Source organism: Denticeps clupeoides, chromosome 8 (assembly GCF_900700375.1).
Source record: "Denticeps clupeoides chromosome 8, fDenClu1.1, whole genome shotgun sequence".
Classification (NCBI taxonomy): domain Eukaryota; kingdom Metazoa; phylum Chordata; class Actinopteri; order Clupeiformes; family Denticipitidae; genus Denticeps; species Denticeps clupeoides.
Genome location: NC_041714.1, coordinates 3,806,397 through 4,381,539, shown reverse-complemented (window position 1 = coordinate 4,381,539; position 575,143 = coordinate 3,806,397). Strand labels below are relative to the sequence as shown.

Sequence of the window (575,143 nt, the reverse complement as noted above, 5' to 3'; positions counted from 1 at the left end):
CCAAGTCAAGTGGTGGTCTAGTGGGTAAGGAAACAAACCCGTAATTGGAAGGTTGCCGGTTTGAATCCTGAACTGCCAAGGTGCCACTGAGCAAAGCACCGTCCCCACACACTGCTCCCCGGGCGCCTGTCATGGCTGTCAAGTCTCAAGTCTAAGATGACTGAAATGAGTGTTCTGCATATAATAGCGGTGTATGAAAAGCATGTATTGTACTATATCATCTATTATTTATTATACACAGTATCCAAATTTATCAGAACTTGTACTTCAGAGGGCTATGAACATGTAAATTCATTTATGTGCTTGGATGAAAAAGCAAATAAAATGTCATTTTTATAAAATTATTACATGTTGGGGAAAAAGCTGCTGTTATTTTATGTTAACTGCATTATTGCATTTTTGCGGTAGACTATGCTATTTTGTACGGAGCCCGGGAGGATCATTCACATATAAGTGAGTATTTTTATTTAATTCCTTGTAATAACTTTTTTTTTCTTTAACCATTATATTTGACTACATCAATCAAGAAACACTATAAAGTTTTATAGAAAGCCATAAATTCCACAAATCCTAATCGGCGCAGACTCAGAGGGCACAGGTGAACTTGCCCTCGCCATCAGTGTTGATTTGACATGTGTAGCTGCACGTGTGCGTGATGTTGCACGTATGATCATGGAGGGAAAATCAGTCTGCCTGAACAAAAGGAAATGAACGAAATTAAGAAAATAAATGTGACAGTGTTTTAAGTCATTTGAATGAGGTGCTGTAGGAATGTACTTTTATCCCCTTGCCGTAGCCAGCAATGTGCTCTCATAAGAGTTGGGGTTGGTAGCAGGGTGCTAGTAGTCTAGTGGGTAACATACTCGCCTATGAACCAGAAGACTCAGGTTCAAATCCCACTTACTACCATTGTGTCTCCGAGCAAAACACTTAACCCTGAGTTTCTCCAGGGGGGGAGATGGGCTGGTGGTCTGAATATTCTTGATTTTTTTTGCATCTGCTCACATGCTAAAGTAACTACAGCATAAGTACTTTATACATTTTGTGGACAAGAAACTGTGGCAAATTTAAACATTCAGACATATAAGTAATATTTTATACATTTAATAAATGAAAAAAAAATGTATGTAGGAACTGTATGTTTAATATTTTGTAGCTTTTCTTAAATGTATTTTCTTTTCTGAGTTCTGAATGGGACAGAGGAGGACATGGTGATGAAGTAGGATGTATTTGCACAGGGTTTGTATTCCATCAAGCACAAAACCCAACCCAACAGAGAACAGACACAAACAGGGCAGCTTTAAACGTGCATACACCAGTGAGAATAATCAAGTATCAAGGGAGCACAGGACGAACAAGAAACTCCGGACCCGGAGTATCCGCATCCGGACTGGATCCTGACAGCACCGTGTGCTGTTGGGCTTCACAATGACAATCACTTCACTTTCACAAGTTGAATTGTTAAGCATTATTTAACCACTCATTTTCACTCTACAGTAAACTTCAGTATTGCATAGCGGCGTAACAGAGCTGACGCACCAGAACGTGGAAGGCTGTGATGGTCAATATCTGTGGCATTGGCTGCGTCAGCGTGGAGCCTGGGGTCAGCCTCGCCGTATCACAGCACCACCACAGTCGATACTCACCAAACTGAGCCCTCTTCCTGCACACCGCCAACGGGAACAGAAATCAATAATCTCAAAAAGGTTACAAATCAAACCATTAAATAAGGTATCGATCAACCTCTGATATCAGTAGCGTGCCGCAGATATCTGTGATTATTTTGTCGTGGGGCAGAGTTCACATCTAACAGATAACAGGGGCTAGAAAAAAATCCCCTTTGATGTGAACTGGTTGTGAAATCATCTCGCTGTATGAATGAACCTTCTTCAAATCATCCAAAAAACGAATGAAATATTTGTGAGATACATTTCACACCGTCTCACATATAGACCTATTTCTGGAGCTTCTTGGAAAAAATGGTTATTTTTTTTGGTGGGGGGGGGGGTCAGACCAATTTATCTTAGTTCTTCTGGCTGTCACTACTGAATGGAACCAGGAGCCTGGAGAGCTCACCCATAACCCAGAGTTACACAGGCAAGATGGCAGTCGTTGCGCATCAGGTCTCATCACCTCGCCGCATCCCCTCCTCCTGCCAGTCAGGCGATGTCACCTCGTCGTCAACCGCCAGGCGACACGCACACAAAAGCGGCGAAAGTTAACGCGCTGTCGCGGGGGAGACAAAAATATGAATGTGTGCGGCACTTAAAAAAGGTGAAGGGGGAGGGGTGAGAAGAAGTGAAGGAAGGAAGTGATAGGGACGAGTGAAGATGGAGTGTGGGAGAGGGCGAGCGTGAGAGAAAGAAAGAATGCCAAAGCATTCACGAGAGACAGGAGAGAAAGGGCGGACGGTAAAGAAAAAGATGACAAAAGCCGAGGCGGGTGACAGGTATGGATGCGCACAAGCACGTTGCTATTACAGAGATGGGAGGGAGGGAGGGAGGGAGATAGTGGAAGAACAAGACTGAGGGAGGGAAGGAGAGTAAAGATTAACTACAGTCTCAATCAAACGTGTTAGAAATGTGAAGAGGGGGATGCAAAGAAGTGAAGAGGGAGAAGTGACAAATTACAAAAGGGCGGGAGGGTGTGGTGAGGAGGTGAGTGAGCAGAGGGGAAATGATCAGCGTTTCGGGAAAGTTGTTTTTCTCGGACGTATTTTCTGTGAACAACTGAACACTGGGTGGGTCCCCCCTGCCCCGCGCCCGCCCCTGATGGATTCTGCCGAGTGCTGAGCGACAGATCGTTTTACAAAGGATGACCATGAGTGCCAGTGGTGTTGCTCATGTTTTATGAGTTTCATGGCATTGCTGCATGACGACGACCACACACATGGCCCCGTCCGGCCTGATCTGTTTCGCATTCAGAAGGGTTTCACAGCTGAGGATGAAATGAATGAAAATGTGTTTTACAAATGGAACCATTTTCATTCATGCGACAGTTTATAAAAATATCTGAATTTCAAACTCAAAAAGTAACTATGATCGTGAATTGTTTATTTTCATTCGGACGATCTGAACTTTGAACCAATTCTTTAGTATGAACTGGAAATAACATTCCCCTGGCAGGAACAGATGTATGGTCAATGGAGGGGGTAAAGCAGGAGGGATGAGATCGAAGGAGGGAATGGGAGAAAAAGCGAGGGGTAATGAGGAATGCTGGCAGTTATGGATGTCCGGGGTGAGATCGGTTATTACCGGTCTCTGGAGACAAACAGCTTCTTTTACGAAGGAATAAAGATGCTCATCCATTTAAATCGTCAGGGGTCCCGGAAGATCTGGACCCACCCCGGGTGGGCGGATGTCTTCTCCTGCGCCACCCTTCTGTCGGCCATTCATCACGGAGGCGAGCGGAAGCCCGGTCCTCCTTCACTCCAGGTGGAAGTGTGTAGATGGCGGTGGAAGCCTTCGTTATTTACTGCTCACTTACCCGTCTCCACACCCCGACACACAAACAATTGATGAGGACAATCCCCGACCTGACCCGCTCCGACGGAGCGGTCCCAGATGGATGGGGCGTGAGAGAGGGACACTCCCACCTGTCTTCATCTAAAGTTGCATGTCCATTACCAGAGGCTCACGTTAACTGTCCCATTAAAGGCTGAAGCCCAACGAGCATGATGTGCTGGTGTGTGTGTTTTTGTGTGTTTTGCAAGGGCAGGAAGGGGTACTCTAAACTCATACGAACCACAATCCTCCCTCATCTGTCTTGTAAAATGCCAGCAGACCCCCAAATGTCACTAGAATGTCACTCACTCCATCGTCAGTAGTCTCCACTTTGAATCCTGGAGATGCATCCGCATCTTTTGAAATTTTATTTTCCATTTCTTATATTGCACTTGGGGAGGTAAAACAAGGGACTTCCAGGTCATGTCTTTTGTGGGGTGGGGTAGAGTTAGATCAGGCCCTGTTTACAGCAGAATCACCCTCAGGCAGGTCACCTCCCATTAATATAATCACTTTAAATAAATCTTTTTTTCATAAAATCAGGAGCAAATGGGCAGGATTATGATATTTTAATGAGATTAACCCAATTTGTGGAGTTGTTGGCGTGTAAACGGATAATCCAGCAATTATATTATTCACTTCCATATAATTCAAGCCACCGCTCGCCCCTCCTGCCGCCTCCCCTTCCACACTTTGTTTTCTGTTGCACCTCCACATACTTGTTTTTGTGCTGTCAGACGGAGCTTCTGTTGGGACCACTCAGAGGCGAACACGACCAATCGCTGCAGTCTGGTGTGAAGAAAGAAGAAACAAATACAAAGGGGGAAAAAAGGAGAGTGGAGAGAAGGGGGTGGGTAGTACAGGCGAAAGGAACCGAGGCTCCTGCAGAGGAGGCGGCGGCAGCTTGGGGAGGAGCAGATACTTCCTAATGAAGCGTGGCCCATAGGTGCTCAGCTGCTGACGGAGCTCCCAGCAGAGGGACCCGCGGAGCGCGCGGGGTTAATTTGAAATGTGTTGAGCGCGTCAGAGCGCAAAAAGCTTTTGCTAACCCCAGCTGGCTGCTCCCCTCTTACCCTATGGTGGGCAGACGCTGAGTGCTGGCCTCTGGGGGGGGCGGGTGGAGAGGAGGATGAATCAGGGGGTTTTGGGGGCTGGTGACAACACCTTCAGGCCATAGTGGCTATTACACAGTTGCTTACAGTTCATAATTACCAGGACTAATCTGCAACGACAACGATTCTAATTGATACTATAATCGGAATTCATAAATGCACTGTAATTAACATGTGATTTGCATGCTCAGACATAATAACAACGTGCCCCATATGTCTGAATGATAAATGCCCGTAAGGGTTGGAACGTAAGTGCACCATCTTGTATAGGCCAAGGGGAGGGGCCAGATTCAGTTGCACGCCGCCATGAGACGCTTGGACTCAGCGGGCTGCAGGAATCGGTACAGATGAGTAGCGATCATCCAGGACAGGAGCAAGGGGGAGTGGAGATTTCAGTGTGCATGTTGGTCGGTGTATGTGTGTGTGTGTGTGTGTGTGTGTGTGTGTGAGAGAGAGAGAGAGAGAGAGAGAGAGACAGACAGTGGTGGGAGGATGCCCCCATTCATCAGTCGGCATAGGGAGCTAATTACACATGCAGTGTGTGTGATTAAGACACAGACACATTCAGCGCAGGCCGCAGCTTTTAATGCATTAATCACCACGCTGCATGAGTCTGCAGAGTCTGTGTGTGCGTGCGTGCGTGTGTATGCGTGTTGAGTCAACACATCCGTGCTGTCCGTACACGACCACTTTATTAATACACTTAAATGAGGCTACGCTTACTCTGTATTCAATTAAAATGGCCAAAAGTAGGGCGCGGAAACAGAGTCCGGCCCTAATTGAGGTAAAGGGGTTCTACTGCAGTGGAAGAGTCTCTCCATCTGTGCCACCTCACATAAATAAAACTCACTTTACTGCACCCCGCAGCTTCCTCTGCTCACCTAATTGATTAATCAAACTGCGTTGATAACGACTCAGCAGTGGAAAAACTGGTGCCTGAAAGCAGGTTGGCCTGGAAAAACAGCAGAAATGCTGCTGCCTCCGCAGGTCCTGTCCATTTATTTAGTCACTTATTTATTTATTTTTGCTAACCCATGCTTTTGGAGCGTGATTACTCACACATTCTGACCTTGTCTAATGTAACAAAAGCCATACGGTTTTCACACTGAGAAACGGCCATAGTGGTACTTCTACGGTGAGATGTTCCACAGGGGACTTCCCCAGCCTTCTGTCAAAACCTGGACTCCATGGGAGCTTTGCATCATCATTCCCATCACGTAACAACGATACGATGGCAAACAGACACGAACAGGTCAGGAAACATAACACAGGAGGAACATGAAACTCCTGACAGTTAGCGAGTAAAGATCTTTGTTTTGAACTCATTTCATCAATAGTGTATGATATTTAGCGAACCCTGGATTGTGAGTTAATGTCTGTCCACCTGTCATGGCCAAGCATAAGAAAGAGGCGAAAGGTTCAATTGCACAACAAATATTTTACGAATGGTGAGCCAAGAAGGTCTGTCATGAGAGCCAAAAAAGAACCAAAAGTAGAAGCACTGACTCAAGAGGCATTTGTCATCAACAACAATTTTGTTTCCTTATACAGCCAAAAAGAACAGAGCCTTTCGGATAACACCTCCAAATGTAGGCCCACAAGACCAAAAAAAGGAAGGAAAAAGGACAGATCTCGGTAAGGAATGGATCAGAGAGGGACCTCCTTCCAGGGCAGAGAGAGTGTGGTTGGTGACCACCCATGATGCAGAATTCTACTGGTATTCAACGCAGTGAAGACAGAACAAGAGTAGGCGAGGTGCCGGTACAGCCCCAGCGTCAGAGGTTCGCTCAGTGCATGTCCTCACAATGTTGCTCTTCATCATTAAAACCATGCTCTGCTTTTCCATCATCACAGCGGTTGTCTTTCCTTGTGTCAATGTCAGACCTTTTTTCTAAATGGAGTTTCATTTCCATGTTTGATGGACTGGAAAAAGGGATCCAAATGTTTCTTTATAGTTCTTTATAGCAGTGGTAGTTACCATAAAAAGTCCTGCTTCCCCCATGATGCCCTTGAGCAACAAACTGGCCGTAGTGTTTCTCCAGGGGTGACTGAACCTGTAGCTCGGGATGCATGAATAGAAGGATACATGTAAACATTACGACCTTCGTATCCCCACGGTTGTAGAGCAGGGCTGGAAAAAAGCCTTCTGTTTTAACCTGCACCCTGCTGAAGGATAACCTTCGGAGGGAAGGTTTAATGAGTGAAACCGCATACTGTTTATGACGGAGCCAAGATGAAGTTTTACAACTGAGTTTTATTGCTTTACAAATGAACACCACCTGAAGGTGATTATTCATATCTATTAATTAAGTTAATGAACATGGGAGGATTTGGTTTCCAAAGCCTTTGTTGTGAATGATGACTAGTGTGCAGAGAAGGTTGCTGCAAATTCAGGTGTCAAATCCCCAAAGCCACCACTCTAGCTCTGCAAATGTGTGAAAGAAGAAAAATAGAGGCATAAAATCATAATTAATTATCTCATTAAAGAGTCACCTGTCAGTGGTCGGCATAGATTTGGCATCTAATATCCTAACAGTACTATGCTAACAGTGTGGATCTGAAATGCACATGGACTTAGTAGTAATAGCAACTATGAGAATTATGGGCGAGTCTCACTGATTCAGGTGGGGATTGAAAGTATCTGTGCCCTGATTGGCTGAGAGAGATACCGTAGAGCTAGGAGGGCTACTGCAGCACACATTCCTGAACCCCTTTAATACCAACCCTGCTGTGACATCTACTGTGCCCACGCCCTACCCTTCTGGCTCACCCCTACTCAAGGCTTCATCCACTGTTTTTCTCTCCATGGGAGTATCTCTTTCTGAAGGTTTGGGTTGTCAACTTTGTGACACATTGCATGTGATTTTAGGCTTAATAAGAAATACATGTTGGTGTTGTAGTTGTTGTGGTCTGATGAGTGGGACAGAACAGTTTTGGGTCCCCAAATGGGACCTACACAAATAATGGCATGAGTATGACCTAAAAGATGTACATGTATTCCTCAGCACACATGTTTAAATTCACAGCAGGAGTGAGATTTCTGTACCACGAACCTAATCATCTGAATGCATGAACAGGGAAAGCCTCGTACAGGCCAAAGACAGGAACAGGCAAGCACCTTCAGTGGAATACATCTCAAAAGAGGGCTACTGGCTGAACTTGCACCCCCCACCCAATTTGCTTCGGCGGCTGCAAATGGGACAGCGACCAAGGGGTCCGCAATACAAGCTGAAGATTAAAGGATTACCATTAATTAGATGTCAGGGACAGAAAGGGGCTTTGCCTGCCTTGGCCACGATACAATATCTCCTAATCTGCTGTGCTCTTGGATAAAAAGAAATCAGTCCATTGACAGAAAAAAAGAGGGAAAGCGAATGAATAGGAAAGAGTGTGCGTGGAAGGGGAAGGTATAAGTGAGGAAAATAAGCTGGTGGAGAAAAGAAATGGTGGAGCAATGATGGAAAAAGGGGATGAAAGCATTGAGAGGACTATGAAAAAAAAAGACAAGAAGCTGAAGACACTGTGATGATATTAATGTTTTCAGCAACTCTGCCCAACAGTATTTGAAACCTGTTCTATGGAAATGGAAAGAGATATACAGGATAACAATAGGGATGAAGTGATGTTGTGGAAGGGCAAAGACAGGAAGTTGCACAGAGGGAGTAATGGAGGGATAATAAGATAGAAAAAGAAAGGAACTACAGATGGGTTAAGTGGTTGGAACAATAGAAGGTCAAGAGGAGGGATCAGACTCGGGGTAAAGGACTGATTGAGATGTACTGGCACGGCTTTCCGAGGATATTCCCAACCACTGGCCTTACACACTACTCACCATCACCTCCACCCCTCTCCCTCCACCTATTAGCACTTTTACAGCCTGTCCTGTCTGTCACCACTGAGCCCCCCCTCAGTGCTCCCTTGCCAAACAACAGCAATGTGTGACATGTGGTAATGACTGTTTTTTTTTTTTTTTTTTTTGGGGGGGTGGTTGGGGGCTGTGCTTTCTGATAGCAAAATCCATTAGAAATACTTGTCATTTCTGACAGGGTATACATTTTAACAGCAGATGTGTCAGTGTGATTGACAGGTGACAGGGGCAAAGTTTGATAATCACTAGTGTCTAATGGGAGTGCTGACCTTGCCTCTGGCCACTGTTTAGTACAGCTTCTTGTCCGGATGACTCTTTATGTTCTCTTATCTGTGATGGAGGCTGCTGGACCTGGAGAGGCCAGAACAGACAAGCAAGGCCTGTGTGGCTTCTAAAAATGTCACAGTCAAAAATTACACCAGGCACTGGTATTGTGCAGGTTCATTAAACAAACCAAGTACTTCAGTTGAATCAAGACAGGCAACTTAAAACCTTACTCCAGTAGCATTTTTTGTCCAAAATGGTTAAAATACTTGGCACAAGGCTGTGCAAATTAGATATATAGATGAATGAGCTAGAGTAAGTAAGATAGGTAGATTAACTCTATTAATGTCTATAGTAAAGAACAGAGTGTCATATTGTTGAGAATTATGGCGCATGGTAGATGGTCAGTACGTAGAAAGAATATGGAATGTGCTGGAAAGATCAGTTAACTTGAGAATGGACCTCCCGTCACTGCAGTATTTATAAATAAAAAGCCAATTTATATTATTATTATAATTATTTACATGACCTACTGCTATCAAAAATAGTGAAATTAAATGAACACTTTTTTCATTTAACTGTCACCTTCAAAGTTTTACAAATGTCATTACTGCAGAAAAACGAAACCCTTTTAATCAACAAATATATGCATCTCGTTTTCAGTGAGCAGGTTCATGGCAGCGGATAAAACCGGAATGATCCCTGAGTAGGGGGTCTTTTTAATAGACAATTGGGGTGGGGTGGGGTGTGTGGGGGGGTGGATGGAGGTAAACTAGATGTGTGTAGATCAGCAACAGTAAGTGTTCAATAGATGGGGCACTAATTTGTAGTTTGGGAAGGGAAGGGATTGTGGTGGGACTGTCCCTGCAGGAGATGAGGACGGGTGAGGGGTCCCCATCTCATCTGGGACTCTAATTACTTCGGGGACCTGAAGAATTCCGGGGATTTAGAGTTAAAAAAAAAATACATATTTATATATAGTTTCCAATTTTCTCCTCCACTTGATGTTTGCCTCTGCCTGGGCTGCGATGTGGCGTTTAGAGAAGCAAACACACACCGAGCCGGCATTGGTGTTCACAGATAAACGCACAATGTTATTAGAGCGCTGTCTGCCGCAGGTTTATCCTCAGGGAGTGTGTATGGGTAATAATCTCCTGGACAAACACAGCGTCACCCGGCCTCCTATTCTCATCGTGATCTCCAAGCGCACACACCCCTTCCGTCCCCCCATTCTTCAACCGGCCGCCGCGGCTCCTCGCCTCACTGCGAATTTGTCATTGCCCGGACGATATCTAAAAGGGATGAACAGATTACTTATGAAAGTTTAAAGATGGGCCCAGAGGCTTCATTTGTTGATGAAGCCATATCTCATCCAGGCTTTAACGGGATTTAAGAGGGACGTTTACAGAGAGCAGTGAAAAAAGAAGAAGATTTGTTTATGCATTGAACAAGGGATGTGAAGGAGGGGGGTGGATATCTCTTTCGTGCCAAATATGTCTGCTGTTCCTACCATTATCTTTCATACACAGACACACACACACACATTCCGGCATTAAATGGATTCAGAATGTGACAGCTCAATATTGCCATGCTCACATTTCCACTACTTGTTCATCAGTAATCACAAAATCAGTGAGAGAAGGAAAAACTGTGATCTTTTCAGTCAGCAGCTACTGCGTCAAGATGAGAGCAGAACTGCAATATGTATCCTGCAGGAGTACTGCTCAGCATGAAGAGCACTGCTCTATATCTCACCACAAAGACCATAAAGTAAAAACAGGACACAGTGAATGTATCAAGGGACTTGTTATCATCACACCTGCTGGGATGTGCAATATTGCGTCGTCTATAAAGAAGAATACTGCAAATGTGGCTTTAGCTGGGCTAACAAATTTACAGTATGTGTGTATCAGAACTGTGGCCAGGCATCTGAATTGAAATGGGACTGGCAGGGACTCGGAGTTATGTGGACACGTGGAATGTCTTACATTATCTGTGATGTTTAACGTGTCAATACCAGTCATGGCTCATAAAATGATGAAATTGTCATGTTGCTTTACACCTTTCTATAGTGTCTTGGGTAATGGAATACAAATAATGTTAATGAGTGAAATTGCTGATGATATTTATCACATCTGTGTCATCACATTGGAAAAATTAATGTCAAGTTTAATTTACACTGTGACATTAAACACATGCACAGATGCCATACAGAAAGATGTTTCTCGATTTGATGGTCAGATGGTGGAGGAGATGAAAAAAAGAATATCCATGTTCCACCTCATTTTCATACTCACTTTCAGTTTTTTCTTGCATACAAATGCATCACAACCGCAGTGACTTTCCCACACATTTAAATACAGATTGGTCACATGGCTCTTTTTCTTAACAATGATACTGATTCTGCTCATTTATTGCTCATTACAAACCACATAAAATACAACATGAAATCTGAGATTTGATTTATAAAAATGTTGCTGCTGTGCTGGTCTTATAATGAGGTTGCTGGATTACATTTTTTTGTTTTCAAGGAGAGGATCCTATGGCATGCTATGCTAGGTGCATATTCCATGTTAAACTTTGTTTGCACCTTCTAATTCAATGTGTTTTCTTTATTTGACCATTAAGTTGGTAGATTCTCACTGAAGGCATCAAAACTATGAATGAACACATGTGGAGTTATGTACTTAACAAAAAGTGGAGGCCTGGCCTCCACAGTCACCGGACCTGAACCCGATCCAGAAGGTTTGGGGTGAGCTGGACCGCAGAGTGAAGGCAAAGGGGCCAACAAGTGCTAAACACCTCTGGGAACTCCTTCAAGACTGTTGGAAAAGCATTTCAGGTGACGACCTCTTGAAGCTCATCGAGAGAATGCCAAGAGTGTGCAAAGCAGTAATCAGAGCAAAGAAACTAGAATATAAAACATGTTTTCAGTTATTTCACCTTTGTTAAGTACAAAACTCCACATGTGTTCATTCATAGTTTTGATGCCTTCAGTGAGAATCTACTAATGTAAAATGTCATGAAAATAAAGAAAACACATTGAATGACAAGGTGTGTCCAAACTTTTGGCCTGTACTGTACGTGTATGTATGTGCATCCTTCAGCATCCTCATAACCCTGATTTGGAAGTGGGTGGGTGTAAGTTAAAACTTCAAATTGTCTGTATAGCTGAACACAGACATGTCTGAATTTCCTGGACTATTTTATTTTAGTAATTTTGAAATGCATAATTATTTTTAATGTAAGAGGCCACAATGTCAGCCAGTGCAAAGCTAAATATGGTGTAAATTATAATTCCTCTGGCATTAACAACAGTTAAAGCAGAAATGCCCAAAAAGTGTCGGGCTCACTCAGCTATTCCTCAATTTTCATCCCCTGCTTTGCTTATTTTAAAGGTTGGGATATGTTAATTTACCCTGAATGAGAAATTCCCATAAATCTACAATGTTTTACAGCCATCTATTGATGGAGATTAAGATGTGGGATTTGCAGAAGCATCTAGATCAGGTGGGGGGAGGGTCTCATTGTCACAGAGGACATGAAAAAAAAAAGTTGGAGAAAGAGAGAGAGTGGGAGACAGGGAAGGTGCACCACAGTTGATGACTGTATCTATAACTGTATGGCCTGTGTGAGTGGGAGAGCCATCATTCAATGCCAAAAAGCCCAAGCCGGAGATGCATTAATGGCATATTCTGTGTTTAATTGACCACATGGTGGGCGGAATGTCAGCAGTGCCTCACCAGAGGGTCACAGATGCAGTTTAAATGTGTGTCCTGTGAATGCACTATTTGTGGAGCAGTGACAGATAGAGCAAGACCATTCACTTCCAGCAGATGCTGGAGACAATCAATACCTTTCAGGATGGGCATGTGAGTCCCCCGTGTAATTACCATGAGACCACGAGAGGAAGGGAGGAGGCATGGTATTTGTGAAAATAAAATTGTGCGTGAGTGTTCGCTCTATCCCGTGCAACAACCACACAAATTCATTCCATACATCTGTGCCTACCACCTGAGTGTTAAACTAGTTCCACCTTTCAGAGGGACCTTTGAAATTCTCTTAAAACCTGACATTCTCCCTGTGTCCCCAAAGGCATCTTCCTTTATCATGGTGGATCCCACCCCTTACTTTTCTTTGATGTCCCCAAGAGCCCCAAAGCACAATGAGGAAATGCATATGGATCCACTGAAAGTTAAGCTCTCCTATCGTCGTCAGCCTAAAGTGACTCCAATATGAAAAGCAATCAATTTATGACCTTTACACACGCTTAGAATAGCCTGTTCTTTTTTCTTAGAAGTGTCTCTCCTTTCTCAGGGGCTATAGGAACACTACGTTATGTGTCAGTCTAACCAGAATTTACTGCCGTGGGAACTGGATGGAAGAAACCCTTTCCCCACATTCATCTAATGCGCATTATCTTAAACTAATTAGTTTAACTCATTTGTTAAGTGTTTAACACTTAACAATGAAAAATCCATGATGGAGTCCATGATGGAGTATTGGGGGTGCAGCAGGGACCATGACACTAATGTACGTGCTTTCAGTGTGCTGTTCGTGGAATGCTGCCTGGAATAGTATGGAATCTCCTGGTATACTACAGTACCTTGATGTCTCCACAACTCGTTTGCATGTTCACCGTCAGACACCTTCATCAAATGATGCTTCCTTCACAACTTTAAGTGCTCGTCACTTAAAAAGCAGAGGAACTCCTGGTCATGTCAACACAATAGTCTGTGAAATCCTGAAACTGTAGAAAAAAAAAACCATCATTGTTAAAATTCGTGGCAAGAATTGTAGGAATGTTGACACCCTGCCATCACACTGTTATTACACAGGTCCCTGCAGGCTGAAGGTCAGCCCTGTCTCAAAAATGTCTCTCAATTACAGCATAATGCAGCAGAATATGTTTTCAACTCAAAATGCTAAAGAAAACAAATGAAAAATGAATGATGTGCCAGAGAACACAGATCACATATAAAAAAAAAGAAGCAAAAGCAAATTAAAGGTCAGTGAAAGTAAGAGGAAATTCATGCCGATGTATAAAAACATCCCCTATGTTCTTCTCCCTGAATAATGTTTCTCTTTGCTTTTGGGGTTGTCCTTGGCATGTTTCAATTGGTAGTCATGAGGAGAATATAACAGGGCAGCCATAACCCAGGCAACAGCACTGCTGACTGAGGTGCTATTCGCTGCACTATGACCACTACTAAGACAGATGGACCAGGCAAGTCCCTCTGGTGTTTTGGATTAAAATAACGGGTGTATTTTTAATTTCACGACGCAACCTGATCCCCTTTTTGGGAACTTTCCGGCAGGACCTTTGCAGTGGCCGAGCTCTATCCGGTGGAAAGGAAAGTCATTCATTTAAAACCTGACCAGGGGACTCCTACTGCTCATTTAAAGACCAGGAACTCAAAAGCCATGCCCACATAAAGCAATGACAGCGTTGGAGAAGTAGAGGTCAACCCAGGCACTTTAGAGACGAGAGCACCAAGCAAATGAGATGAGTATGTCAGTGTCAAGACCGCAGAGGACCTATAGGAACTTAATCAATAAATCAGAAGGAATATGAGCTCTCCCCAGAGCCATGGAAAGTATCATGTATTAATGGGTAGAAAACAGCTTTTGGGTTTTGAAGTGCTGACATGTGAAAGAATTACGAGGAAAAAATTCCCAAAAGAGCTTTATCAACCAACCAGCCAGAATATTACGACAGGAAAAAATCTTGTGGACATCATCTTGTTACCATTCCACCTGGCAGTGGGATATATTAGGGACCAAGTGAACATTCCGATGTGTTAGAAGCAGAAAACATAAAGTGTATGCATTTTGGTGACTTTGACAAGTGACAAATCATGTGACAAATCATCTCCAGAACCACAGTTTTTGGGGGATGAACCTACCAAAAGTGACCCAAGGACGTTAAACTGGTGACAGAATTCTAGTGGAATTCTAGACCCACTAGGTTATGCTGTAAGCAATGTTCTACTGGGAAATTCTGCATCCATGTGGGTGTCAGTTTTATGCATAGCAACTAGCTAACCAGTGTTGCGGACCAAGTTAAATTGAATTTCCCTCTTTCAGCAGGACATTGCACACTGACACACTGCAATAAAGTTTCAAGAATGATTTGAGCAACACAAAAAAAAGTTCAAGTTCAAATTCTATAGACCTCGATCCAATCAAGCATCTGTGGAATGTGCAGGAAAAACAAGTCCGATCCATAGAGGCACCATCTCAGAACATACAGGTCTGCTACTGAGGGCTTGGTGCCAGATACCACAGCATAACTTCAGAAGTGTAGTGGAGTCTATGCCTTGACGGGCCAGTGCTGCTTTGGCAGCCAGACGTCCAGACCAACAAAGGCAACTGTGTCCTGAGATCTCCCTAAAGCCCAAATTTTCTCCAGCCTCCAGTCTGAGGCCTGGGGCGAGATCATGAGGCTGGTCCACCTGCCAAAAGTGATATGGGTCATGTTCCATGTCCCCAGGAAAACACCCCCTTTCTCGGACATATCAGCCCATCATAAACACCAATCCACACACAGAGAGCCACACATGCTTAAACATGCAACCCATAGATAGACTCATACACACACACACACACAAACCCACTTTGAAGTGTTCTCCCCCGCTGCAGAATTGGGAGCCGCAGCAGGTGTGGTCAGGGCCTATCGGTGCCAGACAGGGTTTAAGGATTACACACACGTTAGATTAAACCTGCACCGTTGCCTGCTGGGAATTCAACCAATTATCAGTTCCCGTCTCCAGGGATGTGCTGCTGGGGCCGATGAGGTTTGCGGTGCTGTGGTGTGTCCCCTCCATCTCGTATCCTCGCTTTCTGCCGTCTCAAGATAAATACCGTCCGCTGAGAGCGAGGGCGCGCAGATATAGATACCGGACGCTGCAAATGAGCCCATGAACTGGCTGACTTGAGAAATGTGTGCTTTGTTGTATTGTTGTGGGTTTAAGTGGCCACAGGCAGTTATCTCCTTTGTTTCATTCCAGCCTCCTGATGAGTGTTACTGCAGCGTTGTTTCCTTTTTCAAGAGCAAGTGCTCCGCTTAGCCGGCCACACAATGGGAGAGCCTCTTTGTTACTTGGGAGGGATTATAGTAAATTGAAGGGCCCTTCAGTGGCGGACGGAGAGGGGTGACAGAAAAAGGTGGTGTAATGAGAGCACTCAAACACCATATGCCGCTCTCTCCGCTCCTTCACTCTCAAGGTTGCCTACTATTTCACTCTGTCTCCCATGTCCCTGTTTTTTTTTCTTTTTTACTTTTGGTACAGAAAGACTATGGCAAAGGCAGACCAAAGTGACCCCGCCCCCCCATCCCCAGCCGCTGATCTCACCCGGGTCTACCCGTCCACTGTGACCAATGGCCATCTGACCACCTGGACCATGCCACCGTCAGCCGCCCGAGGGTGGGCATACAGCTGCTCATGCCCCGTACACCCCGCCTCCCCTTCATGCTTCGCCGTCCGCCGGCTCCGACTTGTCGGCACCAGTGGTCGGGGTCATCGGTTCCTGCCAACAAGCACGTGGTCTCTTACGTGAATCCCGCTGCACTGGAGGTGAGAAGTCCCTGACAATGAAAATGGTGTTACTAGAGGTGCAAAAGAGACTCGTTCCCAGAACTCGGAATAGAGGCTTCAGGTCAGGAGCTGCGACAACAAGTGAATCTGGACTCTCTGGTGTGATGCACTGATATGTGATACAGGATCGAAGTAGAACCCGATTGAAGGGATCGGCCTAGTGGCCGCCCTGCCATGTCTGAGGGGCGCGGCAGCAAGCGTAAATCTTTAAAGACGAGTCTTTCTTCATGCTTGGTGGCTCCTGCTCAGACAGGGTCCAGCGTTTGAAAGTTATTGACGACCATGTTCAATCAATGCAACAACAAAGTGCTGAGAAAGGTGAGAGTGAAGTGTGTGTGTGTGTGTGTGTGTGTGTGTGTGAGTAAGAGAAGCACAGAAATGAACTTATTGTCCTCTCACTGGACATCCAAAACCAGTCGTCAATGTCATGTCTGCTTTTTGAACATATGCCACACCCAATTCCTGTCCATATCAATGGCAGCTGTTTAACGCTGCTTATTGGTTTATGCTGCCAAATGATTCCAGATGGTATTTATTAAGCGACATTTTCATTTCCACCATGGCTGGAATTTTTATTCTAGTCATGCTGGATATGAAGACCCATCCGGGAAGCTTCTGGATATTTTATGCCAAGAAGAAGATTTCAGGCAGCAAGATGTGTGATCACAGCCAATCTCCTTTCATCTGCATACGAACATAGATGACGTGGCAATGCAACACGATAGTTACAATAATTCTGGACCAGTATGGGGATTATGAGAATGACTCTGTCCTTTTCATTTGATAACATTGTGATTTCATAATTTGTTCAGAAAAAGGCTTGTTATCAGACTATTAATTTTTTAGGGATACATATTGCCCCAGCTCAGGGACTAAATGCAATTGATTCTATTACAATCATCACCCTGTTCAATCTATATAGCTGACGATTCATGTGAATATTTGGGAAAGGAAAGTAACTATATGTCTCATAAATGCATTGCATCAAAATGCGTTGCTAAATTAGTTTTCAAGTTGGATACGTAAGTTTTAGAATTTGACAAAGTAAGTAAGCAATCCAGAGGGAGACCTTCAGAAACAAACAAACAAAAAAAGAATTCATTCAAATGCCTCCTGAGCCCATTAGTAATTTGATAATGCAGATTTGGCTGTGCTTATGATTTGAATTTATGTTGATGTGGCAATAAGTTCCCAGAAGGTCCCGCTGAAAGCCAGCCTCGCCGGGTCATTTGCTTGTTGTTTTTGCTTGAGGGCTCATGTTTTTTTTCGCTTTGTGTAATGTCAGCGGGTTCCTCTGCAGTGACCCACCCAGCCTGAGTGCACCTGGTGGTAGAGTCGGATACCATAAGGCTGCGGAATGGGCCGCCCAGCACATGCCCGAGCAAAATGTAAATCTCTCTCCCTTCTGCACTACACAAATGCAATCATGTCCACCATCTTATAAACAAATGCAGCGGCACAGGTGAAAAGGCCCATGCAAAAGAATGTCTCATGAAATCATACCGAATGCTTGTTAATTTATTCATGTATTTGTGTCAGTGTGAGTGTTTTTTTGTTGCCCAGGCTGCTTGTATTGGCCCAGCACAATAGTTACAATAAAAATTCATTATATACAGCAGAGAAAATGTATTTATCCCTCATATTTACATACACTCAAAAAAATGATTTGTTGGGTTAACTTAATTGAATTACGACACCTATTTCCAGAGATTTGAATTATGCTATTTGAAACTACATAGACCAAATAGAACGGTTCTATTTGCCTGCCTTACTTAGAAATAGCATAATTCAAATGTGTGGAAATAGTTGTCCTAATTCAATTAAGTTAACCAAACAAATCCTTTTTTTGAGTGAAATGTGCAAACAAAAGCAAATATTATCTGCATTTCTGTATGAACAAATATTGGTGACTTGAAGCCCGACTTCTTCCTGCCTGAGGGGTGTCCCTGGAAACCCACTCTTTTATAACTCCTCATAGGTCCCTCAGCCTGGCCTGGCCCGGCATTCAGCCATTGTCCTCATCAGTCTAATTAAACACGCTCTCCTGACAGTACAGGCCGCCCAGCCAGCTCAGGTACCAGCCCACCCATATCACAAGTGTTGCAGACAAACCCAGTCCCATTCTGAGCCAATCAGAGGTCTAGAGTTGTGTTATCATGATAGGTGAGTAATGACTTTGTGTCGGCTGATTGTCTTTAGGGGAGTGACTGATGAATCCCCTCAGGGCGGGCTGGTGCAGAGGGTTAGGCAATCAACTGGCTGTCTGTCTAGAGCTTTGGAGGAACAGAAGTTCAGCTAATGGTTCCAGAGCTGCCATCAGCCCATTTCCCAAGTCATAGGTAAAGACGGAGATTAATACAATCTACCCCAAAGCCCCATCCAATGCTGCTTGAGGGACAGGGGCAACTCCTTCTCCCAATCGTGCTGTACCAGCAGCATTTAGACAACAGCTGCAATGCGTAGTTTAGAGAGCTTCCATGCTTACCTGATGGAAATAATGCTTTCAACCATTTGAACAAAAATAAATATTTTTTGCCAATTTTGTTAAACTAAGTTCAGTTTGTACCATTATTCAAAACATTTAAAAAGACAGATTGTCACTTAATGTTTCTTTGTTTTAAAAAGCATAGTGAATTCATAAAAATCAGTTAAGTGTTAAGACATTTGCATGAAAGCCCTCCAAAAAAATCCTCAAGCAGACATTTCTTAAAAATAAATATTCACACACGCCAAGCTGAGCACACAGACGAGAACGCGTATGACAGTAGGACTTTTCACAGGTTGTAGTATATTGATTGTATGAAAGGAAGACAGTCTGGGCCCTTTCATTTGCTGCAGATCTTCTCTTCTCATCATTTCCTGGCATGGTTAAGTAGCGCATGCAGGGCGGAACAGGCCTGCCCGTTGTCTCGGTGCGGTCGACTCTGAGTGCCGACAGCAGATCACTCTTCAGGGGCCAGACAGAGGAGCATAATTAAAACACAATCCATCTGACTGGACTGCATTTGCTGCGAGTCCCAGGGGACCCTGACCCTCTGTAGATGCGAAGGCAGAAGAAAGAAAAGAGAACAATACAGAAAGAGGCAAAAAGCATGTATCTCCACATACAACAGCCATATTTAATGCAGTACATACTTTATACATTAATAATAATAACCAAACTGCCATAACACATATTTACTCAGAAAAACGATTTTTAATGATGTTTGCCATGTGATATATTAATGGATGTGGTTTGGGCTCCTCCCATTTATAAAAAACATCATTAAAGATCATGTTCTGGGTGAAAAACAGAAATGGTAGCCAGTTTCTCTACTTCAAGACAACAGAAATAGTGCCCTGTTAAATCAATGAACGTATTGCAATTTATCACCCGATCAGTCACAAAACTAACAATGAAAAGACAGAGGGATGTAAGAATATAGGATAATGGGGAAAATATTCATGATTGAGTTAAAAAAAAAAAAAGTCATTCATTCCTCAAACCGTTCTTTGTGCTCCCTTTATAGATGTCGTGAGCCATTATCTCCTTCCATTCCAGATGGGAAAATGCTGCACAGATTCATCTCGACTTTCTTGCCCTGTCAGGACTCCTGGTAACGTAACGTACAGTAGTGGGAGGCTCGGATGGATGGCGTTTGGGGGGGGGCAAATGAATCATATGCGAGGGGATGTCACTCCGCCGCTGGTGGATTAGAATGTGCAAGTTCGGCGGAAGACGTCGGGAGCCGATGACGCTTGATGGGCATGTTGTTGGGGGTGGAGAACTTTGTATGATGTACCAGAGAGTGAGTCGAGGACAAATTTGAGCTGTCAAAGGTCCATTTTCGCTGAGCTAAACACTTGGCTTTGTCAGCTAAACGGTTAGCTCAGCGTGATTATTTACCGCATGACACGGCCGGAAGCAGCTATGCGCGGCAGAAATTCCCTCGTTAGGCTGGAATTGGGTTTTTGTTTGTACATTTCCACTGCCGTGACACCGGTGACTCATGACCCGCCGTGAAAGTCCCTCTACTGTCCCTCGGAAATGATGGAGGATGATGCTTTTTCCCCTCTCCACAAAATTAAATAAGTCTCTGCAGATGGGGAGACCTTATTCAAGGAGTCGGTCTGAATCCAGTTCATCCATCCATCCCTCCTATCTCACTCTCGTTCTGTCTCATTTCTCTCTGGCTCCCTCGCTCCCCCTTTTCCTTCAGTGTATTCATTATTCATCCCTTCTTCTACACACGGATCCCAAAGGACGGGGCGGTAAAGATCACTCCTCGTAAACGCTTCCCACATTTTTCCCCAGGTGGTTCTGTCTCTCAGTCTCCCCCACTGTCGCTAAGAGAAAAAGAAGAGAAGATCACGGGGCGAGACAGAGGAAAAAGGCATTAAAAAAACAGCAAAAGACTGACGGAGGGAGAGAAGGAGAGGATAGGGGAGCGATAGGTTACCCGTCAGTATTCCAGCCCCCTTTCTCCCGGCCCACGGGTGGCTGCTTTAACGCAGTTCGCTCATCCCTTCCCTTTTGCCCAGCGATTCATCAAACAGGCCGGGGGGATTCACGCTCATCACAGCGCCTCATTAAAACCGGCCAAGGAGACTCTGATTCTTTCATTCCTTCCCTACCTCATCTCCTCTTCTTTCCGTCCCCCGCCACATCCCCATCCCCTCACCCCTCTCCAGTCCTCCTGTGCTGTGGCATTGATGGATTCAGAGACAGAATTGGTGAAAGGGGCAGAGACATGTTAAAACGGCCTTCTGGTTCAGTCTGCGATACTGCAGTGGTTTAGAGGTGTGGGAGAGCATGTGCTTGCAGGGTTTTTCTTCTAGGCCAGAGGAGTCGACCCGAGGGGGTCAGAACTTGCTGAGGCAGCTCAATTATTTGTGCCCCAAAGAAAGCATAACACAGAGAGACATAAAGAGCAGCACAAATAGCCCATCGACTTAAATCCTCGGTGTAGTCTGCGGTGTATGTGAGTTTGTGTGTGTGTATCTTCACGTATTTCACATGTTTCACAGCAGTAGAGGATGTGTGTCTGGCAATTAATTATACTGACTTTGTGGGGGCAAGATCCTGGTTCCACAAAGGGTAATAAACTGTGTAAGATGAAAGTGAAAGTGAAGTGACTTGTCACTGTGAATCACAGCACAGCACCGCACAACGAAATGTGTCCTCTGCATTTAACCCATCACCCTTAGTGAGCAGTGGGCAGCCATGACAGGGAGCAGTGTGTGAGGGTGGTGCTTTGTTCAGTGGCACCTCAGTGGCTCCTTGGCGGCTTGGGATTCGAACCGGCAGCCAAAAGAGATCATATAGCGATGAGCAGAGAAATTTGAAAGACTGGCATTTGGTTATTGAATTTAGGTCTAGGAGTAGGTTTTTAAAAAAAAGACTGTTCTATTTCCCTGGCAGCCATTCCATGCTAATTATTTAATGAATCAAAAAAAAAATCACACCTTCCTTAACATGATGAGTTGCTGATTAGATCAACGAAATCTTACCAAAAAAAGTTAAGCTAATGCATGTTTCAAACCTGAATTCTTATGTTAATAGTAGCTTATGAAATAAAGTACTTTATTGAAGTATTTTCTTGTGTTCCCCAAAGTTGTAGATATTCATATTGTAGATACACATATTATATGGTATTATAACATGGAATTAATGAACTATGTATCACTTTATGCCCTTTAAGGCAATCGCACGTGTATTCAGCAGCAGTCCTGGCCCCCATTGTGGAGTGTGTCCTGTCCTGCTGGCCCATGTCGTGTCTCCAGTCCCCTGAGATTTGAGAGATCAGTCATTAACCCGGGCGGCGTGGATACTGAGCAGCGTGTCCGGGCCCGATCAATAGGCCAGGGTAATTAAAGCACACTGTGTGTGTGTAAAGAGGGGTGGGCGGGCTCTCAGTGCCAGTAAATCCAGCACAGTCAGGAGCCCGACAAAAATAGGACAATATACACACATATACGTACACACATACGTATATCAGCACCACTAAATGCTGAATTTTCTAATTAAATTAAGCTCCAGAATCCTTTCGGTAAGGTCTTGTGTTCTTGGACACCACATACCATCCTGACATCGATGGGGCTGTGACAACATTATTTGAGTCAACCATGGATTAGAGAACATTTTATTCTGCATTCATTTGGTTAACACTGCAAGGACATTGTCTCATAAAAAACTAAACATTTTATTACGTTAAAAAAATAAAACTATGCAAAGTTCTTTATCCTCCATCTTGTGAACTAATGTAAATATACAGTTGTCCATGACGGGGACTCAAACCCTGAATTGTGTATTATGACGTTTAAAACGTATAATATAACTCGAATAATATAACTAATATACATTCAGCAACTGCAGGGTGAACACTGGAGCAAAAAAAAGGGCAATTACCATAAAGTGTGATAAAAATAGGATCTAGAGCCCACCCAAACACCACATTTACATACAGCCATATGTGGACCCACACAACTACTCACAGCCCATAAGCTGAGACTCACACTTTGCACACGTACGGACTCCGAGACTCTTCCCACCCATCCCCTTCTCTTAGCCTCAAACAGGCAGCCGTTTAATGGGCTAAACATGAGCCTGTCCACCCAAACTAAACGAGTGCATGTTCTACTGCAGCTTTCGGGCGTGTGTCACCTCACAGTTCAAAGGAGCCCTTTAAACACGAGACATTTATCCTCGTAATCCCTCGGCATCTCTGATTCTTCAGCGTCTGAGTCTGACTCAGGCAACACTGTCCCATTACACAAGTATGCACTCGTCACCAGGGTGACTTGAAGAGTGCACCGAGGACAGGGCATGTCTTCCAGCATACGGAGACGCAAGCACCAATCTGTCGCATACAGAAGGGCTGACCCAGATGTGAAAGCTTGCGGGACACACATTAGGCCATCCACACTTAGCCTTCTGGCGCCCTCACGTCACCCACTGTCTGACTGCAAAAAAAAAATAAAATCAAAATGTCAGACGAGGATAGCGTGGATATGAAACTGTGGCTAATCCTGAGCCATATGCACAACGTTTCTCCAATCCTATCGCAATCCTCAGCCCTTTAACACAATGGAATAATCCACAGCATCACTAAAACACAATTCCCACCAGCTCCCACCATTGTAATCCAGTCTTGCACAATCCAAGGCGTGTCGCGGAAAACAGCGACCCTGACACTCTCACATGAATCATAAGATGTTTTCAGCACAGAGACTGTCCCTCAGTGACTCCTCCTGTCACAGCCTGGTGATTAACATGCATCTTGCTCCACACACAATTTTCTGTTCACAGCCCATTAGCTTGAACAGAGACCCGCTGACAAAGGTGGGCCAATTCATCAAGAGGACACGGCAAACACACCTAAGACCTTCTACAGATATCTCTGTAGTCACAGAAGTGTAGCATTATTGTGAAATCTCATGTGAAATAAAATGATTGCAATGTTTGTATTGTTTTGCACAATGTTATAGTCTCAGTTCACCGTGAATGCTCACACGTCTATAAATCTGCCGCTTACACTTGCACTTGCTCCTTCGCGGGCACTTCATTCACTGGCTGTGGTTTGTGGGATAGTCAGGCCAATGATGTGAAGTGGAAAGAAGGATGAGAAGAACGCACACTTCCCACTGTGTCACTTTTTGTATGTTATTTTTTAATTCTGGCCTTTTTTGTATACAACGAAGATAATGCTGATTCATGATTCTGATTTAAGATGCTGTGGCTGTTTATTATTAGTATTGTTAATGTGTACATTTAATAAAGTATTAATGCATTAATGTGTACATTTTGGGTCATATACGCTTAATAATTATTAAATATAAATATTTCCTTAAAAAATATTTCCTCTTAAACAGCGGAAAAGTACTTACTATCTATAACCACCTAATCCTGATCAGGGTTGTGGCTGGAGGCTCAGCCAGAGCTGGGGGAGCCAGCACACCACAGTTCAACACAGGCATTTCATTCAGTTTACACAAAACATAAATCCTTAGTCTGAAACCCCAAGAAGCAAATTAGTGCAAGGAATTAGGCAACAGTCTGGACTAGGGCAGACCAGAGGTGTATAATATGAGGACTTATTCATTTCCTTTAAACTCAGGACAGACATGACCTCATGCAAGATGCTGCTGACATGTCCATTGTATAAATACATGTTTGATGCTGTTTAATCATTTGTGTGACATGAACAGCAAGCAGTCCAATCAGGGCATCTGGCACCATTTTTGTCACGCCATTGGATGGGATTCCTGGTTTCTCACAAAATGTGGTAAACTAAAAGCTGATGGATGGGACAAAAGTCCATGTGACACTTGTGACCTGGTCAATTAGACAACAATATTAAAACGCTATCATCCCAGCGCAATAACATCCACTCTGCGGCCAGCAGAGCAGTTGTATTCAGCATGGGCCCAGAGGGACGCCACTTTGGCTCATCTCCTGTCATCGAAAATGTGTTCCGTCTGCTTAAACCCCCCTCCCCAAAGGGCCGGAAAGAAGTACAGCAAAAAAAATCAATTAATCTGAATTTAATGAGATAAGGAACCAAGTATTTTTTTTTTCCGGACCTGAGCTATTTGTGGGATCGGGCACTTTGCAGAATAACTGTCAATATAGCATATGTGCGAAATTATGCTATTTGGTGCCATGTTTTTGCGGAAGAACTCTGCCCATAAAGCTATAACATTTGCATGTCATTTCAGCCCCAATGTGTTTAATAGGCTGCCAAAATCCTGCTTAAGAGAGAGGGAAAAATTGCCAGTTCTGTGGGGTTGCATCAAAGGGTCCCAATTTTTTTGGACCTGGTTACTTCTCAAGTCAGCTGAAAATGCAGAGCCATTTTAATTTTGCTGTTATCTGAGTGTTTCCGCGTTCCCCGCGAGGCATTCGCTAGCTTGGTTATTTCGGAAAGATAGATCTTAATTACAGGAAAAATTATTCCAACTGTTAACCGCACCGTATCTCTGCAAATGTTTCCTATGCGTTGGCCGGCATCTCGCGCCCCGCTTTCCAACTTATGAATCCAGTCGTTTATGGATTCTTTAGCATTGAATTATTGAGTTTACTCATTGATTGTGTGGCTCAGGGTTTTAACCTGGTGATAACACGGTAAAAATCCTGGAGGGAGAAGAGTGCGAGAGGGGAAGAAGGAGGGATAAGCAGCTGATTAATCATGTCCGATGAGTGTGAACAGGCGTTGATGAAGTGCATACCAAAGCAGGAGGTGAATCGTCAGAACCGAGAAAGGGAGAGAGAGAGAGAGAGAGAGAGAGAGAGAGAGACGGAACGTGCTCATGTTTGTACGGATACCCTTCAGCAGGAAGAAGTCAGGAGAGAAGGAGAAAGAGAGATGGAGGGGGAGAGAGAAAGCGTATTTGATACGTCCTGGCATGTGGGCAGAATATAATTGTGAGGGGCCGAGAACACTGCAGAACAGACAGCTTGGGTAAACATTGCTTCTTTCTCATTTTGCCTCACACACTGTGCGCAGCTTATCTCTATTGAGACGTGTTGTCACACTGACAGGGGGAGACGGTGCGGGATTGATCCGATCCGCTCTCATTAAAAGCAGAGCCGGAGATTTCCTCCCGGGCTTTGGTCCCTGGAGTACAGTCCTGGTCAGTCATTACTGCCTGATCTCCAAATAAGGAGAAATATATTAAAAGCTTATGGCTGGCTTTAATGCAGCCAACTTGGTCTTGTCTAAGGTTGTTGGAGGTCACGTTGAGAGATGGAAGACAAACACTAATAATGCAGAAAGTTATGTGGTGTACAGAAACATATCACAGAACATCAGCACAATGTGTAAACACACGTTTGTCTGAAAAGTCTTAGAACACACACACTCTACACATAAACACTCTTTACATGATTCTTTACATGAGCCCGTCACAGGCACTCACACACTCACACCTACGGCCAATTTAGAGTCGATAATTCATCTAGTGTTTATGCCTTTGATCAAAATCTTTGTATTAGTTTCAAAGCTGCAAAGGATCAAACACTTAAAGCCCAAAACCAATAGTCAGATGTCTATGTGAAAGAATTTTTTTTATAAAGGACAAACAGAAAAGGTTTGAGGGTAAAGACATAGAAGAAGTATTACTTACATGACAATAAATTCACAAAAGGGTATATGACTAGAGCTCAACATTTTTTACATATGACAAAACAGGCTGCTAGATGAGGTTCATTTATAACCATTACCCATTACGAAATAATATATTTTCTCCTATGTCAGACAATGTAGAAGATTATTAATTCATTTGTTTGAGATTCATCTTCCATTTAAAAAATTGTAGCTTTTTGCTGCAAAACAAACGTTTCTTTTTTAAAGAGAGCGTTTTTATTGGATTGTATCAAAGATTTTTCTCATGGGGAACCATTACGGTATGAGAAGACCAGGAAAGCTGGAGGAAACACACAACAGCATTTGGAATGTATAGCTGTTTTTTCCAGCCTGTCTTTATTTTAGTTTTAGTCTAATCTATACTCATTTTAATCTAGTTAATTCTAAGCCGACTAAAAGTGTTCAAATCAGATAGTCTAGTCTAGTTTTTGTTTATGATAATGATAACTGTGTGTGTTCTAAGACTTTATAGACAAACGTGGGTTTACTCATTGTACTGATGTTCTGTGATATGTTTCTGTACACCACATAACTTTCTGCATTATAAGTGTTTGTCTTCCATCCCTCCAACAACCTCAGTTTAGCTCTTTAGTTTTAGTCAACAAAATTTTTCTAAAGAAAGTGCATCCAAACTTCTGACTCAAGAAAAAATGATGTCATCTCTGCGACGAGATGGGGGACACAGGAGAGAGAAATACTGCTAAATAATAATAGCATGATTAAATGAGAGAAAATGATGTCTAGAGATATTTTTAGAATAGTTTTGATTTTGTAAACCACATTAATCCCATTTTTATTAATCAACAATACTGCATGATATATTTAATTACAGTTATTGTCACATGACCAGCATTTAAATTGCGTCTCATTTCAGTCACATCGTAAAGGTTTGTTGACAAAGATATTTTGTCATAAATTTGGTTGACGAAATCAACCCTAATGAAATGCATGCAAATCACACACAAAAGAGATCATTCCTTGCAGGTCATCATTATCAATTATGTGATTGTCTATGTAGTCCATGCCACCCACTTGCCATTCCCTTCTCTCAGCCCAACAGCTACCAGCATGACCATCTTAAAATGGTAAATCTGGTTAAGATGGTAGATCTGCTGTCAGGGGAAAGGCCTGGGAGCCTATGAGCACCCGTGATAAGAATGGTTCGAGAAGCAGGAGCACTGGAGACTGAAGAGCATGGGCACTTGGGTGGACTTGCATGGGCACTTGGTGGTAGTAGCCTAGTGGGTAACACACTCGCCTATGAAGCAGAAGACCCAGGTTCAAATCCCACTTACTACCATTGTGTCCCTGAGCAAGACACTTATCCTTAAGTTGCTCCGGGGAGACTGTCCCTGTAACTACTGATTGTAAGTCGCTCTGGAAAAGCGCGTCTGATAAATGCTGCAAATGTAAATGTAAATGACTTCAGCAAGAAGGAAGTGCTGGGGTGTGGAGACACAACAGCAGGCATTGACCCCCATTGGACCGCACAGCAGCGGTGAATGCACACGGTGGAATTAACAGAGCAGTCTTTACCATGGCTTGTGAATGAGAGCAGGGCGTGGTGAAAGAGTAATCTTCATTCAGGGTTTGGCAACAGCGAGAGCAGAAAAGGACAAAGTGATGAAGTAGTTGTAGTGAGAGCGATAAACAGCGATATCCAAATGGCAGGCAGAAGTGAAAGTGAAGTGATTGTCATTGTGAAACACAGCACAGCACATGGTGACATAATGAGGACACAATGTGTCCTCTGCTTTTAACCCATCACCCTTGGTGAGCAGTGGGCAGCCATGACATGCGCCCGGGGAGCAGTGTGGGGGGACGGTGCTTTGCTCAGTGGCACCTCAGTGGTACCTTGGCGGATCGAGATTCAAACATGCAACCTTCTGATTACAGGACCGCTTCCTTAACCGCTAGGCCACCACTGGCCCACAGAAAAGGGTCAGCATGAGCCTTTCAACTGTCCCAAATTCTCCCATACCACCCCTCTGCTACATTCCCTCCACTGGCTCCCAGTAGCTGCACGCATCAGATTCAAAATACTGATGCTGGCCTAAAAAGGCAAACATGGAGTAGCACCATCCTACCTCACAGCCCTTATTACACCTCACACTGCACCTCGTATACTCCGAGCCTCCAGTACTGCTCACCTGGTCCCCCATCGCTAAAGGTAAAAGGAAGACATTCATCTAGACTCTTCTCAGTCTTGGCCCCTTGGTGGTGGAATGAACTTCCCCTTGAGGTTCAAACTGCAGCTCAAGACCTTCCTCTTTAGAGAATATTTAGATTAACGTGTAACCTTCTTATTGTCTTACTTATGTATAGAAACTACAACAGAGTGAATAAAAAGATTGTATTCATAGTTGGGGATCCTAGTGAACCAGAACTGATCACTTCATCGATGGTAACTTGAAAGCACGTTGTAAGTCGCTCTGGATGAGGGCGTCTGCCAAATGCCTTAAATGTAAATGCATAGTCAAAAAAGTAGAGGAAAAGGGTATGGAGCAACAAAGGACAAATCATAATGATGAGTGGGCAAGGATCCAAGATAGCCCATAGGTATATACACACCGAGGAGGCCCATAGGTATATACACTAGATGTCATGTTGAATAGGGCCGTCAATGGGAGCGAATGCATTATTAGAGCCGCCATCTTAAAGGATCATCATTTGGGGCTGAAGTTGCATACCATAAACCAGCAAATTTGTGAAGCGATTTTTTTTGTTTCAAGTTGTTTCAAATGTCAGACACCTATTTACATTTCAGCTGAAAATAAATGGATAGAGAAGTGTTTTTTGAAAATATAGCAGAATTTTATGTTCAAAATGTAATCCGATGTAGATATTGTTTCATTTGAAATAAGTTTAAACTACATTCTTGCTAGATGCAGAATAATGCAAATACAAAAACAACAAAAAAGACCAGCAATATTAGCTGAAAGATTGGTGTCACTGCTCCTGGAAAGGCAGAGGCTTTTTGTCTGTAACATGATTAACATTATTTGTCAAAATCAAAATTCATAATACACAAGATGCTAAAAAAAATATTACTAATAAACTCATGCCCTAATCCTTTGTCCTTCTAAAGAATCTTTCTTTATTCACTAATTATTACAGTCGTACATGTCAGGATTGACTGCACCTGTGCTCATCACCGGTGGCCAATCCTGAGAGCGCTTAAAAAGCGCAGATGTCCAGCATTTTCGTGAACTCAGGCATGAACTTGACTTCTGAGCGTGAATGTAATTATGTATTTGAGTTCGTTTATGTACTTTATTTAAGTTAAACTGTTTTTGGCCATCGCGCCATTCTTTATTTGTGTTTATTGTTTGTTTTATAATAAAACCCCCTTCCCAGTATGTCAGACCTCTGCGCTTCCTTCCCCCGTAAGTCCGTAGACGTGACAGTACACTGCACAAAATTTGGACATCTTCGCTGGTACTGATGCATGCTGAGGAGGTGAATGCAGCATCTAGTTTTTAAATCTATAGAAAAATACAACGTGTGGCGGAAATGCGTGACAAAAGACTTTAAAGCTGTGGAGGATGGAATAAAAAACTCTCTCTCTACACACAAAAGCACTGTATTAAAAACCATTCCTACCTGATGTTACCTGGCAGAGAGAGGCATGGCACAATAGAGGTTAAAAGAATGAACAGTTTCTAATTTATTAACACTAGTAAATTATTATTGCAGTTACATGTAAATATTGTGTGTAAAAAAGGTACCAATGTTACAGAGAAAACCAAAATGAAAGACAGGAGGAAAAGATAGAGAAAAGACAGAAAAGCCTGAATCGAGCTTCAGTGACATCACCTGATCCAGGAGAAAAATAGGTAGAGAGAAGAGACTCTGGAGCTGGAAGGCCCAGTTCCCGATGGGAAAGAAGATGAAAAAGTCCAGAGACCACAAGTAAACATTCTTTTATACATTTGACTGCCAGGACGTTGTCACAGACCAATCAGAATTTGTTGTTTCTGTCATGGTATTTCACACCTCTTACTCTGGGAAGGCCATTTGACAAAGATATGGAAAATGGAGGTGATGAACCTCCACGTATAACAAAGGTGCAGAAACGTCATGGCCCTGCGACGTCCCATCTTACAAGACGAAAAAGAGTCACGCACTTGAGAACCCTGCAGTGACTGTCAGAGAAATGGATTTCCTTTGCATTTCGAGTCACCTGTTACTTGGGAATTCAAAGTCTCTTCTTGTTCTTGGCGTTCCTCAACCTCCTCCATCACCTCTACCTCTTGCTCAGTGCCAGCCATCATCCAACAAAATAGTTGGAATGCCGCACATGAACACCTACTCAATTTCTTTTCAGTTCAAATGGATTTTTTTCTCCTGGATTTTATTTTTACTCAGTAATGTTTTTTTTTTTTTCCAATGTAGCGAAGTAAAATAGTCAAATGCACTTGAGTAAAAGTAAAATGAGTCATATCAAAAACGGGAGCAAATGTAATTTGTTACTTCCAACCTCTGTCCTTAATTGACCTAATTAGAAACCAGTTAGAAACTGAGAGTATTGTGTTATTGTGAAGTTAACTACATCATGAAACATAATCTTATTTCTTGACTAATTATTAATTGACTAGCTTGCTAAGTGTTCACACTTCATGGGTTGAATTCGCTTGAAAATGCTGTAAACCAGAGTTCTAAATCCCAAGAAAACCAACCCAGACAGATTGTGGAGTGTGCTGATGAGGTTGGTAGCAGCACCAGCCAGCAAGTGTTTGTGAGATCCTATCAAATCCAAACAGAGGATAATACGTGATATTAGCATAACAGCACAATTAACCCAACCACTGGTCCCAAGGCCAGGTTAATGGGGAGGGTTGCATCATAAAACTTGCCAAGTCAATTGTGCGAACAACTAGATAGACTGATCCGCTGTGGTGACCCCCTAATGGGAGCAGCCGAAGGAAGACTACATGATAATAGCTTGCAAGGAACACGATTAAAATGTCATCAGGAATGAATTTGTAGGATTCTATTTGGTCCTAGAAGACAAGTAATGGACAGCTTGGCCTCTGATGTTTAATTACTTTAATGGACATTATGTCTATGCAGAGGTCCTCGCCTTAAACACAGTTGATTTCAACTGGTTTACTGTGATGCTGTCTGTGCAAGTCTAACCCAGAGTAACATGATGCTGATGCGGATTTCACCATCAAGACCTCAGACCTCGAGGTGAAGAGAATCAGCTAGCAAACATAAATTTAGAAGAAAGGAGAGATGACAGGGTATTTTGAGACAAAAGTTTTTTTGGTCGCAGTTGCTGGTGTCGCGCTTCGGCCTCAAGTCCCTGAGGTTTCTGGGATATTTTTACTCTTGTGCACAGTGGACTCTTTGATGGTAGTGATCTGTCTGAGGATTTTTAAAATCCCATCCCAGCCACTCATTCACCATGCTGTAACTAAAGCCCACTCCCATTTCAACTCCAGATGGAAGCTTGTTGCCCACCGAAGTGTGTAGAGAAATATATAAAGACACAGCCAGGCATGCACACTCGCTGAACGTAGTTATTAAAGCCAGGGAGAATGAAGGAGGGAATAAGAAAAGATATCACACACACTTACAGGGGCGGTCATATACAGTGTTCTCAGTTCACTCAGATCAATGTGGGTTTTAAGTCAGATGAGAGGGGATTTTTTTTTCACCCTAATTTAAAAGGAGAGCACGCACACTATTACTAGATATTAATGCCCTCCGTGTTTCTTTTTCTATTTTTAATTAAAGTGGCATTCTGCCCACAGGCTGGAGACTGCATCCCGGGCTGTGTTCCACGGAAGAAGACACTGGTGAGTAAGAGCCTACTGCATACCAGGTGTCTGATTTCTCCCGTTCACACGTGAGGCGATGACTGAGACACCTAGCCTGTAAAAAAAAAAAAAAAGATTGCATTTATAACCATGGGAGAACCTTTAATTTAGCCTGAAGGTTAATGAAGAACTGAGCCTGCTGAGGAAATGCTGCTGCTTTGTGTCAGTGAGAGAACGCGAGAACACAGTGCACGTGCTGCCTGAAAGGCTTGAAAGGGCGTGTCTGTTTCAATCACAGGCGGATGGAAAATCTGAAATTTGTCTCTAATCAGATGCTAAAACTTAAGTGACTGACACATAAAGCAAAGATAACAAAGAAAGAAATCCCATCTTAGTGGGAGGGATAAACACAATGTGCCCACATTCGCTCTGTAAAAAAAAAAGAAGAGAGGAAGCAATACAAAGGGAGATGTAGTTGGATAAGAGGGGAAAAAAGGACATGTGGACGTGAGACATGGCAGATGGGGACGGAGAGGTGGCAGGGACATCTTCTGCCCATGATGCTCATTGAGGACAGCCTTGAGCGCTTCAATTTACATTAATGTCGACTCCCGCCCATGTCCACTCGCCTGTCCTGCAGTCAGCTGACCTGATGAAAGCCAATCAGTCTTGCTTGTCAGGGCAAGGAGAGCCTTGTGTGCTTGTGCTATATGTGCTTGCAAAAATGTGTGCATATCTAGTCACAAACCCAAAAGGTGAGATCACAATATATTAGACAGATCATTTTTGGGGCATGTCAAAAATGATCAAGTACGTCTGAAAGATTTACCCATAAAAATACAGAAAAAAAACTCCACAGATACTGAAAAGAAAGTACAGCAAGATAATTAATTACCTGTATCTTGGAGAGAAGGATCTAACTACCCATCATTTTTGTTGCTGTGTATTTATTGTTAAGGCCCAGAAGGATGTTTATAGTTTTAAAAATATATGAAGAGGTGATGATTGACAGCCCTCATGAAGTAAAAGTAGAGCAACAGTTGTTGCCAGATTTGCCGCTGTTTTATGCATGCATCAGAACACGCTTAAAATAATTGGGTTCCTTATTACCTGTTCAAGATTTTTTCCCAAATTATCAACACTGAGTACAAGCTTAACATGTCCTGTATTGCCCTTGGCGATCTATTGAAAAGATCGGCCATATTGTCACTCATTCACACTCTGAATAAGTTACGCATGTTTAAGTGCCCCCCTACACTAGAAGATCCCTGGTAGGAGGCTGTCTCACTGGGGTATACATTCATGCAGCATATGTCTATGTGAAGGTGTGCATGAGGATGAGAAACATTTAATTTGCTGCAGTGCGCATGCATACTTAACGCCCGCACAAGCTTTGTTGAGTTTTACAAAACAGATGTTTGATTTTGTACAAATGGGAACAGAGATTAAGTAGCGACATATGTGCAATTTTGTTTCCATGGAGATCTATGCACGTAAAGTTACCTGTCACACATGATAATTTAGCTGGAACGCCATATCAATTCCAAAGCATGTCACATAGAGACTCTTTCATAGCAGAACCTAATAGATGGACTGAGTAAATGAAGGACGGACACCTGCTAACACTTTCGAAATGGTACACACACTTTCATCATACACACACACAATTAATGGCCGGTACTGTTTCATTTGATATCGCGGGCAGATCATTGCGTTTTCCTTGCCCGTCTTTTACTTTTTTTATTATTTATTTAATGATGGATTAATAAAGAACTTGTGAATGATGTTCTCACCGTTGAAAGCTCACATTTAGTGAAATGTATAGAAGATGTAGCGGCCGTTTGACGCACGACCAATCTGGAAGTTTGACAGGAAAGGTGATTGAAATTCATTGCTTTTGTATGTGTGTAATTTGTTACCAGATCACACCCTGCATGCCAATTCGGACGAGGACGGGGCTTTCCCAAACTGCCAATTAAACCCGGGTGCCGGCTGAATTCATTTCACTTCAGAAGACGCAGAGAATGTCTGGGTTGTTTGAGGAGCAGTGGGCGTGGCCCTTCCAATCAGAGGTGCCTGCAGGAAGTTCAATTCAGCAATTATTATACAGCAGATAAGGGAAGAACGGAAGATGAAGGAAAGATGACAAAGATGGCAGAAAAACACAGAAAATTCATCAAGAGGGTTTTTTTTTCCTGTTACCGACCCAGTTTCAGTATTGCATAGATGTGGCTCCCACTCTCTCGTACTTGTGAAAGCATTTTTTTTCGCACTGCAGTGTTTTCACATGTCAAACTGTCAAACCTTGTGTCAGACAGGAAGCCGACATTTTCCTATAGGCAGTCATATAACCTTCATTGCAGTCAAGTCTTGTGGCAATGCTAGATACTTAACCCTATGTTGCTTCATGGTGACTATCTCTACATGTCAGTCATGTTCAAATTGCCAGCCTCAAGTCACTCAGATCCATTTTTTTCTTCAGTGTCCCACAGATCAGCAACACAAATCAGATTAGAGTCAGTTGTATGCATGCATGTGTAGGGTGCAGTCATCATGTACCAGCGGCAAGGAGTCCGAAAGCATGTCATCATGTGCAATGCATGTGTCCTGAGGGCACAGGCATGCATATTACAGTTTGATGGAGGTCACTTTTAATTAAGAATGTGAATTGTCAAAAAAAGTTTTTAATGTGAATGCAGCTTCAGTGACCAGCAGCTGTCCTGGATAAATGATGAAATGTAATGCAACTCTTCCTACAAACACGGCGAGCTTCACATCTCATGCGATGTCTATGTGACCACATCACTGGCCATGCATTCTATTGTACCTCAACCACCCTCCGCCCCAGTCAACATAGCCCACCAGTGTTCTGGGGCAGGACAAGAAAATCCCTCTGGAGTTTGTGGTTATTACAGCACTCATTTAAACCAACCCACCGTAAGATGCTAATAAAGGCAGATGAGATGATTTCCACATGAAGGTAATCCAAAATTGCTGACAGGTCACCAGTTTTCCCCCGAAGCGTGAGAAGGGGGCCGTGAACAATCCTTTATCCTTTATCTTGCCAACGCATGCAGAGAAAGGCTCTGGTGAGGTCCATTTATATGCAAGGAGTCAATTATTGTATCCATCTGGAAGTGGTGCGATTGTGAAATTTTATGTGGAAAATGGCGGCATGGTGACATGTCAGCGATGCAGCGGGGGGCAGCGGTTATCAAAGAGAAGGCATGCAAACATCCCGTTGTTGGCCCTGTCCATTGGGAAATGCTTTACCACACCTCACTGCTAACCAGGCTTCTTTCTGGTTAGAGCCATCCATAATTTTTTTATTCAAATTCAAGGGAGTCCCAGAGAGTTGCGTTAATCACCATCTGATCAGAACAAGTCAGAACCAACACTTTAAAATAGCAATTCAGTACCTGAAATTGGCAAATAAACTGTCTTTGCCAGCAAAAGTATTTGCTCCACACTGTCTGTCATGGTCATAACACATATGAAGCCATAATGGGAATTAGAATTAGGGGATGTAGATAAATTAACAGTTCATTAATAGGTTTAGGAAAGTTGGGCCAAATGGAGAAATTGCTGAGCTGACCAATTAAAAAAAATTGTATAATGGGTAATGACCTACCAGAGTCTTTGCTCTATTCTTAACATGAAATTCTTATAGACTTCATTTTTGCATAGTTTAAATCAGCAATATGATTTAGTCATACAGAGGTACAACGTATAGTAAAGTACATGTGCTCTGAATGCACCCAAATGGTATAAAACCATTAGGAGGATTATGAGACGAAGCACCCATGACCATCCAACCAACAGTTTGTATGAAAAGACCATGAGAGTCCACTTGTGATGTTATATTGTGGCGTCCAGGGGAGGCTGAACTTAAAAAGTGAAGTGATTGTCACACGTGATACACAGCAGCACAGCACACGGTGCACACAGTGAAATTTGTCCTCTGCATTTAACCCATCACCCTGAGTGAGCAGTGGGCAGCCATGACAGGTGCCCGGGGAGCAGTGCGTGGGGACGGTGCTTTGCTCAGTGGTACCTCATTGGCACCTTGGCAGATCGGGATTCGTACCAGCAACCTTCTGATTACAGGGCCACTTCCTTAACTTCACTCTGCCTTTGAAAACCTGGAGGAAACCCATGCCATCATGGCTGGAATACAAGGTCTGAGCAGGAACTCACAGTCATTACAATAGATCCACATGTGACATTTCATATAATTATTTATCAATGCAATAATCTGCAGTTTATTCATAACTCCTTGTTTATTATGTGCTTGTCTTGTTGAGTTATTTACTGTTTTTTGCAACTGAGATGAATACTGTAATTGCTTTTAGAGTAAACAGTGAGAGAAAATAAGATCTTAGCAAATGTAATAACACTCTTGCCCCTTACATTCTGTTACAAAAAAACTTGCACAATTGCCAATTGTATAATTAATCAAACAACTATTGGCTGAGATCCTGAAAAAATCTTCTCTGACCTTAAAAAAATAAATAAATCGTGTGGGTGTCTGTGTACACTTTTACAGTAATTAATGACACAGAAATAGCTCTTTGTTTGTACTGACAGTGTAATTTTGCTCATGACCGTTGCTCACACATTTAAGCACAACACCCAGCAAACTCATCTAATATTTCTTCTTCCATATGTTACTTTAAATAGGAAAAAAACCTCCTATGTCCTATCTACAATGACAGGAGAGGAAAGGGCCTGCGGCTACACACCGCCACTCTGACAAGTGGCCTTTCAAAGTCATTATATGGATGTTTAGCTTTTTTTTGTGCCTTTCTTTCTCCCGCATTTGTGCACGATTCCAGGGAAGGCAGCAGAATGACGTGCAGGCTTTTTAAGGTCACCCGCATATCTGTGCTCTCTCATTAGAGAAATGATGTCCTTTGCTCTTAGTTGTCGGTTCTTTTGAGAGGAAAGGTCGCATTCTCTCTCCTTCATGCAAAGGCACCGACGAGAGAGGTTGGGAAGGAGTGACCTGGTTTATCTGGAGCACAACAATGAGAGCACAACACCACCAGTCCAGGTCTTCCAGTAATAGTCATCAGATGCAGGCAGGGGATCCTGCTATTGTGCTGCGTGTGTCTCAACATGGCTTATCATTGTTCCACAAGCGGTGATAATCAAATGTTCCCTTTAAATGAAGCCAAGGAAAGCTGCCCGGCCATATTTCTAAATATCTTTTGTAAATACAGTACAGGCCAAAGGTTTGGACACACCTTCTCATTTAATGTGCTTTCTTTATTTTCATGACCATTTGCGTTGGTAGAGTCTCACTGAAGGCATCAAAACTATGAATGAACAGATGTGAGTTATGTACTTAACAAAAAAAAGGTGAAATAACTGAAAACATGTTTTATATTCTAGTTTCTTCAAGGTCTCCACTTTTTGTTAAGTACATAACTCCACATGTGTTCATTCATAGTTTTGATGCCTTCAGTGAGAATCTGCCATTAACGCCACAAAAGATACTTGTATATTATTTTGTGTAAGAAGAAAAGTTACCACAGGTCCTTCATCCCATCTGCTAAAGGACTCTACAACATGAAGGTATATTCACCACAGCATATATACAAGGCAGGCCATATTTCCGCGATTCACTTCAATATTATTACTTCTATTTTTTTCTCAGTTTTTTTCCCTTCCCACCTCATCCTGAATCACTTTTTAAAATGCTGCTTAAGTAAGCCGTGGCTGTATGGTACTCAACACGCCTAATTGCACCCAGCAGGATTTATTTACTGTCCCTGAAAATGGTAGAAACACCTGGTGTTTAATGGTAAAGTTTTTTTTCCACAACTTTGTCACCTTCTCTCTGGAGAGTCTGAAAAACTGAAAACTTTTTCATTTCCTCAGGTCTTAGATATTTTCTTAGCAGTGTGCTTGTAATGCTCGTGAACATTGTTTCATGTGTTACTTGCTTCAGCGTTTAGGTCACTTACGTTAAGCTGTGACATAAGTTCGTTTTCACTGTGTTGCACCACCCGCAACTTCATGTAGCGGCAGCATCGTAGTGAAACAGCCGCGTTAATTAACACCACTATATTAAAACTAAATCTCTAGCAGATCTGCTCAGATCACACTTTAGTTAATTCACTTTCAATTACATTTCATCCCTCTAACAAATTGATTTGTTTTTTGTACAGATAAAAATAGTCCCACAAAACATGCATACAGCCAGCATCCCTGCATTAAACTTTCACTGTCCAGGGGGATAAGTAGACATATGTACCCGTCTTTGTTATTTACCGCCATCACAGATGCTAATGGAAGTTTGAAGCACACAAACTCACAGAGGGACACGTCCTGCCGGCTTAAGTCTTGCTTTACATGAGAATGGCTGAGCAGGCTTCAGTCCTCATCCTGCTGCCACCTCTTATTCTCCACCAGATGTGGAGCACACATGTGTGTGCTGTCAAGGGATGGACTTATTGACTGTGGGACACTTTGATGAAATTTTAATTAACCGACTTAGGCAACTAATTGATTTTAAATCATTTAGTTTTTAGAGGCGTGCTGAAAGGGAAATGTCCAAGGCAGAGGATCTGAGCACATGCCAGGCCTAATTTAAAAGTCGAGATGGAGCCCCTGCTCTAAGGAATCATTGGTGATCATTCACATGGGGTAATGGCTCAGCTGAGGAATCCTACCCTGTGCTCATCATGAAGGCTTTTTAATTTATTAAAAACAATACTAACATCTATATCTGTATGTCAATCTATTTGGAACACTGTCCCCCGAGATTTATACGTGCACGTATGTGTGCAAGAGTGTGTGTTGAGAGTACAAGAGTCACTGAGTAAAAGTGCCTTAGCTCATCATATTGAGTGGCTTTTCACACCCACACACACTTGTGAGACACACACAGTTTTGCTCTCACACATTCTGTCCATCCTACGCCCTGAGTCTCCAGCGATCAATATGATCTGTCACTCATCTGTCTCACCCAGCTTAGCCTATGCAGCATCACTGCAGCAGTCTAATGACCGCTGGCATTTCAAAGAGCAGCTTCAGATGGCCCAGATGCATCTAATATCTTGGATTAATTGAGAAAAATTAAATAAACGCATTGATTTAAAAAATATTAAATAAAAAGGTTTTTTAATTTACCGTGTTGGGAGAGACCAGATTGTGCTGGATTAGCAAACCAAATAAAGAGGTATTAAGGGTAATATTAAAATCAACAGGCACATTTCCCTTATGCAGGGCTTCTCCGGCTAAAGCAATGTCATGTCACCATAGCAACATACACAATGAAGAAGTGAAGTTATTTTTCAGCTCTGAAGGCTGTGGCTCTTTGTTTTTCAGGCTAGCGAGAGAAAAGGAAACAATACGGCAGAAGCAAGTGTGAAGTATCATGAAAAAACGGTATCTGAATGAGGTGTGGAGTTAAGAAAAAAAAATATATATATATATATATAACCATCCAGCAGGACCCACTGAATTTCTGTCTCAGATTTCTGGGGTAATTTGTCATGGCAACAGGGGCCAGTGGCAGTTTCACTCTGCCATGAATTCATAGACTGAACAAGACTGGAAAAGGTTTTTTCCCCCTCATATCCTCCTTTGTGACACAGTGGCAGCTGACGCAATTCCTCCACCCATCAGAAAACAGATTTTCACACACAGATCTGCACACACTCAGTAACTCACACACTCGCAGGCTGTTAAAGCTACACATGTTGCTTGAGGGCAAAGAAAAGGAGAATCATAGAGAGGAGGACATGATGGCAAAGGGAAATAAAGATGAAACTGACTGTGAATTGTGTGTGTGTGTGTGTGTACAGATATGATAAGGGTGGAAAAAAGGGTGCAAAGGGTGTCATATCAGAAGAAGGAAGAGAGAGAAAATGAGGAAGATTGAGACAGATAGTTATTACTACGAGAGGTATTATGTTCAAAGTGCTTCTGTTCCTTCTGGTGGGCTAAAATATCTGGCTCTTAAGCATTTAACAAAGCTTCATTTTCACTAAGAGGCATCAAACTGAACATTTGGCCTTTATCTTAGTCGAATGTGTATGCTTATCTTAACTTGGTTATTTCATAAATGTAATATTGGAGCATAACTAAACATTTCAAATAATGCTTTGAAAAGAAAAATAAATAACAAGGCTAAATGCAGGGCAGGCCCATGGCATAGGCAATATTGGCTAAGGATGAAACAAAGGATGAAAAAAACTAGTAGGTATTAATGTTTCTTAATATGAAAAGACCACATGAATATACCTGCATAGCAAAGCCTAGTAGTAGTAGTAATAGTAATTACAATACGTACATTTTCTGTGAGACAAATTGCAGCAGCAGAAAACAAAGCATGAAAAAGATACTGGGTTACATTTCCAAGTCTGTGAAGTTTAAGTGAATGGAGGGAAATGTTATACAGTTCCATGGTTATACCTCATCTTATTTAATGTGTTCATGTTTGGTCACCTTACTTCAGAAGCACATTGAGCTTTAAAAAAGAACAACAGTGACACAGAATAATTTGATATTTTATAGGGATTTCGCCTTGGGCGAAGGACACATATCCTATCCCGTGGGAGGAATATAGTTTATAACATTTCGGCTCTACATTCTGTTCTTTCAAACTGCTATTTTAGCTGTTTAAGAACATATTGCAGAGTTCTTGAAGACTCTTAACTACATGCAAAATAGTATTCCTTCCCACAGATTAAAAATATTCTTATACATTTTTCAACAACAACAAGCTCAGTGGTAATGCCTCACCTTACCTTTATCCATTTTATGTGCTTATATTATATTTATTCAATGTATTATACAAGCAGCATTTTCTTTAGTGGGTTGTAGTAGAAGCAGTAGTTGTAGTTCCCACATTAAAATATAGATAGATAGATAGACAGACAGACAGACAGAAAATCTAGGGATATTGATCTATTGGATTGTCAGAAGACCCTACATTAATCAGCAATGCTTGTACTGATGAACTACAAAGTATTGATATTCTTTACATGACAGGGTGTCCTTCAGAGTGCAAAAAGTGCTTTGCACAAAACTCTTTCTAGGACTTCAAGCTTGCTTTCCAAGCTAATGATTGCAAAAGGACTCAATTATAAAGCCCCAGATTACATGAGCTGGTGCCATTTGTCACACTGAAGAAAAATTACACTTCTCGGGTGAAATGTTTCAAAGGTACTTTCAAACATGTGTAATGATTGATTCAGCTAGGGTGTAATTTTACATGTTGGCCTTATGAACAATAGACTACAATAGTGCACACCTTGCCTCACCAAGCTAAACTTGCACCATCCACACCCAATCAAGACCAGAATCTAAATCACTTGTGGACACAATGTGAGAAACAGCTGTGAAATGCTTAATTAATGAGTCACTCTGGGTATAAAAACTGACTTAATATATCATAAACTAATTGTAATACATATGTTGCTTAGAGATATCAATTAATAAAAAAATCAAATTAATAATTAATTTGCACTGAATTAATAGCAACTAATCACAAATAGTCAATAAGATACAAAAATGTTCACAGCCGATATAAATATATCTATAATGAAAAAGTAATATAACATTAACACAATGACTATGGGCTTGGAAGGTAATGAGTGTTAGGGGTCTCCTCTCTCCTTTTGTTAATTGCTCATTTAAATTGTTTATTTAAATGAAATGACCTCAAATGCTATTATTAAGTGAATGTGAAAGTGAAGTGATTGTCATTGTGAAACACAGTACAAAATGTGTCCTCTGCTCCTTGGTGAGCAGTGGGCAGCCATGACAGGCGCCCGGCGAGCAGTGTGTGGGGACGGAACATCATGGATTTGTAGCTGACAACTCTGGACCAACAACATGATGCTATCATGTCAGTGTGGACCAAAACCTAAGCAGTTCTGTAAGCAAAAGGTGCTCCAACCCACTACTAGCAAAGGGGACCTAATACGACTGGCCATTGGGTATAGGCCTTTTGCGGATACATTGGGTAATTTTTGAACATCTGTTTACAAATTGACACAAATTTGCAATTACTATTAATCTGTTAAAAAACCCAGATGAGAATCTCTTACTCTCTCAATCTGCCTCAATCTTGAAAATACCGGAGAGTAATGAAAAGTAAAGTAAATTGTCAATTACTATTCTGGACCACTGTTGCAATTCTACACGTATCTAATGACTAATGATTTATTTCGTACCTCATTTTTATCACAAGAAGAAGGCTTGGTGTACGATCTGTGTGGACCAGAATATTGTCAACACATATTTGCATGGATGCATTAATAAGCACAAAAATAGGCAGAAGTGAACACACACCAAGGGGTGGCTGCTGCTGTCAGCTGCACCAGACCACCTTCAGCGACAGACCGCGTCGCGCCGCTAAAGTGCAGAGTTTGTGACAGCAGAGATTAAGTCAGAGGGAGGAATGTACAAACAGGCACTGATAATGAAACACAACAGAGACATCTGCCGCTGTGACCCGCCCTCTAACCTCCCGTCCCAATCTCTCCCCGCCAGGAGCCTCAATTTCCGCCATGCTGCGGGCGCCCGAGGCCCGGACCGGGCCCGAGAGGCCGGGCCTGCGACTGTCCGTATTAACAGCGGACAGAACCGGCTTTGCCGCGGAGAGGGAGGGGAGGGGACACTGTTTGTGTGAGGTAGTGTTGCAATATTTGTTCACTTTTTTTTTTTTTTTTTCTTCCCTAAAAACCAATCCTCTGCAAATAGCCTGGAGCAGCACGGCACAAAGCAAGCTCGGGAGATAACAGCAACCAGACAGGAAGAGAGAGAACGGGACGAGAGATAGAGACAGCAAGAAAGAAAGAGTGAAGAAAGGAGCGAGTAAGAAAGGAGGAGGGGTTGGCGGTGGCAGCGATGCTGAGCGACCGTACGACCGGGAGGTACAGCAAGTCTCAAGCAATAACAGGCAATTTTTCAGCAAGCTCATTAAAGTGGCAGCCCACAAGGAGGACGGGTGGGTCTGCAGAAAAGAAAGAATCTGGCCCGTCCTCAAGGTCAGGGCGGCCATATTCATCACACGTCCCACACGGTGACCTCCATAACAAGACACTCCACGGCCACCGCCATCACTGTCAGGATACGTTAGGCCTTTCTTCAAAAAAAGTCTCAGCTTGTAGAAAGACGTCGTGGGATGTGAGCGTCATTAAATGTGTGTGTGGCACACGGCCACCAGCAAGGAAGGTTTTCCCTGCATGGAGCTTGCCTGCTCTACCAGTGTTCATGTGGATGTCCTTCTGGTGACCTCGCAACTCTGCAGTAGTCCATGGATCGTCCCTGTTCTGCATGTAGTTGTGGATGGTTGGATGGAGGAATTAGACAGGGCCAGTACGTTCATGAACGTAGATTTGTCTCCTCGCATATTAGGAAAATGTTTGGAGAAAAGTAGAAAGTAAAAGTTTTTACGGTCACAATTCGTGGACGGACCTCTCTGTCATTACCACAGATCTTTTTTATGCTAACAAAAAAATATCAGAAGCAGGTGAAAGAAAGACAGACAACACGAGGACCTGAGAAAGGAGTCACAAAAAAGAAGGCGATGCTCCATCCGCTCTCTGGACGGAGCTCCAGTTCATCCAGTTACGTGAACGTGAAAAGCGGAGGACACGTAATCATTTAGAGTCACCAGTCCAGTGGTGGCCTAGCGGGGGCAGTGGTGGCCTAGCGGTTAAGGAAGCGGCCTCGTAATCAGAAGGTTGCCGGTTCGAATCCCGATCCGCCAAGGTGCCACTGAGGTGCCACTGAGCAAAGCAACGTCCCCACACACTGCTCCCCGGGCGCCTGTCATGGCTGCCCACTGCTCACTCAGGGTGATGGGTTAAATGCAGAGGACAAATTTCACTGTGTGCACCATGTGCTGTGCTGCCGTGTATCACATGTGACAATCACTTCACTTTACCCCTCCTGCGTGGCTTTATAAACACAGCCTGTTAAAGCCAGTCGGACTCACCATGACAGGTATTAATATGGCGTATGGACATCATACAGCCGTGTGCCTGATTCCCAGGAGTTTAAGAGCTGAGCCAATTTAACAGTTAGATGAGCTGTGAAGCGGCGCAGGAGGATGAGTGGAGCAGAGCACTTTGATTTCCTCTCCTTGCTCGCTTTTACGCGGAAGCATTTCTTTTTTTTTTTTTTATAGAAATTTGCCGTTTCAGCTGACCTTCTTTATTTTTGCAGCAAAGCCCCAAAAATAGCTGGACCCTTTGTAAAGAACCGGGCTTCTCTTATTTCCAGCGTTATTATTATTACCTGCACATTTTCATATAGCAGATCTCTTTATTTAGGGCTTATGGGGCTCTGAGCGATCATCCATAATCCCAGTGATCATGCCCAGTAATGATGGGCCTCAGCTGCCCAGGTGTTCCCAGAGGGTGATAAATGTTTGCCGCGAGGTCACACAGACAGACGGCGTGCGCCGCAACACCTTTTTTTAAATTTCTCTCCTCCCCCCCAAACCCCCTGCCGCCGCCGCTGTTATTTTTTTTCCTGGAAAATCTCCTCTTGTCTTCGGCGAGCTGCTGCTTCCCGGCATCTACCTCAGCACAGCAGGCTGGGCCCTTGTCAGGTTTCCCGCTGAAACCCAATGTGGCCTCCTCACCTTCCTGTGGGCACTTTTATGGCTTTTTCTGTCATGACAGAGAGACGACCACCAACACCACAAGCTAAGCAATGGAGTCAACAAGGCAAGGAGGAAATAAAACATGGATCCACGCAGCCGCAAGCACGTATTCACGGTACAGTGCACGCAAGGCTGAGTCCCGCGGCCCCACCAGCATTGCGCATCGTACGAATACATACAAAAAAACGCATCGTGAACACGTCATGCACACACGTGTACGACGAGATACACATGACCACATTCTGCCGTGGCCTCTGCAGCATTTATTATTTATACGGAAAGTCGGGTCTCCTCCGGCCTCGCCGTGGCCCCCGTGTTGACTGGAAAGGATGTCATTTTCACCACCTCCACCGCCCTCCTCTCCCCTCCCTGATTATCACGCCGCGCTCCCAGGCTGCCGGATGCTAATTTGGTTGCAGCAGTCGGGGGATCGCCACCATTAGCAGCAGGTACCTCTGCGCCGCGGCGAGATATGCTAATGAAGGAGCGGCTCTTCCCCGCTGTCAATCACCCGGAGAAGGAAGTCAGAAGTTCAGCTGGGCTAATGATACGCCATCGGAGAGATGAAGGCAAAAAATAAAAGCGGACGCGCGGGAGAGTTGGCAGAGGGGAAAAAAGAAGAATTGAAAGCTGCGTCCAGCGTATGTGCGCGTGCGGGTGTAGGCTACAGAACAACAGCTGGCTACAGTGTCACCTTTGTCATTGTCAGGGCGGATTCGCTGCCCCTCTGGTCCCCTGCTGTCATGTCTGTCCCTGGGGTCCCTGGACCCCGCTGACAGGCGCCACCCAGCCTGCCGACGGAACACAACTACACTAAAACCAGCTTTTAGGCCCTGAGGTCCAGGCGTCGGGGTTTAAAAATGTAAACTTTCATCGTGTGCTCTATCATATGTGGTGGTAGTAGCCTAGTGGGTAACACACTCGCCTGTGAACCAGAAGACCCAGGTTCAAATCCCACTTACTACCATTGTGTCCCTGAGCAAGACACTTAACCCTGAGTTGCTCCAGGGGGGGACTGTCCCTGTAACTACTGATTGTAAGTCGCTCTGGATAAGGGCGTCTGATAAATGCTGTAAATGTAAATGTAAATATATTAGAATTAATTGAACCTGAATTTAACTAAACTAAATGTATGGACATTTTACCTTCTATAGCAATAAGTACCTGTTTCATATTGTCATATTGTTTCTACAGGCACAATTTGAAGTGTGGGACCTATTACATAAAGAGGTCAAACTAGCAGGAACTGCTGTAACTGGTAGTAACTGCTGTCTGTATCTTGAAGAAGAGAAAATAACCACCATCTTGGATGGTGTGTAATCGTTTGATTAGTTTAAAAGCTCCTGTGCACGCTACTCCTTTATTCTGCATTTAAAAACCGTTTTTTAAAAATCCTGACATGTTCAGCGTGCAGCTCTGTACCTAGCGGCAGTTTGAGAACAGTGCCCCATTTCTTTAACTTTTTTTTCCTTCATCATATTGTTCAAACATGTTGGCAATCCATACTTGTATTTGACTAAAACATTTTTGTTATTCATAGACCTGATATTGTCTATATTGTGGTTGAGTATTTATATTATTCATTTTTCTCAATATGTCAAAGAACCATAGTCTTGCTTGTGAATTGCAAAATAAATGAAATATTGGAAATAAAGAAAGCTGAATTGGGAAGAAGCAGAATGTGTGTCGCCATGCTGCATCACATCAAAGCGCAGATCGCGCCACCTTGCAGGAGTCGGTCATTACCCAGGCATCCCAGCTATTTATCTCCTCGGACAGGGCCAGCCTGCAGCAGCCTCCCACACGGCCAGCTCACCAAACACTGACCAACAAAAGAGCCCAGACGGGCGCCCTGCACTCACCACTCTTCACCTGTCAGCGTCCCCTCAGTCCAACAAGCACCGGTACGCCGGCGCCGCGGGCTGCTCTAAACTCAAATTAAAGGCCGACTGGGAAACTGGCCTGCTTTTTCATTTTTTTTTTTGCTTCTTCTTCCTTTCTTTTTTTTTTTTTTTTTGGAGACAAAGTCTGCTTCATTCTGCACGGCTTCATCTGTCTTAATTTCTCCCAGTGGTGATGCTATTTAAATGATCCCCCATTGGATTTGTTCTACCAAAATTAGGTTTCCTGAAACCCACTTCAGCCTCGTGGCGGCCGCCACGGTCTGGTGCAATGTTTAAACAGCGCTCTTACTCAACCGTAGTGTGTCGGTCTGTCCTCAAAAAAAGGTGTAGGGTGCGATGGCACCATTCTTGATAGACAGGCAGTATTGATCCCTGATGCCCTGCATGTAACAAAATCAAACCTGGCGGTACGTGCTGTCCTCCCCTGCAGGACCTCCGCAGGAGCCGCCCGGGGCTTTACCTCATTTGCACTCGTCCGGGATGACAGTTTCATTTCATCCCCCCATCCTGCCTGGCGGTGCTGGTGGTGTTCATGCTTCCAGATTGCCTGTGAGTGGGTTCTTAATTATCCTGTCGCTCCGCAGCACCGTTCAGGGAGTAAAGGTTGTGGCAGGAGTGGGTCTTGGCGCTCTATCTGTTTAATACGTGTTAGGATGTGCTGTGCTGTGTGGCTGCTGCGTGTGCGTTGGGGACGCGGCAGGGTGGATGCGGTGTGAGTGGATGGGGGCGGGAGAGCGGCCACTGATGGGGCTGCTGGCGTCTCACAGCTCTGTGGGTGAGAATTGCGCCCGCAGCCGGCTGCTGATTGCTTTGATGTGAAATGATTGCGCCGTCGCCGCCGGGGCCGACCTCAAACCACGCGCCCGTCTCTCAACCTGCGCCTGCCCCCCTCCCCACATTGCCGGACTTCACTCTATTCGCAGAAACACACAGCCCTCAGCCAGCCCTGGACAGGCAGCTGGCGGTCGGGGCGCAGCCTCAGCACCCACCAGGTGGTCTCCCCGGGGGGGCGGGCCTGGTCGGCGGGCGGGCAGGTGAAAATGAAACAGGGTGAAGCAGGGTTTACGGTGAGTGCTGAAGCCATCCCGACACTCACACTTGCCTAATAAATATCTGTGAGAGTGTGTGTGTGCGTCTGGGTGTCCAGCTGTGTCTGAACAAGCAGGCTGTCATCCTGCATGAGGTGACATGTACAGACCAAGCAGGTTGGTACAGCTCATCACATTCGTTATTTAGCCAGTGCTGTGTGGGTGAATGGATGGATAGGTGAATATGGTGACCACTTGGACATAACCAACAGTGAGCAAGTTACTTTTTAGCCTTTTAAGTAATAATATTGCACCAGGTGTAATAGATGCTTTTGTACAATTGAGGTATTTTTTTCAGTTGAAATTACTTTGTATCTTTGATAGAGACATACATACCTTTGTCATTTTTTAATTGTTAAGACATTGTACGAATGAATAAAAAACCCTTTACAAAAAAATGTAGTGCTGTGCAGACATGTTACAGTGATATAGAAGTTAGAGGAGAACAACAGTACATAAAACAGTACAGATTGTGGTGCCCTGCAGCAACCTGCTGCTGCACACCACACACACACACACACACACACACACACACACACGCACCTGATTACTGTGTTGTGTGGTGGAGTGTAGGTGGGTAGCAAAGCCGGTAAAGACTTCCAATATGTCCGAACTAATTCCCTATACCTGCACATACACGTCCGGTAGAGCACCATTAAACCCAACACACCGGTACTCAAGGACTCATCGGCTGACACACCCAGTTCACGCACCACACCTGAGCACCTCCTGATCGTCGCTGTTTAAAACTGTCCGACCTTCATTATGTCGTTTTGTATGCACGTGCGCATGAATTACTTTTCAGGTGACTCTGCCTTGGTTTCCTCCCTGGGGTTTCCATCCCACAACTAGAAACTCCCCTCAGCATTACACAGGCAGATCAAAAATGTTTTGTAATAGATGATATAAATGAAGGGTTCATCCACACATCATAAAAAAATTGCACCCTGCCCCTCCCCATGACCTCTACACCAAGAGAAAAATGATCATCAAGGATCCCTCACATCCTTTCGACTCCATCGTCCAGGCACTGCCTTCGGTATTAAGAATCTGGGCTATTAAAGCGAAAAAAATATCATGACGGTGAGAATTCTGTGTCCCCCAAGGCCAGAACTCAGTGTTAAATGATAATACATGCATGAACAATAGACAATAATACATCTCAGCATGTAGGATACTGCTCTATTCGGCTCATTTATTTTTCTGTACACAAAACACAAGACATGCACAAATTACATTTATTTTTTTAATGATCTGATTTAAAATGTAACTAAGCAATTGGACATTATGCAATGAATGAATCATGAATAATATGTAATTAAAAGTATGTAAGAGGCAAGTCGGGGGAAGCGGCAAGTCCAGACAAATAGAGGCAGGGTCAGTTTTTGTTGAAACTACCTGCATACTCTGACTGTAATTTAAAGAGAAAAATCTGGGTAAATTACTTTATTTTAGTAGATTAGCCTGGATTTTTTTCTCCAATTTTTAGGGCTTCAAAAATATGTGAGCTGTGTGTCACATAGTACTGCATGAATTCATCCAGTTGTTCCAGTGTGTTGTTCCTGTGTATGAGTGTCTTAACCAGTAACCAGTCCCGGGGTCCCACTCCTGACTCCAGACACCTGTTCCATTTCCTTGAATACTCTGCCTGCACCAGTGTTCCAGGTCTGGTCTCAGTGTTACCACGGCCCTTCTCTGCTCTGCCTTTTTAAATCTTGTCATTGTCTATATTCATTGGATCCTAACCCTTCTGTCATTTGTTCTGTGTATTTATTCTTGTGTGCATTCGTATTGTGACAGTCCGTTTCCATCTTTGTGTAGGGATTCTCTCTGGTCATATCCAAAATGGACACATTAATGTGTTATTTCATTCAAATTTTGAAAGTGTTTTAAAATATACTGTAGATATAATGTCACCAAAAGTACTACGTTAGACGGCCAATTAAACTGATCTAGACTCAAATTCCGGCTGAACAGCTCGCAGCCAGAGTAGACAGTAAAAATGTCTTGGTAGGCTTTTGTTCTCCACATGGAATGTCAGTGTTACAAACATTAAATTATCATTATCCTTTACGTTGAAATAGAGTAGACTTTAAATTCCCTCAAAATTGTCAAAAAATATACAGAACCGTTCTTTCCAAATAAAATAACTTCTGTCCTGTGCCACTTCAGATCACAGGAGTCAAATCTGGGTGGGCAGCATATGCCACAGCACATGTGATTTGTGTGCAGCGGAGCTCATGGTCTGCAGGGCACTTTCGGGTCTCGCGCCCGCCCCTGCAGCATCTGTCGCAGCTCAGGCCTGAAAAACAGCGGCCGGAGGAACGTAGGCGGGAGCCTGAGCCATCAATTAGGTTTTAACAAATGACTTTCTGAGTGCATTACCCGGCAGCTGTTAAATCGGTCAACCTGGACAGCCTCTTTGGGGATGCAGAAAAATCAAGAGAGAGAGAGAGAGAGAGAGAAAAAAAACGAGAAAGAGAAAGGAGAGAGAGAGAGACGCAGCCATCCTTTTGTTCCACATCACGGCCAGCTGCTTGTAAAGTCAGCTGTAGCCAGGAGGCACCGGAGCAGTGGATGGATGGATGGGGAGGGGAGGGACCTCCGAACATCTCTGGAGCCTCCACAGCGGCGACGCAGAGCTACGGAGAAACACACAGCGACCATGTCCCCCTCAGGCAAAGGCCAGCGAGGCCACACTCTCCCACATCACTCCCCGCACTCTCGCCATGTCCCCACAGACCAACCAAGCCCACTTCTTTCCTGCGTTCCAGTCTTCGGCTTTGCTCAGCTGTCCCGGAGCCGATCATCTCTCTATGCTCACTGCTTAAACACGTCTACTTCTCTCATCTTCATCCATTTAAAGTACAAAATTGGTTTAAATCCACCGTTATCGCATCCTCTGTGCCTTAGTCAATCCTTTTCTTTCTTGCTCCATTTACTATTCATGTATGGACCAGGTTACCATGTCATAAATGCCATTATGATGTCCACATCTCAATCTTTTTAGGACTTTCAAACGACTTGCTAAAACGGTTTAGTGCCAGTAATGGCCTGTTAAAAGCACTCAAACGCTGGCCTGAATAGGTGACATTCAGAAAAAAAGAGCTTTGAACAAGGAACGCTCCTGCCTTTTCTAGGTGTGTGTGCATGAGTGTGTCTTGCTAAGCAATCACACAAGCAGGACCTGCACATTCAGACAGGCCTCCAATCAGTGCTGAATTTATGTAATGGCAGGTCTTGAACCACAAATTCAGCAAAGGAACAGTATATTTATATTAGGAAGCATTTTTCTCCATGGCTGAGGAAGGGCACTGGAACAAATATTGTAAGAAAAAGTATGAGCACATGTACCTTAACTGCGAATGGAGGCCTTGTTATAAAGTAAAAATCAATTACCAATTACTGTAGTGTTTTTCAGATTAATGAACTGGCATGAAGTACATGAAGTTCAGGAAGTCGAGGCTTATGGCTATTCTATTTCATATAAGGAAGCACCCCTAGAAATAACTGACTGTAATCATGTTTTCAGATGAGCAACATACTTTGGTATTCGTACGTTCTACAAAGCTATTATTCTACACTATAATAACTTGAATGAATTTGTCAGCTCATATAAGCAATTCAATACATAAATCTCTTATATGTTGTTGTCACGGCTGCCGTAACAACACCTACCCCCCAGGGGGCAGGTGACAACGACAGACAACGACGATTTGGAAACGAAGGAGGATGGGGTCAGCATCTTGGGGATCACTGAGTTTATTTAATTGAAAATAGCCCTATTTCATTGATACCAAGCCATTGAATTCTTACCTTACAACTCTTTACCTGAATTATCAACCACGAGACCTGCCTGCTCCTTTTGTCTTGCTTCCACTTAGTTGTCCTTTAGCCCGTCACCCTGCCACCCCGACCCTGCCACTTCTCGTGGACCCCAGATCATTCTCCATCCAGCCACGCTCCTATTCTACCCCGTCCACGGCCACCCCGAGCTCCACATACACACCATGTCTAGTAACTCGCCCTGTCCAGTCAAGTTAAGAGTCACAATAATCTGTGTTTTTACACCCTTCTATCCAAACCAGCATGCATGTCACACATGCCTTAATGGGGCAGTGGTGGTCTAGCGGTGAAGGCAGCAGACAGCAACTGCAAGGTTGCAGGTTTAAATCCTGAATCATTGCAGTGCCACTGCCCCTTGAGCGATGTACAGCCATGCTTGTTCATGGCTGCCCACTGCTCACACAAGGATTGTGGCTTAAATGCAGAGGACACATTCTGTTGTTTGCTATTATGTGTTTAACAATGACTAAAGAAACACACTCACTTTCATGAGCCTTGGTCCCCAAAGACCCTGTCAACAGTTGTCCTTTGTTGGACAACTTTTGGTTGCTGCAGATTTAGACATGCTATGTTTTAGGGGTCACCAGCTGGCTTTTAGGGGGCATTTACCAAATACATTCACATGTCACCTATTTAATCTATCTATCAATCAGTAATTTTTTTTATTGTACAGCACTGTTTACAATGTACATTGACAAAAAGCAAATTACATTAGAACAACACACGGCCCCTAGTGAGCGAGCCAAAGGCAATGGACGCAAGGAAAAAGTCCCTGAACAGACAAGTAGGAAGAAACCTAGATAGGAACCAAGGCTCAGAAGGGGGAAAACTTTACCTGTATGATCTGGATGTTTAATGTAAGAATATTTACATTTTGATGACAGAAATCAAAAGTAGTGATTCATTTTGTGCACCAAACTGACATAAGTGCCTTCCATTTTGTGGACAGAATCTGTATTGTGTGAAGGACAGAAATTCATTATGTCGATTCAAAATGTTATTTGATCAACGGAAAGGCATTTTTTCAAAAAATCTCATTCACAGAATGTTGGCAGAGACAAATTTCATTCACAAAATGACTTTTGCCAATGGCAGAAGGTTATTGTTTGCACAACGGGATTTTCTGTAGTTGACAAAATGATTTTGTTAAATGAAAAGGGTTTCTGTCCATACAGATCTGACCAGACCACCACAAAGTCACAGGAGCAAGACATGTAACCCTGTAACTAGTGACTGTAAGTCATAAATGGATCCTGCTAAATGCTGGAAATGTAAATGGAATCAACCTGACATGGTTATACTGTTATTATTTGTACAATTATCACTGAAAAAGAAGAAAGCTGGGCAGAGAAGGACTGGTGGACAGGATAACAAGGTGTCTAAGGAGGTGCCATATTGTGACAGCTGGCTAGAAGTGATCCATGTTTAATGCCAAGTGACATTTTTTAGTGAGCTGGTTCTGTAGGTAAACAGCAGGAGCAGATGGGGGTAGGATTTGTGAAATCTGAATAAAATTTCCCCTTGCACCCCTTAAATGTGTACAGAGTGTGATGAAGCCTACAGTGTTTTTTGCCATGGTCTTCAAATCTGTCACAGTCAGGGGTGACAGTAATAACATTGCGGGATTCTGGTAAATGGTTTGTCTGAGTATGACTATGCTATGATGAGACTGCATAATTAGTTCCCAGCATTATTTTGTATTTTCAGCAGACATCAAATGCCCTTCAGTCTTTTCAAGAGCATCTGACTAAATGGTGGATATTCTGGAAATGAGAAATAATGCATTAAGTTGTATTACTCCGCATGTATTTCACTTAAAAATCAGCTGCTGCTCAGACTGCTATAATTAAATCAATTAAGTAAATGCAATTATTAACAATAATAGTTTAGTTTTTAAGGTCTGTAAAATTGAATTTCATAACATAGAGTAATTTAATATCTGCCATTTGTTTGGTTGTGACTACCAGACCAATTCCTTTCATTCTCCATCCCCAGCAATATTGTTGTGTGTTTGAGGATGGGGGTTTGACCCAATCCCCTTATCAGCACCCTGACAGGGGTCTCACACACACTGATGAAAGAAAATTAGGAAATTCCCATGCACTTTCTAACTTTACTAGTACAACAAATCAGTCGTCATGGATTCTGTTATAAACAATTTTAGGACAAATTCTGGTCTCTATAAATCCGTTGTATTGTCCTGCTCCTAAAAAAGGAGATTAAGAGGTGCTTTATTTTGCTGAGTGTTTTTATAGATGTGCCGGAGTGAATGCAGGCTCTATCGCAGCACTATTGTCAGCTTTAATCTAAACTTATCGAAATCATAAGCTGTCTGACTTTGCCGTGTCACCTTGGATATGCACATCAACTTTGGCAACTGACTAAAGAGAGCGAGGATTAAAATAGAGCAGATTAAAGGAAAAAAATCATAAAACAACATCATAAAAACAGTAGATCCTAAAAGAGAGCAGAGGGATCAGAAATTCCCAGACTTGTTATAACGTTTAATTGGAGATGGGTTGATAAACTGTTAGTAAAATGAGATGATGGATAGAACTGACGAGAACTCTGATGAAGAACATCAGAACTGGAGCCTTGGAGAGAGTGTGGGGTCAGTGCTGAGTGAATAATCCACCACTGCTCCTGGTGGACAGGACAGGTACTCACGGTGGCAGGGCCAAGTTGTTCTTCCACCCTTCATCCTCCTTTCATCCTCCCATCATACCCACAAACCCATCCACCCTGCAGCCTAAACCCCTCCCTTCTTGCTGGGCTTCAAGCAGCACCTCGCCCCCTACTGAGAGCAGCTTAGGTCATTACAGCATGCTGTCAAAACCTGTGACTGTGCCACATCAGAACCACCAGGATTAAGGACTGAGCAAACAAGAAGGCTAAAAGAAAAGACAAATGAAATTGGAAGTGGGGCCTTAAAAATATACACACACACACACACACACACACACACATATATATATATACAAACCGCATTTTATATATATGTGTATATATATATATATATATATACACACACATTTATATATATGTAAGTGTGTGTGTGTTTGTGTGTGTGTGTATATATATATATATATATATATAACACATAAAAAATATAATATATTCTTCTCTCCAAACAATTTTTTGCTTGCTGGGACTTACCGCTACTGTTGCTACTCTGCGGGTTGGGGGAGTTTGTGGGAAAACCGGATGGCCGTATGGTTTGGATTGGGTCTCATATCACGGAGCTTTCCTGTCAACACACACAATTATTTTGCATAACTTCTGTATTTCTCTGATGCTGTAAAAATGGAAATTGGCTGCAGTATAAATAAAGTAATAAAAGTCAGCGTGGTATAAACTGGTGAGGTTGGTCTCCAACTCAAGACCAGCACACTTGTTCATGTGCCTACATGAACTGAGTGGGTCAAAACCACAGTAAAACTAACAACAGGAGCAACATACACTGAAGGTACTTCTACATGTATGGTATTTTAATTAAGATTGAATTGGTGTTGAATGGCACGTTACAGCACAGAGAACCAGAACTATGCTCAGGTTTATACGTGAGCGACAGAATATCTCTGAATTCAAATGAGAGAAACAGAGTACAGCGGAGGTGTCAGAAAGTTTGATGGGAACGTCTCCTTTATCTCTGAGCTTTACGTCCCTCTGACACACTCAGACGGGAATTTTCCACCGAAGCACATCACCCACAGGTCTCAGCACAGCACGTGCTTCGTAACTCCTTCTCTTCGCTCTCGTTCTCCCTTTACATGGCCTTGCATAACCAGATAAATGTTTCAGGGTTTAATTCCTGCCGTCCATATTAAGCACGGCTCCGTGTATCCAAAAAGTAATAAGCTGAACCGCGGCTCCATTAGCAGGCGCCATTAATGTGAAATGAGTGTGAAGCAGCTCAAGCAGCAAGGTTCTCTCTGCGCCTCTTTCTGACGTGTAGCTGCTGCTGATGCTGACATGTCTGCAGTTTGTCTCGGCGCTGTCCACAGCAGATTTTGCTTGAGGAGTATCACTCTCTCCGTCTCACACTCCATATGCTGTGCATTTGTGCCTCCCGCTGTGGTGATTTTTCTTCATTATTATTTTCTAGCGTGCAGACTGTGTATGTGGGGTGGGGTATTACCAGTGTTACCAGTGCACACAGTTCAGTTCATATATATTAAATATCATTAATTAAAGTCAAATGGACAAATAATAAATGGAAATGGATTCTTTTCATCTGAGTCACTTGTTTGCTCATGAAACTGATTCAAAGGCTCAAACAAACTGGCTTCTGAAGATGCGTCTGTGTCCCCAGCCAAGCTGGATGTTGACGCGCGTTCTGTCTCATTCTGCCTCAATGACCAATCCAGTTCTGGAGTGTGCAGATCTGACCGGACAAAACTGCAGATTTTGCATGGGGTCAAGTTAATAAATAAATCATTTCATGTACTGACTGCAGCAGATGTGACAGGGGTGACACAGACACAATTATCACATACCATCTCAGTACAGTGTAGGACCACTGTTTTTTTAGCCAAGATACAGTATATCATCATAATTGTTTCTCAAGTGTTGTCTTCCTTAACATTGCATTCATGGCATTTATCAGACGCCCTTATCCAGAGCACCTTACAATCACTAGTTACAGGGACAAGTCCTCCCCTGGAGACACTCAGGGTTAAGTGTCTTGCTCAGGGACTCGATGGTAGTTAGTGGGGTTTGGATTTGTGAATTAGTTTTCTTCTGGTTCATAGGTGAGTTTGTTCCCCACTATTCTTCTGTGATGTTTGCTGGGATGCCTGGGATGGTCCAATGTGGTACAATATATATTGTTAATAAAACAGTGCAAATGTGTCCCATCTTGTACACCCTCCCCCTTCCACTGATCACTAGCCACACTTTCAGTAAAACACCCGTTTTGTGCTAATCTTTATATTGCTAATCCTACAGGTTTTAAAGGGCTTGGTCTATGTGGGGCTTCAGCCTTTTTTCTGAGGTGTGTTTCTAAAGACTTTTAAGCACCTTGGACTCTGGTCCTTTGGTTCAGCTGTCATAAAATGAGGCTGTGAAATGTGACTGCTTTGCATGACTGGAGAAAGTAGACGAGGTCGATCATCTGAAGAACACTGCTGATCTTTTTCCAAAGTAGTTCATATCCGTGGAAAAGGGTTAGCTAGTGTGATTGCAGTGCGCTGGCAGGAGCAGTCGGTGGCCTTTTCTCTTGAACCCGAAATTTAGGATTTCTGCTTATGGTTTTGACCTGACCATGGACACACTTCCGATGCCTTCACACCTGCCTCTTTTATCCACTGCTCTGCTTAGTTACAATTACATTTACAGCATTTTTTATCAGACACCCTTATCCAGAGCGACAGTCCCCCCCCTGGAAACACTTAGGTAGTAAGTGGGATTTGAACCTGGGTCTTCTGGTTCATAGGCAAGTGTCTTACCCACTAGGCTACGAGCACCCTGCTTAGTTGCTTCCCTGTTCGACCAGCCCTAATTCGCGGCAAACCGGGGAGGTAATTAGCAGAGAATCAGCTGTGTTAAATGGTGGGAAACTCAGAAATGTGTGGGGTGTGTTGGACAATAGACAAGAGATGTGTATGGCACGAATAGGAAACAAGGGACATCATTTCTGTGACTAAATGACACCAGTCTTATGTGGCATTCACGTGTTGTGGCAAATATTGTAATTCCGAGTTTCGATGATGCATGAGCTGCTGAGTAGAAACAGGGTGCAGGGAAGATGGTAAAGCAGTCGTTTTTAAAATACTGTGTTCCAATCAAGTCCACTTCAGAAAACATTAGGTTAGATAAATGAATGCAATTGCTGAACCTCCATATTTTCTTAAAATAAATTAATGTCATTTGCAGCAGCAATCTTCTTCATTCAAACAAATTTCCTAGTTAAGCACTTGAATTTGTGATGCGTCATGATTACAGATTCTGAACTGTTCCGACATTCGCATGATTAAAACAGACAAACGTTAACGTCAATATGCGAGTACCAGATTACGAAACTTCTTGGGTCGAACTGACGTGTATATATTTCAAAAGATTAAAATAATTTAACTCAATGGTCATGTTTTAATTACATTCTCCTATAAAGAATATTTTTCTGAAAGCTAGAAAGAAAATGTATTGCTATGTAAGTGTTGAACGTAATTGTAAATGACATGAATATTAATCTATTTATGCAGTGATCATTAAAAGAATTGGCTCTGATCTTGCACTGGTTGCCATATAGTCTCAGTCTGCGTTTTCAGGCCCAACACATGGGTAGTGAGCCAGGCCCTTGGCCCCTCCTCTTTTTATTATCTCATGGTATTCCTGCTTTAAAAGGACTGCATTACTTCCAGCTCCCCAAACTTGTCAAAACCAATTTGCTCCCCTATTATCCCCCCAAATCATTTCACAGTGACCTCCTCCCTGCAACCCAACCGCCCGAAATCCTCAACCCTCTGCGTCCCTCTATTGAAACCCCCAACACAACCTGTGCTGGCCCTCGGCGGAGCCCCCCCCCCCCACCTCTCAGTCCACAACTATTTCTGGCCTGAGTTTTCCTGCTTTTCATCTCCTTTTCTCCTGCTTCACCCGAATCCCTCAGTGCTCCCTCCTTTCATCCTCTGTACAACTTCGAGGCTCGAGAGCAAAAACAAAGCAACGCAACGCACACATGAGCAGGCGCACACACAGGCACACAAGCTCGAACGCAGGAAACCGCGCTAACAACAAAGCCAGAAATAAACTTCACACCGGAAAGAAGAAAAAAAAACTCGATAAGTTCTGAAATGGGTGGTGGTCGAAAAAACAACTGCAGCACTTCCACCAGCACCAGCACCACCTGCCCCTCCCTTTCCCCATGCACACCCCCCCCCAAACATCCCTCTCCCTTCAATTAGCGCCTCGCCAGTGACAACATGGAGGATCTTCATTAGAGAAGAATGCTCAATTATATCAGTGGATATTCGTTTCCAAAACTAATTATCCCAGTTGCACAGCACGGCTGACTGAGCCTGCCCCTGCCCCAGGGCGCAGTGGTTACTGATGTGATTTGGTTTTGGCTCGGTGCTGCTCTCCTCTTGTCCGGCCCCCGCCTGGCTCTCTGTTGCCTGGCCCAGCTTTTACTCCACCGCGTCTAGATCCGATCGTCTGTGTGTGGGGCAATATGGCCCCCTTTCAGTACTCAGTTCTAAAACGTCATGGACGCTTATCATAAAGACCTGAGTACAAGCGGAGGAACTGACTTTTTTTTTGTGTCCGTTCCACAAAATGATTTATATGATGGAACTCATAAAAATAATTTATATATACCCCTGTCACATTTAGTCCACAAAAGGAAAAAGATAAAGCAATGATAAAGTTTTGCAATGACATCAGCACCCACCATTTTGTGTAGAGGTGGTTGTGCTGTCTGGTAGACAGAAATACATCCACGAAATACATTTCATCAATGACAAAGTCGGGTCATCCACAAAATGCATTTTTTGTCATTGACAGAATGTCATTCCAGCCATGAATACAAAAAGGTCAGTGAGTGATGTGCTTAAAAAAAAAAAACCCATGGAGCGATCTTTGGAGCAAATGGGACATAGTTTCTACAACAACATTTGCTCCAGTCTTAGTGCCAATCATCACTAAACAAATGACTGATGGGTGAGAGATGGGCCAGATGAAAATAAGTGACATTTTGTGTGTTACCTACTGCTCTAAGGTTTCACTCAGACCAGCATTAAAATTCCGCCCAAAGGCGGACAGGTTCTGCTGTAGCTGTAAATCACTAGATTTTCTGTTCAACTCATCATTTACCAAACTGACAGCGGTGAGAGAGGAACACACATTGCACACTCATTTAAGCACTTTTTAATAGCTAAACAGCCCCCCAAAAAACGAAATAAAATAAAATAAATGTTCAGTCAATCACTTAATTCGTCCTGAGCTTCCTCACATCCTTTAATCAAAGCAGCGATGTAAGAAATGGCACGGAATTAGATGTTTGTGACTGAAGCATTCCCCCTTCATTTTTTAAGAGGAGGGAATGATAAATGATTTTCTTTAAGATGTTTGAGATTCATCATTTCTGAACGTAGCGATAAATGACACTCATGGCAAGTCGAACGTTGTGATGGAATAATTAAATCATTAAATGGTGATTAAGTCTTGGTGTAGAGAAGACTTCAAAATGATGTTGGAAAGGCATCACAATTCACTTGATGTCTCAGCTTTTTCGGGGCCGTTTCATCGCCCCTACAAAGTGCATCAATGTTTTTTTCCCATTTTTTTTTTGTGTGTGTGTGAAAAATCTTATCTAATTAAGAGGACTTGTGAAGTCCTAAATTAACTCTGAATTCTTGATCCGAGCACTGGCCTCGGGAAAGTCACAGTGTGTGCCTACTCTTAACGGCACTGCACTGGAATCTGCACTGACAGAAGAGCGCCGGGAAATATGATTTAATGCTGACAGATTCTTTTTGTGTGTGTGTGTGTGTGTGTGTTCAAAGACGTGGCCTCTTATGGAAAAGAGGCGCAGATTGCAGGATGCGTTTCTGTGTTGCTCTCCAGTGATGTGCTGATTAATTGCCCGTCCAAAACCCGATTGATAGACGCCGTTTCTACCATACGACTCAGCCTGTAAGGGACTGTAGACTCTTTGTGCAAACTTCATTATCCACACTCAGCCATTTACTAAAGATGGCATCAATACACAAAATGTTCGAAAGAAGATAAAAGCCTTTCTTATTATATGCTGATGTACAATTTCTGAAGGATTCTGGATGCATGTGCCCTTGTCTAAGCAGAGCTGCAGATCAAGGCCATTAGTTACATTTCAAAGCGGCTGGTCATGATCTCACTGCACTCCATATCCCCCGTCCCAAATCACTTCTTCTGTGCTCTCTCTCTCTCTCTCTCTCTCTCTCTCTCTCTCTCTCTCTGAACCCATGGTTCTCGGCCCACCGTCCAGAGGAAGATCACTTTAATTCTGCTTCATGTATCTTTTTCAAAAAGACCCAGAGAACCGGAGACCCCAGAGCCAGTGACCATGGGCTGAACCCGGGCTGGGCCCGGTCTCGGGCAAGCACAGCAATCGTCTCACACGCTCTGCTTTCCCGCTTTTGTCCCGTATCCTTGGAATGGGGGAGCATTTGATTAGCGCATGTCTCTTGGCCGTACTATTCTAGTTTTTTGTTCTTTATTTGGGCAGGTGTGCGTTTGTGTGTTTTTTGGCTTCATGGTATGCATGGACTTGAGAGAAGGTGTCCACAAGCCCTGTTGGATCTGTCCACCTCTTCCGTTGTCCCCCAATTTCACACATGTTGTGCTCCGTGTAAGATTTGGTCTGCCAAGACAACCATGAAACCTCCCTATTGTGAAGAATAATCAGTGCTTCCTTATTTACAGCAGGCCAGGCGAGCTTCAGATTAAACCACTGGGTGGACGCACGATCGGGTGATAAGCAGCCACTCAGGTCACAGGGTCACATCCTGTAGGGGTTTAAAAATATGTCCAAAAGGAAGCATAGTTCCTGTAGTCCCGATTTCATTTTACAATAAGCAAAAAAGCAACGAAGAACGGCGCAAACTTCTTTCAAATCTGCAATGGTGCAAAACCACAGGCGGACAACGTAATCTGGCTTCTAATGAGGCGCCGCACCTTTTCTTCCCTTTGAAGTTAAAGAGCATCTCCTTTCATTAACACACACATACACACACACCCTGCCAGTCGGGCCCCCGCTCGGCGGATTTTAATGAAGGTGTGAGAAAAACTCTAGGATAAAGCTGATAAGGGCTGACACCGGTCCATTCTGTGTCCAGGGCCATCGAGCGGAGAGCGCGGTGGAAAGGCTCCGGAGCCTCACAGTTTGGGGTCAGTGTCTATCCCACTGCAGGGCAGTCTGTTCACACTATCACACCTGCCTGTCAAAGGAGAGACCCTGGAGGGCTCACCAGGGGACAGAGACAAGAGACGAGAGAGGAGGGGGAAATTGGGGGAAATAAATCATTTTTTTTAACATGCTAAAAAAGCATCATTTAAAAATAAATACAAACACACACACACACACACACACACACACACACAAACACACAAACAGTACAAGCCAAAAGTTTGGACCTTCTCATTCAATGTGTTTTCTTCATTTTCATGACCATTTACGTTGGTAGATTCTCACTGAAGGCATCAAAACTATGAATGAACACATGTGGAGTTATGTACTTAACAAAAAGTGGAGACCTGGCCTCCACAGTCACCAGACCTGAACCCAATCCAGATGGTTTGGGGTGACCTGGACCAACAAGTGCTAAACACCTCTGGGAACTCCTTCAAGACTGTTGGAAAACCATTTCAGGTGAGAACCTCCTGAAGCTCATCGAGAGAATGCCAAGAGTGTGCAAAGCAGTAATCAGAGCAAAGAAACTAGAATATAAAACATATTTTCAGTTATTTCACCTTTAATGCTGTTAAGTACATAACTCCACATGTGTTCATTCATAGTTTTGATGCCTTCAGTGAGAATCTACCAACGTAAATGGTCATGAAAATGTAGTGTGGTGTGTAGTTTTTTGTGTGATTATTAGAGTTAGAATGTTTTTAACGTTTTTCAACTTCATCCCCAACTCAATTTCCGAATGCAGTAACTTCCAGTTGATGTGTGTCATGTGATTGTTGTAAGGAAAACCATACTCGGACATCTGCAGTAAATAAGAGTGCGCAGGTTTAGTGAACAAACACAGCGAATGAATAGGCTGTGCCATGCCAAGAAATTGATGGCGCTACACATCCGCGGATGATTTATTTGTCAGCATTAGTGGCTGGCACTTGGTGTTGCTACAGGAAACACACAGACGATCAGTCTTGAGGGCATGCGTTGTGCAGGTCCTGCATGCAGCTAAGTGGTATCAAGGTCAGCGTGTTCATACTGGCCCCTTGTGAGTTGTGAGTGGAACAGCAGTCTGTGGAGAAGTGCTTTTAAAAAACCATTTAGGTTCCCAGTTCCACCACCACTGGTTTCAAGGGAAAACTTGCAGGGTTAGAACTGAAATGGAGAGACGATGATTCACTAGCGGCTTTAAATAAGATAAGTGGACCAATTTGAGCTTTCTACCTCTATACTGTCTGTGGCACAGCAATAGAATAAATGAAGTAGTAAATGGAAAAAGTAGAATCTAATAAAATGTTAAAATTCACCGCACAAGAGATTTATGGGCAACGAACTTCTCAGAACCTCAGTCTCACTCCAGGAGAAATAATTGCTCATTTGGGTGGATGCCTCCTGCCCCCCAGTGGCCAAATGGACAGTACCTTTTTTTCTTGCCACTCATTCTTGTGCAATGCAAAGTAACTATATATTAAACACATTTAAAGCAATTTGCATTCAAAAAGCTTTCCTCTCGAAAGAAAAATGGAACAAATCTTATTTATTCACTGCATTGATATCTCTAGGGGTCTGGCACACACCCAGATGTAATTCCATGTAATTACTGCAGTAGTAGAATGTAATTGCTGAATAATAAAGAGGAACTGTCTGTGTTTTCTGGAGTGTTTTGAGTATAACGCAGCCATCTTACATCATTCTAGTGTACGTGTATATGACAGTAATGTACCTCGTCTTTTTCTTTTGGAGCTCAGAATTCCATCTGTCCCCATTCACAACTGTGTAATATTGCGTCAGCCATCCAGAAGTGAGACCTGTGAATTTATAGCTTTATGTTTTTACAGTCCTGAAAGGGGAAATGACTGAGGTGCTGCTGAATTTACAGTGTAGTAAATAAATAGGAAAAACACATTATCATTTTCTCAATTTTCCTTTTCTTGTTATGCAATTCAGTTTTAGTCATTTCATTTTACATTTACATTTACAGCATTTACAGTAGTAAGTGGGATTTGAACCTGGGTCTTCTGGTTCATAGGCGAGTGTGTTACCCGCTAGGCTACTACCACCCTACCAGTCATGTCCTTTTAGTCATGTCCTTTCGTTACAGATTTATATTAATGTTTTTATTCTTTTTATTCTAATGTTTTATTTTTACTGTCATTGTCTACTGAAGAAGCATGTCACGTGAGGTATGAAACACTTTTAACTTTATTTTGCTGTGTATGAAGTTGTACATGAAAAAAATAAAAACATAATGTTTCCGTTAACAAATGATAAAAGAAATGACTGTTAGCTGTATAGCTACAATGTACATGCGGTTGTCAAACCCAAAGTCAACTTTATTTACAGACGATTTTAACAGCAGATAGCAGGTAAATGAAGTGGTATTGTCTACTGTGGGAGCTGCAATACAATACATTTCATTTCTGTTCATGTCTGTTCGATTAATAACTGTGAGAATAAAAACTATTTTGTGATGCGTGTGAAGAGTTCCTTAAATCTCTCCCCCTCATTTCCTTCTCCTTCTGTCATTCGATTCTCCTGCTTTTCATATTTCCTTCTCTTCGTCTCTCTGTGCTCCAGTAATTATTAAATGGAGTGGATTAATGTGGCTTCAAGCACACCTGGCCACGAAGCCTAAAAAAGACCACAAAGTGAGTTCCCTCTGAAGCCTCAGAGTCTTAAGCACATCAAATGATGATACCCAGAATTCCATGAATAATTAAGATATAAAAGGCTAACAGATTTTTGTTTAGTTGTAAGGGGGGGGGTCGGTTTTATAAAGGTATCTCCCGCTAATGCTTAAAATACATCTTTTATTACTTGCGCCCCTGTGCACCCACACACTCAGTACAGCGAGTAAAATCAGTGTTGAGACAAGTCGGGTGCGCTGTTATAACAGCATTTTGCCTCACAGTCCAAAGCTTTGTCCTGATGGGGTGCTTGTGGGGTCTTTAGTAGAAGATCTGCAGACACAGGGGGAGGAGCACCAGGAGGACCACAACGCCCCCGCTTATCTGCGACGCGTGGCCCGCAGCATTGCAGTCGTCGGAGAAGCAGCAGTGAACTTTGACCCCCGGTGCCCTGTAGCCCTGGCTGTTGGCCTGGCTGCAGAAGGACTTGTAGGAGCAGGACTTCATCACACCACCTGACAGGAGATTAAGGGGGAAGGAGAGACGGGGACAATGAACACAAAAAGAGAGATTAATGTTAGCATGACAGCATTGTGCTAGTTAGATCCTGCTGGACTGGCAGGAGACCCCCTGCTGCTGCTGAGCCGAGCCCAGACAGACCAGTCTGTCCTCCAACTGTCAAGCCACCCCCGCAGCCGAGTCTGTCCCTTTATTAAATGTGCAGGCATTTAAGGTTGTCCCAGTAATTAAAAAAAGGTCTCCATAGCCAGACCCATGGTGCTATATGCAAAGTTTACTGTAGAAGTAAAACTCACTGCTGTGACCACGGACTATGGCACACGCGTCTGAGTAGCTGGGGCAGGTTTTGGACCCCTGGCGGTTGCAGTCTTCATCAGTGGAGCCCATGCAGGTGTAGCACTGCAGAGCCTCACCTGCACAAGGAGAGATCAGATACAGACGCAGTCTCAGCACAGTACACTTACACCAGAATGACTTACAATCACTAGTTACAGGGACAGTCCCCCTAAAAGGCACTCAGGGACACCATGGTAGTAAGTGGAGTTTAATTCTGTAGCTACTACCACCCTACTGTGTGCGGTTCAAGCTGGAGTGTTTACAGTGTGCTTCTCTATTGGATTATTTTATGAGACGCATTCATTCTTCTTTACACTTCCAGTCAAAAGTTTGGACGTGTCAACTTTTTGGAGGCTAGTTTGACGAAGATATATTTAGTTTGACAGACAAAAACAAAGCGTTCCGCAAATTCTTTAATGATTCTTCATTTGCATCATTTTGTACACAACTATCACCACCATCATAAGCGGCTTCATGAGACACAGCAACAAGTGCTCAGCCAAGGAGCACTTCCAGGACTGTTGGAAAACCATTACCATTTGATGACTTTAGCTGGTTGAGTGTGAAGTGCTGCAGAAGATTCTTCAAAAAAATAAAATAAGAAACATTTTGCTTTGCAGACTATTTTTGTGTCAACACTATGGTTCTGCAGTGTAAAATAGTGAGGAAAGACCTGCTTTTGTCATTAAGCTTCCTTTGTGTCTGCCTCATTGGACATTTTGGGGTTTGTCTCGAGCCTTTCAGAATGTTCTAAAAAGGTAAAATCATGAAGATGAAGAAGGGCATCATTATTTTAAAGCCATAACACTACACAGTCAGAAGCATCAATTGAAGAGCTCCTTCCAGTCTGATCTGTAGTTGACCCCCTCCATGCAAAACTGACCCCAATCCCCCTGGCTACAACCAAGCCCTCTACACGTGCCATTATCATTAGCCTAAAGACTTCTCAAGGGATTAACTGTATGCTGGTTAAGTGATGATAATATACTATACGGCGCAGAGGGGAACAAAAGCATGAAACACAGGTTGTCCTTGGATAATGGAAAAGGGCTTTTATATTCTGTATATTATTCTTAACTAGTTTCACACATAGGAAATATGGAGGAAAATAATAAATGTACATTTTTATGTAAGCAGAAAATGTGAGCAGATTGGTTCTCCTGTCTTGGAGACGTCCATTAATAATTCATAAAGAACATAAGTCACTTGATTCAAATCAATAGGGCAAGAGAAAACATTACATGGGGTGCAGAGTGCATTTAAGAAAAGTCTGGAAACGTGATTTATTGCCAGACATAAAACAGTCCAGTAAAGTACAGAAAAGGCTGAGATTAAAACCCCTACAGGGAGGAAGAAGATAAAATAAGAATGCAGATGAGTGAGAGGCATGAGTCAGAAGGAATCCTTACTGTGAGCCATTAGCAGGATGAGGAGGACGCCCAACAGCAGGCAGCAGCGGATGGCTCTCATGGTGCTGGTGGTCTTTGGCCAGTGTGATCGCACTGTGCATAGGCAGTTGTTTGCTTCCTAAACCCCAGTCTTAATCCACGCTATCAGGGAGCTAATATCCCGCAAGCGCGGAAGGGAAGGATTACTGGCCCGGCCACTTGGACCCGTCGCGGACTTGAACAGCATCGTCTCGGCTGGACTAATCAGAGCCCAGGGCCGTGCCACCAGGGCTACAAGCCCCGCCTTAGTGCCATCAGCTCCACGGCCATGTTTTATGTGTTAGTGTTCATGATAGACTGTACTTGTGGTTCCGAGGAATACGAGTGCAAATGAATGCAGGATTCAGGTAAATTCTCCCTTTTCTTAGGGTTTTATACTTGACTCATGAATTTCGTCTGTCATGAAATGAAGGTAAAGTACTGAGGTGCACATTTTCAACATTTACTGTATACTGCACAGTGCAGATAAAGGCATTATTTAAAAACAAAGAGTTTTGGGGTTTCCCATGCAGGAAAAAAGGGCCGTATAACGTATCTAGATGACTGCTAGGAACAGCCAGTCTTGCCAACAATAAGAATTAGCAACACTCTGTTCAGATCAGACAGAGCGATCAGACAGTCTGATGCCATTCGTTGGAAATAATGACTGTTTTGCTGACTGGTCAGAATCATTCTGGTGGAGAACCCATACTGGTGAAGCAGAGAGACATTTGGCTGTAGAGAGAGAGTGGTCCCACAAAACACCGCATAGCACATATTTCACAAGCATAACTCCCATTCAACCAGCAATCAAATTTCGGTGGTGTGCAGTAACAAAGTAAAAATAGTTGATTGTTGGGGCTGGCATGTGTCTTTTGTTCTGAATTTAGTTCCCACAAGTTCCCAGTGTGGTAAATCTGCTCTGGCCACGGTTGTGTTCATGCACAGAAGCGTGCATGATAGTATAGCCCATTATAGACCATATTTAAATTTACATTTTACATTTACAGCATTTATCAGACACCCTTATCCAGAACGACTTACAATCAGTAGTTACAGGGACAGTCCCCCCCTGGAGATTAAGCAAGAGTCATATAGCAAAAATGGTAACAAGACCTAAGAGACATAATACATCTCTAGAAGGGAATTTGAGTGTTATTGGAGCAACACTGTTGTTTTATCTGCATTGTAAAATGTTCAAGGGGCTTCTTGAATGGCACACAGGATGTAATTCTCAATGATTCCATTCATCATGGTGTTTGGTTGGTTATTTTTGTCGCACAATATGACATGAAGTGTTCCCTGGTGTCATTAATGTTTGTTATGTCTCTAGTCCTAGGGCCACAATGGTTTGAGTTGTATTTTGGGTGTGTGTGAGTTTGTTTCCCTTGTTTAGATGATTAAGGGGATGGACTTGGTGATGGATGACTCCGCCCACACTACCACGTGTCATTCACAGGATGTATATAAGGAAACATCCTACACAGATGGAGTCTAGTGTTCACGGAGAGAAAAGAGGAGATTATTGTTTTGTTGTGGTTGTGGAGAGTTTTTGGAGAGATTTAGAGTTGTAGTCATTATTGTTGCCTATTCCTTGTGAGTTCACTCGCTGAGAGTTCACTCGAGTTCCTTTTATTTATTTGTTGTTTAGCATTAGTCTTTGTTTGCTGATTGCTTCACTTGTCTGCAGTGTAAATAAATGCACTATTATCGCACTTGTGTTTGTATGTTTTCCAGCCACCTATTCCCCTGCCTTTGTTAAGGTTAAGGAAGTGGCCCCTCAGAAGGTTCCAGGTTTGAATCCCAATCCGCCAAGGTGTCACTGAGGTGCCACCTAGCAAAGCACTGTCCCCACACACTGCTCCAAGGGCGCCTGTCATGGCTGCCAACTGCTCACTAATGTGTGCACCGTGTGCTGTGCAGCTGTGTATCACAATGACGATCACTTCACTTCCCTATTTGGGAACGTGGCACATGGGGGCTCGTCTGGGATTTAGTTTGGAGATACCTGTACTTCAAGTTGGTGGGTGTCTTCAGCAGGTGACTGGGTGCTCTGAGAACCTGGGGTTGTGCCTTGGCCGTCCCATTCTTTGGAACACTGTGATTATTGTTTTTCTTTCTATTTGCCTATTTTGCCAGCTTGGGAGCAAGTCTCAATAGGTAGCATGGGACTATAGAACACCAGTGATTCTGACCTTACGCTTTTAAAGCCACCCTCAATTGGTACTCTTCAAACTATAGCTAGGCTAGGTAGAGCGGTCCAGACTTCCCAGGGGTTACCTGGCTGCGTGTATTTTTTCCTACTCATTAGGACCATGTGTTGGAAAGATTGGCTGTGAAGTGCATTGGCTGGAAGAGTGAGTTATTTCTTGCTCTGGTAAGGGGATAAAAATTTCTGTGGTGGAGGACTTCATCAGTTATTCTTCCGTTTCACCTCTGGAACGCTGCACCAAGGAGCAGCTGTTAACTATTGCTGACCTATAAATGGTGGCTTTTACCAGCGAGGATAAAAATCTATCTGGTGGTAACGGGGTTGGTCGAAATGTTTTCTCCTCTGTGACTGTGTTTCCGGTTTCCCTGTGTTCTTCCGCTACTGCAGTTAGTTACTCCGAGATGGAGCTAAACTACCTTTGTGTACCTGAGCAAGACACGTAACCCTGAGTTGCTGTGGGGCGACTGTCCCTGTAAGTACTCGTTGAAAGTCACTCTGGTTGAGAGTGTCTGCTGAATGATGTAAATGTAAATGTACCTGATTACCAGATTTCTTCTAACTCTGGCATTGGCATAATCTTCTAAAAATGCCAGCACAGCCATTATGTTAAATTATGCCAGAGTGTGATCGTAGTATTTATCTGTTTTTTAGGAAATACTATACTACTGTTTATTTATTTTAGAAAACGGTCAGGTACTGAATTATTATGCTATTTGTGTTTACAGATCAGTTCCAGTTAACCCAATGAGGAATTTCGAATGATGGACATTTTAAAATGCTTGTGATACAAGTGTCTGCTAAATGTGAGTTGAGCCTTTGCATCTTTGACCTGGTATCTAAATATCAGTAACAATATTATGTTAGGTGGTTTACAGCTTATTTCTGGATATCAAGTTTAATGAATTATTTTTTTAATAGCTTTTTCCATAAATGGTGCTGGGATTAAAACATAATTAACTCTGTTGACACATTCATGATGCACAGATAAAGCTCATGGAGATAATGTTGTGTTTCTATTTATTTATTAAGCCTTCTTTCAATGTGGACAGTTTATTGTGTGCGGAGACTCCCTCATTTCATTCATTCCTGGTTTCTCTGCGCAGCATTCCAGTGTAACATGACAGGTGGGTTTTTGCAGGGGTGAAGGAACCACAGTGACGCCACTCGTTTATTGCCATTTTTTTATTGCACTTTGTAAGCCGGTGCTGTATAGCTGATCGGGGGGTGGGACACTGATGTGTTGCACTTTCAACTTGTGACACATCAACTCTAGCCAAGCAGAAACAGATTGATCCAAACAAAACAACAGCGACTGTTCAGGTTCATTTGTATTAAAATAAAAATACCCAAAATAAAAACCACATTGGTTTTGCTATGAAGCAATGATGAACATAAAACACACCGTATCTACAAAGATACACATGGGAAGCAGTTTAACATACAGAACATTGTATCAAAATGTGCAGATGTGTTCCTTTTTCCCTCTTAATTCAATTTAATATGTACAAAAGGACATGGACATTTGTTCTATTACATGCAATAGTTTATTTTTTAAATAATGAATCTCTGTTCATATTCACTGAACAATTCAATGGTTATTAATGAAATGTTTTTTGCCTTCCTGTTTCTGCTCTTTCCTCAGTTTACCTCCTTGTAAGAGGTTGCTACAGGGCTTAGAGTTAACAGTCGCTTTCAACAGTGGTTGTCATGGCAACATGGTTGCAATGGACATCATCATCTTATGTTCTCACTTTTTCCATACACGCTCTCGCTGTCCTTTCACACATACACTTCATCGCACATTTCTACCGACCGGGTGGGGGGTAAAAATGTTCACAAAACCCCTGATACAGGTGCACATGAAACATCAAAATGTACAGATATCATTACAGTAAAACGGACTTGGTGGTGAGGCGCCTCCCTTACTCCAGGGAGCGCTGCTGGCCCGTCACAGCAGCACTGTCAGGTGTGTTTGAGGAGAAGAAATTTCTTCCTCCTGCTGTCCACCAGTCTGTCTATTTTCAACTCGAAAGAGGGATGAAGATAAATATCAGCTCCTTCCATCTTCTCAGCTCCATTGCTTTCCATTGATGTTCACTGATCTTCCAGATAGACAAACAGGCGGGTGGCGAGACTTTTCTTGGAGACGTACGGCTAGCTCTTCCCCATCTTTGCGATCAGCTCATCGCAGATCTTTGTTAGTTCCTCAATCTCTTTGTTCTGTGGGTGAGAACAGCACAGTGCAACCAATGACCTCATGTCTTCTTAGAGACAGCTGCATATGTGTGACTTGTAGCAATCTATCCTGCTCTAGTCTACTAAACTAGTTTACAGTGTCAAGAAGCAAGAACGCAAGAAATTACCTGAGAGAAGATCGAAGCATTAAACACAACAACAAGCCTGCTTTGATGTCAGTGTTTCTGACATTACTTTCTCCACTTACACTGAGCTAGAGCATCATGTTAGTGGGAAAATTCTGTGTTCAATAGTACCAGTGGTCATGTGGATGAGGTCTAAAACATATAACTGGCCACTGATTGATGTTATTGGTCCTGCCTATGCCAGATGCTCAATTGGGGCTGAAGACAGACCTTCTGCTCCAGTGTGCGCTCCAGAGAGTCCACTTTCATCTGCTCTTTCCTCAGACTGGCCTGGTAGGCTGCTTGCTCCTGCTTGGCCTTCGCTCGCACCTGAGCAATGTCTGCACTAGCTCTGCAGAGAACCAGACAGAGGTATGAATGTGCTGTCGTGACAGAGACATTTTCATGCCGCTATATAAGACATAAATAGAATTGTATGTTTTGGTTTAGTATAGGGGATATTATGTTTGTAATATCAGCTTAATGCACAATGTTATCAAGAGCAAAGAAAAGAAAGGGGAATGCCGGAGCATGGGAAAAGACAAGATACGCGCAAGATATGGTGTGTGGATAAGAATTGGATTTTCTGCATGTTGAAATGATCCAGACTGAAGAAATAGGGTTCTCCAAAAAAAAGTCTCATCATAAATAATCATCTTCTGGGTGACAGAAAATCATGTGCCACTGCATAGCTTAATCGTAACTTTCCAATCACAATTGTTCAAATCAAGTCCAATTATCCCAGTGGAAGGTGAAGAAACACCTCAGAATGTAATGAATTTCACAACCAGTCGCATCTTAATGTTACCGCAAGGTATAAAGAGCAGAACGTCCTCGTGTGGGTTGGAAATTCTCATTTTGTAACAAGTAGTGCATACACACCCATTTATATTCATGAGATTTATTCATGCGATATGTGAAGTTGCACACACTTCCTCTTTCATCCGAGCTCTGCTCATTTCTTATCAAAAGATCCATTAATGCATTCAAAATGAACGCCACTATCACAAGGCTTCAAACTTCTAGATCGAAGATTTCTGTCAATGTTTTTTTATGGGCAGTGTTTTCAAAGTTTTGAGGGAAAGAAAAACAGACGTTGCTGATGAGTGAAAATACATTTTGAGACAGTTATAAAAATTAATGCAATTAATTACACTCATGCAAAAAACGATTCTAGCTTCTAGATTATTCAAAAGCAATCCAAGGCCATAGGTAATACAAATTGTAAGGTTTATGCCTTACAATGCAGGCTGAATAAAGGGATTTACTTACTTTGGGAAATTTACTATTTAACTATTATCACAAGTGGTTCAATTCACCCCAAGAATCCTTTCTACTCACTTGTCAAGTTTTTCTTCTGCGTGGATTTTCAGTGCCTGGTATCTCTGTTCTTCCTTACGCACTCGAGACAGATATTCCTGTGCACATTTTTTAAGCACCTCCTCGTTCTGGAAGAAGATCATATTATCCGGTCATCTCTACATTCTCCAGGCTACAGAGGTGTCACTCTTAAGTCCAATCCAAGGTTTTATAATGCACCTCAGCAATATACAGAGGGAATGTGTGTTTCATGAAGTATCCCACCTTCCGGAAGCCCTCCAGGACATCCTTCATCTTCTCGTAGCGACGGAAAAGGTCTGCCAGTGACTTTTCCACAGAGTTAAGGTCAGCCAGAGCCTGGTCCTTCTCCATGATGAGCTGCTGGATGGTGTGATGGGACAAAGACTTCTCCCTCTTCTCATCCTCTGAGGAGCACACAGACATGTATGTGAATGAGACACATTTCTTTCCCAGAAAGGACACACAATGTCAAACACAAGCATGCCTGCACACACACACATTTACACAGATGCCGTAATGCACAAATGCACCCTCTCAATTTTTTTACACCTAAAACATTCAGATTCATATTTAACAACATGGTTGTCAATTAAAGTATTTTATTAGTATCTGTTCACTATTCATTCTTTTAAAAAATGGTTTCCTGAATGAAGCATGCACACAAGACAAACACTCAACAATGAGCAAATCAAAAACAAGTCATTTCTGGGTCATTTTCTAAGAGGGTATGATGTATAGGGCCGTTGTGTTCATGCTCATGACTTTTCCCAATTCTATTTAAGGACCCAGCAGTCTGACCCGATTACCTCTCCCTTAAGACTGCCTGAGAGACTTAAACACCAGTTGGGTTCATCCAGAGAGTGTGAATATCTGGGAGATGTTTAACCTGTTAATCGTCCAGCACTCGGGTCTGAGTGGAGATGATTTGATGATTACTGGCACTCTGAAGTGCGGCGGGAGGGAAATCTTCCACGCCATGTGAGTGTATTTAAAAGGGGCTATTCAACCGAAGGAATCATATGGACTTGAGGGACGGAAAATGAGAGACATTTGACAGCTGGGAACACACTGCCTGTTCCCCTGCTGGCCGTGTGATACTCAACACGAAGAAGGAGAAAAAAACGAAGGTTCCTCATTACTTACCAGGCATGCCTGAATGGTATATCAAATATTTACACGCAAAGAGGGGAGCAAAACAGAAAGAAGGGATTGTGTTAAGTCAAGCCACGAGGAGGAAATTGTGAAAAAATAAAATGTGATATGAAAAAATGTCTCCCAGTGGGTAAACAGAATTAATATTTGACGAAAAAAAGATAAAGTGAATAATATGACAGAAAAATATGAGGAAGAGATCTGTTTAAAGGAATGCAATGAAATATATAAGAAATCACAGAAAATTGTCCAGATGGGAAATATGAAAAAGGTTGAACCCAAATAAAAAATGGGCGAAAGAACATTGCAAGAAACAACATGTTCACATTCCCAAAGCAGAGCAAGAATGGCAGTTCACAAATCAACCCCCCTGTTAGAAAAGCATCAGAGACTGTTTATTGTCATACAGTGAGAAAGCAAATAATTTTGTCCAGAAGTGTGTTAAAGCGCAACACACAAGCGAGGGGGAATATGTGCAATGAAGGCAAGGAAAAATAAGGACGAATCGCTGAGAGGTAACAAGGAGAAGAATGATCCTTCCACGCTAATGTGGTCCAATCAGGATGATCTGAACCCTCACCCCACTGCAGGATGACATCACACACACACTCACCAATCATCTGTGCAATCGTCTTCTCGTACTCTGCCACTATTCTCCTGTGGGGAAATGACACATGTGGGTCTGTTATTAAAACAATAGTCATAATCTGTGATTATCTATATTCTATATCAATCTATATAGTCCCATAATTAATTATATTTAATAAGGGACAAAAGAAGAAGGGAGCCATTCGAAGATTATTTCCTCAGCAGCTGCCGGGGGACGTTACTTACTGACAGGGCAGGTTGCTGTAAAGTCAGGCTGCCGGAAAGGTAAGAGGATGGATAAGCAGTGCTTCCCTTAGCCTCTTATGCGTTTCTGATCCTGAGCTCAATTAGTCTAATGAAGTAAGTCACCAACTTATCCACACCAACAAGGCACAGCCCAGCTGGCCGGTCCCACAACTCCAACCCCTCCACCCACAGCCCTGTATCGCTCTAAGTCAGCTTGGAATCTCCATTGGCGTAAAAATTCCATATTCTGAAAAATAATCATATAGGTGCATTGAAAAAAAATGAACACTGGCTAAACCTAATAGCATAGCTGTAATGTAAACAAACCAATCAAACCTGCTGTAACCTGGTTTATTTACGTCAGTGCGAAAATATTAGGTGTGACAGATTATTAATTTTTTTTTTCATTTAGCCTGTGATCACTTTTTACAGCGTGGCTTGCAAACTTGTAAATACTTCAAGCAATATGAATTTCCGCATAGATACATCAGGACCTAAATGTAGCAAGAGTAGCACTATAGTCCATTAATGATACAGTGAAGTTACATATTACAGTTATACACTACAATGAAAAAAGTGAGCTCTGGCTAAATTTTAAAAAATATTTTAATTTTTTTAGCATTGACATAATGTAAATGAACATTGTAAATGAACAGATTTGATTGGTTTATTTACATTACATTGAAGCTAAAATATTTGGTGTGACAGATTAATTATATTTTTTAAGTTAAGCCAGTGTTCACTTCTTACAGGGTATGGATGCACTAAAAAAACAAACTGTACTTGTTTTCTTGTGTTTTTTATCATTACAGTAGCTAAAAATATTACTTTGTTCTTTTAAACTAAGCTGTCTAATTTATGCTTATAAGTAAATTGTTAATTTTTTTAATTTATGATAATACTACCGACAGCAGGTTTGTTTGATTTATTCACATTATGGTAATGCTAAAATATTAAGTGTAACAGATTACTTCAATTTTTTTAAGCTTAGCCAGTATTCATCTTTTTCAGGTGGTGTAGGTGGTAGTAAGCTAGTGTGTAAGACCCTCACCTATGAACCAGAAGACCTCAAAGTCACACTTTTAAGTGTGGTTTGAGTGTCCAGGGGGACTCAAATTTAAATTTTATTTGTCACATACACAGTCATACACGGTATGATGTGCAGTGAAATGCTTTCTGCAACTGCTACAGACCACAGTATTGCAAATGTTGCAAGTAAACAATGAACCAATATGCAAATATTGCAAACATAACCAAGTATTACACTTTTACGTCTTTAACATAAAATATGTGTAACTGGTAGGGTGAAGGTGTGCAAATGAGTTACAGTTTTTACAATGTTTAAAGAAAGAGAGAAAGAGCCATAAAAGAAAGAGCAGTAAGAAAGAGCGAAAGAGCCATAAAAGAAAGAGCAGTGAACTGGGGACTGTCAGGGACTGTCCCTGTAACTACTGATTGTAAGTTGCTCTGGATAAGTGCATCTGATAAATGCAACTACTGTATGCTAACTTTAAAGTATGCAGTTAGATATTCATCTTTTAACAAATGAAAACAAAGTATGTTTGGTGAAACCAGTTTTTCAGAATCACCTCTCTTTACCTTCATAATTGCTTTGCAGACTACTATCATCATCATTATCAGCTTTATGAGGTACTTATTAACATGAGCAAAAGAAAAGCATCCACCAGGGGTAGGAACTGATATCACAGCAAAAATTAAGAGCCTAAATTTGGTTATTTTCTTCAATGTAAAATGGACAGAAATAGAAAACAAAATGATGTACACTTCATAATGAGTCACATGTGGAAAAGATGGAAACCCAGGCTTCATAATGAGTCACATGTTAGCACCTCACCTCATTTCCACTACTTCCTGTCGACTCTCCTCATACTTCCTCTTCCACTCTAATACCTCCTTTTCCTTGGTTACAATCTGATGGAAAATGAATGAATATGAAAGAATGGAAGGAAAACACAGTCCAGGTTCTTCCCCCTGTTTACAAGCAAATTTCCACACTTTTCCATGACTTCTCAATTACTCATGATTTTACAATTACAAATTTTCATGATCATATGTTATCTGACATTTCTGTGCAAATGTGAAAAAAAAAATCACAAAAAGTCAAATTTACAGAAAAGGTAAAAAACGTGCAGTCTTATGGGTACTATGTACTTCATTATTCATTCATGTGTCAATCAGATTTCAATGACTTTTCCATGACTTTTTATGTTTATTTGGTCTTCCAAAACATCTCAAGGACTGGAAAATCCTCTTGTCAAATTCCACGATTTTTAATGACCACAGGAATCTAAATCTGTTTAGGAGCGTGTTGAAAGCAGATGGTGGGAGGTGGTTACCTCCTCTCTGGCTATGCCCAGGGAGTGGTCTAGGTCTTGGGGCAGATAAGGACTTTCGCTCTCACTGTATGCAGTCTTGGAGTACAGTGCAGACTTGGAAACTGTAGTTTCTGCTGGAGATGAAGCTTCTCTCTGTATGGTGGTGTGGAGAGAGGGACATGCAGAACAGTATTGGGCACCGTTAGTGAATGTTATATGGTGTTAATGACGGGAGAGGTCAAAAACCTGTAAAAAAAAAAATAAAAAAACAAAATACATACAGACCAACGGATGAGGGCAACCCAAGACACCACATCATCTAATTGTGCAAGTCTACTGAGCAAATGCACAAAGCCAAAGGGAGCAGCTTACAGCTACACATAAAAGCCTGTGGCCAGCTGGAGTGAATTGGTCAGTCCTTCAATGTAGATGGATTCTTTGATTGGCTCACAATGAACAAAGCAAAGTCAAATGTAGATCTATGATTGATTCGAGGGCAGGGAGGGAGTCTCTGGGTCACTGAGTTGCAGCACATTCTCAGAAACATCAGCAAACTCGAGCAATGATGGCATAGAGCACAACAAAAAACTTTCATATATCAAAATCTTTAAACAAAAATTGGACGTGGCAGCTAAATTATAAAGAAATATTTTCTATTCTATTTATGAATAGAAAACGTCCAGTTTATGTAAGCATAGCATATTTAGATGAAACTCAAAGCAATTCAAACATATCTTCTGAAAAGCAAGAACAAACCAATAGAGACACTACATTCTACTTTCTTCTAAAAACTCAAATATTTTGGGCTTAATCTCACCAAAGAATTAAAAGCATTAAAAGCAAATTAAAGCATTCACTGAAGAGAGGATTTGATGTGATTTGATAAAATTATTGTGTGTTGATGGGGGTTCCTGGGTGGAATTGGACTCTACTAAACACACCAAACACAAGCTGATCACCTTCAACCCACGGAACTCAACAGGACCCAAAACGCTCAGCAGAGCTGCAGCAGTAAGTATATCAGCAGTACATTAACTCAAAGAGATCCAATCAAAATTCACACACAAATTGTACATTTATTAAAAAGAAATAAGGAATGCCCTGTATGAATAGGAAGAAAAACGGAAACTCCTAATTTGCAACTGCAAATCATCCCTGCAGGCAATGCCCATTTATTTCTCTATAACTACATGTTATTTAGGTTGTAACTACATGTTATTTAGGCAGGACCTACATGTTATTAAAGATATAACTACATGTTACTAAGGCAGTAACTACATGTTGTTAAGGCAGTGACTACATGTTATTGGTGACCCACTGGTGGGTCCGAGGGGTGTTAAGGGACTAAAAACTTCAAATGTTACATATAAGGAAAAATAATGACCATCTGCAATAACAACCCTTCAGTGACTATCACTGTGTAAAACACAGTATATTATAATATCCATCATGGACTAGAATTCTGGAGAGCAGAGTCAATAATGATGATGTAAAAATGTAATTATATTTAAAATAATACAGAGAAAATATTCTGATATGCTCTTCCGTATTTACAGTTTATACAAGCCACATTCCACTTTTGACTGGTTTGAAACAGATATCACAGGTCCTAATGTCACCATGCAGTGCGCAATCAAGGGCTCTGTCATCTAAGGTGGGAACATGTAAAGGACATACCAGTGCCAAGTGCATTTTGGGGTGTGTTTGCACAAAAAGAAAGAGGCCACAACTTTTTTGTGTAAAGTTTTACTTTACACAAAACCCCTTAATCTACCCATCACTGTAACAGAATCTGCATGGAATCCAAAAATGTCCATAATATCCATACAGTAATAAACTGGAAAATGTTAACTTGCATTGATTTAAGGACAATCCTACTCTTTTTTATATTTATTTTATAGTTACATTATTTATACATCCTGTGGTGGCCTGGCACCCCACTGGGTGAGTCCCCACTCAGCATCCAGTGTTCGGAGATGGGCTGAGAGAGGTTCCGTGACACCCTAAGTAAGACTAAGTGAATTTATGGAAAGTGAGTAACCAGAAGTATTTATAAATCTATTTATAGTAAATGTATGCAGGTTTTTATTTTAAGACATACCTGAAAGATTAAAAAATGCTATTTTCTTTAATTAGTAAACAACTAAACATATCATGCTCCACTGATCAATGTCCATAGGAGGACATTTCACTTATTAGCATAATTATTTAAACAACGTATTATTTTAAATATGAGTGATATGATTATCTTAACTTTGATAAGTGCAGCTGTAGTGCACTTGTCTTTCATTTTTCTATTTATTGATAATGTGTATTTCTGATAAGAGTTTATGGATTTTTTTTTTATTTGCTTTACTAGGAAAAAGAAGTAAGTAAAAGGGAACATTTTGCTACACTCAGCCCTGCTGTTTTGTGTGAATCATCATAGGTGCAAGCATATCCAAGAAAAAACACCAGTGCTTTGCGCTGGTATGTCCATTACATTTGGACAACAACTACCAGTCTAAAACAACAGGGAGCACAAAACGGGGGTTTCAGAAACAGAAGATACGAGGGGGTGACTTCTTGTGGGTAGATGGGACTGAGGGGCGTATATCTGGGATGCGATCGGTTACAGGTTTTTAGTCTGTCCTCTTACTTTAGCCATGGGTGAACCGTTGAGATTCCACCTCCGTGAGCGCGGCTTCCTGAGGCGAGACTGTGGATCGTGCAAGACAAGAGCATGAGACAGGAGTGGGGTGAGTTAGGGCCGGGCAGAGCAAGGCGGATAGGGAAAGGGCACAGGCGGGGTGGGATCAAGGCCAGTCAGGCACGGTCCGCCACCATGTCAGTTACATACTGTAGCTTTCCCACATCTCCAAAGTTCAGGTTCATATACCTAACGTCCAGCACAAACACATGGCACTGTACCAGTGTTAGTTCAGATTAGTTATAATCCAGTCAGAAAACAAGAGTGTGACGTGGGATTGGATTACAACCATTAAACTGAACAATAAACAAAACAAACACATGAAGAACAAAAAAAAATCCATGGGAAGAGGCATCCCAAGTCACTTTGATGTTTCTTGGTGTTTACATCTACAAGCAGCATGCAGTTTCATCTACAGAAGCCTGGCTGGGGCCACACCTCTCTCTTTCAAGAGGGTGTCGGTTCAGGGGAGAAACAAGCACCAATCGGGGAAGAGAAAGCCGTGTTAGAGATGTCACATGGACGAGTCAGGATGTGCTTGTGGTGACCACACCCGTCATGGCTGAGGTTGTTCATGGGCTCACAGTCACACCAGTGGGTCATGGTGGAGTTTAGTAAGGGAAAAAGGCTAGCTGATACACACTCAAAATCACACTCGCACACACTCTCGCACACACACGCACACACAGCAGCTGCAGGCTAGATCAGTGCAGTACCTCTTGGGGGGATACAGTGGATAGGGAAGGGCTCTGAGAGATGTTTTTGGCTACCTGTAGAGCCTCTATCCTCAGGGCTGCCAGAACCAGCTCCTCCTGTGACGTTAGGAGGGTGGAGGGGCAAGGGGCAGGGGAAAGAGGGGTTAGAGAGCAGACTCTCTCTCTCTTTCTCTCTCTCTCTCACACACACACACACAAACACACACAAGTTGCTTCACCAGGAAGGCACACGTTACAAAGATAAAATGTCTATTTCCACAGCCCACATCTAGTCTCGAACGAAGAGTATTTGTCTGATAAACCAAAATACTAAAATACTGTTTTAACTAAATGAGGGCGGTGAAAATTCAGTACAGCATAGTTAAATAAATAAATAAGCAGCAGACTTTATGAAAGAAAAAAACTTGCCATGAAATAAAGACAAGATCCACACTGCTGCAGAAAGGAAATGGTACAAGAGAGGGGGAGGAGGTCATGGGGAACTTGGTCGGTCAGGTCTCTCTCTCTTTCTCAACACACCTGAAGTTTGTGGGCGAAGGCGGTGGGGTTGGTCTCTGCCAGGTCGGGCTCCATGTAGTTGAGTGGCCCCCCAGATTCTGCCAGCCTGTCTAACAGTGGGAGGTCTGAGGGGTCTGCTGGGCCATGGGAGAGGGGCTGGGCGAGATCAGGAGATGGACAGGAGGAGGTGTGCATGTCAGCAAAGCAAGGATAAGTGGCTCAGTGTAATCACGGTGCAGTGATAGAGCAGTTATAATGCAATCGTGAGTTGTTTTAGAAAGGACTACTTGAGGGGTGCCCTGCTGAAATTATTCATTAGAAATGTGTGGTGCTCTGTCTCCCCCTTGAGGCCGTAGTTAGAATGGACATTAGTAACATTGGGGCAAAGCAATTTACCAAACATAAGAGGACAGTATGATTGGTTGTTTTTAATATAGACCTGTAATGTCTGCTGTACGAGTGGAACTCACCCCTCCATCGCGCTCAGTGCTGTGTGTGCGGCTCAGAGACTCGCTCTCTCTCTTTCTGCTCTTCTCCAAGGCTGAGCCCTCTGGAGCTATGCAGGATGAGGGTAGAACTGGAGACTTGGATTCAGCCCTGATCTGGGCTTCCATCTCCTCAAAACTCCTGTTCAAATGACACAGAAATAATATTTCTGTTGCTGAATAATTAAGCAAAAGTGATTATTTGTCATTCTGACACGTGGCAGATGATGAAATGCATTTAACCCATTCACCCTTCATGAGCAGTGAGTGAGTGGCCCTGTATAGTTAAATCCACAAATTCATGGAACACTGAAACTCCCACGTATTTCTTGTAAAGAGATCCAATATTGCATAGCATCACAAAAAGGAATCATATTAGAAAATTTGGGCTGACTATAACTGTAATAAATGACACAAATTGTGCGTGGTCTCTACTTGTGTGTTTCCATACCCGGTGCATGGGGAGTTGGGATCTGAGCCATTGATGCCAGAAAGAGTCTTATTTGAACTGTCAGTCACAGAGTCCAGCTTCAGGTAGAGAGACGGTTTCTTCGAGGAGAGGGGCTGGAGAAAGACAAAGGCCACAGGGGTCAGGGACAAGGACAAGATGTCAAGCATCCCACACTGGACTAAGAACAGCCATGGGAATGCAAACAGCTGATGAGTCAGCACACAATATGTCGACAGAACACAGTCATCAGTTTAGCTCTCCTTCATATCTATCTTATATCTGCAAATAACAAAACTTACAGACATAATTACAGTTGATATACAATTTGTTTAGCTAGTTGACGTTCTGCTCTGGCATATTTGTGGGACAGTGATACTCACAGGAGTGGAGGAGCCAATCTTCTCCATGTACTCGATCTCATAGTCTGTCACTGTGGAGGGAAATGTAAAGGAGTCACAAAATGAAAAAAGAAAAGCTGCTCAGATCAGACCCTTGTGCTGTCTTCTCCTGCGTGTGGACTTGAAATAAACTTAGTTTGTCAGCCTTTGTGCTGATAGTAAGGACGTTACTGCTGATCTGGCAGCAGGAGTTCACTCTATTTCCCGCTTTCACTGTGACCCAGTTCACCTAGCATGAGCCACTTACAAACCCTCTTTTGGGGTCATGGGAAAAATGGGCCAATCACATGGTGATCAATGTCGTAATTACAACATTAAACAGCCTACAGCCGCTCTCAGTTCTGCTAACACTTTGCTCTTTGGCCCATTCTAACAGATCTAGCTGTGTATGGTGCGCATGGAAAAAACGTCTGAATAACAACGGAGAGAATTCGAATACCCACACAAGCCAAAGGTTAAAGATTCTGTAATATCTCTCACGCATTCTCCACACTTTGAACAATGCAGGGTCACCATGAACAAGCGGTGCTTTCTGTTCATTGTTTCATTTTAGTGGGAATATACAAGGTAAGCATTCATTTAGATTTTATTCATAATATTCTCTTTACATTAAAAAAAATCACATCCTACTAACTTCTCACACATTTAGTATAACTGTTGTCTGTAATGTGTTGTGTACGTCCAATATACAGTACATTTACTTCGTTATACACACTCACCATTCATCTGGGAGGGCAGGTTGTTCTCATTGACAAATGATGACAGATCAGAGGGTTTTGAAAAGTCCAGCTCCACCTCCACATCGTGACGAGCTGCCCTCTTCTGACTGGTGGAGGAGGCAAGCTTCTCCTCGTCAGTGGCATGATCCTGTGGGGGGCCTGCCGGGGCATCGGGTGGGTCGAGGGGAGTGGGGTCCTGCATGTGATGGTGCGAGTGGGGGACGGGGAAGGCAAGTGAAGAGCACACAGGACAACACTGTTATGATATGAGGTGACCGTGGAGAGGAGACACAAATTCACAAAAGCAGGACAGTGTGTCAGCAGTGAGTGTGTGAGTGTGTGAGTGTGTGTGGACAGGCATGTGCGCTTGTGTGTAATGTTACCTGGGATGACGTCTCAGACATGGGTGACCTCTTTGGAGATTTCTTCACTCTGAACGTGTTACTGCAAAATGTGACGAGGAAACAACGATGAACACACAAAACATGGACTTCAGCACCAACAAAATTATTTCACACACACATTTGACCACAATTATTCAAATGAAAGGTTCTTTAAAAGGATAACGGAGGAAGCTCAGTGCTAGCCTCTTTGTGGTTTCAATTTGAACTACCCAGTCGAGTTTGAGATCATGTCACTGGGTAAATATTTATGATGGCATGTTTTTTACATTTATCACATACATACCTGCACAACTGTATGTTCATTCACAATTTTAATAGTGAAGAAATATTAGTAGATTTTAGACTGTTTCTTATTATTGAAATCCTGCAGATAATATGATTAATTCATATAATGATTGACATTGTACAAAAAAGAAATTAATGGGGGGTTCAAATGTTAGTGTGTTAGTGAGAGTGTAACTGGGTAGGACTGCCGTCAAATGCCAAACACCCAAAGCTGGACTTAATAATAACAGATCAACATTGTCACACCATTTAGTAAATCAATGCTAATTTTTATCTAGTCATCTCAACTATCATTACTTTTGTTATTGGACTAAAAACATTATCATTTTCTTTACGTGATCCTTAGGTAAAACAAGACTGTAGACTGCTAATAAACTGTAAATTTTACTTTAAAAGCAAATACTTTTCCTTTCCTTACCTTATAGATAAAAAATCCGTAATTGGTGGACATGTACCAATTAATCCGAACCAAAATGAATCAAAATCAATCTCGATTCAACTGCATTATCATGACTTAACTGATCCAAAATGAATCCCAGTTTACAGTCAACACTGCCCTGTTTACAACACTTGATCAGACTTCAGGACATTCCCTCTCATTGGTAAAAAGTCAGTCAGGAGGTGGGGCAAAGGTGGAGGAAGGTGTTTCATTGGGGGATGATGGAATTAAAGGGCTGGTTGGTGGGCATCATGGTAAGTGTAACCGTGGAGTGGTTTTAAATGACCAGGGGTAGGAGGAAATGGTTGAACTGCTGAATTATTCTGTGTCTTTTTTACTTACAACAGACAACACAGAGAGGTAATACCGCTGTGCTTCCTGTGACACAGGGGAATACAGACAGAGAGGTGACAGAGACACCAGTAGGGGACAGCAACATGCAAGGAACACTCACAGACATCTGTATACAACATCCAGCTACATTAAGAAGAACATTTTGGCAGCTGGTGTGTCAAAGCTTGGCATCCCATCTGCAAACGTGGACTTACGATTTTACTGGCGTCTTCTTCTTTTTAGCAGGTTTGTTCTGGTTGTGATCCTGCAGTTCGCCAATGTTTTCATTGTCATTGTCATTGTTATTGGTGGGCATATCAAAAGAGGAAGATTTTGGTGGAGACTTGCTCATCTTGATTGACGATTTGAATGGGTCAATTTCTTCAAAAGATTCTGGGTTGAAGCTGTATCCACCTTTGGAAAGACGGGGTGAGTTCGGAATGCCGCTTCCTGATGAAAAGGGGTTGAAGTTGGGGTCGTCCCATTGACTTGGGTCAAAGTTGTAGGAAGCCTTGGGGATTGGGATGTCATCATCATTGGTGGATGGAGGAGCATTATCCAGCATCTCTGTTTGATGTTGTGGGGCTTTTTTAATCCCAGTCTTTGGCTTGCGAAGGGGCATCTTGGCTCCGGGCTTCTTACCCACTCTCTTGGGTGGGGGTGGGGTGTCTTTCGGTGTCTCTCCACCTTCCTCTGAGTAGTCAAACTCCAGCCTGATGGACTGGCGTTTCTTCAGTAGTTGCTCCTCTACACTTGTGGTGGTATGCAGTGGAGGAGCAGGAGGCTCCGAAGCAGGAGGTTCTTCCAATGGATCTGGCTCTGAGGCAAATTCTATTCCTTTCCTCTGGAGTACTGGTGAGTTTGCAATCTTGCTTCCTCCAGTACAAAATGGGTCAATCCCTTCAAAGTTGTCTGGATCCCATTTGTAGGAGGCTGAAGGCGGAACTGGAGACTCTTTGTCTGGAATGGACGGTGAAGTGGCTGCTGAAAGAGGCACGTCTTCCTGACAGGGCTTGGTTGGTGGTTCAGAAGTTGGTGTGGTCTCTTCTGCCAGTGGGGGGGGACTGTCCACCCGGGGTTTGACTCTGTTCCTCCTAAGAGTACCGCTAGGGGTAGCAGATAGAGATCCCTGCTCCTCTGAAACCTGCAAGGGGCTCTCTGCTCTTGGTTTGGCCTTCTTCTTTACCTCTGGAGTGCTGCTGGATGAGGATGGCTTGGTGGATGTGCTCTCTGGATTGGAGTTCTGCCTTGAGATGGGTTTCTTCTTCAGGGAGCCTGGCCGAGGTTTCTTGGGCCTGCGAAGTGTTCCTGGGGCACTTTCTGTACCAACACTGAAAGACTCAGCACGCTGGTGAAAGGGTCTGTCAAATTCACCTGTTGTAGTTGTGTTGGTTCCACCAGAACTGTCTAGCTCGCCTGCCTGAAGGCTGAGGGATCGAGTCAGTTGGCTCCTGCTCTGGCGATCCAAAGAGTCAAAAGAAGAATCAGATGTCCCCAAAAGGTCAAGGTTGTAGGCACCACTGCTAGCAATGGGCTTGTCTTCATCAAATACAATAGAGAGGGAGCGACTAGGAGGACGTGGGTCCAAAGGAGGCTCAGTTAAAGTGATATCTGCTGCAGAAGTAGTGTCAGAACAAAAACCTGAAATCAGAAAGTATGTGCTTAACAGACATTTAAAGAAATACTAAATCATATGTATTAATACATACATTCAAACCATCTACTGTGATTGATCAAGTTCACTTTGGCTTTTGATTTCAGTCATTATCAGTCAAGATGCATTCAGGCAGTACATTTTTTAAATGACATTTGTAACATATTTTGTTGATTGAGCTTATCATTTCTGAATTAAGACTGTGTGAGCATGTGTGTGTGTGTGTGTGTGTGCCAGATTTATGTGAGAGTCTGTCTCCTTTAGATAAATGCTGCCCAGCCGGTTTTGACATGTCTGATTATAGTGATTAATGAGACCTCCCTTCTTAATGAAATCTTGCCTGCCAGGTTTCAGTAGTATAAATCATAATCTAGCTTCATGAGGAGAACTTCTGTAGCTCTACATAACTGGATTTCTGAACAGCTAGTACAGGAAATATGAAATCAAACAAACAGGACTCATTTTAGGTATGGAATTGAGGGTGTGACACCATTACTGCCCGAAAGGGGGCATTAATGCACACACACTTGCAAGTATGAGAGCTTTAATTTGGCAAAAGCTAACACAGCAGAAAATGTGGCTGAAATTTTTACATGAACTCATGCTGGCTTTTCATGCCTGTTTCAATTTCAGTTACAATTTTAACATAATGAATTTCATAGATTACTGGCTGAAACTGTGCTGTTTTTGTTTGTGGTCTATCCAGTCATGTGGCTGGGCATCTTCGTTCCTGGGAAAGTCGGGTATCTTACCAGTGTCATCAGACAGCAGTGGGTGAGTAGAGGACGGCCCTGCAGGAGCTGTGGGGGATGCAGCCTTCACTGGGGTTGTGGATTCAGGGGTCTCAAATGCACCATCCGAATCGGAGCTCCTGGATGGTGAGGGAGAAAGAGACATTACTCCATTATTGTCTACCATCCACACATAAATAGCCATATGGAGAATTCCACAAAGACATAGACCTCAGCAGGACACAAAGAATAGTGATATTAAAGCTCATATATCTCAAACGTGACAGCAGAGCACAATGTTATAATGTTTAACACACTCTTTTATTGGACCCAGGAGAAAGAAATTCTGGCAGCCAGAGAGAAGAGCACCATTAAAACATATACAATATATGCACTGATTATGACATGCCGTGGATAACATGGACTCATTTGCTCATGAAGCACCTGCTGGGTTGCACAAAGCCTCCAGTCAGCATGTGACTCTGTGCTTCTGTCCCTGGTGGGCTTTTTTTAACACTCTGTATCTGCAGCAGGCAGACGGACAACACTGCAGCTTTCTCACCGACACACAGACCTGTCTAGCCATCCATTCACACGGTCGCCATGGTAACATGATTTTACTTTCCTTTAGAATGTACCAGCAATCATGTCCATATACACACATCCCTGTCCCACTGGTTGAACCATTTTTTTCCCATCATCTTTGGTTCCCCAACCCAATCCCCCCGCGTCCTCTCTCCCCATCTCACCTCTGCCTGGTGGCTGATTTGGCACCTTGGATCATGTATTCATGCCGAGAGCCCCAGTTGAGCCGGTTCATGAGTCCCAGTGTGGGGTCGTCTCCATCGCCTCCACCCAGCAGCGTATCCCAGCCCCAGCGTGCCCACTGCAGAGGCGACAGCGCCTGCCACGCACTCACCGCCATGTCGGACGGCCACCGTAGGCGTATAACGCACAATCAAACCGATCTCCTGCCTTTCCTCCTCCCCTTTATCCAATTTTCACTCCTCGGCTCCTCTCCTTTATCACCGCCACCAGCCTTTCTCTAGAAATCTGTTGTATGGCCTCCAGACGTCTGCCACACCTTCCACAACATCAATCTAATTCCCAGACACCGCGCTCTCCAAACCGATTCCATACAAAGGCTCTCCACCTGCAGGACTGCCGCTGGTCTCCCTCTCTCCTTCTCCTTTCCCCCTCTCTTTCTGCTGTCAGACACACTTCCTCCCACCCTCTCTCGATCCCTCCCCCTCTTTCTCTCTGTGCCTGCACTAGTGTGAGCATCACACACTCCCCTATAGGTCCCTGGTGAGCTGAATTAGCTCAGTATTTGTGATTTGAGATTAAGCCCCAGTTAGTCCATCTCTCCCTCCATTTTCACACTCCCTTCTTGTTCTTTCAGCCTCTGCGCCAATAGAGCGAATCAACATCATGGTCACGGTGCAGAGAACACACCCAAAAGAGTGCTCCCGAAACCAATACACACACAAACACACAACACAAGCTGCACAGCTACACAACTAGTGCCTTCTCCGTGTCCCTGTCTGGTGACTGGTAAAGTGTCTTTAGCTGCCTATATAGCAATTATGTACAGTACAGTGCACACAAAGTCTCTGGAGGACAAATTTGGAAAATTGTGTCTATTAATTTGGAACAACCACAGGGGTGTCAGATCCAGTGGGGTCTCCCTTGCAGCTGATTGGTACAGTACCCCACTCCCCACCCCCACCATGAGCTCCGAGCTGCTGGGGATAATCAGCATTATCCCCAGAATGACACTGGTCAGTCTGCAGTGTGACACGGCACACAAGTTGGGCCGAGTTCACCTGAGTTTGCAATGGTGCGAGAGAGAGAATTAAGAAAAATTTGATTCTGTTCATTATTATAACCAAATGATGAATATTGTTTAATCTCTCCATGAATTATAATATAGTGTATGTAAAAAAACGTTAATTAATTAAAATGAAAACTATAAACTCTTCAGTCCCAAGTATTGACTGTATGAATTGAGATTATTTTCAGAGGTTGGATATTCTTGTATTGTGAATCCTTGATTGTGTTGTGAATCCTTGATTGTGCTATTTCATTTTGAGAGGTTGGATTTTAATCAGCTGTAATCATAAGTTATATTTTTCACTATAAAAGATGTACTAAAAACAACGGGAAAAAAAACACTTCCTGATAATTCTCAAGAAAATATGCAGGCATCTTGAGTGAGATGCTCAACCATGTTCTCCTCGCTGCTGTTATGTGAAAATAAATAAGGTTATTAGCAGGAGAACCAACCCCCCCCAACAGTGGATGGTGTCCATGGAAACAAAAGGCTGCTCACATTCTGCCATCTGTATTTGTGGCAGAAACCACTCTGACATCTTATTCCACCTCTCAGTCTCTCTTTCATATGAACATACACATATGAATAATATTGCAGAGACCATTAATAAATGGACTTCAATTACTGCAGACAAATATGATGGTTTATAGGTATAAGTAGATATAATTACATTGCATCTAACAACACAACAAAAACATATAATAAGAACAAATAATTTATTTCCCAAATGTGTCATATTCTGCACCACTCTATCATCCCCAGGGCCTGTGGTTTCTTTGCAGTAGAACACTTCTCCATCTGTAAAGTAGGCCCTGGGGGTGGCTAACATGTTTTATTTCAAACGTGAGCTTGATAAATATCATTATTCTTCCTGGCAAATGTCTTCAGTGTCGTATTTTGGCGCTGGTGACAGCGTAACACTCAGCAGGGGAGACAGAAAAGGGTGCAAATAGGAGAAATGTGAGAAGCTGTATGAAACACTGAAAACAGAGATCAGCACAGGCAGGCTGCCCTTTTCATGCCCGGTTCTGGCTTGCGGGCACGCAGCCGACACACACCGGCACGTTTTACCCTTCTCAAGTGAACTCTGCACAGACCCATCCAAATGGGGGTGATGGCTATCCCCGGGGGAAAGCAGAGAACTGGGCTACACCTGCCGGCAAAACCAAGCGCCACCTGTCATCCCTGCAACTCAAGATAGCGCCAGCGCACCGGATTTTTCACGTAGACAGAGCAGGACGATGCGGCCTAAAAATATGAATCATGCCAATCATCACCATAAACGCAAGGCTGTCAAACGAATCTGCAGATATCTGTTACGAGAGGTAGCAGCTGGTGCACCGTGGCTTAATATTATTTATGATGCTTAAAGTATAATGCTCACTTATGGCGTGTTGTCAAGTACAATTTCTAAGGCTTTGCAAAGCACACCTTTTACTAAAGAGTAAGTAACAGTAAGCTTCAAGTTAATTAGATGCTAAGTTGGATGCTTCATGCCAATGGGGTAAAAATATTAGACTTTTTTAGGCCACGTCGAAAAAAACTCTTATGTATGCCAATAATGATACTGTAACAATATATTTTGCTGCCCTCCTGATAAAGTATGTACAGGGCCATCAGAATATTACTGAGATAATTAATTAATATATGAATGATCTAAAAAGGGGTTGAAATGTAGGGAACAGAGGTGAAGCGATGGCTGTCAACAGGGACCTGGGGGCGGAGAAGGGCGGACGCACAGCAGCTGTGTGCAAAGTGCCCCGCTGGATCAGAGCCGATCTCTCAGCTGCTCAGGGTGACGGAACATTCTACTCTCACTTCTCTCAGGCCAGAAACGGCCCATGGGTCCTCGAACAGCACGGATGCGCTGTTTTCCTCCACCACTACGTTTGAACGTATGTAATCTTATGCGCCTTAAATTTTGACCTCACCCATCATGGTGATTTTCATAGCCAATTTACATGTATAAAAAATCAGTTCTCTATCAAATGATAGAACCTTTTAAAAAGTAATGTAGGTTTATTTAAATAGTTTTGCTTATTCCTAACATGAATATTATTCAATATTGACTGCTGTCCCCCATCAATACTGCGGTCAAATAAGTGTGTGTGAGCAGTAGCACCACTGAGCCGTAAAGCATGCTTTATTACATGCATATCAATGAATATCCTGCAGATTATAGCAAAATATTCCTCCGACTGCTGAATGACCACAAAAAATTACAGGTTAGGATTTTAATATTGATTACGTTATTCAACATTCTTCCACTGGATATTTCCTTTATCCCTACTTCAAGGTTCAGTGGTGGCCTAGCGGGTAAGATGCCGAGGTGCCACTGAGCAATACACCGTCCCCACACACTGCTCTATCAATATTGTGGTATTTTCTGAACATTCATCACCAGATATGATAAAGATTTGTCATGTGCATGTGCTACAAAAGCCACAAGTAAGAGTGGGACCTGTGGAAAATTTCACATAAAAAAATATACATTTGAAACTTATTTGGACAACCACTATTATTCAAATGCATATAAATGTATTTCACTCTTAACATATACATATTATTTTATAGCAGAATATATTTGACATATAAAATCTAACGATGAACGATAAGCCAGTGTAAATATTCTACACAGATCTCTGATATAGAGGTTCTTGCCAGTCTTTTCATTTTAATCAGCAGGGTGAGACACAGTCATCTACCTGCAATTCTGTAGATGCGGTCACATGAAATGTCTGTGTGACCCTTAAAAGCAGATAACAGCGAAAGTCTTCTGAAATGCGACAACAAGGAAGAAGAAGAAGGGGGAGAGTTTTTTTGTCCTTAGAGATGGAGGATGTACAAGCTCCCCTTGCAAAAAGACCAAATAATTCAGCAGATTCTTCAATATTTCATGAATTTCACATGGGCATGCACCTCAGAAAAAATCCCAGTTGGTGCAGCTACACAGTATCCTTCGGAGGCTCTGACAGGAGGTCACCTGCAGAGATCTACAGCTCAGGGTTCTGTGCACTTTATATCTGTAGACTGCCAGTACAGTTGGTAGTATGTTGGATAATTAAAAAAAGTTATTACAGCACCTATGGAGATGGAGGAGATGGGACCTTGCTGTCCTCTTTTTTGTGACAAATTTAATTCATCCAGACTGAGGAAGTAGAGTGTGTGAGAACAGTCAATAACCGATGCACACTCCACTCATTTAAAACCCAGAAAGTTCATATTCTGGGTGTAAGAAATAAGTAAAAGGGGTTCCTCTCCGAGAAACTATCAAGCAGTCCTTTCTGGATACGTATCTATTTATTTCTGTAAACCCTGAAGACAAGACTTGATGTGACAGCACTCCCCTTGTGCTATGTTGGTTGTGGTACCACAAAGACCGGTTCCTCTGTGTCTTGTTAAGATGTCTGACTCATTAGCACCATAACATGGCAGATGGGCTCCTTTACAGAAACTGGCCATATGTAATAAAAACACGAGCAAATATGAATAAGATTAATCACTAATAGAAACCCTGACACCCACAATGCATTGCGCCACCCCCAGCAACAACAGTGGCAATAACCCCAGGAGTCTTATTCCTCTGAGATAAAAAAGCATTCAGGTGTGTGCACTGTAGTGTACTTATGTAAGGACTGTCCAAAGCATTACATAACCAGGAAGGCGCTAAAAGCAATGTTGCTCACGGATGACTTACCTAAAAAATCACTTTCCACCTTTGACATTTATGGAGGCCCATGTGAGTGCTCACCACAGCACAGTGTTACCATTTTAGCAGTGTGTTATGTAAAAAAAAAAATACTCATATCAACCAGAGGAATACATTTCTGTGTTTATATCGTCTATTGCATACAGACACCAAATCGTTTGAGGGAGAAATGGGTGGGATGAACAGACCAGATTATACAATCATACATACATTTTATATTTCATATAGATTCATATATGATGACCTTACACCATCATTTTTGTTACTCCTTATTGACTAGAAGGTACAGGATCCTATGGATTATAGATGACATTTTTTAGCGTTATAGTAGACTTTCGTGATGGGAACCAGCTATATGAATCCAAGCCCACACACACACACACACATTCCCCACCTCCCGTCAGTCGGCCCAGGCCACTTTCGCCCCATCTGAGACATAAATAAAGCGAGAGGAAGAGGACTCTTCGTCCCTTTTCTCCCTCCTCCTCCTCCCCTGCTCCTCTGTGGTCTATTTCAGCACCGGCCCTGACTCGGCTGCTGCGCACGGCTCTCTGCCTCAAACAAAACACAGCACACACAGATCTGTGCAGACCTACAGAATATCGACGGCACATACAGTCACACGCACTCACGCACAGAGTAAACAACAGCCACGTGCTGCCATCGCGCCATGTCACCAACAAAAGGTAAACAACAGCAGAGACAATTCCAACCCCTTTCCAGGAAAAAGGCAGACGGAAACACAACCTGCACGTACAACGCTACACAGAAACAGCAACATGGAGCCCGTCCACAGTAACACCACCCTCAGCCCCACGTCGCCCACTCACATGGCCTCTGTATGCTCTTTTTTGGGACAGAAGTCCTGTCCTGGCTCCACCGACTCCACAGCACCCATTCTCTGTTAGGTTGTCCCCCCCGGTCCTGGTCCCTTCCCCCCCTCCAGCCCCCCTTTCTCCTCCGTCTCCTCCGCCTCCTCCGTGCCGGGGTGCAGGTGGTCTGCTCTGGAGCTCGATCGGCGAGCCCCTGTGCCGCGGTGCAGAGGAGGAGCGACTGTGATGGCATCAGGGGCAGCCGCCGTCTCCCCTCATTCCACCAGCATCCCTGTCGCCTCCCTCTCTCTCCTCTCTCTCTCCTCTCTCGCTCTTCTCTCTCTCCTCTCTCTCTCTCCTCTCTCGCTCTCCCTGTGTCTGTAGCAACAGCCGCGAAGGCAGAACGGCGCCGAGGTAGAGAGATGCGGAACGTCATCGAGGGCGATGAAGGGAGAATAAGATGATGCTCTAGCCCCACCCCCTTCTGCCTCCCTCTGCCATTCACATGAGAGATTCTTTCTCTCCTCCCCCTACCTCCTTCCTTCACACACACACACACACACACACACTTTAGGAACCAGTCTGTTTTTAAAAGACAAGCAGATTTTATCCTGCCTGTGTGCGCTGAACAATAGGCGACCCCACGCTAGGCAGATTGTCAAGTTCAACCTCGCTGACACGACCCCCCTCTAACAACCCACCCGGTCGCTCTCACAGACTCTCTTTCACACAATTCTGAGCATAAACAAATGTCGTGTCTCTTTTTTACCTCAAATACTAAAACATTCTATCTAAAGCCTTTCTTCTCTTTCACGCACTTTGTCTTTATTGATCTCTGAACTAATTCTCTACACACAGTGGGAGCCCCCAGCAGCATGTGTGTGTGTGTGTGTGTGTGTGTGTGTGTGTGCAGTGGGAGGTTGTAACAATGCAGCATAGAACCAGAGATGTTTCTCCATGGCTGATGTGACTGTGCATTTTGAGTGTGTGTGTGTGACTGTGTGTGTTTCATTGTTGTCCTTTTCTCCTATTACCTCTACTTGACCCCTTTTTTAAATGCCTTTACCCACAATCCTGTCCTTGGCAGAGTAAATGTCAATCAATACGTCTGACACTGTGTACAGTAAAAAAAAAAGACTGAATAATTTGGAATGCATAGTGACCAGATTTATGTAGAATACAATACGTTCAGCAGAAATGTGGACTCACAGTGTGCTGCTAAAAGCCATAACTAAATTAATTCACTGAATCCAGGGTCCCTGTGGAAAGCAATGCCTTCCGAGATCTAATTTACCCGCACTTACAGCAGATTATTTTATAGTTTCAAGACGTGTCTTTTAAATTAAAGCAAAACTGTCTCCATGTCCTTGAAAGGCATTTAGAATATTAAGAACCGGTCAGGATCTCAGATAAAAAAAAAGACACATCCACCCATTGATTTGCAGCGTTAACCCGCATCTATGGGAAACTGGGGCGACGGTAACATGAGGATTATAAATCTATTGTTCGCTCTTGGGAAAGCAGAACAAAGAGCTTTTCTCCATCCTGATTCCACCTATTCCGTTACAGAGCCACCAGTGCCTTTGGCTACAGTGGGCTACTCTGGGCGTCTGGGCTGTTATTTCTCCAGTAACACAGGGGATGAGTCAGTCCCAAAGAGCAGGGAACTGGGTCCGAATGAAAAGGAATTTGCCGCGGCAAATGCCTGAGGGTGCCAGCAATAACGAAGGCTCAGGTGGCTTCATTTGTAGCTTTTCCCAAGGTCACACAACCGTCCCGACCTGCCGTCTCATAGACGTCTGAGAGTCTGCGAGCCAACTCACCCATCGTTGCACAATAACCAACAATAATTTTAATAAAAAAATACTTAAAGAAGAGCAGACACAAACGAAACAAGCAAAGGATGAAGAGGGTTTTTTATTTCACAATAATGGGTAAAAAAAATTTTTTTTTACTTTTTTACAGATCGTAGTGACAGACGTGCTCCTAGAATTAAGGCTGAGTTCCCAGCAACAGTCCCTATGGGAGCAGGATGAGGTAACGTTCCTGTTCACCTCTGCAGGAGAGAGGGAGGCATAGCGAGACAGGAGGGGGACGCACCATGGCAACGGGGTGCTCACTGCTCAGACTGTTATATTCAGTGCAAAACAGATACACTAAAATCCATCATTTATACCCAACAAGGGTCTGATCTGGATTAGACATTTTACGCAATTAATCACAGTGAACGCGGTGAAGACACTGCTTTATCAGATTCAATAAAGTCTTCTGCTTCCAGCTTCAGCTAACTAGCAGATCTGTCACTTTTGCAGTACCACACAGCTAGTGTTTCTCTCCAGCCCCACTGGCCTCACAGTGCAGCTTGCTCTGACAGAGAAAATGGATAAATTAATCTTTAACAAGAGAGCAGCCATCATAAGATATTCCAGAGGCAGGTTTTCTGAAAGATTCATAAGTTTGGCTCGCACAATCTGGGTCACTTGAGATTGTACTGAGTACAACTGCAGAGCTGCTGATCATGGACCTAAAACATAATAATAGCAAAATATGATAAAAGTAATTCTTTGTAATTTGAATTTAAATTTGCATGAAGCAACACCAGTGGAGTGTGACTAAGAGTAAAAACCCCACTTAAGGAATAGTTTGTGAAAGTGATCCAATGAGATACACAAGGAAGTCGAGGATACCCAGAGAGACCATTGAACGAAATTTGACCAATAATTGCAATTGTAATGTGAGTGTAGTGAAAATCAAGCTTTAACTAAAGGCTCACTTGTTAAGCAGCACAATTCACAGTTACTCAGGGTTCTGTACTTCCCCACAAACTGCACATTATCTCGAATGCTCAGCACAGATAACACAGATTCTGTGTCATCTGCAAATGTAAGAGTGGATAGCTGCAAAACTTAAATGAAAAGCCACGCAGTGTGTGCAAACTGGTCGAGCTTCCCTAGTAACTCATATAACACAAAACAGGTTATCCTTAGGACCTGTAATAACTCATATGGTATAATCTCTAGCTTTCATCTGCTTAGTGCTCCTTCACCAGACCAGACTTGTGTTGCTGAGCTTTGATAGGAGATTTGTAATTTAATCTTGCAAAATACGGGCTTTGTGATGGGGAGAGGAGAGACGATGACACAGCTGAGGGGCTCTTGAGAAGCCTTTCATTATCCAGTTACTTTAACACCAGGAACTGGCACAACAAGAGGACACAGCAGAGCAATGGGGGAGACTTTCACCTAAGAGCATAATACGCCCCCTGTCTGCTGTAGTTATCTCCAATTACCTGGCAACAGCCCAATAACTCACCCTAATGGTGGGTAGAACTTCGCCTCACTACCCCCAGAGGCGGCCACATGCAAATTAGCCCAGCCCTATTGGCTGCAAACACTGCAATACTAATAGTTGTCTTTAATTGTTCTGGAGATATGAAATTTAATATTTAATACAGCCGTAATGACATATGAAGAGAAAATCATCCAGATTACATTGGTTTTGACTGAAGCTTGTTGGGAACAGGGGAAATTAATTTTTTTTTTTTTACCATCAAGACCCTCTGTTAATTAAAAATAAAAAGCTTTTATCTATTCACAGACCTGATCTCAACTGCAACAAAGAGACATGAGCAGAGATGACCAGGCGGTTAGACCAGGCACATGCAACCTGCTGTCTGGGTAAAGAACTATAGTGGCACGTCACCGGGCTGAGTCACTCTTGTGTGAACAGAAAGGAGCAGCTGAGCAGCAGCAAAGGATGAGATCATAGGCTGCTAATCCTGCCACCTGCTGGACAAATGAGCCACTGCGTCATGGGCATAAAAAGGACAACATGGAAACCCATGGCAAAACAGAATGCCATTCAGTGAATTGTTATTCTATTTTTTTTTCAAACTACTTTGAAATGAACTAAGGATTAAATCAGCACTTTGCATATTGAATTGCCAATTGCAAAATGTAATATCAAATTACATGCTCAGACTGAATATTGAATTGACAATTGCCAAATAAATTGCCATATGAATATACATGCTTAAAATCTTCCATTCTAATCATCAATCCTCACATTATTAGAAACACTCCGCAATAATCATTTCACAAATAATACTGGTATAGAATGTAGTATGAAGAATGAAGAATGTAGTTCATGCAAAGCATTTTGCAACAAAAAAAAAATTCATACAAAATTAATATGGTGAATACCTCTCCAATGTTGTTTTGGATTCTTATCGGGTGTAACCACCCTCTGGTTGTTTGAACAAGATAAAACCAAGGCCAGATATCAACAATATTGCAGTCTACAAATTTCCTGTAAGTAAAGTGCGAGGTAAAAGTCCTGCACCCAACTAGTTAGTCTGAATGAATGAAAGTTTCCATTTGTCCATTGTAACACATGAGAAAATAAGCACCTAATGCTGTAAACAGCAATGGAAGAGGCATGCATGGTTCCTATCATACAGAACAGAGTGACTCAGCATTAAGATAATGTGGGTGTAACAGGCCCGTCTAACAGCTATGTCAACTCAAGAAGATATGGCAGCATGATTGATTTCTCACATTAAATATCAGACAATGGCACAATGAGATTAAATGGCACCTAGAATGCATACCTGTGGATGATTCTGAATAAAGATCATGGGGCGTTTTTTGTATGCATCATCCAAACAAAGCACCAGAGTATCAAAATCAAACAGCTCTGCATGTCCAAAACAGCACCACCAAGTACACCACCCTCCAACGATTAGATCCAAAAAGAGCGAGTTACCTGACTAGAAGATTGCACGATTTCCTCTCTTCAACATGTACAGCAGAGGGACCGGGAGGGGTTCCAGTTTCTTCAGGGTCAGCAGGGAGTTCAGACTCAGGAGGGGGAGTGGGAGACTCTGGGACAGGAACGTTCCTGTCCGGGGGCGTGGGAGGAGGGGTGGGGAACTCTGCAGCGTCCTGGAACAGGTGTGCAGGGAGAGCAGACGGGAGGGCGTTGTCCTCAGGCCAGGTAGGGGAGGAGGGGATGGGGTCACAGCGCTCAGCTTGAGGGGTTGGGGAGGACCTGAGTGAAATTGACAACCGGGTTATGATTTAGCATCATATTATAATAATGAGACCATTTGACACCTAAATTGTTTGCAGCTCCTGGTCTTATGCATGGTTTAGTGCATGGTTTTCATAAGTCATGTGTGTGTGTGGTAATAAACATGCCTCCCACATCTGGGCCCTGTGATCTCACGCTCATATGCAGAACCACCAGCCGAGCTCACCCTGCCAAGTGTACCTGAGAGACAGCAGGCTGGCACAGACCAGATGAGTGTTATATCAGCAGCCGCCCTTAATCTGACAACCATAGCCTGGTCCAATCCTGCAGCTGCTCCCAGCTGGGGGTTAGACTCCCATTTGGCTCTAAAAATACCCTCAGCGGCCTGCTACTAGATTCCCTCAGCAACTGCACATAGCAGAGTCATATCAGCCACTGGCAGGTCCAAAAAGAATGTTAAAATGAATTTATGTCACAGGAAGCATGTGAAACGTTTATATTATCTCATGGCTGCAAGTTGGTGCATTGAACTTATTTAAAAAGCAAATGGGTGTGGAGGTCAGTTCAGTTTAGAATTTAAAAGTAAGACAGCGCTTTGGCTACTGCAACAAGAAAGAAACAAAAGGCTAAAACCGTTTTTTGGTTTCAGAGGTCTTTGTAGGCAATTTATAGCTTGAAATGTGACACACTGGATACACAGTCTGGAAATAAAGATATAACCTCCAGACCACGAAGTCTGGGTATACACCCACAAAAGCTCTACACAAAGTGAAAGGGAGAGCAGAAAGAGAAATAAATGGTGAGAATTAACTGGAGATTAATAGGAACACATTACAGGTTACTGTACAATGACATCTTGGTCTTCAAATGAAATGGTATTATGTTGATGCTTGATGCACAAGGCCTGAAGCATTCTGCTGAAAATCAGCTAAACAAATCTTTATCCACTCCAACAGTATACTGCCCCAGACAGACTGAGGTCTGAAGATATTGGCATTGAAAAAATGGGCAATGTTGAGAATCATAGATGCAGTCCTTGGCCAAGGAAATGTAGTGTAGCAGATGAAAAACACATCAAGTTTCTTTCCCAAAAATGGAGGATGTCCATCAGTGCAATCAACTTAGAAACCAGTGGGACCCAGGTACACCCTTCTACTGTCCAGAGAAGTCTGGCCAGAAATGGTCTTCATGGAAGAGCTGCAGCTGTAAAGCCATGCCTCCAACGTGAAAACAAGGCAAAACCACTAAACTTTGCATTTCTGCAAATGGAGTTGGATTAATGGTGTATTCAATGCTTAGAAATATAGATAATTATCGACCATGCAATACCATCAGGAAGGTGTTTGATTGGCCACAAATTTATTCAAAAGCGCTGATCGCAACTTCATCAAGTCTGTCTGGGATTACATGAAGAAACAAGGATTTGAAGAACAACCTGGCAGAGTTCCTTCCAAAAGGAACCTGCAAGACTTCAAGACTACAGAAAAGGCTAGCAGCGGCAAATAAATCTCATCATAAAAACAAGAAGCACAAGCTTTACACATGCTTGGCACCACATACACCAACACACTCAAGGAGTTCCAGTTATTGCCGAATGGCATTGAGGCTAATGAGCTGCAGTGAGCGCCATTCAGGTCTTTTTGTGCAAACTGGTTCCTGACATTTAGGAGTCAGACAAGGTCTCACATATATATTTGGCAAAACAAAAGTGGTGCATAATAGCAGAAGCTTGTTAATAAACAGGCTCATTATTTTTCTGCATGATAACAGCAACCATGATTAATAACCATCGTAACGACAGTTGCCCTGCCAACGTGGTGATCTTCTAGATTTAAAAAATTGCTGAATCGCTGTGGCTCATTTGAATTTTTTTTTTGGTATAAGCTAATGTTGATCCCAGTAACGTGCAAGCAGATGGCAGGACATTGTGGGCAGATACAGATACATTTAGATTTTACTGCTAATTTTTAAAAAATCATTCAAGTTTACTTCTTTACTTTGAGTTTAAAAAGTAAAAAAGTGCATTAAACTTTACCTCAATCATTCATTTTCATCACTCAGGTCGATGTTCTCTGCTTCCTCCCTCCCTCTCTCTCTCTCTAATGACTACACAACTAATGATTACACATGCACGCCCATGTATGCCCCCCCCATATACGCACACACCCACATGCATGCACTCACACACACAAAGCCAACTTAAATTCCTCTGCCTTCCTGGTGCATAGACACTGGAGCCAGAAAGAATGTGACGGAAAAGACAGCCTCCAGGGACAGGTGAACACCACACTACACACACACAGGAGTCAGGCCAGCATACACACACTTTTGGAGAGCACTCTCTGTCTCATATCCCCTCGCCGTCTCCACATGCAGACTGTTAAGGCGGGTGCCATGACTGACAAGCACCAAGTGCCGGCCTGGCATGCAGAGTAACTGCAGTGTCTAGAAACACCGAGACAAGAGGAAAGGGATATGGAGGGTGGGTGAGAGGAAATCTAATCATGGATTTCTAAGTGTGTACTGCTAGAAGAGGAGAAACAGACGTCAGTGAACAATGCCCTACTTTGACAAGCGGAAGTCTTTGGATTTCCAGAATCACTTACCACAATAAAACAGATTCATACTGTGCATGGTAGAAAAATAAATTTGTCATATTTCATAAAGTCTATATTAACTCCTGGAAAGTTCCATATAGTTCAAGTGTATTTTGTCTGTCTAAATAGGGAAAAATGAAAGAAACAGTAAGATCCCAGGCAGGGTTGGGAAATATTCCAAAACCGAATATAGATTATTTTAAAGAAAATCCAATTATTTCATAATTAATCTCGATACTATTTATCCAATTATCTTGCCATCTTTTTTTATATGATTATTATTATAAGCAGTCAGTCACATTTGGGCCCCAGATGTGGCATTACCAAGTGTTATGAAGTCCACCTGCTAATGAAAATGAACCCATCAGGAGCACACTGCTTGTAATGTTGAGAACTAAAGAGAATATCTAGGCCTTTTGCCTTTGAAATCCTATATTTGGCAGATACGGCAGATTATAGGGCATCTTTACTCTGCAGCTCTGCACTGACCTGTATTCAAGTTGTTCGTCTTCGTGTTGTTCTACAGGGGATGCTGCCTCTTCTGTGGGGGTCCTGAACTCAAGATCTGCATCAGGAGACTCGAGGGGCTGAAGTGCTCTGTGGGGTGGAGAGGACAGAGAGTACAGCGAGGGTTGGGTGACAAATAATACCAGACATCCTCACAGCAAGAAACACATCTTTACAGTTTAACTGGAAATTAGGTTCTTTTTCAATAACTTGTGTTTTTCACATCTGGAGGCCAACATATGTTGGTGAGAGAAGAGCATCGAGCTCCGCCATCCCCAATATGAATAGCCCACTGTGGAGCTGCTTGTAGATGAACAGTTCCATTCTTGACCCAATGGGCATGGGTTGAGGTCAGAGTTGATGTCACCCTCAACAATATAAAGAGCTGTAGTGCTTTCATTCAATTCATAGAATCAAAATCAAATTCCACTTCGGCTCCACTTGTTGAGCTCCCTCACAACAATAACTGCATTTTAAACGTTCCCTCCATACACAGACACCAATCAGCCATAGCGTTGAGACCATTGCCGGAGCAGTCATCTGGCAGTGGGTGGAATATATTAGGCAGAATGTGAACATTTTGTTCTTGATCTTAATTAACTTTAAGCAGAATAAATAGCAATGTCCAAACAAAATGGACCAAGGAAGTTTCACACTGGATTCCAAGCAGTATTAAAGAGCACTTTTCTTATATATTTACTAAAAGTCACATCAGATCAAGCTGGGTGAAATGAGCAATATTCACAGAACATTTGTAGCTCATACATGACTAAGTAATTTGACATTTACAAAAGAAAAACTCATAAATTACAAGTGAACTGAAAAATATTTTATGCACTTTAAAAGTCCCCAGTGTTAGACACCCCTGACCATCAGTAAAACAAGTACACCACACACGCAGTGCAAAGGGGAGCAGTACCTGATTCCTGCTGTGGCCTGTGTGGCTGGAAGCCCTGCTGTGAGGTCTTGCTCAGCCTGACAGTGGTAACCACACACCTCGTCAGACTGGGACACCGGGGGAATGACAGCAAGCTCTACCCTGGCATCTGAACAGCACTGTCTAGTTGCAGGCTCTCGCTCAAACACGCCCCTGTCATCTATTTTCACTGCTTCTGCCAACTGGATTGTGACCAGATCCTCAACTGGGCTTTGTGTGATGTCAGAGATGGAGCCAGCGCCTGTAGATACTGCAGTCATTGCGGTCCTGTCACGTAGCATCTGGATGAAAGGTTTTGTAGGCCTATACAACTCGAATTGTGAGTCTGCACTGTCTGTGGTTTGTGGGCTTGTAGCATCTGTGGATTGTATAACAAAATCTGCTCCCAGCTCAGCGTGTTTCTTGTCGAGAAGTGTTGTTGATGGCTGATCAAGTTCACTACACTCTTGAATACATGGAGGAAGCACATCTACCCTAAGGTCAAATTCAGAGTGGTTCCTCTCAGTCTCCTCAGTCTCGAATTCTTCATTGGCAGACATTTTTTCATTATTACCTGTCCTATCTTCTTGCTCTTTGTCAGTCTGCATCAACTCTTCCTTCCTGCTGTCAGTGTTTTGAATGCCATCACTGGATTCTTTAACCTCAGATTCAGTCTGTTCTTCAGAGTCTGGGGTTTGCTTTGCATTCTCTGAATCAGTGTGTTCTGCTCTTGAAGTAGTCAAAGTGCCGTGACCTTCTCCAGTCCAGGCCTTAATGTCAGAGGTTTGGTCAGATGTTTGTTCTTTTTCTTCACTTTGGAGAGTCTGACAGTGTGAAATTGCCACAGCCTCAGAACAGGTTCTGACCTTTTCCTTTAAAGCTCTGTCTTCATCCCCTAAGACACAACTGTCAGCCATTTCCTCCATGGGTGAGACAGTGGCACAGTCAGAGGTTGAATGAGGAAGACTTGGTTCTTGGTGTTTGGGTTCAGGGATTTGGGGAAGAGGAGTCTCCAGTCCTACAGCAGTTGGAAGATCACTTGATTGAGTGAAACCGGCGTTACAACAATAAATTCCAAAAAATTGCTCCTCTGTTTCAAGTTCTGGGTCACTTTGAAGATCCTTGGCATCATCAGGAGGGAGGCTGGTGTCTTTCAAAAGTGGCGCAGATGCCATATAAGGCAAAGGTATGTGCAGCTCCTTGCAACTGGCCTGCATTGAAATGGCACCAAGTGTGGACTTACTTTCACTTTCTTGTATATCCAAATCTGAAGTTATTTCAGGTTTGCTTTGATTATGCTCACCATCATTTGTGTTCTGCTCATGCTTTGTCTCTTCTCCTGCCATTATATCAGTACTGTCCTTACTTTTATCATGTTTCCCCAAATCGGGACCAGGGAGGATGACATTAATATCATTACCCTCTGGCAAAGCTCTGAACCCAGAACTATCTTCTTCCATTTTATGACATGTTTCTTCTTCCATGGTATTGTTCTTGCACTCTACCAGGATGCTTTCATCCAAAACATTCTCCCTGACAAATGACTTTTGTACATTGGTTTCACAATGGCATTGAGGAACATCATCTTTACTGTCTGTGGTATGAGCACTTCCACACCCCTCCACCCCAACACCTGATCCCAGCTCTAGACTGCAGCTGCAGGCCAGCCACTGCTTTTTTGGCAGCTCAGGCAGTGCATCTTGGGGAAGGACTGTGTTGCGAGGGATGGACACCAAACAAGGCTGGTCTTCGTCAAGCCAAAATTCTGCTGCAGCAGGTGGCTCAGAAGAGAGGTTTTGACGTGGAGATGGAAAAGACACTTCACCTAACTCAGACAGATTCGAGAGCTCCATAGATGGGCTTGCGTGTGATAGCTGGAGCCCAGACACTTGTTTGCTTTCCTCGCAATTTTCTGACGTCTCTGACCCCCACTGAGCCTTCTCTCCAGCATCTTTGACAATCTCATGCTCTGTTTCTTCACACACGTGCTCCTTGAGTTGGTCTGTTGTTTCTCTGCTTGTAAATCCTTCTGCCTGGTTTATATCAAGCCCACGCTGTTCTTCTGCTGTGTTTGCTTTTGCTTGGTTTTCTCTCGGGTCTTCCAGCAAATCACTCTGCTTTCTCTCAGTTTCACTCAGGCTGATCTGCTGCTCTTCTCCTTCAGAAGGCAAATCAAGCACCTTTTCCACTCCGTGATCCACCTTTGTTGTTTTGTTACCCTCAGGTTTTTCACATTCAACCTCCTCTTCAACTTTTACCTCAGTGGCAATAATGTTCGAGGTTCTTGCAGGTTGACTAATAATGCCATGGCAGTCACTCATGATGACCTCATCACTTACTGACTGAGCAGCAGCAGAAAGGTCAGGTTTCAAAGCCAACAGGTCTTCTACAGGCTTGTAGACGTTGCTGAATGATGGGACAGAGAAGGGAGGAGTATTTGAATCTTCAGAGATATCAGTAGGTGATGAGGAGTCATGTTCCTCTTTCATTGCTATATTACCAGCGTGTGAGTCTGTCTCTGGGGATGTGGCATGGATGGGTGGAGTTACTAAGGATCCTATCGCACTGCTGTTATGATCTAATTTCTTCTCACTGACATCTTCTAATTGCTTTGCTTCTACATCACTGACAGACTTGAACTCTTCATCCTGATCAATGCTTATGCAATTCTCAACTTTTGATACAGTAGGTGAAATCATTTTTTCTTCTTCTGGTTCACTGGGCTTGTATACGGCCCTCACTGAAGAGAGACAAGGCTGCTTCTCCACCATACAGTCCACAGAAGTTACATCACCCTTTACATCGGTCAGAGATTCTTCCTGTCTTCCCTCACCGGCTGGTGAGCTACTGTGACCATCAGTGGGTTCTGTTTTCCCTGTGGTCACAATGTCACACTCATTTATGAACTCCCAGTGACTCAGCATCGGTCCCAGAGGCTTCAGCACAATGACTGGATCAACATCGCTGTTAGCGCTAGAGATGGAGATTTTCATCTGCTCTGGCTTTTCAGAGGTCTGAGGATCCACAGCCGTCTTCACTTCAGCTTCAGTATTCTCAGCGGTTCCAGCAATCAGCTCAGAAGATCGCAGCAGAAGACAGGGTCTCTGAAGGATGTCAGTGATTCTGTCAGAAGTTTCATTTTGTAGGTCTGCATTGACAGAAGATGTCAGTGGCAGGGACAAAAGCATCTCAGAGGCTGAATTATTTATTCCACTTTCAGCAGCAAAATCGAGACTTGGTGATAAAACTGAGCTTGATCCATAGTGCTGGCTGCTATTCTCTGAACAACCAAACATAAGTTCCTGAGCATCTGAATCAGCCTCAAATTTGTTGTAACCTATGAAGTTCTCATGCAAAATCAGTTCTTCGAGACAGATACTTCCTCCATGCAAGTCATCCACCTCTTTACACTCGGATTCCAATTGGCTTATTGGATTAGCTAACAGGCTCTCATTATCTTTGCTGATTTCCATCTTGTCCTCTGGCCTTTGACCTCCATCAGCACTGATGTCCAAGGGGTCTTTGCTATCACACGCAGCTTGTGAATTATTTACCGTGACACTGCTGTGACTTCCTTTCTCCTGGAGAGTGCTGAGAGCTGCATCCGGAGGCTTTTCATTCTTTTCATCGGAGGAAGCCGGCTGTGCTGCCAGCACGTCCCCTTGACTGGGCTTCATGCGAACAATGCTGGCTGACTCACTTTCAGACACCTCCTCTTTCTCTCTACCCCCCAGCTCTTCTGTATTCCCCTCCTGTTTACGTTCCTTCTGCTCTGGCGAAGTGTCCGCTGCTGGGGCCATCTCGGGCTTCTCTGCGCTGAACTCACGGAAGCTGAAGACGGCCTCTGTCACAGGGTGATGCAGGCTCTCGTGTACAGTCAGTGGAGGTAAGGAGGCCGAAGGCATCTGTGTGAAGGAGCCGCCTTCTTTGGCCTTCACTATCGTTTCTGTATTGCTACAGCTTCCTGTGTTTTCCCACATGGTCGGACAAGGTTTGTAGGGTTGAGAAGCTGCCGTGTGCTCCCTCTTCAGAAGCTGATTGCACCCTGTGATGCCGGGCTCTGGTTGCGCTTCGGCTGTAGAAGTTCTCCCAGGGGCTGTGGTTTCTGTGGGTGGTACCTTCTCTCTCTCAGCCTCCCTCCCTGCATCTGCTGAGTTTATCTGAGGAGGTGGGAGGAGGTCAGTCGAATCCCTGGCAACAAGCTCACCTCCATGCTGCGGTTCGAGTGACGTCTCTGTGGCGCCCTTTAGTGAACGCGTCTCTGTCCTCGTCAATGGCACGCCGCTGCTAGGACCCGCCGGTTGTCTGAGCGAGGTCTGCTCTCCGCCTCCTGCGCTCGCTCTCTCCTCCTCTTCCTCATTGCTCGTCCCTCTCTCTTCGTCCCTCCCTACCTCTTTCTTCAGTCTTCCAGGGCTCTTTTCCTGGCGGCCACGTCCCCCCTGAAGCGCAGCTGAGGCAGCCCTGGTCTGGACCTGTCCCTCCGACCGTAGTGATTTTGGCTCACTGTCCTCGGCTGGTGAGAGAGAGTCCGTCCCAGGGGAGCGGTTTGCTGGCGGTCCCCCTCCCTTCCTTTCCTTCTCCTCTGAGTTATATGGCATTGTGCTGCTGCTGCTGCAGCCCTCCTCAGACGCAGTGTCGCTCGCCGGCACTTCAGGAGCAGGTGAGCAATGAATCTCCGAGCAGATCGGCGACGACTGGAGCGTCCTGGCAGCGAAGGTCTCACGCTGTCCTGCAGGGCTCGGAGAATCTGTGGCTCGCTCTGCGGCTGCACCCGCTGCTTTTAATGTTCTCGCGTTCAATTCGCCTCTCCCGTTCTCTCTCTCTCCCTCACTTTCTATCATTTCTGGCATCGTGGGTGTTGTCAGTGGCAACGAGGCGGCAGCGGCTGTAGATGAAGCCCCTTCAAGGGCGCTTTCCTTCACTTTTTCTTGCAAATCGGAACAGCGCTGTCTTTTTTCTTGAAAAAGTGTTGCCGTGTTCTCTTCACGCTTAAATATATTTTCTTCCTGGTCCAAGCTGCTGGGGGTCTCCGGGTTAAACGAGACGACGTCCTCTCCATGCAGAGACTGTCTTGTTACCTCACTAAGAGAGTCTGACTCATGTTGGCCCTGCACAGGAAGCACAGTCACTTGATTCCTTGCACACGTCTCTGGTCCCAATTGCTCTGAGGCATCACGGTCAGGGCCACGTCCAGAACAGTCCAACTCAATCACAGCATCCCTGACAGATGTCCCCATCACAAATTTGTCATTTACCACTCCTGCGACAGACAAGTCGTCAGGGTGTACGGTTTCAGGTCCATCTGTCCGATGGTGTTCAGCTGTGTGCTCGGATCCCCGAGGAGCGTCTGCAGAGGGGGCTGTCTGAGCTGAACCGGACTCAGGGTATAGACGCTTGGGACAGATGTCCCCCTCTCTCTGGGGACTCAGCTGTTCCTGTATATCTGATGGGGGTTCGGTAAGTGATAGCGCTGCTGTGTTTTCATTTGTCATTTCAATTGGCGGTGTCACCACAAGCTGCGTGTGTGTTCCTGTCTGCTCATCGCCATGTGTCTCTTTATCTATATTTGAGCCTGTGAGGGCGCCCAGCTGTACGTCTGCTTGTGAATTCTGTTCTGTGTCATTGTCAGACTCCCGTAACCCTGTCATCTGCGTATTTTCTAAAATACATACGTGTAACTCTGTCTGATTTTCTTTCAGCAGACTTGGTCGAGTTGATAAATTATCCTGCACTGATGTAGAATTCTCTATTTCTCGAGGAGGAGGGCCTGCCTGTTCTTGTAACTTTACACAAGAGTCAGCTTTTGTTGAAACGTGGCAGAGTTTCTCTGTTTCTGTTTCTGTGCTGGGTACCAGCATGGTTGAATCTTTACCACCGCTTCCTTCTGCTGCACCCTCTTCATTACCCAAGATGTAGTTCTTGAAGCTAAAAATCTCCTCACCAGTTGCTGTGGCTTCTTTGCTGTAAATTTCACGGTCACCATGGTGACCTACATCACATACTGGCAGGCCGACTGTTAAACTATAAGCTATTGGCAGTTCTTTTTCTACTTCATTAATAGGCTGTGACAACACAACAGCTTGAACCTCCAAGTCTTCAGAGGAGGAGAGTGGGATTTGGGCTTTCTCGGATTCAGGAAGTGACCGTGATTGGAGTGGAGCACTTGAGAGAACTGGGTCATCATCTGGACTAATGAAGGGGGAGGAGACCAGTTAAATGTCAGACCGTGCTCACTGTTAAAATGTGTCTTAAACTACTCTGTAGTCAAAACCTGCATTGAGCCCTACAGACAGGGCAGGAGCTCATGCACCAACACACCACTGCAAGCTGCTCACTGCACATGATCAGAAGGCACACTGTTAGAGGCACAAAGGCTATCAACATACACACTCTAAAGCCCATAAAATGCACATGCCCTCTGTGAGGCACACACACGCACACACCAAGATCAGGGTCAATACCTTCACCATCCATCACTGGCCATAATGGGAATACGCTTGAACAGATTGGCCATTTAGAACAAAGAGAACACACCCTCCTCTGAATCACAGTGAGCCTGATGTTTCAGGTGCAAAATGGCCATGCTGAGTCATGCTGTGAACCAAAAAAACTGTCTCTGCAAGGAACACAACTGATTGGTTACTCAGGAAAGGGGTGGTCTGATGTGCCACCACTGCAGCTCTTTTTAATGTGGAGCCTGTAGAATCTTTAGGATACCTTCAATTCTCCATCTCTCAAACTGCAGGAGATGGGGACTCGATTCTGAGACTCGGACTCCAGTTGCACTTAAGTTGCACAAACAATGACTTAGATTCTGTGACTTGTGAGTCATAACTCATAAACAATATTCATTTCACGGAAATATTTATGTAACAGAATGGACGGCACGTGCAAAAAAAAAAAACCAAGAATATTCAGAGCGCCAACCCCCACTCTCACAAGAGCACATTGCCGCTACAGCAAGCCCCAGGAGATACAACGCTGTTACGTTTATTTCATTCATTTCCTTCCCTGATAACTTGAGCGTTCACCTGTGCATTCCTGTGTGAGTCAAATAGAGTCCGAGCCTTTATAGTGTATCCTGATGGATATGGTCAGATATTTATAGAATAATAATAATAATGGTTAAAGAATAAAAAAGGTCTACTGCAATAGTCTACAGCAAAAATGCAATATGGTCCAAAAAATATTGCATTAATGCAGTTAACATAAAATAACAGTGGCATTTTTCCCAATATGTGGTAATGACAATATTATTAGCTTTGTCATCCAAGCATGTGAATGTTCTGATCAATTTTGATACTGTGTACGGTAGTAGATGATACAGTACAGGACATGCTTTTCATTCACTGAACGTTCATGTCAGTCACTTGAGACTTGACGTGGACTTGGGACTAAAGACTTGTGAACATCTCTGCAAACTGCTAAGATAAGATTTTGCCAATATGTGGTGCTAAGATTTGGAAAGTTGGTAAAACTAGAAATAATAAAAAAAAGTTTGGTAAATGACTAAATGTTTTCCATCTGAGAGACATATTTACTTTTCAAATGTTTGATCTAATGGATTAAGCATTAGAAACCTTAGTCACTCAATAAAAATTATGATATGGGCCAACAAGAAATAAGGTCAACCACATCATGCTTTATTAGATAAGATAAGATTGTACCAAGCTAACAGCAGGGAAGACATGAGTTCTCTAAATAAGTTGATGGGTACTGGCAGCAAAGATCCTTTTTTTTGTATTTGTCTGTTGAATTCTTGCCTGTCAGTCAATCATTGCACAAAAGGCAGCAAACAGAGAAAACAATCATTAAGCAACCACTTTCTGATTGGACAGCAAAGGAGCCCATGTGACATAAACTCTACCATGACAACAAGCCCCAACCCCGTCTATACACACTTGTCTCATGGTTTTATGGTCTCTGCATGCTTGGAACACTGACACGCCCAGTTTTGTATTCTTTTCCATTGCAGAGGGCAAGAAAAGAAACGGTTTAATGGCACGGCACTGCAGACATGGGGAGCAGCAGTCAACAAGCTGCAGCCTGTGCGTCATGTTGGAGGTAACCCCTGCCCTCTGGCACACGGCTGCCTGCATGGCTGACTGCAATCTCTGCACACTGCATTGGCAATGCGGGCTGCTCCACACACGGCTTTCATTTCACTCTCTGTTTTATTTCATGCTCCGTCCAAACTGCTTCACCATGCGCAGCTATTTTTCCACTGTAAAAACAGACATATACAGTAGCCATATGTGTCTTTCACTGTATTAACCATTTTAAAGCAACGCTATGAGCCCACATGCAAGTAGGGTAAACTGCACAGTCAACACAACCGTGTCATGCTCTTGAAGCTGGAGGTTGTTATTAATACTTCAACCCCTTGATCTTTAGCCGTCGTTCCTGTCGGTAGCCATGGTGCCCAGTGACTGTTTCCTGCAACACATGCCTTCACTCTGTCTGGCTGACTGAAGCCCCATGCACAACCGCCAGATCTCCACGCCACACGCCTCTCAGGAAGCCAGTGTTAGAGAGGGGGGGAAACGACTCAACGTCACAGCAAATTATCAGCACAACCAACGCACGCCAACAAATTATCAGCACGGCCACACGCTGCTAAGTCAAGCCAAGCCAGTGCGCTTTTTATCCAGACCACAGCACAGCGGCATCCACACCCAGAATGCACGGAGAAAGAGAGACATACGGCCCAATCGATTACAGCTACATTGGACATCCTGGCATCACCCAAAAGAATTGTGAGCTGCTGAGCTGTATACGCAAGCTGCTATCAGACAGCCTTATGAGAAACGGCTCAGAATTGGCTGCTCCCGCTTGTTACTGCGTTCCTCAGGACATATTTCTCTCTCACTCTCTCTCTTCCTGGCCATCATGCTGCCAATACCTCTTCACAACGCCCGCTACAGGTGGGCTCAGGTTGTCCATGTTGTGCGGAAGGCCCGCCAGCAGGGGGCGTACAGGCCCGACAGGTGCCTCTGGCACATCCTTCACCCCACCGAACGGGTCACTGCTACACACATACGTTCACAGACACAGTAAAATACGAACAGAGAGGAATGCCGTGTAAAAAAATCACAAAACATTACTCTTTACATTCCAATTTAGTACTTTATGATTACATATTTGTTATATCACCTTTCTTCTAACGTTGTAAAGCACCTTGAATTACCACTGTGTGTGTAATGTACTACATTAAATGCATTAACTTGCATTACAGCCACCGTCTCGATCAAGTTGCTCGGATAATGATATTTTTGACACCTCAAAAACCATGGACACAGTGGCTTTTTTAGTCACATTTCCATCCAGTGATTTTGTTTTCAGATGTTTTTTGCAGGGTACGGTAAGCTGCAATATCAAATGGTAAGAAGGCGTGGCACCACTACAGCATGAAGTGTTAAGCAGCCCTGGCCACTGCGCCTGCGTCATGGGGGAAGTGTGTAAAACTGAGTAAGTCTGCCTGACTCTGACTCTTAGCTGACAATAACCTTGCAAAAACCAACAATTTTCTGAAACAGCCGTAGGCGCACACTCTGCTGTTAAGTCAGAGTTTCCGTACTTCTGAGTGGGGTGGAGGTGGTCCCTGGAGCTCAAGGTACAAACTGTTTATGTCAGTGTCTCCAAGGTTTTCATGAGGGAAAGATGCAGTGTGTAAATATCACCATGAGTACACTTGCCGACGTGACTGAAGAAGCTGCTTTAGACATGAATGCAACTGTTAATGAAGTGACAGACTCATCCCTCTTTCAAAAGGCTATTTTGAAAGGTGATGCACAAGAAATTTGATTATCCAGGATATGCATAGGACACGCAAACAGGATTTGTTGGCATGAGTGTTACTAGCCTGAGGAGCCTGCAAGTCCCAGCTTGCTTTTCTATCTGCTTGCAGAAAATGACCCACCCTAGTGAGGATCCCCAGAGGTTGAGCTCGCTGCTAAGGTCTATGCTAGGCAGGAGGTCGTGAGGAAACTCCAACTCCTTGTCTTCTTCCTCACACAACCACTGCTTCTCTCCCTCCGCAGGCTCCTCTTCCTCCGCAGCCCGGCTGGGCTGCTGGTGGGACGTTGGAACCACTCTGTTCTCCGCCCTGCTGTTCCTCTTTCCCCCTGCACCTTCAGTGTGAACCTCAACCTGAGAAATAAATCAGAAAATATCTTCACTGATACTGCTGCAAATGAGCGATTTAATGAACTTTATACACTTTAAACTTTGAGAACATGGTTTTAGATGTTCACATGCTGTCTTTAGACTGTAGAATGGCTGAAAAACATTACATTTCATTTACATTACATTCTGAGACTTTGTTTACCAGGGTTACATGTACAACAGATATGGATCGGCATGCACATGCCTCAGTAAACACACTGTCTGCTTCAGATGGAAGCGTTCAGGTTACACCTCCTCACAAACTGTAGTTCTTTGTAATAGCAAGACCAGCTGGGCCAGTTTAGACACCATTGCTCTAAAAACCATTACCTTCACGCTTCAATACAAAATACAGCAGAATCCTTTACAAATTCACTTGTGTTTTATGACAAGCTTCTTCAGATTTATCTGATGCAACTAATCACACAGTATATCAAAGTTCCAAACTAAAAAGTAAATCATTTTTAACGATTATAAATAATTGTCATCATCATTGTAATAGTAAGGCAGTTACTAGTACATTTAAGAATATAAAATACTCGTAGCTTTTAAAAAAAATTAAATATTAAATTTTGCATGAGGAAAATAAATCAGTGCTTTAAAAGACTAATGGCTAAAAAGGCATCAGCTGTGTCCCCTTCATTGATTCCCAGATTGAGGGTGTTACATTACAGGCCCACCACCACATGGGGCAATCTCACATTACTCAACCCTTACTCAGAGCACAATCACATTATGCCACCTTACAGCAAAGCACTCAAGAATTCTTTTCACCGCAACCAACTAAGACTGGGTCTTGTGATCTCCAAATATTCACACGCGTGTGAAATATTCATACACGCAGACACGTATGAACAAGGTCAAAAGAAAGGAGTGTGCACTCGTGCACATACAGAGGAGCATTCAGGAGCAAACCACACACATTATGAACACACAGTAGTGGAAGAGAAACAAGGTCATGCTGGACCAGGTTTATGGACGAGGTCACTAAACCACAGTCACAAGTCAAAAACTGTAGTGTTCTGTATCATCAAAAGATTTCCAAAAACATTGAGCGCGAGCGATCCACAAAAACAAAATGTGATCCACGGTGGTTCTTAGCTGACATTAACACCAGAGCATACTTATGATGATGATGATGATGATGTAATTTCCTCCATTAACAATAAAAAATACCTTTAATGGAGTATCATTTTTAGATAGTAATTTGATCATATTGTGGGTGTGAAAATATCATTTTGTTGTGGCAAAGCCATAAGCAGCAGATGCTTCTCAAGGACAGAGAAACCTCCTGTTTCCACCTGAAAATGCTCCCACAATGCCGCTGGCTCGGGCGGACCCCCTCTCTCAGCACCTGTGCACCCCTGCATAACAATGCCGAGGCCGGCTGACCTCTTTCGGCTCAAAGACCCACTACATTTACACTCACGTGTGAAAGAGCATTTGTGGCAACTGGCCTGAAAATCCCAGACTCCTTCAAAAACACACATTCCACAGAGCCCTAAACTGCAATAAAAAGTAGAAACAAATGAGAAAAAAGACCCCAGACTCAAGACATCGCCGCCATTCACGTCTGTTCTCTATATATCGTTTCCTTTTCGCTCTGCTTTTGTCTTTTTGTGTTGTCAGGGGTGGCGTTTGAATTCATTGTCACTGCTGACTTTGATGACTTTTTACCTCATTCAACACATAAAGCTCCGAAGGAGAATAAAAGGTCATTAAAAGCCTCCGCCACAGCAAACACAGCTGAGCTCCGGCCCAGCAGCACACTTCTGAGACTCATCCGACTCGACTTTTCATGCTTTATCGTTCTCGTAATTCGGGCTCTTTTTCTTTTAAATACAGCAGCGCCGTACATACCTGTGCCTCAGTTCTCGCACGGTTTCCTGTTTCCTGTCACGACCTGCAGATTAGTCTCGTGGGTCACCCCAAGTAGCGTGGCTCTCTCTGAGACCCTCGGAGGCCACCCAGTCATGTGCTGGCTCTAACGCTGCGGCACCGTCACACGTGAACACGCCGTGTCCCCAAACACAGCTGCGTAGCAACCGCAGCCCAGAGTTGACATGGTACGCCCTGTACTTATGCACCTCGGTGATATGTTTATCCAGCCGAGGAGAGGAGGGAAGGAGAAAAAGGCACACTCACACGGACACATTCTCCGGGCCTGCAACCCACACACTGCTCAAACACTCACCTCAGGAACACACACGCCTCGGCGTCACCGCAGCGACGTGACGCTCAGAGAGAGGAAGCCAGCGCACGGCTCGGTGTTGTGATCCACCTCAGTGGCCTGAACATGCTGAAACACATGCTGCTGCTGCTGCTGCTGCTGCTGCTCCTCCCCAGGATCCTGACTCAGCGGGCTCCCTCCCTCCCTCCCTCCCTCCTGGCGCTGGTGTTGCCCTCCTGCTACACTTCCATGCCCTTGCCGGGGCAGCGGTGGCGTCTGGCAGATCCAGAGATTCTGCGCGCGTCTGTCTCGCTGTGGGACGCTCTGGTACTGGAGCTCCCTCCTCCTTGCAAGATCTTTCCACACAACGCTCAGCGTCAGTCCCCTCCCCCTTGCCCGGTCTTTCCCTCCCCTCTTTCCCTCCCGATCCGTCTCACGGCCACTATGTCTCCCTCCTGTCGTGGGACCGAAGGCTGCGCTCTAACAGTCTCACTGCAGGTGAATGCTGGGAATCGGGCCAAAGGTCGCCCACAGAGCGTCCTCCTAAGAGGGTATCTGGTTTCACACACTTTGGCTGCTGCTGTGACCCAGTAACACAAAGACAAACTCACCCAATATGAGCAGAAAAGCAAAAACCATGATCCAAATCATAATCCCCTCCCCCGTTTTAAAAATTTAAACCCTCATTGAGGAGCCTGTATTGTTGAAACAGCCACATGTTCCCCTCAGACAACTCTAGCCATGATGAAACCCCGACATCCGTCCTCACAAAAGTGTGTGTGTTTCCACCTATAATACTTATTAGTATTTTACCTGCACAAACATGCCATCGTACACCTCAAAACGGTACCTGATGACGAGGTTGAGACTGGGGTGCTTGAGGGGGGAAGAGCCCCACACTGTCAGAGATGCCCCCCTGTGGCTGAGAGAGGAAGATGCGCATCACCACCAAGAGCCGTGGGCAGAAATGCAGGCGGGTAGAAGAGCAGGGCTGCAGGGCAGCTTGTGGTCCAACAAAAGTGAACTTGAATCCATTTAAATGTTTTAATTAATCTAAAACTCAGAATTCCATCCTTTTGGGCTGCACACAGCACAGTTCCTTCAATGGCAGGGGAAAATAGTGTGATTCATAAGATAATGGACATTTTCCTAGCTGAATAAAACTACACATACACTACTGTTCAGAAGTGCTGGACATATATGGTTTTTTTCATTAATGACATCATGAAACGACATTAAATAGGAAATAAATAAATAAGAAACTGTCTTTGAGTTAGAATCCACATTTACTGATGATTCCCATCCATTTAGTGAGTTTTATTGCTTCTTTAAGTAATTAAATTGTTTTCTAATAATTAATCAACTTTTTTAAATCAACAGAATTGCATTAGTGAACACAGAATTCTATTGCAACACAAGACAAACTTTTTGATAATAATGGTCATCTCAACATTTATGCAGATATTCCATTCATTTACCACAACTTCCACCATCACTTACAAATGTCGGAATGGAATTTTTGCTCAATTTTATGTTTTAAGAGGAAAAAAAACTTAACTTTTGAATGGCAATATGCGTCTCTAATGAAGTCTATTTTGCAGTGTTCCCATGCAGTAAGTCAGTGCTAACAGCTAATAAAAATGACAAACCCCATACACAGCTCACAATCAATAATACAACCACCAATACAACCAGAACCGGTTTAGTCCGCAAACTCCTTCAACATGCTACTAGAGCCTCAAACACAGCTTGGCACAGAAAAATGAGAACATATCAGTTTAAGAAAATTCTCATCATGACTAGCAAGAGCAGGTAATAAGGCAAAAACAAGAATTAGGGTTTAGTTTTGGCCAGCCGGCGATGGTTTGAGCCAGTTCCAGTGCATTGTGTGAAAAGTGGTGCGAAAGTTGGGAAAGAGGTCAGAAGCAAACTGTCTTAGCACTGCTCCCCCAACCTTACCGCCATCTCTGGAGAGCTGTTCTCATTGCCCATGCAGTAGCGAGGGCTCGGGAGGTCGCAGCCACTGAGCTGACCTCACGTCAGCCTGCTGTAGACCCCCACCCACCATAACAGCACGGATAAAAAGAAGAGAGAAAGAGAGAGACTGGTGAGACCTCAGGGTTTAACAATCCCAGCCACTACCCTCAAGCCTAGAAAGGCTGAGCTTCTTTGAACTTCAGGTTACAGGTTTTTGTGAGTATGTGTGTTGTGCAAAAGTTCTCTTACTTAGAGCTTGCAAGGCAGCTCTCTTCTTGAAACAAACCGAGGATCTGGAGGAAAGAGGGAAAGACGTCATTTTGAGCAAAGTTGAACAGTGGAGGTCAGAGCCGCATCAAGCACCACCCACGCACACAACATGCCTGAGGAACAGTACACTGAATGGGGCACCAAAAGCATGGATTCTAAAGGTCACTTCGGGGACTTTTATTCTGGCATCATTTCTGCATGAAGGAACGCACGCAGTTAATGGAAGAAGGCTAACTGTGGCCTTCTTGTATCCCATTATCCAACACTGTGAGAAAGATATCAACATCCAGCATCCATGACTATCAGTAGGCTTTAAAATCTGAAGCATGCAGCAAAAGCAACAAATTGGACAGTTAAAAATAGCAGGCAAATGGCAGCTGGTCCAGTGGAACCGGGTGGAGACGTGAAGGAACGTAAAACACCATCTGGACTCCATCCAGTTCTCTGAAGCCAGAATCCCAACTTTAAATGATTGGCCTGGCTGTATAGTCAGTAGGTTCTAAACTCCGATTGAATATCTGCTACAACATGGGCAGAGTAGTCAACTTTTACTCCAAGTGTACACAGATATCTCAAACTTGAATGGCTCATGTAGCTTCAAACCGGAGTTCTCAGGGTCTCTTTCTCACACATGGAAATCCGCTTTTGGTAGCTGAGCAGACCTCAAATCAAAAGCCGCTAGTGGAAACTTCTATGTCGGCTAACAGGCGAAAACCACACATGAGAAAGAGTAGGAAACTAAGGGGAGGAAGAAAAAGAGCGAGAGTGAGAGGGACGTGTGTGAGTGTTTGTACATGAAAGATTGTATGCTAAATCATTAGCAAGGCAAACTGCACATCTGGAAGGCGTCTCATGGCCTGTGTGTGTATGTGTATGCGTTTGTGTGTGTGTGTGAAACACATTTATTAGGTCCCAAATGTATACTGTAACTCCCTTTAAAAAGTCCATGAAGCAAGTGGTGGATGGGAAGAAACATCCATTTTTAAACAAACTTGGTCACTCTGTCTCTCTCACACTCTACATGCACACACACACACACACACACACACACACACACACACACAGGCCACTGCCAGATCTCTCCACACCGTTAACATAAACCCCATTCATCATCCGGCCTGCTCTCAGATCCTGTGCCACAGCAACAGGCCAAGAGCTAAAGTGTTTCCCCAACACCACATTCTGGATTGACTCCAGACTCCAAAACCCACACACCGCCCGCGTAACCAGGGGTCAGCTGACGTGACATGACATCAACGCAAATGACCCATCTGGATCAGCCTGAACACTTTTGAGGAGTCCCAAAATCCATGAGACAATGCAGGAATATTTATGATTGGGCAACTGATCTAGTGCCTGAGGCAAAAGGGTAATCCCAGTGGGCTAATCCTATCAGCACCCATCAGGTGCCAGATTGTGCTGTCAGTATTCAGGAGTGCAGCTCCGTCTGTGAGTGGAGATGGCGGCGCGGAAGAGATTACGGCAAAGTAAATCTTCAAGGTCAGTCTGTCTGCAGCATTAAAAACAACAACTAATTATTTGCCACCTAAACCTACTGTCTACTGTATTCATCCCCTCTTTTTTAATTGTCAAGGACGGCACAGATAACACTATGGCATGTTAACATGCCTAAAAATGGCATGTTAACAAAAGTCTTGCATTTTAAGTAATATTAAAAGTTACATAAATACATGCATTGCCTTTATGGTACAAGTGTACCGTAAAGGCAATATATATCACAAAGAGAGTTCAAGCAATTCGAATAGTTTTCGAGTCAAAAATTGGTATTGCATGGTGGCATACATCCCGGCAATGGTTTTAACCAAAAATCGTTCTATTTGGCCATTTGCCTCAGGTTTATTCAGAACTTGACTTCCTTAAACATTTTTTGCATATTTTCATAAATAAAAACATTTATATATGATGTGTTCAGATTTTAACATACATAAACAGGAAATTATAAAGCACATTGTGCATTTTGTGCAAAATTGTGCATCTTGTGACTGTTTCATCTGAATTGCTTTGTTTAGAATATTTGTAAAATTGTACATAGATATTTATTAATTGACCTTTAAAGTATATAATGGTAACCAACTCTTGCTATCACTTTCCATAACTGCTTTCTCCCAATAAGGTGCAGGGCGGAGACTCACCCAGGGCAGGACACCAGCCCACCACAAAGCAAATAAATACACTCTCACACACACACACACACACACACACCATTCACTCACACACTCACACCTATTGTACATGCCTTTGATAGGTGAGAGGAAACCCACTCCAACACTGGGAGAACCTGCAAACTCCACATACACAAAGGTAGAGGCTAGATTTGAACTCTGGGTAACCACTGGGTGGCCCTAACCCAGCAACTGACAAATGCAAATGTAATGCATGTACTAACTTAATTACTTAACTGGGTGGTTAAAATACATTTCTTAAAATGAACTTATTGTTAAGTTGCATATAAAGGTTAAACAGTGACAAGTCTTTGAGGCAAAGGCGTATCATTTTCAGAGAATCAATATTACAAAACCGCCATTTCCACAACATGAAATTAATACAGATGGAAAGAAAGGTAAAACCTTTCAGCATTTTTCATGTTTTGATTTACATGGCTGCCTAACCCCGGCTGAAAGCCCCATGCCCGTCTCGGACAGCGTGTTCATGCTCTCATATGACTAGACATTCTGGTGGGCTGCAAGTTTTGCCAAGAAGCAGTGACCTGAAAATGAAACTCTTTATAAATAGATCTGTACTCCCACCTTCCCGGCGTGACAAATCATCAAAATGTATTTCTGTCTTTCCTCCTGCAACACACAGTCATGTGCTTGTGTTTGTCAAAATAGAAAATCACTCAAATAATAAAGGTTGCGGCAGCCACCACCAGACTGGACTGGAGGACAGCAGAGAGAATCTGCCCGTGTTTGTTATGGGGTGAAAACCTCGCTGTAACAGTTAAAGCAGCAGCATCATCATCATTGGTTGTGTTTCTCTGCTCCGTGTTTGTCTGACTGAACAATACTCAGCACAGTTGCTGATCTTCTGCCAGGGTTTGTTTATTCTAGTCAGCAAAGCCAGAGCTGGAACCGAAGATATGATGACCAGATAAGAGGGCCAAAAGCCTTGTCCACGCCATGTATTCCACAAAGCCTGTGCTCAGACGATGGATGCTTTTTCACACAGTCGCATAAATTATGGATCTCATTGATCAGCTCATCTACAGCAACCGGGCGGGGCCGTTGGAGAACTGCAGACACTACCATAGGACTCATCTGCATGGTCAACATGACGAAAAGGCAGAAGAAAAGCACTCACCCGCTCCTACAGGTAAGCCGTCAGCTGCTAAAAGCCCAATCTTGGATTCTTAAAAAGCGCTTAAAGACACGACTGTGCTAGATCCACCAGTGCCACTCGTCTGAGGAAGACAGAACAGAACGCTGCTATATTTGTTCCCATCTCTGAGCGGAACAGGGAGGGTGAGCAAGGCAGAGAAGGGGGGGCAACCAGTGTCATCCTAGGTATGGACAGCTAGCGGGGGGTGGGGGTCAACTGAGGAAGCACATGTGCTGATGCCACGAGAAAGACTGCAGTCATGGTGGGACCCTGGGTAACACTGTGAACAAACACTCAGGCCAGGCCCAGGGTGACAAGCGCTCAGAGGCTGACACCGCAACATCGTGGCCGGTGGGTTTGGACCTGTCACTACACCCTCGTGGCATTAACTGTCGCTTTCTCTCACACATCTGGTGTCTACATTTTACATGTCCCCAAGGACAGAACAAGAGATCCTTCTGAAGTGCACTATTTTTGCAAAAATATGAGCTACGCATGTATATTTATTCATTAAATTAAGTCAGTGAAATTAAGTATGTACACTGTCATCTGTCACACCTAATATTTTAGCATTGGCATAAAGTCAATAAACCAAGAGAGTGTTTTCCTTTTACAGTGTGGGAAAAAGGTCAAATGCTGAAAATTTTAGTTTGTGCATATAAGCATATACATTTTATTAATCTGTATTTAATCTTCATTATGTATTATTTTATATATTTTATGTATCATGTGTGTCCTTTATGCATTTAAAAAAATTCTAAGTTGTTTGTCTGTAAATATATTGATTTATTTGCTTAATCTAATTAATATTTCAGACCTTGTCGTACTACCTCCACATAACACATTCTTAAGAAATGCCTACAAGGCTAAACTCGCACAAACAAATGACATTATAATAGGTCAGGGGGGACTTCCCACTTAACCCCCATGCTCCATTTCGTGTAGGCATCACCGTGCAATCCTCCCACCCAACAGAATCGCACTAACCAAGCTCCACTGTTACTGCAATGCTGCAAGACACCGAAAACCATCAAGCCTGACCTTTACATGGCATGAAACGAATGCAACACGCCCAGTAACTAATGGTTGTCGACTCAAAGACAAGTGGTTGATTGACTGCTAATGGCTGGAAAGTATATGACACCTCCCCCAGCTAAAATCTTCCTGGCATGCATCACTGTGGAGTGTGGAGCTTGTTCTGGCAACGTGATGATCAGCCATCTCATAGCAACAAGGTGTAACCAATCATTGCGAGAAGCTGCCCATGCATATTAATATATTTCAAAACACCTTGTCACACATGCATAAATACAGTCAGCTGAGGCTGCCATAGACAAGTCTCCCCTCCACCATTCTAAAGCAACTCCCTCCCCCACTCCATCTCCCTCTCTGATCCTGCTAGTGGCCTGCTGCTGGAGCCGACAGCGCGAAACGCTCTCATTCCTGACGTCAGCCCCATCCCTCCATCACGCTCCCATTCTCCTCTCCTTCCCTCTGCACAGGCACCGCTCCTCAGCCCTGCGTCTCCCCACCGCTTTCTGTTCTCTCCAGCCTCATCTCCTCAGAAGAGCTTGCCGCCGCGCCGCCTCTCCTCGCCTCTCCTCACTGGCTCCGTGGTTACCTGGCTGCGTGCGACTCCGATGCAGCTCCCCATCCCATATTCCATGTCCTCCTCTGGCGATGTGACTGCGGTGCTACAGGGCTGGCAGAAGTACTCCCTGCAGAACTGCATCGCCACTACAGAGGCATGACATCTCAGAGCCGCTTTCGGTGGAGTGTGAGAGCAAACGAGCGTGAGTGTGCATGTGTGTGTGTGTGTGTGAGAGAGATAGAGCGAGAGAAAGAGTGAGTATAAAGACTCTCCTACTTCAACTGCCCAAGGAAGGAATATGACATACATTGTGGACTTATATAATGCTGGAATTCTATAAAAAGCCTAAATGCAGATATGAAATAAATGCACAATGACGGCTCAGGCAGATTCAGTCGTGCACACAACGGGAGCAGAAAAGGAGGAGAAAATAAATGAGCCGCAGAAAGACAAAAAAAATACCAGTCAAGACTTCCAATTCTTATAATTCTATTTACAGAATGTTCTACATTATAAATTAGATATATATTATTAGAGATTTGGAAGTACTGAGGTGCAATAAAAACATCAGTACGAAATAAATTGTGCGGACATGCAACTGCAATTGCCATCCGCATATCATAATGGAGATGCTGTAATACTTCAAAAAACTACAACAACATGTAATTTGTTTTCAAAAATCCACACTCTTTAGTAAAACTACACTATATGGTTATTGGTTTATAAAAACCTGGTATTCATTTTGAATTTCTGACTTAATTAGAGGATTCATAAAATAAATATGTCACGTCTTGGGGTGTGGGAGTGATGAATGCGCAGAAACCGGACATTGTAGAACAAAAAGTGATTTATTATAAATCAAAAAGGAACAGAAAAAGGAATGAACAAAAAACAAACCCTAAGTCACACAAAACACACGGTTTAGGTAGGTGTCTGTCACAACCATGGTGGCAGGTGAACGGAGATGATGACAAGGAAGACGAGGAAGAAGGATGCATTTGCACGACGTTACGAAACCGGGGTTTAATGTTTGAGGAACAGGACAGGGTAGATATCCGGTAACATGGTGAACGTGTAACACTTAACAAAGACGGCGAACAGAAACGAACAGGGCAGCTTTATACATTAGACACAGGAGAAAACGATGAGGGAACCTAACACATGACTAACGTGAAACTCCGGTCCAGATCCTGTAACCCCTTCCGGACCGGGTCATGACAGTGTCCACATTAATGCAGCAACATCATTCTGCTGCCATCTCTTTTCTTTTAATAGGACCCTAATCACGAACGGCCAATCAGCGGCAGTTGTTCATGATTAGAGTCATATTTCACCACTCTAACCATATAATAGTGGCTGGTAGGAATGTATCAATATATGACATCAGCATTAGTTTATGATTCGTGCCATAACTTCATAGTGAGGAAGAAATATTGAATATTGAAGTATTGTTTATTGTGATGGGAATAATGGCGTTAACTGATAATAACATGCAGTGTGTTACTCTAATTAAGCAGCTCTCAGCAAGAGCCATGACGAAGCTTTTCTCTATCATTTGGTGAGGGTCGAGACACTGATGATGGGGCTAAAGTTGAGTTAAAATACATGGTAAGCTCACCAGAGGTGGGTGGGTCTTTACACAAACACGCATGAGAGACACAGCAATGAAGAGTTCAAAATTGCATTTTAAAGTGGAAATAATGACATTACTTTTCCCTTGTTGAAATGAAGGTAAGAATGTATGTTAAATATACATTGTGTTCAAAACTAGAGGCCAAGAATATGGAAGTTCACAGCAGCTCAAACCCAGATGCGGCTAGTAAAGGAGAAGGAGGAGAAGGAGCCACGCCATTCACATTTTTTTGTATACTTGAACATTTTAAGTTACTTTTCTTTTATAATGCTGTAACTCAATTACTAACTAGTTAGTAACTAACCACAACTAATTACTTTTTTAAGTAACATGCCCAAAACTGATTAACACCAATCAGAAACTACTTATACGTTTTCAAAAAGAATGAAAGAATGCAAGCATGTATGTATGCATGCAATTTATTTTACAGAAAGGAAAAAAAGAAACAAATTAAAATGAGAAACAGAAAAAGCCTAATGCAATACAAGAGGTCGCACTTACCTACGTGCGCCCAACTTTCTTTTCTGACTATTTGTTGTGCACTCTGCAGGGATATATGAATGTTTTGTGTAGCTGAGGACTTGAGGACTCAGGTCTCATTCAGATCAAAGTAGAACCCGGTTAATCCCGGATCCTGCAGCCTGTCGACATATGGGCACTCATACACCCTCTTCGGGGCTTGGCCAGTAGTGAATGGCTACAACAGAAAACGGCCAATAGGATTTGTGGTTTTTGCTTGAGTGGTGTCCCAGAGCGTAAGGGTCACTTTCTTATGAACTGTGTGCTACAACATTGAAAACTTAAATTTTGGGGTTTTGCAATTAATTGCAAATACTTTAAATGTATTATTAGTTTTGTATCAGTTGTAAAATAACCACATTACATTTAACATTTACATTTAAGGCATTTGGCAGACGCCCTTATCCAGAGCGACTTACAACGTGCTTTCATGTTACCATCAATGGACTGATCACTTCTACATATTACTAATAATTAGTATTTGGTTACTATAATCAATTATTACAATCATTTATTCAAATGTTTGTCAAAGTTTGTCTGGCCTGCCACCTTCACCACCTTCTTCTTGGTGGTCTCCAGCTCCCTCTGGAAGAATACTTCAAAGGGCATTTTAGGGCTGGAGAGGCCTTCAGCAGCATAGGTTTGGTGCACCTTCTGTTAGTAATAGAAATAGCGCACAGTTGCCTGTGTTCTGGCTGGTGCTAGTGGTGATGCTGCCTCTCCAAGATGGCCCCTGTCTGGTCTAAGGTGTCCCCTCCTCTCTGACAGACCACAGCCAGAGCATTCTGCTGGACAAGGGTCTCCCTCATGGGTGCAGACCTGCCCTGCAGATTTTATCAGTCTGGCATCCTCAGATGGCTCCTGGAGTACAGTCCCAGACAAAAGTCTTGTCGCTTATTTAGAAATACCTGGTAACATACTGACTTTTAATTAATCATTTGGTGTTAGAAATAGATCATATGAAAAATCCTACCAAATGATGCATAATGCATTGAAATGAATTAGTTTCACTGAGTTTAGGTGGCCGGACAGTTCTAGGAAGAGTCCTGGTGGTTTTGAACTTCTTTCACTTACAGACGATGGAGGCCACTGTGCTAATTGGGACCTTCAAAGCAGAACTTTTCTGGCATTCTTCCCCAGATTTGTGCCTCAAGACTATCCTGTCTCAGAGAGGCAATTCCTTTGAACTGATGCTTGGTTTGTGCTCTGACATGAACACTGAACTGTGGGACCTTATATAGACCGGTGTGGGCCTTTCTAAATCAGGTCCAATCAACTGTTTTTTGGTGAACTCCAAATAAGCTGCAGAAACATCTCAAGGATGATCAGAGGAAATTAATAAATTCACCAAAGCCTCAAGTCAACATTTTTTGTTGGTATTATGGAGTTTTGTGTGTAGACATCTGAGGAAAGAATGAATGTAATCAATTTTGGAATAAAGCTGTAACATAAGAAAATGTGGTGAAAGTGATGAGCTGTGAATACTTCATGTACACTTACATATAGTCTATTTATACAGACATAAACAAACAAAAAAAGGGGGCAGTGGTGGCCTAGCGATTAAGGAAGTGGCCACGTAATCAGAAGGTTGGTGGTTCGAATCCCGATCCGCCAAGGTGCCACTGAGCAAAGCACCGTCCCCACACACTGCTCCCTGGGTGCCTGTCATGGATGCCCACTGCTCACCATTTACATTTCTACATTTACAACATTTATCAGACGCCTTTATCCAGAGCGACTTACAATCAGTAGTTACAGGGACAGTCCCCCCCTGGAGCAACTTAGGATTAAGTGTGGTAGTAAGTGGGATTTGAACCTGGGTCTTCTGGTTCATAGACGAGTGTGTTATCCACTAGGCTACCACCACCCAAGGGTGATGGTTAAAAGCAGAGGACATATTTCACTGTGTGCACCGTGTGCTGTATGTATATACAGATATGTTACTTTTTCTAGACTAATTATTTGTACAGTGAACTTTTTATATTATACATTCGGCATATTCTCTATGCTATTTGTTTTTTGCTTCTCTTATCTTGTACTGTCCACTTCCTGCCGTGACAACGTAAATTTCCCACTTGTGGGACTAATAAAGGATCATCTTATCTTATTTTGGTTTACAGATATTTTGCTAATTTTACATATTTTATTGCCATTATTAGTACTTAAATGAATATTATAATACAAATAATAATGAATATAATATGATCATATTTTTGGAAAATTCTGTTTTCACCTGTGTTTATGGATTCATAACACTGACATCAAACCAGAATCCACAAATGTAGTTTGTGGTCACAGTTGCACCGAGCTCCGCTTACAAATATGCAACATCTGCTTCATGCACAAAAAAATATTTAGGATGCACACAGAAATATGTTTAATGTCATACATGATTAGATGTTTTTAAATGATGCATTGGGGTAAACTGATCCACTGTCGTGAGTAGAAGCGAATAGGCGTGTAGGCAGTGGCGGTATTTGATATGGGTGACATGGGCAGTTGGCCAGGGGGCAGGCATCACTGGCCAATGCTGCCCTGACATCATGATTGCATGGCCACCGGTCGCTTTTCTATTTGCCATTTGCAGGGAGTAAGGGTGCCCTCGTTTTGTGAGGGAGGGGGGCGGCAAGAGATTCTCTGACTAGCTGGACCAGCATCTAATAACTGGCTCACGAAACCAAACACGACGAAGTAGCTCCTTATTGGAATGATCTGTTCCACCTTAAATACCGCTCAGCAGGCTGCAATACCCTCAGTTCAGCGAGGTTTACAGCCAGGAAATCTGGTTCGTGTTTTAAATCTGTATATGATGATCATCTCTGTGCCCACTCAAAATTCTGAACTATTTGTAATGGTATTAAGTGTTACCTGTCTGGACTACTGGGAACTGTGCATTGGTTCGATGAATGGCATTCTTTTACAAATGAAAAAACAATGACAGTTTAAAAGCTCTGGACCACTGAAAACTCACTCATTTAAGGTAAAATAGGAAGTGTAGAAATAACAACTAATACCTGTCTGGTCCAAAACATGTTTCACTGTAAAACTGACCTGGGAACTTTGCTCATGTGCACATAGATTTATGATGAATATGGACAATACCATGCTAAATAAATAGTATTGCAGCCTTCTGAGCAGTATTTAAGGTGGAACAGATCATCGAATAAGGAGCTGTAAATAGTGTCATTAGAGCCATTGTGTGCTCTAAATTCTATTATACTCATATATTTGGGACGTGAGTGTGAGGTATGAGGGGTGTTTCCAAATTAAGTATATTACATAATAGTCAATCCAAGGTCGTGTCACAATTGTGCGAAAAAATACAACCCGAATATGTGCTCTTAAGTGTCTATTCATTTCCATTGGGGTGATCCTCAGGTTGGAAGATGGGCATTAATGCTGGAGTGACAAGAAAAGGTCAAAGCTCTAAATATGTTTATCTTGTTAAATTCAGTATGGTTCCAACAAGAGGTTTTTAATTAAATCATTCTTAATATGTTTTAAGGTTCTGTCTGTGTGGTTGGATTGCGTCTGTGTGTGGGATGCCAATCACATGACAAATGCAGCAAAAAAACAAATACAATTATAAAATCCCTGTCTCTGTAGAGTTCTGTATATCGGGAGTATGACGTACATTGTCAGTGTCAGCCTGCGAAACTGCTTCTGGTATATTACTGGCATCTGGTGGTAAAAGGAAAGAGTGTGAACAACTCACAATGAAGCTATTCAGAAAGCTATAGAAAGTTATTCGGACTAAAAACAAACAAACAAAAAAAAACCACACACATATATAAAAGTAATTTTATGAATTATATAAAACTGTTATAAAAAGTAATTGTTATCAACACAACATGTATGCTTTAAATGTATTGTTTTGACTGCAGGATTAATCTTTGGAAACTGCTGGAACCAAAGATAAAATAATACAGCACACAAATATAAAAAAAAACACTAAAATACGAGGCAATAATTTTAAGTAACAATTTAACATAAAACACAAAAAAAATGTGTAAAAAAAGTTTAAGAACACCAGATATTTTGCAAAAAAAAAAACCTTGATGATGGCTGGGTGATGAACAAGCAAATTCCATAGTCCAAACAATCAGTCCTAATACATCCCTCCACCATGAATTGCTTTATTAAAAGTCTCTTGAAAGACAAAGCTCTGAAAATGACCTAAACATCCTTGCTTAATAAAAGCCTAGTTTCTTCCATTTGGGTCTCCTGCTGTAAGACGTTCTGCGCCGGAATCAATGCTCCTGTTATTTGAAAGGCATCAATGATTTCCTGTAATAAAAGGGGCAAAAAAACTGTGAGAAGTTATATGTGGACAAAATAATTTTCCACGTAAGAAACGGGGCTTTACCCGCCAGCTTTTAGGGCTTATTGATATCACACACTGCTGACGACTGGCAGACATGGCAGCATCCCCTTCTCCGTCGACAGGAGCTGTCTCGCACAAGCACAGAGTTGCAAAATTATTTTAATAAATTAGCCTACACAGCTCCAATCAAGACTTCTTGACACTTCTTACCAATGCATGGAATCTTCTCTTCATTCAAGTAAATCCGTGCAAGACCATCCTTCATATCAGACATATACAGATTTAACATGACCAGGATTTACAAAAACAAACAACCAAAAAAAATGTAATGCTGTTTGATGAAGGGAAAGCTAACCCTGATTAGAAATGATGTGTGGAAGATGTTCTCAACGGTCCGTGAGAAGGAAGTGGCATCAATGACAAATTCATAGTATGAGATTGGTAACGTTGCTTTGAACAAGAAAAAAAAATTTTTTTTTAAATGACAAAAACAATCACCACTTTAGATCCAAATTAGTTGATCTTCAAGCAGCAGCATCTCTAAATATTGCTAGTATGTCATGTGGTCACTATTTTCCAGTCACTGAACACAACTCACGGTCTTTTTCGAAATAGCCCTGCAAGTATCCCAAAATCCGCTCCACTTCTTTCTCAGTTGCTTCCTGGTGGGATTCTTCCATTTTCTTTAGCTGTATTTAAGAGCTAATCTATAAATATTTGCATGTACATCAATCGTTTATGCTATACAGTTATATAATTTATAGCTATATACAGTACAGGCCAAAGGTTTTCTTTATTTTTATGACCATTTTACATTGGTAGATTCTGAACACATGTGGAGTTATGTACTTAACAAAAAGTGGAGATCTGGCCTCCACAGTCACCGGACCTGAACCCAGTCCAGATAGTTTGGGGTGAGCTGTACCAACAAGTGCTAAACACCTCTGGGAACTCTTTCAAGACTGTTGGAAAAGCATTTCAGGTGACGACCTCTTGAAGCTCATCGAGATAATGTCAAGAGTGTGTAAAGCAGTAATCAGAGCAGAGAAACTAGAATATAAAACATGTTTTCAGTTATTTCACCTTTTTTTGTTAAGTACATAACTCCACATGTTCATTCATAGTTTTGATGCCTTCAGTGAGAATCTACGAATGTAAATGGTCGTGAAAATAAAGAAAACACATTGAATGAAAAGGTGTGCCCAAACTTTTGGCCTGTACTGTATGTATAAGTTCTAATATACTACATAGTTATGTAACTATAGAGATGCTCGAGGGGTTGGACGAGGGCGGACCTGAAGGGGCATAATCCGATTGGCCTCGTTGCTCGGTGCTTTCCTCTGCCTCTCAACACGCTGCTTGGGCTGAGGTGGCTCAGAGAGAAATGAACCCAGCCTGGAAAAAAAATGATAGAGAACGCTCTAGGCTCACTAAATAAATGCTGTTGGTCTTAAAAAAGATGATTGTCAAGAGACGTGGCACTGACATGTAATGGAAGGATGGGGCTGTTCTGAAGCAACCTGATGCCCTCTTGGCCAGTCTCTGCCATGAATCACTGGGGAGAAATCCTGTTAACTCCTCATCATTATCATCTTCGTCTTCTAGCCGGTTAAACCCCATGAATGACAGCTGTTTTCCAGGAATAAAACCAAACGTTACATTTAAATAGAAAATCCATCACACTGGCTGTAACACTCTGGAGGTTATGGGTGCCGGTGTTAAATCAGATTAAAAAAATGCCTACTGTAGGCAAAAACTGACCAGGTGCTCAGCATAAGCAGCAGGGTCAAACAAGGAGCCCTCTGCTTGCAGCTGATTGGCCTTCTCTTTTCCCAGGTCCGTGGCCAGCACCAGAAGCTGAGAATCCAGAACTGCCTCTCGAGCCTGGCTAACTGTGGCACAGACGCAGCATCCAAAGGATCTTGCAATAACAGTTTACATGAAACACTGTAATCTTGCACTGCAAAAAGTATATGCGCATATAAATGGGAGGAGTTACCATCGACAAAAAGTTTGTTGGCCTCCTCTAACACATCAGTGAGTTTACTGTTGGCAGGATTCAACATGTCCTCTCGATTCTCTGTGAAATGGAGAGCAAGTGGGCATGTTCTTCATTTCATGTAGGTTTAATGCTTATGGTTATGCTTATTATTCATGCTAATTATTTCATATCAAACCGATCACATTATTATTCTACTTTCTCATGCTACTTTTGGAAGATGTGAGGAGACTCCACGCTTCTGAATAACTTACGCTGTACAGAGTTGATGAGGTCGCGGTATTTGCTCCGGATTTCCCTCCTGTGGGACGGGTTGTCGTCTTCGTCCTCCCGGACCCCAGAGGGGCCGGCCCCAGCGTCATCGTCCTCAGCCATCTCTGGCCCACGTTCCACCCGGCTGCGGCCAGCCATTCCATTCTGCTGATCCCCGACATCTGCCTGCAGCTCTCTGTTCACCCGGCGCCTGGACTCTGACATCTCAACCTCGCTTTTACGTGCAAATGGAATTTTAGCTCCTCTGTATTGGTTCCACTTGTCTTCATTTAAAACTTACAGGTGTTGCACTGACGCCATTCTGCAAATAGAGAGATGTTATTGCACACAGGGCAGTGGTTGGCCTAAAGGGGTAAGGAAGTGGACCCATAACCAGAAGGTTGACGATTCAAATCGTGATCTGCCAAGGTGCCACTGAGATGCCAACCAAGGGTGATCACCATGTGCTGTACTGCAGTGTTTTACAATGACAATCACTTCACTTTCACTTTACACAACAAACAAGCAGAGTAAAATTATCACACATACTAATCTTCCATTTACACCTAAAATTTTTAAAAGTTATGAAAAGATTTTTCATACGTTTTCATAAACTGTCTGTTTCCATGCTGCAGTATACAACATGGCAACGCTGTCGTACATTAACAAAGGACACAGAATTCATGTTTGTACACTGACCAGGCGGGTATAGGTTGTATAAAAATATTTAGTTAGTGTAGCCTAACGTGTGTGTGTGTGTGTGTGTGTGTGTGTGTGTGTGTGTGTGTGTATAAAACCCTAGAAACAGTCACTTGTGTTTGTTTATAATTATAAGGTGAAAACATCCACTTTCCTGGTAGCCTCGATGGTCACAACAAACTCACACACATCATCGCTCCTGAATATTGTTAATTCACAGGAATAACACGACTGCAAAAAAAGAAACAGAAACACGTGGAAAAAGAAACTCACAAAGTGACAAGACGTTCGCTGTATTATTCGCGGCAGGAAGCAGGAACGGCGGATTCTCCGCTTCCGCTGCCGCTTCCTTCCTCGCCTCCTCGCAGTCAAAGCGCTGCGACGCGCGTTGGGGGGCTTACCGCCACCTAGCGGCACCCAGCAGAGCGGCCCCGGCCCCACTGTCGCAGGCGGCGTCCTCCTCACACGTGGTTTTATTCCCTCTGGTTCACTCTCCGCGTGACGGGTGAATGTTTGGCAGGAGGGTTGGACGGCTGCTCGTTACCCTGAGAAACGTGACTCTGCGACAAATACATAGTTAGTGAAGAAGGTCACTTGGTTGGGATTTACTGACGTAAGAGCCAGATAATAAGACGACAGGACAAACGTTTATCCTGAAGCCATAAAAGTAAATAAATGCATACCCGTGTAACCCAAGACTAGTTAATGTGATATTCTGACATGATATATATACCCTTTTAGCATAGCATTCTGTGAATTGTACTCAATTATAGCTTGTTCTCTTATTTATTATATTTTTGCGTTACTCGTTAACACATTTTACAATATTTTATCATTTATAAATTATTATTATAATAAATAATAATAACGTGTGATAATAAATAATAATAACTGAACCCCCATTGATTTGTTATACACTCACGGTTAGGTCCAAATGAACTAGTTGAACTACTACGTGGACGCGGTAGTTTGGTGGTTTATTCATCAAATATGTTTTCAGGAGTACATTTGTAGAAACGAGTAATATCTGAAATAATATTGATTAAAAAAAAAAAGAATGAACGGGAGTCGCCGCTCTCGTTCCGTGCGGAGTTGAGCGTCTCTGCGCCGATAGAGAGTCTTTGTCGGAAGCGGAGCGCCTCGTGACGCCGGGAGGGCGTCGGTGAGGAGGAGGAGGAGGAGGAGGAGGAAGAAGACTCTCCGCCGCCGCAGATCGCGGACTCGCCGGCCGAAGATGGCTTTATCCCCGCGCGGCGGCTGAAGCCCCACGTCCCGCGGCGGCCAACATGACCCGGCTGGCCCTCGACCGGGTCACCGACTTCGGCGACTTCGGCCGCGGCGCGGAGCTGCGCGGGCTGCTGAAGCAGGCCTTCTCCAGGAGCCGCTCGTCCGACGTCCGCGTCAGTCCCGACGGCCGCCACGTCCACGTCATCCTCCGCACGCCCGCCAGCAGCCTCCAGACGTTCGACAGGAACCCGAGGGCCCACCCCGGCCCGGGTCAGAAGGGCCTGGACCTGGCGCACCCCAGGAGCGCGCCCATCGTCGACCTGCTGTACCTGGACCACGCCGCGCCGCTGCTGGCCGTCGTCTGCGAAGACGGGAGGTCCGAGATCTGGAGGTTCCGGGAGCCCCAGTCGGGCTGGCAGCTGCTGCAGACCCTGGACCTGTGCAACAGCCCCCGGGCGCGGGTGGTGTCGGCCTGCGTGTGCCTGAACCTGGTGGTGTGGTGCGAGGAGCGGCCGCCCTCCTCGGAGAGCCCCTCGGCCTCCGGACCCCCGCTGCGGTTCTGCATCTGCAGCAGGAGCTTCGAGCTGGACCGGGGCGGGCTCGGATTCGGCGGCGTGAGGATCGCCCTGCACAACAGCCCGCGTTACAGGGTGGTCGGCTCCGGGGAGAACGTCTACCTGCTCCCAGAAGGCCGCTGTCCCGGGACCGTGTCCAGGTTCTTCCTCTCCTGGTCCCCGCGCCGCGACTCCTTCGCGGTCAACAGCGCCTGCCGGGGGCTTCTGCATCGCAAGAGCTCCCCCGCCAGCAGGGAGTCGGACTTCAGAGGGCTGATCGCGGAGTGTGTCGGGGTCCTGTCCGCCGCCGAGCCTCCCGGGATCCGCGCCTGGGCCCCCACCGGATGCGGGGGGCTCCTGCTGCTCCTCACCACCGGCTGGGTGTGTGCGATGCAGAAGGACGGGGTCCTGAGGCGGGTTTACAAGCTGCCTGACAACTGCGTGGCCGGGCCCGGGGCCCCCACCGGCCTGAACGTCTACCGGGACGTGGTGGCCCTGGTGGTGGGACAGACGCTCTTCCTGATCGACACCAAGTGCGGCGTGGAGTTGGAGAAGATAGCCCTGAAGAAGGAGGGCCTCCTCTTCGTCAACTGCCTGGAGAGCCACACCCCGCACCTGCTGTCTGACTCGGGGCTGTTCGTGGTCACGCCCGGCGGCGGCGGCGAGCGTGTCAGCCCGGCCAGCGTCCTGGCGGAGGCCGTGTTCGAGGAGGCGTGTAAGTACTACCAGCAGAGGAGCCTCAGCAGCACGCCGCTGACGGTTGAGAAGCTGAAGAAGGGGGGCATGTTCCAGGCCCCCATCGCCCTGGCAGCCATCCTCGGGGACTACCTCAGCGCCGACCCTTCAAAGCACGCCGGCGGCCATGACAAGCTGCTGCGCTCCCTGGACGGTGAGCTGAAGACATTAGTGGCGATGGAGAGCCTCAGAACGTCCATGGTGAAGGCCTCTGAGAAGGACTTGGAGAGCCTCTGCCAAACGTTGGTGCAGCAGGAGGTCGGCCGGCTGCTTTGTGCAGATGTGGAGCGAGACAACCTGCTCTACCTGAACAGCATCTTCCAGATGTTCCCGGCCCAGGCCTGGCAGGCGCTGCGGGCGGTCCTCCAGCTCCGGTGCAATGGGGACGGCTCGCTGTCCACCCACGCCCCCGCTGAAGTGTGGAAGAGCGTCCTCGCCCCCGTCCAGGTTGCGGCCAACTTCAGCCACGCCCCCGTCACCGCGCCGCTGCCCGTCTTCGAGCTCCTCTGCAGCTCCGTCTTCCAGTTCCAGCCCGGCTGGCTGCCCCGGTTCCTGGAAGCGGCGCAGCGGCAGGCCGGCTCCGTCTCCGCCACGTCCTCGTGGAGCTACGGGGTGAAGGACACCGCCGAGAGCCTCCCTCTCTACAAGCGGGCCCTGGCCGTGCTGCCGGACGACGGCCAGCACCAGGACCTGGAGGTGGAGCTGCTGCTGTGCAGCCAGAGGCCCAACGCGGTGATGCAGGCGCTGCGCATCCTGATGGGCCTGCGGCAGTGGGCCAGGGTCACCGAGACGGCGCAGCGGTTCTGCCGGCAGAGCCCCCTGCTCAACAAGGAGATCTTCGCCGCCCTGCTGTGCGAGGTGTCCCAGCACCGGGACCTGGACCCTTACCTGGACCTGCTGTGGGCCCTCTGTCCGGAGGACCTCACCGTCACCAGCATCCTGAACATGGTGCTGAAGAACCTGCCGCCCTCCTCGGCCGCGCTGGACGCCGGTCCCTTCCGGCCCGGGAGCCGGCAGCCCACCGTCGGGCTCCTGAAGCCGCTGCTGAGCCGAGTCCTGCAGCGGGAGAGCCGGCCGAGCCGGAGGTACGCGGACATCCTGCAGTCGCCCACCTTCCCGCCCCCCGCGCCGCCACGGCAACCCGCTCCCGGCGGGACCCGCGCGGCCGACTGACCTCCAGACAATTTTACACTTCTTCACTCGTAATATCATCATCAAACCGCAAAGTGCCGGATGTGGCGTCTTTTATTGTTGGAAAGATGGTGCATGATGGGAGATAACGAACGTACGCAGATTTCAGTCTTTTTTATTTCATAGCGCATGAAGCCGGCAGATGACGGCGATCGCGTGCTGGCGTGTGATTGTGCACGTGTCCCTTACAGAAGATGCAGTGAGAGCGGACGTGTCCCCCCCCCCCCCACCAACTCTGCATTCCTTCCCCACCCACAGCAAAATTGGATTTCTCCTAATTCTATTATGCAGCCAATGCAGTAAAGGTCAAAAACGGGATTGAGAGGTTTGAAATAAATAAGTTAAACTTTAATGTTTTATCACCGTGATTTATTTCTGATGTTGAATGTGGACAACGTTCCGTTTTGATGAAAATGATGTGACCATTTCTTAATGTTAAAAAGTTTGCCATCGAGACTTTTTTTAATCGAAACGGATCTGCTGCTGAAATGAGGTCCTGCTTTATTAGGGCGCGCATGCGCAGGGTGGCCACATCATTTGGGCGCCTGGTAAACATCTGAACGTCTGCATCTGCGCTCCACCCCGCAGTGACCCGCATTAGGGGAACACTGAGCTCTTTTCTTTGTCACTTAGGCGATGGGATTCGGCCTGGTCTGTGGAGGGTTAGCACAATGTCCGCCTGTGTGAGCCAGGCCAGTCATATTGCATTTGAAAGTTGTGCCGTGAAACGCAGAATTAAAGGTCAAGCCTTCTCTGTCCCTTTTAAATGGGACTCGAGATATGAAGTTTGGAAGAAAATGCACGTTTCCGGGGTGGCAGCTCCTGTGCTCGGGGGGCTTTGGGAGTTATGACTGGAATGCTGGTTTTCATGTCACCAGCGTGTCACAGGACATGAGCTTGGGGGAGGCCACCAGAGAGGGGTTTACACCCAGCCGGCAGCTTCACCACTGTGGTGAGACAGGTTGGGACTTCGGTACCATAAAATCAGATTTGTGCCCTTTCAGCGAAATTCCATCTCCCAGGGAGCTGAGCTGTGGCGTTTATTCCAGCAACTGCACCTTCACGAGAGCATCGCTTTACTGCTGATTTACTACTGTACAGTAGCGCATCGATCCCGTTTCTATCATTAGAACGTAACCTGAGAGTCAGTGCTGGTACTTATGCGCTAATCCGGCGGGTACAGAGAGTTCCGTCATCAGCAGCAGGGCATTTCTCTCCAAAAGGGCCACAAAAGGATTTTTTTTAAAAAAGGTTCATTTACCGGTAAGAAAACATGAAATAAAGCTGTACAAATGCTCCATTACAAAAACAGACCCGCATAAACTGACATAAATACAGTTCACACACATTCACCGTAAAAATGACCCTTTAGTAAAATAAAAATGTCAAAAATGAAATGCAATTAAAAGACAATAAAGTGACATAAAAACAGTGCAGCCCTTCACTGCCAGGGCAATAAATAAATCAGGACAGGAAAAGCCACCAGCATGAGGGTCACACCCATATTCAATCTCCTGGCTAAATTGTAATGCATACATTTGCAAATGCGCTCACTATTGTGTGATTAAAATGAAGACAGTGTTGTCACTATACTAATAAGCTAAGCCTTATTAACAATTTCTCATCATGTATAGAAATACGGTTTTGGTCATGTCAACATTTTAATCAACATTTTTAATGGAAGATCCGTATTCAGCCTTCACCCATTTATCCCTCGTTTTGATTCAACATATTCAGCAAACGTCCCGTAAAAAAGTGGCTATAGATCCCTGATCCAGTGGCTTTAAATCCATGCACTTCCCGCTTCAGCTGGGCTTGACAGTGGGCCGTGGTAACTGGAACATGGGAATGGAGCTCCTATTGGATCGGGGAACACACAGGCAGTGTAAAAACGCATCAGTAAGTTACGCGGCTCTTCAAGCAGGACCCACCACTCACTCGTAGAAGTCGGAGTACTTCATCCTGCGGTAGAACTTTGCCAGTTTAACAGACAGAATGATGCTGGGAATGAGGAAGATGGTGCACCAGCCAAGGCTGAACCAGAAGCCATTCTACCCAGAAACACAAAGCAGGTAAACAGTTCAAACCAAATATTGCTTGGTGGACTTGGCTTTCAGAATGTATAAGAGCAACACAGCATCTAAATAGGATTAAGAAGGCAATGAGGCCGGGGAGGCCAGGTTCACTCCAAATTCAAAGTTGTATGGGGCAGTGGTGGCCTAGCGGGTATGGACACGGACCCGTAATCAGAAGGTTGCTGGTTCGAATCCCAGTCCGCTGAGGTGCCACTGAGCAAAAGCTTCCATGGCTGCCCACTGCTCACCAAGGGTGATGGTTAAAAGCAGAGGACACATTTTGTTGTGTCACCGTGTGCTGTGCTGCAGTGTTTCACAATCACTTCACTTTCACTTACGAGGGACCCAATGAATTTCGAGCACACAATGACTTCTACTGAGTTCAGTGCCTCAGCTACTGGTCCACAGCGGCCAATCTGTTGTGTGATCTGAAATTGGCAATTACACACAATCAGCTTCACCATCCAGTGGAAGCTCGGAGGCATGTTTTATATCAGAGATGTTATATGAAGAAAAAAATCAGACCGTCATATTGGCCCAGTCAGCAAATATTTTGAAGATTTCTATTTGACAGCCCACATAAATCCTACTGTCCTAGTGGGGAAATAAGTCAAATTAGCTGCTTGAATGAATTTGACAATATTAACAACATGATTTACTCAAGTCAAGCCATTTTACTGGGATACTCACTCTTTTCACAAGATCAGTTAAATTGTGGTTTAAGAAAATCTGAGCAGCTGCTACTTTTGTCAGAACATCCTCAACTGTTACCTAAAAACATCATGACAGTTTGTTCATTATATTAAATTGATAATGACACTTTATATTGCAATTTGGTGAACACAATTACATTTGTGTTGAAAAGAGATGATCCTTGATTATTACATGTTATACTTACATTCATATTTGAAACAATGGCTTTGATATGTTTCAGTATTATCTGCAAAAAAAAAAGTTTTGAATTCAAATGACTAAATTAAGATCTGGTTTTTAATATAACCCATCTGATAACCTACCAGATTAGAGGTGATGTTGTTAGCCATAGAAATGATGTTTCTCAGGTCTTGAGCCTCCTGGGCCAGCTCATATTTAATGGATGAATCAGGCTTAAATAAGGGGAAAGGAGGATGTAATACGTAAAACAGATCTTCTCTTCAATAGTAATCACATTATACTAGGGTATTCTGACTTACTTGAACATTTGATAAATTTTGCAACTGATCTGCCATATTTGTCAAGTTTGCACTGAGATTTGAGAAGTAATCAGTCTGAAATAAAAAAAAGTGTTAAAAAGATCCAACAGTTGCACAGAAATACAATACTACCAGCTTTAAATTAGAGTCAAGAAATGATCATATTTCTCTTTCATAGTAATAAGACCTTCGGCACAGCATTTAACAATGTCCAACCTGCTGTAAGTCCAGTTGTCCTATAATGTTAGTGATGTTTTTCAACTGGACGGCAGTTTCAGAGGTCATAAGGGTAATGGTGGGTATGGTGATGTTAGTCTTGTCAAAGGAACTCCAGATCTCATCTGCATACTGTCACAAAAAGAGCACAGGACAGTCATGCAGTCATAAGCTATATGATTTTATTACTGTAATGAAGCCTTATTAGGACAAAAACCCTCTTATACATCCCGAAACGAATAATGAATTTAATCAAGTAATGAGCAAAAGTACAACTACAAACGTCTCAGAACAAACTCTAATTCTGAGAAATATAAAGCTAATGTCCTCCTCAAAAACATCATAAAAAGCCACTATTAGCAGTTGTGACTGTGTCTGTTCTTGAATTTTAAAAAATCTGTACAAAATTGTTTCATTCTGGTGCAGAAATTCATACTTTGGAGATATTGAGATATGCATTGAGGTCAACCGCATCCTCGAGGTGAAGAGTGGGCCACAAAGGCTGGTTCTGCTGGCAGTCCCTGCAATTAAACCACAAATTAACTCCAGCCTGTTCAAAACGGTGAACATGTTGCTCAACATGAAGAGTGTGTCGCTCACCGGTATATTTGCTGAAGTGATAACTGACCCTTGAATCCCAGCAGTGTTGAGAAATTTAAATCGGATTGGTCAATTATCTGTTTTTGATGGGGAAACACGAGAAAGCAGCTATATTAGACAACATTTCTAACAGTTCCTAACAGTAACTGTTGGACTAATTGCTTGGTTCACGATTAAATCACACTTTTAAACATACAGGCATATTTCTGAAAATGTGAAAACCCCCAATAATACATCGACCAATAATAAAACACCTACAACACATGACCACCAGAATCAAGCTTCTGTCACAGATGTTATATTGGCAAAGTGACTTTGCATTAAATGCAGGGGGGCACATGTTTCTATTAATACCTATTTCTATATGATGGATTTGTTTGAATTAATTCTCAGTGTAATTTGAATAACAACATCAAACGTGATTTTTTTTTTTACTCATTTTACTGGGGGTTGGCTCTATATAATAGAATAATCATTTACATCTGTCAGTCAGTGTTACTATTGGGCATCCAAAAACTCTCCCAAGGCAACAGCTGAGTGTACATCAACTGAAGTGTCCATTGGATGAAGGTGCTTATACCTGTATTTTACCAATCTGGACAAATTATGGGTAACTTACCTCATAAATCTCTTGGCTCTTCCACGGCTTACAGATCATAGTGTACGAATTGCCACCAACCAGGAAGAGAATGAGGACCAGCAACATGAAGATCCATGAGAAGATGAAGCTGAAACCCACGCCCCTGCAGAACAAGAGTATTGTGTGTTTATTGCAGCATTTATCACACTTATCCAGAGCGTCTTACAATCAGTAGTTACAGGGACAGTCCCCCCCTGGAGCAACTTAGGGTTAAGTATCTTGCTCAGGGACACAATGGTAGTATGTGGGATTTGAACCCGGGTCTTCTGGTTCACAGTGTGTTACCCACTAGGCTACCACCATGTCTGTTTGCCTGTATGTTTGATACACGAATCATCATGACTGGAGCCAATTCAGATACAGACCTGAATGCTCTGTGTAAATATGGGTGAGTGTACAAAAAATGAATGGTATCAAGCTTACTATAAAGGACAAATACTTTTCATATGATCGTTATTTGCTTTTACGTGACTGGATGGGAAATATTATTTCCTCTCTGAAACCTGCAGATGGCTGTCACACACTGAATACAATGATTAGTAAATCACACGAAGGATGTAGAGGAAACACAGTGAGATATCTATGACAGAACCAGTGGCACATGCAGACAGCAGCCCACAGGTCAGGTGCTGGGGGTCACACTTACGCCATCAGGAAGTTTCCCCCACAGTTGGCGGCGCAGGAGCGCTCGGTGGGTTTGGCGTTGGGCATCAGCCCCCATGGGCCCAGGAGCAGACCCATAATATTACAAATCACCACCAAAAGGACCAAGCAGCAGAGAATTACACCCACAATCCAGCTGTAAAAGCGGGAACATTGCCAAAAATTATTCTTAACAGGTTTGAAAAAAATATAAAGAGATTTTAAATAAATTTTCCTAATGTAAGGAACAGACCTGTACATTTCTGCAGATTTCACAACAGGAGTGGTTTTATTTACGAAATCTTTTGCATTATTGAATCCCTGGAATACATTATCCAGCATACTAAATGAGACGTTCATTTTATTTATTTGTTTCCGGACATCCTGCAACTTGGTTTGAGCACCTTTAAAAAAACAATATAGAGAATTAAATGGAGGTTTGTTAAAACTGCATAACATAGGTGAACATCTGTGCAAACTCCTGGGTTTGAAACAAATGATGCAGTGAATAAAAAGTGTAGAATTAAAAGAGGCCTTAAGAAGCCCACTCACTCTGAACGGTGCTCTCGGTTTTATTTTCCACCACTTGTGGTATGTTATTAATGAAGTCCTCTCCCTTTATATCATGAAATCAAAATGCATAATTACATGTCCACGTTGAGATTTCTTTGAAATTCACACACTACCTATTACATCTATAATGGTGTTGGGCAGGAGATGATGCTTCCCCCGGTTCCATCCAAAAGCCCTACTGGAATCCATTGGCCAGTATTGTTGCATTGATTAGGGAAAACTACACCAGCCAACCAGTCCACCCCAAGAAGAGGCCAGAGACATTGAAGAGGAACAAGGCCACTGCCCAGCACCCATCAGTATACATCAGAGCCAAACTGAACGAGGCATCTTTACTCTGGTGCTGTTCGCTCTTATGTTCTGAATATATGATATGATATTATAATATGATATGCGTAAATGTCAGCATTGTTACAGTATTGTTCTCCCTTTACCATTGTTTCCAGCAGTCTACTCAGTAAAGGCCAAATAAGATAAAAGACTCACCATTTTCACTTTAGAGTCCAAGTCGGCCTTCTGTGCAATGTCTACCGCCGACTGGATGTCATATATGTTGGGCACCTTTAAATACAAATACACATTAACTCACAAAGCCACAACTGACACCAGGGGGCGACATCGCACTCCTCTGTCTGTCTATGAACGCATTTTGCTTCACTTTAAAAGGCTGTGCATCCATAAATCATTACAAAAGAAAAAAACAGTGAAAAACCAGGCCTATTAGTAACATAATAAGACTAAACATTTATTTCTATGTTGGCTCCACCTATCTCCCTGCCACTAGTGTGAATTATACAGCCTTTCCGTGCTGCACCTGAGCCTGAAAAGCAGATTAACCCCTCTGTGTATTTGTCTAGCCGCAGTTTCTGTGTAATCTAATACTCCCATTTTAAAAACAGCGCTTGTCTTCCTGTCATTATGTTTGAAAAAAAAAAATTGCCATTCCCACTCAGATCCAATGACGAGTAAAAGCGCTGCTAACTCATGCAATTTGCATCAACTACAGACAAAAGAATGGGTGGGCTGTTTCCTCAGTCAGATCAAATTTTCCCTATGTCTTTTCTTTACATTTCTGATTCGTGACAAATGGCCCATTACAGAGCAGCTTTCTCGTTTTTCTGCTCCATCACGGTCAGATGTGCGTCAGCTGAGACAAAGCGAACAGTTCTGGACTTTTTGTCCCCACCTTCTCTTTGATCACTCACATTAAAACCCATGTTCTGGGGCATGGTATCCAAAGCAGCCAGGTAACGGTTACAGTAGAGGCACTTGGGATTACTCAGGGTCCCGTTGATCCGGATCCTCACGGAAGTCAGGTTATACTGCAGGATGGTCAGCTGCGACTGGAGAGTTACGAGGGAAACGTTCAGGCTGCTCAGCTCGTCACTGGTGTTCTTCACCACTTCAGATGGACACAGACAGAGCATTTACATTTACATTTACAGCATTTATCAGACGCCCTTATCCAGAGCGACTTACAATCAGTAGTTACAGGGACAGTCCCCCTGGAGCAACTTAGGGTTAAGTGTCTTGCTCAGGCACACAATGGTAGTAAGGTGGGTTTGAACCTGGGTCTTCTGGTTCATAGGTGAGTGTGTTACCCACTAGGCTACTACCACCCTATTTACATGAGGTTCTTTTATGCGTGGCAATCAAAAGCATAAACATTTTATGGTACGACCAGAGGGCACTGTGTGGCACTGTGTGACATTTTCCCCAATTGAAGAGACATTCTCAGTCCCACAAGCATTCAGCTTTTCTTAAAAAAGGTCCTTTCACTCAATCACACACACACACACACAAACAAGGCGGGAAAATTTGTGGCCTCCATAGGCAGGCTACCCTAGAGCACAAGACACGTCTCCTTCAGGCCGAGACCATTCACGCATGTCTGATTCCGAACACCACGGATCAGGGGAGGTGGGAGGGAACAGCGACCAACCTTTGTGCCGTCTGGCCGCAGGATAATCCCTCCACACCAGTTAACCCCAACATGGCCACCAAAAATCAGCAAAAGTGCAACCAGAGCTGTTTAAGCCATGGCTGGGGGGTCGAGAGGGTCGAGAGGCAGCGATACCTTGAGACATGTTCCTTACAGAATCCAGCGCTGGCATTAAAGGGCCTTTCACATCTCTCTGGATCATGCTGCCAAGCAAGAAGCTAATGTCTAGAAGCACAAGAAAATCAAATCATTTTTTACAAAGCAGCAGATGTGTTCTAATATATATACATACATACAGTTGAAACCAAAACTATACATACACTGTATAAACTATACAAAACTATACCAACCCTTTCAGTTTCAGGCCTGTTCGAATTCCCAAAATATTTTCAAAGTCAAAAGTTTACATAAACTAAGGTTACTATGCCTTTAAACTATTTGGGAAAGTCCAGATGATGATGTCATGGCTTTGAAAGCGTCTGATAGGTTAACTGAAACCACTTGAGCTAATTGGAGGCACATCTGTGGACGTATTTAAAGTCACACCTCAACACCCTGCTTCCTTTAGTAACACCTGGGAAAGTCTAAAGAAATCAGCCAAGACATCAGGAAGAGAATTGTGGAGCTCCACAAGACTGGTTCATCCTTGGGAGCAATTTCCAGATGCCTGAAAGTGCCACGTTCATCTGTTCAAACAATTATACGCAAGTCCAAGAAAATGAAGGTGTTCTGGTGCAGAATGTGCGTATCAATCCCAGAACAAAAGCAAAAGACCTTGTGAAGATGCTGGCTGAAGCTGGTAAGAGTGTAGCACTATCCACAGTGAAACGAGTCCTGTACCGACATGCGCTGAAAGGCTACTCAGCGAGGAAAAAGCCAGATTACACTTTGCAAATACACACAGGGACAAAGACCCTAATTTCTGGAGACTTTCTGCAGGAGGGACTGGTGCACGTGACTGGCATCATGAAGAAAGAGCAGTATTTTGAAATATTGAAGCAGCATCTCAAGACATCAGCCAGGAAGTTAAAGCTTGGGCGCAAATGGGTCTTCCAAATGGACAATGACCCTAAGCATACTGCAAAATTGGTTACAAAGTGCTTTAAGGACAACAAAGTCAATGTTTCAGAGTGGGCATCACAAAGCCCTGATCTCAATCCCATAGAAAATTTGTGGTCAGAGCTGAAAAGACGTGTGAGAGCAAGAGCCTACAAACCTGACTCGATTACACCAGTTCTGCCTGGAGGAATGGGCCAAAAGTCCATTAAACTGTTGTGAGAAGCTTGTGGAAGGATACCCAGCGTTTGTGTCAAGTCATTCAGTTTAAAGGCAATTCTACCAAATACGAAGCAAATGTATCTAAACTTTTGACTGTGAAGAAAGTAATAAAAAAAATCTCTTAAAAATTAGCTCACACATTATTTTGACAAATTATTTTGGGAATCCGAATGGGTTTAAAACTAAAAGTGTTTTGTATGATTTAATATCAGACAGTAATAAAAAAAAGTTGTCTTTTTATACAGTATATAGATATACTGTATTTTTAAATGTTTCAAACCAGTCGTAAAAACCATATGAAGACCGATATGGTACATTTGGCTTTGCACAACCAAATGTGCAGATAGATGACAACCAATAATAAAAAGTATATTATAAAATATATTTTATTTATGTTGATTTCTGTTTCTTGTATGTATTCCAAAGGTTTTCTGAAAACATGACATTTTTATGTAATGTTGGGGAACACATTTAAGGCAAGGCAGCATGTTCAATCATCATTTTTTTTGCCAACCGTGCTTATAATTCATCATTATCCAGCAGATGAGCAAATTTACTGTACTATAAAAGGTGACCATTGCGCTTAGTGTCTTTATAATAATAATAGCAAATGTCTCAGTATTGGTCCTCATTACTACATTTACGGCATTTACTGGACGCCCTTATCCAGAGCGACACACAATCAGTAGGTACAGGGACAGTCCCCCTGGAGACACTCAGGGTTAAGTGTCTTGCTCAGGGACGCAATGGTTGTAAGTGAGGTTTGAACCTGTGGCTTTGTGGTCTTGTGTTTCATAAGCGAGTGCCTTACCCGCTGGTTCCTACCACCCCACTCACTGTTACTCACTGCCCAAGTTGCTTTTAACCATGTCGATGGTGAAGAAGCTCTCGTTTTCCACAGACTGCACTTGCTGTGGAGAGAAACAGACAAATGGATCATGTCAAAAGAATCAAACATGCTCATGTTTACTGTAGCCTGCATTAAACCTCAGCAAACATCCCTGTGACTAAGAACAAACACAAGCCAGTAAAATCATCTAATGCTGTTGACTTTTCCCTGAGACAAGCCATTAGCCGTGCATGTAAAGTTCAAAAAGAACTAAAACTTTCCCTCACCTTCACTCTGGATTTTCTACATCAGTTAAAGATGTTTGCATATTTTCTCTTGGCATTTACCTCTGGCAAAGACTTCAGATATTTCTGAACATTGTTCATAATGGTAAAGGTGTTGTCTGGGGCCTGCTGCAGAGTTGTGGTTGTGGATTGGCTACTCAAGAACATGCATACGTTCCCAGCCCTGCACATAAAAACACACACAGTCCTTAACACACAGCACATGAAGCATGGCAAGAGTTAAATAGAATTACAGGAATCTCTTATCACTGTTTCCTTATACGTAAAAAGCATAGCGGTCAAGACCATATTGAGTTAAGGTCACAGAAAAACAGGATCTCTTATCAGCGACCTGTTTTTACCACTTCTATGGACTCTCTATTACAGCAAGAAAGAGCGATCTCTCTTTTACAGCCTGTCTCTGGACCTTACAGCATAATGAAAGTGATGAGGAACATGAAGCAGTACAGGAGCCTTCGCTGGCAGTCCATTCGCTTTGTCTGTTCTTGATACATGTGCCCACCGCAGTTCCCACAGCAGCGACAGCAGGCGAAGCAGATGCCCACCAGGGGCATGAGAAGAAGGTAAAGGATCCCGATGGCCACGCAAACGAGAAAACCAGCCTCGTATTGCAGCACCTTGATGGCACAAGAGGAGAAGGGAGAATAGGGCATAAATGAAATATTGTGAGCGTGAGTGAATTATCGTGTGTGAGATCAGCTGATCTTTTTCTCTTGTTACAATTTAATACCTCATTTATGTCTTTTCTGGAGAACGTGTGGTTCTTGACAATTGACATAATCAAATCTGGGGATAACAAAAATGCAATTAACATACCAAGATTTTATAGCCCAAGTCATAGCAGCAGCACAGAACCTACTGCAGTTCAAGGCAGTATTAAGGGACATCATCTTAAAATGTTCAATAATTCCACATCCGGTAAGTATTCGGAATTCAGAACAATCAACTTACTGGAGAGGAACTAACTATCCACCCTGACCTTCTTGGTCATTTCTGATACCCAGAAGACCATTTTTTTAATAAACAAAGTGGGAAACATGGTTATGGTTATGGCTGACAGTTCTCATAAACCCTACTTTGTTGTACTGGACGGTATTAACTGTCAATACATCACTCACTCCTCCTTCCTCCTCCGTTTCTTTGCTCGGAACACACCTTTGTATGCCAACGGACATCACAAACATAATTTCTCCTGTAAACATCTCAGCAACATTGTTGCTACCAAACCAAACACGCAGATAGAATATCAGGTCGTTAATTCAAGCATTATGAAAACTATTAAATATGATCTCACCTAACTCTTCACATACAAGCCTTATATAGCAGCCATAAATAATTTAGTAAAGTATTGGGCTTCACTGCTCCTGGCATAGATTCTCCGGTGTCTATTACTGTACTGGATGGATGGATGGATGGATGGATGGATGGATGGACACCATTCCACAAAAAGAAATTCCCTCATTTGGTGGAAATGCTGTCTAATACGTCACCCGCAAATCTTCCACAGGTGTTCAGTTGTCATGGAGATCTGATGGTTGAAGGCCAATTATTTTCATACTCATCAACCGTTCAGTAACTCCTTGAGGAGGACTCCACGCACATCGATCGCTGTGATTTTCAGTCATTCGCCGCAATATGAGGGGGACTATTCTCTCCCCATTCATTTATTTGCCACTATTTCACATTTCAACTCAAAAAGCCAGTCACATAATCAGAGGCTTTTCATGAACTGAATGCGGATGTTCCATCATGGCTCTTCTCTACCATCCAAGTTAGGAGCCCAGAGCTTTTTCACACCACCGATATAATTCTTCCCATTGTGATCTAACTGTGCCTAGCAGTGTGGTGAGGCCACGGGCAGCTGTCCCATTGTCTCTGTTGGTGTGGGTGATTTGTTTTCAGGAACCAAGAGCCGCTGTTTTATTGTTCAGTCAGACTGAGGAGAAGTGGAAATTGTGGCTTCTGTCAAATCTATTAAACGATGGCAACAGAAGCACTTACTGCCTTCAGAGACTGCTCGGCAAATCCTACAAAACAAGTGTGTGTGTGCTTGTGTGTGTGCTTTTCCAGTGATACCACAGCACTGTCTCATTTCCATGTCATCAAACAAGAACCAGGAACAGGAGAATGTCAGACCGCTCACTGCCTGTCGAAGGCCTTGCTTTCCGTGAAAAAAACACCTCCACGAAACGAATGTGAATAGAAAAAATTTCAAAGTGTATAAGAAAGTGGCGCGGACAACCCCCACTTCCTGATGTACCAGATACGTAATTAGTCTGAATTTGGAACGTTTTAATGCTTCTTCTGACATGCATGCATTAGTGAACACAGGAGCGGCAGACTAATTGCTGCTGTTAATGGTCCTCTCTACATTAAAAAATATTCCATTCATTAACCATTCAATTCATTAATACAACTTTAACAATGTGGGGACACCAGTTAAAACAGAAGAATTGTTTTGTCTGTGAAGATTCTCAGTCATCCAGGTGAATTTGCCTGAAAGTTCTGTGGATGCAGAATGAAACGTCTCTACATTAAAAAAAGAAAGACCAGTTGCCATGACTCAACTTTCAGACAAAAGAATTGTTCTCTATCACAGACAAGGACATTTCTAAATGACCATAAACTTTGGAATGGTAGTGTATAAAGAATGTGACAAATGGTCCCACTTTCACTATGGGCTTAATGCAAAGCTGCAGTTTTTTAATGTAAATTTATCAAGCCTGAAGGCCATTACCGCTGACATGCAAAAGGTTTATCTACACTAAATAAACCCGTCTATTCATGTGGATCATTTTCAACAAGATAAAATGTTACATTAATCATGCAGCCAAAACTTTCAATATACTACAGTGAACTATTCACTATTTGGGATTCAGGAGAAAAAAAGTCAGAATTTTTTTTTTACCGAACGAAACTGAGTGAATCCATTCACTCAGCAGACAGACTTTTTGTTTGTCTCACTTCTTTTATTTTTGTACCACCCACAGTCTTCATTTATGAATAATCGAACTGAAAGCATGCTCTGATGCTGGCTTGTTTCTCTGGGTGACTCAGCGCAGTGTTTTTGCTACTCGGCTTTTTAAATTCTTCATAAATGAAATAAGCATTCTACTGATGCAAACAAAACTCCACCCCACAAGTCATTTCTCATTTCCACTTCTAAGCCAAGGTTTGACATGTGATTCAAACTGAATACTGGGAACTTTGAAAACCTACCTTTGGGAAAAGGATTGGGCTGAACCAGACCCAGGAAAGACTGCACAATTCCCGACATGAAGCTCAAGCCTGATTCCAGGCCGGGAATGTGCTCATACTGGGGCTCCGTAACATTGCCCATGGACCATCTGGGGCAGGACGCCCGGCACGGTCCCAGGAGGAGAAGGAAGCACCCTAACAAAGGTCCCAATGGCACCCTGCACCTCAGCCTGTCCATAATGATGACCTGGGAAGAGACCCTGAGCACGTCCTTTTACCACAAGGTCCAGGCTCCGTCGCCCTGCATCTGGAACAAGAAGGAAAACCAATAACAACAGAGCTGAGCGGAGGCAGTAAAAACACGAAACCATGATGTTAAACTTTAACCAACACACCCAAAGGTAAAGGAGACCACGCAGCAACGTCTCTCAGCAGCACGTAACTTTATATAAACCAGGCGTGCGTTTTACTAACGTCCCAGCGAGCCCATTAAAATTGACCGTACCGTCCTCACTTCTTCACTGCGTCGGGGTGGGCAGACCCTCTATCTCTCTGGAGCGCCAAAGTTGGCTGCCTCTCTGACAAACTGGCAGCCGCGTGAGAGGAGGGAGGGAGGGGAGAGGGAGTGCGAGAGGGTGAGAGAGGGGTGGAATCTGAGAGCGAGAGACAGTGCTGCTTTCGGAAGAGGAGGTGGGCTTTAACCCAAAAGTAAAGTTTGAGGTTTTTAACTGTTTTTTACTCCACTAACATGTGTTCCATACAACTGGTACATTGTTGCCACGATGTTAACTGTAATAATAAAATGTGGACATTTTAAATCTAAATGAAGTGTGAAGCTCAAAAAATGAGTATATTTTTGGATCGAAGCTTAAATTTGGATGAATTATATTGAAGCCTTTGTGCAGGGGAACATGAATTCTGTTTGGAAGTTAGAGGCACAGCATGTAACAGCACGGCTCAAAAATTCAGGACGTGCCCTGGGAGGCTCGGGTTCTGTGTCAAAACCAAATGAATGTCAAAGGGGGATTGTGAAATACCAAACATGACGGGGTTAGAGTTAAGATATAAACACACATAAAAATGGTACCACATCGACCATGCCGGTAATTGAAAGAATTTTTTTTGAAAGATCATAAGAATGACTTATGAGAAGAATGCATGTGCGTGTGTGTGTATATATATATATATATATAGAGAGAGAGAGAGAGAGAGAGAGAGGGAGACACACACACACACACATACATTTACAGCATTTATCAGACGCCCTTATCCAGAGCGACTTACAATCAGTAGTTATTACAGGGGACAGTCCCCCCCTGGAGCAACTCAGGGTTAAGTGTCTTGCTCAGGGACACAATGGTAGTAAGCAGGACTTGAACCCAGGTCTTCTGGTTCATAGGAGAGTGTGTTACCCACTAGGCTACTACCACACTGGTAAATAAAAAATAAAAAAAAATAACACAGATCTTATTTCATCCATGGTGTTTTGGGGAAAAAAATTTTTTATTGAACTTGTGCATGACGTAGATTCTTCATCTTCGTGCTTAAGCAGGTGAGTCATCTGTAGCATGAAACACCATTTAAAAAGCCCTGATCTTTCTCTTTTACTGGACTAGGCAGAAAATAACCTGCATTAAGCGAGCAAGGGTTAGTAATTTGTTGAATCTAAGAATATTCTTTCTAGGTGTGCTGTTCAGTTCACTTCACACTGCTAACTTTGCATTGTAAATTTATGTTTGCATAATTCAAACGCACTTAAAAGGTTCTTGGTTGAGATCACCCTAGTTTGCCTGAGCAGGATGTGGAAAAAAACTTTTCTCCATCTTGACAGATAATTTAAGCATTTTAATACTACAGTGAATGACTAATGTGACGCAGGAAAGCAGCTTAACCAAATTTGGGCTGATTGGACTAGGCTTCAGTTCATCTGCTTTCCAACTACAGCACACCCACTCTGTCCTCAGAGGACTGAATCACACTCGTCTTTGGAGACACACACTCACCTTCTGGTCCCACACAGAGCACTGCATCAGCAGTAGGTGGGCATCTCCCACAATGCACCTGTTCAAAGGGCTTGTGGAAAGAATAAGAAAAATAATAATCTACAAAAACTGTTAAAATGAATGTGAGACATGCGTTTAAAGAGAAAATCTTTTTTATTGATAACATACATGAATTATCAATGGGCAAAAATATATCAAAGCATCCCATCCACAAGAGGCTCTACAGGGACAGCAGGGGTGCATCACCATTCAAGGGTCCGTTGTGTGAGTTTTTCGAGCATTTACCAGTCAAGAGATATAGGGCTGCCGTACATCCTCCACAGCATTTTAACAAATGCAAGAGGCTAAAAGAGGGCGTGTCAAAAATGAAATCCCCACCCAACCCAGAACACAAAACAAGACCACTGGCAAAGTACAGATAAGATAAGATGAGATCATTTATGGCTAATTGAGGTGTTTTAAATATACAATCGCCAATGCTGCCCGGTAGCTTCCACCAAATGTGGGGTTTCAGGCTTTCGAAAGCCCTGTTTTTTTCCAGCTGGAATCCTAGCTATAATCTCTTCTACTGACTGTTGATCTAATGTCAAGAGCTCACTGGAAATGAAATGGACAGACCGCAGATGGCTGAATCAAGAATAGTAACATCAAATTTGTCCGCAGAGAATGTTGACGTAATATTGATACCAAAACCAGAAAGGATACAAGAACATGATTATAAAAAAATAAATACATTGTACACTGCATAATAAACTATGTTCTACTTCCAAAGTGTGAAGAATGGTGTCTGTACCCTTTAATCTTCATACATGTTGAAAAATGTCTTTACAGTGAAGAAAGACTACACAGAATTACAATTATACAGCAACTGTAGGCTATTTTGTCTGAAATATACCAGCACAATACACGAAAATCAAAATGACAAAACAAATGATTCTTCATGAAAAGCAAATATTATATCAGAGTGGGTATTAAAGGACCTTGCAATTGGCTCCTTGGTCTGTAGCTTTAAAAAATTGTTTCAAAAAACCTCCAGGGAGGTAACCTTCACACTCAACTCAAATTTGGGGGGGAGAAATAAATGATGCACCAGGCACAATAATAACATTCTTTAAACAAAATAAGAATGACCTTTTTTTTTCTTTTAAAACCTCAATACCCAGTGCTTTGTGACTAATGAACCAAGCTTATAGTGCCCCGTACACAAAAGGAAACTCGGCGCACCACTAATGGCCTAGCAGAACATGCATGTCATGATGTTACACTTTCCTTACATATTAAAACAAAATTTTACAGATTTTTAAAAGGAAAATTCATAAGGGGCATTTCTCAATTTGTCTGAGATCACACTGTGACAAACAACAATGATATAATAATAGTAATAATAACAATAATAACAACAACAATAATATAAAATTGTTGACAGTAATAATTGTACACTTCGCAGATTTCACTCTCCTGTTACAGTTTTCAGATTTTTAAAAATGTTTTAAGAGGAATAAAAAGAACAAGTACACCATAAGAAAAATAGATTGAGGATAGAGTGAAAACAGTGCAAAGAATTTTCAGGGTGTTTGCTTAAATCACTAAGTATTTATTTTTTAAAAAAACTGTTTATAAAAATAAAAAACAAAGCAATTTTAAAATATATAAAATAAAAAAAAACTATGAAAAATAATAAACACTTTTGCCAAGTCTGGTAACACGCTTTGCTTTAAAATTCAGTACCTCAATGTTTTAAACTCTTTTGTATTTTCTCTCTCTCTCTCTTTTTTTTTTTTTTTAAGATTTAACGTAGTGGTTCTCAACTCCGGTCCTCAAGCTCCGGCACTGTACAGGTTTTTGTTCCAACCAGGTCCTACAAAACAAATAATTTATTTAAAAAAAAAAAAACTGAGTTTTTTTTTTGTCTGAAGTGCACACAATACTTAATTTTTTTAACTAAACGGTTAAATAAAATATAACCCTTTGCTGTGAAATAAGCAGAAAAGAAACCACAGTGCACCGTCAGGCAGGCGGCACACAGAGACCCGAGGTTGGAACAAGAACCCACAGATGCGGCAGTCATTGCTAACACTGGTTATCTGAGACTCGGGGGTACAACTGACCAAACACTACCCTATACACCAACTGTGTAAGCAGCAATAGAAAGTGAATTAACACACACACACCCACACACACACACATTCCTTATCGCTCATAACCAAACAAAACACACGCATACACTATGCATGAGAGCTGTAAATCAAAAACATTCATCTGCACCAGCGGGCAATGACTAGAGGACCGGATTTGAGGACTCGCGTGCGACCGTGACTCGGCACATATACACTGCATGAACAAGCCAAACTCCACCAACTGACAACCCTACCACCTCTATGTACCCCCCCCCCCCCCCACCTTCACATCCACCCTATGAACACGACCAATCGATAACCCTGCCCCCCACCCATCTACTGGGACGACTGAGACGTGGGGTTGTCGCTTTTGCTCTCCTGGCTGGAGGGAGCTTTGCTGTTCCAGGGGCTGTTGGTCCCCAGCGCAGGAGAGTTGTTGAAACTGTCCTCATCGTCGATGCCATTGGCTGCATCAAACTGTGTGTTCTCCAGTCGCGTGATCAGCCGCTCGTCCTCGTCCCCGAACTCCCCTCCCATCAGAGTGGGCTCGCCTACCACCATCACATCCTGCAGAGGACAGGAAGGGGCGCAAACATTATCCCCGCTACCCCTGGGAGGGGGCGGACGGGGTGGACGCCTTTAACCTACTGTTCCCCAACAGCACACACTGCAGACGGCCCTGAGCTAAGAAGCATTTCACTTCCAGAGGACCAAACCAGCGCCCACAGCAAGCACCTCAACCAGCAGAACTGGTCCCTGAAGTGTGTGGGACTGCAACAAGTCGCTGGACACAAATGACGGTCCCAGGACATTTTAAAAACCGCCCTCCTGGCACACAAGACCTCTGCTGACCTGGCCTGCGCTACCCTACATTACAAGGCTGGCGGCGGGCATCCCTGATCCTTGAGTGCAGCACGGATTCATTCCACCTCGGGTCTCAGTTGTGGCGCAAAATCCCCTGCCATGACAGGCAATCAATCAATCAAAAGCATGTGTAACCCACAGACGCGCGGTCCTGAAGGACCAGGGACTGCCCATTATTGGATCATGTCCAGGTGTCGCTTAAGATTGGGTTTAACCTCTAACGTTGCCCACAATGCTTCTGGCATGCAGAGATAGACCCACCTCCCTCCCACCTTGCCCCAGTGGTCTACATCGGTAAAGATGGGAATGGGATGCTTACAGGTACCTGGCTGGAGAGGGCAAAGCTGCTGGCTGGACTCTTCTTCTTACTGTTGCTGTTGTTGTTGTTGCCCCCACCCGCGCTCATGGTACTGCCCCCGGACATCTTCCTTTTTCGCCTCTTGTTGGGTGCTTGTCTCGCTGGTTCAGCTAAATCCAGGGATTTTAAAATCAACGGTATCACAAGCTTGTCGTGAAATGGGTACATACTGGTTCATACTGTAACTAATACAAATCTAGCAAGGCCGCCACACAAAACAAGGAAGTAGAAGGACAAAGAAAACTTTGTGACTTTGCCACTAGCACACTTGGTTCCATGTGTACTATTTAGGTTTTGTTTAGCTGACCATCCTCTCTAAACATTTATTTTAAAATATTTAGTTTTGACAATGGACCAAAAAGTGTCCATTCTTGACTGCTACAGCATTCACAGAACATGCATTTACATACTGTGAGAACTGAAAAATACTTCTTAGCCCAGCTCACAAAAAACATACAAAGAGAACATACACAGTCTAAACATAAAAAGTGTGCATATTCATAATTTGCTTAAGATAAAGAAGAAAAAAAGAAGGTTGTAAAAATACAGCAGTGTACCTGGTGGGGCAACCATCCTCTGCCACTTCTGGAACAGGCAGGTCTTCAGGCAGTCCCGTGGGCTGAGACTGTACGTCTTGTGCCTGGACATGAGCTCCTGCATTGGCTCCAGGATCACACAGAGCTGAGCAGAGAGAGAGAGAGAGAGAGAGAGAGACATCAAACAGCTTTATCACATGTGAGCGAGACATGCAACCCAAAGTTTATGGAAAGTTCTTGAGACTTAATAAATTTAAATGGTGTTTAAGCAAATGGCATGAAATTTCAGAAGTACTGATACATTTTAAAGGGTTATTGATTACAATTTTTCATTGCTAGTTAAATATACCAGCCACTGCAAAAAACACTACTTACTCTGAGGTAGTTTAACGTAGAGTTGGAGAGGCCGCATCTCGTGATGTTTTTCGATAACTGGTCCAACATCTGAGGGTCCTGTGCCTGTGATGACAATGACGAGCGCATACTTATCGGTACAACACAGTCTAATCCATGTGTTTGTTAACCTCAGGTAGGACTGAACGATATGGAAAAAATTACATTTTGCTACGCTCGCCATGAGGTTTGCGCTTCCTCTCAAATCAACTGTAGCGCTTACTGCGGGGTTCAACACAAAAAAATATGCGTTGTAGATCTCTGGACACTCAGAGACTGCTAGGACTCCATCATTCCAACTTTGTGTGTGTGTTTCGAAGAGGAAGACCAAACACTGCCCTATTGATTCTATTAGTTGTGTGAAAATGCGGTCAGAAGTCAAAGTTAAACAACCCTAACATTACATATGTATATGCAGAACCGATTGGGTAAGTGGTTCTGATTCGGCACTGACAGCTGCTCTGGTGCCATGAAGGACACAGAGAATAATGTGTTTCAGAGCAAAGCGCAGCGCATGTCATGTTGAGTCTGAAAAAGACTGCAGCCCGGCAGGTGTGAGGGCGCATGGGCCAGACCTCTGAATGACGTTATGCTGATGTTCCTGTGTGAAAGACAGTCATGCTCAGCAATCAGATGTGTCCCATGTTAAAGCTACACCCATTTAAATGCAAGCAGGGACGCTCGTTCTCAGCTCATGGTATGCTAGTTACATTGCAGTTCTTATGCTACAGTTTTTAATAAACATAATATAGTGAATCATCACAAATTATATCACAGTACTTCTCAAATAAATCATTCAGCCCTAACCTCAGGTCGAATCAAAATTCCCCATTGGACAGGAAGAAGTAAGCGCACTCACGTGCATGGCCAAGATGCTGCGTGGGACCACCTCTCGGTGCTGTCGTATGCTGAAGTGCCACGTTTTAATTCTCATCATGTCATCAAACATGAACTCCAGATACAGACGGCCCTCTACGCAAACCTGAGCAGCATGAACAGAGAATAGGGAGAGGAAGTGGATTCTTAAATGTTAAAAAAAGCCACAAAAACATTTAGACAACAGAAAGAAACTGACAAAAGTAAAAAACTGAACCTGATTAAAGTAGTTAGTCTTAAATGTGTATATTTAACACATTTGGTTCTTAGGCATACCTGTGTGAACATGGGTTTGCCATTTTGCGTGACCATAGTGCACTGATCACAGTCTAACGACACAAAATTATTGTGAAAAGACTCCTTGGGATGCTTCAGAACATAAAACAGCTCAGTCGCCCCTCCTTCAAAGATACTCCGGAAGTACCGTGGAATCAGCGTCCGGCCAATGGCTGTTCAAAAGAGAATCTTACATTCAGCTGCTACGTTTATTAGACTTATTTAAAACAGAAATTGTTGTAACTGAATAAAAAATAATCTTACTGTATCGCTTAGGCCCATCTTCGAGACAGAAAGTGATTGTGAGCATAGCATCATCTTCAAAAAACTCTGTTGTGAAAGCATCCCACCACAAGTTGTCACAGTCCTAGAGTGTCAGAAAAAGATATAAAAATACAACGTGAACATGCACCTGCTACATCTAGAGTACTAGCAAGGAAACATCCACCACTCTCAAAACAAAAAAGCAGCATAATTATTACTTGTAAACCTGTCTTTATGGCCAGGATGTTAAATTACTGAAATTGAAAAGTGTACAACTATATTTATAGGGATAAATATGTTAGTCTGAATTCTTTTGACAGAAATAACCGTTCTCCATTTGAATGTCTGAATGTTTTCAGGTTATTATATGGTAACGGTCACCATTTTAGTGGATACCCTAACATGTTGTGAATAATGTAAAATTGATTATGTTAGTAAGGAGACCCTCTAACATATTAAACATTAAACAATACTCCTGTGTATTTAACATCAATTGGCCGCTTTAAGCCGGCATACGCTGTGCAATTTCTGGACTGTTTTTAAATTGTGCATGGAGTTGGACACCTGAAGTTCGACCGAATCTCAGCTTGATCGAGCATCGTATAGTGTACATGATGAAAAGAACACCGACTCACCGCTCCAAACCAAGTCTAGAACAGCAATCAGATGATTGTCAGAAAATCCAACCTGTTTGAGATCACTATGCACGTGCAAACGTGAAGTACAAGTCTGGCAGCACAGCGTGTGGTGTGGACACAGCACATGGAAGCTCGGCTCATTGAGCTGTGGCAGACACACACACATGCCTTTTTCCCTAGCCCACTTATCATGCCTGGAACGACAGGAACTATATACACTGCTCAATTTAAGGAAACACAAACAACACAATGTAACTCCAAGTCAATCACACTTCTGTAAAAATCAAACTGTTCACTTAGGGAACACTGATTGACAATCAACTTCACGTGCTGCTGTGTATGCTTTACCTCCACCTTTGTGCAAGGAGGAACAAGAGGAGCACTGCCAGAAACAGACTCCATGAGGGTGGTATGAGGGCCCGACATCCACAGGTGGGGGTTGTGCTTACAGCCCAGCACCATGCAGCACGTTTGGCATTTGCCAGAGGACACAAAGTTTGGCACAGCCCTCCATGTGCTCAACAGGTAGCCTGACTGCCATTAGATACCGAGAAGAGATCCTCAGGCTCTCTGTTCCTCCTAATGCTTGACAATGCTAGACACCTAGTGTTGCTGATGTGTAAGCAGTTCCTGCAAGACGAAGGCATTGATGCTGTGGACTGGCCCGCCCGTTCCCCAGATCTGAATCCAATCGAGCACATCATTTGGGACATCATGTCTCGGTCCATCCAACACCACGTTGCATCACAGACTGTCCAGGAGTTGCTGGATGCTTTAGTCCAGGTCTGGGAGGAGATCCCTCAGGAGACCATCCTCATCAGGACCATGACTAGGTGTTGTAGGGAGGTCATTCAGTCGCGTGGAGGCCACACACACTACTGAGCTTCATTTTGACTTGCTTTTAGGACATTACATCAAACATTACATGCCTGTAGTGTGTTTCCCCACTTTAATTTTGAGTGTGACTCCAAATTCAGACCTGCATGGGTCGATAAATTTGATTTCCATCAATAATTTGTGTGAGCACATTCAACTATGTAAAGAACAAAGTAGAAAATTTAATTCATTCAGATCTAGGATGTTTTGTGTTCCTTTTATTTTTTTGAGCAGTGTAGTTGTCCATACTGCATGTTGTAATCTGTAGTGTGTACTCCTTACCACTAGGGACAGTGTCGTGGCCGCAAAACAAAGGAATGAATAAATACCTGTATCTTGACTATGCGCACATAGTTAACAGCAAGCATATTTCTGACTTAAATTAGATATTTTAAGGGATTAGTGAAAACAAAATTCCTTCCTGCACAATGTGTTTAATACTTTATGGAAACCGATTGCTCCACCTTTTCGATACTCAAATTTCCCATTGAGAGTGCCAATGTGATGTTCACGATCGTCAATTTTGATATGCCTGGTTCTTCTGGACAAACTGGCCGAAATGTGGTCACATTTCAGGGATTTCGAGCCATTCTGCGCTGCAGATGGGTTAATTGTTTTAAAAGTTAAATAAATGTTGATGATGGATTAATCTGCGTTAACGTGTTAATTTTGACAGTCCTAATATATGTATTTATGTGTAAGCGTGCGTGTGTGCATATATAAACTAATTTGTGTTTCTTTCACCTTACTTAACCAGTAAAGTGTAGCCATAGATGTTGATGCACAAAACTGCACAAATGGCCAAAGCAGCACCTTTCGCTTTGTTGAGCATCGCTACGGATGTAGGATCTTCCTCTTATTATTCAGTGTTCACACTTTCGGGAATGGGAATCTGATATGTTCGTATTGCTTGTGTAGTGTAGGCAGTCAAGTCGGACCAAAGTATTGGACAGCATGTTTACCAGATGACTGGAAAGATTTCTGTGCATGCCCGGCTTTACGTTATGCTCAGAAACACAACTGTAACTTTTCACACAGACAGTACCACCATGATGCAGCTTCTTTCTGACGTCCTTTGTCGCATTTCTCCAGGGATGGGTAAGTTGTACCATTTGACTGAGACATTAAAAGTTGGTAACTGACTGATGAGAAAAGTCTCACCTCTGTCCAGTTCTGTAGCCGTTTGTTGAGCTCAAATATTCTATAGTCTGTCTGGTTCCCATACGGTGTGTGTCTCCTATGAAAGAAAAGGTTGAACACAGAGTTAAAAAATCGTGGACGCTTATTTTCAAAGTGAATTAAAATGTGTTCAAATTGGCCTTATCCCTCATTTTAAACCATGAACAACATGACTTCAGATGACTTAATGTAAAGTGTACCTACCCTATCCCTGGCTCCAAATATGTAGGAGGGTACATGGGTGTGGGCCTGTAATGCCACAAAACATGCAGCTATAACATCACTGGATAGGCACAAGTACATTGTGCATTCACTCAAACCAGCTCACGTAATAAGAGGTTCTCTCAAGTTACACAACCGGCACAACTCTCAGCAGCAAATCAAAACCTACCCCACGTCTCTGTCCAACATGGTGCCTGGGTGAAAGGGGGGGAAGGCACTACCGTTGGGGGGCTCCTTTGGGGAGTACAGCTTGAATGACTTCGAGGAGCAGCCTGCCAACATCGAGGACAAAAGCAAATGAATACCTGAGGGGTGTTCAGGACAGCATGGATTCTTGAATGCACGGCTGTATGAAGAATGCACAGGAGGGCTTAAAAAAAACTATGTAGGACACACTGCTTCCTCTGTTCCACGTATTGCATTTCTGGCTGCTGCTTTTACACGTTCCAAACTGTTTAAAGGAATTTCTGCAATCTGAGCAGAAAACAAACTAAATTTGCACTAGCAACAGAATAAGAAAAAAAAAAACATCATAAGGCAGACCGTAAAAATGTGAACCGACAAATGCTGCGTGAGCTGCTCTGTACATTTTTACTGCTGTAACAAGATGGCCCGAGTAATCATATATGCACTGAGTCTGCACCCATCCCCCCCTTCATTCTGCCAGCACTTTAACCCTTTCTGGGCTAGTTCCACCATTCAACTGTGAGCTCCCCTCCCAGACACAAAGCTTGGCTGCATATTTAGACCACCAACATGCCTTCTGCACACTGTCCTGGTATCGTTGTAATATTAACCTCTCCTTTGTAGAAATGGCTTCAATAACAGCTGGCGAGAGGAGGCAGGTCCTCTTAGTTTAATGGACAGCCTTGCACATGCTTTGAAGAGCACGGGAGTAGAAGGCAAAAACTGTTACTATAATATACACAATTGATGCATTATATTTATTTTGATTGCAAAAAAAAAAGAGAGAGAGAGTAAGAAGCTGTGTTGGCCAAAGTGTATAAAAGTTGCTCAAGCCTCCATTTGATTACGACTGGTGCAGGTTTTATGCATGGTATGGAGACAGATGCACCTCCGACACCCAACCCCCACTCACCCCACCCCTAACAACACACGCAGGCACGCAAAGCCCATCGCTATAATCCCCTTTCAGCTAAACTAGGGGGGCAAAAAGCTACGAAAACGGTGTGGCAGGGCCCTGGCACGCAACTAAAGGCTTTATAAGCAAATTCTTTTATGTAAAGATGCCGGCACAACTGCGAGGAGCAGCAGCGAATATTCACATCCCAACAAACACGGTCCGCGGGTTCCCAACATCCCTGCTGGGTCTTTGAGGCACGTTGTCGCACCTTTTTAAATCCTCCCTGCGTCCGATGCATGCAAACTCATGGGCGCAGGTTAGCAGGTGCACTGGAATGACATTACCACGTATTTCTTCATCGTAACAAAAAAAAAAAACACTGGAGTTTATAACTGGCCGCCTCCCCTCCAGCAAAACGCTGTATATTCATATTGAAAATCTGGAGAAGCACCACAAAAGCATACAAAACGGACACCTTCAATGCAATCTGGCTTTACCTGGCCATAATACTGTATTAGTTGTTTGTTTGTTTTTAATCGCTCATACCTACTATTAAATAAGGAAAATAAAACGACATTTAAAATTACAGCACGAGCGTCAAGTCTTCATTTGACGAGCGACGGCGTGCCGAAGTTCATGCTAACGCCAGGTAGCTACATGCTAGCGGCGGCGCGGGGTTCCCTCCAGCGGCGGCTAACATGCTAGGCTAACGCGCTAAAGAGAACCGCCCGCTCGGAGCCTGTCCGACACGAAACACGCCCCGGCCGGGCCGCTCTCCCCAAAAAACTCGCAGGGGACGCCGAGAGCAGGCTCGCTCGACGCGGGCAGTGTTGGCGACGAGCAACGCTACTTTACCTGCAGAGAAGTCCGGAGCAGAAACGACGCTCCTCGTCAGCTAGCGAGAGCCCACCGCTCACCCCTCCAGGCGAGAACTACCAGTTTCGCCCCGTTCGCCGACCATCACCCGGGCGTAAACTGTCGGCAAAAGACGCGAGGGCTGCCCCGCGCCGAACTACGCGGCGACTTGAATTAAAAGAGACGCATCGTTCGCGGCGTGGAGAGTGGAAACCGATCGCAAGTCGCTGCTCCGGGACGCGAGTGGAGCCTTTTGTTCCCCCGGGCGGCACGAACAATGGCTGAAGCGGCCCTCCGTCCCCCCCTCAACACGCTCTCGTCAGCCCCCTCTCCACGACGAGCCCCCCGACAGTGTCGAATCTCGCCTCAAGGGTCCCTGGCCCCCTCCCCCAGTCCTACTCCAATCCTACTACAGCCCACGGCAGCCTAATGCACCAGCACCGCAGCTTTAGCGTTCAGTAAAACGTTCCTGTTGTTGTTTACCTCACAGATCAGTCTGGGCATGACTTCCTTTTAAAAATTCACTTTTAACCTGCGAAAGATAAAGCTATAAAAGAAAAGGCTGTTGTACTACGACACGACCATTTATGTATGTGTTATAATCATGTGAAATTAACGTTTGAAAATGAATGAATTCCCACCTAATCGCACGTCTGAACCATTTAGTTTGTTGCGTGAATTCCATATGGATCTTTTGGGTCAGTTTCTTATGGATATGTTACAAACTGAAACATGTCAGTGGAACTAAGCAGGTCCTCCTCATTTGGAAATGTTCCGTGTTTGTGTGGTCAGGCTCCCAGAAATATCTGAACGTCCTACCGAGAGACGTGGACGGCAGCGTCATTGTAAATGACAGCCACCGGTGTTCGGAGAGACTCGGAGTGCACGGTTAAAAAAAAAACCACCACATCAGTAGGGAGATTCTGTGGTTCCGTCTGCCTGGCCTGGGGCACAGCACCCAGCTAATTCCAGGCTGGCTGTTTGTCACATGTGAGGAGCATGTGATGGGTCATGCTTCTCCAAGTTTCTGCACGCAGAGGCGCTGCCGGCATCCCTGTCCAGTCTTCCAGCCCTGACTGTTAAACAGAGCCGCCCTTGTTCCCGTGCTGATGCGCGGCAAGACCCATAAAAATCTATATTTGCTATTCATACTGTACGTTAAATTCAGCGGAGTGTGATGTTGGGAGAACTGTGGTTCTCCCCCTGGACGTCCTTCATCCAGAGGATTAATTCAGTTTGACGTCCAGTGTGGATAAGAGACATGGCTGCAGGCCGTCGCTGACGGGATCTCCCTCCCTGATGAAATGCCTGCTTCCCTTCACTAAGCTCCTGGGCTTCTCCGACACCCGGCCTGTCCTCGGCGTACAGATGCATGAGAGCAGGGCCGCTGTACACTGGCACCGGCCGACTGGCGGGGCACGATAACGCACAGCCATACTGACTACTACCAGAGGCCAAGAGCGCAAAGAAATATATTCATTCCTTATCCCTCCATTCGGTCCCTTCTGTCCATTTTCAGCTTTGCCGCTCTGTCCACAAATAATGGCGGCAGGCCGCACAAACAGACGGATCAATCCTGTAATCCACAAATTGAATCCACTGTATGCACATGTATGACTGTGTTCCATGTCTTTCACTGGTGAAAGATGCATTCAGATGCTGAGTGCTATATTGTAGCGCCATCGTGTGGTACAATCAGAAGATTGTGAACCAGTCAACCCATTCAGTGACAATCGGCAGTTTGACAGTACAGGAATCAGATTATAATAACATAAGTCTGATAAAATAAATGTTGAAATAAAACCATTAAAATCTAAATACTTCATTTTGTTGCAATACAGTCCTGACCAAATGAAGCCATTCCAGATAGACTACACATGCAGGGCTCAATGCTTCATGCAATTTGCTCCTCATCTGATGTGTCCATTACCCTGCAACAGAGTACCTCTGGACTCATCAGACCGAATGGCTCGGTCCCACTGATCCAGAGTTAAATCTTTGTACTCCCTAGCAAAGCATGTGGAAATTCTTTTCCTTTCACCATTGGAACATTGAACAAGGCTGTGAGTTCAGCTATGAGTTGAGCGTTCACTACAAATCAAAGACAGTTTTGAACAATGTGCTGGACTGTTCATTTCACTGAGATGTTCGGTTGTGTCTGAGGCAGGTCAGTAATTTGACCATTCAGTCTTCCAACATGAGAAAGTGAAAGTGAAGTGATTGTCATTGTGAAACACTGCAGCACAGCACACGGTGACACAACCAAATGTGTCCTCTGCTTTTAATCATCACCCTTGGTGAGCAGTGGGCATCCATGACAGGCGCCCGGGGAGCAGCGTATGGGGTGCTCAGTGGCATCTTGGCGGACCGGGACTCGAACCGACAACCTTCTGAATACGGGGTCGCTTTTTGTAGCATGCATATTGAACTACCTCGGTCCCCCAATAATTTATTTATTTTAAAGCATTAATCTTGTTGTCGATTCCGACAGGAATTCCCATCCATCTGAAATATCAAATCGCTTGTCTGGCCAGCAACCACAATCTCATTGGCTCTGACAATGCTCTCCTCTCACAACACGCTTTTGGCCACAGAGCACCAGTTACACCTCACAGAACTGCTGAGGAGGTATTTCACCAGAGGCAGTCTTGCCTCAGACGGCGCCTTCCATTACACTGAACCATGCAAGCACATTACAGGAAGGTTTTTAAATGCAGTCATGATGTGTAATTCGGTCCAGACAACAGCTAATGTGTGCCTGTTCCTCCAAACCACACTGCTCTTACAGTGCTGCAAAGCAGAGAAGGTCCCCGATGCAAAATGTGACAAAGATTGTACTTCATGAATAACGCGTCCCCGCATCTTCTGCAGATCAGGAGGGCGCGAGTTGTTTCAAACAACTGCTGGAGAAGTGAAAACCAAAAAAAAAACCCTCCTACAACACGCTTGGCTGTTGTTGCCTGTGATTCAAGTCGCCGATGTATTTTCAGAAACAAGCTGGGTGGGTGTTTGTCAGAATCGTGAATCGCTGGTGGTTGTGATGGCAACAGGAGAAAGCCGCCAGCAGTGCAAATACTGCGAATCTGCTCTTCAGTTGCTGTGGTTCTGACATCAGCCGAGAGACGGAGAGACGGAGAGGGGGCACTGAGAGGGGTGGAAGTGAGATTTGGAGAGAGATTAAGAAGATGAGCAGGAAGACGCAGCCTCTTCGGAGCACAGGTGTGACGGTGGGGGCCGAGAGGGGTGGTGGTGGTGGTGGTGGTGGTGTGAGTGGACCCACCACGTCACCCTTGGTAACAGACCGAAGTGGCACCAGCTAGACGGATATCTAACGGCTCTCACACACGACTGTTCCGTTTAACGTAACGATTTCCAGTTAAAATTCACACAATAAATCACCCGATACTCATTTTTACAATGTATATTAGCACCAGGCACTTAATGTGAATGATGAAGAGTGATCCAAGCCCCTTGTCAGCAAGTCTTGGCAAGGAGACACAGATGTAAAAGATCGGAAGAAAGACTAGACCCAAATCTCTGCTCAGTTAATTACTGGTTTTAATAACTAGGCAAATGAATAATATCACAAATGAAGGGTACTGCAGACTACATCAATCAAGGCAGTGGTTGCCAAAGTTTTTGTCCAAGGATGTACGTAGACTTCGTAGAAAAGCGGCATGGATCATTGCACCTTAAAGTTGGAATTTGTAATGGAATACACAGCTCTCAACATCTCCCGACACTTCGGGAAGCACCGAGTCAAGGTATTGCAGGTTGAATAGAGTGGTTATTAAAAAGTCCAGTTTTTTTATATATATATACAGCCCGTTTCCTGACACATTCGGCCACATTTGTGCCATGAAGAAGCATGTTTTAACAGCGTTGATCTGCACGGCACCTCCCTTCTCGGGAGTCTGTGTCACATGTCAGCCCCCCCTCTCAACATTCTCCCCCCATCGGCAACACGTGACATCATAATGAGAGCCCGCATCCTCGCTCCCCGCTGCCAGAGGCTGACAGCTCGACGAGAGCTGATTCTCCGCACGGGAAGCCATTTTGTTCCAGCCCCGTATAATGAGACGGTTCTGCTGGGCCTGTGTGCAGTTGCCATTTTAGCTCGGCTTTTAGCCGTTTCTCTCTAATCAAGGCGGCCATGTGACTTTCTGCATGAAGTAGCACAGCCCCTGCTGATACCGAGCAGAGCGAGAGGGGAAAGCGAGGGGGAGCAAAGCGGGTGACTGTGCGCTGTTGCCAGTTTGGGCACATTCCCTCCAGTTTGGTTGGTCCCAATTCTACATTGCGCGTCAAAAGAAATGGTTTGGCTGGCCAGACAAAAATGCTCCTGGTTTGAGATCAGTTCAGGATTTTTTGGAAACATACGCACAAAGCCATTAAAACACAAAACCGTCTGTAGCGGGCAACATCAGTGAAGCATTCTACCAGCAACGAACCACAACTGAAAAGGGTGAATACAGGTGAATTAGAAAAGACGTCGCAAAATATTGGTGTTAGGCTGCTTTCATAGGATAATAAGTTGTTCGTGTAGCCCAGAAGTGCAGTGAAAAGCACCTGATCGGTACGTTATGTCATCAAATTGCTAAGTTTTGTATCTTTGGCTGCGTAGGCTGGTAGGCTTTGGCTGGTGTAAACGGCCATGGCAGTCAGTGTACCGAATTCATGTACCGAAATGGCATTTCATTTTTTTGCATTGCACTATAATTTACTGGAGCGTAACCCATCAGCCGTCTCTGGCAACACTGGCTGGAGAGAGGGCGCGGAACTAGCACAGGCCATTTTATCGTGGTTATTCACCATTTACATTCAACAAAGGGATTCCTTCTCCGTCCAGGTTTGGGTCCGACCTTCGGCTAACGTAAATACAATGCAGACTGTCATTGGCCCCGCCGTGCCGGGTGGGGCGGAGTGTGAGGAGGAGGGGGGGGATTCCTCGGACCCGTCTGCTCCACGCAGCCCACGTACTCGCTGGAATGTAAACAAACCTGACTTCAAAACCGACCGGCATGACGAGGGCTGGATTCAGGGAGGTGTGAAACGTTAGATTCCTCCGTCTGGTCGGACGTCGGTTTTATGGTCCTCTTTCCTTTCATGAAAACAGCCCCCCAAAAGAGGGAGGAGGACGGAGGCAATAGCGAAAAACAATCCCGTCTCTCCACCATCCCGCTTCTTTTTTCCCTCTAAAAACTCTCCCTGGCCTCCAAAAAAAAAAAAAAAACCCAGGAACAGTCAAATAGGACGTACGTCTGTGGAAATTTCCACTGCCGAGCCCCGGTGAACGTAATCCGGCTGATTTTAAACAAGTGTCACGCAGCGAACGCTAGCTTGTTTATCAGGCTGCCTGCCAGGAGGGCTTTCATGGCGGGGCCTCGCACACCAAGATACACGAGTTGCGACCAACTCGCTCGAACTGTCTGCCTTCCACCAGTACGAACTTGCCCCCGAGCTGTTTTCTGGTCCAAATCCTGTTTTTAATCTGCGCCCCCATCAAACACGAGGGGATGGGGGGGGGGGTCCTAGAAAATGGGGCTTTTTTTTTTGTTGTTGCAAAGATTGCTTTACATGGAGCATGTGGATTCTGTTAAAATGTTCCTGAATTTGTAAGAGCGAAAGTAAGGAAGAACACGGGAGGTGGGGATCAGGGATGGGGGGGGGTCTTCCTGTGTCAGCTGGGGTTCCCTGGCATCCATCTCTGTGAAGGTGCCATTAAACGGAATTGTAAAGGCTTTCGCTCTACTGCTTTATGGCATGTTACATTCCGCTGGCCAGGAGCCCGTGGTGCTGCGACGTCGGCTCTAGCAGAGCTTCGCGTGTGAGCGGCGGTGTGACGGTGCACGGGCAGCACTCAGAAGGTGTCCATGCACAGGTTAGCAAAGCTTCGCTCGGAGCTGTTGATAGCAGGCTGTTCAGTCACTTCGGGGTCAAAGCCCAGAGAGACAATTGTGGGTGTGATTGGTCTTTGTCGGTCACATGGGTTAGGTGCCATTTTGGAGCTACTATGGATGCCAGCAGAAAGGTCACCGCCAAACCGGTCAGTGAAACTTGTGCTAATCACTTGCATTCAGACCTAGTCTGTGTTGATCATTAATTCATATTATATAGGTGCCTGGTTATGAGTATTTTGTTCGTTTCAAAAACAAACACACAAAATGTCAGCTTTGTCCCCAATTCACGTCGGTTTACACAATGTACGTCCCCTGTCAGACATGTTTACATGTACTTGAAAAATGAGGTTTTACATTTACATTTACAGCATTTACCAGACGCCCTCATCCAGAGCGACTTACAATCAGTAGTTATTACAGGGGACAGTCCCCCCCTGGAGACACTCAGGGTTAAGTGTCTTGCTCAGGGACATGATGGTAGTAAGTGGGATTTTCTGGTTCAGGGGCGAGTGTGTTAAATCACTAGGCCACTACCACCCATAGGTTTTATTCAGCGTAGCACGATGTCTTGATCTGTTTGTGACGGACCACTTCTTACATGTGATGGCGGTGTGTTGTTGCTGCTGTTGATCTAAAGTCCCTTGTAATAACCCCTCAGTTTTGGAAATAGTGCGCAACGATCGTGACTAAGTGTCATAGTTTAACACAAGGAGGCCCTGGTGAGGGCCCATGTCTCCCAGAGGTCCTCCCTCAGTGTCCAGATAGCCCCCTTCTTCTCCGCAAAATGTATTATTGCCATTAAACTGATCGGAGGGGCCAAATTGAATTTGCCGGCTCTGAGATTCCCAGAATGGATTCTCCCTATTAAATTTGCCAGCCCTCAGATCTTCGGCCCTGAGTAATTTGTGTTGCCGCCCTCTCTCCCCGGTGTTCCAGCGACGGCCCTCACATACTCAATCACGCTCAATCATATTCAATCACGCTCAGTCACGGCCCTTGCGCTCACAGGGACCGAGAGCCCCTGGCGTCACCAAATCCACAGACATCGTAAATTGAACAAGCATTCCCTTTATGTTTAATATGCAACGGACGCACACACATGCCGTAACAAGACTGTAACACGAGACCCGATGCACGAAAACACGGGCCGTCAGCAGTGACGGCGTTTCCCCTCGTCTACCGAAGCGCAGCACGAATCCAGTGGCAGAGGCTGACTGAGTACGGAACTGTGCGGTGAAAGAGTATCTGGGTCCTTCCTGCACAAGATGTACCCACTTGTTTAGCCGCCACGAAACGCGACCCCTGCTAAGTGCACAAGAGCAACACGCCAACTCCGGCGTTTAGGCCCTCAAACTTTTTTCTTTGGCTTGACACTCATTGCAAAGAGCGGTCGGAAAAGCAATCAGACAGAAGTGAAGCAGCGATGTCCAAAACACTCATACCCGAGCCAAGCAAAGCCCCCCCCCCCAACTCCACTTGAGGCTCGCAAGGCCCCTCGGAGACCCTCAGAAAAACAAGTTAGGCGAGTGACAGGCGCGGCCGCATGCTGCGAGGCGAAATGCAAAGGGGGGGGGGGCTCTTACCTGGGCAAGCACAGCCTCCTACAGACATCTTCTCACATGTCTGGCTCTGCACAGGGAGAAATGGCTGTGGCGAGCCCACACGCTGCTAGCGTGGGCTTATTCTGAGAACGAGAAACAGAAAAAAGGGGGAGGAGAGTCAGGAGGAGGAGTGCGAGAAGAAAAAAAAAAAAATGTAAAAAAAGAAAGAGAGAAACGAAGAAACGAAAGCCCTCGGAGAAGCAGGAAGCAGGAATTATGCCCCTGCTCAGCTAGCAGAGTGCTGCCTCATTAATATGCAAATTGCAATACTAGTGGGAGGATAAAATATGAGCGAGCGAGTGAGAGAGAGAGAGCCATGTGATGTAGGTTTTTATGTTTGAGTGTGCATGTGCATGCTTGTGCATGCATGCTTGTGCTAGTCTGTTAGAGGTGTGTGTGTGTGTGTGTGTGTGTTTTGCCTCATGCTGCTGCTGCTGCTGCTGCAGTGGGAGATAAACCCTCTCAGCGGGGGCCCAGAGGCGGCGGCTCATTACGGCTCGGCGGAGCCGCAGCTCGCCGTGCTCCGGCACCCCGCCTGCCCTCCTCACGCCTCCCTCCGGGTTCTCCAGACGCACGTTCCGTCTCCTGCATGACTGATCTCCCCGCGCCGCTCCCGTCTACCCGCCCGCCTCGCACCTCCACCTCGCCCGTCTCGCCGCCACTCAATTACCCTCCATCACTGACGCTAAGCAGAGCCGAGAGCTCCGTAATGATTCCAGTCTGTTAGGATTAAAGACCCACACACACACGCAGGCCTTTGGGACAAATACACCCAGACAATTACACACACACACACACACACACACACACAGTCTGACACCAAGGTTACAAAACACCTGCAAAGAGGCTTTTGTCTGCGAACCCCCAAAACCAGTTCCCACCTCCCATCTCTCATTGGCTGCAGTTCACTCCCTCCCTCCCTCCCTCCCTCCCTCCCCAACCTGACTTCACCTCCTCTCTCTCTCTCTCTCTCTCTCTCTCTCTCTCTCTATCACTATCTTTAACTGCTCTTTTTCTCTCTCTCTCTAAAGCACTGAATCTCACACTCCGCTGGGTCCCTTATGCTCCCTGTCATCCCTCCTGTCTGTTGTGCCTGCCAGGCTCTCCACGGCATCAGAGGAGGAGCAGGAGAGAGTGTGGGAACGTCTGACATCCTCGCATCCAGTCCACGCGTCAGTCAGAATCAGCGGGGTGACGGGCCGGCGGGAGGCGGGATGTCGTGTGTGCCGCCAGACAGCTCTGCTTCGTGGATCTGGAGCGACTAGCGTCCGCCTCCGGGCCCTCCGCGTATGCTGCTCTCCTCGCTCGGTATCTCAGCTCAGCGGAGAGCGAGCGAGGGGACGCGTCTTGCGCCCCCTCCCCTCCATACGACTGTTTTACGATACAATAACAACAAAAAAAAAGAACAAAAGACAGACACTGCAGGAAAATATAAAAGTCTGAGGCTTTGGGACGCAGTTGAAACTCTACGCTGTCACGTCCTTGCAGGCACACACACAACGTGTCTCTGAAAACAAAGATGGTCCAAACAACTGTCTACGCCCCCCCTTCCCCACCACACACACACACACACACACGTACACACACACTCCGTCAGATCAGGCAGTGTGAAGGTGTTATTGGCGAGCTGCCATGTACCTGTGCACCGCGCTGCACACCTTTCCCCGTCACCACGCCACGCAGAAGGGATCCTGTGGGGGAGGGGGGGGGGGACAAACAGACGTGAACGCACAACAACAAACAAGAAAAAAAAAAAAAAAAAACAGGTTCTCGTCCTCCGTCCGCCTGACAAGTTGCGAAAGCATGGCATCGCACTCGTAGTTACCTGACTCCCTTTTGTCTGAACCTTGCCGGTGCACCGGGCGGGCGTGCTGAGGTCAGTCTGGGAAGAGAGAAGTGTGAGCCGACAGAGACAGAGACGGGGAGAACGTGTGAGTGAATGAGAGAGAGTGTGTGTGTGTGGGGGGGGGGGGAAACGACAGAAGAAATGGAGTGTGGAGGAGTGCAGGAGAGGAGAGGAGAGGCAGGGAGGGAGGGAGACAGCGCTCACAGATCCACTGGAATAAATATGACGCAGAGCCAGAGCAACTTCTCCAGCCCCACGTACCCAGAGAGGGCACTGTCGCCATGGCAACGGCAGAGCAGTGATAGCGCGCTGGGGCACACAAGGCACGGCATTATTCTCCCGCTCGGTTCCCTGGAAACATGCGGCTCCAGGCAGCCAGGCGAGAGAAAGAGGGAGATGGAGAGAGGGAAGGCGGGCGGGCGGGTGGGCAGCCTGGCGCCTCCGATTCAATTAACTCCACCAATCCCACAGCCCACCCTGCCCATCCACCTGTGTCCAGTCCAGCCAGGTGGGGCTCAGGTCTCAAAACAGCCATATTTCTGCAAGTAGTAATAATGATCAAATCTATTTATCACATCTCCTGGGTCCAATGTCATTTACTCAGACTACATTGCACAACTTCACCATCTGTCCTGATTATAGGTTGTGTAAGGCACGTGTAGGTTAGGCACATGTAATTGTTTGTGTGAACTTACCTACAGAATTTATTTCCATGAGCTATGCACTGATAAGCTCGAGTAATGTTAATAATCCAAGTGTAGGGTGTAATACTTCCAAAAAAAAGTGTGCAACGACAGGTATAACGATCAAATAAATGATAAATGACCCAATAAACCAGAAATGCCTGCAAATAACTGGGTTTTTCTTGGAGGGGAGAAGACTTATTTTGGCATTAGTTTTCAGGGTTTTATTTGCAATTACTCGCTAAATTCTAAACCATTTCTCTTAGGACCAGGATGACATGCAACAGTGATTTAAACAGTGCAAACAGCAGCAAAATCATTAGAATTAGGAATCTGAAGCTGGTAATGAATATTTCACAAGATTTGTCAAGTAAACAGTTGGATGTTCATAATTAGACAGAATGACCTAAGTAACATGCCGTCAGCAGCTTCTCCAGCTGTGGAATGTTGCCGGGACGGGTTGGCAGTATTTGATGCTGTAGCGTTGCGAGAGTAAACCACAACCAGAACGGTTCTTTTCTCTCCTTCTCTCTCATTCTTTCCATTTATAGATTGAAGGGTAGGGTCTGTTTCCTGCCTGCAGCGCAGAGTCGTAATGAGGTGGGCGGGGGGGGGGTAGGTAACGGAGCGATGGAGCAGAGATGGAGTTAGGTTCTGCCTCGCAGCCAGAGCGAGCCCAGGCCCAGCCCACCGCGCGCCGCTGACTGTCCTAATGACGAGTGCGGCACTACGGGAAGGTGACCCACTTTACTGCGCTCCCCCTCCCTCCCCACCGTCGGTCTCTGAAGATGTTTTGGCCCCTTTTTCAGCGGCCTGCTGTACACACAAACAGGAGAGGGGCCGGACGTGTCGGGTACAGCGATGCGGGAGGGGGGGGGTCGTGGTCAGTCACACCGCGGTCAGCTATGAACGTAGAGATGAATTCGCAGCCATTTCTAACCACGGCCAATTCAACCGTCTACACAGTACGTTGTGAAACGAGAGGACATTCCTCCAGGGCCACGGGAGAACATGCAACACACAAGAGTACACAAGCGCTGACAGGACTACATGGAGCGCAAAGGACAAACACAAGTACAGAACATGACAAAAGATTTAGAAATCTCACTCTCGGTTGGTGTAAGGGATTACAAAACCACACACATACTTTATAATACTAGTTGTAAATAAAAATGGGTCAGTGTTGTAAATGCACAACACTGACACGAGGACAGAGAGCTGCAGTTTTATCACTGATGTAAATAAATGTTGCACTGGGGGTTAGTTTACAGATACAGAGATGAAGCAATATGTGAAGTTATGTGCGAATATTACTCAAAAATACATCTCACATCCAACATTTCACCCTTGTTGATAAGGGTCTACACGGTGATGTTCGTTAACCAGACGAGAGTTTCCACAGGAGATAAGGAACAGTACTGACGGCTCCATCTGTGATTCAACTTTCAGTTCTAACAATGACCAAGGTATTCGTATAAGAGAGTTAATAGGATGGATTATGGGATGTGAACCACTGTTCACAGATTGCTGTTTCTAATTACAGGGTAATTATCTAGTGATCCCATGTTATTGATATGATGAGTGTAATAAGTCTCGGTGGTCTGATATCCAAATTCTTACAATAAAAGCAGTGCAAGGGGACGTGGCAGCCCATAGCAGGATACGTGCTCGCCAAGGCTAATTAAATGAAAGTAGCATTTAACACACAGGCAAACGCAAGCAACAATCATCCTCCCACCGAGAGGTGAAGAAAGGCTGCTGCCTCACTGTGAAAACTCACTGCCCCCTGCAGTACTTTCATTAAACCACATGTCTGCATGCTTATTGTATACGGCGCTCACCATTAATGATGTTTTAAAGGGCTAGTAAAATAAAATTATAGGAAGACCAGCAAACAGGTCCTCCTGCATCTGAAAGAGACTTATAATAAGGCTTATAATAATACTTATACGCCTGTCCAGAAGGGTAATATTACAGAATATAAAGCAACGTTAATTTGTTTCCATGATGAACACAGACATATCTGTTAGTTTTCTCCTGAATAGCATATATTGCATTAAGGAAAATGTTTTTAATCATTCCATTTCACTTACCGTACACATTACGTGGCTAAATAAAAACTTGATTTTGACCGCCCTATATAAAACTTACAAAGCGTTTGCTAACGTAACGGAGCACTTCTTCTAGATTCGGAGCGATAAACAGTAAGGTCTGTTTGCCAATTCTATGTATCTTGGAGGGGAGGAGCTAACTAGCCACCCAGCTCTTTTTAAAAGCACGTAATCATATCTTAACAATGATTAAAATGGGAGGAGTTCACAGGCAAGACTGCAATTCTGCATGATTTAACCTGGTCCGGCCAATACATCACATGTCCAGGTGTAGCAGTGTCCACCATTCCCGTTTCCCTCCTTTATACGCCTGTTTCAGTCTGAATACTTTGATCACAGCACCATCAGCACACATGTTATAGTCATTTATGTGACCACATCTGCAGCCAATCCACATCCAGACAGATTATCATTACTTCAACTCAAAGAGTTTGGTCTCTTTCTTCCCTCAAATAACACACTAAATATTTGACGATTCAATTTTGATCAATGTCATTATCTGAAACACTGAAATGTAGACTATATGGACTGTCTTTCATATAAGAACCTTTGCAATTCGACAATATACTTCTTGTTTAACGTCTTTCGTAAGCTCACCCAAAGATTGAAGAAAAAAGAAAAACTCTTTAATACACATATCCAATTACTCCCACTGGATATCACCACACAATACATAACCTTTCACATAACTTTTCACAATAGGATTTTCTATTTACAATCATGCAAGACAGATGTTTGACCGAGACTATTCATAATTTGCATTTAAGCAAATGTGAAATTTAAACCCTACTATCTGCCTTTTGTGTCCCATAAACTATATAGAAGGTTAGATCTATAACCTCTGCACAACTCAGTCTTTCAAAACAAAACCTGCTGCAGAGAGAGGATCGATCTCTCATTTCTCAAAAGGTCAACACTGTTTTGCTCCCAAGTCCTTCCTCTTACTCCATCTCCGTGGAGTCCAGCTCATTAAGGAACTTCTGGCATTTAGCCACAAGCACAGAGATGGCCTCGGTGACCAGCACATCGGGTGGCAGGATCCCAGTGGACTCTACCGAAACTGAAAAGAAACCAGCAGTTTTTAAAGGAACATAGTCGCCGTAAAATGAGGTCACCAAAGTCAGGAAAATGGAACATACAAATGAAATGGTCCCGCACTCTTCCAAGCTTAACCAAGTTCTTCAGATCATCATGCCTCAGAACCTCTCTGCTGCATGTGTCCAATCGGCTGTTGACCACCTTGGCAACTTGTTTCCCTGGAGAAACAAATAATGATTAAATAAAGATGAAAGTGTGTTGTATATTTCTGAGCATTACCTTTCACATAGTTAGAACTGAATTTCATGTAAACAGCGACCATGAGCGCGTGTGCGGTGAAAACAGAGGGGTCTGTACGTAAGGAGTAAATAACTGAAGATGGCTGGGGAAGTCCCCGAGAATGCCAACTGTCACAACAGGGTCCAAATCAACTGGACATTTGCAGCCAGAAAGCAATTTTTGATGGCCGATTACATTCAGTGAGCACACACAATCAAATTTAAGTTTTTCTATGGCTCAATAAATATGAAGCGTGTGATGCAGCCATTAACTGGCTGGCTATTACCTATTGTGCAAGTTTCTTTACCAAAACTTCAAGTGAACGTATGCACTTGATGCAATGAACTGAGTCACAATTAGCAGTTTTTAAAATGTCCCAAGATGTCCCTCTTGTTTCTTACCACCCCTGTTTTCAAGCTCGATGACACCAGGTGAGAAGCATCTCTTCAGCCTCTCTGCCTTCTCCCCTTCAACAGTCTGTAGCAACGTGATCTCAGGCAGGAGTCTGTAGCTGGCAGTGGCCACAGGGGAAAACTTGGCATGGTCTTTACCTGGGAAGACAGCAGAACTCGACAAACTCACAAGACCGAAATATAAATCTGTCGCAAGAGTTTTCACAGACTACAAGCAGAATTCCAGTGGAGCGGGCGAGCAATTCTGAGTACTTGAGTGTCCACATCTCGGGGGATCAGGCCAGATGAAGAATCGTGGCCGGGACTGAGAGACTCGCCACCATGTCACATCCTGACCTGAACGCACACTGCTCTTCTACACCCTTCATCTGTCTGCAGTTGTTCACACTGGACATTGCTAATCGCTGCATGAAGCATCTTAACCTACCGATTGCACATTGCAGTTTATTTTATAGTCTTCTAACCTCCATATCCACTACCCGGTGATGTATGCATTTATTGTTCATGCTGATCAATAATTCCTTTTTTTAACTTGCACTTAATTTATCACGTTTTAAGTTTATCTAAATTGTGTAAAGTCCACGTTTCACAGCATGTTGTAGCCTGTATTACTATGTGTGTGACAAATAAATGGAAACTAGACTGTGTGACACATACGTGGAAAAAAAAAAAATACTTACCTATACCCTTCACACAGTGCATGACAACGTCCAGCTCCTGGCCTGGTCTGAGCTGGGCTAGAAGAATATCATCATGGACAGGGCCAATTTGGGCATCAGCAAAAACATCAGCCTGGTTGCCAATGGGGACCCACTTCATATCCTTGGAGTACACTACGATTACACAATGAACAACAGGTTACAGGCGTCAGACAAGTTAAACTGCCAGCGTATAGGTGGATGTAAAGAAGATGGTTAAACAGTAAAATCTGTATGCAAGGAAGAACAAAAATGGCCATGTTTGCACTGGTGTCAGCAAGACAGCAGGATGGGGTGCTCATGATGGTGGAAACCAGTGTACCTCGAATTAAAATATTTATCATTGTCTTTTGAGCACATCAAAAATGTATCCATAAAACGTCAGGTAAAATGACATGACATCACGTGTGTCCAAACCCATAGAATGAAAAAGGCCCATGCATCTTACCCATGTGATTGAGGTAAAGCTCCCGAGGGTCTGAAGACTCTTTAGTGGCTCTGGGATTCCTTGTGCATTTGACTTTCAACTGCAACTGAATTGTGTCTATTTCTGTGCCCTCCTCATCACCTGCACAATGAAGCATTCACTATCTGAGCTCCCAATACATTAACATACCCAACCCAATTACCACCAAACTACTAACGGAAGAGCGGAACTCCGCACCGGCATTTCGGTATTCGAACAGCCGAGGATCAGCTTTGATGGGGATCAGCCCGAGTCGATGAGCAAGGATCTCGTCTTGAATAATAGACGTGTTATTGTACACGAAGACTTTCTCAACAGCCATTGTCGGGACCTGAATGTGGGAAAGATTTACATGTTGTAAAGCTTCCTATTGACTATGAATACAGATGCTGCACAGCTGTACACACCTCTGCCAGGAGGATCCGGCGGAATGCATTGGCCAAGGCGGCGTCCACTCCAATCATGTCGAACTCCATGGAAGTGTCATCCATATGCACAACCTCAATTCGAAAATTCTGAAAGGTGGGAGACAGGCGTGGACATAAGAACCGGCATGCATGTCAATGTGAGGACCACTAATGGCGTTTTCTTACCTTTTTGAATTTCTGCAAGCTCCACGCGTCATCGTAACCAGGGTAGTTACCAGGGTAATCCGTGGTGTGGACCTGAAGGAACACAGGCAATCATCTTATAACAGTTTATAACGTGATATAAAACTGTTCGCTGCAAATGACTGGCCTTTGCGATTAAGTCGGGGGAGCATTTAGGCTGCGGCAGCCTGCTACTCACATTCCTGACGCCAAATTCCGACAGAATCACCCTCTTCCGAATCTCGTCCACGTTGCTCATAGGCGCCGCCATGTTTGCGTGGAGCGCAGCGCTGCTGCTTCTTCTTCTTCTTCTGTGGTTGATTTAAAGAGTAGCGCGCAGGCGGCGACACGTTCCTGCTGCCGCCCTGCTGGTCTGGGTATAAAAAAATAAATAAACGTGACAAATTCGTTTAATATGATACATTTTTCATAAACAGGGACGTTTCACTGCATGTGCCTCTTGGGCTACATTATATTGCATTACATTCATTTATATGGATGTGTTGCATTTTAATTTGTTTTCGTGTACTAAAAGTTTTTATTTTTGTTTCATAACCGGTTCATTAAGTCAAATGGACAAATTGTGCTTGGTGATGGGAATGGCAACTTTATATATTTTTATCATTTTCTTTTTTCACCACTAGATGGACTCTCCTGAATACTGAATACAGGTAGACGTGTGGATTTTATTATTAGTGACTGAAAGTATGGGCCAGTAGTGGCCCCGAAATCAGAAGGTTGCTGGTTTGAATCCCGATTCACCAAGGTGCCGCTGAGGTGCAACTGAGCAAAGTCACCGTCCCCACACACTGCTCCCCGGACGCCTGTCATGGCTGCCCACTGCTCACCAAGGGTGATGGTTAAAAGCAGAGGACACATTTCATTGTGTCACTGCAGTGTTTCACAATGACAGACACTTCCCTCTCGGTTTTGGTCGTCCAGTAAACCTGGCCACTTTCTCCCCGTCAGTTCTTCGGTGTGCGTGTGTCTTATTGTAAGTCACTTTTGAACAGGGTGTCGTCAAAATGCTATAAATGTAAATGTTCCTCATTCATGTTCCTCAGCGCGGTGTACTTTTCTGAAATTCGCTCTAATGGTTGGACATCAGGCTACCAGAGAGATTAGTGTGGCCTGCACAGTTGCCCAAAAGTGACAAGCATATGCTTTAAAAAAAAAAGTCAGACAACATGATTCAGCCACAAAATGTACAATGTAATATATCATTTGTTTATTTTTTTTTACCATATTTAAATTGTACATTTAAAATAGTAGAATACATACAAAGGTGAGAAAGACAGAATTCTAGAAGTCATGACGTTGACACTTAGTTGATGCTTATTGCTAGCATTATTGGTCAAACACACTGTGGTGTCATGCTTTCTGTCCTTCACACGTGGTTCGGTGAAGAACAAAACTACACAGAGACGTTGCTTGATCCAACGTAGTGGAAAACGAACACGCTGGAACAACACTTGCAGCAGAGCTGGCGGCATTCGTCTGTCTGTAAGGATCAGTACACGTCTTAAAAATGAACATTGACAGACCCAGTCGACATAGGCAGCCCTTTAACAGTACCTGTGCCACACCTTCCGCCACCGGGTACCTACGATGTTGTAGTGATTGCCAGGCTTTACTTATGTTTGACCTAGACTACGTGCACAATTAAACACTTTACACTTTTAACCAGAGAATTTTTTTTTTATCTGAAATTGGATGTAGTGTTGGCTGGTAAAAGGCCTTGTATCAGAAATACACTGATCCATTTCCCATGTTGCCTTTCAGCACACATTAAAATGGCAAAAATTTAGGCTGTAGCGTTTAGCAAACATATTTCTAACATTATTTGATGCACCAGATCTGAAGCCATAGTGGTTTTATCATTATATACTTGCCATTTTCAGAAGCTTTGGTGTTTATTAGAGACCAAATAGGTATTAACAGGTTCAACATAGATTTTAAGAGAATAAGAGTAGCAGTAACATGCACAGCACTGTGTCCCAGACAGGACCAGTTTTACATGGTTAATGTCCAACAGGGTTCTCTGAAGCGAGTTTGAGTCATGATTTATAGCGTAGTCTCAGTTTTTGACGTGTTCGCTTGATGTCGCTCAATCCTGAAAAATATGTGTAGCTGTACTTGATGTTATGTCTGCAAACAGGTAACTGCATGATGAAGCCAAGCCATGCATGGCTTTAAGTGCAACATTTGCACAATATTCGTACAATTGTGAGGATGGAGGTACTGTTTGTGTAGAATTGATGTGCACTGTTACTTTGAACTCCTTTCAATGCTTCACATGAAAAGCCCTTCATGCTTAAAGACTGTTGTGGATGAGTGGTAGATTAGGGGGCCTATTTCAGAGGTGCTATATAAAACGTAGCAAGGTGGGGAGTGTTCTCGAAGGTCAGATTCATTAGAGTGCGTGAATTTTGAATCTAATCCACCTTTATGTTGTGGTTTGGTTGTGGGCGTGGTTCCCAGAGATCACAGGGGAAATGGAGGAGGAAGGGAGGCAAAGGCATCTTGCACATACACTTGCGCATTATACATACAGGCAGGAGGGGGATTCAGTTTTCCAGAATGAGAAAGTAGGGTGTATGACAGCTGTCAGTCATCCTCATGGGCGCTTCCCATTTCAAACTTTCATCTTGTGGGTTCGGAAATAATTACACACAAATAATTACACAAAAAGGACAAGGTCGGTAGTTAGATCCTCCTCTCCAGGGGAAAAATGTTTGTAATTTACTGTAAATTACCGCACTATTTTTGAACAGGTGGGGGACTATATCTTGCTCACTGATATATAAGGTCAAAGACGTCAAGAAAGCAGCAGGATCGAATGATAATGATATTTGCGCATTGGTGTAATTAAATCATTTAGAATGAGGGTGTAGCGAGCATCAGGCCCCTCATATTTCAAACTTCAGAATATCATGATCGTGTTCTGGGTTATTCACCCCCAAAACAGTTCTTTCTGTTCATGTAAATCCTGACGATGTCTTTGACTTTATAGTTTTATAGCTGCCCATGGCACCAAATCACAGGACTGCTGTGAACCCTTCATTTGACAGACTGCTTGTTGCGTAGGTTGTCGTGCATTTTTGGTTTTCTTTTCGGTCGTCTTTTGTGTTTTTGGCCACTGAGGCACGTTTCTTCTCATCTATTTAAGTTTTGCGCCCCTCCCTCCCCCCGTGGCATTACAATAGTGCCCTCGATGTTGCATTAGCGAACGCGCCCCATGAGCTGCATGTAGCAAAGGAAGACAGGCACAGTTTATCGCCTTGTCACGTTATTACTACTTAGCAAACATTGGCTTGTCCCAGAAGATAAAAAGCCATTTTCCACGCAAATTTACCAGGCAACACCAACGTCCCCTGCTCCATGACATTCTGGTTGTTAATCCACGGCAGTTGTGGTGCGGGTGCAGCAGGCTGGGCCTTGAAGGGCCCCCATCACGCCCCGCCTCTTGCTGCGCCTGTCTGAATGGCCGTCCTGCGAAATGGGCGTGTCCTGGTGCGACAGCTTGGCCGCCCGCACCGTGGTCTCCTTGATCTGCAGCTCCAGGTGCTTCTGGATGGCCAACCCCAGCTCCTCCGGGTCCACAGACGCCCCGTACACCTCCCACGTCATTCCCTCTGCGTCCCACTTCACCTCCTTCACTGGTGTCTTCTGGGAGGCGGAACCTGCCTTCCCCTTCTTCCCGTTCCTGCTGTCCTGTGCCAGGCAGACCTCCGGGAAAACATGGGACGGGGCCACGTCTGCGGGCCGTCCCGCCTGCACCCCTATGTCCCTGAGGTCACCGTGGGAGGTCATGGTCGCTGCATCCCTGGTGCTCCTGTCCTCCTCTCTCGCGGTGCGGCACAGCGGCATGTTACTGGGCCAGCTGCAGTCCGCTGGACAGCAGCGCAGGACGTGCTTGCCGTCCAGCCCGGTCTCGCTGACGGAGGACATGAGGCGGGGCAGAGCGAGCAGGGACGTGCTGGTTGCCACCTGGCCCTCTATGCCCACAAGGCGGGGCAGTAGCTGGGCAGGGGCAGGAATGGGCTGGTGGTGGCAGTATGCGGCAAACGTGTCCTCCATGGCCCCATGATGGACACAGCAGGACCCGTAGCTGACAGAGTCGTCCAGACGGTGACGCTTCACCTCCGCACCGGCGGCGCAAGGCGCTACGGAAGGCCGGCAGGACGTGGTGAGGGTGGTGCTCTGCGGCAGCTGAAGGGACTGTCGGCACATGGGCGCCGAGGCGGTCAACACTGGGGACGGCCGACTACAGCCGTTGTCCCCCGGGCGAGATGAGGCTGCGCCCTCTCGGAGCGCCCGTAGGCCTTCTGAGTGGCTCCTCTGCACCGGCAGACCGACAGGACCCAGCCTTTGTGCCCTGAGGTCCATCTGTGAGGACGAGCACCCTGGTGGCACGTCCCCAACGTCTTTGCCTTGTTTAATGTTCATGCTCTCCTCGTTGGCCCGCCTTGCCTCAGGCTCGGCGATGCTGTGCGGACGGGCTTTGCCGCGGACGGCTGCCTGATCCGCTGGGGTCTCTGCATTGCAGGTGGCTCTTGGCACGGTGTGCTGGCTGTCATTTTGATTGTCCTTGGCTGAGCAGACAGCGTCGCTGGGGCTCTGGCTCGGCTCCGCTGGCCGGAGCCGGTTGTTCGCTACCTCCGTGGAGCTTTTTGACAAAGGACGGATGACGTCTGGAGCAGTCCCAGGGTCACCGGTCTTGGTCCCGTTCGGAGGGAACGGCTCAGACGGAGGACATCCGGTCTCTGCCATAGAGTGTCTGTTGGAGGGAAAAAACAGAAATGCTGACATCTGTGTGCTGTGTGTGGATTTTGAGATATGTAAATGTCTAATTAAACATGTCTATTAAACCTTTATTACAACATACACTGTGAGTGTATGTTAATGTATGAGTTTCCTTGCCCTTATCACAACAGATAGAACGTCCTATCAGGCATGCAAAATGAATGTCGATGCACTAAACACTCACCTTTAAAAAAAAACAAATTAGTTTTTAGCTAAATGTAGAGAAACGTCCAGATACAGAAACGTCCATCTTTTTTTGCTTGTATAATCATTTTAAATAATCTGAATAATCTCAGTCCCAGACTGTAGTTTGATGAGGTTAAGACTGGACATTTAAGTGGGTCGGCTGAGGCAAGGAGGCCAGTGTTACAAGACAAAAGGAGGGGATAAAGGAGTGTACTTCACAACGGTAAGAAATTAAGGAGATGAGATTAGGTTTGGTTGTCCTTCTGCTGTAACATTTGGTTCTTTTGCAAACAGGTGGGTACCATTCTCAAGTGTGTGTGTGTGTGTGTGTGTGTGTTCACTGTTTTGAAAACAGTAATACCATACAAATAGGGTGTGTTATGTAGTAAACATTAAGATGTGTGCCTTTTTATAGGTAGGGAGGGCACAGTGAATAAAACCCATATTATTTTGTCAGAAGTGGTTTAATTGTAGACATTTGTGGTAAAGCAGAGATCTTCCAGTTACGACCTATTAGTCCTCACACCTATCACCGTTTGTATTCTGTGGGCCTTTCATAAAAGCTGAAACGCAAAGATTTACAGCAAAATAATATGGTTTCTTTTGTCATCATTCCACCTTGAACTAATACTGTCAGTGTAGGTCTCAACACCACAAATGGACAATTGATAATATGTGTTAAAAGACCATTTTTTTGTCAGTTTTTACAAATAAAAATGATATTCAGTTCTGCCAAGGTGAGGAGGGGGGTGTTTTTTCGACATCAAACCCCTTTAATATTAGTGCTTTCCAAACGTACATCAGCGTTATAGGAACAGCTGGACTAACTGTGCGTTCAGCATGGCATCAGGCCATCGTTGACCTCATGTGACCTCATGTGGGTTTTGTAATGGATGCGAGCCAATCTGTTCAGTTTGTTCCGAGGTCTCCAGACTTCAATTTAGCCAATTTGCTGGTCTGGTCCTGGGCCGAGCTCCCTCTGCTGGGCGCTAGACCTAGCGCTAGCCCCGGAAGCACTGACCGCAGCCAGAAACGAACCTGGAGAGGCTCCAGGGGGCAGGGCACTTAATCAGTGTGGAATAAATTTGATTTCGGTGGAGAACCAATAGAAAGGTTCCACTGCTTGTATTTTTAGCATTTGCCATTGCAACGCGACACAAATCAAACAGTCATAGGTGTCGTAATGTTACTTATGCAGACTGGTGGGTGTGACTGCTGCATTGGCAAATGTTTTTAGGCCTCCTGATGCATGCATGTCGTTTGGACTTTATAAGCAGCAAATGACAGAGCGGCATTTTGGTTAGAGACAGTGCGGCCCAACTTGTCCAAGGTCTCCATGAATTTTCAATCCCGCGAGTGCTAAAAATACACCTGAGGGTGACGCCCCCGCCCATTCATGCCCTCGGCACAGGGTGGAACGGGCCAGCCGCTCTTACATAAAAGATTTCAGCTTCAACGGGAAAAAGTGAAGCAGGTGAGTTCTTCTTACCTTTCAGAGGGGTTTGCGTCTTCTTCTACTTTCCTTTCTCTTCTTCGTCTTCTCCACTCTCACACCTTTTTTCATACCCCACTTTGCTTCTATCTTTTCTTAATGCTGGACTTCAGACCACCTCCTTGGAGCTGGCATCAGAGCCGGACCTTGAGGAAGACACAGACAGGCGGTCCCTCATTTCCCCACTTCCACAAGCCGGCATTCACTCACTCGCACGCGGTCACTCTCGCGGTCATTCAAGCCCTCGTGAAAAACCCCACCTACCCTCCCACCCTCCTGCCAGCCTCCTCCTCCGCCTCTGCTTTCCGCGACCAGAAAGACGGAGGCAGCCGTGGGGATAATCTTCTCGCTCATCTGATTAGAATCAAGAGCGGACCCAACCAGAGATCTTCAAATCCTGATCACAGAGACAGAGGGAGGGACTGTGAGAGCGAGAGAAAGAGAGAGAGAGAAGGGGGGGGGGTTGACTACGTTGGTGTGTGTAAGGAGGTTGAGACTGTGTATATGGTGGAGGTTTGGGGGGTGTGGCAGGATGGATGCTCTGGGGGGAGGGGCTTTGCCACTGCCACCTGAGAGACGGAGCTGAGTGAGAGATGCATGAATGGATGCAGAGGAAGAACGGAAGGCTCTGCCTGCCTTTTTCTCTCTCACTCTCTCCTTCGCTCACTTTTTTCCCTTTATACCCACGAGCCTGCTTCAGTTCCCCTCTTTTCTACCTATATCTTCCTCTGCCTGTTTGCTCTCATCTCTCTCCCAGCTAACCATCACTCTCCCCCCTGTTGCTATGGAAACAACATTGCTCAATGGGACTTGGATAGATGTTGTGAAGCAGCAGACAGGAAATGCTTCCGCATGGTAAAGGCTATAATCGTGGTTGTCAAGCGATGAGAGTAAATCTAATTTTGTTAGTATGTTAGTGCATGATGTAATGCATTTACTTTTTCATTCTGTCACAAACACTGTGAAAACTAAGTAACAAGGATGAAAATTGTACACTTACAACAAATGTCTGTGGTCAGACCTATTAACTCGGTGAAAGATATTATTATGAAGAAACAATGACTGAACTCGAACCACATGATACATTTGTTGTTTGAGGCTCACATTAACTATAACCTCCAGTTGAATTTCGAATTCTTTGTTTCTGACCCTGTCTTCGATGTGAACTACTGACACTTAATTTTCCAAAAGATTTTTAATCTCACTGAAGTCCACAACAGCTTTTGATTGTTTTTTTATGGTGTGTACTTCCATTGCTCAGCACTTGGCTTGCTTGCCCCTTTCTCAAAATTCTGCTCTCGCGGAGTTACATTTGGACAACGTTGAACAATCGTTACGTCCTTCTTGGCGGAGCTGTGAAGTTTAGGGAGTACAGGAGGATCAGGAGCAGTGCAAAGGCAGCAGAACATCTGGAGTAGAACGGCTCCAGATGCGGCAGGCTTAAGTGCCAGTAAACAGAGAAAACCATGCGAGACGGGAGGGGAATCCTGGATTAGATGCATTTTGTGTCCAACATATCACTGAAAAGAAGAATTGGTAAAGAAAATAAAAGAAGAATGTTAAACAACACCTGCCCTGGTTCAGAAACCTCAAAGTACCACGGATATAATGACCCACATGAAAGAGGCATATTTTATATCTGCTTCATATTAATTATCTATTATAATTATAATACAAAATTGGCACAAATAGATGATGATATTTGACGGCATCCACCAGTTTCACTTTTTTCTTCTGGACCTTGAATGTGAGATGACAACACTTATTCAGATGTCTTTAAAAAAAACCTGAATATTCGGGCCAATTCAATAATTAATCAGATGGTACATATTTCAAGGGAATTGTGTTTTTTTTTTTTTTTTTTGTCTATACACTTTGAAGCTCATTGTTCCCGCTGTAATGTCTCCAAACTCCCTGATCAAAGACCTCCTATGTAGCTGGTGGGTCAATGGAAGGTCACTAGTCTGAGGAGTTTTGGAAATGTACAGTGTCCCGAGGGGATTGAGGTCATGCGACTGGTCAGCAGAAACCAATGGAAATTGCAGCATTCTGACGGATCAGAGCACCCAGGTTGAATGAACGCTTCCTCCCTCCATACAGGCACGATTCCATGTTTACACGAATAACATTTAGCCAGCATTTGCAAAGAGCGGCAAGTTCGTGTCCAAAACTTCAACTTGACCTTCATTGTACGTGACAACGAAGTCCAGCTGTAACCTACAAGCACCACTGTCCACCAAAGTAAGCCGTACAGCATTTCCGTGTCCACACTTGTGGGACAAGAAAACTTCTGTTTGCTCTGAAAAGAGGATGTAAGCTGATCTTTATGCCTCTGTGTACATTGGTAGGTGAACGTGGGTACATGCAGTAATTATTAGCTAGGGGTACGTAATGTTCTGCGCACTAAACATCTACGCCTCTGACTCTTACTGTACGGTGTCTGTACGTTGTGGTACATGAATACATGAATACATGAATACAGTCGTCTCTAAGTAATGAAAGCCGCGCACACGTTTACATGCAACATGTTCAAATAGTCCAGAGGGCTAAAACGTTACTATCTGTTTCACAAAAGGAGAGTTGTTTTTTTTTACAGACTTGCCTCTGCCATGTTTCCCCCTCACTGTTGTCCGTCCAGACTCCAGAGGCTCAGTTCAGCTGCTGTGTGAAAGGTGTCCCTGCCGCTGGCTGAGTCACTCTGCACTTCCAAAGTGCACTATTGTTCCCGTCCCCCCGCTTGGCACGCCCTCTAAAGCACACCGCAGTCGCCACTGCGTTATCAGCAAGCATGTCAACTTCGCGCGTCCACACCAGGGACACGAGGAAGTGTCTGGAGGTGCGTGTTGGTTTACAGGTAAACAGGCTCATGCTCTGGAGAGAGCAGTTTGTGAATCGGCTGCTGCACTCGACGCCCCGCGATAAGATTCCACACTTGAAGGCAAGATTAAGGTCAAGCGAATGTCAAAGTGTTTAGGACTGCTGATGTCATCACATGGCACCCTCATCCCTAGACACACAGGAAAGGGAAAACTGGCTTATCCAGTTCCCGAGATTCGTCTCAGTGACACTAAGATAAGTGACAGCGTGGTTTTGATTCTGGAAGTCATCGATGGTCACCAATTGTGGAGGGGAGTTGCGGCTCGACATGCAGACCTGTTTCAGACCTGCTCCTATTGGTTTGTGCCTCGTGCTGAGGTGGTGTAGAGATGACGGAAAGCTCTAATGGCAGATCGCTGAAGATGCTGCTCTCCAGGCTCACGGCCCATTCTGCCATCCTCCTGCGGAGATGGCCCATATGCTAACCTTGAAGCAGCCTGCATGCCTCACGAACGCACCACCCGAACATCAACAACTATAACCTTCAAATAGTAATAGCTAATGACAGCACACTTCAAACAAGACAGAATTAAATGCTGTTTAGTTCATTAAAGGTTCAGCTTTGCCTTTTAGGCCCTGTCAACACTAGCTCAAATGTTACTGCAAATGTCCCCACCTAGTGGTTAGAGGGTGGAATGTCTCCACACCAGAGGAGATTTTGCCTTTTACACCACACATCCTTTTCTGCAGCTGCTCATCCAGGTCCTGCAGCTGGAATGAGTGGCTGTGATACAGGACTTGATTCAGGGTCTATCCATTGCCCTTTTTTAATCTTGTGCTCATAAAACACTTGTTCAATACTGCACCATGTGATCTGTGGTCGAATTGCCCACTGGAAATCTAGTTCTGTTTTCGGCAAACTGTATGTACCTCCTGGTATTGTTTTGTTACGTCATAGTCTGTCTTTTAAGCAATTTATATGACTTTTTCCCTGACCAATGAGGGAAAACCTTAAGAAAAACCAATTGCTTCTGTCTTTGAAATCATAGACACAGCTTTAAATGTCACCATGTGGTTGTTATTGCTTTAATATCCAGAAGCATCATTTACATATTGAATCCATAAACTATTGATATCACATTCAAATGCATTTTACTTCTAGATCAGATGTTGATTACAGTACAAGTGTTAACCTGCATGTACATGAGTAGTCAAAATGATTAATGATATTTCAAAAACATAGAAAATGAGCACACACCAAAGAACAATAACAGATTCTATTGTCACTACACTGCTACCAACCAGTAGCAGTAATAGTTTCTAAAGTGCGCACAGAAGAAGACGGCTCTATAACACCACTAGTCCTGCATGTTCCTTTTCATTAAGTGCTTTTTAAACTTTATGTTTTCAAGACGTTAATGAGTTAATGTTGTGCTTATGGCTAAAGGAAGAGGGCTCTTTAGCTCTATAATTGCATTACCAGGGGATAATGGTTCCAGAAGCTCTGCACTCCTTTCATGGTCGTCATGTGTCATCGTGTCTTTAGATGGCAACGTTCCCTTGTCACCTTGGGCAGGGTGGGTCAGTCTCCTTTAGGCTGGTGGCGTCAGCTGTGTATTTTAGCTGTGGACGGGATGGTGGCAAATGGCGCATACAGTCTGTGGTCTGGTTGGCCGGCCTTAGCTGGATTCATTGAGGACGGCCAGCACAGTGTCTGCCTGCGAGGCCAGCTTGGTGCTAGTGTGGCTTGAGAGCTTTGTGAGGGTCTCTTTGATGTTCAGGGTTTCCATCTCCTCCTTCATAATGCCTGACAGAAAGAGGAGCAGATAGAGGGAGTGACATGGCGTCCATCGTTTCCGTTCCTCTTTAAAGCAGAGATTCATGCAGTCACTGCTCTACTCACTGGAGTTGGCCAGGCTGCAGACGAGGCCCAGGGTGCTGAATTTGACCTCCACTGCCCCCACAGGATCTTCCAACATCTTCTGCAGCGTAGGCAGGAGATCTGCCTCCTTAAAAGGCTGCTGTACAGCATCTTTGTGCATGAAAGAAAGCAGAGTGATTATTGTTTTATACACTTTTCTTCTTTAAGTTGAACAAGTGCACAATCCACATAAATATGTGAATATCATACAAAGAAAAAAAGCTGCGCATTAGCACAGAGCTGCTCAAAGTTGAAGGTGGACATCTACAGCAGTGAACCATCCAAACCATCAGTTGTATGGTAGGTGGTAAGTGGACATCTCAAGCAGTCAAAGACTCAGCCTCACCAATGTCAATTGCAGAGGCAATCGCCAGAGCAACCAAAGCTTCATTCTGCATGATGACGTGCTCACTTGTTGCCATGGTGATGAGATGTCGCACCCCATCTGCCTTGATAACCGAGTGGATGACTTCCTGTCATCACACAGGGAGATAAAAAAAAAAAGCTTTAGAGAGAATGGACAGTGTGTATCGATCCAACTGTTGGTCCATATCGTTTTTTGTTTTTTTTTGCATTTCTTTTGAGCCGAATCTGGGCGCACAGCAGAGACAGACAGCGAGAGAGAGACAGACAGACAGGCAGGGCGATGGAGTTAGGCAGCAGCACAGCTCACCAGGGCCCGGCTGTGTCTAATGAGGGCGGCCAGCAGCCGGTTGGCTTCTCCTCTCACTCCAGCATGATCCCGTGCTTCACACCACTCCATTACCCTGGCCAACAAGGCTTCATCCTTTCCCAAAACTGCAGCTGCCTCCTCTGAGAGAGGGACAGAGAGAGGGGGTGGTACTGGGGATTCCCTACGATACTGTACGAACACATCAGAATAACAACAAACCTTTGGCCCATAATTAAGTTTGACGGGTCAAAGTAGGGGGGGTGTTTTCCATTGTCTTTATGCCGTTGTCTCACTACTGGGTGATTGTGGGTGTTCTGGGTGTTGTGGGAATTGCAGACATGACAGTAATAAGCAGTTTCATCAGTAAAATTACAGCTCCATATCGTGGTTATTTTTGAAAGTGCAATTTGCAGAGAGCTGTAAAGGATCAAGCTGTGACATTATTAAGACGACGCACGTCTTTAAAGAGCGCCACACGCCTTTCTTTCCTCACCCTGTCCGTCCGCCATCATGCGCAGCGTGCCCAGCAGTTTGAACTGAACAGGCGGCATGTCTGACCGCAGCAGCGCCCGGATCCTGTCCATCACGCCGTCCTCCAGCATCCGCACTTTATTTGTTGCTGTAGCACAAAGGGTCACATTACACACGGATGCCATACGTCAAATGTGTTTTAACGTAGTATTTTTAGAAGTACATGCCTTAACAGGAATCAGAATCACGTATTACACAATATCATAATTTTATTAATGCAGTAATCATTCATAAAGTAATCATTCGTATAGATTCACATAATGTGGCCATACAGGTCCTAGAGGTTAATCATTATCTACTAGGTCATTTATTCTGATATGCCCCAAACAAGAATTATTGTAGTACATAGGAGTACCAGTAGCATGTTTAGGACTGGTGTGTATTCAAATACTGCTCTTTTGACCAATGAGACAAGTTTATTCAACCTCTTTATTCAAATGAAATTTGAGTGTAAAGCAATCAATATTTTATCAATGTTTCAAAAATAATGAAGTTGTGTTTTTTTATAACCAGCACTGCTCTGAGATAGCAGTGTGCAGCGCTTAGTGAAACAGGGCAGCATGCGACGTGTCAGATCAGATTGGTGCGACTCTGTGTTGACCCCAGTTCCTCGGGAGCTCATTAGAATCATGAGCAGTCAGAGTAATAGGATGTTATCAGACTCAGCAGGAGAGTTAATTACTGAGGGCATCTGTGTCCACATTCATCAAAAGTACATAGGGCCCTGCACCGCTGGCTGCCTGTCGGTGTGGCTAAAAGTCGGGCGGAGGGCGTGAGCTGTGCACGGAGGCGCGCAGTACTTGGAATGGCCAGGTTCCGGAGCGCGCTGAGGCCGGCATGCTGCACGGACACGTCGCCCTCATCCACATGCTGCTCCAGCAGGTCTAAGATGTGTGGAACCACCCCGAGCTCCAACATCTTCACGCAGTTACTGTCTGAAACAGTCAGACCACGTGCCTTCAAATCATGCTCAAGATTCGACCAGTGTACAGCGTACTGAAACACAGTTTCACACAGACCCGCGATGGTGCGTTCATAAAAATGATGAAACAGGAATAAAACATTGTTCTGTTTGCCTAAAAGTCCCTCGCCCATTGTGTCTGAAGGAGTTTTAATAGGTTTCAAAAAGTGTGACTTCCACACTGATAACTATAATAACCCCTTCAAAAATAAAAGTCCTAATAATGAGAATGTACCAGTGTGCCTAAAAAGGCACAGAATTAGCAGGATATGATCTCACCGTTCCTGGCGAAGTTGGCGATGGCCAGAGCCCCAGAGAGCTGCAGCTGAGTGTTCGGAGATTGTAGCCAAGATAGAACATCCTGATACACGCTTCCCGTCCCCTCGCCAAAGCACTTCTGCATGGATTCATCTGGTGCACAGCACAGAGACAGTGTGAACAGAAGGTCAATGCCAAGGGTTGGATGTTCCATTTAGAGAACATTTCTCGGCCCAGGAATTATTTCGACTTGGTTCCATTGTAAAGAGCTAAAGATTTAAGATAGATTTTACTATGGCATTAAAGTTTTTTTCTCTTACATATACATACATACAATGGCTGTACTTGACGAGGAAGGAGGACACATATGTATGATGTCACAAAGTAAGTATGTATGTAAGTATGTATGTATATATGTATATGTGTGTGTGACATTAAGAAACACAGAGATTCCTTGTGGCCATGGGAAGAATTCCCCTTTAACTGACAAAATCGTGTCCATGTTTCCATAAAAGCATTGCTCGCACAGAAAGTTAATCTAAAGTGCCAGCATGGCATGAAATGACATTCTCTTGGCAAAAAGCATTTCATGCACATAATGACTTTGTCTTTGACTAAATGCACTGAGCGAAGGAAATTACTTTCTGTCAATGACAATAATACATACTGTGAACAAAATTGCTTTTTTGTCACCCAGCCTTCTCTCCAAATGACAGGTGCTGATGTCAATTTGGTGCACAAAATTAATCATTGATTTTGATATCTGTGAACAGAAAAAACTGACAACGTCTTGCTTATGTGGTCAAAATGTGATGGAAATTTAAGCTGATTTTTGATAATATAATTAAATTTGTTGCACAAATTGTGTCCCCAAGTATTACTGTGCATGGTACTTCATGGCAATCCTTTGCCCCAACACCAACCTTGTGACATTTAACTTCCCCCTCTCCTGCTGCATTTTTTCCAAGAACATGGCACACCAATTCTTGATTTTGTAAATAATGTTTATATATATATATATGTGTGTGTGTGTGTGTGTGTGTGTGTGTGAGTGTGTGTGTGTTTGCGTGTGTGTGTATATGTTGTTTTTCAAAGTAACCATTCAAAGTAACCAGTTACCATCAGTCCAGTTTAACATTCAGTGTATGCACTGCATGGCTCTGAAATGGTGGACAAACTTATCTCCTTAAATGCAAATTAGTTAGTGTGTGTTCATTGTGTGTGCTATTTCACACAAATGTGTAGTTAACATTGTTCAAACTTATTAGAATAGACATTTTTACTATATCTTCAAATTCCATCTGTGTCTGAGGCCTTGAAGAGGTTTCTGCATTTCAAGATTCTTGTGATGGAAGGGCTTTAGATAAATGTCCCATTTAGCATTATGGCATGCTGATGTATACAGTGAATTAATGAAATGTAGTCACTGAATAATAAAAAGCGAGCTGTCTGTGGTGCCGATTCATTTGGTTACACAAAGAAATCACTTTTGAAAATAGATTTTAATTTCAGAAAATCTGAAAACATCACTGCTGTGTGAAGTAATGCTGCTGTCATTCCACTGGTTTTATCCCAGCTTTAGTACTAGTAGCCAAACAACAGCAGCATATTAACAAATGTGTAGAATCAAATTATACTGTATAAACGAGTATTTTACCATTTAAATCAATTAAATAAAGGTCATTTTAACAGGCTTGGTCAAATGAACCAAAAAAAGAGCAGAAACTAAATTAATGCAGTGACTCACCTCCCAGCAAGAGAGACACAATGAGGTTTGAAGCTATTTTGATGCTACAGAGGTCATGAGGATCAGATCCTCCCTGGAGGTTTCGAATCATTTCCAATAGGGCCTCTGGTACGCCCGACTCTACAAACTGCAGCTTCAGCACATCTGTAGGCCATGGGGGACACACATAGAGACAGTTTAAATGACTGTAACTGCACACACTTGCACTTCAAGCAATACAGTCAATATATTTGTGCTCATCTCCATACACCGAACTGCACGATCAGATTTCAGCTGCTGCTGAAACAGGGAAACGTGTGTTGCAAATTAGAGGCTCCAGTACACTTACACTCTCATTCACCATCCCAGTCCCAAAGAAAATGTTTAAATGTGGCCACATGTATGGGTCTCTAACCCTGACCCATTCCTTGGCATCTAGCCAGAGAAGAATACAACCCAACCCTCTCTCACAGCCAGGCCAAAATGACTGAAAACCCGGCCCCTGTCTTACCGCTCTCTCCCAGCGATCCCAGGATCTCTAGTATGAGGTGGCGCCGCTCAGCATCAGGGGCGCGTTGCAACTGTGCTGTCAGGGCCTCTGCTATCTCAACTTCTGCCAGGGCATCCCGTGCAGCTTCTGTGAAAAGCACAGAGAGCGAGAGAGACCGAGAGAGAGAGAGCTTTTGTTAAAGCGTGTTGAATTGGTTGAAACCAGAAGCACATGAAAAAGGGACACCATTACTTGCGCCTTTTGTGCCGATATGCACAAAAGGATTATTACCCAACCGTTGACATTGTCAGAGTTACCCATCAGCCTCTGGGTGCTGGCTCTACCAAGTCAACACAAACAGAATTACCCGGCACCATCAGCAGTGGTTCTTTGGCCAGTAGTACACAGTAGGCTTGAATAGGGCAGTGGTGGCCTAGCGGGTTCAAATCCCAAACTGCCAAGGTCCACTAAGGGGACCACTAAGGTCCCCTTGATCAAGGTACCGTCCCCACACACACATTGGTGCACACAATGAAATGACAATCACTTTCACTTAACTACAATGAATCGGATGGTCTACAGGGTCTGTTGGATGTGTAGCAGCCTGTAAAGGTGTAATTCCAATTTTGTGTAATTCAATTAGCTTTTTTTTTTTGCTGACTTACCCATTTCGGCGAGGTTGCACAAAGCAAGCAGGCAAACATTGACTAGGGGGTCGTTCTCTGGGTAAGCCTGCATTATGGACACAAGTCTAGGGATCACCCCACTTTGAACCAGTTGATCCTGCTGAGCAGCTGTGGGGAAGACAGACAGAAGACTGTAGGGAGGACAGAGATACACAGGACTGAAAACGTCCCAGGTAAGCCTCCGATTTGCGAGGTGCATGATAAGAAGTGCCTGTGGCGGTGACGGTGGTGTCTCAACTCACTGTTGTCGAAACAGATGCGCCCGATAGCCCTGCCTGTGTGCAGCAGCAGGTCCTGGTCTTTACTGTTGAGCAGTGGCAGTAACGCCATCACCAGGCCTGCCTCGACACAGCTCTCTCTTACAGCACCTGTTTATAGATCATTGGTATTGTTACATCTTGTTCTCTCTACATGAGGAGTAGCACCTAATTGCATGTCATGTGATTAGGTTGTACGTTCTTGTGTGAATAAAGTTGGAGTTGGAGTTTGGGTAAGAAGCGAGTGTTTGAAGAATGTTATTACCATGTTCTTTGAAGAGTCAATTCTCCAAACAGTGTAGTTAGAAGCATCATGGGATGTCATGTAATTCTATATTGATGTGTCTACACTAAGGGGATTATGGGCTTGTGGACTCCTAGCTTACCTTCCCTGGCCATCTCTGCCACAACCAGAGCCACCTGTGAGGTAAGCGGACTGTTCTTCCTGAGAGTGCTGGCCAGGGTGGGCAGGATGCCGCTGGAGGCGATCTTCTCTGCGGCACCCTTCTCTGCGGTGGGAAGCAGGCCATCGTTACTCTACCACTCACGCTGTGTGTGCTGGTGTGTGATAAGCCATTTGCAGATGCTGTAGCCCACATTGTGTCAGGCTTAAGGTCAGAGGTGTGAATGATAGTGGCAACGGATCCAGAGAAAAAAACAACGGCTTCACCTGTGTGAAGCCAGGTCAAGCTGTCATTGGGGCCGTGCTGCTATGGTAACGTCCCCTTTGTTCGGGAGGAGTCGCTTCAGCTGGAAATAAATGGGATTGTGACTCTGGCAGGCTTTGGAGGAAGAAGGAAACAGGACAGTGGCACAGTGAGACTGTGCATCGCCTTCTGTGCCGGTGAGTTCTGACTGTCAGACGATAAATGCAGATTAGTGCTTGTCTCCCTGCTCCAGATATGCAGGAATGAGGCCAGCCTGGCACTCTACTGCCCAGAACAAGCAGAGCACTTTAAATCCACAAGGAATTTCTGGATCTGCCGAGCACTAATGCACAGATACTGGAGCTCAATGAGTGAGTGGTAAAGGGCTTAAAACACTGTAGGGGTGCTCCTCACACAACGTTCTCACTCATGCATGTGATGAGGGGCTTTTTATAGTTGCAGATGCTCTGCATGAGATGGCTCAGTGGCTTGTGTTTAAGCTAGCAGTAGCAGAACCTCTATAAACCAGTTTGTTCAATCAAATGCAGAGATTTATTAGCTAAAATGTTAACATAGGGGTAGTTCTTAAACTGTGGTCCATTTTTACCTCTGGGAAATAAAAGATGTATATCAAAAATTCACATAAATCAATTGCTGTGGTTTATTTATTTCTCGTTCCAATTTAAATTATATAGATATGAAACATTCTGATCAGTAAAGATACATTTTGTGGTGTTTCTTTTATTTATATCAGCAATGTATATATCAGATTAGTATTCTATTTCATATGTTGGAAATGACAGTAAACCCAAGCGACAGGAGTTCTTTCTATGAAAAATCTTATTTAAATTATACATTTGTTTTAATATTATAAAAAATTATTGAACTATTAATAATTGTTATAAGTGCTTCTTAGTGTGAAATAAGCTCAAATAGAACAGCCAAAGCACAAGACATACTGTGCACTTTAGTCAAACTCTGAACCCTTTCACTTTTAAAGCAGCTTGTAATTCCTGATGTAGCTCATTGTGACAGGGATTCTGTGATCAGCCTAATTCCTCAGGTTGGTAGGTAGATGGATTCAGAGAACGTGTAGGCCTGCAGTCTGTGGTCTTACTGCATTGGCTGGGACACACTCACTCTTCTCCAGCAGGGTGTCCAGCACGGTGTCCAGATGGGGCTTTAGCTCCTCCTCCACCAGCTCTGTGCTCACGCTGATGGCCTTCAGGGCCTCGCTCAGAGACTCTGGAACAGAAACACAGGACATTAATGGGATGTCCTGGATCTTTTCGACCACTTGTCTGTCTGTCACATCTGATGCCTGCAGTCGGCTACTGCAGACAACAAGCGATATGTGCCCCTTCTAATCGGTCCTGGGTGATATGCTAAACCTGAAAATAAGGCCAAATCAGACCCAAAGTGTCAAAACATTAGTTCTGCAGAGTAGGATTACAGGATGATACTGTTCAATGGCATAATTAATGTTTTTTCAGATATGGGACCATATCTGAAATGCCATCAATGTCTACTGGTGTTTTCAATTCATGTGAATTGTTGAATTATTTTGATATTGTATATAAGTGGCCTTACACAAGTGCACCAGCATAAACATCAGTCTAAAATAGATGGCGGTAGCTATAGTAAAACAAAGCTCAATGCTTTTGCAGAATGATGACATGATGTCCATGCATATGACACACGGTCTTCTGCAGACTTTGACAGTGCATCTGCAGAAAAATGGATTGCTGCACAGCTACTACAGGCAACATAATTTGTCACTCTTATGATCTGTCACTTTCACTTGGCATGAATCATCTGGCACCTTTATCTGAGATTGTGCGTCTGGACAAGAGTGCTCGGTGCTACACAGGAATTAGTCATTCTACCCGCAAATTGGTGGCCTTTAATAAGCAATCAGAGATTCTATGTGAATAGCCCACACCTGCTGCGCCGCCATGCATCGCACGGCAGGGGATTTGTTGTTGTTGTTGTTTTTATTTTATGCATTTATTCTCATTTTTGATTGATACAGGGGACCAGGATGTGAGGTCAGAATGAATGGATAAGACCCTCCCATACTGCACACAGATGAGGGCTTCAGAGAAGGAGCGGACTGTGTCACGGAGAGTAATCACTCAGGCTAATCCCTGGTAATCAGAGTGGAAAATAGCCGTTCACCATGACGCTTTCGGTGTACATCAGCCAGTTCATCCAAAACACAGCTGTGGTGCTACCACCCACACCCATGCTTGCCCCCCCCTCCCTTGTTCGACTCGAGGGGGGGTGGGCTGTTGGGACTGAGTACAGAGGGAGGCAGGGAGTGTCTGCCCATGTACAGTGATGCATTAATCAGTTTCGGGGGAAACACAGGGAGCCCCATCCTGTGGTCCTTACGCCTGTAGGGAGACAGGTTCACAGCATGTTCCTATTTACACCTACCCTGATTCCGAGATTCGCTCCTGCTCCACATCTCCAGCACTTTCTGTACTATAATGGAATAGAATAATCCCAGCTGCACTGTCTGCAGAGACTTTAACATGACCTTTGGGGTATCAGTCGGAGTGAACCCTGTGTTTTTCCACATGCCCTCAGTCTCTCTGCTGTCGGTATGTAGCCCAGGATGTAAAGAACAACCAGCAGCATCCAAACCAGCCCAAGCCAAGATAAAGCTATAAAGAACGGTCTAGAAAACAGGCTTAGTCACTCACCCATATCTGCCATGGCTGCCGGTCCACGGTGTCTCCCTGTGTCTGTCTCTGGTCTCTCTGCCCCTCTCTGCTGCTGAGCTAGTGGATGTGTGTGTGTGTGTGTGTGTGTGTGTGTGTGTGCGCGCAGACTCAGTAAAGAACACGGAGCAGCCCTTCTCCAGGCCAGGCGAGCTCCAGCATCCAGATGAGCCCAGTGGTTCCCCCTCTCTCTGCCCCGAGCCTTTTCCCCCGACGCCCTCCTGTCTCTCCGCCGCCTATGATTCCCCCTCGTCCCCCCGTCTCCCGGCTCTCTGTCTGCCTGCCCCTCGTCCCTGCTCCCACACTGGCTCCCCGTAATGCTCTCTAAATCCCAAATCTCCTCAAAGCTCATCAGTCGCCAATTAGTGTGCGGGAGACGCGGTGAGTAAAAGACGTGAGGCGCTCTGCGGCCTTGGAGGTGTGTGTGTGGCCGCCAGACCCCAGCACGGTGAGACATTTTCATACAGGACCTCAGCTGGTGTTGAGATGACAGCGCCACACATCTTCGTCGCCTTCTCCATATTCCAAGCAGGGTCGTTCTTGAAAGTCGCTGAAAGCCTAATCAAATAGCAGAAACAGAGCGGCATTTTAATCTTAACGTGAGAAATTATTTTAATTGTCAGCGCTTTTGCAGGATGTCTTCTATTTTTATCTTCTGCAATTCTGTTTCTGGACAGATGGTGTCAGTGTAGCTTCACTTTCCCTCCCCATTCCCTCAGAATTGCAACCAGTCACATGATGATAGTTCTAGGAAAAGCTATTGAAAAAAAAAAGATTTTTGATGCTCAGTATTAGAGCAATATTTCCTATTTATGCATTCACAACTTGAGCCTGACATGACATAAGGACAATCACCGGAACAAGGTTTTATTTGCAATACTTCCTCAGCGTGCTGGGCTTTTTCATCAGTGCTTTATGGTGCCATGGTTGGGGTTAAAAGTCATGTTAACAGGTTCAGCGGGCAGGAAGTGGCTCAGGGTTCGGCCCCTAAATCACCCTGCAGAACAGCGACACAGACACAAAGGGCATTGTATAAGCCATGTAAATAACATTAAGCATGATGATTGGCATAGCAACGCCATTATAAAGTAAAGAGTAACTTTGTAAGGTCTAATCAAGTTTAAACCTAAGTATGTTAAAGCTAACTTTGAGCTAATTTTGAATGGCATCTATAGAGACACTGCAAACACATCTGCTTAGATGCTATGGAATCAACTCATACTGATGCATGCAGTAACAAGAAGCACATCAGGGTGATGCCTGCACAGTGTCGTTCCGTTCGACAGGGGGATGCAGCCGGACATTGACCGAAGCGCCGTTGATAAGGTGCTCTTTTCAGATGCAACACATGAGAAGCCGTCAACGGTGAGAAGAAATGCTCAATGAAATGCCGCATTGTTCCGTCCCCCAGCTGAAGCACAAAAGGAGCAAACTGGCAAGACAAGGGACACGGAGGTGAAGTCATTTCCTGTGGGCTGCATTGTTACCAGACAGATTTCATTAGCTAATGGGTTTTCACGGCATTAATCAATTCACATTCCCAGACATTACCCTGAAACCTAGACAGTCTCTCTCACCCTCTTTCCTCCACCGGCCACGCTCTTTAGCTAAAAATGTTAACTCCCTTTCTTTCTTTCACTAGGGTCTTTGTGAGGTGACATCTAGCACACCATTCAATTTCTGAGAGAACGTAATGGCCAAATGGGATTTACTGTAAAGCTCGGATGTAAAATGTAGGTTTTGGAAAAGGAGACAATAGGAGGAGTCAGTTTAAACATAAAAATGCAGGGCCGTCGACTGCAGCCCACCCAGACTAAATGCTCACTCGTGTGCCAGTGTCCTCTGCATGTTTCAAGATCAAAGTCGAGGGCCGGGAGCTCGATGATGGGAAGGATGCTTTTTTTCTAAAGGTGCTTTGTAGAATGTTTTATGAATATGTGTGGCGCTGTTGCCCAGGAGCAGTAGGGATGTGGGGGGGTTCCCGTCTGCTGCTATCCTCTCCCCGACAGCTGGGGTCACCGAAAAAAGGGTCCCCCTGCCCACCAGGGATCCTTCCTGTGAGCCATCTGAAACAAGGCCATAAAAACCCAACGTCTCATCAATTATTTAGTGGCCCAAAGGTGCAGACACCCACCTGCGTGGTATTCTTAACACAAATGGAGGAGCTCTGCTTTAAAGAGATTAGACAGCAATCTAAATATTCAGAAGGAAGTGGTCCCTTTGATCAAGAGATTAATGGACTGAATCTTCACGACACAAATCATTTTTATGCATGCATTTGTACACGTTCTGCATTCTGTACTAAAAAAATCTGAACATACCTGTAATACTATAATAACACTGGTATTATGTTTTAGTTATTTGACTCCTTCCATTACTTAGAGCCAAAAAGCAGTGAGCATTAAAGACACATCTTTGGGAATTAGGGAACATTAACATTCAAGATTTACCCTAAGTAGGTGTAAATCCTTGTATCTAAACTGCTCCACTTTCAAGGCCTGCTTAAATGCTGCTGCAGTCTAAAGAGGACTGGTTAACTCCCATGTCCCTGCCATGATAATTCATTTACATGGAGCTTAAACATCTCCAATCCAATCCAACTTTATTTATTCAGCACTTTAAAACCACAAATGGGCCAGAGTTGTCTACAAAGGACTAAAGTAAAAGACAATCAACAAAAGACATATTTTTAACCACAAAGAGTAAAATATGCATAAAATATACAGTTAAATGAATAAGAACAGCCATAAAATCAGATATATATATAAATGTATGTCAAAATTCCAAGAAAACATGAGGCTTTGAAGAAGGGATTTAATAAAAGGATTTAAAAACATAACAGCTAATGTGGACTTCTGGTTAGACTAATGTCCCTAGATTCCGTGGTCTTTGTAGACACAAGCAAGAAGGTTCTGCTTGCTAGGTATTGGTATCCTGGAGAGGAAGAACTAATGTAGAAGCCAGCCTTTTTTGTTTGAGAGTGGAAAACACAAATTTAATCTCTGCTGCAGACCCTTGAACTGCAGTGAGACAAAGGATTTAAGCAGAAGATTGTCAGTGCTTAAATTCTAGCACACTGTAATAAAAAAAAAAACTTTAAGGCAAATTTAAGGCAGCTGGCAGTGAAGCATTTTAAGTTCTCTCAACTTCACACCCATGTGGTTGTGACATTGAGGGAACCTTCTATTTTTTACATTGCAATCTGGTGGGCAAAATATGTAAAACCTAAAAAACTAAAAAGTGCATGTCAGACATACAATATATAAGAAAGCTACAAACTAAAATAATAATTAAGTGTTTTATTTTAAATATGCCTCTGTTCAAACTGTGGTCTTTATCTATACATCTTCTCTCTAAAGTTGTAACTATAGAGTCCTGTCAATATCAGACACGGAATTTAATCATCTATGGTATGCTTGTGAGTACAGCCATTCCTTTGAGGCTGAAAGGAAGAATGTAAATATTTCATATGAACCCATTTAGTCCATCCAACGGAAATGGGCTCAGAAATTCTTTTGGGTTCATATTGCTGGGGGGTGGAGAACATTCTTAGTCAATTCAGCTCAGCCAGACAATAAGAGAAGAGATCAGCTGACAGACCTCCACACTGCCCGAGGAGTGTGTGGTGAACACGGGCTCCTGTGTGTAAATAAGCAAGTCTGTAAATAATAGGTGGTTGGGGCAAGCCTTGGGAAAACACGCTGGAAAAAAAGGACGTATCCAAGAGTGAACTGAACTGGTTGTATGGAACACTACATAAAGCAGGGATACAGCAAGGATTGTTCTGCACCTGCTGCTCGGCGGAAACACACAGCACCGACTCAAAATGTTTGCTCCATCAGACATAAGTTTGCTCCATCAGAATCACTCTTATCCTTTCCTGCCTGCTCAGGTGTTTAGTTTGCTGCATTACTAGTATGACGTTTTCTCATTTTTGCCTATATAGCAACCCAAGCCCCCGTGGTGAATTGTAAAGAAAAAAAAGGATAAAATGTAGACCAGAAAGAGCCCTTTCCCATATATGTCTTCTTAGTCAGCTATTGATCCTTTTGTCCATTGCTCAGGACATATACAAAGCCCGAAAACAAAAGCTGGCAGTTTTTTGATTTATAATTGCCATCTTAGGCGGGAAAAATACTTTAGTGGACTTTCTGAGCAAAGTGAGTTTGTGTGTCGTTCAGTCATGCAAACAGCAGAAGGGGTCAGGCTTCGGACGTCTTGAAGAAGGGACATTCTTTGTCTTCTTCGTATTGTCAGAGTCAATACATTCTGCCTGCACATCAATAATGAAGCACCCCCAAACTGCACAGAAAAGCAAAAAGAAAGGAAACAACCAAAAAAAGGAAAGAAAGAAAGTTTGACTCTTGCTATTCAAGGGTCACTTTGGACATTTACATTCAGCACATAGTTCACCTTTTCCGTGTCATTGACTGTGATTAATGACTGTGCCAATACGGTTATTCAGGTGAAAAGAGGACGACCATGCCTTTCCAAATCTGCACAGGAAGATGTTAGCTATATTCTGGCTACTGGGCTTGTTTCATTACTCCATAGCATGACATCTGCCTTTAGTCACTGCTTCCTAATGCATATTCAGCGCTGTTGACTCTGGTCATGCACTGTCCCCCAGCTATGAACATGCAGAGGCACAGAATGAATACCAGAACAGGCCCAAGAGCAAGTTATGGTTGATGGAGTTTGGAGGAATGCAGGCACCCCACACGGCACATCATGTTTATCAGCAAAACTGGAACTTTCTCTGTGAAATTTGCTTCTCTGATTCCAGTACTAAGCGTCAATGCTCTACCCAAAAACGTTTATTCTGTCTTCCGTAGAATGCCACATACCTGCATAGCTGGTGGGCAGGAAGGCACGACTACTGCGTTAACAGAGATACGCGTGGCCTAGACTTTCGTATCTGCACACACCAACTTGACATGAGGTGAAAGAGTGCAATGGATAATTTACACCCGCACATGACCTACAGCTAAACACCTGTGCCACATGCAGAAACGCCTGGAAACAAGAGACTGGATATCAGCTATAACGACCAGGCATTAGTCTAGTTTACTGTTTAGATCCTGTCAAATGTGAGGATGTCCTTACAAAACTTACTTCAGGCAACAAAGACACAATTGTTGTGTATTAATTGAAATAGTAACAAAAGCCAAAAAAAATGTGTATCTTATCATTTTTTGCACTGCCTTGTTTGTGAGGATTCTGTGACACAAATATTTTACATATTCAACACAACATAACATAAACAGACATATTCAACATTTAACATTCAACATAGTTTTTGTAAATATTTACTTTACTTGATATATTTTTTAGTATTTTTTTTTAATACTACATATATTTGCTTTTTCTTTCTTACGTTATCAATTAATTTCAGTGGCATTATCTATAATTAGTTATCTGATGGTAGTTAAATACGGCAAGCAAAAGTTTAATTTTAATTCACCCTTTGATTTTAAATTCTGTATAAGCTAGCTTTTTTTTTACACACAATATTTAAGATACCTTTCCGGCTCAGGGAACAATGCCAATTAAGATATTCTGATTCTGATTCTTTATTGTTGTGTGTTCAGGTCTAAAACCATTGTTTCACAAAATCGAGGAACGCTACATAAACTTTATTCACAATTTCATCAAGTCATCATTACCACATGTAGCATGGTCTCCTGGAAACAACCACAAGAACAGTGGGGCAATTCACTGCTAACTCTTTTGATCAACTGATGAACACCCTGTTTCAATTTAAATGCATTTTGTCAAGATTGCATTTCCACCAATGCAAAATCTGAATACTTGTAATTTTTCCCTGGCCTTCCTCAGGAGTGTATATAGTACATTCAGACTTAGGCCAAACACATTTAACCAGTTGGTAGAATTGCTTGCGACTACATGAAAATATTATATGGGAGTAATCAAAAGTATTTAGTATTAGTAGAATGTGTTACAGATGGCATTAAAAAGTATGTAATCTGTAGTGGAATGCATTTTAAACATAACTTCCATGACACTGGTCACAATCAATATTGTATTAACTACTATATTAATATGACATGAGTTCCAGTTAGGTTTGTTTTATCCTTCTTAGTGCTACTTTCTACTTTTCTACTTGTATAAGTTTCAGAGCCAGTACTCTTCCACTTTTACTGGATTAAAGATGTTAATACTTCAATTTGTCCCAGAGTAATTTTAACCGAAGTAACTGAAGAGGCGGGAGCGTGGTAAGTGAGCCGGGATACCACGCGGCGGTGGGCTGTGTGTCTACCTCAATAACAGCTGGTGCAGGAATGCTGCGAGTAGCTCCGCGCACTGTCCTGAGCTCGGAGGTTTTAGCGGTCAGATTCAGACCATTCTACATCTCGGGAGAGTTCGCTGCCATGACCATCATTGCTATATACATCCTGCCTAATGCTAGCAATAATGCAACAGTCCACCCAGATGGCAATACCAGCGGAATTTCGTCAGAACATTGACTTTGCAGCACGAGGGGACAATATGCTATACCTTGTTTACACAAACATCCAGCATGCATACAGGGCTACACCTCCCTACTTCTCATCCCAGCCCACAGACCCATCATCAAACAGGTCAGACCAGCTATCAGAGAGGTGAGAACGTGACCCCAGGGGGTTTTGACTGCACAGACTGGGAGATGTTCAGAGATGCAGCAACTTATGACCACTTAGTGGACTTGGAGGAGTACACAACCTCAGTCACCAGCTACATCAGCAAGTGTGTTGAGGACATCACCGTCTCTAAGACCGTCATCACCTGACCAAACCACAAACCCTGGCTCTCTGCAAAGCTAAGAACCTGGTGAAAATCAGGGACTCTGCCTTCCAGTCCAAAGACAAAGAGGCTTAGCAGTAAAGGAAGCGGCCCCGTAATCAGAAGGTGGCCGGTTCGAATCCCGATCCACCAAGGTCCCACTGAACACACTGAACGTCCCAACACACAGCTCCCTGGGTGCCTGTCATGGCTGCCCACTGCTCACCAAAGGTGATGGTTAAAACCAGAGGACACATTTCGTTGTGTCACCGTGTGCTGTGCTGCAGTGTTTCACAATGACAGTCAATTCACTTTCAACCTGTCACAGGCCATTAAGGAGGCAAAGCGAGCTTATGCAGAGAAAATCAACAGCCACTTCACGTCCTCAAAGGACACACGGTGCATGTGGCAGGGGATCCAGACCATCACGGGCTACAAGCCAACACATCCGGCCTGCAGCAGCGACCCCTCCCTGACAGATGAGCTGAATGACTTCTTTGCACACTGGCAGAGACCAGGGAGCCACTGAGGAAGAACTCCCCTTCTCCCAATGACCAGGTCCTTTGTCTTTCCATTGGATACATTAGTAGGATCCTGTGGAAAGCAGCAGGACCATCCCTCATGTGCCTGGTTTTCCCTCCTGCCATCTGGCAGAAGGTTCCGCAGCATCAGGACCGTAACTGGCACACACTGCAAAAGCTTCTTCCAAAAAATGCAGTCAGAGCTCTCAACTCAATGCCATCACCAAAGACTGTTAAACTCTACAACAAAACTTTTTCAGCCTTAGGCACCATTTGACATTTCACACTGAATTTTTCTTATGTTTGTCCTGTCTTGCCTTGTGTGTCCCATGTGTATAAATATAAAGATTACACACATTATGAATTGTGTGTGTGTGTGTGTGTGTGTGTGTGTGTGTATATAGTAATCACACTGGGGGGGTTTGTGTGAAACAGCATTTCAATACACTGTATATCATGTATACTCTTGTAGGGACAATAAACCACTCTTTAAGCTAGAACCCATACTTTTATTCTTCAGTAAACAGTTACAAATGTTTCCAAATCTCTGCTTTCTGACTGGAGATAAAATTGATTTGTTCTACTCTGTTTTAACTTGCTACCTTGAATGCTGGATGTTGTCTCTGTAAAGACATTTGTCTTGGCCTGTTCTTTATTCACTGCAAAGCCCAGAGTGTGGAGCTGCAGGGGCTCGTTTTATGAGCAGCCGTCTTCCAGTGGAAAGTCTGAATCACACAAACGAGTTCCCGAATAGCCCTGATGTTTCTCATTACCCAACCTGACAAGGTAGAGACAACATATCCGATCTCACTGTGAGACCAGCCACATCTACAGTACAGGCCAAAAGTTTGGACACACCTTCTCATTCAAAGTGTTTTCTTTATTTTCATGACCATTTACGTTGGTAGATTCTCACTGAAGGCATCAAAACTATATGAACACATGTGGAGTTATGTACTTAACAAAAAGTGGAGACCTGACCTCCACAGTCACCGGACTTGAACCCAATCCAGATGGTTTGGGGTGAGCTGGACCGCAGAGTGAAGGCAAAGGGGCCAACAAGTGCTAAACACCTCTGGGAACTCCTTCAAGACTGTTGGAAAACCATTTCAGGTGACAACCTCTTGAAGCTCATCGAGAGAATGCCAAGAGTGAGCAAAGCAGTAATCAGAGCAAAGAAACTAGAATATAAAACATGTTTTCAGTTATTTCACCTTTTTTTGTTAAGTACATAACACCACATGTGTTCATTCATAGTTTTGAATCTACGAATGTAAACGGTCATGAAAATAAAGGAAATACTCTGAATGAGAAGGTGTGTCCAAACTTTTGACCTGTACTGTACCTGGACACTACAGTCTTTTTTGTTGTAATATTTAGGTGGAATGCTAAAAATAATTTATAAATATGTATATTTGAGCGGTAAAAGCGTTTTTTCTTCAACGAAAGCCAAAGCGATTAATTTGCATTCAGTGCGAATGTCATGGCACCGTTGCTATGACAGTTTGTCGTGGTTTCCGTGTAGTTCGACAGTTGCGATCGACGTACGGCTCAACATGGCGGCTCGCATCAACCAGGAGGACCGATTTGCGATGCGGCTCTCTTTCTCTTCAGACACTCGTGTTCACGGCACTTCGTTTTAAACCGGACGGCACAGTCGCTCTCCTCTTTCCTCCGCAAGTGCGGTGCTTTGCAAGTGCGTGGCAGAATGGCGGCTCAGGGGACCACCGCGCTGCAGCAGAAGGTCAGCAAGCTGCTCAGCCGGCAGCATGGCAGGCCGGTGCTGAAGCCCAACAAGCCGCTGGTCCTCAAGGACGAAGTGGCCAGTCGCAAGATGCGAAGAGGAGGTCAGGATCGTGTCGCATATATAAATACATCTTTACAAAAACGTACATATAATTCCCACCGGGGTATTTCTGAACGCTGATTGTGTATATGGTGATATATTAGATTTTTTCCAAACTCAATTTTGGCTGGCAGACCGACTTTTATATTTCAAAATTCACTTCTAATGTCATGTGGTTTTGAAATGTACACCACCACACCTACTCATTTATGGGTTTATTTTTACAGAGTAGACTTTTATAGAGTAGTACATAATACGAGATTGGAAGTTGTGCAGTTACCTTAAACATAAGATAATATTAAGAAAGCAAGATATTTCAAATTTTAGGCTCAGTAAACCATAGAACAGATGACAGCATTTCACAGTCAACTGCTTTAAGTTAGGCCATGGGGATGATTTTTCAGCATTATGGAAAATGATATATATATATAAAAACAATACAAAATATATATATATATACACATTATAATTTTTTCTTCGACTAGCACCTAACAATATCCAAGCATGCTCTTTTCTGACAAGTTAGGCCTTATCAGGGTTCTTAGTTTTGTAAACTCAAATTCTATAGAAATCGAATGAGAATTGCTGGTGTCTTCCTCTTATAAGTCGCTTTGGATAAAAGCGTCTGCTAAATAAAGTAAATATATGAGCATATCACGAAGGTTGTTATGCCATAGATGCCAGATGTTTTCTCCAGTAAAACTAGCTAATAAATATGTTTCCCATGTCGGAATCTCCTTAAACTATGTGTGTTTTAATGGTAATTAAACACACAATATAATATACAATATAGTTTATTATATAATAACCTAAGAGGGTGGTAGTAGCATAGTGGGTAACACACTCGCCTATGAACCAGAAGACCCAGGTTCAAATCCCACTTACTACCATTGTGTCTCTGAGCAAGACACTTAACCCTGAGTGTCTCCAGGGGGGGGGCTGTCCCTGTAAATACTGATTGTAAATGCCGTAAATGTAAATATATTAAATATAATGGGAAACACTTTCTTGTTTCAGAGGCCTCCTGCATTACAGAGATTTCGCTTCTGATGGCTTGTTGGAAGAAGTCGGACTTTAACGATGCCCTCTGTTCCAGCGAAGTGAAGACCTTCTATGAATGTATAGCGAAAGCTCAGGTAACGTGAGCACGAAGTAATTGATTCTGCAGCCGCTGATCTGCTGGTGCTATGTTAGGGTAATTCCCAGCCTAGGACTGTACGGAAAGGCTAATTAGATGGAATGGGCTGCCTAATTTTTCCTGACATTTCCTGAGCTGGCAGGCATTAAATAAACAAACATACAGGAAAAGCCGCCCTATTTCCTGTTAGGTCTACCACCCTTTTTCCCACCTCTCCCATGGCAGCAGTTAGATTTTTATCAGGTGAGATTATGTAGCTTTCATGTTTAAGCCCTTCTTTTGTTGTGCTGTGAAAACCTTCATCCTTCTGTTTGCTGCTAACTCCACGTGTCTCCTTTTGTCTGTGCATAGGCAGAGATGAAGATAAAAGCAGCACAGCAGGCCAGCGGCCAGGGAGGCCGACTCCTTCCGCGGCAGGCCACCAGCCTGCTGAAGAGACACCCCAACATCCGGAAGGAGATCTGACCGCGTTGTTGCCTCGACGTCCACTTCTGTTCTTGAACTTCTTATGATCGTGGACATTAACAGATTTGCATTTTGTTGCAGAAATGTAGACAGTTGATGGTGTTCTCGGTCAGGTAAATTTAACATTACGTGTTGTCCGTCTGGCACTAATGTGTGTATGTTAATAATGGCCTGAAATTAGCGGAACATTTGCTTGTCCTGTGCCGGAGTTTTTGTTTGTTGTCTCCTCAGAAAATTCTAAATTAGAAAATGATAAATTATTATCTTTGCTAGTGGTGTATGATGTTGCATGCCAGTAAGTTCCTCGCCGTTCCTCGCTGTCTCTGAAACGGAAAATGTGATTAGATGTGTCCTGGGGTTTGTCATAAATTATTGCCGTGTGCACAGTGTGCACCATTTAGTCAGGTTATTTTGCAGCCAAATGCCACTTTACTTGATTAGAAGACCCAGACGTTTAAACGCTCCCTGATAGATCGCCGCCCTCCGTTTCCTCCCTTGCCTTATCTGCCAAAACAAATTGTCTAGACGGAGAGGAAACATTGTTCTGTATCGCGAAGGAAAGGCACAGACCATGCTGCCGGTGTATTGGATCTCAACAGCTTATTCTGGTATCTGACATTGCAACAGACTGAAGCATTCACACAGCCGCCATGGTACATCGTTGTCATTGTTGGCTGCTGTGCTGTTGTGCACGTTAATAAAGCAAAATTGTAATAAAATACCAACTATAAAAAGGGATACAAGTTTTGTCAGTCTTTTCCCCCTCCCCATTCCTCTGTACGGGTGCAGGCGCCTTTGAAGCTTAATAATCTGGAGATTCTGAACCAAAGAAAATGCAGCTGATCCTATAGAATGAAGGAAAAGCACTGAAATTAGTGAAATGTCACAAATTGAAACATCATTTCTTGCCTTCCTGTTGCTTGTTCCCTTCTTCAAGTTGAATTGGCATCATGCAGGTGCCGCTGAGGTGCCACTGAGCAAAGCACCGTCCCCACACACTGCTCCCCGGGCGCCTGTCATGGCTGCCCACTGCCCACCAAGGGTGATGGTTAAAAGCAGAGGACACATTTCGTTGTGTCACCGTGTGCTGTGCTGCAGTGTTTCTCAATGACAATCACTTTCACATGCTATTTGCATAATACACTTTTGTCACGATCGTAATTGCTGTTGTTCTTATTGTCTACTCATGATGATTAATGAAAATGATTTTAGGAATCAGGATAGTAACATGTCTTCTCGATCCTGCGATGTTCTGACGCACCTCGCACACCTTTCGAAGGCAGGACTGGTCGTATAAATCTCCTCGTTCCCACCCACGCCGTCATTATTAGGCCGATAATGGCGCGTTAGGGCAGGGTCTGTGTGAAGGCTGCTTTATGATCGTTTCCCGGGGGGGGTTTGTGGGGATCTCTGCGCGACGCCCCCGTCCTGCGGGCGCGAACACTCCCGTCCCGCCGCCGCAACAGACGCTCCGGCGCTCCCTCACGGAGAACCGCGCTCTTTACCCCCCTTCATTAGTATTCTTTATTCTCTCGTTTTTATTTTTTTTACTTCTGTTGCCGGTAAGCAGCCTGTACTTGGACCCGGGACGGGAGCGGCGCGCGCGTGCGTGCGTGCGTGCGTGCGTGCGTGCGGGAGCGGTTCTGGGCGCGGGCGGGAGGTGGAGGGGAATGGGCGGCCGCGGGCAATGACAGCCGCAGGATGGACATCACGGCGTCCCGGGGAGTCTTATTTCTGCTGCTGCTGCTGTCCGCCTGCTGCTCTCTGGTCCCGGCGCCTGGGGAGGTAGGTCCACGTTTTTAAAAAGTTTTACCCGGAGCATTTTTAATAATTCTAACTAGTATATTCGTCCAAGGATTTACATTTAGAGCATTTACCAGACGCCCTTATCCAGAGAGACTTGCAATCAGTAGTTACAGGGACAGTCCCCCCCTGGAGACACTCAGAGTTAAGTGTCTTGCTCAGGGACACAATGGTAGTAAGTGGGATTTGAACCCGGGTCTTCTGGTTCACAGGCGAGTGTGTTACCCACTAGGCTGGTACCAACCTGATTTGACTAGATGGTCATTTTATGTCAGTCATTCATAATACACAGGCGCTGGTATGAATATAATCATTGTCTCCTCTGAATTTGCCGGGATAGGAGACGTGTTATAAAATGTTTCCTGTAAAAGCAGATGTGGGTCATCCTTTGATCTTAGCTTTTGCTCTGGAGTTCATGGTCCCACGTTGTAAAGTGGTTCCTCATGGCCAGCCTCCCGCAGTCGCACATCCCTCTGCATCGAGTTTGCAGTGTAGCTACTCACTGGTGCATGGGAGCACAAGGGGAATTCGAAATAACCAAAATACTTTCCAACGTGTCTCTCTCAGAGGCACAGGGTTCCAACCCCACTTACTACCATTGTGTCCCTGAGAAGGACACTTAACCCTGTCCCTGTCACTACCGACTGTAAGTCACTCTGGTCTAGGGCGTCTGATAAATGTCAAATGTAAAATGTAATCATTAATTATTATCTCTCCGGACTGCAGTTTATGAGATATGACTGTAGATATGATGCAGTCTCGTGAACATGTTGTAGGCTGTCTGCGTGAAAACATCTATATAACACTTGGGTTGGCTTATAAGCATTTTTTTTTTGTTATAATGAATAAAAAAAGAATATTAAAGCACATTATAATTGAACCGTTGTCCCATTTTACCAGGGTTAATATTGCTGCATATAAAACAATGACATGGTGCTGTTTTTTTTTTGGTTTTTTTTTAGGCGGTATCACAGAATGGCTTCATAAATACTGTGCAGAGTTCGGGTAAGTGTGTTTGCATATATTAATTCCTGATAAAAAGGAAAGAAGCATGCGTGCTATTATTCCAGCTCCTGCGGTGATTAATGCCTTAGCAAATGAACACAGGTATATGCTGGTGAAGCCCCGCCCATTCAGAGTTCAAGTTAGGTGACGTCTTCCTCCATCAGACCACTGCAAGGTGACTGCGAATGTTCGTGTTTTATTTCCTGCTGTGAACATTTCCTCCTCTGCCAAGAGACACCCATCCACTTATGCATTTAGGGGAGAATAAATAAAGACTGACAGGCAGATGCATTACATCTGTCCTGCAGCAGAGAAACCGAAGTTGAAGTCCCTATTGAAGTGGGTCACAATAGGGAGCTTTAATATCTTCATAAAAAGTCAATGCAATGTATCATGTGTCATTGAGTAAGACAAGTGTGTGTGTGTGTGTGTGTGTGTGTGTGAATATATATATATATATATATATATATATATATATATATATATATATATATATATATATATATATATATATATATAAACATACATTGTAAGTAAAGAACAGTAAGATGAGTATGTGCGATTTAAAAATATATAATCATCATACCCCTCGTCCAACCCCGTTAAACATTACACCACTCCTTACCAAGCCTGGGCAGATCATCTTACAGAAATCCCAAATAAGGAGCCCTAAACCCTTTCTGACCTCTGATTCTGAACTTATGCTATGTCTTCTGCTGTCAGTTCATGCTCAGACAGCAAGAGATTCCGACCCTATTGCCTCATGCTCAGACTCTGTTGTAAAGCTGCTCATGAATTCCACATGATGCTGTTTTTTGAAGCTGTAATGGCATATGGTCCTCTGCAAAAAAAAAAAAACTGACCATCTTTCCTCATCACCTGCATACTATGTTATGGTGCCATATTAGTCACTGGGTGACTAGTGGTGGCCTAGCGGTTAAGGAAGCGGCCCCGTAATCAGAAGGTCCCCACACACTGGTCCCTGGGCGCCTGTCATGGCTGCCCACTGCTCACCAAAGGTGTTGGATAAAGGCAGAGGACACATTTCATTGTGTCACCGTGTGCTGTGCTGCAGTGTATCACAGTGACAATCACTTCACTTTCACTTCACGGATGGAATTTGTACCCCGGTCCTGTTTCGGCCAATTGCTTAATTTACAGGAATTACTGCAGGCTAGATTATAGAATGCAACGTGAGCTCAATACTGAGTGTGGGCGAATCAGGAAAGTGAGAGGAATGGAAACCTCTATGTGGGGATGTCTGTGTGGACACTGGGTAATGTATCAAGTGCCACCTCTAATATTCACACCGTCGATCCACCTAAAATAAGACAATAATAATACAATATTCAGAAATCATGGAAGGCAGAACTCGCAAGAGAAAAACATTATTTCCTTTAAAACTCTGCTAATGGCTGAGAGTCAACCAATGAAGCCAATAAAGGCTGGTAGAAAGAAATAATTTAGTCTTGGGAAGACTAAATTCATGGAAGTGTGTTATGTTGTTCACTATTCTCCCATCAATCTCTTAATCAATCTGTAATCATTAAATTCATACCCTCTTAGAAACATCATCCAGAGCGACAAAGTAAAGCCACCCAACAACTCTAAAACAATTTAAGATCAGGTCCGGTCACAGGGTGTCACATGCCGCCTTCCACCATTATGGGCCTGACTTGTTTTCTTCTGTGTATGTTGTTCACTTGTCTTGGCCCTATTATGTTCATTCTCTGTAACAAAAGACCTTTGCTGTGCCTGAAACCTCCACTCACTCACTCGATAATCCACTGTACATTGAACAAGGCACAGTTGTCTGAAATGTTGGCTTATTCTCTACATTGTGCACTCTGTAGTGAACGAGAAGATGTTTGGAACAGAACACTTGTGCTCCAAACTCAACTGAAAGGCCCCTGAGATGATATACTTGTTCCATGTTTTTGTACCCTGATCCCTGGGCCTGAACTTGGCTGTGGTGACAATCCCAACTTTTTTATGTGGAGAAAGTTGAATGTATTTTTTTTTCCAAGATTCACTTTTGAATCTTAATTTAAAAAATGATTGCTATTTCACTGACTGGCTGAATAGGACATGGAAGGACTGGTTTGTGAAATCTGCAAGTGCTGGTGCCAGTTGACTGAATAAGCAGAGTACAGATCTGGACACTTTTCTATCAGGGTCTATGCATTTGTTCAGCAAGGAATGTATGTAAACACTCTTACTGTGCTTATCACGTATGAGGGTGTGTTCTTGTGCACCACTGGTCCAAAGGTTAGACACACCAACTCACGGAAAGATTCATGCACGCGTGCTTGTCAGCGTGTTGTGTTCAGATTTCAGTTGTGTTTGATCAATATGAGCAATTAACCCTGTGTTGAGCTGACCTGCGGATGCCATTCATTTACTGATGAATTGAGCGCACTGTTCCTGGGCTGTGGGTGTGTGAAAGTTTTTCCTGTCTGCAGTATTCCCAAAAATCTTAGCAATCACATAAATGATCTAGAACCAACGTTTTTGATCAAAATAAAAGTGCTGCGTGAACTTTATGAAAAATGAATCTTGTCTCTGAATGGCCCTTGCAGGGAGCGAGTTAAGCAGGTAGCCAAGTTCCATTTGCATGTTTTGGAATGGAGTATTAAGGAGTCTATTAGTGCGGATAAACATCTCATTTTGTTCCATTTTATTCTGGGCAGACAGAGCGCAACTCCGGAGTATGGAGTGGAAAATAAAGAGCTTCATTTTGAAACTCAGCCCTGACTCTCAGGACCCTCTCAGGTCTCAAAACGTGCCTTGGGTTCTGCTGAGTCAATGCGTCGGCAGGATGTCAGGAAGCTTTCCGTCATTCGCTCTCTGTATCACTGTCAGTTCTGGACGCAGGGAACCATGCATGTCCACCTCCACCGAGAGCGCGAACACCGGCCCTTTTAAACCGGTCCACACGCGCCCTGCTAATCGTGCGCTAAAGCAGACAGACGGCCAGGAACAAGCACAGACAGGGCCGGGGCAAAAGCTCGGTGGCTGTAGATTTGCCAGCGAATGTTCTCAGGTGTGAATGTTCGCCTTTTTTCACCTCAAAGGACCCGTGAGTCCATAATCCGAAGGGTGAACGAGAAGGAAGCGAGTGAGGCAATATATCCCTGGCAGGTCTTGTTTCTCCCTCCTTAAGACTTTCACACCAGGCTCTCAGGTGATTGGAGGAACTTAGCACATCATCTTTGGCTAAGTGCTTTGCTTCCAAATTGATTCCATATTTAAATAAATTCAGACTTTTGGTGTCAATCTTTGTCACTCAAATTGGGTAAAACCCATGGCAGACTTATTGCTTTTTCCCCAGACTGAATTTATGAGAGCATTTAATGCCACAGCTTCAGGCTACACAAGCATAATAAAGTCCTAATTGGTTCAAGTGCCGTTCCACCATTCGTATATTTGCCCTCTGTAAAGTGTGATCTGTGTAACCGTGGAGATTGGCATATGTGGTTTAATGTCCTACTTCTGTGCAGTAAGAGGTCAAGACGTCCAGATTCCTGGTTGTTTTGGAGTGGGGTCCCGGCCACAGACTTACTATCTCCGGCTCACCGCTGCTCAGATGTAATTAACAGCAGACGCGGAACACATATAGAGCAGTCCGAGGTGGGATGGAAAGAGGTCTGATTACTCACAGGAACGCGACTCCTATGTCCAAACGGCTATATTTAATGGTGCTGGCCCCGTCTGAGGCTTGTGAATGGAATTGTTGGCATTGTAGCTGCACCGTCTGCCTGGACCATCCTCGGTTGATGCGGACAGTGTTTTTTTTTTTTTTTTCAGACTTTTTATATTTCTTTTCCCAGGTTTGAAAGGCAATTTTTTTTTTCTCCTTCAATCTAATGTATTCAGCAGTGAGGGAAATGTATTGCTGGCTCTCTCAGCTTCTCACAGGACATGGACTATGGACTTTCACACAGGGTAATTCACAGTGAAATGCCTTAATCTAGCCTGCATAAGCTGTTCAGAGGCCAATTTCTATGGTTTTCTTAAAGGATCTCCTTCGATTTAGCTGGACCAATCCACACAAATTCCCCCAGTCATTAAAAAGAGTAGCTCAGAGTATCAGTGTGGCTGTGCAGTCTCAGATCTGGCAACCTTCATTCGTAATGGTACTGATGGTAATGAGGAGCAAAAAGACCCCCAGAATATCAACAAGTCAAAATGTCCTGAGTCACGAAGCACAATTACGAAATTGATTCACTTAACACATGGAACATCTGACCTGTTGTGTCATTTGGTTTTTCACCCACTAAACCAGATCTAGCGCCTTCAAAAGAGTCCTTACAGAAACAGAGTACATAATGTTGAAAATTAAGTGCAGTACCTTTGTGGTCTACCAGCAGGCTGCGCCACACATTGGGAAATACTCCTGTAGTGGATCTGGCTGCCATGACCTTGAGTCTTCTGCCAGAGTGGAGGAGTTGAAAGAGATGGTGTTCAGGATGAATGGGCTGGTTATGATCGTGTCAGTATGCTTCATGAAACGTGGCTCAGTTTTTATCAGTTCTAATAACCAATGTTTGCTTTGCACTAAGAGGTGGAAGAACGTACATTATTATGGACAGCTGAGTTTAAAGATTGTTTGGTTGCCGGGTCGAGTACAATGACTGAAATGTATGGATATCACCCATACATTTCATGATCTTCACCAATCATGGTCCTTTTAGTGGCAGTTGGTGGATCTATGTTTCAAATATTTGATGTAGTGACACATTTTACTTAGAGCAATTTATCCGCATCAGATTTAGGACTTAAAAGTCTTCTATTGGTCTGAAACGTCAGTCTTGATGGTGTTTTTTTTCTGGTCCTCAGCTCCATTGTCCTGCTCAGTTGGATTTAATGAGCTGGGCTTTTACAACGGCTCTGTGAGTCTCACTGATTCTGGCTACCCCTGTATGAAGTGGACAGAGTTTCCCGACTACGTGCTGCAGTATCCCAACAGGGGGCTGGGAGAACACAGCCACTGTCGCAACCCAGATCGGGAGTCCAATCCCTGGTGCTTCTACCGGCAAAATTCTGGAGCCATCGGCTGGGCTTACTGTGACTGCCATCAAGGTGAAGACAGAAATGCGGTTTTCTTATTTAGAATAACCATGATTGCAATTGTTCATTATTCTGTAATCTCAATGTCAAGGGTACATCTGCCATTTAATCCTTTCTTTCTATTGTCTATAGCTATGTCTAGGATTTGTAGACATCAATCATAGGGCCTCGTTTGTCTGTCTCTGTGGCCTGGAGCTCTTTTGGGACAGCGTATCTCTCTCTCCCCATTAAATGTCTGGCTTTCGTTGTGCCCGTCTGTCAGCAATGCATCGTGTTTTGAGCTTGAGGGCATCATCGGCACTGAAATCAGTTTAGTCTTGTCTGTGTTCGCTGTGATTACCTCTATCTGCATTCTCCTCCATACTGCTAACATTTTCAATGCGTACGTGTGTGTACATGTGCAAATCTCTGCTTATTTTTCTTCTTAAAATCTGTAGCAATAATTAAAACCACAGTTTATGCTTCCACATGCCATTATGACAGTTTGTAGTTGTAATGGGTTTATGGATTCGTGTGAGAGAGTGTTCTTCTGAAAAAGTAATGATTTTAATAAATAGTCACATATTGTTCTTTTATCTTTTAATGAGCCTCTTCCATCTGCCTTCTAGGTGCGGTCAGACTCGATGGACGTTCCTCTTCTAATGGCGGCCGCCTAGAAGTGTTTCTGAATGGCCATTGGGGATCAGTGTGTGACACGCATTGGACGGACAGAGACGCCAGTGTTGTTTGTCGGCAGCTCGGCCTGGGGTATGAACTGTTGTAGTCAGGTGGCGCATTGCCTTGTTTGTATGTGTTTAAAATGACTGACATCCCAGTTATTTCTTGACAGAGAGATCGGCACAGCACTTCAGCACTCCTATTTTGGGCCTGGCTCTGGACTTTTCCACTATGAGCGCCTTGGCTGTCATGGCAATGAGAACTCTTTGCTGGAATGCCGGTGCAGGAAGTTTGTCACCGGTGACTGTAATCATGGAAATGAAGCAGGAGTTGTGTGTGCAGCCCCTGATGGTAAAGATGATGTATTTATGATCAATTAAGATGATCCTTTATTAATGGGAAGAGAACCTTAGTTAGTGGGAAATTTACAGGAAGTGTACAGTACAAGATAAGAGCAACAAAAGACAAATAGTATAGACACTATGTCGACTGTATAATAAAAGATTCAATATACAAGTATGCAAATAAATCGTCTTAGAATAGAAAAAAATAGAAACAATATAACAAGAATAAGGCTTCTTACAATAAGTATTATTTTTTGGTACTGCACATTCAGCCACTGTAACCTCTTGTTGGAAGTTCATTCAAAATCATTTCCACCATGATTTGGTCTTGCCAAAGTAGCTATCATATAACTAGATTTAATTAATCATCAAAGATCTCTATATTTTATGCAGCAATTACCATTGAAGAAATTTCCATTACAGATTGTTCTGTGATACTCAAGTCTATGCAGAAGCCATTATTAAATATAGAAGTATTTTATGTTATTTTCTCCTGCAGTGAATCAGTGTAAGAGAGGATCCTATTTCAGAATTCTTTCTTAGGGGTCCTGAAAGAACAGTGACCCTGGCAGCACACTGCAGGGATAGCGGCTGCTGGTAAGCCAGGGTATATTTAGCGCATGCATTGAATAATTCAATTGGAAACATTAGGAGGGGGAGAACTATCTGAGAATACAGATGGTGGGGCAGTGGAGGTCTCATCTGACCCCCTGCTTGGACAGCCTGCTCTTAGCCGGCTCAACAAGTGGCAATCATGTTCATCATGAGCCACTTGCACACTTTCTCATAAATCTCATGTTGTGTGTTCAGCTTAGTGTCTATTAAAATGTAATGACCAATGGCTACAGGTTCTTGGAGATCATTTTATGAGGTGTTGAAGTCAAAGCTGCTGATCATGCTTTGTGTACTTATCCTTCAGTGTCTTTTCCCTGCTCGTAGTTAAACCTAAACGAATGTCCCTTCTAGGCAACGGTGCCCCCTTGAGGCTTGTCGGTGGCCTTGAGGATTTTGAAGGGCGTGTGGAAGTGTATCATAACGGGAGGTGGGGAACAATCTGTGATGACCAGTGGGATGACATCGATGCTGAAGTGGTGTGCAGACAGCTTGGCCTTGGGTGAGCAGCAGCTCATTTTACGACAAAAAGAAACATTGGAGCATGGCAATAATCATTAATCATTAAGCTTGAAAAAGCTGTTCAGATAGTGTAAAGTAGAATCTGAAACTTCCATGGGTTCAGTGATGGATTTAAGTGCTAGATTTTTCAAGCTAAGTTTGCACTTCGTCATGCCTGCCCAACTTGGGTGTCCCACTTGAAGGCTGAGCGTCAGCTGGTGTAGTTCTTAGGGTCTTTACTAAAATTGTTGTGATTACATCAGTATATGAACGGAGAAAACTGTTGAGTGCAGAGTTGAAAGCGGGGACGAGGTTCTGACAGAGACAGGTTCTCCAGTCGGCTCCAGTCCGCGCAGACAGGCTCACAGTGGTGGTTGTGGGATAGAGAAAACACTTAAATTCCAGACTGAAACTGTGAGAACAATTTATTGTACACTTATTGTACAAATATAGATACATTTTTTTAGTTGTCTTTTATTATCTCACCAGTCGCTTCCTCAAAACCTCCCAATGTTGTGCAGCTGCCTACTAGAACTGTCATCTGCCTAAAAAGACAGAATTTGGCCTGACCCGACATTACAGCTTTTTAAATGTCCGGCCTTCTTTGTGCACGCTACGAGTGCTAGACTAAGAGGAAAAGGAAATGTGAAATGAACTGGTTTGAAACATAATTGCCATAGGCTAACTTCACTTTTTCAGCATCCGTTTTTCTCAGCATCCATTTTCTCTCGCAATAATTGAAACACATCACCTGACAACCGTGGCCTAGAATTGCAAATCAAATGAACATTTCATTAAAAATTAACATTTAATAAAACTATTTTACAACATGGGAAACACTTTTACCAATCACCGAAACAAATTACTAGGCGAATCATATGGAAAGCATAGGTCTGACCCAACCCAAGATCTACAGCTCTACTGTCTGAGAAACCTTGTATCAGCTCATTTGCATACTGACAGTTATTGGATGTTTAGCTGGGGGGAGGAAGAGCAGGGGATCTGAACAAGGAGTGAACAGGAGGTTCATCTCGTTTCTGCCTTTTCCGGTGGATTTTTTAGCTTACTGTAGTAAACCTTGTCCATATTCAGTTTGTGGGTAATTTAGTATTTTTTCCCAACCCTGGTCCTGGAGGAAGAGTCTTTACTCCAGCTCTACCTTAATTAGGCTCAGGTGTTACTTAATGGCCTAATAATGAGTATAGCAGATTATGAATATAGGTGTGTTGGAACAGAAACTTCCTGGCAGATCCTCTGGGACCAGGGTTGGGAAACATTGGTTTAAGGGGGTTCTGCCCACACAATGTACAGCTTGCATAACAGCATAAATGTAATGTCCCTTCAAAAAACGTAACACACAGCCATTAAACAAAAGTAAGTACACACCTAAGTGAAAATTTCCAAATTGTGCCCAAATAGACACTTTCCCTCCCTGGTATCATGTGACATGGTCTTGGTTGTGAATTATGGGCAGGTGTGTTAAACTTGCTGTTGTCGCTCTCATACTCTCTCATACTGGTAAATGCATTTCAACTTGACACCTTGTGGCCTAGACTGTTAGAAGGTTGCCAGCAACCTGAAACTGAGCTGCAGCCCAGTGGCCATACTGTAGTTTAACATGACAGGTTCCACTCAGAACAGGCCTTGCCAAGGTCGACCAAAGATGTTGAGAGCACATGCTCAGCGTCGAATTGGGTCTGCATGGCTGTTGTCCCAGAAGGATGCCTCTTTTAAGGCTGCTTCACAAGTAAGCCCATAAACAACAAGCAGACTAAGGACATGGATTACTAGAACCAAATCCTGAGATCACATGAGACACACATCCACTTATTTGGTTCAGACGGTTTCAAGTTGTGTGTACTGGCAACCCAGGTGAGGAGTACAAAGACAAGTGTGCCTATAGTCAAGAATGGTGTTGGGAGTGTCATGGTATTATAAGGCTGCATGACTGCTGAACATGAACGGCAAATTGTACAGTGACATACTGAAGTATAGCATAAACCCCTCCTTTTGGAAACTGGGTCGCAGGGCAGTATTCCAACATGATAACGACCCTAAACACACCTCCAAGAAGACCTAAACCCTACTGAGGATCCATGGGGCACCTTCAAATGAAATGTGGAGGAGCACAAGATCTCTACCAGCCAAGTCATGTTGTCATGGAGGTGTGGATGAGGATTCCTGTGGCAACCTCTGAAGCTCTAGTGAGCTCCATGCCCAAGACAGTTAAGGCACTGCTGGAAAATAATGATGGCCAATGAAAATATTGATGCTCTGAGCACATTTTGCACATTTTCACATTGGAGTGTACTTACTTTTGTTGGCAGCAGTGTAGACATTAATTGCTGTGTTTTGAGATATTTTGAGGGGACAGCAAATTTATGCTGGTATACAAGCAGTACACGGACTACTTTCTGTGTTCTCTCAAAGAAAGATATAATAAAACATTTACAAAAATGTTAGGCGTCTACTCACTTTTTTTAGATACTGTACTTCAATGAGAAATGGGTTCCTCAAGCAGTTTTTCCCCAAATTACAAAATTCAAAACCATCCAATTTGGGAAGAATGATGGGAAACACAAATGTTAATCTATTAATACAGAATCCATAGATTAGCTGTATCCATTCGTAACATAAAGTGTGTAAAGTACAACCATTTCACTGCATATCATACCGTGTATGACTGTGTACGTGACAAATAAAATTTGAATTTAAAGTAGCACTGTCACATAAGTACTGATTCATAAATCCCATACCACATAAATAATATTACGAACAATATATTATACATTAAGAAGTTATTTGTAAACACTACTTACATGTATACTGTAGTACAATGTGTCTATCTAAATGTGTATCCCAGTAGAGTGTTGTGGTTTAGTGTTTGTATTTGTTTGGTTAGGGGAGTGCCAAAAGCCTGGACGTGGGCTCATTTCGGGCAGGGCACTGGGCCCATTCATTTGGATGGTGTTCAGTGCACAGGCAATGAGTTGTCCTTGGAGGAGTGCCCTCACGGAGGCTGGGGGAGGCACAACTGTGACCACATGGAGGATGCTGGTGTCTCCTGTAACCCGTACACAGGTTGGTCAACAGTTCATACCGACCTACGCACCAGCTGTATGAAACTACACAAAACCATGAACATCTCCAAATGGTTTTGAATGACCAATCAGTGTTAGACCTTGATGGGCATCTCAGTTCCATTGTACAGAAACCTAATTAAACACATGTATTTCTTTTTCATTGTATGTACACAATTGAGCACAACTTTTAAGAGCTGAACATCAGTTTGATTTTCAGATGGCGTGGTGCGCTTGGTGGGAGCAGATAACCCTTGGGAGGGTCGTCTGGAGGTCTACTATGCCGGGGACTGGGGTACAGTGTGTGATGATAAGTGGAATGAGCAAAACGCCCAGGTTGTCTGTCGACAACTAGGCTTCAGGTGGGACTGAGCTGATCTTACAACTCAGTAGGTGCTTGATGGAACATTCAGGCACTTGTATAAAAAAGTAGTGTAATCATAATGGAATGTAAATTGGTCTTGTTCATCTTGTTCATATTACTGATTACCTTTTTTTATGAATTCATAAATGCCAACAATATAGTTTTAGGCTAAATAAATCTAACTGCGCTGCTTTCAAAGACAAAATGTTGCAATTTCTTGAGACTTGAAAATGGGATATAAATGGATATAGAGATGTAGCCTTTTGCTCATTCATTGAAAATATTTATTTGCATAATGTGAAGGAGGTGGTAATGCTGTGTGCTTAACAGCAAAGGCCGGGTGGAGGCGGTTGTGGAAGCTGCGTTTGGCGAAGGCTCTGGCCTCATCCTGCTGGATGAGGTGAAGTGTGTGGGTACGGAGAGCTCAATGCTGCAGTGTGCCCATTCAGAGTGGGGTCACCACGACTGCTCTCACACTGAAGATGTAGGTGTGCGCTGTGAGAAGGAATCAGACACAAATGATATGCCTGGACTGCTGCCTGTCTCCGGTACTGTTGAAGTACTTCATTTGTTTAATATAAATGTCCCCTTTATTGCATATGTAATTCAGTAATAAATAATAAATAGCCCATGTTATTTAATTTCTGCAAGCAGCTGCCATAAAATGCCTGCTTCATGGACTCTGCTTCGACCCCAGGTCCCCTGGTGAGGCTGGTAGCTGGGGAGAGCAGGAAGGAGGGTCGAGTGGAGGTGTTTCTGAACGGCCAGTGGGGCAGTGTCTGTGACGACGGCTGGAACGACGTTAACGCTGCGGTGGTCTGCAGGCAGCTGGGCTATGTGTAAGAGCTGCATCATCCTATCTAGGGAAAGGGTTTGTAGATGGGACAAAAAAAGTATTAGCAGCCGGTGAGTCAAGTTGTTTGATACCTTTGCCTTCCCTTGGTCAGAGGCGTGTCCAAAGCACGCTCTATGGCCTATTTTGGAGAAGGACAGGGTCCCATTCACCTGGATAATGTGAGATGTTCAGGCACAGAGGCATCTCTGGGTGAGTGCTCTTCTGTGGGACAGGACGATCATGACTGCCGACACAGTGAGGATGCTGGGGTCATCTGTGATTACATTTCTGAGCTGGTTGGAGATGGCACCATGGCAACCCAGTCATGTGGATTGCGACCAAACATACCACGTCGAAGAAGGAGGATCATCGGGGGCGACAAATCTCTTAGGTGAGGAGCAACTGAAGGAAAAATAGACAGAATGTCAAATTTTGCCTCTGACTTTTTTTGTATGATTTTTGTACAGGGGAGACTGGCCATGGCAGGTGTCTCTGTGGCTGAAATCCCAGTCCAAAGGGAACCACCCTCTGTGTGGAGCAACTCTCGTCTCCTCCTGTTGGGTGGTGACTGCAGCTCACTGTTTTAAAAGGTGAGAGGGAGACACCTAGTGGACCAACAGGAATCTACTCTTCAGGCCTACAAATAAAATGGACACAAAAGGTCAATTTGTTACAGTGTATCACATGCTATAGCTGGAATATGCTGTTATTCCATTATGAAATTTATCTAAAAAGCTAATAATATATATAATAGGCTTGTAATATATACGTTGATCAGCTGTTAAAGTAGATTTTACCTTTTGCTGCTTTCCCTGACCAATCCAGACAAGGACTAGTCATGTGATGGTCTGGTGTGGTATCTGTGGTGTCTCACTATGCCGTGAGTAGTGAGGTGGTGCTCTCATGGATCAGATTTGCTTTCCCGGCACATTTTCAATGCCTTTCTACGGAGTCCAGTTCTGATGTTCACATGCCCATTTTAGGTGCTTTTGCCAGACTGGTCTGAAGCAACCTACCACCAGACGCTACTGTAATGAGATTATCAGTGATATTCGCTTCTGTTAAGACGGATCTGTTTATATATCATTGCAGATTATTTTATATTTCATTGCAAGGACAACACATTCCCTACGGCCAAAACGATCAGCTTTGTGAATTTGATGGCTTGAGAAATATCACTGTATCAAAGAGCTCTGACAAAATGCCGCTGCAGGGCTGCTGCGCAGAAACAAAAGTTTGGCAAAGTAAGCAAAATGGCCTGTTAAATACTGAGCATATCCTTTTACGGTGTGTCATATTTTCCTGGCCTGCACCGAAGCTGCTCTCCTCACTGCCGGGGTCTACCCGGCTCAGATGTGTTTTTGTTGGCGGGTCATGCCCTCAGCTCACTTCAGCACTAAGCTTTCTTCATTCTGCGGATCCTAGCTGTGGTTCAGCGAGCGCCCAGTTCACCGCCCTGCGTCTCCTCCTCAGGTTCGGCAGTGAGCCGTCTCGGTACTTGGTGCGGCTGGGAGATTACCACACGGTGGAGAGGGACGACTTTGAGCGCAGCCTGTCTCCCGATCGCATTGTCCTCCATGAGAAGTACCGCAGCCAGGGCTGGGAGTACGACATCGCCCTGCTCAGGCTCAAGGGCACAGAGGGGAGCTGTGTGGCCTTTAACCCCCACACCAACGCGGCCTGTCTGCCGGCTCAGGGCAGCAAGTGGGGCAAGAGGCCTGCTGCCTGCGTCATCACTGGATGGGGCATCACAGGTGCTGACCGGGAAGGCCCATTTCCACTTGCCCTGTACGTATCGGTTTGGGTTCCTCATCTTCATCACATCTTTTCCCCTCTCTGTCAGATTCGGAGTATTCCCGCACGCTGCTGCAGGCCTGGGTTCCCCTGCTGCCATCCTGGAAATGTAAGAAGCGCTATGGCACCCGCTTCACCAGTCGCATGCTGTGTGCCGGCAGCCTGTCAGACAGGAGACGAGTGGACAGCTGCCAGGGAGACAGCGGGGGTCCCCTGGTGTGCCAGGGAGAAGGTGGGCGCTGGTTCCTCACAGGCGTCATTTCCTGGGGTCACGGATGCGGCAATCCCAGCTACCCTGGTGTGTACACCCGCGTCAGCCGGTTCCTGCGCTGGATAGAGAAGGTCACCCTCTCTGCAAAAGGCTGATTTGACCACTTGTGTGACTGAGGAGGGTGGAGGCGCTCATGGTGAAGAATGGCTCAAGAAGGTCTTTTTCTCAGGCATTAAGAAATAGCTCCCTTTCAGTCACTGGCCGAGGTCACTTGAAGACACTTCACGCGGAGATAAAATGCCATCTACAGTGCGCTGATTGGTGATTTTGAATAACACAAGAGCTCGGTGTTGCACTAAATTGCATGGCCTATGACAGTTCCCCTTTTATGTGCAATCATTTTTAAGTATTTTGTGCTTACTTTTTGGTCTAGGATTACCATATGAAAGACTCTCTGCTCTCAGTAAAACAAATCCCTCAACATTCCTGCATGCATCCCACACTCTCTCCTGTGCAAGTCCCGGCTGCACCCTGCTTTCTGTGTATACTTATGGTCATCTTCATTTGATACTCTAGGGTAGACTAGGATGTTAGAGCTGAGCAGAGTAACCCGGTTTGTGCTGTTAGATGGAACCCAGCTGCTGTTGTGTAGCGTTATTTATTTATGCAGCCTCTTCCGCCACTGTTGTATTGAAGCCATTCTATATTGTAGGTCACTTTATATTCTCCAGTTTCATTCATGATCTAATTCTTGCACTGATTACATTCCTGTTGGTTTGCATGTGTGTGGTTAACTGTTGCAAATCCAGTGTAGGTTATTTACCACACTTGCATATAACCACAACATTCTGTCCCTCATATTGAAAACCATAACTTCATTGATATTCTAGGAGTTGCGTTACAATGCATCAGGAGTGATGTCCTGAAATGCTGTTTCTTATGTTCATTTTGCATACATGTCTTAGACACAGTGTGCATGAATGCATATGTCTTATATAATTGGCCATAGGTCTGTGTACATCATGTGTTATTTTCCAATATTGTGGTTGGAGTTTTCAGGTAATTATACAGTTTGTCAAATTTTGGGAGATTTCTTTTAATACAATAAAGGTTGTCTGTGGTACTACATTTTCATGCCAAAATGATGGTGACTTGAGAGGATATAACCAAATATGTGTGCCATTAGGTTCTGTCTTTTGTCTTTGAACCTCCTGGCCTCGATTTGTCATTTGCCAACATGTTCATGTGCATGCCATCTGACATTTTGGTGTAAGAATATGTCTTTGCATATAACCAACATTAAGTGACAGAGTGGTATTGCTCCTGCCACTGTATAATCCTACATATTGGAGAGAGACTGTGCTCTAAGGTTTACAAACCAGGCACAGAGACAATGGGTCTCTGTGAAAGATTTCCTTTTGACACAGTTTGGTATGTTTCACTCATTTCTTACTTTCTGGAAGGAAACTTGACTGTTCTATAGGTCCAGTGAATGTGCCATCTTGTTCTAATCTACCATTACAATAAAATCTGCCTCATGTGCACTTGTAAATATTGTCTCAGTGCAAATGGCTTTGTGTGTGTTTCTGTGTAACTACATCTTATAAATGCAGTAACTATATGAAACAATGATGTGTCCACAATGATTGTGTGCATACACCAACAGGCTGAAAAAGGAGTGTGTATAGTGGGGTTAAAAGTCTTTACATAGAGCTACTTGTACATTTATAATGCATGTGTTGTGTAATTACTACACTCTGTCCTGTGAGTTAGCATACGGAAGCATTTCATTGTCTTTTAAACCTTTGGCAGACATATGATTAATAATTTCAGCCAAATGTTCCTTGCTATGTCTGTTTTATCTTGTACAAATTTCAATGACAGGGTTTGACTTTGAGAATAAATGATCAGTCTGCATGTGTCAGAGGGTGTGCAATGACAGCATTGTCAGCGAAGGGAAGTAGTGTGGACATTAAAAAAAGTACTTTTTTCATGTATCTGTACTAAAAGTTTTTTTTTTTTAACTTTAACTCTAGTTTAAATTGTCCTCCTTAGCTGACACGCATGGCAGAGGTTCTGTACTTTTAGCACAACATCGCCCCCCCTAGTAATAACATGTAATAACATGAGACATAGATTGAAATGGCACCAGCGACCACTAGAGGGGAGAACGGTGCTGAGAGGAGCAGCAGGACTGAACATTCTGTTCTTCACTCTAAATCAGGATCAATGAACAGCCGTCGTCACGTTTTCCTGTGCTGTCACCAGTGTTTACACTCCGTATGGTTGAATATAAAAAATATGTCATTTCCTATTTCTGCCGTAGGCCTCGTTAATCGTTAATCATATTTTTTTATTCTAAATAATCAAATCATATTTTATAGAAATTGTCATCTAACTGGAGGCTCAAACAACGAGGCAAATCAATAATATGTAGTCAGTGTATACAGTAGTCGTGAATAAAGGGGTGATGCTCATGACATTTCACGTCACGTGGGACTGTAAAAAAACATCAACACGTCGTCCTCATGTCAGTATGTAGGCATTTTAATTGCGCGTTTCACAGATTTCCCATTCCCACATTTAATTATCTGCTACGGTTGTTTATGGTTTTTTTTTTTTTTGCCCGACGCGACGTTGACAGCTTCTCAATATGAGGCGGTGAATATTTTGAACAAGTTTAAAGTTAGAAGGCAGCAGATCAGCGCCTGCACGGCGGAAGCCCGGATCAGCTGATAAAGGAGACACCGAGAGAGAGAGAGAGAGAGAGGGGGAGGGCTGAGTAAGGAGAAGGGGGGACCCAGGACACAATTTGGGGATCCCGGTTTTTTTTTTGCCCGTCCTCAGAGGCACAAAGACGGTGTCGGGAGGCAGCACGGACGCACACGGAGCCCTGGGCAGCTTTCCACGGGAACTCGTGGAGGATCCAGCGAGCCAACGGGCAGCTTTTAAAAACACAAAGGAGGAACAGGACAGGGCGAAACACTACCAATACCCGGCGTTTCTTTTTCTTCCAATATTCCACGGGCGGCGTGTAATCGCCACATTATCGCGCACAGTGTTCGGTTTTCACCTTTTGTCTGTCCGAAAAACGAGGATGTGTCGACGTTTCCCCGTCGAACATGTCAGCGTATAAACAAACCGCGCACGGCGACTGTCGGGGGCAACTACTGACACGTTGACAGCGAGTCGTTTCGCGTCGGGGACCTCGGCGAGTTGCCTCCTCATTTACACGCGTGGGGGGAATATTTTACACGTCAGACAGCGGACGCCGAGGAATCGAATCGGCTGTCGGGACACCCGGCGCCGACAGCTAGCCTGTGCTAGTTTAGCTTCGCGGCTAACGGCCGCCTCTCTTATCTTCCGCCGGGCACCGGGCCCCGGGCGCGGGGGGGTTTAATGATAATTAAAGGCGAGCAGTAGGCGGTAGTTCGAGCCCATTTTGCTTTGGGGGTCGTGTTTTTTTGGGGGGCGCAAATGAAGGAGCCGGGAGGCCGCGGGGGGGCAGAAGAAGGCCCGTCTTTTCTCTGACCGTAAACTAGCCCGTCGGCTAACTTTGGCCCGGTGTCCGAATCGAGTGACTCGGTGAACTTTGCTGACAGAATATGTGACCGCTCGCCGAGAGGCGGTCGAGTCGCGTTCCCCCCCACCACCCCGCCGCTTTTTTTTATTTCGACTCCCATGACGTTTCCGCGGGGAACGTTGTAGGTCCGAAGGGCTGAATATTTGTGTTAATTCCACGAGCGCGATGTCCAATGGAAAAGTGCGGAGAAAACGCAGCCGTGCGGCCGGGAGATGAATAAACAGCTAACGCGGAAGGTGAGCGTCGCGTCGCGCTGACAAGTCGCCTCTTGGCGACAAGTCGCTTGTCGGGGCCGATAAAGAGTCGCCTGCTTTCGTGTCCTCCTCGTCACACCGCTGAGGACATCACGTTTTTTTTTTTTTTATAAATGCCTGCCTAGTTTCGTAGCCGGACAGGGACGCGATTGTTTTTGCCGGGTCATTGTTATTGTACATTTTATTTTTTAGGTTTGTTCACAAGTTAAAACCAGCCGCCTCATCCCTTGCTGGAACTTACTGACAAAAAAAAAAAAAAGTGGACTGAGGCCTGAAAAAGAAGTTTGTTCCCCGCAGTGTTTTGGTTCTTGCTCCCCTCCCCCAACGCAAACTCCTTCACGCCGAGAAGCTGCACAGCTTTTTCCTTTTGTTCTTTTAAGACATTTATTTATTTTGCATTGAAGGCACCGGTCGTTTGGCGTTTTGTGAACTTTTTTTTTTTACTTTAAAACGGGCCTCGTCGGATGTGATGGAACTGATGTTCGCGGAGTGGGAGGACGGAGAGCGCTTCTCCTTCGAGGACTCGGACCGCTTTGAGGAAGACTCCCTCTGCTCCTTCATATCAGAGGCCGAGAGCCTCTGTCAGAACTGGAGGGGATGGAGGAAGCAGTCTGCTGGGCCAAATTCACCCACTGTCAAGATCAAAGGTGACTTGAACACCTAGACATTGCTCTACGAACGTTTATGGCTTTTAACCCATTTTTCTGTATAAGTTCTGTTGTATGTTAGATTTTTCGGTTTAAAGTGATTTTGCAGCACCCGTATCAATTCTTCAGCTCGACTACAGACCTCTGGGAAGGCCTGGAGGAATAGGGTCGAATAGGTTTACCCTAAAATGATCTTTATTTCCTGTACACTTGTTTTGGCCTAGCGGGTCTCTATATTAAATTGTGTGTGTGTCTAAACCAAGAATAAACGCTCGTTTTTTCATTTCTAATGTGAGCAATCTGGCACCATGCTGTTCAGCCCATCCATAAATGAAACCTGCATTTGTTCTAAGTTGGTGTGATTGGAATAACGTTCAGCGAGACACCAGTGGAATCTGCATGTAGGGTTCATGGGGGTTGTTGAATGTGGCTTTTGGACTCTGGTGATGTGTCGGAGCAGTGTGGTTTCTGTTTGTGCGTGCTGCTTATGTAGAGTTTGGTAGTAAAAGTTTTCTACAGCCCACACCGGGGGTCCTGGGACTGAGAGGCCATGTGTGGTAGTGTTTGGATTTTGGAAGAGGTGGGGGTTGGGTAAGGGCTGTAAAAAGGGCTTTGTCTCATGCAGGTCACTGCTTCAGAGAACAGGGATTTGTTTTTTTTCTTCTTTTGGGTGAAGCAATAAAACCCCTGTTTTTTTTTTTTTTATTTTATTTTATGAAGTCCGCATAATGCTGCTGATCTTGCATAGAAAGCCACCAAATCCAGCTTGCTGCTCTGTTGAAATAAGTATTTCGGGTGTCTCAAGCACACTTGCGCCGGCCAGAGAAACGATTGAATAGGGCGGCTCAGTCCTTGCCAGTCGTACATCTGCTGGTGCTGTGCGGTTAACCCTTGAGCCATCTCTCTGTCAAGGTTTACATAACGGGGCGCAGCATGAAGCTCCAGCTCCGTTCCAGCACACAAGAGACTCCAAAAGAAGCATGGCTGCTTACTGCTCCTGCTTTTTTTTTTTTTTTTTTTGGTTATGGTTCATGCTTTAGTCACCATATGACCGACTTTGACTTCCACCTGACTCACTGAACGCATCCCCGCAGCCCGTCGTGTGCATACACACACGAGAACGCTCTCCCATTAAGACCATGTGGGTCTGGGTGGCAGCTGTTTTGTAATGGTTTATATCTCATTGTTCCTGGATGTTCCATTTATTTACACACTGATGAAGCCAGTGCATATTAACCGTCTAACCCCAGGACGTTTTTGGCAGCGTCTATACACTCAGTTTTTTGTTTTAATCTAGAATCAGATTTTTTTTCCCCTCATCCCCCCTCTCGCATCTCCATGAGGACCAGATATAAACACCAAGAACTTAGCGTGGGCCTTGTGGTGTGATGGAGAAAATGTTTGGTATTAGATGTGTGTGAAACTTGGTACCACAAGTTTGCACCACAGTCATTTATGGCCCATGATGAATATTGAACTCTGATCCCAGCAGCTCAGAAAATAATTGGCTAGCCACGATCTTAATACCCATGCAGGGAGTGTATTAACAGTAAATTAAGAAAATGAACTATTCTGCATTTACTCATCAGTTGTGAATATTACCAATAATTTCAAAGTCCCGTTAGAGGAGCGTTGTATTCTACAGTTTAAGAACCAGTGCATTATAGTAAACAATATTTTGTGTGTAAAGACATTGCTGTGTGTACCAGGAATACATGTTTAGATGTCTGTTGTGTTTGTTAAATTGTCTTTGTTCTCAAATGTGCTTTGTGGAACACGTAGAGATGCCCACATGCCCAGTGTGCACTTACGGTTGTGGCTACACAATGCACTCTGTTGAGAACGAACTGCTGCGTTGCATTCAGGGCCATTTCTGCATTTCGAGCTGCCTCTGCTCCCTGCTGTGACAGGCTAAGGAAGGAGTAGTGTCAGATGGGGACACTTTGGTTTTGGCCTGTTTACACTTGGTCTTATTACACACCGTGCTGTCCTCGCAACATTTTAATGATTCTTTGGGTGGGATGCAGAATGGAAATAAAAGATATAATTGTTAATCATATGTCTTTTATTTTTTATAAATAAGAATGTTAAATTGTTGAAAGAGAAGACTGGCATTCTGGTGAAGATATGTTTTGACTGTGGACTGCATTGGTGTTGTGGTGTCTTTACAACACCCAACATATCGGCGCCCCCTTTCTGATCTGGCAGTGGAGGATTACAACACTGTTGCCTCATGCACATAATCAGACATAGCATGTGTCTGTATGGAATACGTTTTGGCATCAACTTAGAATAACAGAATAACAGATGCGCTCATTTCAGCAGTATTGCCTGTAGTACTCCGAGTATTATATATGGTTTACATTGACGTAACCTTGACCATCTCTGCATTTCGAGTGGCAAATGTCTGTTGGGCCAGAGGGGTCGTTTCTCTAAGCTCTGTCTCTCCAAGCCCGCAGCGTTTGTTGCTGGAGAGTTGTTGAACCTTGCTTTGTATGGAGCAGGAGGTTGTTGAGTGCAGAACCCCTCAGGAAACCAAAACCCTTCCTGGAGAGAGGGGGGGGGAGCTGTCCTGGCAGCTTGGCAGCTGTCCTGCTCCCACTGTCTGTGAAGTCTGTTGCAAGCAGGACAACTGGTTCCCGGGCGGCAGGTTGATTAATGCACGGGGCTGTGAACCATTAAGACCATTCATTTTAATAAGGCCCCATCACCAGCCCTCCCGTGATGACTCCGTCTGAATTACTCCTGGTGTGATTGAATTGCGTTGTTTTTAGGTTTTCTCTTTTTTTCCTAATATAGTCAAAGGGTGGACGGGGATTTAGAAAGCAGGAATTAATCATTGTGTTCTGGAAGGCCATTCTCTCAAAGAATAGCATTCTCTGTGATCTCTTTTAAACTTTGTTTTAACTTTATTTATTTTTTTAAATAGTGTTCTAGAACATATAGTTCCTTGTGTTCCTACTATTTTTTTAAATCCTATCCTTTGCTTTGCTCAGATGGACAGGTGATACCGCTTGTGGAGTTGTCGGCGAAGCAGGTGGCGTTTCACATCCCATTTGAGGTGGTGGAGAAGGTCTATCCCCCTGTGCCAGAACAGCTGCAGCTCCGAATTGCTTACTGGAGCTTTCCGGAGAATGAAGAGGACATCAGGTGAGCCCAGATCTGCCTTTCTCTCTCCCTGTCTTGCCTGTTTTGTTAACCGCTCAATACATTTTCCAGTCTGTTTTATTGATTAATTTCTCTGAAAGCTTTATACACTAATGTTTGACAGTCATAATTCTAAGAGCATGTAATCAAAATGCTTATCTTAGATGTGCTCCACCTTCCCTGTGCAGGTTGTACTCCTGTCTGGCAAACGGCAGCCCTGATGAGTTCCAGCGTGGCGAGCAGCTCTACAGGATAAAGGCAGTGCGTGACCCCCTGCAGATTGGTGAGTTTGTCAGTCATCTCCAGCACTTGGACATGATTAGTATGACATCTAGGGGTTAAAGGAATTAAGAGGACTAAGTGCATGAGTGTTGTAGAAACACTGAACATGTAATTGACCATAGACTTCTAACACCTGGATGACGGCACATCAGACAAAAATACAAGAGCTTAGACTGAGCTCTTGTCCTCATGAAATATTGCCTATGAAATATTTTTCCTATCCGCTGGTCGTTGTCCTTCTACTCTGCATGCGTTCGTGCTGTAGTAAAGGGACACAAGAAAGCAGCAGAGTAATGGGCGTTCCAGCCTGGCACTGCTGGGGGGGGGGTATATGAGTGGGGCTGAATGTGGAGGTAAGTGGGCTGGTTCCAACTCTTCTGTATGCAGCTGGCAGCAGTCTATGGGTTTTGCTGGCCTAGGGCTGACCCTGCTGCCTTTTTTCATATATCTCTCTCTCTCTCTCTCTCAGTGGTCATGCTTGAATTAGATAATTGACAATCTTGCACATGCAATCACTGATTCATCATTTAATACATCATTATTGGCCCCTTAGCGTCTGAGATCTTTTCTGACACAGAGCGCCCTTCAGAACTTGGTATGCTTATTCATCCCAGATTAGCACATGCGTTCCAGGATGCAGTGGGATTATCAACGGTTTAATGGCCCTAGAGGAGCTTGACCAACCAATGGGGGGATTGTTTCAGTCCCAGCAGTTGCTGTTCTAATAGACTGAGGTGGATTCAAAATTAGCAGAAGGATCATAGTCTACCACAGTCTTACATTAGTATTATTGAGGCTGCAATGGGGTTTTTTGGTTATGGTTCATATGTCAGGGCAGTACTTAGCTAGCACCAAATATTTAATTATCTGCATTAGAAACTGAATAACTTATTTGTCCTAGACGTCTTGAATGATGAACAGTTTCAGTAGTTTGTTAAAAGAGATAAAATAGAAACTCCTGCCAAACAAGAGCAGCACTTAAGATGTGCCAAATGCATTTTAAGTGCAATGCATCACCCAACAACTAAAATGAAGAATGCCAGTATTACAAGAAGGCAGCTTCTCTTGTCTTGCTTTGCAGTATTTTGTTTTTTCAAGTCGTATGTGCTTTACTCACAAAAGCTCTGTGAAGGTGACAAATGACTAACCCTTTAGTCTTTGTGACAGCAAAGGTTCATCTGGCACTGAGGCATTGCAGAGCAGCTGGGTCAGTCTCAGTCTGGAGTCACACTTTCCAAAATCTCTGAGCGCTTTTAATGGCCTGACTGTTAATCTTTTTAAAATGCATTGTTGAGGTGCCAGTTTGGATCAGAGAGAGGGGTAAAATGTCCCCCTGCACATTTCTTAACAAAAAGCACATTACGGACTTCTGTTCCAAGACTTGCGGTTCTTGCACCTGAAAGCTTATGACCATTTATGGTGAATTAGGAAAAAAAAAAAAATTTTATGGCCTTGTGGAACCTTTTTTTTATGTAAAATATATTGATCACATTTGACTTAGAATTGTCATCAGTTGAAAAAAGTAGTCAATCTTAAAGGTACAGACTTATGGGCACTGCATTGGGTCCCTTTGGCTGCCAGGTAAGAATTGATATGGGGAGGATCCTATCGAATTTGGGACAGTCAGGCTTAGCTGATGCCATCCACTATCCCCATACTCTTCTCTGGTGTGGTAGGAGAACTCTGGCTAGGGACTGTGGTGTGAAAGCACCTCTTAAAATCTTTCATTTCCTGTCTGTGTTGCAGGAACCAAGCACTGTCTACCCAAAATGGTCTTTGTTTTCTTAGGCATCCCACCTCCCTCTCTCCCTGAAGAAAAAATGGTTAATAAAGAGACACACGGTGTAGACTGACCCAAGTTGGTTCATGCTTTCTAATGCCTCCACAGGTTTCCACCTCAGTGCCACAGTGGTCTCGCAGCAGGCCGGTCAGACGAAGGGGGCCTACAATGTGGCCGTCATGTTCGACCGATGCCGCATCACTTCCTGCAGCTGCACGTGTGGAGCTGGAGCCAAGTGGTGTGCCCATGTGGTGGCACTGTGCCTCTTCAGGATTCATAATGTGAGTGGACTTATGCTGTGCACAGGCTACACGGCATCCCCTCTAGTGGGCTTGTATTGTGTGTGTGTGTTTGAATGTACTCAGTCTGAGAGACATTTTGTTTTGCCTCATGTGTCTCCCCAGCTCTGAGTGGGTGTAGAAATGGATCTGTTGTTTTCTGATATCACTCTGTAGGAGGTTCTTGCTGTGTGATATACTGCATATGCGGTTTGTGGGTGCCGTGTGTGTAGAAATCATCTGCTCAGGGGAATTTTAATGAACTCCTTTAACTAAAGCATGTGACTGAGGGGACAACCGTAGATTTTAACAACAAATGGTAAACAGAAGTGAGGAGATGTAAATTTTGGACCTTAATTATTATTAGTTTATATAGTCTAATAAATTGGTATTTCAAAAGAAAATGTTTGTCCAGTAATCGAGGAAAGGAGAATGAACACAATAATAGCAGACAACCACAGATTGCCTTGTAACATGCCTGTAGCTTGACATTTATTAACTGAATTGGTCATGTTTGTTTGTTAGCTTATGTACTAAACATATTAGAGTAGCTTTATATAATTATGCAGGTTTGTCCCTTTTGTATTATTTATGTATTATTGATGAACACCCCACTCCAGACTTGTAGGGAGCCTGATTCATGGAGGGCTTATGTTTAAATCCTGTTATTATTGGCTGACTGAAAGGTCATTCCAAAAAAAGCCAGTGTCATGAGCACTACCATTTTTATTGAAAGGTTATCCCAAAAACCCTGGACTAAGATGTACCTTGCTCGCGATTACCACCGTGTGCAAAACCCGAACGTGCTACTCACTAGATTGCTTATTTTGACACATTAAATGTGAACTATAGCCTCCTGTCTACTGACCTGTTTCAGAGCCTCCTACACACTTTCTGTGGTTTGCCAGCATGAGCGTTTAAGTGTTTTAAGGTGGAGCAAAAGTGCCATTTACATTTGTGTTCCTACGTTGCTATTTTCTAACAGTCTTGTTTTCAGTGGGAACTGCTTATGGTTTCTGTGGGCTCTTTGTGCTCTTTGCTGCCAACTGCATCAGCCTTGCTATGGCCCTGGAGGTATGGCATGTGTCTGCTCAGTAGGGCGCAGTTGCAGTAAGCTACAAGCCAATGAAATGAAACCTGCTTTGCCAGACTTTATCAGTGTTTAATTTCAACCAGAGCGTGGCGAGAGATTGATGGGTCTGTTGGTTTGCTGTGGTGATTTGTAGACCAAACTGTACATTCAGGCCTGTCGATTCAGATTGTGAATTTGTGAAGTGTGCTTCTTTACACTTAAATTTTGTGTGTGCGAGACAGGCATCCGCTGTGTGTCTCCGTGCCCCTGTGTCCGAGTCGCTGTCTAGACTGCAGAGGGACCAGCTGCAGAAATTTGCCCAGTACCTCATCAGTGAGCTTCCCCAGCAGGTAAGGAGAACTGACCCATATATTTATTACATGGAAAGCTTTTTTTCCCTGACTCTAAAGCTCCAGGGGGTTAAAACAATTTCAAGATGAGGGTCACTCCCGGAAGACTGGTTAAATACAAGGTTAAAGAACCTTGCATAATGCATTCTTAAAACTCGGCCTGTCATGCTGAAGTCAGGATTTTTTTTTCCATGTTTCCTGTAAAAATGGCACACATTGACTTGCTGCGTCTGTAGGTAAGACTGGGCTGCACAATATGTCACCTCAGCACCAGAATGTAAAGCATATTCACATTGTAAAGGCTTTGGTAGTCATTAGGCTGAATCTTTCAGTTGATTCATGTTTAAAAGCCAGATGTCAGTAATAAGCAACTGGTCAAGAAGTTGTTCTTTAGGACCAATTGAACAATGCAAAGTTTTCCTCTTAAATGCATCTGTAATCAAAAGTCTGTTTTAAACAGTGTTCAGGTACATCAGTGCCACAAGGTCTTAGTCAAGGTGGTTGTTAAAGTGAATTGTCTTGTTTTGAACCCTTTTCCCCATTTAAATAATTCATATTATATAAGATTAATTTATTAGCACTAGATGGTAGCAATCTCAAACTGCTTTGTTCTTAGCCCTCGGTTGGCAAAATTTGTGTTTTGTTGAGTGAAGAGGTACAGTGGATGTAGGATCCCTGTTACTCCGCTGTGTAACATTGGTCCCTGTAAATGTAGCAGTAAATAAATCAAAGCTCACTATCACAAAAGTCATACCTGTTCTAATCCTACGTCCTGTTATTTCAGATCTTGCCCACGGCCCAGAGGCTTCTGGATGAACTATTGTCCTCACAGTCCACTGCCATTAACACCGTTTGTGGAGCCCCAGGTGCACCTGCTCTTGCTTTTCATACTGACGCTGCACCATGATTGGTTCTCTACTGCTTTTGTGTCTGTGTATGAGTCTATTTATGTCCGGTTATGTATTACTTTGAAGCTGGACCCCTCCTGAGACTTACCATTATTACTTAATTTGTACTGCTCTGATTCAAAATCTTTATAAAACTATCTATATTGCACAAATATTTCAACATGACTTACATGGATACAGTGCACACTAGCATGGTAAATACAATGCCCTCCTTATACTGAAATTTCAGGCACAACAAATGTAATATATTCTACACTTTTTGTACAAAATACACTATGTATTGTTCTTCTCTGTATGTAATATCTACCTCTTTGTAACCTTGTCCACTTTACCTCCATGCATCAACTGTGCTTGTAAATAATGCTAATCCTCTGCTCTTTTGCTTCAATAATAACACCATGTTTGTCTATAGTCGTTGAGCAGAGTAAAAACAAAGTTTATTTAAATTTTGTGAGTTTTAATGTTCAAAATGGTTTTGGCCCTTTATCTGTTATAAAGATCCCACTGCTGGGCCTTCAGCATCTGACCAGAGCACCTGGTACCTGGATGAATCCACACTGAGTGATAACATAAAGAAGACTCTTCACAAATTTTGCGGTCCTTCCCCTGTGGTGTTCAGGTACGGCATCAGCTACAGTGGTGTCAGCAGTATTTGCATGTGCCATCAGATGTGCCATCTGTAACGGTCATTATTTTTGCTTGTCTAGTGACGTGAACTCCATGTACCTGTCATCGACTGAGCCTCCAGCTGCAGCAGAATGGGCCTGCCTGCTGCGACCTCTGAGAGGGCGTGAGCCGGAGGGCATCTGGAACCTTCTCTCTATTGTCAGAGAGATGTTCAAGAGGAGAGACAGTAATGCCGCGCCCCTGCTGGAGATCCTTACTGAGCAGTGCCTCACCTATGAACAGGTATAGAGTTAATTGTACTTTGTATAAATTGGTGGGTTTTGTACTGTACCCCTTTCTTCACTCTCCCAGACATCCCAGTAGTGTCAGGATATTCATTTTATGCTGACAGTAGTAAGAATAGTCATCCCAACTGCAATTTAAATGCTTGTTTTTTTTTTTTTCCATGTAAAGTGCATCTATGCTGCGGAGGCGGTATGCTTCCAAAAAAAAAAAAAAAAAAGCAAACCTCTTCATCTATGTTTGTGAAAGCATTTTTTTGTAAATGTGACACACTAGTAAGCATGGATTGTTTCAGCCCCCACGTGCAAGCTACTTAAATCACATTGATAGATTTTCACATTGAAGGTAAGATCAAGTTTGTCAGTGTAACTGTGCTGGTTAGTGGGACTCTGGTATAATTCTTTTCAGTCATCACACCAGATACAGAAATGTGATTAGAACATAGTGTTGAAGGAAGGAACGTCTGCTCTACTGGTTCAATTACGATTATCAATGAATCTCAATGCATCCCATACATTTTCTACATTATTTCACAAGATGTTTTCAAATACAAGACTGGACACTTTGATTTTCTCCAATGAGCAGAAAAACTGTCTGCGGGCACCTGATGCCGCAAATGCCTGGTTCAGACGTCCACGCAGTCAGGAGAGGTACGGACAGAACGGCAACAGTTTTGCTGCTGATTGGAGCAAATCTAAAGCCGCTTTCAGAATGAACACGGTGTGCGCTGTATTGACCGCAAGGTTTGCGCTTTTTCTTAAATGGTGAGTTGAGCTCGAGGCTTGCGGCGGGGCTCAGGCCAATATGCGTGTTTTTCTAAACTCCTGGTGAGCCGATAATGTCGTGTTTTAGATCTCTGGACACTCAGAGACTGATAAGATTAGCTCTTCCTCCATTCCTGCTTTGTGTGTGTGTTTCGAATGGGCAGTCTAGTTCGCTTTGATTCTATTGGTCATTTGAAAATGTGTCATAGCACGCAGCAGTCAAAGTACAACAAATTTCAACTCTGACCGCAGTGCGTGCACAAGGCTGCCGAGTGGCGCGCTACGCAGCATGAAACTTCTTCCAGGAGCAGCCACAGTCACTACCAGCACTACTTTTTAAAGAAAATAATCAAGGGATGTCGTAATGATATAATCAGGGGGTTGGGAACCTATGGCTCCTGAGCTAGATGTGGCTCTTTTGATTGCTGCATATGGCTCACAGACAAAAAAAAAACCCGTTAAAAATCAAAAACATTCTCTTGAATATCAATCCATTAATTTTCTTATTGCTTGTCATGTGGTGCAGTGAAGACCGGAGACCGAGCACATGTCAGTGAAGATGTAAGCCAATCACAGCTGTCCTCCGGGACAACACCAAATTTATATTGGATAATGCATAACATACACAGGTCGTTGTGAGGATCAGGAAGTAAACATCCTTCCTTTTAAACAAGTAGTCAACTAGCTAATTGCAGAAACTTTTAATTGAAGAAATGGCTAAAAGAAGAAAAGATGAGTAGTATCGTACTTTTCAGCAGGAATGGACCGCGGAATTTGCCTTTGTGGAGAGAGAAGCTTCTGCAGTGTGTCTTTATATGCAATGATAAAATTGCAGAGGTGAAATGGTCACATGTAACGTGGCACTTTGACGCATGCCATGCTACGTTTGCAGGAAGAAAGCATGACAAGCGCTACTGTGCAGAGTGCAAGTTGGTCAGCAGCAACTCCGTGTTTTGGACCCAACAAGTTGACTGGAATTCGGCTAGGTTTTCTGGTGCTTTACAAATTGTGAGAAACAGAAAGCCATTCACAGATGGAGAGTATTCCAAAACATCCATCTCAATGTTGCCAATGAACTTTTTGACCATCGAAAAGTCATCAAACGAATAAAAGAGGCCTCTGTCGGCAAGAACTGTTCACGATCGTACCATCGTACTTATTGTACTTTTAAAAGTGTTGGTCTTACATAAAATGCACAGATTTACATTAAACATTGTATCGCTCTCACAGGATTACATTTTAAAATATGTGGCATTCATGGCTCTCTCAGCCAAAAAGGTTCCCGACCCCTGATATTATTGATGCAGAATCCTTCATGTCTGCATCGCAATGCATCAAATATAACACCCCTATATACTACAAAGAGTTTACTATTGGTAGTTTTCAATATAGTATTGTCATAAAACCCTATTTGGATGGCCTGGATAGGTTAGTACACTGACCTCGCCCCCCCACCATCTAAAAATACATTTAGTGCCTTAAATACCCAACGTCTATTTGGAGTGTAGTTTGTTAGCAGTGTTTAGAACCAAGTTTTTTTTTTTTTTAAATCTTTATCTGTGGACTCATGTTGTCTTTGTCATGTATGCACAATGGTTAGTTAATGTAAAAAAACAGCAGCTTTCACATTAATAGTTAATGAAAAGTTTTGTTGTCCCACAGGATTGTAAGGATTGTAATCATTATAAGCACAGTACTATATTGGCTTGACTATAATCTGGTTCAAATGTACTACTCTTTTTAAACCTTAATTTATTGTTTAGGTCACGCATGTTTTCAGACAGTATGAACAGTTTTCAGTCTCTCACCAAGAAAATACCCCAGAAAGATTTTCTTTTCCCACAGATCATTGGCTGGTGGTACAGTGTGCGGACATCTGCCTCCCACAGCAGCGCCAGCGGACATACAGGCCGCAGCAATGGCCAGACAGAGGTGGCGGCCCATGCTTGCGCCAGTATGTGTGATGAAATGGTGGTTTTGTGGAGACTGGCAGTACTCGACCCCACAATGAGTCCACAAAGGTGAGAGACTTCTGTCCATCAATCAGTTAATTTTCTGATCCAACTTGAACACTTATTCCTTGGGTAAAGAATTATTATTATTATCATTTTATTCTTCATGCAGTTCTACAGGAGTATACAAGTATGCAGCTCTTTTGTGGCGTTTAAAAAACAGCTCAGCACCAAAATAAGCTGCTGTTGCAACTGTGCAACCTACATTAGTTGGTGTTCTGCTCATCTCCAGCTCTCCCACTCCTTTTCTACCCATAATCCTCTGGGTCTCTCAAAGGCGTTGTATAGATTACATGCTGCTATTTTCTGCCTCTCAGATGCTTTGTGTGGTCTCCCTTTCTTAAAGGTATCTAGATATTTATGGCTTTCTAAATTGGGCTGGTCTCAAAGCAGAAACCCATTCCAGTTAACCTGGGATGCTGTGCCGTGGCGGGAGGCGCGTGATCTGATTATTTCTATTTTACGTACCGCGTGGCAGCCTCCACACTCGCCCCTGTCTGTTAAGCGCCTTCCTTTAACAGCGGCCTTAATGAGCTGTGTGAGACCGGTAAACATTTACAGGTTGAATGCTGCCTGGAGCACTGTTGTGGTGGCGGATATTCGGTTCAGGCTGTGTGACTTCAGGCAGGGCCGTTTCAGTGAAAGTTGTCTGCTTTAGGAATGTAACACCATTCACACCTCAGCACTGTGTTTATTTGCATGATTTCAGGGTTTTGTTTAATTTATTAGAGTGAATGATGAGGTGATTAAACGGATAAAATTAAAGTGTTTTTATTTTGTCCAGGCGTTTGGAGTTGGCAGCACAGCTGAAGCAGTGGCATCTGAAGGTGATTGAGATTGTGAAGCGAGGGCAGCACCGCAAGTCCCTGGACAAGCTCTTCCAGGGTTTCAAACCGGCGGTGGAGTCTTGTTATTTCAACTGGGAGGTGGCTTACCCTCTGCCCGGAATCACCTACTGCAGCACCGACAAGAAGAGTGCCTCCTTCTGCTGGGCCAGGGCAGTGCAGCAGCAGCGTGGGGCTAAAGCCGGACAGGCTGCAGATAATCCTGAGGCTGGGGGCACTGGAGGAGCCAGAGGTCCATCTTCTGACGGGCTCTCCACTGACCACAGACCGCGCAGCATTAACAGTCATCCCGTCCAACAGGAAGTGGCAGTCAGACCCAAAGAGACAATTACAAGCAAAAGAAAGGCGCTGTCCACTGGAGGCAGTGGCAGTGGAGGGATGCTGGTGCGTCTGGGTGGAGCTGTGTCCCTGTCTCTGGAGGGGGAAGGTAAGGGCCTGTATAAAGCTGGTGGGACGTCGTCATCATCTGGAGGCAAATCAAAGTTGCCCCAGGGTGGAAAGGCATCTTGCAGTGGGTCCAGCGGTGTTGGTGGCAAACACCCTGGTGCCAAGCGATGTACCAGCAGTGAGGACAGCTCCCTGGAACCAGACATGGCCGAGCTGAGCATTGATGATGGCTCTAGCCTAGCGCTGGGTGCGGAGGCCAGCAACACCTTTGACTTTCTGCCTCCACCACCCGAGATGCTTCCCTCTCCCAGCCCGCTGTTGAGAGATTCCCGCAAATTCAGCGGCAGCGTCGGCTCCAATGTCCCCAAGGAGCGAGGTTATGATGCAAAGCGGGTCACTCATGTTTCCATACCCCCTTGCCTACCAAAAGAAGGCGCCAAGGCTGCACCTGCTGCGGTTTCAGTGGAGAAAGAGGTGGACGTGGAGGCTGAGCTGGATGAGAATGGAGAGGAGGACTTGGCGGACGACATCAGACCTTCCGCTGGAGGTGACGCATCCTCCAGCGCTGCCCCCTCTAATGCCCCAGTTACTGGCAAGCCCCCCCGCGTTCGCAGAGATGGAGATGCAGGTGGAGCTCTAGCTGGGCCCTCTGGAGGTGATCCAGATGCTGGAGTTGTTGCTGGAGGAGACCCTGATGGGGAGGACGACTACCAGGCGTACTACCTTAGTGCTGCTTCCGAAGAGGGGGCAGAAAGAGGGGTTCCAGACAACAACCATGAGGAGGAGCCTGATATCTTTGCTGGGATCAAACCTCTGGAGCAGGAAGGGCGGATGGAGGTGAGATCTTGTTATTTTGTTCAAGCATTAAATGGGAAGGGGTGGTAAATTAACAAATGGTTCATGTCACTTTGACATTCACACTTTTTAAATCTTTTATATATTTTGGTTAATAGTACATGACAGTGTGGTGTGAATTATAATGTTTAAAGTAAATTCCAGTCAACTGTGTTGGATTTATGGGCTTGAATTTTTCTATCTGCTGTGGACTATGACTGTAAATGATCTTTGAACTTTATGGACTTTATTCTATAAACTCTTAGTTTTGCAATGTGTTACAGGTGCTGTTTGCATGTGCAGAAGCTCTCTATGCTCATGGCTACAGTAATGAAGCCTGCCGATTGGCTGTTGATTTAGCCCGTGATCTATTGGCCAACCCCCCTGATCTCAAGGTGGAGCAGCCCCAGACTAAGGTACAGCCACTCGTTTTACTATCAAGAACTCCCATTCTTCATTTGATCATGATTCATTTTCTTAATACTTTTTGGAATATTATGTGTTAGGACTACTTTTGCAGGGTTCCTCTGCTCATTAAAACCTGGAAAAGTCATGGAATTTGAAAAGAGTTTTCCAGGCCTTGAAAAGCACCATACGAAATAAACATACAAAGTCATGTAAAAGTAATTTTAAATCTGATTGACACATGAATGTATAACTAAGTACATAGTTCCCGTAAGTGTACGAGAAATGTTTTCTACATTTACAACTACATTTAAAACTAGGACAGGTCTATAGTATCTGCTGGCTTTACATAGTGAACCATGTGACATGGTGCGTGTTGCATCCATATTCCAGCACCTCCGCAGCTGCATGACTCCTTTTGAAAGTCATGTAAACTACAGCTGATCTGTGCTGGAGCATTATTGGGTCCATTTCACTCTGGCTCGGACCTGCACAAACACGTTTAAGTTAAGCTTTTCAGGGTTGTCATAAGTTAAGTTTAACAATTTTTCTAGTCAGTTTGACTTGTTTTTTCTTTCACAGTTGCATAGAAATATGGTCATGAAAATGTGCCGTAGACTAATAGAAAAGTCATGGAAATTATTTTGTGAAAATTTGGACAAACTTGGCGTTTGGACTGTTTTTCTAGGGCAAGAAAAGCAAGGTGTCAACCACCAAGCAGACCCAGGTAGCCACCAGCACCCTGTCCAAGGCAGCTTTCCTTCTCACTGTTCTTACGGAGCGACTAGAGCTGCACAACCTTGCCTTCAACACTGGCCTGTTCTCCCTCGAGCTACAGAGACCCCCAGCCTCTACCAAAGCCTTGGAGGTAGATTTTACATTTACATTTACAGCATTTATCAGACGCCCTTATCTAGAGCAACTTACAATCAGTAGTTACAGGGACAGTCCCCCTGGAGCAACTTAGGGTTAAGTGTCTTGCTCAGGGACACAATGGTAGTAAGTGGGATTTGAACCTGGGTCTTCTGGTTCATAGGCGAGTGTGTTACCCACTAGGCTACTAGCACCCTTAGTAGATGCTGTGTTTTTCATATTTCATTGTTATATTTACCGCATTTGGCAGGCGGCACTCTTATCAAGAGCAACTTGCATAAGTGCTGTAAATATCCATGAAATCCCTTGTTTGGTTCACTAGGGCCCGATCTGTAGATACCGTTTGCACAACTCATAAACAAACCGCTTACTTTTTTTTTTTTTTTTTTTGTGTAGAAAGTGTATGCAAGCTCTTTTTAGTCCAAATATTTTCTAACCTGGCAGGTTTTTAGCTTGCACTTGACCTTTAACACCCATAAACATCTACCAATTCATACATATTGCATATCAAGATTACCTAAACAAAACACTATTCCAATGCCTAAGACATAGATCTACCAAAAAATGTCCGAGAGTGAACCCAATACGCAGTGTAAACCCACACCCCTGTCGAGTGCTGAGAGACCCCCGAAACGGGCAAAATCATTACCGTAATCCAGCCATTATGCGCACATGACCTGTGTTTCACGCATTGTAGTTAGAGAATGGTGTTGAATGCCCCCGCAATTCTAAAGGCTCAGTTGACTCAAACGAAACATGAACCATTCAAATTGATCAATGTGATCGCAAGATATGCCTGTGCATATTTTCCAGAACTACATGCAAAATGCACAACAGTCCAGAACACACGAAAGATGTCGCTGTTCCTGTAGATTCAGAAAGAACTATGATGGCGCGGCAAAAATTTTTACTACTAAAAAATTTTTAGTTTTTTTTTTTACTACTGAGGTGGTGTTTGATATTCTGGTTTAGGACCGCAGTTTGTCCTGTTGAATCTTTGTGTGATTATGAGGCTCTTTCATGTGCAAAAGTTGATGCAGACAATAATGCTGTCATCCATATGGTGAAAACACTCAAACTCTCACTTCCAAAAAGAACCAATTCAAGCAATGGCATGATACACAATAATATAGCTATTGTTCATTTATTCCATTGATTATTGGCATTGTATATAGTTTAATTTTATACAACATTTTTCATTTTAGTATTTTTGTTATTTTTCTAATCAATAAATAAATATGCATGTTCTTTTGAATGGGGAACATGTACACTGCTGAACACCAGAATAAGACATCTGATATCTGAATGAATGAAATGTTCTTATTAAATACTTTGTTGTTTACATAGTTGAATGTGCTGATGACATAATCACACCAATAATGTCGATGGAAATCAAATTTATGAACCCATAGAGCTCTGGATTTGGGGTCACACTCAAAAGTAAAGTGGAAAAACACACTACAGGCTGATCCAACGTTGATGTAATGTCCTTATAACAAGTCACAATGAGGCTTGGTAGTGTTTGGCCCCCATGTGCCTGTATGACCTCCCTACAGCCTGGGTATGCTCCTGATTGGTTACAATAGGGTACTATGAGTTACTTGAGTATTGTGTCTACAGCCTCTCACTGGCCAAATCACTGTAAAAGTGCACTTTTTGGGTTCTAAAATGGTTTATTAACATTTTTTATAGTAACATTTGGGTTCATCTGCAACATGTTGCTTGCTCTGATTTTGCTCAATCATAACAAACACCATAACATGTGTTTTGCTTAGGTGAAGCTAGCCTATCAAGAGTCAGAAGTGGTGGCCCTGCTGAAGAAGATTCCGTTGGGTGTGGTGGAGATGGCACTGATCCGTGACCGAGCCGAGCAACTTCGAGATGGCAACTTCTGTGACTACAGGCCTGTTCTCCCACTCATGCTGGCGAGCTTCATCTTTGATGTCCTGTGTACCCCGGGTCAGTCATTTGTACATGTGTGCAAAAAACATGCGTGTTTGACCACATATTGTCTCATATTCATCTATGTGTTAGGAATGCTCAAAAAGTAACCATGTAGTCCACTATAGGTCTTTTCACACATGTGTGATCATCTTGTTTCGCGTCAAACAGTGGTTTCTCCCACGGGCTCCCGCCCACCCAGTCGAAACCGCAACAATGAGATGCCTGGGGACGAGGAGTTGGGCTTTGAGGCTGCTGTTGCTGCACTGGGTAAGTTCACTCTGGTCTGCTCTTGTGCTGCACTACAGCCTGCACTACACTGTGGCCACAGGCATCGTCTAACAGTTCTGCTTTCCCCTCTGCATTTCTTGCTGCCTCGTTTGCCTCTCTGACTTCTTTTTATCTGATCAGGCATGAAGACCACGGTGAGTGAAGCGGAGCACCCCCTCCTGTGTGAAGGCACCCGGAGGGAGAAGGGAGATCTGGCCCTGGCTCTGATGATAACTTACAAGGACGATCAGAGCAAGCTGAAAAAGGTCTGGAGCTGCTACAACACTCATAAACACATACTCTGCTGCCATCTGTCTCACAGTGAGGAGGTCGCTCTTTTTGAGCATTAATCTTTCTCTCACCTCCCTCCCTCTCCCTGGTCTCTCTGTGGTTCAGATTCTGGACAAGCTCCTGGATCGTGAGAGCCAGACCCACAAGCCCCAGACTCTCAGCTCCTTCTACTCTAGCAAGCCAGCTACCGGCAGCCAGAAAAGCCCGTCCAAACACGCCGCCCACTCTGCAGGCAGTGCCACAGGGGGCATGTCCAAGCACACAGCTCCCGTGGCAACAGGGACTTCTGCTTCCGTGCAAGGTGTGGCTAGTGGGGGAGCAGCTGGACAACAAGGGGCACTGGGGGCCAGTGCAGTGCCAGGCACGGCATCAGGAGAGAGCGTCAGTGACAACAGAGAGCAAGGTCTGCAACACACACAAGCGTAACCTTAACGGGCCCGACAAACTGCAGCAGTCTGAGCCAGCAAAAAAAAAAAAAAAAAAAAAACTTTATCTTTATCCGTTTTTTTTTAAATGGACAATTGAGGATTTGAAGTATTGACTATAAAAGCTTTTAGGGAATGTTTGGGGCTAGGCTCCTAGTAGCACAGCAAATTCTCACTTTGACCAACACTTTTTGACTTGGCAGACGGAGCACAGCCCTCCTCGTGCGAGCAGCCGAGTGAAGCGGCACCTTTCAAACCAGAGGGCACCGTGCCCAGCCGTCTGGCGCTGGGGGCGAGAGGAGCCTACAGCGGGCGCTGCTGGGGCTCCCCCGTCCGTCAGAAGAAGAAGCACACAGGTGCATTTAGAAGTCTTTTTTCATATATGTAGGCCTTAAATTCAGAATTCTAGCTTTTTTTTTTTTTTATTAACCAGTATATTAGTTACCAGATCGGGCTGCTGAGGAGAACCAGATAAGGGTAGCAGTGTTGAACTTGCATCTTAAATCATTTCTGCCCTCTGTCTACTCTGTAGGAATGGCAAGCATTGATAGCAGTGCACCGGAGACTACATCTGACAGTTCTCCCACGCTAAGTCGACGGCCACTGCGTGGAGGCTGGGCGGCGGCTTCTTGGGGCCGCGGTCAAGACAGCGACAGCATCAGCAGCTCCTCATCTGATTCCCTGGGTTCTTCTTCATCCAGTGGGTCACGTCGTGCTGGAGGTGGAGCCAGAGCCAAGAGCACAGACACAAGCAGGTATCCGTACAATCCTTCCACAAAAATACTTTAAATGCTATGTTTCTCAAATCCAATCAGCCTTTCATCAGTCTTGTCATTTGATCTCACTATATGTAGCTCACTTGTTTTAATAAATATTGATTGAAATTATGAGTTTATCGTTGTTGTGTTTGAGCAATATGCTCAAAGTAACAGTGCAAATGTTGGTCAAATCCTGTTTTTCTGTCTGCCAATTCAGGTATAAGGGACGCAGACCTGAGTGCCATGCCCCACATGTGCCCAACCAGCCCTCAGAGGCAGCAGCTCACTTCTATTTTGAGTTGGCCAAAACGGTGTTGATCAAAGCTGGTGGTGACAGCTCAACCTCTATCTTCACTCAGTCCTCTGCTAGCGGTGGCCATCAGGGTCCCCACCGCAACCTGCACCTCTGTGCCTTTGAGATAGGACTTTATGCCTTGGGATTGCACAATTTTGTCTCCCCTAACTGGTTGTCCAGGACCTACTCCTCCCACGTTTCCTGGATCACAGGTGAGTGGCTGAAGGGGACTGTGTACTGACCAGTATGTTTAGGTTCAAGTCTCCAATTTTTTTTCCCCTGAACGCTTTGCAGGTCAAGCTATGGAGATTGGCAGTGCTGCGCTGAACATTCTGGTAGAGTGCTGGGATGGTCACCTCACCCCCCCTGAAGTTGCTTCCTTAGCAGACCGTGCATCACGAGCTCGAGACCCAAACATGGTGCGTGCAGCTGCTGAGCTTGCACTGAGCTGCCTACCACATGCTCATGCGCTCAACCCCAACGAGATCCAGAGGGCACTTGTGCAGTGCAAAGAACAGGTGAAACTTGGTCACTTAGTTCTTTCTTTTCTGTATTTTCATGAACCAATCATTTTTCTCCCAACATCCAGCTCCTTTCTTCAAGTAATTTAATGAGTCTCGCATATCCAGGGATTGTTACTAGGAAAAAGCTTTTGTAACAGAATGGAGTAGGCATCAGTTGCAGCAATGAATTTTGTAACATTTTCTGCAGGATAATATGATGCTTGAGAAGGCCTGCATGGCTGTGGAGGAGGCAGCAAAAGGTGGCGGGGTGTATCCTGAGGTCCTGTTTGAGGTGGCACACCAGTGGTACTGGCTATATGAACAGACCGTAGGAGGAGTCTCAGGATCCCAAAGGGACGGATCGAGTAGGTGTGGCGCCAACGGAGGGGTGGGACGAAGGCCACCAGATGTGGGCTGTGGTGTTCTGGACAGTAGTGTAGTCATGGAGTCTGAAGGTGTGGCTGCGGTGACCGCTTCAGTTACAGCTGCAGCCGTGGTGCCAGTCATCTCTGTGGGCTCCACCATCTACCAGTCCCATGCGCTACCTGGTTCTGCCATGGCCCACACACAGGGCCTGCACCCCTACACCACCATCCAGGCCCACCTGCCCACTGTCTGCACCCCTCAGTACCTTGGCCACCCGTTGCAACATGTGCCACGGCCTGCGGTCTTTCCTGTGTCTGGAGCCACCTACCCCCAGGTGAGACTGGTGTGTGTTGCTTTCTATTTCTTTGGAGATTTATTTAAATCTAGTGCAGACTGTGTGTTAATGACTCTGTTTTTGTCTTTAGGGAATGCACCCTGCCTTCATCGGTGCTCAGTACCCATTCTCTGTAGCAGCAGGTCCCCCCATGGCAGCAACTGCAGTCACCTTTCCTGGTGTTTCTGTTCCGTCCATGACTCAAATCGCCGTCCACCCCTATCACACAGAGGCTGGTGTGCCTCTAAGCACCACTGTAGCAGGTTTACATTTTTATCATGCTCGCATGCTCTTTCATGATTCCTGGCTGGATATGGTAAAACTAATGATAGATTCAGACAAAATAGCTGTGTGTGCCAACTGGATTGTAATCGGTCTTATGCTTTCATTTCCAAATTAAACAGACAGCTAAAAATTTGAGGAGGAATATGGAGCTTTCATATTACACCGCTTGGTAACCGTCTGTGCTCTGTTATGGCAGAACTCCATCTGTGCCACTGCCATTCTTTCAAGCCATCTGTTTCTCTGCTACCCATCTCCAGTAGGAGGGGTCCACACAGGTGCCGCCACCCAGGCCATTCAGGGAGCTGCTTTGCCAGGCCTCTCCTCTCAGCCTGGATCATTAATTAGCACCGCCTTCCCTACTGAAGATGAGCAGCACAGTCAGCCAATCAGCCAACAGGGACTGCATTACCTGCACTCAGCATACAGAGTTGGTGAGTAGGGTAGAGCTTTTAAATGCTACAGCAATCGAAAGCATTTTTTATAATGTGGCCTAACAATGTACATCTTATATTGCTTATGTATAGGTATGCTTGCTCTTGAGATGCTTGGGAGGCGGGCTCACAATGACCACCCCAACAACTTCTCTCGCAATCCCCCATACACAGAAGATGTGAAGTGGCTTCTGGGGCTGGCTGCCCGGCTAGGTGAGCAGAGTACTTACAATGCAGCACTAGAAGCTTTCATAAAATGGTGGCTGTGGTCCTTGACATTCATATAACATTTTAGTGGGCAAATTTTGCTTTAAGCTGTTTAACCAGGAAAGAGAAGAATACTAATTAAAACCGCTTGATCCTTTCTGTCCTGTTGTCCTCCGCATTCACCCTCCAGGCGTGAACTACGTGTATCAGTTCTGTGTGGGCGCAGCCAAGGGCGTCCTCAGTCCCTTCGTTCTGCAGGAAATAATCATGGAAGCTTTGCAGAGGCTCAACCCTGCGCACATCCACACCCACCTCCGTACACCTGCCTTCCACCAGCTAGTGCAACGGTGCCAGCAGGCTTACTTACAGGTACTGACACACAATCATTCTTTATAAAACTACGCAGAGTGCGGTGAGTGAGAAACCCAGCACCAAATCCCCAGCTTCTAAACCAGCTTGTCAGACCCAAGATCATCACTATATTTATGAGCCTTTGCACCTATTTATTACAACCAAAAATAATAATTTTTTTGTGATCTCTTTTTTTTTTTTTTTTGTGAGCTTTTCCAAAAGCTTGAGAATAAGATCTCTATCTGTATTTTATAAAACACATGCTAATGAATTAGGTGACAATTGTATCAAATCTTATCTACACGATTCCTTATGCTTGAATATTTGCACTGGTCAGTCATCTCAAGAGACCTTTCAGTTGAAGTGCAGTGTTAGTTTGTGCTGGCAGCCATGTGTTGAATGTAATATGAAACAATGTGAGCCATGTGAGAACATCAGACCTGAAGGTTAAGTGCAGAAGAATTGTCTGGTTTGAAAAGAGCTAGTAAGTGCTACTCTACGAAGGTCAAGTACTCAACCATGAGCTTAAAGCCTTTACATGAGCACAGATGCAGATGAGCCACTTTGTTCAGTACATCATACCCCTCCCTCCACACGTGCCTCAGCCAGATGACCCTGACAATCAACTCGAATTATTTTCTGCGTAGTATTTCTTACCTTCACTATTCCAGTCACGAGATAATCCGTGTGACTACTCTATTTAGAACCATGTTTTTTAAGTACCCATCTCTAATGAGCTAAAATGCCTAAATCACATCTGCTTTAGTAATAGTAACAACCTGGAGGAACCCAATTTCACTTGTTCTATGTCTTCACATTTACATTTGCAGCATTTATCAGACGCCCTTATCCAGAGCGACTTACAATCAGTAGTTACAGGGACAGTCTCCCTGGAGCAACTTAGGGTTAAGTGTCTTGCTCAGGGACACAATGGTAGTAAGTGGGATTCGAACCCGGGTCTTCTGGTTCATAGGCGAGTGTGTTACCCACTAGGCTACTACCACATTTAATGGTACTCCAATTTTTCCCCCCATAGTGTTGGAATTTGGATGTTGCTGTTGCAAGAAATTGTGCCACATGAAAACTGAGGTGGTGGCTGTAAATTACACTGAAATTGTTTCTCAGACTAGTTTAGGACAAGGTCTTCTACACTTACATATTCCAGAAGGGAAAAAAACACTGTTCATGTTCAAGTCATGGTCAATCACCAGCGTAGAAACCTGCTTCAGCCTCTGTTTCGTCTTTTCTACTCAGTATATCCACCATCGGCTCATCCACTTGACCCCAGCAGACTACGATGACTTTGTGAACATCATCCGCAGTGCTCGTGGTGCCTTCTGTCTCACCCCGGTGGGCATGATGCAGTTCAACGATGTGCTGCAGAATTTGAAGAGGGGCAAGCAGACCAAGGAACTTTGGCAGCGCATTTCTTTAGAGATGGCAACCTTCTCGCCATGACCATTTCCGGGGCCACACAGGAGATGGGAATTGCCCGTCGATCTTCAGTTTAGTCCTCAGTTCCCTCCAAGGCTCACCCTAACTCGCACCTCCTCTCCACACACTTAATCGGCTGTGTGGGTTCTCAAGCAGGCCAAATATGGCTTACAGGCAACACTGTCCTAAAGGATCCATTTAATTTGGCAGATGGAACATATGTAAGGCTCACGGGTGAAGCAAAATTTCTCCAGCCTGACTCTTTGAGCCCAATGTCTAATGTTCATACAGTCCAAAATCCTCAAAATATGAAACCCCTTTCACAACATGTGTGGATCTCAGCACCCACCCTTTGTGTGGGGTAGCAGACTGAGTTTGTAAATGTGGTAGCTTGGAAAAAGTAAGCATTGTCTATATTGGTTGTTTTATTTGAATAAAACCACTAAATGTCAGATTCATACTGAAACATTCCTCTGCTTTTGAAGGAGAGCCTCTACCAATCACTAAGGATTTCAAACCTGGGTAGTCTGACCGTATACAAAACAAGAATAAAGAAAAAAAAGTTGAAGTAGTTAAGTTTTATTATCAATCAATCTAAGTACGGGTGTGGATTCTTTAATGTTCTTCTTTTCTTTTTCTCTTTGTTTTTGATATTTTGTATAGTCTGGTATGTCTGCAGAGCGCAATTTGAAAAGAATGAGAGAATGCTAAACAATGAGGTCTTCTTTCCAATCAGCTTTTGGAGTTGTAAGTCTGTGGAACACAGGAGTCTGGCTGGACCAAAACTCCAGATCTAGCTAACTTTATAAATATTCAACAGTGCCGTCCTGTTTCTCCATTTCCTCTGATCTTGAGTCAAGATTATGACCCGACATTCTGGCAATTTGTTTTGCATTGGTGTGTTTCGTTCAACATGTGTTCGTCTCATGCTTTATATTTATTTTTTTTGTCAGTTGTCCTTCCACACCTTTAATACATTGTGTGGTCCAGTTTACTAAAAGAGGGCATTGCCACACTCCTGTGTTCCAGACCGGGCTCAGAACAAGTTGCGGAACTCACTGGTGGAGAATGACTGAGTGGAAAAATGTACTGTGATATTTTTGTATTCTTCAAAGTGTAGCTTGACTGGGGGGAAAGTTATATATATATATAAATATATAAAAACTGTGCTGATTGCAAAAAGATGTAATTTAGAGTAAGGAAAAAAAAACATGAAGCAATATTGAATAGTAGAGTTTACTTAATAAAGAATTTCAAAACTGTTGTATTTTTTAATGTCTTCCTTTTGTGTGTACAAAGTTTTGAGATTTCTTGGTGCCTGAAAATGAAGGTGGGTGGCAAGGAAAATATTGTGCAGTTTCTTACCATCTGCAGCCGGACAGAATCCAAGCAGTTACTCAAATGGAATATGCGGAATCTCAGTGAAAAGTCTGTAATTGTAGACCATGCTAAATGTGGACGGAGTAAACACTGATATTTACTTGTTGAGATGTACCTGCACCATACAGCAAGTCGAATGGGACGAACCATTTTACGCATGTGCTCGGAACCTCTGGGCATGGCAGGTTGGACCAAGCAGGAGTTCTGTTCCATCAAAACGCCCCTTCGATCTTGAGGGTACCAGCAGGCAGGAGTGGCAACGCTGTCCTAGTTTAAGCCCTGAAACTGAAAGGCATCAACTACAGCGAACATGAAACCAATCCGCTTTCTGTGTAAGCTTTGTGGAAAAGACGTTCAAGTTCAATACAACATCCAACTAACAAAATCAGCCAAAACACCCACAGGGCGGCGCTGCAGGTTCAATTCTTGGACAGGCTCTCAGTCACTTACTTGGAAAAAAAAAAGACCATATAATTCTGCATATAAAACTTATTGCAAAAATTAAAGACGTTCAGCGTAGAGATGTCTTACAACGTGAATGATTTAAAACTGTAAATTACGCTCGCAAGACGTCTAATACGTTTTGTCCGAATTAGTGCACAAGTTGCGATTGAAGTACACCTATTAGTGTTCCTTTGCATTTTCTGAAACGCTACATGAACTTGCGTTGTCAGTATCGTGGTGTTTATAAGCATGTCGGGGACACCGAGTCGTGTTTATTTCCCACAGCCCCGTATCTGTGCTCCTCACCTGAAGAAAAGAAACGGTAAGGAGGCGCTCTGGGCTGGACCGAACTACAATGACTTTGCAGAGTGAATGAGAAAATAATCAATTTTCTTCTCAGACTGCCAAATTAAGGTAACATACTTGACTATAATATAAAATAAGAAATCTACGTCAAGTAAAAATAGTCCAAGACGACTCCCTGTCAACGTTTCGACTGGTCGTGCCGGCAGCGCACCCCTGTCCCGAGTGGCGGCGTTGGTTCAGTCCAGAGTTTGGGCAGCGAGCAGCAACATCAACAGCAGCTGAATGAAGATGGCGGCTCAGCGAGGGATGCTGTCAGTACGAGTCCGAACTTAGCCAGGTTCTTATCAGTCAGGTTCGCGCCAGTCGTGGTCGGATAGCTGGTCGTGTGAGACCACGTTTCGGTGAGTAATTTGCCATGTTTCCCTTTTCTGAAAGGCCCTTCCAGCCGCCTTTTTATGTGAAGTTGAACACGGGTTGCTGGTAGCCGGCAGGCTAACCTCAGTATCCCAGTCCCGACTGGCGAGTGTGTGGAAATGTGTACGGATTGTCGTTACAGGACATGTGTCTGAAATGCAGATCTGTCCTGGATGCTAGGTGAAACCAGGACGTGTAAATAATTTTCCCCCATTTATAACACGGGTCACTTTTCATTTCCATCTCGTTCTGCGCGCTTTCTGGTTTCTGTCTAAATTGCGCCCGCTGTCCACTGCAGCAACTTGTGGAGTTTTTTTTTTTTTTTTTTTTTCTGCCATGGTGTGAATCTCTTTGAAAAAAATGACAATATGAGCCTCAGAAAAGTTGGATTAAATGGGCTTGATCTTCTGTGAAGTCTGAAAAAGGTCCAGAATTCCATCCCCGGAGATCCCGTAAAGACGAGCGCTCGACATGAAACGGGCTTCATTAACATCGTGCAGGTGCATGGACATTTTAATATTTCAGATCTTTTTTTAATAAAGTCTCAATGCAAATTTTGCAACATCTTGGTGAAAGGAGACTCGACTATATAAGAGGTCAATTAAATCAATTAAGTCTTTTGTAAGAAAATCCATTAAAAGCATAAGTATTTGACACTAGAGTCATCAGAAAAATTTTGCATGGCGGTTTAAAGCCTCTGTGTTCTCCACCGTGCCATGCCACTTGTTTGTCTCCACGCGGGTAAAATACTTTCACCAGTTTGTTAGCTTCTGAGTAGCGAGAATGCTTCAGCATCGGATACCCAGCATGTTAGAATGGGGATTTAAAAGTCTGGAAAAGGTCTCAGAGCGCCTGGAATTTCTTTTTGCCGGAAGGGCAGCAGTGCTGGGTCGCGGTACCGAGCTGACCCCTGACATGGTCTTTTAGTTATGTTGAGCTTCATAAACATGCAATAAAATATCAGAAGGTGACTGACAGCCAGATGTTGCAGATGGATCTTGATCTCGCTTGCTCTGTAAGTGGGTAGGTAGATGGCTGGATGCATAAATCTATGGGTGGGTGTCCAATGCCAGTTTTTTCCTTCTTTTACATGATTCTTGAATGACTGCGGTTGGCTGTTCTTACACTGTTCATGTAAACGTCTCAATTCCTACAGCAAGGAAACTTGGAAGTTTTATGCCGTTTTTCCTGTTCTTAATTTAATCTACAGTGAGGAGATTACATGAAGAGTCGTCATCCTAACCAGGGTAGAACATTAAAAAGACAGGTCCCAGTTGGTTAATTAATGAAGCAAATTCATTTTTCAATAATTAAATGGTACCTACAGTGCAGTGTAATTCATACATCCATAGCCTGGCTTGGAGAAGATCTAACATTTAAGGAACTTACAGCTTTCTCTCTTTTTCTAGTTATTAATGTAAAACTCTACCAAATCTTGTAGATTCAAACTAGAAAATACATTAAGGCTGATAAGAAAAACAGGTTGCACCCATAGCACATGATTTACATGTTAATGTATTAACTCATTAAGCTTATTGTAAATTGGTCTTGAGTTCTTTTAAAATCATTGCGGTTTCAAATTTTAAATGATTGTAGTTCCTTAGTGTCTGAAGTAGAAAGTAGCCATTTTTATTGCCTAATTTGCTTAGACTTAAGATAAGAGTCTTAGGATTGAAAGTTAATTACTTTGCACCCTTGCTTTCTGTTTTAATTTGGGCCAGTGGAAGAAGTGGTTCTGGGAAGAGCAGATATCGGGGGTGAATGAACTCAATATTCACAAGTGCCCAATCCGTCATGGTTTTGTGAGAGCCCTTGCTGTTACCATCACCATGCTGCTCATCAGTCTGAGCTCTATTTTTCACCTCTCTTGACGTGTCATGACAACGGGTCCGACTGTTCGGAAGATGAGTTTTATTGCGTGGTCTTCAGGGAGCTGAGTCAGGTGCCGCGGTCTTTTTCTCCGGAAAGTAGAGCGGTGTCGGCAGGGGTTGAATTCCAGGGCTCAATCACAGCAACGCAGAGGAAGGAAATGCAAATGGCACGGCTGATTAAGAGGCTCTCAGGCCTCGACTTGACGTTGTCGGGGGTCTGCAGAGCGCAGCATCCAGCTGTGCGCAGTAAGTCAGCTATATACTACGTCTCAAGGAGTTGTGGGTAATGTCCGGGCCAGCCACGATCTGCTTTTTCGTCTGTCTGACCAGATCACATCCAGGACCCGTGTCTACCATTTTGACATCATGCTCTTGTCCCATTATTGGACCTCACAAAGTCATTGCTCACTGTCATCAGCTAACCTTGGATGCTCAAGAGACTCCTCGGCAGTGTGGATGGTGTTTGACTAAAGAGCTGTAAAACGAAACGATCGCATGCTGCCGGGTGGATTTGGTCGTGTTTGTATGTAAGGCAAAGCCTTCTGTTAGCTCCGTGATGTTCACGAGGTCAGAAACCCAAGGCTTCCATCTGAAAAGGAGACGTTTAAAGCGGCGATACGTAATCACCCTGTGAGGGGGAGGTTGAACAGGCCTAAGCAGCTGGATCAATAAGTGCTCGACATAATAGCGCCCGTTATTAATAAAAGCAGCATGTTAAAGGAGCGGATTTTGCAGGGATCGCATAGTGCCGAGCAGATGGGGCGGTGATAAATTAATGCCTCAGTGGCAAAATCTGACTGACAGCGACAGGACGTTCTATGCAAAGAAAAAAAAAAATGAACTCCAAATGAAACTGTGTTGTTTTTCCCAGCCAGTCTTAATTATGTGCCAGGAAAAGCAAAGCTATACAATTTCACTGAAATTCTCTGGGGGGGTGGGACCCACTTGGCATCACTCATGCAGCTAAAATTTGCTCTTTTGCAATGTATTGGCAATTAATACAAAATATTAATATAAAGACTGTTGCATTCTGGGTAGCCGAAGGATATCCTGTTAAGATTCAAACTAATCAGCATGTTTATTAAATACCAGGTTGTTGCTTCAGAGACCTCGGATCATCAGACACCAAGTTCCCTGTTATCTGAGCTTGGAAAAGTCCAACCATCTGAGCATTGGGAATTAAAAAAAAACGGGCACCAGTATTCTCCCCCTCAGTTGATCATGTGTTTTTCCTGAGTGCTGCACGTCCAGGATAAGATTGGGTGTGACTAATTGAGTTCCCTCGCCGGCCCGACTCCGACTCACCCATTTGAGAATCGAGCCGCCTCTCAGCTCCTGCTGGTGCAGATGGGAGCGAGGAGGAGATGAGCACCGTGTTCAATTAAACATGATCATCTCCCAAGGCCCTTGAAATGCTCGCGCTAAGCACACGTCGCTCAATAGCCCTCCCAGAGACGTGTCCTGCTGGGCCGGTGATGCGCCGCGGCCGTCCGTCTCTCAGGACTCCAGATCATTACCTGCTGTTAATAGAGTGCATGTATGGCTGCAGCAGATTAGAACGTGGTTTTAACCGGTACCCTGATTAGTGAGGCTAATCGTGGTCTCATGTGTTCTTATAGAACGCAGGGACCAAGAAAATGATTTGTATATTTCTGAACGTAGCTAAACGTCACCGTACTGTAGTATGAACGCCATATATTGATTTAGATGAGGTGTAGGATTTTTTGCATTAAAAAAAGAAACTGGAACTTCAGTTCACTGAGCAGAAGAGCGTGAATTAGTTACAGACCAGAGGCCAGGCTATTCTTAAGGAAACAAGAAGCTGTGAAAGTGAAACTCTGAATGTAATGTAAAATGAGGTCACATGGCTTCCCTTTTTATACTGAGAAGTAAGAAATGCATTAATATGTTCCTTTTATCCAGATAACGCTGGTAGCCATGGGAAGTTAGTAAAGTACAACGAATAAAAACCAAGCTATGCATGTGTATAATCCAATCTCTTGATACTGTAGGGCTTATTGGGCCCTACGAAATCAGTTTTAACTTTTTCCTAAATTCCATTTTTTTTCCATTTTAATTCACCTAAAATGGTGGGGGGAAATAACCTGCAATATAACAGATCACATTTAATCACTGTTCAACAAAGTGCTTGGGCATTTACTCGTTGCTTTTGTAAACCCTTTTACATGTAAATAATATGTGCAGTGCATTATACATTGTTCTTTTTGTAAAATTGGTGTGTCACGTTTTAAGTCAACATAAAAACATATCAAATAAATAAACATTGGTGAGACCTGGAATACCAAAAAAAAAAGTTCTGCCCACTTGCATAATGAACTGGAACCTTAAATAAAATCTTAGTCATGTCTTGAATCACTGAGGTGCCACTGAGCAAAGCACCGTCCCCACATGCTGCTCCCCGGGTGCCTGTCATGGCTGCTCACCAAGGATGATGGTTAAAAGCAGAGGACACATTTTGTTGTGTCACCATGTGCTGTGCTGTGCTGTGTATCACATTGACAATCACATCACTTTTCTCTGTTTCTGACTTATTGACGAACATATTGAAAGTGAAGTGATAGTCACACGTGATGCACAGCACAGTGGACACAGTGAAATTTGTCCTCTGCATTTAACCCATCACCCTGAGTAAGCAGTGGGCAGCCATGACAGGCGCCCGGGGAGCAGTGTGTGGGGAGCGGCACCTCAGTGGTACCTTGGCAGATCGGGATTCGAACCAGCGACCTTCTGATTACGGGGCCGCTTCCTTAACCACTAGGCCACCACTGCCCCAAAAAATATGGAATGCTTCACGAATTTGCGTGTCATCCTTGTGCAGGAGCCATGCTAATCTTCTCTGTATCGTTCCAATTTTAGTATATGTGCTACCGAAGCAAGCACTTTTGTCACATATGTGATTAATAAAAAATAGTTTGGGTATTGGTCTGCTTTAAACTTTGCAGTAACAGTCGAATTCCATAATTTTCTGAGGACATTGGTTCCACGCCTACGCAACGTTTAGCCTTGGCTCCTTGGAACACCAATCAGGCAAGTGGTCTGGATTCGGCACTTACAGCCTCTTCGCCATAGCTGACCACACATATACATTGCGTTTGTGTGCGGCAGTCCTGCCTCAACGGGAAAAATGTGTAGTGGGCTGTGGCGGCCAGAAACTCAATTCTGCTTTATTTCTCAATTCAGTCCGTGTTTTCCTCATCGCAGAAATCATCGCAGGTCCCTAGGCTTAGTCAAACAGCTTGTTCGACTAAGCTTGTTCTGTGTGGCACATTTCACCCCCTTGTCATTACAAATCATCCTCGTATGGCCCTAATTATTGTATGTAAACGTATTAAAAGTTTGCGTATAGCATATAAAGCTAATATTCCTTTTTGTGGCTAATATGTTTTATTATTCGTATTAACTGCAACTTCAGTCAAGAACAAATAAACTGTACAAGAACTCCAACATTGTCATTGGTTTTATTGTATGTATTATTATTATTTTTATTTTTTTATTTTTTGCTCAGCTGCTACCAAAAGTGGTTTTGAAGATCTCTGTGCAACTTTGGTTTGATATTTGCCACACATGCTGTGGAAGTGCTGATCTTGGTGAGACTCCTAGGTTTGTAAATGCTCCATAAATTAATGCTTCTGCTCAGTGAGCCATACGATGTAGGCACATATTGAATTAACCTTTTCAATGCCTTGTGCAAGACAAATAATTGTTGAACATTTAAGAGCCCTCCATCTACTTAAGTCTTAATCAGTATTCCGGGACTCCACAATACTGGCAGTGTTACACTGCAGAATATGTCCTATCACAAACTGAAAGTGTTGCTTGACCAGTAAGAATGTTCATTGCCAGTTTGTGTAAGACAACCATGACATTAAGCCAGCCAACAAGGATATCCTGCTTCACGGACGTGACCCGAGTCCTGTATAGTTTCAACGTTCTGGTAAATTCCACCTCCTCCCTGAGCTGACATGGTGGAACAGAACCACGGCATGCAGGTCTGGTGCACTCCAGGACAAGAAGTATCCACATGTATCCATTTTTTACTTGTGATGGTAATGTTTTTGAATGATTGCATGGTTTTGCCACATTATGGGGCATTATTAAATTTTCAAAAATTCTCAACTTTGATCTTCAACCAGAAATGTCTGTTATTTAACGTTTTTGAATTTACATCACAGCATCACCATCAATGTCATTGATGTCATTAATCCTCATTTGGGTTTTCCACCACAGACAAAACTAATTTGTAATCTTAAAGGTCCCCTATCATGAAAATGTCACTTTGTGAGTAGTGGTTACCTAGCGGTTAAGGAAGCAGACCCATAATTTGAAGGTTTGAATCCTGAACCGCCGAGGTGCCACTTACAAAAGGTCTGGATTCAGCCCTGACAGCCTCTTCACCATCGCTGACCACATGTTTACATTGTGTTTGTGTGTGGAAGTCCTGCCTCAATGGGGAAAAATGTGTAGTGGGCTGCAGCAGCCAGAAACACAAGTTTGTTTTATTTGTTTTATTTCTCAATTCAGTCCGTGTTTTCTGCATCGTGGAAATTGTAGGGCCCTAGGCTTAGTCGAATTTGTAAAGTACCATCCCCACACGCTGCTCCCGGGCTCCTTTCATGGCTGGCCGCTGCTCACTAAGGCTAATGGGTTAAATGCAGAAGACCCGTTTTGTTGCGTGTCACTTCACTTTCATATTCATTTAACATTTGTTACTAGTTTCCCTAGCCTGTCATTGTCCTGCAGTGGCTAGAAATACCGATATGTATAAAACGGGGTTTTGGGTGTTCTGCTTCGCCATTCAGAGAGCAGCAGCTCAGACGCTCTGATTGCGAATTTGTCCCCTTATGACATCATAAGAGGACATGTTACCCCCCCCCCCCCCCCCCCCCCCCCCATGCTTTTTCTGCCCAGACAATTTCTCACCCCTCCCCTAAAACATTATCTTCACCGACTGCCATTGCATTGCATTTGCTCTGTGATTGGATGTAAAAAAAAAACAATCACAATTTTTTAGGTCCTTCACTCGAGACTCTGAAGAACCAGTGGGTTCAATTAATTTTTTTTCTGGAAAAATGCCAACACGACTTAATGTCTGCGCCAGAGATTGTGGTTTGTGAATGGTGTTGATGATGTCATTTCCATGAATGACCCCTCAACTTCTATAGGCTGCTCCCCTCCTCATTCTGCCTCTCTCTTCCTTGTTAGCGTTTAAAGCTACACTCACGGAAAGGGCGCGTCTTTTGTGTAGTATCTAATCAAATGTTCAAATAGTTGTCACAATGTAGTGTTGTATAATGAAAAATCTATAATAAACCTACCTGCAAACCAATCATCCTAAATTATTTAAAATGAACTGCGTAGGCTGTAAACTTTACATTGTGGGTTTTTTCTTTTGCTCATGTGAGCAGTCCCATTCAAAGTCTGATAGAATTTGTGTTAGAGCATGTGCCACTTAGACTATTTAATCTCTGGTTATTATGAGCAGCTCTGTACCGGTGCCGGACTCTGAGGCATGCTAATGAGTTCTTGCTGCAGACCTGTATTAATCAGCATGCACAATGTGAAAGAGGCCGGGGGTGGGGGCTAGCAGTAGGATGCTTCTGCCTTTAGGTGGACGAGCTGGAAGATTGATTCAATTAGTTGCAAATGAGAGATCAAAGCACCTAAGAGGGATTGGGGGGAACAATATTTTTGAAGCCGAGCTATCAGATTAGTTGCTGTAATATCTTGGGGTTTTTCTCTGTCATTAGAGGAGCATTTTAGTTTTGCTGTGGAACTGGCTTCGTCATAGTTTGTTGTTTTTGGTGTCATTTCATCAACTGGCAAAATCTTTACCCTATTGTTGCTCATCCGTTCCTTTGTAGGACAATGCCACTGTGCTCTCGGTAGATATGCCTCAGGAGGTAGCCGACTATGATGCATGTTTTTTAAAAGTAGGAATTTGACGGTGGAATTTATAGAAATTAACCTTTTACTTGAAGAGTTTACGGTACAGTTGCATGATTAAAATGTAGCACGTAGAATGAATTAAAGAATTTTATAATAACATATTTACCTCTGTAATTTACAGGAGAAACATGTAATAACCATTATTGAAAATGTAGACTAGTCAATGTGCTTTTTAAACACTGTAGATTACTAGATTTGTCATCTTAATTCATAGGAGACGGGTACAGCGAAGAGGTTCATATTGTTCAAGAATGCAAAATTTCATTGATAGTTTAGTGTCTGTAAAAATAAAGAATTCCATTCTTATCCTTCTGCCAGTAGAAAGAGCTGATCAAGAGCCTTCATTTGCCCAAAATGCCACTTACTCCCACCCTTTAAAAGTTGGTCTGCAAGGACTGCACAATGACAGGGAGGTAGTAACAACCAATCAAATCACTCTTCTCTTCACCCCTCCACCTTCCTACATTGCTCATTTTGCTGCAAAACACTTATTTGGTTAATTAAAAAATTGTGTTTGTGTCTGTGAATTATCATAATAAACACACTAAAAAGGCAAAGTTTATTTGCCTCACTGCTGTAGACATGCACGTTTCAGACTACACAGACTACATCGTTTTTTTTTTAAAATACGTACACACGTTAAACAACCCAGATTAATTTAACACACTGCAGCACAGTGTGCAGCTTAACAAAATAAGTGTAGTACGATGTTGATAGTGCTGAAAAAGATGATAATTTATAACTTGAATGTAAAATTGTGAAAATTATCAGTGTTGACAGTCCTGGGGATGCAATGAGCTATTTAAATTATTACTTTAATTAGGGGATGCTTACTAGATGCATTTCAAGCTTTTCAGAAAGTCATTAAAAATTACAGCATTTCACAATTAGCAATGTGTGTGAGATGTCTGTATGCTCTGTTTTACCTGTACACACAGCTGTTCAGAGGAGTTTGGACTCGGGTCATTTTGCCCTCATTCCAGGGCTGGCTGGCTGGCTGGCTGGCTGTCTCGCGTGTTTGCATGGTTGTCATCTGGAAGACTGGGCCGGCTGCCTTATCACTGGCGCAGTAATGAGCACCGAGCACCGCCGGCTTCCCACTCGGTCCCTGATCTCCTGAGCACGAGCTTCAGATCCTTTCTCTGTGTGTCCATCTTCTGTTCTTCTGAGCATGCAGCTCTTTTAATTAATCCTTCCAAAACTTTCACTCAACTGTTGGTCCAAACTGACGCTGTACCACAGCACCACTTGCTTTTCCAACTTAATACTAAACCTGTTCGATGACGCACTTCCATGACCTGAAAATCAATATTCAGTGCACTCTGCTCCATTTGCTACGCTCTCATATAAGACGAATGGTAGAGGGGAATCGGTAATCCAGAGATGCACTCATGCACACAGGCGCTTCACGCTGCCCTCCTGCTTATTAGGGGCCAAGCTGCTTTATCCCCCACATAAAAGATGGCCTTCCACTGGAGAATTGGCATCCCGCTCGACCGACGTTCCGTGCTACAGCAAATAGGCTCATGTTTGCTGAACACTTGTAGGGATTGTTCTCCTCCTCTCTTTGTATAAGTAGATGATGTGTGTTTGTCCCGTGCCACGTTCGTACGGCCAAGGCCAAGGAGTGTGTCAGCAGTGCCTGTGGTCTTAGGAGCCAACTCTCGCTCTCAGCATTCTTGAACGTTACGTTGATTTAAATTTTTTTTAAAGGAGCTTTTGTTTTAATGATTAGATTTTGTAGATCAGTAAACAGTCACAGTTATGCACTTTATGCACATTAAGGAGGGTTATTAACTTGTTATTACTGTGCAATGTTACAAACTGTACCCTTTTAGTAAACCATTTTGTTATTCTATTACGTTGTTTTGAAATGGGCTTTTAGCAACCAGGTAATGTTGTGCAATCTCACGCGTTTCCTTGAGACACCTGCATCTGTGCATCTGTTGGCTCTGTTTTTTGTGCCATTTGTACAAGACATTGATGCCAAGTAAACGTGTAACAGGCTGTGTAAAGAGGACCGGCACCTTGTGTGTGAGCTCTGCTCTCAATTACTTTTATCACACTTTCTTAGAATAAGCCCACATCCTTTGAAAACCTTTTCGGAACGTTTGTTGCCTGTGAGGATTTTTTTTCCCTTCCAGGTCTAATCATGTCTGCCATGCTCTTCAGTATTCATTAGGTTTGTCTTGAAAATTTGTCCCTTGCCAAAGTGAATTTAGAGTATTTTTAATGACTACTTAGCGAAAATCCATTCCACTATTTTAATAAGCTTTGGCAACACGACACTGCTTCAATTGACAAAATGAATTACATTACACTCTGAAACAGTGATTTTGAAAATTAATTGTAATACATTAGCTTCCTCCCTCTGTTGCACTCGTGTAATAGAAAAACGAGCATAAACACAATGCAAGATTAAGCTGGTCGAAGCTGTTTTGTTCAAGAGGCTGACCGCCTCAAAAAGACTTCACTTTTTAAAATACTGAATCAGGAAAGAATACAAACGTCTGGCTTGTCCAATTCAAATAAGATGGAGGAGTCTGAAATGGGAGGGGGGGGGTGAGAACCCATCTCTCCTTTCATCTGTACCCAAATGAATTGCTAAGATGACTTGGGACTTTCCTTTTTTTCATATTTTGTATAACGACAAACATTATTACATTACACACACAATTTGTCTTTAACGTTAACCTTCCCGGCTAAACTAAATGCATTATAGTGCCATCTTTTGAGGTTTGTGACTGATTAAACAGTAAGAAGCATGCTTGCCTATAAACCAGGAGACCACAGTCACAGGTTCAAACCCCACTGAATTTCACTGAGCAAGACACTTAACCCTGAGTGTCTCCAGGGTGACTGTCCCAGTAACTAGGGCTGTGCAATATGAATTCAATAGAATTCAGGTTGTATAACATGAAACATGACTTTGATTGATGCAAGTGATTTATATACAATTTTCTGTATTCAGCTGTATATATTTATTTATTTAAACGACACTATGCTTGTTCATAATATATCATGCAGCCCCTCCAGGATTCCAAGATTTTGTTTTGTGATTTTAAAAACCTTTGCAAACACTTCCAGGTCTCTCATATTGGAAGGAGGCCTTTTCCCAACAGCAGTTTTAAGATCTCTCCACAGGTGTTCAATGGGATTTAGATCTGGGCTCATTGATTGCCACTTCAGAGCCCTTCAGCGCTTTGTTGCCATCCATTTCTGGGTGCTTTTTGAAGTATGTTTGGCGTCATTGTCCTGCTGGAAGACTCAAGATCTCAAACGCAAACCCAGCTTTCTGACACTGGGCCCTACAGTGCGACCCAGAATCCTTTGGTAATCCTCAGATTTCATGATGCCTTGCACATAGTCAAGGCACCCAGTGCCAGATGAAGCAAAAAAACCCAAAACATCATAGTACCTACAGTCAAACATGGTGCAGGTTCAGTGTTCTTTTCTTTGTAGGCCTCTTTCTGTTTTTCAGTAAACAGTAATCTTGGTCTTTTTTTGGCTTACTCAAGTACGTTTTGGCAAACTGTAGTCGTTTTTTTTATGTCTCTGTGTCAGCAGTGGGGTCCTCCTGGGTCTCCCACCATAGCGTTTAATTTCATTTAAACGTTGACGGATAAAGACTGATGCTCCCTGAGCCTGCAGGACAGCTTGAATTTTTTTTGGAACTTGTTTGGGGCTGCTTATCCGCCATCCGGACTATCCTGCGTTGCAACCTTTCATCAACCTTTCCCTTCCATCCACGCCCAGAGAGATTAGCTACAGTGCCATGGGTTGCAAACTTATTGATAATGTTGCGCACTGTGGACAAATGCGAATCTAGATCTCTGGAGATTTTTCGACTATTTGGTTTCTCTGGTCCTCACACACGTGTTGATTAGGGCTGCAACTAACGAGTCTTTTAATAATTGATTAATCTGTTGATTATTTTTTGATTAATCGTAGAATCGGATAAAAAAACAAAAAAAAAACAAAAACAAAAAAAAAAAACAAGAAAAGCATTCATTTCCAACCCTTTATTCAAAAACCGAACCAAAATCTTTAGAAAGTGCACAAACATGTTGCTCCTTGAGCTGTTATAATAATAATAATAATAAAATAAAAATTGACTAACACAAAAAACATACACATGTATGCTTTACATCTGCCAAATATAGACTTTTATTTTTTTTAAATAAAGTGCCACCTGAGCTGCCAGAACGATAAATCATTTATAAAAAAATAAAGAACAATACAAATCAGAAAATTTAACAGGATTTGTTTGAATGTCAGAACTTGCACACACTCGCAGATGCACACACTCACAAACTCTCACACTGACACACACTGCAAAAAATGCTTTTCTAATTTAGTAGTTTTGTCCTGATTTCAGTCCAAATCTCTAAAAAATCTTAAATCAAGATACATTTAATAGACACATGAAATAGCAAAAGAAATGATGTCTTGTTTTCTGAAAAAACATTTCAAAATTAAGTGATTGTTTAAAACAAGCAAAATTATCTGCCAATGGGGTAAGAAGAATCACTTAATTTTCTCATGCCATTTTTCTTGTCTAGTAATCTTGATTTAAGATTTTTTAGATATTTGGACTGGAAACGAGACAAAATTACTAGGTTAAAGCTTTTTTTGCAGTGTAGCTATACATGACAACAGATTGAAAAATGAATGGTTCAAAAAAGGCTAGTGAAATAAAAACACGTCTTTAGTCTTTTAATGCAAAGTAACTATAGCACCCCTGCTTTACTACTGTTATTAACGAGCTAACGCTAACTTGTCATGCCTGTCAAGCTATATGACGTGTAAACATTTACATTTACAGTATTTATCAGACGCCCTTATCCAGAGCGACTTACAATCAGTAGTTACAGGGACAGTCCCCCTGGAGCAACTTAGGGTTAAGTGTCTTGCTCAGGGACACAATAGGCAAGTCGTCCACGCGGAGACGCAGAGAACAGTCCGAACGCTGTTTCATCCCCCCTCCACACCTGTAGGTGGCGCTGTAAGTCCCCGTCTAGTTCTCCTCTGCGGCGAGTTAAACACCAGCACCAGGGACATTACGATCCTCACTTCAAAACGGAACAAAAGTAGGATTCTGTAGCGACTTACCCTGCTGCTGAACTCCCTTCCTCCTCATCAAACACTCCAACATGTTTGCGTTTCAGGTGCTGGATCATTGCCGTGGTGCTCCCGTGCCATGCCATATCGCTTTTGCATATTTTTGCACAGATTTCTCTGCCTCCGCCATGTATCTGTCCTCTACCTCCGCTCGTTTTTTTTAAATTTTTGCTGTCTATGAGGCGCCAAACTCTGCTAGTATCTGTGCGTGAGAGAGACCGAGTGTGTTCACTCCGTGCTCAAATAAAGTTTTTATTTTTTATTTTTTTTATTTTAATCAAACGTCCCCACGTCGCGCAACAAAACAAAACGAATCGATTAGGAAATTCGTTGCCAACTCTTTTAGTAATCGATTTTTATCGATTCAATCGATTCGTTGTTGCAGCCCTAGTGTTGATGCCATTCTTTTCTGTGAGAAATACTTTATTTCCCCAGAAAATATTCAGGGGTGGCAACAATTTTGTGTATATATATATAAAAAAAAAAAAATTATTATTATTATTTTTTTTTTTTAAACTTTTGCACTATGGGGGGGGTCTATGTGAAACAGAATTTCAATACACTGTATACTGTGTATACTGTTGTACTGACACTAAATCTCTCTTGAATCTTGAAAGTACATGTTGGAATCAGGAAACAGGCTTATGATGCTAGATGACTGGATCAGAGCATCTCCAATATAGCAAGACTGGTTTGCTTTTCTGGTTGGTACCAGATCTGCTCCAAGAAGAGCCACTGGTTATAATTAAATGCACATCAACCAGAAAATCTTGGTGGTCCTACAGAATATTAGTTATGTATGTCTATTTAGGATAAACTGTAGCAGTCTAATTAGTACTTCCTTATTATGTCTCTAATTTTTTTTAATTTTTTCATTTTATTATTTTAGGATTAAGTGGCAGACAAAGTGAACAATTTATAATAAAGTCGTTTTTTTTTTTTTTTTTTTTTTTTTTTTTTTTTCCTTTTTTTCCCTCCAACGTACTAGGCAATTCCGATTAGCCGGTACACGTGCCTGCTGAATGAGTGGTGAAGGATGAACACAAAGAGAGGATCAGATTGTACTGAAAGTGTTGTGGAAAGTAAGACCAGGTGGTTTACTGCCGTAATGAAGGCCTGGGCATTTACCAGAACTGCCGTTCTTCAGCACACACACTCTCCTCCGATGGATATTTCTCCCATGGTAATTGCCTTCGGAACAAGCTGTAAACTGCTTAGGTTGCCGTGAATCGCATCTCGCAGAAATGTGCCCGCCGAGTTGATTGAACCTTGTTAACACAACAGAATGAACTTTTCTTGTCATTTTGGTTGTGGCGATAATGATGATTCTGCTACAACTGTCGGGTTTCAAATTGAAATCCCGTTCTTCGGACATGGAGTCAAAGATGCTGTGTTTCCAATGACGTAAAAAGCCCAGCATACGTGCGTTTAATTCATTTTAGGTAAATCACGAAACTGCCCCAAAACCAAATAAACCCAAGGCTCCTGACTTGAGCCAAATGTGCCCTTCAAATATTTAGCTCTGTCGAGCATCCAGTGCTGAAAACATCACAGCGCCAGTCTGCTTTTAAAGCACCGGTGAATAAAAGGATTCCAGCTGCCAGCCGGAGTTGTTTGTCATTTTTTTTTTTTACGTTTCCTCCGGCTATATTCGGCGGGAGACTGATCTCGGAGCGGTGTTTAATTATTAGCACGAGACCTGGTCCACCCTCAGCCAGCTGTGCTACCTGTCAGTTCTGTCAGGCTTCGCGTACAACGCGGCCGTTTACCAGCGCCTGCTTCACACGTCTCCTTATTGTTCTAAATCGGTATAGGATTTAAACCTAATGTACGGTCCCTGACAAAAGTCTTGTCGCTTATCTATGTTGTAGAAACACCTGCTATTATCCCGACTTTTAATTAATCAATTGGTGTTAGAAATAGTTCATATGAAAAGCTAAAAACCTACCAAATGATGTTTAATGCAGTGAAATGATTTTGTTTCAGTGAAAAAAAGATTCATCATGTAACCAAGTCAGAAAGGTCATATTTTGGCAAGACAAAAGTTTTGTCGCCTATACAGAAATTGAACAAATTTCCTGTAAATACAAATGTCAGCAAATTAAGTAGTGGTGCTGTGAGATCCAAATTTAATATCTTACATGACTTCCATGAGCTTGAAGGACTGAATCCATGCGGTTTGGCGAGGATTCATACAATTTATTGATGAAGTCATCAGGAATAGCAAAGAAAGCGGTCTTGCATGCCTCCCAGAGTTCATCGATATTCTTTGGTTTCGTCTTCCATGCTTCCTCTTTCATCCTACCCCACACATGCTCAATGATGTTCATGTCTGGTGACTGGCCTGGAGCATCTTGATCTTCTTTACCTTGTGGAACTTTGATGTGGAGATGGAAGAGGCAAAATTCACATCACATAGATTTACGGTTGGGGAATATAAAAGGTAGCTCAGAATTCTAGGTATTTAAGCGACAAGACTTTTGTCAGGGACTGTAATTACACAGTTAAATAACACTGAACTTGTTTTCATTTACATTCGTTTACAGTCATTAGCTCCTGTTATATGTCGTTTCATCACAAAAAGTTCCCCCAAAAATCTAACACCAAGTAAAAGAATGAGAATGAGTTACAGATTCTATCTTATATCTTGTTTCAGATGGATGTTCCCTATTGTGTGTGTTATTCTGTCCCAGTAACACAAATTTACATTTACTGCATTTATCAGACACCCTTATCCAGTGCATCTTATGGTCAGTGGTGTTTGAACCTGTGACTTGTGCTTAATGGGTGATTCTTATACCCACTAGGATAATACCACACCATTATAACGAAGTAATGTGTTACATTTCAAACAGTAGTCCTCTGGTCTACCAGTGTTGTTCTGTGTCCTTGCTTCAGTCAGAATAGTTTTAAACTTTGTATCTGCTGCCAAGAAGAAGATGTGAAATTACAACTTTGGAGAATTTCCTTTCTGCACATTTGAGAAATGACTGCGGAGTCAGCGTTGCACAAAGCATAGCTCTGGGACCACCTTCAGTGGTTTTACCTCAAGGTTTACCTTTTCTATTTTACTATTATTGTTTTTTTTTTGTTTTTTTTTTCTACCCCCTGTTTTTGCATTGCCTAGAGAGCTCTTCTCATACTGGAGCATTCTCTTGCGTGGCCTTGTGTGACAGATATGCATTTTGCTCATTTGCAGCATCTCCTCCCTGTGACTTGTTTGTGCAAATACCCTGCATTTCTGAGTTAGTGCCTTTATGAAACAGCCCTTTTTACAGATTTATTTTTTATTTATTTTCTTCCTCCTCTACAACTGTCTGTCCCCTCCTTTTTCTCATTTCCTCATGTCTGTGTGGGTGTCGTTTGCTTTTTGCCTCTGCTTTGTTTCCCTGTTGAACGAGCACGCCGCGTGGATTGCATGAAGGATGGGCAGAGGCTCCACAGGAGGCCACACATCTGTGTGCCTCTCTCTCTCCCACTGCTCGCTGCAGGAGGCAGGCAGACATGGTGCATGCATCTCCAGTCATGCCTTTTATCGTTGCTCTGTATGAAAAAGCCAGGATGCATATGGCTGCTGCTGTGGTTGAACATCAGCATCATGGACCGGTCAGTTTCATTTGCGGCTAACTGACTTCTAGGTTGTGGGCTGATTTGGTCAAATGCAGCAGAATTTTAAATGTTCCTTTTAGTTTCCAAGGTTTTAAATGGATTAGTGAAAGTGAAATGATTGTCATTGTGAATCACGGCATGCACAGTACACTGTGCACACAATGAAATGTCCTATGCTTTTAGCAATCACCCTTAGTGTGCAGTGGGCAGCCATGACGGGCGCCTGGGTAGCATTATTACACACCAAAGAGCCAGTAGCTCTTTAAATATGTTTAACAGGAAACTCAAAACGCATTTATATTTTCATTTTTCTTGTAACTGACCGCACGGTCTTTGAATATCGTAGTCCACAGTGGATCACTGGCGGATCACTGGTGCACCAAGAAATACACGGTCAGCTGCATCCCCATCGGCTTCAAATAGATAGTTTTATATATTCTTTTCTTGTTATGATTTGTTCCCTCATCTTTATCAGTTTAATCCTTTTTTTTTTTTTTTTTTTTTTTTTTTTTTTATTTAGTGGCAGTTAGCAGTGGCTGTAAGTCAGGGTGAGTCCTCGTACCCTGGCTGGTCATCACTGCTTTGCTGCTGTCCCTGGAATGTGTGTCAGCAGGTCCCCCCTCAGCTTCTCTGCCATTGTGCAAGTTGACTTGTGATCCCACTGCAGCACTTTTTAGCAGCTTCCACTGAGTCTATAATGTGTGACCTTTAGTCCAGTGCACACAAAGCACACCCTGAAAACTGCATCGCCACCAAACAGAAGAACAAAGTTCAAAGGTTGAATGTTGATGTGTAGGGATCTTGCAATGCTCTTGATAAATCAGCCATTACATTAAAAACAAATTCTAGACCAAGCTATTATGGAATATATCAGAGGAATATATAGTTATTTGTATAGAAATGGTCTTGGTAAAATTTATTGTTTCCAAGGATTATTTACACTGTTTCTTAGTTTTGTGTTGCATACTCATGTCTGGATGAAGATACAGTCATCCATTTGATGGACATCACTTCCAAGATGTAGTCTCTATTGTGCCAATTTTCTGATGCGCATAACCACAAACTAATTTACTGTAATGTCTGGTAGTTTTTTTTTTGGTCTCAGAGTTGCACCACGTTTTGGGGTATTTTTTGGGAACTTGGACTCGTAATTAGGCCATATATAGATAGCACATGCAATGTCTGTCTGGCTGTCACATCAGTCTTGTCTGTGGTTAACTCCAGTGGTGTAGTGGTATGTACATGTTTGGCTGCTTAATATTGTAGGGCCCTATGATTTCCGCAATGTGGAAGACGTGAACTGAATTGTGAGATGGAATCCGACACATTCTCCACTCGCACTCCAACACGCATGTAAACGTAGGTTAGCAATGGCCAGGAGGACGTCTGTGTAGAATCCGTACCACTTGCCACATTGGTTCCACGCAAACTCCACACGGTTCAGCAAACTCTTGGTCATGCAAACAAATCAGCTGATTCATTAACATGGTTGCATGGTAACGCAAGTGGGCACAACATTTTTTTTAATCAGTCCAGGTCTTTCTAATGTTTATTTATTAAAAAAAAGGAATTTTGTAATAAATAAAACAGCCCTAATATTGGAGTAAATATTAATGTGTCTTGCGGACACCACTTAATATACCTAGCTTGAGGCTATGATGGTTCTTTTTTAAATGCTGATTATTATGATGCTCAAGTTGTTTGTGTTGAAATTCACCTCCATCACTGCTTATTGACTTGTTCTCTAATCCAATGCCATATGTTTCATAATTCTGTTTTTTACACTTCATCTCTTAAATGTGCTTCTGTCCTTTTTTCAGATATACAACTTTGTTTTGCTGTGCATCTAAAAAGTCTAATGTTGCATGTTTTATCCTTATCTGGTGTCATTATATGAATCAATTTGACTGTTTTGGCTTTCTGACCTTAGCCCTGAAAATAAGTGTTTTGCTTCTGACTTGTCAAAAAGGGAAGTCTGATTGCTGAAGAAATTTTGTTTACTTCAATGTCCAATGTTTGACTTTGTGTAGACAGTCAGGCTGAAATAAGAACTCTAGATAGAAAGTCACTCCTTCCATGTGCCCCCAAACAACTTCAGCGTGCATCTCTAGGGAAGCCATTGTTGTCATTCTTTGTTGTGAAAAAGCGCACTTAATTAGTGCCATGTAAACAAAAGGGATTTATGGTGGTCCTATAGAGATGCAGAGCTCATTGTGTCTCTTATTAATGCGCTGCTACTGGAGAGGAACTAATTGCATTATTAATTTTTCTCTCCGTGTGTTTTTTCTTTCCCATCACAAGTCACACAGGCTTCCTGTAGATTCCGTGGTTTATGTGAGGAGCTTTTAGCTTTTGTTCGAGTTTTTAAATTTTAATCTTCCCTCAGAATTTTGAGGGATTTTTATTGCCTAAAATACCAGATTTCTGCTACTACCTGTGCATCTTAACTGTTCTGTTCAGTTTATGGTGCTGTGTGGTTTTATATTACTATTCATTGCCTCTTGATGTTTTGGCCTACCAGTTTGTCACACGAAGGAAGGAGTATGTATGTGGGCACCAAGGACATTTTGCGATTTACTCTAGAGAACTAATGCTGCAGTCGATTACACAGTCTGCCCAGCACCACCTCCTGCACAGAATTTCTAACCCCCTTAGTACAGATCTACTCAGTGTTCCATTATAGCCTCCTACCTATTACTTCACAAGACCTGCATCTGTAATATAGGTGTCAAGTGCTAATTGCAGGTGTGTGAACTCTGACACAGCCACCCACATTTTCAGGGAAAACTGTGATCTTACACATACTTTTAAAAAAATGCTAAATGGCTGTGATTTGCATGTTATGTACTAAATATGCCTATTTGTGCATCACCCCAACTGACCTTTTCTCTTGTACTCCTATAATCACAGGGTGCCACAAAGTGGAAAAATGAGGGCTAGAAAATATTGCATTGTACTCTCTGATACCCGAGCTGTCATGCACCGGCCTCCTGATTGTTCCAATCTCATTGGCTGTGCAAGTCAACAATGAGACGTTTAGAAGTGAACGTGGACTGCTCAACCTTCAGAAGACACTGACTGTAAAAGTAAACCAGAGTCTCATCCTGTTGGTGTGTTGGGCTCTGCAGTGCATTGAGCCATTGCAGGGCAGTGTTCTTAAAAGATTTAGCTTCCACTTAATCTTGAAAGTGTCACATATCAGTGGGCATGATTCCCTCTCTTTCTTTTTTTTTTTTTTTTTGGGGTGGGGGGTGTCTTTTTGAACATGTTTCAGTTACGCACCAACCTATAGCAATTGTAGTGCTGCACGATTAATCTAATCGCAATGGTAATCGCGATGTCAGTCTGTGCGATTACATGAATTCAAAAAGCTGCGATTTAAATGATTAGTACATGGATTGGATCGGCGACATATCCGATCCATTCTGTCATTCTCTCAAAGTTTGCGAGCAGACTGAAGTTTCACTTAAGTCGGATGTGACATGTTTTGGTCACATGACTTTCAATTCGGAGACGTATGGTTAGACGCCACATGACGCTGCATCGTACGTCAACGTCGTACGTCAACGTCGCCACCATATTGCGATAGGCTCTGCTGTGGCGTGAAGCATATACATGTCTATGGAGAGAAGTGCATAAAAACTCTCTTGTGCTGCTTGGGCCTGTACAAACCACTGTACACTCCAAACCAGATCCTGGGGGATTACATTTCATAGGTAAGGCAGGACCATTGTTTTGAATATATTTGGCCATTATAAAATCCCGTTTTATAAATCTTAACCTTAGCTAAGATAGGTTAAGCTAGCGAAGCTATGCATTCCTGTGTTCAAGTCAGCTGTTTAGTTAACTTTTCTCAAACTTTGAAGGTTTCCTAATGAAATTCACCTAAGTTTACAAATCTTAACCTTAGCTAAGCTAGCAAAGCTATGCATCCCTGTGTTCAAGTCAGCCTCCAAACAACGTTTTGGTTAAACATAAGAACTATAATACGGGATTTTATAATGGCCAAATATAATCAAAACAGTTGTTTAGCCTTACCAGTGTTTGTCATTCGACAGTAATATAAGAGTTTTTTGTGATTTTATTTAATTTTGTAGAATATTGTATTTTGAAAGCACAGGGCATTTCAGGTTGTTATAAGTAGTTTGTATGTTTCACTTTGAAAGTAAACATTTCACTATTAGTATGCAACTTTTCATTGATATACAAGCAAGTGTCCTTTATCATATCGCAATCGCATATCGCAATATTGATCTCAATAATCGCAATATGTCTTTTTCCCCAAATCGTGCAGCCCTAAGCAATTGGTAAGGAAAGATGCTCACCAGGATTGGTGAGCATCTGTACCCTCTGTGGCTCTGTGGCCTTTCAGTTAATATAGGGTTGTTTACTGCCATTTTGCTGGCCGTCCTTTAAGAATGAATTTATGTGGAAGTCCTTGAAGCGCTGGATGAAGTCGTGGGTGTGTATCAGTAATCAGAAAGGCGGTGGTGACCCCGTAGGTTAACATGGCTCTAATATACTTTCTCATAAACTAGTTGTGTGTGTGTGTTGTCAAATTCCTTATTTGGTCCGGACATGCCCTTTAAGTGTAAGGATTTAACAATGTGACCGCAGTGCACTTGAAGATTGTTCTGTTTAAAGATGCGCCAACACCAGCTGTACATCTGAGAACTCGCTGAGAAGTTCAGAGCTGTAATTTATACGTGTGAAGCTTTTCTCCAACGCTACAGAAGCTGTGGGATTTCGAGCCGTCAAGGCCTGGATTATAAAAACAATTTCTTTTGTGTGTGTGTGTGTGTGTATGTGTGAGCTTCCGGTTTCTTTTGAGACTGCCAAGCTAAAAATCCTTGCTTGTTTCAATCGGAAAAACAAGCAAATGCCTTCATTTCATGAGCAGATTTTTTTGGATGTTTACCGATTTCCCTTACTGCTCATTCCTGCGTGGAGCTTTAACCTTAATGTAATGGTGGTTAATGTTTTTTTTTTTTTTTTTTTTTTTCTCTTCTTCTTCTTCTTCTTCTTTGCATTCATTTAATTTCCTGGTCGGGGCTTTGCTCCCGCCGTCATCTCCAGGCTCAGTTTTTTCCGGTGGAGTTCGGCAGAGAGAAGGCTGCTGATTAATGACGTGCCTGCACGGAGTCACTCTGCAGGGCCCACCGGCCAGCCGAGTAGAGCTGTGCGTCTCCCCGGAGTCCGCCGCTCCTCCTCCTCCTCCTCCTCCTCCTGCTGTACAGCTTTGTTTAATAATGATGTCATCACAGCCGCACTTAAAGCAGACGTCCCCCCCTTTTCCTCTGACACAGTTTTTGGAGCCTGCTGTGCTCAGGAAGTGGGGAAGCCTTGTTGCCACCTTGTCATCTGCCTACTAGGGCCTATTTGGTTTATTCTATAAACCAGTGACCCGGCATTGACCCTACAGGCCCTGGTACCTTACAGTCCTGGTTTGTGCATTCCTCTGCGTGTAGTTACGTGTTGTGCCTCGGATTACAGCCACCTGTCTCAGACAAAAAAGTGACACTTTCCAGAACCTTCCGAGGTGCATTACATCATGCTTCCTAATGAAAAGAAGAAAACGCGTGATTCCGCTGAAGTTGCTATTGTTGTAGCTTTCAAAAACTGCGCACGTTGACCTATGTTTTTCAGTAAAAGGTGTTTAGAGTCGGACACAATGTGATTTTTTTTTATTTTTTTTTCTCTCCTCCAACTAATTGTCTTTTTCTTAGCCTTTTGAACGACCAGATCCATTATGCACATTTTTTATTTTTATTTCACAAAGTATATATTCTATTTTATATTTATTTACTTAAATTACCTCATAACTTACTCCCTGAGGTTTACATGATTAGAGTATTAGAAAGTGCATTATTTTTAATCACACTAATGCATTTTGAGCCTTGACTATTATTTTGAAAGTTTCTGTAACAGTATAAAGTGTGTGTGTGTGTGTGTGTGTGTGTGTGTGTGTTTTTGGTGTTGAGGTCTGCCCTGTTGGAGCTGCGCCTGAGCGAAGGGGGTTTGCCAAGCCTGGCAGCCAAATTGAATACTGATTCTCAGGCACTGAGCATATTTTTGAATGTAACAAATGCATGCAAATTTCATTAGGGGTTTTTCCGTATTGAGCTGGCTGGCACGGTGCATGAAAATACCGCTTCTCAATAAAATATGTATTTAATTCAAACCATGGAAGGTGCAAAGGTCAATTCTTCACAATTCTATAGCTCTACACAGGAAAAAAAATTCAAATGTTCAAATAAGATCCTTTTTTATAAGCAGCCACTTCCCCTTAATACTTTTGCCTCCTTGGTAAAATTGACCAAGTATATTCAAATCTGTAAAATCTGTCTTTTATGCTTTCAAATCCTTCATTACTGAATACGGTGTAAAAAAAGGAGACGTTGATGTAAGGAAACCATGCCCAACAATTGGTGTAAAATGCTTATTGATTCATTGTGGAAATGTCAGAGGTTCGTAAGGGCGGCATAAGGAAAAACAGAACCTGGGGAGAAGGGGACTAGAAATAAATTTCTGTGTAAATCAAATGAGTCAGCTATGACCTTTTTAATTAGTGGGGGCTAATGTGGACATTTTTGGTACCAGGAAAGCTGTACCCCAATGAATTTGCTGCAGTCTTTTTAATTGCTTTGAAATTAATGTAATGTGCCATAATAGACTGTGAATTGGAGGTTAAAGTTGCAGAAGTTGATCTCGTTGGAGCAGTTCCAATATGGCCTGTGGACTCTGATGCATGTGTGATCGTCTGAAGGTCTTGGAGGGGGGGATCACGTGTCCAGCCTTGACAACTGCTTGGCTGCCGGACTGGTAATGGCGATTATGTGCACCTATGAGAACAGATGGCCCAAACTATGTGGGATTGAAGTCAATTTTCGTCTTCTCAAGCACAGCAGCATGCTTTTCCTCTGGTTCTTCACATGCTCTCCACAGCTAAAGGCAGCAGGAGGACCTGCCATATCCCCATCACCATGACTACAGCAGATGAGCGTGGCCTCATAATGACAGTGAGCTGCTGCTGCTTCTTGGCACTTGGAACCCATTCAATGCTGTTCGGGAGGCAGCCCTGAGGTTCTGTCTCCGGATCAAAGCGTCTGGAACAGTAGGAAAGAGTATGTTGAGGCAGACTGAACAATTGCTATACTCACTCGCAATCGGCTTAATTTATGCTGCATGTTTCGGTGAACTAGACCAACTTGGTGCATTTGTTTTGTTAGCCTCTCAGGAAAATAGTTATGAATTGGCTGTTTAATTCAGACTACCTCTTGTCTTGCTAATGCCTTTTTTTTTCAGCTTATTGGGTGAGTGCCCTATTAGAACATTGAGCCAATCATTATATCCAATGCATGTTTTGTATCAAAGGATTATCCTCCAAGTTTAGACTTTTATTGCATGTACATTATTCTAATGTAATGTAGTGTTGAAAGATTTAAGTATTTGAAAGCATTATAATTATTGAAGGTGCTCTTACCATCCCATGCCCTTCTCTTATGGGACATTGGTCTGGTGTGATTCGGGTCCCGGTGAAAAAGTCAAGTTTAAAGTTAACTGATGCCATGCATCTCTATTCCTCTCCATACCAAAATTGTCATGAAAAGTACTTCAGACTTTGAGGCAGTGCATCATGGTCCTGGCTGGCAGAAAGTGAAAGTGAAGTGATTGTCATTGTGAAACACTGCAGAGCAGCACACCGTGACACAATGAAACGTGTCCCTCTGCATTCAACCAATCACCTTGGTGAGCAGTGACATGACAGTCACAAAGTTTGTGGAGACGGTACTTTGCTCAGTGGCTTCTCAGTTGCACAAAGAGAGGTCTGATCTTGTCAGAGTTTTCTGTAGCAGAGGAAGACCTGAACGGTGTCGAATGAGAGGATGAGTACTAGGGGGTGTACAGGCAAGCATCACACAATACAGTACGTATCGCGACATACAGGCCACTATCATTATGCCACAATATATTGTCATACGGTACATATTGTGATATTCTACAGTTCAATGAAAATGTAAGAACCAATGCTGTGATCGGTCTGTGTTTGGTGACATTTTTGGCTGCTGCTGCATCCACAACATTGTGCTTTAACACAGACGGGGAAAGCGTGGGGGCGGGGCTGGCATATGCAGACAGGAACCGGCAGCCTGTAACACCTTCTCAAGCCAGCAGGTGTGGTTGAAGATTGTCACGTCGGACTCCGCTGATATTCCATTTTCCCAGCGTGCGAGGACTGTTGACTGAAGCGTGCGGCACCAACACACAGCTGCCTGGAGTCGGAGCCCCGGGCCCCCGCCGACTTTCTCTTTCAGCCCACTCGCTTCAGGCCCCGCTTGTGTTCAGTCATGAAAACGCCGAATAATTCATGAGTCATCTTGCTAATCAGTTAATTATTAAATTTGAACCATCTGTAAAAGCCTCTGATCGCAGCACATCCTCCTTCACGGTGGAGCCGTCTTGTCGTTCGCCGGCTCCCTGCTGGAACCTGGAGACTCGTCTGCTGCATACCCGCCGCTCTTCCTCATTGTCGTGCTAAATCCTCAGTGTTAATTGGGGGCAACGAAGGCACAGAAATTAAAGGGGGGAAAAGGCTTGATTCAGTATTGCAGGCAGGTGTGTGTGCTGTTCTCTTTGTGTCTCTGTGTGTGTGTGTGTGTGTGTGTGGCCTTGATTCTGATCATTACCGTACGAAGCGTGTGTACAACAGACTGTACGGGCTGTTTGTTGTTTAGCCATTTTGCTGTGCTGAGGGTTCAGAGCAGCTGCCCGGCACAGATGAAGGTGGGAGGAGGAGGAATAAATATTTGGATATGCCGGGGTGTTTGTGACATGGGACTGTTCGATAATAATAATAATAAATTACACATTAGGGCAGTGGGGAAAAATTTTTTTGCACAGAAAAAGAAAAACAATAGATGCTTTTAAAAAAAAATGTAATAATTTAAATACAAAATGTCGTCCAGAAGTACATACGGATACCGAACGTGTACAGAACACCTTGGTGATGTTGTAAATCCTGTAAGACCACATCGCTCTCATTCCAGATGTAGATGGATTATTTATTTATTTGTTTTTATTAATATTCAAATGACTGATTCATAGAAAGACACATTTCTGACATTTCCATGTACATGGAACTTCCTTGTGTAGAGAATCCTGCGTTACAATGGTGTGTAAGGGGTAGGTATTCTGCAATAACAACCACATCACAATACTGCAGATTCTTAGGACAGTTGTGCATGTAAACAGCAGATAACGATGCAATAGAGGAAACGCACCTACACCCTGTTTCTTCAGGACTAGATACCAATGCATTCGTCATGCAGAACCAAAGGAATTACAACCTAACTTTTTGTTTGCCTCTTGTTCTCCTGTGGAATGGAAGGGGGTGCGTTTGAAAGTGCTTCAGCCGTTACAGAGCACTTTGGCATGCTGGGATGAGCGTGTGAGTTTGGTTTGGTTGGTTTGCTCGGTGTTTTTTTGGCGGTGTGGGGATGCGGCGCGTGGAAGCCTGTTCCCACAAGCTCCCTCCTCCTCCGCTGTAATGATTACAGAGTTTTGAAGACTTGGCAGGAGCCTCCCTTCTTCCCTCCCCACTGGGAGGACCATTCCAGTTTTATTGTTGGCTGCTGAATTTAAAGTTAAACAGGTTATGGAACGTGTTTCGTGGTGAAATAATACTTCCCTCATTGGGACATGGCTCTATAGACAGGAGCCTGATGAAGAGCTGTCCTCGCCGACTGCGCAGAGGGAGCGGTTCTCCAGGAGTGGGGAGAGTAGCAACACCGAACCCCAATCTTCACGCTTGTTGACACTAGTTTACTACACAGCATGACAGCTGACCAAAGACGTGGCGGGGGGGGGCACGCTGCGCTGCACATTCCATCCTGAAAACAACACTCTCAACACAAGTCTACAAGTAACAACTGTTGCAAAGGATGCTGGGTGTCACAACTCCAATGACAGGCCATTTGCTAGACTAGTGTGTAGACCGGTGTAGCGGGCAAAACTGCTTAATACGTTTGCAGACACTTTCCGGAGCTTTCCATCAGGGATCCTCAGACAAGAACGATCTTTACATTGGCTGTTGGCTGTCATGTGACATTCCACGGAGGCGGCAGCAGTGCACTGGATGGATTAGAAGCCTTAATGATTCATTAAGACCCAAAGGGTCCGTAGGCCAAATTTGATTCGGGCAGCCATGGGTAGCAATGGGTTGACAACCAGACACTCCATCGGTGGGGGGGCTTCACCATTGAATTTCAGCAAGGGCCCTGAGAAAGAACAAGTGTTTTCATCAACGAAATGTATGATGAAATATCTCAGTCAACCAATCTTTTTTGATGTGATGAGGAAGACATAACTGATTATATACTAAAATGTCTGTCTCAGACTGTTATTTCCTCTCATTTAATTGCGTTATTATATCACCGCTTTGATTCCTGTATCTCGCATCCGGTCGCACAGGTGACGTCACTTCTGCAGTACACAATAGTGGCATTGATTACAGTTCATGGATAATTCTGACTAAAATTCTCAGACTGCCAGCTTGACGAGACTAAAATGAATATACTGTGCATTGGTTTCTGCAGTCCTATGAGAGATCAAGGCCTTATATAAAGTGAAGGGATTGTCATTTTGATACACAGCAAGCACAGCACACGTTGACACAACCAAATGTGTCCTCTTCTTTTATCCATCACCCTTGGTGAGCAGCCATGACAGGCGCCCGGGGAGCAGTGTGTGGGGACGGTGCTGTGCTCAGTGGCCCCTTGGTGGATCAGGATTCAAACCGGCAACCTTCTGATTACGAGTCCGCTCCCTTAACCGCTAGACCACCACTGCCCCAAAAAAATTATCTTAGGTTTTGGTCAAATTTTTACATGTTGATTACATGGTTTGTCAATTGTAGCTGTGTTTTGGGTGGAGGTTAATGTGCTTATTTCTGCTGTGAAATCTCTGCATGTTGCTCATTATAGTTGAGCGTGATGGTTTTTAGTTGATGGTGGCTGGAGGTGTTCCTGCTAATTGAGCTGCGCTAATTTGCGTTGCTCTTGTTACGTTCTTGGAAAATTCGTGGAAGAATTGCCGTTAGGTTGACGCCTGGTTATGTGACATTCTCACGTGTGTGTATGTTAATTTTTTTTTTTATTACTGTTACTTTTGTACATTTATTTTATTTACTTTTATCGGCCTAACATCTTGCTTCTGTTTTCACCACGTCACCACCTGTTTTCTTGGGTTCGCTCTCTGCGTTACCTCCGTTCTATTCTGGTGGTTTTTCTCTCTGTCTCTCCTTCACTCTCCATCCAGCTGTTGTGTTAATAGTTTCTTTGCCACCCAGAGAGCCAAGTAATGAGATTCCAGTCGGAACTTGGACCCTGCCTTCAGCTTGTGGGACTATTTCGCCCTTCATACATCGTTCGTCCTAACTCGCCATGCCATGTTCATTCTTTTAATGTTATTGATAGTTTGCACCTTTTTAATATTGCAAGAAAATGTCTTTTATTTGCTATGTTGAGTTCACTGATTTTAAATGAATGTTCTTATCATGGTTTTGATATTTTGTCCAGCTCTTCAACATAATGTGCATGTAACATTTCCATCAGCTGAGCTCCTGCATTTATTTATTTTATTTTTTTGTGTGTGGGTGTGGGGGTGCATAAGTACTGCAGCTCCATCTTGTTTCAATAATTGAAGGGCCTGGACTAACTGGAATGTGTCATACACATACCAGCTTGTGATTTAGATTACACAATTTAATGTAAAAATGTTATCTTGCAGAAAAACACGTTTCTAAAAAAAAAAAAAATTCAAGAACATATCTTTAGCAGTATTATGAACGTCCTTTTCTTTTTTGTAACAGGATTTGGAACATTTTCCCATCGTTAGCCCTTCAACACAAAAATGCCCAGTGCAGTTTTCTCTGCTGCCTGGTGCCATCCCGTCCTACCTGCACCAATCATGGTCTCTTCTGAACGATGTCCTCAGCTGGGCCACTTGTTGCTTGTCACGCTGCTGCTCCTGTTGCTGATGGCAGGAGGGGACACCTGTTCTTGCGTGTTCGTAACATGGAAGTCTAATTTCCTGTGGTACTGAGGACCTGAACACTGATAACCGACCGAGACAGGCCAACACACACACACACACACACACACACACACAGAGAGAGAGAGAGAGAGGCTGCTTGGTTGGCTGGGAGAATAGACGTTGTTCTGCCTTTTTCTGCTCTCTGGCTGTCTGTATGTGTGTGCGAGCTGCTCCCACTTTCCTCTCGTTCCCCCTCCTTGCATCACCTCACCCGTTTTGCGCCTCTATTGTGCATGCACTCACGGATGGTGAGCAGCGGGGGAACTCGGCCCGAGACGGGGGGGGGCAGGATTCAGACCCATTAGTGTTGCCTCAGTGGCATTTATCACACCGTTCTTCTGGAGTGAATTCATAATACGCCGCAAATTGAGCACTGACAAGTAAATGGCAGGTTGCATTTGTGTGCGTGGCTCCTCGCAGGATTAAGGGGGGAACAAAAGAGAATAGAAAGCCTGAGCCGAATAGCAAGAAATATTGTTGGCTATTTCATACAGGCTTGTTGGACGGGGGTTTCACAGGAGCGTTGATGCCATCCTTTTTGGAACAGCCGGATAAGTGTGTCTTCCGGGCCGTGTGAGTGTCGGTGAGAAGGCCGACTGGTGTCATTAATCTCGATTTCAACACGTTTACCTGCTACTTTGGTCTCATCTTGCATCTCAGACTGGTGGTGTTTTTTTTGGAATGAAGACCCTGCAGACCCTCAGATTTTTAGTGGGGGTTTGGCAGTGTGCGATTAAAAGCTTTGCTCTTTTGGTGCATTTACTTGAGGAGAATTGTACTATTGGTGTTAAGAGGGATGCATGTACACTTTTTACAGAATTTGGATTTTAGGCTGTACTATGATATTTTATTTTAGTAACTTGGTTGCATTCACTTGTTTATTAGTATTTTCTTGTTTTATGCATATGTACTTCCACAGAGGGGGACTTCTCCGTATTCTGTGGTGCGGGGCTCTTCACAGCTTGTTTCTGAGATCCAGCCCCCCTTCCTCTTCGGTCTCCGAGGAGTAAGTGTGCCAGTCTGCTCCATTAAACCCTGTCCATAGTCATTAGATCCGTTTGACTGTCCGTCAGAGGCGGCCATCTCTGGCGCAGTCGACTGGATGTACCTGCTGAAATGATGGTAAAAATCTGTTTTCAAAGCCTGCAGACATTTAAATGCAATCGGTCTTAAAAGCATTGATGCGGCCATCACTTTGTTTGGGTCCGGCTGAGATTTCAGAGATGAGAGGACTGCTCCTGTTGCCATAGCAACTTTTTGTATACAGAGCAGAGTGAATCAGACCTTTGGCTCTTCTACACCAAATAGGTGCCCAATTGTTTGAGTTGCTATGTTGTTTTGAATGGACTTTTAATGGATGCACAAATTTAATTACCTTTTAGCCATGAATGCAAAACATCAAAGTTAACCTTTCATCTCACTCCTGCTGACCCAGAATGCCCCTGGAAGGTAAGGCCCGTATGGCCACTAAAGCCTCCTCATTTTAAGCAACGCTTTGAAGCAGCCTGCGTGGATGGGAAACATCAGTGGCACTCTCAGCAGGTATTTCTGCATTTTGGATTTGTTTGTTTGTTGAGGAACCCCTTTATGCGGGTGTAAAACCTACAGCGATTCCAGTTCATCTTCCTCAACGTCTCTGACCTCCTCAGCAATTGGTTCAGCGTTAACTTATGGTGCCAGTAGGGCTCCTGCAGACATGCTCTGCTTTCGGGTTCCATTCCCCCTATCTGGCCTCGGCGTTGTGGCCCGGCCCCCTGCCCTGCTGCTGACTCCTTCTCTACAGCCTGCAGGGAAGGGGTGTATTAATCCCTGTTACCGCTAATAGAATTATCAGCTCCTTATCTCGCATAAAGCATTAATCCTGCCCCCACTGGCACGCCCTGTCAGAAAAGTGCAGCAGTGTGCAGTCTGCCAGCGTCATAATTTCTCCAGCGACACGGTTTATTTATTTCTCTCGTCCTGTTATTCAATGCGATAGAGCCCTCTCCCGAGAGAGAGAGAGAGAGAGAGAGAGAGAGACTGGTCTGGCCACTGGGGACCTCGGCTCAAGCCTCCATCCGCTTGCCTTCCTTCTGCCTCGAGACCCTAAGCTCTGACATGTGACACTCCAGGAAACTGAGCAGGGGAAAAGGCATACGATGCAAGTTTTTAAATAAATACTTCACGATAAGTACATTTGGTGGCATTTGGTACATTTTTCCTGACCGTGTAATCCAAAATTTTGCAGGGTATCAGTTAAAGAGCACAGTATATAACCATGGCAAAAAATATTGATCTCTGCCATTTTTAGTACTGCTTTCAGCACTGGAGAATTTAAGACCTGGAATGATCAGTCATTTAAAATACAAGTTCTGTCTACTGTTAATGACAGTAGACAGAACTACTGTTACAGGCGCACGCGTTCCCAAACATTGCTTTTATCTCTCCTCTGTAGAACTTTCATTTCAATAATCAGTGTATATGGTCACGGTGGTTTTGATGAAATCAGCCAACTTTTGAGCAGTATGACAGCGCAGGGCAGGGGAACTGCTGTGAGGCTGTTTTTATTATTTTTTTTAAAGCCCTCACTGCTTTCACGCATTTTGAGCATTTAAATGGGGATTTATAGTAGCATTTGCTTATTTTGTCAAGCCAGAGTGGGCAAATTGCCATAGTAACAGTACGCCGATGCAGATTAACCTCAGGACCAGGTAGTATTTTTATTGCACTGGATCCCAGGACTGGGATCAGGCACGCGGGGAGATTGTCCTCATCACATAGCAGATACGCTGGCAGTATGCAGTGAGCACATTGTGACCTTGTGACAGAACGGGTGTGGGGTTTTAGTTTTTCTTCTTTGGGGTACGGGCTCTCTGTACAGCAAACGTCCCTTTTTGAAAATTCTATCTGGATGCGTTTGCTCAATCATGACACCCAAAACTGCGTGAGGTTGCACGTCGTGCTGTTGCACCCTGCCAGATATTGTCGTCATTACCGCCGGTCCGCAGATCCGCGCGGATTGTAGTCATATCAGATCGGCCGCCTAGAAATCCGGGCACACCGTTTACTGCAGAAAAATGGTTGGGAGGGCACATCCCCCTCGGCCTTCATGTTCAGTCTCAGAAATGAATTTCTCACATCATAATTAGTCTAATTAAAGAGCAGCGTGTAGGTGTAAGAAGGGGTGGGAGCTCCTTTCTTGGGTTCCTTCTGCATGGCTGATTTGTAGTTCTGATGGACTATCGCGTCTCTTCCTACTCATCTTTTGTATTCATATGCTCCACATCAGTGTGTAAAAAAAGGTGTTTTCACACGTTTTGATATATTGAACATATTCAATTTTTTCATACTGTTTGTTAATGTACCAAAAACTACATTGGATATATATACTTTTTTTCTATTCCATGACAATGTTGACCTGCACTAGGCGCCTCCATAATTTTATTACATTGACTGAAGAAATCCAAATGACTAAATGTTGCGTCTGCATGTCAGAAGACTTGAGCATCGCTGGCCATGGTGTACATTTAAACACAGATGACTCAGAATGTGCAGTGACTGCAATGTGTGCGGTCGTCTGCGGGCCGCGATACCATTGAAATCTTGCGTGGTATTACTCATAATCTGTGTAACGGTTCTAATGATTGTGAATTTGTGAGTTGCCAGAGCATGGCGCGAGTATTGTCGTTGTCTGGCTTTGTATGCGGCACTGACTGTGGTCTGTAGTTTTTGCTGCAGTAACGTTCAATTTGTCTTTGATTTTGAAATTTCTTAAATATCAAGATAAAAAAAAACAATAGCTAAGCGTTTTTGTGTATGTTTTAAATGAAATAATTTTAAATAAATTATGGTCTATGACCTCTTATGTGTGTTAAAAGCTGCTTATTGAGAGACACGCACAGACTGCTATATAAGGAATGCTACCCAGCAAGCAAGCCCTACCTCTTCTGCTGGCCTTTTGTTTTGTGTGAAAAAAGAAAAGGAAAAAACCCGGAAGATAGCATAGGCAATTGAGCTGACATGCATGAACATGCCCCCGTGTTCTAGCTACACTCCTTACCCCCAGAATCAAAATGGTTCAGCTGATGGTCTTATGCGTCGCGATGGTGCCAGAACCTGTAGTCTACCGTGTCTGCTCTCTACATTTTGACCTTGTGGGTTTTATTTTTTCCTATTATGATTTGGTTGAAATACGTACATGCCATTGTTCATACTCTGCGGGACAGAAATAAGTGTTGGGTGACATCCGTTTTTTCTTTCTTGCCCTTTTCACACCTCGCTGACTCACTCTGAAGCTGCTGAGGAGAGGATTATTGGTTTCTATTCATTTCCATTTGCATTTATCCACAGCTTGGCCGTGGTCTGACAAGCTAAGGTGCTGCCCAGTCTCTCACTTGCAGAAGGAGAGGAACATTGTCCACGTCCTGTTTCTGGCAGGAGAACTAGCCTTGAGATGCAGCCTGTGGTTTTGATATTGTGGAAGCTTAACCTGGCCAGCAGTTTTATGGGAACTCGGGCCTCATTGACGTGTTTGTGGAGTGAAACCCATTTGGTGTGATCCTACACAAGAGCTATCGGAACCATACTGTAGTGCTGGGCATTTTAGGAAATTGTCTGCTGACCTCTGCTGACCCGTGTTCAGTCAAAATCAGATACAAGTCATATGTGATTATCAGAGCAGGACAGTCAGTCAATATATGTCACAATGTAAAAAAAAATGTTATTTTTTTTTGTCTTAAAGGGTCATTTCTACTCTTTAATGAGGTTACGGTTAATTTGACTCATTTCTGGTACATGTAGTTGGCAAACCTCATATTACTCACCTGAGTACAGACTAGAGCACCAGCATTGTTCATGACCTTTAACCTCTCTTATCTGGTCATTTTAATAAACATAATGAAGTAGGTGTCAATCTGGATGTTTTGAGCGCATGCTGCTGAAATGAAAACTGCATCCTGTACAAATGTCCAGAGCTAATCAAGTTTGCCCACCTCCCACCTCCTATTAAGTTTATTTCCTTTCTGTTTTTATGTGAATGTGAGTAGTATATAAATGTTGTATTTTCACAGCAACTCTGTCTCAACATTTATCCTCGGCAACGGCAGACGCATTCTGTCCAGAGCCAGCATACAAGAAGTCAGACTCTGACCTTTCCCTTCCGGGTCTCTACGGGGCGGCTTAATTATTCTGCGCAACATTATCGTGATGGTCACTCCGCTGCCAGCGCTGAAAGTCTGAAATGCCACCTCCTGAACTTCATAGTTCCCTTTTAGTGAGAGTGAAATTGGAGGCGGAGACTGGATGGTGTGTGCCTGTTTTTTTTTTTTTTCTCACCATCCCTCCTCTTCAGCTCATCCAGAACCCAACTGAACGTGATTACCCAGGCTGGGCCATGCGGCCACGGTGCGGGGATCAGAGTGGAAGTTGAAAGGTGCGCTCGGAAGCAGCTGGAGGCTGAGATTGAGTAGCCGAGCTTACAGCGTCTAGTATAAAAGCCAGGCAGAGAGGCTGGAGGGCTCAGTCCTGGCTCCTGGCGCGGTACCCACACAGAACCTGTTCAGCCGGCTGAAATATCGCCATGATGACGGGCGCACGCTACTTTACCTGCAAATGGTTTCTCTATTGTTTAACCCTGTTCTGTTTTTGGTGTAGAGAAAGGCAGACAGTGACATAGCTGCATCTACGTTCAGACTCGATGGTGTGTTGCCTCTGCGCCTGTAATTGCCAGATGCATCATGGGAGCTCCATTAAGCTGTAAATAAGATTAGTGGTCTGTCCATAAAAGTAGACATCTTGTGTTTTGAGAGAAAGGAGCCTCACGATTAGCGGAGTCGAAATGAATCTTATAATCGATGCATCGTGATTCAGACGTGGACGATTCTGCATCGATTCAGTGCAGAACATAATCGATTATGTATGTTGCTTGGTGGTGGTTTTTCTGGCGGCACCAGAAAAAATCTTTTAAAAAGTAGTTCAGATAGCGACTGGCTGCCTGATCGGAGTACAGTGCAGCTCCGGGTACGAGTGATTCGCGCTGCGTGGCACGCCACTCGGTGGCCTTGGGCGCCGTGACTCATTTTCATGCAACTAGTATTCAGTCTGCACCTTCGAAACGCACACAGAGCGGGAATGGAGGAAAAGCTGATCACTCTCTGCCTGTTTTTTTTTTGTGTTGATCTCAAGTCCGAAACCATCGGCGTTCACTCAGCTGACTGCACGGACGTCTCAGCCAGCCGAAAGCATCTCATGAAAGCATCATGAGAAGTAATTTAGTAATGGTAATCGTAATGAAATCGTGAGTCCGGTGAAGCTCCACACCTCTTCTCACGATCAGTTGAATGTGTGGCTATCCAAACCAGTGAAGAGCAACAGAATAATTTCATGATTCTACCAAAAACTTCTTTTGTGTGTGTATATATTTTTAATATACAGGGTGGGCCATTTATATGGATTCACCTTAATAAAATGGGAATGGTTGGTGACATTGAACACATTTTATAAGTGGTCATAAACTTGTAAATAACTCATGAAAGAATAAAGTTATGTTAATACCAAGCACACCATTGTTTTTCTTGTGAAATTACCAATAAATTTGACCACCACATGACCCTCTTCCTATTGAAAAAACAAAAGTTGCATCCAAGATGACCGACTTCAAAATGGCCACTATGGTCACCACCCATCTTGAAAAGTTTGCCCCCTCACATATACTAATGTGCCAGAAACAGGACGTTAATATCACCAAACATTCCCATTTTATTAAGGTGTATCCATATAAATGGCCCACCCTGTATATTTTTAAATTCTGTTCATTTTTTTTTAAACATATATTAGAGTTGTGATTTGGGTAAGTTAACATATTGCTTTATTTATTGTAATTTGTTTTAATTTGTTTGTCAATCTGTTACCAATAAAAAAAGTGAACATCATATCAAATTGTGAGGAAGTGTGTTATATCCCACCAGAATGCCTACGTGAGAATTATATGGTTACGCACATGCACCCACAGAGAAAGTGAAGCCTATGAACTAAATCTGCGTGTATGTAAATATATGTGCCATTATCAATCATTCATCACAAGCACTGGTAGCGCGTGAATTATTCATCCGATCGGGCCGATTCGCTCATCTGCACCATGCATTTATGCAGTAGGTTGTTAGCCGGAGCAGACTGGGTTAAGGACCGGCTCTATCGGACGTCCAGGTGTAGCTCCCGCTCCCCCCCTCCTCCCCGGAGCCCAGCGCTCTCTCTCTGGGACCCCCGAGGGCAGACTCGCCCGGCTTCCTCTGGACGCGTGGTATGGGTCGCACGATCAGGACCTTGTTCTCGGCGTCTGATTGACGGCACGCTCCTAAATAAGTCATGCGCTCCTCTCGTCTGTTCTGGCAGCAGCGCTGGGCTGCAGATCTGCAGGCTTGGCCCTGCCCCTGCATGTTGTCCGTCTCTCCGGTCGCTGCCGACTTCCACGAGTCTGTGTGTTCCAGCAGTAGCCGCATTTTCAACGGTGTGGCAGTTTAAAGAGGCGTGGCGGGCAATATTTACTCCCTCGTTCGCTTTCCTTCTGCAGAGGTGGGCCACACATATTGATTAAATGTGAGCAGCTGGAGTTTCATTCAGCAGTTGTGAGCATTAATCGTTAATCCCTCTCTCTTTCTCTCTCTCTTTATTCAGGTTGTCTCTACTGCTGATTGACCACAAGCGTTAAGGTAAATAGCTCTTCAAAATTGTGGGGGTTTTTTTTGGCTGCATTTGCATTGATTGCCACTAAGCACAGCGCTTTGAAATATAAAGCACCCTCAGGATTTACATAAAGATGGAAAAATATCTCTTAATTTTTTTTTTTTTTTCATTATTTTAACCAGGTTTGTGTTAAACCAAGGGGCTTTCGCCCATGTGGAGTCTTGGCACACCCCTTCATGGCTAGACTAATTTCATTGGCCTCCTTCAGATCAGTTTTCACGCTATATTGCTATATTTCAGTCATTGTGTACTCTGTTTTGCTTGACCCTCCCTCCATGCTTGGGTCTTTTAAAGAGTCCGTCGTCTTTATTTCTGCCTCCTTTTTCCATAATTGCGTCTGATTTTAGACCGGTGTATCCAGGAAGTAAATTCTTTACGTTGTCCACGATCAAAAGGCTTATTTTGCACTCGGTGCGTATGCAAGCTGTCTGTCCTCTAAAACTGAAGGTCTCCGTCATATCATTTCTGTACGGCGTATTGAGACGTTATTCAAAGAAGGTGAGTAGGTAAGTGAGCGCTCACCCACTTAAAAGAGTTTCTTTCTGTCTGTCTTTTCCCGTAAGCCTGCTAACTGATCTCAGCAGGGAGGCAGCCGCCCGTATCAAAGGTTGCTCATTCTCGGCGAAGGTGCTTTTGATGTCTTCTTGCTATAAGCAGCAGAAACTCAAAGGAACTCTGCCTCTTCACAGGTTGCAAGCTTAGTTTGTGTTTAGAGCGCGAGCGTGAAATAGAGACAACATGGGCATAAAAAAGAAAACCCACGTTGTGCCGCACGGCTTTCCTATCCGCATCGGATGTTGCTCAAATGATGGCTTCACTGTCGTTTCTCTTTTTTTTTTCACGTTTGTGCTGCTCTCTTGTTTCCCTGCTTCCATCCTCTCGCCGTTTCTTCTTTTTAATTCCGTTTTTCTCGCTTGCTCATTCCGCCCTCCCCGCTGGTGCCCGGTGGCACCGCGTGCTGCTAATGTCCTGGGATAATTTATTGTTGGTTTGAGGCGAGGATGTTGATCGCCCTTTTTTTCCCCCCCCCCACCGACGCTGCCCCCGCTCCTCACAGTGCCTGCAGTGACGAGTCTGTGGAAAAACAGAATTATTAATGCACTTTACTTTACTAACTGCAGGGTTGGGAGCGTGCCAACCTGTAGAGGGTGATTAGTTTCCCCCGCTTGTTCTTTTCAATTTATCTTTACTGTGTAGGTGCCACCTTTTGTCACCTTCTGCATGCTGGCAGATGCCAGGGTGCAGGTTGAATGCAGAGTAATTGCTGAGGATTTCTGTTTTCGGTACCACAAGCTGTTATGCATTTAATGTACTTTGATCTCTATACTCAATCATGAGGTGACGAGTGACCCCCCCACAAGTGGTCTCGATCTCTCTCTCTCTCTCTCTCGATCTCTCTCTGTCACTCATGCATTCGCTTTCCTGCATTGTGTTTATTCTTCCTGAGCTCCCAGACCGAAGCAGTATACTCCCACTGACTGCACTGTGCATTTTAACGAGGGGTGAACACACACACACACACACACACACACACACACACACACACACTTCCTGAAGACAAAACGCAGCGCCCACTCAGGTGCGCTTTCTGTTTCAGAGTGTACAACATCACCTGCACATCCAGAAAGAGCCGTTCCATGCACACATCAGCGTAATTTCCCACCACAGTCTCACACCGGCTCTACCGTGTCTGGCACACTCGGTACGGGTGGCTGTCGTCTCGCACTCCCCTTACGGTCTCCTCCGCTCTGCATGCCTTTCACATCGCGCCCCCGCCCGTTGCGGCCATATGGCAAGGTGCTAATAAGAAGCTCTCCTCTTGTGGGAGAAGGGGTTTTGGTTGTCCATCTGGCTGCAGGAAGCAGTGAACCTAAAAGGATTCATCTGATTCCCCCTCTGAGCTGAAGCCAGGGGCACGAGGATCATCGCTCTGATCATTTCCATTGATTGGGGGGGGGCTGCTCAAAGCACGGATATGTGACTAGGCTTCCTACGGGTGTTTTGGGGTCGCTTGGCTAATATGTCCTGGGGGGAGAGGAGACCGACTCGGATGGTGAAGGCGCTTCAAGCCCTGAGCTGCTCACAAGGGCCACATGTAGTGAAGGCAAAGTCGCCTGGGCCTCGAGGAGGAGAGCTATGGAAAATGGGCTGGGGCAGTGAAGCCCAGTGAAGTGTGTCATGCATGCAGCCTCCTTTATTGTTTTATTTTTACCTTTCAGCAGTGGTGGAGGAAGTACTGAAGCTTAGTACTTAAGTAAAAGTACAAGTAACCTGCAAAATATTTACTCAAGTAAAAGTAGAAGTGCTACATCAACAATCTTACTTAAGTAAAAGTCCTAAGTACTTACTTTTAAATTTACTTTACTTCTACTTAAAAAATACTTTAATCACACAATGGTTTGCCTCCACATCTGGGGTGTGCCATTTTGTAAAAGCATAGTACATATACTGACTTATGCCTGTACTGATGTCATTGCTCGTAATAATTACAAGCAATTACACAGTATATGTGTATTGGAAAGTTTGGTGTGCTTATTGTGCGTGCACTCTGCAATACTGTAAGTACCTTAGAATTATGTGGATGACAAGTTATCTACTAGGTATGGCAGATAGAAGGAGAAGACTGAAGGAGGTTCAGATAGAAGGATGTTGTATTGAAAATGTTTAAAAAAAGAAAAAGAAAAAACTAAAGAATGAGCGTGAACTAGTTCATTTTTTGAGTTGTGAACTTGGTTCAAAATTAAAAAAAATTAACTATGAACGTGAACTAGTTATTTTTCAGTGTGAACTGGCACAACACTGAACTGGACATAAAGGGATTAAGCTATCTTCTCTGAGCTAATAAACCAGTTTTATCGTAAAAAAATAATGAAGCTACACTGGTGTGATTTTTATACTATTTCTGTATTTCCGCATACTTTTCGCTAGATAATAGTATCATAACATGTCATAACATACCCAAAAGCATAGCATAGCTTACCTCTATATGTTTTTTCAAATTTGAAGTGGAGTTTTTAAATGCCAACACTGCGTGTTAATGTTCCCCTGTCATGTGAAATCGTGCATATGCGTCCTCCTTCATCGCCATGTCCAGCCCCCACGTGACAATTTCTTAAATCCGGCCAAGGATTTCTTTGTGCTTCAGAGCTCAGTTGATGCAGCTCTGGGTCCATGTTGAATGTCTCGTCTACCAGCTCGTGCTGCGAACTGACGCGCGCTCTGCCATCATCGGAGCTAATAAAGCCTGATTGGTAGGAAATGGCAAACAACGCCAGAACGCGATAGGCGAACAATTTTTTTTTCATGCAGGATTTTGAGGAAATTGGGTTCATAAAATGTAACGAGAAACGGCATAAATTGTAGTAATGTAGTGGAGTAGAAAGTACAGATAATTGCCGCAAAATGTAGTGGAGTAAAATAAAACGTATGCATTATTATTTTTACTTAAGTAGAGTACAGATACGTAAAAGTGTACTTAAGCACAGTAAAGAAGTACAAATACTTTGTTACATTCCACCACTGCCTTTCAGGGTAACCATTGCATTGAAACACATTGGAAGAGTCCTTTAATAGGCTTACTTTTAAAAAAAAAGAAACTATGCAGTTTCCTTTATGGTGTAGTTTTTTTTTTTTATTTTAATTTCATCTCCGCTTTCCCCTCTGGAATTTGTGAAAAGTCCTTTCCTGAGGAGATGCTTACTGGATTTATTTTTTCCTGCAATTGTCTCCTGATTGATTAATTGGCTGAGTTAAATGGCTCCTGCACTCCGTAATGGATTCCCTGTGTACCGGCCAACAACAGCCGGTCCAGCTGAACGACATCTCATCACAGGTCCCAGTCAATGAGAGCCTCGAAGCCTGGGGCCGTTTTGACATCACGCTGTGTTCCTGTGTTTTTTTTATTATTTCCCCTCTGCATTTTTTACACTGGCTTTTGGAGGAATGCCCACTCCAGTTTTTGTCCATTTACACAATGCTAAAAATGGAAATCAGTGCCGTTCTGAAGTTTTTACCCCGTTGCTTTATAGATATGGCTTCATGCATAATCGCTCTACTTAAATTCTGAAAATGCTTTCAAGCACCAAAATGGTGAAATTATATTATATAATAATTATTTATGATATATTATTCTTGAGGGGGGGTGTTTTTTTAATATGATATGATACATAAATGATTGTGTCTACACTTAACCAGTCATCTTTAGTGAGCGGTGGGCAGCGTGTGGTGACTGCACCTTGCTCAAAGGGAGGTCGAACCGGCTTTCTTTCTCACTAGGCCGCCACTGCCCCTGACTGCCACACAAACTCTTCTCAAAACTTTCCTCATGTAACATGCTTTAACACATGATTATAATTTTGCACAGTTGACCAAGTCGTGGGGAATAATTTACAGTGATAAACGAGTGAGCTTTTTCAGTTTTTTTTTTTTTATTCATTTCAGCTCAAATACCTGCTAGCCTGCAACCTTTTATGCCTGTTCATCTCAATTTTTCATTTATTTCCCCCTCGCTTAACAAACATTTTCCCTCAAGTTACATTTCCAGCTTTTTCCTTTTCGTTTTTCTTTTTTTTTATGATTTGTTTTCTTGCTGAGAAGATTTCAGATTTGCCCAAATCAGGCAGTTGCCTGTTAAAGGTATCTTTTTGCTACCCTCCTAATAGGCACAAAACTTCTCAGTATTGTGCAAGAAATGCCAAGAAATGCTGCACATGTACAGAATTATGTTCAGGATGGAATAGTTATAGTGACATTTGTTCAGAGGACTCAAAAGAAGTGAAACCTGGCAATGCTGGGTGGAGGGGGAAGACAAATCGAACAAAACTGTAAGCAAATCTTTCAATTTATGTCTGTAAATAACTTCCCACATCACTTCCCACACACCTTAACACATTTTTGAGTGATGGAGCTAAATAATGTAAATGAAGGCATTCTCTTTATTTAAGTAAATGGGCAAAACAAAGGAGTGCCAGTGGGCAAAACAATTAGAAACTACCTGCTGTTTTTCCTTGTGGGAAACACACTCACATATGAACCAGAAGACCACAAAGTCACAGGTTCAAATCCCACTTACTATCATTGTGTACCTGATCAAGAGCAAGACTGTCCCTCTAACTACCAACTGTAAAGCACTCTAGAGAAGGGTTGCTGCTAAATGCTGTAACTGTAGATAACTTGTCAATGGATGCCTTAATCCTGTCTGTCTAATAGTCTATAACCATGTGAAACATCCATCTCTGTTAAACAAAACCATACCGTTCTTAAGTGGACAGAGATCCTAACTGTGTGGTTCAGTGTGGACATTGAGACACAAATTGAAATTTTTACCAGTATGACTAGAGAATAAAGTAAAAGGATAACTAGTGTGGCATCCTTGACATGGATTGTTCTGAAGTGGATGAGGCTGAGGTGAGGGTGAGATCACCATGCAATAACATGCATGGAATTTTTAATTTTTTTTTGGCCAAAAGCCATGGTAAACCTTCAATTCAACTTGGCACCTAGAAATGTTCCCCCAAGTCCTCTCCAACTTCTGACCCTGACCCACCAAGTAATGACTGTGTGACCCGTCAGGCTTTCTCATTATACCAGAGTTAATGAAGACTGCGGGCGAGGTACAGGGTGGACTAGCTGTGGTGGCAATGCCTCTCGGCCCACAGGCTGGGGGATAATTAGTCTGACCCAGTGGCACAGATAAGCCTATGCCTAGTGGGCCAAGGAAGCACCACACTGCATATTTGATGGATGGGCATTGACGCACAGCTGGGCATAGCCCATTGGATCAATGGACCAAATATAATTCTGAATAAAATAGAATATCCGCTGGCACATTTTTTTAAAAATAGTCTTCCTGGAGAATGATCTGGTTGCAGTGTAGATGCCCTTGTTTAGGACGTAGCAGATCGTTTTTCTCCCTCTCTTTCTCTGTCTGTCTCTCTCTCTCTCTCTTTTGCTTGGCTCACTAGGGGTCCGAGGCTGGACATTTGTCAATGTCACCTGCAGTGTTACTCCCTCAACTGTCACCAAGGAGACAGAACTCTACTGGTGTGTGTGTGTGTGTGTGTGTGTGTGTGTGTGTGTGTGTGTGTGTATGCACTCTTGCTCGTTTATGAGGCTCTGCATGTGTGTTTTAGTGCATTCAGCCAGGCGGTGTGTAATTGTGTTTACACTGCACACCAGACCTGAAGGACAAACCCGTGAAATGAACTGGAGATGAGACGAGCGCGGCTATGGGCAGCCCGCGCGATTGTTTGTCTGCCGGTGTTTGTGAGACGGGGCGGGCGGAGGCATTAAGGTGGTGGTGATTGCGAGCCGATGAAAGGCTGACATGGCCCCTTGCCAGGTGATTCCGGCTCTCTCATTGGCTATGAGCGCAGGGGCCCCGAAGGGAGGAAATCAGGAGCATGGATGAGGAAGATGGGGGGGGGGAGAGAGACACGGCCAGGCTGTCCATCATTGTAGCATGCTGCGCTGGGTTTGACACCATGATTAATGAAATGAGAGGCGTCGCATTATCAGAGCCTCCTGCACCAACAGTGGCTGGAGGCTTTTAGTTTTGGGGCTTTCTGACTTGCTTTTAACCTGTCTGAAGGACACTTCTAAAACGTGTAAAAGCAAGGCGGCACAATCCTCGGGGATACAGTTGGATCAATATGGTGTTTACTTAAGGGACTGCAGATTGGTCTGGAAAAGCCTTTTTATGTTCGGTATGGTATCATCACAGATGTGAATATAAACTAGAATATCCCATTAGTTTAGTTTAGAAAGTTTAAAAAAAAAAAGAAAGAAAGAAAAAAAAGCGCCAATGGTAATGAGTGCCTCCAGCTTAATTGTGTGTAGGAATGTTGAGGATCTGTTTCCACCAGGAAGGACATCTGGAGTAATGAAGCAGCCAGAAATGGGAAAAATGGTAAATGGATTGGGGGACAAGGGGAGGTGACATGAGAAGGTAATAAGGAGAGGAGATGCCTGAGGGAATGTGGAGGGGGTGGGATTCGAACTGATGGCTGGACAGCCAGTGCAATGAAATGTGTGTGTAAAGAGGAGATGATGATGATTATTATTATGATCTCTTGTCCTCTTTGGAGTGAGAGACCCCATGCTTTTCTATAAACAGTAAGATAGAGAGAGACAAAGGTGACATGGTGGCCCTGCATAAAGATGGAGTCTTGTTGGGCTTGACAAGTCACAGCGTGCACCCATGCCTTTTTATTATGCTAACAAGCACACCTTGTACAAAAGAGCACACATTCTACACCACACACACACAATTACACCAGCCTGTCCTCGCCTCTTACGCATTTTCATTTCCCTCTTGAAATATATATTCCTGAGACATGTAATCACCGAACTATTAAATTTTGTAAAAAAATAAATAAATAAATCTTTACAGTTCATTTTTTAGCCTTTGCGGAAATAGCTGGGTGGTTTTTGGTAATTATTGCTTTTCAGATCAATGAAGACCAGGTGTTGGTCAGGAAGCTATATTGGGGGCCTTTCATTTGAGCCTGTTATTAGTGTGTGTGTGAGTGTGTTGAAGCTGAGAAAACAACCCAGATAATGTCTGGTCAGTACAGTATTAGTTAACCTTTAATTTGTCCAGATTTTACAATTTAAACACATCACTAAATATAGTCATATACTCATGTTATGCAAATTCCTTTGTATAAATCAAACATTTTCCCTCTGAAATAAATCATTAAGCAAGGGACTCATGTGATGCTGATTTATAGAACAATCAATATTTAAAAAATAAGTTCTTTTCCACCAGTCATGCCTTTATAGTTCATTTTATTTTAGTAATTGTGTCATTAGTAAGAAATTACTTATGAGTGTATATGAAAAATGCAGTCATGTTTTAAACATCCATTATTTATGTTCTTCCTGCAAAAAGCAGATTTTATTCCAAACAATTAGACTATTAGGTCCATACAGGGCATGTTTTTGTCCTGACATGCTGTGAGTAATGTAGTTATCAGGAAGAGCCATTGACCGATCTCACTGTCATTTAAAACTCGTGTCACAGTCTGTCAGGGAAGGACTAATGGTCTCTTCATAATGAGGGAACGCATTCACGCCGCAATCAATGTTGCCCTAATTAATCTTCATAGAACAGCAAATTCTCTTTTGAGTTGTCTTAATCAGGACCAGCAGGTTCACTCGTCACTCTCTCGCACACAACTTCGATTCCGCTCCTGTCTTAATTTCATGTGTCGCTTTGCAGCACTTCACACCTCTGCATTCACCGTTAGGCCAAATGAAACCACACCAGCTTCTCACATCAAAGATGGCCAATTACTGTCCTCTTATTGTAGCCTGCATAACTGTCAACGTGTCACTTCATCGCTGTTATTCTGGATGCAAGCTGTTTGGTCTTAAACTCCGTAAGTGCAGAATACTGTTAAAATTGTGTGTGTGTGTGTGTGTGTGTGTGTGTGTGTGTGTGTCGGGGGAGAGAGAGTGAGATGTCACACTCTATCAGCTGGTTCACCAGCTGTGACTTCCCCCTGAGGAGCCCCATGTGGAAGAGTCAGTCAAACCACATCGGCCTCCTCCCCGTCCCTGACAGTCACCCACTGACACCCCGGCTGGTCACGTCTGCTCCTCCACTCCCGTGCGGCGGCAGCGGCACTCCTGACGGATCAGCGAGAGTGCGGCTTAAATCCAAACACGTAGGAAACGCTGCGTGGAGAACTGCCTCGACTCGCTGTATGTGTGTGTTGAACAGGCCATTTAACCGGACCTGCCTCATTGGCTTTCTGCATAGAGCCAATGATGCTGCAAAAAAACACCGGCCAGATGGTCACTCTTAAACTCGCTTATTCTTCTACACTACAGCAGGTGTTGGGGGGGAGAGAGAGCAAGAAGAACCCTACTCTGGTAGCTGGAAATGGCTCTTAATGAATGGAACGTCTGCACAAATGTACAGACCCATTATCCGTTCCAATGGAATGCTGAGTTCACTAATGCAGGTTGGTCACTTTTTTCAAAGAGTCATTGATTTATTAGAAAACCCTTTTGCAATTGGATTTATTATAGAAGCAATAAAACTCTCCTCATTCAGAGTAGGTGAGTATCTGGCGCTTCAGCAAAGTGGGTAACACTAAATCAGGTTCTCAAATAGGGTGGGGGGTGCTTTTCTTTATCAGAGTAAAATTAGCAGTGAGTTCTGAATACGACAGACATCAATGGAACTTCGCTGGATTTTCTCTCACTCATTCAGCAAAAAACTAGGAATCTCCACTTTCACAAAGTCACATGTGAAAGAAAATGTGAAATAATATAGCCGTTTTTACACTTGCTGCACTTTGACTGTGTGCGACGTTTCAAAATAAAAGTTCTAAATGGAAACACATGGAATGACAGGGGAAATGTCACTTCTTCCTAGGGGGCGTAACAGAAACTAATTGAGAAGCACTGGACTATATGATTATTTCCCACTGTTAATGAACCTTAACTTTTGGATGGTAGTATAATTCAAAATCAATTAATAATGGCCAGTTAGCTTCATTGAAGCAGTCTGCAGTAGTTTCTACATCCGGTGTTCTTTACATTTAGTAGCATCATTCCTGGCGTAACACGAGCCCCGATTTCAGTGAGAACTGGGGAACAAGTTTGTCCTGCAGATGTGTTCAGTCAGTGTGAATTACCTCTGTGTACTTGAGCGCATTGTGGACTCTGCAGAACATAGCCCACTCAATCACTGTGTCATTTCAGCTTGAAGTACCTCCGTTGACTCAAGTAATAGCCAGATTCATTCTCGATGGCACTTCTTGTCCTGACTTAATTGGAGCAATAACACAGTGTAGGTAGAACCGAGCTGCCATGGGGAAGCACAAGTGACACACGGAGACGAGGGATTCTCAGATGAATATGAAAAGCGTATTTTCTTGTGGCACTGGGGTAAATTGGAATTTGGCATGTAGATGCAACCACATTGATCCTGCAGGTAAGTAATAATGACTTGTGGAATTATCTCTGGAGTAGAGCTGGCAATTTAGTTATTTCAGTCTCATGACATGCATAATGAAACAGATGCAAATTATGGACAAAAACTGGGAAAAAAAAGCTATGTTTTTGTGTACAAATTAGCATTTTGTTTATTCATATCTTCTAATTATTAGAAAATATTTGTTATATGCTAATTTTAGTTCATTTTAAAATATATTGCGATATATAGTGCTCATATTGTGTTGGTTTCTCATGGTTTTCCTAAAGGGTGTTGAAGGAGGGATTATGTAGCTGTGCTGAAGCAGGTGCTCTGGCTGGAGGATCATTTCCCTTCTTGTACATTTGTTTTCTCACATGGTCTCCTTGTAAAGAACGTGCTGCTTAATTTCAGTGTCATTTCAGTGAGAGTTGAAAATAATCACTCTGAGGTAAAGTGTGTGTGTGTGTGTGTGTGTGTGTGTGTGTGTGTGTGTGTGTGTGTTTTAACAGATGCAGTACTGAGTCACCAGGCACTCTGAACACACTCTGCAGGAATCTGCCAGCTCTGGGCTGTTGGGTTTTAGGAGTGCCATTTAATGTTTTCTTCCCCACTCGTGCTCTGAGACCCAAACACGTTACGGAATGTTGGAGAGCGAGGGGAGAAGATGCATCACTTTTCTACTCTTTATCCAGACAAAGGGCCCATCTCTGGGCTGAGAGAGAGGTGTTTGTCTTGTTTTTCTTTCTCTCTCTCCCCTCCCCAACAACATTGCCATACCGCTAGAAGGTTTCGTGTGATCTTGTTATCCTGGAGAGGATGGACTTGTCATCCACGAGGTGCTGCAGCCGTGCTGTGTGCTTCAAATTTCATCATTTTATTTATTTATTTTTTAATGCAAATACACTCATACACACATGCGCAGTCTTGCACACACACACCCTAGCATGCTCCCACTGTCTGCCCTGCAGGCAACGTTAGTATTCCACATCCCAAGAGAGGCGGGCGTTGAGCACATCAAAGGGAGGTATCAGTGTGGAACTTCCACACTCCTAGACCTCATTTCTCATATGGAAAACAGCATTTAGGCTGTTCTTTTTAAATGCCAAGGAGCCCTTTGAGTGCAATTTAGCCTCAATTTGTTGAGTAAGCAACAGCAAATTTTCTGGCTTAGAGCTCTGCTATCAGGGCATGGTCTTGTGCATAGCCACCTGCCCTGTTGCACAGGATTGCATGGAACTGCAGTGCATTGTGGTTGTGCGGCAGTTAATCAGTGCTATTATACAGAGTGCTGGCTGATTCCACCACTTGTGGTTCAGGACGCAGGGCGTGCTTTTTTTTCATGAATCCCTGAATAAAACTGCAATTCACTATTATGTTCTCTCCATTCTGCTAACAGCTACTACTTGTAAAACATAGATTTTGAAATAATCTATATATATAATGGCCACAATGTTTTGAGACACCTTGTTTATATCTATTTTTTTGAATACCTTTATTTTCATTTTACATGGAAAAATTAGGAGAACTGCTACTTCAAGGTGTGATTTTTAACTTAATTGATGATAAATTATGATTCAAATAATACATATTATTGCACCACATACATTGCATCCTATAATGCATAAAAGTAGTTATATATTGTTTTTGTGTGTGTGTGTGTGTGTGTGTGTGATTTATTGTATTTCGGGGAAAATGAATCTATTCCTTCATTTCATTTAATAGACTTTCATATAGTAGGAATTAGGATTAAAAGGGGCAACGTCCCATCACAGTGCGTTAGACCACACCAACTCTGACTGGTCTGCTTTGTTAGACTGGGGTAGAAGAAAACTTTTTGTACACTTTCTGGCCACATTTGCACATTTATGAGGTATTCCTCTGACGCTGAGCATTAATCCAGATATTCGGTAATTTGCCTTTGAAAACAGCGGGCCCTCTTTAGCCCTTATTAAATACATGCACTCATGCTGATGGTGAAATATTGGAGTGTGGAGATTTTTTTTTTTTTAATGAATAATTTCCATCTGCTTATCTTACAAGTGTTAAGACAATCAGGGGAGCCCAGTCATCATACCTTCCCATCAGACCCCACGCTGTAAAATATAGCCCATCTCAGCAGGTCTGTGGATTTAAGATGGCCCTCCTATACTTTGCTACACAAGACATGCGTAGCAAAGCGTCTGTGCAGAATGTCTTCTTCGCCTCCATCAGGCAGGTGGTGTGGGATCCTTGGGGGAGATGGAAAAGGGTAGGCGGGTCATGTGATCAGGGCAGACAGAGGAAAGGTCACTCTCCCAATGCCTCATTTGGCAGGAGTTTAATGGGTCAAGGGTCAAGGGGTCTAATTGCCGCCACACCTCAACTCCTCAGGATGGCCTGCATTTCTGAAGCCATTGTTCTGTGTCAAGGCTTTGTCTGAGCATCGTGAAGAAAGGAGTTAACCTCTTATTTTCGGCCATAGTCAAAGATGAGGGATATTTTTGTCTTGGAGGGGAGAGATTTTGAAACTGTAAAGCCCTAAACCTCTTGTGTGCACGATTACTCATTGCGTTTGGCTCCAGTGGGACCAGTGGTGTGTGTTCGTGCCTTCAGCGCTGTGCTGCTGTCTGTGTGTTTGGCCAGAGGCAGCAGGCCGTGGCAGGTCCCATTTTTCAAGGCTTCTTGAAAAAAATTCTGGATGCTCCACCTGAGTGGCCTTGTCTGAGTCGCAAACAGATGTGGCCTGGAAACATCCACCGTTATTTATTTCTCCCACTGTCTTTCCTGCGCTTTCTCTCATTCTCTTGCTCGCCTTCCCCTAAATCCCCCATGTCACATCTTTCCTCTGAGTGACCTTCCCTCTGGCTCACTAGGACTGAATAGCCTGGACATTGGACATGAAGTGTGTGTGTGTGTGTGTGTGTGTGTGTGTGTGTGTGTGTGTGTGTGTGTGGAATATATAAAATATTTCACTTGTAAAACATGAATCAAGTGACCAGTCTAATGATCGGTTTATTGTTTTTGAAACAGATTTTGCATACAAATCTTTGAAAGTATGATTTTATTTAGACTACGATTAGAGGCTTTTAGCCATTTTCTTATTTTGGAGTTGCATAAAATCATGTTTCCTTTAAATAGCCATATATAAAATGTCGACATTCAAATGTTGAACACAAAGATAATTAAAACCAATTTTTGAAAAGTATTTACACAACTACAATATAATGGCAGTAGTTACATAAATAAAAGATATTTTTTAATTATGTTTGTGCATGTGACTTGTTCATGAGGGCAAGGTTTAGGGCAATAGTTTGATTTAATTCAATGTTATCCACAACAGGAAGGTGGGCTACTGGAGAAGAATGTCAGACTGTGAACGTTGCTTGTTGTTTGCAGTGTGATATGTATAGACCTACTTTTCAGTTTGACTGAAATAATGAGGCGTAGTTCTAAAACGTGTGGTGGGATCATGTGGTGTGGTGCGTTAACCACGCCTACTTTTTGCCCTAATTCTGATTCCCATGTAAGTGCTATAAGAGCATAGGCATGGACGCACTGCAATGCATGTAGTCTGGTGCCTGGAGAAGCGAACTACCTCCAGGATCAATGGCTGCCGCTCTCCTGGGTGAGCGATGAGTGCGCAACTCACGGCTAGAGGGTGCAACGTGTTTTGTGAAGGGGCTCCTCTGAGCGGGACTAGCGTGCCGGCCATTGTCTCCTCTCATTACTTCAACTGCTCTCTGTAAAAGCCATTAGAAGACGTGTTTTTCCTCTCTGTCTGTCTCCCTCTTGGTTTCCCAGCCCACAGAAAATTAAGTCAGCATCACAAATGAAGAACAAGCGCTGCTCGTCGCTCTATAAATGGAACTGTGTGTGTGTGTGTGTGTGTGTGTGAGAACTGAGGCACTGTTTGAAATGTGTCTGTTTCTCCTCAGAGCATTGGCCGTTATGGGAAATGTGTGAATTGTGCAGGAAGTGGGTGGAGCTAAGGCTGTAATTGAATGCGCTCGACAATAGAGGGCGGTCTAATGGACTCAGACAGACTGTCCGTAGTTCAAAGGGCAGCTGGTTCTGAGAAGATCCTTGATCAACGTTTGACTCTGGTTGAGGAGGACGTCTGAAGGATAGAAGGAATATGAGTTATACACCCCCCACCCCCCCACCCCTCATGAGGTGGAGAGTTACAGATGCCTGCCAGAACATCTGTAGTGCCCTGTCGTGGATCTCCTCCATTATTAATCAGCCTGTTGAAGGCTGGCAGCTCTTCTCTCTGCTGGCTCTGAGAGCCCTTGTCCCCTGTGCGTAAGCACACACACACACACACACACACACACACACACACACACACACACACACACACGGTTCAGCCCACTGATGGCCACTTCGTGGCGTTTGAAGAGCAAACACACAGTTCCTTCACTTTGGCCAAAGGGGGTTCATCCTTCAGGCTCCTCTTCCGAATGCCCCTCACCGTGAGAGACCTGATTGGTTGTCTGGCTTTTTAAGCTTCCAAATTGCACTGGAGAAAATGTTTACCTTGAACAACACCCTCTCTCAACCCTAGTCAGCATTTCCTGCTTCCTGTTAGTGTCAGCCTGTCGCTCTGGATGGTTTCATTCTTTCTCACTAATCCTGTCCAAGTTTTTACCTTTTCTTTACCTTCAGCCTAGTTGCATAGACATAAAGATGCCTCAGAGATATAATTCTAATTTTCCTTTATAAAAATGTCTTTTGTAGTGTTTGAAATTGGACAGTTTGTGAACAGTCTTTGACAGGGATGATAGAAATGTATTTTTCTCGTCCTTATTTTCTTTTCTTGTGCCAGCATGTTGATCTGCAGCGCTGCTGCCTTTCATCCACCACGTGAGGCAAATGAGACAAAGCCAGGATTGATGGACGGAGATTTAAACAGACTGTGTACACAGACTCCATTACATCACGTTTCAGATTAGCAGCAGCGTCGGAACGATTGCATGGCCCGGCCTCGCTTCATGACTGAAAGCGGACTGAATTGATTCAGACTCTGTGAGCAGGTTTGAAGAAATGTTTCTCTCCTTTTTTTTTTTATTTTCTTTGAAGGATTACCCCTTCTTTATCTCTTTGCTGTTTCTGCCCCCTCCTCTGTTTGAGCTGAGGGGTGATAAAAGGCCCACCGGAAGGCAGATTCATTTCTCTCAGACGTGAAAAGGGCCATTTAGGTGCTATCGCTCACATATTATTATCTTCAGAGAGTCAAATACAGACAGGTTATGTCTGTCTGTCTGCATGACTATTTTCTTTTTTTTGGGAAATTTATTTTTCTGTCCCCTGAACCCAGTCTGTCCGTCTCCTGGTCACCGCTACTCGCATGATGCAAGTCGTAATTAAGACCTCACCGTCCGCCTCACGCCTGGGCCAGGTTTGATTAGCACATCTGTTGTGTTCTGGTGCCTGTCCCTATGCTGCCACTGTTGGTCGTGTCAGTGCCATTTGGCTTGGAACACAGCCCCCCAGAAACCTGCCTGAGTGTAAGAAGGCGTGCATGGCTAACCCTCTGGCGGCCGATTGATCCACTCCTGTGAAGTGCAGAGAAATCTGATTTACAGTCCGTACCCCACACCCCACCCCACTTCCCAGCACCGCTGCTTGGATAGTGCATCAGCAGGACACTTTAGAACGGAACGGATTTCAGATTAAGCAATCAATTAGTACCCCTGTGCTTCAGTGGCAGATGAACAACAGACTTCCTGGACCTGTTCTACAAGAGCAACCAGTGTACTCGGAGACCAGTGATGGGCAGTTCTGGTTCGGTGCTGACGCTGTTGAGGGGTGATGTGACCTGTTGTCTGATCTCCCATGTTCAGTAACTGCGGTTTGATTTGGATTTGAGGATAAAGAGCAGAAGTGTGCCCTGTCCTCTGTTGAACACGATGTTGAGGCTGCACTCATATCCTGGCTTAGTTTTTTCGCTTCAGTATCAATATTGGGATAGCCACTGGAGGTGGAGCGTGACTCTCATGGGGACTCTAAACGGAGTTCAGAGTCTGTCCGTCGGCGTAATCCTGGCTGGTGCTTTTACAACAGTGATGTAAATGACAATCAGGGCATGGGGGACATGTTGCACAAGCAAACCTGGGGTGGATGTCATTTGTTTGACAGGTTCATTGCACACTAGGGTGTGATGACTTTCGAATGCAGAATGTAAAGTGATTTTAAGGTTAATTTGTAAACCTCCCCCAACAATAAACATGTTACATTGTCCAATGGACAGGAATACCGCTACACATCGCATCTAGGGAAAAACACGTTGGTTTTTCAAGTCATATTCAAGAATTGAAACAATACGGTTCATCAAATTGGAAAGGTTTTGATCTGAGTGTATTTTAGGCAGCACATTCAACCCATGGTTTATATAGTGAATGGTCTTTAGTTCATGCAGTTGTGTTCCTAATAAATCAGACTATGATCAATTATACCAGGGGTTCTCAACCTTTTGCACGCTAGTAGGTGGGGCCCAAGTATGACAGTTCAAAGTTAATAATATTGAGACACTTACATTTTTGATGAAATAATGACTGTTTGGGTCTATTTTAGCAGCGAAAATAGATCCAAGGAATCCAAACAAAGATCACAAATTTGCTATTTATTTATTTATTTATTTCAGGTTTTTTTTTTTTTTTTTTTTTTTTTTTTTTTTTTTTTTTTTTTTTTTTTCTCCCGTCCTGTAGCCTACTAGATTTTTACAAATTTACAAAATTCTCCTAAGCCTTGAGGAAAGGTTTTATAATTTTCTTAACACAGTTTGTTATAATTGTTCAATGATTAGCAAAAATCACACAAGTTTGAACATGTATAACAAATCTGGTCATAGTATCTCAGAATCTCATTTAGATGTGTATATTTTAAATTGTCAAATCCTTTTTTATTTATTTATTTTTTAAAGATACCTGCTCTTTGTTGTTAAAATGCTTGATTTATGAATACTGGTGTTTTTTTGGGGGGGTTTTGTGTGTTTTTTGGTAACAGAAATGCGTGAATCGGTTACAGACACAGTCCAGTACCATTTAATATTTACTACATCAGTGCCTTGAAAGAGCGTACATCTAGGGATGTTTATTCTCTCTGAGGGGGTAGAATACATCAGTTCATTCATCCGTTCACTAAACCCACTTACACAAGTCAGGCACGTGGGGAAGCTGGTGCCTGTCCCAGCATTCTTCACATACATGTAGATTTCCGCTCAGATGATCCTTTTAGGGAAGCAGCTATGTTGGTACTTAATTTAAAGACACCGCATATTTGCCATATATGTTCTCTGTGTGGTTTTCATCTTTGGCTTAAGAACATTGGGATTTAAGAACATTTGAACATCAGTGTTAATTCACTGATTTTTGCAGATGACCTTACCATGCTACCTGCATGGTTTTTTAAAGTGCTTTTAATGCTGGCTGATCTGCACCGTGTGTTTCAATGTGGTGGCGGACTAAACACAAAGTTGTGTTGGTGAACCCTTTATCGGTCTGTTGGACTTTAGGTGATCTTTGTGTCTGAGCAGGCATAGCTGGTGTATAAGGTATAAAATCCAGGAGTGTTTTACAAACGTCAGCATCAATAAAATAAAGGGCTGGTGAGAATTGCAGCAAAATCTGGGTTAGTTAATGAGGTTTAGGGGCACGAAAATTGACACATAAAAATTTAAGATGTGTTCAATACATCCAGAGTAGATTTTATAATTGAATTGGAGTCTCATGAATCTCACCTTGTAAAATACTTCACTGAGCAAAATAGATCTTGTGCTATCTAAATTTTAAAGCACAGAAACAGAATAACACTAAGTATTTTATGAGATTGTTTTATGCTTATGCACACAGAAACTTAATGTGAAATTATTGCATGAAAAGAGAACTAATTAAAGATTCCTTATCCTTTTAAAAATTTGTGTAATAATATCTACCAAAACCTACATCTACAACTCCATAATACCTCCATCCACACACGCATACACACACGCACACACACCTTTCAAATTTCATGCATTTTACATATTCCATATTCTGTTTTCAGTAAGATATTTCATTATAACATTTGTCCTCTTTATGGCCAATTTCACAACCTTGCATAGCATGTCTGTACATGTATAGGTTTGTGTTCTTGTCCATTTGTCTCATTTTATGGATGTTGCACAAGATTGAGTCAGGCTAGTGCTGTGGTTGAACAGGACTGTACTCTACAGATGATCACAAGGAAAGGCTTATATTACGATTGGTCATAAAGGCCACATTGTGTCCCGTCACTCGCAGAAACACTCGTTTTCTCCACAAACCCCCACCCACCCCTCCGTGTTCAGCTTTTTTTTCCTCCTCTTTTGTTTTCCATCTTGCTCACTGCACAAGTTTTGAAAGCCCTTCTCTCTGTCGTCCTCTATCGCATCACCATTCACTTGTCTTCATGGTTTATTGTAAAGCCCTAGGGGGTGTGTGGGTGGGTGTCTGGAAATGCCTCTACATAGTGTGTCTTTCTGTGCTTGGTGTGTGGGTGTCCACAGTTAGATTTGCCTGGGGACTCTCACACACAGTCCCAGCGGACTTACTTTCACTCCATCTTCCACACTGTGCTGCTCCGTCCCTCAGGGCTAACATACCCAGAGCACAGCCTACCTGGAAACAAAACGTGCACCACACGACCCGAAATTCCTCTAATTGGAGTTGGTGCTGCGCACTCGCTCCCGTCAATACCGTCCTCTCCGAGCGATCAGTCTCATTGCGAAAGAGAGTCCCCAGAACCAAGCCGAGCAAATATTGACCGCTGTGTCGCTAGTGCCCGGCCGTGACCGCACGCTGCCTCTGTCTCTTCATCACAGGCACCCGGAGAGGGCCGGGCGGGCGGGCGGGCGGGCTGAGAGAACAACACAAACCAACTGATAGAGCAGAGCCGGGACGTCCACCATGGCGACCAGAGGTCAGTGTGACTCTGTTGTCTTCTGAAAGAGCAGCCCTCCCCTCTGTTTTTCCCCTCCGCTCTGGCCAGTTCTTTGTTTTCTGTCCCCCCCCCCCCCCCCCCCCCGTTCCCCTTCCCATTCCAGAGATGAAATGAAAGGATGAAAGGCTGATTGTCTCGCCGCATAGCAAAGGGAGAAATTAGCCTCTGTCTATCCACTGTTCGGCCAGTTAGACTCCTAGCCTGCTCTCGTTGCTTTATTTATTGCTCCTGCCTGTGTCTGCGGTGTGTTTTTAGCGTAATATTTTTCAGTTGTTGTACTTTCCACGTGGATGACCGTAGATTTGCTGGACACCACTTGCCATAAACAGGCAGCGATCACCAGCAAGTCTCTCGTCTTTCATGTGCTGAGCCAATTGATGGCTTCCTGGTCGTGATTGTGCCGTACGGTCTGTCCACTCGCAGCCCTGAATCTGCCTGTACAGGAGCCCTGGGAGACGCTCATTAAAAAGCTCTTAGACTGACGTTTTTTTCAGGCCCTTTGTTGCATGGTAAGAATCCATGTATGTACAATTGACCAATATAAAGATTAATTTCTATGTAATTCATTAATGTCACTTATTATTTAAGCATTTTGTACATGAGCTGTTTTTCAAGTTTTGGTACATGAGTCAATGAGCTCAAGTAAATTAGTGTGTTCTTGTGTCCTTGTAGGTAACACATTTGCAGATGACCAAAAAGTCACAAGTTCAAACGCCACTTACTACTATTGTGTCCCTGAGCAAGACAGTTAACCCTGAGTGTCTCCAGGGGGACTGTGCCTGTAACTACTGATTGTCGCACTGGATAAGGGCGCCTGATAAAGGCCATAAAAGTGTAGTATAATTGCAATAATATTTAGTTCACCCTTTATTATGACTGTTCCCAAAGAGAGAGACATACCTTCTGCCATTCGGTCTGTGTTGCAGCGTTTTGTCACTGCAGGAACATTTGATTGGTAGCTTGTCGTGCTACTAGGGTTTCTCCCAGCCATTTAAAATGAATGTTTTAGAATAATTCACTGAAGGTGTGCCTCTGGTGCTGTCTGGTGCAAATGGGATTAACGGATGCTGCTCATAGTGTTCTTCCTGCATCACAAATAAATCTGCTGTGTCCACCATAAAACAAGTTATTAACACGGACCCTGAACAAGTTCGGTAGAAAACACTCCCACCTAGTTTGTGGCAGAGGATCTTAACAAATTAAACTGATCAAGGGGGATTTTGTGAAAAGCATGTTGTGCATCAAAAAGCAGTCCTACTGGACACTGTGCGCTGTAGTATATACGGTGCATTATCAGTCACCTCTTCATTTATGGGTCTTGCATTTTTTACGTTATAGAACAAAACAGATTCTTCAAACACACTTCACTTCCTCCTGTTACAAAAATACTAAGGATGTTTCTTGGACTGGATTCTTCAAAAAAAAGGCTCCATCTTAGTCTATTTAAACACCACAGTGTACTGATACTGAAGAAACTGCTGGAATTTGTTTCATTATGCAAACTTGGCAAGCAGTGCTAGTGTATCTTAAACAGCTTAAAGAAGATTAATTTTGAATAATGAAACACTTGCACTGCCATGTAGATTTAAATATTATTATCCACAGCTCTAAAATGCACTAATTTAGAACAATGATGCATCTCCATTTCTGGGGGTTTCACCATGTCAGGTGTCTGGCTTTACAATATTTTTGATCATCATTATAAATGATTATTTATCATCCCCGTCTCCTTTTGGCTGCTCTTGTTAGCGGTCGCCACGGCAGATCAACCTATCTGGCTGTCCGCATAACTTATTTTTACGCTGGATGCCCTTCCAGACTCAAACCTCCTGATTTTTCCGGGCTTGGCAACCTCATCAAGAAAGGCACGGTCTGATGCGTCTTGAGTGGACTGGTTAAATCCTTCTAAATACACCAATAGCTGTTAAGTTCATCCATCCTCGTTCGGTGTGATGTTGCTGAGTCGCTGCGTCTATAGCTGAGAAATTCCAATAGACGTCAAATAATCCCATTAAAATGTAATCCTGTTAGTGACCTGTTGCTTTAAGTGTGCACTGGAAATGAAATGTTCCTTTTGTCTGTGCTGTGTAGGCAACAACATCAGTAGAATAGATCAGAATGCCCATGTGTTGATTAAATTGTCTGTGGCTGTAGAAGCAGGCCTTCAACAACAAAACCAAAAAAAAAAAAGGCTGTTTGTGTTACAGAAGGTGTCTGCGCACCAGCACCGCTTCTTAATAAAAAGCCTGGGTGTCAGTGGCGCCTTAATGAAAAAGCAATTTGACAGATAGCGTGTACCCAGGGAGCCTGGCGCAGGCCTGAATCAGACGTTTTTATTTTCCCCGCCCACGCCAGTCGAGCTGTGCTATTGTGTTTTCCCGTGTGCCTGTTGGCCCCTGGCCTCCGTCTTCGCAGACTGACTGAGGAAGTGCTGACTGGAGAGCCGTCTGGTTTGACAGCTTTGCTCTGTCCGCTTGCCGGGTCAGTCCCCAACCGGAGCGCTGTCAGTTTACTCCCGTGCATATACACACACATGCAAGCAAACACACACACACACACACACACACACCTGCACACAGTTACTCCTCATGCTGCATTAAAGATGGCCTAGCAGAAGCAGAAAGCCTGACCAGGCCGAACGCTCTGCTGCTTGGTGAAGGTTACAGCTGTACGGATCTAGAGATCTGTGAAAGTGACACAGGCCCACAATACAGAGCGGCGACCATAATGAAAACCATCTTCATAACTGGTGATATTTACACATCCTGCACAGGGTTCCTGGAGGTCTCTGTGTGTTCAACTGGATGTGTGTGTATTTTCACTCCCCTGACAGAGTATGGGAGAGACAAGCCACTGTGTGATGTCTTCTCCAGCACATACTAAGGATTTTCAGTGGGTCTGTGACAATGATGTAGCCTGGACTTGCTATTGTATATTCAGCTGGTCAGCTGACTTCGTTTTATTGCCACATCATGTCGCTGAACCCAGATCTGACCATCTGACCAGATCTGACCCCAGATCATAAACATCTGGTACAGTAGGGACCATGCATGGTTGGCGCACATGAAATATTTGCTTCCCTTCTTATCCTGATATCACTGTTACTCAAAGAAAAACTGAGTGCAGACTGACCTGGTTTCAAAGTATTTGGCTTTCTTCTTATTATTATTATTACCACAATGCCAGTTATTGGCCTAGCTGTTAAGGAAACAGACTCTGAAGGCTGCCGGTTTTGGGACTGCCAAGGTGCCACTGCTCCTCGGGCGCCTGTCATGGCTGCATACTGCTCCCTCAGGGGATGGGTTAAATGCAGAGACATTTCACTGTGAGTGCTGCGCTGTGCTGTGGTGTCACATGTGACAACTAGTCACTTTCACATAGCTGTTACTTTCACTGTTAAACAGAGCTGTGAGTTCTACTACCCCACTCAGATGATGGTTCTCCATCATCCTTCCAGTTTTTAATAATGCGCTGGACAGTTCATTTGGACCTTTGATTTACTGAATTCAGGACCATGATGAAATGCAGTGATCTTTCCTGTGATCATGGGATGTGTTTATTGGTAATAGTGCTTTTCCTTTTAAAGCTCAGGTCAGCGTGGTTCCGCCTATAGCAGTGCCGCTCACCGACTGAACCTCCAGTTCGTGTGTGGTCCACACCGAGCCGCATCCCTGCCAGCGGTGGGCCGGAGAAAGCCCACGTCCCCTCGGGCCGGCCAGTTTTCCTCTACATCCACAGGGCTAATTAAAGCGGTGTCCTGCGGCTGCATCAAGGCTTCTTCACGCTGATGGAACCCTCTCACATTCCCTGGACAGAGGGGCTGGGGTCGGGCGGAGTCGTCTATTTTTTTTTTTTTTTCTCTCTCATTGCGTGCATTTATCAAGAAGAAAGCGTTCCTTTTTTTCCATCTCTTAACCCTCAGTGTTAGCCAGTGTGTCCATCCTCTGGGTGTGTGAGAGGGAGAGCAGGCGGGACTGTCTGTGTGGTTTTTGGGGTTTGCACTTGTGGGGTCCTCCAGGACTTTTTGTTCGTCCTTGATGGTGGAATTGATGATTGAATGAATTGAGAATGCTGGCAAGTGATGGGAGAGCCTTTAGAGAAAGGGAGGCCTTCAGTGAAAGATAGCGAGTGAAAAGATAGCTGGGGAGAGACAGTGCCAAAGAAATTTTAATTGGAGGGAAGAGAGGCATTCTTGTTTTTTTGGGTTGGTGGGTGCGGGGTTGGGGTGCCTCAAACGGTGCCAAGAAATGCAACAATACAAAAAAAGCTGAGAAAATGGGAGGACTTTTCCTCTCCCTTTCTCCCTCCCTTCTTCTTTTATTTAGTTATTTATTTATTTATTTATTTGCCGTTTTTCTCCCACACACACATGCACATTCTACAGTCTCATAAAGGCAGCTTTTACTATTGATTGGTCATCTGTGGTGGCACATTATTGGAGTTGGAACAAGAAGGTTGGTTGTGTGGTGTTGTGTGCATTGTGAGGGGACAGCCTAAAGAAGCCCTTTATGGTTTGACTGCTGGAAAGTGTCAGGTGTGTGTGTGTGTGTGTGTCCGGGGGTGAATGTTCCCTGTAGAAAATGGATTGGTTGTCAGCTCCCCTTTCCTCCATCTGATTTTGTTCTGGGCAGAGGCAGAAGCGAGCAGACGTCTCACTAATTAAAAGGCTCCAAACAGCCCGGTTTCCACGGCGGCGGCGGTGACGGGAACAGGCAGTGATTCGCTCATAAAGGAGTCTTGGTCGATGTAGATTGAATTGATCTGCACAGCCCTTCTCTCTCTCTCTCTCTCTCACTCTCTCACTCTCACACACACACACACACACAATTTGTCACCAGGTTTTATTGACTCCAGTGCCAAAAACTGAACTAGAGGTGCTGTGTGTGTGTGTGTGTGTGTGTGTGTGTGTGTGTGTGTGTGTGTGTGTGTGTGTGTGTGTGTGTGTGTGTGTGTGTGTCACATCACTGACTTTGTCACTTACATTTACATAACATATTACTGTAGTTTGTTTTTTGGCCTTTAGAAACATTTGGTCAGTCGGAACGACCAGATTGCATGTGGATGTACGAATGTGACTGACAGAAGAAACAGTTTCCGCCTCTACTGGTTTAAATCAGGGTGACTTGGTGATCAGTGGTCAGCAGCAGAGATGCAAAGGTGCTTGTTGTTATTCCTCAGGTCAGGCCACAGCATGTGAGCTCACCTTTACCCACAAGCCCTTGTGCTAAACCTGTTTCTACCTTTCCCAGCCCTCTGAACCCAACATCTGTCTGATGCAGGGAGGACATTGAACTCTCTGGACTCTAATAATAGCACCCAAAATCTTGTGTGTGTTTCTCCTAAAGAGAGAGAGAGATCATAACTCTTTCGGGGTTCATCGTGCCCCAGGTCAATTTGGGGGTGGGTTGTGCTGCTGAGCCCCCCACTGCCATGCTACTGTGAGGTTTGACTCTTATCTGGTCCCCTCCTGAGGACCCGCTGTGTGACCTCCCATGCTTTTTACCCATGTAGGCAGGGAACATATGTTGGTGCCTTCCAGGCCCTGACCCACCAGCAACTGAGAGAATCTTCCTCCTGCCTATCCAGTTCTCCCAGAAATTCAGGATTTCTTGGCATAGATACATTTTATTTATAATGCACTAGACATTTTTAGCCAGAAAAAATATCATAAAAGCAAAAGAAATTAGCATAAAAACATTTGAAACATTTGAGATCTCATAGACCCCATAGAATACAATTTGGACATTCTGAGCTGCACAATCCAACAGATTTTCAAATGTTTACATTTCATAGTATTAAACATAGCATTTAAAAGTTAACAATATAACCTGCATAAGATGTTGGACATTACATCTATTATAGTATTGTCAAGTATGAACTCGTCCCTCCCTTCCTCCTTAATTTTCCTACAAATATCCAATAAACATGCAGATCGATGATCAATCTCTGCTGTAGGCGACTTGTTCAGCTTCCTCATGGTCACTCAGCATATGGGTGCTTGGTCTTAAAGCAATGGTCCGGCAGTTTTTTTTATTTGTTCTTAATTTTTTGATATAACCAATATCCATATATTAAAAACCCATCCCCATGCCCCTGTTGTAACTGTGGCCAGCAAGGTACGCTTCCCCTTCACCCGCCCAGGTGAATTAATCACCGCCCCCAGCCTACATGACCCAATGCACACACCCATACAAACACCACCCATTCCAGTCCCCTACATCTGGAATTCTGGGTGGTCAATTAGGGACGTCTTTCATATGCAAAAGCACGTTGTCTTATACAGCGCCTCAAATATCCTCAAGTTCTGCACTCAGCATTGGGGCTCCAAAACGGGCATGTGGCCACGTTCATGCCACGGGTATCACAGGCTTTCACACAGTTCTTCAGACCATCACCTTTTATGTTCCAATCAGTGGGATCGTTTTCATATGAATTCCAAGAGTCTCAGCTCTGCGGAGACCCTGTACGAAGGCAGGTATCATGAAAAAAGCATGCCGACCGGTGATCACAGCTCTTCCCATTCGTCATTAACAAGTCCCCATCGTCCCCCACCGTTTTGGCCAACAATGGCAGTGCTTGAAACAGCCTCTTCCTGCTCAGCCGCACGTGGCTGTTGTCTGCCAGATTGTCTCCCATTACGATGGGAAGTTGAGCTAATCTGAAGTGCAGAGGAAGACATGATTAAATTTAGCCGACCGAGGCTGGAGTGCCGGCAGCCATTTCACACATTTACCACCTGAAACACGACGAGCTGACCGCGTGGGTGAGCCCTCCTGTGCCTGATTGACCGGTCGGAATATGCGAAGGAGGAAAATGAGCTGGAGCGACGCTGACAGGGCTGAGATGTCTGCTCTCCTGCGCCACCTGCTCCAGGAGCACCAAAGGGCTTAATAAGATGTCCTTTCCAGTGGCCTCCCACTGTTCTTCTGCTAGCACGCTAGAGGTGAGACTGTGCCGAAGCCCGAAACCACCGGCCAGGGGGCGACGAGGGGAAGTGGTGCGTCTAGTGCTCGCCCTAGAGCCTCCTGGGACACTCTGGGCTTTGAGGGTAGTTCGGAGTGTGGGCGATGACCGCTATGGTGGACTGACTGTCCCCTGACAGAATATGAGGTCAGCCTGTGCCTCCTCCAGCAGCACATAAATCACTCTGTGGCCTGGTTCTTCTGGGTCATCACCCCCCTTTTTTTGTTGGTTGCTCTGTCCGTCTCCCTCTGTCTTCGGGAACATGGTTTTCCCACAGGCTTTCTGGTGTGGAGACTCCAAGCTGTGGCTCTTATCCAGCCTCTTGATCTGGTAGAAAAATGTCTACACCACATGTGTAGAGCATGAAATAAATAGCATATATTATCTGACTACAATGAGCAGTTGGAAGAAAGTGAAATAGTCCAGAGTGAGGATCTGAGGAGCTTTCAAAAGGACCAGCTTGTGGTGCCCGACAACTGTGTCAAATCAACTTTTCATAAAGAGTCTTCCAAGGAGGGAGGCAGTTAATCTGTGAACTAATAGACACATTCTCAACGCAGCCCTTTTCATGACCTTACGACCCATTTAAATGGGTGCTATAGGGAAGCAGCTGTACCAGAGGAGCACATGAAGCTGAGCAATCACCTTTAACCTGGTCTGGATCTGTGCCTGACTGCTTGTCAGAAGCCTGAATGTATCAGACTTTTTTTCCTGGTAATTTTCAAGGACAAAAGCTATTTTATCCCCCAGTTTTACCCGTAATATGTAATGTTACCTGTTATTACTGCTCTCTTACGGCTCCATTCTAACCTCCGTTTCATGAAGTTTGGAGAGGCCTTTGTGTATCCAGATGGACCCAGTGAGGCAGGTGGTCAGAATGTGAAACGCGCACACTCGTGGTGGGTGGCCCAGTCCGCCTATTTGGCTGGCTATTTCAGGTAGGCCTTTATCTAAACACAAACGGCATTGAGGCTAAGAGGCCGAGGCTCAGCACGCCCAAGGAAGTGCTGATCGCCCATCACGCTCCTGTCTCAGAGTGGACTGGCTCGCACCCACCTGTGGGATCTTTCTGCCCGCCACCTTGATTTTTTGGCACCGTGTTCCCAGCAGGTTCCAGTCAGGGTCTTTATTTCCTGGTCCTGTGCAGATGGTCCTGTGTGACGGTGTACCGTGGATATAAATAAATGTCCCTCGGTGCGATCACGACACCACTATCGCAGAGCTCAGGAACGTCTCCCTTCTCACGCCAGCAGGAGCGCAGTAGCTCTGCACGTAGTCGCCAAGGGACCGGTTGCCATGACGTCCGTGGTGACAAAGATGTGTAGCGTGTGCTAGCAAGAGGTGGTAGGCTTGCACCTGATGTGCCAGGGTGGGGCTGCAGGAGGCGGGGAGTGCGTCGAGGTAATGAGTGTGATCATGCTGGGGTAAAATAAAATAAAAAATAATTAAATAAATCCGCTGTTGTTCTTTTCCGGATCTCTTGGTCTCTTCGAACAACCGGGTTTTTAAACGTTAAATAAATGTCCCATCCCCCTTGCTACTTGTTAGCTGTATGGGCAGATCTAATTAACAGGGTCTTCCCGATAGCCCCTCTGAGTGCATCTGCCATGAGTCGTGCTGCTCGCAGCGAACAGGTGGGACGATGACATAAGTGCTGATCCCGCCGACTTTAGTCATAAACCATCTGACTGAGTTCACGTACGTCTGCGCACGTCTCCCTCCTAATTGTGCTCTGTGTCTGTGTAAGTGGGGCTCTTTAATTAATGTTCACTAATCCTCTTGATTATGTCATAGTTGTTCTGAGGAGCGGAGTGGACGGCTCTGAAAAGTTTTCTTTTGAAGTTGCACCCTGGGTTGTGGCTATTTGAGGGAGACTGAGGGAGTAGACCGTAATATTTCAAAGGAAGTGGTTTATCCTGGATAGAGGCTTCATTGAAGTTGGAGTTGGATGAAACACTCCTGAGCTTTTATGGTTCTCCAGAGTGAAAAGATACTCAAAAGTTCAACTTTTATGGGTTTTTTTTTTCTTTTAGTGTACTTGTCTCAGACAATGAAGACATTTCCATGTTCTTTTAGTAGAAGGAGCTTTAGGAACATGCATTGGTGACATTTATTTTCCTTTATATTCATACTTGATTCAGTCTGCTACAGAGTGGCCAGTAGCCTTTTTATTAATAGAATTTTTCTTCATTTTTCATTCTCTTCAAGTTTGAGACATTGTGAACACCATTCTGCACCCATAATGTACACATTTCAGCCCCAAATCACATAATTTAAACGAGATTCCTTGCTGTGGAATGTTGTACAGGGAACTATTGAAGAGTTCAGATATCCTTTTAAAAACCCATCTGATGGTGTCTACTGCACGGCCAGAGCAACATTGATTTTGCTTAAATTACACTTCAACTCTCATCTCCCGCTTTCTGCATGAGGGAGCACTCACCTCCATGTCTAAAGATGCGGAAGTGATTATTCAGTATGCAATTCAGTTTAATTTAAAACTAGAATGATCCTCACTACATGAGGTACCAGCAAAATGTAACTTATTTACTTCTGACATTTTACTTTGCTGTCCTGAACGTTAGTCGTAGTTGCTCTGAAGAATGGTATCTGCAAAATGGACATAATGTAACAGAACGGCTCTATATTGTTCAAGAATTAGGACTTGAAATATGTATAGAAAATTGATTGAGCATGTAACTAATTAACTAATGAACACAACAAAATAGAGCACATACTTCCAGTAGTCGTAGTAATAGTAATATTTCTGATTGCGTTTCATGACATTACTAACACCTTAGTTTTACAGTATGCCAAACTCTTGCTTTTAAGGCCTAATTCAGCATTTCAGAATTGAAGTAATTTAAAAACAATTTTGTGTTTGTTTTTTTGCATAGTTTAATATATTCAGTGTATGTATGTGTGTGTGTGTGTGTGTGTGTGTGTGTATATATTATATTATACTATATATAGTTTAATATATTATATTAAACTATATATAGTTTAATTTATATATATTAAACTATATATATATATTAAACTGAATATATATATAAACTAACTATATATATATAGCATGATATATACAAATCATGCTTTTCACAGGTCACTCTTATTCCCTTTCATGATCTTTTTCCTGAAAATCCCAACCTACTTTTGACGTTTTTTTTTTTTTTTTGTGCTAGTCACATTCACTTTTTTCCCCCAAGATGATTGTTTGTAGCTACACGTGTAGACTGTTAGTGTACAATATTGAAAGCTGTCAGTTTTTGACATCTGGTCACCACGTTTCATTTGGGCCCTCGTGGCTATTTGAGCACTGATCCTGCACATCTGGTAATAGATTTTGTTTCAGGCTGGTGGTTTTTGCCGTTGATCGGGGACTGCGCGTTAATGACGATCGGCATGTTAGCCTCTGCTGTATCCGCTGTGTCCCTGTGCTTGTGTAATGAGATTTTGCTTTGTGTCTCGTTTGGATGAGCAGATTCAATTTGGGGCATTTTCAATTCCTCCCTCCTACAGATCCTTTCATTAGTTTTGCTGTGCTGCTTTTAGCTGTAATCGCCAGATTAGCATATTATGTGTTTGTCATTGCCTCTAAATTGTAGGAGTACGCAACCCGTGGGCGACCGCTTAGGTTTTGCTGTTGCAGTCGCTCCCATTTAGCCTGGTTTAAGGTGGATGGTAGAAGAATCTACAGCAGGCTTGAGGTTGTACTGCATGGGCCCTCCTGATGCGCTCAGACTGCCTACTTCAATGTCTTATTGATTGTGAATTTGGTAAATTGCTCTGCTGTTGGTGACCAAAAAAAAGCGTAATATAATAGCTGTAGTTAAGTTACTTTGTTCACTGTGCATGTGGATGGACGTCATTTCTTGTTAATTATTTCATTCAATTACACATTGTGAAATTCTTCTTAAAGTGACGCATGTTCCAAAGCAAGATTCTCAGAAAGGGTTCACACTTTTATCCACTGTTCAAATGGAATTACTGAAAGAGATGTTTCTAATAAGGGAATTTTTCATTATTTTCTGAATGGAATGTTTACCAAATGGCCACTTCCTTTTTAGAAGTCTGTTCAAATTAGTCCAATAAAAATAGTTTCCATATCCTGTTATGGCCATTGTACCCAACAATAAATAAATAGAATCGTGAAGGACTTTATAAGTGTTTGAAAAGCCGAACTAGAGGTAAGAGTGATGGGTCTGTATAATAAGCTCATCATTTTTAAAGAGTTTGTGGAAAGGCTTGTGCCTTTGACAGGGTGTGAATGCTCTGTTCGTGTGGGTGGGTGTGTGACTGGCTCTGACAGGTTGCACTTGTAGGAAGCGCGTCCGCCTCCCTCTCATGTCAGCTGCTGCTACTGGCTGTGTCTCTGTAGCAAAGTTTTATTTGAATTTTGTGTGTGTGTGTGTGTGTGTGTGTGTGTGTGTGTGTGTGTGTGTGTGTGTGTGGAGCGAGAGTTAAGTGCAAGATGTGAAAATGGGAGTTGAATGATTTATAATAATGGCAGGGCTGTTATCTAATAAAAGTCTCTCCTGATCCAAGTTTGTGGGAATTTCCATCACCTCTGCAGCTGGAAGTATTTAATAATAATAAATAATGCAGAAAAGAGGAAAATGAAATGAACGAAGGAGATGGGAAGAAACAGAGCCGTGTCGGAATCCGGAATGCTCCTTTCTTTACCAGATACTATTGCCATGCTTCTGTGTTTGTTTACACAGGCCCGGCACAATGTGTTTGCCTGCACTGAGCTGGTTGGGTTTTTTTGGATTAGCTGAAGGCTCTGTGTGTGTGTGTGTGTGTGTGTGTGTGTGTGTGTGTGTGTGTGTGGGGCTTTATAAAGCCCGCACAACCCTACGGCGAGGAACGCTGATGTGTGTAGCTTCCCCCTCCAGTCAGCAGCAAGTGTGGCTCAGTAAGCGGCTCAGGGCCACTGGTCAGGAGAGGCGAGGGGGGCTGTGGGTGAGAGGTGGGATGAGTCTTCACAGGCTCGGTGTGAAATTGGGCCGAGGACAGCTGTTGTGTGTGTGTGTGTGTCTCTTGCCCGCACGTTCATGCTCTCACTCTCTCTCTTCCCTCCTCACGCCTGTAGCCCGACGCCCCCTCTAATTTAACGATTTCAGTCCCTCTGCTGCTCCTCTGGACAATGAACTTCCCCACTGCACAACCCATTGTCAGTGTCGCTAAATGTTAAGCTTAATGTCTCTCTGTGTTTGGTGGTGACATCCATTATTGATTGAATTTTTCTTCGTTCTCTTCAAGTTCATTTACATTTTACATTTACAGCATTTATCAGACGCCCTTATCCAGAGCGACTTACAATCAGTAGTTACAGGGACAGTCCCCCCCCTGCTCAGGGACATAATGGTAGTAAGTGGGATTTGAACCCAGGTCTTCTGGTTCGTAGGCGAGTGTGTTACCCACTAGGCTACTACCACCCTAGTTTGAGACGTTGTGAACACCGTTCTGCACCCATCATGTACACATTTCTGCCTCAAGACACATCATTTAACTGTGATTCCTGTGGAATGTTGTACGGGGAACTATTGAAGAGTTCAGATAACCTTTAAAAGACCCCATCCTCCAGTCAGCAGCACTGTGGCTCAGTTTCCATCTCTGTGCTGTGTCTCAATGTGTACGACCTTGGTGGAGATGGGGTCAGCAGACCTGACCTGGTTACACTGCACCGCGCTGGAGGCCGAGAGCCTCGTATCCGACTGCATCAGTTGTTGAGAAAGGGGACAGAAGATTACGATATTAGTGTGTAAGTTCATGTCTTTGGTTATTGAGTTTAGTTTTAGGGAAAGGGGAATTAAATCCACTACTTCAGGTTATTGTTGGACCGTGTTACAACACATACACACACGCTCACTGTCTTTGTGACAACATGAGAGAGATGTTGGAATTAATATGAATGGACGAGCCCCACAGCAGCACAGACATGGCGGCGGCGCAGCAGCTGTATTATTTAACACTAAAACACGCTGCTTTTGTCCAGCTGTTCTTAAATGCCTCCTCCCTCCCACCTTTCCTCCGCCGGCCTCGCCTCCCTTCATTCCCTCCCTCCACACCGACAGCTGGTCCATAAACATATTTGTTTAGGCGGAGTCCTCGGCATAATAAACACGAGATATGCATGACCACCGCGATTATTTCCCGCCGCGCCGCGCTCTGAAACCATGAATAATTTACAGGCCGCATCTCAGATGCCTCCGCCATCCCTCCTGAGGCAGCGCGGTGGTCTCGCCTGTCTGCAGGTTCTCTGGCCATCACCGGTACTTAACGCCAAGCCTCCTCCGCTTCTCCCCGTGTAAAACAATAGGAGCTCGCCGCATGTGGAAACGTTCATCCAATCCCGGCAGGCTTCCGTTACCGTTACCCTTCCGCACGCGGTACGCCTTGGCGCTCATCAAGGGCAACGCGATGCCCAGTGCTATATTTCTGCCCTGGCAGACGAGGTGCCACCTGCCACATGTACCTACAGCTCACCCGTGCCGTGCCCTGCCCTGCCCTGCCCTGCCCTGCCGTGCCGTGCCGTGCCCTGCCCTGCCCTTGCTTCTAGCTTTGGCTTTTGGGTGCCCAACAATATAAGATCACAAACTCAGCCTGAGATGTAGATGCCTGGCGACCGCTGCCACCACCAAATTTTCTTTTCAGATTCCCCGGTTTGTGACCCCGTGTGCGATACAGTGCCGGGAAATGATCTAGAACATTGGCCTCGTCAACTGAACAGAATAATGATGCCACGATGTACGTGGGTTTATATGGATAATAATGAAATGTACAATGAGTTTTGTCCAAGATGGGCATTTAATTTGCCACGAAAGTCTCATCTAATCAGAAGCCTATTACACAAATGCGGGGACAGACGGTCGTGTGTGTGTGTGTGTGTGTGTGTGTGTGTGTGTGTGTGTGCGCGCAGGAGGCACCGATAGGGATCGGTTTCTGTTGAGGAAGTGATCAGTAAGGTGATGCTAATTATAGCGGAGGTTCAGGTTTCAGGGTGCTCGCTCTCCATCCGGAGCTGCTGCTGCTGCTGATGAATTAGCTGCTGTGTTTGGCCCCTTTTCTCAGTTTTCTTAGCCTGGTTTTCTGTTTCCTCCAGGAAATCAGGATCCTGGTGTGTTCTTCTGCAGCCTGTGGATCACATTTGAGACATCTTGTGCGCAACTCTTGCTTGGACCCGTCTTGTGTTCCGTCATTTAGAGGAAAAAATAAAAAAACCGGGAGGCAGATCGTCCTCCCTCCCGCGCCGACCCGTCTTGCTTCTCCGTCAAGGTGCCTTTGCTGCAGCCCAGGTTCAGCGTGCTCATCTGCGCGCGGAAAATGATCCTTTAAGTGGCAGTTCAGACTCACCAGCGCAGCTCGGCCTGCTGCGGTCACATCAAGAGACTGACTGATTGCTGCTGCCTTCACGGTGGTGCCCTGCTGAAGATGCCGATGTTCTCTCTCTGTGTGTGTGTGTGTGTGTGTGTGTGTGTGTGTGTGGTAGGGTGGTAGTAGACTAGCGGGTAACACACTCGCCTGTGAACCAGAAGACCCAGGTTCAAACCCCACTTACTACCATTGTGTCCCTGAGCACTTAAGTTTAAGTGTCTCCAGGGGGGGACTCTGTCCCTGTAACTACTGCTTGTAAGTCGCTCTGGATAAGGGCGTCTGGTAGATGCTGTAAATGTAAAATGTGCAGACCTGACGAACACCTGGTCCCCCAGGACCCCCATTTTAGGGAAGGTGTTTGCAGAGATCTCCCAGCTCTCATGGCGTTGAATTTCCAGCGCCCGCTCCTTCTTCTGCTCCATATCAGTGCCAGGGATGAGCTATTGGGAGGGGTCATCTTCACGAAAGTAAACAAACCCCCAGTGTGGTTTGCTTTGGCCGGGTGTACAGAACGCCTCGGGTAAGGTCAGAGTTTTCCCTCTCCCACCTGTAATGCTATCTATGTGGAGGAAGGGAGCGTGTGGAGGTTATAGGGCTATTTTAGGAGCCCCGAGGAGAGGGGAAGCCCTCCCCACATAGGAGGGGATGCTGGGTGGGTCGAGTGGGGCACTAATGGAAAAATCATTAAGCCGCGGCATCTAGAATCTGACTGGTGGCCTGTTAATTCCACCCTCCATGCCTACTTGCAATGACACAGCATGCTTCTCTGAAGGAGTCTGGGTATTAGAAACCAGATGTCGGGTTCGGTAGGTCAGCTGCCTCGGACTGGTATTAAATAATTTCATAGCTTGCACGTCAGGGGGGAGGAGCCGACCGGGGCTTGACGGAGCTTCGCAGGTTCAAAACAGCCTTTTTAATGGTTCGCTTTATCTCGCATTGTGTCATTTCCATCTTTCGCCTGATTCGGGCCACTTGAACGCTTTAATGAGTCACTCTCGCGCATCTTTGTCTTCCTCCCAACGTTTTCTGTCTCGTTCGGTGAAGAGCCACTCCACCTTTCATTATTATTTTTATCAATACAATGTGAGATCCAACCAGCTCTCTCTCCCTCTCCCTCTCTCGTAGGCGTGCGCTCATCATGAGGGCTGCAGATCCACGGGGGAGCCGCGTTCAGCACCGGGGACCTTGAGTGGGGACGCTGCTGAGCCCTGCAGGGGCCGAAGAGCCGCATCTACGTTCCTGAGCAGGAGCAGATAGAGCAGTAGAGCGAGGGAGGGAGACCCTCTTTGTAAAGAATGTGTTCGCGTGTGTCCGGTTAAAGCGAGGAGCACAAGCAGCTGACCTGTTGGGCGGCGTCGGTGGAGGAGGCGGCGGCAGCGACCGCGCAGGAGGAGTGTCCAGAGAAACTCAATCCTCTTAAGCAGAGTGGAGGAAGCAAGCCGAGGGACTGAGAGGAAGAACGAGCAAGAAAGCAGGCGAGACCGAGGGGCAGCAGCGCACCGCGTGTCGTGTGAGTGGGAGGAGAGGAGGAGCGCCATTATCGCCCGGGGGGACGAGTCATGGGCTATGGGGGCCATGGTGACTTAGCGTAAATGGCTCTTCCTGACCCGACCCAGGTGCCACCGCGTGCTGCTCGACCCTCCTCCTCCCCGCCGCCCTCTCCCGCCAGCCGCCCCCACCGCCCGTCGGCCTGTCCGCTCCAGATTCGGGGCTGCAGCCATGGACCTCTGGAAGCTGGTGCGGGGAGTCCGGCAACTGGAGCTCCACCGCCTCATCGTGGCCCTCATCGTCTTCTGCCTGGTCTCCATGGCCTTCCTGGCCTACTACGTCAACAACAGCCCAAAGATTAAGGAGGCACCACCACTGCCCTTCAGCGACTGCGGGGGGGTTTCGGCCGGAGGCGGTGGGGGGGCGCAGCGTTCGCCCCTCTTCCTCCCTCCACAGCTGGGCCGGCAGCGGCCGGTGAAGATGGTGGACAACTCCCGCACTGACCCGGTGGTGCTTGTGTTTGTGGAGAGCATTTATTCTCAGCTTGGCCAGGAGATCGTGGCCATACTGGAATCCAGCCGCTTCCGCTACCGGACCGAGATTGCGCCCAGCAAAGGGGACATGCCCACCCTGATGGAGCGCGACCAGGGCCGCTACGCGCTGGTCATATACGAGAACATTCTCAAGTATGTCAACCTGGACACCTGGAACCGGGACCTGCTGGACAAGTACTGCGTGGAGTATGGCGTCGGCATCATCGGCTTCTTCAAGGCCAACGAGAACTCGCTGCTCAGCGCCCAGCTCAAGGGCTTCCCCCTGTTCCTGCACTCGAACCTGGGCCTGAAGGACTACCGCATCAACCCTGCCGCCCCGCTGCTCTACATCACCCGGCCCAACGAGGTGGAGCAAGGTCCCCTGCCCGGGGACGACTGGACCGTCTTCCAGTCCAACCACAGCACCTACGAACCTGTCCTCCTGGCCAGTACCAAGTCCTCCGAGGCGCTCAGCCATCTCGGCCCGTTAAAGTCCATTCACGCCACCGTTGTGCAAGACCTGGGGCTCCATGACGGCATCCAGAGGGTTCTGCTTGGCAACAATCTCTCCTTCTGGCTCCACAAGCTGGTGTTTGTTGACTCTATAGCCTACCTTACCGGCAAACGCCTGTGCCTGTCCCTGGACCGCTACCTGCTAGTGGACGTGGACGACATCTTCGTTGGGAAGGAGGGAACGCGGATGAAGGTCTCGGATGTGAAGGTGGGTTTCCAGATAAAAATCCTCCTCCTGTCGGAACCACGCGATTGTAAAATGTCCATGTTGCTGCTTTGCCTTGTCTGGATAATGCAGGGCCGACTTGCTGAGCCGGGCGGGGTCACTGGGCTGGAAGGCCGAGCAGCAAATAGCGCTAATGACTGCTCTTGTTAGAACACGCCACTGTGATAATTAGCTCGTTTTCTCTACAGTAACTGATTATTAACCTACTGTTTATTGGGCTCCCATGCCCACAAGGCTCCGACATTCTTGCACTAAGCGCTCACTATTAAACACACGGGCTGCACGCTTAATTAACTAAAGTGTTCTTGTTTAAGCCCAACATCCCCGTTCTGTTGGCCAGGTCACCCTCTAGCCCTCCAGCAGAAGAGTGCAGACAGTTGGGAAGCCTGGAAGAATCGGCGCCTTTGGTGACCGCGATAGCGTGCATATCGGGTCAAATTAACACGTTTAATGACAAATAAAAGGATAATTAATTAGACAGTTGCTCCGACATCGGGGATGCGGCTGGGCTGGTAATAGGGGGTGGAAACCCGTATCTCCAGCAGACGCGTCTGTCTTGTTTTTTCACCGTTCGCATTCATGTCATCTTACCCTTGAGTGAGAGCAGGCCTCGTCGGAGTCAATCAGGCAGTTAATTAGCCCGTCATCAATTAAATTTGACAGCACACATGAGGGATGGTGAGGGGAAAGGGGAACGGTTTACTGTCATCTTTCATGCTAACGTTAAAAATAACAGCGTGTGCAAAATCTTAATTTAATACACACACACACACACACTACTCAAAAAAAATTATAATAAAGGGAACACAATATTTTTATTAAATACTTTGTTTACATTATCAACCCACGGAGCCTGATCCAACTTTGATGTAATGTCCTTAAACAAGTCCAAATGAAGCTCAGCAGTGCGTGTGGCCTCCACGTTCCTGTATGACCTCCCTACAACGCCTGGACATGCTCCTGATGAGGTGGAGGATGGTCTCCTGAGGGATCCTCTCCCAGACCTGGACTGCATCCTAATGGCTGAAGAAATGCCACCCCGCACCATTACTGACCCACTGCCAAACCGGTCATGCTGGAGGATGTTGCAGGCAGCAGAACTTTCACATCTGTCACTGTGTGCTCAGTGTAAACCTGCTTTCATCTGTGAAGAGCACAGTGTGCCAGTGGCGAATTTGCCAATCTTGGTGTTCTCTGGCAAATGCCAAACCTGAGCAGTCATACCACCCTCATGGGGTCTGTTTCTGACCGTTTGAGCAGACACATGCACATTTGTGGCCTGCTGGAGGTTATTTTTGCAGGCTGTGGCAGTGCTGCTCCTGTTCCTCCTTGCACAAAGGTGGAGGTAGCGTCCTGCTGCTGGGTTGTTGACCTCCTACGGCCTCCTCCACGTCTCCTGAGGTACTGGCCTCCTTCTCCTGGAAGCACCTCACTGCTCTGGACACTACGCAGCAAACCTACTTGCCACAGCTCACACTGCTGTTCCATCCGGGATGAGCTGTGCCCTCTGTGGAAGCACCGCCAGCATTCAAAAGTTGACTTGCAGTTACGTTGTGGTGTTTTAAGCATTCCCTTTTATTATTTTGAAGTCTGTGTGTGTGTATATTTTAGTAAATTTCAGTCTCGATACTGAGATTTATATATATATATGGTACTCTATACTGTTTTCAGTAAAAGCATCTAAAGTGAAAGAAGTACCTAATGGAAATGTAGTAGTGCCTTAAACTAAATAAGGTGTTACGGTGTGTTGTTGACCGTACTTTTAGGATGAAACGACGTCACCCCCCTTTTTGGGTCCGGAGGGTGAATCACTGGTGAAGCTGGTTCAAGCGCATCTTACTGCCGACTGCACGGTGACTAGGTTCTCTCCCGGCATGTGGGCGTGGCAGCCTCTCGTCGCCCACTTCGCCGGTCACGCCCGCTTTTTTGGCGGGTTTTATGATGCCACCTGGCCTCTGAATAGACATGCGTCCCTTTTAATCACTTCAAGAGACACATGCAAGGCGCAGGCAGGGGCTGACTAGCGGCGCGCTAATCCACTCCGTCCCCTCTGAGCGCGCGGCATATAAAGACCAAAGCTGATTGCTACCCATCCTCACACACACACACACACACACACACCTTCGCTCCGTATAAATACATCGTTGGATGACTTCCGCTCTCTCCAGGCGCGGCGAACGGCCTTTCCGCGGACTGCTCACTTCATCGGTCGCGCAACAGACGCTCGGCAGATGATGGGATGCGGATGTTGCATGCGAAGGGCCTGGCCATTAATCTCTGGAGAGTTCGGCCCCACCTCCACGACTGCTGGCCGGATGAGTTCCGGGACTTGGGGAAGTGTGTAAATCCTGACCTTGATTCGGAAAGGATCGGGACCGACCTTCACATTGACGAAACGAATTTATAACTCTTTAGATCCTTGGGCGGGATGATTAGCATTTCTTTTTTTTTTTTAAAGTGCCCGGGTGACTCCGCTCCCTGTTTCCTTTTTATGTGCTGATTGATCTGTTTGTAACACTCTGCTTCCAAGGTTGTTAGAGTGGACGAGGAAGCTTGTCCTGCGCGGTAATTCATCTACAGGCAGTAGGCCAAGATTCACTCAGCCCTCGTGGTCCTTGGAGTGTCTTCGCCGCCGTTTTTACAGCTTTTTGTACTCGCTGTCAGCCAAACGTCCCTCAGCAGCCGCCCTTAACAGCCCCGTGGTTTACTACATCTGGCAGGAGCGAGTTAATGCACCGCCCGTCGCCCGTCCGTTCTCTTCCTCGCCGGAGCATCTGGACCTCAGCGCTGCGCCCGGATTCGCTGGCAGACGAGTGCGGGGTCGAGCCAGCGGCTTAGGGCAGATTAACGCACCAGGGCGATCTTAATGCGACAACTCCAGAAAACAACGTTCAAAGCCTGCAAAGGCCCCCGACCCCTTGGACCAGCGTTCGTCTCTGCGTCCTCGGCGTCCTTCATCTCCAGAGCTGGACGTCTGCAGCGGTGCCCGCAGGATTTTCTCCTCCTTAATCTCCCCCCCCCCCCCCCCCCCTGGGGTTCGTTTAATCAGAAAATGTTATTTTAGTCATAAAGTGGCTCCGTTTATATGTTTTATATGCGGCTGCTCTGTCTCCATCAGCAGCTCGCCGTCTTTCGGGCGAACGTTGTGGCAACGTTCAGAATCCAATTCCAGACAGAGAGAAAATGAGCAATAACCCGAGTCTCGCTGTGGAAATTGGATGATCCAGATTGCTACGCAGTCGGTGTTTATCGGGCCTGTGTGTGTGTGTGTGTGTGTGTGTGTGTGTGTGTGTGTGTGAGTTTGTGATCCGTCCTCACCTGAAAACAAACATTGAATAAGTACACATTCAAGGACAACCGCGACACTTAAATCTCCCTGATTGCATCTCTTATCTGCGGCGGCACGCTGGCAATCTCTCCCCTGCCGCCCGTCTCCCCGGCGCCCGCGCTCTTCCTCCTCGCGGCTTGTAGGTTTTGATTTGTGACGCCCCGGCAGCTCGCTCTCCTCGCTCTGGCGCGCACTATCGCTCCCCCGAGTCTGATTTGTGACAGTACAGCCCTCTAATTCACTTATCAACTTCTGCCTCTTATCCTCTGCCGCTCACATCGCGATATGTTCCGGGGTTTTTTGTTTGCAATGCGCCCCTCTGTGCGCCGAGTCCCAGTCCGCCCCGACTTCCAAGTTCCGTTGTTGCTGATGACTGAGTCCCGTCCCGGTGTGGCCGTCTTTCCATCGGGAACGCCCTGCCGGAATGATTAATCGTCAGGTTTCATTATGGTGTCCTTTGATCTGTCTGATGTTCCGTCCTGGCTGTTTGACTGAACAGTCGTGCATATTTCATCTTGTTTTTGTTTCTTTGTTGCGTTGCAGGCCCTGCTGAACACTCAAAATAAACTCCGAACCCTGGTTCCAAATTTCACCTTCAACCTCGGATATTCTGGAAAATTCTACCATGCTGGTAAGACTGTCGCGTGCAGTGCTGTTTGTGAGGGACCCGTTTTTTAATTTTATTTTAATAAGCGCGTCTTCCCGTTACACTGACCCAGAAGGGCTGCTGAGTTATGTCGTCTGTTGCAGGCACCGAGGAGGAGGATGAGGGGGATGACATGCTGCTGGCGAACAGGAAGGAGTTCTGGTGGTTCCCCCACATGTGGAGCCACATGCAGCCTCACCTCTTCCACAATGTCAGCGTGCTCGCCGAGCAGATGAAGCTCAACATGCTGTTCGCCCAGGTCAGGGGCCCTCTGGGGCTTTGTGAGGTTGATGATGTGGTCATGTTTCCTAAGAGCGCGTTGAACATTACTGTATAGCAGTTGAGGGAAGTTCTGACTGCTGTGCTGCGGGCAGTGGTGGCCTAGCGGGTAAGGAAGCAGACTCATAATCAGAAGGTTGTGGGTACCGTCCCCACACACTGCTGCCCACTATGGTTAAATCCACAGGACATTTTGTTGTGTGCCATGTTGCATTACCTGAGGTACCACAGTCTGTGATAAGAATGTGGAGGACGTTCTCCCAATGAGGCCAAGTGCTGGCCCCAGTTGTTTATTCAACTTCGCCTTTAATTACCATCTCCGATTTGCTCTTGCCGTAGTTGTTGTAGTACATAACCTTACGACTGCTCAGGAGGACACACCTTCTGAAGGTAGTCACTGAGTCCGGAAATAAAACCACCCAGGACGAGCAACTGTCATGAATACCACCCAGCGCACACTTGGCTGTAATCCCCTGTCACTTCCTGTCCTCGGGGGCAGCATTGACATACGGCCCACTGTAGAACTCCGACTGGGGGGGAGAGTCTCAACTCCTTCATCATGGTTTAACGAGCCTGGAAATGGCTCTCCTTTGCAAGGGCAACGACTTTCCTTGCTCATACTTCGTTGCACACAAGGGCCATTGCTATAAACACACATACACACTGTGTGTACAACCTCAGAATGTGTGAGGTCTCACAGGGTTCTCTGAGGTTCCTGTGTTAAGGCTTTTGTCCCTCATTTATGCTGCTTCAGACCAAGACTGCCCTCTTGTGGTAAATGTTTTGCTTTTTAAGAAGTGATATGAAATGCTCATAACTTCAATTTTTTGCACTTTACAGAACGTATGATTAAATCGGGGTGGTAGTAGCCTAGTGGGTAACACACTCGCCTATGAACCAGAAGACCCAGGTTCAAATCCCACTTACTACCATTGTGTCCCTGAGCAAGACACTTAACCCTAAATTGCTCCAGGGGGGGACTGTCCCCTGTAACTACTCATTGAAAGTCGCTCTGGATAAGGGCGTCTGATAAATGCCTTAAATGTAAATGAAATGTAAATGTTAATACAGTAATTGATCATAAATTAATGGGGCTGTAGTGGCCCAGCAAGTAAGGAAGCGGCCCCGTAATCAGAAGGTTGCCGGTTCGAATCCCGATCCGCCAAGGTCCCACTGATCAAAGTACCATCCCCACACACTGCTCCCCGGGCGCCTGTCATGGCTGCCCACAGAGCAGAGGACACATTTCGTTGCTGTTTCACGATGATGATCACTTCACTTTCATTAATAGATAATCAGTTGGTCAACTTTATTATTATTTATTTTTTTAATCTCTAGGAGCATGGCATCCCCACCGACATGGGTTACGCAGTAGCTCCTCACCACTCAGGGGTCTACCCCATCCACAGTCAGCTGTACGAGGCCTGGAAAGCTGTGTGGGGAATAATGGTGACGAGCACAGAGGAGTACCCCCACCTGAGACCCGCCCGGCATCGTAGAGGCTTCATCCACAGCGGCATCAAGGTTGGAACACAATCAGCACTGTTGCAATTTAACTGGGGACTTTTTATTCTTTTCTACTGGCTCTTTTTTTTTTTTTTTTTTTTTTTTTTACACTTGATTACACCACAGTACTTAATGTATTTATCTAAAGCAGACCTACTAACCAGCATGAATTTTGCCAACTTGGTTGCCGTTTTTGTATGCTGGTAAATTTCGAGCTGGTGGAAATTTACACTCTGGCTCTATTCCTGCCTCTCCTCACTTCTCCCTCTTTTCCGTTCCCCACGTTCTTCCTCGCAGGTTCTTCCCAGGCAGACGTGTGGTCTGTTCACTCACACCATCTTCTATAATGAGTACCCAGGAGGCTCCAAAGAGCTGGACAAAAGCATTCGTGGCGGGGAGCTGTTCCTCACCGTTCTCCTCAACCCTGTGAGTACAGGCAGACCTGCAGGAACTCCATCTGTGCCACTGGTGGTTTAAATTGGGCCACTAGGCCACTAGTGCAGCATCTAATGCACCGTTGGAGGGGAAAAGCAGCGTTTGATAGAAGTAATCGATCGTTTTCTGGTCTATGGTAAAGGTTTTCTAAGGCCTCCTCCCCAACCTTTCTGCAGATCAGCATCTTCATGACTCACCTGTCGAACTACGGGAATGATCGACTTGGCCTGTACACCTTTGAGTCTCTGGTGAAGTTTGTGCAGTGCTGGACCAACCTGCGCCTGCAGACACTGCCCCCGATGGAGCTGGCCGAGAAGTACTTTAATATCTTCCCAGAGGAGAGGGACCCTCTGTGGCAGGTGAGAACAAACCCTGCCTTTCTTGTTCCCTCTCCAGGTTCCTAATCCTGTCCCTGCTCCCCCACCCTCCAACAGAACCATTCCAGCCTTCTGTGCAGTCAGTCTGCCGCATACAGGAAATGTCTGAATTTGGAGGATGAATCCTTTATGGACATGAAACTTTCCTTCCGGTTTATTACAAAGCACCACCCCTCACAAGTCCCTTTTTCTTCATTTCTTTCATTTTTACCGCCCATTTTATAGAGGGTTTTTGTTTCCTTTGCAGCAACAGTAATTTTGTAGAAAATTAATTATGGAACATTTTTCATTTATGGGTCACAGAACAGAATTGTAGTCCACTACTGTATAAATATAGGTGTTATGAGGCTCTAATTTTTCAGTTTGCACTGAACTACTCCTGCCTCTTTAGAATCCTTGTCATGACAAGAGACACAAAGACATCTGGTCTAAAGAGAAGACCTGTGATCGTCTTCCCAAGTTTTTGGTGATCGGGCCACAGAAGACAGGTATTCGTCTGGTTTTATAAAAGTACAGCAGCAGCAGCAGCACCTGCCGAAAGAAACTGTCTGTTGATGCTCTCTTGTCTCCCGGCTCAGGCACCACAGCTCTGTACACTTTCCTGAGCCTCCACCCAGCCATCACAGCCAACTACCCCAGCCCCGTCACCTTCGAAGAGATCCAGTTCTTCAGTGGACCCAGCTACCATAATGGCATTGACTGGTAAGCCCGCAATTTTCACGTTGATCTATAATAAGTATCATATGAGGAGTGTTCACTAATGTCACATCAATGGTGTGTTCAGGCTTTCAGGACTTTCTGAAATAAACAGATAATAACAGAAATTGCAGGAATTTTGTCTTGTATTTCATTGAATAAAATGTACAGAAATAGCAGACATAGAAATTTGAAACCAGCCACTGGGATGCAGTTCCCAAACCCAGGTAAAGAATGGAGGGGTGCATCAGCATTGCTTTTGCCATGTAGAGAATGGGAGAATCCAAAGGAAGAATGAAATTTTGTTGGTTTGTTAAATACCAACATAATAAATTTGTTTGTGTGTGATCATTTTCTGGCAGGCAGAAACAAACATTTTAATGATGAAGTCTGAAATCGGTGAGAATATAGGAATTATTACCATGCATTTAGACTCAGAAAAAAACCTGATTAATTAAAGAATTGATGAATTAGTGAATCCCCACACACCACGTATTCTGTAGCACCTTCCAAACATACCCTTTTATGGTGTAATAGGCAAGTGATCACCGTCTGCCGTCTCTGCAGGTACATGGACTTCTTCCCCTTTCCATCGAATGTCAGCACAGACTTCATGTTTGAGAAAAGTGCCAACTACTTTGACATTGAGGTCACCCCAAAGCGGGCAGCAGCCCTGCTACCCAGAGCCAAGATCCTGGCCTTGCTCATCAACCCAGTGGACCGGGCGTACTCCTGGTACCAGGTACCTGTTTGTCGTAGCTTCCGCTTGTTCTGCTACGGTTCATTCCATCTCAATATGCCACCCTGGAGTCTGAAGATACGCGTTTAAAGCAACAATATGGCGCCTGGGGTGCTGAGGTTCAGTTTCTCACAGTTAGATGCTTGTTAGATTTGGCTGAAAGATTTGTGTTTTTATCCTCAGCATCAGAGAGCTCACCAGGACCCTGCAGCCATAAACCACACCTTTCATCAGGTGGTAACTGCCCCGCCCTCATCCCCTGCTGACCTGCTCACCCTACAGAACCGCTGCCTCGTGCCGGGTCACTACGCCACTCACCTGGAACGCTGGCTACGACACTACCCCCCCCGGCAGGTATACGTACAGATATACACACACACACACACACACACACACACTCTGTTTCTGTTGCCTGAGACGTTTGTTTCTGTGTAGCTGTATATTGTGGATGGGGCTCTGCTGCGCGCCAACCCTGCTCTGGAAATGGAGGGAATCCAGAGGTTCCTGGGGGTCACCCCAGTGTTCAACTACACCCAAGCTTTATTGTGAGTATGATGTTCTTAAAAACGCAACTTCACGTAACTGCGTCTCACCCGGCCAAAAATCCTGTCTTGTAGACTTGATGAAAATAAAGGCTTTTGGTGCCAGCGGGTAGAAGGAGGACGTCCAAAATGTCTGGGCAAAAGCAAGGGCAGGAAGTACCCCCTGGTGGCCCCTGAGGTACGCTTCATCCGTCTCAGCCGCGGGCGTCTGCCCCGATCTCTCAGGAGCATCAGTCCTGTCAGTAGCTGCATTTCCATTATCATTCAAACTGTGCAGACTGAAACTGCATATTTAGTCACATGATGTTCGACACAATATAGAGTGTCATGTCTGCATGGAGGAGGAAGAAGAATTTCATGATTGTGTGTCTACTGACATATGATGCTGTGATTTTAACAAGCGCTACTGTCCCTGATGTAACTACATTTCCAAATGTTGCCCTTTGGTATTGGCATCTGTGTATCTCCGTGTGCGCTGATATCGGCGTTGTGTGTTTGTGTGTCAGACCCGTGCCTTCCTGATGGAGTATTACCATGAGCACAACCAGGAGCTGCTTCGGCTGCTGAACCGACTGGGCCAGGCCCTGCCCACCTGGCTGAGGGAGGAACTACAGAGCACCAGTTGGAGCTGAGAGTTCTCCCCCTCTCCCCCAGCACCGCGCCTACCCCAGCAGAGCCCCGGGCTGTACAGAGGAGAGGGGGAACAAAGACCCTCCTCAGGACATTAAGCCCCACCCTCACCCTCAACTGTAAGAAAGATGTTCTGAGAGCCCGTCTGTGGAGGTTCTCTCCTGCTGGGGGGGGGCGAAAACGCTGAACTGCTAACGTGTATCGTGTGTGAGGTGAAGTTGGAGGGGGTTTGCACGTCATGTGGGATGTGTAGTTTTTAAAATAAATAAAAAAAAGATGCCTGTTCACAAATCTTCCCCCTTCCCAGCCTCAGGCCTAAAGGTCAAAAGCCCTCAGATTCAGAGCAGGTCTGGACTGCATGAATGAACTTCTGACTGGAGTGTGTCCAGCACACACACACACACACACACACACACACACACACACCTTGCTCATTTCCTCTGAGGAGAGATTGTAAAACATTGTACATTTTAAAAGTGTTGTATATTTTGGGTCGTGGATGGGTTGGATGAAGATATGAGCTAAACCAGATGACGGCAGCACCTTCGGAGGTGTGGTGCAAAGGACTGTGGGTATGAAACCTCAGGCTGTGGTCCCTCTCCTCTCTCCTCAGACCAGAGCCAAAGGGTCCGTTCTAGGAGGAATGTTCCAGAAGGTTAGTTAGAAGAATACTGAGTGCCTATCCCCTTTCTTGGGGCATTTATATTCTGTAAGAGGTGTCGCATCTCACGTGCACACACACATTGAAACAAAGCTGCTAGACGGGCAAAGTTGGCTGTATTGAGGTCTCATTCGTAGCAGGCATGACCGCCATAATGACCGTAAACAGATGTACTTTCTTTTATCAGGGTGATATAACTATACTGAGAGAGGACTTGTGGCGTCCCAAATATGCAAGGTTAGGTGCTGAAAGGTTTCTGAGGAGTCTGTTGCAGCCGTGAGCCCAGCGTGGCTCTGATCTGTCGTCTGGAGGAGAGCGGCTTTCACCGCCACCGGTGGTTTTCCCTGCTGTCTTGTCTCAAGTTGTCTATGGTTTATTTTGTTTAAAAAAAAAAAAAAAAAAAAGTTTAAAACTAAAAATGCCCAACACTGTATTATCTCTAATAAACGCATAGAGAAGTTGGAACTTTTTTGTGGTGCGTACTGCGTTATTTCTATTTATTTGTTCTTTTTGTTTCTACTGATCTACACCAGTGTCAGATGAACGGGTGAAGTGGGGGATCCCCATTTTATTTTATAATTATAAAAGTATTAGTTATGAATTTTCACCCTTACTTTTCTGTGACTGGTTTAAACATAAGTATTGGTTTTGCCTGGTGTAATACACTGGAAAGATGCCAACTGTAATTAAATATGAGAGGGACATGTTGCTGCCAGCCAAACTGGTGAAACGTGAGCGAGTGGAGCAGATATAATGCACAATTTTTTATTGTATGTGTGGCACAGATCAGGGTGGTAGCAGCCTGGTGGGTAAGACACTCGCCTATGAACCAGAAGACCCAGGTTTAAATCCCACTTACTACCATTGTGTCTCGGAGCAAGACTCTTAACCCTGAGTGTCTCCAGGACTGTCCCTGTAACTGCTGATTGTAAGGAGCTCTGGATAAGGGAGTCTGATAAATGCTGTAAATAAGTCTTATAAGGCTCTGAATTCATGAGTATCCTGGTCCTGAGACAGTTGTGCATCCTCATCACATTTCATATGACAAGAATACAGCAAGGGAGTTCGCTTCAAACCAGCTCTAATGCAACCTGCGCCATTTCAGTTTTCACCGCTCTGCCTCTCACTCGCTTTCCATAGTGGCCGATTCCTAATCAGGGTCAAAGCTGCCAAGGTTCTCAGGACACCGGATGCCGGATTCCAAGTCCCAACCCTGGACATGTAAGGCTTGCATCCCTGCCTATAGAACATTCTTGTTTTTCTCCTGATATAATATTCTTAGTGTTTCTTCTGTATTGTGAAGATTTCTGCTATGAATGGTCTCCCTCTGTATTAAATTCTTTTAGTTTTGAAGTGAACATAGCATCACAAACGGCCTACACACCTGAAAAACTGCCCTCTGAGCCTGTGCTCAGCAGCAGTGCACTGCACCGTACACCCTGTACGCTGATGACTTCTGCAACGTGACGTGCTGAAGCTGGTCCATGAGTTGGTTGCATCAGGGAGCTGCTGTAAGATCAGCCACCTGGATTTGGTCCGGGCCTCTCCTGCGCTACCTGCCTGAAGTGTGAGCACGAATGTGGAAGCTCCTACAAATATCGAAATAAATTAGATTGGCTTTCATTTCTGAGGAAACTGGGGCCCGTTTAACACCTGCAGCAAGTTCTTCCTGCTCATGTTCCAGCAGCCAGTTGTCGCCAGCGCCCTTTTCTACGCAGTGGTATGATGGGTCGCCTGGTCAAATGCTGTCCATCGTGGACAATGACCGACACCCTCTGCATCCAATCATCACAAAGCAGAGAAGCATGTTTAGCGGCCGATTCCTGTCAATAAGGTGTTCTTCAGACAAGCTGAGGAAGCCTGTCCAACTCAGGTACAGGGGTGAGGTGGACGACTGGGCATGAAAATGTCTTCCCATAACCTTTTCATGCACACTCTCCTCTCATTCACTCATGGACAATGTTTTGGCACTTATGCACAGGTCCATAATACTGCACAGGTCAATTTGTGTTTTTGCCCATAATATCCTTTTTAATATCACATATATCATTTGTCCTTTTTTTTTTATGCAAGCTGCTGAGTTCTTGAATTTGCTTTGGTCTTAATAAAGTTGACTGTCCACAGTATAATGTGACTGCTGAGGTGAGACCTACGAATTTCATCTTCAAACGTGATTTTTTTTTTTTTTTACTTGCAAGAAAAAAGAAAGAGAAATTATATTATGAAGGTCAACCTTTAAACTGCACAGTTAAGTCTTTTTTTTCCCCAAACAGGAAGAACTTTGTCCAAAACGCCCTTCACTTATGGAAGCAGGAGTTGAGTACTTTCCTATTACAGATTACTCTTGTAGCAGAAACACACAAACACACACACACACATTGATAAATAAGTGCCCCACCCCAGAATGTTAAATGAGTGTGTTCATTACTCACGGAGACACAGTGTTAATGAGGCACTTGACCTCCATTGCGGTGTCTTTGATGCCTCCAGCTGCTGTGATTTCAGCCAAGCGTTGTTGCTTGTTGCTCAGAGCCGTTATTCAAAATTCCCGTGGAGAACAATTAACTGTCTCTCACTGTCAGGAGTCACTCACTTTTGGTTTTGAAAGCCAAAAAGTCTGGTTGTCCCAATCACAGAAAAATAAAATTTACATTCTTTTTGAACACAGGGTGGCGCTGTCATATCACACATGGGCCAGGTAAATCATGAATAAATGGTCCTTTCCTCATGAAACACAGGGAAACGGCCTCTTCAGGGTCACACAGCAATCGCTCGAGCTCAAGTTCCAAAATTTTCAGCACATTCAATTACATTTGCATGGTTTAACATTTTATACAAAACTCCTTTTTATATTTTTTTTTTTATTAAAAAACACACCCACCCCCATCTATTCAAACATTTCCTAAAGCCCAGAATTGTCCTCATGTTTGCTTAATGTCGGAAATTAACTTTTTTTTTTTTCGTCGCATCGATTTCTCAGAAGAGCAGGTCGATAGGCCCAGGCCGGCTCTCTCAGGACTCAGGATGCGGCGTTCCTCGCCTGGGCTCCCACTCGGGGTCTTCATTAGTCAGCCTCCTGTTGCATGAAAGTTGCTCATCTCCTCCTCTTTTGCCTTATTTCCCTTTTGAGATTGGTGGGTTGGAGATTGTTTCTTATTCTGCACTGCAGGGTATAATTACAGCCACACACTTCCATGCTGCTCAATTAACAACTTATAACATATAGACCCATGTGGGGTTATTTATATATACAGCACTCTAAATTCCTCCAATCAGAAGCAAGACAGAAATTACGTGTGAATACAAGAAGATACAATTTAATGGGTCTTGCTTACGGTCACATCACACCTTCGGCTAATGTGTATTACTTATTAACAATAAGTCAAAGTACATTACACTGATGCACAGACTTACAATCTCTGGTTAGAGGTAAATTCTCCCTGGAGTAAATCGGCCCCGTAATCAGAAGGTTGCTGGTTCAAATCCGCCAAGGTGCCACTGAGCACACATGCTGTCCACCGGGCGCCTGTCATGGCTGCCCACTGCTCACCAAGGGTGATGGTTAAAACCACTGCATTTTCACGCTGCAAAAAATCAGTAGGACTTTTACTCTGATGTCACCAGCTCAGGAGGTCGACCTCGACCAGTGAGTGACTCTCGCCGGGGCACAGCCTCGACAGGCAGCTGAAAGGTCAGTAATTCTCAGCCTTTTTTCAAGGGGACTGTGCTAATAAAGAGGGACAGGGAATCATCGTCCTCCTAGGATGAAGAATGTGCAGAGAAGATCAGTCAGCACTGGCCAGGTGTTCAATGTGCTGAATGCTGCATTTTTCACAACTAGTGTGTACATTTACATAAAATCTCATTAAACTTGTTTTGGAGTCAAATTCACAAACTTGAGAAGGACAGAGCAGTCATCTCTTCTTCCTGTTACATTTACGGCATTTACCAGACGCCCTTATCCAGAGCGACTTACACTCAGTAGTTACAGGGACAGTCCCCCCTGGGGACACTCAGGGAGTCTTCCTCAGGGACACAATGGTAAGTGGGGTTTGAATCTGGGTCTTCTGGTTCATAGGCGAGTGTGTTACCCACCAGGCTACTAACGCTCTATTCCTGTTCCATCTGTGCACAGCATAATGCACCCTTTAAAAATCTTTATGAAGACCTTTCACTTACGCTGTGTCCAAAATAAAGTTGACTTTATTTTGTTATTAACTTGGTGTCATGTTTCCCAACCAAAATCTTACAAATTCATACAAACCAGAGTGAAAAAACACCCACTATCTATCTAAGATGTTAGCAATTTTGTTAACATACCAAAAAACCCTTGAATTCACATAACCAGTTTCCGTATTTGCATGAAATAATGACGTTATGTGTCTAGAGCAAGAGACTCTGTCATTCTCTGAGTAGCAATATAATATTGCTCTCCACCTTTGCAGGAGATGATTCGGTCTTGTACAGAGTTGGGAGAGACCATGAGATGCCGTGGCGGCCCTGGGATCTTGTGCTGCTGAGTGGACACATTCCGCCATCTCCCTTTCCTTCTGTGTGTATAACCAGCCTAGTCTTCCCTCGTTCCATTTTTTTTTCAGTCTGTTTGTGATTGTTTTAATACAATGTCTCATCACCTCATCGCTAGATATTGTTTTCAAATCAAAGGAAATGACAGTTTCAATTTCTTATAATTATTATTTGTGCATTTTTTACCATTTTAGAACAATTTCAAAGCTACTCTCGGGAAGAGGAAAATCTTTCATTAGTTTCATGATGTCTTAAAGTTTTGCGCAGTATTGTAAACTTGTCGTACTAAACTAACCGACTGGGCTGCGGGGAGTTCCCCGCCCCTGAAGGGAAGACATGGTTGTACACGTTTATCTACTGAACAAGTTGCCCCACCTGCATACCTAAGATGAGTGAAGGGTGGCTCGGAACTGGACGAAGACAAAAGTGGAGGGTGTGTCCCTCACCGCTGCCTTTCATCTTCCGCAATTAAAGGTGTCTTCACTGACGTGTTCATCTTCTCCTGGAATCGCGCTCCGATGGTCACTGGAACTTTTCAGACAACAGTTAGTGGAATCGAAGCCCGAGGATATAAAAACCAACTTGTTAGACGGGCTCCCCTGTTGCAGAGCCAGCCCTGAATTCCTGTGGCCATTCTCGGCTTGGAGCCGTTCTTCAAACGCCGCAGCGGTGCTGTAAGGAAGGTGCCCCGCCCGCAGCCCCGGTTCTGGGAAATGATTAAAAGCCGAGCTCTGCTGCGGTAATAGAGTGCTAATTTATTATTTAGGCAATCAATGGCATATCAGCAAGGGTGCATCAGAGCAGAGAGATATATTGATGCAGAGAGCGTTTCCAGGTTATTAACCTGGGCAAAAAATGCCATTTGGCGAGTGAGGTGCCGCTGGCCCAGACACCGCCAACTCATTCTGCAGTTCAGTGGTTTACTGTATACCACAGCGGGCCCCAAACATCGTCTCTTGATTTTTGTGCCGCCTCTCTGCTGCATTTGGTTTGGGCATCTTCACCCTTCTGCATTCTGATCAGGCTGGATTAGGATTATTCTTTATAATCTGTCTTTCACATTGAGGACCATCCTTCCAAATAAAACATTCTAAATCAGAGTGTTACTATTTCAAAAGAACTGTACCAACACAAGGATGGTTTTCAGATTTTTCAGTGATGCCAAGCAAAGAGGCACTGAATTTTATGGCAGACATCATTTTCCAAGTTTCCATACTAGTCACACTCCCATTTTTGGGCCTATCTTTGCTGCTCTTTACAATTACTACAAGAATAAAACAATTGTATGTGACTGATATGTAGACTGTTGTGTACATGGGACGCCTGGTAGATCATTTCAGTGAGAGTGTTGACGAGCACAAGCCTGGAGATCATTGCTGATTGAGACAGAATTCTCTACAAAAAACCTTCAAGGACAGACTGATATTCTCCAAAAGGTACAGGGATTGGACTGCTGAGGACTGGGGTCAAGCCTTTTTCTCTGATGAAGCCCCTTTCCGATTGTTGGAGGTATCTGAAAAAATGATTGTCTGGAGAAGAAAAGGTGACGTCACCATCATTCCTGTCTCATGCCAACAGTAAAGCATCCTGAGACCATTCATGTGTTGTGCTGCTTCTCATCCAAGGGAGTGGTCTCACTCACAATTTTAACTAAGAACACAGCCATGAATAAAGAATTGTACCAAAACTTCTTCCAACAGCAACTTCTCCCAACCATCCAAGAACAGTTTGGTGAAGAACAATGCCTTTTCCAGCATGATGGAGCACCGCGGTCAATACTGCAAATATTGACTCTTTGCATAAACTTGATATAATTGTCAATAAAACTTATATAATGCTTGTAATTATACTTCAATACACCACAGAAACAACTGACAAAGAGATCATGACTGTTTATGTATACGTGCCTCAGGCAGCCTTGACCCTGATGAACAGGAAAAATGAGTTATGGAAAGTGAGCGAGTTAGAAAGTTTATGTTTTATGACGGCAGACTCACTGCATTCACCCAGCGTCTTTTCCACCATGTCAACCTATTAAACACACACCTGAAACCGTAGTTTTCTGGGTATAAGACGTGTTAATAAATGCTATAAAGCATTGAAAACCAGCCAAGTTCAAATCAGGGTTGATCCCACACTTTTGGTCTATAGAGTAGATAGCAGCTGTGTGACAGAATGTGTTTGTGGCATGTTTTTGTGTAACTTTGAGACTTGGCCTTCTCCACTGCTGCCAACAGGGGGAGAGGAATGTAACAGGGGGGTGTTAAAGACAGCTGCCCACCCCTACAGCCTACACCGGCACTCACTGACCGGTCACCTTACTCACGGTCATCAGAAAAACAATCTGCCTCACTGTTTTATAGACATTTGTGTGTTTGTGTCTGCATCAGGTCAGGTCTGTATCACGTCTCCAGTGCAGTCCAGGTACATTTTGTGTAGGAAATTAAGGAGAGGACCAGTGTTGGACCATCATGAAGGGAGTCTGTCGGTCCGCTGCACCCCTGTTCACTGTGGCTATGCTGAGCCGTCTGTCCTGCCTGCTCCTTGTGGATACCAAGGCTCTGAACGTCTCAGCTCCTCACATCGTCTTCTTCATGGTCGATGACCAAGGTTTCAGGGACGTTGGGTACCACGGCTCGGACATCCACACTCCTGTCCTGGACCATCTGGCATCAGAGGGTGTGAAGTTGGAGAATTATTACGTCCAGCCCATCTGCTCACCATCCAGGAGCCAGCTTATGACCGGCCGGTTCGTAGTACTTTATACCAACCTTGCACTGTCCTTTCAAACAAAAACATATTTTGTGTGGCCTGTAGAAATGCAATTCACGTTTTAGTCAAATTCTCCCCTGGATGTACATGTGGTAAATTCCTCCTAGAAGAGTTGCATTTACTGCATTTACTGCATTTTTTCTTCAGATACAAGGAATTGACACACATTCATTTATGTTGCATTATGTTGCATTGCGAAGGTCTGTCCCAATATGAAGCTGCTTCATCTGGTTTTCACCAGAGACTGAAAAGCAGGAGTAACAATGACAATCAATGTCACAAGGAACGAATGAGTAATGCTCCTAGAGAGGCTCAGGCCAAAGCACCACATATCACATTATAGGGCAGCAGTACAATAATACAAATTCCTGTCTGCACCACGGTAATAACTGAGACACAACTCGCCGTGGAGGATGCTTGACGATGCCTCTGATACCAGGGCCAAATCCAAAAGGATACAGCGATGTTCACATTTGCACACCTTATTCAATAATATCTCATCAATTTATAAGAAAATGTTTTTTTTTTTTATTTTACTCATTTCTTTTGCCACAGTTGACGGGGACAGATTACAAAGAATAAGCAGGAATACTGTAGGACACGAGACAGAGAAGCTCAGGATATAACCAATTAAAATGTTTTTCTTTTTATCTTGTCAAAGTCATTATAATAGCATTTCCCCTCCTGTTTGTTTTAAAGTTTGTTTGAAGGTTTTTAAATCTGGGACAGGAGTGTGTTCCAGTCTTCTCCACTTTAGTCTGTAGTTGAGATCGATCCCTATTTCAAGTCCTTTTTCCACTCGTTTCAGCTACCAGATCCACACAGGGCTCCAGCACTCCATCATCCGTTCCCGTCAGCCACTCTGCCTGCCCCCAGACGTCCCCACCCTGCCCGAGAAGCTCCGCCAGGCAGGCTACAGCACCCACATGGTGGGCAAGTGGCATCTGGGCTTCTGCCGGCCCGAGTGTCTGCCTACAAGCCGGGGCTTCCAGACCTTCCTGGGCTCTCTGACCGGAAGCGGGGACCACTTCACCTTCCAGAGCTGTGACGGGGCAGAGGCCTGCGGATTCGACCTCCACGATGGAGAGAGGCCGGCCTGGGAGCTGAGCGGGAACTACTCCACCCTGCTGTACACGGAGAAGTGAGGGAGAAACTGTTCATCAGTGCAGCTCCTCCCAGTTAAACTGTAAAGGGCTTCTTTCACTGTGCCCTTCAGCATGAATAAATCATGGCTTTACAAAGCCCATTTCCTCTTGCTGTGACCTATAATGCTTTATTTCGTTGCAAAAATTAGATTATTTTTTTTTGTTGTTGTATAATTCATTAAGAATCAATGGTGACTTCCAGTGATTATAGATGAAACAGTAACTGTGTTTAGCAGTAATTATACAATGACTGACATCACTTAGATCACATTTCTAACACGTTACTAGACATATGAAAGCATCCATCCGTGATGTTTATCCGAATAGCAGTAAAAACCTTATGGACGTGTTAAATATGGGAGTGGAAGATGAAAAATGGACGCTCCATTTCAGAACACATTCCTGCACCTGCACAACGTGGTAGTGACAAGGAAGGGAGTTTGTGTTTAGGGTGGGTGATGGCTAAGATTTGTCAAACTCACGTAAACTGTGGTGCTAGGACCAAATTACAAACTTGCATGATTAATTTGCATTAATTGTGGTGATTGCAACAATTTGGATGGGCTGAAAGCTAATCCCGATACATTGATTTCGTGCAAACCTTCAAACCTTCTTCTTTTCCAGGGTGAAGCAGATTCTGAGGACCCACAACCCGAACAAACCCGTTTTCCTGTACGTCGCCCTCCAGGCTGTTCACACGCCACTTCAGGCCCCCGCCCACCTCCTGCAACGATACCATTCCGTCGACAACCGCCTGCGTCGCCACTACGCCGCCATGATGAGCGGTGTGGATGAGGCGGTGGGCCGTGTGGTGCAGGAGCTCAGGGAGCGGGGATTCTACCGGAATTCTGTCATTGTCTACTCCTCTGACAACGGTGGCCAGCCTCTCTCTGGCGGCTGTAACTGGCCTCTGCGCGGTGGGAAGGGCTCTTACTGGGAGGGTGGCGTGCGAGCTGTGGGCTTCGTCCACAGCCCCCTCCTCGCTGGAAAAGGGAAGGTGAGCCGCGCTCTGATCCACATCTCGGACTGGTACCCCACCCTTCTGTCGCTGGCTGGAGCCCCGCTAGGAGACTCCAGGCTTCTGGATGGCCATGACGTGTGGGAGTCCATCAGCCAGGGTCTGCCCTGCCCGCGCACTGAGATCCTTTTCAATATCGACCCAGTGTCTCGCAGGACCAGCGAACCCGACCGCAGGGCTCTGAATCAGAGCGGCTTCGGCATCTGGGACACATCGGTGCGCGCCGCCATCCGGGCCGGAGACTGGAAGCTGCTGACGGGGAACGTGGGCGACGGGGACTGGTTCCCCCCTCAGACCCTGCCTGGGGGACCTCAGCAGTGGCAGACCATGGAGAAGCGGCAAGACCAGCGGGGCAAATCCGTCTGGCTCTTCAACATCACCGCCGACCCGTACGAGAGGGCCGATCAGTCCGAGGCCCGGCCAGAGGTGGTGAAGCTGCTCCTGGCGCGGATCGCCGAGTATAACCAGACCGCTGTGCCACCGCGCAACCCTCCCGACGACCCCGTGGCCGACCCGCAGCTGCATGGTGGAGTATGGAGTCCCTGGCTAGGACTGCGGGAGGCCGAGGGACAAAAGAGCAGCCGCGCTGCCCCGAACGGAGCGAAGAAGGGCAAGATGGCACACTGCAAAGTATGCAAGCTCCGAGCTCTTTTCAAAAAGGTCGGTTCCCGCCTGCACAGGACCTCTTTATTTCTGTAAGAAGGGGGCACTTCCGGCCAACATGGCATCAAGCTTGCGAGCTGATGTTTCACCATGACTCTCCCTTCTCTTCCGCCTCTCATTGTGCATCACGGCAAAACTCAGGCCAAGAAAGTCTTTTTTTTATTCATCTATTTTTGCACATCTGTTCAAATGGCCAGAATCTGGCAGAGGGCTCTATTTTCAAACCGCTGCAACGCTAGTGTAAGATACACACACTCTGAGGATGCCTGCTTATGGGACGTGTTGGTGGGCGAAGGTTCGAATCATCCAGGAAGAGGAAGTGAGAGCCATCAGTCATTTGGCCGTTTAGAAAAACAGCACGAAAGATTGTGATCTGGGTGACTAATTACCAAGAAAGAAGGACGGTGTCCCTTCTTCAAGACACAGACAACTGCCCAGCTCTCCTTTTTTCTTTTATATTTTTATGTAAATCCCTGACCCTTGACCCTACACTAATGAACAAGCCCCAGAGCGCGCAGTGCGCCCTGCATCTCACAATGACACGGTAGTTGCACTAGATGTCACTCAGTCTCGCCGTGTTTTAATTAAGACTGGTCCCCTGACTCCCTCGTCACCGCTCAGCTCCAGTAATTCCGCTCCTTCCCTGCTCTCCAGATCTGTCCCGCCCTCGCCACGCTCCCACTCGTTCCTACTCGTCCTCGCCTTCTCTCCCGCTCTGCCTAACTCCCGGACGCTGATGCAGCTAACCTCAGATGAGGTTACAAAACGACAACTCTCCTCCTCCTCCTCCTCCTCCTCCTCCTCTCTTGCCGCTGCTTCTTGTGTCCTCCCAGCGTGATTGTGTTTGATTGGAGGAACAGGTCAGTTCGGAGGTAACAGAGAAGAGGAGAGGACGAGCTGGAGCTGATATGTGCAGAGTTATGTAAGCAGCGAGGAGGTGGAAGGCTCAAGGGCTTTTCTCCACAAACCCGCACCTCAGCAAGCCACAAGATTTCATCCATCGATGAGTGATTTACTGATCTGTATCTCTACTGTCTTTTAAAACCGAATTTCATGTAACTACGCTATATATTCTGTAATGATCGATAAAGTCATGCAAAGAATCGGTCTAAACGGTCTCTTTTCTCTACGGTTCCAGTCTTCCAGCAGGTGGTCCAACATCTAATTCTGTCACGGTTTTCAAATGTAATATGCATGGGACATGCTCACAAGTGGCCGTTTGGGTAAGGCACACCTGAATGACACTGAAAAGCGGGGTTCATAAGTGAAGTGAAATAATAAACAGTTAAATGACGAGTGTGTAATACACTTGCCTATGAACCAGAAGACCACAAAGTCACAGGTTCAAATCCCACTTACTACCATTGTGTCCCTGAGCAAGACACTTAACCCTGAGGTCTCCAGGGGGGGACTGTCTCTGTAAAATGCTGATTGTTAGTCGCTCAGGATAAGGGCGTCTGATCAATGCTGTGATTGCAAATGTAAGATTACAGCTCTTGACTGACACATGTCACACAGCTCTGTAAAATGTGTTTTATTAAAACTCTCAACATTCTTTACATTACCCTGAATTGTATAAAACATTTATAAGCAAGAAAGCAATAACAGCAAATGTCACTGGACTTTTTAACAAAGCAAACTTTCCGATGTAATTTTCATTGTCCATGAATGAAATGCAGATCGCTAAAGCTTCACACAGATACTGATGTGCTTCTGTAAAAATCGCCAGTGTTATTGACCTGTATTTAGAATGAGATCTTTTTCAAGAGACATTATTTACTGCTGTGCTTTTACTACTGTTTACATATTGACCTTAAATGATAGAAGAGTTAGTAGTAAACTGGTAAAGATTGAGACATAGTTCACCAACTCTGTTGGTAAATTCTAATTAACCATGTTTGATTGTGTTCAGGTCCCCATCAGACTCTGCCATCGATTATTAATTTCACAGTAACTAGTAAAGCTAAAGCCAGCTTAGTAAAACACAATCTTGGACATGAATTGTTAAATTTGTTTAAATTGCATAAGCACCAATACAAACCAGTGGAAACAAAACCACCGAAGCTGCAAACTAATTTGCTAAAGTAAAAATAACCCTGTCAAATATTGATTGAATATTGATTCGTCCAAAACTGTTTAATATAAATGTATAAATGTTTAATTGCATGAAACAATGACATCATGTGTCTACAGTGATGATCCTCCTCATTACCAACTGCTCTAAATGCTTGAAAGAATTTGCAAGAATTTATGATAAAGTCTAGGCAGACAGATAGAAGACAAAAGACAGATCCTACGCTATGGCCTGAGTTATCAGAAACTGTCCCCCTCCTCTTGTAAAGCGATTCTTCCATAATGGCGTCATCTGTGTTACCGAAGGCGAGAGCCAACTCCTCCATAGAGCATGAGTCATACAGTAATGGCTCTGGAATTTGGCAACCGAGCCGAATTGCTTCACTCGCTGCATTGCTGCGTAACAGTAAATGCAATTTACCGCGCTGGACAAAGACGGCCAGCTCATAAAAGAATATATCAAAAAACTCAATTCAATGTGAATTCGGGAACGGCTTTGGACCTTTTGGTAGTTTTTCTCATCCACGTGAAAGAAATCATAATGGCGATTTTATGACATGGAACACAACAGGCTCATGGTATACACAGAGTTGGATTTATGGTTTGGTTAGAACAGACATGCTCCAGCACGTGCACTATTTCAAACCTCCAAGCAACTAACGCCACGGGTGCCACTAAACGTCATTACATTTTAATAAGAAACACTTGAACAATGGGAGGAACAGCACATACAGTGTCTGGTATGTGTTCCCTGCCCTCTTCTTCCTTTGTCAGCGGCTAATTGTTTCAGTTCTTTGGCCGTGTACTGTCCACCAGAGTAACGCAGGCGCTGACCTGCCACACCAAGATCTCAGACAAGATCTACCGTCACCACCCACTTCCTGGCTTATCGCCACAAGCGCTTTCACAGAGGCCGACCTCGGGGCGCAACTGCAGCATCACACAAGTGTTGCAATTAATACCAGAGCACCTCTGCTCTGCTCTAATTAGGCCTTCATATCATCCTGCCTCCCTGTAATTACAGCGGGAGGGCGGAGCAGCGCTCCTGTATTCACCGCAGACACTTCTCCGTCGCCGCCGCTCGCCACAAGGCTGGCCGTAAAAAGGGAAATGACACGTTCCCCCTGCCAAAAAAACCCACACATAACAACTCATCCTCAACTCAGCCGCCCGGTCCCCGCTCTGACTCACACGCGGGGACACAACCTCAGCATTTACTGTGGGAGGCGGGCAAGACTCGTCATAAATATGCGGCGGCCTGGCCAGCATTTGGAGAAGCACCCGCGCTGCACAAGCCGTCTGTTTGAGCCCCAGCTGCATTCCTTCTCTTTTCTACACACACCTGCACGCTTGCTTTTGTGTATTTGTGTACACTGCAGTCCTGACTGATGAACGGAGCTCTTACTTTAAGGCCCACGCAGCCCTTTTACAAACAGCAGACGCCTATGTGTTGTGTGAGCAGCTATTCAGCTCAAAATCATCTTTCTCGCATGGCCGCAGAGCCAGAAGTTTTGATTTGATCTCACCATATATTTATGATGTAAAACAATGTGTTCGGAATCTTTAAGCAAGACATAATAAAGACAGTGACAAAGTCTGCAAAGTTGTGCATCTTCATCAAGTTGCATTATCAGCTACTGATAATAATTGTTACTTAAATAAGAATAACCCCATATTTATATATGAGCACAGCTGAACAGCAAATAAAACATCAAGGTTCATGTCTTTTAGGTGAAAGTGAAACAAAAAAACCCCAGCATGTTATATAAAACAGCACATTTCTATTCTAACACAGTATGTTTCTATCGTAAAACATCATGTTTCTATTGTAAAACAGCACATTTCTATTCTAACACAGTATGTTTCTATCGTAAAACAGCACATTTCTATTGTAAAACAACACGTTTCTATTGTTAAACAGTATGTTTCTATCGTAAAACATCATGTTTCTATCGTAAAACAGCACATTTCTATTCTAACATAGTATGTTTCTATCGTAAAACGTCATGTTTCTATTGTAAAACAGCACGTTTCTATTGTAACAGTATGTTTGTATTCTAACACAGTATGTTTCTATCATAAAACATCATGTTTCTATTGTAAAAAAGCACATTTCTATTATAACACAGTAAGTTTCTATCGTAAAAAATCATGTTTCTATCGTAAAACGTCATGTTTCTATCTTAAAACGTCATGTTTCTATTGTAAAACAGCACGTTTCTATTGTAACAGTACGTTTGTATTCTAACACAGTATGTTTCTATCGTAAAACATCATGTTTCTATCATAAAACAGCACATTTCTATCGTAAAACAGCACATTTCTATTGTAAAACAACACGTTTCTATTGTTAAACAGTATGTTTCTATCGTAAAACATCATGTTTCTATCGTAAAACATCATGTTTCTATCGTAAAACAGCACATTTCTATTCTAACATAGTATGTTTCTATCGTAAAACGTCATGTTTCTATTGTAAAACAGCACGTTTCTATTGTAACAGTATGTTTGTATTCTAACACAGTATGTTTCTATCATAAAACATCATGTTTCTATTGTAAAAAAGCACATTTCTATTATAACACAGTAAGTTTCTATCGTAAAACATCATGTTTCTATCGTAAAACATCATGTTTCTATCGTAAAACGTCATGTTTCTATCTTAAAACGTCATGTTTCTATTGTAAAACAGCACGTTTCTATTGTAACAGTACGTTTGTATTCTAACACAGTATGTTTCTATCGTAAAACATCATGTTTCTATCGTAAAACAGCACATTTCTATCGTAAAACAGCACATTTCTATTGTAAAACAACACGTTTCTATTGTTAAACAGTATGTTTCTATCGTAAAACATCATGTTTCTATCGTAAAACAGCACATTTCTATTCTAACATAGTATGTTTCTATCGTAAAACATCATGTTTCTATTGTAAAACAGCAAGTTTCTATTGTAACAGTACGTTTTTTATTCTAACACAGTATGTTTCTATCATAAAACATCATGTTTCTATTGTAAAACAGCACATTTCTATTATAACACAGTAAGTTTCTATCGTAAAACGTCATGTTTCTATCGTAAAACGTCATGTTTCTATCTTAAAACGTCATGTTTCTATTGTAAAACAGCACGTTTCTATTGTAACAGTACGTTTGTATTCTAACACAGTATGTTTCTATCGTAAAACATCATGTTTCTATCGTAAAACAGCACATTTCTATTCTAACACAGTATGTTTCTATCATAAAACAGCACATTTCTATTGTAAAACAACACGTTTCTATTGTTAAACAGTATGTTTCTATCGTAAAACATCATGTTTCTATCGTGAAACAGCACATTTCTATTCTAACATAGTATGTTTCTATCGTAAAACGTCATGTTTCTATCGTGAAACATCATGTTTCTATCGTGAAACATCATGTTTCTATCGTGAAACATCATGTTTCTATCGTGAAACATCATGTTTCTATCGTAAAACAGCACATTTCTATTCTAACACAGTATGTTTCTATCGTAAAACGTCATGTTTCTATTGTAAAACAGCACGTTTCTATTGTAACAGTACGTTTGTATTCTAACACAGTATGTTTCTATCATAAAACATCATGTTTCTATTGTAAAACAGCACATTTCTATTATAACACAGTAAGTTTCTATCGTAAAACGTCATATTTCTATTGTAAAACAGCACGTTTCTATTGTAACACAGTAAGTTTCTATTGTAACACAGTATGTTTCTATTGGAAAATATCATGTTTCTATTCTAAAACAGCACATTTCTATTCTAACACAGTGTGTTTCTATTCTAAAACAGCACATTTCTATTCTAACACAGTTTGTTTCTGTTGTAAAACAGTACGTTTCTATTCTAACACAGTATGTTTCTATCGGAAAATATCATGTTTCTATTGTAAAACAGTACGTTTCTATTGTAAAACAGCACATTTCTATTGTAAAACAGCACGTTTCTATTGTAAAACAGCACGTTTCTATTGTAAGACAGCACGTTTCTATTGTAAGACAGCACATTTCTATTGTAAAACAGCACGTTTTTCTTGTAAAACACTTTGTTTCTATTGTCATCACAGGGAATCGTGGCTTTGCTGCCTTACCAGTTATTCCAGTTATCACATTGTGTAGATTAGAATAACTGTTTAGCTTTAGATTCATTTAATCAACATGCTTGTTTGCTAGTGTAAGGTGATAGATTGAAAAAAGAAAGAAGTGGCTGGTAGTTTTCTGTACCTTGAAGAAGAGAAACTCATCCGGGTGTGTACTGGCAACGATATGTATCATGACACACGGGTCATGAATCAAGATACGATTATATCACGATATAAGATACGATACTGTACATATTTTGCGATATTCTACAGTTCTCTGAAAATGTAAAAAAAGAGCTGAAATACAACATGGTGTGTACAATCTGTGTGGATCACATTACATGAAAGTGAAATGACTGTCATTGTGAAACACTGCAGCACAGCACACGGTGACACAACGAAATGTGTCCTCTGCATTTAACCATCACCCTGAGTGAGCAGTGGGCAGCCATGACAGGCGCCCGGGGAGCAGTGTGTGGGGACGGTGCTTTGCTCAGCGGCACCTCAGTGGCATCTTGGCGGATCGGGATTTGAACCGGCAACCTTCTGATTACTTGGGCCGCTTCCTTAACCGCTAGGTCACCACTGCCCCAACTTTGGTCCAGCGGGTGGACAGCATGTGGAATTATTAAATGAATAATAACAACACAACTCAGAACGGAATTTTAACTTTTTTCTTTGCATTTTAACACACTGAACCAGTGGAAACCAAAAACGTGAAGATAAAATGCGTACGATTGAAAACGATATTTAGGTGCCCAGTTATATAAGGCTGGTGTGGTGCTTGTAGAGGACTGAGCCAGCACCAGCCAGACCAAATTTGTATACAGAAATATCGATATTCGATGACACAACGTCACCATGTAAAATATCGCGATATTTTAACCAGCTGTCCTTTTGTTGGTTCGAGCAGATAAATGAATCTCGATCAGACTACTTTAAACCCGCGCCTGTCGATACGCGGGGTGGGTAAACGTCGTGAAACGTCGAAACGTTTTCTTTCTTTTTTCTTGTCCCCCCCCCACAGGGTGGCCGCAGAACACATTTTTAATGCGCGGTGCTGTGCGGTGCGGTGCGGAGTGGTGAACCGGGGGCGGGAGGGCGATGCAGCACTCTCTCTCTCTCTCTCACTCTCTCTCTCTCTCTCTCTCTCTCTCCCCTCCCTCCCCCTATTTCTCTCTCTCTCTCCCCCCCCCCCCCCCTCTCTCTCTCCCCCCTATCTCTCTCTCCCCTCCCTCCCCCTATTTCTCTCTCTCTATCTCTCTCTCTCTCTCCCCTATCTCTCTCTCCCCTCCCTCCCCCTATTTCTCTCTCTCTATCTCTCTCTCCCCTCCCTCCCCCTATTTCTCTCTCTCTATCTCTCCCCTCTCTCTCTCCCTCCCCCTCTCTCTCCCGCTCTCGGCACCAGGGAGCAAATCTCGCGTTGCTGGCCGCGTTCTCTCCACCTCCGCCTCTCCTCCTCCTCCTCCTCCTCCTCCTCCTCTATCTTCCTCTCCCTCTGCGCGCAGGAGATCTTCCTCCCGAGCGGAGCAACATGGCCACGATCGTCACCTCGACCAGGTTCACGGACGAGTATCAGCTGTACGAGGAGCTGGGAAAGTGAGTGTTTTGCGGACGTGAATATCCGCGTTTCCGTGTCGCCGCGGGCTGAGTGGTTGCGCGCGGTGACAATAACAGGCGACACCCGCATCCAGCCACGTCCGGAGCACAATCCCCGTCACGTCACGTCACGTCTCCGCTCGCTGGATCTTTTCTCGCCCGTTCCGCGGTGTCACCGTCACGTCGCGTCCGCGAACTCGCGGCGTGTCGCGCTTCGTCATGACAGACGCCGCCCGCTGCACGTTTCTTCTTCTTCTTCCTCTTCTTCTTCTTTTAAATAAAACGTCCTGCAGCGGAAAGTTTAGCCGCGGCGGGCGAGTGATGGCGGCGGCTCACCTGGTTCTAAACGCCGCCGTCCACCATTCGATGCGTAAACGGCGGGGAAACGTGGCCCTTCGCCCGGGACCAATCCCCGCGCGTTCGGTACCAGAAATCGCCACCGTGGTGCCGATATATGTAGATGGCTGTCGAGATCAATATCTTCATGTATCTTACAGCCAGAAGGGTCGATCCGAGGGATCCGCGCGATGGTGGTGATGGGAATATTGCTCCGTGGTCACGTGACTCGCTTCTGCAACTTTCCCGTCTGGAATGTCAGACCGGGGTCCAGACTATTAATCCCGACCTGGGGAACAGCCTTCCAGCAGGGGTGACGAAACGTGACTGCAGTAATGATGGGTGTTAGTGGTGCAATGCAACAGAATGAAGTAACACCACCTTCTTTATCTTTCTTTGTGCCTCTGATGGCCGGGTTGCTTTGTCGATTCTTCTTCTTTTTTTTTTTTAATGGCGCGTGCATGTCTATCGTGACATCAGAACCGAGGCCTTCACCTTGACCGCCTTCTTTTTGCCAACGCAGGGGTGCCTTCTCTGTGGTCCGGAGATGCGTAAAGAAATCGACTGGACAGGAATATGCTGCTAAAATTATAAACACAAAGAAGCTCTCCGCACGAGGTAAGTTGTCCTGAAGTCCACGTCTCCAGACCCGGCCACTCTGACGGGACGTTCTCCTTTCAGCGCCGAGCTTAAAAAAGAAAGAAGAACGTTCGTGTTCAGCATGAACCCATGCGGGGGGCTCGTCTAGACGGATTTCACAAACATTAACTGTGGACCATTGGCATGGAACGTATTGCGTATCGCGACCGTAACCGACTTGTGCGGCCTGCTGAGGGCCCGTCCAAGTACCGGCGCGTCATCGGATGGTTTTTTTTCCATCTCCGGCCTTTCAGGAAACTTTGCGAACGCTCCCGGAGCCGGTCACACTTTCGTGGCGGTGTCATCTGGTCTAATTAAGCCTCCGGCGAGGAAGCGTGGATACGTGAGACGCGCTCCGCGTTACTGTCGCTGGAAAAACAAAAGCGGCGGATCCGTTTCGGGGAAGTGGACACTCCGTATACCCGTATGCGCAGGTGGGTATCGCGTTGGGGGCATCTGGTTCTGCGCTTGACGTTGATGGAGATGGATATTAATGAGAGGTCGACCGCCAGGCACTTCGTGCGTCTAGCAAGGGTCCGGTTGTCCCGTCTGTGCTGTGGGATTCGTTCAATCGGAATATGTTGTGTAGTAAAAGTTTTTCTAATCTTGATTTTTTTTTTTTTCTGTGCGGTACAACAAGCCCGTGGTTAACAGCGTCCATTAAATTGTGTTGGTACAGTAAATTCCCCCGTTTACTCGATGCATGTTAACCGGATGGAGAAATGAGCCTGGGAAGGGGGGGCGGAGAAGGTGGAGATGTTCCGCCTCTTTTCCCGCTCGTCGCGTTGCGGCTCTGGGAACTCCGTCTTCTTCTTCAACAAAAGGGAGTTAGACGTGCAGAGTTTGGCAGCTCCGGCGGAGGTCCCGTCCGGTAACCTGGCAACTGTTTTCTTGAGACTGTTGATCATGTTGCCCCCCCCCCCCCCCCCCCCCCCCCCCCCCCCACCCACCTTCTCCACATTCGTCTGGCGGCACCGCGCTAAATCTCCCGTGGCCATTATGTCCCCCCGGCTTTAATCAAAGCCGAGCGCTTTCACACGGGGAGCCGCCATCCGTCTCCCGCCCGCCGCCGCGCTGACGGAACGTATTTCTTTCGCGCCGAAGCCGCCGTTAATCAGCCGCTCGTCTGAATGTGCGGCCTGATTGGCAGATCGATGTCGCTCTGTTGCTTCCTCCGCCACTGACACGAAGTAAACCGGCAAAGTAAAAGTGTGTAGAGCGGAATCCGCCTACCGCCTGGCACCGGGAGCGAATGCCGGAGACCTGCCGCCCGGGTGAGGGGCCCGGTGAAAAAGGGACTTTACTGCTTCCTTATTGGACGAAAGGAGGGCTGTTGCGGGTGGGGTGGTGGGGTGGTGCGGTAGAGCCGACGGATGTCGGGAGGAGGAGGAAGGAATTGTGCTGCTGAATAATTGACGTGCCCAGGCTGAGTTTTGGCGGAATCTCTCTCTCTCTCTCTCTCTCTCTCTTTTATTTTTTTATTATTTAAATGCGGTGTCCATCCCTCCCTCCCTCCCTCTCGCTTGCCCGCTCTTCTGCCGCTGCATCGTGGCACCGGGCGGGTATCACGCCTTGTGGAGGCCTTCCTCCCCGCTCACCGGCGGCCGATTGGCGGAGGCTTGACGGACGTAGCGGCGCTCGCCGCGGTGAATCTTTAATGGAACAAACTGTGAATTTTTAATGAACGCAGGCTACACTCCGTGTGGGCGCGATCACAGCGTGCCAGCATAAGCTGATGCCAGCGGCGTAACTGGTGGCTTTCAGGTGGCTGAACTCACCCCGTCTCCACGATAAGTTCAGAAAAAAACTTCTTCTGTCCACAAAGCAACAAGAGAACATAAGAACAGAACAGTAGTAATAGTGCAGGGGGAAAAAAAGCCCTAACAAAGTAATAAATAACTGTGGCTGGTACCGTAACGTGAAATTTATTACGTACGGGATTTGAAAAAAAGCGTCAGTGTTGTGCCAGAGAGAGAGAGAGAGAGAGAGAGAGAGAGAGAGAGAAAACAGCATTCGGTAGCGTCCAGTCCCATGAAAGTAATGTCATCCGGACATTAATACTGGTCCTGAGAAGGTCCCCCACAGAATGGGGACGGGTGAGAAGGACTTCCTGTGGCGCTCTGTCCAGTTGGATACTAACGAGGACATATTTTGTGTTGGGACTTCTTCTCTGGTCCACTGGACAAAGGACAGTAAGAGCGCCCTCGCTCTTAAAAAGTTCCTCACGTTCTTATTTTATTCCTCTCTTTTTTATTATTAATTTAACCAGCGAGCATCTTCTTGCTTCCTCGTCGTCCCTGTGCGCGGTGCAGCGGAGGCAGGAGTAACTATGGTTACCGTCCACAGATGGGAGATATTAGGTAGCTCGCGAAGCAACGCTGGTCAGGAGCGCTTGACTGTTGAAAGCATCGCATGTGGAAGCCATCACGGCATGATGGGATGCCAGGGAGGAGTCGGGTTCCTGTCTTTTGCTGACGGGTACCGTGGGAACTCGGTTTTTTGGGACCGTATGCTGGCGGTGTTAAACAAAGCCTTGCGGCAGAAAAAGTTCTTCAAGCATCCGGAATATTTGTTGTAGCTGCTCGCAACTTCTTCTTTAATATTTGCAGAAAAGGCGTGTGAACATACATTTTTTTAGTGCTGCAATCGTCACTCTTATTTACGTCCTGGTTACCGAGCAGAATTTAGTGTTTTTGACACCGAAATGCTCAGAAATGTAAATATGAATGTTAATTGAAATGATAATTCGTTTCAGAACCTTCTAGTTTATGGGAACGGGGTAATTCCCTCGTTATTGGGATGTGGGGTTTGGTTTGAAACCCTGGCCGACCGTGAAACCCTCTCCCCCGTCTGTCCCGCCGCTGTGACGCGGCGCGATGCGTGGCACCGCGGGCACCATACTGCGGCGGGCGTGGCCGCGAGATGCACAAACCCGCTTATTCAGTTAGCTGCCTCACAGCGAGGGTGTCCTGCCGTCAGCGGTTCATTATCTGTGTCACATTCCTCCTCGGCGGTGGCGGCGGGTGCCGTGGCCGAGCTGAAAGGCCGGCGGGAAGTGGCGGCGTTGTAATGAATGCGGCGGAATGAGGGTTGTATCGCTTGTCACTTCCCTGCAGATGAAAGATGATGTTTGCTTTATAATGACAAATGTCGAATTGTGCAGCTGACACTTTCTGTGCCGGGTGGCTTCACGCATGTCATCCTGTCATGGGGCAGCGGTGGCCTAGCGGTTAAGGAAGCGGCCCCGTAATCAGAAGGTTGCCGGTTCGAATCCCGATCCGCCAAGGTACCACTGGGGTACCACTGAGCAAAGCACCGTCCCCACACACTGCTCCCCGGGCGCCAGTCATGGCTGCTCACTCAGGGTGATGGGTTAAATGCAGAGGACAAATTTCACTCTGTGCATCGTGTGCTGTGCTGCTGTGTATCACATGTGACAATCACTTCACTTTTTTTTTTTTTTTTCCTTCTATCCCGTCTCTATTGACCATTTTCTGAATCCTCCCAAATGGCGGCAACTATCATTTTCCCTCCGAATGGAATACTTTTTCTGAAGATTTAATGAAATGATGGGAGAACGTTGTGCCCGTGTGCGTCTGCCTGATGATTTCTGTCAGGGCGTATTAGCATTAGCCATTAGCTGTTAGCGCACTGCAGCATGTTTTGGGCTGTCAAGATGAACGGTAAAGATATGGAACGTGTTAAATTAGCAATAAACACAGCTGCGTTTTGTTTACTTCCTGTGTGGGTGGGGGTTTGACCTATGACCTGGATGTGAAATTCATCCTAGCCAGAGACCGACCGAAAGCGTTTCAGGGCCAATTCGGATGAGGCGTTTTTAACGTGCAGGCACCGAGGCGCACAGTACCGCACGACATGCGGTTCACACCACATTCAACCCATAAAAAATAAAAAGTGGCCCGACTGAACAGCTGAGAACCACGTGGTTACGTACGGAACTTTCCTTCCAGTGATGTGATCGAAGTCAGTATCGGTTTGACAGCCGTGTTTAAAATGTAACCAAGTCATGTGGATTTTCTGTCCTAATCTGTTCATTCGTTGGTTTATTACGTTATTAGTTCTCTGTCTCCTGGTACGTGTAGAACGAAGCCCTGCGGCAGATGACGGTAGTAACGTGTCCTGAGTAAGCGCCGTATTCCGGGGAACAGCTTCTGGGCAGCTTGCTTGTGTCTTTTTTCGGTTGGTTATCTGAGTGCACCGTCACCCCGTACCCCGTACCCCTCACCCCGCACCCCTCACCCCACACCCCTCACCCCCTCACCCCACACCCCTCACCCCTCACCCCTCACCCGTACCCCGTACCCCGCACCCCTCACCCCACACCCCTCACCCCTCACCCGTACGTGTGCAGCCGTCACCATGAGATGTGGCTTTTTTTTCTTCTTCTCTCTGCTCCTCCTGAAACGTACGGGGAAATGATGGCCACGATAGACGTGCTGCACATCGGAACGGCCCGCTCCCGCCCTCCGCCTCGCACGGCCCCGACCGGCCGACATGATGGAGTTTACATTACGCCTCGCCTCGCGCCGGGCCACTTCCGCTCCGCCATCGCTCTGTTTGTTTTCCGCTCGGCCTCTAATGAGTAAATAGCCGTATAAAAAGCTTTTAAGCGCCGGCCGCAGCACACGCCCCCACTCAACGAGATCTTTATTTATCGGGCGGCGGGGATCGGTGACCCGGGGTGCTGAGTGGTTTTTTTTCACCGTCCCCAATGTGGCTTTATGTGTGTCTGCAGAGTTCTCAGGGGTCCTTAATCGAGGGAGAACGTGGGGCGTCGCCTGGGTGGTGTCTCTCTCTCTCTGCAACAGATGTCCATGGTTACATCAGGCGATTGTGCGGTGTGGCGGTGTTCATGGACGCTCTTTTAAATGTTTGCCGTCTTATCGTCCAACATCCTTCTTTGGAATATTTAGGCCGTCTGAGTAAATATTGGTCCTCCGTAGTGCCATCACGCTGTTTTCGTTTGTTTTATTGGTCCGATTGCCGTGCTCTTTGTTCTGCTGTCTGTATGTAAAGTATAATGTTCAAATAATGATGCTGTTCGACCTGTTTGCCGTCAGTCCCGTCATGATCGTGGAGTTGTGGTTGACTGTGAATAACTAGTTTTTTTCTGGTTACTTGGAGTAAACCTGATCATAGTGTAATAGTAGCATGGACATACGAAGGACACCTAGTTATTTTCATTGAAACCAGGAACAGATTAATCGATACTTTACTTTACTTTACTTTACTTTATTTGGCAGACGCTTTTATCCAAAGCGACTTACAATGGGAAGACACCAGCAATTCTCGTTCGATTTCTATAGAATATCAAGTATACAAACTAAGAGCCCTGATAAGGCTTAGATACATTTTGGGGATATTGTCTATCATTTGTGTCCATCATTCTGGGATCTAAACTAAACAGGGCAGTGGTGGCCTAGCGGTTAAGGAAGTGGAGCCATAATCGGAAGGTTGCCGGTTCGAATCCCAATCCACCGAGGTGCCACTGAGCAAAGCACCGTCCCCACACACTGCTCCCCGAGTGCCTGTCCTGGCTGCCCACTGCTCACCAAGGGTGATGGTTAAAAGCAGAGGACACATTTCGTTGTGTCACCGTGTGCTGTGCTGCATTGTCACAATGACTTCACTTTCCCTTTTTTACTTTCAAATTACCCATGATTCTCCACTCCTGCAGGGTAAATAAAAGAGCACCAGTCAAACACTGTGGACTTTGAAAAGTATGAATTAGTATTATAAATTTCATTTATCGAGATGGAGAAGAGAAACGAAAAGTGCAGAAATAACCACAGCTGAAATATTCACACAGAATCCATGTAAATTGGTTGTGTTGCCTGAATATTTTACAAAATTGAGTTTCCCTTGTCCATACTATCGTTTTTTTTTTAAAGTGATTGTCATTGCGAAACACAGCACAGCACACGGTGAAACGTTTCCTCTGCGTTTAACCCATCACCCTTAGTGAGCAGTGGGCAGCCATGACAGGCACCCGGGGAGCAGCGTGTGGGGACGGTGCTTTGCTCAGTGGCACCTTCGGGTTCGAACTTGTTTGGACTAAAGCAAACCAACCAAATAAATGAATAAAGTGAGAAGTAAACACCTGAATGGTTGCCCCGGGTCGAAGGGTTTTGCCGTTTTACTGACAAGGTCAGGCCTGAGTAAGGGGTCTGCTGGCTCTGGTCTCCTCATTAAACATGTATAATGTGTGTGTGTGTGTGTGTGTGTGTGTGTGTACTGAGCTTCTAGCTTTGTGAGGAAAACTACATCTTGAAGACCTGATCGAAGTAGCTGTGTTAGTTGAATCGCAAGTGTCATCAAAGGTGGATTGTCCAGCGTTCTTCTCCGTCGCCCCATTTACGCATTAATGTTGCACCTTGTTTTCTGCTCCATCGTTCTCCGTGACTTCTGTGAGGGGAAAGCCAGCACGACATGCAAGGCTCTGAACTTTTTTTTCATATTTGTCATTGTAATATCAAGTACATATTCAGGATTTGCAGAAATGAACCTATAAAAAAAAAAAAAGTATCAGTTTCCTCCTTGGGATATCCTCTGTAGATTTTGGCAACATATAATGTGCACATTTATTTGATAAAACCAAATTCTGCTTACCAAAATGTATTGGTTTCTTGGTATGAAGTGTAAGCACACGTCAGTGGGGCCAAAAAGTATTGGCAGCCACCGATTGTGCAAGTTGTCCCATTTAAAAAATAAAAATAAAAAAAAAAGATGAGAGAGGAAATAAGTATTTTCTGCACCATAGCAACAGTGTAAAAGTGGCAATAATTATATTAGATTTGATAAAAAAAATAGTTGCTATCAAGAACTGGGGTTTGGGCTACAAATGGAGAACAAGATTGTAAGAGACTGAGTTGTCCCATTGTTCTCTGAGCAGCAATACAATTAATCTTATACATTTTTGTAGGATTGCCTTGTTTTCATTAAGCCATTTGTGAATATGAATGTCTAATTGGGGTTTCTGGTCTGTTTAACAAAATCTCCTCCACCTTGTGTTTTTTTTTTTTTTTTTTTTTCCCCCATTACCCTTATATAGCCATTCCATGCGGAGCTGTGATGTGACACACGCATACACGCACGCACACACACACACACACACACCCCTCGCCCAGATTATTGTGTCTGAAAAGCATTTGTTCTTGTGCTCTAACTTCTTATAAACTTCAATGTACTTTAAAATATTACTGATTTGTGGCCAGTCAACCTAGGTGTTAATTTAAATGGAAGATTCACACAACGCAAACGCTCAATTCAAGTGTCCGACCAGTGGCTCCGGAACTCCCAGCATGCAGTTTAAAAGCAGAAACGTCCAAAGACTGTAATGCGGGGTATTGTTAATGCAGTACTGCGGGATCCGTATCTCTCGTGCACGCATCCCACCCCCTCCGCGGTCTCGGAATTGGGAGGACATTTCCCTAACAATAGTCCACCTTCCTATGGCGAAATTGGAATTCTGAGAGGGGGAGTGTTTGTTTGTTGTTTCCATGGAGACGCGATTGAACGGCATTTGAGGCATTAGCAGTGACAGCAGGGGCGTTGTGAGCCGGCCCGGCTCTTAAAACCTAAAATAACACCGCATGAATGGGGCGTGGGTGTGTGTTTTTGAGGGTGGGTGTGAGGTGACATCTAGCACTTAACAATCTCCGAGCATGCTCTTTGCTGACAAGTTAGGCCTTATCAGGGCTTATCAGGGCTCTTCCTTTTTGTCAACTCCAAATCTATAGAAATGCAAAGTAAAGTAAAGGTGACATGGCGACAAACATTGAAAAAGTGCATATTGACATGTAAACAAACATTATTGTGTGTGTGAGAGAGGCGCTTTGCTACCGCCACTCGTTCTGCGTGCTTTCATATCAATTTTAATCTCTGTGTGTTCAGTATTGCTTATTATGGGCCATTTTTATACATGAACATTGGCACCTGTCTATGGCATTGAGAAAAATTCTACTGCCACCTCACTCTTAATCCTGGCCACCCCGAGCATCGTAACCCAGCCGTCACCGTACGGAACCACGCCGTACGGAATGCACTGACACGGCGCTTCCAGACACTTTCTGCATGGTTTGTTTGACTTGCCTCGGTGATCTATGGGATGCGTCAAACATCAACCTTTTTGTATTTTGCGACAATACTGTCAGGTGTACAAAGATGCATTTGATGTCGAGTCGTAGATCTGGTCAAGGCCGCCGTTTTAAACATACGGCTGGTGCCGGTCTGATGGGAAGCGGGCAGTGTTTGGTTTTCCCCTCCAAAACTCACTCAAAGCAGGAATGTAGGAAGCCGATATTATCAACGTCTTGAGTCTCCAGAGATCTGCAACACCACATTATCATCTGACCAAGAGTTTAGAAAACCGCGCCTATTTCTTTGCGTTGAGCCCACGGCAAGCGCAGCGCGTTGAGCACCACTCGCAGATCTTTGAAAGGAACGGTAAATCGATCGGTAAATCTCACGGTGATTTTTACTGTCTGAACCTCGTTTACCTCGGACCGACAGAGCGTCGTCTCCTGGGTGGCACAAGGAAACGTGCTTTTGGCGGGCAGTGGGCAGCCATGACAGGCGCCCGGGGAGCAGTGTGTCGGGACGGTGCTCGGGATTCGCTTCCTTGACCGCTAGGCCACCACTAGCCCATATTTATTTAATACATCGATCAGCCTTGATAGGAAGGTGTCAGAGACCGTGCATCACATCCTGCTTTGTATGAAGCTGCGTGGCTGCAGGCCAGTCCACATGCCAGTGCTGAGTGGAGCAGTGGATGCATCGACTGTCGTGTTCCTCCCACCCTTCCAGAGCAGGCGTACTGGAACCCATTTCTTGATGATTTTTTTTTTATTGAGTTTCGTCACGTGTTAGTTAGGTGGTTTTAATGTTATGGCGCGATGTGGTTGTCCCTGTGGCGGACACCCTCGGTGGCCTGCTGGAAGAACGGCGTCGGGCGGGAATTTATTCCACCTCCCAGACGGATGCGAGACTTCATACCCCCCCCCCCCCCCCCCCCCCCCCCACCCCCATGCACCACATCTGCCAGACAAGCTGTTGCTTTGCGCGAGGAGGTGGGCAGCATGCGACAGCTGCAGAGCGCCGGCCACTGCAGTATACGCGTCAGAGAGACTGTGTGTGTGTGAGAGGGGGAGTGGACGGCTATGATAAAATGTGTTGATAAGTACTCGTGTTTGCTCGACTGTGTGTGTTCTGCGCTCTTGTCCCGGGCGCTGTTGCGTTTATGCAGGCTTTAGGAGGGCATTCAGTCATGTGATCCGGAGAAGCGGCGCAGCCTCTCACTCTAGCCGGGAGCAAACAGTGCAACACAAACACGCACGTCACTGCTGACTGCCCACTGCCGTCTGTGGACGGGAGACGAGGGCGCGAGAGAGGTCTACCAAGGGTGGCGGGCAGCTCGGGTGAGCGTTTCCATGGCTGGAGAGAGGATAGGATGTCATAACAGCGGTGAGGCGAGGGTGAGGCACTTGCCATAAGCAAACACACACTCACCTGCAGGCTCTTTGTCAGTATAAGCTTTAAATAGTGGATTATCTCCGCTCGCCTAGCATGTGTGGGTCTCCGGATCTGCTTGTGTGTCCTGACTGGCTGGGAGAGATCAGTCCACAACACACTCGCACACTTCCAAGATGACGTGAAGCTCACATATTCTGGCATATTCTGTGTATATGAGGATTGTAGCGAGGGAGGGATGGGGATGGTGTGTGACTATAGGAAAATTCATGCAGAATGATGGCTATGGGCTTTTCCCATGAAAAATAGAATTAATTGTCCTTTCGTGTCTTTTGTCTGTATATAACGCAGTATCTGTATTAAGATGGGAAAATGTGCCACATGGGCAATGAGATATTGCTTTATTTGTCCGTACTGGGTTGTAGAATATGTCATAACCATTTTCTGATTGGGAGCTAATTGGGCAGCTCATCCCTCCATCCCTTTTTTTTCCTGTCCCCACTGTCTCTTTTCCCAGAGGAGCTTTCTCTATCGACGTGGCCATTTCTGCTCTTTGTTGTGTGAATGGCCGGTGTGCAGACAGCTGGTGTGCTGGGGACTGGGCCGGGCAGGACTGGTCCCAGGTGTCCACACTGCAGGGAGGACTGGACATGAGACTTTATAGACCCAACCCAGAGCCCCCTGGACTTCCCAGACGTTGGCGTCCTTGGTCTGTCGTGACCCTGTAAGGATGAACTGACCTAAGAGGAAGATATAAACGATACCCACGTTCTCCACTTTCTGTATAATTTCAAGTAGTTTTTGGGAAATCTGATGTGGTGCCCACAGCACATATTCCATCATCCTAAGAAGTTTATTTAATTTACTATTACTTTTTATCTAGTTACTCAAGACATTTTTATTCGATCAGAACTAGAAAAAAAGCAAAGTAAAAGTATTATTACAATTAAGTGCCATAGTAATCACAAACAGTGAAATATGGTTGAGTACATGTTTATCTGTGTGTAAATTCTTCTCAGTTACCCCATACCACACCCCACATTACTGCATAATGCTGGAAGTCTGGATTTTAACCTGAAGGCTTGAAAAAAATTACTTTTGTATGTCTGGATAAGGGCTATAAATGTAAATGCAATTAACATGTAATGCGATTAACATTATATGTGACACTGACCCAGGGCTAACTGGACTAACTTGTTGCACTGGTTGGAGTGGTGCGCCTAGGTGCACCAGCACAAAAGTTAGATGATTTACTAACAATCTAGTTAACATAAATTTTCTCTATTTGAAGCACAATTCTATGGGAAAGGTAACTTACTGAAAATAAATCAAATTGAAATCACAAGTAACAGCAGCTTCACGAGACTTTTATACATGGTACGTACAGTGGGGAAAATAAGTATGGAAAATAGTTAATTGCATGGAACGCACACACACTGACCAGTGAAAGCCACAGAGGAGCATGCTTGTGTGTAATTCTGATGCCGTAATGAATGCGGACAGGATTGGCCTTTTGAGGAGCTCTGACAGCAGCGCCTCATCACTGTGGCCTCTGTCTCGCCGGCCCTCATCCTGCTCCTCTTCCTGCTCCTCTTCCTCTCGGTTTCACACGTTCGTCGCTGACATTTCCCCCTCCGGCGCTCCTCTACTTTTTATCTTCTCTGCTCAAAGGTGAACAGACTCTAGTGGCGAATAGTTTTAATCGTCTTCCATGATGAGCTGCTGATGGATGCTGATGATTTTGCTTTCTTTTTTTATGGAAATTGAGGTTTTGCAGACATTTGAAACGTTACCTCTCGCGATTTTTACTAATATCATGAAATTCAAAGCATATTATTAACATAAGCCACACAAAGTTCAGTTTCTGTGTGTTTTTAACTCTTAGTTCATATGTTAAACTTAACAGCACTCGTGTAGCTTTTAGACCAGTGACGCCATCTTGGTCATTTTAGTTGCATATATTGGTATTGCATAAACATTATTTTATTGAAGTGTTGTACAGTTTTGACACCCATTATACATTGAAATTTGGTGCATTAGTTTTGTCTGAATGCCTGTAGAGTTTACAGAATTTTATTGGGGAAGTCGGTGTTAACAAGTGAGACGTAGATTTCTGCGTCCCGTGCATCACAAGGCAAGTTTTCAAACTGCTTGTATGGCTTTTGTCATAAATTTATATTGAGCTACAGAGTAGAAAAGCACGACAAGTACTACATACATGTCACACTTGTTCATAGTTCTGACCACTAGATATGAGGATAATTATGTAGAGAATCTAGTTATGAAAGTGAAGTGATTGTCACACGTGATACACAGCAGCACAACACACGGTGCACACAGTGAAATTTGTCCTCTGCATTTAACCCATCACCCTGAGTGAGCAGTGGGCAGCCATGACAGGCGCCCGGGGAGCAGTGTGTGGGGACGGTGCTTTGCTCAGTGGCACCTAGTGCTGCACGATCGCAAATCGTTCATGTAATCGCAATCGTAATCGCGATGTCAGTCTGTCTGAACGCAAAAAGCTGCGATTTAAATGATTAGTACATGGATTGGATCGGCAACATATCCGATCCATTCTCTCATTCTCTCAAAGTTTGTGAGTCTCACTTCAGTCGGATGTGACGTATTTGGTCACATGACTTTTGATGAACACAATCTTACATATGGGAGACATATGGTTAGACGCCGCATGACTCGCTGCATCGTACGTCAACGTCACCGCCATATTGCGATAGGCTCTGCTGTGGAGTGAAGCATATACATGTCTATGGAGAGAAGTGCATAAAAATGCCTCCCTCTTGTGCTGCTTGGGGCTGTACAAACCGCTGTATGCTCCAAACCAGATCCCGGGGGATTACATTTCATAGGTAAGGCTGGACAATTGTTTTGAATATATTTGGCCATTATAAAATCCCGTAGGCTAAGCTAGCGAAGCTATGCATTCCTGTGTTCAATCAGCCTTCAAACGTTTTGGCTAAACGTAGGCATTAACTATTTAGACTGTTCTTAGCTGTTTAGTTAACTATTCTCAAACTTTGAAGGTTTCCTAAAGAAATTCACCTCAGTTTACAAATCTTAACCTTAGCTAAGCTAGCAAAGCTATGCATCCCTGAGTTCAAGTCAGCCTCCAAACGTTTTGGTTAAACGTAAGAACTATAATACGGGATTTTATAATGGCCAAATATAATCAAAACAGTTGTTTAGCCTTACCAGGGTTTGTCGTTCGACAGTAATATAAAGAGTTTTTTGTGATTATTTAATTTTGTAGAATATTGTATTTTGAAAGCACTGGGCATTTCAGGTTATAAGTAGTTTGTATGTTTATCATATCACAATCGCATATCGCAATATTGATCTCAATAATCGCAATATGTCTTTTTCCCCAAATCGTGCAGCCCTAGTGGCACCTCAGTGGTACCTTGGCAGATCGGGTTTCGAACCAGCAACCTTCTGATTACGGGGCCACTTCCTTAACCACTAGGCCACCGCTGCCCCATTAAAGGGTAGTCACCATGGAGATGCTGGTGATTGAACCTAGGACTTCATACATGCAAAGCATGCGCTCTACATCCCCACATTATGTAGAGAATAGTCGTTATGCACATTGTATTTTTTACACATATCTGACATTGAGGAGATTAAATGTCTTGAGATTACACAAAATACAGTTTACATAAAGTTGACCTAGCATCTTATTAGATGCTGATTGACAGATTGAGCTGTTAAACATGAACGTAGTCATGTGGCTATGTATATATGGATTTTCTAATAAATAAGTCCAACATATTTCACAGATTCAGCTTCCAAAGACTTAGCTTGTGCCAAAAATATAATGGCAACAGTCTAAGGCCACAGTCCCTGAGCAAGACACTTAACTCTGAGTGTCTCCAGGACTACTGTCCCTGATTGTAAGTTGTTCTAGATAAGGGCGTCTGATGAATGTTGTAAAGGTAAATATATCATTGTTTTAATGGTTATCAGTGGCAGAGTAATTAATGGTATTTCATAAAAACACACCTGCATATTGACAGCGGCTCCCTGATGTCCGCAAATTGAATAAAATAACCTGGAACCTAGAGCAAGCAAACGAGGAGTGGCGCACGAGATGGTACCATGTGCATCGGGCACTTCGGTGGAGTGGCACATGACTGAATGAGGCAGAGAGAGAGAGAATGTATTTGTGATCACTGCATGTATTGCCTGTTCATGTAGCCCATGCTAGACAAATATGGAATCAGATTTGTGCCCAAAACATTTTTTTATAAGCAAAAATAAAACACTGAAAAAGAAAAAATAATATTAAAATTAAAGATGCATCCAATTTGTTTACGTAATGGTGTAAACTTCTTTATTTATTTATCTTTGGCAACATAAGTATTTTGCTAACACTTCACTCTTTTACAATTATGCATGCAGTTTGCTTGACCCTCTCATGTGGGTTAGGCTTCCTATCACTGGCCAGCAAATATTTGAGTGATATATCTAATATTTAACTTCTCGAGGCGTTCTGCAGATCCTTTTACAGTTTTAAATTTGACTTTGTAATACTTTGACAAAATTAAGGCCTTAAATATCAGGACTAAATGACTAGTAATGCGTTAAAGGTCTTAAAAATTCTGCAGACCCAATAAATCAAATGAAACAAGCCTCTGTCAGTAATTCGCCGGTCACAGCGAACCTCCGAGTTTACCAACTGCAGCGCGTGCATGAAATGACGGGGGGGGGGTCGTCCTAGCCTGCTGAGGCGCTGGAATACAGAAGCAACACACACAGTATCACTGTGTAAACCTAGCCAAAAGTCAAATGGCTGAAAACTGAGTCAAGGACAACGATAGTCATGATGTTATATGTTAATAACTGTTGATCTCTGGTGTCTTCGGTTTTAGTCGGTAAAAGTTTTGATTTAAAACTAGATTGCAAAGTCATCTTGATCGCAAAGTCAAAGATTAGATTGCAAAGTCAAAGTATATCTTGATCGATTTTTTTTTTTTTGTAATATCGCCCAGTTCTATAATAATAATTTGACTTCATTTTATGTGGTTTGGATCCCAATTGGTGGTAGGTGGTAGTAGCCTAGTGGGTAACACACTCGCCTATGAACCAGAAGACCCGGGTTCGAATCCCGCTTACTACCATTGTGTCCCTGAGCAAGACACTTAACCCTAAATTGCTCCAGGGAGACTGTCCCTGTAATACTGATTGTAAGTCGCTCTGGATAAGGGCGTCTGATAAATGCTGTAAATGTAAATGTAAATTGCCAAGTCTTGCACTGACTGTCTCTGCCCAGCGCTTGTGGCGAGGGCGCTGACTGAGTTGTGGCTAAGCTGCGGGATTGGCATATTTTTAGCCGTCTGGGCCACAGTGACCTCTCCCTCTGCCCGTGGGGGTAAATCTCCCAAAGCTGAGATAAACGTAGGTAATCCCCCTGCCGTTTCCTGCTCATTGGACACCACTCGCCCTATCGTTTACGCCCAGTGAGCCCACTGCAGGCCTGGCTGTGCCGGAGACGCCAGGCGTGGTCAGTGGAAGTGGGTAAAGGGATCCTCACAGGGATCTTCGTCTCAGCTGCAGACTGGTGGTGAAACACCACTTTCTTTCTAATGAAGACGTTTAGCTCCACTCGATAACTCGCCTGTTCCACCCAGCTGAGATCTGAGAATTTACAGATGCTGTAAATAGTTGTGTACGTGACATCTGGAACAAATGTCCTCACAAAATAGCAATATTAACACTTGGAAAAATAGAAATGGAAAAATAAAATCCATTCTGAATATCTTTACAGTTGTCATGTCAATTCACTGGGTGGTGCAGCGCTTAAAAAAAAAAAAAAAGAAGTTCCTCGTGTGCTTATGTGTGTCAACTCATGCGCACATGCAGTTGTGAGAGTGAGCGAAGCCCCGACTGGTATTAAAAGCTAGTTTTTTCTGTCCAGTTGTGGCGAAGGAGGGTGTACTCATCCCGTCCTCACCTGGTTATAGTTTAGCAGCAAGAGCGCGGTGATCTAGGACCGGCCTCTTGCTTCTATTGACGCATTGTGATTCTGTACCTAAGGTTATACGTATATCACACATTTTAGCAGTATTTGATCATCTTTATTCAAAGTAAGTTTAGGTAAACAAAGTCAATGCATTTAAAACGGTCACTACAGACAGAGTTTCTGCTCTACAGGATTTTATTAAGCCAGCAAACTATTAAAGGTCCCCCGACATTCTTTTTTTTTTTTTCGCCTTTGTACCAGTTTTATTGGTCCCCTAATACTTCATCTGAAGTCTCTTTCCAAAATTCAACCCTGGTGCAGAATTTCAGCCACTTTTAGCCAGTCCCACATTGAAATGCCGTGTCTGTAGCTTTAAGTGCAAATGAGGAGATAAGAGAGGTGGGATGAAGTGAGGGGGCATTCGTGCAAATGACGTTGTCAACACATTCACCAACCTCAACGTTTGGCACAGACAGGAAGTTGTGCCTGCGTTTATCCAGAATAAATAAAATGAACCCACTGGTTCTTCAGAATCTCGTCTGAACGAACAAAAACAACTGTATTTGTACTTATTTTTACATCATATCATAGAGCAAATGCAATGCTTCACATGTTTTTAAGCCATGACTGCTGTTGGAGATAATGTTTTAAGGTGAATACAGTATGAGCAACAGAAGGTAACCTTCCCCTTATGATGTCATAAGGGGACAAATTACAGATCCAAACATCTGAGCTGCTGCTCTCTGAATGGTGAAGCAGAACGGCCAAAGCACTCTTTATACATATCGCCATTTCTAGCCACTGCAGGACAAGCTAGTGGAACTCGTATTAATGTTAAATAATCTCACAAAGTGACATTTTCATGAAAGGGAACCTTTAAACTCAATATTTTAAAAATAAAATTCATGTGGGAGAGTGCAGGAGTAGTGACTGTGGCACATGGGTTTCTGTTGCCGTTACTGGCCGCTTTGATCAGAAGGCCGGAGCGTCTGGGAGACGTCCTGCTGATAGGAGCGTTCAGATCTGCTCTGCCCTGGCTGCTACTCGAGTACGTATTAAACTGCCCGCCCCAGAGTTCCACTAATAACACCAACACGCACAATAAATTGGTTTACATTTGCAGAAATCACAGCGGTAGGTGGTTCCATTACTCACCCGACTCATGGCTGGCAGAGGAAATTTCCTGCAGACAAATGGATTAATCCACGCAGCAGCACCTTAGGAAAAATCATAAATATGTATAATATTTCTATCATCATCATCATTATATCTAACCAGGTCATGACTACAGGGAATCAGACCCAATGCTCGAACGGTCTCTGTATAGGTATAGGTATGTATAGGTGTGGTTTTCTCTGCCCCTTTTTCTTCTGGCCCTGTAGTCTAGAACCTTGGTTCTCAAACTGGTGGTGCTTGACCTCCATCTAGTGTTAGTGGCCAGTAGACTCGTATTTAATATTTACGGTTTCTATGCTAGTGAATTTTTAATAATTGCCTCTGCCTCTGTTAACGGGGGCAAATATTTTGGAAGGTGGTGCTCATTGTGACCCAAAGCTCCACCTTGAAGTTAAGTTAAAATGGTGCTCATCTGTAAGCTCAGTTTCTGCTGCTTGCTCCACTGATTTCCCAGTTGAGGAGCTGAGGGGGTGTTTCTGATGAGGGAACATGGGCTGGGTGTGAGGAAGAGGTACAAAAAATGACTCTTAATTGGTTTGTAGCTTTTTTCACAAGGCTAGGTGTGAACTGAATAGGAGTAGAATGAAAGAGAGAGAGAGAGAGAGAGAGTGTGTGTGTGTGTGTGTGTGTGTGTGTGTGTGTGTGTGTGTGTCTTCCATTCCATCTCCTGCATTGTTTTCATAGCCATACAGCCTAATGAGCAACAATGACATAACGACTGCATTAAATATTCATCCTAAACCACATCTGTCGGCCAGACACATGATGTCAGTCAGGTACACACACACACACTTTTTAATGTGTTATCTACATCATATATTGTTGTGCGTCAGTGTGTTTGTTGGGGTACTGGGGTTCAGGCTGTAATACTTTCAGGGAGCTATTTCTGAGGTCTAGGCCTAATCTGGCCTTCCTGCGGCGCACAGGATAGAAGAAGCACTTTAGGGAAGGAGGAGCTCTTCACATAAGGCTTTATGAAATCCAAAAGAATTGTTCCTAAATTCCATAATTTTTTTTTCAAAATGAGTTTTTTCCCAATTTAATTCTTCTGTTACAAACATATTTCTTCACCTAAAAACTCTCCACTGTGGGTGGGGGAAGAAGAACAAATGCAATATGACAAATCACATTCAACAAAGTGCTTGGGCATTTGGAATTTCATGCAATGAACTACTTCACAATATTACACACAAGTTGTGCATGCGTAATAAAAAAGAATCAGCTGGTTTGTTTGCTGAACTGTGCGGAGTTTTTGCGTGGATGGGGCAAGTGGTACGGATTCGACACCGCACGTTTACATTGTGTTGATTCCGTGATTCGTGGAAATCACAGACAGTAGAGAATCAGACACACAGACTGACTGATACAGGGACATGTGACCTCTCAACTTCATGTTTTTTTTTTTTATGACCACCGCATATGTCCATTACATGGTCACCGTTGTTCTGCTGTGACGTCTTTGTGTGTGTGTGTGTGTGTGTGTTTCCTCCAGCAGCTCTGCTGTGGATGACCACCTAACTAGCATTGTGTCAGAGTGTGTGTGTGTGTGTGTGTGTGTGTGTGTGTGTGTGTGTGTGTGTGTGCGTGCGTGAGGGAGAAAGCGCCATATGGGCACAACTCAAATATTATATACTCATAAATGATGGATTACTTCAGATTAATAATAACACTAAGTTCTGAAATATCGCTGACCATCTGAAACGTCACTAATCCGTCTTGCTTGCCTACGGAAGAGATTCCGCTTCTGAAATCCCAAACGCTGGATCGGGGACAGCAGCGTGCGGTGGCATTATAGAGTCCGCTCCACTCTGCCCTGGCACAGAGTAACACGCACATCTGATTCCTGAGGGCCCAACATCTGCTGCCGTGCTCTTTTTGTCCTGGTCCTCTGACCCCTGCATGTCCTGTCTGTACCGTACAGTCTTTCCAAGTATTAATAATCAGTTTCATTCAATAATGACACTTTGTGTATGGGTAATTTGGTTATTTTTTCATTTGCACCATCCAGATGTCACGTTTGAAGGCAGTTGTTTGCAGTGTTTGTGGTGAGATGAATGTGAATTTAACCCCTTCTGATGTATTATTCTTGACCTGAAGGCTTTTCAACTTGTGTACAGCACAGTGGAATACAAACTTCCATATTGAATATGCCAGTCATAATTTAGCTGGCCTTGCCGGCGTTTTACTGTATTGAAGTTTGCTTTGTGCCCAAAGTAAGATTGTGTTCATCAACCTGTCCTGTTCTGGCATTGGTGGGGACAGTGGTGGCCTAGTAGGAAAGGACGTGTTTAATTACCAAACTGCCAGGGTGCTGCTGAGGTCCCCACACTGCTCCCCGGCCGCCTGTCGTGGCTGCCCGCTGCTCACCAAGGTCACTGGTTAAATGCAGAGGACACCCTTCATTGTGTCACTGTGTGCTGTGCTGCAGTGTAACACAATGACAAAAACTACATCTTTCACTTTTCACTTTATTTTTTTTTATCCTGGACAAATTTGTTTTGTTAAGTGCCTTTAGCTGCTTAAAACGATGATGTAGGTGTGTCTGATGTCCCCTCTGATCCTCTCCCCACAGATCACCAGAAACTGGAACGAGAGGCTCGGATCTGCCGACTACTCAAACACCCCAACATCGGTGAGCAGGGTTCTCCCAGCATGCAATGCTAATGCACACTGCCTACTGTGTTTGGTCCATCTTTATGCTGATATAAGATGCAAATGATTGAAAATGCACATTAAAATGCACATGTTTAATGTTGTATGTGTGTGTGGACAACACGGGTATTAGAAGTGTGTAGTAAACCTCTCTGTTACAAGACATTTTTTTAAGCCTAAGCCTACATCGACTTTTAAACTAGTTCCTGATAAAGGCTTTTTACATTTTTATAGTAATCGGGTTTAGACGAAGGTCCAATGGGTACACTCGACTCCTGATATGCGCTGTTCTGTCAGTCATGCCATGATAAGTCTGCCCTAAAGAGCTGTGGAGGACCAGGCCAACAAGTCTGCACGTCTGTCTGTGAATGTCTGCACATTTGAGCATTTCGTGAGACTTTCAGTACTGCCATTTGGATTAAAACATAATGAATACAAGCTGACTCTTTAACTTGGCTTCAGGAGGACAAGATTCACATTAATTTTGACAGCACTTATGATTTTTTTTTTATTTTTATGTATACATAATTCACAAATCACAGTTTGTTTGTAATAAGGTATAAACACATACTCAGTATTATGTCAAATGAAAACACGTCTTGCACGCTCTTTCTCAGACCCATGGTGAGGGTGGCCCATGATTGGTTATTAGCAGGCCTCAGCTCATATCAGGAAACAGAGCAGGTAAGCAAATGGGACATGGCGCGTAACTGATCCGTACAGTTTGGACCCATTTGCATGCCGCATGGATGACAGACGTCAAGTGCCAAACAGCCGCCACATGCAAACTCAGGGGAATGACGCATTGTCATTTTCACAATTATTGCTCTCCTTGCACACGTGGAAAACTTGGAAATGGACGTGGGCTTGGCAGTGAAACAGAGTTGAACGGTTTTAACTTGAGCGAGGCTGATGATATGGGTGGAAGCAGGCAGGCAGGCAGCTGAGATGGGGGAGAGAGAGAGAGAGTGTTACTAAGGGGTGACTTTAAGGGGTCAGTGGAGCATCATGGGAGCTCCAGATGCTTTTCTTTCTCAAGGAGACTCGTTCACAGATCCAGTTCTTTGTTGGTCTGTCTGCCACTGACACAGTTCACCTCCCTTGTCCCCTCCCCAGAGTCTCTCGCCTCCGTCCACCTGCCCGGCCCATCTGTCTCTCGCCTCTCCATCTCCTTCTCTTTCCATCACTTTCACTCCTCCCCTCCTTCACTTTCATTGTCCCAGATTGCTTTCTTCTCCCCCAGGTGCTCTCACTCTCTTTCTCAGTCTCTCCCCCCATCTCAGCGCTTTTCCTTCCTCAGATGGGCAGATTGCCCTGTTTTCTGCTTGGACTGCACATAAACTCTCAACAACGGCCAGCAATCACAGTCAAGACGGGGAAAGATCTTCTTTTCTCACACTCTTCCTCTGTGCGTGTTTCTTCCCCCCATTTCCCACACACAACCTAACTTCGGGGCTGTGGTGCCGGTTCGATACCTGAGCCACCAAGGTGCCACTGAGCAAAGCACCGTCCCCACACACTGATCCCCGGGCGCCCGTCATGGCTGCCCACTGCTCACCAAGGACACATTCCGTTGTGTCACCGCGTGCTGTGAAGTCACAATGACTTCACTACACTTTCTTTTTTCAAATGCCAGTGACATGTCAAAGCATGGATTCCTCGAGACCTCTGAAGATGGAAATCATGCCTAGACGTTAACACCAGATGAAATCCGCCTTTCTAGCGCTCTTTCCACTGGTGATTGATCAGATGGAGATCTGCAGAATTTGGAAAAAACATTGAAAGTCTCAAACAATCACATATCATAACACAGTTGTGTTATGTCCATCATGTCACTGCACTGCGTATCCAATCTAATAAGAACACACACACACACCCGCATGGAACGCGGCTGTTAATTCCGATGGCTTCACTGACCGGCGTTATCTCCCGGGGTGATGAATGCAGGGCGATGTGCCATATCTGAAAAAACATCGCCAATGGCACATCACTCACTGACTCCAGCCTCACAGATACCTTCACCACCTTCCTTGCTTTTTTAACTTGAGCACACGGAGGACCTGCTTTTCATGCCGATCGACGTAGTGTTTAGGGATTTAGATTTGTATCCTGGAGTGGAGGAGCGATATACACATCCCACCCTTTATAGTTGGTACTAACCATTTCTGCCATGCTGAACGTGAACTTCGTCACGCACCCTTACTGGCCTTAATGTCTTTATGTAGACAGACCACGCCGCTCTGTCCCACTAATTTAGAAGACTGTGCCTGTTTGCTTCAGCGCCTTACGTCTCCTCCCTGCGAGGACCCTAGTGGTTGCGCAGCCTCCTGGGAATGAAAGAGCGTGCATGTGAGCACAGGCAGGCACATCTCCGGACGTGTGTGTGCACGCTGCTGCTTCTCTGCTTCCACGAACTAGAGGTCACCCGCTGAGGCAAGCAGCGTCACACACACCTAAGTGGTCCCTCTGAGGCGCGGCGTGCCGGCGAGCGAGATAAGGAGATAATGGCTTTCTGCCTGGCCAGGTTGGTTAGAGCGTAGTGTCACGCGTGTCTGTGGTTAATGCCTGCCACCAGGAGGAATCAGGGGACCTGTGGGCGTTTCTTTAACCCTCTCAATGTAACTAGTACACTGCACAGACAAAAAGGTTGGTTTTGTAGAAAAATCTTGTTACTTAGTGTTTCTATATGCTTCTATAGCTGTGATTGATTTTTTTTTGTTTTGTTTTGTTTGTTTTCCAGTCCGACTTCATGACAGCATCTCAGAAGAGGGCTTCCACTACCTTGTCTTTGACCTGTGAGTATATTTTTCAGCACTGTTGGTCACTTTTATTAGTGGTTTGCTCCACCCGCCTCTGTCACAATATAAAACTGGGTTGAAACAAGGGCGATGGTGCAAGACAGTTGATCTGATATCCTGGTGTCCCTGCCGATATCATCAGTATAGTTGGCGGGTAAAGGTATACTTAGAATTAGGAGTGAACAGTAACACAAGGACATCAAATCTGCTCTTTACATGATCATTTGTATCAGTTTGCATGTCAAACAATGAGGAAAAATTAAGTTTTATGAAAATTGCATGAATTTGTAATAGTGCTGTTCATTTAATAGCAATCGCAAAAACAAAAAAAGTGCTTTAAGCACGTGCGATTTTTAAACCGCATAAGGCTGCGATTTTATTAGAGGTGGGCATAGATTAATTTTCTTAATCTAGATTAATCTCACTGTAATCTTGGAATTAATCTAGATTAAAATGGCTCATTTGAATTCTGCCGAAGGCATTCAGAATATGTGTGCTACCAAAATAATGACTAAAAGTAAGTCTTTGAGAGCGGGTTTCTCAAGCCAGGTGGCGCATTAGACCAGGAGCTCATCTCCTGTTTCCAAAATGCATCACAAACTGCTTGAGAAAGCTGTTCTACTCTGATAATTGGTGATGAAAATAAATTATGATCAATAAGATGTACTTGTGTTTACCAACTGTTTATTCAGTTAAATAGCTGCATCCATGTTACCGCGTCACGTTTGATGTGGTAATTTCACAGTTCGAAGAATGTTTTGATTTCGTTTCTTGAACCACAAATGATGAGCCGACACCCAAGAGATTTTCTGTGCAAAGTGTATTCTGTACAAAAAGCAAGATCGCGTCAGGACATCGCGTCACACATCGCATCATACATCGCGTCTTTCTGCACCTCTCTCTACAATATACAATATTAAAAGAACATAAAAAAAATTTCACGAAAAAACACACATGCAAAATATTCCTAATATGTACATAAATTAAAATGAAAGAAATTACTTTTTGCACACAAACGCCACGCACCTCTCACAGCTCACGCCAAGTGTCCAAGAGACCTGAACCGGGTCTCAAAAACAAAATAAAAGTCTTTAGGAAATAAGAAAATAAAAGACACAAGAAAGAAGAAATATACTTATAAATCTAGAGTAACCATTTAACTCCGGCACAATAGCTTGCGTAGTATAGACCCAGCTCCCAACTTTTTTTATCGCCCGATAACAGTCTCACGTTAATGCAGTACGTTAGTGCCGATAACGGCCCACCACTAGATTTTATCCATTAATTTATTTTGATTTTTATTCCGAATGCATTCTTGTATGCATGGTTTTAATATCTAAACCAATCAGAGCTGACGCAGCGCACCGGGCAATTACAGCTAAGCTGAATGGGGGAAAGATGTTAACCAATCAGCGTGCACGACGAAGCTGATTGGGAGAACCGAATAGGCGAGCGGCAGGAAAGAACATAGAATATGGATGCAGGTCAAAAAAATCAATTCAATGTCAGTTATTTGGGAGTATTTTGGATTCAGGAGAGAGCATGTCACAGAGCAAGGTAATTTGCAAGACTTGTGAACTTTATGACTTTGTCATAAAAACTGCATGATCAATGCATGTCGACAAGGTCCATCGAAACAAACAAAAGCACACAGAGACAGCCCGAACAGACTGATTCATAAATGCAAAGATATGATGCCTGCGCACATCGTCAGTAAAGACAGCCTCCGAAGACTAATTCAAACACTTCTATCACAAAAAATATATCTGAAGGTTTAAAAGAAGCCTTAGCATCATGCGGAGAGCAACAAGTGTCTATCACCACTGACAATGGAACTAAGATGATAGTGAAGGCTTAATCTTAACTTATTTTATGTTGTCTGTTTTAAAGACCAAAACAGTTGCCAAAATCGCAATTGCCATATTCGCTCAAAAAAATCGCAATATGATTATTTTGTCCCTAATTAGTAATTATGTTGACCAATGAGATTTAATAGCTGAATGTTTTGTCCAGAGGTGTGCACATACACACTATACACATATTTTCTAATGTGATTTTTATTACTTTGGATATTTTGCATCCGAAGAGCAAAGATGCATGTTGCTGCACCAAGTCTCTCTCTCTCTCTCTCTCTCTCTCTCTTGTGTGCCGGTCTTTTCTGTCATTTTGGGGTTCTGTGAGTACATTAATGTGTAATATATGCATGCTGAAGTCCATTTGTTCCTCTTTAATGTACACACAGCACCCCAAATTGACCGAAAAACACAAACATTTAAATTTTTTCAGATTTATAAATATTAAATATTACATGGCCCTAAGTATTCAGACCCTTTGCTCAGTATTTACTAGGAGCACCCCTTTGATCTAATACAGCCATGAATCTGTTTGGGAAATATGCAACAGGTTTTTTCACACCTGGATTTGGGGATCCTCTGCCATTCCTCTGGAATGCTCTGTAGTGCATTGTGAGCTGTAAGGTCTTATATAGACAGGGGTGTGGCTTTCTAATCAAGTACAATCAGTATAATCAGACACATCTGGATTCAAATGAAGAGGTAGAACCATCTCAAGGATGATCAGAAGAAATGGACAGAACCTGCGTTTAAATATATGAGCGTCACAGCAAAGGGTCTGAATACTTACATGTGACCACTTTCCGTACCCACTGTGTATGAGATGTGGTGTGATGAATGTATTAACAGAGTTCTGTTTCTGCTTGCAGTGTGACTGGTGGAGAGCTTTTTGAAGACATTGTTGCACGGGAGTATTACAGTGAAGCTGATGCAAGGTGAGAGAAGGTTAAACAGCTATGTGCAATATAGACCGAACCCTGTTCCTGGAGGCTTCTCTGACAGAATAGTTACATTCCGGCCTTTTCCCAGTTGTCGTGAATTGATTATTAATAAGATGCTAATGTATGTGGCAAGGTGGAATGGTTTGGTCTATTCAGAAACACTGTTGGCAAGGCTGAACTCTTCAACAAGACACAAGGTAGTTGTCCTGCATCAGCAAGATATTTCCCAAAGATTTCAAAGTGGAATGTTCAGTTGTGCTGTTCAGGCTCTTTTGAAGAAGAAATGGGTGTTAGAAGGGAAATGAACTTGATGTATTTTATATGTCGGGAGATGTCCAGCAGTGGCATCAGCTCAGAACTGGCAGAAACCAGTAGGACCCGGACACACCCATCTACAGTCTGGAGAAGTCTGGCCAGAAGTGGTCATGAAAGAACTGCAGCCAAAAATCATACGTCCCACACGGAAACGAGGCCAAGCGACTCAACTATGCAGACAACGTACAAATTGCATTTTTAGTCTGCAAAGTGCAGCATTTCTAAGAATATTCCAGCTGGGCTACTAGAAGATGACTTTAATTAAGGAGGGTTGAGCTAATAATGCCCTATGGTTGCCCTGTGGCCCTACGTGCTGGGATCTGGCCCTGCTTTGGATATTGAGTGGAGTAATAATGTATGTCATTTTGTTTCCCAAGCAATAATAGTGTAGTAGCAGAACTGTAGTACTACACACACACACACACACACACAAATGTGCAACCAAAAATCTGAGACTAATGTGTGACTAAACATTTCACTGTTTAAACTTTTTTTTTAATCTTCTATCTCCTCTGAGTCTCTGTGTGTTGGTGTGTGTGTCTGTCTGGTTTCCTTTTCCCCCCAAACTCGCTCTCCAAACTCTTGAGCTAATCGAAGGCAGGCATAGTCTGTGACCTGAGAAACATGGTGTCTGTGTGATTTGAATCCAAATACATTTGTGGCTTTTTACAACTTCAGGGGACGCTTGTTGTGGCCATGCATTTAAATGAGAAGAGGTTTGGATGGCTTGTCCAGTATGGATCACCAGACCTCATGCATGGGTATTTTACATTTAATGAGCAGAAAAGGAGAATGCAGCGGTGCCTACGAGAATGAGTTCTAACCTGTGTGGGTGAGGGTGTGGGTGTTTGTTCGAGAATGGAGCGAGATGAGAGATCAAGATGGGATGGTGGATGTGGAACAGAGATGACAAAGGGAAACCAACAAAGGATAAATAAATTGATGTTACAGAATACAAAAAGAGTGAAGTGAGGCAGTAGAGAGAGAGAGTAAGAGAGCAAGTCTTTGTGGGAAGAACTCTGGTGCCTGTGCAATGGGATGGAATGGAATGCGGGGCACAGATTTGGCCAAATTTGGACACAAGAAATGCTTTTCTCCTGATTGCTTAGAAGGCATTAGAGAATATCTCACAAGTGCCTGTTCCACCCTCACCCTGTCTCTCATCCCCCTCTGCTCATTTATATTTTCCCCTCATTATTTCATTCGTTCCCCACCGCCTCTCCCTTTGTGCTTCTCAATGTCTGAACGCTCTGTAATGTTTAGATCTGTGTAAACTTAGAGCCGAAGTTATTGAGGCAGAGCACTTGAAGTTACACAAACGCACTGGAGACCAAATCCTAAAAGAGAAGAAAAAATACAGCGCTGGAAACGTGGTCCTGTCCTGGACTCTGTGGGTTTTCATTATTAACCCTTTAGTGTGAATCGGTGGCTCTTTTAGGCCGATTCTAACTGCTAACCTTGCCCCATGGCTGTGGAAACATCAGATAGCTGATTTTGGCAGTGGCGCGCAGTACTGCGAAAAAACCTATTAAAAACCCAGATTCCTCTGCTTCTTTAGCCTTAAAAAGCATTTAATAAGTGGAACCGCCCATCTGCGTGGAGTAATAATTCCTTCCAGTGATGGATGTGTGCTCAGTGGGAGAAAGTTTGCTTTGGCGGGGAAGTAACAGGGTAAATTTACCTCCATTGCACCGCTCTGCCCCCTCCAGTTCAACCGAGGAACCAGGACTCAGACCCAATTCTGCCCAGTTCTCTCGTTAAACTGCACATGATGTGTGTTCTCTCTCTCTCTCTCTCTCTCTCTCTCTCAGCCAGTGCATCAATCAGATCTTGGAAAGCGTCAGCCACATCCACCAGCATGACATTGTGCACCGGGACCTCAAGGTGAGTCATCACATTGCCATGGCAACCTGCCGCCGGGGTGGGGTGATTGTGGTTGGCAGGCGTCATCATGCCCCCCTTTTTCTGTGGCAACCCGTTGCGTCACGCTCAGACGTCAGAGGGAGGGTTCGCAGGAGGGCATGATGGGACGTGCAGTTGGTCATGCGTCTGGCTCCTCTTCATCTCTCGGTGCCCTTGCCATCTGACCTCATGGAGGGCGACACACACAAAAACCTTATCAGCATGTGGCACATCGCATTGCCTTCATCCGACACGATCCCATCGCAACTTACAGAACAGTACAGGTTGCACAGCTTCATGCATGATGTTGGACGGAGCGAGGGAAAAGGTCAGATGTGAAAAGAGCTGAAGAACAGCCAGCTCTCTTTCTCCCCCCCCTCCGTCCCCCTTTCCCCCCGCCTCTTTCCCAGCAGCCGAAGATAAACAGGGAAGGAGAGAATAGAGATGCTGGTGGCGGGCGGTCGCTATGGCAACGAGTGTGACGTCACAGTGCTGCTGAGGCAAGAGTCGTCACCGCGGTGGGCGACTAATTATGCCACGTCTAATTCATCACCAAAAGTGCCCTTGCCCCGGCCCCCTCCCATCTCCCATGCCTGAGAGAAGGGAGAGAAGGAAAGAGCGCAAGACGGAAAGATAGATCAGTCTTGGGGGGGGGGGGCATCGAGCGATTAAGCAAAAATGTCATGCGGACGCATAAATCAAGCCTGCCCGGGCGGCAGAGGGGGCGGGCTGAGATCTGAGCTCCCCGTGGCCCCGCCGACACGGCTAACAAGCCCTCGCCTCACCTGCCGGCTAAAGACATCAGCATTCCGCGGCATCCCCCCCCCATCCAGGCCTTTGCCGTGTCTGCTTAGCATTCGTCTGGAGCCCTGCTTCCCGCCACTGCATGCATACTTCAGCTCCCCACTAGGGGCGTGTCACGTCGTACCGTTCACAACAATCAATATTCGGCCTTGTGTGGCTCATCTGGGTTCACGGTTAACTTGATTTTGCCCCTCGGCTTTCTGCATGCGTCTTGTCATGCCTCCTTCTTACCGCATTTAACCAGTTGCACGAGGTTTCCAAAGTAATCAATAAGGCGACATGGTATCAAAAAATTCCACGCTGTCATTTTTGGAGTCTTTTTGATCTCAGGCAAGGACGGACCAGTCGTTCCTTTTTTCCTGCTATGCTGAAATCCGTTTTTTTGTTGGTCCTTAAGGTTCGACATCTGTCAGGTCCGTAACAATTTTACCTAATGTGACACCAAACTGAGATCGTTTTCATCCACGAGTGTTGCCAAACTTGATTCTGTAAATGCGTTCCAGCTTGATCCTTTTACAAATTGGCTAATGAAATTTTTCCACTCAGAAAGAATTCCTCAGTAATTCAATAGAGTGAATCGGTCGTGCAAGGAAAGCGTAGCTTCTCCTGACCGCACTGAGCTTCCGTTTCATCTACTTTTGGTGTGAGGTATGCTGTTGACTTTCTGCTTGCTAGTGAGATAGATAATAGTCTGCATGTGTGGTGTGGTCGTGGTCATGAGGGGTACCGCAGAAATCGCACGATGTCCACCGATACCCCGTGTACAAGAGGATTCTCAGTGGTGGACTTGAGAGGCTGTGGCTCAAAGTTAAGTTTGAACCGAACCAAAGTTGGGAAGCATCTTTGAGAGCCTGCTCGGCAGTACTCATGGATGGGGAATGTCTTTAAGAGACCAGGTGCTGTGCCTTTAAAGCTTTTTACTACTTTTACAAATTCTTGAAAGAACATTTTCTATGTATTTTTTTGATTGTCAAATTTGACAACTTTCCCACGAAAGTCTCTCTAAAAGTCTCGTATGAAATGATTATTAGATGCTTCAGGTATTTAATAGGTGAAGAATATGAACTCTTGCTGCCTCTCCCTCTGCTCCTTTAGCCAGAGAATCTTCTCCTGGCCAGTAAGATGAAGGGAGCAGCGGTCAAGCTGGCAGACTTTGGCCTGGCCATCGAGGTGCAGGGCGACCAACAGGCATGGTTTGGTAAGATCACGCTAATCTCCCTCCTCGCTGTGTGTGTGTGTGTGTGTGTTCGCGTTTGGCTCTTCATCTGGCCTGTTTACTTTCAGACAGAATAAATAGTGTACTCTGCAGGAAATATGGCAACGGCTTTAAATGAAGCTGTGAGGAGTGACCCAGGGCGTAGGTCTTGTTTGAGATCTTGTGTGGTCTGGAGACCATTTGTTCCTCGCTGCTGACCATCTGGTTATTGAGTGATTTCTGAAATCCCGCCAAAGGTCAAGCAGCACTGACCAAGTGCTACCAGCTGAAAAACTTTATCTGTCTTTATATTTCACATGTCTTAGTCAACGCTACGCCATTTATATAAAGGTCATTCTTTTAACACAATGATTTGTCTTCTTAGGCTTTGCAGGCACACCTGGTTACCTGTCTCCAGAGGTCTTGAGGAAGGATCCCTACGGCAAGCCCGTAGACATTTGGGCCTGTGGTGCGTTATCTGTTTTAAAAAACTGAATTAAGGTATTGTAAGATAGGTTTATCCTAAACCATGTCATGGTTTTGGAATCATACCGGATTTTGGCTGATCTGTTTTGCCTGTATTATAACTTAAATATTTTATGCCAAGCGAGGTGGCATTTTTAAAACTGCGGCCACGCCGGTACGACTGATTTATCACTAGTCGTTTAGTTGCATTTTACACAACCTCCCCATGAACACTTGTATCTGTAGTGAACAGTTCCGCTAGACAGGGCTGGTTTTAAGCAGTGTGCCCCGCTGTCTCATTTCAGCTTATCTGAACATTTCTCACATTGCTGAATATGTTCATGAATAAGTTGTGTGTTGGTGGCTCTGCTCTGCTTTGCCTTAGATTCAGTCAGAATTTTTTATGGGACAGTGGTGGCCTAGCGGTTAAGGAAACTGACCCGTAATCAGAAGGTTCAAATCCCCGAACCGCCAAGGTGCCACTGAGCAAAACACCACGGGCGCCTGTCATGGCTGTTTTCTGCTCACCATGGGCGAGGCTTAAAAGCATAGGACACATTTCGTTGTGTCACCGTGTGCTGTTCTGTGCTTTGCAATGACATTCACTTTGCTTTTACGAATAAGTTCTCTTTTTCTCACCATCTGAATCACCTCGTATCCCTCTTGGTTACCATGTTCAGGTGTGATCCTCTACATCTTGCTTGTGGGATATCCGCCCTTCTGGGATGAAGACCAGCACAAGCTGTATCAGCAGATCAAGGCGGGTGCATATGACGTAAGTGATCTTGGTTCTGATGTGTTTCGACTGTGTTGTTGGCCATTCAGACCGACCACGTGCAGCAAAAGGTGGGACTTGTTGCCTTTTGATTGTAATCAAGTTGGCAGATTATTGATTATTTCTGTGGTTGGTGGGCACTGCCTGGCCGCTGCCCACTCTCACGGCGTTCTCAATAGGAGAAGGTGGGCTGCAAATCTTAACTATACCTGTGACAAATCCAGTTATGGGCTGTCCTGTCAAGTGTGCCGTTTGGACATCTGTTTGTCATTTCTTATGCGCGCACTATTAAATCAGCGAGTGACGCAGCAGGCGGCCACTGCTCATAAGTGCTCTATTTATAACACAGTGCCTCATAGTTCAAATGGGCATTTTCTAATTCGGTTTTCGGCTGTGCCCTGAAAGCACCATTCAGTTCAATTACATGTTTTTGTAACTGGATAAAAGCATGACATGTTCAGAGTGTGTGTTTGTGTGTGCTTGTGTATGATACTGTGCAAAAGTCTTACCAGTACATTAAAACTGCTGTTTGTCTAGGATGCATCCTATTTTGTTAATATATAAAAAAAAAGTCAGTCAAATACATGTTTTCAAAAACAGTTTATTACGGAATTTCCTTATTTCATTAAGCAATGGCTACGTGAATAATGAAAGAGACTGTTGTTCTGTGAGCAGCAATATAATCTTGAAGTACAATCTTGCTTGTAGGAAATCATTCATTAGTTGGGAGAAACCAACCCCCTGTTCTAGCCCATCAATATACGCTGCTCAAAAAAATAAAGGGAACACTTACACAATACAGTGTGACTCCATTTCAATCACACTCCTGTGAAATCAAACTGTGCCGTTAGGAAGCAAAACTGATGGACAATCAATTTCACATGTTGTTCTTCAAATGGAACAGCCAACCGGTGGTAAATTATAGGTAATTAGAAGGACGTCCCCAATAAAGGCGCGCTTCTCAGTTCCTATGCTTTTTGTCTGATATTTTGGTCACTTGAGACAGAGTCTACAACCCACACAAGTGGCTCAGGTTGTGCAGCTCATCCAGGATGGCACAACAGTGCAAGCTGTATGAAGAAGGTTATCTGTATCTGCCAGTGTAGTGTCCAGAGCATGGAGGTGCTACCAAGAGACAGGCCAGTACCTCAGGAGACGTGGAGGGCAACAACCCAGCAGCTGGACCTCTACCTCCGCCTTTGTGCAATGAGGAACAGGGGGACCACTGCCAGGGCCCTGCAAAATGACCTCCAGCAGGCCACAAATATGCATGTGTCTGCTCAATTGTTCACAAACAGACTCCATGAGGGTGGTATGATAATGCAAGACAATGCTAGACCTCATGTGGCTGGAATGTCAGCAGTTCCTGCGAGACGAAGGCATTGATACTATGGACTGGCCCACCTGGTCCCCAGACCTGAATCCAATTGAGCACATCTGGGACATCATGTCTCGCTCCATCCACCAACGCCACGTTGCACCACAGACTGTCCAGAAGTTGGCGGATGCTTTAGTCCAGGTCTGGGAGGAGATCATCCTCCACCGCATCAGGAGCACGACTAGATGTTGGAGGGAGGTCATACAGGAACGTGGAGGCCACACGCACTACTGAGCCTCATTTGTACTTGATTTTACTGACTATAACTTACTGCTGGGGAGAAAAGCCTTTCATTCGTTTCACTACTGACTAAAACTTTTGCACAGTAATGTATGTGTGCAGGAATGTCAGTTGTGTGTGTGTGTGTGTGTGTGTGTGTGTGTGTGTGCTTGCTTGCTTGCTTGCTCACATGCGTAAGTGTTTTCAGACATCTGTATTCATTCTTTAGTTCCCGTCTCCTGAGTGGGACACTGTTACCCCTGAAGCTAAGAACCTTATTAACCAGATGCTGACCATCAACCCAGCCAAGAGAATTACAGCCGATCAGGCTCTGAAGCACCCATGGGTCTGCGTAAGTTCGTCTGTCTCCTGTAGTCGCACACCACCCTTCATCTCCTCTGAAATGTAATGACAGCATCTGAACTCTGAATTTGGTTCCGCAGCAACGCTCCACCGTGGCTTCCATGATGCACCGTCAGGAAACAGTAGAGTGCCTGCGTAAGTTTAACGCCAGGAGAAAACTCAAGGTACAGTTTACCTGAAGCACACAGTGGGATTTGTGAGACTGGGCTGCACTGACATTGCACTGTGAGGCTAAATATAAAATTTGTTATTTACAGGGAGCCATTCTTACAACCATGCTTGTTTCCAGAAACTTCTCGGGTGAGTTACTCTGCAAAGTCTAAAATAAATGTTCCCTGCCAAACCATCGACTGCACAAAACATCTAAATACACTTTCAGTAGAGGCTATTTTCCTACTAAATGCTAGTAAGTTCATTTCTTTTCAACACACATAACAAAAATCTTCTGTAGTTTTTCTCTACTAATAATTGATCAAAGCTTGAGGAAATGTGGTGTTTTATTCCGAGGACCTCAATTTCTGTGTCCAGCGACGTTTATGTTCATTGTACTATGCTTTAAATCATCAGTAAGTGTTCAGGCTGGGTTTGAGAACATTGTTTGGAGGCTCCGCCTCTCTAAGTAGCTCGCCCCTCCCAACGAAATGCCTCTTTATCCAATAGTGGGGCGGCAGCACACCAGCCCCGCTGCAGCCACCACCAGCACTGCTGCTTTGGCACAGGAAGGTACGTCACTGGGAGGGGTGTGGATGACACTACCTGTGCCTCCATGCTTCTCTACCAGCATGTAGCCTGAGGGAGTCTGTCCCACCCTGTGTTTGAAGACACACACACACACACACACACACACACACACAGAGAGACATAAACCCTGTACCTGTGTCACGATGTAGGACAGGCTTCAGGAAGAACCTCCTGCTCCTTCACATGGGATAGTCACATTACATCTCCAGTCACTTACTCATGCACTGGCTACGGTGGATCTCAGTCTTAAAAGATTCCGTGCTTTTATATCGGTCTAGTTGGTCCCCTAATACTGCACCTGAAGTCTCTTTCTGGAATTACAGCCACACAATGAGATTTCCCAGAACGCGGCGTTTCAGTGTCTGCAGCTATAAATGCGAATGAGGAGAAGAGAGGCGGGACGAGGAGGAGAGCGGCCTATAGAAGCAAGCATTTGTGGAAATGATGTCGTCGTCACCATTCACCAACCACAATGTTTGGTCCGGACAGGCGGTTTAGTTGCTGTTTTTCCGGAAAGAAATTAAATGAACCCACTAGTTCGACAAATTCTCGCGTGACTGAACTCGTTTGTACATCCAATCACAGAGCAAATGCAATGCGCCATGACGGTCGGTGGAGATAATGTTTTAGGGGAGGGGCGGGAAATTCTCAGGGCAGAAAAATCATGAGAGAGGGGAGGTAACCTTTCCCCTTCTGATGAAATAAGGGGACGAGTTCCAGATCCGACCGGCTGAGCTGCCACTCTCAGTGAACAGTGAAGCAGGATGACCAAACCACACTTTACACACATCGCCATTTCTAGCCACTGCAGGACCAGAGACAGGCCAGGGGAACTCGTATTAATGTCATAATATTGAAGGGTGATATACGATCAGACACATCATTTGTTGAGATTATTTTACATTATACAAAAAATGTGCAGAAAGTATACTTTTTTGGTGTGTGCAGTACTGCACATTGTGTGGACTTTTTAAAACGTTTTAAACGGTCACTTTTTCACGGGACTCGAGGAATTTGAGTGTTTTGACTCAGTATCTGCCGTTGTTGGTGCATAGTTTATCCGTAAGAATAACTCGTCTTCTAAGAAACCGCATTGTTGTGCCAAGAAGACAAGGAGCAGGAGTTCAGCCCTGACTTCAGTGTAATGGAATCACAGCAAATAAAAACTCGCAAAACACTAATTTGCCGCATGCAAATCTTTTACCGTACATGCACCACTACAAGCACCAGCAAGACCCAGCAGTAGTGGCTGAGATCCACCAGAGCTAATGGATGGCAGTCTTCAATGTATTTAAGCATACAGGGAAAAGTGTGAAGTCCTTCTGTTTTTATTTTTATTTCTGTATTTTTATGTGGTTAGTGGTTGACCTTTCACCTCTCTGGTGCCCAACACACGCTGTGTAGTCGACGTTAGTGTAAGGCTAGAGTAGGGTAGCCGTAGCCCTCGAGACCAAATCAACTTCAAGTCACTGCATTTGTGTTGCGACCCTTCTGCACTGTGATTTCACCTCCTCCAAGGGCCGGCATGTCTGCATGGGTGGAGAAGCTCATGTCCTGGTTTGCACTTCTCTCGTCTTGCCTGCCTAATTTCTCGTGCTGTTTGAGGACGATGAGCTGCCTGCAGTGCTTTAGATCTTGTTTTTCTGCCTGGTTTGACCTTATGGGCTTGGCAGGACCTGATGGATGATTCTGAGGAAACGGGGGTGGGATTAGTCAGGATGCATGTTTTTCATGCTGGTGAAATTTCTAGGATACGTTGTGGGTTTTTGTTGTTTTTTTTTTTTGTGTCTCCTAATCACTAACTTTACCCCAGTGGATGATGTTGCAACTACACTTGACCTTTTTATCACTCTGAATGGCTCATGCTGTGACTAAGAACCTGTTGTGAAATAACTTGGGGCTTTCTTTTAGTGGATTTTTCTTTTTATTCTTCTCCCACTATCGCATGTTTTTTTTTTTTTTTTTTTGCATGAATTGCCCAGAACAAACCAGAAGGAGATTTATTTCCTTTCTTTCCTTTGCCTGCAATTTTTGTCACTTAATCTGAAGAGATCATTGATATTTTTTCCCTTTTTTTCTTGCTTTTTGCGATGCCCCTCTTCCTACTTTTTCACACTGGAAGGTAAGGGACCTTTAAAGACAAAAACAAAGGCCTGCTCAGATTTTTTTGTGTGTTTTCTCATATTCATATCACTGCTGAAATCCCGCACCGTATAAAACAGAGATCTTAATGGAACCAAGGAAACTAAACTAGAAGATTAAATTAGATTTTTTGTATATTTATGTTATTTGCACCATCTAATGTTAGAAATATTCTTTGAAGATAGATATATGTTTCAAGTTTCAATCTTCTTGAATTGTAGAATGTAGCACATGTTAACATGAAATCCTCAGCCCTGTGGAATCTTTGTTTGTCCTACTGGGTTGTGCTGACCCTGCACATCATCCTATCACAAGCACAAATAATAATAACAACAGTATTATTATTACTTATTTCAACTATATTGAAATATATCATGTTTTCCACTGGACAAAAGAAGAATCAGCTCCAAGCAAGCAAAGGTCATAAAGACGCGACACACGAAAACAAAATCGCTGCAGACTGGTTGGGGGAAAGCTGGGCTGATCCTTAACAATCTGTTCTAAAGTTTTGAGTCATTTAGAAGTGATCATGAACAAAGATTAATAGAATAAATTGCAAATTTTGGATAAAATTTTTTTAAACGAATAAGGAAGTCATTGACAAAGTTGCCGGTGCAACGTTTATTGAAACAGTTTTTGTTCTAAAGGGTTTTCTAATGATTCGTGAATGTTCTACAGTGACAGACCTGCATTACTGAATGCAGCACTTCATTAGAACTCAAGACTAATTATTTCCGATACGTTTACGTTTATGCTGATATTATATTCATTAAGTCATTTTTCGCTTCCATAGGTTATTACGACAATGTAGTTTGGATCTGAAAAGAGGCTGAGCCTTCGGTACCGGGTACCGGAAATGTGCTGAAACTGAGTCCTTACAATTGCATGTAGCTGTAACACCCTGTTTAGGTGTGGGCCTGGACTGTAAGGCTCTCAGTTTGGGTCTTCCGTTTACTCCTTTCTGTTCATTAGGGTAAAGGTCATTGTTTTAAATGGCTGGTTAATTACACTCTTTTGTTTCATTGTTTCAGCATGCAAGAGTTTACTGAATAAAAAGTCAGATGGAGTGAAGGTAAGTGTTGTGTACTGCTCTCGTTGTTTTCTTTTTCCCAAATTAATATTTCATATTCCTCCTTTCATTCAAAGTGTCTCTCTAGTTCTCTGTTTAATTCTTTTGATTCTGAAATATGATGTTTCGTCTTTCTTTTACAGGGTTCAGGTATAGATAATATAATATTTCTTTGCATTAAAGTTATCTACATTGAGACCCAATATTATAATCACAATTATGTATGTATAATGTAATTACAGGCAAGCTTGTACACAGACAAAACAGGACTTTTATTGGGCACAGCTCTATGCACTGTGTGTGGGATAACAATTGTGACAATTTTACCTATTGTGTTCACTCTTTTCCTTTTTTATATGGGCAAGTCGCTCATGATTAAATCACTTGCCGCTTTTTCCCTGCTGCATGCAGCCAGCTTTTCCACAAACTGGATCGTAACAATAAAACCACAGAACTGTCAGACGTCAGATGACAGACTAGCTCTCAACCCTGTTTAGGTCCCTTTATTTGCTGACAGCGATCATTTTGTGTTACTTCAGAAATCAGAAATCTTATTTTTCTTCCTGGGTTCAGTGCATGCAGTGAAGAGTTATGACTGACAAGGGTTGATCGTATATAACATTTAACGACTAATAGATTGACCTCATTTATATCCGGGCACAGTCTATTTGATGCATTTATTAGCGGACTTCCTCAGATTTTCATTTCCCATAAACAACATTTCCTCCTCATTTGGCTTTATGAAAGATATTATGAGGTTATATTTTTCGTTTTATTTCTCCTTTGGGATGCAATTTTATTTTTATTGGCTCTTCTTTCCCTATGATTCCTTGTTTTTTCTTCTTCTGCGTTTCAACCTGTTCAGAAAAGGAAGTCCAGCTCCAGTGTTTGTTTAATGGTGAGACCTGTTCCATGTCTTTCCCCTCGCCCCGTCTTTCTCTCGTTTTCTTGGTTGAGAAGGTAGAAGCGTTTGTATGGTTTTGTTTTTTTGCCCAAAATATGTTTTTTTTTGGTTTTTGATTTCTGTTGACACCCCTGTCATGATCATTCCTTTTGACTTTTTTTTTTTTTTTTTTTTTTTTTTTTTTAATGTGTGTGTGTATGTGTGTGTGTGCGTGCGCGTGCATCAACACACATGAGCACTGTGCGCTGTGCCTTCCACCTCCACCGTGTCTCAGTGCCTTCTCCTGCAGCCAGGCCAAACTGCTACTGCATGGGAATCACACGCCCTAGAGACCTGCTGTGAGCAAAGCCCACCGTATCAGCTACATCTGAGGTTTCAGAAACCTAAAACAATTCCTTCCCTCTGGGACTTTATAGATTCACCACTAAACCACTTTTTTTTTTAAATAAGCAGTTCCAGAAGCCAATTCAAAGACACAAGCAAAAATTCTTACTCTATTCTGGTGCCATTGAAGATCATGTGGTCGCCTTCATGGTAAGGGACATAGAGCCCAGGACACCCCATGATGGCAGCCTTGGCCTAGCAAATGTAGGGGGGGGGGCTTTTTGTTATAGTTTTTTTGTTAATAGCGTGTAATATATTCGTTTGATTCCTTCCATCGACACATCATTATTCTGGGTTTCTTCATGTTACATTTTCTGTCTTTTGGTTACCTGCAAGATTAATAAAAATTACAAACACCAGATTTGACTAGTAAATATAATTGATTTATTGCTACATCCACGGTAGTATTTAGAAAGCCAACCCTTGAACCCCCGCCCCCTCCTTCCCCCCCACTGCCCACCATGGCACCACATTGGCCCAAATGTTTGGCACCCCATCACCCAGTGGTACAGCACCAGTCTGGTTTCATGGCTTCAGTGCAGTGCTTCTAGCTGTCTTGTTTTTGGCGTGTCATCGGTTTGCTTTCATTCATGGGCATCTGTCACGCTTAGTCAGTGACAGATTTGTGTTCAGATGCTGAACATGGACACAATCTGCTCTTCAAATGCTTTTGGCCACTGGACATCTTTTTGATATCCAGGAAAGGACAAGTGAACCTCTGTGGTTTAGTCTGTAGAATGGTGTCCCTTTGCCACTGTTTGAAGGTATCCAGCGACTCTTCTCAGTCGATCCCCAAAGACCTGAGAGCTTGCGTCATGCCACCAGCACAGCATCTCCTGTCTCTGATTTTGTGAGGAATTCTAGTCATCTAGTCGCTTTTTGCTCTTATTTCTTTTATACCTGCCCTTTTTTTTAGCTTCTTCCTGTCTTTCATTCCCCCCCTTTTATCAGATTTGTTCAAGTGCTTTTGTATAACACAGTATACGCGTTTGATCTTTTGAAACAAGAAAACCCTTTTCGTCAAGCCCATTCACTGCATGCACAGGCTTTTGGACTCTTATTGCACAGAAGCCACTTTGACTTGTGTCCAAGCGTAGACTAAACTTCAGTTCTAATCTTTGTGTAAAGTTTAAGTGATTTAAATTCTAATCTCTCTCCTTACAGATGGGAGGGAAATGACTCTTGTCTCTCTGAGTATCTGGTGCTGTTACTTGAAGCGAGTGTTTTTGTGTTTCGATATTTTTAAATATTACACGTGAGGTTAGGAGACAAGGGAGACACAAATACGCACTAATCACATAAAAACTGTGATACAATCACTGTACCCATGATAACAATGAGATAATCAGATATTCATGTGTTTTACAACAGTTCCGTGTCATCTGTGAGATTTGTAATCATTTTTAAAAAGTAGAATCAGAAATGACCCTGATTCAGATTTTTTGACTCTGCAAGAACACAGCACACCTTTCTCCATGAAATAAAAACACAATTTTAAGCACTCAGTAACCCTGGATATGAGCTGGAGGAATTAACATGATGTATACATTACCGTATTGATTGGTTGTCCCATCCCCTGGCGTATACAAGCGCAGGAAAACCACAGAGAGCAAGGACATTCCAGGAATGTTAAAGTTCCGTTTTGTCTGTATGAAGCTAGTCGGGCTCTCACAAGCCCATGCACGTCATAAAAATACCCATCATACCCACAGCTTTCCAAAAGAGTGCAACTGTAGACCTCCAGCATCATTTTGAGAGGGCGGGACTAACACCCATCACCCACCCACTCCACCCTTTTAATCACCGAATCTCAAACGTACAGAAGTCAACCTTCTACAGTCAGTCAGTCAGATTTGATCTTTAACGAATCCGGTAGGGACCTATGCACACAGCCCTCATCTTCTGTGCTCTGATTGGATGGCTGACTCCTTCTCTGTGTTTTTGTATTCTTCCTGCCAGTGTTTTCAACGGAAAATTACAAGATTTATTTTATTGCTTTTTTTTTTTTTTGCCCCAGCCGCAGACAAACAACAGTAAAAACAGTGTAGTAAGCAATACCAGCAGCACCAAAGACAACAGCATATCATCTTCAGCTCCAATGGTATCTCATCTTAACTTCTCCTACTCAGATTTTGCTTTACTTGTTTTCTGTGTTAGTTTCACTAGCTGTATTTCGTTTAGTGCTCCATCTCTGTCCATCCCGTGGTTTACTTTGTTTGATTTGATTTTTTATTTTTTCCCCTTCCGCCTCCTGATTTCTGCCATGCCGTTGTTGTTTGGAGAATCTGTGATGATTGAATTCTTTTGATTGGTGATTGATACAAATGAATGTGCGCCTGCAGTTTTCCTCTCTTTATTGGCTCCTGTTTCAGTAGATGTCGAGCAGTTCATCAGTTGGCTCACCTAGAAGCTGCAAGCCCTCCCTTGTGGGATGAAATGTTATTGCAGCGTTTATTTTTCTGCGGCTGTGTGCCGCAGCCTCTCGCTCCTCAACTCCCAGGGTGAAGCAGGATCCAGTAACAGCAGGAAGCAGATTTGTCCCAGCAGAGGTGAAGATGCAGTCCCTGCTTATTTATTAATGATAGAGCCTGGAGTCTGCGTGTTGGCTGATGAAAGGTGGACTATCGTGGTTTAATGTCCATCTCTCCATAAACCGGGGTGGGGGGTCAGCGTAATGACAGATCTGTCTTCCACAAGACCCTTCCTCTGAAAACATGTAACACCAACACACACGCACACGATTTAGAGGAAATTTCAGGACCCTCAACCCACGTCTTATGTGCAGTGCGGCCCAGGCCTCGCCCCCCCTGCCAGTGGACTGGGAGACAGGGCAAAATCCTCAAGGTCCAAGCAGAAACTCCTCATCAGCACATCAGAAGGCCTTTCTGCTCCATAACAGCATGGTGGCCAGTGCCACCTCATATAGATTTTTATTTGTGTGGTCCATCCATGATTTCAGAATCCCCTGAAGCTGGGTGCGGGGGCTGCATCTTCACTTCTTGTGCAGTGTAGAGGGAGTGTGTGCTGTAGGACTGTGTGTGTGTCTACAGCAGCGGCAGTTGTGTTGGTGTGGTGGGTGGACTTGAGTAATTTTTCTCTAGTGCTCCCATCTTTTGGCTTTCAGCCGCCTGCCATCTTATACCATCTCACGTCAGACATGGTCTCAGAGTCATATAGTCCTGTGACCTCTGAACCCAGAACTTTTGGGAATGGCGAAATTCTGCTCAAAGCTGTGCTGTGGCTACTGTGGATAATGCTGGGTGTGCAGAACCTTCATCCCTTCCACCCCATACCTCTCTGTCCCCACCACCATCTCTCTTTCTCTCTATATCTTCTCTCTCATCTCTCTCCCTTTCATCTTATTCTCCAATTCTCTTCTCCACCATACATGTTGAAATGCTCTGAACAAAGATTCCACGAATCCTGAAAACAAGATTGTCGCAGATCTTTAAACTAAATTTTTAAAAATTAAGGCCTTAAATATCATTAGAATGACCAGTAATCCTTAAATCCAGAGTTTAAAGGTCTTAAAAATACTGCAGACCTAATAAATCAAATGACACAAGCCTTAAATCTGTCTGCCAAATGCCTTAAATGTAAATGTAAAATCGGTCTGGAATCCACCAACTTCTGGGTTTACTATGTGCCGAGTGCATATGGAAATAAGCAGGGGCCTGTTTGGTGCCCTGTGTGAGGCCCCTCCAACTGCCAAATATGGGACGGCCTTCCTCCCAATAAAAAACTGCACGCAAAAAAGGGGGGAACAAATTGGAGTGGGCGATGCCCATGATGCTGCCCCATCCACAATTTCCCATCAACAACCCATGTTGCCCATATCAAAAACCACCACTGGAAATGACTACAAATATTACAAATCGAAAATAACGAATTCGCTCCCTAGGGGCTTGTTGCAGTGCAGGTAATATGAGTGTTAACAGTGACAAAGACTAAAAAAATAAGAGATTTGGAAGGACAATTAATATATCAAATAATAATATACTACTGCTAAAGATAAAATACAATTAATATTATATTTTAGAAGAGCATCTGGCCCTCACAGTGTCTGCCAAGAAAAACTCATTGCCTTTGGACAAATGTAGTTGGTGACTTCAATGCAGGGTCTTAAAGGTCTTAAGTCTTAAATTTGGCTTCCTTAAACCTGCAGAAACCCTGGGAAAAGAACAGGTTCAAGAAGCGCTTTTCTCTTTCTCTGTGTCACTCTGTATTTAATTCAAGTTGTTTAAGATAAATGAGATGTCTGTCTCTTTGATCACATATTACATAATTAAATCCTACTTTGACTAATCAGTTCATATACATTGCAACTGTACTAATGAAACCAACATGTATACTGTTCTGAATAGGATCTATTGACTTTTATTTGAAGTGTTTAGTTTGCACAACTTCCACACCAAATTTTTGTTGAATAATCATTAAATAAAACAACGCAGAGTGTGGAGCGCACAAAAAGCAAAAGCTATTATTTTGCAAGTAAAGTAAAAATAACATTTAGAATTTTACAATATAATTTTTTTTATTTAATTAGAACCAAACATTTGGTCTCGGTATGCTCAGAAATAATACAGGGTCAAGGCTTGTGAAATGAGTACTTGTAAGAATTAACATAATGGTACATTTCTTTGGTTAATTGTGATTCATAGTTAATAGTTAGAATCCTTTATTAAAATTGTGAAAGTAGATGTTTTTCAGGGGGAATTAGTTTTGCATTCCTTCCCCATTGGTCCGTTTATTCCTGTATATCCAGGAAATATACTTTGTGAAATTAGTGAACATGCCCCGTGTGCTACATCTGATGTAGTGGGCTGTGTTTTACATCCCGTTGTCCATTTCTGTCATCTGTCCCTGTCTTTCAGTTTCTTTTTTTCTATATATGTGTTAGTTCATGCTTCCCTCTCTGTTTCTCTCTGCTGGCTGGCTCCTTCTCTGCTTGTATCTCATTGTGTGTATAGTTTTAGTCTCTCTATCCTGCCATCTCTCTCTCTCTCTCTCTCTCTTTCCCTGCCTCTACTTCTTTCTGTCCCCTCCTCTGCCACCCTCATGGCCCAGCATGGTAAACTCTCTCCTGCTTCCCCCAGGAACCACAGAGCACTGTCGTGCACAACCCAGCTGATGGCACCAAGGTAAGCCTGAGGCTCACAGTTCTGCTCACATCTACCACACTAATACTAACACTACCACCGCCTACCACACTCAGGAGCCTCTGCGGAAGGGGTTTACCGCAGTTTACAACACGTTGTTTGCTTTGACCGACTAATTATTAACCAAGCTCTGAAGTTTCTTCTTCTCAAACAAAGTGGTGAAGCTGGAGTAAACCCCTCTCTTCAGGCATGGACCACCCGCCCACCCACTAACATGCAGAACCCGGTTAAACTAGTCTCCGCTTTTAACCAGCCACACTGGCTCAACACTAATGCAGACCCTCAGTAGCTCCCCCTACTGCGCACACACACACACACACACACACACACACACACAGCTCACCAGAACTGCTTCTGCGCTTCCCTTTCTGCTGGACTGGCTGGTTTGTGCAGGGTTGGTGTTCCTGGTGGAGGGAGGACCTTATGGTGTGTGCATGTCCCTGCCTTGGTCCATTCCTCCTCTACCTTCTTTATTTGCTTTACTCGTCCTTACTTTTCATATATTTCTGTGTTTTTGTGTGTCCCTTCTCCCCGCTCTTCTTGCTAACTCTTTTCACAGGGCTCCACTGAGAGCTGCAACACCACAGAAGAGGAGGACGTCAAAGGTAGGAAAGGTAAACTGTCCAAATTTACATCTCTGCATGTCTCTCTCACCTTTCTCTCCATGTTCGGTTCAGCGTGTGTATGTAAGTCTTACACTGTGGCAAACGTCTGTATTGCGCGATAGTGGTGGACTGTATGAAGGCGTATCGGTGATTGAGAGACCTGTGTTGGTCCTCCACACCCGCCTCCCAGACAGGTTCTGACTGTAGAGTGAGGGGCTGGGTGAAGGATGGCCTGACATTGGATTGAAATAGGGAGTCCAACAGGGAGTCCAATGGAGGGTTGCCTGTCAAGTGTGCAATAAGTAGATTGGTCCTTGTATGACCAATTTTTTTTTTTTTTTTCCTCTCCAAGATCTGTTTTTATTTGGGATATACTCTAGTAGAACTAAATTTGAATAAAAGCCTGAATGGCTGAAATCAAGTATTTATGAATGATTTTATATGGATTTGGGACAGTGCCTGTTACATCAGTGAGTTGTGAATGAGATTATTGTTCATCATTAAACATAGAAAAACATTAGGGCATTTTAGTGGCCATTTGTTTTGTGTAAAAGCATTGAAATGTGTTTCACTTCAGTTAATCCTGATTTTATTTAGCTTCATACAAACATCAAACATATTTTTATGTTAAAATTCATATTAATGTATCGCAGAATTCATATGAATTAATTGCAGTATATTTTCCCCATATTGACTGATTACATATTATGACCGATTTAAACAATAAATTAATAAATACACATAGACATGACATGTTCTTATATAATATATTATATATAATGTAATAATATAATTATTATATAATGTATAATATATAATTATAATATTATAATTTAAATTTGAACCATAATTACTATAACCAAAACACTGAAACCCAACAAACATTGTGTAACCTTTTCTGTCATCGTCTGGCTGTTGAAGAAAATAGAGCTGCTGCACATTAGCACATAGGAGGACGATGGCGATAGTGATCAATGACTTTTGCTTTTCCTCTATTTATACAGAGAAAATGTGTGACGAAAGTAATTGCATACCTTGATGCTGTTCAATACTGAAGACGACAACTTTTAGTACTGATAAAAGCACTGTTCTGACAAAAATTATTTGCAGCTTCCTGTAACGTCTTGCTCCTTTAATATCAAATTTTTCAAAGGTCACACCTCCATCGTATAGACGTGTGGCTAATTTATGTAAAATTATTTTTTTCTTAAAAAATTAGTAGGCATGATATAGTGCCCATAGAGTGCAATATAGAGTGCCCATATATATACACGGAATTTAGGGTACATAGATGAACACAAGGGTCCATGGGGGATGAGTAATGGGTGCTTTCTCTCTCTCCAAAAGGGAATGATTTTTGATTTTTTGGCTGGTAAATGAGCAAATGTTCAGCTCTTTATTGTAGTTTTATTTATTCCTGTTTATGGTTGTCAGATGAGGTCAGGCTAGTGATTTTGCTCCTTCATTCATGCACACTCAGTGTTCGGGTTTTTCTGGAAAATTTGCCATTTTTTAGGGTAGGCCAGTGTCTGACGCACAAGACTCCGGCCCCTCCAGGCATGTCTGCTGACGTCACAACACATGCCTGCAGTTTACTGCAGTGAAAATGTTCTCCCCCCTGAAACAGTACATAGTGTGTGTATGTGGACATGCTGATTCCTACTAACACATGCATACACTATGCCAACCATAGTACAAAGACATAGTAGAGGATGATTTTGTCTTCTAGAGGGTCTGTGTAGGTCTGTAGCTTAATGGTAAAATAGTGTTATGTTGGAACTTATTCCAACATTTTATTCAGACATTCAACAATCAGTGTTGTTTTCAGGGAACTGGAAAATGCATCTGAAAGGACAGGTGAGCTCAGTCTGACTTTGCATAGAAACCGTGCAGTCACCAGTAGCCAAAAAATAACTACATTTATACTGTTACATACTGGATAAAACAGTGTTTCAGGAGGCACCCCAAAATGACATGGTGGGTGTAGCTCGGGACCAATGTTCTTTGGCTCTTAAATTACGTAAAGAGTAGCAGTATTGAGAAGAATCTCAGAAATGCCCTCATTGTACTGCGAAGACGGTAAGAAACCTACAGACCATGTAAAGGACCTACAGAAGTCTTTTGGTTAAACGGCTTGTATAATAATCCGTGTCTGTTGTGAAATTGTTTATGATTGAGGAGCACTTGGTTTGGGGGCAGGACTGTTTCCACCCCCCTGCTTGTCTAATTGGTGGGGGTTTATTTGTGCTGGGGGGGCTAGGGCCAGCAGAAGCTATAAGCAGTGACAGTGCTGTGGCCAGCCAATGCAGTGCCACTGAGGAGCCTGCTGCACAGACAGAGTCTCCGCCCCCTCCACCTCTGTGCCCACCCGTCCGTAAGTCAGTCGCGACGCCCTGTCTGTGTTGTCCCCTTTGGACCCATCTTCGTCAGGTGCCTCGAAGCCAGACGCTGATCTAGGATCAGATGTTTCAGAACTGTAGATGTTTCCCAGATCAGCTGTCTGTCTTCTCTTATGAGAACAATTAGTCTTAACTTTCACCTCTGACTTCTAACCTTCAAGATTAGTGGGCAAACTAACCTAGTTGTACCCTGGAGATATTCTGGTGCCTCAGTGTGTGTTGCTGTGTCTCTTGTAATGCACGCATGCTGAGGCCCGGCTTCATTAATGCCCAGGATGTTTCTCTTTCCCTCCGGCCTCTACCTCCCACGAAACTGAATGAATGGTTCTGCCCTTCCGAGGTTCACTGACCTTTTCATTTATTTATTTGTGTGACACCGACACCCTTCAGACAGCTGAGAAGCGTGGCTGCGGTGGCCCTTACATGCACGCACACACACACACACACACACACACACACCCCTGCTCTGTCTCATTCATTTTACTAACATAAATCTCCCACACTTGTTTTTTGCTGGAGCTTCTGTGCTAGCTGTGTGTGTCTCCTCTGCCCCCTGCTGTTGGAGGGGGGTCCTGATAGAATTTTATTTTGCTGATCTAAGCCCGCGGGCCAGCAAAATGTTGTTTGATTCTGATAGTTACATGCATAGCTTCTTTTTTTTTTTTTGTTCTTCCTGTCGCCTTGTTCTTGGTGTGCGGTGGTCTAGTTGGGTTTGTTGATCTGTGGTTTTTCGCTGTTGCTGATTTATGTGTTGTCTTCCAGCCGCCCCGCTGCATGATGATGTTAAGCGTGTTGCTTGGAACAGTTCAGGTCAGAGCTCCTGCCCAGAGTTAGAGCCTGCTGTGCCCGCCCCGTCCTCCACGCCCCCAGGGGGCAGCAGCGCACAGCAGTGTAAGTGCAGGACTGCCCAGGACCGTCGATTTTGCAACACGTCGTCATAAACGTCAGGGCAACTTCGCTGTCCTTTTTTGCGCGATCCGTGACTAACAGCGCCCCCGCTTCCTCAGTCTTCAGAGATTTAGGACCGTATACACATACGCGCGCGTGTGTGTTACACCATGTATACAGCCCGCCTGTGAGCTTGAAGGGTGTGTGAGTAGTGTGTATCTAATGTTCTACGAAAACAGTGCCTTAAACAAATGCCAATGCTTTTAAGGGAGGTTCTTAAAGTCTGTGGTTCTTAACCGAGAAGAGGATGTGCGGCAGGACGGGCGCCAGGATGCTGAGCCGATGATGGTCCAGTTTCGCCCCCCTTGCAGTCATGTGGCACCCAGCCTCCCTCCGGCTGCATAATGAGATTTCATCATCAGCTTGTAATGCACCTCGAAGCTCAGATGTGCTGACTAACACAAAAAGGAGCATCTGGTGTTGAGGCTTAAAAGGGCTGATTATGGGGGGCTGAGGAGAGCTGGATTGTTGGGGGTCAATATCAGACTACACTTAAAAAAAGAAAAGAAAAAAGAGATTATTCAACTATGGTGCATTTTATAAACTTTTACAGCCCAGAGTGAAGCATAGTTGAAAAATTTGAAATATCCACGTAACTGATGCATATTTGAAATGTTTTCCTCCTTATGCTGGGCTGCAGCTCGCAAGCAGGAGATTATCAAGATGACGGAGCAGCTGATTGAAGCCATTAACAATGGAGACTTTGAAGCTTACACGTAAGTGCTGCGCCACGCCCTCTTCTAAGAGCGTTTGTGTCTTACATCATCTGGTGGCAGCCATGTTGATCAACTAGTTGTGCACTACATATCTACCATCTTGTGCAGGGTTGATTGTTGCTTGCCATGTGCTATATAGGGTGATGGGGTCAGATATGGACCAGATTTTAACAATGAAGGTTTATTTCTGTATTTTTTCTTTCTCCCCTTGCTTACAGGAGAATCTGTGATCCTGGCCTGACCTCCTTTGAACCAGAAGCACTTGGAAACCTGGTGGAGGGGATGGATTTTCACAAGTTTTACTTTGAAAACCGTAAATGTTTTTCTTTCACAAGTTAAACTCACTTGTAATCTTGCTGAGTATAATTACTTATTTCCACCCTAATTAATGAGCTCATTCATTCATGTATGACAGATGATTAAGTAAACATGGAAGCGTTGCAAATGCTTCAGTGCTGTCAACAGATGTGGTTTATTTCATGAAGGGGGAAACGTCTAATCGTGTGCTGCCCCCTACAGTCTTGAGTAAGAACAGCAAGCCGGTGCACACAACCATACTGAACCCGCACGTCCACCTGATTGGTGAGGACGCCGCCTGCATCGCCTACATCCGCCTGACCCAGTACATCGACAGCCAGGGCCGCCCACGCAGCTGCCAGTCCGAAGAGACCCGCGTCTGGCAACGCCGTGACGCCAAGTGGCTCAATGTCCATTTCCACTGCTCAGGAGCCCCCGCTGCACCATTACAGTGAACTCCAGTGGGCACAGGTATTTCCCATCATGCTTATCAGGCTTATGATGCATAAGGAACCCAGTGCTGTTCCACTCAATCTATCTCTCTCACCCTCTCAGGTTGCCTGAATTCTGAAGCCTATTGGAGCATTTCTTCTCCGTGGTCGGATTGGCGCCAGGAGCCCAGCCGGAAGAGAAGTTTTTAAAACACAAGGGGGCAAAAAAAGCAAACCTACTTAAAAAAAAGAAAAAAGAAGAACAATTAAATATTTAAAAGCCATCCGGCACCACCACCAGTTCAGTGCAACCCTAGCTAGACATGGGGAGCCGGCTGTGGCTGCAGCCCAGCACTCTGGGTGGTGCATGTTTCTGACGCCCAGTTGGGGGGGTGGGGGGGCGCTGTCTTGTCCTTTTTCTACAGGCTCAACCCATTTTGCCCTTCAATCAGAGGAAAAGCGTTTGAAAGTATTAGCAAAAAAATCTCTATATATATATACTGAAAACGATCACTAGTGTCAGAAAAGATTTTGAGATTTAGATGAACATTTAAAATAATGTGATACTAATTAGCAATGTCAGTTTTTAAATATGACTGCACACCCATTTTAGTGACTGGTGGTGTGTTTTTTTTTTCCTGATTTAACAAAAAGTAACCGCTTTTTTTTTTTTGAGTTGTGATTTGGATGGCATCTTGGAAGAGCCCAAATTATGTTCGTATAAGAAGTAAAGCACCAAAGTGTAGACTTTAGATGTTGAAAGGCATTTATTTTAATGATTCTTTTATTTTATTGGGGGTGGGTAGGAAAGGGGATTATGGGGGGGATTATTTCTCATTGTGATTTGTGGAATTGTTTTATTTTTTATCTCCTGAATGATGCTGTATTTGAAAGGTTTTGTTTGTTGTTAAAAGGGGAAGGGTTATTATTTAACATACTTATATACACAATTATTTATATGGGGAAATGATTTCAGAACAAGTCTTTTGTGTTTGAGTTTGGGACGTGGAGGTGCATGTGAGTGCGGTGGTTGTCCGGCCTCCTCCAGCCTTCTTGGGCCTTTCCGTTCTCGCTCCTTCGCACTAGGCTTTGACACTGAGTGCTGAGATTTGGCTCAGCCTCTCGCTTCTCAGAACCTGAAGTTGCAGAACACTTGCTTTTTAACAACGTTCGGTGTTCTCTATTTATGTCTGCCTCCTGCGCACCAGAGGGCGCTAAACACTACTAACTTGTGGCAGCAATCACAAACTCGTAGGTCACCAACCCTTTCTCACATATCATTTTATATACTATTTGCAGCATGTTTCATTTGGTTTTTGGGGGGAGGGGTATATGGCCTGTACTGTTTTGCACATAAGCTTGAGACTCTATGCTGTTCTGTCCAACTTTGACTGGACTTTTTCTGCAACTTCAGGTTATGAATTCCCTGGCCAAGGGTTTCGTCCTTTCACCCTCTTCTCAGAATGACCCTGACACCAGCCCATAACTATGGGGGCCTACTCTTGGGGCGTCACACTCGTCTGTCCTGCGTCCTGCTTTGGTTGTGGGTGGTTTAATCTGACTGTACCTCTTCACTAGGGCTGTATTGGGAGCGAATGGAAATGCTGGATGTGGCCAGCAGTCACATGAACACTGGTGGGTAAGGGGGGGGCGGTTGGTGTCGGGCATACGTAAAGCAGAAGGCAATCGAAATGTTTTGGTCTTTTTGTCGAGGTTTGTTGTAAATGTTTTCAGTGTTAGTGTACGTAATGTTCGTTATTATCATAGGTGATCTGAGGTCTTTTTTTTTTTTCTCCAGTTTGAAATGTAAATACTAATAAGGTGGTGGGTAGTGGGGGTGGAGTCCATTAGAAAAGCCCCCCTTTGTCCATCCTAAACACACAGTTAGACACAGTGATGTGACACACGGTTTGACTCATACTTCTCTCGCACACACACGCGCGCGCACACACACACATACACACACACACACACAACAAGCTCCCTTTAAGAACATATCCGTTTGTCTATGGTGAAATCATTGGTGTACTGTTTTCTCACTGTGTTAAGTAGTTTTTACATGTGAATTGTTAATGCCAGTGGGCAAAGGGTAGATGTTTTATGCCTTTTCACTTTGTGCTGAGCCATAGTGTTTGTCCAGTGTGTATGTCAACAGTGGGCGGAAAGTAGAGTTCTTATCAAGCGGCGAGAGGGTTCAGTCCGTTTTTAATCATTTTTTTTTTGATGATGATGAATAAATTCATGATTAAATAAGTGTGCCCACTCCTTTCGTCTGCCTCCTTGCGGCGCAGCATGCCACTGGGCTGTGACGCCCCCTTCGCCATGTTGCAGTGTATCGTTCTCCAGCTCTGGTTATTTCTGATGTGTCACAGAGGGCCCGAGCTCGTCTCCCTCTGGCCTGTGGCTTCAGCTTCATCGTTGTGATGTTCCACACAGCCATGGGAATGTTCGTGTGAAAGTTCAGTGCAGTTTACTCTGGCAAACAGCTTTTGAGAGAAAAAAAAAAAAGTTTAAGTCAAAGAGATGTCAAACAAAACAAAGAAAAAAATAGAATCAAGGACTCAAATGACAAAAAACACCTAGATAGTTCTTAGAGCCTTGATGTATGAAAAAGAAAATCCCTAAAAAGCCACTCACTTTAACAACTTTACCTATATGCAGTTTTACGAGAGGAGGAAATATGCATGTCTTCTTTCTGGTAAAATTTTTCACTGTGTGTGTTTACTTAAAGATGGAAATCTATGTATGTTACCTGCATCCTCAAGGTAAATGAATATGGCTCTGTTTCAAATACTAAAATGAAGTGATGTAATACTTTTTTTTTTTTTTAATGAAAAGAATAGCAAAAAAAAAAATACCGTAAAGATGAACTAAATCTTCGCTTGGTATGTTCCCCTATATTAGTAAATTTATTGCATTTTAACCATATACTATGGGGCTTCATATGACTATATTATGGGTTTTAAATTGGATGCTGGATTTTTGCATGACCATACGATTAATAAAACCACGAATTTAAAAAAAAGGTATCAAGTGTTTGTTTGAATGTTAGTAGATCATCATAGCTTTGTTATTATTGAAATGATCTGAAAGTATTTAATAAAAATAACATTTCAACCATGGTGGTCTCTGTGTGCCTTTTGAATTCATGTCTCCATCCCCACAAATTACCCAGTGACCTTAATGTTATCTCACCAGAGACGTGAGTGTTGACCCCCCCACCCTGCTAATTTTGTGTGCTTACACAATGTGAACCTGAATGTGGTTGTAATGGTATATGTGCAGTATGACTCAGTATTATCATGAAGGCTATTTGAAAAGAGCACTTGATATAGTAATGTAATGTAACTTGTGTTATGAAAGGTTAATTTGTGTGTGTGTGTGTGTGTGTTTTGAATGGTGCAGAATTAAATCATCCAGAATGGGGATGAGGTGAGCATAAAAACGACAGAAATAATTCCACACCAACCAAAAAAGTAGTTTGTTACTCTTCTTTTAAGTGAATGATACCACCCAGTGTTTTATCTACTTGTATAAATCCTGAAAACGCCTCACAAGCCCCAAGCTCCTCAATCCAAAATCGTAAAGAGAGTAGCTAATGAGTTCTATTAAATAGTATATTAACACGTTAACTGGACGTGAATAACGTCGGCCCAGTGCCCTCATTTCTGACTTATTGATTTTCTTTTTACTGAGCAGTTCAAGCTTTCCTTTGGGCACAGAAAGATTTGATGTACCTGAAGATCCACTTCCATTTGCTGCCCTTGCCTCGCTGTGTACTTGATGTCTTCTGTCCCCTTCGTTAGGTGCAAGGCCCAGGGGGGCAGAGGCCTATTTTTGGAAAGGATATCACAAATGCCAAGTGAGTGACAGGACAAGTGTGCTTCTGGACCCTCCTCTCACCCAGCTCTGAATTCCACAGTGTAAGCAGCCGAGGTCGACCGCTCTCTCTCTCTCTCTCTTTCTCTCTCTCCCTCCCTCTATTTTAACTCTCCAAGCCACTTTATCCTGCTCAGCAGCACACCGCCCAGCGTGTGAGTGTGAATGTGTGCGCATCACAGCGATACGGTGCTCCGGTGAGCGGGCGAATGGAAGTCGGCTGCGGGACTTTTCTGCTGCCCGGATGTCTGATGGGCCGCCTTTCCACCATGGACACAGTGCTCTGAAGGGCCCGCCGCAGACACACCGGCTCCGGAGAAGATAGTCACGGCACCATGGTGGTGGAGGAGGTCATGATCACACTGGCCGGTGGAGCGCCGTGGGGCTTTCGGCTGCAGGGTGGCGTCGAACACCACAAGCCTCTTCAGGTGGCCAAGGTACCACAACATTCAGCATCAACCAATGCAGAAAGATGCAAGATCCTTGCATAATATGAAGCATTTCCAGAAGTATCCTTCAATTTAATAAATTTAACCCAATTCCACAAGATTAACTAATTTAGCTACATTTAACCTCTTCACTCTCGTCCGTAAACATCTTCTGCAGCTCTCCAAGCAAACGTGAAGTTTGTTCACAAACGTGCCTTCTCTATTTTTTTGTCACATTAAGTGAACGGTTACCTCTTCTTTCCAGATGTTCTGTGGTTTATTTGTTTCACCAGCTGTGCAGTTTTCTCCTTAGCTGGATATTTGGGAAAGATCTGATCTCCCCTCCTTTGTTCATCCAGCCTGTCTGAAAACAGGACACAATTGACGTTTGGCATGTGCGTTCTACTCTGTAGCTTCTCTCCTTTTAGGTCGGGAAAGGGACTTCTTGTCCACATCTGCTGCTGCTAAAATTATTATTGACTTTGGAGTAGAATTTTTAACCCCGTGAACATTTCACCCCGGCCCTTCGTGCAGTTTAGTTTCGATTAAACGGCCATGGTGTAATGAGCTGGCTACTCCAGCTCCCACGGCTTCTTCTGTCACACAGGGGTTGGCATGGCTGGCCTGACACTGTGTTTAAACTGGGGCAGGCTGTGGCACGGCTCAACCTTTCTGTAAAGCAGTGACGAGTCCCGGCAGACTGACAGTCAATATTTATGCCCTCTCTATTACTGGGTGCACCAAATCAGGAGCACTTTGTCAGGATTAGACCTTGAGGACCTGAGATTTAGTTATGGTATCAGAAATGTCATTTGCTAACTATTTCAAGGGAGGCCGGCTGAACCCTGTTTCACTTCCAGCAGCACATCTGCTCCTCCCCGCTGTGAAAAGCTGAACATCTTGACCTTTTATTTAGAAACAGTGAGTGACATGTGCTGTAGTTTAATGGGACCAGGTTAAAGGGTAATGGTGCTGCCCTAGGTGGCATTATAGGGCATGACAGGGTGCAGACAGACTGTTCTTTTTTTGAAAGATTGTTTCAGTTTCATTGAGCTTATTGTCAATGCATTAATGCCAATTCGAATAATGAATGCCACTTCTATGCAAAATTGTGCTAAAATCTAGAGGAATCTGTAATACAGTGCTGTTTTGAAACATCAGATTTTAAATTATTTTGGAGATCAATTACTAAGAGAATGATTTGTGTCTGGCACCACATGATTTGTAGTTAATAAGTTGGCCAGAAATAAAATTAATAGTATATACAGAACAGGCCAAAAGTTTGGATACCTTCTCATTCAATATGTTTTCTTTATTTTCATGACCATTTACATTGGCAGATTCTCACTGAAGGCATCAAAACTATGAATGGACACATGTGGAGTTATGTACTTAAAAAAGGTGAAATAACTAGTTTCTTTGCTCTGATTACTGCTTTGCACACTCTTGGCATTCTCTCGATGAGCTTCAAGAGGTCGTCACCTGAAATGGTTCTCCAACAGTCTTGAAGGAGTCCCCAGAGGTGTTTAGCACTTGTTGGCCCCTTTGCCTTCACTCTGCGGTCCAGCTCACCCCAAACCATCTGGATTGGGTTCAGGTCTGGTGACTGTGGAGGCCAGGTCTCCACTTTTTGTTAAGTACATAACTCCACATGTGTTCATTCATAGTTTTGATGCCTTCAGTGAGAATCTACCAATGTAAATGGTCATGAAAATAAAGAAAACACATTGAATGAGAAGGTCCAAACTTTTGGCTTGTACTGTATATAAACAGTCAATTCAAATAAAATGTCTGCCGCATTAGTCAAATATCCCGAAATGTCTGATGAACGGGCTGACCGGGTTGATTTGATGGTTGACACGACTCAGAGATGCAGCAGGCTCACCCCACCATCCCAGTCTTGATGCTTTCTCTTATCTCCTTTGTTATTAATGCCACCCACGATGCTCCACACATCTCCCACATCTCACTCAGGAGGACTTTTGTCAGGATTTAATAGCCACTGGTGTTGTTGCAGGTCCGTAAGCGCAGTAAAGCATGTCGTGCCGGCCTGCGCGAGGCGGATGAGCTGGTGTCCATCAACGACAGGCCATGCGGGGGTCTTTCCCATGCCCAAGCCATGAACTTAATTGACTGCTCCTCAGGAACTCTTCACATACGGGTCAAAAGGTCAGGCATAAGCACCATGCGTCTTCTGGTTCCTAATGCAGGACTTCTATACTGTGTTTCCCCATGATATTTTCACCACACTGATGTTTGCCCCGCCTCTTTTTCAGGGCACCAGCTGGATTCCAGTCAGTGGTTCTTCTACCTCGTGCCCCTTCGCCCCGCATTGATAAAGAATACCGTGCCGCCCTGAGGGCCATGTCTCCATCAAGCTCCAGGCCTCAGCAGCAAGCTGTGCGCCAGGTCCACCGGAGCTCGGTCATTTCTCCCACAGGTCGCAGCGGCCTCACCTCCCCACTTGGCAGCGAAGCCTACTATGGTGAGACGGACAGTGATGCAGACGTGGCTGCCCAGGAAAGGCACAGACGGCAAAAGCGCCGCAGCCCCAGCAGCTCCCCAGGCAAGGCTGGTCGCGTGTCTCCAGAGGGCGGAGAAACCTCAGAGATGAGTGGCTACGACAGTGCTCCAGACCCACTGGGGGGTCCGGACATTCTGCCAGGTGTGGCGCGCCGAGAGGTCATCTACCAGCCCCCACCACCCAGAGCCTGGTCCTCTCAGACCTCCACAGAAACGTCCTCCATGAGTGCTGACGACCAGAGAGAGATGGTGGCTGAGGAGGACAGTGGCTTCCAGGACCTCCACATGGTTCCCCCTCTGGTGTCGCCGGTGCGGGCAAAAGAAGCTCTGATGCTAGGGTCCCGTGGCCAGCTGGTCCCCATGGTGGGACCTGTGGACATGCCTGTAGATGAGGAGCTAACAGTCACATACATGGACAAAGCTAAGCAAGCCAGTGAGTATATGAATACATAATTTCTCTGTTCACCACAGTCACAAATTAGTAGCACATCGCTTTCCCATGAAATTCTCTTTTTAAATTCAAACTTCTTATTAGCAGATTTAGTTACTGTGGATTGATATACGCCCACGTATCATTGATTATGTAACAGTCCCCTTAAGCGACAATACGATAATCAGCCCTGAACTTTCAGAGGAGAAAGGAGATGGTCACCCAGGGTCCTTCCACACAGCCCAGGAACTATATTTGTCGTGTGCTTTGGTGGTCCGATAACCTGAGCAGAGCTTCTGAGAGCTGGCAAAGGCATCCCCAGCTGCCACCTGATATCAAGTACCAGAGCGTCCTTCTCTCCTTCTCACCCCTGTTTCCCTCTCTCAATCTCTTGCAACTTTTGTTCTCTTCTTCAACAGACTTCTCTTTTACTTCTCCGCGTTCCCCCCTCCCCATTCCTGATCCTTTATTTGTTCCCTCTCCATTATCCATTACTGACAAGCTGTTCCATTTCTTTAACAGATATGAAGCCAGCTGCTTACCACCAGTGAATCATATTTTTATGTCCCCATTAACGAACGGTCATACACCAACATGTTCTATTAATAGCAGTCTGAACCATGTCAAAGCGCCTTGTTTAATGGTCTCATTCCTTGTTTAATGGTCTCACCTAATGGCTAAAGAGTCAGTATGAATCCGTATGAAATTGCCTTGGTGAGAGCGCGCGGCTAGAAAGGTGTACAGGCAGCACACCTGATCTCTCTACGGACACTTTTAAACTGGATCTCATGGAAGCCTGGGCTATTTGAGGGTGTGCTGTTTCTAGAACACTCAAAAATATATTACAGATATACCTAAAATGAGACCTAACAAAGGATGTTGCTGGATATTGAATTCATCTTATGCATTGGTTGATGCAAACAAAATTATACTTTCTGTTTTAATCAGGAACCTTATTTTAGATAAACTGTCAATGAAGGTTTGCTTCTAGTCCAGTTCTAGTCAGCTTTTAGGCAGCTTATGTGATTCTAGCACCATCACCGAGTGGGTACAGTGGTGTCTTGTGTGGAGAAAAAAAAGTGCTGCTGAAGTGCTGCTCAAGAGTCGTAATCTGTGACTGAAAACTGCTTTGAGAGACTTCTAGAGCACGGCGAGCGTTAGCATGTGCCTGTAAATTTGATAAGCCACAGACATGCAAGGTATTTTCCCCTTGATGTGGAGCCGTGGCTGTTGGAAAGACGTGCGATTAGAGGTACTTGAAAAGAGGATGCTTGTTATAGATGCTCCTGAGCTATGTTTGCACCCTGATGTCACAGAGTGATGGGGTTAAAGTTGGTAATCGATCCCTGGCTGGTCTGAGGCAGCTATGTAAATGACTTACCAGGGAATCCCTGATTAGAGTCATGGTGCAGAACACTCACTTGGCCTTTTGTTCCTGGCAGAACTGAATCGTGGGGAGAGCCTTCAGGACAAGCAGGTCAAGGAAGCCCGCAGCAAGTGCCGAACCATCGCCTCGCTCCTCACTGACGCTCCCAATCCCCACTCCAAGGGTGTGCTGATGTTCAAGAAGCGCCGCCAGCGCTCCAAAAGGTACACCCTCACCAGCTTTGGCAGCGTGGACGAGGACCTGCGTCAGGACTCGCAGGAGGAGGACGGTGTTTTTCCCGGCAGTGAGTCCGAGTTTGACGAGGATGGCTTCTCTGCCGCCCCAGACCCCACATGGGACAGTGACTACCTGGAGCTTCTGGAGAAGAGGGCGGCCAGTGTAGTTGGCCGTCCCATGGATGGCACAGATGACTCTTCCAGTCCAGGCCTGAGCAACACGTCTGGGAAAGGGGCTCAGCTTTTTGAGCAACAGAGGAAAAGAGCTGCTGAACATGCCAAAAAGATGCAGGCCCAGACCCAAAGCCAACTTCAAGAACAGATACACACCCTGTCAATGGCACCAACCACACAAGCCTTTCCTGTTCAAACCCCACCGCAAGCTGCGCCACATGTGCTGGCTGCACCCGAACCTCCGCCAGCTGCTCCAAAGCCTCTTTTACACCAGAATGAAGTGTCTCCAACTAGACAGAAATCCTCAGCACCGCTGACTCTGGACCCAGCTGCATCTCATGGAACAGTGGCCAGTGGCGATCTCGGAATCATCCATGGTTCCGCTACATCACTAACACAAGCCGTGGTTAAAGGACCCCTTCATGACAGCCCAGCCAGTCCCATTGTGTCCACTCTTCCTGCTCCAGCAAGTCCAGAAGTGTCCAGCTCAGTGTTGAACCGGACTGCTCGTCCCTTTGCACCAGGCTTCATCAGCCACCGCGCCTCCACTGCACCAGTCGTCTTCCGGCCCACCGGGGTCAAGAAATCGCCCCGTCCGGTGTCAGTGGCGCTTGTGGCTCCACCCTTCTGCACGCCCGAGGATAGAGACCTGAATGCTGTCTCCATCTCACACGGCATGTCAGCCATTACCGGCCCAGCTTCCCTCATTCCTCCGGTTCCAGTCAGTCACATTCATGCTCCTTTGCCACCAGTGGTCCTCAGTCCTGCGGGGGAATCCGTTCCGGTCCCTGCCCCAATGCCCCCCCTAATCACACCAACCGTGGAGAACTTACCAGCAGCATCCCAGTCCGTTTATGCTCCGGATGTAGTGAAACCAATGGCCCCAGCTTTGTCCGCAGTGCCTGCTCGAACCAGGGTTCCTTCAAGTGGACCCATGACCCCCACCTCCCCCATGTCTGTGCACCAAACACCCAAAGACAGAGACTCAGCCCCCAGTGGCCGAACGGGAATATTGCAGGAGGCCCGGCGGCAGAGTTCAGGCAGGCGCATGTTCACGATGCCGGATGAAAAGAAGAACTCACCCAATCCCTTCCTCCTCTCCATGGTGCAAAATCTGGATGACAGGCAGAGAAACCGGATGCAAGAAGCTGATGAGTATGAACCAGTTGACGAAGACGAAGCTGGTACTCAAGGCAAAATTCCTCCACCAGTTGCCCCCAAACCCCGCATCATCCCTGAGGTGACCCAGATACCCCACGCGGAGGGGAAAGGGGCTGAGCTTTTTGCACGTAGGCAGAGTCGGATGGACTTGTATGTGGTGGACACACCACCCTCCATCCCGCATCAGCAGCAGCTACAGATCCAACAGTCGTTCACCGGACATGAGCGAGACATTTCACCAACTCAGTCCCTCCCTGGTCAGTGGAAATATTCTCCCAATGTTCGAGCGCCTCCACCCATTGGATACAATCCCTTGCTTGCGCCAACTCGTCCCATGGGACCTCAGCGTGATGAAGCTCGGCCACTGGCTTCGCAAAGGGGAGGACGGGCTGGACAGAAGGAAGGAATCAAAGCCATTGATTTTATAAGGAGGCAGCCATACCAGCTCAATTCAGCGATGTTCGGGGGAGCCTCTTCCCAGACTCAGCCCTCCTACCAAAGGGAAGGACACACCCTGACCCCACCCAAACAGATCCCGGTCAAGGCAGCGCGTGTTTATGAAATCAAACGTTTCTCCACACCAACGCCCATGTCGGCCCCAACGCTGACCCCGACCGTGATAGCTCCACGCTCTGCCACCACACTGGGTGAGCGCATTTCCAGATCCGACATGACCTCTCCTCCGCCGGCGCCACCTTCCCAAACTCCAGCCGCACCCTCTTCTGTCTACGCCCCTACCCATGGCCTTCCTCAGCTCCCAAAATTCTCTGCTCCTCCAATGCCATCTGCTCATCCGCTGCCTTTCACCCCTGCAGCGTCCATGAGCGGCCTGCCCTACGCTAGCAGCCTGCAGGCTGCGAAGCAGTTCAAGAGCGCGCCCGAGCTCAGTGCCCTGACCCCCCTGAGGGCGTCGGCTGTCCAGGTGCCCAAGCCGCGCTTTGTTGCCACTCGGGTGGGGATCCAACCACACGTGTGGAGACCTGGTGCCTTCCATCTATGAGAAAAGAGCCTCCATGGTTACTAAACCTTCCTATAGCGAGCTTCTCCATCTTCATCATCCTATCCTGTCATCATCATCATTATCTTGTCAAATGAAGTAGGCTGCCAAATTGCAAAATCATCTTTCACATTTATGTTGTGAAACCTGTATGTCATGTATTATCAAATAGTGCATGCAATGTACAGGTTTCTGTGTATGAGGATGTTTTAGGGATTACATTTTTTAGTAGTAAGTGAAGTCAACATAACAACATGAGATATAACAGTGAGAACGGATGTATTGTGTACTCTTTCCAAGGCTTCATTCTGCTGCTATATTGCATTATTATATAATGCTGTATATTTCATCCATGCTCCTGGCAACCCTCTCAGTAGATTTATTTCAGACCTATCTTGGGGGCACTTTTAAAATGCAAAGTTAATATATAGTGAATTGCCAGAGGTCATGGTGCCTCCTCTTTGCTGTTGAAAACCTAAACGAAATGTTGTAAGATGTTTAGTCATCTTTAAGAAACTGGGTCAGTGACTTGAGACCATGCAACACTGAAAGCTGATGGCAGAAGAATGTTCAATGGGGGGGTCTGAAAGTCCTAAAGGTCACTAATGATCTCACAGTTGTAGAAGTCAGGTAGAAGAGAGGATTCTGGATATCAAGTGATCATGACCTCATAGACAGAGGAAAGGGCAAAAGTCCTCTAAGCTCTTCCTCGTTTGAGGCTCGGTTCTGCAAGAACCAAGAACTGGAGAGTTTCTTAAACTGAGTTTAACGCTATAAAATGAAAGATTTGTCCCATGAAGCACTTTCCATAGATGCAGGGAAGTCTTGAGGTTTGTGTGTGTGTGTGTGTGTGTGTGTGTGTGTTTGTGTGTTCAGCTCAGATACACTGCGCAGTAATGCTATGTCTTTTTGGCAAGGCCAAGACTGAACAGGTGCCCTGCCTATTTGTGGACCTGAGTAAACAACACACTATGCTGGATAATTCAAATTAGCCCGGTCTGGATGCCTGATGTTCTTTCTAATGGATTAAACTGGTAGTTGGACACAATCAGTGTGATTGATTTTTTTTTTATTGATTCTGACTAGAAAATATTTTATTTGAGGTCAAAGATAGAAACCAGAAGGGTTTGAGCCACAAGGGAATGTAATAATGGATACAAGAAAGCATGGGAAAATGTCTTACTGACTGCAAATTTTTTTAGGTCTAGAAAGGTTGAGACAATTATCTACTCAAGTTGCCTTAAAACATACACATTACCAATGGACTCTCTTCATAAGATGGTGGCAGTGCTTTGGTCATTTAAAATATATTTAACAAATCATTGGACATTGGTGAAGTGAAGTGATTGTCATAGTGAAACACTGCAGCATAGCACAGTGACTCAACAAAATGTGTCCTCTGCTTTTAACCATCACCCTTGGTGAGCAGTGGGCAGCCATGACAGGCACCCGAGGAGGAGTGTGTGGGGACGGTACCCTCCTCAGGTGGCACCTCAATGGATCAGGATGGGGATCCAACCTTCTGATCATGGGGCCACTTCCTTAACCGCTAGGGCAACCACTGCCCCAGTGTGATTGCAGACCACTTTTAATGATGTGAAGTAAGTGATGAGGAACTGGGATCTGAGACCTAAACAACATGGAGAGATGGAGAGATGGAGAGAGCAATAGAGGGACAGCTGACACGAGAATGATATATCCCTATTGGATGGCGGCATCTTGATATATGCATGGTTTCTCTGCAACGGAGTATTAGAAAACTCCTGTATATGTGTTTTGTAGAACATATGGTAATCCCTATCCAGGACAGGGTCCATTATGCTCCATTGCATTTTTACTTTTTTATTTTTTAAACGAAAGCCTGCACAAATAGACTGTTGTCATGTTCTTTGATTACAACGCTGCAATTGCAATGCATTAGGTTTTGCATGTTCTGTAGTCAGTGGCAGTGTCTGGAACTGTGGAATAAATGGGAGGAATGTGCATTTGACTGTAAAAGACATGTACTTAAACACAATAAAACCAATTTTAAAGGAATCTCTCATAGTTTGCTTTTAGCTGTTGATGTTTTTAAATTAAAATGTAGAATTTTCAACAGACAATTAAGCCAGTACACTGTGTGTTAATATTGTGTGTTAATATTCTTCTGTAGAGGGTCCAGAATTTTACAGATTACAGATTTTTTAAAAAGGAAACTGCCTTGAATACACCTTTGACCAACCAGCAATAAACCTCAAATAGACAAACATTTTTATTTGGCAAGGTCATTCATTTCATATGAATATTCAAGAATATTCAACAAACGTAGTGCATGTGTACCAAACTGCCTTATTTCACATCAGAGCTTGAAACGTGGGGATTTTGCTGGACAACCGTTTGGACCACCGTTCCTTCCCGGCCCGTTTCAAGCATTAAGTAGAGAAGCAAACAAATTTTTCCAGGACAAACCAGAGAACCTTCCAGAGAGGATACTTCACGTTAGTGAAGTACTGTTCACGGCCTTCACCGAGTTCTTGCCGACTGGTGAAACTCCCATAATTATGCATACATTGATTAATCACAATGACCACCATTAATACTGAGCAGGTTCCTCTTTGGCCACCTCCGCCTCTAAAATGGCGGTTGCGGCTACTGCAGTTTTAGAGGCAGTATTATTGTATTTTTATTTATATATATATATATATATATATTTTTCTGTCTAGTTTCAAGAGTTCATACTTGAGCAGCTGTTATTAAAAGGTCGTTTATTATACAAATGACACTACGATGCACGAACATTGTCCATAAAAACTGCAACCTGTATCGATGATGTAGTCTGTGTAAATTTCTTCATTACAGCTTATTGATCAGCGAGGACATGAGAACGTTTCAGTGGCTGCACTCTGGAAGGGCGAACCAGGAAGGCAATAAACCATCCAGCTACTCAATTTAAAGGTCCGTTTAAAACAATTGGCTGTTAATAACAGATGTTAGTTTTGAGATTGTGACTTTCTCACTTAATGACCACCTTAGCATGATCACACATTGTGACAACTTTTCATTTAATTGTGAATTATTCATATAAATAATTCATAGTCATTTTTAGATTTATCCACGTATAATTAGAAACCCATTTTAAATGCTGGACTGCTGCATCCATTTGCTGCAGCACGAGGGCGCTGTTTGAAGTGTTTTCATGGGAGGTGACAGTTTTGGTGCGACGCAGGATCATGCAGTACTGCATGAAGGTGCCAACATGCTTGTGGATGCAGGGAAGTCTTATGTGTTGCTCCTCCAGTGGACTAAATCTACCAAGGGGTTAAAATTGACAAGTAGTGGAGAAATGTGGATGTGTTTGGTCATAAAATTGTATGATGGTGTGTTTTTCCAAACCAGAACCATATCTTTTCATTCACATTTCTGTATTCCACTGAGCACACGTAGGTGCTAACGTAAATTTTCCCTCGTTTTTCTAAGAGCAGAGTGTGTGCAAATGAACCAAAATGGACTTATGAACCCATGATGCTGTTTCAGAGTGTGATGTGCTGAAGTGTCCTGAAGAGAATACTACATAAGGATTTTCAGCCTGGAAAACAGCCAGTCTGTTTCTGCATCCATCCATGTTTCCACATTTCAAGGTCAGGGTTTCACTGGAGGCTTCAACACCAAGAGGGGAAGCCTCGCCACAATGTTGTCCCAGCGCAGGACACTTGAACTTGACCATAATATACGCTAGCGTTAAATATCATGAATATCTCTGGAATATCTGCTGTCAGAATATCAGAACTGACTAATCAAACGTGGGATTTACTGGATCTGACGTTCATAATGTGAAAATCCTGTCCCTGCCCACAGATAATTCATGAAGAGGCGAGAGGGTTGGGAGTGAACTCCACCCCCCCACCCCACTCCCGCGACCCCTTTACAGAAAATAAAACTGACCCATCTGAGACAGAGGGCCGCTCTTCCTCGACCACCTATTTATAGCATCTCAGCCATCTGCAAGAAAGATACGGGTCTCTTGATGTCCCCATCAGCACTTACTGAGTAGATTCACCCCCCCTCTCGTGTCCACTTTTACCCCCCTCCCTCTCAAAGATCTGCCATCCCAGCCACTCGCCCGGGATCTAACTGCACACACAGGCTCAAAGCACCCTGGGATTTGTATAAATTTGACTGATTTGTACGTCGCTTCTTCCCGTCAGACCTGGGTAAGTACAAAAAAAACCCAAACTGATTTCCATTCTACGTAACATCCACCGTAAAGGCCGCCAAACAGCATCGGAGCGCCACATTCTGCTTTTCCAGGAACATTAACTTCTATAAAAGTTGTTAATATCACAATAACTTTCACCACATGCCTTCGGAAGCCAAACACCCGGTGGGAATGTGCTTAGCCGCGCTTCTTTTCTAAGCCGTGCACGGCCCAGGATTCCCAGCTGGAGAAACGTGAGCCCGGTGGCTCCCAGCTCGTGGCCCTCGGCGCCTGCCCCACCCTCATCTGCGGCCGACTTTGGGGGAGATTCTGCGCTTCTCGGTGGAATTCTTCCGCGTGTGCGCGCCCTTCATACGATACGCCACTGACGCCACAGTTGTCGCTAAAAGGTCTTGCTTCAGACTGATGCTTCAAAAATAGCTACGGTAGATTGGGTTTCAGTCGAGCCGATGCGGCGCGATGTTTGTCATTAACCGAGCCTTGAAGAAGCTGCGCTGCACTTTCCTGAATGTTTGAAGGACACGGGCCTCTAGGATACCTCTGTGTTTGGCTTTGCACGTTTCCTGCTAAATACTCCATCTTTTCTAAAAAAAAAAAAAAAAAAGTGGCTCTCTTGAAAGGTGCCAAGCATTCCATCACAAAGCCTGCTGACGTGCCATAATGTTTACCGTCGGCCGTCCCAGGAATCTGCGGAATGCGGAGTTCACAGGCGTGAGATATTTGGGGGGGGGGTCTTCTGCATCGACCCCCATGGGCTTGGATTCCAAGGTTTAGTTTTCAAGCCTTCACACAGCGCCATGCGTGCTGAGGACATAATGGGGATTTTCTAACAGATGAAAACGATTCCGCTGAATTATCCGTAAACGTCAGGCTGCTGTGCTTTCTCCCCCAGTCTGCAGCCATGCCCCTCTCCGGAACTCCGGCTCCACCGAACAAACGGAAAAAGCTCTCCAAGATCATCACTGACCTGTCCCACATCGCCCAGGATGGTAATGCCACACTTACGCACGCAGAACAAGGCCTAAGCCTGGCAACACCCCTCAAACTCACTGTTTCCTGAACACAACCTGCACGGCAGAGGACCACATCACGTGGCGGCGCGTCCTGGCCAGTCGGGCAATACGGGTGCATGTGTTCGGACGCACTTCACACCTGCAGGTTCTTTCTGAGCCGGCAAGAGATTTGTTTTCGCTGGCAAAAGCCAAGACGTGCAAGAGGCGTGTCCTGTGGTGGCACGAGCGAGAGGAAGTGGACCAGGGGGGGCCGAGCCAAACCTGGCAGGCAGGCAGCTGGTCTGTGGGCTGGGCTCTCCGGTGATGACTGGTCATGCTATGTAGAACAGGAGAGGGGGTGGGGAGTTATTTTTAGCCCAATTATTTTGCTCATTCCAAACTTTGTGAGGATCTTCGGGACCGTTGTCATGTCATGTTGTCATTTCGCATCACTGCACTTAACGTGTCCTAATAAGTGCTGGCCTGTCACGCGCAGAACCAGTGTCACCCGTATATTTCACAGGCGGAACGGCATCTGTCTATTGCGGTTATCATGTGGACACTCTCCCTGCAGCTCAGACATGGGCTCCACACTACGGTGAAGTGGAATTACATAACTTCTCGAGGGTTTAATTACAAAAAAATAGCTGCAACATCCTTGCATTTTCACCACTGTCTTGTCATCCATTATTCACTGTGCATTTATGTTTGAAACATATGTGCAACTGTTGCACTTTTATAGAGTTTTTTTTTATAGACACAGACACAACTTAAGTTTTAGCAAAAATTGAAAAATAAAATTTATACCAATTTCAGACAAGTCCATTCAATCAAGTCATTTTTATTTACGAAGCACGTTTTAGACAACCAAAGTACTGGCCAAGTACTTAAAATGGTATATTTAAACAGTAATCATTTTATTCATAGTAATAAAATTTAAGTAGCCCAAAAAAAAGATGTAAGAGCCAACTGTAATTTAAAAAAAAAATTAAAAAAAATGCCTATTCATGCACTATAGGTCACAGGCACACAACTCCAGTGCCACTAAAGGACGACGGTCACTGTAAATTACGTTTTCCTTTTCCATGTCACGAAGTGCTCTAGTTCATGTTAGAGACTGACTGGTCCATATCCTTTCCATGGCTTTGCTTCTGCCTAGTTGGACGACTTTAGAGGCCAAGGAGATTCACGTTTGCTGGAGCAAAATGTTGACTTTCACAACTTGTGATGTAAAAAAGTATGCAAATATTTATTTCCTTGTTTTATGTAAAACAATGTGTTAGGCAATAATGCTTTTCCTTCCACGTAGAATCTCACCCGTCACTGACTGTAACCACTATAGTTCCAAACGTATTCAAGCTTTTTAATTTCCTCAGTGTACAAAAAAACGAAATGCAACACCAAACTGTGTGAAGCACAAAGATGAAAACCTTAAGCCTGACGCCAATAGCCTGCTTTCAAATTTTCTCTGTACCACAGGAAAAGACATTTCTACACCTGGACATTTTCACAAAATGTAACATTGTGCACACAGGGCCTTTATCTTTTTGATATTACTATATATACAGTATAGGCCAAAAGTTTGGACACACCTTCTCATTCAATTCACTCAATTCAACTCCACATGTGTTCATTCATAGTTTTGATGCCTTCAGTGAGAATCTACCAACGTAAATGGTCACGAAAATAAGGAAAACACATTGAATGAGAAAGTGTGTCCAAACTTTTGACCTGTACTGTATGTGTATATAACACATCTCTTCTCACATCCGGTCAGATATTTCGACTTTAAGGGGGGGACAGCTACTTTTTTTAGGTGTAAAACAATGTAGCCTCAGTGTTATGGGGTACCAGGAAAAAAAAACAGCTCACATATTACAGTGATTTAGTGAATGCAGTGCCAGACTGTGTGTGTGTGTGTGTGTGTGTGTGTGTGTGTGTGTGTCATGGTTTCCACGAATCCAACACAGAATATGAGTCTGAGCCAGAGGCGTCAGAGTTTGACCTGGGGACAAAGATCCGGGCACCCAGGGACATCATGTTGGAGGAGCTGTCCCTTCTGAAGAACAAGGGCTCCAAGATGTTCAGAATGAGGCAGCAGCGCGTGGAGAAGTTCATCTACGAGAACAACCCCGATATATTCAGCAGTGATTCGATGGTGAGATTAAGAAAGGAGCTTTTCCTGCAGCCCAGAGCACCACATCTTCAGATGGACTCTAACTCTACTTTTTTCTTTCTCGTTTAACCAGGAGAACTTCCAGAAGCTGGTGCCAAGCCTCGGGGGGCAAATGATGGATGTTGGCGGCCGCTTGGTCAGCAGGCAGATGGTTGGCCAAGCCGGTGGGGGCGGCGCGCCTGTGCCCCCTCCCAAACCTGGAAGTGTTGGCAAGGGTGCAAGAGCAGGGTTGAGTGCAGGAGGAGGAGTGGCTGGTCTAGGTGGCGCTGGAGGTGCCGGTGCCGGCGGCGTCGGCGCTTCTGGAGCTCAAGCGGTCGCCGGCCAGCGTAAGTGTGGAGCGTCGGTACACACCGTTATTTAACGGCAGGACACCGGCGCCACCGCTGAATTTATCGCCGTGTACAACTCTACAGCAGGAGGGAGAGCAGGCCAGAGTGCTGCCAAGAAGAAGTGTGAGTATGTCAAGACATATGTGTCACCGTGGGAACGTGCGATGAAGGGCAACGAGGAGCTGATGGCGACGATGAAGCCCCATATGCCAGGGCCTTGTGCTCACCCCGACCTGCCCAAGTTCAAATGCTTCAACAGGTACGTCCCCACCGAGTCCCACCGCTGTCCAACTCGTCTTTGCGCATACAAAGTGTCTCATTCGCCCCACGCCTGTCGCCAGGTCTGCGATGCCCTACGGCGGCTTTGAGAAGGCGTCGCAGCTCATGACCTTTCAGCTGCCGGATATTGAAGTGGCCAACGAGGAGCCCGAGCCCGCGGTGGTTTACCAGCATGATATCAGCGCACGGCCTTCCTTCAACCGCACCCCCATCGGCTGGGTGGGCAGCAGTGAGGCCAGCAGCATCCACATGGAGCTGGAGACCGTGCCTTTCGACGGGGAGACTGACGACCTGTGACGAGTGACATGTTCACAAATCAGCCCGCCCGACAGACACACAGATGATCGAATCAGCAAAACATACAGCTTTCAGTAATGTCCCGCCCCCACACAAAAAATAAAAAATATCAAAAATACATTTCCCAGCGTCAAGGTCTCAATCTCAGCTGTGCTAAGCAGTCGAACATGCGGTGAACATGAGAGGTGACAGAGGGCTTTGTGTTATATAGGAAGATTTCATTATGGTACAGGCCTTCAGAAACAGGATTATGGGCTTTGTTTGAGGAAATGGACATGCTAGGAATAATAAAAATGCAATAATGCGGACAGTCACCTTTACGGTTATGAAGTCAGTGTCCCGCTAAGAAGGATTTACTGTCTTGCGCTCATATGCTCTGTAGAACTTCAGTTTGGATGTATGAAAATGGAATCTGGTTGATCTTGTAGGGTCTACCTACGGTGTACAGTACAGTGCAGCTTTTCTAGACCCCGCTTTTTCTGAACATTGCTCTTTATTCAAATGTCTCGCTAAAGTACAATAAACTATTTTCAAATCCCCATTCACCCTGTTAATGCACTTTTTATTATTATTGTTATTATATTAACGCTGGTATAGTGTCCACGCTGTGAAGCATTACATCATTCAGGTGACAGAGCAGGACCCGCCCCTCCCCGCCCCGCCCCTCCCCATTGTCGCACTACTACTACCTGCAGGGAAATATCGCGATACTTGGTTGCCTTGGCTGCAGCACCAAGTGACGCCGGAGGATGTTTGAGGTTTAGCGGCGGAGAAATGCTCCCGGTTCTGAAGCGGAGGACGGCGGCGCGGCTGCGGGCTCCGGGACGGTGAGGGGGCGCGAACTTGCTTCTCGGGTATTTGTGTGTTATTGTCATCATTTTTAATCTGTGGCGGAGGGACGCTGCTGCTGGCGGGGAGGGAGTAGTTGCGACTTGGTAAAGTTCGGCGGAGCGCGGGGTGACGTCGCAGCGGCCGAGGGTGATGAGGGGGATGAGGATGAGGAGGATGGTGATGGTGCTCCGTGCGCAACGCTGATGACTCCGGTTTTCGTGAGGAAGGGCAGGAGAGAGAGAGCGTCAAGCCGCTGGATGCGCTGCGAAGGTAAAAGATGGACGTCGCCAAAAAAAACAAAGAAGAAACTGCTGAGGAAGCGGACGCTAGCTGTGAATCTGCCAGCTAGCCGTTCCGGGGCAGAACGTGTACGCGTGCGCGCACGCAGGTCCGGTGTGTGTGTGTGTGTGTGTGTGTGTGTGTGTGTGTGTGTGTGTGTGTGTCGTGCTGGTGACGTGCCGTGGTCCCCGCAATGTCACCCAGCGTCGCAGCGGTTCCGGTCGGACACACGGTCCTCGGGTCACTCACTACCCACTTTAACACCGAACAAAATGTCTTTTTCAAACCTCAAATCTCATATCTGGCGTGTGGACTGCTGCCAGTCACATGCACGGTATTGATTCTCAGCAGACTGGATGTGTATCATCTAACCAGGAGTGCATTTACATGGACACTCATCAACAAGTTCAATAGTACAGTAATGCACTAAAATGATGGATACAGAATGGATACAGAATTTATGTATTTATTGTTGATTGTGATACACTGCAGCACAGCACATGGTGACACAATGAAATGTGTCCTCTGTATTTAACCATCACTTTTGGTGAGCAGTGGGCAGCCATGACAGGCGCCCGGGGAGCGGTGCTTTGCTCAGTGGAACCTGGCAATTGGAACCGGCAACCTTCTGATTACGGGTCCGCTTCCATACCCGCTAGGCCACCACTGCCCCAGAATGGCCATGGCATTCCGATTTAATCTGAATGATCTATGAACTTTTCCACTAAGCCTGCGGTCAGGCCTCACAATATTTGTAACTGGCTGATCAAAGAATTTTCTTTTTGTTAATATCTGTTAAGCCTTGATCTGTTAAAGTGGGGTGAACTTTTGAACTGATTTTTTTTCTTTGTTCTTGAAGTTATTCTTGGAAGAACGCGTTTTCTTACTTGAAATTTTAAAACCAACGCAAATGGTTCAATACATGCCAGTGAATTTAAAGTATAGCTTAAAATAACTACGTTTGACCTCGCTCTGTAGGTAAACTGTGTATCTGAGTGTTTATCAGGGCTCTGTTTTTCTTATGCAACATCTTCTCCAATCAGTTTAAAGCTCGTACGCTGGCATGTTCCGTCGGTGTTAATTACTGACGGGAACGGAAGTACTGTAATTATATCTTCCCATTCACATTACACAGAGAAGTGATTGTGCAAAATCAGGTGGCCCATAAAATAAAGCAACTTTTGCTCTTAATATGATGTGACATGGTAAACAAATTCAAGTACAATTCCTTTCCCGCGAAGGATGATAATGGGGATGATTATTTGGGACATGTTTTTGAACAAAGGACCCTCCCCTCACTCCTCTCGGCCTTTTTTTTTTTTTTTTTTTAGAATAGCTGAGAAAAGTAAATGTGAGGCCTGACACGCATGCCAAATTAGACTACGGATTGTTATGTAAAATGTAGAGATGAATAAATTAACATACTGATGGTCAGTCCCGGCGAGCCTGGCATTCCCATGTATTCATCCAGGGCCTGGGGAGGGGGTTGCTGGGAGGTTACAGAGGGTGAATCAAGGTGGTGCTCTTGAGTCTTAATTTGTTGCAGGCAGGTTACATGCTGGGAATTTTTTCCAGCCCAGGCTCCTGGCAACAATGAGGAGATCTCACGTCAGAGCTATGTATTTTTTTTTAATTAAGTTTTTCTTTCTACGGCAGGGACACGTCTGAAAATAGACAAAGTCTAAATTGCTTAAAAACGTTGTACAGATGCATTCTTGAATTAAAGCTCCTGATAATTGATCTGCTTGTTTGGCTTTGTAGTGTTTGTGGCCCTTATAATGAACAAGAATTCTGGAGCAAGAGAGCAGACTGGACCTTGAGCCCAGTGTTGCCAGATTGGGAGGATTTGAGTCCTCAGGAAAAATAACTTGTTCAGAGTATTTATTGAGGATCCAAATTCTTTTTTAATTTTGTGAAGTAGTTGCGACAGATTTGGTAGTTCCCCTACTAAGTGGCAGAAATAATGGCACTCAAACAAAAACGGCTGATAACAGCAAGCAGTCACATGTATGAAATATGCCTCAGTATATGTCTGAGATGCTGGGCTGACCACATTTTAAACATTGGACCAAATAAGGTTGTCTGGTGTCTGGCTTTGGTATGTTTTTAAACCGCGGGCTCACAGTAAGTAAAATCTCACCTTATTAGCATTTTTCCCTGCCCCTTTTTATATTGAGCACATCTATGTGAGATGAGTGGGGACATGAAGCAGACAGATCCAGTTCCATTCACAGGAGTCAGGAGTAACACATCACCTGCTGCCTTCTATTCATGATGGAACTCATACCAGCACAGCATAGTAACATTTTAAATATTTTTTTATTTTTAGCATGCACCAGGCTTTTAAATGTTTGTGCTTCAAATCAGATTTTGGTGACAATTACTTCATTTATCTGTATTAATGCTGATGAATAATTAAGGCAGAACACAATAAAGGCAGCAATCTGTATGTTTTAATAGACTTGGTTTGACCCGCATGTGTTAAATGGGGCACATGGGACTTTAACGGACACTTCCTTTGAGAAACCATCACACCTCGGCAAGCCTAACCCTGCCAATGTCTGGCAAAACCGATCACTTGCAGAAGAGTGGACTGCAAGGTCTCAGACTTTTCAAGCAGTTTCTATGACACCTGGTTATAATGAAGCATGCATCAGGCTTCATTTATTGTAAAAGGGAAAGAGGGTTGGAGTGACTGTGAAAGAAGGAGAAACACCAGTGGCTGTGGGGGGGATTTGTAAAGCAGTGACTACCTTTTTAATGGAGATGGCTGCTGACTACCTACAATAAGTGGTTTTATATATACACACACACACACACACACACACACACACACACACACACACACACACACAGTGGGAATGGAAAGTGTTCAGACCCCCTTAAATTTTTCACTCTTTGTTATATTGCAGCCATTTGCTAAAATAATTTGACGTTTTCTCTTTTTTTTTTCTTCATTAATGTACACACATCAAGGGTTTGAATACTTGTACATAATACAATGTGATATTTCAGTTTTTCTTCGTTACTAAATTCAGAATTCAACAATTCTGTGTTTTTCTGTCAATATGGGGTACTGTGTATACACTAATGAGGAAAAAAATTAACTTAGCAAATGGCTGCAATATAACCAAGAGTGACAAAGTTAGTAGGGTCTGAATACTTTCCGTACATTTACATTTACAGCATTTATCAGACGCCCGTATCCAGAGCAACTTACAATCAGTAGTTACAGGGACAGTCCCCCCCCCGGAGCAATTTAGTGTTAAGTGTCTTGCTCAGGGACACAATGGTAGTAAGTGGGATTTGAACCTGTAAGTGGGATTTGAACCTGCTTCATAGGCGAGTGTGTTACTACCACACACTGTACCCACTGTATGTCTCCTTGAGTCTTCACCACCCACCCAAGCGTTGGGCTCACCAGTCTCTCTAGTTCTGTCAGTCTTTCAGTTGTCATTTACCCTGGTTAATACATACTAGCACTTCCAGTGGAGCACTGGTGGCCTAGAAGTGGACTCGTAATCGAGGGGTTGCAGGTTCAAGTCTCGAACAGCCAAGGTGCCGCTGAGGTCCCCACACACTGCTCCCCGGGCGCCTTGCAGGGCTGCCCACTGCTCACCAGGGGTTAAATACAGAGGGCCCATTTGTGTGCAGTGTTTTGTACCTGCTGTGTATCACAATGAAAAAAAAAAAACCCAACTTCTTTACTGCATTATTGAAACGGTGGGAGAAGAAACTCTTGTATCTGCCAGGTGCCTGGTCACATCTGTTCCGTGTGTGTTAAAGGTCCAGTGATGTGGAAGGAATATGAGGAGCAGGCCTGTCCCCCCTCTCTCCTGTGTGTCTCAGGTTAAAGACTACTTGTACAAGCCTCAGACACAATGTGCGCTGTCATTTGTTATCGAGTGCATAATTGCACACTGAGCAAACAGTTCATTAGAAAGTGAACTACTTTGCAGTTACAGTTGAATGCCACTTTCTGGGCTACACCTACGCCTTAAAGGTGTAAAATTACAGACCGGTGCTCATCTGTTAGTGACCCCGTTTCACCATTCACCAGCAGTCGGCATCTTTTTCAGCCCAGCAGTGAAGGTGTGGCTGCGCACGCCTCTGTTCGCCCTGCTTACCATCACCAGTGATTTCGTGTAATGTGTTCTCTGGTCAGAGGTGTTCACACTGATATGAATTTTCAGGAAATAATTAAATATTAGAGACACAAAGCCACTGACCGTTTTTATATTGCTTAATCCTCTTCCTGGGTAATGTCTTGAACCTCCTTGTACGAAGGAACATTCGGCTGGGATTGGGATTACCCTCGTTTTGATGGGATTTTGAATTTGTTGCCTAGATTTTCAATGTATCGTGCAATGATGTCGAAAGATGTAGCATTATGTACATTTAATAACAAATTTATTGAACATTAATTAAAAGAATGGATTATACCCAGTATACTGCACTTTAAAATGAATTTGGTTCACCCAATTAACTTGAAATTTGAAGCCTTACACTGTGGTATCACACATATTTCAACACCTTCATTTATCTGTTGCTATGCTTACACTAATATGGTAATATTTAGTGTACGTTCAATATTAATATTTATTTTACATTAGACTTTTTAATCTATGTTTTACTTTATCTGCATGTCTTTTCTTTAAAATAATTTTCATTTTTTGTTGACCAATACCACACGACAGCCCAGCATTGAAAGTTGTACAATCAGTTGTACAGAGAGTCCATAAATGTATTTATTTTTGTTAAGATGACTATGAGGAATTCTGAAATTCTCCATCGAGTCATGTGACCACTCAGTTTAATTGAAATTCCAGCTATTGAGGTTCTGGAGAATGTTGACTGAATGCCTCCTAACTCTCTTCACGGTAGGAAGGAAATTATGGCTATTATGTGGAAAGATTTTCTGATGCCAGATCATATATCATATGCAGATTTACATCATAAACAAGTACCAGAAGGGGACAGTGGTTGTTATTACAGGAATATAAAGATTTTTAAAAGTATTTTTTCTAGTTTGCTTCAGTGTGAAGCACTCTCTTGGTCACCGGGCTTCAAGTTCAAATGCCCCATCATACCTAGAGTGTTCGACGGTGACCTTGGAGGAACAGCCCCCCTTGTCTAAGATTAAACTATGCCTGCTATAATGTGTACCACGGCCCAGCCGATAGTGGAAAGGCAGGAGAGGAATGGAAAAACGAGGTTACTCACACCTCACTGGTAGGGTAAAAACCGTTTCAAGAACCAGGAGGAATTCTATGAATTCCATCTGGTAGGAATCATAGTGTGCCAGACTCCCGAGAGACGGGTGAATCAGCGTTACTGACAGACCGTTTTAATTTGCACTTCCATGGAATGGGCCTGGATGCGAGCGGCTAGTCTGAGCTTCTGTCCCCGAGGTAAGTCCAAGATTTTGGCTCAAGGCTGATGCGACCTTTAGTCAGAGGAGCGGAATCTCCCTCCCGTAAGGCGAGCGATTGTTGTTCTGAAGTGATGTGTGCAGCACTGCGCCCACAAATGAATATGTCTCCCTGAAATTGATAGTAACCCAACTTTCCAGAGCTCACCCTGACCAAGCCCTCCGCATATCTGCCGCTGTTCTTTGTCTCCAGTGAAAGTGGGTCAGCTCCAGTCGCCATTGTTATTCGTACAATGATTTCTGTAGCTCGGTTAAATTGGGATCATTAGCAGATTTCTGCTGTTCAGAACCCTGTTATCAATTTTAAACACGAGGGGGGGGATCGCCGTGCGTGTATGTGGGGGGGACGTTTTTTTTTTGCTGTTTTTCCACACAGCCAACAAAAGAACCCAACTTGCACACCAGGTTATACATGGCCTGCTTCATTATTAAATGGTGTCCTCACTAGCTGATCAAAGCCCTTCTGAGGTTGGGATCATCAATATGATTGTGTCTCCCAATCAGTCAATTCAAACTCTTTCTTTCATTTCTTAAAAGTAAGTTGGCTATATGTTATGAAAAAGTTAGACATTAAGTTGTCCCAAAGGTGTTTGGCATAGTTTTCAATTTCACACAAAAGCCATTGTTCTCATTTTGACAGTGCACAGCCTCCTGCTTCCTGATTTTGTCATGACTCTCGTGATTAATGGAGCCAATATCGCTGTTCCTTGTCTGAATCATCGTTCTTGTTGAAGAGGACTGAAAATCCTGTTTTATGCCACGGAAAGAGCGTAAAGCAGCACTGAGAAACCACATGAATGCTCACATTGTGTCTACCTTGGAGATCTTTGCACATGGGAGTTATTTCTTTGCAGCTCTTCTGCAGATATTGACTATTATTCCTGTCACTTGGCTTATTATTAAAAGTAGAGTCTGAACCAATATTGTACTGTCTTCTACAAAATGAGGTAATAAAATTACAAATACTGTGATATCATATACAGATATCAGTATCTAAGCGTATTTTGCTGCACAGTATTCTATATAATTTACACAATATTCATCTAAATCAGTAGAGGTTTGTTGTTATTGTGCTGGCTTGCCGTCCAACAATAAAAGAGCACAAAATATCTGTTGGTCAAACACATAAAAGGCGTTAGTGTCAGGCATTGCTTGATGCTCTGATGTCCTTTGGGTGCCACTGGTGGTGGTCCATCTCTTTTCACTCCCTAGAACTGTTGCTGCTGAGATGTAGCCCCCTGCCATACAATATTTGGGTTTTGGATTTTTTTGGTTAACATTCTTCACATAGTTTCTGACTCTCACATGCTTGTACAGCTTTTTCCTATTGGGTTGCTGCTTTTTTGTGGTCAGTCACTTTTTGTAAGAAGTGAACCAGCCTTTACCAGGAATCTGCTCTGCGTTAGCCTCTTTTTGAAACATAATCTTTTATTTTCTGCCATAGTTGGCTGCTGCAGGATGAGTATGAAATAAATGTAGTTGCATTTAGAGGCACAGTCCGGTATCAAACCTCAGATTACACCCAAACTCTTTTGGGTCTGTTTTATATCAGTTTGCAGGCTCTTTGCCTTATAATGGATTACAAGTGTAATATTAATTTTATATGGTTTATATGCTCTTGCCGAACAGCCACAGTATACTGGATGTCAGTATATAAATAATACTGAACAGCACTGTAGACACATTTTAGGCCTCATCAACCCCTCAAAAGCCCACGAAATCCTGGAGAGAGACTGCTGTATTATCCTTCTACTTTCACAGTGACATTAACCTTTATCCAAAGTAATTAACAAACCTTCATTTTGTACTATAGTAAATAGTATGCTGTAAATCTAGATGTATAGTCAATGTTGAATATAGAAATACTGTACCAGAGTTTGAATTCATAATGATGTATATATTTATTTAGATAAGTATTTTACCATAATTCACTAATTAAAATTAAAATTACTACCGTACACCTAATGTACCTAATGTTTTGACATTTGACCTGTCTCTTTAAAAATGTAGAAAGCCACCAGAGGAAGGGAGGCGGGGTTGGAGTGGGAGGAGTTTCCTGACAAAACAGGTGTGTGCCGGCAAGGATGATGTCATTGTTTTAGTGCCACCTGGGAACCCGGCGACGCTTCAGCGCGACGTTCCCGCCAGAGACCATGACTCCCATCCTGTTCCAGTGAGTACGGATGCACCTAATCTGGCTAATTCAAATGCTTCTCAAACAGAAGAATAAAGGCACGGGGAGGCTTTAACAACAGAGAGCTTTTGTGGCCGGAGTAAGCCTCTTTTACACCACATGGATGTGTTAGTAGATCTGGGACAAAAGAGTGGCAAATGTTTGGGTTTGCCATCAAATACCCTGACTGTGAAACAGGTAGCAGGGCCATTCCCGCTCGCTCAGCGCAGCTTCTCATTCATCACGCGAGCCGTGTGTGATGAGGGGAAACGCTGCCGCCGATGATGTCATCGCTGCAGGAACTATTCAGCTGTAAGTTATCTCCATCTCTCTGAGGTCAAGCGTGGTTATTCACAGCCTGACCGTGCTGTGGAGACATGCTGTGGCAGCAGAGCTCTTCTTACAGGCGGGTTCATGCCAGACCTGTTTTAGTTGTGACCTTTCTTTCATTTGTGTTTGACTGTATGGAGTGAGTTTAGACACCTTCTTTAAGATGTGAAAAAAAAGTCTCGAAAATCGTGAACGAGAAAAACAGGAATTCCTTTTGCGTTGTTGCCCTTGATGAAAGTGGTTGATTTTTTTTTGACATATTAAACTCGTAGGCTGCAGATTGATGAGATGTGTAGGTTTACTGAGCAAAGCGTGTATGTTTGTTCAGGCCGATCAGCTGACACGGTGAGCAAAGTGTGGGAGGTGTCGCTCAGAGGATGAGGTCATGCAGGAAGCGGGCGTACTTAACTAATGCTCGCTCTGTGGAGATGGGTACCGACCCTTTTTCTTATTTTTTGCATAAATACTGCTTGCATTAAGAAGCGGTTTACTTTATAGTGTCAAGCCTGCCTTCAGTTAGTTAAGTTCAGACTTCATGTCATCGGACTGTTGAACAGTTCACACTAGACAACTTTCTGAACTTGTTTGCTCATTGATCAGTTATGAAATAATGTGATGAGAAATAAACAAGAAAGAGAAAGGATTGGTACAAATGGGTATGACAGGTCGGTCAGACTTTTCTACAGCTTCCATTGAGGATTTTGTTGAGCCCGTCTTGAGAATTGTGTGGCCTGAACTGGGTTTTTGAGGACAAAGAAGCCCTTAGGGCATTTCCTAACCTCTCTCGTGAGTCGTGTTGATGGTACTGATCCTGGCTATTAACAGCTACTCAATGAATTTAATAGTAAAGCCAACAGACACTCCTCATTTTCTGCTCTTTCTATCTAAGTGTCATTGGTTTTGGACCTGCATTGTCAAAAATGCATGCCAGTTCTGAAGCTTAATTAGTCAAATCCAGACTTGAACACATTTAAATGAAAAGTTGCCATGTTTTTGGTTTGGGGGTGTGTCTGCTAGATCAGTACTTTTCTGGTGGATAGTTTTTTTTATTACAAGTTACTAATAATTTACATATTACCCACAGTGTGTCTCCAGTTGTCCAGGTGCTTTGCTCAGTGGCACCTCGGGATTCAAGCCGGCAACCTTCCGATTATTTACATTTACGGCATTTATCAGACGCCCTTATCCAGAGCGACTTACAATCAGTAGTTACAGGGACAGTCCCCCCCTGGAGCAACTTAGGGTTAAGTGTCTTGCTCAGGGACACAATGGCAGTAAGCGGGATTTGAACCCGGGTCTTCTGGTTCATAGGCGAGTGTGTTACCCACTAGGCTACTACCACCCTATTATGGGTCCGCCTCCTTACCCACTGCCCCCACCACTGCTTATTATCCCAGCTAATTCATTGTTTTTTCATATTTTTCCTGATCAGAACTCCCATTAAAACCAATTTTAAAATCATAAAAATATTATTAAGGAGCATACATTTTCTCCTGTGCTGAATAATGTGTGACTGGTAGAGATAAAGACCAAGCATGGCTCTCAAGGCTTCACTTAGGCAAGGATTTTTATGAGGCAGGCATTACCCTGACAGGCGCATACAGGCAATTTTGACTGATTAAAAAATAAGTTAATCTCTGAGCACTGTGTAAATAGGCCATGTTGGGCCTTTGGGGGTGAGGGAATGAGGGTCGTTTCTTTCTACTGAATGTGACTGCGTTATTAAATGCAAAAGCCTTTGTCTGCAAACATCAGTCTTTTGTCCTTATGGTCTGCTGTTCATTGTGAGAAGCAGTCATACAAACCATTTGACAACTTGGACGTTATATATGATGGGTTAGGGCTTCATTTTTCTTTGGTTTGTGGCGTTCACAAATGGTAAAAAAACTGTACTCATCTACTTATCATGTATCCCAGCAGCTGACATCATGAGCAAATTCAAAAATAGTATAGGAACTATGGGATTAGTGCAGTTTGGGAACCATTTCATCGTTGCTGTGTGTCACTTTTTTTGTTGCATTCTTTGTTCAGTTTCTTTTTTCTGCTGACATTCCATGTTGCAGCATTTTAGTGACACATCAGTTCTGATAAGCTTGTGCTGCAGTAGATCTTCTTTTAAAACACACTGTCTGATCTCTAGAATTGTCTGTTAACTAGCTGGATTTCAACAATGGCTAAAAATGTACATTTGTGGTGTCACGAGTATTTAAAATGCCGTATACAGAGCGGCAAGAAACATAAACCACACTTATCTAGGCGTACAGTCAGCGCGTGTAAGATTACACAAGTTATCCTATAGGCTGATTCAACATCTCAAGGCCACCCGGATCTAATGACACAACACTTTGAAACGGTGTCTGTGATAAAATTGTGTTTACCGACACGTGACGTCATCAGTAGCGCAGGAGCCCACCTCTGAAATGTGTTCATCAGAGCGTCACTAGAGGAGAAGTGGAAATTAACAGGGCAGTGCATGTATTTCCTCCATTAATGTAATTAAATTCAGGCAAATGGTACAGTGGTGGCCTAGCATTTAAGGAAGCGGCCCCGTAATCAGAAGGTTGCCGGTTTGAATCCCGATCCGCCTAGGTGCCACTGAGCACTCTCCCCACACAGTGCTTCCTGTGCGCCTGTTATGGCTGCCCACTGCTCACCAAGGGTGATGGTGTCACTGTGTGCTGTGTTGCAGTGTTTCACAATGACAATCACTTCACTTAAAATTTTATGTGAACTTTATAGTGGCACTACATCAGATTACCTGAGTAGGAAAATGACATGGGCAGTAATAGTGAAAGTGAAGTGATTGTGAAGCACTGCAGCACAGCACACGGTGACACAGCGAAATGTGTCCTCTGTATTTAACCATCATTTAACCCTTGGTGAGCAGTGGGCAGCCATGACAGGCGCCCGGGGAGCAGTGTGTGGGGACGGTGCTTTGCTCAGTGGCACCTCAGTGGTACCTTGGTGGTTCGGGATTCAAACCGGCAACCTTCTGTTTACTGGCCACTACCCTCTCCGCTAGGCCACCACTGCCCCATACACGGGACAGTACATCAGTCTACCGTAGTTTTATTCATGCAGAATTTAAAAACAAATTTCCCATCCGCAGTTATCTCCATGTCTCTCGGGCACTTTTCAAATGTCAAGTTTCTCGCTCATTAAACACGTAATCCCAAACGAAGCCGGTGATCAGTTGGTATGGCAGCGGAGATGCGGAAAATGAAAACGTAGTTTGGTGAGCGCACAAGGCCTCATTTCCTTTCCTCTTCCTACTCCGCTCTGGCGGGGAGGGCCGTCACGTAATGACAGACAGTAGTGCTACGCTGGCTCTTCTCCCTCCTGGCGTGGCACTGCATCCTGCTCGGAGGAGGACTACTCAGCGAGTAGTGTCATTTTCTCATCCGTTTATTTTACACGCAAACATTATATGCAGGATTATTTAAATGGTTTCGTTGTTCTCTTCTACGTATTCTGGAGGTAAAGTAAGCAGGGAAACGACCGGCGTGTAATGTTGGCCATTGAAGAACTTCATTCTTAAGTAGCCCCGGCTGTTGAAGACTTTTCTGATAGTTTTGTGTGTTTTTGTGATCGGATCCATTTGAAATCCTCCGGAATGAGAAAGCAGGATATTTTATATAAAAGCAGCAGTTTAATAATAAAAAATAAAAAAAAAAACCTGAAAAAGTTTGTCTTGTGGGTGACGTCCTGAACGCAGACCTGACATAAGTGAACACGGCCCGAGAAACACCGAGAAACTCCGGTAACGGGACCCACGCGTCGCGGCCCAACCGGAACGAGACATTCCCCCGCCAGCGTGGGGGGGTCGCGGCGAAACGTCCCACTCGTGGACGGTTCTCCTCGTTCGGTCTGCAGCGTGAGAGTTTTATTCGGCCGTCCCGCCGGAGGGGAGGTCATTGTTCCGAGCGGCAGGTAATGGCGCCGCCCTCCCCCCGCCGAGTCATGAGGGCGCCCGGCGGCGGCGGCGGCTCGGTAGCGGCTCGGTAGCGGGACCCGGCGGCTGGTTGTGTAGCCGCTGCGTGAACGGGGTAAGTTGGGCGCCGCCGGGCGTTTTACTGCGTTTACTAACCCGCTTTAAAGTTTGACCATTTTTAAAAGGGTCGACGTTGTAAATGTGCACCGGGAAACGTAAAGAGAACTTGTTCACATGCGTGGACGGGACGAGCAGCGAATTCCGTCAACTTTTATCGCCCGAGTCCGAGTCCTGGTTCTCTCGGTGCAGATAATCAGCCACCACCCGGGATAAAAAGGATAAATTCCCACTGGCTCACGTTTCAAGTCCAATAACAATGAATATGTTGGATGTATTTAGTTTTTTTTTTTTTTTTTTTTAATCTATTTATACCTACTGGTGCGGCTTGTTGTTTTCAATAATCCTCTCGTCCATAAAAGTGTATTAAAAATTTCACGTACACAATAAAACCCATGGCAGTATCGGTATTTATCGATACGCTGACATCTAGGGTCAGTGGATCGAGGCCGTAAAGCGCTCATACGAGAGTGACTGGATGTTGTACTTCACCGGGGTAATATTCGTATCGTATTCAGGCTTTTGGTGGCCGTTTGTTGGTCAGATGAGGTGGTTGTACTTCACCAGCATGCAATACATCACATATCGCCGAAGCAGCGGTGTTAAAGTTATCAACATGTTACGATAACGTTGTGGGCCGCTGTGATTTAGCTAAACTATGTTTTTTTTTTTTTTTTGCGTCGGCATAAGTACTATTTTGTCATGTTTGCAGGTATCAGTACAGTACTTTGCACTCCTACACATACGTTAGGGGTGTTGAAATTAATCTCGTAATCGATTACATCATAATGACGTTGCCTGGCGTAACTCCCACCTCACAGACAACAACATTTATTTCTTATATAGCCCAAAATCACACACAGTACGTCTCAATGGGCTTTGACAGGCCCTACAGTTGACACCCCCCCACACTTGACCCTTCTGCACGCAAGGAAAATCTCTAGGAGAGAGAAAAAAGAAAGGAAGAAACGTTGGGAAGGAGGGATACAGAGAGGGACCCCCTTCCAGGGTAGAGTGAGCCTGCAAATGGTGTCAGTGCCGGGCGGTGAGGATTTGTACAATATAATAATAAGTCCTACAGTTGTAAACAAAGATAATGTGAAGTAATGTAGAAAAATTTGTGGAACGCGTCAAGATATCAAATGTCATCACTGACACGTGACGATTAATCGAATCGTGAGACCGGTGAAGGTTCACACCACTGATATAAACAGTGTGCGCAGTTTTGGTGAACACGGTGTATACAGTTCTGAAGTGGCTGCGGTCATTTGGCCACACATGGGCATTTCTATGCTTTTCATTTTTGGAAACCATTAACACGCACATCTCTAAACAAAGGACCAATTCGAGATTCAAATCCTTTACAATTGTTGTACGGGATCGTTCCGTGATCCATCACCGACACAGTATCTTCTTGTGTATGTGTGTGGGCAGGAAGGACGTTTTAGATAAAACAAAATATGCACACTCGACAATAAATGCATGGGCAAAGCTTAGCTGATAAGAATGATGACTTATGGAGTTAACTCTATACCATGGAATTAAGAGAGTCTGCACATGATTCCGGGGAATTCTTGGTCACAGAGATAAGCGGGAGGAACAAGTCAAGAAAACTGGCTGCATAGTATTTTTTGAAACCCTGATGTGTTGGTTATGTTTTAAGATTTATTTTAAACTCTCCCAGTGTCCATGGACTCACTCAGTATTGATTCATTCTTTCTTTCTCATTTCTCCCTTGAAATGATTTTTATTTCATAAAATCTTTTGTCTGCTTCACCCCCTCACTGTCCCTTTTTTTTTTTTTTTACTGTCTCCTTGCTACTCCCCCGCTGGCTTTTCTGTCACATTACAAAACAGGGACACCTCGGCTGTGTCCTGTCATGTCCTCCCATGTACTTTATAACCTTGCTTGTACAAATGCAGCAGCTGATTGGGGTGTCCTCCCACGTGGATCTTTCCAAAAACAGGCCAGTTTCCATGGAAATGACCTTCAGTCGAACCCAAATCAACACATTCATAAGTACTTATGGGACCTAAACTGTTTTTTCTTTTGGTCCGTCCAGTTTTCATGTGAATGGAACAATGAAACAATTATTTCAATAAACCAGACAGTTGCCGTCCCTGTCGGGCATCTGTGACCACATGGTCACACCCACACCACCAGCACGCGATGGAATTGTGACAGAAAACAGAGCCGTGCCATTGTGACTGCTGGGTAGTAGCCGGGTGTGTGAAGGTCCATGGTGGAGGTAGTGGGACAGGGTGCAAGACATTGTTTGGAGTAGAGAGTGGGAGTCCAATAATTATTCTAAAGACGAAATAACGATAATGAGGTGGATAATAGAGCAAGGATGCTGGCAGCTCTTCTGGTTTTTTTTCACTGCCTCGTTGGTCTTTACTTTTTTGGGGCAGGAAGTGGCCCCATAATCAGAAGGTTGCTAGTTCGAATCCCAATCTACTGAGGTGCCACTGAGCAAGGCACCGTCCCCACACCGTCCCCCGGGCACCTGTCATGGCTGCCCACTGCTAAGTGGTTAAAAGCAGAGGACACCTTTCATTGTGTCACCGTGTGTTGTGCTGCAGTATTTCACAATGACAGTCACTTTCACTTCACTTTTTTGATGACACTTACCCTGAACTTTTGAAGGCTGACCTGGCCAACCTGGCAGACATCCCATCATTATCAACCCCAATCTTTTCAGGCTCCTTAAACACGTAGGCTGGTCAAAATGAGGTATGATCGAGCTTTTTCGATCTCCTGAAGGAATCAATAACAGAAATGATGAAGGGGCTGATTGGAGGAAATTCTACTTTTTATATTTTTATGTTGGTTTCCATTGTTGTTAAAACAGTTTTTTTTTAACTGGTTTGTGATTAAACAAAGAATTGGTGCTATTGAAGACAGGACAGGCCTGAGCTGAAGGCGAAGCCATGGATGTGACGTTGCTCAGTAGCGAGACTTCATTATCGGTGTAAACATGGAGCGCTGGCGTGAAAATCCCCCGTGGCGTTGTCAGAATTGGTGGGTTGCCACCTCTGAGCGCTGCGCTTCATCATTTCACTTCACTTCACTTGTTGGGACAGGAACCTCCTTTCTCTGGGACCTGGCAAGCGGGCAGTGCGGTAGTTTTGACCTGTAAAAGAGTGCCAGCCAGGGATTTAAAGGGGTGTCACTGGGGCTGTCGACCGCCATGTTGCATAACTCGAGCTCAAAGCCGTCCTGGCGTGGCCTGCCCGTCAAGGTTTAGCTGCTCCCGCCTCCCACTCGACGGGTTAACATGCAGCGATACGGTGCGAGTGGATTGAGGCTTTTTGGAACACGTTTGCCTTTTATGCGGGTTTGATTCCGAATTCTGTTTCCTCATTTGCTAAAACAGACAAATTGGCAAATACCAAACCCCAAAAGAAAATAGAATATATTATATATAATCTAAAGTGTCTCTGTTTGGCTTAATAAGTTGCTGTCTGTTTTTGCTGAACAACCATTAGTAGACACCGAGGACGCCCGGGCTAGACAACCACGACCCTTTTCTGAGTCTTTTGAGAAGTTATTGTGCTCTGGCCAGGACATGACGTGAAGCAGATTGATGCGAGCGTGTCGCCATGGCCCCTGGTCACAAATGTCACCCCGTCTCTGTCCGTCTCTGTAACAGGATGTGGCAAGCCGTGGCATCATCACCACCGTCTTTACCTTCCATCCAGAGAAATATGTATTCTGGAATGCCTTTCCAACACTAAATTGGGGAGGAACAGACATGGTTCTGTTTTGTCCTTCTAAGGATCCAGAGTTTGTTTACTTGCATTTTGTGGCTTACCGAAGCCATGCGGTCACCCTTGTTTTCCAAGACTAAAGCCTGTCTGAGGGCTAATGAGGCTAGTCTAGGCTAGTTACGTTAGCCTCCAGACAGACCTCTGAGAAACCGTCCACGCTAATCCCAGCGTCTGATGGGGCTAATCCCTCTGCATGGTCCTGCCAGTGGCCTCCCCCCACCGTCTTAAGCAATCGGTGGGGTTTCCTTCAACCTCGTCCTTGTTTTTCCCAGTCTGGTAAATACGTTCCCCGCCGTACGCGCTCCCCGCCACCGCTGGGAGCGGTTTGTCTCGCAGACAGATAGTTCCATGAGCCTGGTGTGGTAAGAAGGGCGTGGGTGTTGGGAGTGTTCATCAGTGTCTAGTAAACAAATGCACCCTTCTGCTCCCTGTTCCCCTGTTTAGGTCATAATCTCACACAAGGAGGGGAAAATTCTGCTGTTTAAATATGGATATACCGTTTTGCAAAATGTATTAGCCTGTATCGGTCAGCTTCTTTTTGGGAATTTATAACTGAGCAAAGCTGCTAGTGTTACGAAATATTCGCTATCTGTTCCAGATAAAATATAGGGGTGCAAATCACAAGTTTCATAATGGTGTTATTTTACATAGATTCTCCTAGCCAACGATTTGACGTTTTGTCAGTGGGATTTCCTACAGTTGACATGAAAACGCAATATGCATCTTTTCAGTATATTACTTTCTGTGAGCTCACGAAAGCCAAATATGTATTTTCAGCATTCAGAGGAAATGAACACCAGGCATGACCTTTAAATATTTCATTGCTTAGAAAAAAGCTAATTATCATAAATAACAATTAATAATGAAACAATTATTGCCTATTATTAGCCCAGTTCTTTTTCTCATGGTCGCAGTACCTCACACATCCATTGAATGACGTGGTTCTCGCCATTATTTGTTCCCTGTATTTCTGCCACCTCAACCTGGTGCAGGAAGCCTTCGTATCTCAAGCGCTTGTGTGAAATTCATTTATTCTCCTCTTTCCTTGTCAGTGGTTCTTCGAAAGCGAACTCTGCTGCGTTACCTGGGTTGGTCAGTCGTGAGTCGGATGTGAGTGGCGATGACTTGGCGGCGGATCATTTTATTCTTATTCTTATCCTTCTTCACCTACCCGTCGTCTCTTTTGCTGTCAGAAACACTGCCTTTAAGCTGACCTTGCTTTAAAAGCATATGAGACAGTAATGGCTGTGGACACGTCTCAGCTAAATTCAGGGTGTGGAGAGAGAAAAAAAAAACGTGTTTCCATTAAACCCCGGTGGCGGCGAACTCGTTTGAGCTTATAAGAAATTGATGGGGCGGCCCTCGGCGCAAATGAACCTCCTCCCCTCGGTAGTCAGCCCACCCACACGTGCACCTTCATCCTCGCCATTGTGTTGCCATCACTACAAGGGGCTTTATATAGCCCCGTCTCTTCTAAACGGGTTTAAGTCTCTCAGCCGCTTTCACGGCGGCAGACTGACATCACGCAGCCGCCCTCCCGGGGGAGGACGTGGGCATGAGGCACACGCGCATGTCGCATGCCGCATGCCGCTTGCCTCGACCTTGTGCACAGCCAGCTCGTACTGGGCACTTTATATGTCGATCTTGTCACCAGTTGCACTACAGACAACATCAAGGAAGAAAGGAGCGTGAGGGGCGAACGAGAGGGCAGAGGGGGGCGAGGCAGGCTGTAGAAGTGCCTTATAAAACGTGTCCCTTTTTCCCCCCCTCCCTGCAGGTTTGCTGAAGTGTGAAGATCTTCACCCCGCCGACAGCTGTAAAGAGGAGGACGAGGACGAGCCGCTAAAAGTTTTACAGGAGCATCCCCCCCCCGGGGAGCCGGGGTAAATGAGAGAAGGCGGCATCGGTGCGGAGGATATACTGGATGGGACATTTTTCACGCGTTCGAGTGGGACTTCAGTCCTAGGACTGGAAAAACAACAACAAACAAGGATTTTCAGAACTGGTTCTTAGACACACACCTTTTTTCTGTCCCGCGTTGAGAAAGCAACCCTATGTGTCTTTCCAAGGGCAAAGACAGTTTAGTGTTTATGCCGGAAACAAAGTGACGGCGCCGTACGATGTCTTGGAAAAGGAACTACTTCGCTTCTGGCAGCAGCGGCGTCCAGACCATCTTCACTCCCAGAGCCATGGCGTCCATCGCGCCCAGCAAGGGGTTAAGCAACGAGCCGGGCCAGAACAGCTGCTTCCTGAACAGCGCGCTGCAGGTAGGGCGCGCGTGGTGGGGGCGTGGATTTCTGAACGTTCTGAAGGGTGTCCTGTGGGGGTGAAGTAATGAGGCGGTTATCAGGGTGTTGTAAGGCCCCGTCTGGAAATCAAGGTCACAGATGCTGTACTGTCGCTACACCAACACACACAAACACACACCCGTGCAAACTGGTTTTCTCTTAACTAGTACAACTTTATTTCTTATTTAAAAACAGTCTTATTTTTTGTTTTGCAACCAAAATGAATGAACTTTATGAACGTTATTTGGTTTTATGACTTTGCCCAGTCTGAAAAAAGTGCTTGAAATAAGCCTGGACGATGACACGCCGGTGATATGCTTCATGATGGACACACCAATGAGTCCCGAAGTTTCTCTTCAGTCCTTTTTCCCTGCGGTTTACGCCTTTCTCACCTCACTCCGACAATCAGGCTTGTTCCACACTAATCCCAGCAGTGAGGGTATAATCAGCAGAAAGACAATTACTGTTTTCTCTCCCCTCTGTCCACACCGTTCATGTTTGGATGATAATTACAGCCATCGCATTACCCTCCGTCTGCAGTCACTTCTTCATGTAGCCCAAAGGTTCTAATGACACACTATTAAAAGGGTTTTCATGGGGAGGGACAAAATTATTAATTATGCTGTTATGACATGACTATATGTATTTGCGCCCTGCTCTTCCACACAGCAAGAAAGGTTTTGGCAGAACCGGTGAGACCAGTGCTATTCATAGGCAAAATGAATAATGAAGAATTATGTCAATGTCTGGAAGCCCACATCCTCTCCCTAGAACAATCTGTATGTCGGCTATAAAACGACTCACGTTGTGCACCTGCAGGTTTTAAATGTAATTTACTAAAAGGATTTTTTGCTGGTTAAACGCGCTGCCTTACAATAAGCAATATGTTGACAATACAGATCATAAAAAAAGAGCATGAACGTTTTCCTTTTAAAGTTGAATGGCAAGAAAGTGAGTAATGAGGAACAGCGCATGGCGAATTGGGCAAAAAAAAAAAACTAGGGCCCTATAAGGGACCCAAGCGCATTAGGTTTTCTCAGGAAGACCCACCCTTCACCGCAGACCAGCTGCTGACTCCGTGAACGGTGATGCCGTCCTCGTCCGTAATTACTCCTGCCGGGCAGCGACCTGTCATTATAACCCCCCCACCCCCCACCCCTCTATTTTTGGATTACTGAATAATCAGCTGTATGGACGCAAAGTGGCTTAGCTGCGTGATAATGCCTCCAGAGCTGCACATTAGCGTCAGTTATGAGACAGGGAGTCTGGGGGGTGGGGTGGGGGGGCAGATAACGTATTGTCTGCTGCTGCTGCTGAGAGGCGAAACGAAAAATGTCAGCTCTACTCTGAATGTAGAGCCCGGGGGCAAAAACAGCAATTTCATTCTTTGTCTCCATTTTTCCCATGTGGCTGAAATGAAAAGTGCTTCACATTAAGCAAACCTCATAAATCCTTTTTTCCCTGCTGCACAGGATCAAACGGGACAAGCAACAGATGATTAATATAAACTTTTTATTATGATTCTTTTTTTTTTTTTTTTTTTATCCCATCTACATGACTTTTCTAAGGAATTTTTAATCATTCTGTGTCAGTACATTTTCTTATCTTTTTTGGAAAATGCCTGTGTCTCTCACGACCCATCAGAGGGAGTTTGTCACACACTGAGTGAAGGAAGGAGGAGTGGAAGGAATGATGCACTGCTCCCTCCTCCTCCCGAGCGCACTGTACTCGTCTCTCAGAAACCTCGCCGCGACCACGCTGCTCATGACCACACTGTGCAGGCTAGTTTGTAACTCTCTTTTCCTCGATTCAATACACAAATGACCCCTGTGGTACGTAATCGCTGTAATTATTCTGGATAAAATACACTTTAGTCAACATTTATTAGTCCTACATAATAAAAAAGTTAGCGTCAAACTAATAGCTAGTACATTGACGTTCTGGAGAAGTTTTGCAGAGCTCCACCACAACAAAGTTAAATATTGAAATGTTAATAATCTATATAACTTAAATACCTTAAGTATTAAATTGGTCTTTTGGCTGAGACAGTTATTTTGCATGATTTCATCCCCATAGACACAATATCTGAAGGAACGTCTATCATATTTGCTCTACAGCTTTTTAATATTTAAGTGTTTTGTAAGAGGGGTTGCATGAGTTGACCCGGCTGGTCCAGGTCATCTTCGATCACTGGGGTGGGTGGTGGTGGGTCTGTGAATTATTTGTAATTTATTATTCAAGTTCAGTTCAGATGGAACATTGGCTTCGAGTTAAAAGAAAATCTTTAATAATAATGAAAAGAAAAGTACTCCTGAGAATAAGCGCTCTCTTAATGATTTCTCGGAAGAGAATCCAATGACTTATTTTGGCCCTAATCATGTCCATAGTGGTGGTGATAGCCGTATTGATCTTTTTCCCCTGCAAGTGTGGGAAAATATGGTTATTTGGGCACAATGCTGGAGCACCTGAACTTTAGACCACATTCATACCTGAAGTGAAAGTGAAGTGATTGTCATTGTGAAACACTGCAGCACAGCACACAGTGACACAACCAAATGTGTCCTCTGCTTTTAACCATCACTCTTGGTGAGCAGTGGGCAGCCATGACAGGCGCCCGGGGAGCAGTGTGTAGGGACGGTGCTTTGCTCAGTGGAACCTCAGTGGCACCTTGGCGACTCGGGATTCGAACTGGCAACCTTCTGATTACAGGGCCGCTTCTTTAACTCGTTCATTTCCCCCGGTGGTCTCTATCACAATTAAATAGTGAACTCTGGTGCACTATGCCTGATGAGAACACACAAAAATGCAGATATTTATGCTGTATGTAGTAACCAACTCAGGGAAAAGGGCTTCAACTGCGCAAATCCGCAAGCTAAAGAAGCTTCATCAGGAGTATATCAAGCCGTAATCATGCTTTAGTTTCAGGATTTCGCTGAAGTGGTAAATGCACATAATATAAAAAAGGCAACAGCCAACATGCGTAAATTAACTTCCACCGTGATGGTAGTAGCCTACTTGGGTAACTCTCCTATGAACTAGACGCCTCCTAAGTCACTGGTTCAAATCCCCCTTACTACCATTGTGTCCCTAACCCTGGGTGTCTCCAGGGGGACCGGCAATGTAACTACTGATTTAGAAGGGCGTCTGATAAATGGCGATAAGGTAAAATGTCCTTCTGATTTCACACAAACATGTAGTTGTCCACAACAGAGGATCTACTCTACTGTTCCTTCGATAGCTCAGCTGGTAGAGCGGAGGACTGTAGTTGTACTGCCTGTAATCCTTAGGTCGCTGGTTCAATTCCGGCTCGAAGGAATTGTTTTGTGGGTGGTAGTAGCCTAGTGGGTAACACACTCGCCTATGAACCAGAAGACCCGGGTTCAAACCCCACTTACTACCATTGTGTCCCTGAGCAAGACACTTAACCCTGAGTGTCTCCAGGGGGGGACTGTCCCTGTAACTACTGATTGTAAGTCGCTCTGGATGAGGGCGTCTGATAAATGCTGTAAATGTAAATGTAAATCTACTCCCTGTATTTAATCTTGTTGTTCCTGCGGCGACGCTTGTGACCAATAAGTGGAGAGAAAGTTCTCGCGTGATTTGAAGTGACGTATATTGATGTGTGAAAGGAAGCCGAATGTAAGCACACGAAAGTGTGTAAGCTTGCATTAGAGCAAATTCTATTACACTAAACTGACGACGGTTCAGGAAAGACATGACTCATTCATCACCTGCCGGGCCACCACAGGAAGCAGATGTCCAGGGCCACTGTGGAACACAGGAAATGTCCTGTGACACTTTTTTCCTCCATTCTCACTCTTTTCCTAAACCCATCCATCTTCCTAGTCCTGATCTGCAAACAAAAGTTTTAAAACGGTGTTAAGGCGGGGCAGACTAATGGGCCAGGCCACTGCATCTGGGTTGTCAGGTTTCCCTCACTCGCTTTGTCTATGTGACTTATCTGGTTCTATTTTATCTTATTATATTAGCTGCAAGCCACACAGAGCTGAGAATCCTTGAGAGAGCTGCTGGGTTCTCGCTGTAGAACATCTGACTCCATGAGAATATGGGAATCTTATGATTCGGTTTGATTCAGTTAGAAATCTGGTGTTTTGGTGTCCGAATTTAAAATGTAATAAAAATAATACATTTAATACATTAATACATTTTAGCTATAAATTTTACCCAGGCAATGTTCAGTTTTACAGAATAAGACCTTAGGAAAGCCAGCATGTGAGATATAATAAAAAAGGTATATAAAAATAAACCATTCAAATATAGATTTGGGGAAATGCCCATCCTTCGACCATATGAGCATTTATATAAATTTCTACATGTTTGTTTTGATCGTATTGATGCCTGACCAAATGCAGTTTTTAAAATGCGTTCAGCCTGTTTTGTAGAGGTTTTTCAGCTCCTGGTCACTCTCCAACTGGCTTGTTAGGGTGCAATTATGTGTCTTTTTTTTTTCCTGTTTGTTGTTGGGATTGGTGTGTGTGCGCGTGTGTGTGTTGTGACATTTTGTCATAGAAGAGGGACATTCACAGAACATTTCTGTAACAAGCAGCTGTGTCCCATGTTGCCAGGCCAACAGTTAACCTGAACCAGCTCCGTCCCGGAAACCTTTTGGAGTCACTCTCATGATTCCTTTCCTGCCTTATCGACCTGGGCGTGGGTTTCTTTGATGGCTGATCATTTAAAAAAAGTATTATATCCAAATATGAATCACTATGAGGTTGTGATTTATGATATTCAATTTGCATATATATTCGATTTCATGCAGAACAGTTATGCAGTATTAGTAACGCCATTCTCATCCAAACGTTTGTATTTTTTTGTGTTTTATCAACATCTATTCTTATATTAAGTAGTTTCATGTTTGGTAAAAATCTATAGAAATTGACTTCTTTATGTGATGCACGGAACATTTTGCTACTTTAAGTTAGTTTATCCCAATAACTAGTGGTCAGAACTATGAACAAGTGTGACATGTATGTAGTACTTGTCGTGCTTTTCTACTCTGTAGCTCAATATAAATTTATGACAAAAGCCATACAAGCAGTTTGAAAACTTGCCTTGTGATGCACGGGACGCAGAAAACTAGTCTCACTTGTTAACACCGACTTTCACAATAAAATTCTGTAAACTCTACAGGCATTCAGACAAAACTAATGCACCAAATTTCAATGTATAATGGGTGTCAAAACTGTGCAACTCTTCAATAAAATAATGTTTATGCAATACCAATATATGCAACTAAAATGACCACTTGTGATGCACGGGACAACGTCATTGGTTTAAAAGCTACACGAGTGCTGTTAAGTTTAACATATGATAGTCAGTAGTAAGAGTTAAAATGTGGTGCATTGTATGAATATTTTAATTAAGCCTGCTGCACTATTCAATATAACATAGAAACTGAACTTTGAATGTCTGGTTTATGATGATAATTTGCTTTGAATCTCATTGAAATTGTCAAAGATTTTACATCACGAGAAGTAACTGTGATTCAAATGTCTGCAAAACCTTCGGTTTTTTAAATACATTGAAATTAAAGGATATTCTGACTACCCATCTTAAATATTAGAACAAGTAAAAGTGCAAAAGTGCATTTTTATCATTTTTGCATTTTGATTTCATTTTCCAGAGAATTGCCCAAATTTGAAAAATGTGACCCAGAGTGTTTCCAGGTTTTATAACTAAAGCCTTTTAATCTTTGCCACACTTTTAAAACTGCTATATGGACACGGGTGAAGTATATAAGTTCTGTTCAGCCCTCCACTCATCAGAAGCGGGTGTGAAGACCTCGGCTGTCGCTTCAGGTGCGTCTGAGGAGAATTAGAATCAAAGGTCTGGAAATGGAAATGGAATAGCAGGGCAGAATCAAAACCTTTCCATTTTATGATCTGATCTAATGGATTGATGGTAGGGGGGAGGTGGAACACACACACCTCGCTTTCTCTCGCTTAAAGGCAATCTGCTAATCCTATCCTGAGTGCTGTTATGGCAGCGTTACAGCTTGACTCGGCACATTTCTGTTATATCATCAATACACATCTCCTCCCTCCAGCTTCACTCCTCGCTGCTTTTAGCGGATCCATTTCCGCCGATCTCTCCAGCTCCTTTCCCTTACCTCCCTTCTGCTGATGGCAAGCAAAGCACCTCCTCTGTCCCCTCAGACCCCTATGAGAAAACATGGTCACAACAGGTCTTCTGAAATGAAAACCGAATGTTATAACATACAGAACAATATACAATAGTTTAATGGTGGAACGGTCTCATCCCATTTGCTGAAGCGCTACCTCGGGTTTGAATCTCACACGTTAATGGTGAAAAGTAGACATGCTTTTTTGTGATAAATATATCTCCATGCAATGGTATGAAATTTAATATTTGGAAAGTTCTCTTTGATGGTTATTGAAAATAGATGTTCGTAGTAGATGTTTTACGGCACGACTTTTCATCATTGTGCAAACCTTTTCAAAATGTGTATAAACACGTTATGTTTGACTTTTTTTCTTTTTAGCTTAAATGATACCTCGGAGTAATGTTCTTGGATAATGGGTTGTGTGCTCCGAGACAAAACCCAATACTGCTGTGTCCGTGTCTTTGATTCCGTGTACGCCGGCTTCCTCTGTCGGCGGGCCTGTGGTCAGGACTCCTGCACCAGGCCCTTTTAACATCCGACCTTAAAATGGGCGTGTGCATCCGACAGCATGCTTATACTTCAACATCTGTCTTAGGATAGAAATCCACTTTCATATCCTCCCCTTATTACAGGCCAGACTCTGAACTCTGTGGAATGTTTATTGGAACATTCATGTGGTTCAATTTTATTTTTGTCTAACACTGAGTGAGAGGGGTGTGTCCTCATGGCCATTGCACCGCAGAACCGAGTCAGTATTGATCACTGCGTTGAATTTGGACAGAGTGTGTCCTTATGCTTGAGAAGACAGGTACTGGGATTCTTTTTTTATGACATAAAATTCATGTTGTAATATAAATTGAACCATAGATGGTAGGCAGGGGTGACCAAGCTTACTTGCAGCATGATTCTTTTTGGAAAATAGTGGTGGCCTAGCGGTTAAGGAAGTGGCCCCGTAATCAGAAGGTTGCCGGTTCGAATCCCGATCTGCCAAGGTGCCACTGAGCAAAGCACCGTCCCCACACACTGCTCCCCGGGCGCCTGTCATGGTTGCTCACCAACGGTGATGGTTAAAAGCAGAGATATTTTCATGAATCAAGCTGCTGCTTTGTGTGCTCTCGTCTATTTTGATGAGTGTAGCGATTGTCATTGTGAAACGCTGCAGCACCACAGTAGGCTGGTCAATATATCTCCCTTTGGCCAAACTTTATATTGCTTACCAATCTTATCCAACTTTAAATGATTTATTCACCGACCGAGACTTCAGGGGGCACCAGGAAAAGTCTTTTAGAGAAGAACTGGTGTAAATTGTGATTTTTGGGATATTGCATCCTCAGTGTTCTCTTTATGAATTCAAGATGTCCTTTTTAAGTATGATTAATATGCCTTTTAGAGCACTTGTCATTTTTTACCAGGCCACCCAGAAATGACTTTTATTTCCATCATAGTTTGTAGATAACCTTCTCTGTCATATTTACCGCATTTACCAGACGGCCTAGGTTACTACCACCCTTAATTTTGATGAACCGAGTGATCGACATACTTTTCTGAGAAGAAAAACAAAATAACCCCTGAAATTGTACATTCTAATTATTGTCATCATAGACAAGTTGTTAATTTGCACTACTTCTTCTACAATCAGAGGTCTATGTTAAGACGCTAAATCACAGACACTCCTCTTCTCACCTGGGTGCCATTTTTTTGGTTGAGCGTGAAGTTAGCTGGGTGGGAGGCATTTTGGGCGTGAGGTGGTCCGGGTCACATCCAGCCTGAGCCCCCGTTGCCCGTGGGCTGGTCCAGATGTGCACATCAGCACACAGCTGGGCCGCATTTGTTACGCCGACGCCCCGCATCTCTTCTCAACCTCGATTCTTTCATTCTCTCTCTCACACACACATTCTTGTTTGTGCTGATTAAAGGACCCCAATTATGAAACGTTTTTTTTTTTTTGCTTTTATATCGGTCTTAGTGGTCCCCTGATGATACTGTATCTAAAATTCCGAAATTCAGCCGTGGGGCAGAACTACAGGAATTTTACTCAATCCCACAGTAAGATTTCTTCAGGATTCGCTGTTTCGGTGTGTGTAGCTTTAAATGCTAATGAGGAGGAGAGAGACAAGATGAGGACGAGAGCGGCCTTTAGAAGTGAGCAGGCATTTGTGTCGCCGTTTTTTCCAGAAAGAAAGAAAATTAACCTGCTGGAGTCTCGTGTGACCAAACTAAAAAAAAAATTAGTTGTGCTGATTTTGACATCCAATCACTGAGCAACTGCAATGCTTCGCACGTTTGGAAGCCTTGATGGTCAGTGGAGTTCCTTTTTTCGGGGAGGGGTGGGAAATTCTCTGGGCAGAAAAAGCTTGAGAAACGGGAGGTTACCTTTCCCCTTATGATGTCATAGGGGGACAAATTCCAGATCCGACCATCTGAGCTGCTGCGCTCTGACCGGTGAAGCAGGATGACCAAAGCACTCTTTATACATATCGCAATTTCTAGCCGCTACAGGACTATAGACAGGGTAGTGGAACTCGTATTAACGTTAAATAATCTCACAAAGTGACATTTTCATGATTGGGGGCTTTAAAAAAAACTTCATTTGGATGATCATCTCTAATTTTATAATTAGGCACTAATATTAATCGGAAAGGAGGCTGTGATTCAGATGTGGAACGGCGGCGTTGCTTGGATCCAGGTAGCGCCTTCTCGCTTGTAGCTGAGCAGAGGCGGGGCATGGAAGGAAGTGCATGCGCTCTGTTTTGAAGTGATGTCGAGATAATCTGGCTCAGCAGGGAGCGTTGGACGTTTCCAGAGCGCAGAGCACCCGCTCATGACGGATGTGGCAAGTTCCCTCAGTTCCAGCTCTGTTCGGTGCCGACATGTTCTGAGCCGCTCGAGACAGAGTGCATTTTGCTCGTTCTGCTTGTAAAACCCCAAAAAGCTGCCAGACTCTGACTGCCACCCCTTTCCTACTCCTTGCAGGTTCTGTGGCATTTGGACATCTTCAGGAGGAGTTTTCGCCAGCTGACCACACACAAGTGCATGGAGGACTCCTGTATCTTCTGTGCTCTCAAGGTAAATGTGGTCTTAATATATTTTCTTAAATACTGTGCAGATGTGTTCTCGCTCTTTCAGTCCAGTGAAACTGGATGCGTCCGCAGGCTGGCCGGTGTCTGTGCATGTTCTGAACCTCTGCAGACGGGCAATGTGCATTTTCCATAATGGTTTTTTATTCTGGATCCTGCTGCGCTGAAAGGTTACTTGAACAGGCTCGATTGGGCTCATTTTAAATATTGATGAGCGTTCATACCTTTGAATTGAATGCAAATGGCCTTAAACCTGCTCCAGGGCCTGTTTGCCTGCACCTCGTGCTCCCCTGACATCTTTGCATTTCAGTCTCGGCTCTCCCCCCGTCAATCGTTCTCTTGTTTGGTCTGCGCTCCCATCTACTTTTTTTTTTATTACGTTCTATCTAATGTGCAGGAATGCCACTGGCACTTTCCATCACAGGTTCAATAGCTCAGCTGGAAACGAGAGGGCTGTCTCTGTCCCGCAGCGCCTCGTCCCAGCAGGGATCCGCCAGGCTGCAATAGACCGGGCAGAGGACAGCCCTTCCTGTCTGTCCCGCAGTCATTACCCTGTCTCTGCCCGCCCGCCTGAATCTTAAGGAAGTGCCAGGTCTGCTTCACATCCACACGGGCGCTGCTCGAACAGGGTAATGACTGGTGGATATTGTCCCTGTTTTGCAAGTTGGACACGCGAGCAGAACAGAAGCTGGTGGAACCTAACTTGTCTCAGATTCAATATGTTGCCATAGCTTATGTGTGGCAAACAAGGCCCGGCGCAATATCTGTCCAGCTGGCATGGTTTATGGCGAGAGTGAGACGTTTTTAAAATGCAGTTATGACCTGTTAATGTCTCGCTACCTATCGGATAGAAATGGCTGTCTCAAGCATGGACAAACATTATGAAGTTGATTTGCTGGCCTGCTTTTAAGTCCTCCCCAAGCCACCGTCTGTTTCACTCTGTCTGCCTGTTGTCTCTTTCTTTGCCTGTTTGTCCATCCATTTGTCCCCATCAGTCTCTCTGATTCTGTCTGAGTGTCTGTCTTTCCCTCAGTTTTTTTTTTTACTGTCTGTCTGTCTCTGATTATGTGTGTTTCTCTGTTTCTGTCTCTCTGTTTTTTCTCTCCTGTGTTTCTCGCTGGACATCTGTTGGTCTTGCTCATCATGTCTGTCTGTCTGTCTGTCTGTCTGTCTGCTTTTCTGCCCCTCTCACTGTTTTTGTGTCTGTCTGCATGTTTGCCTGTCTGTCTCTCTGTGTATCTGTGTTTGAACACATTGTCCTGACGCAGGGTGTGCTGGGTGTGACGCCGTTGTCCCATCTTGTTGTTTCAGAGCATCTTCGCCCAGTTCCAGTTCAGCAGTGAGAAGGTGCTGCCGTCGGACGCTCTGCGCAGCGCTCTGGCCAAGACCTTCCAGGACGAGCAGCGCTTCCAGCTGGGCATCATGGACGACGCAGCCGAGTGTTTCGTAAGAGCCCTTCGTTCCCATTAGACCCGCACGGGGTTTCCTCTCCACACTGCTCACACAAGCTGGACTGGCAGCGAAGCGCTGTCTCTTCACCCAACAGCAGCCCGGCACATCTAGCCGTTCAGATTAGAATTTTTTTTGCAGGCTGGCTGCTGGTTTATGTTGGCTGGTATTTACTCACTCCTCGGTTGTATCAAGGCAACAGAAGGAAGGAAAGAGTTTGATGGCATGCACCAGCTCACAGCAGTGCCTGGCACCGGGCAGGATGATGGAGAGCACGGTCCAGATCGGTCTCTGTTGTACCTCAAAAACACACACACACACACACAAAGAAAGATGTGGGGAAAATTGTCATAACTCTCCACCTTGTCCTCTTTCCTTGCCGTCTCATGCCAGCTCAGGTTGAGTCTGTAAAGACTCATTTCATTTCCTCTTGACAGCGGGACTGCACCAGCAGGCATGGTGGATTCTTCCCTGTCAGGTTCACCTCGGTATCAGCCGTGAGACCTGGAGAGGGACTACACGACCACTGACAGTTGACACTAAATGCCAGGGGGCTGCTCACATACATAGACAGTGACAGACCAGGATATAGACTTGACCCCGCCCTCTGATAATTCTGCGGTAGCCGCTGTGGGTCTACGCTGCCTCACCTCACTGCCAAATGTTATGTTGTGTTTTTAAACTTCTGCTTTTGCCAAGGTCACGTATGAATACATCTTCATATGTCTTTGTAAATCCTTTTTTTTCCCATGTTCGAACTGAGAAGTTTTGTTATTTTATTTCGGTGTGGATGGTGCGAATATGCAGCTGACTGTGACGTTTCTTAAAGGAGAACATCCTGATGCGCATCCACTTCCACATCTCAGACGAAACCAAGGAGGATATATGCACAGCGCGGCATTGCATTCCCCATCAGAAGTTTGCCATGACACTCTTTGAACAGGTTAATGACCTCTCCAGTTGTTTATATATATATATATATATATAGTTTTCCAGTTAAGTTTTGTTGAGACTTGTCTGGTTTTTAAGGTCATGTGGTGTGAACTGTACAAAAATCCAACAAGAAAATTCACTGTATCCAGTCCGAATTTCTCCTTCTCTGTGTGTCATAGTGTGTGTGTAGCAGCTGTGGAGCCTCTTCAGACCCCTTGTCCTTCATACAGATGGTGCATTACATCTCTACTACCTCTCTCTGGTGAGTAAACTCAAAAGTATTATTGGATTTAGTGGAGTACACATCCATTTTTTGTGCTTTTTATTTTAGTAAAAAGATTTGCTTTCCAGGTACACATTGCTTGGATTACATGAATAGCTTATTTCAGTCCCTTTATGAATGAAGTATTTAGGGATTTTGAGTTGTACAGGTATCCAGCTGAATTGTCAGAAACCTACAGTATAAGTTTTAAAAAGCTTTTTCTATTCATTTTATTTATTCCATTTATTTCCATTTTAATGATTGTTTTTCTAATTATGTATTACATCTGAGCTGAACTTAATATAATTTTAAACAGTTTCCCTGATCAGCCACTACATTAAAAGCTTGATCACTTCAAGGGTACCTGTTGAAGGGTGGGACAGATCAGTGAGCTAACTGAACAGGACTGGGTCATGGAAGCCCAATGATGGGAAGCATATACTGTCTGATCCGGTGTTCACGTGGCCTCCAAATATCCCAGGTCTCAGTCTGTTAAAGTACGTGCTGAAAAAAAAATACAACAACTTACAACCGGATACCACAAGACTCCAACCGCAAACAGACCAGGTTAAACAGTAGGTTGCATAGAGCCCAGTAATATTGTTCTTGTCTATCAGAGGCTGAGGCTGCCTCTCCAGGGGACAGAGACGAATTAGCTGTGCTAGGGCCGCTCCGGTGGTGGCGGCGGCAGCAGCAGCAGCTGTGACATGCTCTGCTACATCAGCGAATACGATTATGAAATTCCAGCATGAATATTCCTGCTGCTATGGGTTGGCGTGGGGCTCATTTGTGCCTCCTGATTAATTTTTCCGAATGCGCAATCCCCTTGCGCAGAGAAAAGAGACGGGTAGCACCCAGCCAGCCTTTTGGGTGATGAGCGATGATGAATTCCCACTTTTTTGGGGCTGGATGTGAGTCCTGTGATGCTGCAGACCTACAGTGGGCATCAGTGCCGTCATCAGCTATGTGCTAAAAGAGGTGAAGTATACTGCTTATTTAGGGCTTTAACAGAGTTGCTACCCTGTGCACAAAATAGCCCCCGTCGTGCAGCAGAATGGTGGGACCCTTACTGTATAATGTCCTCTGAGAAGGCGGGGTTGTCACAGATGGGTGAATAGTTGTGTTTCTTGTCCCCCCTGCTGCAGCAACCAGGCTGTGCGGATGCTGGAGTGCAGGGAGAAGCCCACACCAGACATGTTTGGGGAGCTGCTGAGGAATGCCAGCACAGTGGGAGACCTCCGCAATTGTCCAGTGAGTTTTCATTATATATGTCTACTGTACGTACATGTCCTATATTTGCCTACTCTAGGGTTATGGAAAAAAATCCATAAATTTACTGTATCACTGTACTTTCACATCTGCTACAGGCATGACATTTTCACAATTCAAAAATAAATTAGGCTTTTTATATTCCTGTAAATCTGGCATACCGTGATTAATGGCCTACACAAACATTCTTTGGGGGAAAAAGCTTATTAAAAAAGAATTATGGGAAAATGTATGTTCAGTTAATTACCTGGCCAAAATGGCCAATTTTTTAAAAGGTAAGCAGTAAGGTGAACATCTTGCTGAGGAGTTCCTGACCTACATGGTTAAGTAAGAGCAGAACTGCTATTAAAAAAAGGCCAAACTTCTTTATGTTATGCATGGTACAGTAAGTAGTTGTGGACTTAATTTCTGAATTAAATATTGGTAGTTTTGGGGTAGTTTTGAAAAACTTCTCAATTTTTTATTTTGCAATATTGCAGCGCACACTGTTTTTGGCTGTTAATGGTGCTTTGCATTGTATAATGTGTTTATGTTGTAATGTAGATGGGAAGAAGAATTGTGAATTTCTGCATCTATTCATTAACCCTTGTGCAAATGTGTACATTTTCCAGAGCTCCACAAATACCATACCATTAACAAAATCATGTAAAATGAGGGTAAACACATTATCCAAAGCGGCTTTGCATTATTGAATATGTGATTTGATGATTTTATTGATTATAAAGTGAAGTGATTGTCATTATAAAGCATTGAACACGGTGACACAACGAAAAGTGTCCTCAGGATTTGAACCATCAACCTTTTGATTACGGGTCTGCTTCCTTACCCGCCAGTTTTTGTGGAGGTTCTTTTCCTGCCGTTGACACTGCTCGGAGTAGATACTGAGTGAGTTACAGGGTCAAGGTGTCAAAGAGTGGGTGGAATTATAATGCATCTTATGACATGAAAGACCCCGCCCCCTCCCCGCTCTCTTTTAATGCACATGTAAACACCGACCCACACTCACAACACAACAGCCTTCTGTCATACTAGGCGGCGAGTCCTTGGACAGAGGACAGCGTCTCATCTATGCCCTGATTGTTAGATGCCGTCTTGATGGCAGTAAACATGTTTTATACGTAAACCCTGGATCACCTGACTGCAAGTCCACTGAATGCTTTACTAACGTGGGGGTTTATAATGAAGAAAGAAGTTGCTGTTATTTGTGGATTAGGCTCAACCAGGTTAAAACATAGTTGAATTGAATGTTAAATTGTGTACAGGCCTTCCCTTTGTATGTGAGTGGGCATGTTGTTCAGTGTGTATGTGTGTGTGAGAATTCCCAGTGCTAGCTCTTGCTGTGAGAAAATCGTCTTTGTTTACTGCAAATTTTGGCTGGTGCACAATCCCTGCCCTTCAACGGGCTGCTGCCAGGCCGTTTCCAGCAGCAGCGCTTCTCAGAAACAGACGAAAGGAGGGCCGTGTGTGTGTGTGTGTGTGTGTGTGTTTTAAAACTCCTGACAATCAAATTGAGGATGGCATCTTCCTCACAGTAACCCCCTGAACATCTGCGGATAATCTGGGATCTGCAGTCTGCCTGGTTGAGGACATACACCTCCACTTCTCTCAGCCTCAGCACCGGGGCGCCACCAGGGGTGCATACTCAGCCCGCTCCTCTATACCCTCTACAAGTATGACTGTGTCCCCTCACACCACAGCAAATTTGCGGATGTCACGACAGGACTCGTCTCTGGCAAAGAAGGTGACCTGGCATACAGGGAGGAGGTTCAACGGCTGTCAGAGTGGTGCATAGCGAACAACCGGATCCTAAACACCACAAAAACAAAGGAGCTTGTTGTTGACAACAGGACAAATAAGAGTGACATCCAGCCACTCGGAGAAGGTCCCAGTGTTCAGGTTCCTGGGCATTCACCTGGAGGATGACCTGACCTGGAGCGCCCCTCCCCACCCTGGAACAACTTTACACCTCGCGATGCCTCAAAAAAGCAACAGACATTTCACTGGACTTACACCCCAGTCATTGCCACTTCCAGCTTTTGCCATCAGCAATGAAAACCGGGACAAACCGCCATGAAAACAGCTTTTATCCAAAAGAAATCCAGACTCTAAACTCTAAATAAACTATTAGCCATATATGTGCTACATCTCCATAAAACATGCCATACCACCTCACTGTGTCAAGCTATGTGCAATATCTTCACGCAACGTGCAATAGACAGTTACATTATATTTGTATTTTTGTTTTTATTTTTGTATCAGTGTAATTTGTATATATTATTTTTACTACTATTTTATGTGCGTGTTATTTCAGTCTTTCTTATTTCTTATGCATCACTTCGACTGCACCTTAAATTTCATTGTTCCTTCAGAAGTGACCTATATCTTATCTCTATCTCTTTCCACTCGCCTACACCTTGCCTCGTGATGCTGATATTGTTCTGCTGGTATCTTTCAGGCTAACTGCGGGGAGAAGCTGCGCATCCGTCGGGTGCTGATGAACTCCCCTGAGATCATCACCATCGGCCTGGTCTGGGACTCGGACCACTCTGACCTGGCTGAAGATGTCATCCACAGTCTAGGAACTATACTGCGTTTGGGGGATGTGAGTAGCGTTGCCTTTTTATTACTTGTAACATGAAACGACATTAAGTGTAATATTAAGATTGGGTGAAATGAATAAAATGTGGGAAATGAATAAAACATGAGAAGTGACCTCTAAGAAAGTGAGTTTGAATCCTGCCGTTTGCATGCTCTCTGTGTGTTGAAGAGGGTTATCTCTGGGTTCTCCAGTCTGAACCGAATCCAAAATGTCCCCACAGGGCACACACGTGATTTTATGAATTAATCAGTTTTATTATATTTATTCATCTTAAAAACACTTGCCTGGGTAGAATTAGTCACTGCTCTCTGCATTGAGATGTTCCAGCAAAGGAGGGGGGGGTCTTGGGCAACTTCATAAAGGGTTGCCATTGTGTTTCTATCTTGCATGTCCCATGCCCAGTGTACGACAGCAATTATTAAAATAATTTGTTCCTCAAATACAACTCATGATTATTAGTCAAATTGTGATGAAAGTATCACTTAGCCATTCTGTATTCCCAGAAATTCTGCATGTTATCTGAAAGTGCCTTGTTGACATTACAGGGCAGATGTCACAAAATGTGCCACATTAACACGTGTTCCCAAAATAGATGCGAGGAGATTTTTTTTGTAAAAGTTGTTTAATCGCACATCCCTCTTTCCCACTTTGTAGAATGTGCGTAAAAAGGCTCTGTTTGTCGCCACTGAATAATTTACAGTTACAAAAGCTCTGATGTCTTTTGAATGAATCAGAAGCCCTATGAAGTTTTTACGTTTTCGTAGTGGGTTTGGCTTTTTTTCTTTGAGCAACACTGGCTCCCACATAAGCTGCCTTGCAGATGGTGACTCCGATCAGAACAAACACAGCAGGGCCACTTCCCCCTCCAAATCAGTGTAAGAAAGGAGCCGGTGCTCCATCTGTCACGGCCTCATAAACTTTGTGTAGGAAACGTGACGTAATAAAAGTTGAACCATGATGGCAGAACGGCTGGAAGGAAGTCCCTGATTAGTTATGACACTATTTCAGATGAAAACAGGACGGCCCGGTTGAGTTCCAGGTTACCGTCCATTCCCAGCGTTACAAGCCCTACCCGTGCGTTTGATGGTAACAAACTTCTGTGTGCTCTCCAGCTCTTTTACAGGGTGACCGAGGAGAAGGCCCGGCAGGCAGAGCTCTACCTGGTGGGCATGGTGTGCTACTACGGCAAACACTACTCCACCTTCTTCTTCCAGACCAAGATCCGCAAGTGGATGTATTTTGATGATGCACATGTCAAAGAGGTATCGCATTTTAAAACGTCTGTAGACTTTTATAGCGCTTGGTGCTCATAAGTGTGTGGGTCTTCTTTCAATTTTCATTATGGTAATTATATAATGGTCCATTTCTATTCATGGACTTTTCTGCCTGCTGGTGCCAGAGTTTAAATGAAAAATATTAGTAAAGGCTGAAATATATTTTTTTTGTTGTGCCACAACTTTCAAAATGTTACATGGTTCCCCAGATTCTCCCTTTAGGATGGCTACCTCATTAGTAAAGAATCTTTTTGGACATCAGCATGCATGAGATCTGATCTGTAAAGGCATAAATTGAGGTCATAGTGAACATCAATAAAGTGAACGCATTGCACATTAAAGTCACAGCCAGGATGTTCGGAATTAAAACACTTGTGTGATCTTGATTAATTGAGATTGCAGGATGCTCATCGTCTCTGGATGCTCAGAATTGAGCCGCTTTAAATAATTCACCAGCTTTGCTGACTCATCCATGAGGCAGGGGCACTTTTATTATGACAAGCCGTGTTTGAGGCCTGTCACATGGGTGTCATCATTGCCACCACTACCCGTACCATCATCCTCACCGTCATCAACACTGCAGGCCTACCATGAAGAGAGCGCTTCAAACAGCATGCTGTTTACAGCCATTATCAGTTGGTATCCCCCAATACACTATATATAATGCATTTATAAAGAATATCAGAACTGTCACCTTGTTCTGTATTATAAGCCTATCTAGTCATGAAAATATTGTGGTATCGTTTCTAGGCCAAATGGCCTCGTCATATGTAAGTGTCTGCTGGGTCTTTGGTTGGCTGTAGGACACGCAGCAGCACGTGTCGGCAGCCGGCTGTTCCTGACTGGGCTTTATCTGCATAAAGGCTGTGCTGGGCACTGGATCCAGGACAGTTGCTCACAAAGCAGCTTTTTTCCCCACTCGCTCTCTCTTTCGCATTTTCCCACCCCGCTGGGCCTCTGTAAGCCTGCACGTGAGCAGTGAGGGGGTCTGACAAAAGTGGACCGAAAACAAGGATATCCCTCTATTGTTTATTTTCCCCAGCTGGACTGGAAGGTGTGGCCACTCCACAGTCACAGCAGCAGAACGTTCCAATAACCCCTTCACACACACACACACACACACACACACACGTTACAAAAACGCATGGTCACACCCAACTTTTTTTCCTTTCATACACACTCATGCATACACACAGTAACACCCGTGCCTACGCATACACACGCGTTTACTAGATGCTGCTCGGCTGTCCGAACGTCTTGTTACATCCGGATACCGTCTGTCTGGGGAAGAAGTGTAAAATCACGCTGTTGGAAGTTTGGGTAAGCTGTAGCAGGAGACAGGGGGAAGCTCTGGGCTTTTAATTATGATTCCTGTAGCACTCTTGTAATACGACGTGGCATTATGGGAGCCTGCTGTTATTAATTTGGTCGCCATGTTAGTTCTCATGCGCTGGTATTGTCTTTCTCTACATTCTGTTTCCCTTTCAGATTGGTCCGAAGTGGAAAGATGTGGTTTCCCGCTGCATAAAGGGCCATTACCAGCCTCTGCTGCTGCTCTATGCTGACCCCCGGGGGACGCCCGTTTCAGCACAAGACCTGCCCTCCAGACTAGACCTGCAGTACATTAATAAAGCTTATTACGACAGCGAGGACTCGGGTACGACCTCCAGCTGTTGCCTTAACTTTCAGTGCCAACAAATGCTGCTAGAAACAGGTTGTTGGTCGTTTTTAGATTGTGGCTTCATTATTACAGTTCTGTGCTGCCTTAATTCTAGTAAATCTAGATCAGATTTCTATTAGATAATTTTATAAAATGTACTGTTTTTCCCTAATTGATTTCAGATGTTTTGACAGAGCTGATATTTCTTACTTTTTGATGTGTGATAATTACTCAGCGTTTGTGAAAACGCAAAACAATATCAATTTGTGTGTTTGTACCTTTGTTCGTTCATCAGGCCGTGAGCCCTCCATCTCCAGCGACACACGTACCGACTCTTCAACCGACAGTTACAGCTACAAACACTCTCACTCCCACCATGAGTCCATGGCGAGCCACTTCTCCTCCGACTCTCAGGGCACAGTCATCTGTAACCCTGACAACGACTCAGCCTCCCACAGCAGCCTGGATACCACAGGTTAGCACCCACACACGCCTACGCACACATTCATGATGGTGCACCCACAAACCTGCGACACATCCACCTACTCAGATGCTGCAATTTGTAAGATAATTTAGGGCTTTCAATGTATTCCAAATTTTGTCAATTGCACAATTTTCAATGGATTGATTGGATTGAATGGAGTGATTAATTGTGGATAATTCTTAATACTAAAGCCTGCTATAATTCCTGTTTTAATATTTGACAAGGCAAAGGCTCAGACTTGGGGTGACAGGGAGATGATCTTGTCATTTTTCAAATGAAAGAACCTGCAGATAACATGAAATAACTTTGGTTTTGTCAATAGTTTATTCAATTTTTTAATTCACCAAATCCCTAAGGGCATAGAAACACAGTGAACCTTGTTTCACATGGATCTTGAAATATTTTTATCTGGTCTTACAGGATTTTCATTTTGTGCAAAATGCCATTGTGGACACGAAAAAAGATGTCATCTAAACCGGCCCTAAAACTCCTGACCCAGACAGCTCATTTTATTAGCACTATTATTATTTTTATATCTTCAATAATGGAAATGTTACTCTGACCGCATTTGTCTTCCAGCCCTTGAGTTGTTGTGCTGCGTTTGACAGGTCCAGTGACAGACGGCGAGCCGGTACAGCGACACGTGTTGAGGAAGATTTCTACAACAGACAGGAAGAGGAGCATTAGCCGGCCACGGCGCTTTGACGATAGAAGTCGGGGGTCCAGAGGGGACGAGGTGTCATCAGCAGGCTACCACAGCGAGGGTATGTTGGGGGAACGTTTTCCTACAGCCCTGCCGCGAATTTCCAAATCAGGCGTGCAATATAAAGAAATAGAACTAATTAAGTAAGCTGCTTACCTTCTTTCTGAAAACTGGAAGCTAACCTTGGGGATGCTAAATGTATTTGTCTGCTTCAGGAAGGGAAGTACGCAGGTCACATGTGGTGGGCAGCTCAGTGATCAACCTTGACGTTGTTATGATCCAGGTGCAATCGAAGAAGCCATAACTTCATAACTCAAAATCATCCTTCTCTTCTTCTCTCTACACTTCTCTTTCTATATTTCATATGCCCCCTGTAGGTGAGACTCTGAAAGAGCAGCAAGCTCCTCGCACTGCCCCCAAACCTGCCTCCAGCCGCCTCCGGGACTTTAAAGAGACCATGAGCAACATTATACACAGCCGTCCGCTATCATCCTCCACCTCGTTCATCTCCTCAGCTAGCAGCTCTTCCGAGCCTGCGGCAAAAACCCGCGACTGGGAGGCTGACAGCACCAGCAGCGAGTCCAAATGCAGCTCTGCTTCAGCCGGGCGCTACCGGCCAGCCTGGAAACCCCGGCGTGAGGTCCTAAACATTGACAGCATCTTCAACCGGGAGAGAAGGAAGCAGGCTGGCTACAGTCCCCTGGGCTCCATCCCTCTGCTAGAGGGCCCTGCTGGCTCTCAGGCAGAGACGGACCTCCACAAGGCCACTGCTTTGAGGCCGGGCAGCATGATGCAAACACTCCCCATCGTGCACACTCGAGGTCTGGCCCACCAGGCCCAGCACCCCCGACTCATCCAGAGGATGGAGAGCGGATATGAGAGCAGCGAGAGAAACAGCAACAGCCCGGTCAGCATGGACATGCCACTCAGCGAGGGCCACACCAGTACAACTCACAGGTAAACACACCCAGAGTACACACTCTCACTTACGGCATTTATCAGATGCCCTTATCCAGAGCGACTTACGATCAGAAGTTACAGGGACAGTCCCCCTGTAGACACTCAGGGTTAAATGGTAGTCAGTGGGGTTTGAACCTGTGACTTTTTAGTCTTTATAGGTGAGTTTCTTACCCACTAGGCTGCTACCATCCCACAAAAAAGTATACACCTTGATGGAGTCAAAATGAATCTTGGTGACACTTGAGTTACCTTGGTAAAATAAGTGAAATGAGTTAATCTCGGCCTATGAAATTAATTACAATTTTCAGATATATAAAAAAAATTCTTTGTTATTGAATGGTTGCTTCCGGTTTAGTTTCATTTTTAAGAGTATAAAGTAATAGAAATGACATCCTGTTTTTAAATGTTTTGGTGTTTGCTTATGTTCAAATCCCTTTTTTTTTTCTTTTTTTTTTGCAATTTCTGAAATGCAAAATAATGCAAAACAACATGCATGAATGGAGTTAGACATGGGTGCGTGGTTATTTTAAGTGGATGAAGCTTACATGTAGCTCAATTTTTAAAAAGGGTTGAGGAGTAACAATTTGCAAAGACACCACAAAGTCAGTGGTGAGCTATACAATGCTTGTTGTGCGTGAAATGAGCTCAACCTTCAAGAACTCTAGTAATTTCTACAACACAAGTGAGATGTTTTGACACGGAACCACCCTCGGTCTCCTCTCTCGTCCCAGCTTCTAATAAGGGACTGACCCTCCTCCATCCTTTCTTCTCAGGAATGGTGGAATTAAAAAGCCGGCATTTCCCAGCGTTGGACCGTCATGGCGGAATGTGCCCAAATCCAAGAGCAGCAGTGCCTTACTGCAGGACGCTGAGGCTGCAAACAGAGGCAACATCCAGACCAGCCTGGGTGTGTTGTACATAACCGCTCGACATTTTTATCTTTTTTTCTCAATACTTTCATAATATAGAATATTAAGAATGACAGCATTTTTATAAAGAGTGCAGCCCTGAAGTGTGTGTGTGTACATCATATCAGAGGGCCGCAGTGAGCTGGACGAGCTTCAGGAGGAAGTGGCTCGCCGCGCCCGCGAGCAGGAGCAGCAGCGGAGGAAGGAGAAGGAGAGAGAGGCGGCTATGGGCTTCAACCCCCGACCCAGCAAGTTCATGGACCTGGACGAACTGCAGAACCAGGGTAAGATCCTCTTTGCTTGTGTGGCTGTGTGCCCGGGTGGAGAGGTGGCGTCTGGGCTGGGTTTGGGAAGCTTCCCTTTATTCTCTGATCTCCAATCACAGATCTTCGATATAGCATACAGCGCATGCTACACATTTCCTTGTCTCAGTTTGTGTGTGTGTGTTCTGCAGGGAAAGTGGACAGCTTTGAGCGCTGTGTGTCGGAGGCGGATGCTCTTTTAGATCAGTCCCTGCGCTTAGAGCAGGCCGGGGAGGTTGCTGCCGCTCTGTCTGTAGTTAATGAAGCTGTGTGTAAGTAATTCTACTACCATTGTGTTCATGTGTTTGCATATTCAGGCTTGACTGCTGGAGACTCAAGTTCACTCTGACACTACATGCATTCGAAGGACCAGCTTCTTTTTATTTCTATGCAGTCAGATATAAACCAATTTTATCCAATCAGTAAACTGCGTCTTCATTACAAGTCTTTATATAATTCTCACACATTTTATAGTAACACATTATTTAGCCACAAAGGCTCAAAATTGGTTGTTGAAGACATGTCAGGTGTGTGTTTAGTACATTGTCATTCACATTGCGTGCTTGAAACGGTGCTGGGAGGGTTTTAATTTCCACAAGTTGCTGGAAAGGATGCAGTGAAACTGACTGAATTTGATGAAACGTTCACCATCCATTAAGTGACACCTGGCATGTATGTTGTTACATTACACTTTTTATAATTATATTTTTAAAGAGCAGCGTGACACATGCAACTTTAACATCTAAAATAATTCCAGCTGCAGTGTGTATTTATAGCTAGAGAGCGCCACATGGTGCATCATTAGATTTGTTGATGGCAGGGGGCACTTTGGGCTGTCCAAACAAGAATAGTCTGGCCATCATGAGGCCAAGAGGGGGTAACAGGGTCACCAGCTTCCAGCTGTCATAATGAAAGCCGTGTGAGTTGAAGGGATGTTCACTGGGGTCAGTGAGCACATCACCATAGCAACCCTTTCAGCCTGAAGGCCCTGACAATGCTGTTGTGTCAGTTTGGACTGCAGTCTGTTTAGTCAACAAGCCTGCTGATCCGTGTGCGTGGTGTGTGTGGACGTATTCGGCTGTCATCTGTGTTTGCTCTTTACCTCTTCTTCTCCTTATCTCCTTATCTCCGTGTGTGTGTGTGTGTGTGTGTGTGTGTGTGGGTGGGTGGGTGGGGGTGGGGAAGGGGGGATTTGTAATGCATATAAATACACTGCCTTCCGTGAGACACGCCAGTGATCCACCCCGGTCTCTCCTCAACCACTCTCCTCCACCTCTCCCTGCAACACCAGCAGCCTTCCCTCCCCTGGACAGGATTGGTGTTTACACCACGCCAGATACCAGTGTAGTGTGTGTAAAATGGCTTTTTTTTATGTTCTATGGCTGATCGTGATCCATTTTAAGTTGATTAATTCAGACCTCACTATGATTTCTCCATTGTTTTGTAATACAGACATCCATGTGCACCAGAGGTGTGTAGACTCAACTAGAGTACCCCTCCATTGTGTAACCCTACCCTACCTCTCCCCTTTTTGCCCCTTCAGTACTACAGTTAGCCTTTTCAGTTAAGTGTGTCCAATCTGCATGCATCCCATAATTCATTATGTTCTTCGTTTGTGTTTTTGTTTGTTTTTGTTTTGCCCCTTCCACCTTTTTGTTGTCCTTTGGCACTGTAGCTAAACTCAGGCTTCCCATGCATGAGGGCAGCACTAACACTCATGGCAGGACAGTGGCTGAAGCCAGACTGCAGAAATGCATGAGGCGGGCGCGGGGTCTGCAGCAGCGCATGCAACAGCAGCAGCAGGAGGAAAAGGAGGAGGAGGAGGAGGAGAGACCGCTGGAGAATCCTCTCAGGTACCAGATGTAGTGTGTTTGGTGTCTTTTTCCCTAGGCACATGAATTATACTGTATACTGTATTTACCAAATATAAAATTTCAGGATTATGGCTCATCTATGCTCCCTTTCCAATTAAAACGTGTCAACCAACACAGTTCACATACACTACCAGTCAAAAATTTGGACACACCTACTCTGTTTTGGTTATGGAGACTAAGATGGGGCCATTTTGAAGAATGTAATGCAAGAAACCTATTTAGTATTTGTTGTATCAGGAGAAAGTGAAGTATGTTTGACAAATCGACTCTTTTTACCTTCATGGATGCTTTGTTCACTATTGTCATCATCAAAAGCGCTTCAGAATTAAATTTTTACTAGTGTTTCTTTGCATGACATGAAGTTTTGAAGAGTGTACTTTGCTAAAGTTTTAGGAATTCCAATTTACTGCCCCCATTTGTACAATTACAGCATGTAGTAGCACCTCCGAGATCTTTCTGCGTTCACAGGCTCCCTCTATTAAAAACATATACTCTATACTGTAAAGTGTTAAAGTTTTATTCACATTAGACTTCTGAATTAAAGGACTTCAAAGACTCGCTCAGGTTGGCGCTTTAGCCTATGGCGTCTGACGTTTTTTCCCCATTTTTGCAGTGAACAGCCTGGCAAGGTCCAAATATTTCTGACAGATGCACAGGAGGAGCAAGCATTGACCATTCAGGAGACTGTTTCAGGCCCACTTTGTCCTTCCCATAACATGACTCCGCTTACTCCCAAAAGCCCTGTCTCTGAGCCCTTCAGCCACCCTTACGTTGCTCTCCCTCAACATTCCACATACTCAGAACACCAGCAAGGCATCATGGGACCTGGTGATGATTCTGTAAGGCTGAGTGAAACTGTGGAGCAGCAGGGAAGGGACACTAGAGAGCTGGCCAACGTCATAGAGACTTCGTGCGCTGGTCTTAGACCCATCCATAAGCACAACGCCAAGTCCCTGCCTGCACTCTCTGTTGACTTGTACGAGGAGCATCAGCCTTCTTCCCCACCTCCGCCCAGGCAAATTCCACTTTCCCCTCCTCAGTGGAACGGACACCTGCAGGCACAGACCCTCTCCGACCCCCGTGTGCTGCATGCCAGGGCCCCTTCTTCAGAACCGCTGAGCACACAGGGCACAGAGCGTCGTCCCAGGGCCGCATCCCCCATGCAGACGTCACATACCACACCGTCGCTCCCACAAAATGGCATAATGCCTTCAAACGCCTATCAATCAAAGCCCAGCCTGGCTCCTTCTCCTGTTCCCTCTGCCAGTCAGAGTGGTCTGGGCTGGAGTGTGGATGTCCCAGACAGCTCTGAAGCTGTTGATTCCACCTTCCCTGTGCCCCAAAATATACCCAGGCGCCCATCCGAGCCAGTCCACCCAGGCCGCTCTCCCTCTCCCACCACGTCACAGGTGCCCAGGACGGACCCCCGTCTGCCTGTGGAGCGCTGGGCTGAGAACGTTAATCGCTACTACAGCTCCCAGCATGCTCTAGCCACAGGCCACACCTCCCAGACAGAGGAGCTCTCCGAGCTGGAGTCCCTCTACCAGGCGAGTCTGCAGGCTTCTCCCCTACCCCAGGCCATGCACGGTTCCAGCCCAAAAACGGCGGCCAAGCCAGGTACGGAATCACTTTACACTCACAAAGGGTGAGAATAAGGATGACCGCAGCGATTCATTCCGTTTCCCCCCTGTGTCAGGTTCCGTAGCTCGGAAAGTCCATGGGTCAGGGAGCCTTGGACGTTCCAAAACTCCGACAGCCGAGATAGAGCGATACGCCTACAGAACACCCACCTACAGCAGCCCTGCTGCTACGCCACACAGGGTGAGCAGCATTTAACATGTTAAAAGCTCTAATAATACAAGATGGATTTTTCCTATTTTAGAAATGCGCCGACTATAGCAAAAGTAATTATACGTTTTGTAATTATTTCACTCATTGTTGTTATTAAATCTTGTGTTCTTCTGCTATTGAAAAGGCCACATGTGATGACGTGCAGTGGTCATAAATTTTGTGTGTGTGTGTTATCCAGACCTTGGAGCCCGGGATGCCAGTAGCTGAAAATGAGCCGTACAGCGCAGAGAACCTTCGCCGCATCGCACGCAGTCTGAGTGGTACCGTCATCCGGGGACGACCAGAACTCTCCTCCTCTCGCAGCTTCGTGGGTTTTTACACACACACACACACACACACAAAAGCAACAACTTATACAAGCCAAAAGTGCCTCATCTGCCACTGCACCTGCACTGTAAATAACACACAGCCAGGTGTCACTCTGGAGATGAACTGTGACCCTCGACTTCCATCATTCTATCACCATCACCTGCATTTGCCCTGAGGTCGTGGTCTGTTATGCAACGGCCACTCTGTGCTCTGAATGGCCAGCAGAACCTTTTATATTCTGTATGTTTTTCTGTATTTGAGGTCATGCGGCAGGGCACCGAGTGACACAGCTGCATGGAAAATGTGACTTTGCGCATATTATCTGCCACCTAATTCTTGTTGTGCCATTTTTTGTATTGTCTTTAAATTTGACCCAAACATCAGGACAACACATGCCACTTCCTTGTCTTTGTAAAAGGCAGTCTATTTCAAAACAATTGAAAGTGTGACCAAAATCAAGAGGGAATCTGGCCAAAAGATGTTTTGGGGTAGAATTTAACAATTCAGTCTCTCCAAGAATTCACAATGTTGTTATTGCAACAATTAACACACATTCATCCAATCAGCATGAATTATTTGTGTATTGCACTTTTTTTGAAACCGCCACAACTTTTTTGCAATTTTCACTAAAGTTTCTGCAAATTCAGACATTTTGACGGTGAAGTGATTGTCATTGTGAAGCACAGCACAGCAACACAGTGGGCAGCCATGTCAGGCACGGTGGGAACGGTGCTTTGCTCAGTGGCACCTTGGCGGGTCGGGATTCGAACCGGCAGCCTTCTGATAACGGGGCCGCTTCCTTAACCGCTAGGCCACCAGTGATTTTTAGATCACAACAATCTCAAAATCGTGAAATTATTGTGAAATCCTGGCGGGACAGATTTTTTTTAAAGTTAATTAGTTATTTATCGGCATGACAGTAAGCAATAAACCGTGGGTCGTATATACAAGTTGTGGCAAAACGGATTTTGGTATTATGGAGTGTTTGTGCAGAAGGCGCATAAATCACAGCCCATCTGTGAACCGGTTTTAATTTCATTTCTCTCCCTCTCTCAACTCCCCATCTCTGCTCCCATCTTGTGGAAACGCCCCTCCTTTTCTCTCTCTCTCACTCTGTCCATCCTCTTTCTTTTCCTTTAAAAAGGAACCCCCTGTCAACAGGATGCCAAAGCATGCGGACCCCTGGGTCGTCACTCGTCACGCCCCTCCACACACACCGCCCACGCCCTCCCCCACCTCCCACAATTCCCCCGCCTTCCTCCCCATCCCCCAGTACCACCACCCGCACCGCACCCCCCAGCAGCCACAGCGGCCCTCTGTGGCGGCGCCCTCATGGGGACACTCAGGTAACTATCCCACCTTGGTTGTGACACCGGCCCATGCTGCTGTCATGTGCGAGGACACTCCGCTGTCATCACCATTTTGAGTTCTGTCCCCTTCCATCTTTTCCTTCACACGTACACATATCAGGCCAGATTTCCATGGGGCTAAAATAGTGGTAGCATGTTGGATGTCCTGTAACTCCTGAAGACATACATGATGTTACATTAGCAAATAAGAAAGGCCTGCTTGCTGCTATCTGGATCTATCTAACTACCCTGAAGAGGAACATTAATAATGTCTTCATAAATGAAGTTCTAAATGGGAGAAACCTGTGGAGATGATGCTAGAGGTGCACGATTCAGGGTTGATATCACAATTTGAGTTTGATTCTTGTGCTCACAATTCTATTCTAAAATTATTCTTGATCCAGTGCATTCCTTAAATTTGTTTCAAGATTGTTTTGAGTATTTTCCAATTTTAATGTGGAAGACATTTGCTATCAGGAGAAAATAATCCAGCCTGGATAAAATGTAGTTTACTATGACACAATTTCTTCTGGATTCGAGTAATTTAGCATTTTTCAGTTGATCGAAGGCTTAAACATATTACACCCAGCAAGAAAGTGTCAATATTAAGACTTTATTCTGGGAACCCATTTCTAATTTAAATTTTTTGAATCCTGATTTATCTCTACAGGAGAACAACAAAAAGGCCGCAACTTTCTGGCTCTGTTTGACCGGAGTGAAGCTGTCCAACGTGAAAACTACCAGAATGTTGCCATGAGCTATGGCACACTGCCACGGGCACCTAGGAAGGTGGCCTCAGCTGGCGGCCCACTTCCTATTGCCAGGGAGGGCCCAGTGATGCGTCCGGAGCACTGGGACAGCAGATACGCCACCCTGGCTCACCCCCGCCGCTCCACGCCTGCACCAGAAAGATCCACACACACCCTCTACAGGCAGCTGCCACAAATGGGCAGAGCTGTGCCCTCGATGCCCCCAAACACTGCCCGCTGCCATCCACACTCAGAGCCCCCGCCGCAACCTCGGCGCCTGGACGTGCCCCCAGAGGTAGACTGGAGAACTGCAGCCTTCCGCACGGCGCAAATGCCCAGAGATGGCGAGATGTTCCAGAGAACGAGGCTGCCCCGCGGCCCTCCCCTGCTCTGCCGCGTGTGCCAGCGCATGCCCGCCGAGCTCTCCGGAGCCTGCTGCCGCTCCTGTGGGCCGCACATGGCACACTTCCGTACCACCAGTTGAATCAGACTGAGGCTGGGGAAAAGTGCCATGTAAGAAATGTCCCTCAACCCCTTGGTCAAGCTGATGCCACCCGTATGTCTCATCGTTCATTGAAAGACTGAACGTTTATTCAGCACCTCCATGTATCTGTAAGCACATCACTCTCTCTCGTCTTGCGGAACTTGCTCATCTCGCCAACCCGCTCTCACGTCACCCTGTGCACCTTAATACAGGAAGCCAAGTGATGCCCCCTGGGGCTGCAGTGTTGGAGGGCAGCCTTGTCCTGCTTGTTTTATTAGATTTTGTGTCCTGGAGCAGGAGTGAGGCTGGAAGCCGAGGTCTTTTCTAGGCTGGACGCGAGGGGCTGTCTGTATTACTAAAAAGATTCTTCAGTCAAGGTTGCTGTAATATATATATATATATATAAAAACAACCTAACCATCCTGCGTAAAGACCTGGACAACTATGAGTCTGTATTTATTAGTTGAGAGAACAAACTGAATAATTTCTGGCAGTTATTTATTTTTATGGTATTTGATTGAGTTCTTTTAATCCATTATTTCAGAAGATGCAGAACATCTGCCTGCCAACTCTGCTCCTCTAGAGTTACTGCCCTTGGTATAATCTTATTCAATGGAAAATGGGGTCAAAGGTTAATTATTCTGCGATGTCTTTAGTTAATCTGTATATTAAGTGCGTCTTGTGCAGACAGTTAAAAATACAAAAACTAATGGTTTAAACTAGTTTGGTTAGGATGTGATAATTTGTTAATAGTGCAGTAAAAATAACTGTATTAACTCAAGTTTAGTGCACTTCAGAAGTGTAAAACTAGAAGTCGCTGTTTGATCAATATTGCCTGTTAATGCAGAGGAGGTGCAACGTTAAAATATTTATATTTGCTAGTTGCAGAAAAAAAAAAAGTGTAATACTGTAGAGGTACAAGAGATGTTCATGTTTGTTCAGCCGATTTCAGCAGTCATTTACTGATACTTTCTGTTCTTCATTGTTGGACTACAGTACTAAAGACTGAAACTTGGATCAAAATCATTTCAGATATTGACTGCCTTTTGCTTTTATCGCATTTTTTGGCTTGTTTTTTGCTCCTGCTTGAGGTTTTTGAACACCAGAAGCGCAGACTGAACTATAGACGGATGATTTAGTTCAAGGCAGATGCATGTCATGCCATTTTGCATTAACAGGTATGAAGTTTAGAGTATGTGGCATTTGTAAAGGGATTTACGGTGGCAAAGTTAAAGTCTGACAGCGACCAGAATTTATACATTCTTATTATAATTTTTTTAAAATATTTTACAGTTTTATTTTTCCACTTAATTACTAAGTGATAATGCCTTATTAATATGCTTGTTTGAAGCATTGTGTTTAAATGAAGGAATGATCTTTGTGGGTTTTTTTTTTGTTGTTTTTTTTTTTTTTATCTTGCCTATTTTTTGTTGCAAAATTTTACAATTAATTTTTTTACGCAGCTAAAACTGCTGGCACACGATAACAAAGGGTTGTAATGGCCGGTGTTGCTGCCAACAGTCTGGGGTATTCCTCCGAAGTGAGCATGTTGTCTGGGTCATGCAACCCAGAAACTGTCCAATTACCTTGAGCAATTGGCATTAAAAATACCAAATAAATGTGATGCTTCCTCCAGAGGCTAAACTGCAAAATATTACAATATATAAGAACAAGTGCATTTATAGTGATTATATTGTGCACCATCTAGAAGTATAAATCTAAAGTACATTCTGGATAGGAAAAATGTCATTAAAACATTTCAGTGGAGCAACAGCACACCTTGGAGGACGACCAGCAGATTACCATTGAAACCATCTTGTGTTCCTCTTTACCAAATTGGGAAACGAGGTTTATCCTGAAACTTTTGAACCATGTATATAGGTTTATACAGTAAAGCTATTCAACCCTAATCATTCAAATCAGACCATATATACGCCTGATTTGATATCTGCTTTGAGTTTCTTTGATAGAAAACCTAATGTGTATTTTTTCAATAAAGTTGTTATTCTGTGCTCCACTTTTGGAGCTTAACCTTAAAATGTGTTGTAAATAGTGTTTAAAATTAGGGAATGTTTGCAATATATTGTAGTCGCTCAGAGGATTCCTCCGTCTTTTGAACCTGTACTATGACCCAGTGTGGTGCTCATGTGTCTCATGGTGGCTCTGGTGGTAAGGCTGGAGTCTTGAGAGACGCTTACAGGAAAGTTCTTGATTTTAAAAAAATACTTCATGACTGTTTGCTGTAGCTACAGTTTGCATTTACAGAATAAGGTAAATCTGCATTAATGAATCCAGATTGCACTGTACTCCTTCCAGGAAGATTAGATGTTTTTGTTTTAGGAAGGTCACAATCCTTTAACTGCTGAAGATACACTAGGTAAAAAACACTCTCTCGCTATCCTTAACCACTTATCCAAAACTGAGATTCTGATCTAACAACTCCGCTCAGCAAAGCCTCTCAATTCAAATTGGCTCGCTACTGTTAACACCCACGGCGTCTGCAAAAAGCCTTGGAGTTTGGATTGACGACAAACTGAGTTTGAACCATCATGTTGCTGCGATCTCCATATCCTGCAGGTTCACGCTCTACAACATTTGCAAGATTCGGCCTTTTATTTCACAACAGGCTACGCAGCTCCTCGTCCAGGCAATGGTCATCTCCAAACTCGACTATTGTAACTCTCTCCTGGCTGGAGCCTCTGCAGTCACCATAAAACCACTCCAGATGGTCCAAAATGTGGCAACCAGCCGAAACACACCCATGTCCCGCCTCTTCTCACCTCTCTCCACCGGCTCCCGGTAGCTGCTCGCATTGAGTTCAAATCCTTGATGCTGCCTACAGGGCTGTAAATGGAACTGCACCCTCCTACATCAATACAGTACTAGCTAGCTACACTCCTGCACGCCCTCTCAGATCAGCAAATGAAATGAGATGAAAATTCCCTCTTCACGGGGTGACCGATTCCAATCAACTCTGTCTAGCCGAGACTACCACCACCTTTAAGAAGCAGTTGAAAACCCACCTGTTTAAAAAGTATTTCAAACGAGTCGTAAAAAATCATAATAATTACATGCAGACACACTCAAAAAGCACATAATTCCCCAGCATGTTCTATTCTTGACAAGTTAGGGCTTATCAGGGCTCTTAGTTTTTTAACTCAAAATCTATGGAATCCGAATGAGAATTGCTGGTGTCTTCCTCTTGTAAGTCGCTTTGGATAATAGTGTCTGCCAAGTAAAGTGCGGTGAAGTGAAGTAACCACTTAGTCCTGTTACTAAGGGTCTCTGTGGCTGCCGGACCCCATCTCGGTACACTGGGTGCAGGACATACACACACCGTTCACTCACACCTATGGACATTTCAGTCACCAAATTGTCTAGTGATAAAGTGCAAACTCCGAACACACAAGGTCCAAGCTTGGAGGTGTGAGGCCGCATTGCTGACCTCCACGCCAGCGTCGCCACAAGCGAATAAATATAAATAAAGTTAAAAAGTGTTCCATTAAAGCAACAAAAACTGTTTCTATACATTTCTGTGGATTTAATAACACGTTTTTGTATGATTGCGTGGTTTAGATACGAATAGAACTTTAGGTTCAGCATCAAGCTACACTGTCATCATGCATGTCACAAATCAATCGATTCTCCATGGGACAACAATCCAGCGCAGTGTACAGTTGGATGATGTTCTGATCAATAGGAGATCAATAGGCAGCCTCATGGTAACTAAAGGTGTTACAGCATAAAACCTGATGAAATGGGAGGGGAGGGCAGTGCGGCCCTGACTGAAGATTTGAAGCAGCTCGGCTGAAGTGAGGCGATCTCCTCCTTGGCCCTGATGAGCGTAATCACCGAAGACCAGCGTGAGTGCCCTGGTGACCCCCACAGTGCCGATGGCAAAGTTCGCAGCTGAGACCCCCCGAGGGCTGCCAGTGGGTAATGCGATGTGACGTACACATGCTGAATCACAGTGGATGAGCACCTGACACTTGACTTCACCGATCAGTTTGAGTGCGGGCATCTTCTCTGATGCAGTTCTGTGGATCGTGATTGACTGTTCATGTAATGGTCTTCACAGAAGGGAGAAGATAAATGCTTTTTGCAGTTTTCCCCAGCTTAAGAGAACCTGTGGAAGCTGCCTGCCGTTGGCAAGCAGAAGATTCTTTCCAGAATCTCAAACAAGATAACTGAGATCATCTCAAACAAGTTAGTTTGCATGCGGACACAATGAAAATTCACTGGAAAACTGACTAATTTGCACTCATTATGCTCTATTTGAACTGCCCTGGTCAGGAATTTCAGTGATTTGGCTCACTGTACAAAATGCACGTTGGTTGAAGAGTAATTAAAAGTAATTCAATATCAGCATTTAAAAACTAATACTGTTTAATATCTGCCAGCAATGGCTTTTAAAAACTATCACTGAAGCACCGTAGTCTCCCATGATCTTTCTCGTTATTTGACTATATTCACTTGTACATCAGAAAACGAATCTAATCAAAGTAAACAACTTAAAGCTGGATTCACATTCGCCGTGACCCATGACTTTATGTAAAGGTGCATGTATCAGGTTCTATAAGAGAGTAAAACAGTTGGGGTCTTACGTTTCTGAAGATAACCAGTGTATTTTTGACTATATTATTTAAAACACAACTCTAATCAACGTCTTTTCCCTGAATGAAACAGACATGTTTCCCTGTTTCATTTTAAAATGATTTTGAGGTATCAGGGAGTGAAGAGCAAGCTGAAACAGGAACAACTGCAATACAGTGTCTCGCTGAAGAGATGCTGGAGTATCTCCTGCGTGTCAGTAGGTCCCATGTTGCCCTCAGATATGTAGAACAACTACAGTAACGTAAAGATAAACATCAATGTGTACATCCAGGCACGCACCCATTCATATTTCTGGCAAAATCTCCCATCCAAGATGATGTACCTCACCAGGGTCTTTCAAAGTCTCTCTTCTGTTATACACTACTAGTACAGACCTGGGAGGGCATTGGGGGAAATGTGGGGTTCCACTAATATAATATCTTCTTTATTATCAGCCTGAAATAGTTTGGACAGCTTTCCCTCGTCAAATCCCTGAACCGCCACTGAGGTGCCACTGCCCCACACACTGCTCCCCGGTCCCCTTTCATGGCTGCCCACTGCTCACCAAGGGTGATGGTTAAATACAGAGGACACATTTCATTGTGCCACAGTGTGCTGTGCTGCAGTGTTTCACAATGATAAAAAAAAACACATCGTCCCGGCTTTCCTGACAGACCGCACCCCCCCCCCCCCCCCCCCCACCCCTCCAGATCTCATGCCTCATTTCATCTGTAATCCTGTGTCCCTTGTCCTATTTCCAAGTCCATGTTATGCTGGTTCATGTGTTCCAGGATGCACAGGGTCTGTCTGCTGTCCACCGTCCTGATTATCGGTCCTCATGGGTCAGTACTTGACCCTGTGCCGCTGGAAGTGACTCAGACATCGGTAAAGGTCCATCAGGAACGGTGAAAAATGACCTTCTAGGGCTGATTTCTGATAAGACCTCCATCAGCAGCATTCTTCCCGCTTTTTAAAATAAATAAGTAATTTACTATGAAAGGTTGTAATCTGCAAAATTTTGTCAAAAATGTGTCACTTTCCAAAACTGTCTACCTTCATGTCTGCTGGAGCTCATCCCGGGTCAGGAATTCACCCAGGGTGTGGCACACACACCCACACACACACACACACACACACACACACACACACACACACACACACCACATTCACTCATAAACTCACACCTACTGACACATTATATACATGCCAAGCTGCAACAACGCGGGCTGAGCATGCAAACTTGGCGTTGTGAGACCATGTCACTGACCACGGCACCACCATGCATCCCTCAACTAATACAGGAATGTTTGTTTCTGTTGTTCATAATTACAGTCATGAAACGTGAATTATGATGTTTAGTCCTAGCACTAATTACCCAACACAAATCATCTACAGAAACCGAACGTATTCAATTAACAAATACATCATTCTATTAAACACGTCATTCCTGCTCGTCTCCACACTTGTCTCTGATACAGATTTAAGTATGCATTATATACATATTGAATAATTGCCTACAGCTGGGCGATTATAGGATTGCAATTAGTGATCCTGATGAAATGGATTTTGATTACAGTGATTAGGTTTGTGCAGATTTACTTGATCACACGTTGCAGAAACACCTGGCAACCAGAGTCTAACTTTTCCTGCACCATTTCAGTGGTGACTGCTCTCACTGACACTGATGTGTCACTGATGGCTGCCGCGTGGGGAGCGTTGCAGTGGCAACCAATCATCACTGACTGGCAACCGCTCCACCCTAGAAACGTTTTCTTTTTTTTTTTAACTTCATTAACTTTTTAATTTCCCCCAATTCAGCTTGGCATCACATGACTTATCTCTACTGAGGCCTCCGCCGCATTAAGTATGAGGTGCCGAGGAAGGTAAAGTAAAGGAAAAAGCAGAATAACAAAAGAAAATTATGTCATTGCTGACGAAAAAAGTTCCACAATGGTTGTGTTGCGATGGTTTGGTTATGGCCACTATGGTTTAAATTGAACAGAAAAGGCATATTTTGCTTAAATGAGTAAACTTTTCTATAATGTTTCACTGCTTCTAAAAATGTGAAGGATGGCAAAAATGTGAATAAGCATGAGTGCTTTATATGTTAATACAGCTCTGGTTATCTCTGGGGTCTTTGGATTTCCATACAAAAGCTCTGAAATTAGCAGTATAAAAATCCACCAATATTGTGATAAATATTTTAGCCATATCACCCAGCCCCAACTATTGCAAACTTTATTATTGCAATGATTAATTCAAAATTAATTCATTGCAAAATGTGTAATTGCATTTTTAAAATCATTTGATAGGCCTAACACAGTCAGGTCCATACATTTTGGGACATAGACATGTTTCAAATCTTTTTGGCTCTATACACCAAGGTATTTGAAATTAAAGATGTGCTTTAACTGCAGACATTCAGCTTTAATCGGAAAGATTTTACATCCAAAAAAAGTGAAAGTTTGATTTATGATTGTTAATTACATTTGGTCTCTTAAAAAGTGTGAAGCACTTATAGAAATTGTTGTAATTCCAACACTGTTCACCTATGTTAAATGTAAATGACCTCAAATTAAAGATGAAAGTCTGCAGTTTTCAGATTGGTAACAATCTGTTGATGGATGAGGTGAAGGATTATAGTGTGTGTGTGTGTGTGTGTGTGTGTGTCTACTGGCCCATTTATTGCAGCCCTGGATGTTGCATTTAGTTATTCGTCTTCCGGTTTTAGAGCTCTTTGTGTTTTTTGGATATGGGGCCATGAACTTGAAATATTACAGGTCTGGTTTTTCCGCACTGATAGATGTGAGATACTTTGCTGATCAATTGATGCACAGCAGCACTAATCTCTCTGTGTGAACCTACATCCCATTGGCTCACTGACCCCGTTCTATGCTGGATAAACCACTACTGTTGCACACAGAGGAAGCCAGACAGTGTTAAATCACTCCTTACGAAAGCACCTCTCACCTTCTCACTGACAATGTGCTTCGTACCTGTAACCTACTTTTAGTTTCAAGATTCAAGATCGTTTTATAGTCAGTACAACAGTATACACAGTATACCGTGTATTGAAATAATGTTTCACATAGACCCCCCCCATAGTGCAATCATAAAAGAAAAAATATATATGTATATACACACTAAACTAAACTATACTGACTAAAACTAAAGCTTAAAAACTGTACAGGTTATCTCTATAGGAGAAAAGTAGAACTTTTCTGTACAATGAACAGGTCAAACAGGACATAACTGGACAGCCTCACGTAGGATGCTCGTGAATAGAAATGTTGGATATTTCAAACAGGACACACAAGACAAGACAAACATGTACAAAAAGAGCAGAGATGTGCAAAATGAGTTGAGATGCATAAGGCTGGAAGTGTATTGTTGTTGAGTTTATCAGTTTTTTGGTGATGGAAGTGCATTGAGAGCTCTGACTGCTTGTGGGATGAAGCTCTTGCCGTGTACAGTTCTGATGCTGTGGAACCGTCTGCCAGACAGAGAACAGGGCATGTGAGGTGTGGTGAGAGTCCTTCGTTATGTTCCCGAGCTTGACTGATGAGGTGTTTCCCGTAGAGTTGGGAGATGGTGGAAGTGGAACCCCGATGATGCGCTCTGCTATCTTCACTATCCGCTGCAGGGCCTTCTGCTCAGCGACAGTGCAGTTCCCGTACCAGACAGTGATGTAGCAGCAGAGAACATCTCAATGGTCCTCCGGTAGAACGATGTGAGGATGGGAGGAGGGAGGTTGGCCTTCTTCATCTTTCTGAGGAAGTGCAGACGTTGCTGGGTTTTCTTGGTGGTGGAGGTGGTGTTGAGGCTCCAGGAGAGGTCGTTTGGCATGTGCACACCAAGGAACTTCACACTGCTGACGATCTAAACAGCAGATCCATCGATGTGCAGAGGGGTGGGGACAGTCGGTTTCTTCCCGAAGTTGACAATCATCTCTTTGCTTTTGGTGACATTGAAAGTCAGGTTGTTGCTCCGGCACCAACCCACCAGATGTTTTATCTCCTCTCTGTAGGCACTCATCGTTGTTGGTGATGAGCCCCACAACTGTTGAGTCATCTGCGAACTTGATGATGGGGTTCATGCTGTACTGTGCAGCACAGTCGTGTGTCAGCAGAGTGAACAGCAGTGGGCTGAGCAGCATCCCTGTGGGGAACCTGTGCTCAGTCTGAGGACCTTGGAGGTGTTATTTCCTATAGACACAGACTGGGGCCTGTCTGTTAGGAAGTCCAAGATCCAGCTGCAGAGTGGAGAGCTTATTTCCAGAACCAGCTTCTCAAAGCACTTTGTAATGGTATGTGTGAGTTCTATGGGCCGGTAGTCAGTGAGGCAGGACCCAGTTGACTTCTTTGGCACTGGGATGATCTTGGTGGTTTTGAGGCAGGTAGGTACCACGGCTGAACTCTGTGTAGATGTCTGCAAGCTGGCCAGAACACTCCCGTTGCACCCAACCAGGAACGTTGTCTGGTCCTGCTGCTTGCCGCGGGTTGACTCTGAGGTGGGTCATCCTGACGTCTCCCGTGGAAAGACAGAGGACCTGGTCATTGGGAGAGGGAGTCTTTTTCCTCGGTGGTTGCTGCTGCCAATTGGCCAAAAATTACAAACAAAAACTAATAGAGGATTCTGGATGTAAAATGCATTCAGGGATGGAGCTCTGTGTGTATTACCCCACATTGGAAAACCCACAGCAGGAGCCTCGCTGCCTGTAACATTCATTATAATCGCAGGAGACACAGACTTTTCAGGGCAGCAGGCATTTAGTCATTAGGTCAAGTCTGCAGGTTCACCATATTAGGCTGCACTGTGCCAAAAAGAGGGACTCGGAAGACTCTAGTTCTCCTGGAACCAACACAGAAAACCATTTTTGGCCCTTTGCTCTGAACAGGCAGCGAGACCTTTGGAGCTTTTAACATGCATTTCTGCAATCAGTGGCATCTTTAGGAAAGGCCTCGTGAATGCATGATTATTCTCAGCTAATTAGTCAACTCATAGTCTTTTGAATACATTTTACATTTTTGCCTTCTGCACCACCACTTTTTCTGTGCAGCTGGAACAGACAAACTACACAACATAAATTCCGGAAAAAATCGGATGTCCTTTAAATAAAAAAAAAAAAAAAAGAACACTAAAAGACTTTGAAATCACTTGAACCAATATTTATTTTCATAACAGAACATAGATGATATATGTTAAAACTGAGAGATTTCACATTTTTTCCACAAAAAAAATCTCATTTCAAATTTGGTTTCAAAATAGTTGGAACAGGGGCATGTTCACCAAGGTGTAGCATCTCCTCTTCTTTTAAAAACAGTTTGGAGAGTGTTTGTGTTGCCTGATGTGGGTTTCCAGCTGCTGAAGAGTTTGTGGTCGTCTTTGGTACATTTTTTGTTCAGTGATGTTCTGGATCTGGACGGCAGGCAGGTCATTTCAGCACCAGGAATATTCTCTTTTTTTTTTTTTTTGTATCTGTGGCTTCTTGGCTTCAAGGCTTCGCATTGTCCTGCTTAAATACACAAGGTCTTCCCTGGCATCCAGTAAAGGTCTTCGGCCTTGTTCCTAACCCAAAGAGACATCTTCAGTTTCTCGGAATCCATTGATGTTTTGCACCGAAGAGGATGAGATTCTCGAAGCCTTTACAATATGACAATTTTACAATCTAAGGAACATTGTTTTACGCAACCTTTTTATGCACACTTTCAATGTTTCAATGCCCCGCTAAGGCATCAAATTTGAACCGAGCTCATTCTGTGTTCTGCTGTGACTTCAAAATATTTTCACTCTATTCTAATTTAAGGAGATATATATATATATCTCAGACACTGTCTGAGATATATATATATATATATTCATTGTCCCACCACAGGTGTAAAATAAAAATGACGGTTTGACCAATAAATTATTTGGAAAACCTGCACTGAAAAAAAGTGAACACTGGCTAAACCCCCCCTCCCCCAAATATAATGAATATTTTTTAGCATTGCCATAATGTAAATAAACAGGTTTGTTTGGTTTGTTCACGTTACGGCAATGCAAAAATATTCGGTGTGACAGGTTACTTAATTTTTTTAGGTTTAGCCAGTGTTCACTTTTTACAGCGTGCAAAGAGTTGCATCCAAAATGCACAATTCCCTCAGGCTGCAAAAAGTTGCATATTGACTCACCATGAGTGAAAATGTCCAGTAAAGCCTCCAGTAAGTATAACTTGCACAATATGTTGATTCTGGTTGTCATTTAGCTTTCAGTCGAGGTCGAGATCGTCTAAACTTACTGGCCATTTTTTGGGAAACGTTTGGGCCGGACATTTCACCAAGACCTGGCAAAACATGGTTAAAAGACAACATTGCAAATGCAAAGTAAAGGGGAGGATATTTCAATGTCTAAATATGACACATTGACGTGAAAGCTTGATGAAATTGTGCCAGTGTGTCACGGGCTCGATCCAATAAAGCGCGACGGGCGGAGGAGGTGAGGAGATCGGCCTTACATAAGCGGGTAGGGGGGTCGGGTACATGAGCCTGGCGACGCCGGAGAGCCGCCACTCGCTCCGGGAGGAGAGGACAGGACAGGAGAGGACAGGAGGACAGAGGATGAGCAGGGAGGGCGTCCCGCGTCCCGCGTGGAACGGCACGGCGGCCAGCGCGCACCGGCTGGTGGAGCTCCGTCCCGCCGCGGCGACGTCCGTGAGTGGAACGCAGCGCAACTTTACGCACCAACGCAACACGGACCACACGCGCCATGCGCACATTTATATCAAATGCTCGGGTTATCAAACAGATTTCAAACTGCAGCACCGCGTTCGCTTATTTATTTCTGCATTATTCAAGTTTTAATAAGGCTTTATTGGTAGCATTTGAACTAGTTCGGTATAATGCGCGCGCGCGTGTGTGTGTGTATGTGTGTATATATGTGTGTGTGTGTGTGTGTGTGTGTGTGTGTGTGTGTGTGCGCGATCTCTCGGCGCTTTGATGAGACCGCAGACCTTTAAAAGCTGGATGCGTCGCGTCGTTATCGGGCTTCCACACACGGCGGTGGATTTTCGATTAATACGAACCGAAGTATTTTCCTTCTGCAGCACACACGCGTCGCATTAACAGTTCGTGATCCAAATTGAAATGGGATTCGCAAAAAAAGCAGAGATTGTGTCGGAAAGTGCATTCATATAAATGCATTATTATTATTATTATTATTTGGCAAAGTTTGCTTCTAATAAACGGACATGGTATAGAAGTGAATTTGTGTTACAATACCTTTATAAGCACATGATCTTGATAAACTTGATTTCGATCTGAAGTCAGAGGCCAATTTAATGACAATTATAAATCATTTCAAAATGAAAATACCCGATGAGGGTATTTATACATACGAAATGCACCCGAATAATGTACACCGCATCATCCTTTTCAGCTTTTTAAAATTTCTTTTTGGAAGTATTTCTTGTGCGGTGGGTGACGTTTGCTGTGTCCTGACTCGGACAGCAGGGGGCGCTTTGCCTCGCTTGTTGCTTTTATTTGATAACTTCAGGAGAAATGATCGAATTGGCTCTCAGCATCCTCTGCATTTCGATCAGACCGCCATAAAATGTCCGTGTCTTGCTCTGGTTAATGATAAAGGTCAGTCAGTTTTCAGAACTTGTGGCCGCCACTCGCGCTCTTTTAAATAGGCTCTCCGGATCAGAAGTGATGTAGTTACGTGTAACCTGGGTCCTATAGTTTAATCCCTGCTGCTGCAGGATGTCACGGGCGTTACCGTGCCTCGGAGACTTAATTCCCTGTAATAGCAGACAGAGATGACCGCGACGTGCTTTTGAGGCCTGATGAATGTTGAGCTCTTAAAAAGTGTCCAGGTAATCCAGCGTCACAGATTTACATTTACAGCATTTACCAGACGGCCTTATCCAGAGCGTCAGTAGTTACAGGGACAGTCCCCCCTGGAGACACTCAGGGTTAAGTGTCTTGCTCAGGGACACAATGGTAGTAAGTGGGATTTGAACCTGGGTGAGTGGGTTCATGGGTGAGTGTAAAGTATAGTGATTGTCACATGTGACAGCACACGGTGCACACAATGAAATTTGTCCTCTGCATTTAACCCATCACCCTGAGTGAGCAGTGGGCAGCCATGACAGGCGCCCGGGGTGCTTTGCTCAGTGGCACCTCAGTGGCACCTTGGCAGATCGGGATTTGAACCGGCAACCTTCTGACTACGGGGGTGCTTCCTTAACCACTAGGCCACCACTGCCTCCAATAGAAGTACTGCGCTGGCCGGAACTAGTAGCTGAGTGTGTTACCCACTAGGCTACTACCACCTATGTGTGGTAGTAAATCACGGTCAAGCTACTGCATCGCATCAGAAATGAGACTTTGCGGCTGTCCAATCTGTCCATGCGGTTCGTAGTGTACAGGCTACTTCGTCAGCACCCTTGTGTGTGTGTGTGTGTGTGTGTTTGTGTGTGTGTGTGTGTGTGTTGAATAATCATGGAATCACAGCAGTGTGCGATGTGACAAATCACGGCGCAAGTCGATACAGAAAATCTATAGATTATGTGGAATCAGACTTCTCAACGATCATTTTTTCAGAGTTAATATTACATTTCTGTTTCATCAGATTTTGCTGGCTTTAGATAAAGTGATATAATTAATGATACAAAATGATACTGTCATGGCGGCACAGGCAGGAAGGACACAATGCAGGGATTTAATACCACATCAACTAGAAACACGCAGTGACAACAAGGAAAATCAGGTACACAAACATCATGGAACATCAGGAAAACGTGGCCCGGAGTGCCAGGTAATGTTCGGATCATGAAAGATACTTTAGACACAGGAGGAAAAAAATAAAAAAACAAACGTAATCACATCTTCATATCTTATTTTTGTTGTCATTTTTGCTGGTAAAGTGCGGTCGGGCAGTTGCCACTGTCTGTGATGCGCTGCACATTCATTTGGTGGGGTTGTTTCAGATGAATTCACTGGAGGCCGCGGGCTGAAGTCCATCTGAACCGAATTTTTTCTCTGGCAGGGAGGACACACAGGCACTGCTGGAGCTGCATGCTGGGGGAAAATGTTCACAACTAAATGACGCCCCCCCTTCATTTCCGTACACTGTGCCAAGATGGCTAAGCTTCTTCCAAGTGTCACAGGAGACTTTGGCATGTGGCACCTGAAGTAGGTGCTGATGAGTTTCTGAGGGCAAAAACCATATTAAAGATCCTCAGAGGAGCTCCTCTCTGCAGCCGAGGGCCACGGTGTTCCTGGGAAAGTTCCTGGGAAATGTTATCAGACGCTGATCATAAACGTCTCTTGGAAAACAGATTACAGGATCAGTTAAAGGTCTTAAAGGCAGTTTCCTTCATGTGTGGAGGGCCTGACCATGACCCAAACCCACACATTTATCTCTCAGGCAACTATGTGGAATAAATCCTCCCTCCTCACGTCTTTATAAATCATTAAACCCCGCACGCTTATCACCGCAGATCGTTTATTATTCAGTAGCTACAGTTTATTAATGCAAATATGTACCTGTACCTAAAGTAATGACATTTTCCATTATATACGATCTGATACAGGAGTTAGCATGCGAACCAACAAGCAGCGTTCCACCCTGTTTTGGAAGGTGACAGGGAATAACTTTAACAAGAAAATACACAGAATACAGTGCATTAACCCCCCATAGAGCATTTGTTCTGACTGCAGCAGCGGGATGTCACACCGCCCTGAGGACGTAACCTGTCACTCAAGTCGAAGTCACTGGTTATGAACGCTTTTCTGTACCCAGTTGGTGCCAGCTGCTGGATTCGTCCTGATTATTATTCCAAAAAGGATATATTGCAGAACCGATTGGACCGTTAGCACTTGCGGTACAAAGAAATATCACAATGTGCTTCCTAACAACTGCTGAATCGGATGGAAATGTGGAGTTTTGTGCTCTGGTACAGCGACACTCATATTTACCAGGAGGGCTGCAGATTTTAGAGAGATGTTGAAGCACAGGTGGCAAAATATTGGACCTTTAATGGTCCAATATAAACCTGTCAAACCTTTTAGATTGACAAGATTTTTCAGTTTTAAAATCAGACCTCAGCCCTGAATAGCATCTGTTATATCTTGACACCATTTAAAGCAACTGGAGAATTACCATCATCATCATCATCTCCAAATCCAGGATCCAGGCTGGACCATGCCGTTGAACGCTTCACGGCGATTCTAGCCAGATCTGTTCAGAAATCCACACTTTTTTTAGGGGTGCAACCTGATACCAGAAACGATTTACTTCAAATGTTGGAAGCGGGAGCAGAGCTTTCGCTGGTAATGCCTTGGCGCGGTGGCATGATTTCCAGTGGCAGTGTTCCATTGTGTTCCCCAGATTATCGACACGAGGTGATCGTTATTGGCATGAAACACAGCGTCTGTGTGTTCTGCAGCGGGCCCAGTGTCCCAGGATGGACTCAAGCGACCCTGATTAGGACTAAGCAGTTATGGAAAGTGATGACCTTTTCACAGTGTATAATGCACATTCTCTTTAACTGAAGGTTTTTTCTTTGACATGTTCAGGTCTTTGGGTTTTAGATCTTTGATGTTGGGTGTGTGACACTTCACATTTCCATGAACGAAATGTGTCCTCTGCTTTTTAACCATCACCCTTGGTTATCAGTGGGCAGCCATGACAGTGTGGGGACGGGACCTTGCTCAAGGGGACCTCAGTGGAAGGTTCAGGATTTTAACCTGCAACCTTCCAGTTACGGGTCTCCTTTCATACCTGCTTGGCCACAACTGCCCTGTGCTGTATTATAATTATCAGTAGCTTTTCAAAAAGCTTGGTACCACTGCCATTTTGTTCTTCAGTCTGATCCTGACGATCTCGGCACAATTTAATGTACTGTCAACAAGTGTGACTTTAACCTAAAAACCAGTCATTCAGATTGTCAAAAAAACTGAAGAACACACACTAAATGCAACATGAAGACTCATTTATTTCTTTCATTTCTTAGACATACTATGTACAATCAATCTTCAAAAAGCTTATTTCATTTACTGATTTCTTTTGTTGGCATGGCCTGGAGGCTTTCTTTGTGGAGTTCTTCTTGTGATCTTTTGAGACAGAAGATTTATAGACAGAAGTGAATTGTAAATGCTCCATTTGTGTGTGTGTGTGTGTGTGTGTGTGTGTTGTTCACCTGGTGATGGTCTGCAGCTCTTTCCCAGCGTCGAGCTCGCAGATTACTGAGAAAAACTGACCTGCGACCCTGACCTGAATAGGCAGGTTTAGATAACGCAAGGTCGAATAGATCATTGTGAAAAAGAACAGTTCTGGAATCTGAAATCTCTGTCAAAGACCATAAGTTGGTGATTTAGCAGGTCTGTAGTACAAAATATTAAAACTAAATGCAATACATTTTTTTAACGATGAGTGCAGAATGGCATATTTTATTCATGTATATATCACTCTTCTGGAGTGAAATATTTGAAAGATATGACAGAGCTGGTTGGTGCGGCACTTGCCGGTTTGATGTGTGGTACACTTTGCACTGGTCAATGCTGGAGAAAAAGAGAGGGAGAGGGTGGCCTGGTGGTTCTGAGGGACAGCTCCGTGGGGGGAGTATTGATCGAGCCGAAGGTTGCAGAGGGGCTGCGGCAGGAATCAGGTCACCAAAGAAACAGCGCCTGGGCTTCGTGCTTCACCACTGTGCTCATTTTCCCACAGCAGCCAATCACTTTAGAAGATGATGTCTGAGCACGGCCTTTACTAATAATAACCCTGGTAGAAAATATTGTATCTTCAAATATTTGCGATATTTTTTCATTTTCAGATAAGTTTCCATGTACATATTTTTGCAAATTACTGCAAAAGTCTGAACATCTAAAATCATTGCAACAAAATCTAAACGCAAAAACAATGTGCTTATTCTAGTCAATAAATAGGCGAGGCAATAATAAGGCAATTTGGCTGATGCAGTGCCAGTAACAGTATTATGGCGGTATCTACACACATATTGATGCACTTGCAGCGTGGATGAGTGATATTTCTGTGATCAGATATGGGGGTTATGAATGCGACAGGCATTCTGGATACCACGCTTTTGAAATGTTTTCTTTGACAGAGGGGATGGGCAGACCAATAAGTCTTTCTACTCTCTTCGCTATGTGTTCAGCCAATGTGCAGATGCTGTACCATGCGGTAACGCATCTAGTCAGAAGGCTTTCGATGTAAAACATGGTGAGGATGGGCAGTGGAAGACGTTCCAATGGACCTGATGCAAACAGATCAAAACTAAGCTAAATGGCTGTCCCATAACCTGATGTTGACCCTCCACCCTCCAAATGTCTTATCCATCTACATTTATCCTGCCATCCTAATGGAATCTGAACATGATTTCCCAGGCCTCCAGACAGAGGACGAAACGCAATTGGACAATGGCAACATCAATCTGTGAAGATGAATTTATATCCATTAATGATTTACTAATTTTCACTACACTATTTTCATATTAGGTCATTTCATGCTATCATTCTCTTCATAAATTAACACAAAAAGCATGATGGAGCATGTCATCAACAAACATTTGCCTCCATTGCATGGGCTTCACAGATGCCATTTTTATGACTACTGAAATTTAATAATTAGAAAGTCTGCAAGAAGAGAACTACATTTAGAAAAGATAGGCGAAAAGGGCGTGTAAAATCGTTCTGACCATCAGACAGACCGGACGGCAATGTTGAGGGATTTGTGAGCTCTGTTTTTATGTTTCATCTGGAAACTGAAATCAGCAAACAGTGACCTCAGTCCGGGAAGATTGTTGTTACTACGTTTCAGCGGTGGACTCATTTTTTTTTTAAGGGATTAAGTGGTGTCCTATAGACAGCTTAACCACTTTCTCAGCCATCTGATAAAAGGACTTCCCACAAAGATGATTCCAGGTTTTAGTGGAGCGGTTACTGACACAAGGCATCGCAGCATTCAAGGGCTGGTGTGCTTTATTTTCACATCATCTGACCAATATGAATTTTGAATACGCTCTCATATATGTTGTCTTTCACAACCCACAACCGAACAAGGCAATGACATTTAACTTTGAAATTTAAATACAATACTTTTTTCCACTTGACCACACATTTTTTTTTATGCTGCAAATGTTTTTCACGATTGATACGGTTCTTTTTGAAAGGTTGCTATGGTTGAGGATGCTGCTGATCCATTTCCAACGGTGGACGTGCCAGACCACGCCCATTACACCATCGGGGCCGTCATCCTGGCCGTTGGCATCACTGGCCTAGTGGGGAATTTTCTGGTCATCTACGCCTTCAGCAGGTACTGCAAGGAATATAGGAGATGCTGCGCGCTGCAAAAATCACAAACTGTGTGCAGAATATTCGCACCATGGAACACAAATCACACTGCAATCAGTCCTTCTTCCTGTACGCTATTACAGCAGTATAGTAGTACAAAAAACAGTGCAGAAAAATCAGCGTTAATGTGTGCTGGAGGACGGAATTGCAGCGACGCTCCTCTCATCACTGTGGGCCTCTGTGTAGAATAGTTGTGTAGTAGTCATTGTGTTCTTGTTTCCTGTTGAAGACACTCATAGACTGTTCGTTTGCCCACGTCGGATGCACTGGAGAGATGGAGACGTCAGTCGCTCACATCTCGCTGTGATGGTTGCAGCGTGTAGGAGTATTGAGCAATGTGCATCTTACGGCGGACCGGTTGGTTGGTCAAACAGGCTCGGAACACACTGTTTCAGTTTTGATGCCATGCCCACATGTCAGTGGATTGTTGTTTCTCACCCTCTGCAATGACATGAAAACCAGAGAAACCAGAGATGCGCTACTGAATAAAAATTGTGCAATTCTATATACACATACGCAACAGGAGCAATGAACAGAAATGGTGTTCTTTTTTTGGGCTTTGCGTGCAGGAGCAGGAGCCTCCGGACACCAGCCAACATGTTCATCATTAACCTGGCCATCACGGACTTCCTCATGTGCCTCACACAGGCGCCCATCTTCTTCACCACGAGCATGCACAAGCGATGGATCTTCGGCGAGAAAGGTAAGCCTCCGGGCATGTGGGCAAAATATTTTGACCCATGTTGTCTGTTGTAAAGAATCTGAAGATCTAAAGAAAACATAGCGAGAAGCCAGGAAATCGAGATATAATTGAGAGGGTCTGTTGGGTTTTTTTTTTCTGAACGGTTGCCAATGGAAACAGCCTTGAATGTTTTCTCATTTCGTTCTTCAAGTGAGATTAGAGTGGCTCTTTTACATGAGAATGTGGGGCTTCGCTAATTGCTTTTGATGTCAAACTGGCTTCATTCCCGGCCGTCATATAATGCAGTTTAAATAGAATTTCAGGTGAACATTCCAACAAGGTTGAACTTCTGCCGCCTTTATGGTTTTGCTTTTTCAGTTGCTTTATAAAGCAGTGGAATCCCTCTCTTCAGGGCTCAATAGAGTTTAAATCAATGTTTGACAGTGAAATCCCAACGTAAGGCAGATGGAAGTGTCTGGGGCGAAAGTGAGTTATAAATGTCAGAACATCCATCCTTCCTTTAAACGATCCAGTCAGGGTGAAGGGGAAGCTGTAGTCCATCCCAAAAATAAAGCCACAGCAGCCAAGTTCTTTCTGTGGTCCATCCTGTGTTCTAACCCCAAACCTGTTCACATCAGCAACTAACGTTTGCTGAAACTCTATGGGAGAGAGTGACGAAAAGTCCGCCGGTTATGTGATTACAGAATGAAACCGCTTCCTGGACCAGTTCCACTTGCCGGTTGTCAGATGGGTGGTGCAGTCATGCAGATGTGCCACAACACGAGACTCATATTGGATCGCGCAAGTCTTCTGTGAACTGATTCACAGGAGGCCAGTGTTAATGGTAGACCACAGTGACATCATGCACTATCGGATAGATTTCTGGTCAGAAGAGTAGGCTGACCATATTCACCCCCAGGATGGAGGCTTGAAGCTGTGAAACCCACAGAGATGCTCGCCCTCTACCCTGCTAAGCCCCCCCTGCAGGCGGCATCTCCTTCTGTGTGACCTGCTTCTTCCAAAATCATCCAGAGGCCAACAGGGTGTGGTTTATCACACGTGAATTTGGTCAATGAGCCCAGGCTGTTCTTGTATTTTCTTCCCTTAAATTCTTTCGACAACCTCATTCCATCTGGAGAGAGAAAGAGTGTACATGTAGTTACTTCTAATGCAAATTTATATCATAACATTATATCATCACTATCCTCTTTACAGTTGATGGGAGTCTTCTCGTGTGATTTAAATGATGGACATGAATGATGATCTGCATGATGAGAGGAAGCTGATGCTGAAACTGCTTTCTTGAATAGAAGTGACATCCAGTGTCAGAAATGTGTGTCTCACATCCTCACATCAGCCCCAGTCTTTATTTCTGCAAATTGTTGATGACTATTTGCTAACATTTACATTTACAGCATCTACCAGATGCCCTTATCCAGAGCGACTTACAATCAGTAGTTACAGGGACAGTCCCCCCCGGAGCAATTTAGGGTTAAGTGTCTTGCTCAGGGACACAATGGTCAAAGTGGGATTTGAACCTGGGTCTTCTGGTTCACAGGCAAGTGTGTTACCCACTAGGCTACTACCACCAACTAATAAGGCCTGATGTGATAAAGCACAACTGTGACATTTTTGCTTCCAGGAATTTGCACATAAAAAAGTTATAATGGACATGATAATCTAAAAAACATCAGTAATTATTCAATTTAATGCAATTTTTTGTATTTTTTTTATCTTGAAGATGTTCACTGTTTTTCAAACTGTCACAATGATTTCAGAAATATTATCTCAGGACTATTTAGTCAGTTTCATAGATTAAGCCTAGTCCTGGAGGACTTAAAGAGTTCTGGAGCGGTTTGAATGTCATCCCTCGTCATCGTGATGAAATCATTAGCACCACTAGCTCCTCTTAATGAAGTTATATTTATATTATATTTGCACATTATCTATGTGGTTTAAAAAAAAAATTTTATGGGTTAAGATGTTGTTGTGGCCATGACAAATTTGCCGTTATGCTTAAGGAACAAACAACTATTTTCTTAGATGATTGAAAGCAGCACAGATGTGACCAGAACTCCAGCCAGAGCTACGCAGATAGGAAGCCCCTTTAAATAAATAAATCACTGGTGTTAACCAGTGTTCAGTAGTAATACTGAACATTCAGCAACAGAACACATCAAATATTAGTAAGGATGTACAGTTCCGCAAAACAGTAATTATATTACAGTCATTAATAATGCATTACAAGAATGCAAGATTTTTTTTTATTATTATGAGGTGCAAATTCAGCAGATTGGGGCAATACTCATATAACTTTCCAAACCTACAAGTACTGTTATTATTTGTCTGCAAGGAATGTTGTTTGCTGTGACCATTGATCTTGATATATATATAGAATATCAAGCTTTTGATATTTAATGTTGATATTTAATGACATTTGATGTTTAGCCCAATCAGATCCATGAACAGGAGAGTCTATATTCTGAGTTTGACCAGTTGTTCTGTGTTTGCTCCATAGGCTGTGAGCTGTACGCCTTCTGCGGAGCCCTGTTCGGCATCTGCTCGATGATCACCCTCATGGTCATAGCCGTGGACCGCTACTTTGTCCTCACGCGTCCACTAGCCTCCATAGGCGTGCTGTCCCGCAAGCGGGCCTTCCTCATTCTCCTCATGGCCTGGACGTACTCGCTGGGCTGGAGTCTGCCCCCCTTCTTTGGGTGGAGTAAGTGCTTCTAACTGGTCATATTCGCCTCTAAGACGTTTAGACATTCGTGAGGCTGTGTTTGAGATGTTGCTGTACCCAGAACAGTCTTTGATGTTGGCTTATCTCGTCCGTGAGCCGCAGATCCGGTCATGGCTGTTTGTTCAGGTACTTTGTGCCTAGCGGGGAAGTTAGTGTACGCTGGCCTCCAGCTTCATCCCTGACATGTCTGCATGAATGAATCTCCCAGGGATTTTTCGGCTTGCAGGCGAGAGAGGGGAGGGACCCCTCTGGCGGTCTCGATCGTCGGCCCTAATGCACCCGGCTCAGTCCAAATGGTGGCACGCATGTCCTCTCTGGCCTTCACAAAGGGTGTTTGTCTCCCTGAAGGCTTCTGATAGCCTGTTTGTTCTGTCTCAACCGATTAAGTAAAAGTGAAACGTTTATAGAACTATCTAACCTGCTTATGTAATGTAAAGAGACTGATCTCAGAGCAGCGCCAGATTGAGCTGCATGTGGACTGAAGCATTAAATTGATTTTCAGCAGCGTCTTGAAAGGATCTAGGATACCCTTGAGAAGATTGCCCCAAAACAGATTAAGACATAAAAGCGGTTCTTTAAAAAGCGGAAGAACTGCGCTGATGTGAGCTGAGCTCGTCCCAATGGAGTATTTCACATCATTTTCATCATTCTTTCCCTTCTAGGTGCATACGTTCCTGAAGGCCTTTTGACTTCATGCACCTGGGACTACATGACCTTCACCCCATCTGTACGGACGTACACCATGCTCCTTTTCTGCTTCGTCTTCTTCATACCCCTCGCTGTCATCATCTACTGCTACTTTTTCATTTTCCGAGCCATCCGTGACACCAACAAGTTAGTTGTTTAATCTTTGCCTCAAATTTAAACATCTGAAGTGTTTGTGATGCATCTTTCCTGCTTTTAAGGGCACCGTTTTCAAACTCGTGCTAAGTTGGGGGGGGTGGCGGCGGCCTAGCGTTTAAGGAAGCGGCCCCATAATAGGAAAGTTGCCGGTTCGAATATAGATCCGCCAAGGTGCCACTGAGGTCACTGCGCTCACTGCTGGCCGTTGTTCTCTAGATTAAGTTCAGGAATCCTCAGGAATTAGATAAATAAATAGACAAACGAATCACATTATTATTATTATTATTATCTTTAGCTTGAAGCCAAGCTTAACTACCACACAATCTATGATGATTTAAAATGGGAGAATGACATTGTCTCAAAAAAAAAAAAAAAAAAAAAAAGATTTTGTTTATTTTTTGGTTGATCTATATATGTAAATGCTTTGGATGCCTTTGACCTCACTATGGCGGACAAGTGCCATGCTTAATGCATAGTCTTGAGCTCGGTGCCAGTTTCGAAATAGGGCCATAATCGTTCAGTTCTTTCATGTCTGTGATTAGGGCTGTGGGGAAGCTCAACGGCAGCGACACCAGGGACTCCTTAAAGAAATTCCATCGGCTGAAAAATGAGTGGAAGATGGCCAAGACTGCTCTCATAGTGATATTGCTGTATGTCATCTCCTGGTCACCGTACTCAACCGTTGCTCTCACAGCCTTTGCAGGGTGGGTGCCATGGACCTTGTTACATGTCCGGCGATTTATAACCAGTATATTGGCTCAACCATTGCAGCATGATGTTTTTTTCTCCAGATATGCTGATATGCTCACCCCTTACATGAATTCAGTGCCCGCTGTGATCGCGAAGGCCTCGGCCATCCACAACCCAATCATCTACGCCATAACTCACCCAAAGTACAGGTAAAGCTCCAGTCTGGGAGTCACTCATTGTGACACCGTTCTGAAGCAGGGCTGTTTTATTAACTTTACTTAATTGGCAGCACCTGAGGGGAAATTGTTTTTTAATTATTTTTTAATTTCACTAATGCGAGCTCAGTCAAATGAACTGTGTAATTGCATGATAATCAATCAAATCTGAAAAGCTGACATGTCAGGCATAGCTACATTCTATTTTTTTTTTTTTTTCAGTTTCTCAATTAACCTAAATGTCCACTCAGTTGGAAATGATCTGATAAATACCGTCTTGGCATGTGTTAATGCAACAACATAAAACAGCAAATGATGTCCCCACTGTCTCAAAAAGGGTCATTCCAGGTTATTTTTTACAAAAATATCGATTTTTCTTTAGACTGAACATTGACTACTCTATTTGCACCGCTGTTTTGTAAACTATTAATGCCAAGGCCATAGTCATTGAGTAAATCCAATAAAAGACCTCTATACAATGTATAAATATGGGAATGAAAATCTTGGTAATATGTGATAAAACCTGGCCTCGTTAAAGTGTTTTATTCATTTGCAGCATTTTATAAATGTTATATATAAATACACACGCGCGCGCACACACACACACACACACACACACACACACACACATATATATATATATATATATATATATATATATATCATATTAAAACATTTTTTTTTCAATATATTCAATTACTGGCACACTCCAGGTCAGCCATTGCAAGGTACATCCCTTGTCTGGGTGCTCTGCTCTGCGTTCCGGCCAAAGAGCTTCGCTCCATCAACAGCAGCTTCATGTCCACCCGCCGCTCAACGGTCACCAGCCAGACATCAGACATCAGCGGCCAGTTGCATCGCTGCAGCATGGGAAAGTCCCGCCTCTCTTCTGTGTCTGATAGCGAATCAGTAGGTGCCCTTTTTTGTAGAAAGAATTTCAGCCCCACCCTTCTAAAAAATCCTTGTCATTCGATGACCTTCCAGATGTATGCAGTATGTGCAAATATACATGCTGGTTTCTTTCTGACATTTTTACTGTTATAACTTAGTTTCATTATGAATTATGGATTATTAATTTATTGTTTTCTACTGGAGTGCTGCCTGTGATATAATATTGTACATACAGCGTGATTAGCGTGGTATAAATGTATAGTTTTAATGAATACATTTTAATGCTTAGGTCTGGACAGACACAGAGGCTGATGTCTCCAGTATGGGCTCCAGGCCGGCCAGCCGGCAGGTGTCCTGTGATATCAGCAAGGACACAGCAGATCTGCCTGAGTTCAAGCCTTGCTGTTCCTCCAGCTTCAAGCTGAAGCTCAAGAGCCATGACTCGGGCATCTTTGAAAAGGTAGATCTGATATTCATGCAGGTTTTGCTAGTTCTTTAAGGTAACTTTTTTTTTAAAAAATGGAGGGCTAACTTTCACACACCCCATCAGTATCGCTTTATTGCAAATATTTAAATGATTTAAAACTTAATTTAGCATAAAATATATAAACATTAACAAAAAGACGAATCAACCATTGAATGTACCTCTCCTTCACAGTCTTTCTATAACATTCAATTTAAATATTGTTTGATTATGCACCACAAATTTTATCTGCCGCATTGCCTTGACCTTCTTAATCAGGTGTTTTTTTTTCTAGACTTGTAAAATATTTGTGATCTTACAATCTTTCATCATCTGCAGGCCAGTTGTGAACAAACCACAACCTGGTTGAATAAAGGACTGTGCTCACTCTGCAGCGTCCCTTGTGTTTAATCATTGCTCATAATGTATCACAGCAGAGGAAGGCTTTATTTTCAGTGGTCACTCTGGAATATTTCGCTGGGATCACTGCACCATTACTATAACTGAACTTGGCCCGGAGCTGCTATGGGAGCATCAAAACTAAAAATATGCTCTCTACATGGAACTTTACAGCCCTGGTGGAATAGATGTTATGTTTTAAACATTAGAAAGCACTTTACTTTGCTGACGCAACATTCTGTTTTGCAGTGTCTCCGATAGCACACTTTTCCAATAATGCACAGGGGAACATACGTCATGTCTCTCAGAGCGCATCAAATCAAACAAAAATGACACAAATTACATTATACATACACCATATCATAAGAAACAGAAGCTGAACTGTGGCCGTGTTGTTGTTGTAGACGTCCTCTGACGTGGATGACATCTCCGTGACTGGAGCCGGCCACCCGGACCGCGCTCTGCCTCCAGCCGTAAGTCCTGAGGACGACATGCTCATGGTGTCACTGTGTCACCAGCAGGGGCAGTTTTCTAATCATTTGCAGTCTTTCTAATGAGTCGAGGACGTTGCTGTCTCTGAATTCACATATCTACACATCCACTCGAGTTGAGAGCAACGGTGATCTCACTATAAAAGCCTCAGAATGCTCATGAGATCAAATTATATCATAACTAGAATATGTTTTGTACACCTTCTTCAATTTGATTCACTCATCAATTTGATTTACTCATCACTCCAGACACACATTGCTTGCATTAATTGCATTTATGTCGTTTCTGCATTAGTGATTAAAAAATGGGGCAATGGTGGCCTAGAGGTTAAGGAAGCGGCCCCGTAATCAGTAGGTTGCTGATTTGAATCCCGATCCACCAAGGTGCCACTGAGGTGCCACTGAGCAAAGCACCGTCCCCACACACTGCTCCCTGGGTGCCTGTCATGGCTGCCCACTGCTCACCAAGGGTCATGGTTAAAAGCAGAGGACACATTACGTTGTGTCAGCACTGTGCTGCAGTGTTTCAAAATGATAATCACTTCACTTTCACATGAAAAAAAAAAACTTCTGCATAGCCCAGTATAATTATATCTGGGCTGTTATAGAATTTGGCCATTTGACCAGAGAGGTTGGTTTGTTTTCAATAGTTTTTCCCTTTTGATTCAACCAAGTACTATTCTGACCTTCAACAGGCTGTGGATATACCAGAAGGTGTGGTTTCAAGAGGACTCATTGGTAGGATCCCTAGCATTGTCATCACCACAGAGACGACTCCTTTCCTTCCCACACTGAGGTCCAGCTACCATAGCAACCGACACAAGGTGACCAGTGGTAACGTAATGATGGGGTCTGTCACCACTGACTCAATGGGAAGTATCCAGTAGGGGTCACCTCTCCCCTCTTCCGCCACTCAGACCTCACAACAGACCTCTTCCTTTAATGACGCAAGGTCTACTAAAGTTTCCTCTGCACCGCCTCACCTCTGTATTACTTACTGACCCTTATTTGAACATTCCCTTTTTGTTGTGTACTAAACGTTGTGGTGGTGTCTTGCAAAAAAGCAATGTTCGGCAGTCCAGGTCTGGGTTCATGAATGTCATGCCATGCTTTTAATTGTAACATTATTATGCAAATCTGTATTGATTTCTGATGCTGATTAAATGACCTTGTGTCACCCGTTATTCTTTTTTAGCATGATGTGTCATTAGTGTTACATGTGTTGAGCTTGTGGTGAAGTGTACAATAGATCACAGGTCACAGGCAGGACCTTGATGTGAAAAGTAGTTTGGAATGTGAGATTTAAACCTTCTTGTGCATTTACTTCATTTGTTTCTGCTGACTGAACTTGCTGTATTCCTGACAGAGTGCAATACACTGCAATGAGATATTATATCACACTCAGTGTTAAATATGCTCACCTCACCTCATTTTCAGCACAGTCTCCACAAACTCAGGTGTTGCTGAGGGAATAGCAGCTATGTATGTTTATATATCCCTTTAAAGGCACAGCACATCATTATGTATTAAAAGTAAAAAATGAAATAAAATAATATGAAGTTGATCCAAATCACCATAAATGCTGTGCCATTGTATCAATGTTAAAATGTTTCTTAAATACAAAATGAAGAAATGTTAATGTTAGATAATGTGTTTTATTGAAATATAATATAATGTAAGATTAAGGTGGACCTTTATGCAGCTGCTGCACAGTTTTTGGTTAATGTACTTTTGTAAAAACAGATGAATATATACATCTGTGTATCAGAGTGTATGTGTTGCTTTTGGTTTTTCTGTGTTGTACTTATTTATTTTTAATAAATCTGCTCTTCTGAATATATACGGTAACTTATTTAAAACATTTTGATCTCACCTTTTGCTGACGATATTTTACTGGCTTTATTTAGAAGAGAGGTAGCTTATTACTACAGGGTGGTTGTAGTGGGTAAGGCACTCGCCTGTGAACAAAACAATACAAAAATATATATATACATTATAATTTTTTCTTCGTCTTCCTCTTGTAAGTCACTTTGGATAAAAGTGTCTGCTAACTAAAGTAAAGTAAAGACCCAGGTTCAAACCCCACTTACTACCATTGTGTCCCTGAGCAAGACACTTAACTACTGATTGTAAGTTGCTAAGTATATAGGCGTCGGAATGTAAATGTGTATGTTATTAGGGGCTGGTGAACATTTTATTAAGTAATATGTTTCGCCTTTTTTAACTTCTAACTGTACATTGAGGTTGAAGTTTACTTTATTGTCATTTCAGCTATATACGTGTTAGACCGTACATAGTGAAACGAAATATGGTCTAGGGGAGGAAAATCGTAGTATTCCTAACTGATGGAGGGCAGACTTCTGAGTTCCCAGGACCGCCTCTGATGCCATGGCTCGCCCTCTGCACTGAAAAAAGGAAACACTGGCTAAACTAGTGTTCAATAAAATTTCAGCATTGCCATAATGTGAATAAACCAAACAAACCTGCTGTTAGAAGCATTATAGTAAGGTTAAAAAAAAATTACTCATAGCGTAAATCAGACAGCTTAGTTCAAAATAGCAAAGTAATATTTTTTTAACTACTGTAATGAGAAAAAACACATTAAATAAACAGCTACGGTTTACATTTTTCTAAAAGTAATCTGTCAGGCCTAATATTTTAGCATTGCCGTAGTGTAAAAAAAACAGTTTAAGCAGGTTTGATTGGTTTATTTATTTATGGATATGCTAAAATATTAGGTGTGACAGATTGGATGATTTTTTTAAGTTTAACCTCCGCCTGTGTGTCACCACCCTGGTCTGTATTTTTCTGTCTCTGCTTAGTTAGTCTCAGTCCCATTCTGGACTGTCACCATGCGGCATGGAAAGGCCCCACTTTGTTCATTATGTTTTCTTGTGAAAAGTATGATTTACAGAAATATACAGGTTTTTAAGATAAAGGTCAGTTTCAACCGCGCTGGGATTTATAAGGTATTTACTTTAAATTACACGGAGGAACGACCCTTTCATCCGCCGAAATTCTCCCTTTAGCCTCTTTTCCTTTTCGCTGCTCGGTGATTTGCAAATTGTTTTTCTGCCTTCCCGGCGGTCTTCTGAGTTTGCTTTTTATAAAGCTTGCCAATTTTAGCCATTAAAGGACCACACAAACATCCATCGAATTTCTAGGTACACTGAGGTACCTGGGATCTGATTAGGGTAAAAATAAAAAAATAATGCCGGCAGCTTTTCACCTCAGTGACAGTTCTTCTGGATCGGCTGTGTTGCTGTATTTTAAGTATCTTTTTGAATGAGCACTGCCGCATCACTTGATTTTTCTATTTCAGTGACTTCTCTAAAAACACCATTTGCGCCTCATTCAGGACACTGCCGAAGAAACAGCTTCTTCTGCATGCTCTGGATGCCCAGTTGTGCATGGCAAGTGAGACCATAACTGACCCCTTCAGGTTTTAAAGGATACCTTTCACAATTCTGCTACTTGTTATTTGTCAGAATATCCTGTAAGAATTAGCAAAAGGTTGTTTTATTTTTGTGGCATCTTTTCCATTGAATTACACAGGTTTTTGCATTTTATAATGCGAGAGAAAAAGAGTTATGTAAGTAGAGTAAAGACATTAATGTAAAATGCATAGTTCTGACATTACAGAGACATGCTCAATCAACTGGTTTCTAGAGGCAAATCCAGTTTAAAGGAAATGTGGAGCATTGAACATGTGCATAAAATGCATTCAATATGGAAGAAACTATGTTCGTTTTGAATTACAGTGCTCTCACCCATAAATGTTCCCTTCACCCCACACCAACATTTTCCCTGCCATTTATAAAGTATCACAACAGCAAATATGTTTTATCTTTGACTGACAGCAAGAACAGACTCAACAATAAAAATTGGCATTGTGTGGACTGTCAGGGTGTCCTGTACTGACAATGTTTTTCTTCTGAATCCTATTTCAGACACTTATGCTATTCTTCTCCTGCTTTTTCAACTCTGTCCAGAAGTATGACTGACAGGTGGATTGAGCTGGAACCGATTTAAGTGCTATCGTGACAGGATTGTCAGGGAAAAAGCTAAAGGATGCCTTTTGTATGTGTCTTTTCTGTCAAAAAGACAGGCTGAAACACGGCAACTGCTAGAAAGGTTGGAGTTGCTTCAGTGTCGCGGGTAGCGGCCTGTGTGAGGGACCTTCATTTACTGTGCATTAATCTAATTGTACATTTTCTTCATTTACTATGTCACTTCATACTAAATTACCAACAGCAACAACAATTCATGTTGATCTCTGTTTGCAACATGAATTGTTGTTGCTGTTGATAATTTAGTATGAAGATGTAGAAAATGTACAATTAGATTAATGCACAGTAAATGAAGGCCCCTCACACAGGCCGCTACCTGCGACACTGAAGCAACTCCAACTTTAAAAATGACTATTTATTTGTGGCTACAGAGCAGTGGCGGCAACCTTCACCACTCTCACGAAGCCGTCCGTCCGACCCTTTCACCTCGAACCCGCTCTCCCCTACACTGAAAAAAGTTTTACCAGATTTCAGTAATTGGTCACACCTAATGTTCTAGAATTGACATGATGTTAATAAACAGGTATTTACATTACGTCAGTGCTAAAATGTTTGTGTGACAGATTATTTAATTTTTACAGTGTTGATGTCTAAAGCACTCACGGACTGAGGGAACATTGCCGGTTTTTGATATGGACGACATAGAGGCTGCCCAGGGCATCGGCGCGCAAATATACATAAAATATGTTATATATATATATGTGTGTGTGTGTGTGTGTGTGTGTGTGTGTGTGTATATATATATATATATATATATAAAACGACCCTGAAGTAGCTCCTTGCTGGAATTGTCAGTTCCACCTTAAATACCGCTCAGCAGGCTGCAATACTCACATTGCGCCTGTAGGGGGTGCAGTTCAGTGAGGTTTACAGCCAGGAAACCTGGTTCAGAAATAAAGAACGTTTTAAGTCTGTATATGGTGATGATCTCTGTGCCCACTCAAAATTCTGAACTATTAGTAATGGTATCAAGTGTTACCTGTCTGGGCTGCAGGGCTAAAGTCTCGCACATGTTATGTCGCCATTAATTCTCCCTTTTCCAGTTTTCTGCAAGGTTGCAGAAAGAAATACAAACCATTGGAAGATGGACACGAAAGGTTCAAAGGCCTATATATGTTTATCTGGTTAAGTTCAGAATGGTTCCGACAACAGGCTTTACAATTAAATATGTCAATATAAAATTCTAATTAATTTTGGAAGCGGCCCCGTAATCAGAAGGTTGTCGGTTTGAATCCCCATCCGCCAAAGTGCCACTGAGCGAAGCACCGTCCCCACACACTGCTCCCCGGGCACCTGTCATGGCTGCCCACTGCCCACCAAGGGTGATGGTTAAAAGCAGAGGACACATTTCGTTGTGTCACCATGTGCTGTGCTGCAGTGTTTCACAATGACAACAACAGCGATGGAAATTTAGTAGCGACACAATATGATCCTTTTAGCATCTTTTTACAGCAAAGTTGAATTGATTAATAGTACTTTCATAACAAGGATATAAGAACATAAGTAAGAACAAGGGAAGTTCATTATGTTCATAAATGTTTCACCAGGTAACAGCTCCTCAATAATTGAACAGGGTTGCAGTGGTCAGCCAGTTCAGTATGGCCAACCTGATGAACGCAGCACACCTCATTCTTGCATAGTCAGATGTCTACAAGATCGGGGAAATCATACACAGTCCAGGCATTTACTCTTTAAAAATGCATACAAACAAAAACACGAATAGCCACGAATAGAAGAAAAACACAAGATAATATTAAACAGACCTCGTTTCTTGTCGTGTTTCGGCGTTGTCGCTGTTTTAATAGCTGCCTGTCGCTTTAATAATGCCACCCTAATGAAAATCCCCGGTGACCCCCCCCCCCCCCCCCCGTCACCCCTGACGTAGGACAGGGTCCCTGGGATCGAGTGTCACCTGCACCGGGACATCTCGGGAGGGGACGCGAGAGAAAGACCCGGGATCACGGCAGGTAGCCGGCGCGCAGGGCCGAAGTTTCAGAAACTTTTTCTTTTTATTATTTCAGCGTCAGCAGCAGTTTTATTCGGATGAGCGTCTTGTTTTTGCCGTTTGTCCCCGGGACGCCGAGGTCGCATGGCGCGCAACAGGCTCCCGTTTTCACCCCGTTTTTAATCTGCGTGACGAATCTGCGGCCGCTGAAGCTCCAGCGACGGGCGGGCGGGCTGGCCGCGTTACTCCGGCGTTACTCCGGCGTTACTACCCACTTACTCTGACGTCGCCGACCGAGAACCGGCGCAGATAGCGATGCGAACAGGTAGCCATCCGCATACCTGCTTCATTAAGTAGTGGCTGTAGGACTAATGGTTAAATAACTGTTGGCCATTAATACCACAGTAAATACATGTCAACTTAAAACCAATGTCTGTGACTGTCTAGTTCTGTCGCTGTCTTAAAATAAGCTCTAAAACTGCTCCTAGACCACTTTTAATAAGGTGAACACGGTAAAAAAAAAACATTTTTAAATACCATAGTTCATTCATAATTCAATACTAACTCATCAGTCAATGTCCTGTGTGGGCCTGACGTATGACGGCCAGCCACATACGATCCCAACATGAAGAGGGACGTGGACGGAAAAAGGACGTATGAATGAATAATGCGGCCGAAGCAGCGTCTGCTGATGCAATAGATGTTGTGTCCGGCGTGAATTTGCTTCCGTGGCTACAGAATCTGTATCCAGCTGAACCAAGGCCATTGAGAAGAGTTAATGAACACGGAATTCCACTCGCTGATGGAGTTCCTCTCTACATGTCTCCATCAAACTCCATCATTTACAGACACCAGAGCCATTTACAACATCAACTATGTCTGGACAGGAGTTTTCACCCATTGATGACAACCCAATCCGGGACATTTCTAAATGATTTGGTTTTATGTTAGTGTGTGTATATACTGTCATCACTATAGTTTAGGGTTTCACATGCTGACCCACGAGGCTGCTTTCTCGCACTCTCCAGGTAGTTTTCCTTTTTTCTTGGGTGTCGATGTCCACATTTGATCACACTATTTGAAAGTGTATTATGTTGGGCCCATGCCATGGATGTTCTTAAAAGATAAAATTGCAGTTAAAGTTGATTACGGACGGGATTACCCGATTTGTGCATTTAAAACACATCACAGGCTCCACGTGGTTTTTTGCGATTTTGGAAGCCCTGCTTGTCACTCGGATGAGATCCGCAGATGCGGGGTGTTAGAGTGTGTGTGTATGTGGCAGGAAGGGATACAGTGACAGTTAGACACATTGTGGCATGTGGAAAGCTAATAAATCACTGGCATTGAGATGATGATGGTCATAAAAATGTATTTCTTCAATGTACTTAATTTTGTGGCAGTTTCCATACCTACCATGTTCTGTAACTTTCCATGTTTATGGTTTTTGTTATCATTTTCTAAAATTACTAAAAGTACATAAAGTATAGTAATGCACAACCTACCACATTCAATCTACTGTAATAATTTCACCAGTTGCTCATTTTGACAAATAAGTCTAAATTTAGCAGACGTGATTGCTTGCTTGGTGCCATTTTCCAAATGAGGCTGGGGGTTCAGGCATGTCCCTTAATGATAATCTTGTGGCCCGTGTCAGCATACAGTGGCTCTGAGGGCAGTGGCGAGGGCGGCGCTCTTATCAGCGCCGTGAGTGACAGGATGAATGTCAGCTTTTTTCTCGGAATTGCGTGGTGTGCCAGCACAGCCTCTGGGGCTGCTGTTCAACCTCAAATGCCACCTCCAGAGGGAGATGACTTTGGGACGTTGCGCCCTTCACTGCAACTTCAGAGGCACTCCCTGTTGGAGACTGTCGTGGTTTTATACAGTATCTACTCATACAGGCAGAGGGCTTCATGATTCATGTTATTTCCTCCTTAATTGGACGATATAAGGATTTTTATTATTTTAACACCACTAGTCTAGTCACACAACTCCAGGTACCGCACCTCCATCCACCCAGTGCTTACAAATAAAATGAGCGAATATATAAAAGGAAGCGGCACAATAGTTCAGATTTGTACAGTAGAATACAGACACGCATGAACACCAAAATCTGGTAATGTCACGTACGGTGGCCTTGAGGGTCAAGCTCTCTGAACGACTGTGACTGGTGACTTTGAGGACAAAAGCGATGTCTTTGCTCTTTAGTTTCCCCCCAGACCCCCAGGTCTGCCTCCCCCAGTGGGCATGGAGGGCGTGAAAAAATAAAAAATCAGTTGGCCTGAGAAGGGGCTATATTAGCCCTGTGAATCATGGGAAGCCTGGCATTCTAGGTGTCCCCTTACATGCCATATATGGCACCCCCCCCACCACCACCACCACCACCCCACAATGCCACAGTACTATCACTTTCTGCAGTGGGCTAGCTATTCTTAGGCTGACACTTCAGCTCCCCTGAGCAGGCAAGATTTCCTCGTTCTCGTCCACACGCGCTTTTCAGTTTTTAAGTATATTCAACTATTTTTGGCCTGCATTTGCCAGGCATTGCTGTTTTGCCTTTTGTAGTTAACTTAGTTAACTTTTGTAGTTAATTTGAACCTTTTTATCTCTTCTTTCAGAGGCTACTCTGTGCCTGCCACGCCCCTTACCTCCATTTTTCAACCATTGGAGGACAAAAATCTAAATTCACCCAACACATCAGCATTTTTTTTTGAATAATGAGTTCTTACACTGTGAATCTGGCTGGACCTTCGCCATGGGGCTTCCGCTTGCAGGGAGGAAAGGACTTCAACATGCCCCTCACCATCTCTAGGGTAAGAACAACCAACGTTTTGGGGCATGCGTGATTGCTGAAACATTTTCTTTTTTTTTTTTTTGGTGACATTCGGGATAGTGCCACCTGTTTGAATGATGGCTTCAGATGAGACTCTGCAGGATGAGATGCTTCAGGGCTCTGTGTGCTGTTTGAGTTGCCGTCTTATGTGAGTTGCCGTCATTACCCGAATGAGCCGGGGTAATTTAGTGCCACATTTTGATGCGTTTGGTCTGGTATTGCAGTGACCTCCCTTAATAAAGGCTTGCTAAACAAGGTAAACTGTTCTGCTGCCATGGAATCAATGTTTCCTCGAATCTGTATTATGGGAGCATCTTTTATATAGATTATTACGAAATACTTATGGATACATAGATATTTTGAATGCAAATGATGATTTCTATGGCTTTACCTCTGCCTTTTTGTGATGTAACATGAACAGCCAGCCTGGCTAACACTTTCCTCGGCACTCTAGTGATGAAAGGACGGCCCGTGAATGGTTTGGCTCCTAGAAAACAATCCTGTGATGGAAATGATCGGGGTGTCAAAGAGTGGCAGTTGGAGGTGCTCCGCTGTGAAATGATACATGGCTGTTCCATCACTCCCTCGCGCATAGCTTTTCCCAGCAGGAACAATGTGTCATCCTGTTTCTGGAAAGCAGCGGAGGGATTGGCCAGAAGATGCGAAGTGAATGTAGTTGCAGTGCCACGACAGGAAGGAGGAAGCTGTAAGCAGGTTGCAGGTACAGGACAGGACTGCATGGAATTACAACCAACCTGGTTGAAGAGTAACTCTAGCTAAAAGTACGAAGGCTGTCACAGCATAGTATATTTCAGTATATCAGTTGGTATAGTGTAACGGTGTGGCTTTTGGGGCCTGGCTCTGTGCCGTTACCCTGAGCCCGGCAGCAGAAGGGCCAGTCACTCAATGCCCTGACAGGTGGGTATAAAAGCAGCCTCTTCTCCTCAACAGCTCTCCTCTAAAAATATACTTAACGGACAGGGATTGTTTGGGTGGCCCAGACTAGGAATATTTCAGCAAGGGCACAGCATTAACAGACAAAGGAGTGATGCTTTTGTCAGAGGTGTGCTGAACGTGTGAAGTGCTGGGCTCATCTACGCATCCTCTTTAGAATGGTTTAAAACAAATGAGTGTACAGTGATGCGGACATGAGCAGGTTTGACTTGCATATCATTATTTTTTCCCTCCCTCTAGTCATAATTACTATGTGACGCTTTAAATTGTGGTGGTTGGAATTGGCTTCGCTGCCATGGCTCTTTCCTCTTTCGCACTTCAGAAGGCGAAAGGTTGCGAATAATTCGGCTTATTAGTCAGGGTGCTTTCAGTGTAATATTCATGGTTCAGTGTGAGGGCAGAAGGGCTCTCTTAGTGGAAATAGCCTTTCTGTATTGCATTAAATTTTTCAAGAAAAATAATTGAGAATCCCTTTATCTACATACCCCACTATAAGCTCTTAATGAAACTCAGACTATACATATGTTTGACTTTTTGTACTGTATCTGGTGAGGGCTCATTTATTTTAAAGATACACGGGAAAAGATATTCATATTAGATAATATATTTCAACATCTCATATATAATCAACTCTTATTTTCAAGATAATACAAGAAATAGGCTCTTGGTAGTTAACTGTATCTTGATGAAGAGAACTACTCGTTTTGTTGCCATGTAATTATTTCTGTCACCCAGAACAAAGTGTAAAATGGGAGGAGTCTGATGATTGACAGCTGTCAAACATTTTCTCATTGTGGATGATTAAATCCTGCATTTTTTTTCCCAATAGACAGTACATAATTTGCACAACATGCATTTTCGTATATTGTACAACATATTGTAAATAAAATGAGTTTATAATATTCTAAATTAAAATCAGTTTCACATACTTCTTGTGTGCAAAATATCTTTTGCAAATATTGGTCCTCAAATTCATGCGGTCCTAATGAACTTTTGTAGCATCTGTGTTTGCTGTATTTTAAATGCAATTATATATTTTAAATATTTTTCTGTTGAATACATAATTATGCAAATCTACAATGAACTCACAATTTCATATACTTTGTTGCAAAAAGAAGGCGACATGATAAAGACAAAATATTTTCATATTTATGGAATGATTACAGTTCAATGAATGCTTTTAAAGTTAATTATGATTTTTCAAAGCTTCTCTATTTCTTTTCTATATATTATTTTATATAGCTGCATAGATTCTGTTGAGATTATTGTAATTTATGTATTTAATATAGGCTCCATTTTGGTTTCTCTGCTGTGAAAAGAAACATTCTGTTGTACACAAATAATATATGAAGTCTACTAATAGACATGAATATAAAGTGACACTAAATATATTCATTAGATATGAATGCAATGAGCTTTTCTCATTGATAGAGGAGACTTGCTTGATTGGCACTTTTATCTTGAATGCCCTATTTATGTCTTTGTTAGTGGAAGACGTGTGTCTGGAATTTTCCTCTCTTCTTATAGATACGCCACTGCTGTATTGGTTCTTTGTTGCTGCATCATTGGCCTGCTTATGTGACACTTTCTCTCAACACCTCTATACTCTTGCGTGGTGCAGTGGCGTGGTCATGCCATTTAGTGTTTTGGGAGTGCCAGACTGATATTTACAGATGAAAACGCTGCCTGTTGTAAAGATGGCTGTCTAGACAGGAGGTGGGCTGTGTTCCCTAGTCCATTAACTCGCCCATATCTGTAAAGAAATATCCTGACCTCCATCCATCAATCCATCAATACATCCGTCCTTTCTCATTTTTGGAGCTCCACGTGATCTCTTTCTTGAACTTTCGAATCAGACTTATGTGAAATCGGCTGACACTTTCTTTCCCTGTTCCCTTCGGCTTCCTTTCAAATTCTATAGGAAATCGTGGCAAGCTTTCATTTCATTATCACATCCATGCCTGGCAGGGACTTCAGCTGGTTGACTTGCCATGCCCTGTGTGACCCCTCTGAAGCTCTCAGGTCACCTGTTCCTTGCCTCATCATTAACCTGCCTAATGCATTTTTTGTCTTACATTGTCTGCAACCATCAGTTTTTCCTGGCAGCCTTGTGGTTTATTTTTGCGCATCTTCCATGATAATACAGTCGTGGTCAAAAGTTTTGAGAATAACACAAATACTGCTTTTCACAAAGTGTGCTGCTTCGGAATTTATTTGCATATACTCCAAATTTGCATATACTCCAGAATGTTATGAAGAGCAATCCGATGAATTTCCCTATTTGGCATGAAAATTAACTGAATCCCACAAAACCCAATTTCCACTGAGATCATTTCAGTGATCCTCTCGTTAACATAATGAGAATGTTGACAATCACAAGGATGGAGTTCATTCTGTCATGCTGACTGAGTTAGAATAGCAGACTGGATGCTCTGCGGAGGGCTGGGGTCAAGTCATTTTCTCTGATGAAGCGCTTTTCTGATTGTTTGGGGCATCTGGAAAAATGATTGTCTGCAGAAGAAAAGGTGACGCCACCATCAGTCCTGTCTCGTGCCAACAGTAAAGCATCCTGAGACCATTCATGTGTGGGGCAGCTTCTCATTAAAGGAATGAGTTTGGTGAAGAACGATGCCTTTTCCAGCATGATGGAGCACTGTGCCATAAGGCCAAAGTGAGAACGAAGTGGCTCGGGGAACAAAACATTGAAATTTCGGGTCCATGTTCCAGGAAACTCCCCGGACCTTAATCCAATTCAGAACTTGTGGTCAATCCTGAAAACCCACAAATTCTGACAAACCCTAAACTCTGATTAAAAACAATTGTCATTGTGATACACTGCAGCACAGCACACGGTGACACCAAATGTGCACACCAAATGTGTCCTCTGCTTTTAGTGGGCAGCCATGACAGGCAGAAATTACATAGATTATGAAGGAATGGGTCGCCATCAGTCAGGATTTGGCCCAGAAGTTGATTGAAAGCACCTCAGGGCGAATTGCAGAGGTCTTGAAAAAAAAAGGCCAACACCGCAAATATTGACTCTTTGTTATTATACCACAGAAACAACTGACAAAAAGATCTAAAAACACCGAAGCCGAAAACTTTGTGAAAATTGGCATTTGTGTCGTTCTCAAAACATTTGGCCACGACTGTATGCTCGGGAATAACGCCCCTTTTCAGCAAAGAAATGTCTGCATTACTTCAGGAAGAAATAGACCCTTAAGAAGTTTTAAAAGCATAGTGTCATATTTGGATGCACCATTAGATGGAACTGTGAAGTTGGAAGCCTATAGATTTTATAACACCCCCAGTGGTCTCTAAAATGTATTATTCCAGACTGCATTAAACAGAAATTAAATGAATGGAGAAGAGCACATATTTTGATACTTTGATGTCTCAAAATATTTATAACATTCAGATTAACAATCAAAATATCAATTATTAATGATGTCCATGCATTGTAACATCCCCTCCATGAACAAATTATGTTCCCCATTGTCACTGTACCCTTTGGGTAAATCTTCTCATCATATTTCAGCATAGATAACTATAGACTAGTTCAGGGGTCCATCATTCCGGGGGTAAATCTTCACTCCACCTCCTGCAGCGAAGACAGCTGTGTTCCTCTTCAGCCATACTCTACCTGAGCCAGATGGTAGAATTCCTTGCCCAGGCAAAGATTAAGTGTCTCTGGGACCTGGTAGCACAGACCTCTGCATTCCTGAGCCCCCCACCTCATTCTGGCCTGTGGTACGGGAAATAGCGGCCCTGGGTGCTGACAGGCAAGGCTGTTTTTAGCTGGCTCCTGAAGGTCAGCAGTGTCTGGGCAGATTGTGAGGGCTATAGATATCAGAAGCACACACACCCAACACCACATCGGTGTCATTTCTGGGCTTGTGGGGTCTTTGTCTAGGTGCACAAATTACTTGTCCTCTTCCCTTGTCGGGGTGTTGTAAGCACGGTCTTGGGTTTGCGTTTATGAAGTTTACCCGTTGGAGGACGTAGTAGTTTTGTAGCTACTATGTTATGTCTTGAAGAATTGGCTGGATAGGTGAGGTTTTGGTCCTCATTACTCAGTGTCCCATTTTTCTCATTAAATGAAAAATGAATTTTATTTCTTTACTATTTGTTTACACATCAGTGCTGAACATTGCGACTGGCACTAAGCACAGCAGTGGGGCTTGGTAGTGCTCTTCTTCTTGATCTGTATCTGTAAACTAACTGAAATGTGGTATTGGTAATTTCATTCAAAATTTTAGAATGTTTCTTGTATGTTTTTCTTGTATGTTTTATCTATAAATTTATGGAAATAACCAACAATCCCCATGTATAGCGCATATAGCGCCAGTAGAAAAACAGTGAGTAAATTAGGAACAAAAAAATGATTACAATTGTAATATCTTTTTTAAAACCCATTGTTTTTACCTACTCCCCCTGTCATCCTTTCGGTCTCCTTTCTCCCTCCCTGTCCCTGGGCCCCAGTTTTTTACGCCCCCTTTGTTTGTCGTGAGTGAGCAGGAGATTTGAGCCGGCATATCGGACATCCATTCGCCAGGCCTCGGCCGGAATGAGCTGAGCGCGGAGAGTTAGTGTGTCTTTTGTGAGCTGCCCCGGGTAATCCTCTCTTTCCCACGTACCCTTTGTTTTCCCACATTCCCGTCTTTTTCCTCTTGTTGTTATGTGGGTTAAATGGAACCACAAAGTAGAAATGGGATTGAAATCGTATGCCATATTAGATATATGATTTCCCATGTGATGATGGACAGAAAAATTGAACACAGGTCAGTAGCATGGGGCCTGGTTGACAAAGTAAGATGTAACGGTATGACACCTCCGCAGGAAGTCATTTGTTATGAACGACTGACAGGTGAGACATAAAAGAGCTTAAAAGTGCAGCTCAAGCCCTGTGTGAAGCTTTTAACAGTCTGCCATGTGCTCATGTTAAGGCCACCTCCTTTTGGAACTCTGAGATCAAAGGTCACCGAGTCTACTCATTGTGCCGGCATACTTATGGCGTAACTCGCTTGTGACTGCTGAGAAGTTGGTTTAATTTCAGCGATTCGTTTGGAGTTCCTATGGAATGCTGTGTAACACAAGTCACTTAAAAACCTTCTTTGAGCTGGTGATGGTCTTGGTGCCGAGGAAAACAGTGATTAAAGAGGCAATAAATGTAGTCTCCTTCAGACCAGTTGAGCTGGTGATTCAGCAAATCTAAATCATATTATTCCTTTCAAAATTGAAAGATGTCCAACAGTGCCATCAGCTCAGAACTGGCAGAATCCCCTCGTACCAAGAAGAGTTGGTGTCGTTTTGAAGCCAAAGACTACGCCACACAAAATACTGATTATATTTAGATGTCTGTTCATTCACTGCATTTTTTAATCGATTAAAGAAAGCATTCTTACTTTATAGCATTTTACACACCTTGAAAAGCACTGGTTGAGAAAGTTATTATATCTGAGATGTAATCTGTAGTCTACAGAAATGCAAACATTCTTATCTGAAATGAAGTAATATATAATATCAGGATACCGCCCAACTGTCACAAGACACGTGAGTGTTCACAATTAAAGGATTTATTAAAGGAAACTAAACAAAGGGGGTCCCCAAATGTTCCACAGAGATTCATACACAGTGATTCAGCATACGGCTGTTGGGCACGCCTACACAGACAAGTATCAGCACCGACATGAGCAGAACCAACAAAACCATCGGTACGCTGAGGTGGTGCGGGGTAGTGCATGGGATGGTTGGGGTGCACAGACAGAGCTGACGGGCTGAGGACGTGACACCAACCACATAGAATAGAGGAAAAGTGAACCAGCATTCCTACTCTCAAAATATACTAGAAGGGAAAATTATACCAGTCCATTCTGCTGGCCTTTGTAAAGACTGTCATCCTGATGGGATGGAGTTGCTGCAAGGGTATGGGTTGCTGGGGTCATTCTAGGGTCAAATTTTTCTACAGACCTTTCCACAAGGAAGCCAGAAAGTACAAAGCTGGATGCCTTAACATGATGAATAAGAGGCATGATGAATAACTCCCAGCACCAGTATCAGCTTCAGTTGCATTTCATTGCTGGAAATGGCTGTGCGATGTCTCTTGCTTTCCTGACTTCAATAACACGCAGGCGTCTTCCTCCGACGTATAAATCCATTAATCTGATCTGCGCTCGTATGGTCGTCAGGACCAGTGCTCTACAAAACAAGCTATTTTGTTAGATGGAAGTTTTGATTACTTAGATTCTTTTTTACTCAACGCTTGCCTCCATTTTTCCAGCTTTATTGAGAACAAAATTTATATCAGTTCCTTGTTTCAAACAATTGTGTCCCAGTGGGGAGAAGTATGCTGTATGATTTATTTTTTAAAGTTGACTGACAAGCAACATGTGACAATTTTTTGTCGGTGTCGGCACCCAGACGGTAGGGTAGTCAAGCATTACAGCATCGTAGCTCTAGAGCTCCTAAATCTCTTGGCTTAGGCTGTTGAGCTTCAGAAATTTTGTATTAAAGCCATAGGGCCCCGTGACGGTTATATCAATTCAACAAAATGTTGATTCTGAAATAATGCACCATTCCAACGACTAAATGAAAATGTTCTTCACACTGGTAAACCTTTCCTAACATTAGCTACACTTCCCGACGTGCATCTTCTGCTGAAATGTGGAAGTCTGGCACGTGCTGGACTGCATCTCCTCAGGGATCCGGATCTGGTCATTTAAAAAGAGAGGGAGGTCAGCTGATCACCTTGCATCATGGTGACACATTGTACCGCACTTCTCCCAAGCTCAGTGACTCCTCTGTGGGAGTTTTCGTCTTAACATCTTAAGTACAGCATGAAAACTAGGAACCCAGCTTGTGGTTGTGATTAAAATACACAAATAGGGCAGATTAAGTAAATATTTATTACACATTTCAATTTTTCACTCAAAAGCAATAGAACACATTGGATAAGGGTGTCCTCAAATACACACCTGCATGTGTCCTGAAATACACCCCTGAAAATCTTCAATGGATTTATCAGATTACAGATGAAATGTCAGCACTTCCTCTCACATCAGTGCATATTAATTCAGTCGAATCCTAGGTAAATGCCACAGTCTGATCATGTAAAGCCTTTATTCATGGCTGGGCAGCATATTGTTGTCAGGGATCTGTAAGGGCAGGGAAGGAAGACGCATTCAAGGTGACTTTATTAAATAACAAAAATGGACATTCACATAAGGACACGCACAGTAAAATACAATGAGAAGACATGGACAAGACACGATCAGGATACATTTATAAACTTGACAATAGCGCTATAGGAACACGCACAATGAACTCTGGCCCGGAGCACGGTACAGGAGCATCCCAAAAGGTCCAGATATGACAATTGTATAAATGGAGAAGCTGCAAAACCTGTGTTTATATTATAATTTATATGTTTTCATATTTCCTTGTAAATTGAAAAATGTAACATTCTTCTTCTGTTTGTTTGAATATGTTTGTATGTGTATTCAGCAATTAACAGATATTCATGTTGGTATTTTTTTTCATATTCATAGAAAAAGAAAAATCAATCGATTGCACCTCCTTCTTTTCACTGAATACATTACTGAATACATTTATGGATCAATGAGTATGATCACACTATTTAATTTATTTAGGGAACAAGGCAGGATTGTGATGACTTTCTACTGTTCATATTTCGTCACTGACATTATTGTTCACTGTCAAGAATACTGTATGTCCTAACTTACCCAGACACAATGCTGTCAAAATATTTGAGTAGTTGAACACTGTATTCAAAAAAAGACCCAGGGGTGAAAGTATGCCAGAACTGACCTTCCTCGTTCCTTCATAACACCAGTGCTGTGCTGAACTGCTCTTAGATTTTTGTTCGCTGCTCTATAAATTCGTATTTGTGTTAACAGATCACTCCTGGGAGCAAGGCAGCTCAGGGGAACCTGATCCAGGGTGACACCATTGTGGCCATCGATGGGGTGAGCACTGAAGGGATGACCCACCTGGAGGCTCAGAACAAGATCAAATGTGCCAACTTCAACCTGTCTCTCACTATGGCCAGGTAAGGTGCTGCTTTTTACCTGGTTTTTATTATGATCTTATCATAATAATAGAGTGCTTCTGTATTACAATTCTCAAATCCAGTTAATTTTTGGACGCAAAATAAACAGGGACTTCCCCCGTTAAAAAAAATTGGGCCATATTCTTTGGACAAATTGATAGGGGTCTTTGGTGGACTGTTTAGGAAATCCCAGTTAATTCCAGATTATTAATTGAGGCACTGATATGAGCCGGTGTACAGAAGGATCAAGGCATAGACCGACTGAGCAATACAGACGTCTGACAGACTCGTCCTTTGTATTCGAACTTAGCTTTTACTTTGTTTCTTCTAGTATTTGGTCCCTTCACAAAAACGATACCAAGCACAAAGAACTTTGTGAGGCATTACTAAATTACAACTGTCCCCTTTAATGCCAAAAAAAGATTTTCTGGGATGTTCTCACTTTAGGCTTAAATATATGATGAGATAATATTCTTTGCATTATAGCCTTATTTTTCAAGTTCTCTCTCAGTTCGTACAGTGATCTTAATGCATGCAAACTTTTTAATGAGTATTTTGTCTGTCATTTTGTTCCCAAGAAACAAAGCATAGCTAAAGTAATAGAACCAGGACTATAGAAATGTTGATACAAACTCAGATAATTATTAAAATGCAGAGAAAGTGAGAATTTTTCAGAAACATTACAACACTGATTTGTATAGAGAATTCATTAACTTCCTAGAAGCAAAAGTCTGCAGATACATTTACATTTACAGCATTTATCAGACGTCCTTATCCAGATCGACTTACAATCAGTAGTTACAGGGACAGAGTCCCCCTGGAGCAACTTAGGGTTAAGTGTCTTGCTCAGGGACACAATGGTAGTAAGTGGGATGGTTCATAGGCGAGTGTGTTACCCACTAGGCTATTACCACCCCAGATAAAAATATTGGATTGGACAGTTCAAATTTAAAGGGCTGTATAGACATTTGGTTTATAGTCTAATTCATCTAGAGAGCATTTTGTTTTACTGAAAGGAGTCCTCTAATAATGATCTATAAATAATAATGAAAACAAGTAATGAATATTTTCAGAGGACTATAGTGCACGTTCACTAATTTTGTCTTTTGGATTTACAGGCAAGGTTTGTCTTCAGGATCTACAGAAATACAGAAATAGCAATGATTAATAGAGTTTATGCATCTTACTTCTCACCTCATTCTGGACAGTTAATCCATAATCCAAACACTAAACTCTAAGTATTTGTCTGCCTCAGCTACTCAACATATTTCAATAAGAATTGGGGTTCATCAGTACTTCAGCAAGCTATTTTACACAAAAAATCCACCCAATCTGGCAACACTGTACGCAAGACACTGTCTTGTCTTTCTGTGTAAATACATTATCTTTTAACACTTTTATTCTGATTGGTGAGTGTCACTGTTTGGGTGTCACACCCAGGTATTTTTGTGGCAGTTTTTTTGTTTATATGGTTCCCATTAGTTCAACTATGCTTTGTTCCTTGGGTACAAAATGACAAGCAAAATTTGAATGCATTAAAATAACTGTAAGATCTGAGAGAAAACTTGAAACAAAAGCCTATAATGCAAAGCACTTTTTGTGACATTTTGTGCCTCTCTTTTGACTCCATCACCGGACATCCTGCCACATTGAGCTCCAGCACCCTGCATTTTATATAGCACCATAAATATGCTACTATACAGTTTTAAACATTTTAAAGATACCAAATTCACTTGGGATAGTGGGACAAGGGGTCACTTCACCCATCGTCCCACTTAAAATGCCCTCTCAATATATGGAATTTAAAAAGCGTAGCTGTTCAAGGCTCCTACACACAAGGGTCAATTCCCTTCCTCCGTTCTTTGTCCAGCTACCTATTGACATGAGCTATTTTCACAAATGACTTTCCACTGTCTTGAGATGACTGGGAGCGGATGTGGAAAAGCAATGTCTCGCCTACATAAAAGCAATCACCGTGCCCATGTTTTCTGATTTGGTGGAGAAGGTTGTGAAGTAAAAGGTCACAGTACTCTATTTCCCTCCTCCTTTTCTTTGCAGTCAGCATGCGGCACGAAGCGGTTCATTGTGACAGAAGTGATGTATGTGGCAGAGTATGGGGGTCAGTTTTATTGGCTGCAGTCTCCTAATTGGCCCCCTGGTTTAATGATGGTCGCTACAGCCCCGCCTCTGCTATTTGCATGGTGACATGGGACACAATATTCCATACTGTGTAAGTGAAGTGGAAAGCCGTAGACACAGTATTTGGAAAGATCCCAGTAGGAATTGCACACTTTAGATAAATTTTTCTTCACTAGTACTCCCCAATTCTTGCCTCAGTGACATGTATATCGGGCATTTTATATTTACATCTCTACTTGATGGTGGCTCCTGGGCTCTTTTATAATGAATATATTATATTAGTATTGATTCCATAGATCGTTTAGCCTTGAATGGCCACTGTGGATTGCTTCTTTAACAATTGTGGTGCCTTTCAAATCAACAGTTACCGAATCTGTCAGGATTCGGTCAGGAAGGGGCTTTGCTGGATCCGGCATTCGGACTGGAGTTTCATGTTAGTCCTGTGTTGCTAAGTTTCCTGATTTTTCTCATCTGTGTCTGATTGTATAAAGCTGCCCTGTTCATGACTGTCATAGAAACAGTATCATTCATAGAAAAGAGAAGAACAGATTGATATGAGTCCATTGTGTTGCGTGCTGTGCATAATATTTTGCTGCCAGTGTCCTTGAAGATGATGTCATTTAAGTAGGATTCTCCCCCCCAAAAAATCCCCATTATACTGCTTTTGAATATGTTGAATCCCCTTGAAATGGAAGTTGGAACCTGACCCTGTTTTGAGGGAATATGGGATTTGAAAAACAAAGGTTCAGGAATGTGAGGATAAGTGGTTGTCACATATGGACTAAACCTGATATGAACTTGTCTTTCCACATAATCCCCAAGTGATGGGTTTTCCTAAACTCTATACAATCTCCAGAAGCCAAGGGTGCACCTCTAGCAAGTCCGCAGAGATCATCTCAGGCCTGATATGAGGCGAAAAAAGCCAAAAAAGGAACTGAATGCCCCACAGTTAATTTTTGCCTGATGGAGGACGGTAATTAAGGTCTTCGTCCTGTCTCACCTATTTTGCTTTTGTAGCTCAGCAGATGTTTTTAGTTGCTTTAGTTAAGACCACTTATTTCTACCGATTTCTACCATAATTTTTTGCACAAAGACAGCAAGCACCGCAGTATACTGCTTATGGTGTCAGACTTTGATGCAGCAGGAAATGGATCCGTAATTACAAGGATGCCGGTTCGAATCCCAAACAGCCCAGGTGTCACTGCGGTGCCACTGAGCAAAGCACCGTCCCCACACACTGCTCCCCGGGTGCCTGTCATGGCTGCCCACTGCTCACCAAGGGTGATGGTTAAATACAGAGAACACATTTCATTGTGTCATCGTGTGCTGTGCTGCACTGTTTCACAGTGGTGATCACTTCACATTCACTTTGCTTTACTGTTTGTCTGATTACCATTGGAATGAGGAAAAAACATGTTCAGTTTCATGATGCCTCTGTTTTATTGTTACAGCATCATATCCACCCTTCTCTGGAGAACTGATGATGTATAAGAGAAATGCCGAACAATTAGAGATTTTTTTTTTAAGTTGAAATCGTGAAAGATTAAAATATGATGGGGCAGTGGTGGCCTAGAGGGTAAGGAAGTGGCCCCGTAATCAAAAGGTTGCCGGTATGAATCCCGAACAGCCCAGGTGCCACTGAGGTGCCACTGAGCAAAGCACCATCCCCACACACTGCTCCCCGGGCGCCTGTCATGGCTGCCTACTGCTCACCAAGGGTGATGGTTAAAAGCAGAGGACACATTTCGTTGTGTCACTGTGTGCTGTGCTGCTGTGTATCACAATGACAATCACTTGACAGTCACTTCATTTCTCTTTTCTCTTCTATGATACATGGATAAAGAATTATATATTGAGCATGTTATATATTTGTCTTTGTGCATAAGTTGACAATAAGACTGTTATAACACTATATAGCCCTGAGGAATTCCTAATTGCTGAATTGCTGAATGTCTGTTAGCAAAACAACATTGTGATTTCCATTTTTATGTTTTCTTCAGGTCAAAGCGTCCTCTCCCTGTGCCCATGGCCAGCCCACGAAACGACTCCCCTATGATGCCTATCATACCTCACCAAAAGGTACCAGCTCTTTTGTATCTATCCCTTCTGTCGCAGTGTGTTCTATTTTAAAATGCTGTGAAGGCTCTGCATAGATGTGCAAAATGTCAGACCATTTGTGCAGACCTTTTTTTCTTCCTAGTCGGATGAAGCCCCCTAGTGACACTTAAGCAGAATGTAACTGTATTATCATTTTTTTATGTCAGACGTTTGACAAACTCATTATTGGTTTAATTAACCACTGCATATATGAATATAATAATATCTAATTGATTTGAGCTAACAGTTAGGGTTCGACTTTAGACACTTATTAATAAAGCAACCACAAAAAAAATACAAATGGAAATAGAGATTTACTAGTAAATGTATTTTAAAATGTTTTTTTTTTCCAGTAGTACTCTAATCAGTGCACTCCAGTCCACCTCCTTACCTACATCACCCATGTCTTTCCTTCATGAAGGGGCAGTCAGTGCAGCACAATGGGAGTCCCTCAGCCTGTAACACCTCTGCTGGCTCCCTAGATGCATCTGAGGAGAGGAACTCCTACTTCTCCAGCACGCAGGAGATCAGCCTGCGTTGTGTGTCAATGGCCAGTAGCGGGCAGCTTGAAACATCCACCAACATACTGTCCCAAGCCCCCAGCCCAAAGAAGCAATATAACACTCCCATAGGCCTGTATTCGGCAGAGACTCTCAGGGAGATGGCAGAGCTGCAGGAGAACCTCAGGGCTAAGAGCTCTGGTTCTAGTTTTCCACAGGGGTATGTAACCAGGCAACTAACATTCAAGCCCATATTATAAGGCTGGCAGCTAGGTGAGGTCATGCCCACCAAAGATCATAATATCTGCATCTCCAAGGTTATGAGTCTAATTCCAAGCTCCAACTGTCCGTGTGGAGTTTTCATGGTTGCCGGGAGGATTTCCTCCAGGTTCTCTGTTTTCCTCCTACCACCAAAATGCTAAATTGGGCATCGGTAATATTGCTGTCTGAATTTTGTGTGCCGTCAACCCAGCTCTGGATTCAGCGTTTATGGATATTGAATGAGTGAGTGGGTAATATATCCCCCCAAAAAATTCTCTCTAACCTCTTTAATATTCTAAAGTTATTATAAATTCCCTGTGCCTGGCTGCCAGCCTGCCTCGTAAGAAAATGGTGAGAGGAGTCTCAGAACATTCCGCCAACAGGCACAGCAAATGTATTCATGGCGATTTTGAGGCCTTCTGCAATCTCCTGAAGATTGCAGTTAGGTAATTAAAAATGAATATTTGACACATACGAAAAATGGAAGAAAGAAAGTTTGTGAGTAAAATACTTTTTCAGAGAGTACTTCTCGCAGCTTTTTTTGCAAGGTTTCAGTGCTACTGTAGTGAGTGGGATCTTTAAAAGCCATTAGAATTCAGGTTCCAACACTAGAGCACCACTCCTGCATTTTGTTCATCTCCTTCACTTGACACGTGAACACCCTTTTCCCAAAGACATGATGTTTTCGCGTAGGTCCCTTATCCAGGTTTTTCCCTCCATAACGCAACCACTCTGCTGCACCTTCGCTCCGAAAAGTCTTCACACCTCCCTGTCCTCTTCTTCCCTTTGACAAGGATTCCTCTTCCCACAAATGACCCCATACTGCAATGTTGTGAATAATGTGAATAATAATTTGTCTCTTTTCACTCTCTCCCCATGTGCTGCCTTAGGTTGTTCCCAACACTCCTGCCACGTTAGTATCATACCAGTGCTAAAGGCTTTTTGATGTTGGCTGGGGCTGAGGCGCATGACCTCATATGTTGGATGTGGGGTGTCTGTTTAAAAAGTGTCCTGCATGCATTGCAGACGTGCAAAAACCGTGTTTCATGTAAAGAAAAAAAAAAATAAAAATATATATATATATATATATGTATATATGTGTGTATATATACACACACACACACACACACACATATATATATATGTATATATATGTGTGTGTGTGTGTGTGTGTGTGTGTGTGTGTGTGTGTGTATATATATATATATATATATATATACATACATATACATATACATATATATATTTATATTACGTTATGGTTAACGTACGTTATGGTTGAGCTGTCATTGAGGAATATAAGAAATGCAGTTACAAGGACAACTGCCTGGTTGAACTAGGCATTGATCCCGGATTATAAATACTCTCTGTAACCGGTAACAGACATGTGTTCAGGCATCATGCTGTGCTGAGTGCTATTTGTCTTGGTGGAGTGATTTGTAGTTGCATGTGGAAGAAATATTTTTAGTTCGCACATGTTTTGTGTTTTTCGCCTTTAACCTGCTGGGGTATTTGAAATATGTGCCGTGAGCTGATGATACTGTGTTTTGTGTGCATATCTTCTGGCTTTATTAAACTGTCAGTACTAGAATGTGTGCTGAGTTAGATTTGAGTAACATTTATCCCATTGCATGTTTTTCAGTCGACTGGGAAAAAGACATGGATGCTAAATTAATATATCGCTGCACTATTGGAGCCAGAGCCTCTGCAGAAAAACTGGGACTCAATATTCGGAATGTATGCCTGTTTGTAAAACATTTGTGGAGAAAAAGTTCAAATTAAGTTTTGCAATAATTTAGAAGTTAAAGGTAATTTAAAAAAAATTGCTATTAAACTTTGCTATTAAAACAAGTCAGACAGCAGGGGGCGCTTCAGGGGGTTACAGATGATGCAGAGTCCATGTTCTTTTTTACAGTCGATGCTGCATCCGTTATTGACCTTCACTGTCCCTTATCACTTATCACTGTCCCTTCTTTCTTTCCTTCTTTTCTTATCACACACACCTGTCCCTACACAATCACCCAACAGCAACGAGTACATCTCCACTTTCAACCCTAGTCTACTGAAGGACTCAGCCCTATCCACCCACAAGCCCATTGAGGTCAAGGGTCCTGGCGGCAAGGCTACTATTATCCATGCCCAGTACAACACCCCTATTAGCATGTACTCCCAGGATGCCATTATGGACGCGATTGCTGGCCAGTCCCAGGCCAGGGGTAACGAGCTATCCAGGTAAGAGCCTCTGCACTCTCTTCCCTCTACGTCCCCTCTTCGTGCATGACCATCGCCCCCCTCCCTCTGCTGGTTCTGGCTTGCGCTGATAGAAGCTGTAGGCTTCCCCTGGATGTCATATCTTAATTACACAGGTTTTGATTCAGTCAGGCAGGACAGAGCTCTGAGTGATTAAAACATTTTATCTTCTGATTACAGTGGACACAGATGTAGTTTTATGGATTTTTATTGTCCTAAAGGACAATGAGGTGACAATAAGGCTTGTTCGTATGATAAAAGTACAGTATTAATCAGTCATGTCATGAAACCAGATTATGTTTTAAGGTCTTTAGTGTTGGCAATGATCAATTTACAGAGTTAACGATCATAATTAGGCTTCTTAAGAGTCCCATTGAAAGTGAAATTGTTGATTAATCCCCATTGGAACTTCCCTGGTGGAATCCATTTCAATGGTTACCATTAGAGCCCTTGTCTAATTGTCCTTCTCTCACCGTATGTCCATTTGTCCATCCACTTCAACCATCCCCAATGTGCCGCCCATCCAAATCCACCCTTCTGCTTTTCAACAACCCCCACAACTGCCCCATCACATGTCCATTGCACCCCGCAACTGACTGGGTGACCCACCCAACCTCCCACCCCCCACAGTGATGAGGCCCCTGCTGATTCGCCCCTGGCGTAAGTAGCCCGAAATATTCCTGAGTCCAGTTCTGCATCCCTGCCTGTTCACTCACCCACTTGTTACCTCCCTCTCCCATCTAACCCCTGTCTCCTGTACCATGAGTAATGGGTTTTGAACGGGTCCTGGTTATAAATGGCCTGTAAGTTTAAACCAAAAGCAACAATCATATGGTGTCACACTGTCGAGGCTAACTGAAGCACGGCGAATAATTCCCCTGAACACCTCAGATTAACCGCGGTATCTGTTAAGCAGAGTTGGGATGAACAGGCCCAGGGATACATCCTTGACATTTTCACTCACCCAACATCTCATTTTGTTGTCATGCCTTTGCTTCCTTTTCTGAAGTCCTTATAGCATTTATTAATGAAGTCTCATAACAGTCAAATTTATTGGATGTTTCACAAATTAGCAGGGCATTTTCTAAACCGGGTAAAGCAAATTCAGCAGTGATTAGTCCAAGACGAATGTTCTGAGCTCCTCCATCAGGTTAATTTTTACTCTCGTGTATGGATTTGCTGTGACTTCTTACACTTAAAAATGCTGCAAGAAAATAATCAAGGCAAGTAAAATCCAGCTTCACTGCTAACACACCTTCAGAACATGAGTTGGCTTTCTTCAAGTTATAGGGTGGCGCTTTTTCACACCGCTCTGTTGGCTGGTAACCAGAAAGACATGAGCACATCTGTAAAGTGTGCGTGTGTTGTGGATTTAGAACGGGTAAAAGAAAACGACACACTCCCGTCCCCTGTGCTCGCCGGGGTGGGCTGGTCTGACGGGCCGCGGCTCTCTCTGTGGTTGCAGTACGCTCCCAGTTAAAGAGCGTCAGATAGACAGTGCCTCCCCAGTGTATCAGGCTGTGATCCAGGGTGATGAGAAGGACGGGGACATGTCTGAGAGCACTCGCCGAGCTGCCCAGCTGCAGTCCAAGTCCTTCCGCGTCCTCGCCCACATCACTGGAACCGAGTACTGTAAGTGTCTTCATTTCTTTTGATAATTTGTTTAGGTGTAAATTGCATAATTTGTTCTTTCTAAAAGTATAATCTTACAAGGTTTAATTAAGCTCTTATTCTCTTTTTCCTTGTACAGTGCAAGACCCAGATGAGGAGCAACTGATGAAGGCAAGGTAGGCAGCTAGTAGCAGCTGCTGGTGGCCTTTGAGAAATACTCAGTTAGTGCTTCAGACCAGAATGAACACCCAAACGGACCACCCCTCCGACCCTGACCTTGCACTGCTCTCTGTGCTGAACTTAAGGCCTGTCTGTCTAAACTGGACAGGAACTGGGTTTAAAGACAGTTCTAAGCCTTTCACATTTACATAAGGTCTCACATTCCACAGATGTTTACCTACCTGCACTGATCCAGTTAGCTTGCCCTTTGCAGAAGATCCCCAACGTGGCATAGAATCCAGCTTTAAGTCAATTACTATCCCAAACTAGTGACAATGATATTAATTTAATACATTAAAATGAATTTTCTGTATTAACCTCTTATTTCATACTTTAATACACAGCAAATATGCTGCATATATTTGCTGCACAGTGATTTGCATATAAACACATTACATTAAAAATACTTGAAGGGAGTGCAACATGTTGGAGGATATGTTGGTTATGTCAGTTTCACTCCAATCTCTCACCCAAAGTGTGTGAGCAGGGGTCACTGTGGATGGGGTCACATCCGAACCATTCGCTCCTTCCCTTGGAAGAAGCTTGTCATGGTACTAGACCTCCATGGCCAGTGATACCGGAAGCTGTGAAACCGTAGCTGGACACGTCCTGCCGATAGTGAAGTTCTTGATCCAGATGAACACATCCTTCCGACATGATGTCATGTTGCATATAAATGTCAGACACATATTCCTTTTTAATTGTGATTCAATTGAGATCAGGCAGGGGAGTGGAGGCCGGAGTCCCTAACCCATCTCTTCCACCTCTCTTTTCTCTTTTCTTTTCTGCTCCCCTTCTTCCCCTCTTTCTCTTCATGCCACAGGGAACGGTTTGAATCTGAATTTAAAGGCCCTCGTTTTGCCAAGCTGAAAAATTGGCACTCTGGCCTGTCTGCTCAAATCCTTAATGTGACAGAGTAAGTGTCTGAGCAGAACTAGGGGAAGACAAAGGGCATTGCTGTACTGGTGTTTGTAGAAGAGGGACTGTGGAGGATGCTGAGGAACAAGAGTGACCAAGTGAACAGAACGTTAGATTTGGGTGGAGTTACATGGAGGGTTAATTGGTTATAGATGTGTTATTCACTCTTTGGTTAAGAATAGTGGTTTTTCACATAGATGTGAGTTATATTGTTTATCCCTTGGTTCTTTTTCAATTGTTATATATGGACAGTTAGGACCGTACCGTTGTTCTTCCCATATATTATCTCTGCCGAAGCTTGTCTGCCAGAATAAATAAAATCAATGGCGTTTTTAACAGCAGAAAGGCTTTTCTCCTCTTTAATTTGATTGTTCCTGGAAGGTACAGGGATGTCCCAATAAATTTAATGTCACACGCAATCTGTCACAATTAAGCATTTAAGCATTTGAGTGATCTGAAGAGACGGGGGGGATACAGGGGGCTTAATCCATGTTGGAATTGACGAAGTAGACCTTTGCTGACCTTATGTGAAATATGAGGTTACATTAGCTGTGTGAGACAAATGCTAGGCATCATTGTTGGTATAAAATCTATTGTAAAATTAAAAACATTTAATGCATTAATAATTATAAAAGCATGCTCTCTCTAAGCAAAGCTTTAAGTATACATGATTTATCACAATTTTTACAGTAATCTCACTATATTGTCCGGGTACATTTCTCCTTCTATGTGTCAGTACTGCATTAATTATGATATGATGAGACAGAATAAAAATATAATTTGATAAAGGGACAATTGCATTGAGTTATGAGGAAAGTTCCAACTTAGCACATATTATATATATTATTTTGAGTAGCTGTATACATTAGATTAGTCTTTAGGGTGTTCAGAATTAGTTGAAGGGACAGGATCATATCTCAAGGATGAAAGGTGAAGTCATCAGATCATCACGCCGCTGGTCAACTTTCGTCCAGAGCCCAAAAGGGAAATAAGAGAGGAGAGAAGGGATTCAGATCTGTGCATAGTGAATGAAAAGGTAACGTGTTTGCCTGTTGTGTCTCATAGGGAAATTGTGTTAGTGGTGCTGTGGGCTGAATTCTGGCAACTGGCAACCCTGTCCTAACCACCTCCCTCTGTCTACTGCTCCCTGGCTTCTGAGGCATTCCCATCCGCATGCGTTGCATGCTGGGTAGAGTATGATTGCAGTGGAATGCTTGTATCTCTGGTGGCTGACCCTTCCCTCTCACCCTTTATGCCTCTGCTCAGGCCTCCATCTCTATCCATAGCACATCATTCACCATGTTGCACTTCACAAAGTATCTATCTGTAAAGCATAATTTCCCTAGATCTAAATCTGTAACCCTGACGCTCTACAGCAGCTTTATACTTTTTTCACACTGCTTTGCAATTTTATGACTACAGCTTGGCTGTGTTAAAATCTGTATTCAGTGCTTTTCAGACTGATGGATTTCATTTATGATTTTGTAATTCATAAATTCTGATCTTGCGTGGTGACCAACACGTCCTGATGGGTTTCTGATATTCTCCCAGATTAGATGACTGTGTGAGACTCTATACCGAATACTTGTTTGTCATATTGTTAAATAAAAATATGTGAATTATGTTTCCATGTGTGTTTGTAGCCTGTGTATTTGTATTTGTTCTCACAAGTTAATTTTCCTTTTGTTTATGTTTTGCCAAATAATAAATATAACCTACTTGATCTAATTATTAATATCATCTGTTCATTCTCAACACATTACAGAGCTGCACAAAATACATTTTACTTATTAACCAATTTCATTGTCTTTTAATATTGCATCCCAACTACCCCCCTTCTCCTAAATACAAATACTTAGACTTTTCTGTAGTGGTATTATAAAATGCTGGATATTGTAAAACAGTTATGTCTGGGAGTAAGAATCTGTAACCATATTTCAGATCTGTATTTGCATTGACCGATGGCAGAATTTTCTCAGATCCACCAATGTCAGCATGAACCTCATCTAATCCCCTCAGTCGCTGCTGTGCTGCCGCACTAACCTGTTGGTGTTCGTGAAATGGCTCAGTTTCCCTGTGTGGGCTAGTGTTGTGTTACTTTTTACCTGTAGAGGGCACTGCAGGCACAGTAGTTAAAAATTCTGCATATCTATAAATGGACAGCAGGTAGTCTTTATATTTCAGCATATACATGGGGTATACCTGTACTTCACATATTTCATTTTATACATTGCTTGTACACCATAAAAACTGGAGTTTCAATATTTTTGAGTAAACCAATTTTAACCTAGACTCTATGAGGAGTAAACCAACTGCAGCGTTAAACATCAGTGTGAAGTTCAGCAGACATGCAGTGAAGATTCAACTCTACACAGTGATGATTATTACCAGCATGCATTGCGTGTCCAGTTGAGGAGGGGAGTTAGGCAGAAGATGGGGTATATTGATGAGACTCGGGGGGAAAGCTAGTTTAGGTGAGTGTTATCCGGCCTGTTCGTGCCTTGTAATCACACCTCTGATGTTAAAATAAAATTGCTCCATCCCAGTCTCCAACATCAAACACTACAAGCATTTTATAGTTTCACTGGTATCAAGTCAGGCAGCATTTAACAATCTCAGGCATTTAGTAATAGAGCATCATATGATATATGAAAAAAACACTACGGAGAAACAAGACATTAGAGTGTTATTATAAAACTACATTCGGGCTAAAAAAACAGTTACAATCTTTAAATGTAAAATTGACACTCAGTTTTTTACTGTTCAGGTGTATCTCAGTAAATTGAGCTGTGTTGTGCATATTTAGTGTATTGCATATTTCGATAATGGTCACTTCATGTTCATCACGAGAATGTGGACTAATGCACATGAAAATACTGTGATATAACATCTGTCATAATATCATAATAATGTATGTGTGTGTGTGTTTCATGTGTTAGATGGATGCGACAGAGTTTGAGTTGTTGATAGTCTCTCATGAGCCAGTTTGTGAGTGTAGCATTATGACATTATGGCCGTTTGCCGGCCTGTTGAACACTACGTTTTGCACTACACAGCACTCCCTTAATTCTTCATTGTGTAATTATCACAAGTTCACTACAGAAAGTGATGAGGAGTTTGAATAACCAGCTACCATCTCCTGACCTCTCTTTTCTCTGCACTATTCCAACACTCTTACTGGTCTGAAAGAGAGGTTGAAGGGGGATGGTTTTGCTTTGTAAGAAGGGGTCAGCCATCAGCCCACCACCAGACCGGTTACTGCTAGGTGCCTGCCCACTCGCCGCCAAACCAACCTGCCTTTCACCCCACCCTAGTCTGCCTGGGCAACTCCACTTTTCAAAACAGTTACACAGTCTAACCCCAGCCAGTAGCTTTGGACAGATATTGAAATTGCTTCTATTCATTTGAATGAAATCATAATTTCACCATTTTCTAATGGTTTCATTATAAGGACAATAATGGTAAAAAAAACTGCCACTGAGGGTCTCGCCTTTGTTGTCTAATGTACCTTGCCGTGTATAACATATTTCTATTATGAATTATTAAATATATTTTTGTGTGTCATTTAATAATAGTTAATTATATAAACTTGGTAACCAGTGGGTATAACCCAATGATTTCACCACCAAATGTTAAATGTATTTAATTATCTCGTGCAATTTGTGTTCCACTGGTTAGGCTTAGATAGTTCTGGGGATTTGTTCTGGTACAGGTTTTTTGATCTAAAGTGTCATTGCTTCACACAGATCCATTTCCTCCAGTAGTGACACCAGTTGTCAGTGAACCCTTATTTGTTCCCTGTTTGATTCTTGATGGACATCCTTGCGTTGGGCTCAGAAATGTTTGCATGTGAATGAGGCTGCGTGCCTTTGCCTGGAATGACATTTCTTATTGTATGTGTATGTGTGTGCAAATATGTTTCTGTTTACGGCCAGCAAAGTTTGATTTGACTCTCTCGTTGCAACCTAACCTTTTGTCCAGTACTCCTGTTGAGCATGCTGCGGTCTCCACCAGCACCACATCTGTTGCTCTGGCTGCTTCTTCTGCTTCGCCCAATCAGCCTGCCTTTGAGCCTCAGAGCCTAGCCAATCAGGTGCCCGACAGGTCCCTGACTCCAGAACCTGTCCCTGTAGGCCCTGCCCCTCAGAGGTAATGCTGTCTCTGGTTGATGGTGTTTGCAGTTTCATTTTGCCATTGTGTTTATTTGTGTGATCCTGGAGTGCTGTGTGTTTGGATGTGGTTGTGTGCTTTTAAATGATCATGTGTGCATAATGTATGATATTCATTCCAGTGTGTGTTTCTGATATTGTTTTCTTTCAGCGTTGCAATTGTTAAATTTCCCCTTTATATGAAAATGCTCTAGAACAGTGGTTCTCAAATTACAACATTTTATTCTCCACCATTACCAAAATTAAGAAACATAGCACAGACCTATTGAACTAAATTACACAGAGGCACTTTTATCCCTAATATGGATATTATACTCTAAATTGACCGTAGGTGTGAGTGATGGTGTCTGTGTGCCATGTAGTGGGCCGGGTGACTTTCCTGCGATGAGCCTGAGTCACCAGCATGTGTGCCACGATTTGTGAAACCAAGGTTCTAGAACATTCCTGTTTGCAGACATCAACATGCAATGAAATAAATGGAATCCACAGAGACTTATTCTCTGTAGGCATTTGTAGAGGCTTCTAAATGGTACAGGAAATCCCTGAACCAGGGGGTAATTTATAAAGAACTTTTGTGAGGTAAGTGAGGTAAAAAAAAAAGGAATGCCGTCATCTTGGTGGCATGGGTCATATAAAATGTTAGAGCAGAGAGCCTCTCCGCAGCAGTGAAATGATTTTGATCAAGAGCCCGGGCCTGACCTCCATTAACTCCCCTGTCACAACTCAGGTTTAATGCACTTCGCTTCAACTCTAATGATATGAAGGACTGCAGCTGCTTCTTCTACTGCTGCCACAAATACCCCCATAGGAAGCAAAAAAAAAAACCTCAGTATGAATGGGACGCCTTATATTTCTGGTTCCTTGATTAAAATGTTAAATTCAGTTTGAGAGTTTTGGCTGGAACAGATGAAGGGGGCAGAGGGGTTATTTCATTCGGCCTGCTTCACCAGATGGATTTCCCAGTCCACATTTGGCCTCGTTTCTCCAGTGCTGACACAGTGCTGCTGTCTATCCTGCTACTCTCCATTTCAGCTGTCTTCTCCTGCAGGAAACAGGATCCCTCAAAGGACCTTCTGTGTGCTGCCTGTGCTGCTGCTACCGCCTGCTTGCGTGCACAAATCCGTTCTGAAGGGAGGGAAGGGAACTAAGCACACCTCTCATGCTGAAGCTTCACTTTTTCTGCTCTCTCTTTATCTCTGTATCTCTTTCTTTCCTTATCTCATTAGAGATGCAAGCAGGGACGCATTAGCATTAGCGAAGAGAAATGCTTCGTTCCATATAGTCCCTTCTTTTTGGGGAAAAGTCCACAACGCTCTGCGGTCCTGTATGGCTGTGTTAACTTTCCTCTGTCTTCTGCAGCTCACAGTTGCCACAGCAAACACAGCCTGTAGGCCCTGCGGCCCAAGGGGGCTCCGCTGTCCCCCCAGGGGGACCCCGCCACCTGTCGCTTGCTGCTTCTCATATCTCATCTGCTCTGACTGCGCAGTCTAGGTACATCTCCACCACGCCTTGGTTTGTGCTAGCCGTCCATGAGGTGACAAACTTACCATATCCATGTGCCCACCTACCATTGGTCTTAAGTATTAAACCTAAATATGTTCAGGGTCTTTTGTTGCCAATTGCATATTACTGGAATCACCAGAATGATAGGAGGTAAGATTATGTGTCTGTTGAGCCACAGCATTGTTATCGGATCATCAAGAGCAATTTATTGGAGGTAGAGGTTGTCTTATGTGTAAGGCAATATTGCAGATGACAGCAGCCCTCAGCCCTTGTTCACACCTCTCTCCACTGACTCTCGTTAAGAAACCGTGTTTATAAGCGAGGGCCACCGCCCACCTCGGCTCTGGAAGCCCTTTCGATTACTCCAGTCTTCCGCACCAGAACTTTGCTCAAACGAAAGCCCTCTCTTCCCTCGGGGAAGCCCAAGCAATTGAGGTACACACGCCCATGCACCTTTAAATGGTTTCCTGCAGTCTGTGTGACCCCCCCCCCCTGTGTGATGTGCAGAGTGGCAGGGCCTGCTGGGATATAGGATGAGTTGAGTCATGACTCTGTAGCTGTTCGTGAACTTCTGTACTTGTCATTCTCGAATGATAAGTACCTTATTCAGTTAGTAGTATTCAAGTGGACCATGGTCCTGTGAGTGTTTCAATTATGATTTCTCTTCCTTTCAGTCCATACAGGCGTATTTCCTATAACTGACCAGCAAAAAAAAAAAAGCTCTACAGCCGGTTCAGCTGAATACTGTGAGGGTCGTAGTGCACAAGAAAAATGCTCCTGTGGGGGTTTTGGCACTGCTAGACATCTGGCCTCTTTTAGAGTTCTGGTTGCTTTCATTACTAATTGCACTTCCATCTCCACACTTTTCCCATCTGATTAATAATAGTGTAAAGTTTCCCCACTCTAAAATGTGATTTGATATTGAGCTAATTTTTTACGTTTTTTTTTTTTTTTTTTCCATTCTAATTATTTCATTTAAAAGCTGTAACAGCGTATGAACTCTGGGCCACGTCGGCCACTGCATGTGCTCCGTGTAGACAGCACCATTCCTGAAATGGCCCCATTTATTTTGGGATAAGCTGGTAGTTAGCTGGCCAGTGGTTGTACAGTCAGGACTGATGGGACTGTCTCAGCCGGAGCGGCATTCTGCTCCTGTATCCCACGATCACCCATGCTCACTCTGCACGTCACGTCTGAAACGCATGCCTGGCTAACAACCAGTCCACCCTCTCTCTGACAATTACAATCGTTTAATGAGGCGTTCTTATTGTTGTTCTAATGAAAATTTTATTAAAATAGTTTTACACATTGGATATTCACAATTAGAGAAATATGATTAACTGAGATACACTGAAATATTTCACAAATTATTTAATTGTAGATATATTCAGCACATTATGAATTATGTCTAACTTATGTCAAGTAATTGGGCAGGACTAACACTGATCTAGTCTGCGTCCTTTCAAACATGGTGCTACCAGCCACGATACAAGCTACATATTCAGGTTCAATGTAGTCTGCTGATCCTACAATGTCTTTTATCAGGTCTGCTGGAAAATCACCCATGAATGTTAGCACCATGTTGAAAAGTACTCAGCTTCAGACCAAACCAATCATCTGTTCAAGATCTGGATCAGCGTTAGTTCTGCCTACTTTGATGGGTCAAACTGACTGATAGAACTCATTCATGATGTGCAGAATGTGTCAAAATTAAATAAACTGTGGAATATTTTATTATGACACATTTTTATTAATAATGGTTTTATTAGCATTTTTTATAAGTCATGTCGTATTAAATCATTAATTAATTTAATATGACATGAATTATAAAAACTGCTATGTTTTAATTTTGATTTTTTTCAACATAACAAGTGCATGTTCTGTAGCATGGAATTGCTCTAGGATCCATGTCTTACACCAAGTTTCTTTTCCGTTCTTCAGTGTTGAAAGCATACAATGTGGCAGCATGATGTATTTAAAAAAGACATATGGACTATAGACATAGTCCATTTCTGAAAACACATATAAGTCAAGAAAAAAGAAATTGCTTTTTTCTGCAAGCAGATCAGAACTCAGATCTTTAAATAGATAATTTTTGTTGTCATGAAAATAATATACGGTATGCACCTTGAATTTTTTATTATGGACATTCATAATCTACTATTCACTGATACTATGAGAAGGGTGTTTTAATATTCAGCGTTTAATATTCAAGTGCCTTGGAGCTGCCTGATTATGTACGTGCAAACAGTTATTCAAGTGAGCCAGGTAGCTTATGCTGCCTTCAAGTGCTTGTGGTTAGACCCTAATTCAAATGGTATGCATTCAAGTGCATGAGGAAGTAAAAGCTTTTTGTGGCTAATGTTTTATGTAACTTACAGTGACTGGCTGGCTAGCTAATTAGCCATTCTGCTGCAATTACATTTACTTTTGTAGCTGTTCTGTTAATGAAGCAGACTTGGTTGGGGCATGTTATGTATCATAGCATTTCAAACATTTGCTTTCCATCTAAAGATGTTTTGTAAGGCGGCATGTTTCTTTGCTACGACATAGCATCTTAAGTATCATTGAAAAATTCACAATTTATTTGCTCGGAAACTCATAATTATGATATTTGACATGAAGGCAGTTTTAGAATGCAAGGTCCATAGATTTTATTTTACCCCCTTTTGGTTTTTATAAGCTTTACTATGTTAAATGGAAGACCAGGCAAGTTAATATGAACACTGCACATATTATATGTTTCATTGAAACTATTTTAAATGACGGCATAAAAATATTTAGCCAATAATAATAATGTGCAATTGAAAATACCTGAAGCAAATAATTTGACGTTTCACTGTATTCTCTGCACCTACTTTGAGAACCTTAGAAGGTAGGGCTAGAAAAGCAATATGATAAATAAATATATAATTGACCCCTTCCATATGATATTGACTATACTAAGCATTTTGCATGCAGTTCTGATGGTAAAATTATTTCACTTAATTTCACTTCCACTGCACTGGCAGGTTCTCATGCATCAAAAGATGCCTCAAATTGTTCACTCAGCTTGTTCCATGCATGTCTACCGGCTCTTTGAATCATCCATGTGTTGGTCATGAATGAACGGTTTAGTGTTCCACCTGAAACACATTTCCCCACAAAAAAAAAAATAATGAAACCTGGTAATACTCTCTTGTACTACTCTTACCTTGGGTCATATTTAGGGGTGCTTATCCACCAAACTAAGAAACGTCTGACGTTTCTCTTTTCTTCTTCATTGCATTGTAGCTTCACCATGCAGTCTTCCTCTGGTTACAGCTCCCACTACAAAACTACCATGTCCAGGTACTGATGTGGGCCGGTGCATCCGGATGCCACTCAGCAGTGGCATGTTGTTAGTGTGCTGAACTGTGCTCCCTCTCTCCCTATTAGTGTCAGCATAACCCTGTCCACACTGGAGTAACCCGTTCCTTTCTTCCCTGTTTCCAGTCTACTCTCTTAATCCGAAGATGAAACTGATGCTCTGACCGTTGTTTATAACCGCCTGTGTTTTTTTAACATCTCTTAGAAATAAATGTTTCGTGCTTCCTCCCAAAAACTACAACCAAACCTTGGTCGGCTCGACAGAACATTCTCTGGAGAGCAGTTTCTGTCTTCCTCACTGATATAATGGAGACTCTCTGTTCTAACACTGTCTTTTTTATACCAGGCACTCTATTTCTCTCTATGTGGTCTCTGCTATATTAAAATGCCACTAACCTTTGCATAAAACATGTCTGGGTGAAGTGGAGGAGTCACAGGTAAGACAGCGTCACATCTGAATTTACCTGGGAAGAGGCAATTGGGTGCCAATTATTTCAGTTCCATGACTCACGTATGCTGTGAGATAATCCCACCTAATATTAGGAGGCACTAATACCTGCATATTTATGTTGTAACTCTCAAGGTAAACATTAACATGTTTCATGTGAAGGATAGCATAGTGGGTGTATGGACTTTAGTAAGTTAGTATACTTACACATATTAAGTACAGGCACAGATATTAAATGAATTGTGGTGAACTTAGTCATCAGAGCCCCTTTGGTCAGCCCATTCCATATCAGCTTGTAGCAGTCTAGAGCTCTGTGGATTTTATTGCATGGCCCAAATGTTAGGAACAAAACGTGGACTGGCTGGCAGGGCTGTGACGGGTGGGTTAAGAACCACCAATTTTTTTAACAGATGGGCTAAGGTTGACAGATCTGTACGTGCATCTTCAGTCACAGTCACTGTATGTGTTCTCCAGCAGTGCGTACGTCCCACCACCTCCTATGCAGCCCCTTATGCAGCAGCCCACAACTATGCAACACAGCTCTATCCAGATCCCTGTGGGCCCACCTCCAGCTAAAGTGGTCAGCACAGCCACCATATTGCCTTCTGCATACCCTGCTGCCCCGCCCCCAGGTAGAGGCAAATCCAGTGGGTTTATATATTCCTTGTGCATGTAAACAAAGCAGATAAAATGCAAAAAGATATCCATAACATACTCTTATTGAATATGTTCAGTCATAGATTGGATATACAGTGCATCTAGAAAGGCACATCACTTGTTCCACAATTTGTTATGTTACAGCCTTATTCCAAAATGGAGTAAATCACACGTACATAAGTATTCACAGCCTTTGCAATGAAGCTCAAAATTAAGCTGAGGTGCCTCCTGTTTCCGCTGATCATCCTTGAGATGTATATGCAGATTAATTGTAGTCCACCTGTGGAAAAAAACGGTTAATTGGACATGATTTGAAAAGGCACACACAGTGGCCTCCAAGTGGAAGAAGTTCAAAACCACCAGTACTCTTCCTAGAACTGGCCAGCCACAAACTGAGTGATTTGGGGAGAAGGTGTGGAGACCAAGAACCCAATGGTCTCTCTGTCAAAGCTCCAGAGGACAGAGGAGAACCTTTTAGAAAGACAACCATCTCTGCAGCAATCCACCAATCAAACCTATATGGTAGAGTGGCCAGACAGAAACACATGGCAGGCTGCCTAGAGTTTGTCCAGACACCTGAAGGACTCTCAGAACATGAGAAACAAAATTCTCTGGTCTGATGAGACAAAGACTGAACTGTTTGATACAAATGCCAGGCTTCATGTATGGAGGAAACCAGGCACCGCTCATCACCAGGCCAATACCATCCCTGCAGTGAAGCATGGTGGCGGCAGCATCATGCTGTGCAGATTTTTCAGCAGCGGGAACTCGGAGACTAGTCAGGATAGAGGGAAAGATGACTGCAGACATCCTGGAAGAAAACCTGCTCCAGAGCACTCTTGGAGTCAGCAGACTCATCTTTCAGCAGGACAATGACCCTAAGCACACAGCCAAGATATCAAAGGAGCAGACTTGAGGCTTTAATTGCTGCCAAAGGTGCATCGAAAAGGCTGTGAATACTCAAGTAGATGTGATTTCTCAGTTTTTTTATTTTTAATAAACCTGTCAAAACGCTCATGTAAACTATTTTCATGTTGTCATTATGGGGTGTTGTGTGTAGAATTCTGAGGGAAAGTGCATTTAATTCATTTTGGAATATCTTTGTAACATAAGAAAATGTGGAAAAAGTAATGCGCTGTGAATACTTTCTGAATGCTCTGTATAAGGCCAGTCCCAACAATTTATATTGTTGTTTTTGGTATTTACAACCTTGGAAACATGCTGTCAGTGCATCATCTTTTTATGATTTTCCTTTTGCTATGATAACATTAATCTAGTTGTACATCCCAAACATTGTCCAATAAAAGCCACTGTGAACTGTGCCTCTGAGCAATGTATTCACATATTATCTCCCCATCTCCCAGCTCCGGCTCCTGCACCATTTCATGTTCCTGCCCCAGCACAGGCCCCCACTCCACCCTCCAGCAGGCCTCCATGGGTCACAGATGATACGTTTGCCAACAAGTTTGACCCCAGCAAGACCACCACTACCAGTGTCAAAGTCCAGCCACTTCCTCAAGCTGCCCCACCACCACCTCCGTACATCCCCAACCCTGCTCCTCCCCATGCTCCAGCTCCAGCTCCTGTGCCAATCCCAGGGTTCAACCCTGCCGCTATCCCCTTTCCACCTGTGGCTCGTGGGGTGGCCCAGAGGGCAGAGCGTTTTGCTGCTGGCAGTAGGACACCAATGTGTGGTGCATGTAACAACATAATCAGGTAAACACACACAAAACACACACTGAAATCTATAGAAATATAGATGAAAGTGAAAGTGAAGTGATTGTCATTGTGATACACAGCACAGTACATGGTGCACACAGAAAAATGTGTCCTCTGCATTTAACCATCACCCTTAGTGAGCAGTGGCATGACAGGCACCCGGGGAGCAGTTTGTGGGGGCGGTGCTTTGCTCAGGTCCACCTCAGTGGCACCTCGGCGGATCAGGATTCGAACCAGCAACCTTCTGATTATGGGGCCACTTCCTTAATTGCTAGGCCACCACTGTGCATTATATATTTCAACATTTATTTGTTATATAGCCCAAAATCACATACATACATTGGTGTTGGTGCAAGGTTGGTGAAGATTTGTCCAAGAAAAGAAAAAGTCCAACAGGTCTAATGGTGGAAAAGTGTAGTATAGAGCATCTGTCCATGTTTGGAGGAACTGGACAGTGCAGAATATGTTTATCAAGTATGTGGCAGCCACCGATTGTGCATGTTGTTTCACTTGCAAAGATAAAAGAGGTCTGTAATTTTCATCATAGGCACACTTCATCCGTGAGAGACAATTAAAAAATTCAGGAAGTCACATTTTATGTATTTTAATTAAGTATTTAGCTACCCATTTAAGAAGCTCTTCTCTCCTTCACTCGTTACCTTTATTAATGGCTCTTGTTTGAAGTTGCTATCTGTATAAAAGACACCTGTCCACACCTTCAAACAGACTCCAACCTCTACCATGGCCAAAACCAGAGAGCTGTCTAAGCACACCAGGAATACATTGTACAATTTACAATAAGGCAAGCAGCTTGGTGAGAAGAGATCAACTGTTGCAGCAATTACTAGAAAATGGAATTATCTCCCTCAACCTGGGGTTCCATGCAAGAGCTCAAAAGAGGTACAAATTATCTTGAGAACAGTGAGGAAACAGCCCAGAACTATATGGGGGGAACTGGTCAGAAGAGAGCTGGGACCACAGTAACAAATGTTACTATTACTAACACACTATGTCATCATGGATTAAAATCCTGCAGCGCTCGAAAGGTCCCCCTGCTTAATCCAGCACATGTCCAGGCCCATCTAAAGTTTGCCAGAGACCATCTGGATGATCCAGACGTGGATTGGGAGAATGTCACGACCAAAATAGAACTTGTGTTTCTTGGGGGAAAATGCTGATTTGCATCCCAAGAACACCAAACCCACTGAATCACAGGGTTGGAAACATGATACTCTGGGACGGCTTTTCTGCAAAGGCAACAGGACGACTGATCTGTATTAAGGAAGGGATGAATGGTGCCATGTATCATGAGAGTTTGTGCAAAAACCTATCAATGAGAGCATTAAAGATGAAACGTGTCTGGATCTTCCAGCATGACAATGATATCAAACACACCACCCAGGCAACGACGGAGTAACTACGTAAAAAGCATTACAAGGTTCTGGAGTGGCCTAGCCAACCTCCAGACCTCAATCCAACAGAGAATCTGTGCCCAGCGACAGCCCCAAAACATCACTTCTCTTGAAGATCTTTCTAAAAATATTTTTTTTTACATTGTCTCTCACAGTTGAAGTATACCTATGAATAAAATGACAGACCTCTCATCTTTTCAAGTGGGACAGCTTGCACAATGTGGCATCCAAGTTTAAACTTGATTAGAACTCCTACCTATAAAAACACTATGGTGCAATCCAGAGGGAACATTTTAGAATTTATTATTTATTATATTATTTGATTGGGTGTTTTGTTTCGGGTCTCTCCTAATTCCCTGTAATCCTTACAGGGGACCCTTCCTGGTTGCTCTCGGACGCTCTTGGCACCCAGAGGAGTTTAACTGCCACTACTGCCACACATCACTGGCTGATGTCAGCTTTGTGGAAGAGCAGAACAACGTGTACTGTGAGAACTGCTATGGCGAGTTCTTTGCCCCGACTTGTGCCCGTTGCAACACGAAGATCATGGGGGTGAGTGTTACCAGAAGCACATCCCTGGCCCTCAGCATGCGGGTCGAGCGGGGCGATCACTCACACTCTTTTATTAACAGGAAGTGATGCACGCACTCAGGCAGACCTGGCACACGACCTGCTTTGTTTGTGCCGCGTGTGGAAAGGCCTTTGGCAACAGCCTCTTCCACATGGAGGACGGCGAGCCTTACTGTGAGAAAGGTATATGTCTCAACTAATTTCTTTTCAGTTGTGAAGTTTTATAGCCCTTTCTGTTTTTTGTGCCCTCAAAAGCTCCTTGTATTTCAGAAGGATGCATTATTATTCTCTCCTTGCAGATTACATTGCCCTCTTTAGTACTAAGTGCCATGGGTGCGACTTCCCTGTAGAAGCTGGAGACAAGTTTATTGAAGCGCTTGGACACACATGGCATGACACCTGTTTCGTGTGTGCGGTAAGAATGATACACCGAGTCTCAGTCCCATCAACAAATATTTCTAATAGCAACAACGTGACATGTATTATGCAATCTCTAAAAGTTATTTTTTTCCCCTGTGCTTTTGGTAGGTTTGCCATGTAAACCTGGAAGGCCAGCCATTCTACTCTAAGAAGGACAAGCCCCTTTGCAAGAAACATGCCCATGCCATTAATGTGTAGAGGCCTCTGGATAGCCTGAGAGAATAAAGACAGGATGTTGCCGTGCTACTGGGAAAAGCCTTTTGTGATAATTTCATGATTAAAGCAATATATATAAATATAATAGAAATAAAATTAATAACAAAAGAAGTAGTAAGTGACCCATCTCATACTGTATTTTAAATCCCCAAATATTTATTAAATTATATGTATAGAACATTTATATTGCAAAAGAGGAGACAAAAATCTAATATAATAGAAGTAATTTATTAATTTGACAATATTAAAAGTAACATACAATTTTCTTTGTTGTACAAGATTTACGCTTATTACTTTTATCACTGATGTAGATTACGAGAGTGTCTAGTATTTATTTGATTTGCTTTTCTGATGCAATGAAATAATTTATTAATTCATTTTTACGTGCCTTCATAGGATTAAGGAATTTTATTACATTCTCTCTCAGCGGCACATAGACGATTAAACTTGCATGCTGGTGTACAGACAGGTCTGTTTGATATATCCACATGTACTTTTTGTCTCGGGTTGTTTGTGTATGTGTGTGTCTGTGTGTGTACAAGCATGTTTTTCTCTTGTGTGCATGTTGAACGTCACGACAACAGTATTAATATTTTTCTTCTGCCTGTAGAATCATTTGACTGGTGTTTATTGTGAACGTAAGGAAGAAAGATTTAATGTAGTAGCAAAATGAGGATTATTTTAATTTACAAACGGGAAGAAGGCATTGTACATGATACCTTTTTTTCTCTCTCTGAGCTCAGCAGCCTATGCTGAAACTTGATCTTTTATTTCCAGCCACTAGGGTGCATCAGAGCTGTGGAGCGTAAATGAAATATTTTTAATTATGTTTAGTTGCTACAGAACCATGTGTGAAAGAACTTTTTCATTGTGATGATCATGCAGTCTTTCTTTATATTTTGGAGTATCGCACTGACAGTTTACACACAGGGTTGATTTAAAAAGTGGGATTTTTGCATTCGGTTTTTTGGGGGGGTTGGTCATTGGTGATCCACTAAAGGATTAGTCCCCCAAGTGGGAATCAACTTGCCTGTGAACATTGCTTAGATGTGTTAATGTAGGTGTTCAGTATATACAGTATTTTTATCCATGCTATATTTTTGGTCAATAGGTAACCGAAGGACCACATAGGCATATCATACTGTGAAAGTCCCTGGTTTCGATTGAATTCTGAATTTATATCTAATTCCATGATCGTTTGTCCTTGTTCACACAGAATGATGTATTAGTGAGCATGTGATTCATATTGATCTGCCAAGTTCCACTCAATCTGATCATTTGTCTGCCATTCTGCCTGTTGACCATTTCTGCACCATTCATTCCACTTCAGCCGGCCGGTTTGAAGGTGCTGCATTCATGTTGAAGTGTCTTCTCACATTTTCTTCAGCTGCAACCGGATGTAGTGTTTGGTTATAGTGTTTAGCTGTGTATACAGAGTGGTCCTTCAGGTGTCAGCCTTTACCTACGCACTGCTGTACTTGTGAATGCAGTTGTTCTAGAGGTTGTTCTGCTGTGTTGGGTGCTGAGAATCCATGAGTAAAATTATCAAGATTGTTTCTGGCATGAGAAAGCAACCTCACTTTAACCTTATTTTGGATTATTTATTTGCGTATTTACATTTTTTGAAGCACTGCCATTACTTTGATTAAGATGAGACATGAGGAGAAATGTAATAATTTTGGTGGTGGTGATGAAATGTAATAGTTTTATTTGTTTTTATAATATCACCCTTCTGCAAACACATCTGTCTTAGCAGTGGAACAGCTTCTAAAATTAGGATATGGAAATTAATAACAATATATGTCTCTTTTGAGTTAATTACTAAACATAGTGTGACTGTGATGCTGTCCTTTACTTATTATGTTGAAACTTAAATGGGAAAAATTAGAACACAAAGCAACAATGTGTATTTAAACATAACGTTTCACTGAATTGTTTTTTAAATGAGTTTTTAAGAACTTCAAATGTTACAAAAATGCCTTAATGCATGAGTTTTTTTGTCTGAAGACCACCACTTAATGAATTAAACTCATCACTAAATATGTGATTTGATTTACACAGATTTCCTTGTATTTTTTGTTTGGATCACAAAGCTGCTGACAACTTATTTGACATTTCCGCAAACTGAATAAAAGTGCTGTTTCCAAACTGTGACTATGAGAAGCATTGTATTGTCTGAGTTGCAAATATCACACACGTTAAATATTTAAAATAAATGCAAATTAAGCACTGGGATAACTGTGAGTACTTCTGTTTTAAACCTTTGTGAATTTAAATTGTGGTTTTAAAGTATGCGTGCGTGCGTGTGTGCGTGTGTGTGCGTGTGTGTGTGTGTGTGTGTGTGTGTGTGTGTGTGTGTGTGTGTGTGCGTGTGTGCGCGCACGGTGCTGTAATTCCGGCTGCTGCCGCTAGATGTCACCAGCGCGGCTGACCGGACTGGATCGCCGGCAGCCCCGCGGCGCCTCGCCGGAGCGGGCTGCCGTGATTGCAACTCTGCTCCTGCCCTGACGGAGAGACGCGGCGTTACTCGCGATACCATCAGTATCAACGCGCTGTATCGCTGAGAGAAATCAATCGCTTGGAAACCTGAGTGGGGGGGACGATTCATATGAAATACGCCTTTCCATCTGAACGGAGCGGATTAAAAAAAAAAATCGGCAGTGCGGAGAAATTGGTAAGCGATGTTTTTTTTTTTTTTTTAGGGACTTTGTTATGTGTGTAGCCGCGGTGCTGCGGTCGGTAGCGCTAGCCTGTTAGCATCACCACAGTGAAGGTGGCTTACCTGTTACCCAGCTACTTTTATCAAAGTAGAACTAACAAGCCAAACCGCGGACTTGTCCGGAGGAATAAGACTCAGAAAGCAGCGTTAGTACAAAATCCGCCTCTCCGTCCTTTTTAATTTGTGCTTTTTTTACGCTAAGTCTGGCTAGCCATCGCTCGGTCTGTCGCTGGCAATGTTGCTAAACATTTTTTTTACTGAAAGGCTACAATAACAATAAAAAAACTGGGTATACTTATCACGAATCCTCGTAGCTTTGTGGCTTGGTGGTTAATGTTTAATTCATAAACTTACACAACCTTTTATATCGCGTACTGCTCGAGGCGTTTACTACGTTTATTGCTTTTAATTATAGTTTTATTTGTCGTTCTGTGAAGCCGGAAAACCCACGATACTCTGTCCGGAGTTGTTAAGTTGGTTTACCGTAGATGGAAAATTGTGAGTTTGCTACTTGTGTCCGATTGTTGTTTCTTTTTTAAAGTTCGCCTGGTGAATTGTATAGTGTAACCACGTTGCTTTCCAGGTTTAAAACTGGCGTGGATGTTTTTTGGGGGAGAAGATTGCATGTTCTATCGCTCGGCTCTGGACGCTCCAGATGCTGGGATCGTAAAATGTGCAGGATCGGATTTCAGGTCCCCCCCTCCTCCTCCCGCTCGCTTTAACCAGGGGTGAAAGATTTCAGGCCCACACCGGCACTGCCCACCAAAACGCGGGGTACCCGGGGGAAGGAGGGGCGCACCTCCTCTGTGTACAGTCGCTCACCTGGCACACGAGGAGGTCAGAATCCAGATGTAGGTTGCAGACTGTGAAAATGCCAGAGTTTTATTTTTGTGTGTGTGTATTTTAATGAAAGGACGCATGAGAAGGCCGAACATCTTACACAAGCCCATACCTGACGCCGGAATAACATTTAGTGACAAGGGACGTCGTGCTGGAGAACCTCCCTCGGACCAGTCGTTTAAAGAGGGTTTTTTTTTTTTCAGTAATACACTGTGATTTAAAAAAAAAAAAAAACATGCCTTTTCCAGATTAAACAGACTAGAATGGGGTCGGTGACGTGCCGATTTCTTCAAAAGAACAGTTGTGTGTTTATTGAAATGATTTTATCCACAGATCCACAGTAATCCACAGTAATATTTCTGTTTTTTTTTTTTTTTTTTTTTTTTTTTTTAGAATTGATTTTAAAAGCCTCAGAGGTGGTACAATATTACGTTTATCCTTTAGCCTCTTTGGTCGGATAAAGCCTTGTTAAGGCTTCTGGTTACTTGGATGAAAGGAAAGCTAATCAGGCCCTTCAGACTCAAAAGCCACATTAAGGATTTTTCTAATTAGTTCAAACACATCCACGTTTATATAGTAATGTGTTAGCTAATTCTTCATTGTTAATTCTCATTCATTGTAGGATTTGGGAACTTTTGAAATAGTGTTTTCTTTTCTCTCTCTCTCTTTTTGTCCTTTAGCGGTCTAAGTGTGTGTTTCAATCTCAGTCCCAGAGAGGATCAGATTGCTCTGGGAGTCTTCAGTGCTCTCAGGCGGCAAGGTGGCAGCGAGGAGGAAGGTGGTGGTTGGCGGGTTGGGGGGAGAGAGAGCGAAAGAGGCTGTGCAGATCAGGTTTCACATCCCAGTGTGTTCCTGCGTCTCCTGCGCCTTCCATAAGTCAGTCCCCTTCACCCCCCTCACCGGCCTGGAGACAGGATGGCGGAGTAGGGGAGGAAAACATTCACTCCCCTCCTCATACATCCACCTCAGACCCCCAGCCCCTCCGGAGCACATAAAAGCAAAGAAATACGCCAGCGTAAATGTAACCTGTAATCACGAGGATTTACACAGGGGCTGCTTTTAAGACCAGGGGAGGAATGGGGGGGGGCTTGCGAGTGAGAGTGATCTCTTCTTTTTGTTGGCTATCTGAACCTAAAACAGCCCCGTAAGAAAGATATCAGATTGGATAGGGCTATGTAATGGGAATGCCTAGGCTGCCTTGGGTGATCTCTCTTTATCAGGCAACTGCTGTCCTTTAATGGTATTGATCTTGCTTTAAATACACTCAGCTCCCCCCGGAGTGAATAATTCAGAATGTCAGGGGAGACCGTGACTGTGGAGAAGGATTGGGTTTTGTTTTTCAGAGACGCCCACTTTCAATGTCAACTGCCTATTGGAGTTGTGCTTTATCATTTGTATTATTTATCTAGCAAAAGACGCAACGATGGATGCAGTAATGGAAACCAACATTGCCACAGCCTTAACGTTGCTGTGTGTTAGGAGTTGGCTGGATACCGTTTAGTTTTAATCAATTTCAGACAAACACACCCAGGTTTCGACAACTTAAGAATGTCAATTATGTGGTGAGGACGGTACCTTCTGGTACCACGTACGACACAATGAACTAAGAACACTTTACCTTCTGTTGATTAGAGATTGTAATACCCCAAAAAAAAACTTCATTAGCATGTGCACCTGGCCTGGATGTTGACGGTGCGAACTTTGCCAGAATCCGGAGTAGTCGAGCCGCTTTGAAATTCTGATGACCTCATCCGTCATTACCATGCTTGTTGTTCTCAGCAGCTCTGTGTATGTGTTGCCTAAACTCACCAGGTGACCAGTGCTGCACACCGAGTTTACATTTCGCTTTGTATAACAACCGTCTGTGTTTGACCGTATATAGGTACTGTGATTGGAGGTGCACTGCTCCGCTAATCAGCGCGCTTTATGGTTCATTTCCAGAGAGTCATTGTAATATATTATATTATGTTGCATATAACGTTCACTCTGCGTGTAGCTCTTTGAATTGTTGCGTGAACAAAACATACTTTAGCAATTTGTTAGCTTGCTAAATAAGCTATTATTAGAAATTTCCTTTCATAATCCAAACGTATAGAATTCCGTTTTAATTTATTGGCATTTTGAAGCTGTGGCTTGGTACGGGGAAGATTTGTGCCGTGTCTCCAACCTCACATTTCTGCCGCTCTGCTGTTTGTTGGCTTTATGGCCTGTAGCTACAACTCTCCGGTGTATCATTAGTCCAGCAGCTTGATTATGCTTCAAGGTTCCACTCGTTCATGCCTCCCATTAAAAATGGCTTGATCTGGTTATCAGCTCCAGTCTAGGGTGACCTTGTCTTTTACTGTAGATTTGAAGATAACCAAGTCTGAAAGACTTGGAACAAGTGAAGCTAAAATCAATTTTCTATTTGCAACAACAGTTAAAATAGACGTTTAACCTTTTGTATACGTTTTTAAAACATTTCAAATTTTAAGTAGACATTGTTGTCTGGGTTTGGTGCATGGCTATTAAGAGAAATAGATTTGTCTTGTTATTATAAAGATTAATTGTAATGTGGATGGATCTGACCTTAAATGATTCTTTGTTGTGATGAAGACCGCGGTTGTTGGCGGTCGTGCTGTTTTGTGAGAAGTGCTGTGGTTGGTGCGTAACTTTCTCTCCATGCTCTAACTGTGCCTGCTGCTTCCCGAGACGAGGTAGGGACATGGTGACAGTCTGTCTGCCAAGCCTGTGCCTCCTGCCATCTAATACCTCCAAGAGGTGTGGGTCACCCGGACACATGGGCAATCCATAATGCATTAATGTCAAGAGTCCATGAGAAATTGCTCCTTCTCGATCGATTGAAGTGATGGAAGGCATTAGTGTGTATCAGATGTTCCCAAATTTGACATTTTTGTTTAGCCTTGTTCCATTATGTTTTGGTCAACCAGCTAATCCCTGCAATGCCTGTAAGTGAAGTCACAGGGTTGCAGAAGGTCCTATGAAATGAGGATATTGACACATTTTCTTTGTCATCCAGAAGTTTGACCATGGAGAATGATGGCCTTCTGCTGCCAGCTGCAGCCTGGACCTGAATCTGTCGCCAGCACCAGTCAACGCACAATTACCCAACATGCTTTAAAGAAATGGATCAATCTGTGAGGTGAGAGAACCCATATTTGAGTTATATATCGACTTTCTGTTGGTTGTCACTAGTCGCCCATGTAGTCATGATTAAGTGAAAAATGTTGAGGCGTCAAACCTTCCACTGATTAAATCCCTGAGTGGTTAATCTGTTGCTTTAGTAGGACTAGGGACATTTAAAAGTCTAGGTGGACATGTGTTTAGCACATTGTGTCTTGTATTGTATTCGGTTCTGATCAGCTAACAAAAGCAGATGCTTGGCAAACCTTCAAGCATGCAATCAGAGTTGAAGGAATTGTGGGATTGGAAACCCCATACACACTGCTCATTCTTTTTAATGTGTCTTTTGGTAGACTAGCATGAAAACAGTGAGTCTAGATATGAACCTGTGGTCAGAAATGTGGTGTAAAGGTCTCATTGGTGGATAATAGCTGTCAAAACGCTCAACCTCTCCCAGTGATTAAGCACAGACATTTCTCACTGTGCCATCTGCTCAGACTTTAGATGATCATTCCATCTTACATTCTATTTAAATGTCAATTTATGCCACCACACTTTAGCAGGCCAGTTCAGATGTGATCAGAACTAGAAGCACTTTACTGTGCTGCCTTACGTGGAATTATTAGTGTATGGTTGTACTTGAGTTTTACTGCTCTAGTTTAAAGCCAGTGGAAAAGAGTGGCTTGGAGATGCGCTTTATCCATGTGTGCAGTTAGACGTTGTAGATGAGCTGTTGGCTTGGAGCTGGCCGCGCCTGGCTTTGTAACAACAAATACAAAATCTGTAGTCAGCTCACATTGCATTTTAAAAGATACTGTTTAGAATACTGTCATAAAAAAGAAAAAATGTTGATGTTTATTTTATTATTAATGTTGATGCTTATTTGCAAGAAATTGGAATTAAGTAATGCAATTGAAAAGTCATCAGAGAGCATAGTATTTCAAAAATGTATTCTGAACACATTACCTTTTATTTACAGGAATAATTCATTTAAATCATTTGTGGCTATGTATTATATATTCAGCTATCATTACTGTTGCAAAGTGTTTGTCCCAACACTGTGCTTTCAAAAAAGTACTTTGCTGTTCCAAATTGTTGCCATTTATTTTTTACCTTGCATTCATTTGTCTAGTGCTCACTTCAGCCAGATGGTTGCTGATAAGGAAAACCATGTAAAATGAGACGAAAAACAATGGACAATGTTCTTCAGTGCAACTTCATTTAACTGCAAAGCAAACAAACAAAAACAACAGGTTGACCCAAATGTTACACATCATTGCCCATGACCATCGGGCTCTGATGCCTCACACTGTGTACAGCTGCTGTGCCGTGTGAGGGAACAGTCCTGCATGTGTGGTCTCTTTGGGTGCGTGGTTGGACTAACGGGTTTTATAAAGACCAGGCTGTCAGCGGTTAGCATTACACGTGCAGGGTCCCTCTGCTGTACCAAGACACGTTACTTCTAGTCATTGCTTGTTGTCATGAAGGACCCTGTCTTTAGTGAGGTGCAAGAGAATACTAGATGGAACCCGTCGGTTTTCCTCACTTTCCTCAGTAATGATTCCGAATCAAAACTGATGGTTCAGTACGAGGGGAATGTATTGGCAAGGACTGCATGATACGTATCATGATACACGGGTCGTGATCCGATTATATTGTGATACTGTACATATTGCGATATTCAACAGTTCACTGAAAATGTAAAAACAGAGCTGAAATACAACATGCTGTGTACGATCTGTGTGGATCACTTCACATTAATTCAGCCAAAACAACTTAACTGAATTTTAGACTAAATTTATATTCAAAAATATCAATATTTGTTGTCCCTGTATCAATATCACCACGTAAAATATCGTGATATATTGCTTTATCGATATTTTCGGTACGAACAGTTTGGTTCAGTCTAGTATATTCTTGGAGCATTTACTCCAAAACATTTATTAGTAATTCATTTTTGGATATGTGTGTGGTGAAGTGCTGTCAGCTGTGTGTTTTCAATAAAGCAATTCTATCTGCATATCATAATGCTTTATTTGTTTGTTGTGTAATCATGCTGAATTCATGAAAATAATTTGTTTTATTATACATTAAATAACGCCTTAATTTTTACACACTACTTTAGGTTTCAGCAGAACTTGCCTTTTATAAAACCGCTTATCTGCTTCAGAAATCAGCTCTTAGTGGTTCAACTCATCGCTCGTCCTTGTAAAGATGTATTCAGCCATGCCTTATTCTGTTGAACTGAATTTAGTACAACATTGTGGTTAACTATGAAAATGCAGCAGAGGTGAGCTAATGCAGGTGACGTTTGTATAAGTCTTGATGGAATGTGCTTTCACTTGAGCACTTTGGCAGCAGTTTATTTCTCCCCCAACCCCCAACTTGAAGAGCTCAAGTTGCATCCAAGTGTTTTTCCAAATTAACTTTTTTTTTTTTTTTTTGCTCACTCTTGTTGGGTTGGCACACCACATTAAGAGCCCTCTGTCCTGGTGGATTTAGTTTGGCTGTCCATGAGGAAAGCAATGATAGCTGACAGTGATTGGGTCCGGCGCAGGTATAGAGGGAGGACTTCAGGGATGCATAGGATAAGAACGATGGCTGGAGTGAAGGGGGGCGGGCAAGACTGGGAGGGGGGCACCCAACTCTGTGTGTCTCGGTATTCTTATGCTAATCCACTCCTGAGATGAGGTGCAAAGCAGCCAAGCAAACAATGGCAGTGGAGCCAGAAAGTCTGCCCTGTAGTCTAGCAGGCCTTGAAAGGCATGTCGGGCAGGGCGCCGACACAGAGGGAAAGCTGCCTGCAGCACGGAGCACCCAGCCTGCAAGGAGGGGGCCCAGGAGCGGGGATCCCATCCAAAGGGGGACGATAGACCACACTCCCCGCTCTGCAGGCAGGATCCTGATGTCACCGAGCAGTTTTATTAGCCCAGAAGAGTCTTGTCTAGAAATTCAGTGTGATGGTTTCTGCAACTGTTCCTATTCTCTGTGGTTATAATGTTAGATATTAAACGATAATCAATTTTTGTATCGCTTTCGATAGAAATTAGCACCGGTATCGATACTTACATTTCAGTTTGGCATATGCCAGTTCATAGAAATCAGGCATTGCAGCGGGCAGCCCCTCCGCCGGCTGCCTGGAGGACCCAATGTTTACATGAGAGACTCACTTTAAACATAATTCAGCAGCACCAAGCCTGCTAGGAAATGTAAAAAGCAGGAGCACTGTCTGGAAGTGTTTCCGTTATATCAACCACACGAACGGGGAAAACCAGAGGTTGTGGACACGGCCGTTTGCAAGGAGGGCTTCAAAGCTGCTATCAGTAGTTTCCAGTGAAAGTGAAGTGATTGTCATTGTGAAACACTGCAGCACAGCACACGGTGACGCAGCGAAATGTGTCCTCTGTATTTAACCGTCACCCTTGGTGAGCAGCGGGCAGGCGCCCGGGCAGCAGTGTGCGGGGACGGTGCTTTCGAATTCTGATTACGGGGCCGCTTCCTTAATCGTTAGGCCACCACTGCCCCTCTATACTTCAGTATACACCATCAGGACAGTATTGAGTAGAGTTTTAAGAGTTTATTCACTCTGATACATGCTGCCCAGAGATTTCATCACTGTTTCTCTTTAATGTATCTTAAACGTGGCCAAACTGTCAACGTACTGTAGCCATCGGGAGAACCGAACCTGGCTCTCTTTACGGAAATGAACCTCGGATAAGAATGTAAACTATTTTAGTAGCTTTGGGGAAGGATCCCGCTGCCAAACAGTCATAGGAAAGAAATGATTGTTTATTTATTTAGTTTTCACATGCAGACACACCCACACACAAGGCTGTTGTCATCCAGTCATGACATGACTCTGGCGACTGAGCCAGGGATCTGGAAGGTGCGCAAGTAATCCAACACCCGAGTATCATCCAACTAAAACAGACGCTGTTCTCCTTTAACACTGTGCCTCTGTGTGATTTGTCTGTCATCTTTGTTTGTAGGCTTCTCTCGCTACGAAATGTAGTTATTTCTTACCAGTACCAATTGTTTAAAAAAATTGTTTTTTTTTTTTTGCTGGTATGTTTTTGCAGAATAAAACAAAATTGAGGTCTTGGAAAAAGGAATCACATCTTGGTTTTGACTTGCGTCTCTGGCTCAGAAGGCTTTGTAGGGCGAAACAGAGCTAGAATAATCACACACAAATATACTCTTTTATTCCTTTTGTTGATTTGATTGTGTTTTTGCTCTTGTCTGTTTAATTTAATAGGGCCGTGGTGGCCTAGCTGTTAAGGAAGCGGACCCACAATCAGAAGGTTGCCGGTTCGAATCCCTATCCGCCAAGGTACAAAAAAAACCCTGTGCGCCTGTCATGGCTGCCCACTGCTCACCAAGGGTGATGGTTAAAAGCAGAGGACACATTTTGTTGTGTCACCATGTGCTGTCCTGCAGTGTTTCACAATGACAATCACTTCAATTTCACTTTCAATTTGTCTTCATCTTGGCTTTTTCATTCATTTCATTCGTTCGTTCATGTGCATTTGTTGTTTACCCATTTTTGGGCCATTTTTTCAGTTCCTCTAGAGTGTTACAGAGTTGGTACACTCTGTTAAAGTTATTTGTTGCTCGTACAGCCCTGGCTTTGCCCGTGTGATACAGGGATGTGGAGGTGTCAGTTGGGATGCTCCCTGGCACTGTGCCTCGGGATGATCATGATGAGGACTTTGTTATTTATTTTTTTTGCTCCCTTCCCTCTGTGCCTGCTTGTGCTTTGCTAAACTTAGAGCAGTTACCTCTGTCATAAATTCCTTGACGCACACGCACACTCACACGCTCTTTCGTCCACTGTAGAGGTGCCTGGTTGGCTGTCTTGTCCCCCAGCCTTGAGGAGACCTTCTTTGTTCCCTCATTATCCAGTCAGGGATGTGTGAAAAGTAGGGCACAGGTCGGGGCTCTTTGTCCCCCTCTGGCAAATCAAAAGTGACAAACACCGGCCCGCTCTGCCACTAATTTGGCTGTCTTCTCTGAACGAGCACCACTTAGGGCCACTAATTGCGGTGAGATGCACAGTCGTACAAGGGAACAGACACATCTTGTTAATAACGCTGGCTGGGGCCAACACGGGTAATTGCGGAACATCCCTCAACAAATAATTTGGGCATGTTTCACCATTCAAGAGTAGCGCCAGCCTGACAGGGGTTGCGGGGTCGAGCCTGTGAAAAACAAGAGGGCAAAGATGTGCTGCTCTCACAAAATAAGAGAGGAGGACAATAAGCGGAAGGGCAGATGAAAGACAGCAGTCAACCTTCCTGAGAGTCTCATCTACGATCATTAGTAGGTCTGTGCATTCATTAGCGGGCCCTAATCGGGCCCAGTGGCCCCTCTCTTGATTCCACAAGCACGGCATGGGGATAAGGTGATAAGGCAGTAGGGACCCTGGCCCCTGTTTCACAAAAAAATGAATAAATAAGAATGATATAAAAACGACATAAAATTGCGAAATTATTGAACAAATCTTCTTATTTTAGCAGATCAAATAGAGAGGAATAATTTACAGGTAGATGCAGTTTTGGGTCGTTTAGATCAGCCTTTTTTCCCCTGAATCCCCCTGCCTGTGTCCAAGTGCAAAAAAATCACAGTTGGAGGGTTTTGTTCTTATTCTGATTGCAGACTGCAGGCTATATAGAGTCAATATTAGAGCTGTAATTGGCCCGAAAAAAAATTAGACCCAACCCGGCCTGAGAACTACAAATTCAGCCCACGTGGTGCATTTAAAAAATACCACAGTCAGCGTATGTTTCTCTACTCCAACTTTAAGGCTCCATTTCCGTACAGCCAATAGAGAATCTATTTGTTTAGCTTACTTCACCTCAGATCCACCACATTACACATACCAAACGTTACTGGTTTTATATGTAAAACAAAAGGAAATAATAAAAAGAAGCACGGGAGCTTGGACCGGTCTGCTTGGTGAAGAGGTGTAAAAAAAATGACCAACCAGAGGCGTCACCTGACAAAGTTATTTTACTGCACAAGCTGGACTCGATCAGAGCCAACCCGAACCTGCCGAAGATGACAGGAACTGAGAATCAGGAGGCTTGTCCTGAAGATTGTACTGCACAAGAGTAGGATCTGTAATATTTCGATGGCAGCAATTACCCTGGTGTGTGTGTGTGTGTGTGTGTGCGCCACGTGTCTTACACTGTAACAGCTAGCGCCTGTTACCAGTATAAACACTATGAACAGCCATATAAGGGTTTAATCCAAGTTAAAGTTCAAGTGAGCTTTATTGTCATTTCAGCTACATACATGCTAGACAGTCTGCTCAGTGCTTTTCAAATGTTGTGGAGTCAGAGACAGATTATTGGTAATTGTGTAAAATGATTTATAAATGAATGTGAGTGTTTTTAAAAGATTATTATTTCATTATTATGATCCGTTGGAAATGTTTATTAAGATCTTTGATTATTGTCTGCCTACATAAATGGTTTGGTCCATGGCTATATAGACAACTTGGGCTATTCAATTGAGAGATTAGAGTTGATTTCAGAGAGAGGTTGGACTTACTGTTCATTATTTATTCTTAATGCATTTATTGAGGTTTTTTTATTATTATTATTTATATTATTTCATAAACAGAGTCTGCCTCCGAGCAACATCTACTTTTGTGTCATCTTCCCTGCCACTATCACCGCTCATCTGTTCTGCATCTAAATCTAAAGTTTGCTGGTTGGAATCCCGATCTGCCAAGGTGCCACTGAGGTGCCACTGAGCAAAGTACAGTCCCCACACACTGCTCCCCGGGCGCCTGTCATGGCTGCCCACTGACTGTTAAATGCAGAGAGCACATTTAATTGTGTAACCGTGTGCTGTGTATCTCAATGACAATCACTTCACTTTCACTTTTTCCACTTTCATTCCCCCATTACATGCACCTACAGTGCATTCCTTTGGGCGTCAGCACAAAAAAGGGACTTGCGGGAAGAGGAGGGAGATGAGTCTGGATTGTAGCACTTTTATTGATGCTGCATGGCTGCTTTGCATGCCTTTGGTTTGGCCAGCTCTTGTTTTATTGATGCATAGTAAGAGTGCGGTCTGCTCAGTGTTTTTCTTTTCACTCTTCATTTATTGCAGCATTGGATCACTTACAGCATTGTGTGCTGTGCTTTGTGTGTGTGTGTATATACACACAACATTGTCCTCTGGACCTGTCTGTGTGTGTGTGTGTGTGTGTGTGTGTGTGTGTGTCTTTCCTGAACAATCGACATATTACTACAAACTACTGCATTACATAACACAGTACATTCTGAGAGCGACAAGTGGCAGGAACTAAATTCATTGTGGGTGTAATATTTGGCATACAAAACATGATTCTGGTAGAAAAAAAGTAAAAATGTAAGAAATGACACCCTTTGAGAATTGCTGGTGTCTTCCTCTTGTAAGTCACTTTGGATAAAAGCGTCTGCAAAGTAATGACTGCCATCATCATCGTTTTTGGTTTGTTGGTTTTGCCTTGTGGTTTTAAATGAATAAAATAAATTTTAATTTTCCCTAGTGGTCTGGACTGGAGCAGCCTCTAAGAAAGAACCTCTGAGCCAGTCTCTGCTCATCATCTAACTTCAAGACCTCCACTTTGATCCTGCACCTGAGACTCTGACTGTAGCGGATCAAGGGGTCTCTGAAAACTCATCAGCTTCCATCTAGAGACGGAGCTACGATGCTGCAGACAGAAACGTTCCTGACAGCGGTGGGACTCTGTGTCCTGTTGGTGTTCAGGGCAGAAGGTAAATTGCTTAATCGCTACACCCAAGTCTATAAAGCCTCTCTCATGTCATTATTGCTTACATTTACATAATAAAAGATAATTGTCTCACCTCACAGTAATGGGCCTAGTCAGTGTGAAGAATAGCTTCCTAATAAGAATGCTTTGGTTAAAAAAAAGATGAGTGATGCCCTTACTGGCTTTCGTTTGTTAATGAAGTGCTGTGTTCTGATGTTAATGTTAATGCTGCTCCATTCAAACCAAATGCACTGGATCTCCTGTTTAGAGCAACCTGTGACTGGTTTTATTCGACTGTGGCTAGGCTGATTTGAGTAGGTATACTGCGGCAGGGTCATTCAACAATCCTCAAGGGTTAGATACAGTGGTTTTCTCTGGTTCACATTTACCCCACCTGTAGGAAAAGAAACCCAACCTTTTTGGCATTTGAATGATACCACGTGAAACCACAACATAGAGTATTGATTCTTATGGCTTCATTAACTGGACCCCCACCAGTAACCCAGGCTGGTTCAGCCAGTGACTCACGTCCAAACCACCAGCTCACCTGACACATTTCCATGCACAGTTTTAATTGGATGCTGTCATCGAAATCTGTTTACGGACCAATCCGAGGGGAGTTGTGGAGCATGCAAAGAGTGCTTAGGCTGGACACCCAACCTCATAATCAATTTTGGTGGGATTTAAGTCATACTAACATAGTTGTTATTTAATATGAACCTAGTAACTGATCACAGTGCAATGTTTGCCTCTTGAGAAGGCCATAAATTGTTGGGGTTGAGTGGTTACAGCATAGTGGTCATCAAACTCACTCTCTAAAATATTACAAATTTTAATGCGCCCCTAACCGAGACAGTTGTTTTTCTCGCACTGCCCCTGTAAACAGTGGCGCGAGACACTCTGGATACGATACGATGCGAATGTGTAGGTCATGGTCTGGGAGAGCACCCGGTTCTGATTGGATGACTGGTGTGCAGTTAACTAGGGTTAGTAATGTCTAGTACCATGGTATCCGGCTGAAGGAGCTTTGAACACATATAATCTGCTTTTGGGGAAACGCTGCTGCCAATAGATCTACTTCATCAGCTCGTACGTTACATTTTATCAGAAAACAAAAAGGCTTTTCAAAGCATTGAGTGACCGGCAGTTGCAGCCATGTGCTGCCGCTTGACTCCCACTACAGGAAGCTCTTAAACTGATTGTTCCCTCGTTCTCTTCCCTTTCTGCACATTAACCGTTTCCTGTATAGCACGTCAGAGTGGCGGTGGGGCAGGAACCCTCACAACACGCATTGTTCTCTGGGAACATGCAGACGGCTGTTCTTTTTTTTTTTTTTTTTTAAACTCCAAGTGCCACCTTCTTAGACTTTCTCATCTTGTTTGTAGCACACAAAGTGTTGTAAATCCAATTAGAGGTCCTCGGATTTTTTTAACGCCCATGCCGGTTTTATTGGTCTGTCTTTTAGTGGGGTTTTCCATGTGTGGAGGCTGTAACCAGCGATTGCTGCAGCACCTCCACTGCATCTTATGACTGGAGTAACTACATTTGCAAGTGCAGCTTTTCACTGTTGCCCAGATTTATGTGCAGATGCCTTCTAACGTCTTGTGTGGCAGTTTCCCCAAATGTGTATGTGTGGGTTTTTTTCTTCTTCTCCATTTTGAATTCATATAAATTCATTTTGTTCTCAATGAGTAAACTACAGGGGGATAATGCGCAATATCTCAGAAGACAGTCTTTAGTGTAGCAGTGGTATCTGAGATATTTGGTATGGGGATTAAGGTAAATATCCAGTAAATGAAGTATTAATACTAATATTAAATAATAAGTTTAGCACTAAAATGACACTGGGAGATGAATTGATAAATTTAAGTGTCCCAGCATTCAGCCCTGGTAAAATTGTAGATGATGAGGTAACTGACTGTGGTTTGATGGTGTATGGTAAGATATGTAATAAACAGCAGCTCCTCTCCTATTTGTTGAGCAGTGTAGTTAAATTTTTAGTTCCCTCATGGACCTTATTAGAAATCTGAACAAAAAGAAAAAAAATCATTTTACATATATCGCTGACCTCTGTTAATATCCAAGATATTAATTACACTCTCACCTCTAGTTACAACACAACACAAGATTTGTATTCCACTATTTGTGTTTGTAGTTATAACTCCCGTTAAAGTGGAGGTATGACTAAATGTTTCAGCAAATTTTTTTTTCCATTAATTTTTGTTGACAGTCTCAATTAAATTTCAGTTGAATCGCACATTTCGCAGCAAATTAATCATGATGAGCAATTAAGACCCCTGTGTCACATGATACTGTGTAAATTTAATCTGGATGGGTCTGCAAAAAAGACAGGGTGAGACTGGCACATCACGGACTTAACGCAAGGCAAGAGTCATCTGAATGGTGCCTAAATCTCCTTTACTCTCCTTCTTTGTTTAAGGCTTGTTTGCATGAATATCATAGGTCAGCTCCACACAATCTTTAATCTTTTCAAAAAGGGCAACATCCACATGTTCTTCATATACCCGTGGTGTTCTGCATACATGTATAATGTTTTGGGTTTTTGTTGCCGCCTCTCAATTCTACATCCCGTCTGCGGTGCTCTTTATATGAAGAGTTGTGTCATTAAAAAAAAAAAAAAAAAGAGGTACATTTGTAGAAAGTCTGACAAGAACCATGGCATGGAATGTGATTGCCTCGTGTCCTTTGACCTCTGCATTCAGAGGTGAACTGTTATTTACCAGTTGGGAAATTGTTTTGCACTTTGAAGTGTTTCGTGATTTATGAGTATTCTGTGTAAACCAGAGATCCTTTGTGATGGATCACGCCTTTCATGTAATACAGACTAATGCGCTGCACACTGTGACTCAGACCTTTTCTGTTTTCTGGCCCTGGCTCATTCCCATAATGCATTGGTATGAGCCTTGTCTAACGTTCGGCATATGGTGGCCATTTGAGCGTGCTGTGGAAGGCCCGGCTCTGGCATGAGTGCCGGATGATGAGTGAGCCGCGCGCTGCTCCTTTAAGAGTGTGGCATGTGGCTGCCTGTAAATGGAGAGGCTCATTACAGGGCTGCTGTGCCAGACCTCAGACTCCGCCGCGACGGCCGACTGAATTAAGCACACATGTGGGTCTGCAGGCAGAGAGCTCGGCCATTTCCTGCACCGACGAGGCGCTGCCTGGCCCTCATCAATCACAGCATGCAGCCAATCACAGCGCGGCCTATGCGATGTTTATTTGGATGGGTGGGGGCGTTGACATGAACCACAATACTCTGCTTTTTTTCAAGGTTCTTCTGGGCTTTGTCGTACCACTACAGGCTTTAACGATGATTGCTCTTTAAAGCGTGTGACTCAAACAAGGTCTTCTGGACATCTGAAGGTCTAACCTCAGAGTGAAAGATGTACTTCTCACCCCATCCTACCCTCACGGTAAACCAGACGCACGGCCCAGGCCTCGGCCCTGTGTTTGAAAGCTCTGTTCCGTCCAAGAACTTTCCAGACAGCCTCCTTCTCTCCACTCAGCATCTCCGTCAGGACACTGACTGGGCCTAAAGCTGAGTTTAGTTTCCGGATCAGTTGCATAACAACTCCCTTTTTTGTGTGTGTGTGTGTGTGTATGTGTATATATAATTAAATTTTTAATTAAAGCTCTTTGTGTGATTATTAACATGCTTAACTTTGCTTTCTACACAGTCCTCCTCTGTTCCTCTCGCTGTTTCTTAGGGCCTGGAAGGTCATGTGGTATAATTTATGTGCAGCGAGAGGGGGAGACGGAGGAGGCCTGAGAGTCTGCGGCTCCCTCCCAGGAGAGGATGACGTGTTGGAGGAGTTCATTAAGGCTGCGGAGACACGTAATCTCGCCGCTCTTTCCCCCACCAGAGATAGAGGCACGACTTCAAAAGGCTCCAGAGCCCGGGCGCGCTATCTCAGCCCCGCCGCCCCCGCGCTTCTATCGCCTCTTTATTTTTTCGCCAGGGTGTTTGCTCGGCTCGCTGTGCTAATACACCACCCCCACCAATAACCCGTGTTTGTACAACAAATGGCTGTTTGCTCAGTGCCCCCTGTTGTAGTATTATCAGCTCCTCTCTGACTGACCTCACACAGCTCTGGCCATAAATCATTCTTGATAGTCCACAGACCCCCCAGTACCCACTTCACTTAAATATCTGTTAATATGGCAAAAATATATGCACCAATTGGGCACAACATGGAGACCATTAAATGATTAGCGTTGTCCAGTGGAGCTGATTGACTGCTCTCACACACCCTGCTTCCTCAACCCCCCCTGCCACTGTCACACATTCAAGTGTAGTGCATTCAGAATTACAGCCACTTTGATCCAGTCCCACAATGAGATTTTTCAGTGCCTGTAGCTTTAAATGCTAATGAGGAGGAGAGCGGCCTATAGAAGTTTAGGGGGCATTCATGCAAAAGTCGTCATCAACACCATTCACCGTTTGGTGCAGACAGGACGTTTTTTGTTTTTTTTTTCCCCAGAAAAAAAATTAAATGAACCCACTGGTTCTTCAGAGTCTCGTGGGACCGAACAAAATAATTTTTATTTGTGCTCATTTTTTACATCCAATCACCCAGCAACTGCAATGCTGAAATTCTCTGGGTGGACAAAGCATGACTAAGGGGAGGTAACCTTTCCCCTTATGATGACATTAGGGGACAAATTCCAGATCCGACCGTCTGTGCTGCTCTCTGAACGGCGAAGCAAAACAGCCAAAGCACTCTTCCTAGATATCGGCATTTCTAGCCACTGAAGGACCATAGACAGGCTAGGGAAACTCATTTTAATGTTAAATCTCACAAAGGGACATTTTAATGTTAAATCTCACAAAGGGACATTTTTATAATAGGGGACCTTTAAGAAGGATAATGTGTCCTGTCATTTCAGAATCTGCTGTGTTGGATAAACAAGTTCAATGCACAACTTAAATGCTTTGCTGCCAGACATGATCTTGGTGCCAAATACCTCTGAACACATTTAGAGGTCCAATTTTGGCTGCATGAGGAAGAACCTTCACAATATTTGTCTGGTGTTTTTAATGCTGTGGTGTATATCTGCCTGCGTCTGTAATCTCATCCTTGTCTTTTAAGTGCTGCGCAGTTGGGTTGTTTTTCCTGAAGTCATGTTCTTTCTGATACCCTACTCGTACCTGAACAGGCCTCACAAGCCCAGGTCCGTTGTTGCCGTGATGTGACGTCTGCGTCTGCATTGTACACAATGTCTGTACACAATATAAAGTGAATTATGAAGTGAGCTGAAAGTGCAACAGAACCTCTTTCATCTCTCTAGGCTCCATTTAATCAACGTTTCCAAATAGAATCAGGCAAAGACTCCAGCCAGAGCTGGACCGCCAGGGCACGGTTTAAAAAGGGAGAGAGAGGGAGAAAAACAACAGGGCCGTAATGGGATCTAGGACAGGAATGTAGCGATGGAGGCCCACGGCTGATAAAAAAAGCAGAGAGCTGCTCTGCTGCCCAGACTTTAAAAGTGCAGGTTCGCTGGTGATTAGCTTTTAACAGACAAGTCTGAACTGGAAGGGCTGGTCATGTCATGCTTGGGAGGAAGTGCCTGCAGACACACACACTCACACAAACAGAACACACTTTGTTCTCTGGGCTTAGGTCTGCAAGATATGAGGAGTGAAAAAGCTTGAGAAGGAGAATCGTTTTTTTTTCTGTGTGTATTTCAGCACGGGGGGGGGGATCCTCACTTGGAACATGAAAAAAATAATGTCTGTAGATAAAGATCAGGCCTGATGCAGGCTAATCTCTGACGTGTGCCGTGTCTGAATAACGCTGTGAGATCTGGCCCGGCCGCAGGAGTAGCAGCCTCTGTTTCCTTCATGGTGGACTATTTGAGACGACATCTCTCACTTTCCCTGTCCCACCAGCTGGTCAGAACCCAGACCACGTGCTCCATGGCACCGGGGCCAAACACGGTATGGATCCCAAGAGGCCGGGGGACGAGTCCACGGTGGCGCCAGAAGACGCGGCTCGCTTCCTTAGCTGCTACTGCTCTGGCCACTGCCCAGAAGATGCCAAGAACAACACATGCATGTGAGTTTCTTCATGTCATGCTTTCTCTGGCAGCCATTCCATGTTTGCTAAAATCCATGGTCTCCATGATGCAGGACAAATGGACAGTGCTTTGCCATTATTGAGGAGGATGAGCACGGGGAAGTGTTTCTCACCTCTGGCTGCATGAAGTATGAGGGCTCAGATTTTCAGTGTAAGGTGAGTCAGGGGGTCATCCTTTTATATGATCTTTTCACATTTTTTTTTCTTTTGTGTTGAAATTTGTTTTTGTAGGTCATAATGTGTGCACAGGATTTAGTGTCATTTGACTTAATTAACTTAAGGTGTAACCAAACCGTGATTTTGAACATTTCAACCAAGGGTTCACCCAGAGCACAGAGGAGGCGTACCATAGCGTGCTGTAGGGAGGATTTCTGCAACAGGGACCTGCAGCCCACACTGCCACCGCCTCCAGAGCCAGGTAACCATTCAGAAAGACATTGTGCGCTGCGGCCCTTGCTCAAAATGGTTTAAAAAGGTTTTAAATCAATGAGCACAACATTTGACTGCCAGTGGCTTCCTTGTGACAAGACGGATGTTTTTCACCTTTGCTTTACAGAAAATCCTCACTGGCTGGCATTTCTGATATCAATGACTGTGTGCTGCTGCACCCTCATTTGCATTACTGTGGTCTGTTACTACAGGTACGCAAGTGTAACTCTTTTTCATAAGGATTTACGTCCACTGCTTGATACAGCAAGTATCATATATATATATAATGTTAAGTATTTATGTCTTCTAATGGTTCTTCCAGGTATAAGTGGCAGACAGAAAGGCAGAGGTACCACAGAGACCTGGAGCAGGACGAAGCCTTTATCCCAGCTGGAGAGTCACTCCGAGACCTCATCAACCAGTCCCAGTCGTCAGCCAGTGGATCAGGCCTCCCCCTGCTGGTGAGAGACTGTTAACACCATGTACAACCTTGCAGGCTGTTAAACGAACACATGCGTCTAAAGTACTTTACATGCTCTGCAGCTGTCTAAATGCAGCTTAATCATCAAGTCATCCTGCAGTCATCTGATTTGTATTGTTATGGCTGAATTGTTTCACTATAAAACTGAATTAAGAAAAATGTTATGATTGGTAGTTACTTTAGCAACATCCCCATAAATGAGCCAGTTATCAGCCAGTGATGAGCACTGCTGTAAATGCTTTGAGAACTGCTGCTCCAGGGGGTATCTGTTACATGAAAAGATGAGGTCAGACAGATCATGGCTTATTAGATTTATGTAATTGATTGATTTGTTTTTCCCCCCTGTCCTATACAGGTACAGCGAACCATTGCTAAACAGATCCAAACAGTGCGCCTTATTGGTAAAGGCCGCTATGGGGAGGTATGGCTGGGCAGGTGGAGGGGAGAAAAGGTCGCAGTCAAAGTTTTCTTCACACGTGAAGAGGCCAGCTGGTTCCGAGAAACTGAAATCTACCAAACAGTTCTCATGAGACACGAGAACATATTAGGTATGCCATATGCACTGGTAATACTGGGTTAAAGACTTAGTTCTAGCGTAGGACTAGAACAAGGATTCAGATTTGAAATGTGTAACAAACTAATTAGTGTCATTGCCTTGAAAAGGCCAATTTCATTATTTTCCCCTAGCACGTTTAATTGTAGTAATTGTATCCTCTCTGTCTATGTGTGTTTGTTGGACAGGTTTCATTGCGGCAGACATAAATGGCACCGGGGCTTCCACACAGCTCTACTTGATCACTGACTACCACGAGAATGGTTCTCTGTATGACTACCTGAAGTTCACCACACTGGATACACAGGCCCTGTTGAGACTGGCCTACTCCGCAGCATGTGGCCTGTGCCACCTGCACACAGAAATCTATGGTACGCAGGGCAAGCCCGCTATCGCCCACCGTGACCTCAAGAGCAAGAACATCCTGGTTAAGAAGAATGGCACATGCTGCATAGCAGACCTAGGACTGGCTGTCAAATTCAACAGGTAACATCAAATCCATAAACGTAATGTGTAGAGTGGCCAAAATAAAATCTCTTTCCAGTTGAAGTATTAGTTCAGTTTATTGCTGTGTTTTTTTTTTTTTTTTTTTTTTTTTCTTTTTCAGAAATATTTGTTGATCAAACACAGCCAAAATATCACTAATGTACTTTATCTCCTCCCTGCACACTCAGTGACACTAATGAAGTGGACATCCCTCTGAGTACACGTGTGGGAACACGGCGCTATATGGCCCCAGAGGTTTTAGACGAGACACTCAACAAGAACCACTTCCAGGCCTACATCATGGCAGACATCTACAGCTATGGGCTGCTGGTTTGGGAGATGGCCCGCCGATGTGTCACTGGAGGTATTTCTACTTATAGTTTCATTACAATTCCTCATTTATCTTTTACATAAAATCTATACATATATAGATTTTAAATATGTATAAATATATATTCATTGGGTACGGAAAGTATTCAGATCCCCTACATTTTTCACTTTTTACATAGAACCATGATATTTCAGTTTTTCCTTTTTAAACTATTCTGTGATTATTGGTCAATATGGGGTGCTGTGTGTACATTAATGAGGGAAAAACTTGATTAACTTGATTTTAGCAAATGGCTGCAATATAACAATGAGCGAAAACTTGAAGGGTATCTGAATACTTTCTTTACTCACTGTATGTATTTATTGCAATTTCAGTAATTGCTCTTTTCTTGAACAGTTTGCATTCCTGCTCTGGTAAAAATACATGATGTAGTAGAGAACAGAGCTCTGTAGATGTTCTTATTATTTGTCTTGCCCTGTTTTTCTTAAAGGCATAGTTGAAGAGTACCAGTTGCCATATTATGACATGGTACCATCAGATCCGTCCTATGAAGACATGTTAGAGGTGGTGTGTGTTAAGGGCCAGAGGCCAACAGTGTCCAATAGATGGAATAGTGATGAGGTAAGTGGATGTAGAACCAATGTATTGATTGGTTTTGTTTAATGTTTTATATGTCTGCTGCGTCCTGGTATCTAATAAATTCATCTAATAATGGTTGATTCAGTTTAATTCAGTTTCCTTCTCTGTGTGTCATTTGACACACTAAAAGCAGGGGGCGCTATTAACAAAAATGTTTCTCTGTCCAAAGTGTTTGCGAGCCATGCTGAAGCTGATGTCTGAGTGCTGGGCCCAAAATCCTGCCTCCCGTCTCACCATTCTCAGGGTCAAGAAGACCCTGGCCAAGATGGTGGAATCTCAGGACATCAAAATCTGAGCAGCTGAGACGCATGCTCTTTCCTCGTTGTGGAGAGCATAATCTGGAGGTACTATGTGAGCAATGGAGGTGGGAGGTATGTGCAGATGAGGCAGAGTGGACTGGTTTACTTGAGCCATGGTTCCAGCTGCACCCTGCGGATGGACACTGCAGAGCATGCTAAAGAACACTATAATCTCATCTCCACCCATGTCTGATCGTTGACCAGAGCAAAGCCTTTGTTGGGTCTTTAATTTTATGTTATTGTTTATCCTTTACCTTTTTTTTTTTTTTTTTTTTTTTTTTTTTTTACTTTGGTGCTTTCTGTGAAAGCTCTAATGTGTTTGTTGTTCTGGAGGAGGGCAACTGTTAAATTAGCAGACAGAAAATACCAGTAACATGGAACTAAACTTTACTGCCTTAGAGAAATTCCACAGCTGCCAAATTATTTTTTTCCTCCTGCCATGGAAGTATGTTTTAATTATTTGATCAGTATAGTGATCAGTTTTAAACAGTTGTCTCTGTAAAACCTTATGTTAAATATGTGCCTAGTTAAAAAGGGAGAGCAGTATACCAATGGATTCCTGTCCATTGCCTTTCAAACAGCTTTAACCTTAAAAGAGGTAGCATTTGGATACATTTATATTGCACTCATACAATTTCAGTCTAATTAAAGCTTTTGTTATATTCCTGAAAAATTAAAAATTAATGGAAAGGTATTGGGCTGTTACAGAGAAGACCTTTATCAATCGAAATGTTGCAACCACCATATATGCAGGTTGGGTCACCATAAGCAAACTTTTTTTTTTTTTATAAATAAGGAAATTGTGAGGTTTCTGGTTTCTATTAACCAGCTGTTACTCTTATGCCTCCTGCCTATGCAAAAAGTCTGCCATATTCAGCAATAGTGGTTTGTTTTATGGCCTATAGCAGAGTGATTTTGTTTTAAAACCCTTAATGAATTTTATTTTCTTGTCACAACATGGCATTCTACTTGATATCAGCAGTTTGTCAGAAGATGTGATTTTCATACAGTTTTTACAGAATTTATGAGCAAGTAGTAGTACAGGTACTCAACATGGGAATGCGTACAGAAAGATCTTTATTTGGATTATGGATTATATCCACTCACTTTCAGCTCTGTGTGAAAATAACCTCTATATTAACATTTTTGAATACATATGTCACATGCCCACCCCCTGTTTGTAAAATAAATATATTACTTTTACTCCATAATATGCTATTCATGTGGAAGACTGAGTTCTCATGAAATGGTACAGATGTAAACATTAAAATAGCAGTCGCAACTGCAGTCCCTCTTAAAGTCCACTGCCTTCTCTTTTGGTACATGCTGAATTTATGTCTGACTTTGCAAATGCAAGTGTTCTGGTGCACCTCACTTTCCTCTGTGTTGTAATGTTTGTAATTTTACTCTTGTAGGGGGTAAAAAAAAATTAAAATGTCCTTTTGCCATTAATGTAGGTGTGTATGAGGTACAATGGACGGTGCCTGCAAATGTGTGTATGTGAGTGCACTTACAGGTGTGCACATTAATGCCTGTATACGTACGTCCAAGACTGAATCAAGCATACTGTACATATGTTAGATATTTAAATATACTTCTGCATAATAGTCTGTAATATGCCGGAACGTTATCTACAATATCCCCTAATGTGTAATTAAGAATGGTTTTCTTTGTACAGCATCTGGTTTGAAAGGTGCCTTATTAGTTTGCTATGGAAAAATACTCTGTACAAAAAGTCATTGTATCACTTTTTAAGTAAATAACCTTATTTTAGTACACTACATTGCTGTCTCTTTATTTTCATTTGTGTCATTAGTGTCATTTATACTTGTGAATGATGACAGGTAATACAGCATGTCGGGCACGGCCTTGTAGATTGAAAACACAACTCTGTCTCTACGCACACAGCACAGCCCATGCTCACTCTCCTGGACTTTGTCAGCTTTCTCCTGTTCATTTCAAGTGAAGGCTCAGGTGGTCTGGTAGAGCAGAAGCCCAACGAACGTGTTATCATGTGGCCTGCTGAGCTCCAGGGCTCCCTGGGCCAGCTCCAGATGCAGATGCTCCCCCTGCTCCAGCTCCAGAAGGCACACGCGACTGACTGTGCCACCTGATCTCCTCAGGCCTTGGCTCAAACTTGTTTCTACCACTTTCTCTCTCCTCAGGTTCACTAGGAAGGGGCCAGGTCTGGTTTCCAGAGTTACTATGAAGAGGTAAATGCCTTTGGTTGGTGCCTTGAACACGCCAGTTTTAGGGCAGTACATCTGCCCACGGTCCAGGACCATTTCCTCAAAGATCATTACATCACCTAGATGGGTGGTGTTCTGTGCTCTGTACACAAATGCAAGTTGGCTGTATGAAGGGGTACCTGGCAGGAGAGAAGACAACAGGTAATATTTTTAAATGACAATGAGGGGAAACCTTTAGGCTGAAGTTCTCATTTGTGTTCTCTAGAGAGAGCCCTGGTATAATTTTTTTGTTTTACTCTTTCTAAGCGACCCTCATTTTTCTAACACATGTTCCTCTAGTGTCATGGTGGCATATCCATAAAATTCTAACTTCCTTACCCACTAGGCCACCACTGCCCCAACTGAATGCTCCTACTCTGCATGTTCAATGTGCATGTGCAACATCAAACCTCTGTCTTTGAAATTGCACTTTCCAGTCACTTAAATATGCTGCCACAAAAGATAGAGCGCCCGGGGAGCAGTGTGTGGAGATGGTATCTTGCTCAGTGGCACCTTGGTAGACCTGAACCAGCAATCTTCCGATTAGATCTGTTCCTTTACCCATTAGGCCAACCACTGGCATACCGAAGAATTGTCAAATTCAAGCTCCCTGAATTTAATTATAAACCAAAAACATGTGTTAAAGTGTTCTACAAGTACTGGTGCCAGATTTTATCCCTTGAAAATTTGAAGGACCTAGCTGAAATACCTTTTTTGAATACAGTTTTCTCAAGGTGGCTCCCCAGAAAACTCAAATGGGCCTGAAGTTAGTTGAAAAAGATATTATAATATTTAAGTTGCTATTTTGTTCATGTTGATTCTCATAAGTAAAATGTAGACCAGGATTATTGCAGTGGAACAATAAACAATGTTATTTATTTATTCATTTATTTATTTAAATGCTTTTTAACATGCATTTTTACAAGTGTATTCTGAATAAATGTTCTTTTCTATGTATTGTAAGGGAATCCTATTCTGATTGATATCACTGGTGATGGAATCTCACCTGTTTCTAGCGATGCGTCCTTCTTGGAGCGAGTCTTGGCTTCTGATTGGCTGTGCTTCTTTGCTTGCCTATTTCTTTCTTTCACCTTGTTCCTTCTCAGCAATTCTAACAGTTTATCCAGGTCCACTGTTGCTTCAGAACCAGCAAGATCTTCTGTATACCTGAAGATCTTTCTGAATAGCTTCAGGTGATCCTCTAGTCCTCTACGGAGGAAGGCCACCTCTGAATGCAGATCTACTCCTTCACCACCTGAAGCAGCATCTGTGGTGCAGGTTCCAGGGCAAGGTTTGGCCTCACTTTTGGTGACCCTGGCTTCAAGCTCATCTACTACTTTCCGCAAAGTCCAGAAATCATTGTCAGAATATTCTTCTGACAAATGGTACTGTGGATCGCGGCTCTTTCTGAGTCCCGTCAGAGCCCAGTCAGACAGTACAGAGGGCTCATCTGCCACCTCTGACACATCAGCCTGACTGGCCTGCAACAGGGAGGTGACCGTAAGTCCCTGTCCATCTAGCTGCTCTTTCAAAGTATTAACTTTCTTCATCAAATCAGAGATGGCGTACTCATTCTGCTCATCCATGGGTCTTTCCAGGAAAACCAGAACCTCTTCTCCAAGGATAATTTCCAAAACATCACTGTGGCGAATGGCATCTTTAAGGAGAGACTCAAAAGAGCTGGCCAGGCGCCCCATCTCGAGCACTTTGTCATCTGCCTTCAGCTGCAGCTGTCTTAGGTTCTGCTGGTTGCTCAATAGTGAGGTCTGCAGAAGGGACACATTGAGGGTCAGTGCCCTGTTTTGCTCCTTCTCAAAAGCCAGGGCTTTTCGAACCTCCATTAGGCCATCTTGAAGGTCTTCTACCAAGGGCTCCCAATCCTTCCAGCGGTCCTGGCCTATATCTAGCCCACCTTCTATAGCTAGCCTGTTCTCATTAGCCAGCTCTGTCACATTCTCAACAGCATTTCCCAACTTTAGGACAGAGTTCCTCAAAGTGCCGCAGTCACAAAGAGAGCTGAAGTTTTTGTGGAAGTGCTCAAACAGGTAGTCCACATCCATTTCCAGTTCATGTAGCATGTCTGCATGTTTGGTGATGTTCTGGCCCAGCTGGTTGACACTCTGGAGCACTGCCACCTTTGCAGCCTCAACCTCCAGGCCAGTTTCCATGAACTGGATTTGGCTTTTCCGACGCGTCTTATCAATTTGCTCTTCCATATGGCGGAAACCCTTCTGGAGGTCATTGATATTACCATTCATTAGTTGCTGTTCCTCTGTAAGTGCGGTCAAGTCCACAGTGTTATTGACCACCTTGTTGTCCAACCGGGTGATTGCTTCCCAGACAACGGAGTCTCCATTCAGGAGAGGCAAGTGCTGGTCAGTCCCTTCCAGCTCTACCACTCTCTGCAGTTCCTCCTCCAAATGCTCCTGGCCCTGCTTCAGCTCCACCAGAGATGAGTTTAGAGATTGAAGTTCGATCTGGAAAGCAGATACAGAAAAACAATGTTATGATTCCCACAAAGGTAATAAAATGGTCTCTTCTTCTTTCAAGAAAATGTTGATGTGCAGACTGACCTGTAATGTTTTCTGGTTTCTGTCAAGCTTGAAGTCAATGTCAGTTTTGAAGTTAGTGAGGTTGTGGTGCAGCATGGCATGCTGGGAGTGCAGCTTCTCCTCCAGCTGGTTGTGCTGGGAGGTCATCAACCTCTTCATTATATCAATCTGTTGGACTGTCTCCTTAATTTTGCCATCCAGATATGCTTGTTCAGTTTCCTCCTCCCCTCCATGACGTAGAGAATCATGATCCTCCAATTCTTGTCTGAGCTGAAGCTGCTTCACATCCTGGGAAAGGCCTTGGACCTCCACAGCGAGACGCTCCAGGGTGCGGTTAAAGCCGTCCAGCACTGGCTGGACCTGAGACATCAGCACAGCAGTTACATGCTGCAGGAACCCAGTGCTGGGATGGAAGGACAGGGGTGTCTCGCCAATGCTCACTGCACCTGAGGTGTGTGCACATATTAGTATTCAGATATTGAATATGTTTTTAAAATACACATAACCTAGACATTTAGCTGCGTCCCCAGGGCAGCCATTTGAAATGTTTTCCAGTGTGTAAACTCAATGTGTGGACAACAAGGCCATCTTGAAGGTCTTCTACTGAGGGCTCCCAATCCCTCCAGTGGTCCTGGCCTATATCTAGCCCCCCTTCTATAGCTAGCCTGTTCTCATTGGCCAGCGCAGTCACATTCTAAACTTCAGGACAGACTTTCTCAAAGTTGTCACAACCTTGTTGTCCAATACTTCTGTTGGGCCTGTATTTGGGACAGAGCTGCAGATTCCTTTATTCCAACTAGGTTAGTTAGTGCTGAAATATTGATACCAGAAAAACTTGTCATATGAGTTCTCTCTTGTAGTCATAATGCTGTAGTTCAATTCATTTCAATAAATAGATCAGATGGAATGTTTCCTTATGTGTGTTTATGTCTTAGTATATTCGCTTTAGGTATTTGTGCCATCTGCACAACCTTTTAAGGAAGTATATCATGTGTCCAAATGGATGAACCATGGGGTCAATCTCACACCATCACAATGACATAATGCTCCCATGCATGCAACGTATAGAGATGGCTTCTGGTTTCCATAAGAAAGAGAGGATTTCCTGGGAAGGAAGCTGTAATGTGAGTTGGGCAGAGCCTTTTTTATGGCTTCTAAATAGCACCTCCAATCGGATGTGACTGAGACAGGCTGTTGACTAGACTGCTGTTGATAACATCAATGCAAGTGTAGATTTGGTCAGCAGGAACTTAAATTAAGTGGGTGGATATTTAGTATGGGTCATTAATTATTATTCATTTTGAAGTGGTTTATTCTAATCACTTTTGATTTCACCTGACTAATTAAAAAAGCTAATTAAAAACCATTCATGCTTCTAGACACGAGGAGTGTCTTAAGGACAGCCAGAAATGCTCCATGATTGACCTGAACAGACATCGCCCGGTTTGCAGGCCTACCTTGTCCGTCATCGCTGTGACCATGCTGCCTGTGGTCGTGGCCTTGTGGAGGGCTGTGTTCGTAGTCGTATGTGAGATCTATGGAGGAGGTGTTGTCTTCCTGTGCCCCGCGGGCTTCGTATAGAGGGCTGCCCGACACCTCAAAGTCATTTTGCTCCCAGTGCTGGTCCTGAACTTGAGCACCTGAAAGTAGTGGAACTGTCATTCATTCACCACCATTTCAACACTTCAGCAGTATAATCTAAAGAGTATGTGAAGAAACTCTGGCCTGTGAGACACCTTTTTCATTGGCCTATTAAAGCGGAAGCTGAGTCGGAAGCTGAGTCAGCCAAACATGCAGTGGGGCAGGGTGGAGGCAGAATGGGAATTTGGGCTTTTGTCTCAGAACCTTTTGTGTTCATGTCCTCGAGCGGCCATAAATGGCAGAGGCTTATTTTTAGGGCTTCAGTATTTGGTGCGGACCTGAACATGTTGCCATAAGTTCTTTTTTTGTGTTTGATTTATGTTGGCAGTTTTCTGAGTTGGATTTATACAATTCTCTTGTGTGTGTGTATGCGTGTTTATATGTTCAGCCTTTGTTTCATTTTGTTTTGGGATGTCCATGTGAGCGGAGTGACTCACTCCCCTGTCCTGCCCTGTTTCGTGCCCTGAGAAAAATGGTTCACACACTCCTTCCTGCCTCCCAAGGGAGGTGAGGACCTTCCCACAACCTGCTAACCTTCCCACAAACGTTCCCTCGCCCTGCACCCCGTCACTTCCTCAGTTTGTTGTCTCGTCATGGCCGCATCCAGCCTGCAGGTAAACATGAAGCCAGATTAGGGTAATGATTACCTGGGTGGTGGGGTTGAGCTTGAGCTCCTCCTGGATTTTGTTCTTCTTCTCCAGTCGCCTTGAGGTTGGAGATTTGGTCGTCTGCAACTGGACAATCAGGAGGGGTGGGAGGGAGAAGATTCTGAAATAAGTTTCTTTGCATTTAATGCAGTGTAAAGCCATCTTAATTATACTAGAATCAAAAGCTGTCCTTTAATGGACTAAGGGCTAAGGGTCAGTTTGGATCAATTTCTCAACCACATTATTAACTAGGGGCAGTGAATTACAAAAACCTAGACACACATATGTCCTTAGGATCCGCCAAGGTGCCACTGAGTAAAGCACCGTTCCCACACACTGCTCCCCGTGTGCCTGTCATGGCTGCCCACTGCTCACTCAGGGTGATGGGTTAAATGCAGAGGACAAATTTCACTGTGTGCTGTGCTGTGCTGACAATCACTTCACTTTTATTTTATGCTAAGACTGACAAATGTTTACACAGTGGCTCAAGAAATCGTTACTAAATGAACATCTGATGCATCCACCTGATTCATCACAGTTCCGGCCTGTATGACCCGGACAGCAGCGCCACTGTAGTGCAGTGAAGACCTTCTTTTTCTGTCTGTACACTGGCCGGGTGGAGAGTTTGTACCTACACATACAAATAAATTACAGCAAGTTGTGTTTATCACAATCTCCGTGTAACAGAAAGTCAAAAATTGAGAACACCTCTCTCTGACGTGTATGTGTGTGTCCGGTCAATCAGCCACAACATTACAACCACCTTGTTACCGAGACACCTGCCAGTGGATATATTGGGCAGCATATGCAGAGATGGTTTTCTGAATTGTACACGGACAATATATAAGCTGTCATGTCTTTTACCTGAGGAACAGGGTGCACTATGGGGTAAGTGCGGTGTGCATGTTTATCTGACCTCATAGGTAATAATAAGTAGAAGGTTTTTTGTTGTGAACTCACATGATAAGTTGGCAGTCTGGAGTGCCACTGGGACAGGGACTCTGAGACTTGATGGTGTATTTTTCTGTACCACAGGCCAACGACACTGTGACAAGACGCTGGTACACAAACGCGCACCAGTTCCTGGAAGAGAAGGTAAATACCAACACAGAGGATTATCTTCATGATCTGAATGACTGTAAGACCTCAGGATGTTCTGGTAACCAGATTGAGGTTTGATGTTTTGTCTGCATTTCACTGCATTTCAGTATCATTCTTACTGATTTCATATCACAAGTCAATATCTCAGAGGGTCCAGGCCTTTTGCTTTTACTTTTTCATTTTAACATACTGGAGTCTTGTTTCTCAGACTGTGGCTCGCCACAGGGTGCATGCAGTGTTGTTATTATTAATAATATCCTCCATTACTGTGTGTGGGACTACCTTAATAACAGTGAATGACAGTAAGTTAGGCATAATATCATACTTGGAATAAAAAAATTAAATTGTCTCCTGTCTAGACTTGTTAAACAGACCTGCACTACTGCATTTTAATGTTAGTAGTAATGCTGCCACTTTCAGGGGGTGGCACTAGTAAGTCCCCGTTATTTCAATGGAATCTGAATATTTTTTTTCTGGCCACTTTAACCTTGTTACTAATTCACAGATGTCCAGTCATTTTTGTCAAGTAATTATGAGTTGGCAGACTCATGAGCTTATGGTTCAGTGTATGTTTTTTTGTAGTTCATTCCTTGTGGTTTATGGTTTTGTTTTGTTATTTTTTTACGTTACAGTTATGGCAGCGGAGTTCAGTTCCTTCCTGAAAACCAGTTGACATCTTTCCAAGGCCATTTGCAATATAACAAAGCCGAACTTGCTCAATCGACCCCATGCTCCACCCAAAGTAGTGGTGGTGTTGACAGAAAGGCCCTGAATGGTTTTCCTCCAGCTGCACTGTGTCTTTCTGTGTGACTCGTTTTGATGATTGACAGATGTCCACCAACCCAGCGTAACCTTCTAGAGAACCCAAACCAACAGGTTGAGGGACACTGTGTGTGCTTATACATGTTACAGGTATAATTTTTTTTTTTTTTGGAGAAGCGTCTTTTGCTTTTTGGGTGGGCTTGTCACAGCAACCCGGTGCAGAATATTACTTTCCTCCAAACTAAGAGAGAGATGAGTGAAGTCATTGTCCTGCAGCTGTTTTCCTCCCCCTGAACAGCCGCGTGATTGGGTACCGATCTGGAGTGACGCATGTTGTGATTGGAGTGGGGGGGGCGCAGTTAGTGTTGTTGCTGGCTCGCCTCTGACTCACAGGTCATTAACAGGGCAAGGTGAACCCACGCTCTATAATCCCCTCCACAAGTGGCTGTAGTATTGTTCCAGGGCCACGGGTTAATTGACTCTGTATGTCTCTCCATATAAAGGCCAGAATGAAGGGGGAGAGAAGATTTTATTAAACCAGCAAAGGATAAGATGAGGTTACTTCCTATGACAGGTTCATCTCTTATGAATCTGACCTCCTCTTAAGACCCAGTTGGGTTGGTTTTAGGTTGCAGTTCTCTTCCAGGCCAAACAAACACAATGTAATCTTGTTTTGGGAGGGGTACGTGTTCAAAGTGGCATACTTTTACTTTTAAACTTGAGGTTTTCCCAGAAAACTCATACAAAAATAACACATGTGACCAAAAATAATTACAGGCAGGGGTAGAAAATAAACCCAAATCACACAGAGATATCAGTCAATTTGTGAAAGAGCTTGGCCAAGATGGGTGCTCCTGGGGGACATGTCTTCGGATTGCTGGAGAAAGTTTTGGAGATAATGTGAGCCACATCAGGATCTAATAGGGGGAGGAAATGTTATTGCAAAATGAGCTCACTTTTGGCAAACCGGTGACACCGAGACCCCCCACATGTACTTCCTGCCTCGTCTCCCTGCCGTAAAGATCTAGTGCTGTATTCTCCTTCTTCATAGACTAAACATTCAAGTGGGCTTTTCTAATATGAGGAGCGTAATAAATACCACCGTGGAGGTCTCTTGCTGCAATACTGCAACTTGCGTAACCACACTAATGCTATACATTTATTTAAATTTTTTTTTTTATTAGTTGGAAAGGGGATCCACAGGACCAGGCCTCTATTATCATTATTTACCCACTTTTTCCTTTTGGGTTCTCTGCATTTTGTTATCTGTGGTATCCCTGAATTTCCACCCCTGCCTCAGTTGCCCCCCGATTGTCAGAAATGCCCCATGTCACTTCCTCCTGATCTTGGCTGACATAATCTCAGAGGGATATCCCCTCCTCTCCCAAACGATTAGCCCCGTCCTGAAAGGAAGGAAGTCTGTCTCTTTCTTGTTTTGTCCATCTGTCTTTCTTTTCATTCTTTTTTTCTTTCTCCCTCTCTCTGATCTCGGATTACCCACATCCTGGGATCCCCCAACAGAATGGAAGGCCACAGACATCTACGCACAGCCACAGGCCCTCAAAACCTCCTGTCCCCCTCTGTGTCAGTGGCCTTTCAGGATCACGTCCTGTATTGCATGCTCTCCATCCTCACACGCTGTTTCTGTTGGAACGCCTCACCGGTGCACTGACCTGGACAAGCCGCTCTCTGCTTTAATAAGTGATCTATCAGCGCAACAAAAAAGCTGCTGAAGACGTGTGCAGCAGCATCAAGCTTTTTGGACCATATGACCTCTGAGCCCTTGGTCACGAGATGTTGGGTTTGTAATGGTGAAAATATAAGCTCTTCTGCTTGAGAGTTGTAGCTGGGATGGATGAGGCGGTCCCTGTTACGTCCTGCTTTATTTAATTTAGCCGAAGATATTTTATTGGCTAGTTTACATTCACCTGCCTTATTCCAGCTAATTCTAATAAACTTAAAGAATGCACATAGACCAAGATACGATGGCAGTGAAAATAGTGACAAATCAAAGGTAAAACTGTGATTTTTTTTTAAACACAAAGCCATCATGATAAGACAACACTGTTGCATCATTCCACCTGTAATTAACCACAAATGAAAAGAGATTCCAACTGAAGGAAGGCAGAGATGCTGTAAAGAGACTACTGGTGAATTAGATAAGATGTCACATGACCTGCATCAAATCAATCAACAGAAATGACAGATTAATCAGCGATTGCAGCAATGTTTTTTTGCAGCCCTAAACCAAACAGTGAATCGGGGGGGGGGTTAGACCCTCAGGGAAAAGCTCTTTTGACTATGGGCTGGAGATCTGTGTTAGAATAGGAGCCACCCTCCTCACACCACTCCAAAACCCACTCACTTCCTCCTCAGCCCAAAGCTCCACCTGTTGTTTAACAGGGCTTTGTTCCCCACCTCCGTCCATGCTGCTGTAGGCATGCATTATCCAGTCACCTGGACCACAAGCCAGACACAACAAACCCAAGCCCTGTTTTTACCTTCGCCTCCATGTGGAGATTCATGAACGGCTCTTTGAGCTCCCAAACCAAGCGGCAGCGCCAGTCCATTTTTGCACGCACTCCAAATCTGGTCATCATTAACGTAATGGCTATGACACGGCAGATAAAGAAACCCCATTTCAGCTAAACTCATTAAGTGAACTTCTAACTGGCTCTTCTGAGTAGGACCCCTTGGGAGCACATTATCGGGGAATCAGGCAAGCTGTGGTGTGTATGTGGGTTCAAGTAACGACAGCCTTCGCTTGACCCTGGCTCCGGTGCAGATACGAATCTGTGACAGCAGCAACCGCTCAGATCACTTTGTGAAGTGCAGGAAACCATAGGCCCTGGTGTTTTGGGCAATTAAAAACATTACTATTGATTAGTCCTGCGCATGAAAAAACAGGCACATGCCTGTATAACACTTAGAGGGAGAAGTCAAGCAATAATCCAACAAGGAGCAGATCCATAGGTCTTCTGTTAGTTTTGTGTAGTCTCTCAGTCATCGTGGCAGTGATTATAGCAGATATTTCTACATTTCCAGATCCCACAACATCAGCCTGCACCAGGTTGACATTCCTCTTCACATGTGGTGTGAAGCTACATCTCATCAGCTTTCATCTTGGCAGGTAAAAACTCACCCAGTGCGAGACGTTCCCATCTGCCAAGATGAAGTCCCTCCAGAGGGCACCCTAGGTCCATCCTGGGCCAGAGTTTCACCTGGGTCATCCAGCTCTACCTCCGGGTCCCTGGCCCGTACGTCTGAGTTGGCTGCCATCAGCAAACCCGTTAAAAGCACCAGCTGGCCGACCACCTTCATACTGGCCTTCTTCCTCTGCTCACACTAGCTGCCAAAATGCATCAGGCCACTGCTGGACCACCTTTTTGTTTTAGAGCAGATTGCTTTTCGGAAAAATGCCCGCCTCCCCTGTCCAGTTTCTTAGACGTTGAAACCCCTCCCCATGTGCTCGGGTCCCATGTGCTCAAACTTTACTCCACCCTCCACCCACTCCTCTCTTCCAACAGCCTCCTCACCTCCCCCTCTGTTTCAAAACTCCCCAACAATCCTCGGAAATGAGCCACCCTCAGCCCCCCCACCACCCATCGTGGAAAGGTCGCAGGTCCTGGAACAATGAGCCTGTGCCGCACTCAGGCTTGTAGGCTTGAAGGTGCTGGAGATCCCACTCCACCCCCTCACCCCCCGGATAGGCCCTTGGAGGAAATCGTACATTTCTTTTGGCAGGTCACTGGAATTCAGATGCTCTTATCGCCACTGCTCTCCCTGCGTAGTGGAGCTCAGGAAAGGGATGTGAATGATATTGGATGCATTTTAAAGTAAAGGGCTTGGTGGTGAACGTTGGGGAGATGCAAGAATCAGTGATATTCATTTATGTCCAAAAGGTTCCTCCAGGAGCTCTTCCTCTCATTTTTCTTCCCTCCCTGTCTCACTCGTGTGGTTTCCCACACTGACAGATGGACTTTAATAGGACACATTCAAATATTTGGGAACCCCCACACATTGACAGCATAAACACTTGGTGTTTGAGGAAAAGGTGGACAATGTTTTAACAGAGACACTTTGACATTTTGTGTTACTGAGGAAACCAGAATCCACCCCAGCTTAAAAACCCCATGGTTGACTTTTACAAAGCATCTTACTAGAGGATATCAGGGCTATTTGTCTTTGTAATTTTGAAAGCTTGGTTAGCCACATGACATGGTATTTATGCCTCAGGGATGGGACGTAACACTTGACAATCGTATTAAAATAACGTATTAATCTTTATCTATGTTTTCTTTATTGGTCTTCTTTATTGGTAGAATAGTCTGAGAAACCATTTAACAGTTTATTATGTAGCTTGTACATGTTGCTGGTTCTAGTAACTTAAGTTAAGAAACCACAAGATTCGATCAAATGAGAATTTTCCATGGGGATCACCAGGTGGCGCTATTTATGCATTGTAAACGTGAGAGGTTGGTAAAGATGAGGGGCATAAAGCTTTGTCAGACTCACTTAAACATTTACATAAAATTAGGATGTGGCCTAGAGGGTAAGGAAGTAGACCCGTAATTGGAAGGTTTCGGGTTCAAATTCGGACCCGCCAAGGTGCTACTGAGGTGCACACACACATTCACTCACACACTCACACCGCTTCAGTCACCAATCCATCCAGTTTATGTGCCTTTGGACAGTGGGGGGAAACCAGAGAACCCGGTGGAAATCGGCACCAACATGGAGAGAGGGCATTTAAACTCCACACAACACAAGGTCTGAGCTGGGATTCGAACTCACAACCTTGAAGGTTCTAACCACAATGCAAAGTGAAAACTGACAGGATGAACAGAAGGATAAAGGTCTGCAGCATGAATCTAAAATTCAGCCTCGTCCCTGCTCGCAACAACTGCAAATATTCAAGAAAGTTAAAGCCAAGGAAAGGATAAAAATAAAATTGTGAGCAAATATTCTACTACTAATACTACTACTACTACTACTACTACTTATACAGCTACTACAATAACTACTACTACTGGGTGGGTGGTAGTAGCCTAGTGGGTAACACACTTGCCTATGAAGCAGAAGACCCCGCTTACTACCATTGACCTGTCCCTGTAACTACTGATTGTAAGCCGCTC

General features: G+C 44.0%; 22 protein-coding genes, 3 long non-coding RNA genes and 2 other non-coding genes across 95 annotated transcripts; 16 read left to right on the top strand and 11 right to left on the bottom strand.

Moving 5' to 3' along the window:
* Positions 1-25,650: 25,650 nt before the first annotated feature.
* On the top strand, positions 25,651-34,348 carry LOC114795396 (uncharacterized). The gene is made up of 3 exons (XR_003750503.1): positions 25,651-25,785; positions 32,229-32,273; positions 34,157-34,348. It is a non-coding gene; the product is annotated as an uncharacterized LOC114795396 (long non-coding RNA).
* A 29,609-nt stretch (positions 34,349-63,957) lies between these two features.
* On the bottom strand, positions 63,958-66,589 carry ly6pge (lymphocyte antigen 6 family member pge). 2 transcript variants are annotated; one of them, XM_028988605.1, is made up of 4 exons: positions 66,472-66,589; positions 65,023-65,139; positions 64,490-64,722; positions 63,958-64,211 (listed from the first exon to the last, which is right to left on the bottom strand). In XM_028988605.1, the coding sequence occupies exons 1-3, from the start codon at positions 66,530-66,532 to the stop codon at positions 64,529-64,531; spliced, it is 372 nt and encodes a 123-aa protein (XP_028844438.1). In that variant the 5' UTR covers positions 66,533-66,589; the 3' UTR covers positions 63,958-64,211; positions 64,490-64,528. The 2 variants fall into 2 exon arrangements, with proteins under 2 accessions (XP_028844438.1, XP_028844437.1); XM_028988604.1 differs by having other exon boundaries at positions 63,958-64,722.
* Positions 66,590-69,868: 3,279 nt separating this feature from the next.
* tacc2 (transforming, acidic coiled-coil containing protein 2) lies at positions 69,869-121,703 on the bottom strand. Of its 17 annotated transcripts, XM_028988509.1 has the most exons (27): positions 119,835-119,947; positions 116,493-116,536; positions 116,226-116,313; positions 115,117-115,188; positions 111,852-112,081; positions 110,835-110,960; positions 101,936-108,121; positions 100,999-101,106; positions 97,646-97,930; positions 86,548-86,666; positions 84,357-85,782; positions 83,064-83,124; positions 82,681-82,936; positions 81,944-81,993; positions 81,564-81,676; positions 81,098-81,254; positions 80,649-80,783; positions 80,130-80,225; positions 79,363-79,422; positions 76,746-76,877; positions 76,244-76,320; positions 74,168-74,211; positions 73,546-73,554; positions 72,646-72,806; positions 72,403-72,509; positions 71,293-71,413; positions 69,869-70,921 (listed from the first exon to the last, which is right to left on the bottom strand). In XM_028988509.1, exons 3-27 carry the CDS (start codon positions 116,256-116,258, stop codon positions 70,856-70,858), a joined length of 10,230 nt encoding a protein of 3,409 aa, XP_028844342.1. In that variant the 5' UTR covers positions 116,259-116,313; positions 116,493-116,536; positions 119,835-119,947; the 3' UTR covers positions 69,869-70,855. The 17 variants fall into 17 exon arrangements, with proteins under 17 accessions (XP_028844342.1, XP_028844346.1, XP_028844341.1 ...); XM_028988513.1 differs by lacking the exon at positions 115,117-115,188; XM_028988508.1 differs by lacking the exons at positions 115,117-115,188; positions 116,226-116,313; positions 116,493-116,536; positions 119,835-119,947 and adding an exon at positions 121,474-121,703.
* LOC114795395 (uncharacterized) lies at positions 105,628-112,111 on the top strand. Its single transcript, XR_003750502.1, has 3 exons — positions 105,628-105,818; positions 105,964-111,400; positions 111,973-112,111. It is a non-coding gene; the product is annotated as an uncharacterized LOC114795395 (long non-coding RNA).
* A 5,681-nt stretch (positions 121,704-127,384) lies between the features above and the next one.
* On the bottom strand, positions 127,385-131,478 carry nsmce4a (NSE4A component of SMC5/6 complex). Its single transcript, XM_028988592.1, has 11 exons — positions 131,143-131,478; positions 130,173-130,492; positions 129,919-129,999; positions 129,681-129,811; positions 129,406-129,548; positions 129,215-129,314; positions 128,518-128,608; positions 128,275-128,369; positions 128,130-128,178; positions 127,962-128,044; positions 127,385-127,882 (listed from the first exon to the last, which is right to left on the bottom strand). Exons 2-11 carry the CDS (start codon positions 130,393-130,395, stop codon positions 127,772-127,774), a joined length of 1,107 nt encoding a protein of 368 aa, XP_028844425.1. The 5' UTR covers positions 130,396-130,492; positions 131,143-131,478; the 3' UTR covers positions 127,385-127,771.
* Positions 131,479-132,004: 526 nt separating this feature from the next.
* Positions 132,005-134,928, top strand: hps6 (HPS6 biogenesis of lysosomal organelles complex 2 subunit 3). The gene has a single exon (XM_028988548.1). It carries the CDS (start codon positions 132,156-132,158, stop codon positions 134,556-134,558), a length of 2,403 nt encoding a protein of 800 aa, XP_028844381.1. The 5' UTR covers positions 132,005-132,155; the 3' UTR covers positions 134,559-134,928.
* On the bottom strand, positions 134,929-148,670 carry prom2 (prominin 2). 3 transcript variants are annotated; one of them, XM_028988545.1, is made up of 24 exons: positions 148,573-148,670; positions 148,089-148,374; positions 145,600-145,655; positions 145,281-145,486; positions 144,912-145,032; positions 144,583-144,646; positions 142,593-142,682; positions 141,721-141,917; positions 141,002-141,076; positions 140,495-140,558; positions 140,196-140,346; positions 139,947-140,099; positions 139,280-139,403; positions 138,661-138,737; positions 138,497-138,581; positions 138,061-138,192; positions 137,845-137,919; positions 137,668-137,757; positions 137,550-137,591; positions 137,342-137,422; positions 137,177-137,245; positions 136,990-137,079; positions 136,515-136,627; positions 134,929-136,433 (listed from the first exon to the last, which is right to left on the bottom strand). In XM_028988545.1, the coding sequence occupies exons 2-24, from the start codon at positions 148,303-148,305 to the stop codon at positions 136,382-136,384; spliced, it is 2,424 nt and encodes an 807-aa protein (XP_028844378.1). In that variant the 5' UTR covers positions 148,306-148,374; positions 148,573-148,670; the 3' UTR covers positions 134,929-136,381. The 3 variants fall into 3 exon arrangements, with proteins under 3 accessions (XP_028844378.1, XP_028844379.1, XP_028844377.1); XM_028988546.1 differs by having other exon boundaries at positions 136,508-136,627; positions 148,463-148,622; XM_028988544.1 differs by having other exon boundaries at positions 148,463-148,622.
* A 1,534-nt stretch (positions 148,671-150,204) lies between these two features.
* On the bottom strand, positions 150,205-170,120 carry ldb1a (LIM domain binding 1a). 6 transcript variants are annotated; one of them, XM_028988588.1, is made up of 13 exons: positions 169,935-170,117; positions 169,748-169,800; positions 168,092-168,192; positions 158,839-158,941; positions 158,652-158,696; positions 158,430-158,505; positions 155,755-155,857; positions 155,491-155,663; positions 155,198-155,320; positions 154,321-154,404; positions 153,967-154,090; positions 153,371-153,519; positions 150,205-151,928 (listed from the first exon to the last, which is right to left on the bottom strand). In XM_028988588.1, exons 3-13 carry the CDS (start codon positions 168,117-168,119, stop codon positions 151,875-151,877), a joined length of 1,062 nt encoding a protein of 353 aa, XP_028844421.1. In that variant the 5' UTR covers positions 168,120-168,192; positions 169,748-169,800; positions 169,935-170,117; the 3' UTR covers positions 150,205-151,874. The 6 variants fall into 6 exon arrangements, with proteins under 6 accessions (XP_028844421.1, XP_028844423.1, XP_028844417.1 ...); XM_028988590.1 differs by having other exon boundaries at positions 153,377-153,519; XM_028988584.1 differs by lacking the exon at positions 150,205-151,928 and adding an exon at positions 152,478-152,754 and having other exon boundaries at positions 169,935-170,120.
* Positions 170,121-173,353: 3,233 nt separating this feature from the next.
* Positions 173,354-176,544, bottom strand: polr1c (RNA polymerase I and III subunit C). Its single transcript, XM_028988594.1, has 9 exons — positions 176,433-176,544; positions 176,237-176,308; positions 176,051-176,158; positions 175,842-175,974; positions 175,626-175,745; positions 175,160-175,312; positions 174,468-174,617; positions 173,889-174,005; positions 173,354-173,809 (listed from the first exon to the last, which is right to left on the bottom strand). Exons 1-9 carry the CDS (start codon positions 176,502-176,504, stop codon positions 173,691-173,693), a joined length of 1,044 nt encoding a protein of 347 aa, XP_028844427.1. The 5' UTR covers positions 176,505-176,544; the 3' UTR covers positions 173,354-173,690.
* Positions 176,545-177,524: 980 nt separating this feature from the next.
* On the bottom strand, positions 177,525-183,127 carry LOC114795378 (G protein-regulated inducer of neurite outgrowth 2). 3 transcript variants are annotated; one of them, XM_028988579.1, is made up of 3 exons: positions 182,982-183,127; positions 182,715-182,863; positions 177,525-181,013 (listed from the first exon to the last, which is right to left on the bottom strand). In XM_028988579.1, the coding sequence occupies exon 3, from the start codon at positions 181,004-181,006 to the stop codon at positions 179,630-179,632; it is 1,377 nt and encodes a 458-aa protein (XP_028844412.1). In that variant the 5' UTR covers positions 181,007-181,013; positions 182,715-182,863; positions 182,982-183,127; the 3' UTR covers positions 177,525-179,629. The 3 variants fall into 3 exon arrangements, with proteins under 3 accessions (XP_028844412.1, XP_028844414.1, XP_028844413.1); XM_028988581.1 differs by having other exon boundaries at positions 182,978-182,993; XM_028988580.1 differs by lacking the exon at positions 182,982-183,127 and having other exon boundaries at positions 182,715-182,952.
* Positions 183,128-186,590: 3,463 nt separating this feature from the next.
* On the bottom strand, positions 186,591-196,622 carry LOC114795372 (rap1 GTPase-GDP dissociation stimulator 1). Of its 2 annotated transcripts, none has more exons than XM_028988560.1 (14): positions 196,393-196,622; positions 194,825-194,929; positions 193,424-193,546; positions 193,023-193,148; positions 192,760-192,888; positions 192,116-192,241; positions 191,626-191,769; positions 189,900-190,031; positions 189,460-189,594; positions 188,622-188,747; positions 188,129-188,268; positions 187,802-187,928; positions 187,438-187,566; positions 186,591-187,341 (listed from the first exon to the last, which is right to left on the bottom strand). In XM_028988560.1, the coding sequence occupies exons 1-14, from the start codon at positions 196,403-196,405 to the stop codon at positions 187,214-187,216; spliced, it is 1,683 nt and encodes a 560-aa protein (XP_028844393.1). In that variant the 5' UTR covers positions 196,406-196,622; the 3' UTR covers positions 186,591-187,213. The 2 variants fall into 2 exon arrangements, with proteins under 2 accessions (XP_028844393.1, XP_028844395.1); XM_028988562.1 differs by having other exon boundaries at positions 194,802-194,929; positions 196,393-196,621.
* An 8,621-nt stretch (positions 196,623-205,243) lies between these two features.
* Positions 205,244-207,901, top strand: chchd1 (coiled-coil-helix-coiled-coil-helix domain containing 1). Its single transcript, XM_028988603.1, has 3 exons — positions 205,244-205,561; positions 206,578-206,696; positions 207,050-207,901. The coding sequence occupies exons 1-3, from the start codon at positions 205,423-205,425 to the stop codon at positions 207,161-207,163; spliced, it is 372 nt and encodes a 123-aa protein (XP_028844436.1). The 5' UTR covers positions 205,244-205,422; the 3' UTR covers positions 207,164-207,901.
* Positions 207,902-208,555: 654 nt separating this feature from the next.
* On the top strand, positions 208,556-225,169 carry LOC114795365 (neurotrypsin). The gene is made up of 14 exons (XM_028988543.1): positions 208,556-208,948; positions 209,929-209,971; positions 214,811-215,053; positions 215,650-215,788; positions 215,871-216,049; positions 217,009-217,156; positions 220,058-220,236; positions 220,456-220,597; positions 220,930-221,147; positions 221,297-221,438; positions 221,547-221,825; positions 221,902-222,024; positions 222,908-223,188; positions 223,278-225,169. The coding sequence occupies exons 1-14, from the start codon at positions 208,865-208,867 to the stop codon at positions 223,592-223,594; spliced, it is 2,517 nt and encodes an 838-aa protein (XP_028844376.1). The 5' UTR covers positions 208,556-208,864; the 3' UTR covers positions 223,595-225,169.
* A 1,022-nt stretch (positions 225,170-226,191) lies between these two features.
* Positions 226,192-251,925, top strand: zswim8 (zinc finger, SWIM-type containing 8). 2 transcript variants are annotated; one of them, XM_028988531.1, is made up of 26 exons: positions 226,192-227,923; positions 230,920-231,073; positions 231,259-231,353; positions 233,241-233,413; positions 234,725-234,832; positions 235,617-235,698; positions 236,239-236,359; positions 236,448-236,649; positions 239,259-239,434; positions 240,210-241,494; positions 241,776-241,907; positions 242,585-242,764; positions 244,545-244,728; positions 244,882-244,980; positions 245,122-245,246; positions 245,377-245,674; positions 245,900-246,052; positions 246,229-246,451; positions 246,672-246,961; positions 247,044-247,267; positions 247,461-247,961; positions 248,044-248,215; positions 248,495-248,668; positions 248,762-248,881; positions 249,066-249,244; positions 250,481-251,925. In XM_028988531.1, exons 1-26 carry the CDS (start codon positions 227,746-227,748, stop codon positions 250,682-250,684), a joined length of 5,832 nt encoding a protein of 1,943 aa, XP_028844364.1. In that variant the 5' UTR covers positions 226,192-227,745; the 3' UTR covers positions 250,685-251,925. The 2 variants fall into 2 exon arrangements, with proteins under 2 accessions (XP_028844364.1, XP_028844365.1); XM_028988532.1 differs by having other exon boundaries at positions 226,193-227,923; positions 247,461-247,952.
* Positions 251,926-253,065: 1,140 nt separating this feature from the next.
* On the top strand, positions 253,066-335,817 carry ndst2a (N-deacetylase/N-sulfotransferase (heparan glucosaminyl) 2a). 4 transcript variants are annotated; one of them, XM_028989712.1, is made up of 16 exons: positions 253,066-253,191; positions 289,516-289,550; positions 308,331-308,428; positions 323,918-325,534; positions 329,424-329,511; positions 329,631-329,785; positions 331,144-331,329; positions 331,609-331,737; positions 331,923-332,105; positions 332,515-332,611; positions 332,702-332,825; positions 333,387-333,561; positions 333,742-333,912; positions 333,994-334,103; positions 334,176-334,278; positions 334,607-335,817. In XM_028989712.1, the coding sequence occupies exons 4-16, from the start codon at positions 324,512-324,514 to the stop codon at positions 334,730-334,732; spliced, it is 2,670 nt and encodes an 889-aa protein (XP_028845545.1). In that variant the 5' UTR covers positions 253,066-253,191; positions 289,516-289,550; positions 308,331-308,428; positions 323,918-324,511; the 3' UTR covers positions 334,733-335,817. The 4 variants fall into 4 exon arrangements, with proteins under 4 accessions (XP_028845545.1, XP_028845546.1, XP_028845547.1 ...); XM_028989713.1 differs by lacking the exon at positions 308,331-308,428; XM_028989714.1 differs by lacking the exons at positions 289,516-289,550; positions 308,331-308,428 and having other exon boundaries at positions 253,074-253,191.
* Positions 257,870-257,976, bottom strand: LOC114796265 (U6 spliceosomal RNA). Its single transcript, XR_003750657.1, has one exon. It is a non-coding gene; the product is annotated as a U6 spliceosomal RNA (small nuclear RNA).
* Positions 335,818-342,389: 6,572 nt separating the features above from the next.
* LOC114795642 (arylsulfatase I) lies at positions 342,390-345,595 on the top strand. The gene is made up of 3 exons (XM_028989157.1): positions 342,390-342,667; positions 343,499-343,831; positions 344,460-345,595. The coding sequence occupies exons 1-3, from the start codon at positions 342,390-342,392 to the stop codon at positions 345,550-345,552; spliced, it is 1,704 nt and encodes a 567-aa protein (XP_028844990.1). The 3' UTR covers positions 345,553-345,595.
* Positions 345,596-353,086: 7,491 nt separating this feature from the next.
* camk2g2 (calcium/calmodulin-dependent protein kinase (CaM kinase) II gamma 2) lies at positions 353,087-405,488 on the top strand. Of its 28 annotated transcripts, none has more exons than XM_028988288.1 (23): positions 353,087-353,296; positions 354,156-354,250; positions 373,486-373,545; positions 376,306-376,360; positions 379,086-379,151; positions 381,284-381,356; positions 383,274-383,376; positions 383,759-383,842; positions 384,519-384,613; positions 386,440-386,562; positions 386,654-386,737; positions 386,831-386,873; positions 387,234-387,296; positions 390,488-390,528; positions 393,831-393,914; positions 396,910-396,954; positions 397,532-397,577; positions 399,838-399,951; positions 400,739-400,867; positions 401,565-401,640; positions 401,859-401,953; positions 402,160-402,408; positions 402,493-405,488. In XM_028988288.1, the coding sequence occupies exons 1-22, from the start codon at positions 353,232-353,234 to the stop codon at positions 402,390-402,392; spliced, it is 1,872 nt and encodes a 623-aa protein (XP_028844121.1). In that variant the 5' UTR covers positions 353,087-353,231; the 3' UTR covers positions 402,393-402,408; positions 402,493-405,488. The 28 variants fall into 28 exon arrangements, with proteins under 28 accessions (XP_028844121.1, XP_028844120.1, XP_028844123.1 ...); XM_028988287.1 differs by having other exon boundaries at positions 397,532-397,586; XM_028988290.1 differs by lacking the exon at positions 393,831-393,914 and adding an exon at positions 391,391-391,423 and having other exon boundaries at positions 397,532-397,586.
* A 291-nt stretch (positions 405,489-405,779) lies between these two features.
* synpo2la (synaptopodin 2-like a) lies at positions 405,780-415,599 on the top strand. The gene is made up of 4 exons (XM_028988286.1): positions 405,780-406,684; positions 408,693-408,844; positions 408,952-409,631; positions 411,071-415,599. Exons 1-4 carry the CDS (start codon positions 406,583-406,585, stop codon positions 413,563-413,565), a joined length of 3,429 nt encoding a protein of 1,142 aa, XP_028844119.1. The 5' UTR covers positions 405,780-406,582; the 3' UTR covers positions 413,566-415,599.
* A 1,998-nt stretch (positions 415,600-417,597) lies between these two features.
* On the top strand, positions 417,598-422,371 carry myoz1a (myozenin 1a). Its single transcript, XM_028988318.1, has 6 exons — positions 417,598-417,752; positions 418,650-418,746; positions 420,720-420,907; positions 420,999-421,251; positions 421,339-421,513; positions 421,596-422,371. Exons 2-6 carry the CDS (start codon positions 418,659-418,661, stop codon positions 421,828-421,830), a joined length of 939 nt encoding a protein of 312 aa, XP_028844151.1. The 5' UTR covers positions 417,598-417,752; positions 418,650-418,658; the 3' UTR covers positions 421,831-422,371.
* A 153-nt stretch (positions 422,372-422,524) lies between these two features.
* usp54a (ubiquitin specific peptidase 54a) lies at positions 422,525-470,012 on the top strand. Of its 9 annotated transcripts, none has more exons than XM_028988276.1 (23): positions 422,540-422,657; positions 430,382-430,544; positions 440,471-440,960; positions 450,103-450,195; positions 451,518-451,652; positions 452,485-452,598; positions 452,768-452,850; positions 453,996-454,101; positions 456,575-456,721; positions 457,831-457,980; positions 459,481-459,649; positions 459,948-460,127; positions 460,745-460,900; positions 461,217-461,796; positions 462,573-462,706; positions 462,836-462,991; positions 463,162-463,281; positions 464,685-464,862; positions 465,497-466,500; positions 466,580-466,704; positions 466,913-467,041; positions 468,188-468,389; positions 469,063-470,012. In XM_028988276.1, the coding sequence occupies exons 3-23, from the start codon at positions 440,814-440,816 to the stop codon at positions 469,623-469,625; spliced, it is 4,671 nt and encodes a 1,556-aa protein (XP_028844109.1). In that variant the 5' UTR covers positions 422,540-422,657; positions 430,382-430,544; positions 440,471-440,813; the 3' UTR covers positions 469,626-470,012. The 9 variants fall into 9 exon arrangements, with proteins under 9 accessions (XP_028844112.1, XP_028844109.1, XP_028844116.1 ...); XM_028988277.1 differs by having other exon boundaries at positions 422,582-422,684; XM_028988279.1 differs by lacking the exon at positions 430,382-430,544 and having other exon boundaries at positions 422,525-422,657.
* Positions 444,210-444,296, top strand: trnay-gua (transfer RNA tyrosine (anticodon GUA)). The gene is given in 2 exon segments: positions 444,210-444,246; positions 444,261-444,296. It is a non-coding gene; the product is annotated as a tRNA-Tyr (tRNA).
* A 10,749-nt stretch (positions 470,013-480,761) lies between the features above and the next one.
* Positions 480,762-496,695, top strand: opn4a (opsin 4a (melanopsin)). Its single transcript, XM_028989970.1, has 11 exons — positions 480,762-480,910; positions 487,393-487,535; positions 488,143-488,276; positions 490,774-490,977; positions 491,661-491,832; positions 492,384-492,545; positions 492,633-492,740; positions 493,460-493,655; positions 493,927-494,097; positions 494,904-494,972; positions 495,686-496,695. Exons 1-11 carry the CDS (start codon positions 480,818-480,820, stop codon positions 495,875-495,877), a joined length of 1,644 nt encoding a protein of 547 aa, XP_028845803.1. The 5' UTR covers positions 480,762-480,817; the 3' UTR covers positions 495,878-496,695.
* Positions 496,696-497,209: 514 nt separating this feature from the next.
* On the bottom strand, positions 497,210-500,885 carry LOC114796083 (uncharacterized). The gene is made up of 4 exons (XR_003750595.1): positions 500,824-500,885; positions 500,040-500,107; positions 499,895-499,942; positions 497,210-497,395 (listed from the first exon to the last, which is right to left on the bottom strand). It is a non-coding gene; the product is annotated as an uncharacterized LOC114796083 (long non-coding RNA).
* Positions 500,886-503,376: 2,491 nt separating this feature from the next.
* Positions 503,377-539,471, top strand: ldb3a (LIM domain binding 3a). The gene is made up of 19 exons (XM_028989156.1): positions 503,377-503,467; positions 503,624-503,818; positions 512,709-512,860; positions 517,000-517,078; positions 518,748-518,770; positions 519,886-520,089; positions 521,573-521,739; positions 521,858-521,894; positions 522,761-522,853; positions 526,837-527,004; positions 528,384-528,515; positions 528,831-528,962; positions 531,801-531,857; positions 532,798-532,955; positions 534,345-534,696; positions 536,483-536,663; positions 536,744-536,864; positions 536,981-537,096; positions 537,210-539,471. The coding sequence occupies exons 2-19, from the start codon at positions 503,723-503,725 to the stop codon at positions 537,297-537,299; spliced, it is 2,358 nt and encodes a 785-aa protein (XP_028844989.1). The 5' UTR covers positions 503,377-503,467; positions 503,624-503,722; the 3' UTR covers positions 537,300-539,471.
* Positions 539,472-539,761: 290 nt separating this feature from the next.
* On the top strand, positions 539,762-561,323 carry bmpr1aa (bone morphogenetic protein receptor, type IAa). 3 transcript variants are annotated; one of them, XM_028989483.1, is made up of 13 exons: positions 539,762-539,991; positions 543,896-544,018; positions 551,540-551,768; positions 557,673-557,838; positions 557,913-558,015; positions 558,178-558,277; positions 558,416-558,500; positions 558,611-558,749; positions 559,125-559,317; positions 559,511-559,808; positions 559,997-560,172; positions 560,630-560,760; positions 560,948-561,323. In XM_028989483.1, the coding sequence occupies exons 3-13, from the start codon at positions 551,702-551,704 to the stop codon at positions 561,071-561,073; spliced, it is 1,584 nt and encodes a 527-aa protein (XP_028845316.1). In that variant the 5' UTR covers positions 539,762-539,991; positions 543,896-544,018; positions 551,540-551,701; the 3' UTR covers positions 561,074-561,323. The 3 variants fall into 3 exon arrangements, with proteins under 3 accessions (XP_028845316.1, XP_028845317.1, XP_028845318.1); XM_028989484.1 differs by lacking the exon at positions 539,762-539,991 and adding an exon at positions 540,095-540,182; XM_028989485.1 differs by lacking the exons at positions 539,762-539,991; positions 543,896-544,018 and adding an exon at positions 548,278-548,329.
* Positions 561,324-562,101: 778 nt separating this feature from the next.
* mmrn2a (multimerin 2a) lies at positions 562,102-573,457 on the bottom strand. Its single transcript, XM_028989317.1, has 8 exons — positions 573,151-573,457; positions 569,106-569,228; positions 568,670-568,776; positions 568,146-568,232; positions 567,315-567,497; positions 565,879-566,303; positions 564,312-565,782; positions 562,102-563,445 (listed from the first exon to the last, which is right to left on the bottom strand). Exons 1-8 carry the CDS (start codon positions 573,327-573,329, stop codon positions 563,048-563,050), a joined length of 2,973 nt encoding a protein of 990 aa, XP_028845150.1. The 5' UTR covers positions 573,330-573,457; the 3' UTR covers positions 562,102-563,047.
* Between the last annotated feature and the right edge of the window lie 1,686 nt (positions 573,458-575,143).

What these genes read in the sequence shown, in the direction of transcription:
- LOC114795642 (XM_028989157.1), top strand. Translation starts at nt 342,390, where the DNA reads ATGAAGGGAGTCTGTCGGTCCGCTGCACCCCTGTTCACTGTGGCTATG. An exon ending in AGCCAGCTTATGACCGGCCG is followed by an intron (nt 342,668 to 343,498) that starts GTTCGTAGTACT and finishes CACTCGTTTCAG; the next exon opens with CTACCAGATCCACACAGGGC. An exon ending in ACCCTGCTGTACACGGAGAA is followed by an intron (nt 343,832 to 344,459) that starts GTGAGGGAGAAA and finishes CTTCTTTTCCAG; the next exon opens with GGTGAAGCAGATTCTGAGGA.
- ldb1a (XM_028988584.1), bottom strand. Translation starts at nt 168,119, where the DNA reads ATGTCTGTAGGAGGCTGTGCTTGCCCAG. An exon ending in TATTTGGAGCCAGGGATAGG is followed by an intron (nt 158,506 to 158,651) that starts GTAGGTACACTT and finishes TTTCTTTCATAG; the next exon opens with GAGACACACACCGTATGGGA. An exon ending in CCCTCTCCAGCCAGGTACCT is followed by an intron (nt 152,755 to 153,370) that starts GTAAGCATCCCA and finishes TGTCCTCTGCAG; the next exon opens with GATGTGATGGTGGTAGGCGA.
- camk2g2 (XM_028988287.1), top strand. Translation starts at nt 353,232, where the DNA reads ATGGCCACGATCGTCACCTCGACCAGGTTCACGGACGAGTATCAGCTG. An exon ending in TTGTGCACCGGGACCTCAAG is followed by an intron (nt 381,357 to 383,273) that starts GTGAGTCATCAC and finishes CTGCTCCTTTAG; the next exon opens with CCAGAGAATCTTCTCCTGGC. An exon ending in TGTTTCCAGAAACTTCTCGG is followed by an intron (nt 386,874 to 387,233) that starts GTGAGTTACTCT and finishes TTTATCCAATAG; the next exon opens with TGGGGCGGCAGCACACCAGC.
- LOC114795365 (XM_028988543.1), top strand. Translation starts at nt 208,865, where the DNA reads ATGGACATCACGGCGTCCCGGGGAGTCTTATTTCTGCTGCTGCTGCTG. An exon ending in TGTCGACAACTAGGCTTCAG is followed by an intron (nt 220,598 to 220,929) that starts GTGGGACTGAGC and finishes TGTGCTTAACAG; the next exon opens with CAAAGGCCGGGTGGAGGCGG. An exon ending in CACTGGATGGGGCATCACAG is followed by an intron (nt 223,189 to 223,277) that starts GTGCTGACCGGG and finishes CCTCTCTGTCAG; the next exon opens with ATTCGGAGTATTCCCGCACG.
- LOC114795372 (XM_028988560.1), bottom strand. An exon ending in GGCAGAGATGGCCAGGGAAG is followed by an intron (nt 193,149 to 193,423) that starts GTAAGCTAGGAG and finishes ATCTATAAACAG; the next exon opens with GTGCTGTAAGAGAGAGCTGT. An exon ending in CGCCAACTTCGCCAGGAACG is followed by an intron (nt 189,595 to 189,899) that starts GTGAGATCATAT and finishes TGACTGTTTCAG; the next exon opens with ACAGTAACTGCGTGAAGATG.
- prom2 (XM_028988545.1), bottom strand. Translation starts at nt 148,305, where the DNA reads ATGGACAGGCTGAGGTGCAGGGTGCCATTGGGACCTTTGTTAGGGTGC. An exon ending in GGTTAAAAGCAACTTGGGCA is followed by an intron (nt 142,683 to 144,582) that starts GTGAGTAACAGT and finishes TTGTGCTTCTAG; the next exon opens with ACATTAGCTTCTTGCTTGGC. An exon ending in AAGTACTCCGACTTCTACGA is followed by an intron (nt 136,434 to 136,514) that starts GTGAGTGGTGGG and finishes CCGATCCAATAG; the next exon opens with GAGCTCCATTCCCATGTTCC.
- myoz1a (XM_028988318.1), top strand. Translation starts at nt 418,659, where the DNA reads ATGCCCCTCTCCGGAACTCCGGCTCCACCGAACAAACGGAAAAAGCTC. An exon ending in TATTCAGCAGTGATTCGATG is followed by an intron (nt 420,908 to 420,998) that starts GTGAGATTAAGA and finishes TCGTTTAACCAG; the next exon opens with GAGAACTTCCAGAAGCTGGT. An exon ending in TCAAGCGGTCGCCGGCCAGC is followed by an intron (nt 421,252 to 421,338) that starts GTAAGTGTGGAG and finishes ACAACTCTACAG; the next exon opens with CAGGAGGGAGAGCAGGCCAG.
- bmpr1aa (XM_028989483.1), top strand. Translation starts at nt 551,702, where the DNA reads ATGCTGCAGACAGAAACGTTCCTGACAGCGGTGGGACTCTGTGTCCTG. An exon ending in GATCAGGCCTCCCCCTGCTG is followed by an intron (nt 558,750 to 559,124) that starts GTGAGAGACTGT and finishes TGTCCTATACAG; the next exon opens with GTACAGCGAACCATTGCTAA. An exon ending in CCGCCGATGTGTCACTGGAG is followed by an intron (nt 560,173 to 560,629) that starts GTATTTCTACTT and finishes TTTTTCTTAAAG; the next exon opens with GCATAGTTGAAGAGTACCAG.
- synpo2la (XM_028988286.1), top strand. Translation starts at nt 406,583, where the DNA reads ATGGTGGTGGAGGAGGTCATGATCACACTGGCCGGTGGAGCGCCGTGG. An exon ending in CTTCACATACGGGTCAAAAG is followed by an intron (nt 408,845 to 408,951) that starts GTCAGGCATAAG and finishes CCTCTTTTTCAG; the next exon opens with GGCACCAGCTGGATTCCAGT. An exon ending in GGACAAAGCTAAGCAAGCCA is followed by an intron (nt 409,632 to 411,070) that starts GTGAGTATATGA and finishes TGTTCCTGGCAG; the next exon opens with AACTGAATCGTGGGGAGAGC.
- opn4a (XM_028989970.1), top strand. Translation starts at nt 480,818, where the DNA reads ATGAGCAGGGAGGGCGTCCCGCGTCCCGCGTGGAACGGCACGGCGGCC. An exon ending in GTCCCGCCGCGGCGACGTCC is followed by an intron (nt 480,911 to 487,392) that starts GTGAGTGGAACG and finishes TCTTTTTGAAAG; the next exon opens with GTTGCTATGGTTGAGGATGC. An exon ending in ACCGCGCTCTGCCTCCAGCC is followed by an intron (nt 494,973 to 495,685) that starts GTAAGTCCTGAG and finishes GACCTTCAACAG; the next exon opens with GCTGTGGATATACCAGAAGG.
- hps6 (XM_028988548.1), top strand. Translation starts at nt 132,156, where the DNA reads ATGACCCGGCTGGCCCTCGACCGGGTCACCGACTTCGGCGACTTCGGC.
- mmrn2a (XM_028989317.1), bottom strand. Translation starts at nt 573,329, where the DNA reads ATGAAGGTGGTCGGCCAGCTGGTGCTTTTAACGGGTTTGCTGATGGCA. An exon ending in GAAACCAGAAAACATTACAG is followed by an intron (nt 565,783 to 565,878) that starts GTCAGTCTGCAC and finishes TCTGCTTTCCAG; the next exon opens with ATCGAACTTCAATCTCTAAA. An exon ending in GGACGCATCGCTAGAAACAG is followed by an intron (nt 563,446 to 564,311) that starts GTGAGATTCCAT and finishes CTCTCCTGCCAG; the next exon opens with GTACCCCTTCATACAGCCAA.
- ly6pge (XM_028988604.1), bottom strand. Translation starts at nt 66,532, where the DNA reads ATGAGAGCCATCCGCTGCTGCCTGCTGTTGGGCGTCCTCCTCATCCTG. An exon ending in CATCCTGCTAATGGCTCACA is followed by an intron (nt 65,140 to 66,471) that starts GTAAGGATTCCT and finishes CTCCTTGTGCAG; the next exon opens with GTGAGGCTCTGCAGTGCTAC. An exon ending in CATAGTCCGTGGTCACAGCA is followed by an intron (nt 64,723 to 65,022) that starts GTGAGTTTTACT and finishes ATCTCCTGTCAG; the next exon opens with GTGGTGTGATGAAGTCCTGC.
- usp54a (XM_028988279.1), top strand. Translation starts at nt 440,814, where the DNA reads ATGTCTTGGAAAAGGAACTACTTCGCTTCTGGCAGCAGCGGCGTCCAG. An exon ending in TCCTGAACAGCGCGCTGCAG is followed by an intron (nt 440,961 to 450,102) that starts GTAGGGCGCGCG and finishes TACTCCTTGCAG; the next exon opens with GTTCTGTGGCATTTGGACAT. An exon ending in AGCAGGCTACCACAGCGAGG is followed by an intron (nt 460,901 to 461,216) that starts GTATGTTGGGGG and finishes TGCCCCCTGTAG; the next exon opens with GTGAGACTCTGAAAGAGCAG.
- ndst2a (XM_028989713.1), top strand. Translation starts at nt 324,512, where the DNA reads ATGGACCTCTGGAAGCTGGTGCGGGGAGTCCGGCAACTGGAGCTCCAC. An exon ending in GGGCGTACTCCTGGTACCAG is followed by an intron (nt 333,562 to 333,741) that starts GTACCTGTTTGT and finishes TTTTATCCTCAG; the next exon opens with CATCAGAGAGCTCACCAGGA. An exon ending in AACTACACCCAAGCTTTATT is followed by an intron (nt 334,104 to 334,175) that starts GTGAGTATGATG and finishes CCTGTCTTGTAG; the next exon opens with ACTTGATGAAAATAAAGGCT.
- ldb3a (XM_028989156.1), top strand. Translation starts at nt 503,723, where the DNA reads ATGAGTTCTTACACTGTGAATCTGGCTGGACCTTCGCCATGGGGCTTC. An exon ending in TGCCCCTCACCATCTCTAGG is followed by an intron (nt 503,819 to 512,708) that starts GTAAGAACAACC and finishes TTGTGTTAACAG; the next exon opens with ATCACTCCTGGGAGCAAGGC. An exon ending in CCCTGCTGCCCCGCCCCCAG is followed by an intron (nt 532,956 to 534,344) that starts GTAGAGGCAAAT and finishes CCCATCTCCCAG; the next exon opens with CTCCGGCTCCTGCACCATTT.
- tacc2 (XM_028988508.1), bottom strand. Translation starts at nt 121,584, where the DNA reads ATGCAGTTCTGCAGGGAGTACTTCTGCCAGCCCTGTAGCACCGCAGTC. An exon ending in GACGAACAACTTGAATACAG is followed by an intron (nt 97,931 to 100,998) that starts GTCAGTGCAGAG and finishes AATTTCACTCAG; the next exon opens with GTCCTCCCCAACCCCTCAAG. An exon ending in AGCGCACACTGGAGCAGAAG is followed by an intron (nt 70,922 to 71,292) that starts GTCTGTCTTCAG and finishes TCTCACCCACAG; the next exon opens with AACAAAGAGATTGAGGAACT.
- polr1c (XM_028988594.1), bottom strand. Translation starts at nt 176,504, where the DNA reads ATGGCGGCGCCTATGAGCAACGTGGACGAGATTCGGAAGAGGGTGATT. An exon ending in CGGAATTTGGCGTCAGGAAT is followed by an intron (nt 176,309 to 176,432) that starts GTGAGTAGCAGG and finishes GTGTTCCTTCAG; the next exon opens with GTCCACACCACGGATTACCC. An exon ending in GCCGGATCCTCCTGGCAGAG is followed by an intron (nt 175,975 to 176,050) that starts GTGTGTACAGCT and finishes TCCCACATTCAG; the next exon opens with GTCCCGACAATGGCTGTTGA.
- nsmce4a (XM_028988592.1), bottom strand. Translation starts at nt 130,395, where the DNA reads ATGTCAGAGTCCAGGCGCCGGGTGAACAGAGAGCTGCAGGCAGATGTC. An exon ending in CTGCTTATGCTGAGCACCTG is followed by an intron (nt 129,549 to 129,680) that starts GTCAGTTTTTGC and finishes CCTGGAAAACAG; the next exon opens with CTGTCATTCATGGGGTTTAA. An exon ending in TAAGCCCTAAAAGCTGGCGG is followed by an intron (nt 127,883 to 127,961) that starts GTAAAGCCCCGT and finishes CTTTTATTACAG; the next exon opens with GAAATCATTGATGCCTTTCA.
- LOC114795378 (XM_028988579.1), bottom strand. Translation starts at nt 181,006, where the DNA reads ATGGCAGAGACCGGATGTCCTCCGTCTGAGCCGTTCCCTCCGAACGGG.
- zswim8 (XM_028988531.1), top strand. Translation starts at nt 227,746, where the DNA reads ATGGAACTGATGTTCGCGGAGTGGGAGGACGGAGAGCGCTTCTCCTTC. An exon ending in GCGTGACCCCCTGCAGATTG is followed by an intron (nt 231,354 to 233,240) that starts GTGAGTTTGTCA and finishes ATGCCTCCACAG; the next exon opens with GTTTCCACCTCAGTGCCACA. An exon ending in CCCACAATGAGTCCACAAAG is followed by an intron (nt 239,435 to 240,209) that starts GTGAGAGACTTC and finishes TATTTTGTCCAG; the next exon opens with GCGTTTGGAGTTGGCAGCAC.
- chchd1 (XM_028988603.1), top strand. Translation starts at nt 205,423, where the DNA reads ATGGCGGCTCAGGGGACCACCGCGCTGCAGCAGAAGGTCAGCAAGCTG. An exon ending in TCGCAAGATGCGAAGAGGAG is followed by an intron (nt 205,562 to 206,577) that starts GTCAGGATCGTG and finishes TTCTTGTTTCAG; the next exon opens with AGGCCTCCTGCATTACAGAG. An exon ending in AATGTATAGCGAAAGCTCAG is followed by an intron (nt 206,697 to 207,049) that starts GTAACGTGAGCA and finishes GTCTGTGCATAG; the next exon opens with GCAGAGATGAAGATAAAAGC.